We start from the raw sequence: 514,202 nt of genomic DNA, 5'->3' as shown, positions 1-514,202 counted from the left end.
GCCAAATCATGAGTGAACTCCCATTCACAATTGCTTCAAAGAGAATAAAATACTTAGGAATCCAACTTACAAGGGACATGAAGGACCTCTTCAAGGAGAACTACAAACCACTGCTCAATGAAATAAAAGAGGATACAAACAAATGGAAGAACATTCCTTATGATTTTTAAAGTCATAATTATAACAATTTTTAAAGTCAGTATTATAAAATAAGGCATTTTTGGTGAATTCTAGCCTCCATTCCTGCTCCTTCCACCTATTGCATTCCCTTTAAAGAAACCATTTTTATTCATTAAAACATGTTTCTTTCTATTTTTAATAGAAGATATTTTCACATATGTTTACACATATATATAATTTATAAATATCACTATGTGATACATAAATATGACTATAGAGTTATATTTCCACTCTTTCTGAATGAATAGTAGTCTACTATAGTCGACTACTATACAAGGTGTTGTGCACCTTGATGTTTAAAATGTAATCAGCAGTTTATAAAGATAAAATTTTTGTTTAAGGTGGGAAAAATTACAATGTATTTGTACATTGGTGGGAATGATTCAGTAGAGAGCAAAAATTGGTGATGGAGGAGAGAGGGGAGAATTGAAGTGACTGGCTTTATTTTTATTTTTTGAGACAGGGTCTCCTTCTATTGCCCAGGCTGGAGGGCAGTGGCACAATCATGGCTCACTGCAGCCTTGACCTCCTGGGCTCAAGCGATCCTCCCACCTCAGCCTCCTGTGTAGCTGGGACTACAGGCATACACCAACATGCCCAGCTAATTTTTTATTTTTAGGAATGGGGTTTTGCATGTTGCCCAGGATGTGACTGACTTTACATAAGGGCATGAGGAGTTCATCTGTGGTCACAGGTAGGAAAGCGCAGTGTGTGGGTGCAGAGGCTGGTAGGTGGGTGGTTGTGGGATGACAGTCTGTGGGAGTTATCACATGATTGCTGGAGTGGCGATGGGAAGAGGTATTGGTGGACTGAGGAGTGAAGAGAAGGTGTGAAAAAGTCATTGAGATGAGAAGATGAGAGAAAAGAACAGAGACATATAGGATGAGGGTCTGGCAGCATCAAAGTCCCACTTGAGTTAGGTTTGTTATCTGAGGAGGCTCCTCACACTAAACTCACATGAGGCACACTTACATCCAGAAAACACTGTCTTAAAATTGATCTCATTTTTATCTCAGAGTGCAGTGCTCATTCTGAGTCATAGTGTGTCTGACTAATGGTCCTAATTTTACTGATTCTCTCCAGTAGAGGTTTGGGTTTTTTTTAACCAAACATTGGGATGCTTACATAAACAAATGTGTTTTACATGTGGCAATGATCTGAATTTTTTAAACCTAATCATTTATCTGTCCTCAAAAGTGGCTGCCTAAACCTCTTGGCAAGAAAATTAAAACTGTCAGCTAAATGACATAGCTGTCATTCACATAGTAAGTACATATATCATGAACCTACTATGTGCTATATTTTATATATCGATGTAGCTGGCAGAGGGAGAAAGAATAAAGATAAAAAGATAAATTCTAAGATATCAAAAGCTAGTTTAAAATATTTCTAAAATCAAATAAAACATTGAGCTCAAAACCTGACTTCAATTATCACATGTAGTAAGAATACTTAATGTAGTCATTTTGCAGTCATGAGACAATGATTCCATTACAAGAATAATATTTATTGAAATGCCGTTTCTTCTGCATTAATTTAATATATATATATATTTGAGACGGAGTGTCACTCTTTCACCCAGGCTGGAGTGCAGTGACACGATCTTGGCTCACTACAACCTCCGCCTCCCAGGTTCAAGCAATTCTTCTGCCTCAGCCTCCCAAGCAGCTGGGACTACAGGCGCAGGCCTCCATGCCTGGCTAATTTTTGTATTTTTAGTAAAGATGGGGTTTCACCATATTGATCAGGCTGGTCTCAAACTCCTGGCCTCAGGCAATCTACCCGCCTTGGCCTCCCAAACTGCTGGGATTACAGGTGTGATCCACCACGCCTGGCCAATTTAATATATTCTTAATGGTAAATAAAATAAAATACTTACACTAAATTCTTATTTTGTGCTTTCTGTTTATATTTCAAATAGCATGATTCAATTTAATTCCTTTTATCCTCCTTTTATTTCCTGAATGATCTGCATAACTTTGTCTAATTTCAACTTTGAGGGCTTCATTTTTTTGTAAACTTGCTTAAATTTTTTTTTTTGGTTCTAAGCAATATTTGTTTTAAATAACCTGTCCACTTTTTCTGTGCTATCTTTAAAATAATAAAACCCCTATCACTGAATGCTACTTCCACATATATGTGGAAATTAAACAAGAGACTTCTAAATAGCTAATGGGTAAAAGAAGAAATAATAAGGGAAATTAGAAAATAATTTGAGATGAATGAAAATGAACACACAACATGCCCAAATTTATGGAATACAGCTAAAGCAGTACAGAGAGGGAAATTTATAGCTGTAAACACCTATATTAAAAAGAAAACAAATCTCAAGTCAATACCCTGTGTATCTTTAGAAATTAAAAAAGAAAAGCAAACTCAAACAAGAAGTGGGCATAAAATAACAAAGATTAGAACAGAAATAAATGAAATAGAGAATAGAAAAATAAAGAAAATCAACAAAACCAAAGTTGGTTCCTTGACTATATCAATAAAACTGTTAAAACTTTAGCCTACCAATATAAAAAGAGATAAGACTCCCATTACTAAAATCAGAAGTGAAAGAGGGGACATTACTATAGACCATATGGAAATAAATAAGAAATGCTAAAGGAACAGATCACCACTCAATACCAGAAACAAAAGGCTGAATGTATCACTAGCATAAGCACAGGATGCTATGGTTTATGATACAGTCTGTTTTTGAGAAACACAGGGAGCTGATCTTACACAGGGCTGTGGAAAATGTGGAGATCTGGGGTTGGTGGACTTTCAAAGGTGGGAGTGTTTAGGAATTGGTTTGCCTTTAGCTATGGAAGTGTGGTTACTGAGTTAAACCAGTGCTGAGTGGCTGACTTTTAGATTCGCTGAATTTCAGAAGTGTGGGTACTGGCTCAAAGCTGTAATTAAACAATTAATTATGTTTCTTTGTTTGTTTTTTCAGGTTTTTTTGGAAACAGAGTCTCACTCTGTTGCCCAGGCTGGAGTGCAGTGGTGTAATCTCAGCTCACTGCAACCTCCACCTCCTGAGTTCAAGCAATTTTCATGCCTCAGCCTCCTGAGTACCTGGGACCACGGGTGCACACCACCATGCCCAGCTAATTTTTTTTTTCTTTTTTGTATTTTAGTAGAGACGAGAGGTTTCAGCTATGTTGCCCAGGCTGTTCTCGATCTCCTGAGCTCAGGCAATCCACCCATGTTGGCCTCCCAAAGTGCTGGGATTACAGGTGTGAACCACCACGCCCAGCCAGTTAAGCATGTTTTAAACAAGTTCTGATCATTGTTACCATGGCTATAGAAAAGCCAGTCATTTCCTAGCAGGATGAGGACAGTTTTATTCTCAGAGGTAATAAAAGAAATCCTATTTTATCCCATAATGTTATAAAAGTAAGTCTTAGAATGTTGGCTTTTTATACAAAGAAATCTCAGCCAACAGTTTTACTCTCTCCTATTTTGGTTCATTCTCTTTAGTAAAACAAAATAGGAAATCCAAAAGGATTCTAAATTTTAGTTTTTGTTTGTTTTCTCCTACTTATTGCAATTCTCTTAACTGTTGCACTCCATATGGGTTATTTCAGCCCAAGTGCCCAAGTCTTTTAGTCACTTTTATACATAACATCTCAAAAGCCTTAAGTCATTCTTAGGCTGCCAAAAGACGGCTTTTAAAGGCTTATTAGGGATCTCATCACATCTAAGAAATGGAAAACAGAACAAAAGAATCCACCTAACCACCTGGTGATTTTGCAGGATTCTTTGCCTTTAACTTAAGAGAGCTTAGTCTTCTCCCCCAGAAACGTCTTTAGCACTTACCTTTATGGCACCAAAGCGAAGATCCACATAAACAAATTTATCCCAAACCAAAATTCTTCTCTTTAGCAAGTAGTGAGTAGATCCAGACAGGAGGAGACAGCACATACAGTTCTGCTTGTGATTCGAAGAAATTTCCCAAACCATCTTCTGCTCCATCATGAAGTTTATCTGGTCAGGAGAGGGCTGTAACCTCTGTTGTACCATGTTTTCATTTCCATCGTGTTCTGTACTCAGCTGCTAAGGACTTAGTAACCTCCCAGTCTGCAGTTGAAAGTCTACAGTCTGCAGAGGTCTATTAGGGAAGTCTCTTCTGCAGGCTGAAATGAACCCTTCATGCATGGGTTTCCCCTGGTCCTGGGCAGAAGCATCAGGCTGGGTGTAACAGGGTCATCTCAGTCATCACTGTGACTCAGTATCCTCAAAGCTTCTGGGTTTGAAGCTGGGATAGTCCCTGCACATGCACACCCCATTCCATTTGAAAATGTGCTGACTGCTTGGCCCAGAAGTTCTACTTCTAAGGATCTGTCTATCTTCGAGAAATATTTGAGCACATGTGACCCCAAATGCATGTTAAAAGGAAATTAATTATAATAGTTTTCATAATAGCAAGAATGAGATAGAACTTAAATGTTCATCAACAGATAAGTTATTAGACAAACTATGTTGTATCTGTACTACAAAATGCCTAGTATCAGATACAAAAAAATGAAATAGATCAGACACAGAAAAATTCCAAGGCTTATTAAATTAAAATATGCTATACAATAAATACAGAATGATTCAATTTACATTAAAAGAAAAGCAAAACCATACACACATACAAAAACACACACACACATGCTTACAAAAGTCTGGAAGAAACACACCAAATCAGTAATAACGTTTACTTCTGGAGCCTGGAGGAAAAATGTGGGTAAGAATTGGTGTGAAGAAAACTAACTTTTCTCTTTCTTTCTTTCTCTTTCTTTCTTCTTTCTTTCTTCCTTTCTTTCTGACAGGATCTCACTCCATTGCTAAGGCTGGAGGAAAAATGTGGGTAAGAATTGGTGTGAAGAAAACTTTCTTTCTCTCTCTCTCTCTTTCTCTCTTTCCCTCCCTCCCTCCCTCCCTTCTCTCCTTCCCTCCCTCCCTCCCTCCCTCCCCTCCTTCCCTCCCTCCCTCCCTCCCCCCTTCCTTCCTACCTTCTTTCCTTCCTTCTTCCTTCCTGGGTCTCACTCCATTGCTAAGGCTGGAGTGCAGAGGCACAGCTGTGGCTCACTGCAGCCTGAACTTCCCAGGCTCAGGTGTTTCTCCTGCCTCAGCTTCCCTGGTAGCTGAGACTACAGGTACATGCCACCATGCCCAGCTAATTTTTTGTATTTTTCAATAGAGATAGAGTTTTGCCAGTTGTCCAGGCTGCTCTCTTACTCCTGGACTCGAGATCCTTCCACCTTGGCCCCCCAAAGTGCTGGGATTACAGGCGTGAGCCACCACACCCAGCCTAGAACTTTCACTTTTGACTCAGTAAAGCTCTGTATTGTTTAAAATGTTCTACAATGAGGTTCTGTTTATTACTTGTGAAATTAAAGAAAAAATTAAAATTTTACATGTATTGGTAGGAGTGACCAAGTCAGTCAAGTCAGAAACAGAGAACACTGGAGCCAAAGGAGAGAATCAGAAAGATTGAGGCAGGAAGAGTCTGTGACTCCTGACTTTGTCCTGTCTGGGGTTGGGGCAGAGACTTCCACCCTCACATTCTTTCCACAAAACCTTTGCAAGTTCTCACTGCACAGCAGCAGAAGTGTCACATACTCATTCAACAAGGCTTTACTGCTTTGGTTCATTAAAATAATAGCTCCCACTTATTGAGTGCCTAATAAGTGGCAGGAACTGGGTGAAGCACCTCAACCTGCCCAGTCATCCTGTGAGAGAGTTAGTGTTGTTATACCCATTCTACAGATGACAAAATGAAGACCCAGTGAGGTTAAGGGATTTGTTCAAAGTGGTATTACTGGAAATAACTCGGGTCTTAGTCATTAAATAACATGTTGCTGAACCACTGAACCAGAATTGGAGCCTTGGGTACCAATCCCAGCTCTGTCACCAACCACTCATGTGACCTTGGGCAAGTCACCTCACTTCTCTAGATCTCAGTTTCCTCAAATGTAAAATAGTGGAAATAATCCTGACTCTGCCTGTCTTCCCTGTCTGTTGTGAGGACCAGATGGGAAAACAGGAATAATACTGGTGATAAAGTTCTGGGACCCATAAGGGTTGTTAACGATGTTGTTTTCATTATCAGCAAAGCCCAGAACAAAGTCCCCCACTCCACCCTTGGAAGTTGTTCTCAGCTGACTGGCAGGTCTCTTGTCCCACAGGTGAGCCTTCTTGTGGGAGAGAGCCCCAGCAGGCCTGGCTGCAGAGAGGGGCCCGAGGGTTTAAAGGGCCATGGTTGAGTTTCCACCTGGCTCTTCCCAAACAAGGCCAACTGTGACGACTCTACACAAGACATCAAGGCAGACCAGGATTGGTAGGTGAGCTGGGCTGGGGATGGAGTGCACAGAGCAGGCGGAGACTGGGATGGGGAGATAGGCTCAGGGAGGTTGGGGGCATGTACAACCATAGTAAAGATCCTGGGAATGTCAGGGTCCCAGGATCCAAGTCAACCATGCACAGTCAGGCTGGGTGAGTGTAGACCAGACACCCTTGCAGGCAGGGGCAGGGCTGTGCAGTCACAAGCAAGAGGCTAATGATCTTGGAAGAGAATTCCTTACAAGGAGGCAAAGCTGATGACGATAAGAGAAATGGGAATAATTTGTGAGGGAATTGCAGTCCATTGGAGGAAAGCACAAAGTGGTGGAGCCAGGAAGGAAACTCAGGTCTTTCTAACTCCAAAGTTAATAGACCTAAATTCTGTGCTTCACGTATATCCTGCTCCTTTTCTATGGAAACAGTGCAGGATGGTGAGAATATCATGAGAGAATTGCATGAGTTTGGGCATCGTAATGATGTGTAATGACTGTAAAGAATTAAGCAGGCAACAGAAGCTTAACAAATGAGAGCACCCTTGCTCTCCTTCCTAAGAGGCTGAGGCCATGACACATCTGTTTTCGATTCTCTCATTTACCTAAACACAGAGTGGATGCTCAAAAGTATTTATCAAGCTGGAGATCATTGCTTCCAAAGTCCTCATTTTATAGATGGGAAAACTGAGGCTCAGAGACCCAGCGTCATAGCAAGAGAGTGGCAGACTGGTCCAGGAGGGCTCAAGGTGAGTTGATAATCTAGCTCTGTTGAGAGTCTAGTTCTAGTTCTGTCGCCCACTTACTGTGTGACCTTGGGAAAGTCACAGCGCATTTCTGGGACTCCCTTTTCTGTCCCCATCTATATAATAAAGAGGTTAGGTGAAATGCCAGCACTTTGGGAGGCCAAGGCGGGCAGATCACTTGAGATCAGGACTTCAAGACCAGCCTGGCCAACATGGTGAAACACCATCTCTACTAAAAATACAAAAATTAACCGGGCATGGTGGCAAGCACCTGTAATCCCAGCTACTCGGGAGGTTAGGGCATGAGAATCGCTTGAACCCGGGAGGCAGAGGTTGCAGTGAGCCGAGATTGTGCCCCTGCACTCCAGCCTGGGTGATAGAGCAAGACTCAATCTCAAAAAAAAAAAAAAAAAAAAAAGAAAGAGGTTAGGTGAAAACTATTTAATCACTAATGGCCCCTTCATTCCTATTTGATGATTTATCAGCAAAACAAGGCAAGTTGGGAAAGCTGCGTTCTGGAGCACTAAGCTCCTGGGAAGGGTGGTGCAGTATTAAATAGGAATGATCAGACCCCATTACTGCTCTGAAAGTGCTCCTGGTGTGGTGGACACATAAATAGACAGAGACAACCTGGTGTAATCATAATGATGACAAACAGAAGCACACGAAGTTCAAGAGCCCAGGAAAGAGGCTCCTGAGCCAGCCGGGACCATAGAAGATCTCTTGGAGGAGGTAATATTTGAGCTGAATTTGGCAGAAGCACAAGGCAAGAGTAAGGAGTTGCCATTTGACTAGAATAAGGAGAAACAAGGCTGCAAGAAGACAGGCTTTGAATAGCAGGCTAAGGAATCCCTCTCTCATGAAACATCCTACAAAGACTGGGTGGGAGCCAGGACACCGGCTTTAAAACCTACTTCTGCTATCAATTTGTTGGTTGACCTTGAAAAGACACTATTTCTGGACTTCAGACTCAGCATCTGTCTCCCCTGCTGTTTAATAGAAGTGAGGGAGGAGGTGGGAAGAGAGGCTCAGTCAGGCTTGACGGCTCTGAATTTCTACCCCTCAAACCCCAACTCAGCCTAACTCAGTGGCATTCAATCCATAATTGACTTCTCTGAGCTGTAACAATGTTCAGAATAATGTAGTTTGCATCTCTTTGGGTATTAGAAAAACCTGGTGATTTGCTTAGGCAGGTTGGGTCTGTTAACTGAGGGTTATCTCTTAAGTGGAGGTGCAGCAGTTTTGCTTTCCTGCTTGTGCAATGGGGGCCGAGCTGTAGAATACTCTTTCAAGGGAGCATTCACAATGGAGTGTGGCCTGTCCCATGTGTCTTTTTGTTTGTTTTGTTTAAAAGACAGGGTCTTTTAAACAGCCTGTTGCCCAGGCTGGAGTGCAGTGGCATGATTATAGCTCACTGCAGTCTTGAACTCCTGGGCTCAAGTGATCCTCCTCCCTCAGCCTTCTGAGTAGCGAGACCACAGGCACAAGCCACTGTACTTGGCTAATTTTTTAATTTTTTTGTAGAGACAGGGTCTTGCTATGTTGCCCAGGCTGGCCTCAAACTCCTGGTCTCAAGCTATTCTCCCACCTTGGCCTCCCAAAGTTCTGGGATTACAGGTGTGAACCCCTGTGCCCTGCCTCGTATGTCTCTTAGAAAGACATTATACCTGCCTTCACTCTCTGACAGAGAACAAGCCCACCCCACATGCAGGAAACTAAAGAACAAACTCTGAAATTTATAGTTTGCTGCTGACAATATCAGCCAAATATATGGAGAAGGAAAGAGAAAACCTTTGCCCCAGTCTCTCCCCGCATGAAAATTTGAGCTTCCAGATTCTCCAGGGAACCGACGATAGAAGAATGCTGCTCTGGGGGGTTAGAGCCTGGGCTCCAGTCCTATCTCTCTAGCTCACTGGCCATGACAGTATGGGAAAGCCCTGGATCTTTTTGTCTTTTGCCCTTTCTATATTAAAAGAAAAAGCTGGCTGGGTGTGGTGGTTCACGCCTGTAATCCCAGCTCTTTGGGAGGCTGAGGCAGGTGGATCACTTGAGGTCAGGAGTTCAAGACAAACCCAGCCAACATGGTGAAACCCTGTCTCTGCTAAAAATACAAAAACTAGCTGGGCTTGATGGCACATGCCTGTAATCCCAGCTACTCAGGAGGCTGAGGCACGTGAATCACTTGAACCTGGGAGGGCGGAGGTTGCAGTGAGCCGAGCAAGACTCTGTCTCAAAAAAAAAAAAAAAAAAAAGAAAGAAAAGAGAAAAGGAAAAGCCGACTGGATATTTCCAGGTTTGGAATTTTTTATGATTCACTGGCATGAGAGATATTTTATTAGAGGTAAGAGAAATAGGGAAAATCAGAGAGAAGGTGATCTTGGAATCATCAGGGTCAAGAGGCGATGATGTAAACATAAATGTGAACTTCCTCCTGGATTGTTTATTCAGAGAGACATCCCCAGCATAGTAGAGCAGTCAGTATTCTCCCTCAGTTAAAGATCTCCGGTTCTGTGGGCAGACAAAAGCACACATCTCTTCTTCCTTGACAGGGGGAGAACAACCTCTAGAATGGAGTCTTCTGCCTTTGGGCACTTGTCACAAGACGACTTGTTCTCTAGCAACAATGGCTTCCAAGACTCCCAAGTTTCCAGATTCTTGTAGTACTGTCTTATCTGGGGCTAGGGAAGACTACAGGATAGTGATAATGAAATGGTTAATCAGAAACACCTGCTGAACAGCGTAGCTGATAGGAGAGATGAAAAGTCATGCTCTTACACAGGGACATCCTCCAATCTCTGTTTCTGCTATTGGGTAGAATACATCTTTAACTTAGATTCCAATCTGGAAGCAAGTCCTCTCACAAAAGGCATCTTTTGCCATTCCTTTTATTGTAATATAACAGAAACCATTTATTTATTTATTTATCTTTGAGACAGAGTCTTGCTCTGTCACCAGGCTGGAGTGCAGTGGTGTGATCTCAGCTCACTGCAAACTCCACCTCCCAGGTTCAAGCGGTTCTCCTGCTTCATCCTCCTGAGTAGCTGGAATTACAGGCGTGTGCCACCATGCCCAGCTAATTTTTGTATTTTTAGTACAGACGAGGTTTCACCATGTTGGTCAGGCTGGTCTCAAACTCCTGACCTCATGATCCGCCCGCCTTGGCCTCCCAAAGTGCTGGGATTGCAGGCATGAGCCACTGCACCTGGCCTTATCTTTTTTTTTTAATCTTCTTTTTCATTTTTAAATTTTTTTTGTAGAGACAGGGTTTTGCCATGTTGCCCAGGTTGGTCTCAAACTCCTGTGATCTGCCTGCCTCAGCCTCCCAAAGTATTAGGATTACAGGGGTGAGCCACCATGCCCAGCCTAACAAAAGCCATTTAGATGAACATCAAAAACAGAAAAATTTAATCCATGGTGACAGAAGTCACAACAATAGCTGCATTGGGGGTAGCGGAATTTATTGGATCAGGTGCAAGGGAGCTTTCTGGGTTGCTGGAAATGTGCTATATCTTTAGCTGTATCACTAGCTGATCTATATCTATATAGATTTATATTTATAGATATCTATATATTATCTATCCCAAATATTTTTGGGCTTTATTGCACCTGAGTACCTTAAACAAATGAAAAACAAAAATAGCTGAATACCTTGTCTTACCTCTTGGTTATATGTCCTGATGTGAAATTGCTGTCATAAGTTTAAGAAGATGTTGCCACACTGTTATCCAAAGTGGTTGTACTAGTTACCATCAATATATGAGGGTACCAGTTACTCCATATCTTACCAACACTTGCGGTCCTTTTAAGTTTAGCTGTTTTAGTGAGTATGTACTATTAACATCCTGTATTTTAATTTACATTTCTAGATGGCTAATTTTTTCATATGCTTATGGGCCATTTGGATGTTCTCTTTTGTAAAGTGCCTACCTATTCAAGTCTTTCACCCATTTTTCTATTAGGTCATCTATCTTTTTCTTACTGGTTGTCAGGGTTTTTATATATACTGGATACATGGCCTTCGATAAATGTATTGAAAATAGGAAAATATCTTCTCCTAGTCTGGTTCCTGCCTTTTCTTATTCTCTTTGTATTGTATTTATTATTGTCTTTTTTGAGCGAAGTAAAATTTACTCAGAAGATAATGAGCAGATCTTATGTATACAACTCAATAAACTTTTGTAAACATACATGTAACCAAAACTCAACTCAATACATAGAACATTTCTATCACCCCAGAAAGTATGCTCTTGCCTGCTTCTTGTCAGTCCTCACACCCATAGACAATCACTGTACTGATATATAATATCATAGATTAGTTTTGCCTGCCACTTAATGTCAATTAAGTCATACAGTATATACTCTTCTATCTCTGGGCTTAACTTTAGATATTTTCTACTGATCTATTTTCCAGGTCTCTAATCCTGTCTTCTGTTGTGTCCAGTTTGCTATTATACCTATCCAGTGAGTTCTTAATTTCAAATATTGAATATTTCTGTTCTAGAATATTTGCTTGGTTCTTTTTAAAATAGATTCCAATTTTCTATTGAAATTGCTCATTTTAAAATTCATTTTGTCAACATTTCCTCTATTTTCTTTAATATATAAACATAGTTATACTAGAGTCCTTGTTTGCTAACTCAGGTAATGGGATCCTCTGTATGTCAACTTTTATTGTATATTTTCCCTCTTGATTGTTGGTCACATTTTCCTGCCTTTTGCAATAAGTCATGTTGTGCACCGAATATTATTTATATTAGATTCATAGAGGCCCCAGATGATGTCTCTCATCAGACAGATTCCTCCCTTCTCTTTGTTAGGCAGGTATAGTAAGGTAGGCTGGCTACCTAAAGCCAATTAAGGCTTGAGTTAGGTTAGGGCTGAGTTTCAGTTCTAGTAAAATTTAGTCCAACTTTGGTTTGTTCTTGTTCTTAAGGTATGACCCTCCTGAGTTTTGGGCTGATAGCCTGGTTGATCTTTGTCTCCTCAGCCCTGAAGGAGTGTGGGAGATTTGCATCTACCCTTTGGTGGTTTGGAGTTTAATTCGTTAGCTGCATTCCCTATCCCTCCTTTCCCCCCACCCACTACATACACACATAGCTTCAAATCTGTGTAAAATGTTTTGAGAGGAAATACCAGTGTGTGTGTGAGGAAATCCCTCTTCCTCTATTCTCTTAAGCATCATGGGATCATGGGAGATTTTGTTTTGTCTTTAGAGGCCCTCAGTCCAGCTTTCTAGCCTCACTTTCATAGCCAGAATTCAGAAGATGTCCCACAGGGAAAACTTGTTATGCATTTAGAGTGCATCAAATTTCCAGTATGTTTTGTAAGAGTTTTTTGACTATCACAAGTCTTACTGGTTTCTCTTTCTCTCATCTATGACTCTCTTCCTGGTCCAAGTCTAAGCCATATCATGGTCCCCAAATCAAATATTCCCAGAGAACAAAAGAGCTGGTGATTATTAGTTAACTTTGGAGGGTCCCCACCCATTGGAATTTGACTTCGTCTCATCCTTATGGCACCCATATTCCTCAATTTGTTTAAAAATGTGATTTGTGTAATTTAGCCAGGTTTCCCTAGTCATTGCAGTGAAAGTGTTGGGCTATCATGGTCTATTATATCCAATACAGGAGCAGAAGTCCAGACACCTAGCTTAAATGGAGTCAGAAAGAGCCACTACTCAAGGCATACAAGAAAGAAACTTAGTGTGAGCAGCTGCATATTACACACAGCCTTGGAGAAAGAAGCCCCTCAATGGGACATGATGGAACTTTGAGTGAGTGCAAAAGTAGAGACATGAGCTTAAGGACTTGATTTATGAGATCTGACATCAACCTAAACCACACAGCATGGAACCTAAGATGAAGACCAGAAGAAGCCTTTCCAAAGCACTTTCACAATTATAATTCAACAATCAACTGTTTAGATCTGATTTTTCCAGTAAAATATAAACTCTGGGAAGACAGGAACTTTGCCTGCCTTCTTCACTTTGATCACTTCATCACCTAAACAAAGCATACAGACTTCTATTTGGTTGGTTATTAATTAATTAATAATCAATATTTGACAAATTTTGGGTTCACATGGTAAAAGTCAATACCATAGCCCCTCATCAGTCCTCTACAGTTGGTTGTAAATAATTCTGCTTATATTACCTACAGAGTAAACATTATAGCATTATTACTCCAGAATCCTTTGTTTCTATGGTTTCCACATGTTTCCAATGTCTAGATGTTCCAGCTGCCCATCTCTGAGAAATCCAGCTGTGTCTCACAATGGATGCCACAGCCTGTAATGAATCAGTGGATGGCTCACCCATCTTCTGTCTGGTGGGCATCCCCTCTCTGCCAGAGAACTTCTTCCTCCCTGTGTTTTTTATTTTCCTCCTCTTCTACCTTCTCATCCTCATGGGTAATGCCCTGATCCTGGTGGCTGTGGTGGCAGAGCCCAGCCTCCACAAGCCCATGTACTTCTTTTTGATCAATCTCTCCACCTTGGACATCCTTTTCACCACAACCACTGTCCCCAAGATGCTCTCCTTATTCTTGCTTGGGGACCGCTTCCTCAGCTTTTCTTCCTGCTTACTGCAGATGTACCTCTTCCAAAGTTTTACATGTTCAGAAGCCTTCATCCTGGTGGTCATGGCCTATGACCGCTATGTGGCTATCTGCCACCCACTGCGCTACCCTGTCCTCATGAACCCACAGACCAATGCTACCTTGGCAGCCAGTGCCTGGCTAACTGCCCTCCTCCTGCCCATCCCAGCAGTAGTAAGGACCTCCCATATGGCATATAACAGCATTGCCTACATCTACCACTGCTTCTGTGATCATCTGGCTGTGGTCCAGGCCTCCTGCTCTGACACCACCCCCCAGACCCTCATGGGCTTCTGTATCGCCATGGTGGTGTCCTTCCTCCCCCTTCTCCTGGTGCTTCTCTCCTATGCCCATATCCTGGCCTCGGTGCTTCGCATCAGTTCCCGAGAAGGACAGGCAAAAGCCTTCTCCACCTGCAGCTCCCACCTTCTGGTGGTGGGCACCTACTACTCATCTATTGCCATAGCCTACATGGCCTACAGGGCTGACCTGCCCCTCGACTTCCACGTCATGGGCAATGTGGTATATGCCATTCTCACACCAATTCTCAACCCCGTCATTTACACGCTGAGAAACAGGGATGTAAAGGCAGCCATCACCAAAATCATGTCTCAAGACCCAGGCTGTGACAGGAGCATTTGACCTTTAAATGCAGCTAACTCTGCTTCCAGGACACCAAATAACAGTGTTTAGCACAGAGTAAGGACTCAATACATGATAATGAAATAATGTTAATTTTTATTGGAATCTTAAGTTGTTGTATAAAATTTTACTACTTAGTAATTCAAGAAACCTTTACTAAAATAAAAAAAAATCTTCATGGCAAAAAAATTTTATAAGCAAAGTCAAAAAACAAATAAAGATATCACAGGGAAAGGCAAATATTCATATTATACAAAGAATGTAGAAGATTGAAATAAACATTTCAATAAAAACATGGGCAAAATATATGTGTAGACAAATCAAAAAAATGCAGTGGCCTTTAAATAATGAGTCTTTACTATATAAAAAGAATACGAATTTAAATTGCTGAAATGCTATTTTTCACTTAATCAGATTAGCAAAAATCCAATATTTTGACAATATGCATGTAGAAAAACAGAACTTTTATAACTTGCTTGTGAGGATGCAAATTGGTATAACACTACCGCAATACCTACCAAAAGTACATATGCATTTACCCTTTGACTCAGCAGTATCACTTCTAGGGATCTATCCCGAGGAGTCACCATCAATCATTCATTAGATTATGTATTCATCACTATACAGGGAACTGATTGAATACACTATAAAAATGCATGATGCAGTGATAAAAAGGAAATGAGGAAGCTCTCTACTGATATGATATCATCTCTAGGATATGTGTTAGGTGAAAAAAAGCAAGCTGCAGAAAAGTGTTTTTGTAAGAAAGGAGATAGTTTGCTTAAAATTTCAGGAAAAAACTAGTGGGAAAATGTGAACTCATAAAGATGGTTATCTATAAGGAGAGGCAAGGAACAGGTAGGACAGGACCAGAATGGAAGCAAGTCTAGACATATGTAATTATTTTTACATAGTTCAAAGAAATCAGAAAGAAAAAACCCACAATTCCCTCAATTTAAAATAAACAGAAGCACTTGACCCTGGCTGTCTCTCAAGTTAGTGGCATGATCACATAGAAAATTACTATAAGTGACTTTTAAACAATGTTTTGACTATACACCCTAAAAGGGATATACTAAAAGGACAAGAAAAATCACATCTTAAACTACATTGAGGAGTTTTTGTTGTTGTTGTTTGTTTGTTTGTTCTGAGAAGAGGCCTTGCTCTGTCACCCAGGCTGGAGTGCAGTGGCGCTATCTAAGCTCATTGCAGCCTTGACCACTAGGGCTCAAGTGATCCTCCCACCTCAGCTCCCTGAGTAGCTGGGACCACAGGCACATGCACCACTACCCCCAGCTAGAGTAGTTTTAAAAACATGAATATTATAGTTTTACTTTAATATATATTAGATAAATTACATGTTTGTATAACCAAAACCAGTTCTATCATTTTATTTTACCATGCGTGGTTTTATATTTACAGAGAGTTCCAAAGATAGTATGAGAGTTCCCATATATCCTTCACCCAGCTTCCTCTGTGTCAACATCTTACATAACTATGACACGCTTATCAAAAGAAGTTAACATTGGTAAAATACATACTATTAATTATACTAGAGACTTTATTCAAATTTCTCCAGTTTTTCCAGTAATGTCTTCTTTCCATTCTGGGATCCAATCCAGAATGCCACATTGCATTTTATTATATCTTCTTAGTTGCCTGACATTTTATTGGTCTTTCCTTGTCTTTCATGACCTTGACACTTTTGAAGAGTCAATAGTAAATTTAAATGCATATGGCTAAGTGAAAGAAGCCAATCTAAAAAGGTTACATACTGTATGATTTTAACTGTATGACATTCTGGAAAAGGCAAAACTATGAAGACAGTAAAGAGCTCAGGGGCTGCCAGGGAGACTAGGAGAAGGGAGGGATTAGTAGGCAGAACACAGAGGGCTTTTAAGACAGTGAAACTATTCTGTATGATACTATAATGGTGGATACATGTTATATATTTGTCAAGACTCATAGAATGTACTACACCAAGAGTAAACTATGGGCTTTGGGTCATAATGGTGTGTCAATGTAGGCTTGAATGTAACAAATGTAACCACTCTGGTGGGGGATGTCATTCTAACAGGTATGTAGTGGTATCTTATTGTGGTTGTAATTTCATTTAATTACATTTCCCTATGACTAATTGTGTTGACCATATTTCATGTGCTCATTTTCTATCCATATATCTTTTTTGGTGAAGTCTGTTCAGATCTTTTGCCTGCTTTTTAATCCAGGTTGTTTGTTTTCATACCATTGAATTTCAAGTGTTCTTTGTATATTCTAGGTATAAATTCATTATTAGATATTTGATATACAAGTAGTTTCCCCAGTCAATGACTAGCCTTTGAATTCTCTTACAGTGTCTTTTGCAGAGCAAAGGTTTTCAATTTTGATAAAGCTTAACTTACCGTTTTTCCCTTATGGATTATGCTGTTTGATAACATATCTAAATACTCATCACCAAACCAAAGGTCATGCAGATTTCGCCCTATAGAAAACGAAGTTTCTAGAAGATTTCTAGTTTTGATTTCATTCTATGAACAATTTTGAGTTAATTCTTGGATAAGGTGTGAGGTTTAGGTTGAGATTCTTTTTTTTTGTGCATATGAACATACAATCATTCCAGCACCGTTTGTTATAAACCATTCTTTATCAAATTGCCTTTACACTTTTGTCAAATATCAGTTGATTGTGTGTATCTATTTGTGAGCTCTCTATTCTGTTCCACTGATATATATGTCTAACCTTTACCAATACCACATGGTCCTGAATACTGTAGCTTTATAGTTAATGTTGAAATTCCATAATGTGACTCCTCTGACTTTATTAATTTTTTTATAGTTGTTTGGTTATTCTAGTTCCTTTGCTTTTAGATATAAATTTTAGAACCAAGTTACTGGGATTTGGGGAGGGGAGGGACTATGTTAAATCTGTAGATTAAATTTGGGACAAATGACATTTTAACAATATTGAGTCTTCCAGTCCATGAATATAATATATCTCTCCATTTACTTAGCTCTTTAATTTTATTCATTACAAACTGCACTCCTGGGATGAACCCCATTTGGTTGTGACATGTTTTGCCCTTTATATATTACTAGATTTGACTTGTGAATATTTCGTTCAGAATTTTTGCATCAATATTTATGAGAGATACCAGAGTGTAGTTTTCTTGTAATTTCTTTGTCTTGTTTGGTATTAGATAAATGCTGGCCTCATAAAATGAGTTAGGAAGCTTTCCTGTCTCTTCTACATTCTTAAAAACATTGTATCGAATTGGTGCTATTTCTTCCTTAAATATTTGGTAGAATTTGCCTGTAAAATTTCCAGGGCCTGGAATTTTCTTTCAGGAAGTTTTTAACTACAAAATTAACTATTTAATAGATACAGAAATTTTTACATTATCTATTTCTTTTTGAATGGAACTTTATAATTTCTGCCTTTTAAGAAATTTGTCCATTTTGTCCAAATTTTTTTTTTTATTATACTTTAAGTTTTAGGGTACATGTGCACAACGTGCAGGTTAGTTACATATGTATACATGTGCCATGCTGGTGTGCTGCACCCATTAACTCCTCATTTAGCATTACGTATATCTCCTAATGCTATCCCTCCCCCCCCCTCCCCCCACCCCACAACAGTCTCCAGAGTGTGATGTTCCCCTTCCTGTGTCCATGTGTTCTCATTGTTCAATTCCCATCTATGAGTGAGAACATGCGGTGTTTGGTTTTTTTGTCTTTGCGATAGTTTGCTGAGAATGATGGTTTCCAGCTTCATCCATGTCCCTACAAAGGACATGAACTCATCATTTTTTATGGCTGCATAGTATTCCATGGTGTATATGTGCAACATTTTCTTAATCCAGTCTATCGTTGTTGAACATTTGGGTTGGTTCCAAGTCTTTGCTATTGTGAATAGTGCCACAATAAACATACGTGTGCATGTGTCTTTATAGCAGCATGATTTATAGTCCTTTGGGTATATACCCAGTAATGGGATGGCTGGGTCAAATGGTATTTCTAGTTCTAGATCCCTGAGGAATCACCACACTGACTTCCACAATGGTTGAACTAGTTTACAGTCCCACTAACAGTGTAAAAGTGTTCCTATTTCTCCACATCCTCTCTAGCACCTGTTGTTTCCTGACTTTTTAATGATTGCCATTCTAACTGGTGTGAGATGGTATCTCATTATGGTTTTGATTTGCATTTCTCTGATGGCCAGTGATGGTGAGCATTTTTTCATGTGTTTTTTGGCTGCATAAATGTCTTCTTTTGACAAGTGTCTGTTCATGTCCTTCGTCCACTTTTTGATAGGGTTGTTTGTTTTTTTCTTGTAAATTTGTTGGAGTTCATTGTAGATTCTGGATATTAGCCCTTTGTCAGATGAGTAGGTTGCAAAAATTTTCTCCCATTTTTAGGTTGCCTGTTCACTCTGATGGTAGTTTCTTTTGCTGTGCAGAAGCTCTTTAGTTTAATTAGATCCCATTTGTCAATTTTGGCTTTTGTTGCCATTGCTTTTGTTGTTTTAGACATGAAGTCCTTGCCCATGCCTATGTCCTGAATGGTAATGCCTAGGTTTTCTTCTAGGGTTTTTATGGTTTTAGGTGTGACGTTTAAGTCTTTAATCCATCTTGAATTAATTTTTGTATAAGGTGTAAGGAAGGGATCCAGTTTCAGCTTTCTACATATGGCTAGCCAGTTTTCCCAGCACCATTTATTAAATAGGCAATCCTTTCCTCATTGCTTGTTTTTCTCAGGTTTGTCAAAGATCAGATAGTTGTAGATATGTGGCGTTATTTCTGAGGGCTCTGTTCTGTTCCATTGATCTGTATCTCTGTTTTGGTACCAGTACCATGCTGTTTTGGTTACTGTAGCCTTGTAGTATAGTTTGAAGTCCGGTAGCGTGATGCCTCCAGCTTTGTTCTTTTGGCTTAGGATTGACTTGGCGATGCGGGCTCTTTTTTGGTTCCATCTGAACTTTAAAGCAGTTTTTTCCAATTCTGTGAAGAAAGTCATTGGTAGCTTGATGGGGATGGCATTGAATCTATAAATTACCTTGGGCAGTATGGCCATTTTCACGATATTGATTCTTCCTACCCATGAGCATGGAATGTTCTTCCATTTGTTTGTATCCTCTTTTATTTTATTGAGCAGTGGTTTGTAGTTCTCCTTGAAGAGGTCCTTCACGTCCCTTGTAAGTTGGATTCCAAATTTTAGAATTTATAAACATAGAGTTGTTTGTACTGTTCCCTTATTATCCTTTTAATGTCTGTGATGTCTCCTCTTTCATTCCTAATATTGGCAATTTGTGTTTTCTGTGATTTTTTCTTGGTCAGTTTAGCTATAGGTTTACCAATTTATTGATTTTTCAAAGAATCAGCATTTAGTTTGTTTCTTCTCATTTTCCTGTTTTCGATTTTATTGATTCTTCCTCTAATCTTTATATATTTTTTCCTTCTACATACCTTGGGTTTAATTTGATCATTTTTCTAATTTCTTGACGTGGGAGATTAGGTCATTGATACGAGACTTTTATTTTTCAATGTAAGCATTGAAGTCTGTACATTTCCCAATAGCTCCTGCATTAGCAACTTCACACGAATTTTGATATGTTGCATTTTTATTTTCATTTCATTCCAGATGTACTTTAAATTTCCCCTAAAACATCCTAATTGTCCCATGGTTATTTCAAAGTGTTTTTATTTAATTTCAAAATATTTGGAAGATTTTCCCAATCACTTTCTGTTACTGTTCTCTAGTTTAATTCCCTTATGGTTCAAGAATATGCTTTGTATGATTACTATTCTTTAAAAAGCCTTTCTATTCTTTTAAATTTTTTGTTTAATGGCCTAAAATATGATCTATCTTGGTGAATGTTCTTTGCACCCTTGGAAGTGTATTCTGCTATTATGTGGAGTGTTCTATAAATGTCAATTAGGTCTAGTTGTTTGATAGTGCTGTTTAGGCCTTCTATATCTTAACCAATTTTCTATCTGCTTGATCAATTACTGAAAGGGAAATATTAAAGTTTCTAACAATAATTATGGATTTGTCCATTTCTCCCTTCAATTTCACCAGTTTGTAAGAAAATTTCCACTTTTTAGATTCAGGGGATACACATGCAGGTTTGTGGCATGGGTACATTTCATGATGCTGAGGTCTGGGATATGAATGATCCCGTCACACAGATAGTCAGCATAGTACCCAAGTTAGTTTTACAAAGCTTGCTACCCTCCCTCCACCCTCTATTAGTCCCCAGTGTCTATTGTTGCCATCTTTATGGTCATAAGTACCCAATGTTTAGCTCCCACTTATAAGTGAGAACATGCAGTACATGGTTTTCTGATCCTGTGTTAATTCACTTAGGATAATGGGCTCCAGCTGCATCCATGATTTCATTCTTTTTTATGGCTATGTAGCATTTCATGGTGTATATGGACCAATTTTTTTTTTCTTTTTTTTTTTTTTTTTGAGATGGAGTTTCGTCTTGTTGCCCAGGCTGGAGTGCAATAGCACGATCTCAGCTCACCACAACCTCCACCTCCCAGGTTCAAGCAATTCTCCTGCCTCAGCCTCCCAAGTAGGTGGGATTACAGGCATGTGCCACCATGCCCAGCTAATTTTGTAGTTTTAGTAAAGATGGGGTTTCTCCATGTTGGTCAGGCTGGTCTCGAACTCCCGACCTCAGGTGATCCACCCGCCTCAGCCTCCCAAAGTGCTGGGATTGCAGGCGTGAGACACAGCGCCTGACCATATTTGGACCAATTTTCTTTACCCAGTCCACTGCTGATGGGCACCTAGGTTGAATCCATGTCTTTGCTATTGTGAATACTAATGCAATGAACATACGAGTGCATGTGTCTTTTGATAGAATAATGTATTTTCTTTTGGATATATACCCAGTAATGAGATTGCTGGGTCAAATGATAGCTCTATTTTATGTTCTTTGAGAAATTGCCAAACTGCTTTCCACAGTGGCTGAACTAATTTACATTCTCAGCAACAATGTATAAGCATTCCATTTTCTCTACAGCCTGGTCAGCACCTATTCTTCTTTGACTTTAATAGTAGCCATTCTGACTGGAGTGAGATAATATCTCATGGTTTTGATTTGCACTTCTCTGATGATTAGTGATGTTGAGCATTTTTTCATATGTCTGTTGGCTGCTTATATGTCTTCTTTTTAGAAGTGTCTGTTTATGTGTTTTGCCCACTTTTTAATGGTATTATTTGGTTTTTGCTTATTGAATTAAGTTCCTTATAGATTCTGAATACTAGACCTTTGTCAGATACATAGTTTGCGAATATTTTCTTTCTTTCTTTTCCTTCTCTCTCCCCACCCCTCCCCCACCCTCCTTTTTTGAGACAGTCTTATTCTGTCGCCCAGGCTGGAAGGCAGTGGCGTGATCTCAGTTCACTGCAACCTTGACCTCCTGGGCCTAAGCAATCTTCCCACCCCAGCCTCCCGAGTAGCTGGAACTACAGGCATGTGCCACCACACCTGGCTAATTTTTTAATTTCTGTAGAGACAGGTTCTCTCTATGTTGCCCAAGTGTCTCAAACTCCTGAGCTCAAGAGATCCTTCCACCTCCGCCTCCCAGAGTTCTGGGATTACAGGCGTGAGTCACTGCACCCGGCAGTTTACAAATATTTTCTCCCATTCTGTAGGTTGTCTGTTTACTCTTTTGATAGTTTCTTTTGCTGTGCAGAAACCGTTTAGTTTAATTAGGTTCCACTTGTCAGTTTTTGTTTTTGTTGCAGTTGTTTTTCAGGACTTAGTCATAAATTCTTTCCCAAGGCCAATATTTAGAATGGTGTTTCCTAGGTTTTCTTCTAGGATTCTTATACTTTGAGATCTTTACATTTAAATCTTTAATCTATCTTGAGTTAATTTTTGTGTATGGTGAAAGATAGGGGTGCAGTTTCATTCTTCTGCATATGGCTAGCCAGCTATCCTAGCACTATTTATTTATTTATTTATTTTTTAATTATACTTTAAGTTTTAGGGTACATGTGCACAACGTGCAGGTTTGTTACGTATGTATACATGTGCCATGTTGGTGTGCTGCACCCATTAACTCATCATTTACATTAGGTATATCTCCTAATGCTATCCCTCCCCACTCCCCCACCCCAGCACTATTTATTGAAGAGGGAGTCCTTTTCCCATACTTATTTTTGCTGACTTTTTTGAAGATCATATGGCTGTAGGTATGCAGCTTTATTTCTGGGTTCTCTATTCTGTTCCATTGGTCTATGTGTCTGTTTTTATGCCAGTATCATCCTATTTTGATTACTGTAGCCTTAGAGTTTCAAGTCAGGTAATGTGATGCCTCCAGCTTTGTTCTTTTTGCTTAGGATTCCTTTGGCTATTTGGGCTCTTTTTTGGTTCCATATGAATTTAAGAATAGCTTTTTTTCTAATTCTGTGAAAAAAACGATGTTGGTAGTTTGAGAGGAATAGCATTCAATCTGTATATTGCTTTGGGCAGTATGGTCGTTTTAATGATGTTGATTCTTCCAATTCATGAGCATGGAATGTTTGTCCATTTCTTTGTTTCATCTATAGTTTTTTCAGCAATGTTTTGAGTTCTTCTTGTAGAGATTTTTCACCTCTTTGGTTAGGTGTATTCCTAGGTTTCTTGTGCTTGTATGTGGCTATCATAAATGGGATTGTGTTTTTTAAAGTTGATTTTCAATGTTTATACACATTATAACATTACAACATGATGTTGTAATGATGTACAAAATCTTTACGATAAATAAAATTATTGCACTTAATGTCATTTCTCTGAAAAATGACTTTAATTAATTTCATTTTTGTGAATTTAATTTCATTTTTTTGAAAACAAAAATCATCAAATTCCTTAATGCTGTATCAAACATAAACAATACCAGTTCAAATTAGAGAAAAGGTATGCCAACACCAGATTTTGACAACAAAAAGAAAGTTAAAGCCCTACTATTTGTCTAATCTAGGTCAGGTAACCATGGAAATGAAAGAATATTAAAATTATTTATTTTATTATAGCATACATTGAAGAAAATCATAACCCCATTAAAAAGTGGACGAAGCAGGAGTTCGAGGCCAGCCTGCCAACATGGTGAAACCCGTCTCTACTAAAAATACAAAAAATTAGCCAGGTGTGGTGGCGGGCACCTGTAGTCCCAGCTACTGAGGAGGCTGAGGCAGGAGAATCGCTTGAACCTGGGAGGCGGAGGCTGCAGTGAGCCAAGATCATGCCACTGCACTCCAGCCTGGGTGACAATGTGAGACTCTGTCTCAAAAAAAAAAAAGTGGGCAAAGGACATGAACAGATACTTCTCAAAAGAATACATACATGTGGCCAACAAACATATGAAAAAAAGCTCAACATCACTGATCCTTAAAGGAATGCAAATCAAAACCACAATGAGATATTATCTCACACCAATCAGAATGGCTATTATTAAAAAGTCAAAAAACAACAGATGCTGGCAAGGTGGTAGAGAAAAAGAAACACTTTTCCGCTGTTGATCAGAGTGTAGATTAGTTCAACCAGTGTGGAAGACAGGTGGTGACTCCTCAAAGACCTAGAGGCATAATAGCACCATTTGACCCAGCAATCCCATTACTGGGAATATACCCAAAGGAATATAAATCATTCTCTTATAAAGGTACATGCATGCGTATGTTCATTGCAGCATTATTCACAGTAGCAAACACAGTGAATCAACCTAAATGCCCATCAATGATAGACTGGATAAAGAAAGTATGATACATATACACCATGGAATACTATGCAGCCATAAAAAGGAATGTGATCATGTCATTTGCAGGGACGTGGATGGAGCTGGAAGCGCTTATCCTCAGCAAACTAATGCAGGAACAGAAAACCAAATACCACATGTTCTCACTTATAAGTGGGAGCTGAATGATGAGAACTCATGGACCCATGGTGGGGAACAACACACACTGACGCCTGTAAGAGGTGGGGGCAGTGGGAGGAGGGAGAGCATTGGGAAGAATAACTAATGGATGCTGGACTTAATACCTAGGTGATGGGATGATCTGTGCAGCAAACCACCATGGCACCTGTTTACCTATGTAACAAACCTCCACATCTGCACACGTACCCCTGAACTTAAAAGTTGGAAATTTAAAAAAACAAAACAGAAAACAAAAAACAAAAAAACAGAAATCACATGTGTTTTTCATCCCAACTATCAATAATAATTATCGCCCTGGTGTGATTCCATCCTGCTCAGCTGTTCTCTTGAGCGGTGGTTGTTTATCTCTGTCCACCTTCTCTCCCACCTAAGGGTGTGCCACCACCCATTCGAAGATTCGATGGACCTAGACATGGGCCCCCTGAGGCCCCAGAACTATCTTTTCAGTTGTGAACTAAAGGCCAACAAAGATACCACTTTAAGGTGGATAATGATGAAAATGAGCACCAGTTATCTTTAAGAACGGTTAGTTTAGGGGCTGGTGCAAAGAATTGCACATTGTTGAAGCAGAGGCAATGAATTGCAAAGGCAATCAATTAAGGTAACACTGGCAACTTTGAAAATGTCTGTACAGCCAACGGTTTCCCTGTGGGGCTTTGAAATACCACCTTGCAGTTGAAGTGGGTTCAGGGCCAGTGCATATTAGTGGGCAGCACTTAGTAGTTGTAGAGGAAGATGTAGAGTTAGAAGATGAAGAGGAGGATGTGAAACTCTTGAGTATATCTAGAAAGCAGTCTGCCCCTGAAGGTGGTAGCAAGCTTCCACAGAAAAAAGTAAAACTTGCTGCAGATGAAGATGATGATGAAGATGAAGAGGATGATGATGATGAAGAGGAGGATGATGATGATTTTGATGATGAGGAAACTGAAGAAAAAGCACCAGTGAAGAAATCTATGCGAGATACTCCAGCCAAAAATTCACAAAAGTCAAATCAGAATGGAAAAGACTCAAAACCATCAACACCAAGATCAAAAGGACAAGAATCCTTCAAAAAAACAAGAAAAACTCCTAAAACACCAAAAGGACCTAGTTCTGTAGACGACATTAAAGCAAAAATGCAAGCAAGTATAGGAAAAGATGGTTCTCTTCCCAAAGTAGAAGCCAAGTTCATTAGTTATGTGAAGAATTGCTTCCAGATGACTGACCAGGAGGCTATTCAAGATCTCTGGCAGTGGAGGAAGTCTCTTTAAGAAAATAGTTTAAGCAATTTGTTAAAAATTTTTTGTCTTATTTCATTTCTGTAACAGTTGATATCTGGCTGTCCTTTTTATGATGCAGAATGAGAATTTTCCCTGTTGTGTTTGGTAAATGTTGTCCAGGTTCCATTGCCAAGAATGTGTTGTCCAAAATGCCTGTTTAGTTTTTAAAGATGGAACTCCACCCTGTGCTTGGTTTTAAGTATGTATGGAATGTTATGATAGGACATAGTAGTAGCAGTGATCAGACATGGAAATGGTGGGAAGACAAAAATATACATGTGAAATAAAAGTCAGTATTTTAATTAAAAATAGTACTTATCAAGCAACCATGCTGATAGGAACAGCTGAATTATATTTCTCTTCTTTTCTTTTCTTTTTTTTTTCTTTCGAGACAGAGTCTCACATGGTTGCCCAGGCTGGAATGCAGTGGCGAGATCTCCGCTCGCTGCAACCTCTGCCTCCTGGATTTAAGCAGTTCTCATGTCTCAGCCTCCCAGGTAGCTGGGACTACAGGCCATGCCACCACACCCGGCTAATTTTTGTATTTTTAGTAGAGATGAGGTTTTGCCATGTTAGCTGGGCTGGTCTTGAACTCCCGACCTCTGATGATCCACCCACCTCGGCCTCCCAAAGTGCTGGGATTACAGGCATGAGTCATCGTGCCCAGCCATATTTCTGTTTTCTTTACTAAATAATGATTTTATAAAATTGCTGACACACAGGTTTTGGCGTTCCTTCTCTGCAGTGTCATCCTCTCCTAGAATTTGCCTCTTAAGTTCCAGTCACTTTGGTAACCTAAACTCCAAACAGTGGGGCTTGTGTTTCCTAATTGGGTTCTACTTTCTCATCCTGCAAGCTGGGAAATACCTTAGGATAAAAAGCTGGAGTCAGGTGGAACTAGCCTTATGTGACTCCTCTCTCAAGGACTGCAGTACTTCAAGACCTGCCATTGGTTGCTCTCTGAGGTCTTCAGACCATTGTTTTACATATGTCCAGCTTTTACAGTTGTTTTTGGCAGAAAGTTTAGTCCCAGAGAAGCCACACTGTCATAGACAAAACTTAAAAGTCCCCTTTAAATTTTTTTTTTTTCAGACAGAGTTTCACTCTTGTTGCCCAGGCTGGAGTATAATGGCACAATCTTGGCTCACTGCAACCTCCGCCTCCCGGGTTCAAGTGTTTCTCCTGCCTCAGCCTCCCAAGTAGCTGGGATTACAGGTGTGTGCCACCACGCCTGGCTAATTTTGTATTTTTTTAGTAGAGATGGGGTTTCACCATGTTGGTCAGGCTGGTCTCAAACTCCTGACCTCAAGTGATCCATCCGCCTCAGCCTCCCAAAGTGCTGGGATTACAGGCATGATCCACTGCACCTGGCCCTCTTTGAATTTTTGAGGTAACATACACTATTGAATCACAGCACAGCCCACTTGGATTTTAGAGCAAATTCGTGCTTTTTTCTGTAGTTAACTAGTCTCCTTCTGAAAAATAGTGCCTGGCCCTGGAGCAGACTGAATGGCTGATCAGGGAACACTGAATGAATATGAGTCCCACGCTATTCCTTATGAGTTGGATATTAATTTGAACAAACCAAATATAAAATTGAACATGTACAGAAACATCCCTTCTTCAAATGGAAGTAATAAATGTTATTCTATTACGCTCAAGCAGATCTCGAAGGAGCGATTAAATTGAGTGAGTAGGCAGCTCACGCTCCCATGACACCCAGTCTTGCTGTGTTGGCAACTTTCCATCAACTCTAACATATGGTCTCATGGGAAGTTCCCTATAACCAATTCCCTGATGAATAAAAACATTCAAGCCTGGTTTACAAATGTTTCTTCAAAATATGCTGGGCCACCTGAGTGGACTGCTACTGCATTGCAGCTCCATTTAGGAGAGCCTTGAAGGATCGCCAACAAGGTAAATCCTGCCAGTAGGCAGAACCTTTGGCAGTGCATCTGTTTTTTCACCCTGGTAAGTTCATCTCACCTGAAAAGTGAAATGGGAAGAGGTATGGATCCATACCAGAGTATGGGCAAATGCTAATGGTTTTGCTGGGATATTCAAGTACTTGGAAAGAAGAAGATTGGTGGAGAGGAGGTATGGGGAAGGTTTAAGGTGGTAGACCTCTAAGAATGGGTACAAATTGTGAAGATATTTGTGTGCCATGTGACTATTTACCAGAGGGTATCATGGCAGAAAAAGATCTCCAAAATCAACAAGAGTAGGCAAAATCAGGTAGACAAGATGATCCATCCATGAAAATCAGTTAGACTCTCTTTCCTAGATGCTTCAGTGTTTTCTCAATAGATTCATGAATAAAAGGCATAGTGACAAGGAAGGAAGTTGTGCATGGATTCATAAAGGCTGGTCTGGCTTAGCTTCTGCTAAGTATCCAATATGTCAGCAACAAAAGACCAACACTGAGCCTATGATATGAATCATTGGCCAAGGAAACTGGCCAGCTATGGGTGACAGGATGAACACACTGGATCCCTTCCATCATTGACAGGGCAGTGGTTTATCTTTATTGGAATAGAAACCTATTCTGGATATGAATTTGCCTTTCTTACAATGTTTCTTCTGTTATCACCTTCTGTAGATTTAATAAATGGCTTATCATGATACTATCCCATATGGCCATGCTTTTGACATAAAAAATCAATTTTATGGCAAAATAAGTGAAGCAGTAAGTCTCATGCCCATGGAATCACTGATCTTACAATGCATCCCATCACTCAGAAGCAGGTGGCCTGCTAGACTAGAGAAATAACTTATTGAGACTTAGTTTTGGGTGTTGGCTGAGTGATAATACCTCAAAGGGCTTGGGTGCTGTCTTATAAGCTGAAATACATACTTGTAACAAGTATCCAATATATAGAGCAGTTTCCTGTCTAGCCAGAATACACAGGTCTGAGAACCAAGGTAGGAAGTGGGAGTGCTTCCTCTTATTACCCCTAAGAACCCAGTTCTAAAATACATAGAACCTGAAAGGGAATTGGGGGGAAAAAAAAGGAGAATCAAAGTACGTGCTTCCTCCTCCCTAACTTTGGATTCTGCCAGTTTATGCATTTTAGTTCCCAGGCGTGGAATGAATCTACCAGGAGTGAAATAGTCATTTCATTGAACTGGAAGCGGAGATTGCCACCTGAACTTTTGGGGCTCCCCATGCCACTGAATTAACTGGCAAAGAAGGGTACAATGAATACATCTGATTAGAAAGAGAAAAGAGGGTTGTGACTACATAATGGGAGGAAGAGGAGGTATTTCTGGAATAAAGCGCTTCTCTGAAGTGCATATTAGTACTTCTGTGTACAATTAGAAAAGTAAGTGGAAACCCAGCAAACCAATAAAGGAAGATCTTTAATATGTAATAGCTCCAGGTCCCATCTTCTTGATCGTTATATACTTCTGTTGAAGCTGTCAAGGCACTAGGCAGGGAATAAAGCCCTAGGTCTAAATTCCAGCTCTTCCTCTAGCCACCAGTGTTAACATGGACAAGCTGTTTCACTTCCTAGACCTCATTTTCTTTCTCTTGGACTTCCTGTATACCCTATTGTTAAATCCTGTCTTCTCTGCTGTTGTGAGGACCAGAGAGGATAATGAGGATAAAGGCTACACCATTGGTGTAAAGTTTTGGACCCTTGAGGGCTGTTAATAATGATCTTGTTATTATTTGCAAAGCCTAGGGACAAATACCACTTCTATCACATACAAGCTGAAGAAGATGCCAGGAAGTTGATTCCTGAGGGATGGTAAGTGTGGCGCCCCGTGGAAGCACCATTGAGAGAAAGTACCCCAGGAGGCCTGCCAGAAAAGAGGGGCCTGAGGCTTTAATGGGCCATGGCTCAGCCCCAGCCTGCCACTTCCTCCAAGGCCTCTCATGGAGGAACACAGGAGACACCAGTGTGGACCAGGCTCAACAGGTGAACGTTGCTGGAGACGGGGTGCCCAGAGATAGGCAGAGAAATCTGGGATGGGAAGACAGGGACAGGGTGTCCAGGGACTACAAACCTGGGCCAGAGGTCAGGAAGACACATTTGGTATGCACAGAGCAGGCACCCAGGATCCAGGTTGGAAGGTGCCCGGGATCCAGGTGCATGTGTGGACTATAAGGCCTTTGGCCAGATATCCTGGCAGTCCTGGGCAATGGATGCACTCACAAATGAGATTCAAATCTTCTTGGCCAAGGCCTTCCCACAGGGAGAAAAGGCTGATGACAGCAGGAACCAATGGAAACACTAGCAAACTTTGCGCTCTTCCATGTTCCGGGCTCTTAGTAAGCATTCCTAAGCGTTCTCTACCTAAAGAAAATCCCATGAGGTCACAGATCAGGGCCAAAATGCTCAGAGAGGGGAAAGTGACTTGCTCAATGTCACACAGTTGGAGCTAGGAGCAAGGGTTGATTCCCGAGTCCACACACATAACCACTAAGGTGCACATGACATAATGAAGGTCAAGAACCTGGCTCTGCTGCAGTGCTCCCTCAGTGCGAGAGCCCTCACCCTTAGGGGTGTGGGTCATGTGACATCTGTCTCTGAACCCCCACTCTGCAAAATGCAGAGGGACACTCAGAAAATGGCTTATTGATTTGGAAACCTCTCGGAGAAGATTTCCTCAAATCCCTCACTGTACGGATGAGCAAAGACCCATAGTCACAGCAAGAGAGTGTCAGAGCTGGCCCAGGAGGCAGGACTGTGGGTTGCCAGGCTCCAGGAGCAGCCTCTGCTCTCACCCCTCACTAGCTGTGACCCTGAAGGAGGGCCTGGCCTTCTCTGACCCTCAGTTTCTTCATTAGCGGAAGGGGCATAAGCACTTCCTGGCAGAGCTGTCTGATGGGGAGAGATGATGTACAGAAAGTGCAGGATGACATTTGGGTGATCAGTTTTTCTGTCCTCCTCTTTCCCCAACCAGCACTGTAACTGGCTCATAGACAAACCTAACTGGAAAGATCTGCTGGGCAAGTTCTGTGCCCTGGGAAACAGTGTCCTTTTAGCCCAAAGCACAGGGCTGCATTACTTAGAGATAGCATGTAATTCAAAATAAATTGTACAGAAAGTCCAGCCAAATTCTGATATTTCCTATGATGGGCTAGTTGAATGGTGCTTTGAAATAATACATATTAAATTCTCTCAGGAAGTAGTTTTGGTGCCTCTGCTTTGCTGGTGACCCAAGCCTGGTCTGCCTGTTGGGTAGTCCAGCACCCCTGGCTGTGAAAAGCCTCAGGCTGTCTCTCCACCAGGGGGTCTCAGCATCCATGTCTCCTTCTGCAAAGCAGTGGATAGAGGAGAGAGGAAGAGGGGCAGCTGGACTGGATGGACTCTAAGGGCCCCTCTGGCTTTGACCTTCTGAGTTTCTGTCCCTCAGACCCCCAACTCAGCCTAACATGGGGACAGTCAGTCCATGACTCACTCTCTGAGTGCAGCAATGTCCAGGGAAGTGCAGTTTGCCCCCTTTGGGTATGAGGAAAACCTGGCTACTGAATCTGTTGGGATGGGGTTCTGGTTAACTGAGGGATAACCTTCTCAACTTGGGACAAAGCAAGTTCACTCTTGCCAGGTCTTGCGACATTATTTTAAAGGAGCATTTGCATTGCTTGACAGTGATTTAGTACCTACCATATAGAAACCTAGAGGAAAATTTGAAATTTAGTTTTGTTTGATGTTATCAACTAGAAAACAAAAAAGGGAAATAGAAAGCTTTGTCTTAAGTTATTTCCTCTTGGAAACTTGGACTTCTGTATTCTTTAGGAAACATGTATAAAAGAAAGAACCCTGTCCTGGCACAGTGTTTCTGGCTCTGCAGCCAGCTGGCCGTGGCACCCGAGAAAGCCCCTGGTCTTTCCGTGATCAGTCTCTGGACTATGGGGGATAAATTAGTTGGACTTGAAAATAAACATCTTTTCCATTTTTTACATTAGTGGTTTTATCCATGAGAGATGTTTCATTAGAAGAATGGGAAATTAGAAGTGACTCAGGAAAAATTAGTGGCAACTGCTCCTGGAATCATTGGGATTAACGAGGCAGTGATGCAAATGTCAACAAAGACCTGTGCCAGGGGTCCTTTAGCGCAAGAGACAAGCCTCAAGTAGAGAGTGAATCAGTACTTTCCTTCAGCTCAAAATCCCTGCGTGTGTGTTGAAGCACTCATTCCTGGTTCTGAAAGGGGTTCTTTTGACTCGGAGCAGCTACTACGAACAGATCTCCAGTTCTTTTCTATCAATCATGCCTCCCAAGTTTTCCCAGGTTACCATGACACTTTCTGACTAGCAAAGAAGCAGAGAAGCCTGCTGGGTAGTGGGAATGCAGTGGTCAAATAGGAGCACAGCTGAGCTACTGCAGCCAGCAGGGAGGGAAGCTCAAAGGAGTTACAGAGACTGTCTTGGATTCTCTGTTGTTGCCCAGCTGTGGAAGAAGCCATTATCAGGAACCCGGTCAGGAATGACTCTCACCACCAAGCGCATTTCAGTGTTACTCCCTTCCCTATAACATAACAAAGAGCCCCATAGTCAGAGACAGGATACAGAGAACTCAGCTTAGATGGAAATAGCAGAACCACTGCACCAAGCAAACAAGATAGAAAGGAGCCATTCCCTAGTTAATAATTATGATGGGAAGACAGCATGTTGCAGTAAACCTGGGAGAAATCAGCCCTCCCTATTCAATGTGGTAACAAAGATGCCATTTTTAAAAAACTTAAAGCAAATGCCAACAGAAAAAGGAACTCAGTGTTCTGGTTTAAGAGATCTGATGTCCCCAAAATAATCACATGGAACATGGAAAAGTGGACTAGAAGTTCTTCCAAAGCACTTAACACAATTGCAATTAAATAATTATGTGATTCATTGCTTAATGTCTTTCTTCAGCCCCACTAACTTGTCTACTATGTATCCAGCAAATAACACATGATTTATATATTGTAGGTACTTTTTCCATACTTGATTTAAAAAGGAAAGAGAATTCTGGGATAGGATGAAGAATTTTGAGATAAGATAGAGCCCATTATCTATTTATTATACAGTGATCATTAAGTAATTCTCCTTACAGAATCTCTGGTTGTTTTGGCTTCCAGATGGGCCTGGTTCCCAGGTGTTCCCAGTATTCAACTTCGGAGCCTCCAGCTTTAACCCACCAGGGAAACAATCACCTGTAATGGATCAGGGGACGACTCAACCACCTTCTACCTTATGGGCATCCCCTCTCTGCCAAAATCCCTTTTCCTTCCTATTTTCTTTGTCTTTCTCCTCTTCTACATGCTCATCCTGATGGGTAATACCCTGATCCTGGTGGCTGTGGTGGCACAGCCCAGCCTCCACAAGCCCATGTACTTCTTCCTGATAAACCTCTCCACTTTGGACATTCTTGTCACCACAACCACTGTCCCCAAGATGCTGTCCCTGTTCTTGCTTAGGGACAGCTTCCTCAGCTTCCCTGCCTGCTTCCTGCAGATGTACCTGTTCCACAGGTTCTCCTGCTCAGAAGCCTTCATCCTGGTGGTCATGGCCTATGACCACTATGTGGCTATCTGCCGCCCACTGCACTACCCTGTCCTCATGACCCTTCAGACCAACCCTGTCTTGGCAGCCAGTGCCTGGCTCACTGCCCTCCTCCTGCCCATTCCAGCAGTGGTACAGACCTCCCAGATGGCATTTGACAGCATTGTCCACATCTACAACTGCTTCTGTGACCACTTGGCTGTGGTCCAGGCCTCCTGCTCTGACACCAACCCCTAGACCTTCATGGGCTTCTGCATCACCATGGTGGTGTCCTTCCTCCCACTTCTCCTGGTGCTTCTCTCCTATGCCCACATCTTGACCTTGGTGCTTCGCATCAACTCCCAAGAAGGACGCTCCAAAGCCTTCTCCAGCTGCAGCTCCCACCTCCTGGTGGTGGGCACCTACTATTCATCCATTGCCATAGCCTATATGGCCTACAGGGCTGACCTGCCCCTAGACTTCCACGTCATGGGCAATGTGGTATATGCCATTCTCACACCTGTTCTCAACCCTCTCATCTACACACTGAGGAACAAGGATGTCAAAGCAGCCATCACCAAGACTGCATGTCCCCAGGAGCCAAAGAATGCTAGGAAACCCTGATTCAAAGAAATAACTTCATCTTCTCTCATAAACATCAATAACATAGAGGTAAAAGTGGAAAATTTAGAAAGCCCAGTAGTTAGAATACTCATTCTCAAAATATTGTCCTAGGTAGTCCTCCATTATAATAAAATAATAAATTTTTTCTTAATTCATAGAAAAAAGAGTAGGATTTTTAAATTCAATTTTAAGGTGTGAACCCCAAATTTCACAAGACTGTGAATATAATTGAGGTCACATTACCATTAATTCAAACAGTTTTGATTCTTGGAGATTCCAAGTATTTGATTAGGAGGAAACTCTGTCTTTTCCCTTGGATCTCTTCTTTCAATGTTTCAGAAAATCCCTAGCATTGCTAGCTATTAGATATGAATTATTCTTGCCCTTTTTGTTGAAATAGCAACTTAGAAATATTCCTCAATGGAAAAACTCTGAAACTGCTCCCATCTCAATCCTTGTTGCTTGAAAATTCACTGCCACCACTGATTTTCAATGCCAGACACACAGGAAATTTGCCTCTGCTATCTAGACCTGCATGATGCCCTAGAAGCAGAGCATGCCCCTCTCCCAGCTTATGCTCAGGCAAGCAGTGTCCCTTAGCACACCTGTTTGGGTAAAAAACATTACAGTTATTTTAATTCTCAGCACACCATAGTTTCCCCACGGTGGCTAAGTAGAGACACTGGGTGGCTGAGTGGAGAAGTTTCTCCTTATCAGAAGTATGCTGTTCCTGGGGCCACCACCCTTTCTCAAAATATGGTCCTAGATATTCCTCTTTCTGCCCCAGTGGCAAGCCCAGGCTCCTTTTTCCCTTCTCCTATGGCAAATTTCCTGTTGAAGACCTGTCAGGTTTGTCCATTGAGGGACACGTAAAACAGTGAAAAGTGTTAAGGGGGAACTCAGGTGACAAACATCCTCATCTTTGGCTCTTTACAGATAGAGTCTCAGTGTTTGTCAATCAAGGCAATACTGTTAACCATTTTCCCATTGCATAAGACCCAATGTAAATGGGAACTCAATGGGTGCAATTCAACAAAGGATGTGATTTGTTCCTGAACTCAGCTTTCAGTGATCTCAGAGATCCTTCTATGGTCAGAAAGGGCTTCCCAAAACAGGGTGATATGAAGGCTCTGAGTTTCCTTGTTTACTGACCCTGGGCAGCTGGGATTGGGATTCATGTACTTTTATCTAAACATTACTAATTCTGCAAGACATTTATTTCTCATTCCTTGAAACTTATGTCTAAATGTCAGTGGGACCACATCCTCAAGGTCTAAAGGAGATAGCCTAATAAGTTGCCTTGCCCCTGAGTTCCATGCACTATCAGAATTAACCTAAGGACGTAGAGGGGAAATTTTTTTACTGTCGACTCCACTACCACCCAATAAACAATTCCCAAAGTACTCCTGTGTTACTACCAAAGTTCTGTTTGGGGTTTATCTGTTCAGAACTTCTCTTCTGGTATCGATTTCAGTTTCAGGTCAGGGCTTTGGTTTGCTGTGTCCCCAGATCATGACATCTTTTCATCTTTAGCTCCCCTTCTAGATGAACAAAGAATTAATCACACATTAAGTGAATGATAGTGGTATGGAATCTCAGGCTAGTTCCACCCTCACTCAATATTTTCCTGTGGTTTCTCCTAAACATTTATCATGAGTAGACATGAAATCATAGCAACAACAACGTTTTTCACTTGTAGCTATACCTGCTAATTGGTAGTCTCTCAGTATTTCCTAACTAAGAAAAAATTGCCTCAACTTTTGTACATCAAAGGACACAATCAAGAGAGTGAAAAGACAACCCACAGAATGGGGGAAAATATTTGCCAATCACATATCTGATAATAGATTGATAATTATTATTAAAAATAATCAATAATTAATATATTACATTGATAAATTATATGATATTTTTATATTAGCATATATTATATGGTATATTATATAATATTAATATAACTAATAATTTATAATAAAATATTTAATAATAAAATTATTAATAAAATAAGCAAACCAGAAAATGATGTGTTGATAAGGACGTGGAGAAATTGGAACCCTTGTGCATTATTAGTAGGAATGTAAATGGTGCAGCTGCTATGGAAAACAATATGGCAGTTCCTCAAGAAATTAAACATATAAATACCCCATGACCCATTAATTCCACTTCTGGTTATATATCCAAAAGGATTGAAAGCAGGGTCCTGAAGCGATATTTTTATCCTTATGTTCATAGCAGCATTATTCACAATAATCAAGAGGTAGAAACAACCTGAATGTCCAATGACAGATGAATGGAAAAACAAAATGTGGTATATACATTAAATGGAATATTATTCAGCCTTGAAAAGGAATGAAATTCTGATACATGCTACAACATGGATGAACCTTAAAGACATTATGCTAAAAGAAATAAGCCAGACACAAAAGGGTAATTATTATATTATTTCACTTACATGAGGTGCTTAGAATAGTCAAATTCATAGGGACAGACAGTAGAGCAATGGTTACTAGGAGCTGAGGGGAGAGGACAATGGGAAGTTATTGTTTTATAAATACAGAGTTTCTGTTTGGGATGATTACAAGGTTCTGGAAATGGTTAGTAGTGATGGTTGGGCAACACTGTAAATGTACTTAATGCCATCAAACTCTACACTTAAGAATGGTTGCATGGTAAATATTGTGTTATGTATATTTACCATAGTTTTTTAAAGTTAAATAGTTTCAAGCCAGGCCATAGATCACAGGTCACGGATAGCCTGGGAGTTGGCTGCTTTTTGTCAGATGCCAGCTCTGGACCAAATTAGCTGTGGCCAGAGGGAAATGTATGAGCTCAATCATATGATTTAACAGGGGCACCTAATCAGTGGAAGCAGCTGGGGGAGAGAGGGTGGGTGGATTGGGAAGATATCAATCAAAGGATACAGAATTTCAGCTAAGCAGGAGGAATAAGTTCAAGAGATCTATTGTGCAACATGATGACTATAATTAATAACAATGTATTATATACTTGAAAATTGAAAAAGAATAGATTTTGTGTTCTCACTACAAAAAGATAAGTATTTAAGGTCATATACATGTTAATTAGTTTGATTTAGCCATTCTGCAATGTATTCATATTTCAAGACATCATGTTGTACACCATAAATATATAGAGTTTTAAAATTTTTTTCATGTTTTATTTTTTTAAATAAAAACAGATAGGGTTTTGCCATGTTGCCCAGGCTGGTCTCTAACTCCTGGGCTCAAGTGATCTGCCCGCCTCAGCCCCCCAAAGCACTAGGATTCCAGGCATGAACCACCACGCCTAGCCAATATATACAGTTTTTGTTTATTGATTAAAATAAATAAATAACCTACAAAAAGAATCAGTGGAGCAGTTTGTCTTAAAAAGAAGGGTCAGAGGGAGGGAATTTGAAGCCCTATATACTTGGTGGAGTCTTTTCACCCCTGTGAACGTGAGGTGCTGGTTGTGAAGGTGTCCCTAGACACCTTGGCTCCTCTCCATCCCCACATCCTTGACCCGGGTGCAGGTGTCACCATCTGATCTCTTCTGGATGAGCACAGCATTCTCTTCACGGATCTCTCTGCTTGTGTGCCTGTGTTCCCATACATAAAGTGGCCAGAGCAGGTTTTCTGACACACAGATCTGGTCACATTACCGCTGTCCATGTGACTTAAAGATTCTCTGATCCAGCCCTGAACGATCTGTTTGGCCTCAAGTCTCGCCATTGTCTCTTGCATGGCAATTCTGAATTTCTTTTCAGTTTCTCAAACACACCAAGTTCTCATTCTCTCTTCAAACTCTAGCAAACTCTTCTCTCTTCCTGAAGCACTTTTCCTCCTTGTCCATCTCACTTGCTTACATTTTACTCAGGCTCCTCCAGGAAATTAGAGAATTAGAAGCCTGCCCTGGCTCCTAATTCTGAAATGTGAGGTAGATGTCATTCTTTGGGGGGGGGGTGGGGTGTGTGTGTGTGTGTGTGTGTGTGTGTTGTGTGTGTGTGTGTGTGTATACATACATACATATATATATGCACAGAGTGGCCAAAAATCCCAGTCACCCTATGAGCGAGAGAGAGAGTCTCGCTGTGTTGCCTAGGCTGGTCTCCAGCTTCTGGCCTCAAGCAATCCTCCCACCTCAGCCCTGCAAAGTGATAGGATTGCAGGTGTGAGCCACCACACCCTGCTGGTGACCTGTAGCACTTTATAATTCCACCATTATAGCACTTTTTTTTTTTTTGGACCTTAGGAGAAAAGAGCTCAGAGCATGGTATACTCATTAGTTTCTGCAGGCCCCTTGCTTGTTTTACTTATTTTCCCCTTTCAATCTCTTTCCCACATAAGCACAAGGCGTAGTGCTGCTTTGTGCATGTATGTGTAATTTTAATTTACAATAAAAGCATTGTTTCATGGCTTAATTTATTTCTTACATTTTTTACTCATTCTACTTTTTAAAGATATATTTATGTTGTTATTTATACATCTGGTTTCATTGGTTTCAACTGATATATAATATTCCATAATATGATTGGATCACTTTTTACTTTTCTCCTAGTGGAGGGCACCTAAATTGCCTCTAACTCTTTGCTACCTTTATGTCTTCATGAACGTCCTTGTGTTATGTCCCTTTACAGACCCATGGAGGATTTTCCTGAAATATATATCAAGGAGTGAAATACATTAGTCATAGGGTATGCATAACCTTTAGCTAAATACAGTCCATCCTCATGGTTTGAAGATTGCAAATTTGCCTGCTTGCTAACCCCAGCACTCACAGAACTTGCAGGGTCATTCTCGAACATGCACACAGTGGCCAAAAATCTGAGTCACCCTATGAGCATGTTCCTAGCTGAAATCGAACAAGATGACGTTCTGCCTTCGTGGTTTAGCTCTGTATATAAGTGCCCTTTCGGCGGGCTATTTAGAGCCATGTTTTTCACATTTTTGTGCTCTTTTTGTTGGTGATTTCACTGTTTAAAATATTTCCAAGCATGGTGCTGAAGTGCTGTCTAGTGTTTCTACTGCAAGAAGGCTTGTGGAAAAAAAATATGTGTTAGATAAGCTGTGTTCAGGCATGAGTTCTAGTGCTGTTGGCCATGACTTCAATGTCAACAAATCACTAATACATGTTAAATACAATGTCTTTAAATAGAAGCATATGTAAAACCAGGTTATGCATTGTTTGATTGATAAAAATGTTGTAACCAGAGGCTTGCAGAAACTTAATCCTGTATTTTCCCTAGAGAAATGATTCAGTATTCACTAATTCAGTGTTTGCGGCAACTTTATAAAACATAGCTACTGTAAATAATGACAGTTGACTGTACTTTGAGATTGTTTCCTAGAATGGCTGTGCCATTTACACTCCCAGCAATAATGGACTAAACAGTTCCCATCTTTCCAAATCTTCACCAAGACTTGCTATTATCCAGCTTTCTAATTTTTGCCATTCTTATCAGGCTAAAGAGCTACTTCATTCTGCCTAATATGCACCTTTCTGATTACTAATAAATATAAACACTCTTTAAATACTTGTTAGCACTTAGCATGCCCCCTTTGCAAATCTTATTGAGAAATTTTGCTCATTTCTTTGGATCTTCTATCTTATTGTATTGCTTTGCAGGACTTCCACATGTTCATGCTGTGTCAACTTTAAATTGCAAATATGTTTTCCCAGTTTGTAATCTATCCTCCATTGAGTAGAAATATCTAATTTGATGTAGTCAAATCCATCACATTTAAACTTTATGGCCTGTGGGGTTTTAGTCTTTTCTTCTTTTTATATCATAAAGGTATTTCCCAGCAGTTTTCTCATTAGCTTCCTAGTTTTATTTTTCAAACTTATATCTTAAAATCATGTGGAGTTCCTCTCTGTTTAAGGTATAAGGAAGAAATTCCTTTCTTTTTCTTCATATCAGAAGCCATTTTTTTCTTAAATCTATCTTTTAAAAAAAATCTGTCCTTCCTCATCATTTTATAGTACCATCTTTATCAATATCAAATTCCTACACACCTCATCTACCTCTGAGCTATCTATTATATTCTATTATTATTTTGTCTATTGTTATGCCAGAACAATACTATTTTATTACTATAGCTTTGAAGTATGTCTTTTATCCTAGCTGATAATGGAAGCCCCTTCAATCCTTTCATGTTTTTTAAAATTGACTTAGCTATTTGTTTGTCTTTATTCTTTCATTTAAATTTTGGGCCAGGTGCGGTGGGTCATGCCTGTAATCCCAGCACTTTGGGAGGCCAAGGCGAATGGATCACCTGAGGTCAGGAGTTTGAGACCAGCCTGGCCAACATGGTGAAACTCTGTCTCTACTAAAAATACAAAAATTAGCTAGGCATGGTGGTGGGTGCCTGCAATCCCATCTACTTGGGAGGCTGAAGCAGGAGAATTGCTTGAACACAGGAGACAGAGTTTGCAATGAGCCAAGATCATGTCATTGCCCTCCAGCCTGGGTGACAAGAGCAAAACTCTGTCTCTAAATAAATAAATAAATTTTGCAGTAAGTTTGCAAGCTCTCTCAAAAATTCAGCAATAATTTTTAGGGGGTTGCATTATGCTACCCCTCCCACTTATCTGATATAGCTCCCCATTTATTTGAATCTTCTTTAAGTTTTTAATTTTTTTCAACAAACTTGGTAGGCATTTTTGGTAGGATAAACTTTATTATTTATGTTACTATTGTAAAAAAATTAAAACTTTTTTCTAATTGTTATGCTAGAGAAATAAAACCAGTTTCTAGCTAGTATATTGGTTACCAACAACTGCCCTTATCACACTGAATTATAATTACCTTGTTGTTACTTGTATGTGTTTTTTATGAGAAGAATGAAGCCATGTGAGGATGGAAACTGGGCCTCTTTTTCATCTCTGTATCCACAGCACCTCTCAGAGGGCCTGGGACACAGAGTGGCTTAATTAGTTCAGCCCTTGGCCCATGGTGTCACTCACAATTAGTTCCCTCCCTCTCTCTGAACAATCATTTCATCAGCTCCTACATTGCATGGATGGATAGACTTATGTCCAGAGAGAGAGGATCAGAGAAATTAAAGAAAAACTGGAGCTACGGCCCCGGTTTCCTGGCTGAGGTCCATTTCATTTCCATTAAGCTGTCTTTGCTCATTAAGTGCCCCTCTCCTTAGCCTTATAAGAAGAATGAGTAAAAACAAAGTCAAAGGTCCATTCTCCTCAAGAGGCTTGAGGATCTGGAGGGTGATTCATGGCGACACAGAATTCCAGGGTGCCCCTTCTCTCAGTGCCTGATCCTCTACACGAGGGGATCTCAAACTTTAGTGTGCATGGAAATCATAGTGACAGCTCATGAAGACACAGGTGTCTGGGCTCTAACCTGATTTTTTTAATCACATAGATCTTGGATGGTGCTGAAGGATTTGCATTTCTTTTTTTTTTTTTTGAGACAGAGTCTTGCTGTGTCACCCAGGCTGGAGTGCAGTGGTGCAATCTCGGCTCACTGCAACCTCCGCCTCCTGGGTTCAAGCGATTCTCCTGCCTCAGCCTCCCAAGTAGCTGGGATTACAGGCACACGCCACCACACCTGAATACTTTTTGTATTTTTAGTAGAGACAGGGTTTCACCATGTTGGCTAGGCTGGTCTTGAACTCCTGACCTCAGGTGATCTATACACCTTGGCCTCCCAAAGTGCTGGGATTACAGGCGTGAGCCACTGCACTCAGCTGGGTTTGCATTTCTAACACAAGAAAGCACATAGTAAGCACTCAGTAAGCATTAGCTTTTAATATTATTGTGCAGAATTGATTAATGTCATCCCCAGAATATTACTCAGTTTTGCCCAATAACTTTCTCCTTAAAGATAGTGGAAGAAAAATGTTTTACATAAAAGCAAACTATTTTCCTTTTTTTGCTGGGTAATGAAATGCTTTGTACCCAGCCAGATTCTTTTTTGCCTTAGCTGACAGGAACTCAGCTGCTTCCTCATCTTTTGCACCTCTCTTGTTCAAGTGCCTAAAAATATCAATTGTTATTCTCTCTCCTGCTAACTTATTTTTTATTATGTTTTTTCCTTTTTTAAAAACTTTGTCTATAGTTTCTAAAGCTATCTCAAAACCTTCTGATACATAGAATATAAATATATATATATTATATATAAATGCATAGATATAATTATGAAGACTTCTGCTTAAAACAAATTAATGACCACCAGAAAAAAACTTCAGGAGTGTATTAAGTCCATTCTCACAATGCTATAAAGAAATACTTGAGGTTGGGTAATTTATAAAGAAAAGGGGTTTAATTGGCTCATGGTTCTACAGGCTGTATAGGAAGCATGATGCTGGCATCTGCTTGGCTTCTCAGGAGGCTGCAGGAAAATTACAATCACTGCAGAAGGCCAAGAGGGAGCAGGCACTTTACATGGCCAGAGCAGGAGCAAGAGAGAGAGCGAGGCAGGAGGTGCCACACACTTTTAAACAACCAGATCTCACAAGAACTCACCCACTGTAATGAGAATAGCACCAAGGGGATGGTGCTAAACCATTCCTGAGAAATCCACCACCATGATCCAATCACCTCCCACCAAGCCCCACTTTCAACATTGGGGATTATAATTTGACACAAGATTTGGGCAGGGACACAGATCCAAACCACATCAAGGAGTAAATATTATTTTGTGTTACCTTTTATTCTCAGTAGATTGTCTTGAATAATCTCTAGTTTCAGGGAATTTTCCTGTCCCTCATCTGCTTAATTAAGGCTCCTCATGGAGAGGTGGCTATCAGACCCGAGTAGTATGAAGGAAACATTAGGGCGCTACTGAATATCAGACCCTAGACAAAGCCAACAGTTGCTCTATGGCACCTTGCAAGAGCCTTGTGAGATTCCACTGGCATTTCTGTATCTTACTGGATGACTCCTCTAGGTTCCAGAGACATAATATTCAGAGAAGGAGTCCTAGCCTCCAGAAGGCTCAGAGAGCCCTAGGAAAAGGTCTGGGGAAGGAACTTATTGCCCTCTCCAATGGGCTCATCTGCCCAGTTTGGGATTCTATTCCTGTGAGTGGTCACCAGGGAAGGCTTGGGCACCCTAGGCACAAGAAGAAAAACAGCCCCAAGAAGATGGGATGGCATGGGTTGGGGGTGTGGAAGATTCGGGTTCTAGGCTCTGAAGGAGACTGGGAGGTACCTGGGCAAGGATCAGGTCAGGTTCAAGATGGGACAGTCAGAACAGAAACTGACCCCGGGACTCTAAATTCACCATCCACCCCAGTGCCTCCTTATAAAGGTCTGAGTTGCCAAATATGGTTCTTTCCTGACTTTAAGTCCCTGACAGCTCAGAGATCCTAGGGTCAGGAGACCAGGGGTCTGAGCCCAAGCTTCTCTGATTTGGAAGACTCATGACCCCCAAGGCAAGATTCTGAGATTCAAGATTTTCCCTCAAATATCCTAATATTCTATTATGTTAAAACCATTCTTAGAGTATAAGATTCTAAAGTTCTCAGATTTGAGGTCTATGGTTTGAGATTGTAAAGTTTTAAAATTTAGAAACAAAGATTCTAAGGGGAAGAATGTAAAAATCTAAAATTCCATGATTTTAGATATTTTAGATTTTTGGAGACTAATATGCTAAAATTTTTAGAATCTAAGTTTCAATGATTCCAAATTCTTAAAATTTTAAGTCTAAGAGTCTAACAATCTGGGAACTTTAGCGCTATGATTTTATACCTATTCACTGGTGGTACCTGAACAAATAAATAAACTTTCCAGCCCACCTGCCAGGAAGTACTTGGCACCTCCCAAGATGATACTCAGGGGCAAACCTAAATGAAGGTCAAAGCTGCCAAATGGTTCAGTCACTTCCTGGTAAGGCCAGATCATTTATGATGTGAACCTCTTCTCCACCTGCAACATCTTCACTGTGGTGCTGGAGTGGATACCTATTACTTTCCTGTGTGCCCAGTAGCTCTTGTTTTTAGGAACTGCAACTCCCCCAACTCCATGTGATTCCAGTGGGGCTGGTGACCACACAGCACCACGCTCTCCACCTCAAGGATGGGCACATGACCCGGTCTGACTAGAAAATCCCCATGTCCTGAACACAGCAATTCTTCCACAAATGAGCCAATACTACATACAATGAGAGAGAGAGTATTGTGCACTTTCATCACTTGGGATCAGGAGCTACAAGGATGGAGTAAGCTCTGTGAGTCAGGATTTGCTACTGGCCAACTCCTCCATTCAGGAAAAAGAGCCAAGGCTGATTTATTCATTCGGAACAGTAGGAAAGTACCTAGGGCCCACTATACTTTCAGGAGCCCATGAAAATGTTTTAACTCTTTTAAAATCAGAAGAAAAGGAATACAGTCCAGCCTGGATTGTATTCAACTTTATACCCATGCAATTATAAAAATATAATTTTTAATATTGTTGTATGGAGGGAGGAACCCAAAAAGCAAAAGTACCAAGGGCCCATGAAAGTTATAATGTGACTCTGGAAAGGACTTATCTGAGAATGAAACCAATATGGGGAAAATATCTTTGAGAGATGGAGCAAGAACAGAATGATCAGTTGATATCTTGGGTCAGCCACATTAGAAGCCAAACTATCCACATGGACATCCCAGTTAAGTGAACAAATGAATTTTGTGTTTACTCAAGCTGGTGTGTTGGACATTGTCATTATCTTGGCTGCCCAGAAGCTTCCTATATTTGAGGAGTTTCCCACCTTCTCCTCCCACTGAAGAGGAAAAAGTCTTTACTTGCTTTCCAGCCTCCCGTGCAAGTAGAGTTCAGACATATGACCCAGATCTCTGGCCCCATAGAGATTTTGTAAGATACCTAATATCCTTTGGTAAAATTATCTGTTGATTAAACCAGCCAGAGTTGTTTTCTGCTATTTGCCAGACTGGTACAGCTAGTTTGAGCTGAACTTCTATCCTGTGCAACCAAAAATGTTTTGACTAATACACAGCAGAGCCAATCAATTATTGTATCTTCCCAACAGCCCAGCTGCTTTGTCCCTGGAGAAAGGATAGGTCAGGGTGAGTCCTACCCAGGATAGGATCACAGGGACCAGAATAGCTGTAGAGCACAGCTTGAAAAGTCAGTGTGATTTCAAGACTCCTTAATGCTTTTGTCCTTTTTCGCCCAGACTCCAGCCTCTTCTTTACTCAGGATTTTCCTTCTGACATCATCTTTAGAAGGTGGGGTGCAAAGAAAAATTATTTTGTTTGTTTCCTTCTCCCACCCACAAGCACCATAGACATTCTCCCACAGGAAAGTCTAAGAAAGGTGCCTCCAAGGTTGCCTAGATTGATGGACCTGGGGACAAAATCAGAACCAGCTGCAAGGACAAGGCTGCTAGGAAAAGCAGCTGATGGAGAAAAGCTCAGGAGGAGGAAATGCACCCAAGAGCGATGTGGAGGGAGGACAAGGGAAGGGCTCAGGAGACTCAGACCTACAATTTAGTCTAAGTACCTGTAAAGTGGCTTCTCTGCCCCATGGCCACACAGCCAGCACCATCACCTCATTCACCACCACCATCCTGAGGCCTTCGTCCCAACTCATCTTGTACTCCCAACATGATTCCAGTATTCAGAAGATACTGACTCCTCATTTTCTTTCCCACTGATGGTCTTGTATTCCCCTACAGATCTGATGCTTCAGATCTGTATCAACTGCCTTATTTGAGTATGGCCCCTACTTTGCTCTTGGGCCTCTTGCTCATCTCAATTCTGCTTCACCTTCTGATTGTACTTGTGTCCTCATTACCCCGCAAGGCTGGAGGTGGAGACCAGGTGATATGGTTTGGATATTTGTCCCTATCCAAATCTCATTTTGAAATGTAATCCCCAGTATTGGAGGTGGGGAGCCAAGGGGGGGTGTTTTGGTCATGGGGGTGGATCCCTTATGGTGGTGCTGTCCTTACCATAGTAAATGAGTTCTCATGACATCTGGTTGTTTAAAAGTGTGTGGCACCTCCTACCTCCCTTGCTCCTGCTCCTGCCATGTGCAATGCCTGCTCCCTCTTCACCTTCCACCATGATTGTAAGCTTCCTAAGGCCTCCCCAGAAGCAGCTGCCAGTGCCATGCTTCCTGTACAGACTGCAGAACCCTAAGCCAATTAAACCTATTCTCTTACAAATTACCCAGTCTCACGTATTTCTTTATAGCAATGCAAGAACAGCCTAATAAACCAGGTGTAAGTCATCTGAGTCCCTGGGACTCAGCACAGAGTCTGGCACAGAACAAGGGCTAAATCTTGTGACTGAATGAATTGTATGGTGAATAGCAGGTCATCAGTGGATGTTGGTTGATTGGTTTTACAAATGTACTCATTTAATAGAGACCTTTCTTGGATTAATTTACTGATGACTTCCAGGTTACAAAAAAGAGAGAGGCTCTCCCTCTTCCCAATACCTAAATGGAGGGAAGATAAAAAGTATAAAAGAAAATTGTTTACCAGAAGATTATTTGGTATCCTTGAAGTAAAAATCCCAGTGAATGCAATGGAAAGCGTATTCAAAGATAAACAGCAGGAAAGTTCCATGAAATAAAGAACTAATTCTGCAGCACTCCAGGGCACCTATTCTTATTTCAAGAATAATTGGTGCAGGAAGATCAATACCTACACATACCTTGATTAAGTTATCAAACTTCAAGGATAAAGATAAAATATTTCAAGCACTTAAGAAGGAAAAGTCTTCTCCTTAGCATTATTCAATGTCACAACATTGTGGAACAATGTCTCTGAAGTCATTCAAGCTCAAAGGCAACAGGCAAATATTCTCAGGAACTCAGAAAGTACAGCACCTATGAGCTTTTCATTAAAAAACCTGCTACATAAAAGAAATTCAGAAAACCAATGGTTAAGTCAAAATAAAGCATTATGGAATAGAGAAGCAGTGACAAACGAATGATTATGAGCACTACAAAATTTGTTTAAATGTAGAACTAAGACTAAAGAACTTTGGGAATTATAACTACACAGTAGAAATCAATGTTTTAAACCTTGACCAAATAAAATTAATGATATAACTAACATTTCTGAGGATCAAAGGAAAGTGAGAATAAGTGTACCAAGTTAACAGAGTCATGCATCACTTAAAGTCAGAGATATTTTCTGAGACATGCATTAGGCAACATCATTAGGCAATGTCATAATGTGCTTACATAAACCTGGATGGCATAGCCTACTACACAGCTAGGCTCTATGGCATAGCCTGTTGCTTCCAGGCTACAAACCTGTACAACATATTACTATATTGAATACTGTAGGCAATTATAACACAATGGTAACTATTTGTCTAAATGTATCTAAACAAAAAAGGTACAGTAAAAAATATGATATAAAAGATGAAAAGGCTATATCTGCATAGGCCACTTACCATGAATGGAGCTTGCCATACTGGAAGTTGCTCTGGGTGAGTCAGTGAGTGAGTGGTGAGTGAATGTGAAGGTCTAGGACATTACAGTACACTACTGTAGACTTTAAAAATACTGTATACTTAGGCTACATTAAATTTGTTAAAAATATTTTCCTTTTCAATAATAAATTAACCTTAGCTTACTATAACTTTTTAACTTTATAAACTTTTAAATGTTTAAAAGCTTTTTTACTCTTTCATAATAGCACTTGGCTTAAAACATAAACATACTGTACAGATGTACAAAAATATCTTTATATCCTTGTATAATTTTTTTCTATTAAAAATATTTTTTACTGGCTGGGTGTGGTGGTTCATGCCTGTAATCCCAGCACTTTGGGAGGCCGAGGCAGGCGGATCATGAGGTCAGGAGATCAAGACCATCCCGGCTAACACAGTGAAACCCTGTCTCTACTACAACAAAAAATTAGCCAGGCGTGGTTGCGGGCACCTGTAGTCCCAGCTACTCAGGAGGCTGAGGCAGGAGAATGGCGTGTCCCCAGGAGGCAGAGCTTGCAGTGAGGTGAGGTCGCGCCACTGCACTCCAGCCTGGGCAACAAAGTGAGACTCTGTCTCAAGAAATACATATATATATATGTATGTGTATTACCTTTAAATTTTTTTGCTCGAAACTAAGAAAAAAAAAAAAGAAACTAAGACAGAAACACACACATTAGCCTGGGCCTATGTGGGATCAGGATCATCAATATCACTGTTTTCCACCTCCACATCTTGTCCCACTGGAAGATCTTCAGGGGGCAATAACATGCATTGAGCTGTCCTTCTTCTGGAATACCTCCCAAAGGACCTGCCTGAGACTGTTTTATAGTTAACTTTCTTTTATAAGTAGAAGTACATTGTAAAATAATGATAAAAAGCATAGGATAGTAAATATATAAACCAGTAACATAGTCCTTTATTATTATCAAGTATTGTATAATATAGATAATTGTATGTGCTATACTCTTATATGACTGGCAGCACAGTAGCTTTGTTTATACCAGCATCACCACAAACACATGAGTAATGCGTTGTACCATGAGGGCTATGATGTCACTAGGTAATAAGAATTTTTTTTTTTTTTTTTTTTGAGATGGAGTCTTGCTCTGTCACCCAGGCTGGAGTGCCATGTCACAATCCCGGCTCACTGCAACCTCCGCCTCCTGGGCTCAAGTGATTCTCCTGCCTCATCCTCTCGAGTAGCTGGGATTATAGGCACATGCCACCACACCCAGCTAATTTTTGTATTTTTAGTAGAGACGAGTTTTCACCATGTTGCCCAGGCTGGTCTGGAACTCCTGATCTCAGGTGATCTGCCTGCCTCAGCCTCCCAAAGTGCTGGTATTAGGTAATAAGAATTTTACTGGCTGGGCGCAGTAGCTTATGCCTGTAATCCCAGCATTTTTGGAGGCTGAGGCAAAAGGATCGCTTGAAGCCAGCTTGAGCAACATAGTGACACGCAGTCTCTACAAAATTTTTAAAAATCAGCCAGGTATGGTGGCATGTGCCTGTGGTCCTAGCTACTTGGGAGTCTGAGGTGGGGGGATTGCTTGAGCCTGGGAGGTTGAGGCTGTAGTGAGCTGCGATCTCTCCACCACACTCTAGTCTGAGCAACATAGTGAGACCCTGTCTCCAAAAAAATTTCTTTTTCAGTTCCATTATACTCTTATGGGATCATCATTGTATATGTGGTCCATCATTGACAGAAACATTATACATGTATGAGTGTTTCTTCTAAAATCGAAATGAGAAATTAAAAAATAATGACTCCAACCTCAGTGTTTTTCATAATTCTTTTAATTTATTAATCCTTATGCTTCTTTAATGAGTTAACATCTCTTGAGCCAAAGATACATTTATCTGAAGTTCATTGGTTTCTTCAGTTTCACCTCAGTTGTTTTTTCTTCCGTTAAGTAAAATAAAAGTTATTTAATAGGTACAGAGTTTCAGTTTGGGAAAATGTAAAAGTTCTGGAGATGGATAGTGGTAATGATTATACAACAATGTGAATGTACTTAATGCCACTATATTGTACACTTGAAAATGATTAAAAATTTTAAAAATTCCTGTTCTCTTAGGAAAGCACTAATTGTGGTTGGCCATATAAACAAGTAAGCACCAGAACTGGATTTCAAACCTGTTCTAATCAATTCTGCTATAAGGTATGGTAGAGAGAGCTCCTAACAGACTTCCTCTCCTCTCCACCCTTCCCCACAGATAACAATTATTAACTCTGGGGGGATTTTTTTTTAACTACTTGAAGATTCTGGAGAGCAACAAAAATCAGACAGAGCCTAAAGAGATGTAAAAAACTTGAAAGACAAGATAAGCGCAGAATGATTTTCCTGATTTTACAGGCTACAGTTATAATGCCAAGCACAATGACTAACACTTTAATAGAAAATCTGCATCCCTCAAGCCAGAAGAACCAGAAGACAGATGAGAACAACCATCATGTCTGAAAAGTCAGGAGTAGGATGGGGTAGGGAAGTCAGGGTAGACCAAGATACATTATAATCGAATTGTCAAAAGACAAAGACAGAATCTTGAAAGCAGCAAGAGAGACCTGAATAGTCACATACAGGGGATCCTAAGGAAGACTTACAGCTGATTTCTCATCAGAAATCACAGAGACCAGAGGGCATCCAGAAAGGAAAGAACCAGAGAGAAGATTGAGTTCTATCTATAAACTCTTCCTATATTCCTGGGATGACCCTGAACCACAAGTGTCTGGGGGAAATCTCAAAGCAGCATGTAGCTAAGTCTTAAAAAACTTGAGGCCGAGGTGGGTGGATCACGAGGTCAGGAGATCAAGACCATCCTGGCTAACACGGTGAAACCCCGTCTCTACTAAAAATACCAAAAAAATTAGCCGGGTGTGGTGGCAGGTACCTGTGGTCCCAGCTACTCGGGAGGCTGAGGCAGGAGAATGGCGTGAACCCAGGAGGTGGAGCTTGCAGTGAGCCGAGGTTGCTCCACTGCACTCCAGCCTGGGTGACAGAGCAAGACTCTGTCTCAAAAAACAAAAACAAAAACAAAAACAAAAAAAACTTAATTGATATTTTAGTTACAACTGACTGCAAGCAACACCAAACTTATAGTTTGAGTCCAATCAAGTAATTTGCTTAAAAAAAAAATCAACCAAGTAACATCACTGAGAATGATGAAATAGAGAGTGCCAAGAATTTGTTTCTCTACTGAAGCAACCATAGAGTTGGCAAAAACTAACAGAATCAAACTTTTTTAGAACCCTGGATCCAATTAAGAAAAAAACCTAAAACAACCATGGAGTATTTTATGAAGAAAGAGGTGCTACATTTTAGCATTTAAGAAAATCTCTTTCAAGACACTGGCTGACCACTGAGCTAACAGATGTAGAATTCAGTGACCATATACAACAAAGAATACAGTCTTTGCCAAAAACAGTTTGAAAAAGTCACAAAAGAAAAAGACGACGGCAGCATATAACAAACAATAGCAGCAAACTCTGGGGAGGGTGAGGAGAATCTGATTTCCAGAGTTACCACATTAGAATATTCAAAATGTCTAGTTTTTAACCAAAAATTTATAAGGCATGCAAATAACAGGAAAATATGGCCCATTTACAGAAAACATTAATTAACAAAAACTATCCTTGAGGTAGCTCAGACATTGAGCTTCCTAGACAAAAAGTTTAAAACACTTGTCTTAAGTATGTTCAAAGAGTTAAAGGAAACTATGAACAAAGAAATAAAACCAAAAGATGTCTCAATAAATAAAGGATATCAATAAAGAAAGAAAAATTATAAAAAGGAACTAAGTAGAAATTATAGAGTTAAAAATTATAACTGAAATGAAAATGTTTACTAGGTGGGTTCAACAGCATATTTGAGCAGGCAGTACAAAGAATCAGTGAATTTGAAGATAGGTCAATTGAGATTACCAAATTGGAGGAGCAGAGAGAAAAAAGGGTGAAGAAAAATAAGCAGAGCCTAAAAGACCTCTGATACAACATCAAGCATACCAACATATGCATTATGAGAGTACCAGAAGGAGAGGAGAGAAAGGTATAAAATGAATATTTGAAGAAATAATGGCCAAACATTTCCCAAATTTGCTGAAAGACATCAATCTACACATCTGAGAAGCTAAACAAACCTCAAGTAGGAGAAACTCAAAGACATTCACACCAATATACATTATAATCAAATTGTCAAAAGACAAAGAGAGAGTCTTGAAAGCAGCAAGAGAGACCTGAATAGTCACATGCAAGGGATCCTAAGGAAGTCTTACAGATGATTTTTCATCAGAAACCACAGAGATCAGAGGGCAGTGAACTGATATATTTAAAGTGATAAAAGAAAAACAAGTCTGTCAACCAATAATTCTATATATGGCACAATGATTCTTCAAAATGAAATAGAAATTAAGACATTCTCAGATAACAAATGTTGAGGAAGCTCATCACCAGCAGACCTTCCCTATAAGAAATACTAAGGAAAGTTCTTTAGGTTAAAATTAAAGGACAGTAACAATAAATTGATACCATATAAAGAAAAAAGATAAGATCTCTGGTAAAGATAACTACACAGATAAATATAAAAATCTAGTATTATTGTATGTTTGGTATATAAATCACTTCTTTTTCCTATATGATTTAAAAGAATACAAGAAAAATTATTAATCTATGTTAACAGGAACACAATTTCTAAAGATGTAATTTGTGACAATAACATAAAGGAGGAGAAGACAGCTGTACAGGCACAGAGTTTCTGTATGCTATTGAAGCTAAGCAGGTATCAATTCAAACTAGATTATTATGAATTTAGAATGTTGTAATTCTTAGGGTAACCATTAAGAAAGTATCTTTAAGATATCCAGAAAAAAAAATGAGGAGGGAATCAAAATGGCACACTACAAGAAAATCAACACAAAAGAAGGCAGTAGTAAAGGAATTAAGGAACAAAAAAAGATACAACATAAAAAACAAATAGCAAAATGGCAGAAACAAGCCCTTCTTTCCCAGTAATTTCTTTAAAAGTAAATGGATTATATTCTCCAGTTAAAAAGCAGAGATTAGAAGAATGTATTTTTTAAAAAGTATTATCCAGCTATATACTATCAATAAAAGACTCATTTTAGATCCAAAGACAAATACCTTGAATGTGAAAGTATATCAAAATATATCTCATGTGGGGAAAGATGGCAGATAGGAGGCAGGACTAGCATGCAGCTCCCACTCGGATGGACAGAACAGCATGTGGAGACTTTTGCTCCAAGAACTACCACAGGAACATACCAGGAAAGCCAAGAGAATCTACAGAGCCTTTGAAGGAACTGGATCACCAATGCAGGCTCCCTGAGATGCCAAAAAACTGTGAGTCTGCTTGGTTTCTCAACAGGAAGGCTCGTGGTCTGGGGCAAGTTCTCAGCCCAGGTCACTGGCTGCCTGGAAATAGATGTGGTGCTGTTGTGGGGGCACAGTGGGAGTGATGCTGGCCTTTAGCACTGCGGGCTGCATGGGAGCAAGGTGAGGCCTTAGACGGCCAACTTTCCCCCACTTCCTTGGTGACTCAGCAGAGGCAGCCACAATCCCCTTGGGAATATAACTCCATTGGACTGGGAACCACACCCCCTGACACAGGAGCCACAGCAAGCCCCGCCAAATGAGAGGCTGAGCTCAGACACACCTATCCCTGCTCCCACCTGGTGGTCTTTCTCTACCTGTCCTGCTAGCTGAAGACAAAAGTTATAATATCTTGGGATCTCTATGGACCTGCCCACTGCCTGAGAAACCAGAATACTTAACCAGGTTTGCATCCTTCCTATAAAACCACAGCCAATGTGATCTTGCAAGTGCCACCTCCTGACTGGAGGCCAACCAACACAAAACCAGTGCACCAAACAAAAACACAACCAAGGATCCTCACAGAGTCCACTTCACTCTCCTGCTACCTCCACCAGAGCAGGTGCTGGTAGCCATGGCTCTAAGACCTCAAGATAGATCACATCACAGGACTCTTTGCAGACACTCCTAGTACCAGCCCAGAACCCGGTAGCTCCACAGGGTGGCTAGACTCAGAAGAGCAAAAACAGACACTACAGTTCAGCTCTCAGGAAGCCCCATTCCTAGGGGAAGGGGGAGAACACCACATCAAGGGAGCACCTGGTGGGACAAAAGAATTTGAACAGTAGCCCTTGAATCCCAAATCTTCCCTCTGACATAGTCTACCCAAATGAGAAGGAATCAGAAAAACAATTCTGATAATATGACAAAGCAAGGTTCTTTAACACCCCCAAAAGATCATACCAGCTTACCAGTGTGAACCCAGAAAATCTGAAATAGGTCTCAATTTAGAAAGTTTATTTTGCCAAGGTTGACGATGCACCCGTGACACAGCCTCAGCAAGTCCTGACGACATGTGCCCAAGGTGGTCGGGGCACAGCTTAGTTTTATACATTTTAGGGAGACATGAGACATTCATCAATATGCGTAAGAAGTACATTGGTTCAGTCTGGAAAGGCAGGACAACTTGAAGCAAAGGTAGGAAGACTCAAAGTGGGGAGGGGACATCCAGGTCACAGACAGGTGAGAGGAACAGTTGCATTCTTATGAGTTTCTAATCAGCCTCTTCAAAGGAAGCAATCAGATATGCATCTATGTCAGTGAGCAGAGGGGTGACTTTGAATAGAATCGAAGGCAGGTTTGCCCCAAGCATTTCCCAGCTTGACTTTTCTCATTAGCTTAGTGATTTAGGGGCCCCAAGATTTATTTTCCTTTCACACCAGCAATGGGTCCAAATCAAGATGAAATCTCTGAATTGCCAGAAAAAGAATTCAGAAGGTCGATTATTAAGTTAATCAAGGAGGTGAGAGGAGAGAAAGACCTTCTCACATTGTTTTATATTGTTTCATATTCAGTAAAAACAACAAAGAAGTAAAACCAAAGACAGGCAGCCTGGCGCCAGGCCCAAAACCAGGCCTGGGCCCACCTGGCCTAAACCCAGTAGTTAAAAATCAACTTATGATTTAGAAGCAGATGTTATTCATAGATTCCTTACACTGTATAGAAGAACATTGTGAAACTTCCTGCCCTGTTCTGTTCCTCCCTGACCACCAGTGCCTGTAGCCCCTGTCACGTGCCCCTTGCTTGCTCAAATCAATCACGACCCTTTCATGTGAAATCTTTAGTGTTGTGAGCCCTTAAAAGGGACAGAAATTGTGCTCTCGGGGAGCTCGGATTTTGAGATAGTAGCTGGCCGATGCTCCCAGCTGAATAAAGCCCTTCCTTCTACAACTTGGTATCTGAGAGGTTTTGTCTGTGGCTCATCCTGCTACAGAGGTACCAGAGTAAAGTGAAGTCCAACTTAAATAAATCAAAAACATGATACAGGATATGAAAGGAACATTCTTCAGTGAAATAGATAGCATAAATAAAAAACAATCACAACTTCTGGAAATCAAGGACACACTTAGAGAAATGCAAAATGCACTGGAAAGTCTCGGCAATAAAATTGAACAAGCAGAAGAAAGAAATTCAGAGCTCAAAGATGGCTTTTGAATTTGCCCAATCCATCAGAGACAAAGAAAAAATAATTTTTAAAAATGAACAAAGCCTCCAAGGAGTTTGGGACTATGTTAAATGTCCAAACCTAAGAATAATTGGTGTTCTCAAGGAAGAAGATTAAAAGTATGGAAAACATATTTGAGGAAATAATAAAGGAAAACTTCTCCAGCCTTGCTAGAGATCTAGACATTCAAATACAAGAAGCTCAAAAGACATCTGGGAAATTCACCACAAAAAGATCATCGCCTACACACCTAGTCATCAGGTTATCTAAAGTCAAGACAAAGGAAAGAATCTTAATAGCTGTGAGGCAAAAGCATCAAGTAACCCATAAAGGAAAAGCTATCAGATTAACAGCAGAAACCCTAAAAGCTAGAAGGGATTGAGGTCCTATTTTTGGCCTCCTTAAACAAAACAAGTATCAGCCAATAATTTTGTATCCAGTGAAACGAAGCTTCATAAATGAAGGAAAGATACATTCTTTTCCAGACAAACAAATGCTGAGAGAATTCGCCACTACCAAGCCAGCACTACAAGAACTGCTAAAAGGAGCTCTAAATCTTGAAACAAATCCATGAAATACACCAAAACAGAACCTCCTTAAAGCATAAATCTCACGGGACCTATATAACAAAAACAATGAGAAAAAAAAAAAAAAAAACCCCAAGGTATTCAGGCAAAAAAAAGCATGATGAATAGAATAGCTCTTCATATCTCAACACTAACATTGAATGTGTATGACCTAAATGCCCCACTTAAAAGATACGGAATGGCAGAATGAATAAGAATTCACTAACCAAGTTTCTACTGTCTTCAGGAGACTCACCTAATGCATACGGATTCACATAAACTTAAGGTAAAGGGGTGGAAAAAGACATTCCATGCAAATGGACACTAAAAGTGAGCAGGAGGAGCTATTCTTATATCAGACAAAACAAACTTTACAGCAACAACAGTTAAAAAAGACAAGGAGAGACATCATATAATGATAAAAGGACTAGTCGAGCAGGAAAATATCACAATTCTAAATATATATGCACCTAACACTGGAGCTCTCAAATTTATAAAACAATAACTACTTGATCTAAGAAAGGAGATAGACAGCAACACAATAATAGTGGCGGACTTTAATACTCCACTGACAGCACTAGACAGGTCATCAAGACAGAAAGTCTACAAAGAATCAATGGACTTAAACTATATTCTACAACAAAAGGACTTAACAGATATTTACAGAACATTCTACTCAACAACTGCAGAATATACATTCTATTCATCAGCACATGGCATATTCTCCAAGACAGACCATATGATAGGCCACAAAACAAGTCTCAGTAAATTTAAGAAAATCGAAATTGTATCAAGTACTCTCTCATACCACAGTAGATTAGAACTGGAAATCAACTCTAAAAGGAACCCTCAAAACCACGCAAATACATAGAAATTAAATAACCTGCTCTTGAATGATCACTGGGTCAACAATGAAATCAAGATGGAAATTTAAAAATTCTTTGAACTGAATGATAATAGTGATGTCACCAGTGGAGAGTGTCCAGGGTCTTGGCATCTTGAACAAAGAACTGGACAAAACACACAAACAACGCAAGGAAGGGATGAACAGGTTTATTGAAAAAATGAAAGTACACTCCACAGCATGGGAGTGGGCCCAAGCATAGGAGCTCAAATACCCCGTTTTTTGGGGAGTTTAAATACCCCCTAGAGGATTCCATTGGTTACTTTGGGTACACCCTATGTAAATGGAGAGAATGAAGTAAAGTTACAAAGTCATTTATGGCATACGCCCTATGGAGAGGATATTTCCTGTCATAGCTGAAGTGTGAATCAGCCTTATGTTCCCTGCCTCCAGACCCTATTTTCCTGCCTCGGTGACATAACCTATCAAAACTTCTGGAGTACAGCAAAAGCAGTGTTAAGAGGAAAGTTCATACCATTAAATGCCTACATCAAAAAGTCTGAAAGAGCACAAATAGATAATCTAAGGTCACATCTCATGGAACTGGAGATGTAGCAGGACGAGCCGCAGACAAAACTCCTTAGACACAGGGTTAAAGAACGAAGGAGCTTTATTCGGCTGGGAGCTTCAGCAGACTTGCATCTCAAAAGCTGAGCTCCCCAAGTGAGCAATTCCTGTCCCATTTAAGGGCTTACAACTCTAAGGGGGTCCATGTGAGAGGGTTGTGATCGATTGAGCCAGCAGGGGGTACATGACTGGGGGCTGCATGCCCCGGTAATTAGAATGGAACAGAACAGGACAGAGATTTTCAGAATGCTTTTCCATGCAATGTCTGGAATCTATAGATAACACAAGCAGTTAGGTCAAGGGTTGATTTTTAACTACCAGGCCCAGGGCTTGCATCGGGCTATCTGCCTGTGGATTTCATTTCTGCCTTTTAGTTTTTACTTCTTTCTTTGGAGGCAGAAATTGGGCATAAGACAATATGAGGGGTGGCCTCCTCCCTTATTCTCCCACTTTTGAGAACTTCACTCATTAGTGGGAGTTCTCACTTTCATCCTCACTACCCATGCCTTCTCGTAGGACAGATCAATAGTGATTTATATAGTATACGTGTGCTGAAGCATTTTGGTGAACTAAGGTGGCAATGAAACTTTTTATCATTTGAAGGAGTACAAGTAGCAAACAAGGGAATAGTAAGCAGGTTCCTATTACTATTATAATTTCTATTATAAGAGTTTTAAATCCTCCTAGTGCTGGGAACCATTTTCTAAACATGGCCCTAGGATTAAATGCATGCCACACTTGCACGGGCACATGTGCAAGTTTTGTCATATCTTTAACTATGTCTTCAAGTACTTACCCTTGATCATCTATGTGTAGACACCAATTGGTAAGGTTAAATTTCCCACAGACCTCTCCCTCAGCTGCTAGCAAGCAGTCCAGAGCCAACCTATTTTGATAGATAGCATTTCTCATCTGAGTTTCTTGCCGGGCCAGAATAGTCAAGACTTTGCCGGTTTTATTAGTGATTATTTCTAAGACAGCTTGTAACTATATGATTTGGTTGAGCATGTAAACGGGGGTCCAGTATCCCCATGAGCCATCTTATGCCTAAGTAGCAGGCCCATAGTATTGTATGACTTTCTTAGGGGGCCATTTATCATCTTTCCAATTACCTATAGCTATGTTTCTCTTTTTGGGGGAAGCATAAACAGGGAAGCCCAGGAGTTCACCTGTTTTTATGGGCAGTAGGAAGAAAGATGGTTTAATAGTGCCAATAACACAACAACTACCTGCCCACTGGTTGGGTAATTTGGCGTAAGCTCTATATCCGCATATCCAGTATATTCCAGTGGGGGCTGTCCAGTCATGGTGGGACTCCAGGTGGGCCCACACGGTTTGCAACTTTGGGAATGTACTAAATGGATTATTTTTAGTATGGTTTAGACCTCACCAGGTGACCGTTTTTAATTTTATTTGAAAAACTGTGACTGGCCAGGCACAGTGGCTCACGCCTGTAATCCCAGCACTTTAGGAGGCCAAGGCAGTGGATCACGAGGTCAGGAGATTGAAACCATCCTGGCTAACATGATGAAACCCCGTCTCTACTAAAAATACAAAAACAATTAGCCAGGCGTGTTGGCGGGTGCCTGTAGTTCCAGCTACTCGAGAGGCTGAGTCAGGAGAATGGCATGAACTGGGGAGGCGGAGCTTGCAGTGAGCCGAGATCGCGCCACTGCATTCCAGCCTGGGCGACAGAGTGAGAGCGAGGCTCTGTCTCAAACAACAACAACAACAACAACCAAAAAACAAAAAAACCACAAATGGCTCAGATGGGTTATAACACACATCAGGCTGGTCACTTCCTGGGCTACATACCTTGTACTGGGTGGCATTATACAAACAAGTCCTTTTTAGAGTTCCAGCACATTTATAATAACTATAGAATAAAAAGACAGTTTTAACTTTTTGCCCTACCTTAGTGACCTGATGTATACACTGGGAACATTCCTTAGTTTGAGGAAGGTCAGTTGAAGCCCCAAAATTTAAGGAAAATAAGTCCCATGGTGAGTTTCCTCATGCCTTGGACATGCGTGGACCAGTCAGCTTCTGGGTGTGACTGGAGCAGCGCTTGTCATCTTGTTCAGAGTCACTTTGTAGGGATTATCCGGGCTTGGTCTCTCCTCCCAGGTCTCAGGTGCTGCGGGTTTCACGCGGCTGTGGTGGATCCAGGCTGGGATTCCTTTTACTTTTACGGCTGTGGGAGTGGTCAAGATGACGGTCTGGGGTCCTTTTCACCATGGCCGCAAGGGAGCTACGTTCTAATCCTTGATCTGCACCTGATCACCTTTGCTGTCTTCTGTACCAAGTCAGCCACAAATGCCGGCCCATTGTCTGAGCCAGTTTGTAAGGGCAGTCCAAACCTAGGGATGAGATCTCCACATTTGGGCATCTCGGTGAAGTCTACTTGGAGATCTTCAAAGGGGGCTGCTCTATAAGCTTGTATGCCGGGTGGCACGGTTGGACCTTACCTAGCATTGTGCTGCCGGGAGGTGACACACTGCTGTGCCACTGTTTTGGCAAGGGCTGACAGATGCAAGATGTAGAAGTACTGGCCTAACAACTTTTCAAGTGACTCTTGGCCTGGATGGGTGGTCTCATGCACAGCCAGTACGACTGTGGGTCCTAGCAGTTGTGGCATGGCTATTCTTCTGTCTGATCGCTGGATCCATCCTTCTTCTACTACCTGCCCTCCCTCTGGTTGATGAAATGCCAGGGTGAAAGGGATAGCCAACTGGACTAAAGCACAAATGCCACTCTAATTATTAGGCAGAGTGTCCAGTAAAGGTCCACCACAATACCACCACACATCTGCTCAGGGATGAACAAGGGCTGACTTATTGATAAGCTCTTGAAAATTCTTAAGCTCATGGCATCCCTTCGGGTCTCCAGGGAGTGCTAAGTTTCCTCCCTGTCGTGAGAGACACGAAGTGAACTTAGTGTTGGGAGATGGAAGCTGGATGGTCCTCGGGGGCTGACCCGCAGGGTGTCGAACTTTGGGATATAGCAGAGAGAGCTTGGCACAACTTATTACTCCAGCCTGTAGAATCCTGAAAAAGAGCCACCATGCAGTCCATGCCTGGTCGACTGGAGGACCACCTTAGTGGAAAGGGGACAATCTGGGCTTCTGGCCTGCCATGTGCACAAGCATAACAATTGCTTTTGTTTAACGTGCAGATGGAACATTTGATTTATTCCAACCAGGCATTTACATCTTGGTATCCTGTCTTAATTGTCGAGGTTTGTTTTAAGTCTATAACTTCTATGATCCTCTAGTAAAATGAATGTATGGTTTTAGGAAATTACAAAAACTGGTTGGGGCAGTCCATCCTTGCTCTTTAGTGGTCCACAGAACGTTGGACCAACTACAGCATAAAAGCTCTACATTGGGGAAAAGACTCCTGGTTGACACTGGGGCCTTTATCAAAATCTCCTCAGATTAAATGGTCCTAATTTACTAATGCCTAGTCTGAGCAGAGTCAGGAGGGACAGAGGTACTTCTCTGAAGTGAGCAGTCTTTGACTTGGCAAGTCCCCACAGGGTATAACAAGGCAAGCATTAAATGCAATAGTTTGAGATGAAATTGACTTGGTTATGTTAATAACTAGGTGGTCAGCAATAGAGCAAGGAAAGAAGAAAGAGTAATAGAATAGATGAAAGAGTTAAATTTTTCTTAGCTTTAGTTTGGTAGGGTTTTCCCCTGTGACTATGGCCCACGACTCTGGAGGGTGTGGCACTTTCTTGACTCCGGTGTGATGAGTCCATCCCTTCTTTGCTGTACGAACAGCAGTCTTGGTGGTTAGCAGCACAAGGTAGGGTCCTTCCCAGGCTGGCTCAAGTTTTCCTTCTTTCCACCCTTTGATGAGAATGTGATCTTCAGGCTGGTGCTGGTTTACTGGAAATTCTAGGGGTGGTACATGTGCTAAAAGACTTTTAGTTTTGAGGGAAAGTGGAAGATAAACCAAGTATATAATTTTTAAGAAATTGACCTTTTGTTTTAAATGTAGGGACATCAGCAGTGGACTTTATAGTCCTTGGTGCTTTCTTACTGAGAAATTTCCTTTAGCACCTATTTTTATTAGTTTTTAGACCAAAGAAAGCCAAACACCATTTTATATTTGACAATGCATCCTGTATGATTTTTATGCCAGCTAAGCTAAACTTCACCTTTATATTAGTGTGCTATTAATGTTAAACTCAGTTTCAATAAAACTTTGTAGACATGTTTATTCAATTTTTAATGTCTGACCATAAGGTAAGATTTTTATAAACTCTTTTTAACCTTTTATAATTTTTGTTAAAGAGCAGGTTAGTGCTTTAGGAAAAACCTATTGTGTTTTTAGTTTAATGTCCAGTTCACAGAAAAACTGGATGATACCCCTTTAACTTTAGCTAATATGTTTACACACATAATTTCCTTTATAATTAATATTTTAAAACTTGCTTAAACCTTCAAAACAAATTTTTTTAACCTTTCAGTGTAGGTAAAAATCCACATTCTTATGCCTCCTTATAATCCTTTTACCAGAGGTATATTTTACTTTCCTTACACACCTTGCACATAAACTGTTTTTTCAATACTTTTACATTCAGGAGGCCTAATTACTTTTAAATTATCCAACATTTCTTTCATACTTTTTTTATAACTTTTTTTATGACTTTTGCAGACAATTCTTCAACATGTCTCAACTTTCTGATTTATTGCAAACATTTCTTTCTTTAAACAACCAGTTAATTTATTTCAGGACAAGAATTTACCAGATAACATTCTTTTTACATAAATTCTGCTCCCCCTTTTTTTCGAAGATGATAACCATTCTTTTCCAAAGCGAACTTCCTTTATGTCTGTGGACTAGACTGTCTAAGGCCACAAGATTACAAGTTACTATAACACATGTCACACTATTAACTTTTAGCAAACTTTACTTTTGTTGAAAACCTTGTAAGTTTGAGATTTCCATTATCCTTTGCTATTAATAAGAACTTGTTTAGTCCAAATTAACTAAGAATTGGTATAGATAGCTTCTTTTTTTTTTTTCCTTCAATTACCCAGGAGGAACCATCTATCATCGTGTCCTGAAGGGAGTTCCTCCTAGGTCTGGTCAGACCTTTGTATGGTAATTAAGATTTAGATCCCCTATTAGGAAACCTGCTGGGTTAAGGGAATTTTCAGTGGTTAATGTTAAATTATCTTCTTCTTCTTTTTTTTTTTTTAACAGAATGGCCCTATACTTTAAGATTTTTAAGTTAGTAAGCTACCTTTTTGCCTTTTTTTTCCCCTTAGGATACTTCTGAACTGGTAAGGTGTGCTCACAATGAGGTTTCCTCTAAAAGTTATTTTTCTATTTTCTTCGGTTAGCAAAGCAGTTGAGGCAACAGATTTAATGCATTTGGGCCATCCATCGGTTACTGGGTTAAGGATTATGGAGAATACCTTTAATTATCAATTATAGGTTTTAAATTTACCTTTGCTTTTAAAGGAATAGGGTAACTGTTTTTAACTAACTTAACTACTTGTATAGCTCTCTCTTTCTCTCTTTGACTTTCTGTCTCTCTCTCTCTGACTTTCCTTTCGCCTCTGTCTCTTCCTCTCTCTCTGCCTCTCTCTTTCTTTCTCTCTCTCTCTCTCCCCTTGACTCCCTCTTTATCTCTCTGTATCTTCCTCTCTCTCTTTGCCTCTTTTCCTCTCTGTCTCTTTCCTCTCTCTCTCTCTGCTGGTCTTTCCTTGCCTCTGCCAGCAGGTTATGCTGCTGTTCTCTCAACCACTATGGGAGGTTGAGGCGGGTCTAAAACCAGCTGTAACCAAGTATCTATGTATGGGAACCGGTCTGGGTGCCCTGGCTTACAGGTTACCTTGTGCCATACCTTTGAAACAAGGGACCTGTCCAGGCTTCCTTCTGATGGCCAACCCACCTCTAATGCTGGCCAGTCTATTTCACACAAAGTTCTAAGTTTTCCTGGTGTCATAGTAACACTGTAATTTCCCTTAAATCCTTTCTTGAAAATTTTCAACATAGTTCCTAGTGGGGTGGGCTTACTTTGTGCCTGACCCATGCTTCCTCAAGACAAAACACCATACTTACACCACATGCACACCACAAAACAAAGAATGGGTAAAAAGGGCACATACACACTTTTACAGTTTACACCAAACCAGAATCAAAACCAAAATCAAAGTATCAATAAATCCAAGCCAGGTCAAAACCAAAACGAAAGTATCAAGCAATCCAAGTCAAGTCAAAAACAAAAACCAAAGTGCCGGTTCAGGCACACCATGGGTGATCAGGCCACGCTTCCACTCAAATAGAGGAGGCAAGTTCCCAAGACCAATCCTGTCAAGCAATTCAAACCAAGTCAAAACCAAAACCAAAGTGCCAGTACAGGCACACCATGGGTGATCTGGCCACGCTTCCACTTAAATGGAGTGAGCAAGTTCCAAAGACCAGTCTTACCAAACTTCAGATGTCTGGATTCCAAATGTCAGTTGCTTCTCAGTGTTCAGCCACTGCATTGATCCTCAGCAGGGGCCTGCCACATGCTGCTCTGGCAAGGCATCCCACCAGGGCAATTGCCTACCTGGGAGTGCTCTTTGGATCTGCATTGCCCAGGCTGGTCTGAGTCCCCAACAGGGATGCTCTACAGGGCAGGCCTAAGTCACCTAAGGGGCTGCCTCGATCATCTGCCAATCACCTCGCTTCCTGGTCAGGGAACCAAGAAATGTAGCAGGATGAGCCACAGACAAAATTCCTCAGACACTGGGTTAAAGAATGAAGGAGCTTTATTCGGCTGGGAGTGTCGGCAGACTTGCGTCTCAAAAACCAAGCTCCCCGAGTGAGTAATTCCTGTCCCTTTTAAAGGCTTACAACTCTAAGGGGGTCTGCTTGAGAGGGTCGTGATCAATTGAGCAAGCAGGGAGTATGTGACTGGGGGCTGCATGCACCGGTAATTAGAACAGAACAGAACAGGGATTTTCACAATGCTTTTCCATACATTGTCTGGAATCTGTAGATAGTACAAGCAGTTAGGTCAGGGGTTGATTTTTAACTACCAGACCCAGGGTGCACACCGGGCTATCTGCCTATGGATTTCATTTCTGCCTTTTAGTTTTTACTTCTTCTTTCTTTGGAGGCAGAAATTGGGCATAAGACAATATGAGGGGTGGTCTCCTCCCTTAGAGAAACAAGAACAATCCAAACCCATGTGGTGGTGCATGCCTGTAGTCCCAGCTACTTGGGAGGCTGAGGCAGGAGGACTGCTTGAGCACAGGAGCTCGAGGCTGCAGTGAGCTATGATTTTGCCACTGCATTCCCACCTGGGTGACAGAACGAGATCCCATCTCAGAAAGAGAGAGAGAGAGAGATACAGAGAGGTACTGGCATAAATATAAATGTATAGGTCAATGGAATAGAATTAAGACTCCAAAAAATAAACCCATGCATCTATGGTCAATTGGTTTTTGACAAGAATGCCAAGACCATTAAATGAAGAAAGAATAGTCTCTTCAAAATATGGTGTTGGGACAACTGAATAATCACATGCAAAAGAATGAATCTGGCTCCTTACCTTACACTGTATATAAAAATTAACTCCAAATGGATCAAAGGCCTAGTGTAAGGGCTAAAACCATAAAATCCTTAGAAGAAAACATAGTGGTACATTTTCATAACCTTGGATTTGGCAATGGTTTCTTAGACATGACACAAAAAGCACAGGCAACAAAAGAAAAATAAATAAATTGGACGTCATCAAAATTTTAAAATGTTATACTCCAAAAGACACTATTAAGAAAGTAAAAAGACAACCCATAAAATGGGAGAAAATATTTGCAATTAGTATATCTAATAAGTTACTAGTATCCGGAATACATGAAGAATTTCTAAACTCAACAACAAAAAACAACTCAATTTTTATTTTTATTTATTTATTTTTATTTTATATATATTTTTTGAGATGGAGTTTCACTCTTGTTGCCCAGGCTGGAGTACAATGGTGCAATCTCAGCTCATTGCAACCTGCACCTCCCAGGTTCAAGCTATTTGCCTGTCTCAGCCTCCCAAGTAGCTGGGATTATAGGCGTGTGCCACCATGCCCAGCTAATTTTTGTATTTTTTAGTAGAGATGGGATTTCATTATGTTGGCCATGCTGATCTCAAACTCCTGACCTCAAGTGATCCACCCGCCTCAGCCTCCCAAAGTGCTGGGATTACAGGCATGAGCCACCATGCCCGGCTTTCAATTTTTAAATGGGCAAAGGACTTGAATAGACACTTATCCAAAGAAGATATACAAATGTACAATTAGCACATGAAAAGATGCTCTGCATCATTAGCCATTAGGAAAATGCAAGCCAAAACCACAATGAGATACCACCTCACACTCACTAGAATGTCTATAATCGAAAAGTGAAAATAACAAGTGTTAGCGAGGATGTGGAAAAATTGAAACCCTTATACATTGCTAAGGGGAATGTCAAAGATGTGGCCATTTTAGAAAAACAGTTTGGCATTTCCTCAAATAAGTTAAACATGGAATTACCATATAACTAAGCAAATCCACTGCTGGGTATATATCCAAAATACAAAATGTGTACATGAATGTTCATAGCAGCACTATTCACAATAGCCAAAAGGTGGAAACAACCCAAATGTATGTCCATTGATGAAAGGATAAACAAAATGTAGAGTATATATACAATGGAATACTATTCAGTCATAAAAAATGAAATTTTGATGTATGCTACAACATGGATGAACCTTGAAGGCATGATGCTTAGTGCAATAATCCAGACATAAAAGAACAAATATTGTGTGACACCACTTATATGAGGTATCTAGAAGAGGAAAATTCATAAGACAGCAACTAGATTAGAAATTACCAGGGGCTAAGGGGAGACAGGATAGAGAGTTACTGCTTGATGTTTATAGAGCTTTTGTTTAAAATAATGAAAAAGTTTTTGGAAATAGATAGTGGTGATGATTGCAAAACATTGTGAATGTAATTGATGCCACGGAATTGTACATTTTAAAACAGTTACAATGGCTAATATTATATTGATTTTACTATAGTTTTAAAAAGTTATAATTTAATATATCAAAACCCATTGAATTGTACACTTTAAATGGGTGAATTGTGTGTGTGAACTATAACTCAATAAAGCCATTTTTTAAAAAGGAATGACATATATTGATGAATTTACTACAACATGGATGAACCTTGAAAACATTATGCTAAGTAAAATAAGCAAATCACAAAAGAGCACATATTATTTCATTTATATGAAATATCCAGAATAGGCAAATCTATAGAGACAGAACATATATTAATGGTTTCCTGTGGGTGGCAAGCCACCCAGGTGCCAAGGCAAGAGACTGAGGACACGAGCTGTTCCAGTATAATAAAATATAAAATAAGAATAGTTATACCAGATATAGATCTTAGATATGATTATATATGAATATCATTAATCATTAGTTGGTAGCAATTACTCTTTATTCCAATATTATAATAATCCTCGCTCTATAATCATAACCTAGGATCTATATCTGGTACTAGGATCTATATCTGGTATAACTATTCTTATTTTGTATTTTATTATACTGGAACAGCTCGTGTCCTCAGTCTCTTGCGTCGTTGCGTCGGCACCTGGGTGGCTTGCCGCCCACAGTTTCCTGGGGCTGGGAGGAATTGGGGAGGGGGTAAGGAAAGTCACTGCTAACAGGTGATGAAAACATTCTAAAAGTGATTTTGGCAATAGTTGTGCAATTCTGTGAATATACTAAAAACCATAGAACTGTACACTTTAAATGAATGAATTGTATGATATGCGAATTATATTTCATTAAAGCTTTTTTTTTTTTTTTTTTTTTTTGAGATGGAGTAATGTTCTGTCGCCCAGGCTGGAGTGCAGTAGAGTGATCTCAGCTCACTGCAAGCTCTGCCTCCCGGGTTCACGCCATTCTCCTGCCTCAGCCTTGAGGAGCTGGGACTACAGGCACCCGCCACCACACCCGGCTAATTTTTTGTATTTTTAGTAGAGATGGGGTTTCACCGTGTTAGCCAGGATGGTCTCGATCTCCTGACCTCATGATCCGCCCGCCTCGGCCTCCCAAAATGCTGGGATTACAGGCGTGAGCCACCGCCAGTAAAGCTGTTTTTAAAAATGAAATCATGACTGTAAAGGCCCAGCCTAAGGCCTGGCCCCTAGTGAATGCTCAGTATAATACAGTTACTACAGAGGCGAGGGTAATTTCTGAGATAACACACTTCATAACAATGCACCACTAAAGTCCTGCACCACTAAAATCCTCCTCTTAGATGATAAAAACAATCTGTGATTATCTTTGCACTAGTACTTTTGCTGCAAATGGACAGGGTGCCCCCAAGGTCTGCCCATCCCCGAGGGGCCCAGCCCAGCAGAGGAAAATGGGCCTGTCTCAAGCACAACACACATATTTACCTCCCCCCTTCCCACCTCCCAAGCTTCCAGTTGTCTTAATTGGCCTCCAAAAGAGAAACATTTCATTGAAGGGCCCTAATTAATCCCTAGGAATCTGGGTCCACACATTCTCCTCTCATACCACCCCAACTTCCCAGTTATTTGTTCCAGACAAGAAAAAAACTTTGTAGACTCCCCAAGGAAAGAGAAGCCTTAGGAGAGGGCCACATGTATGGTCTGTGCTGGGTGTTGTAATGAGGCCCCAGGAGGCCCTGCCTCACCAGGGGCCCACCACTTGAAAGTGAATGCTGAGTGCCCTTCCCTCACACCTGCAGGAGAGTTCCAGCAGCACGCCCACAGCCACCTTTGCCCCACGTTACAGGCATTTCTGCTCTCACCTAGCTCCTCACAGGCATCTCTGTTCATGCAGCTCTTTATGTCCTGCAGTTCTGGGGGTGTGGTCTTGGTCACTGCCGTGACAGAGTGTCCCTGCTGGAGAGGGTTCTGCCCTCACAAGGGCCACCTCACCTACCCTGCTTATCTTTCAAGGCCCAGGGCAACTGCTCCTCTTTGAAGTCTTGGCCAAGTGCCAGACAAGCTGCCTCACCCTCCCTGAGGGCATCCATGGTTTGTGGCTCCTGGCAGAGTTCTTAGCACTACAGGCTCTGGAGCAGAACTGGCAGTGTATGTATTACACTTCCTGGCCAGATCGCAGACCCATAAGCGTGCGGAAGCCAGATCTGAGGCAGAGGCCTCAATGTCAGTTCTGCTGTAGTGCCGTCTTTACTCCAAAGTGGAGAGTTCTGTGCTGTGCTCATAGCTGTTATTTTAAAATGGGGTCTGTACTCAAATAAAATTATGAACCAAGACATGAAAGTTTCCTTACTACTTGTTAATATATATTGTGAATCTCTAAGAAGGTGATGGGGTATGCAACAGTTCCTAGACTTTTTTTGACTATAGAATCTTTTTTATTCCTGAGCATCTTATAGGATCAGTTTTCTATGGAATCATTCTGGGAAATTCTGACCTAGATTACAACTCATATGTACCCAGACCAATTGGGGGAAAATTTAGAGCTTCACCTCATACCATACACCAGAACAAACCCAACATGAGTTAAATAATTAAATGTGAAAATGAAACTATGAAAACTAAACGAGCAAAAAAATGAAAGGAAAATGTAAGCAGGGCCTTTGGATTCCCAAGCCTGGCACTGAGCCTTGCCACAGTGCTTGATAATTATTCATGGAATAAACACAGGGTTTATTATGTCACTGATGGATACGCTATGTAGGTAACATTCATTTTTGCTTTTTTTTTTTTTTTGAGATGGATTTTCACTCTTGTTGCCCAGGCTGGAGTGCAATGGCACAGTCTCGGCTCACTGCAAGCTCCGCCTCCTGGGTTCAAGTGATTCCCTTGCCTCAGCCTCCCAAGTAGCCGGGATTACAGGCGCGTGCCACCACACCCGGCTAAATTTTTTTGTATTTTTAGTAAAGATGGGGTTTCTCCATGTTGGTCAGGCTGGTCTCAAACTCCTGACCTCAGGTGATCTTCCCGTCTTGGCCTCCCAAAATGCTGGGATTACAAGCGTGAGCCACCGTGCCCGGCCAATTTTGCTTTTTAAATAGGCTGCTTTAGCTTAGATGAACAAGTTTCCATTTTGGCCAAATTCCTCCTATGAAATTGCATCTAAGAAACTAATAACCTGTACTTGGAAAAGCTCCCTAATGGTGTGACTTAATGTGGCCATCAATTGTGCCTGCTCTTTACTACTGAGGCATGAAATAGCCTTTCATTCAAAGCAGTGATTTCAGACCTGAGTCCATGGTTCTGATGGTTGGCTGGGAGGTGGAGAGGGACCTATGGAGACTCACACAGGCCCTTCCCCAGGCAGAAGCCAGTCTTTCTGACCAAGAAGTCATCCTCTTAAAAGGTCCTGTGGGCCTGGGCCTCAGAAACAACCCATGAGGTCAGATGTATCCTAAGGTCCTAACTGGCCACCCTCACCTGTGGGTACCCAGGAACCTGAATACGTCATGTCCTTTATCTGCAGTTGGCCATGAATTCCTGCCAGTTCTACCTCTACAGCATCCTTGCCTTCCTCTCTACCCACATCACTGCAGTGATTTAGCCTCGTCTGCTCCCTGCTTAAGGGTCTCTATCTCCCATCTCCTGGCCTGTGAGGTATGAGAGGTCAAAGATCAAGTGTTCCTGATACCCAGCAGAGGAGCTCATGTTTCTGAATGGGTGGGTGGCTGAACCTGGCAGGGGAAAGTCCTCATCAGAGATGGAAATCAGGTTGGGAACTTCAGCAAGGGCAGGCCCAAGATGGGGAAGGAAGTTGAGCCTCTTCCTAGTGAACTGGTACCTATACAATGCCATGAAGCTGTTAATGGCTAACACTTGCAACTCTAATACTGATCTCATCAGGATGGAGACTCTCTTCCCAGCCCCAAGCCTGCATGAGCAATAACTTTCTGGGAAGAAATGCCAGCCAGTTATATACATCACCTTCTCCACGGGCAGAGGCCAGCAACCAGACGTACTACTCGGGTGAATGAGAGCCAATCTGTCTCTCTGGGCCCACAGGAGCAGAGATTTGGACTGGTTATTTTCTGAGTCCTTGGCACATGGAAGCCTGGCAAAGGGGAAGGCTTTGGTGAGATATGGATGGATGTGGGTAGGTAGGTGGGTAGGTGGGAAGGTGGATGAGTGATGAATACGTAAAGAGGTGAATGGGGTGGCCTCAAGGTTGGGCCCAGAGCACTCCCCTATAGGAAAGCCTACTTTCTAGCACTCTCCTAGCTACCACCCTAATCCCTCAGGTCAAACGTAGGCCATACCTTAACTCCTCTTCTCTCACCCCATCTGCTATTCACCTTGGGCTGGACTCAACTGTCAGAAGATCTCTCAAGTCCATCCTCCTGACCTCTTCCCACACTGAACCTCATTATCCTTCTCTGGCATCATGGCCCCAGCATCCTTCCTGACCATCTGTCTTCTGTGGCTCCCTCCAACCCACCTTCCTTTTTACACACCAGAGATCTTCCTAGAACACATGTGACCATGACATTCTGTACTTGAAAACCTTCATTGCATCCTCATTTTTTGTGGGACAAAGTCTGAGCTCCTTGGTCTGGCATTCAACGTCCTGTCTCTCCTGGCTTCAAACTACTAATCTGCAGGTGTTCCCATGGCCCAAGCCACCACTATCCTATACCACAGCCAAAGAGAGGATTTAGGCCAGTTGCAGTGGCTCACGCCTGTAATCCCAGCACTTTGGGAGGCCGAGGTGGGCAGATCACGAGGTCAGAAGATAGAGACCATCCTGGCTAACATGGTGAAACCCCATCTCTACTAAAAATACAAAAATTAGCTGAGCGTGGTGGTGGGGCGCCTGTAGTCTCAGCTACTAGAGAGGCTGAGGCAGGAGAATGGCATGAACCCGGGAGGTGGAGCTTGTAGTGAGCCGAGATCGTGCCACTGCACTCCAGCCTGGGTGACAGAGTGAGACTCCGTCTCAAAAAAAAAAAAAAAAAAAAAAAGTGAAGATTTATGAAATCCCCTCATAGCAGATGGATAGCAAAAAAGCCCACTTTCCTGGTGAATGAATTAGAAATGGTGTCCATTGAGGGCAGAGGCAGTCCACAGACAGACACACACACATGCACACAGAGAGGGATTCCTGGGTGAGCAAGGGCTAAATGGTGGCCTTTGTGCACAACTGTTGCTGTCTCCCAGATGGAGCATGCACTATCCTGCAGGGAGGGACAAGGAAGCCTTCCCTTGCCTGTGGCCCTCTCCCTGGACTCTGAGCTCCTTCAGGGAAGGCTTCTATTCATCTATCACAAGCCCTTCTCAGCAGTTACTCGTCTATGTCTCTGTGCAAGTCCCCCACACCCCACACTCCATGCCATAGAGTGGGAACATAGTATGCTGGCAGGGCTCCCAGCTAGGAGCTGGGGCCTTGGATTCTGGTCTCAGGCCAGCCCTAATATGCTGGGGGAACTAGGCAAATCCTGCCCCTACCCTGGGCCTCAGTCTTCCCTTCTGCACTCTCTGAGGACTGGATTCAGTGGACTAAAAGCTCTGGAAGGGACCTTGTGCCCTGGGAAGGGGCCAGAAACCACAACATCTGATAATTGATTAGGCCTGGAAAAAAGCCGTCCTAGAGGTGGGCCATCTCTCTATCATTTTCTGCATCACCTGATGCTGGGCCCAGAAGCACACCCTGCAGATAACCCCAGCCTCTCCTGAGAAGTCTCTTTTGCCTGGGCCAAATGTCTCCCAAAGGGTGGTGCCGTTCTAGGAGAAAGTGAGTCTCTGTCACTGGCGTGCATGAAACATACTAGATAGGCACTTGGCAGGATGTTGTAGAGGTCCTCACAGCTCTGACTGTAAATGCTCGCAAATGCTTGCCCTGGCTACCTTGATTCCTCCCTTTCCCCATCCCACCTCAGGAAGGCTGGACATGTGGCCAGGAGGTAAAGTATAGAGACCTGGAAGCCCTAATAGGACAGAACCAGCAGGGGGCGCGGTGAGGATGGAAATGAGACCAGCAGAAGCCTCTTTCCCTGCCCTGAGTCTCCTGCTGAGTATCTCACCTCCACCACTGAAGGGAGGGCTGATGGCCCCTCCTGCCCCAGTGCGTGGAGTGTTCTCTTTATGGCTACCCTACTCCAGCCCTGTGTCCCCCACCCCATGGAGCAGGCACAAGGCAGAGCTCCAGCCCTGATGAACACTGACTTGCTGTGTGACTACTGCTCCTCCCTGGGCCTCAGTTTCTCCATCTATACAATGTGGGGTTTTAGGAGGTCAAGGTCACCTCTGGGGCCCTTTTGGCTCAGACATTCTCTGGTTGTCAGCAGCAGGAGGGAAAACAGGCAGCATCATTCACACCTGATGCTCTGGGGACTCCATGGAGCAGGACCCCTATGGGGCTTGGAACTCCAGAAGCTTCTGGAAAGGCAGAACAGGAGTCTAGGCATGACACTGACCCCACCTACTACTGTGTTCAGGGCCACAGGGCCTCCTCCTGGCTAGCTTGGGGAAGCCTCATCCTGGAATCTGAGCTGGAGAAAGGGCAGTGAAGAGGCCAGCCTGAATGGTACAGCTAGTCGGGGCATAGGAGGAGTGGGAGAAGAGACAAGATTGGGCCAGATCATGCAGGATCTTCCATGTGACACTCAGGAGCTCGGCTGAGAGCTGTGTGGAGAGCACAGGAAGGGCTTGATGCAGGCAAGGGGCATAGTCAGTCACATGCTTTCTGAGTCACTCTGACTGGAGTATGGAGCAGGTGGTTGGAGGCTGGGAGACAAGAGGCTACTGCACTGGTCAGGAAGAGAGAAAGGAGTACTGAGGTGAGACAGTGGTCATAATTAGAATGGAATGGGGGCAAGGGAGGAATGGATTTAGGGAATACTGAGAGGGAAAGAGGATAGAACTTGGCAACTGACTTGCTCTGGGCTTGGGGACCCTAATTACTTCATAGATCACCTATGTAAATTTTACAGATGGGGAAACTGAGACCTGGAGATGATCAAGAACTTGCCAAAGATCACAGAGCTAGATAGTGTTGAGACTGGTCCAGAACCCAGGCTTCCTGGCTGCCAGCCCCAGATACTTTCCCCATAATGACACAAATACTAGAGGTAGGACTATGCAGGTTTCACAGCCTTGAATGCCAAGCCTGGGAATTTGGACCATTTCTGTGAGCAATTAGGAGTCATTGCAGGTTCTTAATACTTGGCAGCATTTCTTGTTTCTTTGTCTTCCCCCAACCAGAAGCTTTCCAGTTGCTAAAATGCACAAACTGGCTGCTCCTAGGCTGACCCAACCCCCTCAATCTTTATATAGAAGAGGGAGGCATCCTTTCCTCTTTACAAACAGAAAGCACAAAACCCTTAGAGGTAAAGAAACTCACCTAAAGCCACAGAGCAAGTTAGCAGCCCAGATTTTCCCAACTCCCAGAATGATTTTCCTAAACCCTAGTAATGAAGTCAAGAAGGCTAAAATTACTGGCCTAGAGAGGGGAGGGTCTCGTTCAAGGTAATCACAAGTGGGTAGCAGAGCAGGACCTAGAACCCGAGTCAGATCCCGGGGGCCAGTGCAACAGCCAGTTAGCTGTCCCCACTCCTCACCATTGGCTCCCTTCTGTGGCTGCAGTCCTGTGAGGAAGCCTGTATCCTGACTCTCTGCCTCCACAGTCATTTTGCCCTCATCTGTCTTGTCGGGGGCCAATGCTGGGACATCTCCAGGCTGCCTTCAATTATGAGTCAATAAATATGAGATGTGCTGTGCAATGAGCGGCTGCTTGGGCCGCCAGCTCCACCCCCACCCCCGCCAGCTTCTGTACCAGGCAAGAATGGATTTTGTGTCATTCATTTTTTATCTCTAGTCCCTGTCGGATGGGGAGATACATGATGTGGGCAGTGGATAATTTTATCCTTCCCCCGTGTAGCAGATGCAGCACTGAGATGGAGTGTGGGATGTCCTCAGGTTGCCTGCTGCCCTCACATGGGGAGGTTCCCCACCCCCAACCCACTAACCCTGCACTCCTGTTCTCCACTGGGGCAAAATGGAATGTGTAGAGGAGAATCCTAAGCAGGAAGATGAGAGACCTGGGTTCAAGCCTCAACCCTGCTGCTGACCCCATGTGCAACCTTGAGCAAGTGTCTGAAAATATTTGATGAGGCCTTCTTTATGTCAAGCCCTGTGCAGGAAGGCAGGGGGCCACAAAGAAGAATCAAACCTGATCCCTGCCCTCAAGGAGCTAGCAGTTGACTCAAAGTAAACAGACATCCCAAGGAGAGGTGGCATTCATTGGCACTGGGTGTGATGGATGAGGATTCGTCAGGTAGGACGTGAGGGAGGGGAGGGAGAGAATACATTTAGGCTTAGGCAGAGAGAACTCCTTGAATAAAGCATGGCAGAAGGGAGTGCGTGACCAATGTGTGCTCAGAGACCTGCAAGTATGGTTGGGGCACAGGGTAGATGGAATGGGGGGAGAAAAGAGTTTTAAGCAGGTGAATGTCATGATCAGATTTGCACTTCAGAAAAATTTTTCTGACTACTATGTGAAAAGCAGATTTGGCAGTTAACAGAGAGTGAAGACAGAGAGTCCAGTGAGGAAGCTCATGTGATGGTTCAGGAGAGAGAAGACCATATCCTAGATAAAGCATTAACAGTGGAGCCAGAAATCACCATCATCATTATTATAATGAATTCTATCACTAAGTGTTACTAGGGACAGGCACAGTCCTAAGTATGTATATCATTGTTTCTAATTCTCACAATAACTCTTCAAAGTAGATTATTATCCCCATTTTATAGATAAGGAAATTAAGACTTGAATGTATTAAGAGAGTTGCCCTTAATACACAGTCATACAGCCGATAAGTGATAGAGGCAGGATTTCAACCCAGGTCTGTCCAACCCTAAAGCCTATACCTGTCCAACCCAGGTCTTTCTACTGTGTTCTACTTCCTAGAAAGGAAGGCACAGTTTCTAGAGAGCCTAAGGGGCACAGACTCTATCATAGTTTGGATATTTGTCATCTCCAAAACTTATGTTGAAATTTGATACCCAGTGTTGAAGGTGGAGCCTAATGGGGGGTGTTTGGGTCATAGGGGTGGACCCCTCATGAATAGATGAATGTCCTCCCTTAGGGGTGAGTTCTCAGTCTATTGGTTCTCATGAGAGCTGGTTAAGAAGAGCTTGGCACCTCCCCACTCCCTCTTGAGAGCTTCCCCTCTCTCCATATGATCTCTGTACACACCAGCTCCCCTTCACCTTCACCCATGCGTGTAGAAAGCCTGAGGCCCTCACCACATGCAGATGATGAATGCTGAGCTTTCCAGCCATCCAGAATGGTGAACCAAATAAACCTTTTTTCTTTATAAATTATCCAGCCTCATATGTTCCTTTATAACAACACAAATTGGACAAAGGCAGACTCCATCTGATTTTTGTGAATCTTTGGAAATGGAAAGCAAAAGAGTGTTTAAAAATGATGTGCAAGCTTCTGGGCAGGGAGACTGGGTGGACAGAGAGAGAGAGCACAAAAGGAGGAGCAGGCTTGGGAGAAACAGATGCGTTTGGTTTTGGCCAGTTGAACTGGAGGGCAATTGAATATTTGGGTGTGGAGCCAGGACCTGCCTGGAAATAGAGATTTGGAAATTGCTGACAAATGAGTACTCACAGTTGTGTGAGTGGTTTAGGTCATTAAAGAGAGTGTGTATGGTGAATGGAAGATCAAGGCTGGGATCTTGGAGAACTCCAGACCTTAGAGGATGAGCTTAACAAGGCAGATGAGAAAGTAGAGTGGTGCAATATGAAATTGCTTCAGGAAGATCAAGGAGTAAACGGTCCCTGATGCTGCCCAGTAGTCAGTAAGGTGAAAGCTAAAAACTTCACCTGGGTTTAGAGATCAGCAAGCAGCAGTGGGGCAGAAGAGCTCCATGCAGCAGTCATTGGAAACCTTGGCAAGGTAGTCTTCATGGACACAGTGTTAACAAACAGCTGGAGGGACCTATACACACTCTACCTGTGGCCCTGAATTATCTCTGGGCTCTGGGCATGGGGAGAGTTTTGAACAGTGTTACTGGGACACTAGTAACTCCTATCCAACCTCTCCCAGAAATCCTTAGCCAAGTAAGGGAAGTACCAGTATTAGGAACGGAAACAGAGGAGAGATGGGGGTATGACAACTGAGAAACCACCAAGAAGGTAAAAAGGAGACTTCTTTTAATACCGTTTACAAATAATTTTAGTTACCAAGAAAGAACTCATAGCCCACCATGGCTGAAATGTTAAATGAGTGAAGAAGAATAAAAACTGTGTGGACAAAGCAAAACAGAACAGCGCAGGTATTGGTCTGTTGCCTTTAAGGACACTTTAGCTGTTGTCTTTATACTTGAATGATACCTTGGCTGGATATAATATTAGAGGGCATTTGAGCAGAAAAGCAAAACTCCAGCTGCATAGAGAAGGCTCAACTGAGGTGTCATTACTAATTGAGTTATACCAAAGCATTCAGTATTTATCTTTGCTCGTTTTTTACTCTTGATAAAAAATTTGTTTCAGAACTACTAGAGCTGTGACATGTCTTACAATTTAGAAAGCTGATTTCAAGTTTGATTGACAGTATTTTTCGGCTATTGAAGGGAGTATTTTTTTCCTTTGGGAATGTGGCGGCACAATCTTCCTATGCTTAGGGCAGTTTAGGCAGAGGGGCAGGGGGTGGAGGCTGGTTTGAAGAGGGGTAAGGAAGAATAGCTAGCAAGTAGAGAAACTCAAGAAATTGGGCTAAGACAGGGAGGAAGGAAAGAGTAGTGACTTCAGAGTAACATGGGTTTGAGGACACTTTTGAGATGGGAAAGTTGTAAACACATTAAATGCTAAGGAGCCAGGGGAGAGAGGTAGCTTAAAGAGGTGAGGGAGGGATTGATGGAAGGAGTTCCTAGAGGAAGTAGGTAGAAAATGGGCTCCCGGGCGTTGAACTGGAGTGAGGCTTTAAATCCTGGCTCCACCAGGATCATGTGACTTTGGTCCTGCCTTAAGCTAAGGCAGAGATTTGCAAAACAGGGATCCTGATAGTGCCTATCCTATAGAGCTGTTATGAAGATTGAATGAGTTGATACAGGTAAAGTGCTCAGAACAGCACCTAGCACACGTTAAGTTCTTAACAAAAATTATCTGTTAGTGGTAATAAAAATCAGCTGTTAGCTAATTCATTTTGTAAAACCAGAAAGAAAGGGGAAAATATTGGTGTGGCCTGTGGCAACTCTATTTGGAAGGGAGAAATGATGATAGAGCTCACACCAACAGCTTTGCTCTTGAGCCATGGATTTGGAGTTAGAGCTGGGTTCACGTCACTTCACCATGCTCAATCTCAGTTTTCTCATCTGGAAAAAGCTCCAACTCAAGGGAAGAATACAAAGAGTTCTTAACATAAATGGGTAAAGCACTGAACATGGGGCCAGGTACTTAGAGGTGCTCAGTGAATGATAGCTACTTATAAAGCTCTCCTACTCCCTTCCCAGTGACATAGACCTTGGCAGGGAGTCTGCTGATGGGGATAGCAGAGCTGAGGTTGGGAGACTTAAGTGCAAAGTTTTTTGAAGTGCAGGGTGCTATAGAGGATCGGGGCAGGAAGATCACCCTACCCTAAGACGAGGCTGGCCAGGGAAGGAACGGAGGCCAAGAAAATCTGCAGGAATAAGAGAGATCCAAGGCTGGAGGCCTGTGCAAAGGTGAGGGAAAGGGGAGGGGCTAGGAGAAGGGTCTATGGTGGGAGAGGAAGATTTCTGAGTTTCATTCAATCAAAGTTTTCTGAGTCCTATAGTATGACAGGCACTATTGCAGCACTTTATATACATGAGGTAATCCAACTTCAACCCCTCCCCGCTGCCCATCCAGGGACTGTCACTCCCACAAATCTATGAGGGCCTTGCAGACCATAAACCAGTCTACAAATCTCTGGCAAGACTGGGCAGGAAGAATCAGAGGGCCAATCAGATTCCCTCTATTATGCATGTAAATTGACCAGGATGGGGAGAAACTGCTAGTTTCTACAAAGGAGCCCCGAGGAACGAACTATGGAGTTGAAATGGAGCCATGAGCAGTCACATGTAAGAAAAAGTTGTGCTAGAACAGAGATTCTGAGGAAGCAGAAGTTTGAGACAGAGAGGAGAGAGGGAAAGAATCCACCTATGAGTAGTGGAAGATGGGCAGATAGCAACAGAAACCCATCGACAAAGAGATGGAGGAGAAGCTAGCCCCAAGTGGCCTGTGTTCCTTCCAATGTGCAGGTTCCAGTTCCAGTTCCCATAGTTGGCTGTTCCCCAACCCACTTGGTTGGGCTCAAGTGGTTTGCTGTTCTTTGCAACAGAATAAATCCAAATAAAGCCTATTACCATTTTGCAGATGAGAAAACTAAGGCTGAGAGGGAAAATGACTTCTTCTTGGGATCCACCCCTGCCCCCCATCTCCCAGTCCCTTTTAGGTTCCTACTTGGGAGACTTGACATTCACACAGAAAGTCCCCACAGTGGCTAAGGATCAAATTTTAGGGCTTGATGAGAGAGCAGGGAAGGGGTTCACAGGACCCAGGCAGGAAGGATGAGGGCCAGACCTGAGCAGAGGGGGTGAGAATGAAAGTTGTCCCTGAGTGGGTCCTAGATCTAAATAGGACCCAATAATCTCCTTGGAGCCTCATGACTTCCTAGTAAAGTCAATGCCATCATCTCCATTGTACAGCTGGGAAAACTGAGGTTCAAAGAGGCTAAGTCACCTTCCTAAGGCCACATAGCCAGTAAGAGACAAAGCTGAGGCTTCCCCTCTGGTCTCAGACTCCAAGTGCAGGCCCTTCCTGCTGCTGTAGCTGCCCATCTTTTCTGGAAAATCAACTTCACTCAGAAAAGAGCTCTCATCCTGCCTTGCTGTAGAATGGCTGTGGCCTTGGCCCAGTCCAGTTGCCTCCCTCCCTGGGTCTTAGCTGAGTGGGGAGGGGGGTCTACTAGATGTCTGAGGTCTGCCTGCTTGCTCTTCTAGTGGGTTCCAGTCTCTCCACAGCTGGGTACCATCCAGGCTACTCCCCATCCTACCTCCTCTCTCTAATAATTAATTTCCAGCCAACAGTCCCAGCTGCAGTGCTTTCATCATCCAATTACCGGAGTTACTGGCACAATAAATCTTGGTCACACAAATGCAGGCAAATCTGCAGCTATTTTCATGGCCATTACTGTGCATAGGACATTAGGACTCAGGTCATTTGCCTTTCTGACATGGAGTCCTGCCCCCCACCCCCTATCTTCACCATCTTCTTTCATTTTTCAGTGGCAGCTGCCTCCCTCCCCCATCATCTCCCAAGCACCTGCTCCTCCCTTCCCCTCTCCCATCTTTAGGCTGTAGGCCAAAGATCAGAAGACTGTGTGACCTCGGCCAAGTCAATTCTCTGACCTTCAATTTCTTCACCTATAAGACAGAAAAAGCATGATTGACCTTATAGGGTTTTGTGAAACCTAAATAACCCAAGGTGCAGTATACATCTCACTGGTGGTAGGTATGACCTACTTCAGTGGTCTTTGCTATTTTTTAATAGCTATATATATAATTTAATGTATATTAGGAAAGATATATCAAACCCATGATTTCATGAATATTATTCCTTAGGAGACCATGAATTAGGTATTTTCATAAAATATGCTAAAGAAAATTATTAAGAATCCATGGATTTAGCAAAAATCATGGAGGAGGCATATGAATGAGAGAAACTTGAGAAACGTTGACATAATGACTGTGTGCTGCTTGCCTTCATCACTATTTGCTCTGTTCTCCACCTTCCCTCAGTTTCTGCAGAGGGGTGTGTGGTGCCCTACAGAAGAAGGGGACTCATTCTGTTCTGAGAGGCTAACTTGCTCTAGTTCAGGGCCCTTCATTCATGTGAGAACCACCTCCCTCCCCTTGGGGCCTGTCCCATGCAGGCCCTGTGCTGGGTGCTGGGAACACAGAGCTCAAACGACAGCCCTGCATTCAGGGAACTCCCAGGAACTCTCCTCTGAATCTGGCAAGGGAGCTGTCACTACCTTTACCTGAAAGGACATACAGCAGGACTTTCCTTGAGTTCTGGATTTGTGGAATTGCAGTGAAGGCCCAAAGCTGAGGACAAGAGGCTCAAAGACCACACTCTGTAAAGAGAGACATGAAGGAGCGTACACATGCACACACACACAAAGAAAGGACATAGGAGGGAAGGGGGGGGATGTTGGGGTGGCCTTGTGAACACTGTGGTGTTTGTGCTGAGAGTCACTGCCATGATGGGCAATGGAGAGTGTGCCCAAGCCCTGCATAGAAGCTGGGCGTGCCTGCCAGAAAGGGAGCCTCACCCTGGCATCTGGGCAGAAAGCTTGCTGTGCCGAGAACTCAGGCCCACCCTGGGACTGCCACTGAGCAGCACAGAGGTAAAGGGGTATCCAGTGGCAGGAAGCCTGCTGAGAGGTTCTGGTCCATCCAGCAGAGCCTGAAGGGAACATGGTGAGTACTGCAGGAAGAATGCACAGGACTCTCTCCCAGTGTTTCCTGGCTGTAGGCAGGCATGGAAGATCACAGGAGTTTCGATGGCTCCATACAAAGAAGCACACAGACTAAAATAAGGGAAGGATCCACAGGGCTGTTCAGATGGCCTCAGACCAGGTAAGCCTGACCCCACCTCAGCAAGAGGTTGGGCCCTGGGCCTCTGAAGGGAGTCCAAGGAAAACTCGGCTGCCCATCTCTGAGTGAGGCTTGGCAACAGCAGGCACAGAGGAGAAACTGAACATTGTGCCAGGAAAGTCATGCCCACCAACTCCCAGCTAACAACAGGTCAGCAGAGTCCACCAGCCTTGGAACCAGAAGCAGATCTCATGCTCACACGCACACACACATAGAACTTCCTCCTCTGTAAAGCCACCATCCCTCTTGGACATCAATTTCTCCTTGAGGACAAAAGAGTTATAAAACTGCCTCAGGGCAGTTTTGAAAATCCAGGCAGAGACTGCTGTTCTGCCACCAACCATAGGCATTACTGCTTAAAATTCCAGGGTGCTTGTGGCCTGCAGGGAGTTGGGGGAGATTGCCACCTGGTGGTCAATGTTGGCAATGCCATGGAGCTTGCAGCAGAGCCGGGGACTGGGAGTCCTCACGCTCAGAGCCAGGCCTGGCTATCTGTATGACCTTGAGCAAGTCACTTCCACTCTTGGAGACTGTTTTCTTAACTAAAATGGGGAATAACGTTGCCAGCCTTGCAGAACCATAGTGAAGATTAAACCTATTGCACTACTGTGCCTGTCTTGAGCAGGGCCTCAGTAAAGTTTTGATCCACCTGGGTCTTGTTCCCGCAGGATATGAGCAAGGGTCAGCTCCAGAAGACAGAGGGGAAGGAGAGCCATGCTCAAAGAGATCCCCAGCTCCCCAGGTTTCTTTCACTGCCTGCCACCCAGGACCGTCTTTCTGTGTGTGTGGAACTGTTCTTAACCTAAATCTGGACAGCTCTTTGGATTCCAGAAGTTCAGAACCGTGAGATGCTGACTCTAGAGTCTGGATCAGGAGAGCTCATTCCAGGCCTAGTTCTGTCACTAACTTGCTATGTAGCTTTAGTCAAGTCACCTGGTTAATATCTAAGCTTTGGTTTCCTCTTTTGTACAAAGCAGGTAATGATTCCTGCCCTGCCTTTCAGCTCTGCATTGTGCTATAACTCACTTCCTTACCCTCAACTCTGGATGGAAAGTCTGTTACACGCACATGCTTGCACCTGGTGCTTTGGGGAAAGAGGCAGCAAGGGCAGCATCAGAGCCTAGAGCAAAACAGCTCAGTCACAGTCACAAGAATGCAATAGCAGCAGGAATTAAGAGTTAGAGGTGATCAGAATATAAGCTCCCAGGAACTCTCAGGTTCTTGGGAAAGACTCTATGCTTCACACAGAATATAGGATGATGAGTTGCAAAATCTTTTTTTTTTTTCTTGAGATGGAGACTCACTGTGTTGCCCAGGCTGGAGTGCAGTGGCACGATCTCAGCTCACTGCAGCCTCCGCCCTCCGAGTTTAAGCGATTCTCCTGCCTCAGCCTCCCAAGTAGCTGGGATTATAGGCACCCGCCACCACGCCTGGCTAATTTTTTGTATTTTTAGTAGAGAGGGGGTTTCACCATCTTAGCCAGGCTGGTCTTGAACTCCTGACCTCGTGATCCACCTGCCTCAGCCTCCCAAAGTGCTAGGATTACAGGCGTGAGCCACCACACCTGGCCGATGACTTGCAACATCTTAAGAAACTGAGGGAAAGTGTGATCCTAGAAGGGTGGAGGAGCATACAATCTGAGGACTTCCATGTTACCCAGATCTCTGACTCACTAGAGGGACTGTTCTGGGACTTGTGGGACTGGTTCGCTGGGAGACACTCCCACATGGGAAGCACTGACTACAGTATTATTATCCATACCTATCCACCTGAAGTTGTTTCCAAGCCTTGGACAGAGCTGTGTAGGGACCATGGTCTCCTCTGACTACTCCTTACAGATACCTCAGATTTTAGACTTTTGTCTTGCTAGCCCCAGGCAGTCTTACAGATAACATGTCCTAATCAAATTCAGATCTAATCTCGTTTCGTAAAAGAGACCAAAATGATGAGTTCTCAACTCTATACCCAGTTCAGGTGACCCTCTCAGGCTTGGGGACAAAGCTACTTGCCACTCGCCACTTACCACAACTGCCTACCCTATCATTTTCACTTATATACACACTCATTCAACAAGCTCTGTGGGGCCCATACTCTGTGCCAGGCCCTAGGCTGGGCACTGGGAACACAGGATCAGATGTGGTACTTGTCCTTGAGGAGCTCACAGTCTAGAGAAGGAGCCATATATAGCAACAGAACATTGCACACAGAATGGGCAGTGCAATGTTAGAAGGTGCACAGTGGAAGGCCAGAAGTGGGGCCTACCTGATCTGGGGACAGGGCAGGCTCCCCAGTGAATGGCACATTTAAGCTAGATCCTGAGAGGAAAAGGAGGAATTCTATCAAAGAAGGAGAAAGAGCATTTCAGACAAAGCAAGGTGTACACAGAGGCATAAATACTGTGACCTGTTCAGAAACATTGGGCTGTGTATGGAGGACTGTTGTGGGAGATGGGGTAGAGAGATCAGGCCCTGAACACCCAGATAAAGGCTTCATCCTTCTGGCGAAGGAGCCATTATGTGGGAAAATGGATTGGAGGGCGGCAGGGAACTGGAGGAGCAGTGAGGACTTGCTTGAGCAGTCTTGACAAGATGTGGCAGGCCCACAGCCTTCACTGCCTCTAGGCCCCCTGAGTGGGTCACTGTGGTTCCTTCAGACACAAGAGAGACCCCTTATGGCCCCAATCCCACTGACAGACTCTGCCTCCTGGGCCCACTGGCCCTGCCCAGACATGAGAGTGGTGTATTAGTCCGTTTTCATGCTACTGATAAAGACATACCCGAGACTGGGCAATTTACAAAAGAAAGAGGTTTAATTGACCTACAGTTCCACATGGCTGGGGAAGCCTCACAATAATGGTAGAAGACAAGGAGGAGCAAGTCACGTCTTACATGGATAGCAGCAGGCAAAGAGAGGGCTTGTGAAGGGGAACTCTGCCTTATAAAGCCATCAGACCTCATGAGACTTATTCACTATCATGAGAACAGCATGGGAAAGACCTGCCCCTATGATTCAATTACCTCCCACTGGGTCCCTCCCACAACATGTAGGAATTTAAGATGAGATTTGGGTGTGGGAACAGCCAAACCATATCATTCTGCTCCTGGCCCCTCCCAAACCTCAGGTCCTCACATTTCAAAACCAATCATACCTTCCCAACAGTCCCTCAAAGTGTTAACTCATTCCAGCATTAACTCAAAAGTCCACAGTCCAAAGTTTCATTCGAGACAAGGCAAGTCCTTTCCACCAACGAGCCTGTAAAATTAAAAGCAGGTTAGTTACTTCCTAGATACAGTGGGAGTACAGCCATTCCAAATGGGAGAAACTGGCCAAAACAGAGGGGTTACAGGGCCCATGCAAGTCTGAAATCCAGCAGGGCAGTCAAATCTTAATGCTCCAAAATAATCTCCTTTGACTCGCTGTCTCACATCCAGGTCATGCTGATGCAAGAGGTGGGTTCCCATGTTCTTGGGCAGTTCTGCCCCTGTGGCTTTGCAGGGTACAGCCTCCCTCCTGGCTGCTTTCACAAGCTGACGTTGAGTGTCTGCAGCTTTTCCAGGTGCACGGTGCAAGCTGTCAGTGGATTTACAATTCTGGGGTCTGGAGGACAGTGGCCCTCTTCTCACAGCTCCACTAGGCAGTGCCCCAGTAGGGATTCTGTGTGGATGCTCCAACCCCACATTTCCCTTCTGCACTGCCCTAGCAGAGGTTCTCCATGAGAGCCCTGCCCCTGCAGCAAACTTCTGCCTGGACATCCAGGTGTTTTCATACATCCTCTGAAATCTGGGCAGAGGTTCCCAAATCCCAATTCTTGACTTCTGTGCACTGGAAGGCTCAACACCACGTGGGGCAGGAACCATCACATACACATTGTGCACACATTATGGGCTAATATGATTATTATAGGAAAAAATAATAATTAGGGCAGCTCCCATGTTTTGAACACTGTGGAAGCTGCCAAGGCTTGATGTTTGCACCCTCTGAAGCCATGGCCCGAGCTCTACATTGGCCCCTTTCAGCCACAGCTGGAGCAGCTGGAACGCAGGACACAGCACGCAGGACACGCAGGACACAGCTGGGACGCAGGACACAGTCCCTAGGCTGCACACAGCACAGGGAACCTGGGCCCAGCCCATGAAACCATTTTTCCCTTCTAGGCCTCTAGGCCTGTGATGGGAGGGGCTGCCATGCAAACCTCTGACATGCCCTGGAGACATTTTCCCCATTGTCTTGGGGATCAACATCCGGCTCCTCTTTACTTATACAAATTTCTAGAGCCAGCTTGAATTTCTCCTCAGAAAATGGGATTTTCTTTTTTATCAAATTGTCAGGCTGCACATTTTCTGAACTTTTATGCTCCACTTCCCTTATAAAATTGAATGCCTTTAACAGCACCCAAGTCACCTCTTGAATACTTCACCGCTTAGAAATTTCTTCTGCCAGATACCTTAAATCATCTCTCTCAAGTTCAAAGTTCTGAAAATCTCTAGGGCAGGGGCAAAATACCACCAGTCTCTTTGTTAAAACATAACAAGAGTCACCTTTGCTCTATTTACCAACAAGTTCCTCATCTCCATCTGAGACCACCTCAGCCTGGGTTTCATTGTCCATATCATTATTAGCATTTTTGTCAAAGCCATTCAACAAGTCTCTAGGGAGTTCCAAACTTTTCCACATTTTTCTCTCTTCTTCTGAGCCCTCCAAACTGTTCCAACCTCTGCCTGTTACCAAGTTCCAAAGTAGTTTCCACATTTTTGGGTATCTTTTCAGCAATGCCCCACTCTACTGGTATCAATTTACTGTATTAGGGTTCTCTAGAGGGACAGAAATAATAAAATAGATAGATATACAAAGGGGATTTTATTAACTCACATGATCACAAGGTCCACAGTAGGCCATCTGCAAGCTGGGGAGCAAGGAAAGCCAGTCTGAGTCCCAAAACTGAAGAACTTGGAGTCTGATGTTTGAGGGTAGGAAGCATTCAGCAAGGGAGAAAGATGTAGGCTGGGAGGCTAGGACAGTCAAGTCTTTTCCTGTTTTTCTGCCTGCTTTATAGTCTAGCTGCACTGGCAGCTGAGTTGATGGTGTCCACCCGGATTAAGGGTGGGTCTGCCTTTCCCAGCCCACTGACTCAAATGTTAATCTCCTTCAGCAACATCCTCACAGACACACCCAGGATCAATACTTTGCATCTTTCAATCCAATCAAGTTGAGTCAGTTTTAACCATCACAAGTGGGAAGAAGGCAGGGAGGGGGAGAACAAGCTCATCTTATCTCCATCTGAAGCCCATTACACAAATGCATTCTAGATCCTCTCAATAAGCTAAGAGGTGAGAGTTGTTGTGCCCACTTTACTGAGGAAGAAAAGTAGGCTCAGAATTTAGTGAATTGCCCAAGGTCTCACTCAGCTAGTTAAAAAAGGCAGTGGGTGGGTGGGGAGAGAAAGGAAGGTGAGAGGGAACGGAGGGCTTAAAAAAAGTGCTAAAACTTGAGTTAGAATGAACACTTGTCACTTCTGCTCAAAGCTCCTCTTCATTGCAAGCATAACCTTAATTTAATTTTTCTCTCTTCACTAAGAAATGACATTCTTCTAAATGTCATTTAAGTGTTTTCCTCCCTACCTCCCAGTCTTGTCGCAGAAAATAGATTTTACTAATTCCTACCCCAAAGACCAGAGGCCCCATTGTTAAGTACAGAGGTCTTTTTCGAGAGTGGTCTAGAGTGCTCTAGGCAGAGCAGGCATATCCTAGAGGCATCCCCCCATAGCCCTGAGAGAGGAGAACTCAGCCTGGCTCACAGGCCCAGGTCAACCTCTTTCAGACAGTGCAAGGAGAGCCAGCCTTTGGCCCCAGTATCCCCAAAGAAGCCAGGCATGGACTCCTCAGCCCAGCATACTCAGGCAGCCATGATTAGCCTACCTCGGACACCCCAAATCAGGATTTCCCAAGGTCTACCCTGTGCTAATTAGAAAAGGTGCCCCTTCTGACAGTTGCAGCCTTATAACTGCAAGGGCTGGGAGCTCCACTCTTGGCTGGATTTCAGGCCTCATTTGCCTCTTGGCCAGATACTTCTGTATGGGGCACCAACAGTAGCAGCCCTGCTCAAACACATCCACCTATCTGAGCCCCTGAATCTGGAACCCATCTGTCCCTAACTGGTGGGATCAGCCTCAGCACCTTAGCAAGTATAAGTGTGTCTGCCACCCCATCAAGCTCAGGGAAGTCTGACAAGGATCTGCCCCAACTCTGGGCCTAGTACAAGACCTATGCCCTCCCATCTGGAATGCCTGAAGCACTGGGATACTCACTGGCCTTGGAAGCAGACATGGAAGCCTACTCTCCCAAGAGCTGTAAGGACATTATAGCTTTCCTCCAAGTGAGCATCTTCATATGAGGGGTGGAGATTGACTCTGGCCTCAAGATTCATCTTTCCTGTTAGGTCTTCCCTCACTGATTTCTACTGCCACCACCATGCTGGCCTTTGGGAGCCTCACTCTCCACTTTCAGGGCTCTAGGTCGGATGTGTTCACCCAACTATTCCTTACAGCCATTGACACAGCAGATGCCAGGCTAGAGTGTTCAGACCAGGCTTTAGAAAAGGTTTCTGAGTAGCAACAAAGAACATATTATGAACCTGGATGATTGGACTGGCAAAGTAGATCTTCCTCAGCTCCAGTCTGGGATTCTGTCAATGGCACCTTCCTGAATCCATGGCTCACTTTAACTCGGGCTGCTGGGGATCATCCTTAGGGTCACTTCAATGCCATAAAGTCTCAAATGAAAGGAGTGTGTCAAGAAAGGCAAGAGTGTCCTATCCTACCCAGGACCTACCTTTGGGTTTCCAATTTTGAAGGATCTCTGCTTCTCCAAGTGATTAAAAATAGAATGGCCATTAATTCATTCAACAAATACTTAAGTCCCACTATGCTAGGGGATGAAATAATATGGTAAACAAACAAACTTGGCACCCTCCCCTCAGAACTCATACCTGCCCATAGGACTTGGTGTTAACCCAAAATGCATGGCCTATAACCATAATTCAACTTCAAAACAGAAACCTGAGCTTCCAAACCAGGCACATAGAGTAGCAGGAAGGGCACTGCAGCTTCTTGACAATTTTCCAATGCCTTGACCCCAAAGAAACCTGAATCTGGGGTCGCTTAGGGGAGGGAGCTAAGGAGAGAGGTATCAAGAAACACAGGAGGACCTCTGTCTTTGGCCACAGTGTGGTCACCAAAGGCAGAACATGAGAGTCCAGATCAGACATAGGGTCAGGTTATTGTCTGGATGATGGGTACAATGAAGCCCCACACTTTTCACCCTTGAATCTCGTATTTGACCCACAAACCCATGGAGTTTAGCAATCTCTAGCTTGGCAACTGTCCAGACATAGCTTATGCTCTGTGCTCTGACCCTTGTTCTCCCCTTTGCAAGGATAAAAAGCCCCTTCCACACAGCTGAGTCCTTGGCAGCCCAAGTAACTCGAGGTCTCTTTGTCCACAGACTATCCAGTCCTTGGCTGAGCCCAGAGTCTTACAAACCTGCTGTATGGGTGGTGAAACATCCTGTGCCCACTTGTCCAGATCTGTGCTCATGCTATGATGTTACCTTTATTGGAAAGAATATCAGTAGGAATTCCAGGTAATTACTACGTCATGAGAAAGCTAAATTCCTGACCCAGGAAGGATACAGCTGACTGACAGACTAGGGACACAAGTTGGACACCTGTTTGGGAAGTGAAGCTTGATTCCATAGGAACAGTAGTAGTAACAGTCTATATTCCTCCTACCTCATGAGGCTGGCAAAAGTGTGAGTAGGAGGCAGGTAAGGCAATATATGAAGAAGTAAGTACCATAACATAATTCTACTCCAAGAGTGGTCTGTGCACCTGCAGCATTGGCACTACTTGGGAACTTGTTACAAATGCAAATGTTCAGGTCCCATCCCAGATTTACTGAATTAAATTCTTGTGGAGGGGGAAGCTTGAGGGGCAGTGGGTCCAGGAAACTTTTTTTTCTTTTAAAAAACCTCTTCAGGTGATTCATATGCACACATAAATTTGAAGGTATTGCTAACACATCTTAGTTCAGGCTACTATAACAAAAACACCTTAGACTAGGCAATTTTTAAACAGACACTTATTGCTCAGAGTTCTGGAGGCTGAAAAGTATAAGATCAAGCTACCAGCAGATTTGGTGTCTGGTGACGGCTTGCTTTCTGCCTCACGGATGGCACCTTGTTGCTGCATCCTTACATGACTGAAGGGCAATGGGGCTACAAGCCTCCTCGGGTCTTTTATAAGGTCACCAATCCCATTGATGAGGACTCTGCCCTCATGACCTCATCACCTTCCAAAGACCCCACCTCTTAAGACCATCATCTTGGGTGTTAGGTTTCAACATATGAATTTGTGGAGGACACATATATCCAGACCATCACATACACATTGTGCACACATTATGGGCTAGTATGATTACTGTAGGAAAAAATAATATCAGGGCAGCTCCCATGTTTTGAACATCTTCTATGTGCCAAAGGTTTAAACTTTTATCTAAAAAAGTTTTATCTATCTCCAACCTGTGACTCAGAGATAAAAGGTATTTTTATTATTTTTTTTATTTTTTTGAGGCAGGGTCTCACTCTGTTGCCCAGGTTGCAGTGCAATGGCGCGATCACAGCTCACAGCAGCCTCAACCTCCTGGGCCTCAGGTGGTCCTCCCACCTCAGCCTCTCGAGTAGCTGGGACTACAGGTGCGTGCCCCTACCCCTGGCTAATTTTTGCATTTTTTTGTTGAGACAGGGTTTCACCATGTTGCCCAGGCTGGTCTTGAACTCCTCACCTACCTTTGCCTCCTAAAGTGCTGGGATTACAGGTATGAGCTACCACGCCCAGCCTATTCTAGTTTTTACAGATGAAAAATCTATATTTTCCCAAGTGACTCAACCTTTCCAAGGCTCAGTTTCCTGATTTGCAGGTTGGGGACAATGCCTTGCTTCTTTGGCTGTTGTGAGGATTAAGGATGATGTGTGAGAGACCATCCACATTGCAATGGTGGGCTGAGACCTAGTCACTGGGTACAGCTTCAGAGACTGCCCCATAGTGGGGAAAGGCAGAGACAGGGCTACTGGCTGTAGTCCCAAACAGAATCTATCTCCAACTTGTGACTCAGAGATCTGCCTCATGTCTGAGGCCTCTGGCACTAAGTCAGCTTCATCTGCTATCAAGTTCTGTTTACCACTTAAGAGAATCCAGGTTCTCATTTCTGATTCTATTCCTAGTTGGTGACAACAGAAACTATGTTTAGGATGACTCTGAGTCTTGGAAGCCATCTGATCTGAAGCTTGGGGGCACTGGAAAATAATCTCCAGCTAGGTCTGGGCTTCCAAGGAGAGAAATGAATGCATTTCTCTTGGATATAATGGAAGGGGAAAACCTTTGGTTTGAGAGGTGACTCTAGTGCACTGTAAGACACATTATTACAGTTGCCTCATCAGCTGCCTCTTACCAGCTGCTGAATGTCCACCATGTTCCAAGGACTTAAGAGGCACTATCTTTGCCTCATATCAACCTGCAAGGTAAGCATTGCCCCTCAGTTCTGCCTCTTCTTTGCTATACAACAAAAACAGAGGTTTTCGTCACACTTACTGGTTGTGCGACATTGGAACGTATTGTGTAACCTTGCTGAATCTCAGCTTTCCTAACTCTAAACAGGCTTGCTGAATTAAGTGAGAGAATGTATGTATAACCCAAAGTACATAGTAGGCACTTTACAAATGTTATTCCCCTTGTACTCTTCTTCCTATACTGTAATATACCTGGCCTTGTGGTGGGCACAGAGGACAGAGACCACTCAGACCAAGTCCCTTCCCAACCACTTGGGGCTGAGATTTCCCTCTTCCATACCCAGGCTGGGTTGTTCCTCATAGCAGGGGAGCAAAAAGTCTGGGGCACCGTCAGAAGGTTGGTGAAAATCATCAGGCCTGCAGTTGCTAAGGATGGACTAAGGCAAGGCATGATGGTCGTCCACCTTGGAGTTCCCTCCTCAGTGGGCCCTGCCTTCCTCCCCTCTTTCTGCATCACTCTCATTCTTAGCATCCAACGGTCAAACCTTGCCAGTGCTGAAGGATAATGGAGATCAAAGGGAGGATGGCAATTTATCTTCTTCCTATTGACACAACACTTCACTGTTTTCTAAACCCTTTTGAGGATTCACTAACTCATCAGATCTACACCACTCTCTGGTGAGGGGGCTGGGCAGGGGTTGTGCTCATGACAGAGCTGAATCAACTGGTTCCCAGGAGGGCCAGTGACTTGCACAAAGTCATCTATCAGGTTACCGACAAGCTCTAGGACAAGGACCTTGAACTCCTGGCTCCTCCTAGTCCAGTTCTCTCTCTGTTATAGCCCAATGTCTCTCCTGGTAATGTACTGTTAGGTAATACTGTTCGTCAAACTTTAGTATTTAAAGTAATTTCTCAGACAATCTTCATGCGACATCACCAACAGGTTAACAAAGCCATTAAAGCTCATAGTGATTGGAACCTGCAAACATGCCACTAGAACTTAGCGAAGTTGATCAACCTGTGATTGTGTTGCCTACCACTTAAGATGTGTACGCTGCCTGTTGCACAGCTCTTGCTTCAATTCCAAAAGCAAACTCTCTCACTTTGGGAGGTACTGTGTCAGTTACTATCACAATGCTCGTTGCTACTTTTGATCAACTTTATACCCTCGTTCCAGAGCTTAAAGAATTCATTACTCCAGACAGATCAATCTTGGGAAAAGAGGGTCAAAATGCTCCATGGTTCATGGCTGACTGGAACAAAATGAGCAACTTCAACACAAGTGCAAAGTTGCTAAAGCTGTCTCCTGATATTACATTGTGTGCAAGCTGAGTGGCAATCCAATGCAACAAATCGTCAAAAGGTTTAATGCTCTACTATCTGCCGTCAGGCCTGGAGGTGTCTCTGTCAGTCGATCTAGATCCTGTGCGTGACTTTAAAGAGGCTGCATCATGGTTAACATGCAAACGCCTTGACATCAAAATCACATACTTTCATTTTAAACTTGATACTGACCCAAGCCTAGGGATGACCCCGTGTGCCTTTATAAGCCAATCTAAACTCATTGCCACATTTTCTGAAATGACACCATATGTGACAATGCATAGGTTCATTGAGGAAGGTTTCAACCATGTAGCTTTGTTGCCTGGAGTAGGTCATGACATCATGAGGTTCCTGAGGGTAGGAAGATGCCTGATTGAGGAACATGGTGAGGAACTATTTCCTTTCTTCAAAGTATTAGGCTACGAGGATGTGAGGAATTACCACCCACTAAGTCCCCAAACCTCTGCATGGCTGTAAATGCATGCAGATGGAAACTGGACACGTCATTCAGGGACTATCAATCAACCAAGGAATCTCTGTCAAAACTGCCAGATCATGATGTTGATGAAGCAGTCTCAAAGCCACCCCTCAAAAAGGCACTTATAAGCAAAGAGGATGAAGATGGATTACAAACCGCATACAACGTAACCAGAGAGGAGATCAAGGTAGCTGTAACACCCAAGCCAGGCAACGAGCAAGTGGGGATTCTATCAAGGCTTCTTGAGGCAATAGAGGCAAGAGAGTGCATGCAAACTTAGGGAAAAAAAAGAAAAGTTAACTCCTCATGGCTTACATTTCAGTTCCAGGTAGTGACTAACAAGTTTAGGTAACAATTAATCAAGTTTCTGTGAGGATGGGTACTTAAATTCTTTTGGTTGCAAGTTATATATATAGATATGTCTAATTCAAGCTAGCTTAAGAAATAAAGGCTGGTGGGTCACTGGTTCCCACAACAGTGAAGGACCCTACTGGCTATCATCAGGATTCTTGCCGCCTCTCAACCCTTATCACCCTTATCAGTTTCTGCCTGGCTCCCTTCTTTCAGTTTTCTACTGACACAGGCATTCTCCACCAGCCAAGGATGTTTTTCTGTGATTCAGCTTTCCAAAAGTGCTAGGATTACAGGTGTGAACCACCATGCCCAGCCTGAAAGCTTTCCAATAGTGAAATTAAGAGAGCAGACTGACCTTCTGACAGAGCTTAGGAGTTATGCTGAAACATTTGGCCAAATTCAGTAGTGCCTTAAATGTCTCAATGGAACAAACAAAGTCAAGTAAAAATTAGCAGTTAAGTTAAAGCTATCATTCCACTTGATTTGGCTGTTAATAAATATTTGTGGCCCCTTCAGCTACAAGTTGAGAATAATCTCAAGGTGTTTTGAAAAAAGGGTAAGATATGCAGTGGCAAGCACCAGCATTGCTGTCAGTGGTGACTCTCTACCTCTGGCTCCTCCTCTTAAAAGCTAGTGTATGACATTGTGTTCTGTAAGTAGGCATTGTAATCCCTGCTCTGCTTCCCTCAATAGGTAATTATGTTCAAATAACAATGTGTAAAAGTGCAAAGGATTATCATTAGTAAAGTTTCTGAGAGTAAAAGTTCTTATGAAAAACTAAGAAATTGCCTCAAATTCATTTTTTAAAACAAGTTGGGTACAAACTAGATATTAGTATAACAGTCATCTTACAGTTTAAGAAAAAAAAAACAATAGTCACCAGAATTAAGTTCTTTATTCCTCTTTGTTGTTTCAAAGAACGATGGTAGTTTTTATAGTACAGAGTATTTCTGGCACTCAGCATCACAAAGCCAAGACACAGTCAGAACACATCGAGCCTCAGAATCTCCTTTGGGGGCCTGGAAAAGTAGTAACTATAGAAAATCCAATTAGGGACAGAGGGAAAATACCAGTGAAGTGAGAACCCCAAATCAAGGCTTGGCTTGATTAGGCTGCCCACTCTTCTCGAATAGGCCATAAATTTTCCCCACTGCGCCTTTTGGGCTGTGATCCTTGGGAAAGCCAGGGACAACCAAGCTTAAGCCAGAGAAAGGCCCATCCCAGGAAGTAGTGTAACTGACCTGGAAGCAGGCCAGAACAGAGAATATACATTGAGGGTGACTGTTCAGCAGGTTTTGAATGCTACACAATCTACAAAGGGATGCAACATCCTTCTCCCTACAGCAGAACTCCCCCTAGCCTTCTCAATTAGCTCCAGAGGCCAAGGATGGTTGACTCATTCATTCATTCAGTGTATCTTTACTGCTAGCTACTCTGTTTCAGGCCCTACGCTGGGTGCAGAGGACAAAGAGAGGAATCAGACATAGTCCTTACCTTCAGGGAATTCAGAATATGACAGAAAAAAGCTTATATTTTTAGATAAGCCACCGTGATTCAAGGTAAAAAGGACACAGTGAGGAGTCAGTCAAGGAGTTCACAGCCTAGCAGCGGCCTAGAGGGCACAGCCTATGGTAAGGACCAAAGGGAGGCCCAGACTATGAATTCTGGCACTGCAGAGACAAGATGCATGGCCTACTGAAGAGGTGGATTATGGCCTACTCGAGAAGAGTGAGAAGCCTAATCTGGTGAAAGTGAGATATCAATTCCTACTGCCCTGGGGAGGAGGCTGTGGAGACTCAGGTTGACCTTTGCGGGTCCTCTGGGCTACCCAACAGGCAGGGTGAAAAGCCTCTTACCCATGGCTGAAGCTGCTTGACGTCCTGTGAATATCTGAGGGGAGACTGGTGACCAGGGGAAACAAGTCCAAATTAAGCACCCAGACAATGGCCTGAGGTGAATAGTAAGAATATGAACACAGCCAGTAGGCTGTGTCGGCAGGAGGCTGGCCTGGGTACATACCAGCAGCAGGAGGCCCCTACCCATGCTTCCTGCACTCTCAGTGTTGGGCCATGTGTGCTGGAAGGATCCATTCTAAGAGTCCAAGGGACAGAAAGGGGGCTCCTGAGGGCAAAGGACCGAGGCCTATGTAGTCCTCTCTACATGCCTGTAGATTATAGGCCACCCATCTGCTTTCCTCTTTTCTTCACAGCTGCTACCACCTGCCCTGTCTTTTCCACCCTATCAATCTGAGTGGCTGAAATGGGTTCAGTTAGGGTACCAGTATCATGGAATAGGTCCCAGGGCCCTGAAGGCCTTGGGTAATTGGCACAGAGTTGGAGTGTCTATAGCTGTCTTTGTTGGTCATCTGGAACTTGGACAAGTTAAGCCAGCTTAAAGTTGCAGTGTTGGGTTAGGACCTTCTCCACAAGCTAAGTGCCGGCTTGTGCAGGTCTCTCTTCCTTCCCACAGGTTTCAGGGAACAGCTCCAGCCTGTTGTCATTTCTTCTTCACAGCAGCTACTACCTACAACATCTCTCTAGCCTAGGCCTCGTGTCTGTGACACTTTCTCTTCCTAAGGTGCCAGGACTCTTCTGATCTGTTTGTTTTCTTCACAGCTGCCATCACCCACTCTGTTCCTTTCTCAAGTCTTTATTCTGGATTTCCCCTGTTCCCAACCCCCTTTTCTTACTATTCCTGAGATAAGAACACAGGCCTGCCCCAATTAAAGAGTTTTGATGCTAGTCATTATAGAGAAAAAACATGAGGCAGGGGGAAGAAGTAAGAGGAGGGCAATTTGGAGATGGAACTCTTATGAGTACTGGTATTAGACATCTCTGGGTCACAATGGCACAGACCAAGGTCCCTGCCTTGACTCCCTTCTTGAGTAGTCCTAAAGAAGTTGATATTCTCAGCTGGGCGCGGTGGCTCACGCCTGTAATCCCAGCACTTTGGGAGGCCGAGGCGGGCGAATCACAAGGCTAGAAGTTCAAGACAAGCCTGGCCAACATGGTGAAACCCCGTCTCTACTAAAAATACAAAAAATTAGCCGGGCGTAGTGGCGGGCGCCTGTAATCCCAGCTACTCGGGAGGCTGAGGCAGGAGAATCGCTTGAACCCAGGCGGCGGAGACTGCAGTGAGCTGAGATTGTGCCACTGTACTCCAGCCTGGGCGACAGAGTGAGATTCTGTCTCAAAAAAAAAAAGAAGTTGATATTCTCATTCTTTTCATCCTTTAGCCCTGGTTGTACGACTTGCCCATCCTCCCTATTCCTATCCACTTGCAGTACAGTGTTCAGGAAAGCTTTGCTGAACAAGGAGTTTCTACTACTCAGGAGGGGGCGGCCCTTTTAATCCTCTCCCCTTCCCCAATTCCTCCCTGCACCAACCCTGCCCATCCCTAGACCTCCACCACCCTCCACCTGCCAACTTGACAGAGGTTTTCCCTGACAGTGGGCCTCATATAAGGAAGTAGAGGAAAGTGTGCATTATTTCACCCAACAGCTGGAAGGTCCTACATGTCAGGCTAAATGTAAACATCTTTACATTATAATAGACAATGGAGAACCACAAATGATTTAGAGCCAAGGAAGGGCAGTAGAAAGTACCTTGTATTAGGCACTCAAGAAATATTTAGATAAATGTATACATGAGTGAATAATTGTGTATTGGGAAGATTACCTTGGCAAATGTAGGAGAGGCTAAGGGGATTTTTAAAAGCCACTCTAAGCCATGGCTTAAGCAATCTGCTAAAGTAGGTAAAGTTAATCTCCACTTTTATCCTGTAGGACTCTCTCTACCCTACTAGTGCAACTGTAACCCCTAGCCTCCTAGGCTATATTTCATGACTAAGACTTGTTCTCTGTGGTCATTATACAACACCAAATATATTTAGTTGATACCAGTTTAAGCATTAGACTCCTAAAATAGGGACAAAAAAATAAATCTCTCATGATAGAATTTCTGTTGCAATAACAGGCTATGGGGGAAACAATCTAAGATAGGAACAACCAACGTGGTATCATCTGAGAGACTCAGCATGGACTAGGTTCAGCACGAAAACCATTAGACAAAAAGGCATCCCTACTTCACAAGTAGTGATTTCCATGGGCCTACACAAATAGGCCTGATTCTGAGATCTGGGGGTCTAGAGATCTTCCTAATGGTGAAGATCTTCTCACAGGTAAAGGAGTAGCTGGGCCAGGACAATATCCTAAGAAAAACAAACTTGAGGGAAACCCAGAAGCCTGGACAAGCCTTGGACAGACGACTCCAGGCATACTGAAGATGCAACTAAGAAAATTACATCAGGAGCTACCATCACCCCAACATATAGCCCAACATCTACAAACTCTCTCACCAGCTACATTTATTTTCTTGAATTTTCTCGCTCTTCTAGCCCCTTGAGCTCTTCTAGCTCAAGGAGTTCTGGTGAACTCCTTGAGGGCAGAGACTGTGGGAAATTCTGTCCAATGTTTTAAAGTCCTAATCCATGTCCTTTTCCCATCGGGAACCACCCTAATAAATGAACTTCAGGCCATCATCAGGGTAATGCCACCAGAAGCAATACGCACTATTATCCAGTACTACTGGCATTGAGATTCTCATTGTTCTCCCTAGAAAATGATGCTTTCTGGATGAGGAAGAGAAGGTAAGCAGAACTACAAAGCTGTAGAAGGTAGGAGCCTTCATGATTCTTCTGTTTTGCTCAGTTCCTCTAGGATAGAGAGCCTACAGAGCTCTAAGCATTATTAAAAGGGTGTGGATATTTTTGTTATTAAAAATGGAACAAATCATACAGATCTGGTCTTCCTTCCTGCCATGACACCTGCTTGTAACCTCACACTTGGATGAGGGGTAAGTCATGTGAAAAGATAAGTCCCCTGGTTTCCATTTTGACATCAGAGTCCTTTATGCAGCCAGGACTTACTGATCATGAAGCATGCAGGCACTATGCTTGTCCTAGGGATGAGAAGATGAGAAATCTTAGAACCAATACTCTCATTTTACAGATGGAAATGTGAGGTCCAGAGAGTTCACGTGACACATCCAAGGTCCAAAAGCAAGCCAGTGGCAGAGCCAGGACCACATCCTGGTCTTCCAACTCCTAGTTCAGTGCTCTTTCCACTGCAGTAGCTAAGGCAAAATTTTCATTTTGGTCTTTGGAGGGGGAGAAGTGAAAAAAGGTAGGGAACAGAATATTAAATTTTTTGATTCTCTGTAGACTTCAGTAGCTTCTGTTAACCTGGCTGTAACTGCCATTTGCATCTATGGAAATTGGGTCCTAAGCCAATTAATAGCTTTTGAATTGGCTCGGGTTCCTACCAGGGCTGGTGCAGTCCCCCTGCAGGTGACTCAGGATCTCCCTGTGTGTAAACAGGCGGAAGGCAATCTGCTCACACTCTTGCTTGGTCCCACATTCAAACAAACACCCAAACAAGCCCTCCTCCTCCAGAGCAGCCAGATCAGAGTAGCCACAGGGCCCACAGTGCAAGATCCAGGGGCGGGACCAGCAGGCAGCCTCCAAGGGGGTCTGGTTGAGATAGATACCTAGGTCAACCCTCTGTTTCCTACTGGTTGGGTGTGAGTACAAGAGCCATGATTCTGACGGTGTTCCAGCTTCCTCCTCCAGCCTCAGTGAACTGCCTGGAAAGCTCTGCTGAATGGTGGGTGCATCTTTGCTACTAGAGTCCTGGCACCTGTGCAGGATCTCCAGGGGCCGGAAACTTACCACACTCCCTTGGCAACCATGTGGGGGCTCACAGAGCTGTCGACTCAGGGCCAGTCTCTGAAAGCCTTCACCATGGTCAGTGCTGAGAGCCTCTGCCCGGCACCTGTTTGGTGTCCGGGCACTGCAATACAGCACAGGGTGGCCAGCCCTCCCAGTCACCTCTGCCACTTCACATTCTACTGTAACCATGGGCCTAATGAGTCTACCATGGTGCCATGTGACCCCTAGGTCATCACTGTAGATCATCAGAGAATGAGGCCTGGTTTTACATGGTAGTTGGAAGCAAAAGAACCAGGAAGGGATGTAGTAGGTATATGCAGGGATGACCAGTCTCCCTGACTGCAGCTGGATGCCATGACCTGGGCCCACAGCAAATGTGGCCCAGTGCTTCAGCTCTGAGCCAATGACCTCCTCAGTCAAGTCCCTCACCTCGCTCCATGAACATCCAGCATCCTGACTGTAGATGAAGCAAAGGCGGGCAGCATTCCTGCCTGACACAATCTGTTGACGCTCTGTGACATGGCCTCGCACACAGATGAAGAACAGGAACACACAACCACTCTTCCGCTCCCATACAGGACAAGGGTTCATGGTCCGATGCCCAGGTAGTGTGGCTTCCATCAGTGGCTTCAGGGGCCCCCACTAGACAAGAAGAAGGGAGAAAGTAGGAGTGAGATACTAAAAGGAAAACGTGAAGCTCATTAAAAGTATTAGTATTTTTCATAAGTAAGAAATAAATGATATTGAAATCTATAAAATCATGAAGGCCTAACTACTCACTAAATTCTCGGATATTACAGGATAACTTACAAAGCTGGAAAGAGACAATGCTAAATGTTGTACAAGCTGTCTCCTCTGTCTGGAATGCTCTTCCTCATTTCATCTAGATTTCCAAATTATCCTCCATACCCAACTCAAAAGTCACCTCCTTTATAAAGCCTTCCATGAAACTCACTCTCCTCCCCTAATAAATTTATTGTATAACATTGTAACTTTTTATGACTGTCTTCCTTTTCTAGACTATGAGCCTTTTGAGGGCTTATACTATTAGTTACTAATATTGATTCTCCAGCATCTGGTACATAATAGGAGCTAAATATTTTTACAAAGAAAGAAAGACAAAAAAAAGAAAAAAGAAAAAAGGAAAGGAAAGAAAGAAGAAAAGGAAGAAAAGAAAATCAAGGCAAACAAATACAGAAATTTTAAGCAAATAAAGGGAAATTTAAGACAAATTTTTTTCCTTCCTGTACTACAGTGGGAAGGCAATTCATAACTTTTGTTGAAAGCTCAAGCATAGATTCAGAGACACCTAGTTCAAACCATGCTTTCATCACTTATTTTGTGACTATGGGCAAGTTACTTAATCTTACTTTACCTCAATTTCTTCATCAGTTAAATGGAAAATTTAATAACATCCTCACAGAGGAGTTATTACAAGGATACAATGAGATAATGCCTAATCAGACATATTGCAAATAAAGAAAGGTCTAATCTCCCTAACATATTTTCAAAACAATAGTAGAAATTGGTAAGAAAATTTCCAGGAATCCAACAGAAATGGGCAAAGGGCAAGATCAGACAACTCACAGAAAGAGAAAAAAAAGTTCAGCTTCACTCATAAGAGAGAAATGCAAATTAAAACTAAACTGACAATGGCCAGGCACAGTGGCTCATGCTGTAATCCCAGCACTTTAGAATAGCTTGAGCCCAGGAGTTCGAGACCAGTCTGGGCAACATGACAAAACCCCATCTCCAAAAATAAAAATAAAACAAAATAACTAAATTGACATAACATTTTACATCTATCAAATTAGCAAAATCATAAAGCTTGACAATACTGTGTTGGCAAATGTGAAGAAACTGGCACTTTCGTATGTGGATTGAAGTGCAAATGGTTCAACCTGTATGTAGGACATATATCAAAATTACAAATACATTTATCCTTTCCCATCATGCCCAATTCTGGGAATTCATCCTAAGATATATCTGCTCATCAAATTAAGTATGTATAAGATTATTCAAATGCAGCATTGCTTGAAGTAGCAGAATACTACAAACAACTCAAATATTCGTCAATAGAGGATGGGTGAAATGAACATGCAATACATGGGGGAAGACCTTTTTTCCATATATAGTGATATGGAAAGATTTCCATAATTTTTTTTTTTTTTTGAGATGGAGTCTCTCTTTCTGTCAACCAGGCTGCAGTGCAGTGGTGCGATCTCAGCTCACTGCAATCTCTGCCTCCCGAGTTCAAGCGGTTCTCATGCCTCAACCTCCTGAGTAGCAGGGATTACAGGCTTGCACCACTACGTCCAGCTAATTTTTCTATTTTTAGTAGAGATGGGGTTTCACCATGTTGGCCAGGCTGGTCTGAAACTCCTGACCTCAGGTGATCCGCCTGCCTCAGCCTCCCAAAATGCTGGGATTACAGGCGTGAGCCACTGCGCCTGGCCTGATTTTCATAATATATTATTAAATAAAGAAAGCAAAATACAGAATAATGTATGTAGTATGCTACTTTTTGCATCAGAAATGTGGAGGAAAGGGACTTCTGGTTACAGCAAACTAAATAATTGGACCAATCCTTCCACTAAGAACTTGAAAAGATAGATAAAATATTTAAACAAAAACAAAATATCTGAAAGCACCAGAGAGCAAACAAAAGAATGAAGAATTACAGGCTAAGTTCTTTCAGAGAGGTTGTCTGGTCCCTTTTCCCCTTAGGGTATCCTAGTAATTCTCAAAGAAGTAACTGAAAGGCTGAGAAGCTGAGCAAGTCATTTGACAACCTTATGGAGCAGAAGGACAAAACTTGAAGGCCTGGTAAACTGTCATGTAATTTGAGATGGAACCTTAAAGGGCCAAATCCAAGGAATAAGGATGGAACTGAGGCAGAACAGCCCTTAAAATCATCACTCTAGAAAACTGGTTGACATTATCTATTGAGGTAGAACATACACATACCACATGAGCCAATAATTCCACTCCTAGCTACATACCCAACAAAATGTATGCCCGCAGTACCAAAAATATGTATAAGAATATTCATAGCAGTATACTCTATACTTATAATAACTAACCCAAGTATCCAACAACAGTAAAATGGATCACTTAATTGTGGTATGTTCATACGACAGAATACTGTGTAACAATGAAAAACAAATTAGGGTTACACACAACAATTTGGATAAATCTCAAGAATACTGAACAAAAAAAGCCAGACCAAAAGAATACATAGATTAAAAATAAGCAAAACTAAACTCTAGGGCAATAAATCAACTTAATATAATCAACTTCTCCTTTGGGAAGGGGGGGGCCATAAGAGAAGCTTCTCAGATGCTGACGACATTCTATTTCTTGGAATATTAGTTGTGAGTTCTATATATGAGTCCACAAGTGTTGGCTTTGTCATAACTCATTGAGCTGACATTTATGTTTTATGCATTTGACATTTATGTTTTATGTTTTCTGTATATGTTATAACTTCACATTTTTAAAAGTTTTTAAAAGGGCTATTAAGAGTACATACTTGTTTTGCTTTGCTTCTGTATGAAGCAGTACTGAAAAGATAACAAGAAACAGTGATTGCCTATAAGAGGTAGGGGAATGGAAATGAGATATATATCTTTTTATACTATTTTTATGTTTCAGCTATATGAAATGTATTAACTACCTAAAACAAAAAATAAATTTAAAAAATTAATTTCTGTATAAATGGACAAAACAGATTAAGCAGGCTCAGATCATAGACTCTCAGAGCCATTTGCCTGAGGCCAGGAGTTTGAGATCAACTTGGGCAACATAGTGGGTCCTTATCTCTACAAAACAATTTTTTTTACATGATCTGGGTCTAGATAATTTTTACATTATCTACTTGGAAGGCTGAGGCAGGAGAATCACTTAAGTCCAGGAGTTTGAGGCAGCAGTGAGCTATGATCAATCACTGCACTCCACCCTAGGTGACAGATCAAGACCCTGTTTCAAAAACAAAAAAGAAATCAAAGCCATAATGGACCATAAGGGTTATCTAGTGCTAACTCCCATCCCACGGAAGAGTCCCCTCGCAGTCTTCTTGATAAAAGACCATTCTATCCTTGAACTAAGCTAGTTCAACAGGGAATTCAAGATCTCTGGGACAGCCCATTCTATACCAGAGTGCCCTGAGCACACTAAACATGCCAGAGATATGTGATCAAGTCAGCTTACTTATTAAGCAGTCTAGTTTTGGAGAAGTCAGAAGTTTAGTCTTCTAAACTTCTTAGTGGCTGAGAGAAGAAAATTATTTGAGCCAGATATATCTAACATACAGTTGACATGAAGGTAGAAAAAAGAGTAAACATAGCATGAAAGCCTTGGAATCTAAGATGATCTCAACTAGCTGGAGCAATGGGACATATAAAACAAACTGAGGCTTGACAGAGATAAAACAGGTTGTGGCTTAAAAATTTGCATAGGCTAAACTGATTAAAGAACAAATGTAGGCTAGGTGCTGTGGCTTATGCCTGTAATCCCAGTACTTTGGGAGGTTAAGGTGGGTGGATCACTTGAGGTCAGGAGTTCGAGACCAGCCTGGCCAACATGGTGAAACCCTGTCTCTACTAAACATGCAAAAAAAATTAGCCAGGCATGGTGGCACACGCCTGTAGTCCCAGCTACTTGGGAGGCTGTGGCAGGAGAATTGCTTTAACCCAGGAGGCAGAGGTTGCAGTGAGCCGAGATTACGCCACTGCACTCCAGCCTGGGTGACGGAGTAAGACTCCATCTCAAAAAAAGAAAAAGAAAAACAAGAACAAATGTAATGGCCAACAAGCATATGAAAACATGTTCAGCATCACTAATTAATGGGAAAATACAACTAAAAAACACAATGAGGTATCACCCTGACACCTATTTGGACAGCTACCACACACACACACCAGAAAATCACAAATGTCGGTGAAGATGTGGAAAACTAGAACCATTGTGTACTGTTGGTAGGAATATAAAATGGTGTAGCCACTATGGAAAATGGCATGCCAGTTTCTCATTACATATAAAATTACCAAGTGATCCAGCAATTCCACTTCTGTGTTTATGTCCAAAAGAATTAAAAGCAAGGTCTCAAAGAGATATTTTCACACCCTTATTCATAGTAATGTTATTTACAATACCCAACAGGGAAAAGCAACCAAAGTATCCATCAAGAGATGAATGGAGCCTGGGCAACATATTGAAACCCCATTTCTACAATAAATAAATAAATAAATACATAAATACATAAATAAATTAGCTGGGTATGGTGGCACACACTTGTAGTCCCAGCTACTCAGGAGGCTGAGGATTGCTTGAGCCCAGGAGTTCGAGGTTGCAGAGCCATGATCATGCCCCTGCACTCCAGCCTGGGCAACAAAGTGAGACCCTGCCATAAAAAAAAAAAAAAATGAATAAACAAAATATGGTATATACATACAATGATATATTATTCAGCCTTAAATAGGAAGGAAATTCTGATACATGCTACAACATGGATGAAACTTGAGGACATTATATAAGTGAAATAAGCCATCACAAAAAGACAAACACTATACAATTCCACTTACATGAGATATCTAGAGTAGTCAAAATTATAGAAACAGAAAGTAGATTAGTGGTTGCCAGGGACTGAGGAGGGAGAAATTGGGAGCTGTTTAATGGGTGCAGACTTTCAGTTTTGAAAAATCAAAAGTTCTGAAGATTGGGTGCACAATTTGAATATACCTGGCACTACTGACCTATACACTTAAAAATGGTTAGGATGGTAAAATTTATGTTAGATGTATTTTACTACAATTAATTTTTTTTTTTTAAAAAAAAGAACAACAAATGTGAAAAAGACTTGGAGGTTTTGGCTGACCATCTACTCAACATTAGTCAATTGTGCTATGTAGCTACCAAGAAAGTGCTATTTTACCTTCAATTGCATTAAAGGGAATACAAGATAGGATAGCTCACCTCATTGCTGAGCTGGCCGGTCTACCCTTGGAGTCCCAAGTTCAATTCTGAGTATCCTACTTTAAAAAAGGACACTGCTATCTCAGACCAGATCCCAAGGACAGTAATCACAATTTTCAAGGGGCCAGAAACCAAATCAGGACTGTCCCCTAAGAAGTTACAGAAAGAACTGAAGCTGTTTAGCCCAGAAAACAGAATACTCAGAGGGCATGAATGCAGCTTTCGGGTACTTCAGAGAATAGTTCTCTGAAAAAGAGATTTTATCTACATTTTGTATAGATTGACTGCCCCAGAAGGCAGAACAAACCAATGGGTAATTATAGAGAAGTAGAGATCATCTCATTCACACATAAAAAACAGTGGCCACAGCAATCAGGTGCTCACCTGAAGAGCTGTGCAAGGAGACCCTTAATGGAAAATGACAAATGTTTAGTTCTTACTATATAGCATCTATTATTAATTATATGTTGCAGCTGATGAAACAGAGAAGAGTCAAGTATCCAAGGCCACAAAGCCAATAAATGACAGGTCTTGACTGACTCCAAAGCCATGCTCTTAATCACTAAGATTTTAGTAACTACCAATAGAATACAGATTTCTATATTGGGAAAGAAGTTGGGCTCATGATTCTTCTAACTTCAAGATTCTACAATTAAATAGGTCAGAGAATGAAATAAAGAGAGAATGAGTTAAAGTGGACAAGTTTGTGAATGTGTGTGACTACTGAGTAGTGAAGTTATGCAACAGGCGTGGTCTGATAAAAAATGCTTGCTGGGCTCAGTGGCACCTGCCTGTAGTCGCCGCTACTCAGGAGGCTTAGGTGAAAAGATTGCTTGAGGCCAGGAGTTTGAGGCTGTAGTATGCAATGATCAAGCCTGTGAATAGCCACTGCACTCCCGCCTGGGCAACGCAGAGAGGGCTCGTCTCTAGACAGACAGACAGATAGACAGATAGTTAAAATTTAAAAGGCTGGACACAGTGGTGTACACCTATAGTTCTAGCTACTCAGGAGGCTGAGACAGGAAAATTGCTTGAGCCAGGAGTTCAAGACCAGCCTAGGCAACATAGAAGTTGTATCTAAAAAATAGGATTTTTAAAAAATGCTTAACAGCCTACTGTCTGTGGTCAAAAACAGTGCAACATGACCGATGACCACAGGCAATGCTTGTCCTAGAAGAAAGGAAAGAGCTAGAATCCCAAGTTCTACTGGGCTGTAGGGCTGGGCCTCTGTGGAGGCTAGTTATACATGCAGAAGTCTGATCCTGGGAGGCCATGAGAAAGACTCATGAGAAGATAAGGTGAAAGAGCAGGAACTGAAAATCCCACAAAGTAAAAAACTTCACCAAGAGAAATGTAAGCCAATGTTATCAAAAGCAAAGATAGGGATTGATGGCAAGGCCCATGTTCAGCAGAATAGCATTTGCACTGTGCACTTTAACAGCAGAAGAAGGTTATCTGCTGTGGATATGAAGATTTAATGGACAGATTTGAGGCATCTGTTGGTAAAAAAGCAGGGTAGGTTAGGAGTATTAAAGTGCCTACTATATAGATATAGAGAGATGACACAGCTATATATTTTTTTACAAAAAACTCTCAAAACCATTGTCTCATTTGTCTCACTTAAGCTAGCCCTGGCAGAGAGGAAAGCAACAATAAGAAATACAGGCATAAGTGATTTTATTGCACTTTGCTCTACTGCATTTGTCAGATATTGCCACAAAACTGAAGGTTTGTGGCAACCCTGAACTGAGCATGTGCTCCCTTCACGTCTTTGTCATGTTTCGGTTAATTCTCACAATATCTCAAACATTGTCATTATTATTATATCTGTTATGGTGATCTTTCATCAGTGATCTTTGATGTTACTACTGTAATTGTTTTGGAGTATGACAACTGTGCCCATATTACATGGTGAACTTGATAAATGCTATGTGTCCTGACTGCTTCACCAACAAACTGTTCCCTCATCTCTCTTCCTCTCCTTCAGACTATTCCCTGAAACGCAACAATATTGAAATTAGGCCAGTTAGTAACCCTACAATGGACTCTAAGTGCTCAAGTGAAAGGAAGAGTCCCCCATCTTTCACTTTAAATCAAAGCTAGAAATGATTAAACTTATGAGGAAGGCATGTTGAAAGCCAAGACAGGCCGAAAGCTAGGCCTCTTGTGCCAAACAGCCAAGTTGTAAATGCAAAGAAAAAGTTTTTTTTTTTTTTTTTTTGAAACAGAGTCTCCCTTTGTCACCCAGGCTGGAGTGCAGTGGCTCGATCTCTGCTCACTGCAACCCCCGCCTCCTGGGTTCAAGCAATTCTCCTGCCTCAGCCTCCTGAGTAGCTGGGATTACAGGCATGCACCACCATGCTTGGCTAATTTTTTTTTTTTTTTGGTATTTTGAGTAGAGACAGGGTTTCAGCATGTTGGTCAGGCTGGTCTTGAACTCCTGACCTCATGATGCACCTACCTTGGCCTCCCAAAGTGCTGGGATTACAGGTGTGAGCCACCACGCCAGGCTGAAAAGTTCTTGAAGGAAATTAAAAGTGCTACTCCAGTGATACAGGAATGACAAGAAAGCAAAACAGCCTTATTGCTGATAGGGAGAAAGCTTTAGAGGTCTGGATAAAAGATCAGACCAACCATAGCATTCCCTTAAGACAAAGCCTAATCCAGGGCAAAGTTCTAACTCTCTTCAGTTCTACAAAGGCTGAGAGAGGTATGGAAGCTGCACAAGAAAAGTTGGAAAGTAGCAGAGGATGGTTCATGAGGTTTAAGGCAAGAAGCTGTCTCCATAACATAAAAGGGCAAGGTGAAGCAGCAAGTGCTGATGGGAGAAGCTATAGCAAGTTATCCAGAAGATCTAGCTAAGGTAACTTGACAAAGGTGGCTACACCAAACAACAGATTTTCCCTGTAGACAAAACAGCCTTCTACTGAAAGATGCCACCTAGGACTTTCATGGCTAGAGAGAAGTCAATGTCTGGCTTCAAACCTTCAAAGGACAGGCTGGTGACTTTAAGTGAGGTCAATGCTCATTTATCACTCAGAAAATCCTAGGGCTCTTAAGAATTATACAAAATCTACTCTGCCAGTGCTCTAAAAACAAAGCCTGGATGAAGCACTTCTGTTTACAGCCCCCTGTTGAGACCTACTGCTCAGGAAAAAAGATTCCTTTCAAAATATTACTGGTCATTGACAATGTACCTTGTCATCCAAGAGCCCTGATGGAGATGTATGAGGAGATTAATGTTGTTTTCACGGCCACCAATACAACATCCATTCTGTAGCCCACGGATCAAGGAGTCAATTCAACTTCCAAGTTTCATTATTTAAGAAATATATTTCATAAGACTATAGTTGCCATAGATAGTGATTACTCTGATGAATCTGGTCAAAGTAAACTGAAAACCTTCTGGAAAAATTTCACTAATCTAGATGCCATTCAGAACATTCATGATTCATGGGAGGTCATAATATTAACATTAAGAGACATTGAGAAGTTGATTCCCACACTCATGATGATTTTGAGGGGTTCAAAACTTCAGTAGAGGAAGTAACTGCAGATACGGTGGAAATAGCAAGAGAATTAGAAGTGGAGCCTGAAGATGTGACTAAATTGCTGCAATCTCATGATAAAACTTGAACAAATGAGTTGCTTCTTATAGATGAGCAAATAAAGTAGTTTTTTGAGATGGGATCTACTTCTGGTGAAGATGCTGCAAACATTGTCAAAATGGCAACAAAGGATTTAAAATATTACATCAACTTAGTTGATAAAGCAGCAGCAGGGTTTGAGAGGATTCATTTATAAGTTCTACTATGGGAAAAATGCTATCAAATTCTGTAGCATTGCATGCTACAGAGAAATCTTTTGTGAAAGGAAGAGTCAACTGTTTCAGCAAACTTCATTGTTGTCTTATTTCTTGTTGGGGGTAGACAGGGTATTGCTCTGTCCCCCAGGCGGGAGTGCAGTGGCACAATCGCAGCTCACTGGAGCCTTGAACCTCTGGGCTCAAGCAATCCTCCTCCTCAGCCTCCCGAGTAGCTGCCACTACAGGTGTGTGCCACTAAACCCACCCAATGTTTTTTATTTTTATTAGAGACAAGGTCTTGCTATGTTGCCCAGGCCAGTCTTGAACTCCTGAGCTCAAGCAATCCTCCCACTTTGGCCTTCCAAAGTTCTGGGATTACAGGCATGAGCCACTGTGCCCAGCCCATTGTCTTATTTTAAGAAATTATCTATGTAAGTAAGAAATGCTTCTACAAAATAATAATAATAATAATCGTAATACACTAAATCTTCAGCAACCACCACCCTGATAAGTCAGCAGCCACCAACATCAGGGCAAGACCCACTCCAGCAAAAAGATTGACTAGCCAAAGGTTCAAATAATCATTAGCACTTTTCAGCAATATTTTAAGGTATGTACTTTTTTATAGATATAATGCTACTACACACTTAACAGACTACAGTATAGTGTAAATGTAACTTTTATATGTACTGGGAAACCAAAAAATTTATGTGTCTTGTTTTATTGTGATAGTCACTTTAGTGTGGTGGTCTGGAACCAAATCCACAATATCTCCGACATATGCCTATTTGGGGTCTGAAATAACCCTGTAGCTTCCAGGCCAAAGAAGAGTAACCCTTCTTTCCTCATTAAAAATACAGTCAAAATGTTCTACTGAAGAGGAAGGGCTCTAACTCCAGTTCTCCCACTTACTAGACGCATGACCAAAGCAAATGACCTTAATTCTCAGGCCTGGTTACCTCCTGCAAAATGGGGATAATAAAACGTAACTCACATACAGCATTTAGTAGTAGAAGCGTGGTTATTACTGGTATCCCCGTCATCTGCTAAATGTGGTCCTGAGCAAGTTACTTACCTCTTGGAGCACTAGGATCTCCCATCAGCAAAACTGGACTACCAATGCTTACTTCCCTGGCTGATTTATGAGGATTAAATGGAATATAAATGAAAGGCACATCATACGTTAGCTGAATCTAAATAAGTGTGGAGGTCTCTGGAGTCAGCGACTGAGTTTGAAGCCAGCTTCTACTGCTTTATTATAGCTGTATAACCTTGAGCAAATAGCAACCTCTCTGAGTCTCAGTTTCCTTGTCTGTTAAAATATGACTGAAAACAGTACCTACGACACAGAGTGGCTGTGAGGACCCAATGTGCCCCTGGCACACAATAAGCACTCAGTGAGAGCCATTGTTTTTGCTGTTTTTTCTGCCTCTGCTCCCCACACAGGGCTTTCCTGTACTGATGAGAAAAGGCACAGATCCTGAAGAGCTCTGAGCTTTGTGAAGAGAAACTGAGGCCCAGACTCAGATCTGGGATGAAGAGTCACCTGTACCAAGTGCCCAATCCTCAACCCTCGCCTCAGCACCAGGTGGAGAGCATCCTCATCTCTCCTCGTGGAACGCTTCTCTGCAAAGGCCAGGAAGGTGTGAGTGGGGGGTATGTAGAGCAGGGCTGGGATCCGGTAGGTAATCCCTCTGTCATCTTCCTGCCGGAACAGAGGGCTGTTGAAGGAGCATGTTGTCACTTCTTCCATGACCTCTGCAAGGATAGAAGGCAGCTCAATGTGTGTCCATACCCAGATGCTGGCCTGAATATAAATTCTGCTTCATCATTTCACTTCTGGAGAGCAAAGGGGGAGGAGGGGCACAGATATATTCAAATGTTTATTTATACAAGAATAACATATGCTCTCAATAGCACAAAGAAGCAATATACATTCTTGTTTAACAAATGAGAATTTCATTAACTCCAGACCCTGTGGGAATTCTATGTGGCCTGTATCAAGTATGTATCTTGGAGCACAGCAGTTTTGCATTTGTTTTTGCCAAGCATCCGGGGGTATTACCAACCTGAGGTGGTTTTTATTGTCAACTTCTTGGCTTGGAGTTTCTAGGCCATTTGGGTATCTGTATGAGTGAATGCGTATGGTTAAGAATTTTCTGGGAAAACTTTTTTTCTGTACGAAAGCCTAGGATAAAAGGCAATCTCTTTGTCTTCTCTCTGTGTCAGTAGGGAGAATTTTTTTTTTTCCTAGTAGATCTGGTTTGATATTTGTCCCCTTCAAAACTCATGGTGAAACTTAATCCCCGATATGGCAGTGTTGAGAGGTGGGGCCTCTAAGAGGTGATAGGGTTATAAGGGCTCTGTCCTCATGAATGGATGAATGGATGAATGGATGAATGGGTTATCATGGGAGTTGCATTAGGGGCTTTATAAGAGGAAAACTAGAGATCTGAGCTAGCATAGTCAGCCCCCTTGCCATGTGATGCCCTATGCCGCCTCCAGACTCTGCAGAGTCCCCACCAGCAAGAAAGCCCTCACCAGATGTGGCCTCTGGACCTTGGATTTCTCGGACTCCATAACTGTGAGAAATTGATTTTCTTTATAAGTTACCCAGTTTCAGGTATTCTGTTAAAAGCAACAGAAAATGAATTAAGATACTAGTCCACCCTATCAGAAGGTATACACCCTACACAGGGTGCAGATTTTCAAGGGACCTAGCTTCATGTGAGTATTTCACATGCCATCCTGTGTCAAAAACTAGAGTCTAACCAGGCCGGGCGTGGTGGCTCACGCCTGTAATCCCAGCACTTTGGGAGGCCGAGGTGGGCAGATCACAAGGTCAGGAGATCGAGACCATCCTGACTAACATGGTGAAACCCCATCTCTACTAAAAATACAAAAAAATTAGCCGGGTGTGGTGGCAGGCACCTGTGGTCCCAGCTACTCAGGAGGCTGAGGCAGGAGAATGGTGTGAACCCAGGAGGCGGAGCTTGCAGTGAGCTGAGATCACCCCACTGCACTCCAGCCTGGAAGACAAAGCAAGACTCCGTCCCAAAAAAAAAAAAAAAAACCAACAACAACAACAAAAAAACCCACTAGAGTCTAACCCATGTGGACCTATAGCTTCATTTGTTATAACAACAGGCCTATTAAAGTCCAAGTTTCTAGGTGAGACATCCAGTGCAGCTGAGGGCAGATTAAGGAGCTAACCACTCTGGTTTTCAGTTCACTCTTGGTTTCTAGGTCCCTGGAGATTTCTCTTACTTTCTCACAAATTCAGCTATAAAGGGCTTTGTTATTTTTTTTCTTTTGAGACGGAGTTTTGCTCTTGTTGCCCAGGCTTGAGTGCAATGGTGTGAGCTCGGCTCACTGCAACCTCCACCTCCTGGGTTCAAGCAATTCCCCTGCTTCAGCCTCCCAAGTAGCTGGGATTGCAACTGCCCGCCACCACGCCCAGCTAATTTTTTGTATTTTTAGCAGAGACAAGTTTCACCATGTTGGCCAGGCTGGTCTCCAACTCCTGACCTCAGGTGATCCACCCACCTTGGCCTCCCAAAGTGCTGGTATTACAGGCATGACCCACCGTGCCCGGCCGGCTTTGTTATATTTTACCCACCATTTTACAGGTTGGCTACCCTGCCATAATGCTCACAATGGAGTCTCCAAGTATTCTTCTTAAAGAAAACCGGGTGTTCCACTTCTCAGAGGTCCAAAAGGGGAATCAAGCCAGACAGACAAAAAGCAGCCTTAGAATTACTTTTTCCTCAAACCAACTGTCATCCAAACCCAATTTTACAAATCATTTATAAATGTTATCAGGCTGTAAGAACAATTTATTCAATAAATATTTCTAGGTGCCTCCTCTGTGTCAGGCCCTAAAATAGGTGATGAGAAGACAGAGAAGGATCAGAGGTTCCTGCTCTCAAGAAACCCAATCCAAGTGACGGAAACAGACATATACGTGGACAATTATAACATGATGTAATAAGTGCTACTTTAGAGGTAAACACAACAGCAAGTAGAAAAACACAAAAGTGGCATCTATCCAGATCAAGGCACCAGAGAAGGATTTTTGGAGAGAATGATTGAGCCAAAAGAGCTCCTGCCTCATATAGTCACAGACTCTGCCTGGAACACTCGTTTCAGATAGCCACATAACGCTCCCTCACCTTCTTCAGCTCTGCTCAAACATCATCCAATCAGTAAGGTTTCTCTGTCAACTCCTTTGCCCCAGCCTATCTTCTTTCCTTGTTCTATTCTCCACACCACTTATCACACTTTGATGTCTCCTATGTTACATTTGTTTAACACATACCACAAAATGGAAGCTCCAGAAACGGCAAGAGTATGTCTGTTTTCTTATTGCTCCACCTTGACACCTACAACTATGCCTATTAAGTAATAGGCACTCGACAAATTTTTGTTGAATGATTGATTGAATCAGTGAGCCAGATCTTAAAGAATGAACAGTGGATTAGCCAACTGAGGGTGAAAAGGAGAAGGGCAGAGGACAAGGATGTGAAAAGCCTATAGGCAACAGAAAACACAGTGAGTTTTGGGGCCTCTCAGTAGTTTAGTGTGACTACAGTAAGGTGGAGTGCAAGGGATGGGGCAGAGGTGGGACTGAAGGGGTCAGCACAGTCCAGATCCTGGGAAGCTTAGATATCTTATTAAGGTGTTTATTCCACAGATGGGAGACCACTCAAGAATTTTTGACAGAGGAATGGCATGATGATTTTAGACCAATCTTCCAGGAAACTTTCAGGACAATGAACTATACGGCAAAGTTGCACTGCTTTTGGCTACAGCTTCCTAGTGTCAATCAAGACAAACTTTTATCAATAGCATATGAATATTTAATCACTTGTTCCTAACTTGAAGAAGGGAAAAGAATTATGGCTCAGTATCATGAGGGGAACTGGGGGAGTGGCCTTGCTGAGTCCAGAAGAAAAGCCTCCCTTCATTTCAATCCCAGGCTCTCAACAGCAGAATCAAAAGATAAGCAAGGGGAGGCCATCTTCTCACCCAATACTAGAGCACACTTCTCTCCTCTCAATTCAGGCTCTCCTCCCTGGGAGGGTCAGGCTTTGTTCTAAGCAAACAATCTGTCTCTGAGCCAGACTGGTATAATGGTTAAGAACATAGGATTTGGACCAGGCCAGGACTATGTGACCTTGGGCATGTTATTCAACTTCTCTATGCTTCAGGATCCTCCCCTATACAATTCAGTAGAGTAGGTGATAGAAATAAAATGCTTAACTACAGTGGCTATTACAAGGCCTATGACATAGTATGAGTGCAATATATGACAGTTATTATTTTTAAACTACCAATTACTGTATATTCTAGTTTTATTCCTTGAATCCTGTGGATGACAATAATAACAATTACAACTCCCTTTCTTAAAAACATTTAAATCCCTCTTTATTGCTGAAAGAGAACATACTTTAAACTCTTAACACCTTAATTACAAGTTAAACCAACACTACTATCATCAGTCAACATGTGACTATTAGTTAAATCTAAACAGGAATTCTCCAGGTGATAAGAAGAATGGAGCACAGGATAGGCATGGAGCGGGATAGGGCTCAGAACAGGAAAGGAAGAGGCTGGGTGCGGTGGCTCATGCCTGTATTCCCAGCACTCTGGGAGGCTGAGGTGGGCAGATCACTTGAGGTCAGGAGTTCAAGACCACCCTGGCCAACATGGTGACACCCCGTCTCTACTAAAAATCCAAAAAATTGGCCGGGCATGGTGGCATCCACCTGTAATCCCAGCTATTCGGGAGGCTGAGGCAGGAGAATCACTTGAAACCAGGAGACGGAGGTTGCAGTGAGCCGAGATTGCACCACTGCACTCCAGCCTGGGTGACACAGCAAGACTCTGTCTCAAAAAAAAAGGAAATGGAGAGGAAACAGGGAAATAATCACCATAGGAGAAGCACAACTTGTCACATGGGCTGGATTCATGTCTCAGCTCCATTTCTTGCTGCATGACGTTTTGATGGTTACTCAACCTCTAGGTCTTGGATTCCTTGCTTGTAAACTATGGATAATAATACCTACCTAAGCGGATCAATATGAAGAACCACTCAAAAGTGCTTTATAAATTTTAAACTGCTGTTTTAATAGGTGTCTTTAATTATAAATTTTGATGTCCTCACAATTTCATTTATGCTTTATTATCACTATAACAATTAGAGCCATTAATTTTTGTAATTATGCTGATCGTGTTGATGACAGAAGTAACATAGATGGTGATTCTGGCATTGCCACCCAAACCGTTTCACACAAATCAGGTGCTGGAAACTGGCGATAGAAAAGAATCAGATATGGGCCTGCTCTGGGGTTCATTTAAGCAGAGAATTCAAATGATTAATTGCTGCTCGATATAATCACTTTCCCATCAAGTCCTCCCCGCTTTCTTACTAGGCTAGTATAGCCCAGCATGGACTCTTAAGTCTGACTTATCTTTGACACTTACTAGCAAGTCACTTTACTTCTGAGCTTCAGTTTCCTCACTTATAAAATGGAGATAATACCGCCTACTTCTCAGACTATAATAATGTAATTCCACAGCCTCCAACTAACCCAATGAGCCTCCAGTGAATCCCAGGAGGCCTTCCTATCTCATTTATTCCCTCCTAACAAGTAATATTTAAGGAGCACCTACCACGTGCCGGACCTTTGAAGATCTGTAGTCTAAACCCTCTCATGGTATAGATGGGAAAACTCGGGCCCGGGATGGGGACAAAGCTTACTGAACGCCACTCCACAGTAAAATCTGGACCAAGACCTAGGTCTCCTAAGTTGAAACTGAAGTCAGGGCTCTTGCTGCCGCCCAGAGACCTCTGGTAAGCAGGGCTTTTCCAGTCTCAGTTCCCTTTCATCTCTGGAGTGATAATGCTGAGGTTTAAGTTCGGCTTCAGTGAGAACGAATAAAAATAGGACTAGTCAAGAATACTCTGCCCAGGTCAGATCCTAGCCGACTAGGTGGCTCTGTCTCAATAATCCAAGGCTGGATTTCCCAAGCGCTGATGGTCTTGCTCAACCTGTCCCCACAGTTGAGTCCTCCTCGGGGAGCTCTCCTGTCTCCCAACCCCGCTCACCTGCACTGGACCCCGGCTCCTCCGTCTCTGTCGGGGCAGAGCTGGACGCCGGGGGTTCTTCCATGGCGCGCGGGGGCAGGTCCGCAGGTCTCATTCGCGGAAGCCCGGGAGAGGCACCGGCCCCAAGGCTGGGGAGACGGAGACAGAGGAGGATACAGAGGGAGAAACAACAGAGACGGAGGACACGGAGACAAGCCCAGAGAAGCGAAGAGCGTGTCGACTGCCGGAAAGAGGTAAGGGCAACGAAAAGAGGCGGGCGCAGGCTGTAGTCAGTGGCGGTTGGGGCCAACCGTTGGCCTCCTCCGCGAGCCCTCCCCGTCCCGCCCCCTCGGCGCTGCCCCTCCCTCCAGCCCGCAGCTCCGTCCCCACCACAGCGTGGGACCGGCACTACCTCCACCCTCGCCAGCTCAGCTCAAGCCCTGGGCCCACCTCAGTTCCCAACGGCCGCCTCCTCTCTTCAGTGCCACAGCCACGAGCTCTTATATTGGTCTGTAGCTCGGTATCACCGCCTAAAGCTTCCCTGGACAGCCTGAGAGTTGAGCAAAGGTTCCGGGCCTCAGAGGGTACCCTATAAAAAGGACCAGAGGTCCAGAGCATTGGCTACTCTCCTTGCAAAATATGAAAATGAAAATATATTCATATATATAATTTATGTGTGTATATATACACACATTTACATACATAGATTTGTCACATAGCACTGAGTCCATTCTTCTGTTTCACAGTACCGGAATTTAAGCCCCCCTCTCCCCAGCCAAAGAGGAAAGGACTGATCTAAGGTCATTTTTTATCTGGGACTAAGTACAACGTAAAGGAAACAGGCTGGGCCTGGTGGCTTATGCCTGCAATCTCAGCGCTTTGGAAGGCCTACGTGGGAGGATGCCTTGAGCCCAGGAGCTGGAGGCTGTGGTGAGCTGTGATGGCGCCACTGCACTCCAGCCTGGGTGACAGAACGAGACCCTGTCTCTAAAATATAACAATTTTAAAAAGAAGAAATTTTACAAACGCCAATAAAAGGAAAGACAGACTGCTAACTTAGAGGACATAAAAATGTAAAGCTTCTGTAAATTTGAATTCGCGATATTTTTCTCATTAAAAAAAATCCTGTGCTGAGGCAGGGAACATACAAGATGAGCCTGGAATATCGTGGTGCCATAAGGAAAGAACTCAAAATGATGAGGGTTCTTTGAAAGAACATAGGTGCCAACCTCAATACAACCTGTTGTATTTTTCTAAAAAAAAAAAAAAAGGCCTAGAACCAGAGACCAACTCAGTCGTAATAAGCCCAAATAATGGGTCTTTTTTTTTTTTTTTTGAGACAGTCTCTCTCTGCCGCCCAGGCTGGAGTGCAGTGGCGCCATCTTGGCTCACTGCAAGCTCCGCCTCCCGGGTTCACGCCATTCTCCTGCCTCAGCCTCCCGAGTAGCTGGGACTACAGGCGCCCGGCACCACGCCCGGCTAATTTTTTGTATTTTTAGTAGAGGACGGGGTTTCACCGTGTTAGCCAGGATGGTCTCGATCTCCTGACCTCGTGATCTGCCCGCCTCGGCCTTCCAAAGTGCTGGGATTACAGGCGTGAGCCACGGCGCCCGGCAATAATGGGTCTTAAAATACTATTTTGTCCCCAAAGGAACCAGGGTTCCATGGAAAAAATGGCTGATTTTAGGTGCAGGGAAGAAAATTTATAAGATTAGCCTAGAACATCTTAACAGAAAGCAAGAAAGCCATAAAAGACTATTTCAGGTCATGTCAAAAGAAGATAAGAATCAATTTGAAGGTGATTCCACTGGCCAAATATGGAAAAATTAGAACATCAAAAAGAACAAGGACTGCAAAGAAAGTTCATATTGACATATGGAGAAAAATGTCACTTTGGTCACCTCAGAGTTTGCTAAGGAAAGCAGCTTTTTATTCTGCCTTTCCTGTACAAACCGTATTTCTGGGTAACTAAATAGTTGATGGGGAAAAGTTCTCCTTCATAAAATAATTAACTGACCAATGCCAAATGAATGATAGAATTTCATCATTTTGTCCTTTAATGACAAAATGAATTTAATGAATCTAGACAGCAATTATCAATAGCTACTAAAAGCTACACCCTTATTGCTCACCTTTTCTTCCCTTCCTACTTTCCCACCTCATTATGGCACTCCCTGCATCTCTCACATATACTACGCCCTCAGGTCCTGGTCTCAGAACTTGCCTCTGGGAGAACTCAAATAAAGACCCTATACCAGGAGATAAGAACAACAAAACAGTAAAGAGTTAAGGATCTAACTTAAGAATGTAGAAAAGGAAGAACAGAATAAATCCCAAAAAGGTAGAAAAGGAAATGATGAAAATAAGAACAGAATAAATGAAACAAGAAGCAAAGTAAAATAGAGGGGACTGACAAAAGCAAATATTAGTCTTGACATATCTAATAAAACGGACAAACCCTCTGGAAACTCATTTTTAAAAGTTATAAATGATATTAATGAAAAGGAGACTATAAGCAGGGATACAACAGAGATCAGAAATAATAATATTAAACAAACTTTATTCATTAAGTTTGAAAATCTAGATACAGTTAATACAGTTTTAGAAAAAGTTACCAAACTAAGATATGGAAAATGTGAAGTCTTACAACTATTTAAAAATCTAAATCAGTATTTTAAAATCTATTCACAAAGATAACACAACTATCCCAATTATTCCAATCTTGTATTTCCTTCATTAATAGAAGGAATGTAAATTGGTACAGTCACTTTAGAGGAAAATTTAGCAATACCTAGAAAAGTAAAAATTTATATCCTCTCCCACCAAGGAATCCCACTACCTGTATTAGATGTGTCCATACGAGAATGTTCATAGCAGCAAATGTTTAATAGTGAAAGACCTAAATGTCCATTAATAGGGTAAACTGTCATGTTTAACAGTATACAGCAGTGAAATAGAATAAATTGTAGCTACAGGTATCAATCTAAATTATCTTCACAAACAAAATATTGAACAAAAAAGCAAGTTGCACAATACAGAGAGAACGGTACTTGTGCAGATTTACCATAGCAGGCCTAACAGGTTATCCTTAGAAAGGTCTGCTTGCAAAGTTGGTGTTTTTTGACTGGTGTCTGGAAACTTGGCTCTCAAAGTGTTCCCAGTCACCAGTTAACTGAAAAGGGTAGTTGACTATGCAGACTGTTTGAATGCAGTATGATTTATGCTGGATACCTGCTTGCTTTCTAGGAGTCTTTATTATGTGCTAGGCAGATGGTGCCCACATGACCAAACCTCAATAAACTGTGGGTACTCTCTAATGGGCTCTCTGGACAGAAACACTACACACGTGTTGCTGCATTTTTGTTGCTGGGGCAAAGTAAGCTCTTTGCAATCCCTCATGGGAGGAAGAGCATAAGAAAGCCTGCAAATGGATTCCTCCAGACTCTGCCAGTGTCCTTTTCCCTTATGATCCAGATGTGTCCTTATTATATCGAAGAATAAATCTTAGTCATATATGCTGAGTCGCGTGGGTCCTTCTAGCAAATACCTGAACACAGGGGTTGTTTGGGAGACTCTCAATCAAAAACCACGTATAAAGTTTAAAAACAGGTAAAACAATAACCATATATATCGTATAAGAGCTCCCAAGGAGGTAAAAATAAAACTAAAAAATAACCATATATGTCTCCATATATCTGTATATATCTATATATATAATGGACACATATGTATGAAGAAAATGCTTAGGAATAATAAACACCACATTCCAGGTAGTAGTAACTTCTGAAAGTGCAGGAAGTAAGATGTGATTAAGGATACCCAGAGGACTTCAGTTGTATTGGTAATATATATATTTTTGATGGCAGTAGGTTCACAAGTATTCATCTTATTATTCTTTAAGCCTTATTTGTCTGAAATATTTCCTTTATAAAAACCAGGTCACGTCCTGGGGTTCTTTATCAGACTTCTCCAAGTTCACAATCACCAACTCTGTGGATCTCAAATTTTATAGACCCAAAGCTAATACCAAATCTTCCTCAATTCTTTGAGGTAAACTCAGATGGTCTCATCTTATGCCTGAGACAGTGAAGTTAAGCAGCGATTTCTATATTTAGAGGTAGAGAATCCTGGCTCCAATCCTCTCTTCCCACTTCCTAGCTGAGTGATCTTGGCAACTTATTTAACTTCTGTGCCTCAGGTTCCTCATCTGTAAAATGGCCCAACTCCTCATTCATGGCTCAAACAGTTTTCACTTCCCGTATGAGGACCTCCCAGACCTCCATACTAGAACAAATACTCCTTTTCAAGCCTCCATAGCACTTTGCACCTCCTTCTATTGTGTTCAGATTGTCTAAGTGTCTGACACTCTCAGCAGACTGTGAGCAACTAAAGCAAGGGGATCAGGCCTGGCACAGGTGTTAGCAGAGCAGAATTATGTAAGTTTGAAGGAAGAGGGATGCAGAAGGGTATTGAGAAGTAATGCGATCAAGTAAGATGGCACAGGAATATCGGGGAAACTTCCTGTTACAGAAGTTAGGGAGCTTCCAAGATATGGGACAGGCAGGAAGTAGGAGTGGGGCTGTCAAGAATCGTGAAGGGTCTGAGATTTTTATCTTACCTGCAAGCTAACAAGGTAGCCTGTTACTACCTGTAAAAAGGAGTTTGTTACTTACAGCAATAGCGGTAGCCAGAGTAGCAGCATTTGTTCCAGTTCTGAGCCCCAATTCCCATATGATGACACAGAGAGCCAGATGATACCTGCACATGTAATGGAGTGCCTTAAAGGAGAGGAACTTTGAGCTTAGGGAACCTGAATATTCAATAATGGGCAGTGAGCATGTGCGTCCTTTGCTCTGATACCTTCTAAGGTTGTTTACTATACAAACATTCCTGGACAAATAGTCTGGAACAAAGATAGTCAGTGCCTCTCTTCGCAAAATATGCAGAAATGCTAGAGACCCACGAAGAATTGTCTCCCAACGATATGCACCTTTCATTTCTATGCCATCTTGGCTTTTGATGAATTCTCCCATGAGTATGCCGCTCCACCTGTCACTCTAATTAAACTGACAGAAACTGGGACCAGGTCCATTCAAAGCATTTTATTACATTTAATTAAAGATACTATCAACAGAACTCTATGTAACAGGACAAGACCAATCAGTATTGACTTCAGCCATATCCAAGGGCTGTATCCAACAAGGCAGGAAAAAAAATCAGCAATCATAAGCCATCAGGATCTACCTTAGAAAGCCAAGTGACATTCTCAAGTTTCTGTATTGACCCTGTACTCGGTCTGAGACATTAATCCAGTCGCAGTGGGATGTATTAGTGATTGCACTGAATCCACTTTGGCCCACAAAGAGGAAGAGCAATTCTATCACCCATAATCACCCTGGCCAATGAGTTGAGGCTGACTTAAGTGCCATCCAGAGCTGAGGTGGTGTCACTGATGACTGCAGCTAAAGTCAAGAACAAATTCCTTATCAACATTTCCAATAGGATGACTCTCAAGATAGTGATAACTGCCTGCAGTATGCATAAATGAATCAGTTACGCTTCCAGGAAGCTCCTCTGGCAGCTGTTGTTTCCTCAAGAGCTCAGTAGCAGCCTAAGAGGTGCCTGTCTTTTTAAAGGTCACTCTTGGAGTACTCAGGATATTTCACCTTGGTGACTGCAAAGTCCACATAGCTGGTTATAATGGAAAATGGCCCAAGTACTACAGGAGTGACCAAGTTTTCAACTAAACCTGTGCTTTTTTTTCTTTTCCTCTTGCTGTTCTATGTTGTTTCTTTTAGACTACATCTCTCTACACTGCAGTAGTCCCTGAATGGGAGGGAGACTTATAAACTTTCCTAGTTCAATTAAATGTATATTGGTATTAACACACTTTGATGCTAAAGCCATAAAACAGCAGTACATTGAATGTTTAGAAGCTCCATCCACAGGTCATTTTAATTTTCCTTTCCCATGCAATTATCCCCTAATCCAGCCCATGAAAGGCCTTTGTCCTTTCTCTTCTAGAAAACCATGTTGGTCAGGATCCAATTTTCATTACTAAAACTTTCACATCTGTGAATTTTATCCTACTTGTAAGCTAACAGACCCTACCAGTTGAATTCAGGTACTTTTTCTCCTCTATGGGAACCCAAACCAAGCAGTTTAAGACAGGTATGTTGGAGATCACAGCCAAGAAATGATATTTCCACAGCCAGAAGTGTGAGAGGTGGTGGAAGGAGGAGGTGGAAGAGGCTAGCCTGCAGGGGACACCTGTTACTAGGAAGTAATCCCACTTTGACTCCTTGCCCCACAACAGTGTTGCCTCTTTCTTCAAATACCTGTTGGCTCTGACAAGCACCCCCAGGGCTCAGGGCTCCTTTTTTTTTCGCTGCTGTCCTGCATGCTATTGTAGATCTGCCCCATGGTATCTGGCATTTCTGACCACCTCTATGTGCAGATTTCCCTGTCCCCATGGGGCCAAGGAGGATAGTGATTTGGATGCCTATATTGAACAGAGCTGTAAAAGGGGCATTCCTCCCTTCCCCAAAGATGGGGAGCTTTTTTTCCCTTAAAGCTATAGAGAGAGAGGGATCAGAAGTTCTAGAGTAGGTTGATAATACTGTCGAAGGTGACCCACTGGAGAAACTGTTGGGAGAGGCAATCTGCCATGAATGCTGCGTGTTCCTGCATGTATGTTCTTCCTTCATATGAATTTAAGGCCATGACCATTCTTCTTGGGCTGTACCTCAGTGTTCTGTTGGCAGTAAGCTACCTTGAAATGAGCAGGTTTACCTATTGCTCACTGTTAAGTTTTGAGCACTCCACCCCCACCACCAAGCTTGGGGTCTGCATGTGTAGGCATTCATCCAGGCCTACCTTGTGGCACTTTTGGGGGTGTAGGCCATAAGGAGAACGGCTTTGTGTCAGTCAGCAAGGCCATGTATTTACTTTCAATTCAAGCGGCTACCTACTTGGACTCAACAAACAGCTAATGTTTTTAGTTCAAAGTTCTATATCCTTATTGCTGCCATTATTTATTTCATCTTTGGGAAATCATTCATCAGCCATGGCCATACTGCCTTTCAGCTGGAGCCATAAGCTTGCCGCCTCATTGTCAAAACATCCCTTCTGCCTCCTGCCCAGAGACTGAGCAACAACCTAAGTACAATCTGGGCAGCATGTTTCAATCCTACCTCTTGCTCCTTAGCCTCAAAATATTCTCAGGTAGGACTCTTTCTTCAGGTAGGACTTTTCTCAGGACTCTTTCCTCCTCCCTCACTTGGGAATATCTGATTTGCTATCAGATCCCAGGGAATTTCTTTTATCCCCTAATCCAGCCCATGAAAAGCCTTTGTCCTTTCTCTTCTAGAAAACCATGTTGGTCAGGACCCAATTTTCATTACTAAAATTTTCACATCTGTGAATTTTATCCTACTTGTAAGCTAACAAGTTAGCCTGCGATGCTTTCATGGATGTTGCCAGAAGACATAAGATTCCTGGGTCAGAGACAAATAACTTTATTACTTATGGTATAGCCAGCAACATGAGCATGATGTTTGCACCAGCTGCCCATGGCCTACACCCCCCAAAGTGCCACAGGGTAGGCCTAGATGATGACTACATATGCAGACCCCCAAGCTTGTGAGGGGAGGGGTGCTCAAAACTTTCATAGTCAGCAATAGGCAAATTTGCTCATTTCAAGGTAGCTTACTGCTAACAGAACACTGAGGTACAGCCCAAGAAGAATGGTCAGTCTTACATTCACATGAGGAAAGAATATACATGCAGGAACATTCAGGGCTCATGGCAGATTGCCTCTCCCAAGTTTCTCTTTCTCCGGTGGGTCACCTTTGACAGTATTAACCAACTCTGTGGCACTAAGAGCCTGACAACTACTCAATCCTCATCAATTGCTTCCCAGAACAGTTTGTCACAGAGAAATCCCTCTGAAAGGGCTAATGCTCTTTTATAGCAGCCAAGAAAAATGAGACCTTTCCTGTTGTGTCTGCATGGGTCTAAGCCTGGCATGACAGACTGTAGGAGGGGGTTGGCTGTAAGACAGCCCAACAGTTGCCATTCTTCCTTAACAAGCATTATGTACCCTGAATCCCTCTATGCCCAAGTCAATAAACCAAAGTTCTAACAATTCACCTGGTTTCTGCCCACAGGAATAAGGAATTTCCCTTCTTTCAAGCTCATGTAAGTACGTGTCTCTGTGACTGTTATCTGAAAGGAGGAAGAACCTGCTGCCTATAGAGGAAGAATGTTAGTAGCAGCAGTTAAAATGGGGCAGATCTGAGGCTGAATGCCAGATTAGTGAGGAAGTACTTCTTTCTAGAGGAGAGTAAGCAACAACCAGGACATAGTTTCAGCAACTGTCTTTGAATCTGTTCCAGTAACTCTGGAACCACCTCCCCGGTTCCTTATTAACAGACAATGATGTGTATATGTATTTAAAACATTATTCTGAGAAGGGGACCATAGGGTGGGTTGTTAAGAATACTCTATTTAATAACAAAAAAGGCTGTCAGTGGGGACAGGATATATTCTAAAAGTCTAAATTAACGTGCTATTAACAGTTTTCTCTGATGACTTCTACCATGGAGAAAAGGTTTGGGGTGTGGGTGGGGCTAGCCAGGAGTGGATAAGATAGAGTTAGTGAGAGATCGGGCTCTAAGCTGAGGAGGAACTTGGGTCCAGAGAAAAACACAACTTGTGTGTATGCAAAGGGACTTTGCATCTTCTTCCATTCCCCGAAATCGTTCTGAAGCAAAGATTGTTTCTACACATACATAAAAGCATGACAAACATTAAATACACATTAGCAGTTGAAATTTGCAAATAATGAAAAAACATTAGGATCTTTTTCCACTGTCCTCACTGGCCCTCTATTTTCTAGAAAAAAGTCTGTCTGAGGTAAGTGTGAGGAACTGAGAACTTCACTCATGATGATGTGATGGGTGTCAGGGTTTCCTAGTGGCAAGGGTGTTGCAGACCTACTAGAGGGTACAGAGCAGCCCAGCAGCATTCTAGACTGGGCTGAAATGGCCACTCAGTAGATGCATGTGTCAGAAGCTGGCCAGAGGCGCTCTGCAGCTCTACAAAGTGTGCCCATGCTGAGGTTGAGCCTGCAGAGGGTACTTTTTGTTTATGTGATGAGACACTCCTAAAATGCCGCAAGTGCAAAGACAGGGGACCAACTGCAACATGTAGCTGGGCTGATAACCCACTTCTTCAACAAATCTAAACTGCTTCAACTGGTTTCTGGAGTCAGGGAAAAACCTTAAAATAGATCCATGTAGTCCAAGAAGTCTCAAGTGGGGCTTATAGGCAGACATTGGGGATATGGCGCCCAACATTCTTTGTAATCATAAGGGATGTTTTTTATTTCCCAGGGAGTAAGGAGTCTTCATAATCTCAAAAGAATACATTCTCTAAAACTTTTTTTTTAAACAAGAGACTTCACCCTAGAAAAGGAATAGGATGTATTCAAGGTCACAAATTAGAAAAAAGTTGCCAACAACCCAGGTTTCTTGTCTCTCATTTGAGGACCTATTTTCTTCCCCTCTCCTCAATCCATACTCCTTCCTGGAATAGTGAAAAAAACTGGGGAAAAATTATCATCAATAGGGTATTAAAGTAAAAACACTTATACTATGGAATATTATGTAGCTATTAAAAATGAGACTGACCTGTGTGTGTGTATATATATATGGGTTATCACACCAGCTACTTGTTGCAATTGGTCCCCCACCTTTGCACTTGTGGTATTTTAGGACAGTTTCTTTTATATATATGTATGTCAGACTCTTTTTTTTTCTTTTTTGAAATGCAGTTTTGCTCTTGTTGCCCAGGCTGGAGTGCAGGGTGCGATCTCGGCTCACTGCAACCTCCGCCTCCCAGTTCAAGTCATTCTCCTGCCTCAGCCTCCCAAGTAGCTGGGATTATAGGCATCTGCCACCATGCCCAGCCAATTTTTTGTATTTTTAGTAGAGATGTGGTTTCACCATGTTGGCCAAGGTGGTCTCGAACTCCTGACCTCAGGTGATTTACCTGTCTTGGTCTCCCAAAGTGCTAGGATTAAAGGCGTGAGCCACCATGCCTGGCCTCAGACTCATTTTTAATAGCTGCATTATACACACACACAGGGAAAATGCCTAAGATATATTAAGTTTAAAACACAAATTACAGGACATATATCAACACAATTCAATTTCTGTTAAAAAAAAATGTATGTGGAGACACGTTTGCATGTACATGTAAAGAAAAAGGCATACTGGGAGAACTCTAAGGGATCATCATGGAGAGGGTTATTCAGTCTCTATCTGCAAGCCTTGAGACCCTTGTGTCTAACAGTACAGTTGGCCCTCTATATCTACAGATTTAACCAACCATGGATTAAAAATATATTTTAAAAAATAGCAAAAAATATAAATTAAAAAACCAATGCAGTGTAACTATTTACATAGCATTTACATTATATTAGGTATTATAAGTAATCCAGAGGTGATTAAAAGTATATGGGAGGATGTGTGTAGGTTATATGCAAATACTACACCATTTTATATAAGGGACTTCAGCATCCTTGGATTTTGGTATGCTTGAGGATCCTGGAACCAATCTCCCACAAATACCAAGATGACTGTAACTCCTCCATTGTAAAAATACACTTATCCGGTTACATGCTTTCAAAAACTTTAAGAAGCTCACAGAGAATTCCGCAACTTACCCAAGGTTTACAGGAATGAAGAGTAAAGAATCCAAGGCTTTAACTTTCTGTCCAGTGTTGTTCACAATTCCCTACTATGTGATGCTAGATAGGACAACCTTTCCAAGACAAACAGGAAATGTGATAATGGTAATTTCTTACAAACTGAATATAGTGTTAGGTACTAGGCTCAGCCAGAATTGATGTTTTGTAAGGCTGTAGGGAAATATTCCTAAAGGTCAAAGGATCTTGGCAAGCACCCAGGTCTTCTCTGACCATACTGGGAAAATACTGGAAAAGCTGCTGTTTTGTCTCTGCAGGACCACAAACTCTGAAGCCGGACTCCCCATGTTTGAATCCTAGTTCTATCACTAGCTGTGTGACAATTACTTAACTTTTGTATCTCAGTTTCCTCATGTGTAAAATGGGGATAATAACAGCACCTGCCTCTTAGGATTGCTGTGAGCATTATTAACACATGTAAAGTACTTGGAGCATTTCTGGCACAAAATAAGTACAGAATGTTGTTATTATTGTTGTTATCACTGGAAAGCTAAGAGTTCCTCAGCTACAGGTTCTCAGGGGCCTTTGACAGTAAAATAGCCTAAAAATGAAAAAAACCTATAGTAGAAAGATGTTAACACTTGTTTCTCTGTTCTCTCCATCAAAACTATGACTCCATTTTTTTCACATCTTCCTTCCTTTTATTGAAAAAAATTTTAGAAAATGGCAGTTAATAAAAGGCACAAACAAATCAACAGGGATATACTAGTGGAAAACACAATATAAAACTAAAATGCCATTGGCTTCTTTAATTGGTTAAAAGCACAAAATGTAACAGGCAGAAAGTCTGTTTCAAACAAATTAAAAAGCTATGTGTTTTTTAAATTCTCCCCAAATCAGATATATACACACCCACAAAAATAGTGTGTGAAGGAAAGCTGTCATACACAAGAAGTTGTATCCTGAATTCTTCAAGGAAACACATATTGAAATAGGAATTAACAGAGTCAGCAACAGATTAATAATTTTTTAAAATTGAGTCTTAAAATGCTACATGGCCCAAAGCTATACTATATAAAGTACTGCTAGGTACAAAAGAAAAAGTCTGTACAGCTTTTAGCAAAACTGCTTTCCCAGAAAAGCAAATTAAAATAATGCAATCAGCAGATCAAGGAGACTACAGCTAGACATCAGAGCTACAACTTCTCATATCTGTGTCAGAAAATCCTATTTATCCAGAATAGACTAAAATTTCAGGACAAAACAGGGACTTTTTAACATTTCTTACTTTACCCATTTTAAGTTCTTTTTATCTCCCCCACCCCCCAAGCCAGTAATTCAGCAAGATCCAGGAGAAAGAGGGTTACTTTTAGAATTGGCTACTTTATTTTTCTTTCTATGGCGAGACTGTCATGGAGCCTGGATATTTCAGGCTCATATGCATCCATGACCAGTGTCCCACTGTGGTCAAAAAACTTAGCAATGGACTTCGTGAACTCGGCTTCCCGCTGCTGCTTTGTTCTCCCACTGATGAAGGTCAGCTTCAAGGTGTATTTGTCATCAAACCTAAGCATGGGGGCAAAGATAACAAATTAAAAACCAAACACAGAGATTCAACCAGTAACAATACAGCACCAAGTGTTTCCGACGAAAAGGAGTAAGCTGGGCACGGTGATACAGGGAACAAACACATCCTTTAAAAGCAAAAGCAAAAACAAAACCCCAGGGCTCCTAACTTTTCAAGATACTGGTTCTGATTCTTAGGTGTTGACATATCTTTCCTGATTTAATTACTGTGTACCTCCTTTACCTTGTTGTAGACTTTTAAACCATGTGGACCATCTTCTCTCATCTCTGGACTTCGTATTTGCCATGCTAGACAGGTTTTCCTAGCAGACTCTTCTCCCCTATCTCACCTGAGAAGTTCTTATTTGTTAACACTACACTTGGGCATAAACTTTTCTGGGAAAGCCTCCCAATCTGGGTCAGATGTGTTTCCTCTGTCTTCCACGGTACCATCAATCAATATTCAACTCAAATACTGACCTCCTGTCATATGCCAGGCCTAATAATAGGCTCCTATGGTATCAACAAAATTACCTATCTGTTGACATAATGTGTACTATGTTCTTCACTAGACTGGGAGGTTTCTTTTCCCTGTTTCTGGTGCTTGAATCAGGATTGTCTAGGAGATTCTTGAGCAAAGATTTTTGTCTTAATTGTTTCATACTCTTAGCTGGGTTTCTAGTAGGCAATCAAATTTTTATAAATAAATGAAGAACCCTTGATTTCAAGGATGCTCTCCAATCCCAGGGTGCCTAGTCCTTGCACTCTGTAATCAGTCTAGCTCCAGGTTTTACTCTGATCCCAGGCCAGGGATGCCAACTGCTTTACTAAATGAACTCCAGAGATTCCTTAGCTATACTTCAAGGTACCCTGAAGGCCATTACTATGTCCATTCATTCAAGAGGGTTTAATGACACCAGTTACTGGTAGGCTGACATCCCCTACCCTGTTTCCATTTATTAGGACATATTCAGTGGATTGTCAAGCTAGTATTATCTATAAATGAAGCAGTTTCTTGAGGCTCTATTTCTGCATGTTTAAAATGGGAGAACTTCCATCTGCTTTTAGGATTACTGTCATGACTAAAACAGTGCCTATCATTAACTAGTGCTCAAAAGATCACAGCTCCTCAATAATTGTTGGTCTAGGCAGTAACTCCCAACTTGGAGAGCTAGTAGTGAAGTTCCTTTAACTATTGTCAACACCTCGAAAGATTTTCTCAAGTTCTGACCAACTGCTAATTGATATCACAGTAATTTTTAGACTTCTAAGCCCAGTTTTATTGGCAGTTACATGGCTTTGGTGGCAGTCCATGATCTGATGAGTTGTGACCTGATACATTTTAGAAATGTTCATTAATTCAGATATTTATTGAGCCTACCTATATGTGACAGGCAGTTTTAGATGGTAAGGATATACGGCAGTGAACATAATATAAATGTCTGCCTTTTGGGACTTTCATTTTAGTGTGTGTGAGGGAACAGACAGTATAAAAAAATAAGATGTTCTCTTAAATAGATGGGCAGAAAAGCTTTCACTAAGCAGATGTCTGAGCAGAGCCAAGAAAGGTAAGAGAATAAGCTATCTGGAAAAAGAATGTTCCAGGAAAAAGGAACAGCAAGTGCAAAGGCCCTAAGGCAAGAACATGCCTGAAATGTCTTAAGAACAGAAAGGGGCCTAATGTGAACAGAATGAAGTGGGAGAGGATGAGAGCCATAGGAGATGAGGGTATGTTTGCATCGGTGTGTGGAGTGCAGAGCATAGACATGTATGGACTTCCAAGCCATCCTTAGGATTTTGGCGATTTCTCTGAGAGAGTTTTGAGCAAAAGACTGAGTTGATCTGACTTATGTTTCAAAAGGATCACTTTGCTTGCTGTCCTGGGAATAGACTATGGGTGGGGAGAGGGCTGCAGAAGTCCATTAGAACATCATTACAGTAGGCCAGGCGCAGTGGCTCATGCCTATAATCTCAGCACTTTGGGAGGCCAAGGCGGGGAGATCACGAGGTCAGGAGATCCAGACCATCCTGGCTAACATGGTGAAACCCCGTCTCTACTAAAAATACAAAAAATTAACCAGACGTGGTGGCGGGTGCCTGTAGTCCCAGCTATTTGGGAGGCTGAGGCAGGAGAATGGTGTGAACCCAGGAGGCGGAGCTTGCAGCGAGCCGAGATTGCGCCACTGCACTCCAGCCTGGACGAAAGTGTGAGACTCTGTCTCAAAAAAACAAAACAAAAAAAGAACATTATTACAGTAACATATGTGAGAGAGGATGGTAGCAGTGGAGATGGTAAATGGTCAGACAATACATTTAGATGGTGGAGCTAACAGGATTTGCTGACAGACTAAAGAAGGTCTGAGAAAGAAGAGTCAAAATGACTCCAGAGCTCTGTAAGGACAGCACTGCCATTTATTGAAGTGGGAAGAACTGAGGGAAGGGCAGGTTTGGATGAGTGAGAGATGAGTTAGGTTTTGGACATGTTGACTTTGAGATGCCTATTAGGATCCAACATCAAACAGAATGCCCGAATATATTTAGAGTTCAGAGAAGAGGTCAAGGATGAAAATACAAATTTAGAGATCTTCATCATAGAGAAGAGGTTCCAGAACAAGCCCTGGTGGCATTTCAAATGTAAAAAAATGGGAGATGAAGAATCACAAAGGAGACTGAGGAACAAACATTAAGGTAAGAAGAAAATTAGAAGCATGTGGTATCTGAGAAGCCTAGTTAAAAAAAAAAAGTACTACAAAGTAAGGGTAACTAGCTATGTCAAATGCTGCTGACAGGTCAAGTAAAGAAGACAAGAGCAGATCCAGGTGATAGCACAAGAAGAAAAGGAGAGTAGAGAAATGAGGAGACTGTGTGAGGAGCAGAAAGGAAAGAAAACCTTTTTTTTTTTTTTTTCAGTTGGGAGAAATTACAGTATATTTGTATGTCAGAAGGAATGATCCAGCAGAGAGGGAAACATCAAGTAAGAGAGAAGGGATAGAATCCCACAGACCCAAGGGAGGGAAGGCCTTAGATAGATACTTGGAAGTAGGTGAGTAGTGACGGTAGACTCATGATGGCTTCTATCTTCCCAACAACAAAAAACCGAGAGTAAAGATGGAGGAGGAGGCCTAGGAGGTTTGAGGATAGGGAAGATATGAAAGATCCTCCAGGACAGGGAGAGAGTAACTGGACTACAGAAGTGTCATGGAATCTAAGCCAGGTAAGGAGGAAGTGAAGTGGGTTACAGATGCCACTGGGGCAGAAGAAATGCTGTGACAAGAGAACTAGAAGGAAATAAGAGTAACAGGAAGCAATGGTCAGGGTGGGATACTTAAAACTGAAATTATTGAAGGTAATTTGTTCTTATTAAGTGCAAGGTCTACTAGGGTATGTCTATGACAATAAATGTTTAAGGCATGATAGAAAACAGGATAATGGGAAGAAAGGAAGTAAAATTGAGAGGCCAAGTTACCAGAATAACCATCTATGTGAATATGGCAATCACCAAGACTTAAGAAAGGACAAATGTTAGAGTGCCAATGAGCCAGGAATTATCTTCAAAAGAGTAGGTGTGTGTTTAACTGCAAGAAAGAGGCATAGAAGTGGCACAATGTGATGACATGCATTCAAAGGGGGGGTTTTAGGGAAGAGGAGGCATTGGAAGCTGCAAAGGGGAGACCCATCTCTACCTGTAGTACCAGAGTAATGAAGGCTGTGAGAGAAACATCAGCTACCACTTGCAGTCTGCAGTGGAAATATGTCCTCAGGGGTTATGGTTAGGTTTCACTTAGGGTAAGAAAGAGAAGGGAATGTTCATAGAGATAGCTAGGTTATAGCGGACTTTGTGGATGGCTGACAATGACTTGGCTGCAGGCAAAGACTAATTAGGAGGCCAAAGCTGCAGCCCAGCCCAGATGAATGTCAATCATTCACATAACAAAACATGCCACACCAGGCCCTGGGCTGGGTCTGGTTACCAAGGGGTGAGTGAGAAAGTCCCGCCTGGGCTTAGGTTTCTAGTGTATAGTGAATGGTAAAGGAGCTCACACTTTGGAGGAGGGGGCGGGCCCAGGAGGAGACACAGACAGTAAATAATTATAGCTCCATGTGGTAACTAACAGAGGTAAGTATAAATGCTTTTAAGAATAACTAGGATGGGCTGGGCATGGTGGCTCACACCTGTAATCCCACCACTTTGGGAGGCCGAGGCTAGGCGATCACTTGAGGTCAGGAGTTCAAGTCCAGCCTGGCCAACATGGTGAAACCCCATCTCTACAAAAAATACAAAAATTAGCCAGGTGTGGTCGTGGGTCTATAATCCCAGCTACTCAGGAGGCTGAGGCAGGAGAATTGCTTGAACCTGGGTGAGGAAGTTGCAGTGAGCCAAGATCGCATCATTGCGCTCCAGCCTGGGTGACAAGAGTGAAACTCCGTCTCAAAAAAAAAAAAGAATAACTAGGACCACCTAATTTAGACTAAGGCATGTTAAGGAAGACTAAGGTATGTCAGGGAAGGCTTCTTGGAAGTAGGAGTAAGCCAGGTTATGGAAAGATAGCTAAGCCAGAGAGAAGAATATGTTTAAAGGTACGGATTCACTGGGAAACTTGGATAACTTAGCATATTGCAAATTCCATAATATTGCCAGAGTAAGAGAATGTATTTTGAGAGGGGCATAAAAGAAAGCTGGAGATGTCACTAGGGGATGAATGCTGTAATAGTTCATATGCTGAAGGAGTTTAGACTGTATAACGAATGTGCTGGGGAGTGACAAAATCACTTTTTGCGAGAGAGTCACATAGCTTGTGTTGTCTGCACATGGCAACTAGTAGTCTGTGAAACCTTTCATTGCCATTTTCACATCACATGACCTGGCAGTAGGAATAAGACATCAGAATCAGCCACTGTTAAGCTACTAAATCAGTCTGTGAGGTAGGGGAGGGAGAAGACATCAGCAGAAAGCCGGGAACAGAGCAAGAACATTCACACTTCCACTCCACCAACAATATGGCAGTTGGTAAAAATCAGCAGGAATGCGAAAAAAATCAGAACCCTTGTACACTGCTAGTGAGACTGTAAAATAGGGCAGCCACTTTGGACAACAGTCTGGCAGTTCCTCAAACAAAGAGAGTTAGCATACCATACAAGTCTTCTCCTAGGTGTATTACCCAAGAGAAATGAAAACATGTCTACCTAAAAACATGTACACAAATATGTATTGCAACATTATTCATAATAGCCAAAAAGGAGAAACAACCCAAATGTCTATCAACTAACAAATGGATAAACAAAATGGAATATTACTTGACCATAGAAAGGAATGAAGTACTGATACATGCTACAACATGAACGAACCTTGTGTGCAGTATATATAGGAAGTAACTGCACTAAGTGAAAGAACCCAGTTATAAAAGACCACATATTGTATGATTCCATTCATATGAAATGTCCATAAAAGAGAACAGAGAAAGTAGACTGGTGGCTGCCCAGGGCTCGGGGAAGTGGGAGGATAGGGAAGTGATTAGCTAGAGTACAGAGGTTTTTTTTTTTTTGAGGTGATGAAAATGCTCTAAAATTGACTGTGATAATGGTTGCAAATATCTGTAAATACTACTAGATACTTTTGAACTGTACACTTTAAATGGGTGAACTGTATGTATGGTAGGTGAATTATATAAAAATTCTTAAAAAATACAAGTCAGAATAAAAATAATGAAATTATAATGCTGCTAGGTTTTAGAATTCTGCAACTCTGCTTCAGTGGCGTGGTAGAGGATGCAGATTATGATGGCTGAGGCCAAAGGGCAGCTAGAAGCCCTGTCAGGAGATAAGCAAGAACTCAGCTGCAACAACAGAATGAAGGTCTGCTTCCCTTTCTCATAGGTGCCTCTACAAGTTGGCAATGAGACCGTCTGTATGGCACAGATGCTACACTTAACTTCATATATAAATAACTGTACTTATAATTTGTGGGGCTATTATGCACTAGTTAAGTATAATAGGTTTTTAAGATAGTGACTACGAGTATGAATTCTGGCTTCAAACTTGGGCTGGAATTCCTGCTCTACCACTTTTGGGCTATATGATACTGGAAGAGTTGATTTAACCTTTGGGCCTGTATTCTTATCTATAAAATGAGTGTTCTAAAACTTAATGAGATAATGCATTTAGCAGAATACCCAACATACAGTAAATGTTCAATAAACATTTGCTATTATTATAAATTGGTATTTCATCTTCCCAGAAACTCTAGGCATCATTTTTGGCCCCACTAAACCTCAGATAATTTATATGATTTACCCAAAGTTATACAGCTAGAAAGAAACTGAACTGGAAGATGAACCTAGTTCTTGGTACCTACAAAACACATGTGTGTCAGCTGCACAGTTATACCTAACACTGGTCAGAAACAGCCTCTAGATTGTGCTTTTTTTGAGTTGCCCAGTGCACTGCTCCAGATATTCTTGATTGAATTCGTGGAGAGAAGACAGGATCATAGAAGACACAGAAGCTAATGGAGTTCTTCAAAGATAATTGATCTCACATCTTTGGCCTTTATAGTTTTGTACGCTTAATTGTCTCTGTTAACTGGCCACAGGAAAAACTACCTTCTCCCACAGTTTATCCTCAGAGCATTTCTGTGATAATGCAATCTCAGAACTACAGGGCTAGGACAAACCTTCTAGATCATCCATACTCCTTTCTTCATTTTATATGACTAGCCCTATGATCCACATAGAGTAGGCACATAATAAGTCTTCTGTTGATAATGACAACACACCAGGGCAAATCCAACACCAGGATTTAAAAATCTGTGAGGATAGTCATACCTTTTAAGACTGGAGGACAGCTGCCAAATATCATCAGGATCCATTCCTGTAGGATCTTTCCTGTGGGCCACGAGAAAGATGCTCTTCTCCTTATATGAGGTATAAATGGTCAGAATCCCCATCATCACAAAATAGGTTCAAATAAAGTTAAGGGGAAAATACCCAAACATAAAAGAGAAGTAACACAAATTGACAAGCAACAGATATAAAAACTTTCAAAATGATAGTCCTAAAGAAGACAGCTTTGTCTTGCTGCCAAAACACTGAAAATTTAGCTATTTCATTTTCATCCTTATGTTTATGTACCAAGAGAAGCAAGGCTCTCTCTGGTTAATTCTGCAAACACCTCAGAAAGGAAGAAAAGAAAAAGATACAGAGCATAAACTAGCTCTCATCTTTATGTTCAAAGACAACATGTATAATAAGATACCTAGTTTGTCAAGACTTTGTTACAATAGTGCTTATTTCTTTATAAAAAAACAACGAATAGTCCCAGTGGACTTGACCATGTTCAACTGATTTTAAGGGTTATCAGAAGAGAAGAAAAGTGACCCAAATAGTTTACTATAAGAGAGTATGTCAAATAGTACTACAATTACTTCCTATATGCATATAGACTTATTATTATATTGTTTTTGACAGTATTAAGTACCATATATAATAAGCACTTATAGTTTGCCAAAAACTGGCATAAAAGAGCTTTGTGTATACTGTGCCATTTAAATTTCATAAACAAGGCTGGGCACGATGGCTCACACCTTTAATACCAGCACTTTGGGAGGCCGAGGCAGGTGGATTGCTTGAGACCTGGAGTTTGAAACCAGCCTGGCCAACAGGGAACAATGGGAAACCCCATTTCTACTAAAAATACAAAAATTAAGGCTAGGCGTGGTGGCTCACGCCTGTAATCCCAGCACTTTGGGAGGCTGAGGTGGGCAGATCACTTGAGGTCAGGAGTTCGAGACGAGCCCGGCCAACGTGGTGAAACCCCTTGTCTCTACTAAAAATACAAAAATTAGCTGGGCGTGGTGGTACATGCCTGTAGTCCTGCTACTCAGGAGGCTGAGGCACGAGAATGGCTTGAACCCAGGAAGCAGAGGTTGCAGGGTTGCAGTGAGCCAAGATCGTGCCACTGTGCTCCAGCCTGTGTGACAGAGCAAGACTCTGTCTCAAAAAAAAAAAAACAAACCAAAAACACACACAAAACCCCAAAAAAATTAGCTGGTTGTGGTGGTGCAGGCCTGTAATCCCAGCTACTTGTGTGGCTGAGGCAGGAGAATCACTTGAACCTGGGAGGCAGAGGCTGTAGTGAGGCAAGATCGCACCACTGCACTCCAGCCTGGGCAACAGAGTGAGACCCTGTATCAAAAAATAAAAATAAAATAAATAAAATAAAAATAAATTTCATGAACAGTGCTCGCTTCGGTAGCACATATACTAAAATTAGAACGATACAGAGGTTAGCATGGCCCTAGCACAAGGATGACAGGCAAATTCATGAAGCATTCCATTAAAAAAGAGTTAAAAAATAGATAAATTTCACGAACAGGAAAGGCAGGAAAATATAGTGCAAAGTATATGGACTTTAGAGTAGAGATAATCCTAGATTTAAATCTTGGCCTTTAATCAGTATAATCATAACAAATAACTTCCTTCCCCAAGTCTTAGTATCCTTACCTTTAAAATTGGGATAATAGTGATATTTTAGAATTATCATGAGATTTAGAGATGAAGGATATATGCAGTCTAGGATACAGAAGACTTTTTTTTTTTTGAGACAGGGTCTCACTCTGTCACCCAGGCTAGAGTACAGTGGTGTGATCTCAGCTCACTGCAGCCTCAACATCCCAGGCTCAAGCAGTCCTCCCATCTCAGCTTCCTCAGTAGCTGGGATTATAGGTGTGTGCCACCATACCCAGCTAATTTATTTTTTATTTTATCTAATTAATTTATTTATTTTAGAGACAGAGTCTTGCTCTATCGCCCAGGCTGGAGTGCAGTAGCGGATCTCGGCTCACTGCGACTTCCGCCTCCTGGATTCAAGTGATTCTTGTGCCTCAGCCTCCCAAGTATCTGGGACTACAGGCATGCGCCACCATGCCCAGCTAATTTTTGTATTTTTGGTAGTGACAGGGTTTCTCCAAGTTGCTCAGGCTGGCCTTGAACTCTTAGGCTCAAGCAATTCGCACGCCTTGACCTCTCAAAGTGTTGGGATTACAGGAGTGAGCCACGATGCCCAGCAACAGAAGACATTTATAATGGTAGTCCCTACTATTATAAATAAAACTGACATGACAAAAATAAGACCTTGTTTTATTAAACAAATATAACCAAACAAATGAATTACCATCAAGGTGGTTCTCTTGGGAGGCCAGATGTTTGTAATAATGTTGCTATCATTTTCAAATCTCTTTGGAATTCCCCTGGGAACTGTCTCTAGACCCTATGGAATATTATTCTTTTGAACTGCCTTAATAGTGAAAAATTCATACTGGGATGATTAATCTGATTACTGAAAGGAGTCAAGGATCACCTGGTGCCACTTCTGGGGGCTATGTGGGGCAATCTGCATAATACAATTTTTGACTAGGATCTGCTTTATTAGAGGTTTACTAACTGCCTCTGAAGATAAATCCCCAACATGAAGTTTTAAAACATATTTCAGGTTGGCTGGGCACAGTGGCTTATGCCTGTAATCCCAGCACTTTGGGAGGATTGCTTGGGCCCAGGAGTTTTGAGACCAGCCTAGGCAACGTAGTAGGACCTTGTCTCTGTAAAAAATTTAAAAATTAGGCAGACATGGTGGCGTGTGCCCATCTACTCAGGAGGCTGAGGTGGGAGAATTGCTCGAGCCAGGAGGCTGACGCTGCAGTGAGTCATGATCACACCACTGTACTTCAGCCTGGGTGACAGGGTAAGACCCTGTCTCAAAAAAAACAAAGACAAAAACAAAACAAAACAAAACAAAACAAAATTCAGGTAGTGGTAACATTGTTTAAAAAAGTAAACTGCCTACCAAAATTATCTGTTTTAATAGTGAAGTATAATTAAGTTCTTTATATTCAATTTCTTGAGAAAAAAAATCAACCTGGGTAGGCAACGACCATGATCTTACATTTATCATAAAAAAGAGGGGAAAGGAAACGATTATATATCAAATACAATATAAAATCTCTCATTTAATCTTTATGATAATTCTGAATGCTACCCATATTTATCAATGAGTGGTATTCAAATCATCTCAAAAATAAGTAAATTTTCATTAGCACAAGATCACAGATACCCTGGATTTCAAACCCATATTCTCTAACTCCAGAATAAGTTCTTAATTCCACTGTAATACAAGCCACACTTGTATCTCATGCTCAGTACTTTCCAGTTCTGCTCCTCAGCTTCAAGTAAACTTGATACAGATCTGAGTCTCCAAAATCAGATCCTTTCCTAATATCCTAGAATGAGTGGCTTGAAGCAGCCACGTCTAATGGGAAAAGTTCTGGGCTAGAAATGAGAAGAGCTGGGTTCACTATTACTATGTGTTTTGCTATTAAGTGCTCATATTAGGACAATAACCTCTACATTAATAACAAAAATGAATTACGATAAAATAACCACACAAAACATAAAATATCAATGACAGTTACTATATAAACTGATATTTACTATATAAACATCACAGCTCATAATGTTAAATTCTAACATTAGCAAGCCCTAATATGAAAGTCCGTTTTGTTTTTGTAGGGAGAAGTATCGGCAGATTTAAAAAAATAGTCACTAGAAAACAACTTGAGCATAAATAAAGGATATGATATGACACACAAAGCCAAAACGGGTTTGGACTCTGGAAAGGGGTGCATATAATCCCAAATCAAAGCCACTATGGCAAAGAAACAGGAGATTGTACAGATGGTGAGGCGACCATCAATTAGACCAAAATTCTCCACATATTTGTATTTTTCCAGAAGTACCTGGTGAGAAAAAGAAGGTATCAAGTTAATAGGAATACTTCCTTCCCAGTATGTGCTTTTATTCTTGATTTCCATGAAAAAGAATCATATGAATTACCAAGTAGTTCCCTCCAGTTGGGATTTTACCACACCAAACAAGTAAAACTCAAGCCTTCTATAAAGAACCAAGAGAAAAAGTTCATCAATCCCTCATATAAAAACTTTAAACTCCTCAACTTTTCCCACAGCTAAAATGTTTTACTTTTACAAATGGAGAGATGATTTATCACGAATGAATGTCCTATCTTCTCTCAACCTTCTGTGCTCTAGGCTAATTAATCTCAAAAACAAAAAATTACCAGCTTTCTTGAGATAGCCAACATTTATATTTCTTTTTTTTTTAAATTTTATTATTATTATACTTTAAGTTTTAGGGTACATGTGCACAACGTGCAGGTTTGTTACATATGTATACATGTGCCATGTTGGTGATAGTTCAACACACTTCCTCTGACTTTTCCTGTGAGAAATTTCAGAAACTGCTTTCTGACTCAATTTCTAACACTGAAAACTAAGGTCACTCCAAGTTACAAAAGGAAAAGATTTTCCAGGAGAGATGGCCATCAGCTGTATAGATACTAACCAACCCCTCCTCAAGAAAGTACCTTTTTGGCAGAATCATCCAAAGAGTTTTTCACAGCTGATCCATCCCACTTGTCAATTTTTACAGGCTTATCATCTATCTTCCACTGTAAAACAAACAAAAAAGTTGTGCATCAAGAAACTTGGCTTCTTACTGAAAGTAAAATGAACCACTTTTTAAGAGCATCCCTCATGCACATATAATATTTACTCTTTGTCTTCTGATGTTGCAGAACTAAAAGACAAAACAGGCTATTCTGGGCACACTCCTATGGGGTAGGCCTGCAAGAAGCAGTTAAAAACAAACAAAAAAGACCAAACAATTAAAAATCAGGTTGAAAGAGACTAGGTCACTAGAGTCAGGTGGTACTCATGTGATGTTGACGTTGCCAGTCTCCATGCAGAGAATATAAAAACAACCCCAGAACCAGAAAACGTATATGGGCTGCAGAGACTGTAAGTGTAAACTTGCATATCCCACCTTCATTTTACCGAAATGTGAGTATAGAAATTACTCTATTTGTTCATTCTTTCCTTCTGTGACCACAAAACTCAGAAAATACAGATACATGAATTTACAGACACTAACAAAATGGGGAGGATCTCCTTTAATATCACTTTGTCAGCTAACAACTTTTATTATTTTACCAGCATGTCTTAACTTTAAGATAGCAATTCCAGGATAGCTGTTGGAAACAACACTACATTTTAAATTACAAACCAAGTCCCAGACTCAGTCCCATCATGAGTTGAGTGGACAAACTCTGCTTCTATTTCCCTTATCTACAGAGGTTTAGAAAGTTTCCCAAACACTGCTCTTCAGAGGCAAAAAATTCTCTCACTCACTGCTCATGTAGAAGTTCAAAATGTTACAGCACCTACGAATGCCAATTTAGCACCCTGAATTCAACTTCCCACTTCTGGGAATGTTTCTATAACTGAATACATGTGAAATGATATACAAGGCTACTCACTGCAGCATTGTCTGTAGTAGTGAAAAGCTGGAAGTAACTCGAGTGCTCATTTACAAGGGGATTGGTTAAACAAACTACGGTACATCCAGATATCTTATCAGGGTAGAGAAATATGGAGAGGAGTAAGACTACTCTATGTGCACCTTTAAAATGTTTTAACCATGTGAATATATTACATAGTAAAAAATTTTCTCAAATGCAAGTATTTAAGTAAATATAGCTTAAGAGGAACAGGGTGCTACAAATAATCTGATAAACCTGTTTTTTGTAGACCATTAATGGCCAACTCTTAATTTTTTAGATCAAGTGAACAAATATTGTATTCCATAAAAATTACAAACCAGCAAGCAATCCAACATTCATCTGGATTTAGAATGGATTATTTTACTGAAAGACAGAGAATCTCATATTTATCTTTCGGATTGAGCACAAGTACAAAAATAATGCCTATAAGAAATAAAGAGATGGCAGTGGTGAGTACCCGCCATCCCAGATACTTGGGAGGCTGAGGTGGCAGAACAGCTTGAGCCCAGGAGTTCGAGTCCAGCCCGGGCAATATAGTGAGAGCTTGTCTCTGAAAATGAATAAATAAATAAATAAATAAATAAAAATAAAATAAGAGATGGGATAAAAATAATTGTAAAGATTTTAAACAACTACAGAAATACAATTCATCAACCTTGATTTTTTTTAACTGTGATTCTATATGTTATTATACAAAAGAGAAAACCTGTTCTGTGAAGTTTGTTGGGAGAAATAGTATGAGCTAAAAATAGCCATACTTAAAGTGATTAAGTCAATCAAGTTTTTTTTTCCCCCTTGGTGCCTTGTAAAAGCAAAAATTTTCCTTTGAGAAAATTACTCATGGCAGCATACTGCACTATTGACTGCCATAGACTGCCAGCCTACAAATCAAACATGACATCTAATTTTAAAGATACAAACTGAACCAAAAAGAAATTAGCAGGCTTTCAAGCTAGATAGCTCATTTACACTGTCAAGTAAATCCCTCTTTGAAGACATGCAAAAGAACCAACTTATAGAGCCAAATCCACCATAGCATTTGAATTATTCATGAAATAAAGTCAGAATAAAGTCATTTAAAAATTATGGGTCATTCAAAAACAGGAAAATCATATTCTCAGACACCTAGCCACACTTCACTGCCTGCATCGCATCACAGAAAAGAAACTTGCCTTTAAAAGTCAGAGGATAATGTCTTAACCAATTTGGGGGAATAAAACGCAGAAGCAGCCATTACAATGTATTGAAATAGCCTCAGCTCCAACTTCACTGCCTGGTACCTAGAAGCAATCTTCAGTAAGTGGAACAGAAACATTTCCAGTGAATTACATGAAATCACAAGAAAGGTTATAATTTGACTTTACGGCAACACAGGCCATTTCGAAGCAAGTAATGTCTCTACCACAGTACAGAGAACCATCTGGAAAAAGGGGAGTTGCTATTAGGTGCTTCTTTTTCTGATTATTATTTCTCATCATGCTCAAAAACTACTCATCAACTAAAATGTATGCTGCTCCTCATGTTCTCTCTACTACTAATTCGGGTATTTTAAAAGCTATCTTTTTTTTTTTTTTTTTTTTTTTTGCCTCACTTTTGTCTTCCTCAACACTAAGTGCAAATTGCTTTCCTTTTGTAATAATAAAAAGAGAAAGCAAAAATTAGTTTCTTTTATGTGGGACCTCACAGGATAAATTACAAAGAAGGGCAGTGTGCAGAAATAAGTGAACCTGGGCCCAAGACTGCCATCTTTAGCAAGGCTTGTTTGCAAGGCTGGCCCTTGGCTGGCATCTGACAAGCTGGCTGATAAAACAGTTCCTTACACTGATATAAATACATTCCCTCAGTGATAAGAATGGCTCACTGTGCCTCAACTGTTTGTATAAATGATGTGATTTATGTTGAACACCTTTCCTTCTGGAAATCTAGAAAAACTTAAAGTTCTTTATGTTGCCAGTATCTAAAATTTCAAGATGATATCCCTTACACAGGTCAATTTTCACCCACTGTAAAACTGCTATTGCCACTCATCTTTTTATTGCAGCACTAAGCAGACCCTCAATCCAGAAACCAATGTCCTTCAGATTAGAAAACTAGAGTTCAAAGATGTTAAGTGCCATACAACTAGTAAATGACAGGCCAACAAAATTCTTTAGGGCTAAATTACAAATACACGGCTCATTATAAAACTGTCTCTTCTTCAGTGATATAAGCTTACTTTTACTTGCCTTAATCCCTGAACTCAATCCCAAAGCAGATTGTGGCCTTATTCTTAAAGGTGTACTGTACTTCAAATCACAAGCTGACTGGTTTTGGCCAGGCGCAGTGGCTCACACCTATAATCCCAGCACTTTGGGAGGCTGAGGCAGATGGATCGTTTGAGGTCAGGAGTTCGAGACCAGCCTGGCCAACATTGTGAAACCTCGTCTCTACTAAAAGTACAAAAGTTAGCCAGGCTAAGTAATCCCAGCTACTTGGGAGGCTGAGGCAAGAGATCACTTAAATCCAGGAGGTGGAGGTTGCAGTGAGCTGAGATGGTGCCACTGCACTCTAGCCTGGGTGAACAGAGGAAGACTCCATCTCAAAAAACAAACAAACAAACAAACAACAACAACAACAAAAAAGCTGACTGGATTTAGACTAAATACAAATGTATGTAGGCAAATGCTTTTTTTCCTTACCCAATAAGGTGAATCCTTATTATCCAAGGGAGAATGGAGTCAGGCTACTTTATTTTAATCCTCACTTTTCCACTTTATACTGGAAGGCACTGGGCAAATAATTTAACCTCTCTAAAGCCTTATTAGTTTGCTCAATTTTAAAATTAAGATGGTGAAAGTATCTATTTCACAGGTTGGTATGAGAAGTAAATAGTGTAATTATAAAACATAGCACAGTGCACAGTGCCTGGTAGCTAGCAAGTACTTAATAAAAATTAGCTATTGCTGTTGCTATTAATGATATAAAACTATATAATACACTGCATCATGGTTACCTGACTGTATGTATTGTCTCCCTCACTGGGTAACAGGGACTATACACTTTTGTATTCTCAGAGCCTGGAACACAATATACTCTCGATAGCTTTTTTTTTTTTTTTTTTTTAATGTCTAAATCCTTACAAAGAAAAAAAGGGAAGAAAAAGATCTCTAAAATGTTACTCTCCAGTTTAAATTTAGCAAATGTAAACATGGTCAAAATGATCTCACTTGGTTCTTATTCACAGAATTTCTTTAAGGGATGGAGGGCAGACAGAAGGTATAATCATAGCTACCATTTCCTGAATGCCTAACATGCTACAGATGTGCTAAGTATTTTATATACACTATCTCACTTAATTTCCACAATAACTCTACAAGGTAAGAACAGTTAAAATCCTCCTTTTACAGATAACACTAAGGGTTTAAAAAACTTGCCAAAGGTGAAAGGTAGAAAGTGTAAAGCCAGGACTCAAAACCCATGCTCTCATTATTCTACACTGCTTTCCCATGAAGTGCAAGGAAAGGAATTATTAGCTATCAAAAACACAAAAGAACAGGAAACAAAGAGATCCCCGAAGTGACAGCTATACATTGTATCTTGATTCCTAACAAGCTCTAGTAATAACATTTTAAAAACCTAAAAAAAAAAAGATGTTAATCTTGAATAGGGCCACAAAACTCATAGGGTATCAAAAATGTTGAACCTCCCCCCCAATGTAAAACCAACTGCAATTTGGCTGAAAACAGAGCTCAAAAAGTACTATTTTAAAGAAATTACTCTCCTACACCACCCACCAAGAGATAAAGACAACTTTCTTTTTGAGACAGAGTCTTACTCTGTCGCCCAGGCTGAGTGCAGTGGCACGATCTCAGCTCACTGCAACCTCTGCCTCCTGGGTTCAAGCAATTCTCATGCCTCAGCCTCCCGAGTAGCTGGGATTACAGGCAAGTGTCATCACACCCGGCTAATTTTTGTATTTTTTAATAGAGATGGGGTTTCACCATGTTGGCCAGGCTAGTCTCAAACTCCTGGCCTCAAGTGATCCGCGTACCTCAGCCTCCCAAAGTGCCACCACACCCGGCCGAGATAAAGACAACTTTTATCAGACTAACATACCTGATGCCAGAGCTGGCTGGCTAACCAGTTCAAAGAAAACAGGCATTTGATAGCTTTAATAGAACACTATGAAGAATCTTTTCAGTTACGTTTCTCCACTGCACATTTGAATAATAAAAACTTCTACAAAGACACTTCACTGAAGGTATGGCATCAGGAACTCCATAAGTGCTTAGGAAGGATATTAAACACAACTCAGGTCTGAAGGATATGTAGTCAATGCAGGAAGGCATTTTCCAAATTAACTCATTTGAGGGAATACAGCCTTCTGTTCCCATGCGTCTCACCACACTTAAAGGGACACGGTGGGATCAAAAAAAGAGACAAAATAAGCCAGGCACAGTGGCACACGTTTATAACTTCAGCACTTTGGGAGGCCAAGGTGGAAGGATCGCTTGAGTTCAGGAGTCTGAGATCAGCCTGGGCAACATAGCAAGACCCCATATCTACAAAAAAAATTAATTTAAAAAATTAGCCAGGCGTGGTAGTGCCCACCTATAGTCCCAGCTACTTGGGAGACGGAGGCAGGAGGAGAGCTTGAGCCCAGGAGGTGTAGGCTGCAGTGAGCCGTGATTGTGTCACTGCACTCCAGCCTGGACAATGGAGTGAGACTCCATCTCGAAAAACAAAAGGACAAAATCCTTGGTCATTAGGATATGTCCAGCAAAACAAAATTGTTTTGAGTATGACAACATGAACACCTTCAATTTTCTTATTCTAATAACAGTGAAAACAGAAGTTATGCTGTGATATAAAAGACCTGAGTGGATTGCTTCATAAAGTTCCCTGGCTTGATAATAAGAATAAGACTCAAAGGATTCCTCAATTCACACTGGAGAGATGAAGAATTACCAGGGGTGAGAGTGGTGTCAATGGTGACCCTGTTCTGATTTAGACAGAACTGAGCATGGCTTTAAGAAAAATAAACTTTTTCTCTCCTTTATCCCAGTTTAGAAAGTAGACAGAAGCTGCAAAGGGGGAAAGTAGCAGGAGATGAGGCATCTGAGAGAAACCATTTCCTAGTTATTAGGCTAAAGAACTTGAACTTTATTCTGAAGCAGGCAATGGAGAGTATTTTAAGCATGGGAATAACAATCAAATTTACGTTTTTGTTTTTTTTTAAAGTCATTTTAGTGGCAACCTGGCAGATGATCTGGAGGGGAGTAACACTGGACATAAGAGATGCAGATCGGGCCTGATGTAAGTGCAGAGCCTCAATGCTCAATAGAGCAGCAGTAGGCGGACTGAAAGGGAGTATTCTGAGGTAGAATTGGCAGGACTTAGTAACAGACTAGTTATAAGGAACATGAAAGAGAAGAGACAGAGATGACCACCTACTAGAATTAGGGCTTGGATGACTTGTTGGAGCCATCATGCCATTTTCCAAGAAGAAGAATACAGAAGGAAAAAGGATAAATACCCATTTGTATATGTGGAGTTCTAAACTAAAATAAGGAGATAATAAAAACTGATGGCAAACTCAGAAGCTGAGATTACAATTTCAGTTGGAAATATATAGTGCCCATATCCCCCCCACACACATATTTAGCAAGAAAGGAAAATGTTCAGTTTGGGGAGAAAATGATGTCTATCTTAAGAATGTGCACTGTCATCTAATTTAGATCTCAATTCAGCAAAAACACGGTATCTCAAAGAGATTATGCTCTTAGCAACACACTGAATCTTCAATTTCAATCTGTTCTTTATAAAAATGGCCAAGATACACTGCAAAGAAAATTACTAGCTTAACAGTGCTTATTACTGACTGCATTCATCACTGGAGTTAGAAGTTAGGAAATTACCATGTGTTAATTAAATTATGAGCACGCACATTAGTGACAACCCCAGAGAAATTGATTCTTAGGTTTTACACTGCCTTCTCTACTCCACCACAAACTGCATTTAGCAGTGTCAGGGCTGCTTCTACATCAACCCAGCCCATGAATAGAGAAGCCTACATGACTGAAGCTCTTTGAGGGCCAGATCACTGGATCCATGACTTAAACATCCCACCACTGAACCCAGTAAGTGTGAGATCTAAGGCTGAAAAGAGCTTAAAGTTAAAACAACTTGATTCAGCATATTAATCAGTAATGCTCCAACAATGAAGTACTTTTTTCTACCAGCAAACTGAAATGTAGTCAACAATCCTTTCAATACTAGCAACTAACATCTTCTAAAGTCTGACTGAATTGTTGGCATAATCGTGCAGTATAAATTTCTTACCTTTGCAATGGGTAGACAAGAAATTAGATATACAAAAAAAATGGTCTTTACAATTTAGTTAAGGAAAATCCTATACTTACAATGAATTATAAACTATGCTAAGTGCTAAATGGTAAGAAGTAGACATAGAGGGGCAAGGGTACACTACAGGTTCAAGGATCTGCAAAAAAGGTTTTGGATAAAATGTTACCTATTACCTCAGGGATATCAATCTGCAGCAAAGCTGACTGGGGAGGGTTGGGAGAGAGGGATGCTGCCAAGGAAGACCTGAATTAAGGCACGAAGACTGGCTAGGAATGTACTACATTGATACAGATGTGCGATGAGTCCTTATTCTAGAAAGGTGGCAGATCACGTGCTCTATTTAATAATTACATGCAATCAGTTCTGAAAAATGCAGCTGAGTGCAAATTCAGGGATAGGACCATACAGCCGTTTCATCTGAAATCCATCTCCTACTGCCTGGAAAAATATTAACTGTTACATGACTTTTCTGGGTTTATTTTTCTTTTTAAGGAAACTGCCAAGCCTCTCAATAGCAATTCATTCCAGTGTTGGACATTCTTTTAAAAGAAAAAAATAATATTTTTAAACATACCTTTTTGGCAATTACACTCTTTATTTTCTTTAAATTAATACTGAATGGCTGCTTGCTATGTGCCAAGCACTGTTCTAGCCACTAGGGATATAGTCATAAACAAGACAAATTCCGCACTCAAAGAGCTTCTTCTTGTATGGAAGATAAAGAGTAAATAAACAAATATGCATATTATTCCAGGCTGTAAAAAAGATTATATAGAAAAATGCAATAGAGTTTTTAAAAAGACTAAAAAATAGTGAAGGAAAATAGTTAACATCTGAGCAGAGTTGAATAAAGGAGTAACCCATGAGAAAATCTGGAGTGTCCCAGTGAAAACAGTACACCCAAATCCCCCAAGCTTAACGTGTTTGAGGAACAGCAGAAAAGCCACGGTTTCCAGAGTATAATGACTCAAGTAGAAACTGACAGATGAGTATGACTGAAACAGGCAGGATCAAGAACATGTAAGGGCTATAAAATAGGCCACAATTAGGGGTTTGGAGTTTAGCTAACTGAGATGGGAAGTTACTGGAGAGATTTCAGCAAGAGAGTGAGTGATCTATGTTTTAAAACATCAGTCTGGCTGCTGTGTGGAGAACAAAATGTAACGGAGCCAAGCACAGAAGCTGGAAGACCAGTTGAAAGGGCTACTACAGCTGTCTAGGTAGGAGTGGTCAGATTCTGGATGTATAGCCAGGAAAATGCGACGATGAAATGGCTGTGGAGTACAAAGCAAAGAGAAGAATCAAGGGTAACTCTCAGGTTTTTGTTTGAATAAATTAGACGAATGGAGGTGTCTACTTGAAATGAAGAAGACTGGGAGAGAAGCACTTTGAGGGGTAAGCGGAAATCAAGAGATTGGCTCTGGCTATTGATGCCTGATACACGTTTTAGACATTTAAGTGGAGATGACAAGTAGGCAGTTGAACAGAAAAGTCTGGGGCTTATAGGAAAGGTCCAGGTTGAGAATATAAATGTAGAAGTCAGCAACTTCTACATGTTATTTAAGCCATGACATTGGGTATCACCTTGGGATGAGGGTAGACAGAGGAGAGGGCCAGGGGTAATAAGCTCATAAGCTCAGGGACTGGCAATATTTACACAGGTCAGGAAGAAGACCAAAGAACAATGAAGACAACAGAGACTAGCTGACGGAGGAGGAAAATTGGGGGCAAGTGGTGTCCTAGAAGCCAAGTAAAGAAACTATTTCAAGAAAAAAGAAGTGATCAATAAGTCGAATGCTACTGAAAGGCTAAGTAATATAAAAAACTACTATTGAAATTTGATAAGATGGAGATCAGAGCAGAGAAATGGTGCTGGCAACAGCTGAAAAAGGTACCTGAGCAGGCAGATCTATCTATCTATCTATATATACATATATATATATATATAATGAGTCTTTTAATTAGTAATTAAAGTAATAGTATTAAAGTAATCAGTGTCTGTGATACCACTGTGTTACACGACATATAGTTTAAAAAAATAATAATTTGAAACTTTAAGGGTTACTCCATGAAAGACAAAAGTAAGTTTCTAAAATTGCGATACAGTTCACACACTATAAAATTCACTATTTAAAAATAATGCCAATTCAGTGGTTCTTAGTATACTCACAAGGTTATGCAACCATCACCACTATCTAATTTTAGAATATATGCATACCCTCAAAAAGAAACTCCATACCCATTAGCGGTCACATCTTATTCCTGTCCCCTATCCCCTGGCAGCCAACAATCTACTTTCTGTCTCTATGGATATACAAATGCAGTCATACTATATATGGCCTTTTGTGATTGGCTTCTTTCACTTAGCGCATTTTCAAGATTCATCCATATTGTAGTATGTATCAGTATTTTATTCTAACAGTCAAATTATATTCTATTGTATAGATATATCATATTGCATTTATCCATTCATCAGCTGACAGACTGTTTCTACCTTTAGGCCATTATGATAACTGTGTTATGAACATCTGTGTGCCAAGTTTTCCTGTGGACACACATTTTCAGTTCTCTTGGGTATACACCTAGGAGTGGAATTGCTGGGTCATATGGTTAACTTTACGTTGAATTTTCTGAGGAACTGTCAAACTGTTTCCAAGAGTGCCACCACATTTTACATCCCTGTTAGCGATATATGAAGATTCTGATTTCTCTGTATGCTCACCAAAACAGGTTATTTTCCTTTTTTTTCCCTTTATTATAGCAATCTTAGTGGACGTGAAGTGGTTTCTCATTGTGGTTTTACTTTGCATTTCTCTAACGACTGATGATGTTGCACATCTTTCCATGTGCTATGGGCCATTCATATGTATTCTATGGAGAAATGTCTATTTACATCTTTTGCCCTTTTAAAAACTAAGTTGCTGTCTTTTTATTACTGAGTTGTAAAATTCTTTATATAGTCTAGATGCTAGACCCTTATCAGATATATGATTTGAAAATGTTTTCTCTCATTCTGTAGATTGTCTTTTTTCACTTTCTTGATAGTGGCCTTTGACACACACATACTTTTTATTTTGAGGAAATAAAAAATAATGAGTTTTGAGACGCTAATAAAGATCAGTTTGCAAAACGGTATTAAAAGGCCAGCACCTTGTTTCATTAAACACACACACACAATTATAGTAATGTTATAAAACCGTTCATCTTCTTTGTCAGAGCTAGGTAACAGGGCACAAGCATATCACCTGGAAGTCTGACAAGCCAAGATATCTTCCAGTAGAGTAAAAGAGGAGATACCTAAGGACATATGGTTGGTAGGTGACAAAGCCAAGGCCACAGCCTAGGTCTTCCACCCCACAACAGATGCTCATCCCACTACTACATTAGCTAGCACATTAGATAGCACAAGGCACACTCTGGTATGGGAAACAATGTGCTGAGTAAAGAAAGAGCACTGGATTAAGCACTGGGGGAGCCAGGTTCTGTAAGTGTTACTAATTCACTGTGTGGTCTTGGGCAAGTTGCTTTGCTTGTGTCCTTGTCTACAAAATGAGGCTGAAGTATCAGATGAGTTTCAGGATCTCTTCATTATAAACATTTTAAAGAAACCACTATTAAGCAGAATAGCTTTTAAAAACAAAACAAAAACCTTAAAATGTCAGAACCAGAAGAGACTTAAAAAAATCATTTAAGCCAGCAGTTCTCAACCTGGAGGTAACTGTTAAAATGCAGAGGTAATAGAGACATGTGAAGAAAAATGCAGATATTCAGGCCTAAGAAAAGGTCCAAAAATCTGTTAATTTTAACTAATTCTCAAAGGAGTCTGATGTAAACAGATTAAAACTGTGCTTTAAGATCAGGCTGACAGGCCAGCCAGGAGACAGAAATCCAGGTATAAGGCTAAAAGGGTCTAGATAACAGCTTCTGGAAAGCATGGTTTAACACCACATATCGACTTTAATAGCCAAAACAAATTAAGCAAGCAGCTTTTCTTTATAACTGCCAGGCAGAAGAAAATGCTTTGATGTATTTGGGGCAAAATAAAATACTGCAATGATCTAAGTCAAGTTATTCTGTGATGGAGGCGGAAATATTATATTTGCATACTTATTTTTAAGATCAGGAAACAAGAATTGCTGTGTTCTTAAAGTCAGTTTCATAAGAGTAGAAATTCACATCTGCTTAGGGAAAACTAGGAGCATATTTGCATCTCTTTATTACACTTCTTTATGGCAAGTGAAACTACAGCTGCAGAAATAAAATAAAAACCCTCCCCGCCCAAATCAAGACACATCAAATTAAATAAATTATATTAGGTTGGGTGCGGTGGCGCACGCTTGTAAACCCCGCACTTTGGGAGGCTGAGGCCGTTGGATCACCTCAGGTCAGGAGTTTGAGACCAGCCTGGCCAACATGGCGAAACCCTGTCTCTACTAAATATACAAAAATTAGCCGGGTATGGAGGCGCATGCCTGTAATCCCAGCTACTTGGGAGACTGAGGCAGGAGAATTGTTTGAACCTGGGAGGCGGGGGTTGCAGTGAGTGGAGATTGCGACAAATCGAGACTCTGTCTCAAAAAAAAAAAAAAAGAAATTATATTAAAGGTAATAGCTTCTCATTCCCACACAGCAAAAGCCTCTCTATTCATTCAGATCCTGCTCCACTGAGAATAACATTTTTTTCCCCAAGTTCTCTCCCACAGTATCCTCAGTCTTCAAACAATTAGAGGCTCCATCCTCTAAAGCTGTTTCTGAAGACTGAGGTGGCAGATCTCAAGTTTTTTCTCTGTGAAATTCAGTGCTAAAAGTACTTTTCTTGTGTTGATCACTATAGAGAAGCACTCACAGGAAAATGGGCAAATACAAATTGGTGAAATAATACAAGATAGTATGTCATATTAAGTGACAGCTTAATTCCCATGTGCAGTGTAAGTGCTAGAGGAATTCAGAGAGGGAACAGTTCAATGTAAGGCTGAAACCAAGTTTTCCAAGAAAAGGCACTCAGGCAGCTCTTGACTATTCTCTTCTGTCCCTCACTTATTGGTTAAATCTTCCAAGCACTCTTTTGTGAGACCTTTTATCCATTTCTGCTACTCATGTTGGGGTTCTCATCACCTTGTCATTCTATTTTTACCACAGACAGCCCTTTACAAAGAACATTTACTTCTACTAGATTCCAAAGGACAGGGCACAGAGCTGGGTGCAGTGGCTCATGCCTGTAATTCCAGTACTTTGGGAGGCTGAGGTGGGCAGATCACTTGAGGCCAGGAGTTCCAGATTAGTCCGGGCAACACAGTGAGACCTTGTCTCTACCAAAAAAAAAATAATAAAAATAAAAAGGGCAGAGGAAACCAAACAAAAAAACCCAAAGAACATTTACCAGCACTATACAATTTGATCCTTACAACAAGCCTATAATATGTATGAATGTCCACAACATTTACATAAGGAAATTTAAAGTCAGTAATATCACACAACTTATCCAAGGTCATGTGGCTTTTATTAGGTAGGTGCAAAAGTTATCGTGGTTTTTGCCATTACTTTCAATGGCAAAAACAGCAATTACTTTTGCACCAACCTAATAACATGCTGCACTAGAACTCAAATTTGTCTCTTTTTATTATATATTATACACTACTGTGTATATGGCCTTATTAAGAAGTCTTCTAATTTCTGTCTCTCCAAACCATCTGAATAGTTTTCCTAAAAACCACTTTACACAGTCTGAAAACCCTTCAACAGCTTTCTTCTCCTACTTCAAGCAATCCATGGCCTCCCTAATCAGATGCTATCTACTTGTCACTACAGTTCCTTTAGAGAGCCTTCTAGTCAACTCAATACCTGAGAAACATAAAACACCATCACATCTGTGTAACTTTACTCAAGGAGACTTTTTTACCTGGCATGTCTTTCGTTTCTGCCCCCAGATAAGGTGCCAGTTCCACTCTCAGGAATGAGGCCTTTCCTTGAGGCTCTTACTCTTTTTTTTTTTTTTTTTTTTGTGACAGAGTCTCCCTCTTGTTGCCCAGGCTGGAGTGCAATGGCGTGATCTCGGCTCACTGCAACCTCCACCTCCCGGGTTCAAGCGATTCTCCTGCCTCAGCCTCCCAAGTAGGTGGGTTACAGGCATGCGCCACCACGCTTTGCCAATTTTGTATTTTTAGTAGAGATGGGGTTTCTCCATGTTGGTCTGGCTGGTCTTGAACTTCCGACCTCAGGTGATCCGCCTGCCTTGGCCTCCCAAAGTGCTGGGATTACAGGTGTGAGCCACCGTGCCCGGCCAAGGCTCTTACTCTTATCAATAAGCTCACAGGGTTCACTCTGTCTCTCTAATTTGAACTTCTGTAACAAGTACACACTTGAGTGAATATACCATATACTTCCTTAAATAGATTCAATTACCCCATCTCCTATATTTGGCTATTCTGAGTGTTCTCTGACAGCAGGATTCTTGATTTACTCCTCCACCATCACACATCTGTACTGGACACTACAGGTAATGGAGATCATTAATGTGTACTGTCTTACTTGATTCTTCCCAAAACCCTGTGATACAGGTGCCAGAGATTCCAGAATTCCAAATGAAGAAAGGTTAATTGACTTGCCAGTCTTCATACTGTTAGCAAGTAGCAGAAATACTTCAAAGCTGAAGTCTTATGATCCCCACATCCGGGTTCTTTCAATAACACAATGGTGCCATATACATTATTCCATAATAATAGTATTCCATACTGCCTTGGCAGAATGCCCATACTAAATGTTTGCTGATGATAATCCAAGTGCAAGGAAGAGCAAGAGCAGTTAGTGGGGCAGGTAAGCACAGGCTATGAGGTGCTTACCTAGCAAGAGGGAAGGATTTGTGTAAATAAATGACCATCAATTCCTCATACTCTCACATGTCTTGAAGCAATTTACCATCCCAACCTCCAGAATATGTTTCTGTATCTTAAGGGATGAGTGTGAGGCCAGGTGCATGGTGACTCATGCCTGTAATCCCAGCACCTTTGGGTAGCCAAGGTGGGAGGATCACTTGAGGCCCAGGAATTTGAGACCAGCCAGGGCAACACAGTAAGACCCTGACTCTACAGAAAAGTTAAAAGCAAAAAAATTAGCCAGGCGTGGTGGTGCACATTTGCAGTCCCAGCTACTCAGGAGGCTGGGGTGGGAAGATCACCTGAGCTTCAGAGTTCAAGGCTGCAGTGAGCTAAGATCCATTCTGGGCAATGGAGTGTGACCCCTCTCACAAGAGAAGAGTGTGAAAACCACCAATGACACTCAAAAAGACAAGTAAAAAGACCTGGATCTTAACCCCTCAACACAATCATGTTTTCATTTCTTAAGCACCTACCATGTGTTATGCACAGGGAAGTCTGAAAACTGTTTTCAATTAAATTCAAAAATTCTGCTTACTATATTAAAGACACCATGCCTAACAATTCTCATCAAACCAGCCCAGGGCCCTACAATGAGAGAACTGGAAGGGAATTTAGAGTTAAGTCCCTCATTTTAAGGCTAAACCTCTCACTTTGCAGATGAGAAAACAGATATAGAGAGAGCAAGCATATTTCAAGGTCACAAAGCTAATTAGAGGCAAAATCAACACTAGGACGATGTTCTCCATGCAACTATTTCTTCCAAGATGCTGGGCAAAGAGCAAGAAAGGCCAACCCAGGGACAGTTTTCCTTTTTTTCTTTTCTTTTAAGCCCTTGTTGCTAGGACTGCAGTTAAAAAAATTTTTTTTGGATGAGCAGAGGGAGGAAAGGGGCAAGCGTGAGCGGGCAGCAGTGCACTTGGTAGCAAACAGGGAGGTGGAGGGAAGAGAGGAGAGGGCGGGGAAAAACAACAGGAAAGAAGAAAAATCTTAAAGGCTTCTTGTCAGCTCAGTAGAATAGTCAATACTCAAATATTTTCAGTATTCGCCTATCATGATAAAACGCCTAAAAACTTCAGTAAGCAAAAGGACAAGAAGCACTTTGGAATCTGTAGCAGCACGCAAGGGTGATGGTGGTAGGGAGTTTGGGGGATACTGATTCTTTAATCTTTGGGCTTCGGTTTTCCGTGTCTGTGAAATGGGCACTGGCAACAGTGCACCCAGCACCCCAGGGGAAAAGCGATGGACACAATTAAGTATAGGAATAATCAAATTACCGAAAAAGCTGTGGCGGCCAGGACCAGAACGCTTGCGAGAAGGGAAGAAGTCCTAAAGAGGACAGGATCCAGGTTTGAAGTGTGATGAGGGAAAAGGCAGGCTACAAGGGTGCGTAGGGTTGTGATAGCGGTCACACAAGGGCTCCCCTCAAAAGGCCGTAGAAAATAAGGGAGACGGGGATGGGAAGGTGGGCTCGCCGCCTCCCAGGCCTCCCCAGGATTCAACTGTTCCCAAGAACCGGCTCCTCACCTTATCCAACAAGCCGCTACGGCCACTGCCTGTCCCACAGTTGGAAGCACCGCCAGCCCCAATACAGCCTCCGATACCACCGCTTCTCCCGCCCTGTGCAGCTGCCGCCGCCATCTTCTCCGCCTCTGCGTCTCCCTCCCCTCCGACTTGTCTGAAGCCGATTGGCTGGAGGTGACAGCATGACGCTCCGCGCGGAGTCAATCGGGATCCGTAGTTTGGGGCTTGCTGGCGCGAGGTAGTCAGAGGACGTGGCCGCGGGGCTTGCTGGGACTTGAGGTTAGACGTCCCGGCCGTAGGTTGCCGCCTACACTGCCGTCGCGTCGCAGTTACTAAGGCGTGGGGAAGATAGCGGCAGGCACCACAGTGGAGCGGCTCCGAGATCCCCGGGAGGCTCGCAGGCGCGCATCCCTCCTGACTGGGACGTCGCCTCCGCAGACCCCTCGGAGGCTGAAGCGACGCCGGAGGCAGGTGCGACTGAAAACTTAGTTTTCCAGTTCGAGTTTTTCTCCGGCCCACGTGTGGAGTTTCCAAAGGAGTGGGCAGGAGCTTGTCCTTCATCCTTTTCTAGCCCGGTTGTGGCACTTACTGATTATTCTCTCAAGCAGCTGTCATTTTAGCTGTTAATAATGTTTTCGTGTTACGGAGAACTCACATTATCTGAGTGCCTACAGTCTGCCAGGCAGTATCCTGTGTGCACTTCCAGCCATCCTCTCTCTCACTGAGTCCCACAACAGCCCTGTTAGATGAGGAGGAAACTAAAGAACCTACCCAAAGCCAGATAGCATGTATCTGAACTCGGTTTTCAAGCCGGCGTTAAAAAAAAATCAAAACCAATATATATCCCTTCTGACACTCTGCTTTTACGGTTTTAGGATGTAATAGTATTCTAGATTTTAATTAATTTTTTTCACAAATATATTTTGAGCACCAATATTGTACTAACGGATACAGGGGATCAAGATAGACCTGGTCGCTACTCTGGTGGAACTACTACTCCATGACAGTTATCAAATAGCAGTATTGTATTATACTATGCTCTATTACATTGTATTGTTTTTTAATTCCTATATATCACCCATAAGCGTCTAAATAATTAAACAAATATTATTGAGTTTCTTACTATGTAACAGGCCCTATTCTAGTCACCAGGGATATATCCCTGAATAAAACAGACAAAAACTTGTCTTGGGTAAGCCAAAATTCATGTGAAAATAATTATCTCGGCCGGGCGTGGGGGCTCATGCTTCTAATCCCCGCCGAGGCGGGCGGATCACCTGAGGTCAGGAGTTAAAGACCAGCCTGGCCAACATGGTGAAACCCCGTCTCTACTAAAAATGCAAAAATTAGCCGGGCGTGGTAGCGGGCGCCTGTAATCCCAGCTACTTGGGAGGCTGAGGCAGGAGAATTGCTTGAACCCGGGAGGCGGAGGTTGCAGTGAGCCGAGATCAGAAAGAAAAGAAAATAATGATCACTAAATAACTAAATTATTACTAAAAAGAAAATAATTGTCACTAAATAACAATAACATCAGATGATATTTCATTACCTCTGTGAAGCAATCCGTGGACACTGTAATCAGATGCCCCTGTAGCTTGTTGTTGCAGTTTATCTTTTACAACTTCTCATTTTTCTTTTATTTAAAAGAAAGTGAGATGATACAACATTGCCCTAGTCACTTTTTGTTTTATTTTATTTTTTATTTTTTGAGACAGAGTCTCACTCTGTCGCCCAGGCTGGAGTGCAGTGGTGGGATCTTGGCTCACTGTAACCTCCGCCTCCTGGGTTCAAGCAGTTCTTGTGCCTTAGCCTCCCAAGCTGTAGTCTTTGTAGCTGGGACTACAGGCACATGCCACCACGCCTGGCTAATTTTTATATTTTTAATAGAGACAGGATTTCGCCATGTTGGACAGCCTAGTCTTGAACTCATGACCTCAAGTGATCCATCTGCTTCCGCCTCCCAAAGTCCTGGGATTACAGGCATGAACCACCACACCGGGCCAACTTCTCATCTTTCAAGATCCAGCTCTAATGTCACCTACCCTGTGAAACTATCTCTGATACTTGCTTCTTCTTTCTTCACCCACTGCATGAAGTGCTCCTGTGGCATTTTGTTCATGGGTTGGGTTAGTTCAATTAACAATCCTTGAGACTCTTCCTTCAGTAGGCCAGGTCCTGTGTGAGATGCAGGATAAAGAGATAAGTAGGGGCCGGGCACGGTGGTTCACGCCTGTAATCCCAGCACTTTGGGAGGCCGAGGCGGGCGGATCACGAGGTCAGGAGATCAAGACCATCCTGGCTAATATGGTGAAACCCTGTCTCTACTAAAAATACAAAAAATTAGCCGGGGGTGGTGGCGGGCGCCTGTAGTCCCAGCTACTCGGGAGGCTGAGGCAGGAGAATGGCGTGAACCCGGGAGGCGGAGCTTGCAGTGAGCTGAGATGGCGACACTGCACTCCAGCCTGGGTGACAGAGCGAGACTCCATCTCAAAAAAAAAAAAAAAAGTAGGACCCAGGCCTGACCTGACCTTGGAGATATTCACAGCCTGTAGTGAAGTGGGGAACAAACAAGGAAGCAGGCATTATAATACAGTGTGGTATAGTGCCTGTATTAGTCCGTTTTCACACTGCTATAAAGAACTGCTCAAGACTGGGTAATTTATAAAGGAAAGAGGTTTAATTGACTCACAGTTCTGCATGGCTGGGGAGGCCTCAGGAAATTTACAATCATGGCGGAAAGGGAAGAGGCAAGTCTTACATGGCAGCAGGCAAGAGAGGGCAAGAGTGTGAAGGAGGAACTGTCAGACAGTTATAAAACCATCAGATCTTGTGAGAGCTCACTCACTATCATGAGGACAGCATGGGGGACCACCTCCTTGATCCAATCACTTCCTACCAGGTCTCTCCTTCAACACATGGGGATTATGGGGATTACAATTCAAGATGAGATTTGGGTGGGGACACAAAGCCTAACCATGTTAGTGCCTCCATTAAGAAGTGGGCTTGATGGCTGGGCAAGGAGGTTCATGCCTGTAATCCCAACACTTTGAGAGGCTGAGTTGGGAGTTTGAGGCAGCCTGGGCAACATGGTGAAAACCCATCTCTATCAAAAATATAGAAATTTAGCTGGGCATGGTAGCACACGTCTGTGGTCCAGCTACTTGGGAGGCTAAGGTGGGAGGATTGCTTGAGTCTGGGAGGTGGAGGTTGCAGTGAGCTGAGATCATGCCACTGCACTCCAGCCTGGGTAACAGAGTGAGACCTTGTCTCAAGAAAAAAAGAAAAATTAAATAAAAAAAGAAGTGGGCTTGAGGAGGCTCAACCTAAGGAGAGGGAGATACAGGAAAGCTAATCTGTATGTAGCCGGGCAAGGAAGAGGGGCAGAAATGTGATAGGCCAAAGGAATGGAACAAGCAAAAATATGCGTTACTCTGTGAGAGAGAGAGAGAGAGAGAAAGAGAGAAAGAGAGAATGTTTGTTTTGGAGGAAGCACTACAGTCAGATTGGCATTAGCTGCATCAAGTTTGAGATAGAGACCACAGGTAGCTAAAGCTAACCAGGAAGTCAGCCTCCAAGTCTGGAACTTTGACTTTTTTTTCCTACCATATAAAGTTCTTACTTGTCTTAGATAATGTAACCTAGGGGTTATGTGCCCTTCTTGACCCATTAGTTGTAGATCCACACCTTCTCACCTAATATTCCTAATAGGGAACTGGAATTTCTGCGATAGCATCCAGGTCTGCATGCCTCCTACAGGCTTCAGTGTGAGTCATCTTTTGTTTTATATGCATGGCAAATATCTTTTCCCAGACTGTGTCTTATGTTTCAACTTTGACTTTCCTATTTTTATCTGGCAGAAATTTATTTTGTGTAAATAATCATGTAAACGATCCCTTCCTTTCAGGTTTGTGCTTTGTGTGTCTGATTTAAGCACTCCAGCCATACCCCACTATCATAATTATATTCTCCTATACCACCTTCCCATCTATGTCTTGTCTTTGTCTCCATCTCTGTATCAGTATCTATCTGTTTCTTGGATCTTTAGTCCTACGGGCAAGGACTAAAGGCAAGACAAATTTTGGAGTGGAAGGCTCACAGTAGAATATAATTAATGAGAAAGTTCAAGAGCTCTGAATAGCAGGCTAAGAAGGAATATAATATTTATCTTACAGGCAAAGAAACAAGTGAAGAAACAAAAAAAAAAGGAAGTTAAGGGGCCATTCCCAAAGTCAAAGATCAAGTAAGTACTCTGGAGACCTGAAGCCAGGTCACCATATTCTGTAAGTTACTGAAGGCTTCTCCAACAGCCATCATATTTAACATTTTCCAGCCAGCAAATTACATCACATCTAACATTTTCCAACCAGCAATTTACTCATTCATTCTTTCATTTACCTCTAGCAGATGTGTGTGATTGGTCATGAGAGAGAGTTCCTGAAAGACGTATTGACTGAATATAAATTTGTCCCCATTCATCCATCTATCCATTAATCTTACCAACATATTTTTAGTGAGTTGTTGGCTCTATGCTACATGCTGGGATTACACAGGTGAATAAGGTAATTATAGGCCCCACAACAGGTGAGAAGTTGATGAGGGGAGCAAACAATTATAATAAAGTCATAAGTACTATACTAGGCGAAGTATGGAGTGTTGTAGAAATACATAAGAAGAGCCTCCATCCCTTTGCAGGGAAGATCAGGGATCAGGAAACTCATAGTGCCCTGTGTTGGACCAAAGGAGGTACCAACATTCATTCATTCATTTATTCCACAAATATTTATGGAATCTATTATGTCATAACATCTGTTATGTTAGGTGCTTTGTTAGAAATAAATTGATGACTACCATTGATATTGCCCTTTCTTAGGAAGGTTTTAGAGTCTAATTGAGGATATGTGTGTGTGTGTGTGTGTGTGTGTGTGCCTGTGTAGCAGATAGATATATATCTTGGTCCTAGGAGTGCCATCATATCCTTCACTTGGCTCACACGTCTATTGCATGCTTCCTATGAGCTAAGTCCCAACGGTGGAAGAGAGACAGTGAATTAGATGTGTTTCCAGACTTGGAAATTCGTAGTCCATTGAAGGTACCCCTTCATGATCGTTAGTAATCTTATGAGGTCGGGCCATGAAAGAAATACTGATGAAAGACTTCACAGCTTAGCAAAAGCAGCAGTTATTTCCACTGGCCTTCCAGTGAGAGGCCAAGGTGGGTGGATGGCTTGAGCCCAGGAGTTTGAGACCAGTCTGGGCAATATGGCAAAACCCTGTCTCTACAAAAAATACGAAAATTAGCCAGGCATGGTGGCATGTGCCTATAGTCCCAGCTACTCAGGAGGCTGAGGTAGGAGGATTGTTTGAGCCCAGGAGGTTGAGGCTACAATGAGCCGTGATTGTGCCACTGTACTATAGCCTACGTGACAAAGTAAGACGCTGTCTCAAAAGAAAAAAAAAAAAGATGAATCAGAAAAAACAAATGTAGCCTGGAGTTGAATCTGGTTCTCAGGTGTTTGGTTTGGCCTGCACATTGTTCTAAAATGGCAAATTAGTTGCCGACCCTCAAATAGGAGATTTCATGTATAAGGCAGACTTTCCTTGAAAATAAAGTGAAGATCTGGCAACAGTGACGTAGGTTTCTGTATGACAGCAATTGGTAAGAGCTGACTAGTTGCTGCCTCTGTGAGCATGTGCAGTCTCTCTCTCTCTCTCACACACACACACACACACACACACACACACACACCCTCCTACTCTCTTCCCCTCGCCTCCAGCTTTCTTCACTCACTCACATAGCCTGCCCAACTTCTGTAACCATTTGTGTTTGCAAGTCCTTGGTAAAATGTAGGTTTTTCCAAGGTTTCACATCAGACTGTGGTGAACAATCTGATAAGTGCAGTTGTGACAGTGACAAATGATAAGTGCAGTTGTGATTAGGGCTATCCATTCCTTTGAAGAATCGTTTTTATGCCTGTCTCTCTGAAGAGAATAATACTTTGGTGAAGAAAAGACTGAGTTATACCCTAGAGTCAGAACTATATTCTTTTTCCAACTTTTTTGCATGTGTGTGCATGCACGGGCACACACACACAAACACACACACACACACCCCCCTAAAGAATTTCTGACTCACTGTAAATTGGTATTGAAGAGTCTCAGAGCCACCCCATAGCAGATAGAGGATGGAAGGTTATTTCTTTTGTGCTCTTTTTATTCTCTAGGTGTTAGGGAAATGGAACACTCGGGATATTTGAAGGCTCTCTCCCATCACAACTGTCCCTGAGGGAGCCTGCCCTCCCTCATCCTCAGTGAGGGAACCCCTCCCCTGGATGCTGGGTGCCCTTCTTCCTGCCTTCTCAGGGATGGCTCTGCGGGTCTGCCCATCTCTCTCCTGCATTGTCAGCTTTTCCTCCCTTACTGCCTCCTTCCTCTCAGTCTATAAATGTAGTGAAGCTTTTCTCATCCTGTTAATAGCATAGTAATGGAAAATGAGCAGCATGAGTTAGCTATGTGGCAGATACTAAGGCATTTTCTCCTGTAATCATCAAAACAGCTCTATGAAGTAGGTGCACTTACTGTCTACATTTCACAGAGGAAAAAGCCAAGGCATAGACAAGTAGTTTGTTCAAGGCCACACAGCTAGTAAATGGCATAGCTAGGATCTGAACCCATGCAGTGAGCTTCCAGAATTTATTCTTGGTAGTGACTCTGTCTGCCAGGGCTGGGACTAGGGTGGAGGCCAAGTGCTAACACTGCATTTGCACAACTCTGAGAGAGAGCACATGTCCCCCTATGTGTTCCTCAGGCACCTTGCTCACCTTCCCCCAGTGCTGGCCCTGATATTCACCCATCTCCCAATTTTACCTTCCATCTCACTGCTGTCTTGCTTTTCTCCCTTTCACAATCAAGCTTCTTGAAAAACTTGCTTATATTCACTTTTTGTATTCCCTCGCCTTCCATTCACTCTTTCATTCATAAAGTCTGACTTTAACTCCACCCTTCTTCTGAAACTGACCTCCTACTTGCTCATGGCCTATTTTCGGTCCCCACCTTGCCTGACTTCCCTGCATCTTTCATAGAGTTTTCTCTTCCCTTGGCTTACCTGGCAGCTCCCACTCTCCACCCCCCAGTTCTCCTACTTCTCTAAAATTATTTTCTTTTCTGAATCCTCCAGGGGCTTCTCCTCCTTTGTCCACACATTTTTTTTTTTTTAAATATGGGGTCTCACTGTCACCCAGGCATGATCACGGCTCACTGCAGCCTGGACATCCTGGGCTTAAGCGATCCTCCCACTTCAGCCTCCCGAGTAGCTAGGACCACAGGCATGTACCACCATGCTGGCTAATTTTTTAAATTTTTTGTAGAGACAGGGTCTCACTGTGTTGCCTAGGCTGTGTCCACACATGAAATGCTCATACTTCTAACTGGTCTTGCTCCTCTTTTTCTCTTCTGTCCCTCCCTTTCTCATTCCTTTTTTCTGTCCGTCCTTCTTTTTTTAATTCTTTAGTTTATTAACATGAACTCTCATCAGCTATCCCTGGGTTGCTGCAATACTCCCCTAACTGCAGTCCCAGTTGCCAGTGGGTGCCACTTTCACCTACTGCTATTTTTGTCAGATCTCTCTTTGTAAAGTACAGCTTGGATTATGGCTTTTTCCAGCCCAGAAATTATCCATGGCTCTCAGTCACCTACAAAATGAAGCCTGAGCTCCTAGCCTGGTACCTCAAGCCCTTCAGAAGCAGGCACCATCCTTCCTGTCCAGCTTTATTGTTCAAGACTACCAAACATACTTCCCTCTCCTTCTTGCACATTGTTTCTTTACTGTGCACAACTGCCCTCTTGTGGCCCTTGCTGTTTGGAATGTTTATCCTTCTCTCTGTTGGAAAACTCAATTAATCCCTCAAATACTATTTATCCAGTTCAAGTCTCATTATTTGTACACTATTTTCTCTAAAATGTGAGCCTCTTCTTCTCTGAACTCTGTTAAAACAAAGAAAACATCTAGCACAGACTTAATATGTATTAGGCACTGTCTTTCTCACTTTATCCTCTTATTTGTCTTTTAAGGTAGGTATTATAACCCCCATTTTGCAGGTGAGGAAACTGAAGTTCAGAGGAATAGAGTAACTTGCTTAGTCACAGAGCAAGGAAAGACAGAGCCAGGATTCAAACCAAGTCTGAGCTGGAGGATCATGTTCTTTCTAGGGTTCCATTGGGTTAGGATTGATTTGAACTGAAAAACTCAGGGTCTTGTTTCCCTCTTCATGTAAACAGCCAGCCCATTTCTGAAGCAAGGGCAGTGGGGCCTCCAGGGCGTCAGAGACAGGGTGTGTGCGGGTGTGGTGGTCCTGGTGGGCTCATGAGCTGCACTGGAGTAAGAGTGCTCTGCTGTGCCTTTTCACTCTTCTGCTTCCTTGCTTTCCTTGTCTGGCTCTCAGGGAGATGGCCTTCTCAGGAATCTACAAGCTGGATGATGGGAAGCCTTACCTGAACAACTGCTTTCCAGCCAGAAATCTGCTTCGCATGCCGGAGGAAGGTCAGGTGACTTCTCAAATTGATACCTTTTCCTCATACCTAGCTCCTGCTTTAGACCATCTCACATCTACTTGTTCTTCTCCAACCCCTTCACTACTGTTCCCTGCTCTACCCAATCCTTCCCCCTCCAGTCCTAGTAGCCTCCGTGGGACTTCTAAAGTGCACATTTAACCACAGTGCCCTTTCTGTTCAGTGACTTCTCATTGCTAACTCCTTTAACTGGCATTGTGTGTCATTCTGAATTTAACCTGCTCTTATCCTCTGTGATAACCCATTTCTTTATTTATGCTCTATTCCACGGTGCTCGCTTTTCACATAGCTTTTTTATTTGCCCTGAATGTTCCAGCCCTCATTCTTGTTAGCCAAACTCTTCCCATTCCACAAATCCCAGCTCTTCTTCTACTTCTTCCAATAAAGCATGTCTGACTACCCTAGTCCTCAGGGCCCATCCTCTCGTGAGCTGTCTTCCTGTCTGTATTTCTTATTTGATGAGTGATCATGGTCTGCCAAACTCCTAAATAAAATGGCTTAAATTCGACTCTACCAGGTGGATTTTCAAATATTTATCTAGTTAAAAACTTCCCTGGAGCAGGGAATTGTCATAATAAGAGCCCTATAGGTGGAACACTAAGTATGGGTTCTCTGGATTGGATTTGTTGCTTTGAAAGGGTAGGGCAAAGGAGAAGTAAACCTTGTTTACTCCAGATGTTGTAACTTGTTGGTCACTCTGTATATGGAATATTGGAAGAACCTTCTCTTCCTGCCTGTCCTCTCTGCTTCTCTAGAGTGATTTTGTTTTTCACACAGAGACTTTCCCCAGCCACCTACCTATCAGACACCTTCAAATGGAGCTATCAGTGTGAGCTCATAGTTTCTCTCTTTGTCTCTCTCTTGCTCTCGCTCTCTCTCTCTCTCTATGTCTCTCTCTCACACACAGACACACATAGATGGATAGCTACAGAAATATAGTTGTATATATCTATATGTTTTAGTGTACATATGTATATTTACCAGTCCACTGACAGCAATGACACCTCAGCAGCAAAAAGCATACCTAGTATCTACATCTTGGTTTCTAAATACCATTCTCCAGTGAAAAGAGCATGGGCTTCTTGGAGAAATAGTTGTTTGCAAGACTAGGGCAGAAAAAATACGAGTTGAGTTGGAGTATCTTGTGGTGCCAGAAGTAAAGAAGTGCTCAGGAAAATAATGGGGGCATGTTGAAAGGACGCAGCTGACTTGAAGGTGCTCCCAGTCACCAAAGCTGGGACAGTTTGAGCAATGAAATAAATAATGGTGGAATCGGGTTGTAAAACATGGAATAATAAATGAGTCTACTAATATAAATATTTGAATATGTAAATGTGTGGGGGAAACAAAATAGCTCCTTCTTTTCTTTTTTTGAGATGGAGTCTCTCTCTGTTGCCCAGACTGGAGTGCAGCGGTGCAATCTTGGCTCACTGCAACCTTCGCCTCCCAGGTTCAAGCGATTCTCCTGCCCCAGCCTCCTGAGTAGTTGGGATTACAGGCACTTGCCACCATGCCCAGCTAATTTTTGTATTTTTTATAGAGATGGGGTTTCACCATGATGGCCAGGCTGGTCTCGAACTCCTGACCTCAAGTGATCCACCCGCCTCAGCCTCCCAAAGTGCTAGGATTACAGGCATGAGCCACCACTCCCAGCCAGCTCTTTCTTATAGTAGGATTCCAACTAGAAAATGTAGACGGAATAAGGGAAATAGAAAGTCACTATTCAAACACTACAGTAATAATTTTTGTAGGTAAGAACCATTATAGGATGTTGCATTAGAGTTCTTCAGAGAAACAGAACTGGTAGTAGATAAACAGGACTAGTAGGAGATAGGTAGGTAGGTGGGTAGACAGATTTTTTTTTTTTTCAAGGAATTGACTTTGTGTGATTGTGGGGGATGGCAAGTCCAAAATTTGTAGGGCAGGCTGGCAAGCTGGAAACCCCTGGGGAGGAGCTGAAGCTGTAGTGTTAAAGCAAAATTTCCTCTTCCTCTAGGAAACCTGTTTAATGTCTTTCAGTTCATTGGGGGAGGGCACCCACATTATCAAGGATAATCTCTTTTACTTAACATCAACTCATTGTAAATACTAATTACATCTACAAAATACCATCACAGCAACATCTAGATTAGTGTTTGATTGAATAACTGCATATTATAGCTTTAGCAAAGTTGATGGATAAAATTAACCATCATAGATACTAGAATAAGTGGGTAAAAGTATGATGAGAAACAGGATATTTGCATAGTCTCTTTTCTCTCCTGTTGATCTCCTGACACACTCTGAACCCTCCTTTCTGGCCTTGTTGGGTGTTTTGGCACCAACTCAGACAGGTCCCCAGGAGTCAGGGATATGAAGATAGGATAAAATAGAAGCAAAGTTCATGCCCCAGATGCGGGCAGCCCTGGGAAATGGCGTAACTGGAGTATCAGGCCCATAATGGAAATGGGAAATGGCTCATATGAGACATGGGGCAGGAACTGCATCCAAGAAGCAAGATTGTCAGCAGTGGTCTGTGAGCCAGGGCAAGCACCCGAGGCAGGGATAGTGGGCTTTTCCAGAAGACAGCCAGTGGTTAGAGGCACAAAGCTGGTTCCCACAGCACCCCTTATATTATTATTATACTATTGTATATAATATAAGATGTTATATTATTATGACTCCTTTGAGTTAGGGCTTCCTTTTTATTCATTCTCATACTCCCAGTTCCCAGCATAAAGTAGATGCTCAGAAAAGATAGGAATGGATGACTGTGTGGGCAGGGGCTATAGGACAGAGTTCATTCAGTCATTTATTCAGCAACAGTCACAATGTGGTGAGCTTTGTGCAGGCCTTGGGAATACTGAGATGAATGAGTCAGATAAAGTCCCTGCTCTTATGGAGCTTCCACTCTAGAGAGGGAGACAGACAATGAATAAGTGAACAAATAAAATAATTACAGATTGCAATGAATACCACACAGCAAATAAACTGCTGGTGCGAGAAAGAACAGATTCCAAAATATGTTATGATTTTTGTTTGGTGGGCTTACTAGTAAACCTCATATTCTTTTTGCTTATACACATTTTAAAATTCTTTCTACAGTAGACATGTATTATTAGGTGTTTTTTTTTTTTTTTTTAATGCCAACTGTCCTACATTTTCTTATTCCAAGTTTCTAACACCATCTCTTCTATATACTGATAGAGGTCTGGGAAGATGGAACCTATTGAGTTGAGGTCACACATTGGGCTTTACTCAAGAGATGACAATAGGAGAGTAACTGGCATGCATGAGAAAGAGTGATCCCCTCTACTGAGGGGCAAAAGGGAAGAGTTCACAGAACAGGAAATACTTGATCTTAGTTTTTGAAGGAATAATAGAATTTGGAGATAAAAATGTGAAAGAAGGAATTCGGCAAGTCATTCCACCTCCTTTTGTCGCAGCCTTTTCATCTATAAAATAATGACAGTGACATGTTTTTCACTGGGTTTGGAGGCCAATTAAATGACATAGATAGGTAGACATCTCCCCTACCCCCAGCTGCAGTATTGTATCTGGTGCATGTTAGATAATCAGGAGCTATTTTTGGTTTTAGTATTATAAACAAAGTCTATAAGTGCACTCGTTATAGCTTTGGAGTTTTCCCCTTTTCACTGTTCTAATTTTCTCAACAGGTCAAGGACACTGGTTAGTGGTTCAGAAAGGTAACCTCAAGAAGAAGCCCAAGGGTTTGGTTGGAGCACAAGCTGAACGTCAGGAAAGCCTGAAGGCGACTTCTTTTGAGTTCAAGGGGAAGAAAGGGTCTCGGCGGGAAAATCAGGTGGACCTTCCTGGACGTATCCTGGACCAGGCTTTTCTGGTGAGAGTAAATGCATCCTGGAGTGGCCGGCACATCAGCTAGGGTGGGGAGGAAGTGGGGAAGGATTTGCCCTGCTCTGGCACAACTACCCCCAATCTACTCCAAACTATTAGAGTGATATTGGCAAATTGAGTATAGCCAGGATAATGAAGGGACCCAAAAGTTTCTTGACATGTAAAGCTTTCTTGACATCTACCTAGTGAGATAGGTATTGTCGTCCCTTTTGTGTTGTTGCCGTTGGGCAGATGGGAAAACTGAGGCTCCAAGAAGTAATTTGCCTTGGCTGAGGTTCCACAGCTAGTAAATGGCTGATCCAGGATTAGAACTCTGGTCTACTGACTCCAAAGCCTGTACTTTTACATTATATGAGGTAAAAACTCTTACTGAGTTGGAGAGGCAAAGGAGCAGGTCAGGGGAAACAGTCAATTGAAAATTGCATTCCAGCACCTAGTAGGGTTGAGAGATTCCTGCTCTGCTCTTTGGGGCGATCTCTACAGGATTGAGTGGGACTGGGTCCTGCTCTCCCACAGCCTTTGTCCTTTGACTTTAGTGTCTGGCTGAAAGCTAGGGGAGCTGACCAGATATTACTTAGTGCCGGGCGCAGGCTTTACAAAGAGGACTGGGGTGGCTGTGTTGGAGACCAGCCAGGTAGTTTGACGTCTGCTCTGTGCAATGCCTCAGTGGCTTTGCTAAGAAGGATGCATTTTTGTAAATCAATATTAATGTGCAGTCCAGTTCTCATAGCTCCCTAAGAACTCCCTGGCTGCCTACTTTGTTTCCAGATTCTGCTGTGGTTCCCAAGAGATGGGTGTCTGCATAGATCAGATGTTGAAAGAGAACTTTGTTGGTTTCATCTCACCTCAAGTGGGTAGTATAAGCTTTTTGCAGTCCTGTGGAATCAGTTTCATTATTAGGTCCACTTCTCATTGGGAATGAGGAGGACTGAAATAATTATACTGAGGAGGGGCAGAAACACTTCCCATAGTGACCTTTTTTTCTTCCCTTGTTTCCAAATGCGTATACGTTCCCACATTCAATAAATACGGCTTGTTACCCGTCTTGCCACTGTGGGAGGCAGGAGCAACAAGGATGTTTTTCAGAATCATGGGGTATGCACTCTGCCTGTTGGATAGTTCCACTTGAATGTTTCATTGACAGTTGAATTACAGCACCAATGCTCCTACTCCAAATCCCAAAACAGACCTCTTTTTCCAGTATCTACTTTACTCTCTCTGTTGGCACTACCATCTACCCAGTCGCCAAGCCAGTACCTGAGGTTATCCTTGACATTTGCCTCTCCCGCACTGTCCCCACCCCAACTTTTACCAAGTCCTGGCACTTTTACAAGATAGTTGTCAAATCTATCTTCTCATCTCGACTGCCATGACCCTCATCTGGGCCACCATCATCTCTTATTGGACTAATTCAGAAACTTTCTATATGTTGTGAACTAATTAGGTTGCTTTTATTTCACATAAAAATAAGCCAGAGGCATTGTTTAGGGTAGATTAATTTACAGACTTAATGACGTCTTGCAAGGCCTGTGTTCCTTCTGTCTTTGTGCTGTGCCACTTTACATGTTACCTTGTCCTCTTGGTCTGATTGTCTTCATGATCCTGAGATGTCTGCAGCAATTCTGGTCATCACATACAGAAGATAACATCCTGAGGTAGAGAAGGGATTGTTACTGTCTAATGTCTTTTCAGAAGTAAGAAAATGCTTTCCAAAACTGGTCCCCCTCCTCAACTCCAAGCAGCCAGTATCTCATTATCCAGACCTATATAACATGCCCTAACAGTCATGAATTAGGGGAATGAGACCACCATGATTGGTTTACACAGATCACAACTTATTGCTTGGAGCTGTGGCTTAAGAACATTCCATTTGGAGAAATGTGAATAACATTGGTGTTCTTTAACAAGGAGGAGTAGTGGTTATTAGGAAAGTAATTAACCAATCTGGTACATTCGTCTTTCCCCTTCCTTTCCTGTCTTCTCATCTATGGGATGTACTTTGTCTGATATGTCTATGTGTATCCGACATTACAATTTTTATAAAATTACTGTCAGCCCGCTGCTAAAAATCTGCTATTTGTCGTAGGATAAAATCCATGCTCCTTTATAGAACCAGCATGGACTCATATGATCTAATGGCCATCTCACTAACCTTATCTTGTTTTTCATCCTCTCAGAAGCACCTTGCTTTTTGCTCCCTTGGTAGACTTCATAATCCCGGCTACCCACTTTCATGAGACCTATTTAGCTCTTAGGTCTCTGAAATATTACTTCCTCAAGTAAGTATTTCCTCATTCAGACTGAGGTTAGGACCTCCTGTTGTATCTCTCATAGCATCTTAAATTTCTCCTTTAAAATATTTATCACATTTATAAATACGTACTTGCTACTTGGCTTCCCATGACACTGTAAGCTCTATGAGGTTATGGAATGTCTCTGCTTTTTCTTCATTGTCTTCCCAATGCCTTTCAGTGCCTAAACATGGTGGGTACCATAAATAAATGATTAACAAAAAAAGAATGAGGTTTGATTAAACATAAATGGAAGCTCCAAAGCTAAAATTTACCTCTAACTTTTAAATTATGTCGGGTGACATATGGTAGTCAAAAGTGCATAGAGTCTAGTGATTACAGATTTGGATTAGTAAGATCTGTCACTTACTAACTGTGGGACCTTTGGCAAGGCACATTACTTCTCTTAACCTTGTTTTTCTCATTAAAAAGGGGAGATAATATTACTTATGTCAAAGGGCTTAGTTAGGATTAGAAGAAAGTTTGTTAATGTATTCAGCAAAGCATATGGCCCAATTTAGTGTTTGGTAAATATTTGGTGAATGAATGGATGAATAATGAATGAATGAACAAGCAAACAAATTATGACAAGTATATAAGATTGCCCAACAAGAGAAGGCTGAACGATAATAGATTAATTAAACTTTGTAGAGGCCTTAAGAGCCAACTCTTTGTATTATGTTCCAGCTGAAGCACCACTGTGTGAGGAAGCCATCAGATCTGTGCACCATTAATGTGAGTGGCCTGAAGTTCTCCAAGGTGAGGTCAGCCAGCAAAGATGTGATTGGGGTGAGCCAGACTTGAGGTGGCGCACCTGGCTGTTGTGGTTTGTCTCTTGCACCTCCAGAGTCCCTAGGGACTGGAAATCTGGTCACGAAGAAGGAGGGAGAGGAGGGTCAGACAAGGATTTATTGGATCGAAACAATATTCAGACACAAACTTTTGCTACAAATTTTATATTGCCCTTGTTCCATTTGATATGAATTAAAGAAAATTGCCTTATGGGCCAGACGTGGTGGCTCAGGTCTGTAATCCTAGCACTTTGGGAGGCCGAGGCGGGTGGATCACAAGGTCAGGAGCTCAAGACCAGCCTGGCCAAGATGGTGAAACTCCATCTCTACTAAAAATACAAAAAATTAGCTGGGCATGGTGGCGGGCGCCTGTAATCCCAGCAACTCGGGAGGCAGAGGCAGAGAATTGCTTGAATCCCGGAGGTGGAGGTTGCAGTGAGCCAAGATCGTGCCAGTGCACTCCAGCCTGGGTGACAGCGAGACTCTGTCACAAAAAAAAAAAAGAAAAAAGAAAATTGCCTTATGAAACTGGTTTTGAATTTGCCATGTAATTTGGTGGGTACATAATTCATTGTGTGACACTGAGTTCCCATCACAAGAACCTACAAGAGATATTTCTTAAGTTTCAATGCCAGCAATTGTAATGGTTTTCCCAAGAAACTGGTTCGTTCCTAACTTACAGGTGCTGTGACTGATGCAATGAATCACGTTTCTTTCTTTGTATTGGCTTATAGGCAGCTTGGAGCCATATTTGTGACCCACCGTTAGCCAGTGTATATACAGGATATTATAACATACATCTGTGGTATGTCGGCTTTCATGGCATACCAAGAGAGATTACTTGTATAAACCATAGAGTAGAGGCTCTAACCCACAGGATGGCCAAGTTTGTGGTAAAGCAGACTGCTCCTTTAACAGGGTTCTGCTTCACTTCATTTAGCACTCATGTTTTCAGAATTGAGTTACTTAGGGACAGGTTAACCATAGAAATATATTCATCTTGTGGCTGAGAGGCCCTCCATTCTAGGCCAGCACATGGTCCCAGAGATTATAATATATAGTTCACATATAACGGTGAGACAAAGTTGTAGATTTCAGAGGTCTCTATCAATTCAGCTTTTGAGGGCTACAACATGGCTGGTCAAAGCTCAGTCCCCTCATTGGATACCGTATGTTCTTCTTTTACTTATTCACTCATGTGCTCACCAAACATTACCGAGGCCTGGTGTGTCTCTGTGCTGTTTGCTGGAGGGTACAGAGGTGGCTCAGACACTGCCTGCCCTGTGGAGCATATAGTCCAGTAGGGAGGGAGGAGGCTGGGTTTAGATGGATATGGAGTTAGACAGGACTAACTAATGCAGTCAGTGAGGAAAACACGAGAGTGCTGAATATGACCTCAGAGGACAGGCCCCTGACTCAGCCTTACACAGGAAACACACCCTGGAGAGGGTGGTAGCTTAGCTGAGACCCACGGGATGAGTAGATGCTTGCTAGCTTTGTGGTTAAACCATAAAGGAAAATGTCTATGAAATTTAATTAAAAATATCTGTCTAACAAAAGTTACCACAAACAAAGGTAAAAGATAAGCTGAGACTGGGAGAAGATATTAGCAAGTAATATAACCAAAAAGTATTAGGATCCAGAATATGTCAAGAGCTCCTACAAAACAATAGGAAGAAAGAGAAACCCAGTAGAAAAATGGACAACAGATAAATATGTTAGTATACAGAAGAGGAACTTGAAAGACCACTAAATATAGGAAAAGATATTCAGCCTCATAAGTAATCAGGAAACTGCAGTGCCATTTTACAATAATCAGACTGGCAAAAATTAGTTTTATAATGCCAATTGCAAGGATTTAAAGAAATAGGACTTCTCATACACTGCAGGTAGGACTGTAAATTGTTTTAACTACTTTGGAGAACAGTGTGCTACCATCTCATAAAAGCTGTGTATTCCCCACAGCTTGATAGGAGCATATCATTAAAGAAACTCTTATGATGAGGAGGTGTGTATAAGAATATTAATTACATCATTGTTTGTAACAAAATTTGGAAACAGACTAAATGAGAATGAATAAACTTGCAATATATTCAAACAATGGAATACTATACAGGAATTAAAATGGTTGAATTAGTGCTAGGCATGGTGGCTCATGCCTGTAATCCTAGCACTTTGGGAGGCTGAGGTAGGAGGATCACTTGAGGTCAGGAGTTTGAGACCAGCCTGGCCAACATGGTGAAACCTTGTCCCTACTAAAAATACAAAAATTGGTTAATTTTTTATACAAAAATTGGTTAATTGCCACCTGCCACCAGGCATGGTGGCAGACACCTGTAATCCCACCTACTCAGGAGGCTGAGGCAGGAGAATCGCTTGAACCCAGAAGGTAGAGGTTGCAGTGAGGTTGCAGTGAGCCAAGATTGTGCCATTGCACTCCAGCCTGAGTGACAGAGCGAGACTTTGTCTCAAAAAAAAAAAAAAAAAAAAAAAATTGAACTAGAACTACATCTGTCAACATATGTAAATTTCAAAAGCAGCATATATCGACACAGGTAATTCTCAAAAACAGTGTTGAGTGAAAAGGCATGTTGCAGAATGATACCTACAATATTACTGCATTTAATGTAAAGTTTTACTACTTGTATCTAGCATTATATATAGTTGATAGACACAAACACACACACACACACACACACACACGTGTATAATACAAGTATAAAAAAAGATATGGGAGCTGGGTGCAGTGGCTCACGCCTGTAATCCTAGCACTTTGGGAGGCTGAGGCGGGCGGATCACTTGAGCGCAGCAGTTCGAGACCAGCCTGGGCCTCATGGCAAAACCCCATCTCAGCTAAAAATACAAAAAAATTAGCCAGTCTTGGTGGCATGTGCTTGCAGTCCTAGCTACTCAAGAGGCTGAGGTGGAAGGATCACCCGAGCTGGGGAAGTTGAGGCTGCAGTGAGCCAAGATTGTGTCACTGCACTCTGATCTGGGTAATAGAAGTGAGACCCTGTCTTAAAAACAAACAAACACACAAAAACTACCAAGTATGGGAATGATAGTCTCCAATTCAGGATAGCTGTTATGGGATTAGTGAGGGGATACATGGACAGGGGTGGTAATGGTGGTGGTTCACTCTATATAATATTTTCTTTAAGGAAATTTATTTAAAGCAAAGACAGCAAAATATTCAGCTATATTAAATACATACCTCTGGATAGTGGTTATATGGGTCATTCAGTATACTTTTCTGTACATTTGAAATGTTTCATAGTGGAAAAAAAGCAGGAAAACCCTTACAGCACTCAAGTGGCTGTTCCTGTGCTAAGGATGTCCCTTATTCCTTTAGGTCTTTGTTTCTTCTGACAGTGGCCCTGAAGCTTCAGCAAGGCTTCTAGGCAGGGAACTAATCTTGTGGATTTTTTTTTTCTGAAATGCTTTCCTACAGGCCAAGGAAAATGACTTCAAGCATTTTCATTCTGTGATTTATATCAATGCCTCAGAAAACCTGCTGCCTCTAGGTAAGCTTTTTCTCTTGAAAGCTCTTTTCCTTCTCTTAGCCAGCACAGCCATTCACCTGTGTTAGGATTTGTCTATCCATCCATCCATGATTGGCCACACATCTCTTTTTTGGAGTACAATAGGCTGGGTGCTGGAGAGCACAAAGACCTCGATTCCAGTCCTGCTCTGGCGCTACCTACTTAGAACATTTTTCTGTGATCTGCTACTTCTCTATATGTCAATGGAGATAATTCCCTTCTTTTTTTCCTCCCCTTGCAGGATACCTTGCAGGCTCATATGAGATGGGTGTATAAAAATGTTTCTAAGCCTGTAAAGTACTCCTGTAGGAGCATAAAGTCTTCTGTTACTCAGCAAGTCCACAGCGACCCCTGCTAGGTATTAGGACTATGTGAATACTTGACTTTTAGAAATGAGTGCATCCAGTCCTGCTCTGGTGAGCTCGTGGTTTGGTGAGAGAGATGGACTCAGATACAGATAGAGCAGGATGAGGGGAGAGCAGTGAAAGAGAGAATCAGGAAATATTATGCAAGCATATATGTGGGACTTCAAGCCAGGCCAGAGTGTCAGGAGGAACTTCTGAGAAGAGGAGCACCTAAGCTGAGACCAGAAAAATGAATAGGAGTGATTCAGGAACTAGAAGGTAAGAAGGCATTTCCGGCTGCTGGAGCAGATGTGGAATGGCAGTGCCTGATCAGGAAGACTGAAAAGGTTTTGTATGTTTGCAAGGGAAGCATGTGGGGGACAATTGAAACTAGACAGATTGGCAGCGACTGGATTATCAAGGACCAGGAGGGAACTGGACTTAGTGCTGCAGGCAAAAGAGAGCCTTGGAAGGGTTTTTAAATAGAGAAGCTCAGTGGCAGCTGTGAGGACAGTGGATTATAAGAGAAGAAGAAGATGGAGGCCAGGAAACCTGGGAGATTATTTCAGGTTTTTAGGGGAGGGGAGATGAGGCCTGAGCCAGGATTGTGACAAGAAGGGTGCAGAGGATTGAGAGAGAGAGAGAGACAGAGAGGGATTTAGGAGGAGTAGAAACCACAGGACTTGGTAGCTGATAGACTGATAGGGATGTAGGCAGAGGGAGGAATCAAGGGGCATTTCATTGAGACAGGGCACATCAGAGAAAATGCAAGTCAGAGGGAAATAGGATAAGTTCAGTTTTGTTGCATTGAGTTTGAAGATTGTTTTCAAAGAAGCATATGATGAAGTCCCTGCCCTTTAGGAGACAGGGTGGTCTGTCAGGAGCTTGGGTTGGAAATACAAAGGCCAATAGATGTATGAAAAGGTGTTCAACCTCACTAATAATTACAGTGGATCAAGATACTGTTTTCTGCCTGTCAAATATTGGCAGAAGTGAAAAGGGCTGATGACAGCCAGCATTGGTAGGGAAATGGATACTCTTGCATTGAACTGTGGAAGTGTAGTCATTGGTGTAACATCTTGGAGGTAATTTGGTAATGTTTCTTAAAATTTAAAGTAGTCATTGCCTTTAATCTAGTAGCTTTACTTCCAGGAAATTATTCTATAGAAACACACTCGTACAAGGCTGTTCATTGGAAACATCCGGAAATATTCACAAAGCAGCCTTTATTAGGTTCTACTGAACATTCTGACTTACAAGACTACCATGGGCCATATTTAACATCAGGTTCACTTAGAAGGCTCTAAGTAATTCCACACAGAATGCCAGTACAACAGCATCAGGAGTTTCTCTTCAATGGAGTTCCCAAAGGCATCCATGAGGCATTCTTTGTGCCCCTCCATCCGGCCCCCAGTGTCAGCTCAGGTGCAAGACAGTGAGACTGTCATTGGGTGGATGCAAAAGCCACCCTGGCTTAGAAATCTCCTTCCTCACAGGAGCCAATATACGTTGTAACACTTATAGGCATAGCTCCTAGAGTTTCCGCAAAGGATATATCGAATTATAGGAATCACTACACACAGGGAAGCCCAAAATTATGGTGCCCCCTTCAGGTGTTTATCATTCATTTAGTTTCTCCTAGCCCAGATGTAATTTACCAATCTAGGGTGATTTTTACCACAAGTGATACTGCCTGGAAATGCAGTTACTATACCATTGGTTTCAGGTTACCAGAGGAACAAGGCTAGAAAAAGTTCAGTTCTCATTCAAAGAGAGAAACTTTTATTCATATAGTTTCTTACCTTTTATTCATATAGCCTAAAGGCTACCAATAGGGAAATGGATTAGTAAACTAGGATATATCTATACTGTAGAACATCAGAAGACATTAGGCATATCTTTATGTTTTGACATGGAATAATCTTTTAAGTTATATTGTTAAGGGAAAAAGCAAGTCAGTACAGTGTGTACAGTATGACTCTATTTTTGTTAAAAGAGGTATGTGTGTATTTTGATATATACATGAGAAAAAGTTGAGTGCTATATATGGAACTTTTAATACTTGTCTCTGGATGTTGGGATTAAACAGAACTTTTTATTTTTCTGTGATGTTTGACTGTTTTTCTTAGTTGTGTTTTAATTTTTGTAATCAGGATTAATAAAGATAATTTTTAAAATGGGCTTTGCTGTTGAGCAGACTTAGATTCAGTTCTTGGCTCTTTCACTTACCAGCAATTCCATTCTGGCAAATCACTTAGCTTGGCTGAGCCTTAGTCAGCCATAGGATGGAAGTAGCAATCCCTGTTTTTCTGGGTTGTTAGAGATTTAGAGGCCATGTATGTGAAGTACCTTACACAGTGCCTGACCTAACCCAGTAGGGACACAGTAAATGGTAATTATTAATATCTTTCTCTTAAGTCCTTTACAAGCTGCAGACTTTCTCTTTCTCTTCCCCATGTAGAGGCATTTCACACGTTTCCAGCCCTAAAGGAACTGGATCTCGCATTTAATGGCATCAAAACTATCTACGTGAAATATGGAGACTTTAAGTTATTAGAAGTAAGTTGGAGATAGGAAGTTTTTGGTGCCCACCAAGTTCCCCTGTAAGGAATGAGCATAGAGCTTCACTGATTATAACTGTTGGGAAGGGGCTTGCTGGGCCTGTACAGCCAGGCCCTTGCTTCATTGCTGGCCTCCAGGGAGGGTGGGGGTGAGGGTTGTAAGGGTAGTTATAGTGATGGAGGTGGTGGTAATGGTAGAAGTGTCAGCAAATAGTTGATACCAAAGACTTAACCATGGTGCATGGTCCTGGAAAATAAATGCCAAAGGTCATGTCCAAGGGAGTCTGTGCAGAAAAGTGAGTTTTAAAACAGAGTATTGAAGGAGGGAGAGTTTTGAGGGGGATCTGGATCTAGTGGGGATTGAGGAGCCATGGAGCTTAAGAGCTAGGTGAAGCAGATTGGATCACCTCAACTAGAAACATTATAGACTGATTCCAGAGACTCATCCTGGTCTAAGTGAGCTGAATCAGTCTCGGTGGCTGGGATAGAGCAGGCTGTAGGCCTAGTCCATAACCTCGGAGATGAGTATGAATAGGGATCCTATGGGATCAGCAGCAGAGTCTTGAACATTTGTACATTCACAGCTGTTCTTCAAACCCCAAATTAGAAAATACAGAAAATTTTGTTTGCATTCTTGGTTTTCTCCTAAATTTTCCCATAGTCATGCATTTTCTGCACTTGTCCTCATAGTTCAAGTTGATTACTTATTCAGCTTTCATGAAGATTTGTGGGCCACTTTTTACAAAGGAAAAAAGCTTTTGTCACTACCTGAGAGTCACGGCACATGTGGAGAGTAAAGGACAACAGAGGTGGAGCCATGTGTGGGGCTGGGCATCTGACCACGCTCACTCACTGAGTAATAGACTCTTCTCCACATCCTGGAGTAGAAGTGTTTCAGAGTCAAATCTCAGTAAAATGTCTGCGTGTCATGAACCTTGAGGTTGACCCCAAAAAGCTGTTAACTTAAGTGATTTCATCTGCAAACATCAAGGGTCAGCCATTCTTCACAAAAGCCTCACTTAACCTGGTCTTGTCAGTGAGGGGGACCTTCTACAAGAGTGAGTTTTTCAGAGTTGATGGCCTTCATATGCCAAAGCTTTAAAAGGTTTTAACCTCTTGGGATAGCCACCTTCCTAAATTGGATTATATATCTTTGCATTTTTAAAGCATATTCTGCTGACTGTAATGGAACCTTCTCTCCATGGTCTCAAGTCATATTGAAGATAACAGTAATTTTCTATGATTTGGGACAAAAGTAGTCCTCACACTTGTCTAGGAAGCAAAGCTCTTGAAAGTTGAATAAAATAGAGAGAAAGTAAGTTTACAACAACTGATGCATTTTTTTCTGTGTTTATAAATATTTAATAGTAGATTTTGGAATAGACAGCAGGAAACAGGTTTCAGATGGTCTAGAGATACAGGGAGCCATGTCCCTGACCTTTGAGCCTGGGAGCTTCTTAAGAACTTCCATTTATTTGTTCTTTTACTTTTTCAGAGAGTAGTCATTGAGCTCCTGTGTTGTGCATTGTACCATGCATCTTGTCTTCTTCCCCTACCATTTCAAACCCCTGTTTCAAGTGCCAATGGGCTGAAGGGAGGAGACATGACTATATGCTCTGACCCCACAACTGACTAGCTTTGATCTAGTGATTGATCATGAGTGACTTTTTTGGAGGCCTTACTTTATAGTGTGATCGCATCTGATAAAGATGATTTATCGAGCAGACCTACCCTTACGAAAGGGTATTTACGTAAGAGAGCAGACCAAAGTTAAGATGCAGAATATAAATGAAAACAGGAAATCTCTTGCCCAGTCATCTGTTTTCATCTGTCTGTAATTTGCAAGGGCTCCCTAGAAGAAGGATAAACCTGTCAAATATCCTGAATTTGCAGCTCACAGTAATGAATATTTTGATGTATAATAAAACTTGATGTGACTCAGCAGATGTGGTAGCCAGGTTAGGAATCTTCTGTTCTTGTTTGCCAAAAAGGCTGCCCCAGGAGGAAAAGCCCAGAGTAGAATAATTCTTCAGGAGTCAATTTAGAAAAACTTAACTTTGCCATGGTTTGATTCTCGGATTACAGATCTGAAGAAGGTTCAGCTGGAGCCCTGCCCTGGCAGTCAGAAGACCTTTTGTCTTTGTTTTGCCAGTACTTTGCCATGCCTACCTGGCCAAACAACGTACCCTCTCTGGGACAACATTTCCCCTCTGTAAATTCTGGGTCAGCTCTGAAATTCTGTGGCCTCTGATTCTAAGGCTATTCATTTCTTTAAATTGCCCTTAATTCTATAGAAAGCAAATTCAGATCCTACATTAAATAGCCAAAGCAGCTAGAATGAGGTCAGCAAACCTTTTCTGCACAGCAGGCCTAATATTTTAGGCTTTGTGGTTCATATGGTCATAACTAATCATAACTAGTCAGCTCTGCTGTTGTATAATGGAAAACAGCCATAGACAATATATAAACAAATGAGAAATTAGCATGGCTGTGTTCCAATAAAACTTTATTTATTTATTTTAATTAATTTATTTTTTGAGACAGTGTCATTCTGTCACCCAGGCAGGAGTAAGTGGCACAATCTCGGCTTACTGCAACATCCTCCTCTTGGGTTTAAGCGATTCTCACGCCTCAGCCTCCGAAGTAGGTGGGACTACAAGTATACACCACCACACCCAGCTAATTTTTGTATTTTTGGTAGAGACGAGTTTCACTTTGTTGGCCAGGCTAGTCTCGAACTCCTGGCCTCAAGTGATCTGCCCACCTCAACCTCCCAAAGAGCTGGGATTACAGGTGTGAGCCACCGCACCCAGCCTAAAACTTCGTGACACTGAAATCTGAACTTCACATAATTTGTACATGAAACACACTCTTATTCTTTTTTTTTATTTTTTTTCAACCATTTAAAACTGTAAAAATTGGCTGGGCAGGGTGGCTCACACCTGTAATCCCAGCACTTTGGGAGGCCAGGACGGGAGGATCACTTGAGCCCAGAAGTTCAAGACCAGCCTGGGAACAAAATGAGACCATGTCTCTACAAAAATAAAAAAAAAAAATAGCGTGGTGGTGCGTGCCTGTGGACCCCACAGGAGGCTGAGGCAGGAGGATCACTTGAGCCCAGCAGCTTGAGGCTTCAGTGAGCCATGTTCACACCAATGGGTGACAGAATGAGACCCTGTCTCAAAAAGAAAAAAGCAAAAATTATTCTTAGCTCATGGGTTATACAAAATAGCAGTAGGCCAGCTTCTGAGCTAGAACCCTAATGAAACAGCTCAGTATGGTTGGAATAGAGACTGAGACACAGTAGAGTGTAGCGATATGTGAACCTGGAGGGGTAGCAGAAAAGAGACTGAGGAGAACCTTGGAAACTTTGCTGAGGAGTTTATGCCTTAAGGAGAATAGGGCTCCATTGAAGGGTTTTAAGCTAAGTGATAGGGTCAGAAATGCATTTTAGAAAAACCATTCTGGCTTCTGTATAAAAAATAGATTAGAGAGAACAAGTATGAGAGATATTAAGGAGGTAGATAGAATAGATTGGAGGGAACAAGTATGAGAGATATTAAGGAGGTAGATAGAATCCATAGGCTGACTGTTCACACATGAGTATGAGGGGAGAATGTTCCCTACTTTTCCCTGTGCTTATCTCAGGCACCTTTCCAGGTCTTCCTCCTGTAGGCTTCTCTGTTTGCTCCAGCCAAGTGGGATCGCCTCATTGTCTGAACCCTCAAACCTTGGAATTTGCTGATGGTGGCATGAACTGGGCACTTCTGTAGTACTTGGCTAGTCTTATCAAGCCATTTCTTATACCAGGGACTTCAGTCATACCCAAACTATTCATGGTTCTCAGAACAAGCAAGGCTGCCTCCTGCCTCCTGGCTTCTATACATGCCACTTACTGCCCTGAATGTCTCTTTGCCCTTAACAATTTGGTGAATACCTACTGGTCTCTGAGGACAGCTCAGATGTTACCTACCCTGTGAAGCCTGTCCTGATCCCCTGGTAGACCTGACCATTTACTTCCTTTGTGCCCTGATTGGTCTGTCTTCAGACATCTATCCCAGCAGCATTGCTACATAATGAACATATACACGTGTTTAGCTGAGTAGGCTGGGAGCTCCTAAAGGGCAGGGACGGGTACAAAGTAAGCCTTATGCATAGGGTTGAGGAATGAAATAATGATGATGATGATGATGACAGCCAATATTAAGCATTTACTATAAACTAGACTCCAAGATAAAGGCTTTATTTACATAAGAACCACTTATTTCTACTTTACAGATAAGGAAACCCAGATTAAGTAATTTGCCTAATATCACATGGTTAGTCAGGACTTACACCCAGGTCTGCGGAGCTATCAATTATTACAGCAGAGTCAGACCAAACCCAGTCCTTCTCTGAGGGTAATCTGTAGCGTGTATATGTCTGACTATGTAATACTGATGTGGCTGACCAAAGACTTGCTCCTGTACCAATTGAATAAGTTGCTGAAACTGACCCCATTCAATAGACTTCAATGTATGTTGAGGAGGGGGGCACAGGGAAGCACATAAGAAATAGGGGTGATGGAATGGAGCCAAGTTGTATATATAGTGTCTACGGAGGCTTAGGAGAAGGAGAACAAATATTGGACAGATGTCATTTATCCTGATTGTCTTTGTCTCTGCAGAGAAACACAGTTTTCTGACTGACCCCTTGGCCCCTTGACCCCAGTCAACTATGTCATGAATCCAGAAGGCCAGTTAGAAGGTGGTTGACAATAGGGTGACAATTTGGGGTTATTGTCCTCATAAGCCAGTTTATTTCTTTTGTCTTTTTTTTTTTTTTTTTGAGACAGAGTCTTGCTGTGTCGCCCAGGCTGGAGTGCAGTGGTGTGATCTCAGCTCACTGCAACCTCTGCCTCCCAGGTTCACACGATTCTCCTGCCTCAGCCTCCTGAGTAGCTGGCACTACAGGCGCTTGCCACCACGCCTGACTAATTTTTTGTATTTTTAGTAGAGACGGGTTTTCACCGTGTTAGCCAGGATAGTCTTAATCTCCTGACCTCATGATCTGCCCACCTCTGCCTCCCAAAGTGCTGGGATTACAGGCGTGAGCCACTGAAGCCAGTTTATTCAGCTCATTTTTTATGTGCACCTACTTTGTGCCAGGTCTTATGCTAACACAAGGATACAGTGTTACAGTGGCATGGCACTTGACCCCACAGTCTTCCAAGTACCAGTTTATGATCTAGTCCACCACTGTGTGCCAAGCACTGTGCTAGGCATATCCATATGCCAGATACCTGGCCGACTTTGATAAGTACCCTGAGAGCAGTTTAGATAAAGCAGTCAAAGTTAGGGGAGGTAGAGATTCCATCTGTCTGGGGAATTGAGAAGGTTTTACAGGGAGGCAGCTTTTGAGCTGTCTTTTGGGGGCTTGGATTAGGATACATGGAAGAAGGGCATTCCCATTTAAGCAAAAAGCACAAGCAAAGATTTATAGGTGGATGAGGCAAAGAGCGGGGAGGAGTCTATTTGCCCAGCACTACAGGATAAACAAAGATTTGTAGTGGCAACTAAGGCTAGAAAACCGGTTGGGTACTGACTCTAGTAGACCTTGAATGTTAATCTGGAGATCCAGGAGGGTTTTGTCCTGTGGGCGATGGGGCACTCTAGAAAGTAGCTCCCACATCATATATGAGCATTGTTGTCACACAGAGTGCTTACCTTCCCCATCTTTCATCTTTGCATGGCAGTTCTTGGACCTTTCCTTCAACAGCCTGACTGTGGAGGCCATCTGTGATTTGGGGATTCTGCCACACCTCCGTGTCCTGCTCCTCACAGGCAATGGCCTCACCTCCCTGCCGCCCAATTTGGCCGTCGCAGAGCAGTAAGTTCTGCCTCCTGGAGTCCGTTCTGTGTTTTTGTGTACAAATATCCAAGGAAATAGCCCATAGCAGCTTGAAGTGCCATAAAGATAGGCTGTAAGTGCTCAAAGCAGGGATAATGCCACCTACTGAAGCTCCCAGAAAGGCCTCAGACACACGCCCCCAGTTTCCTGTGTGCTGTTAGGAGAGATCCAGGTGTTTGGCAAGCCACTTTCCCTGCCTCTGACTGGTCATCTGTAAACTGTCTTGCCAGACAGTTCTCCTTCATGAGCCCCCGTGTCAGCTTAGTAAGTCTGTTCCCTGGTCTCTAGATAACCTTTGTACATTCCCACTCTGCACCTTTGCTGAGGTCATTCCTCTGGCTGGTCCTTCCTCTTAATAGTAATAAAAACACATATGTAGTACTTACAATCTGCCAGACACTGTTCTCGGCATTATGTATGTTAACTCATTAAATCCTCATAACAGCTCTGTGAGGTAGGTCTCCTATTATTATCCACATTTTTTAGATGAGGAAATAAGTACAGACGTTTAAGTAACTTGCCCAAAGTTGCAAAGCTAGTTGGTAACAGACCCAGGATTTGAATCAAGTCTATCAGACTCCAGAGACCATACTCATGACCGTTAAATTATATTCTCATGTAGATTCTGCACATTTTCTAAGGCCCAGCTCAGACCTTCCTCCTTTCCCTACCAGGAGCCTTCTTTGACTGCCTTAGCCCATGCCTCTTAATCCCTTCTCTAAGGATCAGTTTAATTTAGTGTTTCCACAGTTAATTTAATACTTAGCACATTCTATTGTGGCTTATGCCTATATATATATGTGTATATATGTAATAAGTTACTTAGATTTTATATAGTGATGATTGTGGTTGGCTAGTTGCTCAAGGGGGTTGAGATAATAGTAGTGATCATTTATTAGGGGTTTCATTAGTTAGTGTTGTTTTGTTTGGAAGTAACAGAAGTCCAATTCAAAGTAGCTTAAACAAAATGGGAATTTATTGGTTCATGTATGTGAAAAATCATGAGGTCAATCTGCTGGATGCTTTGGCTGGATATAGGTGCACAGGATGTTGTCAGGTCTCTGCGTGCATCTCTATTTCTTGAGCATGTGTACAGCTTCTGTTAGTCTGTTACTTGTTCTGTCATACACATGAAGACATCTTTGTTTTCCTTGGTGTTGGCTTCATTCTTTTTTTTTTTTTTTTGCAGTTTTATAACTTTATTTGATATAGTTGACAATCAGTGATTAGTTCTCATCCACAATGACTGTCTATAGATTTTTGAAAGTGGTAACAGGTACATAGGTAACCAAAGTATAGAGCTTATTTGGTGAATCTTCATCTTCATTATGTTCTCTGGACAACAGCACATGGATTCGGCATGGAACATTCCTTATTCCTTTGGCCCAGACAGCCTCGTTGAGCCTGGTATCAGTTGCGCACATCTAGAGTTCCCATCTCCTTCATGGCAAATTTCCGAATCTCTTTGAGTGCCCAAGGGGCACGTTTCTTGAAGCCCACTCCATGGATGGACTTGTGAATGTTGATGGTGTGTTCTCGGGTCACCACCTCATTGATGGCAGAACGGCCCTTTTTCTTCTTGCCACCCTTCTTCACAGGAGCCATTCTGTCGGGTCCTGGCTTCATTCTTAGGTAGGCTTTCTCTATGAGCCAGTCGGGCTGTAGACAGAAATACAAAACCCACTCAAGGTATCACAAATAGATGGTATTCATTGGTTTATTGATTGGTTTATTCATTTATTAATTCTTGGCAGGGAGAGGTAATTGGTATTTTGTTATGGAAAGTTTTTAAACACATATAAAATTAGAGTCAATCATAAAATTGACTCCAGGTACCTATCACCAACAATTATCACCTGACAATTATCAAGTCATGGCCAATCTTTGTTTCATCTGTGCCCCCATCACGCCCCCTGCTGGAATATTCTGAAGAAAAATCTCAGATGTATACAGCCATAAATGTTTCATATTATTTCATCTATAAATATTCCAGTATGTAGCTCTAAAAGGTAAGCACTCTTAAAAATCATACCCAGAGAACCATTATTCCACCTAAAATATCACCAGTGATAAAGAGAGGGAATTGGTTACATGGCTGTTAGAAGGGATGGAAGAGCTAAGTGGAGAAGAGGGGTATGGGAAGAACAAAAAGTAAGAAGAGTTGATAACCAGAGATCTGAAGCTGCAACACTGCTAAACTGAAGTCAACAAGTCTATATCCACTGCTGGGCTTTCAGGGAGGGTGTCACTGTAATTGTAGACCTGCTGAAGATGTGATGCCTCAACCAAGGCTGGAATCTCTGCCAACGCAGTTACCATGGTTAGTACTGCCATTGCTGTTGCACTATCACTGCTGCTGCTGCCAGAAATGCTATCAGAAGCCAAACAAGAGAGTTGCTTCTCCCTGGCTCTGGCCTTCAGTCTCTTATGAATCCCTTCTACTGGCAGTATCCAACAGTTGGAAAGGCAGTCTGGGAAGTGTAGTTAAGGAGATCACTCCAGCCCCCTACAATACGTAGAAGAACACAGAAGGAAGGGGTGAAGGCTGAGAGCAAATAGGCAGATAACTGGCACCATTCAACCCTTGGAACCCCAATATCTACCCTCCTGCTTCCCTCCATATTTAATTTCCATACAGCAATAGCAACTGCAACATGCGTTTACCTAACATGAAGGAACTCTTCCTCTTATACCAAAGACACTTTGACCATCTCCTCTAGAAGGATGAGACACAGTTCCATCAGTTACTGTAGCCATCGCTGGATGATATTATTTTCTCTTCTAAAAAAATTTATGGATATTTTGTATCCTAAAAACTAAGTTGTAAAGTCAATCACCACTAGCAGTTTAAGTGTGCATGCGAGTGCGCACACACACACACTAAGGAAGGAAGAAAATGCACATGAAAATATGCATAGTTGCTACAGTGATCTTTTCTTAACTGGTCAGGAGGCCATAGTGGATATTTGTAAATCCTTTTTTCCATCACCTATTTAATGTTCCTTTGTCCTCTTCCAGCACCTTGGCTGGTTGGAGTTCTTTAACTGATGTGGTCTTCTGAACCTTCACTTCTGAAGGGTCTGAGTCCTTTAAGGTCCTGCTTTTACTGGGTTGCTGTAGTCTTCATTAAAAGACTAAAAGACATGGAACTTCTTAGAGGAGGATAATACTCTAGTCCCAAAGATACTTTTTTTTTTTTTTAATCTCAAGGTGTAACAGCAATTATATTTATTTTTATAAACAGTATCAGTCACCTAGCCAGTAGAATGAGCCCCTCTTTGTCTGAGTGTTGGTTCAGTGAAATGAGAAATGCAAGTGGCTGGTAGCAATCTCGACTTCCAGTTCAGTGGAACCATGATTGTGTCTCCTGGTAAAAGTACCTCCTTAGGAACTAAGACCTGTAAATCAGAAGTGCCAAAAATTGTAGAATGAGAAGCAAAAATTCTGCAAGTGGACTATTAGATATAATTGTAAGAGGAGCTACTTTCATTTCCATTAATTCCTAGGCCCTTAGGTTGTAGTTATGAGAAAAACAGTATCAGTTTTGGTTTATGTGATATCCTATGCTGTTAAGTTAGGGTCCCAACTTCCCTAACTGTATCTAATTGGTGTAGCAGATAAATCATCAAAGACTATTTCACTAGAGGATTCTGGGAAGATGATGGAGTAGGAAGCACCAAGAATCTGTCTCCTCATCTAGACAACAATTTCATTGGCAGAATCAGTCTGATGTAACAATTTTGAAACTGTGGACACAAATAATCTTCACACTCTATTAAAAGTTTACGTCTTCCAGGGGAAGATTTAGATGACAAATTGCAACTAATTTCAGTCAATTACAGCTTTAACTTGGTAGCAGCTACCCATCCCCTAACTCCCAATCTCATGGTTCAAATTTTAAACCTGAAAATTAGAATAAAAAATATATTCACTGGATAACTCACATGCAGCTTGCAGGAGCCAGGGTGGACAAAAAGATCCCTGTCCTCCAAATTTTAGAGATCTGTGCTGTGATCACTGATTGCTACTTCTGGTCATTGAGGTGCACACAGAGGCACACAACCATTGTTGCACACACACCCATCCACAACTGTCGTAAGCCCTTTCTGCTCCAGCTGAAGAGACTTCCAGGGAATTTAAAAGATTTCTTTTCTTAATCCCCATTCCTTTCCCCATCTTTTGGGAGCCAGACATTAAAGTCTAGGACATTCAAAAGCAGCTGCATATACAGAGGAAATTAGAATGTCACTACATATACCCAGAGAAATGCACAGGCTTAGAAAAGACCTGAGAAGAACTTACATTTACATTATCAGCCTGATCCTTGACAGAGAGACAGCCTGCAATAATCAAACATGAAACAAAAAAAACCCAGCAAACCCTGGTAAAGGGGAGAATCTGATTTCTAGAGTTACCATATTAACAAATTCAAATATTCAGCTTTCAACAAAAAAATCACAAGGCATACAAAGAAACAGAAAAATATGGCCCATCCAAAGGAAAAAATTAACAGAAACTATCCCTGAGAAAGGGAGTACTTACTAGATAAAGACTTTAAAACAGCTGTCTTAAAGGTTTTCAAAGAACTAATGAAAGATATGAATAAAGTCAAGAAAATGATATATTAACACAATGGAAATATCAACAAAGAGATAGACAACCTAAAAAGAAACCAAAAAGAAATTTTAAACCTGAAAATTAGAATAAGAAATGAAAAGTTCACTGGAGAGTTTCAAAGGCAGATTCAAGCAGTCAGAAGAGAGAATCAGCAAACTTGAAGATAGAACAATTAAATGTATCAAGTCAGAGAAACAAGAGGAAAAAAAAAGATTGACTTGAACAAAGCCTAAGGGACCTGTGGGATTGGGATACCATCAAGCAAACCAACCTATGTATTATGAAAGTCCCAGAAGGAGAAGAGAGAAAGCACGGAGAGATTATTTGAAGAAATAATAGCCTAAAACTTCTCAAGTTTGATGAATGACATGAATATAAACATACATGAGGCTTAGTGAACTCCAAGATAGGATGAACTCAAAGAGACCTCCACTGAGTCATATTACAATCAGACTGTTAAAAGACAGAGAGGATCTTGAAAGCAGTGAGAGAGAAGCAACTCATCACATACAAGGAATCTTCAATAAGATTATCAGCAGACTTCTTGTCAGAAACTTTTAAGGCCAGAAGGCAGTGGGCTGATATATTAAATATTTAAAGTGCTAAAAGAAAAAAAAAACCTGTCAATCAGGAATCCTACATCCAGCAGAAGTGTTCTTCCAAAGTATGGAAGAAATTAAGACATTCCCAGATAAACAAAAGGTAAAAAAAATTCATTACCACCAGTCCCGCCCTGCGTAAATACTAGAGGGAGTTTTGCAGGTTGAAATAAAAGGATGCTAGACAGTAACTCAAAGCTGTAAGAAGGAATAAAGCTCTCATTAAAGGTAAATACATGGGCAATTACAAAAGCTAGTATTATTGTATCAACAGTTTCTAATTCCCACTTGTAGAACATTGTGGGCAGGGAAGGCAAATCTGTATCCAAAAATACATTTATAATCTAGTAAAGAAAACTTGCTGCTGCTTTTTAAAGTCAACTTGATACTAGACAGCTGTATAATCCCTCTAGAAATGGTGCCGTATTAGGGGCTCAGCAGTGGCCTCTGCCATTGGCAGGTTGAGTACTCAGCAAGGGTCGTAACCAGATTTGCTCTGGTGAAAGGAAGTGTGTAGCCTTCATCCCTGCCACCAAGGGAAAGAGGGCAACTGACATTCATGGAATGGGTTACCTTATCTTCCTGACCACTGAGAGTCTCCGCCACAGGGGATAGTCTTGGGGAAACAGTCATATGAGACACAATCTTCACACTATCCATTCTGAGAGGTTAAGTCACATAATTTTTCTCTATACTTTCAGCAACTTTCCCATATTTTTTCCAAGCTTTGACTATTCAGCTAAACCATCAGCCACTGCCCATGAATCAGTATAGATCTGTATTTCTGGCTATCTCTCTGACCAAGCAAATGGCCAATCAGATACATTGCTGTAAGTTCTGCCTACTTAGAAGACTTCTCTTCCCCTGTGTTTTTGGTCACTCCTGTGTGGGGCTATAATATTGTAATAGTCGACTTTGAGAAGGTATCAGCATATCATGCTAAGTCATTTGTAAACCCAGCTAGAGGTTTTTCTTCCTGTATTAAATGGCCGCAGGACCTTAGTTAAGGGTTGATGGAGAGGTAGCGGTACAGCAGGAGTATGCACCATAGGAATCTGAGCCATATATTCCTGCAACTTTTCCAGACTTGCTGGAGCCTGATTTCAAATATTGCTTTCACTTGATGGGGGAGTTCTGTTGTATGTTCAGTTCATGATGAGTGGCTCAGGTTGCATGATCACATAGTATCCTGTGGTCAGGTATTTGGCCTCTACCAACGTGCACTAGTAAGCGAGAAATTGTTTTTCAAAAAAAAAAAGTTATCTGCAGAATAGGGCATAACTTTGCTCAAAAATGAATCTGCTATGGGTACCGAGAAAAGGCTGTATTCATAGAATGACCATGTACTTTATCATCCAAACCAGGACATATATGAGAGGGAAAAGGGACAGTATTAATAATTATTTGGCGATAACAGGTAAAAACTCAGGCTATCATTGAAATCCAGGATGTATGGTACCCTATCTGTACAGCACACCTATTTGCCATAGTCCTTTAGAAGCCATTTGGACCTGCTGAGTCATATGCCCAATGGAAGAGCAACTTGCATTACAGTTGGGACCTGTTGTAGAACCTTGCCTTGCTCTGGGCCTCACTCAAAACTAGCAGCCTTGTGGGATACTTAGTAAATGAGTTAGAACAGCACCAAATGTTTTATATGTCACTTCTAAAATCTAAAAAGGGGACGGGCACGGTGGCTCACACCTGTAATCCCAACACTTTGGGAGGCCGAGGCAGGTGGATCACTTGAGGTCAGGAGTTCGAGACCAGTTTGGCCAATGTGGCAAAACCCTGTCTCTACTAAAAATACAAAAATTAGTCAGATGCGGTGGCGGGTGCCTGTAATCCCAGCTACTCAGGAGACTGAAGCAGGAGAATCGCTTGAACCTGGGAGGCAGTGGTTTCAGTGTGCCAAGATCACACCACTGCACTCCAACCCCGGGCGACAGAGTGAGACTCCATCTCAAAAAATAAATAAATAAAATAAATAAAAATAAAATCCAAAAAGGCCAGTGAAACTTTGTGATTTTTTTCGTACAAGTAGTGTAAGATAAATAAGAAGCAAGGTACAGGATTATGTCTTTCACATTAGAAGTACATCACAACATGCTTCAGATACCTGGACAACAACAAAAAATTAATCCATATCATAGTACCCTGAATTTTGATGGGGGAGGGGGCTTAACTCCATCCTGCAACACACAGGTATCTTACTAAGGCATCTAGGGTGTTTGCAACTTTTCCTGCTCGCCAGGTCCAATCAGCATGATAATCTGTAGGATATCAAAATAACCAAGATCCCGGAGTTGATATGGCCCGAAGAGAAGAGGACAAAGGTGTACTGTTGTCCCTGTCAGGTGAAAGCAGACTGCTTTTGGTAGTTCTTATTAATTGATAAGGAGAAAGAAACATTTGATAGGTCCTTAGCTGTATCCACAGTGCCAGGGGCGTGGTTGATTTGCTCCAGTAAAAAGATTCCACACCTGGAATAGCAGCTGAAAGTTGGAGTCACCTCTTGATTAAGCTTACAGTAATCTACAATCATTCTTCAAAACCTGTTTTCTGTACAAGCTAAATAAAGGATATCTTCTTCACAATTTAAATAAACAAGAGATGTTAAACAGGGATGTCATAGGAATCATTATCCTTCCATCTTTTTAACCTTTAGTGATGGCAGTAATCTCTGCAATTACCTCAGGGATTCAGTATTGTTTTTGGTTTACTATTGGGAAGAAAAGTTCCTGGAGTTTCAATTGGACACTTCCTACTATAATGGGCTATACTTTGTTGCTCAGTAAATAAATGTGAGTGTTCTGCCAGTTGTTTAGTATGTCTGTTTCAGTTACACATTCAGGGTAGATTTATGACTCCACTGGGTCCATTGTGAAACAGACTTTGGCTAAATTTTCATTCTTCCATCTGACCTTTATGATCCCCCACTTTTGAGTGATGGTCCACCATGCCTTTCATATCCCCAGAGATTAGCACCAATTTGCAGACACTGTCTAGTAATCCTTACAAGGCCTAATTTAGCACTGTTCAGTAGAACTTACTACAATGTTGGAAATGTTCTATATCTGTGTTGTTCATAGTGTAGCTACTAGGCATATTGAGCTCTTGAGCACTTGAAATGTAGCTAATGTGATATAGGAACTGAATGTTCAATTTTATTTAAGCTTAATTAGTTTTAAGTTAAATGTAAATAGTCAGGAACTTAATGAGAGGCCATGGCTCGCTCTTTGCACAACTCAAATCACTTTTTGCCCACCAGATCAAGGGTTTTCTGGTGATCTACATCACTAATAATTTCAAATCATCTTAATTCAATTATAAAAATTGAAATTATTTGAAGCTAGTCTTCAGTCTCTGCAAGGTCCATACTATTTCTAGTGTATACGTCCTCCGAGGGTTTGGTTTTCTAATGACCTAACTTATAGCATGAATAGTCAGGCTTCTATTCTGTGGCATGCCTTGGATTCCGATTTTCAGCCCCTGGCCCAGCAGGGTTGTCAGAATCTCTGTTCAACTTCTCAGACTCTCAGCCACTTCTGGAGTCAGCAGACAGTCCTAGGGGAAAAGTGTTGCATGAACCCCTTTGGATTTCCTTCTTTTTTCAAATCTTAGCGCCATAATTCTTCACAGCTTGTTAGTTCCCAGGTATCTTAAGGCAGATTGTTTTTAAATGTATATTTTGTCTGGGTTTTCTAGTTTTTTACTCAGGGAAGAGTTGATCCCACATTATTTAGTTTGCAACACTATAAATGTTTCTATTTATTTTGGTACCTAGAGTCACTCAGTATGGAATCAGCTTAAGCTAAATTCCTGACTGGGTGTTTTCTGAACCACTCTGATGATACAGATTTGGGCTACAGTTTTGCAAGAGGACCAGTCTGCCCTTCCCCTTCTTCTCTGTTCACTCCAAGATGGTTTTCTCCTGGCTATGGGATAAGAAGAATGGGTTTAGTTTTGGTTAATTTCACCCTGAAGGTGTATCCCTTTAGGATCCGAAATTCATATAAAGGGTCTCTGATTAAACTCCCCACCTTCAGGGTACCCTGGGCTTTGATTCTCTAGCCCCATGATACTGTCAAACCATAGTTCAGTTTCAACAGGATTAGTATATGCCCTCAAGGCTTGAGTGGCTTCCTATGTTAAGTTTCTCCCTCTGGGTTTTTAGATTTGGCAAACTGCTTCCTTACTCTCTTCACATCTCTTATACATATTAAAATGATGGATCCACCACCACGGGGAATGGTGGTGTGTGCCTGTAGTGCCAGCTACTTGGGAGGCCAAGGTGGGAAGATTGTTTTAGGCCAGGAGTTCAAGTCCAGCCTAGGCAACCACAGCAAGACCCCATCTCTACAAAAGAAAATAAATAAAATGATGGATCTTTTTTCTTTTTATATTTTATTCATCATTCTAGTTGTTTTCAATGGAAAGCCTAGTTACATAAAATAAGGCAAGTCTCCCCCACCCTGCACTTTCATGTTCTTATATATGAGGGGGAGAATAAATGTATTCCTACCTGCATCAGAGTAGCAGTTGAAATCAGCACGCTTTGAAAGCTGTGGGTTGGCCAGGCATGGTCACCCACACTTGTAATCTCAGCACTTTGGGAGGCTGAGGCAGGAGGATTGTTTGAGTCCAGGAGTTTGAGGCCAGCCTGGGCAACGTAGTGAGACCTTATCTCTACAAAAATAAAAATAAAGCTGTGGGGCTCCAGACCAATACCATTGTCATTATTTTCTTCCCACTCATCTATCTAGATTCAGTATGCTCTGTGGGTTCCTTTTCTGCCAACCTCTTAAACGTTGGTGCTCCCCAGTCATCCACCCTTAACCTACTATTTTTCTTAATCTTTATACTCTTTATTGGTGGCCTCCTCTCTTCGCAAGTCTTCTGAACTATAAGCCTGTTTAGCCTACTTATCAAACTCCTCACACACATCCCCATGCCAATAAGCCCTCCTTCTCGCTCTCTCCTCCTTTCTTTCCTTTCCTGGCCTCATTGACTGGCACTTCTTCCCATCTACTGTGTAGTTGTCCAGGCTAGAACCTAAGCATTAGCCCAAATTTTGGCCTCCCTCATTCTACACATACGTCAATCACCAGGTGCTGTGAATTGTACTTTCTAAATTCTTCTCAAACCTGCTCATTGCTGTTATCCTCCTGTTTGGTCCCAGTCTGCAGTTTCTTGCCTCCCAACCTATCCTCCTATCTGTCAGCCAGAGTGATCTTTCTGAAATGCACATGTGATTCTATCACTGCCCTGCTTAAAGTCCTTTAGCAGGTTCCCACTGTCCTAAAGATAAACTCCATTAATATCGCTCAAAGCTTTTCATGGCCTGACTCTGCCTGCCTCTCCATCCTCCTTTCTCTTCACTTTTTCCATTCATCATATACCTCATCTATTCTGAACTATTTGTGTCTCCATTTCTTGCTATTTTCTTTTTCTGGGTGAGTTAGGGGAATCATATTGACCCATTCTATCCGTAGACTACTCTATTGCTTGTTTTGAGCTGGAATCTGCTACTTTGGCTCTTTCATTAGGCCTACTCTCTTTCTGCTTCAGACCATACAAGTCAGCGTTCTCAGGCACGACCAGCACAGAGCAGAGGATGAATTGTTACCTCCTTTCTTTTAGTCACTATATTCCAAATAACGCCACCTGAAAGGATACTAGCTTTTTAGTAGCCACATCATAATCCCCTTTTACACACACACAGTTTGTTGAGCCATGTCTGTCTTATTCTGTGTGTTTGCACAGTTGGTATTCTGTATCTTAACACAGAAGCTGATCTGACATTTGTCCTAATGTAAGTACTTGCTAAATTTCATCTTGTTTGTTGCAGCCCTTGGTTCAGTCTTTTGAGCAATATTTTTAGCCTAATCCAAAGTCTTACAGTGTAAAGTAAAAGAAATCCCCCTTTACCATATAGATAGAGGATCTAGGCCCAGAGATGCTGAACACTAGCCGGAAGTCACACAGCAAGCAAAGCAGCAGCAGCACTGGAGCCAGAGCTCAGGGATCCTGGCCACCCTTCCCATGCATCTTCTAATATGGTACACAAATTCCCATTGCTGAATCCAACCACTGCACATACCCTTAGCTTCTGAAAAACTTTCATTAAATCTCTCAGATTTTAAGTAGTATTAATTCTGTTTGGCAAGAGAAATGATAATAAAAATAGCACCACTCTGAACAGCTGGAAACCCCGGCTTCTCCACTACTGACAGACTTTGCCACTTTGAAGAGCTTTTCTTCCAAAACTGCCACAGGAGGGGCTCGGTGGGAAAGCCTGCTGCTTTCCTCTGAAGCTAGACATCTGTCTTCTCACCCATCTGATGGCTGCCCCTCTATTTTAAGATGTCTATTTTAAAGACAAAAAATGAAACTTTCCCATGCTATAATTAGGGTGGAACTTTAAAAAGACAAAGTAGTGTAACTTGTCATAAGAGACAAGACAGCGCCAGCTTCTGCATTATGGAGCTTAAGAGGAATTTTTTAAAGGCTTATTTCTTAGCTGTTTCATATTTCACTAGAGTAAAATAAAGATTGGCCAATCAACTATAAATCAACACAGCTGCTGTGCACTGTTCTGTAATAGCTCTCAGATAGAGATTAAAAATTCAATGTACGAAAGTTGGTCCTTCCAGAAAGAGGAAAGGGCACACCCGTGACCTTGAAATATTATGAACTATAAAAGCTTCCTGCCTTCTCTGTTAAGTGTCTCTGGTCTTTGGACTTCAAGCCTGTTCCCCACACTGCTGCCAGGTCTCTTTCTGAAAGTTTATCTGACCTGTCCCTTTTTCCAGTCAGAACTGTCATAATCTATAGAAGTCTGTCAGTGTTAGGATACAGAAAAAAAGGCAAGGGGGAATTGATTGTACGAACGTTGGGGAATCTCACAGCCATGCCTGAGGGTCATGCTGAACGTAGACCCTGAGCACTGTGGAGCAGCCTGGAAGTTCTGTCTCTCAGCTTTCACACCTCCTCCTCTCTCTGACTTGCCACGTTTTTCTTTACAGGTGGGCTGCCTGTGTCTTTCTAGACCCCATGATGGGAAACATGGCTGCCTATAGCTTCTAATTATGTTACAGAGCCAGCCATGAAGAGATTTTTTTTTTTTCCCTGTTCTCTCTTTTTCACATTGGTTAAAAGCATGACAATTCCCTCTCCATTCCTCATGGTTTTGCTTAAACATTGCCTTTCCCGAATAGGCGCCTTCCCCACATACTTCTTTTGTAGTGTTTGTCTCACCGCAGGCTGTGTGTCCACCTACTCCACCTAGAGGGGAGGGATGTGTTCTTTTATTTGTAGTCTCAGTACCTGGCCACGTAAATATATGTTAAAGAAATTCATGAGTGTGAATGAACAAATTAATTAGTAATACATTCATTTAGAATATACACTCTCTAAATTCACCTGTGAAATATCCCTGACTTCAGGTATACATTACTGTCCTAGCTTTTGAACTCACTGCCAACCTTTGTTAAGCCCTCTCTAGCTCAGGCATCAGCTCCCCCTTTCATTTCCCCACCATTTAATCCACATGGGGCTAGTAGAGGTGAATGCGAAAGGTGTGATTTGGCAGTGGAAAGGGCATGGGATTTGGAGTCAGGCAGACCCAGGTTCTAGTTTGAGTCGTCCCACTTTCTAGCTATGAGACTTCAGGTAAGTTGCTCTGAGCTTCATTTTCTTAATCTGTAAAGGAGATAAATAATACCTATCCTTGGATAACACATGTAAAACACATCGCACAATGCCAGAAATGCAGTAGGTGCTAAAGAAATGTTTGTTTCCCTTCCTCTTGTTGTGTGTGTGTTTGTGGCTTATATATGTGTATACTATATGCATTTGTGCCAATGTGTACTATTTTGGTGTGTGGGTGGCACACAGTATGGAGGGAAGAATGAAAATGTTATTTGCGTCATCTGCATGTGTGGAAGAGAGTTACCTAGGTCTCATCTACCTGGAGGACACAAATGAGGTCACATTAATGGCGGTACTTAAAATGCCACCACTTCCTGCCCACCCCTGTAATTCAGGGCATCACCCCCATAAATCTCACTCTTAGGTATTTCTGGGAATCTTCAGAGAGTTTGAGTTTAAGAAGAAACTTCTCCACTCCTTACTCATGTGTTCATTTTATGAAGCCACTTGAGAAGAGAGCCCCACTGCAGCCAGGGGTGGTGCCCTCAACCCACCCTACTTTACCCTACTAGGTGGCAAAGCTGTGGTCTATGACAAGGGCATTGTCTCCTAGTGCTCCCATAGTTACCAGTCTACTAGGTGACATAGCATAAGAAGGAGTCTTCCTGAGTCAAAATTGTGCAGTGATCTGCAGAATGCTCCCTCCAGCTTGGTCATGCCTCTTTCACCTGGCATTTTCTATAAGCACTACCTATACAGTCTCCCACCCTGCCCTAACCTGGTCTCAATGATGTGTGTAACCTTTCTCCATACAGAAGACGATATGGTATGTATAATAGTGTTTGGGAAAGGAGAAGGTGGGGAAGGAATTATACTTTCTGTGCATTCCTATGGGGACCTCTTTTGGGCACTAGAACATTCCTAAGCTGGTTAGTCCTCCTAATTGATTCCCTGTCCTCCATGGCTTCCTGGGAATGGTGGAGTTTGTCCCTTGACCTTGCTCATTACTCAAGATCTTTGCACTCACAGGGAGGCATCTGTAACATCGCTGACAAGCAAGAGGTACATCCTGAGGTTCCCAGCACTGGAGACACTGATGCTGGATGACAACAGACTTTCCAACCCCAGTTGCTTTGCCAGCCTGGCTGGGCTCAGGAGGTAAAGCCATAAGCCTTTCTCTGCTGGGCCTCCTCTAATCCCCAGGCTTGCTCACACTCTGAGTGCTGTTCTGGAAGCCAAAAGGTTTGGGTTTAAAGCCTAGCTCCACAATTTATCTCTACTGTGTGGCCATGGGTAAGTCATTTCTCCCCTCTGAGCTTTGGCTCCTCCATAAAAATGGCCATGAGTGAGGACATTTCTGATCACATGACTGAATTAGAAGCAGCAAAGAGAAAGGAAAACAGGAAGAGATTTTACCCAAGATAGGATTCGGACCCTGACAGTAGAGACAGAAAAATTTTTTAAAATAATGAGAATCAGAAAGAGAAATTTGATTCCTGAGTTCTAACTGAAGTAAAGAAAATAGTGGCATTTACATTGTTAAGCTTTACTTCTCTGGAAAATTTACTTTGGTTTCAACTACCATTTGCTGAATACTACTTTGTGCCAGGCCATTTACATATTGCCTCATTTAATCTTCACAAGAACCCTGAAAGGTTAATAAATATTATCCCCATTTTAGAGACAGGGATATTGAATCCCAGAGAGAGTAAGTCACTGGCTCAACATCACACAAGAGGAATAAGTATCCAAGCCTGATTCCATGTTTTTTCCCTAAAGTTGCTTGGTAAACAATCCTGAGGTATCATTATTGCTATGATTCTGTATTCACTTTCCTTAATTGAAGACTGAAGAAGTTAAGCCTGGATGAAAACAGGATTATCAGGATCCCATACCTACAGCAAGTTCAGCTCTATGACGAGTCAGTGGACTGGAATGGAGGCAGGGGAAGTCCCCAAAAAGAGCCCCAATTCATTCTGCAGTCCAAGCCAAGGATGCTTGAGGACTCAGATGAGCAACTGGATTATACTGTACTGCCCATGAAAAAGGATGTTGACCGGACAGGTGAGTGACACCCCTTGTTCCGGAAATTCTAGCCTCATGGTGGAAATACACTTCTGAGAGTTTATTCTGAAAGTCTCACTTGGTCATGGTGAATATCACGAATTGAATTTGCTGATTCTTTGTCAAGGATTTTTGCATCTATGTTTGGGAGATGTGTTGGTGTATTGATTTCTTTTGTTACAGTATTCTTGTTAGGATTTATAATCAAGGTTATGCTTGCCTGATAAAATGTATTTTGGAAGTTTTATTTCTGTTTCCTAGGAAAGTTTATATACTATTATTATTTTATCCTTAAATTTTGGAAGAATTCACCACGAGACCACCTGAGCCTGGAGTTTTCTTTGTAGAATGAGGTTGAAATTATGCAACTTTAGAAGTTTGGAAGAGGTGCTCCTGACACCTGAAATTTAGACCTCTGGGGAAGCGGTGCAGCTTGGCTGCTGGTGTCTCTGAGCTATGATGGGCTTCATGTAGCTGAGACCCAGATCTCTGAGAAGAGGATACTGGCCAGCTGGTGCTGGTGCCTGTGGAGAAGTCATAGTGAAGCTAGTTTATAAAAGTTGGAAAAACTGCAAACTAGATTCAGCTACTGCTGGGGAAAGACTTGCTAGACTACAGCAAAAACAAAACAAACCAAAAACCAGTGGCATTCACAGGAAGCACAAGCAGTCAGGAAACCCATGGGAAGCAGATAGGAAGAGATAAGCCCCTTTTTCCTCTTCCAGCTTTGCAGTCTCCCTTTAGCACCACCCATATTGTCAGAGTCTAACAGGAAACCAGCAGTCAAAGCAGAAATACGGTTTTGAGAGCCTCAGCTCCAGCATTCTAAAGCAGAATAAAGAAAGATAGATTTCGAAGTTAAAAATAATACTAATAACTGGCCGGGCACAGTGGCAGTTATTTTGGGAGGCCAAGGCTGGAGAATTGTTTTGAGGCCAGGAGTTTCAGGCGTGCAGTGAGCTATGATCACACCACTGCCCTCTGGCCTGGATGACAGAGCGAGACCCTATCTCTATAAAAAATTAGCTGGGTGTGATGGCATGCACCTGTAGTCCTGGCTACTGGGGGCTGAGGCAGGAGGATCCCTTGAGCCTGTAGTGAGCTATGATCACGCCACTGCTCTCCAGCCTGGGCAGCAGAGTGAGACCCTGTCTCTACAAATAATAATAGTAACAACTTAATAAAGGGCGCACTTATGTTATTCAGATTCTCCCTAAAATAATTTTCTGTCTACTTGGTGCGTTAACTTTGGAAATAGGTATATTAAAGTCTATCCCCACTGTTGTAGATTTGTCAGTATCTCCTTGCATTTCTGGCATTTTTTTTTTTTACTGTGAAGTTGGTTTGGTTCTCTGTTATTAGGTTTGTGACTTTTATCTTGGTAAGTTGTGTATTTTAATCGTCGTAAAATATCCCAGGTAGATAAATAATTTTGGTTTTGACTTGGGCCTCTATTTTGTTTGATATGAATATTTATTTTAGGATATCTTAAAAACAATATAGTACTGCATATTTTTCCTTATATGCGTCTTAATGAGTCTTTTTTCATAGAAGCATTTAACTCACATCGTGATTATTAATACATTTCAGCTTATTTCTACCATTAGTGTGTTTTCTATTTACCTATGCTTTTTCTTTTTTTTCTTCTTGTGAGCACTAAGTTTTCTTTCAATTCCAATCTTTTCACTAATTGTTTAAAGCAAGAAATCTCATGTCTATATCTCTAATGGTTACCCTAAAACTTTTTTTTATTTTTAGAGACAGGGTCTCACCCTATCACCCCAGGCTGAAGTGCAGTTACACGATCGTGCTCAAACTGTATTGTTGAACTCTGGGGCTCAAGTGATCCTCCTGCCTCAGCCTCCCAAGTAGCTGGGACCACTGCACCTGGCTATTACCCTAAAACTTTTAATTCATATTTTAAAACTCACTTTTGTCTATCAGCACCTAGAATCAACCAAATACATGTCTTCTTTTTTAATAAGAAAATTTTAATATGCATCTGTCTATGCCACCCTACTCCCATCACTTCCCATAATGTAATAAACTCTAACAATAATTTAGATTGGTTTTAATTTTTAAAATTATATACCAATGATTCTTTAGACTGAAAGATTGAACCTCATCCTTAGGTTCTTTATCATGTGTACATATGTATAACTTAGGAGCAGAGACTTCTGTTTACAATACAACTCAGGTCCTAATACAGTATAATTTTTAATCTCTTCAAAGTTCTTCTTACTCTCTTATTTTTTTTCCTTCATCCTTAATTCCTACTCCCATTTCCTATTTTCATATAAATGTCTACTCTTATCTTGGATATATTTTCCTGGATATATGTATTTATCTTTGTAAAATATATATTATTTTGTGTGTAATGTGTTTGTAATTTACATAATGGTAATATGGTCTTGAGCTCTTTCTGTTACTTGATTTTTTCAGTCAACATTGTTTTTAAGACCTTTCCTTCTTGCTGTATGTCCATCTAGTTATTGGCTTTTTATTTTATTTTATTTTTTTGAGACGGAGTCTCGCTCTGTTGCCCAGGCTGGAGTGCAATGGCGCGATCTCCGCTCACTGCAAGCTCTGCCTCCTGGGTTCTCGCCATTCTCCTGCCTCAGCCTCCTGAGTTCCTGGGACTACAAGTGCCCGCCACCATGCCCGGCTAATTTTTTGTATTTTTAGTAGAGACAGGGTTTCACCATATTAGCCAGGATGGTCTCGATCTCCTGACCTCATGATCTGCCTGCCTCAGCCTCCCAAAGTGTTGGGATTACAGGCATGAGCCACCGTGCCCGGCCTAGTTATTGACTTTTAACTAATGCATAGTATGCTACAATATATGCTCTAAACACATTTCACACATCTCTTCCCTTACTGATGAACACTTAGGTTGCTTATAACTCTCTTACTACAAATGGTGCTACAATGAACAACCTTGTGAACATCTTTTGCATATATCACTGTGCCAGGGTTTTCCTGGAGTATTTACCCAGAAGTGGGATTGATGGATGACAGAGTATATGTATATGTAGTTTTAAAAATTGCCACCTGATTGTTCTTCAAAATAGTTGCTTCAGTGTACACTCATACAAGTAGTACATAAGGGTTCTTGTCTTCCTATGTCCTTATCAATACTTGGTATTATCTTACTTTATCGTTTTTCTAAGTTTTATTATTCTGGCAGGTGTAAAGTGATATTTATCTTTAAAAACTTTTTAATTTATAATTTTTGTTGGTACATAGTAGATGTATATATTTATGGGGCACATGAGATATTTTGGTACAGGCATGTAATATACTCTTTTAGTTATTTTTAAATGTACAATTAAAGTATCATTGACTATAGTCCCCCTGTTGTGCTACCAAATACTAGGTCTTATTCATTCTTTCTATTTTTTTTGTACCAGTTAACCATCCCCACCTCTCCCCCAGACCCCCACTTTCCTTCCCAGCCTCTGGTAACCATCTTTCTACTCTCTGTGTCCATGAGTTCAATTGTTTTGACTTTCAGATCCCACAAATAAGTGAGAATATGCAATTTTTGTCCTTCTGTGCCTGGCTTATTTCACTTAACATAGGGACCTCCAGTTCCATCCATGTTCTTGCAAATGATAGAATCTCATTCTTTTTAATGGCCGAATAGTACTCCATTGTATATATGTACCACATTTTCTTTATCCATTCATCTGTTGATGGATATGTAGGTTGCTTCCAAATCTTGGCTATTGTGAACACTGCTGCAGCAAACATAAGAGTGCAGATATCTCTCTGATATACCGATTTCCTTTCTTTTGGGTATGTACTCAGCATTGGGATTGCTGGATCATATGGTAGCTCTATTTTTAGTTTTTTGAGGAACTTCCAAACTATTCTTCATAGTGGTTGTGCCAATTTACATTCCCAGCAACAGTGTATGAGGGTTCCCTTTTCTCCACATCCTCACCAGCATTTGTTATTGCCTGACTTTTGGATAACAGCCATTTTAACTAGGGTGAGATGATATCTCATTGTAGTTTTGATTTGCATTTCTCTGATGGTCAGTGATGTTAAGAACCTTTTGATATACCTGTTTTCCATTTGAATGACTTCTTTTGAAAAATGTTTATTCAGATCTTTTGCCCATTTTTTAGTCAGATTATTAGATTTTTCCCTGTGGAGTTGTTTGAGCTCCTTATATATTCTGATGATTAATCCCTTGTCAGATGGGTAGTTTGCACATTTCTCCCATTCTGTGGGTTGTCTCTTTGTTGATTGTTTCCTTTGTTGTACAGAAGCTTTTTAACTTGATGTGATCCCATTTGTCTATTTTTGCTTTGGTTGCCTGTGCTTGTGAGATATTACTACTCAAGAAAATTTTGCCCAGACCAGTGTCCTGGAAAGTTTCCTCAATGTTTTCTTGTAGGTGTTTCACAGTTTGAGGTCTTATGTTTAATTCAAATAAAAGGCAAGAGATGGAGTCAAGTTTAATTCTTCTGCATATGGATATCCTGTTATCCCAGAACCATTTATTGAAGAGACTGTCTTTTCCTCAATGTATGTTCTTGACACCTTTGTCGAAATGGGTTAACTGTAGGTGTGTGGATTTATTTCTAGGTTCTCTATTCTGTTCCATTGGTCTATGTGTCCATTTTTATGCCAGTACCATACTGTTTTGGTTACTATAGCTTTATAGTATAATTTGAAGTCAGGTAATGTGATTCTTCTAGTTTTGTTCTTTTTGCTCAGGATAGATTTGGCTATTCTGGGTCTTTTGTGGTTCCATATAAATTTTAAGATAGTTTTGTTCTATTTCTGTGAAGAATGTCATTGGTATTTTGTAGGGATTGTATTGAATCTCTAGAATGCTTTCAGTACTATGGACATTTTAACAATATTGATTCCTCCAATCCATGAACATGGGATATCTTTCCATTTTTATGTGTCCTCTTCAATTTCTTTCATTGGTGTTTTATAGTTTTTATTGTAGAGATCTTTTACTTCTTTGGTTAATTCCTAGGTATTGAATTTTATTGGTGGCTATTGTAAATGGGATTCCTTTTTTATTTCTTTTTCAGATTGTTCACTGTTGGCATATAGAAATGCTACCAATTTTGTATGTTGACTTCGAGTCCTGAAACTTTACTGAATTTGCTTATCAGTTCTAATCATTTTTTGGTGGAGTCTTTAGGTTTTTCCAATATAAGATCATATCACCTGCAAACAAGGATAATTCAACTTCCTCCCTTCCAGTTTGGATCCCCTTTATTTCTTTCTCTTGTTTGATTGCTCTAGCTAAGACTTCCAGTAATCAGTTGAATAATGGTGGTAAAAGTGGGCATCCTTGTCATGTTCCAGATATAAGAGGAAAGGCTTTCAGTTTTTCCCCATTTAGTACGATACTAACTATGTGTCTGTCATATATAGCTTTTAATATGTTGAGGTGTGGTCCTTCTATACCTGGTTTTTTGAGGGTTTTTATCATGAAGGGATGTTGAACTATGTCAAATGCTTTTTCAGCATCAATTGAAATGATCATATGGTTTTAGTCCTTCATTCTGTTGATGTGGTGTATCACATTGATTGATTTGTGTGTGTTGAAACATCCTTGCATCCCTGGGATAAATCCCACTTGGCCATAATTAATGATTTTTTTTTTCTTGAGATGGAGTTTCACTCTTGTTGCCAAGGCTGGAGTGCAATAGCACGATCTTGGCTCACCGCAGCCTCCACCTCCCGGGTTCAAGTGATTCTCCTGCCTCAGCCTCCCAAGTAGCTGGGATTACAGGCATGTGCCACCACACCTGGCTAATTTTGTATTTTCAGTAGACACGGGGTTTCTCCATGTTGATCAGGCTGGTCTGGAACTCCCGACCTCAGGTGATCCACCCACCTTGGCCTCCCAAAGTGCTGGGATTACAGGCATGAGCCACTGCGCCCGGCCGATGAATGATCTTCTTAATGTACTGTTGAATTTGTTTTGCTGGTATTTTGATGAGGATTTTTGCATCAATATTCATCAGATATATTGGCCTGTATTACTATTTTATTTATTTATTTTATTGATTTTTTCGAGACAGAGTTTCACTTTTATTGCCCAGGCTGGAGTGCAGTGGCGCTTTCTTGGCTCACTGCAACCTCCGCCTCCTGGGTTCAAGAGATTCTCCTGCCTCAGCCTGCCGAATAGCTGGGATTACAGGTGCCTGCCACCACGCCTGGCTAATTTTTTGTATTTTTAGTAGAGACGGGGTTTCACCATGATGGCCAGGCTGGTCAGTATTATTTTTTTTTAATGTGTCTTTGTCTGGTTTTGGTATCAGGGTAATGCCGGCCTCATAGAATGAGTTTGGAAGTATTCCCTCCTCCTTTATCTTTCTGAACAGTTTGAATAGGATTGGTATTAGTTCTTTAAATGTTTGGTAGAATTCAGCAGTGAAGCCATGATGTCTCAGCCTTTTCTTTACTGGGAGACTTTTTATTATGGCTTCAATCATGTTACTTGTTATTGGTCTGTTTAGGTTTTGAATTTCCTCATAGTTCAATCTTGGTAGATTGTATATGTCTAGAATTTATCCATTTCTTCTAGATTTTCCAATTTATTGGCATATAGCTGCTCATAGTAGCCACTTATGATCCTCTGAATTTCTTCAGTAACAGCTGTAATATCTCCTTTTTTATCTCTGATTTTATTTATTTGGGTCTTCTCTTTTTTTCTTAGTCTAACTAAAGGTTACTGAATTTTGTTTATCTTTTCAAAAAACCAACTTTTTGTTTCATTGGTCTTGTGTAATGTTTGCCTCATTTCAAATTCATTTATTTGTGCTCAGATATTTATTATCTCTTTTCTTCTACTACTTTTGGGTTTGGTTTGCTCTTGCTTCTCTAGTTCTTTAAGATGCATCATTAGGTTATTTATTTGAAGTTTTTCTAGTTTTTTATGTAGGCACTTGGAGCTATAAATTTTCCTATTAGTACTGTTTTTGCTGTATCCTATATGTTTTCGTATGTTGTGTCCATTATCATTTGTTTCAAGAAATTTTTAAAATTTCCATCTTAATTTCTTCATTGATCCACTGGTCATTTAGTAGCATATTGTTTAATTTCTATGTGTTTGTATAGTTTCCAAAATTTCTCTTATCATTGATTTCTAATTTTATTCCATTATGGTCAGAGAAGATGTTTGATATTATTTCAAGATTTTAAAAAAATGTTTTAAGACTTGTTTTGTGACCTAACATATGGTCTGTACTTGAAAATGATACATGTGCTAAGGATAAAAATGTGTATTCTGAAGCCATTGGATGAAATGTTCTGTAAATATCTATTAAGTCCATTTTTTCTATGATGCAGATTAAGTCCAATGTTTCTTTGTTGATTTTCTGTCTGGGAGATCTGTCCAATGCTGAAAGTGGGGTGTTGAAGTCTCCAGCTATTACTGTGTTGGATTCTATCTCCAATAATACATGCTTTATATATCTGGGTTCTCCAGTGTTGGGTGCATATATATTTGTAATCAGTGTATCTTCTTGCTGAATTGACCCCTTTATCATTATATAATTATCTTCTTTGTCTTTTTAATTATCTTCTTAAAGTTTTTGTCTTGAAATCTATTTTGTCTGATATAAGTATAGCTATTCTTTCCCCTTTTTGGTTTCCACTTGCATGGAATATCTTTTTCCATCCCTTTATTTTTAGTCTATTTGTGTCTTTTTAGATGAGGTGTGTTTCTTGTAGGCAGCAAATTACTGGGTCTTGTTTTTACATCCATTTAGCTACTTTGTCTTTATTGCAGTTTAGTTATTTACATTTAATGTTATTATTAAGCAGGGACTTACTCCTGCCATTTTGTTGTATTTTGTTGTTGTTTTGTGGTCTTCTCTTCCTTCTTTCCTTCTTGTCTTCCTTTTACTGAAGGTGATTTTCTCTGGTAATATGTTTTAATTTCTTGCATTTTATTTTTTGTGTATCCATCGTATATTTTTTGATTTGAGGTTGCCATAAGGCTTGCAAATACTATCTTATAACCCATTATTTTAAACCAATGACAACTTAACACTGATTGCACAAACACACCACAAGAAAACTAACAAAAACTCAACACTTTAACTTTGTCCCCCCACTTACTAACTTTTTGTTGTTTCTATTTATGTCTTGTTATACTGTCTACGTCTTGAAAAGTTGTAATTATTATTTTTTATTGGTTCATCATTTAGCCTTTCTACTTAAGTCAAGAGAAGTTTACACATGACCACTACAGAGTTATGCTATTTTGTGTTTTTCTGTGTGCTTAGTATTACCAGTGAGTTTTGGACCTTCAGATGATTTCTTCTTGCTCATTAACATCCTTTCTTGAGACTGAAGAACTTCCTTTTGCATTTCTTGTAGGACATATCTTGTGTTAATGAAATCCCTCAGCTTTTGTTTTTTTTTTTTTTTTCTTTTCATCATTATTATTATTATTATTATTATTATAGTTTAGGCTCTATGGTACATGTGCACAACGTGCAGGTAAGTTACATATGTATACATGTGCCATGCTGGTGCGCTGCACCCACCAACTCGTCATCTAGCATTAGGTATATCTCCCAATGCTATCCGTCCCCCCTCCCCCCACCCCACAACAGTCCCGGAAGTGTGATGTTCCCCTTCCTGTGTCCATGTGTTCTCATTGTTCAATTCCCACCTATGAGTGAGAATATGCGGGGTTTGGTTTTTTGTTCTTGCGATAGTTTACTGAGAATGATGATTTCCAATTTCATCCATGTCCCTACAAAGGACATGAACTCATCATTTTTTATGGCTGCATAGTATTCCATGGTGTATATGTGCCACATTTCCTTAATCCAGTCTATCATTGTTGGACATTTGGGTTGGTTCCAAGTTATTTGCTATTGTGAATAATGCCACAATAAACATACGTGTGCATGTGTCTTTATAGCAGCATGATTTATAGTCCTTTGGGTATATACCCAGTAATGGGATGGCTGGGGCAAATGGAATTTCTAGTTCTAGATCCCTGAGGAATCGCCACACTGACTTCCACAAGGGTTGAACTAGTTTACAGTCCCACCAACAGTGTAAAAGTGTTCCTATTTCTCCACATCCTCTCCAGCACCTGTTGTTTCCTGACTTTTTAATGATCGCCATTCTAACTGGTGTGAGATGGTATCTCATTGTGGTTTTGATTTGCATTTCTCTGATGGCCAGTGATGGTGAGCATTTTTTCATGTGTTTTTTGGCTGCATAAATGTCTTCTTTTGAGAAGTGTCTGTTCATGTCCTTCGCCCACTTTTTGATGGGGTTGTTTGTTTTTTTCTTGTAAATTTGTTGGAGTTGATTGTAGATTCTGGATATTAGCCCTTTGTCAGATGAGTAGGTTGCGAAAATTTTCTCCCATTTTGTAGGTTGCCTGTTCACTCTGATGGTAGTTTCCTTTGCTGTGCAGAAGCTCTTTAGTTTAATTAGATCCCATTTGTCAATTTTGGCTTCTGTTGCCATTGCTTTTGGTGTTTTAGACATGAAGTCCTTGCCCATGCCTATGTCCTGAATGGTAATGCCTAGGTTTTCTTCTAGGGTTTTTATGGTTTTAGGTCTAACATTTAAGTCTTTAATCCATCTTGAATTGATTTTTGTATAAGGTGTAAGGAAGGGATCCAGTTTCAGCTTTCTACATATGGCTAGCCAGTTTTCCCAGCACCATTTATTAAATAGGGAATCGTTTCCCCATTGCTTGTTTTTCTCAGGTTTGTCAAAGATCAGATAGTTGTAGATATGTGGCATTATTTCTGAGGGCTCTGTTCTGTTCCATTGATCTATATCTCTGTTTTGGTACCAGTACCATGCTGTTTTGGTTACTGTAGCCTTGTAGTATAGTTTGAAGTCAGGTAGCGTGATGCCTCCAGCTTTGTTCTTTTGGCTTAGGATTGACTTGGCGATGCGGGCTCTTTTTTGGTTCCATATGAACTTTAAAGTAGTTTTTTCCAATTCTGTGAAGAAAGTCGTTGGTAACTTGATGGGGATGGCATTGAATCTGTAAATTACCTTGGGCAGTATGGCCATTTTCACGATATTGATTATTCCTACCCATGAGCATGTAATGTTCTTCCATTTGTTTGTATCCTCTTTTATTTCATTGAGCAGTGGTTTGTAGTTCTCCTTGAAGAGGTCCTTCACATCCCTTGTAAGTTGGATTCCTAGGTATTTTATTCTCCTTGAAGCAATTGTGAATGGGAGTTCACTCATGATTTGGCTCTCTGTTTGTCTGTTATTGATGTATAAGAATGCTTGTGATTTTTGTACATTGATTTTGTATCCTGAGACTTTGCTGAAGTTGCTTATCAGCTTAAGGAGATTTTGGGCTGAGACAATGGGGTTTTCTAGATATACAATCATGTCATCTGCAAACAGGGACAATTTGACTTCCTCTTTTCCTAATTGAATACCCTTGATTTCCTTCTCTTGCCTAATTGCCCTGGCCAGAATTTCCAACACTATGTTGAATAGAAGTGGTGAGAGAGGGCATCCCTGTCTTGTGCCAGTTTTCAAAGGGAATGCTTCCAGTTTTTGCCCATTCAGTATGATATTGGCTGTGGGTTTGTCATAAATAGCTCTTATTATTTTGAGATACGTCGCATCAATACCTAATTTATTGAGAGTTTTTAGCATGAAGGGTTGTTGAATTTTGTCAAAGGCCTTTTCTGCATCTATTGAGATAATCATGTGGTTTTTGTCTTTGGTTCTGTTTATATGCTGGATTACATTTATTGATTTGCGTATATTGAACCAGCCTTGCATCCCAGGGATGAAGCCCACTTGATCATGGTGGATAAGCTTTTTGATGTGCTGCTGGATTCTGTTTGCCAGTATTTTATTGAGGATTTTTGCATCAATGTTCATCAAGGATATTGGTCTAAAATTCTCTTTTTTTGTTGTGTCTCTGCCAGGCTTTGGTATCAGGATGATGCTGGCCTCATAAAATGAGTTAGGGAGGATTCCCTCTTTTTCTATTGATTGGAATAGTTTCAGAAGGAATGGTACCAGCTCCTCCTTGTACCTCTGGTAGAATTCGGCTGTGAACACATCTGGTCCTGGACTTTTTTTGGTTGGTAAGCTATTGTTTATTGCCACAATTTGAGATCCTGTTATTGGTCTATTCAGAGATTCAACTTCTTCCTGGTTTAGTCTTGGGAGGGTGTATGTGTTGAGGAATTTATCCATTTCTTCTAGATTTTCTAGTATATTTGCGTAGAGGTGTTTGTAATATTCTCTGATGTTAGTTTGTATTTCTGTGGGATTGGTGGTGATATCCCCTTTATCATTTTTTATTGCATCTATTTGATTCTTCTCTCTTTTTTTCTTTATTAATCTTGCTAGCCGTCTATCAATTTTGTTGATTCTTTCAAAAAACCAGCTCCTGGATTCATTGATTTTTTGAAGGGTTTTTTGTGTCTCTATTTCCTTCAGTTCTGCTCTGATTTTAGTTATTTCTTGCCTTCTGCTAGCTTTTGAATGTGTTTGCTCTTGCTTTTCTAGTTCTTTTAATTGTGATGTTAGGGTGTCAATTTTGGATCTTTCCTGCTTTCTCTTGTGGGCATTTAGTGCTATAAATTTCCCTCTACACACTGCTTTGAATGCATCCCAGAGATTCTGGTATGTTGTGTCTTTGTTCTCGTTGGTTTCAAAGAACATCTTTATTTCTGCCTTCATTTCGTTATGTACCCAGTAGTCATTCAGGAGCAGGTTGTTCAGTTTCCACGTAGTTGAGCGGTTTTGAGTGAGATTCTTAATCCTGAGTTCTAGCTTGATTGCACTGTGATCTGAGAGATAGTTTGTTATAATTTCTGTTCTTTTACATTTATTGAGGAGAGCTTTACTTCCAAGTATATGGTCAATTTTGGAATAGGTGTGGTGTGGTGCTGAAAAAAATGTATATTCTGTTGATTTGGGGTGGAGAGTTCTGTAGATGTCTATTAGGTCTGCTTGGTGCAGAGCTGAGTTCAATTCCTGGGTATCCTTGTTGACTTTCTGTCTCGTTGATCTGTCTAATGTTGACAGTGGGGTGTTAAAGTCTCCCATTATTAATGTGTGGGAGTCTAAGTCTCTTTGTAGGTCACTCAGGACTTGCTTTATGAATCTGGGTGCTCCTGTATTGGGTGCATATATATTTAGGATAGTTAGCTCTTCTTGTTGAATTAATCCCTTTACCATTATGTAATGGCCTTCTTTGTCTCTTTTGATCTTTGTTGGTTTAAAGTCTGTTTTATCAGAGACTAGGATTGCAACCCCTGCCTTTTTTTGTTTTCCATTTGCTTGGTAGATCTTCCTCCATCCTTTTATTCTGAGCCTATGTGTGTCTGTGCACATGAGATGGGTTTCCTGAATACAGCACACTGATGGGTCTTGAGTCTTTATCCAGTTTGCCAGTCTGTGTCTTTTAATTGGAGCATTTAGTCCATTTACATTTAAAGTTAATATTGTTATGTGTGAATCTGATCCTGTCATTATGATGTTAGCTGGTTATTTTGCTCGTTAGTTGATGCAGTCTCTTCCTAGTCTCGATGGTCTTTACATTTCGGTATGATTTTGCAGTGGCTGGTACCGGTTGTGCCATTCCATGTTTAGCGCTTCCTTCAGGAGCTCTTTTAGGGCAGGCCTGGTGGTGACAAAATCTCTCAGCATTTGCTTGTCTGTAAAGTATTTTATTTCTCCTTCACTTATGAAGCTTAGTTTGGCAGGATATGAAATTCTGGGTTGAAAATTCTTTTCTTTAAGAATGTTGAATATTGGCCCCCACTGTCTTCTGGCTTGTAGGGTTTCTGCCGAGAGATCCGCTGTTAGTCTGATGGGCTTCCCTTTGATGGTAACCCGACCTTTCTCTCTGGCTGCCCTGAACATTTTTTCCTTCATTTCAACTTTGGTGAATCTGACAATTATGTGTCTTGGAGTTGCTCTTCTCGAGGAGTATCTTTGTGGTGTTCTCTGTATTTCCTGAATCTGAATGTTGGCCTGCCTTGCTAGATTGGGGAAGTTCTCCTGGATAATATCCTGCAGAGTGTTTTCCAACTTGTTTCCATTCTCCCCTTCACTTTCAGGTACACCAATCAGACGTAGATTTGGTCTTTTCACATAGTCCCACATTTCTTGGAGGCTTTGCTCGTTTCTTTTTATTCTTTTTTCTCTAAACTTCCCTTCTCGCTTCATTTCATTCATTTCATCTTCCAGGGCTGATACCCTTTCTTCCATTTGATCACATCGGCTCCCGAGGCTTCTGCATTCTTCACGTAGTTCTCGAGCCTTGGTTTTCAGCTCCATCAGCTCCTTTAAGCACTTCTCTGTATTGGTTATTCTAGTTATACATTCTTCTAAATTTTTTTCAAAGTTTTCAACTTCTTTGCCTTTGGTTTGAATATCCTCCCGTAGCTCGGAGTAATTTGATCGTCTGAAGCCTTCTTCTCTCAGCTCGTCAAAGTCATTCTCCGTCCAGCTTTGTTCCGTTGCTGGTGAGGAACTGCGTTCCTTTGGAGGAGGAGAGGTACTCTGCTTTTTAGAGTTTCCAGTTTTTCTGCTCTGTTTTTTCCCCATCTTTGTGGTTTTATCTACTTTTGGTCTTTGATGATGGTGATGTACAGATGGGTTTTTGGTGTGGATGTCCTGTTAGTTTTCCTTCTAACAGACAGGACCCTCAGCTGCAGGTCTGTTGGAGTACCTGGCTGGCCGTGTGAGGTGTCAGTCTGCCCCTGGTGGGGGGTGCCTCCCAGTTAGGCTGCTCGGGGGTCAGGAGTCAGGGACCCACTTGAGGAGGCAGTCAGCCCGTTCTCAGATCTCCAGCTGCATGCTGGGAGAACCACTGCTCTCCTCAAAGCTGTCAGACAGGGACATTTAAGTCTGCAGAGGTTACTGCTGTCTTTTTGTTTGTCTGTGCCCTGCCCCCAGAGGTGGAGCCTACAGAGGCAGGCAGGCCTCCTTGAGCTGTGGTGGGCTCCACCCAGTTCAAGCTTCCAGGCTGCTTTGTTTACCTAAGCGAGCCTGGGCAATGGCGGGCGCCCCTCCCCCAGCCTCGCTGCCGACTTGCTGTTTGATCTCAGACTGCTGTGCTAGCAATCAGCGAGGCTCCGTGGGCGTAGGACCCTCTGAGCCAGGTGCGGGCTATACTCTCCTGGGGCACCGTTTCCTAAGCCTGTCGGAAAAGTGCAGTATTCGGGTGGGAGTGGCCCGATTTTCCAGGTGCCGTCTGTCACCCCTGGAAAGGGAACTCCCTGACCCCTTGCGCTTCCCGAGTGAGGCAGTGCCTCGCCCCTGCTTTGGCTGGCGCACAGTGCACTCACCCACTGACCTGCGCCCACTGTCTGGCACTCCCTAGTGAGATGAACCCGGTACCTCAGATGGAAATGCAGAAATCACCCGTCTTCTGCGTCGCTCGCACTGGGAGCTGTAGACCTGAGCTGTTCCTATTCGGCCATCTTGGCTCCTCCCCCAATCCCTCAGCTTTTGTTTGTCTGGAAAGGTTTTTATTTCTCCTTCATGCTTAAAGAATATTTTCACTGGGTCTACTATTCTGGGGTTAAAGTTTTTTTTTTTTCTTTTTTTTTTTTTTTAGCAGTTTAAATGTGTCATGCCACTCTCCCCTGGCCTGTAAGGTTTCCACTGAAAAGCCTCCTGCCAGATATATTGGTGCTCCATTGTATGTTGTTTCTTATCTCTTACTGCTTTTAGGATCCTTGACCTTTGGGAATTTGATTATTAAATGCCTTGAAGTAGGCTTCTTAGGCTTAAATCTACTTGGTGTTCTATAACTTTCTTATGCTTGAATGTTGGTATCTTTCTCTAGGTTTGGGAAGTTCTCTGATATTATCCCTTTGAATAAACTTTCTATCCCTATCTCATGTTCTACCTCCTCTTTAAGGCCATTAGATTTGTGCTTTTTAAGGCTATTTTCTGGATCTGGTAGGCATACTTCACTGTTTTTTTATTCTTTTTTCTTTTGTCTTCTCTGAGTATTTTCAAATAGTCTGTCGAGCTCACTAATTCTTCTGCTTGATCCTTTCTGCTCTCAAGAGACTGATGCATTCTTTAATATATCAATTACATTTTTCAGCTCTAGAATTTCTGCTTGATTCTTTTTAATTATTTTGATCTCTTTATTAAATTTATCTGATAGAATTCTGAATTCCTTCTTTGTGTTATCTTGAATTTCTTTGAGTTTCCTCAAAATAGCTGTTTTGAATTCTCTGTCTGAAAGGTCATACATCTCTGTTTCTCCAGGATTGGTCCCTGGTGCCTTATTTAGTTCATTTGGTGAGGTCATGTTTTCCTGGATCATGTTGACACTCTTAAATGTCTTTGGTGATTTACTGTAGTCATCATAATCTGGGCTTATTTGTGCTTGTCCTTCTTGGGAAGGCTTTCCAGGTATTTGAAGGGACTTGGACCCCAAGCCCAATAATGCTGTGATTTTTGCAAACTTGTACATATACCACCTTGGTTGTCTTAGGTAAGATCTGGAAGAATTCTCTGGATTACCAGGCGGAGACTCTTGTTCTTGTCCCTTACTTTCTCCCAAACATGGAATCTCTCTCTGTTCCAAGCCATCTGAAACTGAGGATGCGGTGATTCAAGCACCCCTGTGGCCCCCACCACTGGTGCTGTGTCAGACCTGAAGCCAACACAGCACTGGGCTTTGTCCAGTGCCCTTCCCTTCAGGTTGGCAAGTTTCCGCAGCCCTGGGCACGTCCAGAGATGCTGTCTGGGAGCTAGGGAGTGGAGTCAAGCACCTTAGCAATTTACACGATATTCTATTCTACTGCAGCTAAGCTGGCACTCAAACCATAGTACAAAGTCCTTCCCACGCTTCCCTCCCCTTTCCACAGGCAGAGGAGCCTCTCTGTGGCTACCACCACCAGTTCATGGGGGTTTCTGTCAGGCCACTGACAATATTTGCTTAAAGCCCAAGGGATCTTCCCTCAGCTTGTGGTAAATGCTACCAGGCCTGGGTCTCACCCTTCAGAGCAGTGGACTCCCCTCTTGCCCAGAGTGGGCCCAGAAATGCTGTCCAGGAACCTAGGTCTGGACTCAGAGACCTTAAGAGCCTGCTTGTTGCTTTACCTTACTGTGGCCGAGCCAGTGCCAATGGTGCAAGACAAAGTCTCTTTTACTTTTCCCTCTGCTTTTCTCAAACTTCTGTTTGAGTCTTTCACCATAGCCACTACATCTGGAAATGTGCTCCATCACCTCTGAAGCCAGGACATCTCAGGCCTTAAGGCCCATAGTGTACTCCCTCAGTATTGCTGCTGGTTATTCAGGGCCAAAGGGCTCTTTAGTCAACAGGGGATGAATCTTGCCAGGACTAGGTCCTTCCCTTCAAAGCAGCAGGTTCCCTTTTGGCCCAGGGTGTGTTTAGAAATGTTGTCAGGGAGCTAGGGTTATCAAGGGCCAGGTGATGAATCCTGCCAGGACTGAGTTCTTCCCTTGAAAGTAGTTTTCCCTTTTGGCCAAGAGTGTGTTTATAAATGTCTAAGAACGAGGGCCTGGAATGAGGCCTCACAAGTCTTCCCAGTGCCCTATCCTGTGCCTAAGCTGGTATCCAAGATATAAGACGAAATCTTTACTTGCTCTCCTCTTAAGTAGAAGGAAGGAGACACTTTTATTGCTGTGAACTGCGCTGCCTGGGGTTAGGGGAGGGGTGGCACAAGCACTCCCTTAGCTGTGCCAGCTGGTGTCTCCCTAGGTCACGTGCCACCCTAGTTCACTGACTCTAAGCCTAGCCTAACACTAGGAGTTGCCTAAGAATTACAGCTCTTGTGTCCTAGATTGCCTTTCAAGTTTATCTAGAACTCCAGAGCACTTCAGCCAATGGTGGCAAGGCTGGCCAAGAAACTTCAGTTCCAACAGCTGAAATGGGTGATTCCCCTCTGGCTAGGGGCTAGTCCAAATTCTGCCTCTGTGTACCAGCACTAGCTGAGCCCAGCATGGCTTTATTCTTTGCTGCGACAGGGCAGCGTGGAGTTCAATGTAAGGTCCCTCAGTTGCTGTGCTCTCCATCCCCAAAATGCACAGATTCTGTCTCTGCACCACATGGCTTCTGCCAGGGATTGGAGGAGGAGTGGCATTGGTGATTTAAGACTGTCTCTCCTGCCCTCCTCAATACCTCTTTCAATGATGTGAAGTTAAAACCAGTTACTGTGATTGCTCACCTGAGTTTTTGTTCTTGTGATAGTGCTATTCAGTGTGTAGATAGTTGTTAAAATTTGGTTTAGGGGACGGGGGTACAAATGGTGTAGGCTTCTATTCTGCCATCTTGCTCTGCCCTCTTTGGTTACTGATATTTGTTTTAATGTGCACTTTTCTATCTGCTGTCAGTGTTAAGGATTCTCCATTTACTTAGCTATTTGGTTTTCTACTTCTATGAATTGGTATTTCATATCCCTGGACAGTTTTATATCTTCTTTTATTACTACCTATGTTAATTTTATCTATAATAGTATAGATGACATTTTTAAGAGAAAAATCTTAATTTTTTAATCTTTTATTTTATTTTGGGTTCAAGGGTTGATATGGTTTGGCTGTGTCCCCACTCAAATCTCATCTTGAATTGTAATCCCCATAATCCCCACCCAGTGGGAAGTCATTGGATCATGGTGGCAGTTCTCCCCATGTTGTTCTCATGATAGTGAGTTCTCATTAGATCTGATAGTTCTGTAAGTGTTTGGCAAGTTTCTTCTTCATTCATTCTCTCGCCTGCCACCTTGTGAAGAAGGTGCCTGCCTCCCCCTCACTTTCTGCCATGATTGTAAGTTTCCTGAGACCTCCTCAGCCATACAGAATTGTGAGTCAATTAAACCTCTTTTCTTTATAAATCACTCAGTCTCAGGCAGTTCTTATAGCAATGTGAGAACGGACTAACATGGGGTACATGTACAAGTTCATTATATAGGTAAATTGCATCTCATGGGGGTTTGATGTACAGAGTATCTCATCACCCAGACAATAAGAATAGTACTGGACAGGTAGTTCTTCAGTCCTCACCCTTTACCCACCCTCTACCCTCAAGTAGATCCTGGTGCCTGTTTTTCTTTTCTTTGTGTTAATATGTACTTGATGTTTAGCTCCCACTTATAAGTGAAAACATTCAGTACTTGGTTTTCTATTCCTGTGTTAATTTTCTTAGGATAATGGTCTCCAGCTCATCCACGTTTCTGCAAAGGACATGATTTCATTCTTTTTTTTTTATGGCTACATAGGATTCCATTGTGTATATGTATCACACCAAAATATGTACATTTTCTTCATCCAGTCTACCATTGATTGGTATTTAGGTTAATTCCATGTCTTTGTTATTGTGAATAGTGCTGCGGTGAACATACATGCGCATATATCTTTGTAATAGATTGATTTATATCCCTTTGGGTATATATCCAATAATAGTATTGCTGGATCGAATAGTAATTCTGTTTTTAAGTTCTTTCGGAAGTTGCAAAACTGCTTTCCACAATGGCTGAACTAATTTATATTTCCACCAGCAGTGTATAAGCCTTCCCTTTTCTCCAGAACTTTGCCAGCATCTGTTGTTTTTTTGACATTTTCATAATAGTCATTCTGACTGGCGTACATGATATTAATATCTCATTATGGTTTTGGTTTGCATTTCTCTAATGATTAGTGATGTTGAGCATTTTTTCATATGCTTGTTGGCAGGATGTATGTCTTCTTTTTTTTTTCTTTTGAAGTCTTCATTTATTTATTTATTTTTTATTTTTTCATTTTTTATCATACTTCAAGTTTAAGGGTACATGTGCACAACGTGCAGGTTAGTTACATATGTATACATGTGCCATGTTGGTGTGCTGCACCCATTAACTCATCATTTAACGTTAGGTATATCTCCAAATGCTATCCCTCCCCCTCCCCCACCCCACAACAGGCCCCGGTGTGTGATGTTCCCCTTCCTGTGTCCATGTGTTCTCATTGTTCAATTCCCACCTGTGAGTGAGAACATGCAGTGTTTGGTTTTCTGTCCTTGCGATAGTTTGCTGAGAATGATGATTTCCAGCTTCATACATGTCCCTACAAAGGACATGAACTCATCATTTTTTATGGCTGCATAGTATTCCATGGTGTATATGTGCCACATTTTCTTAATCCAGTCTATCATTGTTGGACATTTGGGTTGGTTCCAAGTCTTTGCTATTGTGAATAGTGCCACAATAAACATACGTGTGCATGTGTCTTTACAGCAGCATGACTAATAATCCTTTGGGTATATACCCAGTAATGGGATGGCTGGGTCAAATGGTATTTCTAGTTCTAGATCCCTGAGGAATCGCCACACTGACTTCCACAATGGTTGAACTAGTTTACAGTCCCACCAACAGTGTAAAAGTGTTCCTATTTCTCCACATCCTCTCCAGCACCTGTTGTTTCCTGACTTTTTAATGATCACCATTCTAACTGGTGTGAGATGGTATCTCATTGTGGTTTTGATTTGCATTTCTCTGATGGCCAGTGATGATGAGCATTTTTTCATGTGTCTTTTGGCTACATAAATGTCTTCTTTTGAGAAGTGTCTGTTCATATCCTTCGCCCACTTTTTGATGGGGTTGTTTGTTTTTTTTCTCGTAAATTTGTTTGAGTTCATTGTAGATTCTGGATATTAGCCCTTTGTCAGATGAGTAGATTGCAAAAATGTTCTCCCATTCTGTAGGTTGCCTGTTCACTCTGATGGTAGTTTCTTTTGCTGTGCAGAACCTCTTTAGTTTAATTAGATCCCATTTGTCAGTTTTGGCTTTTGTTGCCATTGCTTTTGGTGTTTTAAACATTAAGTCCTTACCCTTGCCTATGTCCTGAATGGTATTGCCTAGGTTTTCTTCCAGGGTTTTTATGGTTTTAGGTCTAACGTTTAAGTCTTTAATCCATCTTGAATTAATTTTTGTATAAGGTATAAGGAAGGGATCCAGTTTCAGCTTTCTACATATGGCTAGCCAGTTTTCTCAGCACCATTTATTAAATAGGGAATCGTTTCCCCATTTCTTGTTTTTGTTAGGTTTGTCAAAGATCACATGGTTGTAGATATGCGGCATTATTTCTGAGGGCTCCGTTCTGTTCCATTGGTCTATATCTCTGTTTTGGTACCGGTACCATGCTGTTTTGGTTACTGTAGCCTTGTAGTATAGTTTGAAGTCAGGTAGCGTGATGCCTCCAGCTTTGTTCTTTTGGCTTAGGATTGACTTGGCGATGCGGGCTCTTTTTTGGTTCCATCTAAACTTTAAAGTAGTTTTTTCCAATTCTGTGAAGAAAGTCATTGGTAGCTTGATGGGGATGGCATTGAATCTATAAATTACCTTGGGCAGTATGGCCATTTTCACAATACTGATTCTTCCTATCCATGAGCATGGAATGTTCTTCCATTTGTTTGTATCCTCTTTTATTTCATTGAGCAGTGGTTTGTAATTCTCCTTGAGGAGGTCTTTCACATCCCTTGTAAGTTGGATTCCTAGGTATTTTATTCTCTTTGAAGCAGTTGTGAATGGGAGTTCACTCATGATTTGGCTCTCTGTCTGTTATTGGTGTATAAGAATGCTTGTGATTTTTGCACATTGATTTTGTATCCTGAGACTTTGCTGAAGTTGCCTATCAGCTTAAGGAGATTTTGGACTGAGACGATGGGGTTTTCTAGATATACAATCATGTCATCTGCAGACAGGGACAATTTGACTTCCTCTTTTCCTAATTGAATACCCTTTATTTCCTTTTCCTGCCTGATTGTCCTGGCCAGAATGTCCAACACTATGTTGAATAGGAGTGGTGAGAGAGGGCATCCCTGTCTTGTGCCAGTTTTCAAAGGGAATGCTTCCAGTATTTGCCCATTCCATATGATATTGGCTGTGGGTTTGTCATAGATATCTCTTATTATTTTGAGATACGTCCGATCAATACTTAATTTATTGAGAGTTTTTAGCATGAAGGGTTGTTGAATTATGTCAAAGGCCTTTTCTGCATCTATTGAGATAATCATGTGGTTTTTGTTATTGGTTCCTTTTATATGTTGGATTATGTTTATTGATTTGCGTATGTTGAAGCAGCCTTGCATCCCAGGGATGAAGCCCACTTGATCGTGATGGATAAGCTTTTTGATGTGCTGCTGGATTCGGTTTGCCAGTATTTTATTGAGGATTTTTGCATCGATGTTCATCAGGGATATTGGTCTAAAATTCTCTTTTTTTATTGTGTCTCTGCCAGGCTTTGGTATCAGGATGATGCTGGCCTCATAAAATGAATTAGGGAGGATTCCCTCTTTTTCTATTGATTGGAATAATTTCAGAAGGAATGGTACCAGCTCCTCCTTGTACCTCTGGTAGAATTCAGCTGTGAATCCATCTGGTCCTGGACTTTTTTTAGTTGGTAAGCTATTAATTATTGCCTCAATTTCAGATCCTGTTATTGGTCTATTCAGAGATTCAACTTCTTCCTGGTTTAGTCTTGGGAGGGTGTATGTGTTGAGGAATTTATCCATTTCTTCTAGATTTTCTAGTTTATTTGCATAGAAGTGTTTATAGTATTCTCTGATGGTAGTTTGTCTTTCTGTGGGATCAGTGGTGATATCCCCTTTATCATTTTTTATTGCATCTATTTGATTCTTCTCTCTTTTCTTCTTTATTAGTCTTGCTAGCGGTCTGTCAATTTTGTTGATCTTTTCAAAACACCAACTCCTGGATTCATTGATTTTTTGAAGGGTTTTTTGTGTCTCTATTTCCTTCAGTTCTGCTCTGATCTTAGTTATTTCTTGCCTTCTGCTAGCTTTTGAATGTGTTTGCTCTTGCTTCTCTAGTTCTTTTAATTGTGAGGTTAGGGTGTCAATTTTAGATCTTTCCTGCTTTCTCTTGTGGGCATTTAGTGCTATAAATTTCCCTCTACACACTGCTTTGAATGTGTCCCAGAGATTCTGGTATGTTGTGTCTTTGTTCTCGTTGGTTTTAAAGAACATCTTTATTTCTGCCTTCATTTCGTTGTGTACCCAGTAGTCATTCTGGAGAAGGTTGTTCAGTTTCCATGTAGTTGAGCGGTTTTGAGTGAGATTCTTAATCCTCAGTTCTAGTTTGATTGCACTGTGGTCTGAGAGACAGTTTGTTATAATTTCTGTTCTTTTACATTTGCTCAGGAGTGCTTTACCTCCAACTGTGTGGTCAATTTTGAAATAAGTGCAGTGTGGTGCTGAGAAGAATGTATATTCTGTTGATTTGGGGTGGAGAGTTCTGTAGATGTCTATTAGGTCTGCTTGGTGCAGAGCTGAGTTCAATTCCTGGATATCCTTGTTAACTTTGTCTCATTGATCTGTTTAATGTTGACAGTGGGGTGTTAAAGTCTCGCATTATTATTGTGTGGGAGTCTAAGTCTCTTTGTAGATCTCTAAGGACTTGCTTTATGAATCTGGGTGCTCCTGTATTGGGTGCATATATATTTAGGATAGTTAGCTCTTCTTGTTGACTTGATCCCTTTACCATTATGTAATGTCCTTCTTTGTCTCCTTTGATCTTTGTTGGTTTAAAGTCTGTTTTATCCAAGACTAGGATTGCAACCCCTGCCTTTTTTTGTTTTCCGTTTGCTTGGTAGATCTTCCTCCATCCCTTTATTTTGAGCCTATGTGTGTCTCTGCACGTGAGATGGATTTCCTGAACACAGCACACTGATGGTTCTTGACTCTTTATCGAATTTGCCAGTCTGTGTCTTTTAATTGGAGCATTTAGCCCATTGACATTTAAGGTTAATATTGTTATGTGTGAATTTGATCCTGTCATTATGATGTTAGCTGGTTATTTTGCTCGTTAGTTGATGCAGTTTCTTCCTAGCCTCGATGGTCTTTACAATTTGGCATATTTTTGCAGTGGCTGGTACCGGTTGTTCCTTTCCATGTTTAGTGCTTCCTTCAGGAGCTCTTTTAGGGCAGGCCTGGTGGTGACAAAATCTCTCAGCATTTGCTTGTCTGTAAAGTATTTTATTTCTCTTTCACTTATGAAGCTTAGTTTGACTGGATTTGAAATTCTGGGTTGAAAATTCTTTTCTTTAAGAATGTTGAATATTGGCCCCCACTCTCTTCTGGCTTGTAGAGTTTCTGCTGAGAGATCCGCTGTTAGTCTGATGGGCTTCCCTTTTTGGGTAACCCGACCTTTCTCTCTGGCTGCCCTTAACATTTTTTCCTTTATTTCAACTTTGGTGAATCTGATAATTATGTGTCTTGCAGTTGCTCTTCTCGAGGAGTATCTTTGTGGAGTTCTGTGTATTTCCTGAATTTGAATGTTGGCCTGCCTTGCTAGGTTGGGGAAGTTCTCCTGGATAATATCTGCAGGATAATATCCTGCAGAGTGTTTTACAACGTCAACGGAAAGTGTTTTCCCCGTCACTTTCAGGTACACCAATCAGACATAGATTTGGTCTTTTCACATAGTCCCATATTTCTTGGAGGCTTTGTTTCTTTTTATTGTTTTTTCTCTAAGTTTCTCTTCTTGCTTCATTTCATTCATTTGATCTTCCATCACTGATACCCTTTCTTCCAGTTGATCAAATCGGCTACTGAGGCTTGTGCATTCGTCACATAGTTCTCGTGCCATGGTTTTCAGCTCCATCAGGTCCTTTAAGGACTTCTCTGCATTGGTTATTCTAGTTAGCCATTCATCTAATTCTTTTTCAAGGTTTTTAACTTCTTTGCCATGGGTTCGAACTTCCTCCTTTAGCTCGGAGTAGTTTGATCGTCTGAAGCCTTCTTCTCTCAACTCGTCAAAGTCATTCTCCATCCAGCTTTGTTCCATTGCTGGTGAGGAGCTGCGTTCCTTTGGAGGAGGAGAGGCACTCTGATTTTTAGAGTTTCCAGTTTTTCTGCTCTGTTTTTTTCCCATCTTTGTGGTTTTATCTACCTTTGGCCTTTGATGATGGTGACGTACAGATGGGGTTTTGGTGTGGATGTCCTTTCTGTTTGTTAGTTTTCCTTCTGACAGTCAGGACCCTCAGCTGCAGGTCTGTTGGAGTTTGCTGGAGGTCCACTCCAGACCCTGTTTGCCTGGGTATCAGCAGCGGAGGCTGCAGAACAGCAGATATTGGTGAACAGCAGATGTTGCTGCTTGATCGTTCTTCTGGAAGTTTTGTCTCAGAGGAGTACCTGGCCATGTGAGGTGTCAGTCTGCCCCTACTCAGGGGTGCCTCCCAGTTAGGCTACTCAGGGGTCAGGGACCCACTTGAGGAGGCAGTCTGTCCATTCTCAGATCTCCAGCTGCGTGCTGGGAGAACCACCACTCTCTTCAAAGCTGTCAGACAAGGACATTTAAGTCTGCAGAGGATTCTGCTGCCTTTTGTTTGGCAATGTCCTGCCCTCAGAGGTGGAGTCTACAGAGGCAGGCAGGCCTCCTTGAGTTGCGGTGGGCTCTACCCAGTTCGAGCTTCCCGGCTGCTTTTACCTACTCAAGCCTCAGCAATGGTGGGCGCCCCTCCCCCAGCCTCACTGCTGCCTTGCAGTTTGATCTCAGACTGCTGTGCTAGCAATGAGTGAGGCTCCTTGGGCGTAGGATCCTCCAAGCCAGGCGTGGGATCTAATCTCCTGGTGTGCTGTTTGCTAAGACCGTTGGAAAAGCGCAGTATTAGGGTGGGAGTGACCCAGTTTTCCAGGTGCTGTCTGTCACCCCTTTCTTCGACTAGGAAAGGGAATTCCCTGACCCCTTGCGCTACCTGGGTGAGGCAATGCCTCACCCTGCTTCGGCTCACACTCGGTGTGCTGCACCCACTGTCCCGCAGCCACTTTCCAACACTCCCCAGTGAGATGAATCTGGTACCTCAGTTGGAAATGCAGAAATCACCCGTGTTCTGCATCACTCACACTGGGAGCTGTAGATTGGAGCTGTTCCTATTTGGCCATCTTGGCTCCACCCCCCTATGTCTTCTTTTGAAAAGTATCTGTTCATGTCCTTTGCCTGCTTTTTAATGGGGTTGTTTTTTGCTTATAAATTTAAGTACCTTATAGATTCTGGATAGTAGACCTTTGTTGGATGCATAGTTTGAAAATATTTTCTCCGATTCTATACTTTATCTGTTTACTCTGTTGATAGTTTCCTTTGCTCTGCAGAAGCCCTTCAGTTTAATTGGGTCTCATTTGTCAATTACTGTTTCTGTCACATTTGCTTTTGGCATCTTTGTCATGGACTCTTTGCCCAGTCCTATGTCCAGAAGTGTATTTCCTAGGCTATCTTCCAGAGTTTTTATAATTTTAGGTTTTACATTTAAGTCTTTAATGCATCCTGAGTTTGTTTTTGTAGATGGTGTAAGGAAGGGGTTCAGTTTCAATCTTCTGCATACGGCTGGCCAGTTATCTCAGCATCATTGATTGAATAGGGAATCTTTTCCTGTTGTCTATTTTCATCAACTTTGTCAAAGATCAGATGGTTGTAGGTGTGTGGCATTATTTCTGGCCTCTCTAACCTGTTCTCTCAAACATCTGTTTGTCTGTTCTAGTGCCAGTACCGTGCTGTTTTGGTTAGCGTGGCCTTGTAGTATAGTTTTAAGTTGGGTAACATAATGCCTCCAACTCTGTTCTTTTTGCTTAGGACTTCCTTGGCTATTCAGGCTCTTTTTAAAGGTTCTATATAAATTTTAAAATACTTTTTTCTAATTTGGTGAAGAATGGCATTGGTAGTTTGATAGGAATAGCATTGAATCTATAAATTGCTTTGGGCAGTATGGCCAGTTTAACAGTATTGATTCCTCCTATCACGGGCATGGAACGTTTTTCCATTTGTTTGTGTCATTTCTGATTTTTTTTTTTTTAAGCCATGTTTTGTAACTCTTGTTGTAGAGATCTTTCACCTTCCTCGTAGCTGTATTCCTAGATATGTTATTCTTTTTGTGGCCGTCGTGGACAGGATTGTGTTCTTGATTTGGCTTTCAGTTTGGAGGTTGTTGGTGTATAAAAATGCTATTGAATTTTGTACATTGATTTTGTATCCTGAAACTTTGTGAAGTTGTTTATCAGATCTAGGAGCTTTTGGGCAGAGACTGTGGAGTTTCCTAGGTGTAGAATCACATTGTCTGCAAACAGAGATAGCCTGACTTCCTCTCTTCCTATGTGGAGGCCTCTCATTTCTTTCTCCTGCCTGATTGCTCTGGCTAGGACTTGCAGTACTATATCGAATAGGAGTGGTGAGAGTGGGCATCCTGTCTTGTTCCAGTTCTCAAGGGGAATGCTTCCAGCTTTTGCCCATTCAGTATGATGTCAGCAGTGGGTTTCTCATAGATGGCTCCTATTATTTTAAGGTTTATTCCTTAAATGCCCAGTTTATTGAGAGTTTTAAACATGAATGATGTTGAATTTTATCAAAAGCATTTTCTGCATTTATTAAGATGATCATGTGGTTTTTGTTTTTAGTTCTGTTTATGTGATAAATCACATTTATTGATTTGCATATGTTGAACCAACCTTGCATCCCAGGAATAAAGCCTACTTGATCATGGTGGATAAGCTTTTTGATGTGCTGCTGGATTTGATTTGCCAGTATTTTTTTGAGGATTTTTGCATCTATGTTCATCAAGGATATTGGCCTGAAATTTTGTTGTTGTTGTTGTGTCTCTGGCAGGTTTTGGTATCAGGATGATGCTGGCCTCAAAGAATGAGTTAGGGAGGATTCCTTCCTCAATTTTTGGAATAGTTTCAGTAGGAATGGTACCAGTTCTTTATACACCTGATAGAATTTGGCTATGACTCTGTCTCGTCCTGGGCTTTTTTTGGTTGGCAGGCTTTTTATTACTGATTCAGTTTCAGAACTTGTTATTGGTCTATTCAGGGATTCAGTTTCTTCCTGGTTCAGTCTTGGGTGGTTGTGTGTGTCCATGGATTTATCCATTTCTTCTAGGTTTTATACCTCATATGTTCGTAGTAATCTCTGATGTTTTTTGTAATTCTGTGGGGTCAGTGGTAACATCCCCTTTGTCATATCCAATTGTTTTTATTTGTATCTTCTGTCTTTTCTTTATTAATCTAGCTAGCAGTCTCTATCTTATTAACTTTTTCAAAAAACCAACTCCTGTATTTGTTGATCTTTTTTCTTTTCTTTGAGACAGGGTCTCACTCTGTCACCCAGGCTGGAGTGCAGTTGCATGATCTCAGTTCACAGCAGCCTCAGCCTCCCAGACTCAAGCAATCCTCCCACCTCAGCCTCCCAAGTAGCTGGAACTATAGGTGCACTTCATCATACCCAGCTAATTTTTTGATATTTTGTAGAGACAAGGTCTCACTGTGTTGCCCAGGCTGGTCTCAAACTCCTGAGCTCAAGAAACCAAACCATCCCACCTCAACCTCCCAAATTGCTGGGATTACAGGCATTAGCCACCATATCCAGGCTGTGGATCTTTTGAATAGTTTTTTGCATCTAAATTTTCTTCAGTTCAGCTGTGATTTTGGTTATTTCTTTTCCTTTGCTTGCTTTGGGGTTGGTTTCCTCTTGTTTCTTTAGCTTCTCTAGTTGTGATATTAGGTTGTTAATTTGAGATCTTTCTAACTTTTTGATGTGGGTATTTTAATGCTATGAATTTCCCTCTTAACACTACCTTAGCTGTGGCCCAGAGATTCTGGTATTGAAGCAGCCTTGTTGTCTAGGGTGATACCTGAGGTTCATTGTCTCATGGCCAAGGAAATAAAGGATATGGACACACAAAGAGTGAGTTTAAGAGTGTAAGTTTAATAGGTGAAAGAAAGAATAGCTCCCTGCTAGAAAGAGGGTCCTAGAGAAATAAGCTGCTGGATCTGCAGTGAAATGCAGGGGTTTTTATAGGTGCCTGGTGAGGAGGCAGTTTCTGATTTACATAGGGTGCAAAAGATTGATTAGACCAGGTGTGCATAGGACACTAAAAACTAGTTAAGAATAGCTGTGCCATTTGCATAGGGTATGAAAAGCTGGTCACCCCTACCCAAATTTTATTATGCAGGTGGGTCCTCTGCCTGGCCTGTGCCACATTGCCCATTCCTTTACTATACATGTGGTAACAAAAAAAAAGGGAAGATGGAGCCTCTATGTTGGACATGCCTGGCCCACAGGTAGCCCTTTTCTGTTGTCACAGCTGCTGACATTCCCCTGTGCAAGATTCCAGCTCGCTTATCTATGTTTGCAGCTTGATTTTTCAGGCTTCTCTTTGTTGGAAAAAAATAATTTTTTTTTTGAGACAGAATAATGCTTTGTCACCCAGGATGGAGTGTGCAGTGGGTTCAAGTGATTCTCCTGCCTCAGCCCCCTGAGTAGCTGGAATTACAGGTGTGCCCCAACACACCTAGGTAATTTTTGTATTTTTAGTAAAGATGGGGTTTCACCATGTTGGCCCAGGCTGGTCTCAAACTCCTGACCTCAAGTGATCTGCCTGCCTCAGCCTCCCAAAGTGCTGGGATTACAGGCATAAGCTACCGTGCCTGGCTGGAAAAAAATAATTTCTTGTACTGCGTTTTGTTAAAAGGGAAGCTCTACTGAGGACTCTTTTACCCTCACTATCTGCCTTAATAATTTCTTTCTACCCCCTGTATCATACTTCCCCCCTGAGGACTGGAAACACTACAGCTGTTAGGGGTATTGGAGGACAACTCTTTCTGGCTGCTTCCTGCTGAAGAGGGGCATCATGTGGGGAACAGCAGCTAAGGCTCCTTCTGGAGTTGATCTAAGGGTTCTTGGAAGAAAGGCATGTCCATGTGTGGTTCCATCTGCAGCACCATTTGGAGTTTAATAGCTTCTAGGCAAGAAGAGAGAAATTTTACAAGAAGGTTTAGAATATAGGATTTGAATATGATATTAAGAATCCCATTATTAGTGGGGGTACTATAGGCTATAACCATGACAGTAGAGTTTGATACCTGATAGCCATTTGATGGGTTGTAATACTAGTTGCCTCCACCAGATGTCGCTGTACTTTACCAGAAGTGTAATATAAAAGCAACATTTTTCTTTGAAAAAAAACATATATTCCCCCTTGACTTGCCATTAGTAGATAATTGTAGGCCTGGGCTATCTTTTATGACTTGTGATGTGATTGGGAGGAACACATTATTGGGTGGCTAGAGTAACTTTAGTGTTAACCTTGGCTAAATCTTTCCTGTAATTATTAATCCTGTTATAAAAATTAGGCAGAATATTACAGCAATTAGAATTTTCCATCTAGAATTCTACATTGCAGGTACCACAGTATATAGTCCTACTGCAAACAGCAGAGTAAGTATAACAATTTACACAAGGGTGGTGTAGTAGTTAATTTCCATCTTAAATTTTACTCACCAAGATATAGAATTTCCCTTTGGGAGTCTGTGAAGTTACAAGTATAATCTCACAGATAATCAAAATCTTCCCACAAGTATGCATCAAGAAGAAGTTCTAGTATCTGACAGCGAATCTCGAGAGGAAAAGTAGAAATAACTGAAAGTATCTGATAAGGTAGGAGTAGGACTGAGTAGGATGAATAGCCCTTACTCATTTACTTATCTTTTATGATTTTCAGCTTAAGATCTCCTATTTCTTCACATGGATATCCAGGACATTCCTCTGAGCTGTCTGGGGTTGCTGTCTCTCTCAAGTTTCCAGGCTTTGACTTGAGTGATGCATCCAGGAGTCCATTCCTGTAACTTTTATCGCTGAGGGGTTGAAAGAACAGTGTAGGGCCCTTCCTAACTTGGGCTTAGTTAGGGAGACAGAGGGCAGAATCTTTATTAATACCACATCTCCTGGGTTAAATAATGATGGTCCTATTTTGGGGGGTTGGGCTTCTGCTAGTTGTGTTAATTCCTGTTGGAAGTGAGCTAGGGAGGTTACATGCTTAACCAATTTAGAGGTCTCTTGGCCTAATAGAAAATCACTTGTAAGGAAAGGCTGTTAATACAGCATTTAAAATGGGGTCAGACCTAACTTTGAAGGGGTATTTCTTACCCACAGTAAAGCTATGGGAAGAAGAGTGACCCAAGGAAGGTGAGTTTCTTGGAACAGTTTTCTGAGATGTCTTTTGATAATATCGTTTGTCTTCTCTACCTTTCCTGAGGACTGGGGTCTCCAAGCACAATGGAGATGATACTGTATGCCTAGTGCCTTTGTGACCCCTTATGTGACAGCTGTCTTAAGAGGCCATTGTCACCTTGAAGGTACTTAGGTAGACTAAAGTGGGGAGTTACTTCATTAACTAACAAACACTTTTATTACCTCGGAGGCCTTTTCTGTACAGCATGGAAATGCTTCTATCCGGTTAGTGAAAGTATCTACCCATACCAGGATGTATTGGATGTCCTTCTTCTTTGGTATGTGGGTGAAGTCTATCTGCCAGTCCTTCCCTGGATGGCTTCCCATCCTTTAGGTTTGAGGAGGAAGGAGATGCCTGTTAAGGGGATTATTATTATTTTGAGACACAGTTTCACTCTGTCACTCAGGCTGGAGTGCAGTGGCATGATCTCAGCTCACTGCAACCTCCACCTCCTGAGTTCAAGCAATTCTCGTGCCTCAGCCTCCCAAGTAACTGGGATTACAGGCGTGCACCACCACATCTGGTTAATTTTTTTGTATTATTAGTAGAGATGGGGTTTTGCAGTGTTGGCCAGGCTGGTCTCAAACTCCTGATGTCAAGTGATTCACCTGCCAAAGTGCTGGGATTACAGGTGTGAGCCACCACACCCAGCCAAGGGTATTATTTTTAAGACAGAGTTCACAAGCACTAACAAGCTGCTTGACTGTTATTAAGTTCTCTCCTGAAAAATCTCTGGGCACACTGATAAGTTTTATCCTTTCCCAAGTGAAAAGCTTGGTTAAGGATCTTAAGGACTTTCCACTGGTGGGAGGCTGGCAAGTGGAGTTTGCCATCCTCTTACTGTAGCCATCCTGAGAGCTGAAAAGTATACCCTTGAGAAGTGGCCCATTCTGCCTCTGCAGGGGAGTACTGAGGCTTAATTTCTCTTTTGGAGCCTTCCCAGATTAGAGGGGCTTCAAGCGTATTGAGGCCTTGAGGCTGACTTGCTGCTGACTTGGCTGCCTGATCAGCTAACTTGTTTCCTTAGGCTACTTCATCTGCTCCCTTCTGATGTCCCTTACAATGCATCACTGCTACCTCTCGTGGAAGGAAAACTGAGGATAATAACTTGTTAATTTCCTGATGGTATTTTATAGATTATCTTTAGTAGTAGGAAAGTGTCTTTCCTCCCAAATGGCAGCATGAGCATAAAGAACTAAGAAAGCATATGTGGAGTCTGTGTAAATGTTAGCTACCTTTCCCTTGCTTAATTCAAGTTTTCTTGTAAGAGCTGTCAGTTCAGCTAGTTGAATGCTTGTGCCTGGGGAGAGGGGTGCACTTTCAATGTCATTCAGAGTGTACATTGCATATCCCACCTTACAGACTCCTTGTTCCCCAAAGGAACTTCCATTTGTGAAGAGGGTCCAGTCTGGATTTTCTAGGGAAGTTTCCCTGAGAGCTTCCCTGGCTACCTAGGTCTGTACCACAACTTGTTCACAGTCATGTTCAGGTTCCTCGGTTTCCTTGGGGAGGAAAGTGGCTGAGTTTAGGCAAGAGCAAGTTTTTAACTGGATTGTAGACCCTTCTAATATCAGAGCCTGATATTTAGGATGCCGTTAGCCAAGGGCATCCCTTAGAGGACAGCAATCGTGCTACATTATGTGGGGTATAAACAGTTAAGCTATTTCCCAGGGTTAATTTGGTGGCCTCTGGTACCAGTAGGGCCACTGTGGCAATGGCTCAGAGGCATGATGGCCATTCTTTAGCCACCAAATCAAGTTCCTTACTTAGGGATCCCACTGGCTGTTGAGCTGGTCCTCAGGCTTGAGTTAAAACTCCCGGGGCCATTCCCTTCCTTTCTGATACAAAAGATTGAAGACCCTCCCTATGGGAAGGCTGAGGACTGGTACCTTAAGTAAGGCTTGTATTAACTGATTAAAGGCCTTTTGAGCTTCAGGTTCTCAGGTTAGGAAATGAGTTTTAGCCACTTGAGTTTCTTTTTTTTTTTTTTTTTTTGAGATGGAGTCTTGCTGTCACCCAGGCTGGAGCGCAGTGGCATGATCTCAGCTCACTGCAACCTCCACCTCCCGGGTTCATGCGATTCTCCTGTCTCAGCCTCCTGGGTAGCTGGGAATACAGGCATGCACCACCATGCCCAGCTAATTGTTGTATTTTTAGTAGAGACGGGGTTTCACCATGTTGGCCAGGATGGTCTTGATCTCTTGACTTCATGATCCACCCATCTCGGCTTCCCAAAGTGCTGGGATTACAGGCATGAGCCACTGTGCCCGGCCTTGAGTTTCTTTTATGAGGTGATATAAAGGGTAAACTATCTTGCCATACCAAGATGAGTTTGCAGAATCCTGTAATGCTCCCAAATCCTCTTAGTTGCTTGAAGGTTTTAGGGAGGGGGAAGGAGGAAATTGGCTTAATCCTTTCTTCCCCTAATGCTCTGGTCCCTTCAGACAACACTACACCCAGGTACTTCACTGGGGTTTGGCAAAGCTTGACCTTAGATTTTGAAACCTTATATCCTCTGTTGGCTAAGAAATTAAGAAGAGCTTCACTGCCTTCCTGAGATGCTTCCTCAGTTGGGGCACAAAACAGTATGTCATCTACATATGGCAAGACCCTGACCTGAGAATGGGAAAACTCAGAGAGGTCCTTTGACAGTGCCTGTCCAAACAAGTGGGGACTGTCTCAAAATCCCTGAGGCAGCACTGTCCATGTTAACTGGGCATCTGGCCAGAGGGATCTTCGAAGGCAAACAGATATCGAGAGTCAGGATATAACGCTATATAGAAAAAGGCATCCTTTAAATCTAGGACTGAACCATTTAGTTCCCTCAGGTATTTGGGTTAGCAAAGTATAAGGATTAGGGACCACTGGATGAGTTGGAACTATGGCCTTATTAATGATGTGGAGGATCTGATCTAGTCTCCATTCTCCATTGGGTTTTTGCACTCCTAATATTGGGGTGTTGCAGGGGCTGCTACAAGGTTTGAGGAGGCCCTGCATTTTCAGGTTATTAATAATGGCTTCTAGCCCCTTCCTAGCTTTGGCTTTAGGGGATATTATCTCTGGTTAAGAAAAGAAGTGGGATCCTTAAGATGGATCTGAACTGGCCTATTTTTCCTTGAGTTGCTCACACTTCTGGATTAATAATAGCTTCCACCAGGGGGAGACAAAGAGTTTGTCTTGGGGCTATAAGGATGCTGGCCCCCATGCAAGCTAGAATGTCTGCCTAATAAAGGAGTGGGATTTTCAGGCATGAGTAAGAAGGCATATGTAAATAATAGGTCCTCCCAACTACAACTAAGGGGTTGAGAAAAATATCAAGTTAGAACTTTACCTGAGATGCCCATCATGGTCATGCTATGGGAAAAGGGGCGGCCTGGATTAGGGAGAAGAGGGATACTGGTTCCAATGTCTAGAAGAAGGTCCACCTTCCTTCCTTCCTTCCTTCAATTTTCAGAATCACCTGGGGCTCCTGTGCAATAATGACAGTTTGAGCTGCTGGAGCCAGGGGTCTGAACCCCAGGACCCATCAGTCCTGTTGGACCATCTATGAGACTGGTTCTGAACCCAGTGACCTCCATCTCCAGGGGCAGTCTGATCACCAGTGGTCCCAACCACTGGCTGGACATGGTTGAGGTGGCTTCTACTTGCTGCCTGGGCACACCTTCTTAAAGTGCCCTGACTTGCCACACTGGTAGCAACTAATGGATACACCTTGGGGATCCTGGACTTTGCAAGTTTGCAAAGCAGCTGCTAGAGCCTCTGCCTTCTCTTGTGTTTCCTTTCTTTCTCCAGGGTCTCCTTCTGGTCCCTATTATGAAAGACCACGGAAACCACCCTCAAGAGGTTTTTCAAGGTGCTATCTGGTCCTATAGCCTGCTTCTACAGTTTCCTTCTAATATTGGGAGCTGCCTGTGTAATAAACTTATCCTTGAGGGTTAGCTGTCCCTTGACTGAGTAGGGGATAAGGAGGCGTGTTTTATTAGTGCTTCTCTCAGCCTTTCCATAAAGGCTGCAGGATTCTCATCTGGCTTTTGGTTTATCTTGGACAGTTTAGAGTAATGAAGAGGTTTGGCTCTCCTAGTTCTTTGTAGGCCCTCCAATATGCACATTAATAAGTGTTTCTTTTTCCACTCATTTGTGGAGTCATCAGGGTTCCAAATCAGGGTTGTCAAGAGGTACTGCCTCTCTTCTCTACTGGGAATGATGGTTCCCCTATCTCTTCACCTTCCCTATTTTCTCTTTTCCTTTTTGGCCTACTATAAGAGACATATTGCTTGTCTCCAGATTTCTCTGATGCATGCAGAGCTGCCTATTTTTCAGCTGCGGTTAGGGTTTGGCTTAGGAGCAGCATAACATCCCTCCATGAGAGGTCAAACACCTGAGTTAAATTTTGGAAAGCTTCTTTATACCTATCAGAGTCATCAGAAAATCAGCCTAAGTATCCCTTTATTTGCCTAAGGTCATGCAATGAGACAGGAACTTGAACCCTAGTGGCATCACCTCCATTGGTCATTTCCTGTAGGGGTAAGAGTGAAGCTGGGGGAGTGGGGAATTTTGGAGATGGTGGAACTAGAGGAGCTGATGGCACAGTTGGAGGGGGCCCTAAATAAGGGGGACAGGAAGAGCTGGGACACTCAATAGCTGCCTGAAGTTGCTTTTTTAGTTTTGGGGAATCATTACCTTTTGGATTGCCTGATATGACTGCAAAAAGAGCTTGGTTGATTGTCCAGTGCTTGCAAAGGTCTAGTAAGAAGGCCATGCCCTTGTGCAAAAGCAGTTTTAGGATTAAAGGAGTCTCAGCGCTTCAGAATGCACTTGAGAGGGGTGCAGGCTAAAGATGGCTAGAAAGCTAGGGGAGACAAGGAGTCCCTTATTCCCCTCCTTCCTTTGGAATGGCCCAAGGTAGAGAGGAAGACAATGGGAGCATCCCCCAACTGTTTTCCCTTCTTGGTTCCCTGAGCCTTGGCATCTGTTAAAAGGTGCTACTCTTGGATGCAGGCATGTCCCTCAGGCATGGATCTAGAGGAGCTAAGTGATGGATTTAGTCACACTCACCCATGCAACTCTAATCCTCCACTGGTGATTTCCCAGACTTGTATGATCTATGTGGCTCCCTGATAGATGGCTCTTGGGAAAGACTATGTAACAGTTGTATTTGCAAGGCCCCTTAATGGAGAGAGTGTACTGGGTTGAGCTCTATACTGCTATTATGGCCTGGACTAAAATATTTATTGTTAGGCAGTGGTTCTGGTTAACTTTAAGACATTACATCCCCTTACTATTTAAGTACCATTTTAATGGGAGGCAGAATAGGTGCCTTAAAAGAATGTGGGAACTGAATGGTGGTTTTCCTGCTGATGGGACAGTATCAAAACTAAAATTTGGTTTTGGAGGACATTTTCCTCCTCATTGTTGAGTTTTCCCATTCACAGAAGGAGCATAAAGCCTGGCCTCTAGTAGAGGAGTACAAAAGGGGAGGAGAATTGGGAAACTAGAGTGTTTAGGCAAAGGGCTGACAAGGTACCTCATGGAGAGGATTTCTGTTCCACTCGGTGGTGCTATAGACCTTGAAATACCATGTGATCTCCAGACCAAGGGGAGAGAGAGAGATGCTCACTGCCGGGGAAAGGGAGATTCTCTCTATTCCTAGAAAATCACAAAAATGGCAATCCTTTGCATTACATTCCTGGTTACTATGGCATTTGCTGATCCTGTCTAACAGGATTATTTCCCTGAAGTATAAAAATTCCCACAGCATTTCATACAGAGAGGGGATAGGAGACATAGCAGTCGACAGGAAAGAAGGAAAAATGCAATAGGAAAAGCTTTGAGATCCTGTTACTGATGCTCAGTGGGCAGTCAGAGTCTGAGGTTAATCCATAAGCCTTCGGGCAACACCTGGGTGTAGCCCTGGCCAGGAACTATCAGTTGCCTCTGGACCTCTTTCAGCCCCATGCAATAGCAAGGCTCTCCATGAAAGGAAACTGGTTTGAAACAGAGTCAACATTCCCAGCACCCTGAGGCTACCGAGGGATTCACTAAGTTCTCCCCAGCAAGCCTGTCGTCTAAGTCTTGAGATGGGTGGCATTCCCTAAGGGCATCTAGGTGGCCGTCAGACACCGAGTGTTTTTGGTTTTATTTTAAAATGGAGGGCAGAAGGCCCCAAAATGAAAGTAAAGATTTGGGGTCTGCTCCTATACTCACCCTTCTGATGAATCTACCTTGGATCCCAGATGGGCCCCACAATGAAGTGGCCTCATTGTCGGGGTTGATACCTGAGGTTTGTTGTCTCATGGCCGAGGAAATCAAGAACCTGGGCACACAAAGAGTGAGGTTAAGAGTGGAAGTTTAATAGGTGAAAGAGAATAGCTTTCTGCTGGAGAGCGGGATCCCAGAGAAATGGCTTGTCAGATCTGTGGTTAAATGCAGGGGCTTTTATAGGTGCCTGATGAGGAGGCAGTATCTGATTTACATAGGGTGTGAAAGATTGGTTGGACCAGGTGTGCCATCTGCATAGGGTATGAAAAACTCATTAGAACTAGGTTTGTCATTTGCATGGGGCACAAAAAAATGGTCGCCCCCATACTAATCTTTTATTATGCAGGCAGGTCCTCTGCCTGGCCTGCACCATGTTGCCCATCCCTTTACTGTACACATATTAACAAAAAAAGAAAAGATAGAGCCTCCATGTTGGACATGCCTGGCTCTCAGGTAGCCCTTTTCTATTGGCACAACTGCTGGCATTCCCCCGTGCAAACTTCCAGCTTATCTATGTTTTCAGCTCAATTTTTCAGGCTGCTCTTTGTTAGAAAAAAATAATTTCTTGGGCTGCTTCTTGCTAAAAGGGAAGCTTTGCTGAGGACTCTTTTACCCTATCTGCCTAACTAATTTCTTTCTACCTCCTGTATCAGTATGTTGCCTCTTTGTTCTCATTAGTTTCAAAGAATATCTTGATTTCTCCCTTAATTTCACATTTACCCAAAAGTCATTCAGGAGCAGGTTTATTTCAATGTAATTATATGGTTTTGAGCAATTTTCTTAGTATTTCTATTTTATTGTGCTGTGCTCCAAGAGTGTGGTTAGTATGATTTCATTTTTTTAAAAAATTGTACTGAGGATGGTTCTATATCTGATTGTGTGGTTGATTTTAGAATATGTGCCACGTGCAGCTGAGAAGAATGTATATTCTGTTGTTTTGGGGTGGAGTGTTCTGTAGATGTCAATTGGGTCCATATGGTCAAGCATTGAGTTCAGGTCATTAATATCTTTGTCAGTTTTCTGCCTCAATGATCTGTCTAATATTATTATTGGGGTATTCATGTCCTGCACAATTGTATGTTTATCCAAGTCTCTTTGTATGTCTCTAAAAGCAACTTGCTTTTTGAATTTGGGTCTCCTCTGTTGGATGCATATATATTTAGGATAGTTACGTCTTCTTGTTGAATTGAGCCCTTTACCATTATATAATGTCCTTCTTTGTCTTTTTTTAAATCTTTGTTGGTTTAATGTCTGTTTTGTCTGAGTTTAGAATAAATTCAACAACCCCTGCTTTTTTCTGTTTTCCATTTGCATGGTAGATTTTTCTCCATCCGTTTGCTTTGAGCCTATGGGTGTCATCTCAAGTGAGATGGGTCTCTTGAAGACAGCATACCATCAGTTCTTGCTTCTTTATTCAACTGATCACTCTGTGCCATTTAACTCATTTACATTCAAAGTTAATATTGATATGTGAGGATTTGTTCATTATTATGCAGACTTGTTCATGTGGTTGCTTTATAGTGTTAATGGTCTATATACTTAAGTGTGTTTTTTTAGTGGCCGGTAACAGTCTTTTCTTTCCAAGTTTAGCACTCCCTTCAAGACCTCTTATAAGGCATGTCTGGTCTGATAGTAATGAAATCCCTTAGCATTTGCATGTCTGAAAAGGATCTTATTTCTCCTTCACTTAAAAGCTTAGCTTGGCTGGATATGAAATTCTTGGTTGGAAATTCTTTTCTTTAAGAATGTTGAGCCTGGTGCAGTGGCTCACACCTGTAATCCCAGTACTTTGGGAAGCTGAGGCAGGTGGATCACTTAAGGCCAGAAGTTCAAGAGCAGCCTGGCCAATATGGTGAAACCCTGTCTCTACTAAAAATACAAAAAATTAGGTGTGGTGGCACATGCTTGTAATCCCAGTTACTTGGGAGACTGAGGCATGAGAATCACTTGAACCTGGGAGGCAGAGGTTGCAGTGAGCCATGATTGCACCATTGTACTCCAGCCTGGATGATGGGAGCGAGACTCTGTCTCAGGAAAAAAAAAAAAAAAAGATTGACTGTAGGTCCCCATTCTCTTCTGGTTTCTGCTGAAAGGTCTGCTGTTAGTTGATGCAGGTTTTTTGTAGGTGACCTGCCCTTTTGCTCTAGCTGCCTTTAACATTTCTTCTATCATTTTGACCTTGGAGAATCCAATTACTATGTTTCTTGGGGATGGTCTTCTTCTTTAGTATTTCACAGGGGTTCTCCGCATTTCCTGAATTTGAATGTTGGCCTCTATAGCAAAGTTGGGGAAATTTTCATGCATGATAACCTGAAATGTGTTTTCCAAATTGCTTGCTTTCTCTCCTTGCATTTCAGTGATACCAATGAGTCATATTTTTGGTCTCTTTACATAATCCCACTTCCCTAACAAGCATCTTATCGCCACTTCCCTCAGAGGTTTTGCTCATTCTTCCTTACTATTTTTTTATTTTGGTCTGACTGAGTTATTTTGAAGAGCCAGTCTTTGAGCTCTGAGAGTCTTTCCTCAGCTTGGTTGATTGTGCTGTTAACACTTGCAGTTGTATTCTGAAATTCTTGAAGTGAGTTTTTCAACTGTATCAGCTCACTTTGCTTCTTTCTTAACATGGCCATTTCATCTTTCATCTCCTGTATTATTTTATTTATTCCTTAGATTCCTTGTATTGGGTTTCAACTTTCTCCTGAATGTCAGTGATCTCCATTCCCATCCATATTCTGAATTCCATTTCTGCCATTTCAACCTGTTTAAGAACCATTGCTGGAGAACTAGTGTGGTCATTTGGAGGTAAAAAGACACTCTGGCTTTTTGATTTGCCAGAGTTCTTGGCTGGTTCTTTCTCATCTGTGTGGGCTGGTTTCCTTCAATTTTTGAAGGTGCCATCCTTTGCATGGGCCAGGGTGCAGGGCCACTGGTGTCCATGCTTAATGTTCATGCTGGCAGTGGCAGTGTGGTGGCAGTGGAAGTGGGTGTGCTTATGATGGCAGTAATGGCATGGTGGGGTACATGCACACCCACCCAGTCTCCAGATTTGGAAAGTTTTCTGTTATTCTTTGAATAAGCTTTCTACCCCCTTTGTCTTTCTCATATCCCTCTTTAACTTTAGCAACCCTAATATTTTCTTTTTTGATGTTATTCCATAGATCCTGCAAGCTTTCTTTATTCCTTTTCATTCTTCTTCCTTTTTTCTCCTCTGACTGTATATTTTCATATAGTCTTTGAGCTCACTAATTCTTTCCTCTGTTTGATTAATTCTGCTGTTGATACTCTCTATTGCCTTTTTCATTTCATTCATTATATTTTTGAATTCCAGGATTTCTTTGATTTTTTTTTTTTTTTAATTATTTCAATCTCTTTGTTAAATTTTTCTGGTAAATTTCTGAATTGATTTTCTGTGTTTTCTTGAAGTTCACTGTGCTTCCTTAAAACATCTGTTTTGGCTGGGCATAGTAACTCATGCCTATAATCCCAGTGCTTTGGGAGGCTGAGGTAGGAAGATTGCTTGAGCCCAGGAGTTCAAGACCAGCCTGGGCAACAAAGTGAGACTCCCATGTCTACAAAAAAATAAAAACATTAGCCAGGCATGGTGGTGCATGCCTGTGGTCCCAGCTACATGGGAGGCTGAGGTGGGAGGATTGCTTGAGCCCAGGAGGTTGAGGCTGCAGTAAGCCATGTTCATGCCACTGTATTCCAACCTGGGTGACAGAATGAGAGCCTGTCTCCAAAAAAAGCACAAAACAAAACAAAAAAATAAAGAAAAAAACCCCAAAAAATGTTCTTTTGGATTCTTTGTCTGAGAGATCACCCATCTCTATTACTTTATGTCTGATCTCTGGCATCTTATTTTGTCTGTTTGGTGACATCATATTTCCCTGAATATTCCTGATGTTTGTAGAAATGTGATGATATCCGTGCCTTGAAATATTAGGTATTTATTTTTGCCTTTGTAGTCTGGCTTTGTGTGTGCCTGTCCTTCTTCAGAGGGACTTCCAGGGATTCTAGGCAGACTGACTGTTACATTTCCTGAGCCTGGGACCACTACTGGCATCTCAGCACTGAGGGATGGTCTAAACCCAGGCTTGCTGCAAGTCTTGCAAAGACTGAGATTGGTGTGGCTTTCCGGCCCAAATGGCTCTGGGAAGACCCAAAGACAGGACTGGGGCTATGTGGGAATGTTGGCCAAGGGGACCTGAGTCCAGAACACTGTCCCAGTGGCCCAGATATGTGTGCCTCCCAGCAGGTCTCTGCATGGGCAGGATGGGTCCCAGCTGTAGCCAGAGGGACTGAATTTAAGACTGGGGCATGTTGGGATCTGCTGTAGGAATGAAGCTGGTGGTCCATCTCATTGGCTTAGACAGGTGTATGTCACCTAGCAGGTCCCTGCACAAGTAGTTCCTTGACTGCAACAAGAGGGGCCAGAGCTGAGACTGGGCCCCCTTGGGATCTGCTGTGGGATGGAGGCTGGTGTGCCTGTCATGGTGGTTCAGACAGGCACACATCTGCCTGCATGTCTCCGCACAGATGGAATAATTCCCTGATTGTAAAGGGAGGGGCTGGAACTGACCATAGGCCCCCTTGGGATCTGCTGTGGAACAGAGGCTAGAGAGCCCTGTCTTGGTTTAGGGAGGTTCATGCTGCCCAGCAAGTTCCTGCACAGATAGGATAGTTCCCTGATGGCAGCAGGTGGGGCCAAATCGCAGACTGGGCCTCCTCAGGATCTGCTGTGAGGTAGAGGCTGGAGAGCCCAGTCTCATTGGCTCAGAGGGGCATGTGTCTCCTAGCAAGTCCCTGTGCAGATGAGATAGTTACCTGATTGCAGCAGGAGGGGCCAGGGCTGACACTGGGCCCCGTTGGGATTTGATATGTGAAGAAGTCCATCTTATTGGCCCAGACAGGCATGTGTCTCCCAGCAGGTCTCAGCACAGATAGGATAATTCTCCACTGTAGTGACAGGGGTCAGAGCTGAGACTGGGTCCTCTCAGGATTTGCTGTAGGGTAAAGGCTAGAAATCCCAGTCTTATTGGCTCAGAGGGGCATGTGTCTTCTAGCAAGTCCCTGCACAGTCTGGTTAGTTCTCTGATTGCAGCTGGAGGGACCAGGTCTCAAACTGGGTCCCCTCAGAATTTGCTCTGGGACAGAGGTTGATGAACTCATCTGGGAGCCTCAAGCTGCGAGATATAGGTGAGTCTCCCTCTGGGTCCTTGTACAAGAGGCTGTAAGCAGGGACCTCAGCTGAGAGGGGGTGGATCAGAAAAACAGGGCAACTTTCAGGCTTACTGCCAAGATCGATGTCAGCAGGCAGACAAGCCTTTCCACCAAGGCGCTAGTGTGCACTACTCCTTCTGGACCTCTCTGCAGATGGTTTTGGTTGCAGGCTCAAGGCCAAATATGGCTGTAGCCGAGGACCTTGGAAGCCTGGGGTGTTTCTAGGCTTGAAGTAGGGAGCAAGCTTGGTGGATCAGCCACTTGGGTGGTGGTCTTTACCCTCAAAACAATCCTTCAATGTCTTGGGATCCACCAGGGTTTCGCAAACTCCTACCTGAATCTTGATGCTCCTGCAGAGAGACTTTTGACTGTGGGCGGGTGTGGAATTTTTATGGTTGTGAGGGGACATGAGTGGGTTACCTTCTATTCCACCATCTTCTCTCTGCCATTTTGCATTCTGAGAGTCTCTCCACTTAGTCTTCCATTTTATGAATTAGTTCTTCAACTGGGTCCATTCTTCTATCCAGCACATGTATGAGTTATTTTCATTATAAATTTACAGCTTTGTTAGTAGCTTTGCTTCCACAACAATCTGCTTTTGTTTCAGGAGTGAAACTTTTGAATTTCTCAGAGGATACTAATTATTCTATTTTGAAGTTTTTATAACTTTTGTTAAATAAACTGTTTTTATTCAGGTGATAATTCTTCCCTTTTTTGTATGGTTAATTTTCCTCAAATAGTAGGAGATTCTTGATTGTTCAGTCTTTTTGTATAACAATCCTCAACCAGAAGCTTAAAATGCAGTAATTCCTGTGATTGTGGGGAGAGCAGGATGCACGTTCAGACAGCGTGCCCATCTTTCTAGAGGTGCTGTTGTTTTCTAGGGTTCATTGCTTAGCACTCACACTTGCAACCATGGCCCATCCCCCAGGGAATTCCTACTTTTTTCATTGCACAAAGCTTTCCCAAACTCCCTTGCAGATCCTCATCACAGGAGAAGTTATTTATGCCATGTTGTTCCATCCCCTATTACTGTTTTCTTCATTTTCATGTGACTTATCTCATTATAATATCATTAACATGTAGAAGGTGTCGGTTAACTAGGGTAAAGTTGAGCAATGTCTGCACAGTATCTGGTCCCAACAGATGCTATGCTGTGTTAGGTTGAACTCAGCTGTTAGACTCATCTCATTCTGACGGTCCCAAGAATGAAATCACTCTGCAGCCTCCTCCTTATGACTGTGTGCTGGTTGTTCTTGGTATCTCTCCTGAATTCACTGGCTCAACACATTCTATTTCTACTAATATAAGAAATATTTCCAAATCCTCTGACAGAATGTCTTCTATATACATTTTTCTCTTCTAAGACAGTTGGTTAGCTTTCTGCTCAGTATGGACTACCCAGTAATTCTGAGGCTCGAAAGTGCTTATGTGTTTTAAAGTCAGATTGAAGGTCAGTCAGTGTGGCTGAAATACAGTGAATGAGGGAGAGAGTATCATGAAATGAGATTGAAGAAGTAGGCAGGGGCCCGATCATGCAGGACATCAGATGACTAGATAAGCAGTTTGTATTTTATCCTAAGTGCAAAGGGACTTATTACCTGATGCATGTCACAGCCAGCTCCTCTTCCTAGTTAGCATTGGGGCTGAGGACCAATGAGAAGTCCCTCTAGGAGGTGCCCTGCTGCACACAGTGGATGGCAGACCTATATCCTGGGTGCTCTAGGCATCAATCAGTGCTCTCACCAACCTTCATTCTGTTTCTCTTCCGTTTCAGAGGTTGTGTTTTCATCTTACCCTGGATTTTCAACCTCAGAGGTAGGAACTGACTACTTTATATTTGTGTTCCTGAGTTAGAACATTAATTTTAATAGACAAAATCAAATCAAATAATGGAGCCATGAGAGTCATTTCTATAGATCACACTGAGGAAGCCCATTCATTGAATAGGTAGTTGCCAAGTACCTACCATGTACCAGGTCCTGTGCTGGCCACAGACAGGCGTGTCTTGACCTTACCTGCCTAGTCTAACTTTCATTGTTCTCACATGCTGTTTAGCATAATGTAATAATGGCAGCTGCCTCAAGTGATAAAATTGGCATTGAAGTGGGGCTGCTACCAGCAGCTCCTTAACAAGAGTCCCCCAAAGCTGGAAAAGTCCTTGCCAGATACACCACTATCCAGGACCTAATCCTTGATGTCACAGGCTTAGACTCTTGATTTTCATCTGCACAGAAAATTGTTTTTTCTCTCACGGCAGATGCTCATGGAGACTGGTGCATGTAAACTAAATATTGATTTATTCATTTACAATAAATAGTGTATCTCTTCATTTAGCCAACCTGCATCCGTGAGAGGCAGCTCAGTATACAACCTCCCCACAGATACAACTTGTATCTTGGGGACTGTTGTTTTATCCTCAAATGAAGACCCTCCAGTCGAGGATGTGGGCTAGCCCATCAGAGCAGGTGTTCAAGGCTCAAGACACCTCCCTCTCCCTCTCCCCACTAGAAAAATTCCCCTTAAGAACACAAGCACCTTCCCCTTTGCCTTCTGGAGAAATTTTAGCCCAACTGTGTAGAAGGGCCAATTCAGGGTAAGCTGCTGTAGGGCAGAGCGAGGGGGTGGGGACCAAGTACCTCTGATGTCTGCACCAGTGCTATATTATCCTGTGGCCTCAGAAAACTTGAAAATGGAACTTTGGGTGCTTGAGAATTAGCTCATCATGTAAGCTAATTCTCCTAAGAGAACTTGGAGCCAGAATTCTGGGCTGATGGTGACATCTACCCTTATGACCCTACATGTCTCTTTTGGCCAAGTCTCTCTAGGAAGGTCATTCATTCCACCCTGTTCCATTGAAAGGGTCTGTTGGCCCTTAGTGGCCTTATTTATTATCGGGCACTTGATTTTGACTTTTCCTTCTTTCTAAGACAACCAAGATATGTTCACTTCCTCCCATATTCGAGATCCTTCCTGTGAAGTCACTGAAGGCCAGGAACCAGACGCTGGCCCCACCCTTCCCAGAGCTGAGATACCTTAGCCTGGCCTACAACAAGGTGACTTTCTGCTCCTCTCCTGTTTCCTCAGGGGCACAGATGGGAAGGTGGGATGCAAGTTGCTCTGGCCTAAAAACCAACCCTCCATTGAATTCCCTGCATTACAGGTACATGGGCTCAGGAATTCTCAGGGTGGGGAAAGTGGAAGGAGTTCAGGCCAAGGCAGGAGTCCATCTCTTCAGTTACAGATATTTATTTAGCACTTACCATGTGCCAGGCTCTGTGGTAGGCACTAGATATACAGCTGTGGAAAGAGACTTGGCCTCTGCCCTTTTGCAACTTATCACCTATAAGGAAGACAGGAAGACTGATATGGATAAATCAGCACAATATGAGCATGCTTAGTGTTATGAAGAAATTCACAGTGTTATGAAGTAAATGATGGAGGGGAGGTGTCTAACCTAATACTTGGGATCAAGGAAGGTTCTCAAGAAGGTGGTGTTTAAGCTGAGATCTGAGTCAGTGAGTTTAATCAGGTAAAGAGGGGTGAGTCAGGTGAGGGTAGAAATGTTGTAGCCTAAGGGGAACAGCAGATATAAAGTCTAAGGGACACATTTAACTTGTTTTTCCAATGTTCATGTCCTGTTTGGTTTTCTGTAAAATCCCACTAATTGAGCCCTACTCAAGTCTGAAATGCAGGAAACTTGTAAGATACTCTGCTTACATTCCTCTACAGCAAGCAGCTGATACAGCTAAACTCCCCAAGTGTTTTCGTCTAAGAGTTTTATTGTTGTAGCTCTTACATTTAGGTCTTTATTTCAACTTAATCTTTATATATAGTGTTAGACAGGCATCAGCTTCATTCTTTTGCATGTGGATATCCAGCTTTCTCAATACCACTTATTGAAAAGACTATTCTTTCCCCCATTGTTATACCCTTGCCGAAAATCAGTGGACCATAGATGTATCACAGGTCCCTCTTCTTGAAATTGGTAATTTATGTCTTTTATTGATCCAAAATAGTTAGACATTACCTCTTTTATTGACTTTTTCTTACTAAACTAGCTGCTGGTTTCACTGGATTTCTCTGTTTTCCATTTCATTGATTTCTGCTCATAACTTTATTTCTGTTCTTTTACTTAAAATGATTTTAATTTGCTCCTCTTTTTCTCACATCTTAGGCAGTATAATTTTAGTTAATTGATTTAGACCTTTCTTCTAATATAAGCATGTAAAGCTTTACATTTCTTCTCCAAGCACTGCTTTAGCTGAGTCCTACAAATTGTAATATATTTACTTTTTATTTTCATTCAATTAAAATATTTTCACTTTTTCCTGTGATTTCTTCTTTGATCCACAGGTTATTTATAAGTTAGTTAATTTCCAAATATATGGGGGCTCTTCTAGGTGTCTTGTATTTATTTCTAATTTATTTTGTGTGCAGATAACATAATCTGTAAGATGTCATTCTTCTGAAATCTATTTAAACTTGTTTTATGATTCACCCTATGGTCGGTCTATCTTGGTGAACATTCCATGTGCATTTCAAAAACTGTGTATATTCTGCAGTTTTGGGGGAAAGTGTTCTATAAATATTAAGGTAAAGTGGTTGGTTGTGTCACTCAGATCTTCTCTGTACTGTTGTCTGGTTGTTCTATCAATCACTGAGAGCAATGTGTTAAAATCTCCAGATGTGGTTGTGAATTTGCTTATTTTTCCCTTTAGTTCTGTCAGCTTTTACTCCATGTATTTTGAAGTCTGCTATTGATGCAGATACATTTAGAATTGTTACATCTACCTAATGTATGGATACTTTTATAAATTATGAGTTGCTTTTTTTTGCCTCTAATAATATTCCTCGTCTTGATGTCTATTTTGTTTGATTTAAATACAGCTACATAGCTTCCTTATACTTACTGTTTGCATGGTATATCTCTTTCTGTCCATTTACTTGCAACCTATTTATATCTTTATAGTTAAGGTGTGTCTCTTTTAGACAGCATATAGTTGGTTTTTCCTAGGGTGCCAGAGTATTTTTCTCAGTTTTCCTGCTTTGTCCTCAGCTTTCATCCTTCCCTGAGTGCCTGCACCTCAGAGGAGTTTATCTCCACATGCTTGTTCCTCCCCCTAGCAGTAGACTGCTTTTGCTTGCTACTTAGTGCTTGCTAAGTAGCAAGTGGTGGTAGGGGTCAAAGGGAGGCTCTTGCCCCAGTCTTAGGCAGCCCTGGGACCAACCCTGTGTCTCAAGGATGGGCTTTTCTCAGTGGTCCTACCCCTCTCCCAGCAGTAGGAGACCTCTAATGTACTAGGCCCAGGTTGGTTTCCTGCTCCAACCACAGGAGTAGTGGGTTTTAATTTTTTCCCTACCCAAGATGCAGTGCCCCAAGCTGACAGGGTTTGCTGATCTTCCTCAGCAACTGAAGACTTTTGTTAACTATGGAGAAAGGTTGGTAAGGCCCCCTGCCTTTTTGTGGTGGGAGCTATCTCCTCTTCCAGGCTCACACCACTGAGGAAGGCTGTCATCAATCTCTCTCCTGCCTCCAGTCTTCCTCACACTAGTGAGTGTGAACTCCCTGGATGTCTGCAGCTTAAAGGGGTTTACTCTAGGCCATGCTTGGTCTTCAGAAATTCACTAAAATTTTTACCTGATTTCTTCTTAAGTGCTTGTGTGGCACTTGCATCTGCCACATTCTGCCACATGGCAGGCCAGTGTCTGTGTCCCATCTCTCCTTGGAGGTGCCGGTATTTCCTTAGATTTCAGGCCACATGATTGTCCTGAGATGTTAGCTCTCTATTGGACTCAAGAAAAGTTATGATTTTAAAGATTATTCAGTATTTTTCTTAAGGTTGGAGCAGCACTCTTTCCATTTTTCTATGTTTGCACCGGAGTTTTTAAATGGTATTTTACTGTATGATAGTTACCACCTAACGTATTATATCTTTTTGTCTATTGTCACATATCTATTACCAGAATGTGCTTTTGTTTTTTAGCACTAGGACTTTGTTTTGCTTACATCTTATATGCTCATTATCTAGAATATTACCTGATACATGATAGGTGCTCAATAAGTTTGTTAGATGAATGAATGATTTTTGTTGTTGTTGTTCAGACGGAGTTTCGCTCGCTCTGTCACCCAGGCTGGAGTGCAGTGGTGCGATCTTGGCTCACTGCAACTTCCGCCTCCCGGGTTCAAGCAATTCTCCTGCCTCAGCCTCCCAAGTAGCTGGAATTACAGGTACCCGCTACCACGCCTGGCTAATTTTTGTTTTTTATCAGAGACAGGGTTTCGCCATGTTGGCCAGGCTGATCTTGAACTCCTGACTTCGTGATCCACCTGCCTCAGCCTCCCAAAGTGCTAGGATTACAGGCGTGAGCCACCACGCCCGACCCCATGAATGATGTTTTAATCATGTCAAATAATACAGCTGTGTTGAAATTAATATTCAATTTATTAAAGTTACAAACTTCAAAATAAATTCTGCCTTTAAACAGAACTTATACATCTAGAATATTCGTCAGAAAGTCACTCCGAATAGTCACTAGAAATTGTTGTGTCAAAAGTAAAATAATCACTTTCAGTTGGTCTTTAATACTTACTTACTTCCTAAATGTGACAGATTGTTACACTCTCCTTAATCCAGTGAGATTGAGAAGAAATTTAAAGTTATCATTGAAACCTGAATGCATCTCCAGAACATTCAGCTCACCCAAGAGGGAACAGGCTAGCCCCATGGCCAGATTTCCGCTTGCTGTGTCAGCCAGAATCCTAAGCCCATACCTTTCAGCTGGGCTTAATTTCACAGAAAATATGACACACATGACCTGAGTATCATTCAATTTTTCTTCAACTTTTTAATCACCTCGTTTGGGTGAATGTTATTTTGCATCCTGACAAGATTAAATTCTGCATCTCCCATTCTTTAATGATTGTCTCTTGACCCTTTGATTTGCACACACGAGACTCTACACCCACTTTGACCACCATTATAGTCATTTATCAAAACATATTGGGCACCTTTTTAGGTTCGTCCTCTATCTCTGAAGTCTAGATAATGGCAGCAGAATTTTATATTTTACTCTGTTGCAACTACTTAACTCTGCCCTTGTAGGTCAAAAGGCAATATGGCAACAAATGAGAAAGGTAGTATTTTTTTTCTTTTTTTTTGAGACAGAGTCTCACTCTGTTGCCCAGGCTGGAGTGCAGTGGCATGATCTTGGCTCACTGCAATCTCCACCTCCGGGGTTCAAGTGATTCTTCTGCCTCATCCTCCCAAGGACCTGGGATTACAGGCACCTGCCAGCACACCCAGCTGATTTTTGTTGTTGTTGTTGTTGTTTTGTATTTTTTTTTTTTTTTTAGTAGAGACGGGGTTTCACCATATTGGCCAGGCTGGTCTCAAACTCCTGACCTTGTGATCCACTTGCTCGGCCTCCCAAAGTGTTGGGATTACAGGCGTGAGCCACTGCGCCCAACCAGAGAAAGGTAGTATTCTAATGAAACTTTAGTAAATGGATCATGGGCCAGATTTGGGCCATGGGCCCAATCCTGGTTTTGGTACAGCCTGTTTGCTAAGAGTGGTGTTCACATTTTTTAATGATTGAAAAAAATCAAAACAAGGATAAAGTTTCATGACACGTTAAAATTATATGAAATTCAGATTTCGGGGTCCATAAATAAAATTGTATTGGAAAAAAGCCACCATACCTATTTATGAATTGTCTATGGCTGATTTTGTACAACAATAGTAAAACTGAATAGCTGCAACAGAAACCATATGGTCTGCAAAGCCTAAAACACTTATTATATGGCCTTTGACAGAAAAGGTTTGCTGATCCCTGGTCTAGAAGATCAAATGTTAAAGTCCCTCAAGGCCTACTCCTAGTTTCTTTCCTCTCACTCCCTACTGTCTCCCTAGGGATGACTTCAGATACCCATTGGCCTGTGAACAGTGACTCACAAATTTCTAACTCTAATGCAGACCTCTCCTCTGTATTCCAGACCAGTGTATCCAACTGCCTAATTGACATTTCTACCTGGAGGCCTCAAAGGTACCACCAACATACACATACCCAAAGCAAATTGATTAATTTTTTCTTCAAATTGTATGTTCTTTCATTGTTCCCTTAGTGAATAGCTTCATCTTCCATCCAGTTACTCAAGGCAAAAACCAGTTGTCACCTTTGATACTTCTCTCTTTTGCACCTCCCCATCCTCCACCCCCCCCCCCAAGTATCTACATCATTACCAAGTTTTGTCAAATTTAGGTCCTCATATTTCTAAAATCCATCTAATGAGTTCCCCAAGGACCCAAATCTTAAACTACCTTTTGTTTGGCCTCTACTTGCATTTCCAGCCCCATTTTGCACCAGGTGCCCTCTTTCTCTCTTTTAGTCACACTAGCCTTCTTTAAACTTCCAGCAGGCTATAAGGCCTTTCACACATTTTTCTCTTTGTATAGGACACTTCCTCTCTGCATTAAAGTAAGACTAGCTACTGCAACAAACTTAAACATCTTAATCACTTAACACAATAAAAGTGTATTTCTTGCTTTTACAAAGTCCATCTTGGATATTCCTGGTTGGCAGGTGGCCTTCCACATGATCATTCAGAGACCCAGATCCCCTCTGGCTATGTTCTGTCATCTTATAGGGTCTTAACACTACTCAACTGGATCCTATGTATCCTGTTAGATGGTCAAGCAGGGGGACTGTGGTAAAGGGAGGAAAGTAGAGGAGGTACAGGAGGGTATAGACTGTGCACAGAAGTAGCACTTACCACTTTCGCCCAAGTTGCATTGGCTAGAACTGGGTCATGTGACCACATGTAGCTGCTTGGGAGGCTAGGAGATAAAATCCATGTGCTAGAGGTAGAGAAATGGTTTTGGTTAATACAGAGGTTTCTGTACCACACACTCCATGTCTCACTGCATTCACTAATTACCTCCTCCCCCTCCTTCAGACCTCAGAGACACCTCTTACCTCTCTGACTATGTCCGATGACCCTGGTACTTCATGCACCTCTCTTGTGACACTTATCACATTGTAAATCTATTCTCCTGTGTTACTGTTTCTCCAATGCTTGTTTCCCACTAGACAGTGCTCTCTGAGGGCAGAAATTGTGTCTGTTTTGCTCATTCCTAACAAAGTGCTTGGCACATGGTAGGTATTCAGTAAATATTTGTTGGTTGAATGAATAAAAATGAAAGAAGTTAGTTGCTCAGTGGAAATCTAGTGCTATCCAGTAAGGCTGCGGAGGAAGCTAAACTGAAGTGCCCTGCCTCTTCCAGCCCTTGGACTTCAGTACCTTCATTGGGTCCTACATCTGACCCAGTACCTTTCAGTGTGTCCAGGGGTCTGATTGGCCACTGCCCGACTCCTGACCCCTTCGATCCTGATGTCCCTGATACTTTTCCATTGCTAATAGATACTCTCGCCAAGATTGTCCAGCTTTTCCAGGCAGTCTGCTCAACAAAGCTTGTATATTTTTTGCCCTTCAGAGGCTGGCTTGGCCAATAAGCCACCACTTGCAGGCTGGCTTCACAGGGCATTCTCTATGTCCCAGACAGCCATGAGGTCTCTCTTAACACTGGCTCTACTTATCCCTTACATGTGTGGGTCCTCCTTTCCCCCATCCATCCCCAGATAAGTGCCCAGGACTGGCCTCAGTGAAAGAGCCATCAGAAGTGTGTAGAGGTTTGTGTTGAGGAAGATGAAGTGTCAAATTGTATCCTGAAGTTAAAGTCAATGCCCTGCCAACCTTCCAGGATCTTTATGAGATAAAGAGTTTGTTCTTACAAAAAATGTGTTTGTTCTTATTATTTTGCCACCAGCTTCCCTAATATTTGATGTAGGCTACATATCCAGCATGGAAAAAAGAGGAAAAACTCTTAGCTCTTAAACACGCAACAGTGATGGTGGAATTTCAGACAGGAGGGGCAAGGTACTCTGTGCACGAGTAGGTATTATTGCAGGGTCAAGGCATCACCCAGCAGCGAGTCCCATCCACAGCAGCATGTCTTACCCAATACCACCCCCAATCCTAGCAAGCATGTAGCCCTGCAGTGAGGGGCCTAGACATACCTGGGTAGATGTGAGGGGTGGTGTCAACCTGAGAGTCTCTCCTGCATTCATTACAGATCGCAAAAGAGGATGCTGTCCTGCCAGTAGCTCTCTTCCCATCTCTCTGCGAGTTCGTCTTTCATAACAACCCTCTGGTGGCCCATACACGAGGTATGGTGCCCGCAAACCTGCCCCCTCTCAACCCAGTGTCCAAGGAGCAGTGTGGCACCCTCATCCCCACCTCATCAATGCCAAGCCCTGGGATCTACTCTTTGTCGGGGTGGACAAGGTTCATGGTACATTGAGGAAAGGAGGAAATAGCTCTGTACCAGCTCTTCCTGACAGTAACCCTGTGAGGCAGGCATTATTGTCCCCACGGACAGTGGTAGAAACTGAGGCTCAGGGAGGTTCATGATCTGCCCAAGGTCACACAGCAAGAAAGAGTCTGAGTTGGGAATGGAATATGGAATTCTTTAAATCCGTGTGAGCTCTTTTGAACCACACCCTGCTTTGTGGAACAGTTCTGTCATGACCTCATTTCCCAATTCCCAGTTGCAGAGGGGTGCAGCCCCAACTGCAGGAGCCTCTCTTCCCAGAGCACACTGAATGGGGTGGTCAGCAGTGGAGCCACTGTGTAAGATACAGGAGCTGGAGGCATTTTAAGAGTCCTGGGCCCTGAAGTGACACCAGTGAAGTTCTGATCATCACTCCACCACTATCTTTATTATCTTGGACAAATTCCTTAGCCTCTGTGTGCCTCAGTTTCCTTGCCTACTGAATGAGAATAATGAGGTACCTACCTCCTAGGGTTGAGAATAAGTTTCATTAATACATGTAAAGCAATTTGATTAGTGCCTGGCACATAGTAAGCCCCAGTATAAATTTTAGCTAATAGTAATCTTATTTTCCCATCATGGCACCAGGGGTCCCTCCACTGCTGAAGAGCTTCCTCCAGGAGCGACTGGGAATCCACTTAATTCGAAGGAAGATAGTAAAGCCTAAGCATCATGTTTTGATGTCTCGGAAGGAATCACGGAAGGTAGGCCTTCCAAGGCAGGACTCTCACTCCCAGGAAGAGTGCAGCCTATTATAATGTATGCAAACCAACCTGGCTGTAGAGCTGCTCACTCCACAGTGCCTGGAATCTCTCCATTAGGTTCAGCATTGCCTTCTCCTTTCCTTGCTTTGGGAAGAGCATTGGATGAAACAACAGATATGAAAATATATTTTAAACTCCCAAAACTCTTACCATTGAAAGTTATAGTCACCTACAGTAATTGAGAATGGCTATGCACTGGGCGTGGTGGCTCACACCTCTAATCCCAGCACTTTGGAGGCCAAGGCAAGAAGATCGCTTGAGGGCAGGAGTTTGAGACCAGCCTGGGTGAGATCCTGTCTCTACAAAAAAAAAAAAAAAAAATAGCTAAGGCAGGACCAGAATACATCTCCTGCCTGAATCTTAAGGAAATGTTTCCTTATGTTGAGAGAAGTCTGCTTCCTTTGCCATAAAGTAAGTGAAATCCCTCTTTCATCTGAAAAATTTCAAAAATTTCTGTGAAATGCTCCTCCCTCCTGAACTTTAGTCTTTCTACAGCCAAAAGGTGGGCTGAGCATTGCTGATCCCAAAAGTTAAATACAGATATTTCCTTGCCACCCCCTCTGCAGCCCGCCTCTGTCCAGCCAGGCTCTTGTCTGACGTCCTCGGAGGACTGGACAAGCATTTGAAGTCAGAAATAGGAATTCCAAGGTTTCCATCATCTTCCTCCTTGTCTGTTACCTCCTCTTAAGGATCTGCCCCATCATTTCCCATCAGTCAGCTAGGGAGGGGCAGAATCCTCTCTCTCCTTTACAGAGCCCCACGCCCAGGACTCTGCAGAGCTCTTGCGTATATGCTATCCCATAATCCTCACAGTAGATGAAGCAACAGACTCAGAGAGGTGAACTGACTTGTTAAAAGTTAGTATGGGTCCTAGGGGACCCCTCACACCTCCTCCCATCAAAGGTTCTGACTAACCTTTGAGCTAAATGAGTTAAATAAACACAGATGCCAGTGGCCAAATGAGAAACAAATCAATGCTTTGTTAATGTAGGCAAACACCCTCTATCCTGGACTGAAGAATGTGGCTTAGTCCTGAGTCAGACTGGGGATGCCTGCATGTCCTCATTGTGCATACAGAGATGGGGCTAGAAATGCAGATTAGACCCCTGGGGTTACATGGACAAAGGCTGCAGCCCCTCCCCTCACACCTAGGCATGGACAGACAGGAGGAAAATGGAGAACATGCCAGAGCAGGCCTGTAACCAAGAAGCTGTGTGAGCCCTTTGATGTGAGGACACAAATGGAAGATAAAATAGCCTGGTCTCATTGATGAGCAGTAATCCAGCCCACGACTGAAGCAGGGCCCAGTGACTCAGCCTCTGGCCAGTTAGGTTACCCATTCCTCCCTTGGGAAGGGGCGGGGAAAGTAGCGGTGGGATGGAGAAAGAGCATTTCCTCTAGCACATCTCTGTCACAGAGCCATGAGGGGGAAGGGGAACTGTCCCTTCCCACCAGCTGCCAAGTGATGGCGCTTGGTGTCTTAGATGCTGAGGTGCGGTGCTGTGTCCGTGCCCTGTGCCTTGTGGCATGGATTCAAAGACTCTGGGTCCCTCAGAGTCTAAACACTGAGGTTCCACATATTTTCCAAAAGGAAACACATTTTTTTAAAGTAGCATATTTTATAAAAGTCATCCTTCGCCCTCCTTAGTCTGTTAGGTACATTTGCACACACCATTTCATTTGGTGGAACTCTGTGAGAGAGGCACAAGGAGGCAATGGGAGCTCAAAGGATAGACCTGTATTCCAGCCCATATTTTTCTAATTACAGTGCTTGGAATCTTTCCACTACACAACTTACATCTTTCAGTAAAAGTACAGTTATAAGTGAACCAAATACCTCTGACAAAGAGTGAAAACAATCCACTATGTAAAGGGGGAGAGAGAAAGAACTAAGCCCAGCTGAGGGCACATGGACACCTCCTGGCACCTGAGGCTGAGGAGGAGGGGGAGAATGGTCACAGGCTTTTACTAATTAACGGAATTATTTTCTTGGTCCTGAACCTTCAGAGAGATCTATCTTTAGGATCTTTATATAAGGTATAGGGACCAGCATCCTGAAAGGGGCCTGGTGCTGCCATTTTCCAGAAAATACAGAACCATTCCCCAACACCCTCTCCTCGGAGTCCCTGGGGGAAAGCCATAGGCACCATGTTAAACCCTCATCTGAAGACTGAGACTACTGAGGGCCAGAGTGACGTATGGTCAGGGATGCAGCATGAAGCCTGGAGCCCAGGACTGGAATTACATCGTCCAGGCACTACCGCCAAATCACTCTGGGACTTGGACAGGTCATTTTACCTCTCTAAGCCCCTGTTTCCTCATCTATAAAACTGGGGATAATTATTCATTGGGTTGTTTCAAGGTAGAAATAAAACAACTTACATCATGCTTGGGGCACATCATAGATGCCCAAAAAGTATGATTTCCCTTTCCACCTCCCCCTCACTCCGCACCCAGCACTCCGGCTGCTATACAAGTGGCCTTAGGCTAGTGAGGCCCAGGAGGAGAGAATCCTAATTAGGAAGCAAATTCATTCCGGCTCTTCTCCATGACAGGTGAAAACCGAAATCCCAAAGGTGCCGAAGCAGCCTCTGGTGCTCCATCACCCACGCGTGACGACAACCAAGTCTCCCTCAAAGGATATGCTAGAGCCAGAGGCAGAGCTGGCTGAAGATCTGCCCACTACCAAAAGCACTTCTGTGGAGTCAGAGATGCCCACTGAGAGCCTGGAAGGCCTTTCCCTGTCTCGCCGGACCTTCGTGCCACTGCCTCCCATCTGCTCCGACTCCACTGTGCATAGTGAAGAGACCCTGTCCCACCTGAGTGACACAGCTGTCCGCCTCAGCCCAGAGCGCCCATCAGATGAGGACTCCAAGAGCACAGAGTCCATCTTCCTGACCCAGGTACCCGTATCCAGCTGCCCCTGCCCACTTGTTGCTAGCTCACATAGGTTCCTGTGCAGCCCTTAGGCTCGACTGCTGTGGACAGCTGGGAGCAACAAGCACATGGCAGGTCTGGAAACGAGAAGTCAGCACCCTTGGCAGAGCTTGCAAGCCTCTTCTGGGAGATCTCTGCTCTGAGGCTACTGATAGGGACACCCATGGGGATAAGTCATGGTTCTGTGGCACAGTCAAGATCTGGGGTCTGACTGGGGTGTGATTCCAACTAGTTTTTCAGAGGGGTTTGCTGCTGCCTGTACCTCTCTGCTTCAGGTCTCCTCACTTTTGATGCTGCCTCTGGATCCTGGGAACATAGATAGATCAGATGCAGGTCGTGCCCTTGAGGTGCTCTCAGTATAATGGGGAACATAGGAACAGCTCATGCAATCAGTGCTGAGACTGAGGGAATCCCAGAGGCTGGGAGCCTGGAGGAAGGAGAGATGCCTCTGCCCCAGCCCAGGAGGGCTTCCTGGAAGAGGCTCAACTGAGCTGAGATTTACAGGCTGAGTAGGAATTAAAAAGATGAAGATATAGCAGCAAGGGCATTCTGGACAGAGGAAACAGCATGAAACAGGATAGAGGAAGGAAATTAAAATGGTACATGCAGAACTCACAAATGTTTAGTGTCAGTGTAGCAGAACGGTGGCATGTGGCAAAGGGTAATATAAGGCTAGAAGAGTTGTCAGGGCCCCCTTGAACTTTATTACTGCACCATCCCTCTCCCTGATCTCCCTGCCTCCAGTCTTGCCCCTCTAGTCTGCTCACTGCCAGATCTTTCCAGGATATACATCCATCCATTCATGGAGGTCTAACTCTCCATCTATTTCTTTTTCCACAGATGACTTATAGTGACATATAAATTTATACAGTATAAAAGTATCTTAAAGAAATATCTCAGAACCTTTGTGGAGCAATGCAGAATATAAATAAGCATTTTAAAAGAAACAATTTGAGAGAGTTAGATGAAAAGAAAATATGGACAGGAAAGGAAATAGTACAAGGGTAATTCTGTCATTCAAACATGCACATCATGCACTGCTGCTATTATAATAAAGATGTTTTGACAAAATGCAGTTCTGAGCTCCTAGTGGCCAAAGCAATACAATCAATTATGAGTCACTATGTTTTCAGGGGAAAAAAAAAAATCTTTTTTTTTCTGGCCTAATTGTCCTGGCTATAACCTTTAATACAATGATGAACAGAAGTGGTGAGAACAGACTTCCTTGTCTTGTGCCTGTTCTTAAGGGGAAAGCATTCAGTCTTTCACCATTAATTATGATATTAGGTGAGGGTTTTCCATAGATGCTCTTTATCTGGTTGAGGAAGTTACTTTCTATTCCTAGTTTGAGTGTTTTTTAATCATGACAGAGTGGGCTTTTCCTATGTCTACTGAGATGATCATATGGTTTTGATATATTACATTAATTGATTTCCAGATGTTAAACCAACCTTTCATTCCTAGGATAAATCTCACTTGGTCATAGTATATAATCCCTTTTACTTGTTGAATTCAGTTTACTAATATTTTTTGAGAATGTTTGCATTTATATTCATAAGTGATACTGCTTTGTATTTTTCCTTTCTTGTGATGTCTTTCTCTAGTTTGGATTTCAGGGTAATACTAACCTCAGAGAATAAGCCTCTTTTAATTTTTGGAAGAGTTTGTGAAGTATTGGTGTTAATTCTTTTTTAAATGTTTGGTAGAATTCACCAGTGAAACCATCTGGTCCTTGGCTTTTCTTTGTGGGAAGTTTAAAAATTGCTAATTCAGCTTTTTTGCTTGTTATAGGTCATATACATGTATACACATATGTGTGTATATATAATATATATTCAGAAATACACACACGTATATACATGATGGGGTCTCACTGTGTTGCCCAGGCTATAGTGCAATGGCTGTTCACAGGCACCATCCTACTACTGATCAGGATGCGAGTTTTGACCTGCTCCATTTTCTACCTAGGCAAGTTCATCTCTCCTTAGGCAACCTGGTGGTCTCCCACTCCTGGGAGGTCACCATATTGATGCTAAACATAGTGTGGACACTCGAGGAGCATAATGCACTACAGCCCAGAGCTCCCGAGCTCAAGCAGTCCTCCCATCTCAGCCTCCTGAGTAGCTAGGACTACAGGCATGTGCCACCCCACCTGGTGAGTAATTTTAATAAATACATCCCTACATGACATACAGATTTCTTATAAAGCCATTAGGATAGGCTAAAATCCTCCATGGTTTGCCATCAGAGTGAGGATAAAGAAAATACAAAATAAAACGCACCCTCAGCTTGGCATATAATGGTCCTTACCGATCTGGGTCCTGCTTACCACTGCAGTTGTCTGTCTCTTCACTTTGTGCTTAACTGTACCAATCTTTAGTTCCCCCAAAATGCACCTTGATGTTTCTTACCTCTGTGCCTTTGCTCATGCTGTTCCTTGTCTGAAACAATTATTCTTTCTCATCACTTGCAGTCCACACCTCTCCCCATTGCTCCATAGGGATGGCTTTCCTGGCTCTTCAAGACTTAGCTCAGGCTAAGGCATTCCTCCAAGGGAGCTTCTTGGCTAGGTTGGGGCTTCCTCTGGGATCACCCAAAACCACTGTATTCCCTCTGTTAAAGCATTTATCAATTGTCTATTTTTATGTCTGCCTTCTTCCATCCCAGTCTTGGTCTTACCTTTGCCCTTAAGAGAGTCTTGGTCTTACCCTTGCCCTTGGTCTTACCCTTGCCCAGCAGAGACCAGCACAGATATGATGCTCCGAATGTTCATTGAATGAATGAATGAATGAATGACAAATGAATGCATTTTCTTCCTGGGCACAGGTGAATGAACTGCCTTCCTCCATCATCCATAAGGATGATTTAGAGTTGAAGGAGAAAGACCAAAAGAAACCACCAACGGCACCCAGAGAGGTGAAAGGGACTCAGAGGAAGCTCCCAACTGCCTCCCTTCCCAGCAAGTACCACGGCTATGAAGAACTGCTGACAGCCAAGCCTGATCCAGCCTTCATTGAGCCAAAGGGTATGTGAGGGCATATCCTTGCTCTAGGGCAAGAGGTCATCTCCACAGCCCAGAGCAAGTCAGGGTCAAGCCAAGGCTGGCACCAAGCTGTCTTTTCCCAAGTAGGGTGCTGTCCTCTGTCTAAATACCTGTCAAAGGGCTCCTTTTAGGGTGTCCTTTGTTTGAAGCCCCACATATTGGGACCCCTGTCCTGGTTTGGGCCTTCACTGGCTTATGGGGAGCCACAGTTTATTGAGAGATTCTAGTCGGTCTCAGCCTAGCTGCTCTGGATGATAAAGTCTCTCCTCAGGAAAAGTTTGATGAATGAACACCCAGAATGGCCAGATTCTTGAGCTTTTCCCAGCCCAGAAGTTCCCAAACTGAACATCCAAAATCATTCCTATCTGGTTGGAGGCAAAGGAGCAGCTTCATCTCTGTGTTAATCAGTACTTCCAAAGCAACTGGCATTCAGCTGGGCTGTTCTGGGTGTCAGCCCCTGCGATATAACCCCCTGAGGTTAATAGGGTCACATTGGAGCCAGCCTTTTCCCCCACTCCAATACTATTTACCCATTACAATCTGTGCTATTTTTCCATTATAATATGGGACAAATACTCACTGAAGAATGATGGAACTTCAGGCACTGGAACAGATCCGGAAGAAACCTGGGAGCAGTGTTTTCTTTTGGGGACTCTCAAATCCTTTTACCTAGAGCTGCTGTGAGACTGAGGAATGAAGCAATCGGGAGGCATCTGGGAGGAGGAGGGGGAAGTGCCTTGACTCAGTCTTGCCGTCTTGCCCTAGGAATCCAGAAGAATGCACAAGCCCTGCAAAAAATGCTGAAGCACCCACTCCTGTGCCACTCCTCCAAGCCCAAGCTGGACACTCTTCAGAAACCCTATGTTCCCAAAGAGAAACGGGTAAACATCCAGCTCACTGAATGTGTAAATGGCCCCTGAGTACCGCCCACAGGTACAGATGTGGCTGTCACCTTGGGACCCTCTGAGGGCCATGCTTTCCCAGCACCCCCAGATGCTCCCCAGCCCGTTGCTGTGACTGTATGAAGTTAGGCCAGGAAAGTCTGTGCATAAACCTGGAATAACACCCTCCTCCATGACCTTCTGCCAGGCCCAGAGAATCCTGATTCCACCCCCAAGGAAGACTAGAGCCCAGCTGCTGGATGACATCTTCATTCGCTTGCGGGATCCCCGGAACATTACAGAGGCTCCACTAGGTACGGCTCTGCCACAGCTGCCAGGATCCCAGATTCAGTTCACTCCTGCTGGCTAAAGGCAAAGAAAGGGCTTGTGTCAGTGCAGGAAAGGCCCTTAGAGAGCAACTGCCTACATCAGTCTCTATATGTAGATGGAGAAAAGGAGAGCCAGAGTGAGGCAGGGAGTTGCCTAAAATCACACAGCATGTTAAGGTCCTGAACCAGGGCTTAAGATAGAGTCAATGCGTAGGGGCAGTAGGAAGTCACTGACTTCCTACTGCCCCAAGCTGGAAAGGCCATTTTTAGCCCCTTAGCATCCTCCTGCCACACCATCCCATTTTCCAAGGGTCTCTGGACCCAATCCTCTTGCTTTCGGCTGGGTGAGAACCAGGATGAGCTTGGTGCCTCTCCTGGCTTCGTTTCCTGCAGGTGCTGTCCTGCACCAGTGGACAGAACGGCGGCTGGTGAACCACAAGCAGTACCTGGAGGCCAAGAGGCTGTTGAAGGAGTTCCAGGCACGTTACCGGCAGCTGGTGAGCGGCTCTCTGCGCACAGTGTTCAGGACTACCTCGCTCCCCCCGGCCTGCCCAGCGCTGAGTGAGAGCCAGCCCAAGTTCGGCCACTTCCTCGAGTTCATGGATGAGTTCTGCCAGGAGCCCACAGCCAGTGACTCACAAGGCTAGGGCTGTGCATGGGGGCTGTGTGCACCACCCGGCCTGTGCCCCAGCTCTCCCCGAGGGCTCTGTGCCCTGGACCGCACCTCAAGGTTGACCAGCTGGCCACAGGCCTCAGAGCTCAGCTGGGCCCCACTCACTGGCCACAAGGTGGCATCCCCTTGTCAGGATCTCCCCTCCTTGGCCCAGGCATGACCTGGTGCCTGGCCCAGCAGCAATAAAGAGTGGGTGCACAGGGCAATAGACTGGGTGCCATATGCATTCTTTCATGGAACCCAGGCCACAGCAGCATTGTCACACTTCCCTCTAAAAATGGTTTTCCAGTTCAGATGCAACAGGGATACATTTGTTCTCTGTTGTATGAGAAACTGACACCAAGGGGATCTTAACAAATTCCTGAACAATGGCTCCAAAAAGAGTATTTTTAAAAACCAGATCTTGTGAGTACAGCCCTAATGTGCAGGGACAGTGTCATCCTGTATATTATTTGTTCTTTACTCAGACTCTTTCTTGGTTCCTTCATTAGGAGCATGAATGGTTGAATGTGAACATGACAGTAAATTGGAGCAAACTAAACTGGACATAACTTATGCCAAAAGACGTAGTTGTACACCATGGAAACCCCATCCCTGCTCCTAATCTCTACTGCCATTCTGAATGCCAAAGCAAGACATCCAACGTAGGGCATCTCCCAGAGCACATACAGCACCAAAAATCCACACACAGCCTAAGCTTAACCCATGTTTTTGTCTGAGATTGTTCTCCAGAGACAAGACTCTGACTAGAAACAGAACATCCACTTTCATGAGTTTCCTTTACTGTATTCTCAACTTGGGCCTCGCCTCAAGCAGGCAAACATACATTGAAGAATGCACTTTGGTACTGTTTAAATAACAACACATCAGCCCACTTGATTCCATGCCATGTCCTTGCTGACAGAAACATCCCCAACAGGGCATGCCCTGGTCCAAGTCCTCTGTCTTTGTCAAAATGCTCTTCTGATGAGCTGGAGAGGAGGCAGCCAGCAGTGGCAGTCCACAAGGATGCAGGTACCTTCTCCAATCCTAAAGCAGACAGCAGGTTGAATAAAACCAATACACAACCTATTTTCTAGGCAGGAGGAGAAAAGGCCCTTAGGACAATAATATTTGTACAAAGAGTTGAGAGTAAACAGTATATCAGGCTCAAAAAAAAAAAAAACTATTTGTTGGCATTTAAATTTTTTTCCCTTGCATAGTATCTATTCTCTCACTAGGACTTTTAAGTGCTCTGCTGGAGGCTCAGCGTTGGTAATACCATGTTTGATGCAAACTTGAACCCAATGCTCTCACTGGTGGCACAGCTTTGGAGGGTGGTGGCCCCAACAAGGGGCAATCTGCCTGCTGCTATATTAATCTGGAACCAGGGCCAACAGCTACTCTTGAACTATGGTATTTGAAGAGTGAGTTCACTGCCTGTTTTACCTTATATTAAATGACAGGAAAGGAAGATGAACAAACCTTGCTTTGCCTTGGCTTCAAACTAGTTCTTCATTTAAGACACCAGAAAGGGAGAGAGGGAGTCTGCTTAGAGTTTGAGGTTGCCTCTCACAAGATGACAGTTAAAAGTTGCCACCTTACTTAAAAGGCATTAAGGAGGCATTTACTCACAAAGGAGAGAGAGTACATTTTTTTCTTAAGAGGAAAAAAATACCGATAATACATAGAACAATCTGCACATCCAGTCTTGGCACTTTTTCCAATTTGACTAATCTCTAAACTGGTGACCCTTGCATATATCTTAAGTCTCTTTTCTACAATCTTCTTCAGAAAGTTACAGCAGATAACAATCATGTATAAAGATGCATTTCCTAGATCATCTTCAGAAGAAACTCTCTTCAGTACTTTCCCTAGAATCTGCCCCCTGACCACCCCGCCCCAGACCTGCTTTCTCTTTTGAGAATTCATAACCAGGTATGTTTAGATACCAGTTCAAAAGACCACTCTATGGGTTGATGAGGAAAAGGCTGGCTGAGAACAATTTAAGACCATAATGAGTTTCCAATTTTTAAAGAAAAATTGGCTAGCTGGCTTTTAATTCTTAATTAAAATTAATTAAAATTATTCCAATCAAAATATATCACTTTCCAAGATTCCACATTCATATTACTTACTTATACTTTGGAGACTTTCTCTACCTGAGCATGTATTCAGGGGCTATAGGTACATTCAACTCTAACTAACTGAAAAAAATCAGGAAGAAAAAGCTATTAAAATAACCTCCTAAATCATTTGGGGGTATCCCCATCATTGGTGCGTGTGTCAAACTTTAACGATTATTCAGACCCTGGAAAACTACACTATAAAATAGGGCACTGGATCACAAGTTCGTTTGGTTAAAAAAAAAAAAAAAGGTGGGGGCGGGGGGGCAGAGAAGAAGTTTGACTTGGATGATCTCCATGCCCATTCCAGCTGTAACATTCTATGACTGTGACCCAGCCTTTGATTTTTCTCTTTTCTCACTCTCCTACTAGACATTTCAGTGAAAAGTTAGGCAAGAAAAAGGAAAGGAATCCCAAGTTGCTGCCAGCTCTGATGAGAGATCAGGTTGGGGGAGAGATTAGGAGGTTACTAAATTGAGGTGTGGGCCTCCCCTGACCATGTCAGTGATCCACAACCCACCTCACTTCTTGGGGCTTAAGCTAAAAGCAGCTTCTGAAGAGATGTTAATGTCCTGTAATCACTAGAGGAGAAAATTCATTCTCCTTCCATAACATTACTTAGTAAAGGAAAAGCAATGGTGCAATCAAATTCACAAATACCAATGGGGTCTCAAATGTAGAATGCAGTTTGCTGGGTGCTAGTCAGTTTTCTAAATGGGACCAGAAATGGCTTTCCTAAGACCATAAACGAACTCTCCAGCCACACATACATTCAAATGCATTCCATTAGACAGTGAGCTCCTCAAGAGGAGGAACTGCTTTATCTCCACAGTCCAGCTCAGGGTTGGCACAAGTTTGAAGCTCAGTAAATGTTTGTCAAATAGAAAAGAAAGGATGAGCCTTCGGTCATCAGCTGCATGAGTCAGGCACGGTGGCAGCTTCCCATTTTAGTCAGTTTGCCAGTTTGTAACCAGACAGTAATCAATTAAGAGCTTTAATCTCTGAAGGAGATTTTTCCTTTAGGGAAAATGAACAAAAAATAAAACATTTATTACCAGTGCTTCTTCCAAGCAAAAATTTAAAAATTAAATTAAAATTTAAAAAATAAGTGAAGCCACTTAGGAGTTTCCCTGGCAAGCCTCACCCAAGAAGACTTAACCTTTTTAAAAAGAGGCAAATATATGAAAGGGGCCAGGGGCTGGATGCATAATCCCCTGATCTGATACCAACCCAATAGGCCCAGATGACTTCTTCCAGCAGATACAATCAATGGGTCAAGAACATTTTCTCAAAGTATCTATCTTTCCCTCTCTACAGAAAAGAGCTGACAGCCACCTTCTAAGGGCACCACATTTCCTGGATTTCCCCTCAGACTGACCTTCACCCTCCCCCCTCTCATAACTTCCCCTTTAATAAGAAAAAAACCCAGACTGCATATATACAAGGAACAGAGTAAGACGTATAGTGAACCAGACTTCAATGATTTGTGAGGAATTTGTTTTGTGAAATCCTGCACCTCTTATTCTTAGTTCACAAACCATTCCCATCGTTCTGTTTCCTTCCTTGTCCTTTTTTTCCCCCCCAAATAATCCATATCAACATATCGACTTTTAACCAACTTCACAATCATGGAAGGAGAGGGAGACTTTTCAGAAAAAGCATTCAGGTTTTAGTTATTAAGGATGGGAAGCATCTTAAAATACAGATAATACCTTAGTGGTTTTTCCTTCCTCCAAAACCAACCTGATTAAAGATCAACCCTCCTCCCTCCTTAACCTAGACCACTCTACCTATATTTGAAGGACTGTTGCTCAGCAGGAAGTTTAGAAAACAACTGTCAGTACCATCCTAGGCATCACTGTAGGTACAAGGAGGGAAGGCAGTAAGCTGGACCTAGAGTTTGGAATATTTGTTTAACAAGAATTTGTTCTTCATTCTGCACTTGTTGCAACTGCTATGCAATTCTTAAAATGAGAGTATTAATTTGGGGAAATATTTAAAATATATATCTTTTATCTATTAAAAATATTTCTTTTTACCAAAGACAAAAATCAATTCCAACTGAAAAGTGTTTTTCAAATTACTGGAGATATAGAAAAAGATGGCAAGTGGAAAAATAAGTGTCTTTGCTCCTACCAACAAGACTAGCCTTCCAATAATATTTACTAAGATCAAAAAGGAAATGCGTGAAATGGCAGTAACTGTTAAGTTTCCTCTAAGGGCATTTATAGTAAGGTCACCCTCCCTGTCTTCTGTAAACCAGAGCCAGCTCTTCTGTTTTGGGCACAAACATGCCCTCCAGCAGCCCTTGGAGGACATAAGTTGTTGGTAGGGCCTAGAACTGAAGTGGTGTGACTATAAAATCATGAGATTGGTATATGTTTTTAAAACATACATCTGCACATGTGCACACACACACAGAAAACAGAATACATACATTCAGGTGAATGATGTTCCCCACCAAAGTAGTCACCAAAGAGATTCTACCTATCTCAATGATGACCACAATGTTTAAGACATCTCTGGAACTTCTCTTTGGGAACTGTTTGGGAACTATGAGCTGCACAAGAAAATGGCTATGCTTTACAGCAGCATTCATTACTGCAAACCTACTTGATAAGCCACCTTCTTTCCCAGAGGCTTCAAATAGCTGCTGGCTAGTCTCAGACTTTAAATTCTCTATCCTAACCACAAATAACCACAAAACACTGAAGATTTGCCCTGAGAAAAGGCAAATCTGAGAACACTTAAAAGGAGTTATACTATCTTCCTTGATCAATGGGTCACTGTTCTGGACTTTGGCTTCTAGGTCTAGAAGCTGAGGAGGACCTTAGGAGGAGGCTGGAATAGATAACCATTAAGGTCCCTTCCAGTTCTAGCATTTTGGGAGTCAGTGTTTCTAGTCTTTGAAGACAGTTCCAGAAATGCTTTCACCAATGGCACTGGAAAAACTAAGCAGTATCCTGCTGGGGCTACTCAAAGGAGACAACATATATTGGGATATATAAGCTCTGGAAGGTCTATTAAAATGCCAGTCACATGACTTTATAGTAACAACTCATACATACATGGGGAATGCCAGCCCATCAGAAACTCCCTAAAATGATATCTTGATCCCTATTCTCAATGAGCCCAGATGGGCAGAAGCACCAAGCACCACCAGGGATGCAAAAGACACATGGTGTCAGCTGCTAAGGAAAATAAACTCCCAAAGGTCCATGGGACTGAATTTACCAGCTGCATCCAGCTAGATACCTTGTTTCCATAGTATGGAGTTTAAGTATTGTTCCTTGCCTGACTTCAGGGTGAATTTTTAGGATTTTAGATCAACATTGCAGATAACCCTTGGCCATGTGAAAAGTAATAATGAAGCCTGATTATAGTTTGTCTCATAGGCTGAAACCCCCAGAAAAGCAGGAGGCTCTAAACTGTGGGGGATGGGGATAATGCACAGTATATGTTTATCCACCCTGTCGATCTTGTTTGCATGTGGATTCTGCACTATCAGTGTTCAGTGCCCAGCCTAGCTTCCCCTAGGCTCCCCTGGCACACCCTTAGGTTGTGATCTATTTGGGAAACCTTTAGAAAATCCATGGGTTATGCCACTTAGTAGTCGAGAGAACCAGAACATCTGCGCTGCAGTTTCATCATCTAAAAATGGGGCTAATGCCAGTTACATGAGAGGTCTCTTGGAAAGACTAAATAATGTCTGTAAATGTGCTCTGTCAACTATATAGCATTCACCAAATATTATTTTTTAAACAGAGAATGTAAATTAACTTTTGTAAAGGCATAAGCTTAACTGATATAGATAGGTATTTATTTTTGGCAAGGGACGGCAGAAAGCATAACATAACCATCTATCATTTTGGATCTGCCAAGGAACTAAATTGTTCACTTCTTCGAAAAAAATGGAATTTTATCTGCAAGGCTGATTTAAAACAATACCATGCTGAAAGAAGTCAGGAAGTCTATCAGTTTAAGAAGGTATCCCCTCTTTACCATTACTAACTGTGGCCATTATGCTCCTGAATGAGGCCGTTCCAAATCTCATTCCCAGTGGGTGCTGCCAGGTTTGGCCCAGAAGCCCTTAGGGATGGGTCACTCAGGCTTCTGGCCTGGGTCACAGAGAAACGGAGATGCTATTCCCTTGGATATTGACTACAAAGGCCCTGGAACCTCTCAGAACCATATTAGACAGTGTTTTGCCATTAAAATAAAACCAAAGTGAGAACACTCAGCTCTTCAGGATAAATGATCAAGGCCTAAGACCTTTTAAAAATAGGTAACACTGTTCATTAGGTGCTACTTGGCCCCGGCCATGTTGCTGGACCGTAGGAGATACTGATCCACACTTCCTTTTCGCCGGCTCACAGTCCGCCTCTCGTTGTCAAACATGCGCTGCAACTGCAGAGCCAACTGTCGGTCTTCTTCCTCTTGCTGAAGTTTCTGCTCCATCTCTCGCAGGACTGGGTCTGTTGGGGCCAGACCCACCTCACCACTGGTTTGTCGCAGTTTTTTAAGGGAGCCATTTTGTTCTAAGTGCTTGGTCTTGCAGTGTCTTTTCCGGCCTCGACGCAAAGAAGGAAGTGGCTCTTCACTTAGGCTCTCGACTAGAACACCATTAGTCAGATCAAAATGATTTAATGTCTTCAATTGTTTCTTTGTTTTGAGGACTCCACCCAAAACACTGTTTTGGGGTAGCATTGAATTAACTGTGGTGATTTTCATGGCTCTGCTTGTACAGGTTTTGTCTAACTTGGCATCTGGAGTTGACCCTAACCCCTCAAACTGCTCCCTCTCCAAAGAAGTCCCACTGCCTCCCCCTTTGAGTTCTGAGGAACAGCAGGTTTCCAGTGGGATCTCAGTGCTACTTTTATTATCACTGTCCTGTTCTGCTTTTGTTTGGCTAACAGAGGGGAAATAATCAAGATCAGCAGAGGTGGGTCCAGTATACTCAGAGAGGACCTGCCCACCGGACAATCTTGTATTTACAGCCACAAGTGGCTTCTCCTTGCTAGAATGGATACCTTCAGAGCCTAGTAACTCTTCCCCCATTTCAGGAGCCAGAGAGGTAAGAGTGGCTTTTGAAAGGGTCTTTTTGATCTGCCGCTCCTGAAAGATCTGTTCCCACTTTTTCAGGATCCGTGGACTGGCCTCATAAGAAGTCTGCTTCTGCAGGCTTCTGTTTAGGTTGCGTGGGGTTGATTTGATGATGAGGGGACTTAGCACACGGCCATCAGGGAGTCTCTTGGGAGGGGTACATGGTGAGCAGACAATGGGCTTGAAATGGTTTAGTTCTTCGGAGATGCTGTCATTGCTCTCAGGGCTGATAGAACGCTCTGGCTTATGCAGGGAAGCCAAGGATGAAAGGGAGCTGAAGGGTAGACGCTTTTCGATGGTTAAGTCAGGGGCCGAGAGGCAGCGGTTGTTTTGAGTTGACAAGAGGACACCAATGATGGGGTTGGAGGCTGGAGTCATAGTTGCGACCTGAAAGAGATTAAAAAGATTATGCATTCATACACACATACATATACATTTTCTTTCATCATTCCTTTATGATGGTGGAGGGCCAGGGAAGGGGAGGACAAGAAAAGGGATGAAGGGTAATGTGAGCCTAAGAAAGGGAGAAAATCCCTAACTTAGAAAGCATACCATTTAGCAGAAAATCCTATATACTTCAAACAATTAATAAAACTGAAAATCTGTAGGGGAGAAAAAACACTTATCCAAAGCTTTAAAAAAGGTTTCTTGCCCAGGCATGGTGGCTTATACCTCCCAAAGTGCTGTAATCCCAGCATTTTGGGAAGCTGAGACAGGTGTATCACTTTGAGACCAGCCTGGAAAACATAGCAAGATCCCATCTCTACAAAAAAATTTAAAAATTCCCCAGGTGTGGTGGCATGTGCCTGCAGTCCCAGCTACTTGGGAGGCTGAGGTGAGAAAGGCTACTTGAGCCCAGGAGTCTGAGGCTTCAGTGAGCTATGGTTGCACCACTGCACACCAGCCTAGGTGAGAGTGAGACTGTCTCTTAAAGAAAAAGAAGGGGGGGATTCTCTAGTAGCCCTAATTCTACCCATCTGGCTACTAATTCAAACTTTCTTCCTTCACATCTGTTTGTGGACTTCTCCAATATAACTAGTATGCCTGAGCTCATTCTGCTTCTTCTCTTCTGGAATAGTTTATTTCATGACCATGTGCAGAGCGGGTGATGGGGCAAGCCTCGCAAGCCCTGGAGGTCTGTGGCTGAGGTGTACCTTGGCTTTGTTGCCTGGAGCTGCTCTGACTCTGCTCTTCGCTCTTTCCTGGGCTGTGTCACTGCAGCTCTGACTCCTTTCCACCTTGGAGTTTAGCTTCCTAAAAAAGAATAAATAAAAAACAAGTAGTCAAAATTAGTCCATATATAGGTAAGGAAAAAGGATGACAATATCTTTTTGCTTTCTAAGCCACTCACCAAGAAAGAATTCCCTTGGGCAGCTACAATAGAAAATGAGTTAATTTATTAACAAAATACATTCTGAATAGAAATTCTGCCAAAAGACAGTGCTCCAGAGAGGATATTTGGTTCAAGATTTTGTTTCCAAACTAGACCCTGCCAAAAGGAGGCAGAACCAGTGGCTATTTTGAACATGTTTAGAGAGATGTAGAGATACTTCACTATCCTTAATAGGGTGGATACAATGTTAAATCACCTTTACAAGCAACAGATTTTTCTTTTTATTAGACCCAAACCTCTCTTCAATTTAAATCAAGCACAAAACAAATATTGAAGTACTTACAAAAATGCACAGCAGTGCATTAGATCTCTATGTACAGAGTCAAAATTAAATGTAGTCTCTCCTTTAATCCATTACATTTGAGCTTTCAAAGGCCTAAATCCTAGTGATTTCAGAGGTTTAAAGAACACATGATTTTTGTCTTTATGACATTGAGTTTACAACCCAAACCAAACTCCACAGTACTCGGATTCTATACTGAAGTCCACTACACTATAGCATAGTAAGTGCCATAAGACAGCAGTTAGTATGCAACTAAACTTCCCAAGTGTTTTCTTCTAAGAGTTTTATCATTTTGACTCTTAAGTTTAGGTCTTTGGTCCATTTTGAGTTAAATTTTGTAACTCAAAATGGTGTGAAATTGGAATCCAACTTTATCCTTTTGTATGTGGGTATCTATTAACAGTTGTCCCAGGATCATATGTGAATCTATGTTAGAATTATGTGCAGATGACTGTCACCTGCCCCAGAAACAAGTAGGGACACTTAATTTCTCACTCGCCTTTGTTTCCCCATTCCTCAACTCTTGCCTAAATATATGTCTGTTCACCAAGCATGTATCATATACTTACTATATGTGTGCCAGACACTGATGGCCATTATCCAGGCACTGAGAATACAGAGAAGAATGAGACACAGTCTAGATCTTCAAGGAATCAGAGTCCAGTGGACAAATAAATAAATACAGTGAAAGGGCACAACAAAAAAAAGCATGCATAGGAAGCAGAAATGGCATAAAGGAGAGAGTTCTTCATAACCTGGGATGAAGTGAGATCTGGGTTGGAAAAGTCTTCCTGTAGCATGTTCATTTCAAAGGATAAACAGGAATTTGCCGTAAGTCAAGGTGGACACATAGTTATGCAGATGATCTCAAACAGAAATTATTTCTTCAAATGATTTGATTTAGCTTTGGAATGGAATGCATCATATCTACTCTTCTGTAGCAAAAGACTTGTTTTCAGAGTTTTACTATGCCAGCATTAGCTTGGAGAAAACTTGTAAAGAAGGTAAGGTACCTTCCCAAGGTGGCTCTCTTCTCCCTACATCTCTAGTAAGTAGAGTGGGTAGCATGTCCTACCCACTCATAAGGGCTTCTATTCCAGTATTTCTGTGTTATTCCTCCCATTCAAAACCCTCCCATCCTATATCTTATGGCCACATAGTGTTAATAGGAGAAAGAGGTGGCCAGCCTGTATCACGTGCTTGCACTTTACCAAGAGATTCAACATTTAACCCAAATGAAAGATGTGAAAGTTGTACTATCTAGTGGGAAATACATTTTGGAGCAGGTAGAAAATTTCAACATCCCCCTATAAAAGCAGCTGTGTAAAAGTCAGCTTGATTGGTAGTTTACTTTTAAAAATATTGATATTCATTTGCATCCCTAGAAGTCACAGAAACTGTCAGTGGTGTAAGCCACCCAGAAGTATACCGTATGGCAGATTAAAATGCTGTGGTAAATAATATATACCTTGCGTTAGAAAAAAGGGATGTAAAGTGGAGAGAGACAGCATTGTTACTTCAAATATATCAATTGTTTGGTGTGATTCCACTGGCAAAACAAGTAGACACCAAGAGGAAAAGATTTTCTGATTAACCTGAGAAAGATTTTTGTAACTTTCAATAGAGCAGTTCACTGATAGTTGCCTGGGAAGACACTGAGCTCCATGCCGTTAGAGGTATTCAAACTGAGGCGGGATCTAGCCCTTAAGTTCCAAATATTACATAATTAAGAAATAATTTTTAAAAACAGGCTATAAATCCATTTTGTCAGGTGTAAAACAGTCAAATTGAAAGTCTCTGTTTTCAAGCCTACGTTATCAGATACACAAATGACAACTACCTGTAGCTTGGGAGAACATCTTCACATGCCCCATAAACTCCATTTTGGCAAAAGAAAAGGCCCAGGGAGGAAACACACTTGCAGTGACCAAGCACGCAATGAAGAGAGAAAAAAAAAAAATTCTGACAATCTAAAATCTTTTTGGTAAACTTTAGTATAGCTGAAATTGTCATTACCTCTCCTATTCATATTTGATCAACAGACTTTTTACTGAGCACCAACTCTGTGCAAAGCATTAGAGACAGATTGATCAAAAGACAACCTTCACTGAAAGGAGCGTCTAGCCACTGAAGTCCACCACTCTATAGCATAAGTGCTGTAAGAGATCAGTTATTATACAACAGAACTCCTCAAGTGTTTTCTTCTAAGAGTTTTATAGTTTAAGCACTTACATTTAGGTCTCTGATCCATCTGGAGTTCATTTTTGTATGTGGTATGAGGTTGGGGCCCAACTTCATTCTTTTGCATGTAGATATCCAGTTATACCAGCACCATATGTAAAGTGGCTGTTCTTTCCCCACTGAATGGTCTTGGCACCCTTGTTGAAAATCAGCTGACCATGGATGTATGGGTTTATTTCTGGACTCTCAACTCTATTCCATGGATTTACATGTCTACCCTTATTCCAGTACCACATTGTTTTGATTGCTATACTTTGCAGTAAGTTTTGAAATCAGGAGTTGTGAGTCTTCCACCTTTGTTCTTTTCTTTTTTTTTTTTTTTTTTTCAAGATTGTTTTAACTATTTGGGATCCTCTGAAAATTCATATATATGTTTTGGTATGTTTGTCCATTTCTGCAAAAAAGACCACTGGAATTTAATAGGTGTTACACTAAATCTGTAAAACGACTTCAAGAGTATTGCCATCTTAACAATATTATGTCTTCTAATCCATGAGCACAGGAGGTCTTTTGCTTTACTTAGATCTTCTTTAATTTCTTTCAGCAACGTTTTATAGTTTTCAGCATACAAGTCTTGCACTACTGCAGTTAAATTTATTCATAAGTATTCTATTTTTTGATGCTATTGTAAACTGAATTGTTTTCATAGTTACCTTTTTGGGTTGTTCACTGCTAGTGTATAGGAATACAACTGATTTTTGTGTGCTGAGCTTATATCTTGCAACTTTGCTAAAATTTGTCTATTAGTTTTAACAATTATTTCATGGATTCTTTAGGATTTTTTGTGATTAACATGTCATGTGTAAACAGAGATAGTCTTACTTCTTCCTTTGCCATCTGGATGCCTTTTATTTTTCTTGCCCAATTTTTCTGGCTAGAATTTCCAGTACAATGTTGTACAGAAGTGGCAACAGTAGACATCATTTATCTTGTTCCTGCTACTGGGAGGAAAGTTTTCTCCTTCACCACTGAGTATGATGTTGCTGTGGGTTTTTCATAGATTCCTTTTATAAGGCTGAAGTTCTCTTATTTTCCTATGTGTTCAGCATTTTTCTCATGAAAGGGTATAAGATTTTGTCACTTTGTGTGTGTGTCTACTGAGCTTTTTTCCCCTTCATTCTACTAAAATGGTACATTACATTGATCTTCGTATGCTGAAACACCTTTGCATTCTTGGAATAAATCCTGCTTGGTCATGGTGTATAATTCTTTTAAAAAAATGCTGCTGGATTTTGTTGGCTAGTATTTTTCCTGAAGAATTTTTATCTATATTCCCAAGAGATCTTGGCCTATACTTTTCTTATGAAATATTTGTCCGACTTTGGTATCAGGGTAATGTTTACCTCATAGAATATTTATTCTTCTAATTTTTGGGAGAGTGTGAGGATTCACGTTAATTCTTCTTTAGTTGTTTGGTAGAATCACCAGTGAAGCCACTGGCCCTCGGCTTTTATTGTTGGATTTTTTTTTTTTTTTTTTTTGATTATGGGTTCAACCTCTTTACTTGATATAGATCAATTCAGATTTTCAACTTCCTCCAGTACTTTACCAGTTTCTAGGAATTGGTACATTTCATTACATTCACTCTAGGAACTGGTACATTTCATCTAAATTGTCTAATCTGCTGGCATTAAAATTGTTCATAGTATTTGTCTATAATCCTTCTTAATTCTATAATAACAGTAATGTCATCATTTTTCTTCCTAATTTTGGTAATTTGAGTCTTCTCTTTTTTCTTGACCAGTCGTTAAAAATTTGTCAATTTTGTTGATTTTACCAAAGGACCCCCTTTTGGGTTTCATTCATTCTGTTTTCCTATTCTCTGTTAATCTTAAATGTAATCTTTATTATTTCTTTCATTTTCTGTCTTTAGTCTACTCTGTGTGTTTAGTCTTAGATCTTTTATAATGTAGGCTTTTACAGCTATAAATTTCCCTCTGAGCGCTGCTTTCATTACATTCAGTAAGTTTTGATGTACGGGTTTTCTTTAATTTTTACCTTTTTCTAACTTTTAAGTTCAGGGGTACATGCGCAGGATGTGCAGGTTTGTTACATAGCTAAACCTGTGTCATGGTGGTTTGCTGCACAGATCATCCCATCACCTAGGTATTAAGCCCAGCATCCATTAACTATTTTTCCTGATGGTCTCCCTCCTCCCACCCCCATTCTCCTGCAGGCCCCAGTGTGTGTTGTTTCCCCAGTTTCCCCACATGTGTCCATGAGTTCTCATCATTCGGCTCCCACTTTATAAATGAGAATATGTGATGTTTGGTTTTCTGTTCCTGCATTAGTTTGCTGAGAATGATGGCTTCCAGCGCCATCCATGCCCCTGCAAAGGACATAATCTTGTTTCTTTTAATGGCTGCATAGTGTTCCATGGGGGTATATGTACCACATTTTCTTTATTCAGTCTATCACTGAATGGCATTTAGGTTGGTTCCATGTCTTTGCTATTGTGAACAGTGCTGCAATGAACACACATGTGCGTGTATTTTTATAAGGGAACATAAAAATATTGGGTGTATACCTAGTAATGAGATTGCTGGGTCGAATGGTATTTCTGCCTCTAGGTTTTTGAGGAATCGCCACACTGTCTTCCATAATAGTTGAACTAATTTGCACTCCCACCAACAATGTAAAAGTGTTCCTTTTTCTCCACAACCTTGCCAGCATGTGTTGTTTTTTGACTTTTTAATAATAGCCATTCTGACTGGTGTGAGATGGTATCTCATTATGGTTTTGATTTGCATTTCTCTAATGATCACTAATGTCAAGCTCTTTTTCATACGCTGGTTGGCCACATGTATGTCTTCTTTTGAGAAGTGTCTGTTCATCCTTTGTCCACTTTTTACTGGGGTGGCTTTTTTTTCTTGTAAATTTGTTTAAGTTCCTTGTAGATGCTGAATGTTAGACCTTTGTCAGATGGATAGATTGCACAAATTTTTCTCCCATTCCGTAGATTGTCTGTTCACTCTGACGACAGTTTCTTTTGCTGTGCAGAAGCTCTTTAGTTTAATTAGATCCAATTCATCAATTTTACTTTTGGTGCAATTCTTTTTGACATCTTCATCATGAAATCTTTGCCCATGCCTATGGTCCTGAATGGTATTGCCTAGATTTTCTTCTAGGGTTTTTATAGTTTTGGGTTTTACATTTAAGTCTTTAATTCATCTTGAGTTGATTTTTTTATTTTTTATATGGTGTAAGGAAGGGGTCCAGTTTCAGTTTTCTGCATATGGCTAACCAGTTCTCCCAGCACCACTTACTAAATAGGGAATCCTTTCCTCATTGTTTTTGTCAGGTTTATCTAAGATCATATGGTTGTAGGTATGTGGTCTTATTTCCGGATTCTCTATTCTGTTCCATTGGTCTGTTCTTGTACCAATATCAGGCTATTTTGGTTACAGTAGCCTTGTAGTATAGTTTGAAGTCAGGTAGTGTGATATCTCCAGCTTTTTTCTTTTTGCTTAGAATTGTCATGAATATTCAGGTTCCATATGAATTTTAAATTGTTTTGGTTCCATATGAATTTTAAAATAGTTTTTTCTAATTCTGTGAAGAATGTCAATGGTAGTTTAATGGGAATAGAATTGAATCTATAAATTGCTTTGGGCAGTACAGCCATTTTAATGATATTCATTCTTCCTATCCATGAGCATGCAATGTTTTTCTATTTGTTTGGGTCATCTCTGATTTCCTTAAGCAGTGGTTTGTAGTTCTCCTTGAAGAGGTCCTGCCTTCCCTTGTTAGCCCATATTCCTATTTTATTCTTTTTGTGTCAATTGTGAATGGGAGTTCATTCATGATTTGGCTCTCTGGTTACCTGCTACTGGTGTATAGGAATGCTAGTGATTTTTGCACAATGATTTTGTATCCTGAGATTTTGCTGAAGCTGCTTATCAGATTAATAAGCTTTTGGGCTGGGACAATGGTGTTTTCTAGATATAGAATCATGTCATCTGCAAACAAAGACAGTTTGACTTCCTCTCTTCCTATTTGAATATGCTTTCTTTCTTTCTCTTGCCTGACTGCCCTGGCTAGAACTTCCAATACTATGCTGAATAGGAGTGGTGAGAGAGGGCATCCTTGTCATGTGCCTATTTTCAAGGGGAATGCTTCCAGCTTTTGCCCATTCAGAATGATATTGGCTGTGGGTCTGTCATATATGGCTCTTATTATTTTGAGGTATGTTCCTTCAATATCTAGTTTATTGAGAGTTTTCAACATGAAGGGGTGCTGAATTTTATTGAAGGCCATTTCTGCGTCTATTGAGATAATCATATGGTTTTTGTCTTTAGTTCTGCTTATGTGAAGAATCACATTTATTGATTTGCCTACGCTGAACCACCCTTGCATCCCGGGTGACATCATTAGGCTTTGTGTCCCCACCCAAATCTCATCTTGAATTATAATCCCCATAATTCATAAAGAGATAGTCTGGAATTGGAACTTATGTTTAAAAGGAAAGCAGAGCATAAACGTTTGGAAAATTTCCAGTCTGACGGAGCAATAGAAAACAAAAACTCAGCTGCAGAAATTTGCACAAGTAATAAGGAGCCAAATACTAATTGCCAAGACAATGGGGAAAATGTCTTCATGGCATGTCACAAGTCTTCACAGCAAGCCCTCCCACTGCAGGCCCAGAAAGCTAGGAGGAGAAAATGGTTTCGTGGGCTGGGCCCAGGGCCTTGCTGCTTTGTGAAGTCTCTTGGTGCCCACACCCCAGCCATGGCTAAAAGGGGCCAATGTACAGATCAGGCCATTGTTCAGAGAGTACAAGCCCCAAGCCTTGGTGGCTTACATGTGGTATTGGGCCTGTAGGTGCACAGAAGTGAAGAAATGAGGGTTGGGAACCTTCACCTAGATTACACAGAATGTATGCAAATGCCGGGATGTCCAGGCAGAAGTCTGCTGCAGCAGTGGAGCCTGGAGCACCTCTGCTAGGGCAGTGTGGAAGGGAAATGCCCACAGAGTCCCCATTGGGGCACTGCCTAGAGGAGCTGTGATAAGAGGGCTACCTTCCTCCAGACCCCAGAATGGTAGATCCACTGACAGCTTACACCATGTACCTAAAAAAGCCGTAGACACTCAATGCCAGCCTGTGAAATCAGCCGGGAAGGGAGCTGTACCCTGCAAAGCCACAGGGGCAGAGCTGCTCAAGGCCCTGGGAGCCCACCTCTTGCACCAGTGTGACCTGAATGTGAGACATGGAGTCAAAGGAGATCATTTCGGAGCTTTAAGATTTGGCTGCCCTGCTGGATTTCAGACTTGCATGGGGCCTGTAGCCCCTTCATTTTGGCCAATTTCTCCCAATGGGAATGGGTGTATTTACCCAATGCCTATACCCTTATTGCATCTATGAAATAACTAACTTGCTTTTGATTTTACAGGCTCATAGGCAGCAGGGACTTGCCTTGTCTCAGATGAGACTTTGGGGGGCTGTTGGAAAGGCTTGATTGTGTTTTGAAAAGTGAGGACATGGTATTTGGGAGGGGCCAGGGGTGGAATGGTTAGGCTTTGTGTTCCCACCCAAATTTCATCTTGAATTACAAACCTCATAATCCCCATGTGTCAAGGTAGAGTCCAGGTGGTGATAACTGAATCATGGGGGTGGTTTCCCCCATGCTGTTCTCGTGATAGTGAGTTCTCATGAGATCTGATGGTTTTATTTATTTACTTATTTATGAGGTGGGGTCTTGCTCTGTCAACCAGGCAGTAGTGCAGTGGCTCAATCTTGGCTCGCTGTGACATCCACCTCCCAGGTTCAAGCGATTCTCATGTCTCAGCCTCTGGAGTAGCTGGGATTACAGGTGCATGTCACCACACCCAGCTAATTTTTGTATTTTTAGTACAGATGGGGTTTCTATGTTGGCCAGGCTGGTCTTGAACTCTTGACTTCAAGTGATCCGCCTGCCTCAGCCTCCCAGTGTGCTGGGATTACAGGTGTGAGTCACTGCTTCTGGCCAAGATCTTATGGTTTTGTAAGGGCCTCTTCCCCCTTCATTCATTCACTCCCTCCTGCCACCTTGTGAAGAAGGTGCCTGCTTTGACTTCCGCCATGATTGTAAGTTTCCTGAGGCCTCCCCCTGCCACATGGAACTGAGTCAATTAAACTTTTTTTCTTTATAAATTACCTAGTCTCAGGCAGTTCTTTATAGCAGTGTGAAAAAAGATTAACACAGAGGGGATGGAGCCTACTTGGTCATGACGGATAAGCTTTTTGATGTGCTGCTGGATTTGGTTTGCCAGTATTTTATTGAGGACTTTTGCATCGATGTTTATCAAGGATATTGGCCTGAAGTTTTCTTTTTTTATTGTATCTCTTCCAGGTTTTGGTATCTGGATGATGCAGGCCTTATAGAATGAGTTAGGGAGAAGTCCCTCCTTTTCAATTTTTTGGAATAGTTTCTGTAGAAATGGCACCAACTCATCATCATACCTGTGGTAGAATTCAGCTGTGAATGTCTTGTCCTGGGCTTTTTTGGTTGGTAGGCTACTCCTTACTGCCTCAATTTCAGAACTCATTATTGGTCTATTGAGGGATTCAATTTCTTCCTGGTTCAGTCTTAAGAGGGTGTATATATCCAGGAAGGTTTTTATTTTCATTCCTCTCAAAGTATTTTCTAATTTCTCTTGTGATTTCTTCTTTGGCTCACTGGTTTTAAAGAATGTGTTGTTTCATTTCCACATATTTGTTAATTTTCCAGTTTTCTTCCTATTAATTTCTACTTTCATTCCATTGTAGTCAAAAATATAGTTATTATTTCAACCTTTTAAAATATATTGAGACTTGTTTTATGGTCTAACATACAGTCTATATTGGAGAATGTTCCATGTGCACTTCAGAAGAATTCTTCTTGTTGAGTTGATCCTTTTATCATTATATAATGTATTTCTTTGTCTTTTGTAACAATTTTTAAGCTGAAGTCTATATTGTCTGATATTAGTATAGTTACTCCAGCTCTCTTGTTTACTGTTTGCATGAAATATCTTTCCATCCTTTCACTATCAACCTATTTCTGTCTTTGGATCTAAGGTGTGTCTCAGCATATATCTGAATCATTTCTTTTTTAAATCCATTCTCCCAATCTCTTCCTCTTAATTGCAGAGTTCAATCAATTTACATTTAATGTAATTGCTGATAAAGAAGGACTTCTGCTATTTTCTAGGTCTTATACAGGCATCCCTTTCTTTTTTGTCCTTTGCTTTACTGCACATTGCTGATATTGCATTTTTTACAAACTAAAGATTCATGGCAACCCTGTATCAAGCAAGTCTATCAGCATCATTTTTCCAACAGCATGTGCTCACTTCCTGTCTCTGTGTCACGTTTTGGTAATTCTCACAATATTTCAGACTTTTTCATCATTATTATATCTGGTATAGTGATTTGTGATCTTTGCTATTTCCAATATTCTGTTTGGCTTTCAACAGTTTGATTATAATATGTCTTGGTGTAGACGTCTTTATCCTACTTTGGAGTCACAGAACTTCTTGGATGTGTAGACTTATGTCTTTCATTAAATTTGATTAGTGTTTGGTCATTATTACTTCAAATATTCTTTCTGCCCCTTTCTCATTCTGGGACTACCATTTTGTATATATTGGTACACTTAGTGGTGTTTCACAGATTTCTTAGGCTCTGTTCATTTTTCTTTATTCTTTTTTCTTTCTGTTTCTCAGATTGGATAATCTCAATTGACCTATATTCAAATTAGTTAATTATTCTGCCTGTTCAACTCTGTTCTGTCACTGTACTTTTCAGCTCCAGAATTTCTATTTGATTCCTTTTTTATAATTTTATCTCTTTATTGATACTGTCTACTTAGGACATTGTTTTTCATGGTTTCCTTTAGTTCTTTGCCCATAGTTCCTTTAGCTCTTGAGCATATTATTTAAAGTCCACATTAAAAATGTCAAATGTCTTGGCTTCCTTTGGGGCAGTTTCTATCGGTTTCTTTTTTCCTGTGTATGGGTCATTGTTTCTTGTTTCTTATGCCTCATATTTTTTGCATTTTGAATATTATAAGGTGGCAACTATGAAAATCAGATTCTCTACCCACCCCTGGGTTTGTTGTTGCTGTCTGTTATAGCTGTTATTTGTTCAGTGACTTTTTTGAACTGATTTTATAAAGTCTGTTTTTTGTCATATGTGGCCAATGAATTCTCTGTTCTGTTAGCTTAGTGGTCAGTTAGTAATCTGACAGAGTTCCTTAGATGCCAAGATTCCAGTGTTCTTTTCTTCTTTTTTTTTTTTTTTTTTTTTTTTTTGAGACAGGGTCTCACTCTATTGCCTAGCCTAGAGTGCAATGAAGTGATCGTGGCTAACTGAAGCCTCTATCTCCTGGGCTCAAGAGATCCTCCCACCTCAGCCTCCTGAGTAGCTGGAACTACAGACATGTATCACTATGCTCGTCTGATTTTTAAAATTTTTAGTAGAGACAAGGTCTCGCTATGTTGCCCACGCTGGTCTCAAACTCCAGAGCTCAAGCAATCCTCCCACCTCAGCCTCCCAAAGTGCTAGGATTACAGGCATGAGGCACCAAACTCAGCCACGTGCGTTTTTTCTAAATTGAGATACTGCTTATTTGCTGTAAACTTTTGATTAGTTTCCAGAGTTCCAATAAAGTTGATGTTGGCTGTTTTTGCCAATTATTACTGCTTTTATGGAAGGCTTCTAGAGTTCCCTGCTCTGCCAATTTTGCTCATGTCACCAGGCAAAGTATCTTTTAAGAAACAGTGAGATATATTTAAATTATAAAGCAAGAAAGGTGTTTTATTACCATGGCACTACTGAAAAGATCAAGCAGTACTTCTAGCAACATGCAGTATAAATTTAGACACTAACAGTTACTAAAATCATGAATGTAAAAATATTATATAAAACATAAACATAATACCCAGATAATATTATTGTTGTTATTGTAGCATTTGGTCAGGGAAGGAGTCTTCAAAATGCTGGAGCAGAATAGTCAAGAGCAATAAACCTGATAATGTTCTTAGGATTTAAAGTGCCCAAACAGTAATCTCACTAAAAAAAATGGAGGCGGTAACTATTCCTTCCTCTTTTATATGGAGTCCATTTCTGTATTCCTAAACCCTAACACAGTGCCTGGCATATAGTGGATATATTAAAGAAATTTCTTATAAATACATAAAAATGTATGCAGAAATAACCTCTTTCTATCCCTTAAGGAAAAGAAAGAAACATCAACATTTATTAGAAACCCATTATCTGTCAGGCACTGTGCTAAGTGTTTGAAATATATTGTATCTCATTTAATCCACACAGAGACTCTATGACATAGGTATCATCATCCCCAATTCATAGACAGAGAAATGAGAGAAGTGATCTTTCCAAGTTCACACAGCTGAAGTGAATTATTTAAACCTACAGTATAATTCTAAGGCCTGTGCTCTTTGCACCACAGCATACTGATCTAATTTACTCTACTCTGCCATAGAACAGACTCAAAACATCTAGGAAAGCTCTGTCTATCTGAACACATAACGAAGGCATAAACAAGAGAAAGCAGCACTGTCTGAAAAGCAACTTGCTTAAAATTTCCACTGCCAAGAGACCAGATGGTTTCTGGGACGTCTAGTTAGGCTAAAAATACCCGCACCCACAATGAGTTTGATTTACAAACAAAGAAAAGCAGGGTTAGCTAGTATAAACATGCAGCTGGAAAGCTAGAAGATTTAATGCTTACAAAACACTGCTTAAAGGGTTTCAAATGGCCATACAAGATATAAAACGTTAGACAGCTTATGCTCTCAATTGCTTGCTCATTACTCTCTCCGTCTCTTACATACCTACACCATACTTGTTTCTTAAGGGTACCCTTCAGGTCTGACAGAGCTGAGTCCCACCAAGAAATTAAGGTTGGAGAGAACCCTCCTGCCAGTCTCTGGCCTGAAAGACCCTTCCCACCCTCTCCATCCTGTCACACACACACCTCTCTCTCTCTCTCTCACTCACTCACACACACCCTGGAGTGAAACCCAGAAGCTTCTTTAGACCTTGGTGCAGCTGCTATCCACCCAGAAGTTGGTAATATTTTGTTACACTCTGGGTTATCTGCCTTGTCTATACTAGTATTCTTTTCATTTTTTTAGGTGTACAATGTAATAATGGTTTTTAGTATATTCAGTTATTTAACCATCACCACAATTAATTTTAGAACATTTCTGTCACCTCAAAAAGGAACCCCATACCCTTTAGCTATCACCTCAAACCCCACTTCCTCCAGCCCTAAGCAACTACTCATTTATTTTATGTCTCTATGTATTTGCCTATTCTGGACACACACTTGTATTATTTTACTGATGGATACGAACACTTGTTTCCATAGCTCTATTCCAAAAGGCCTAACATAATGCAGAAGGATTTGAGTTCTCTTAAATGAGAAATAACTGGACAGATTCTCACTTTTCTCTGTAGCTACCATGTATCTTTTTGGAACAATGGAGGGTATAAATTATTTTTTTAAAAAATGGAAGGAGAGCAGCCTTCTGATGCAAAGATAGATAATTTCAAAACACATATTTAAGTGCAGGGCCTTTTGTCACAGAGCTCTGATAATGACAGAAAGAACATAGATTTGGAGTAAAAAGAGAACTGGGTTCCAATTCCATCTCTGTACTCTACTGAGTTGAGAGGTTCTTGGGTGAGTCACTTAACCTCTTTGAATTGCAGCTTCCTTTGCTGTAAAACAGTGATGTTACACATTTTGCAGGATGAATATGAGAATTAAACCACATGAGGTATGCTAAGAACTCAACATGGCAGAGAGCCCAAGGAAGCACTGGGAAAAGGCTAGCTCCTGACACTACCCCTCACCAAACTTCCAGGCCTTTCTGAAGACTATGAGAATATTTCTGTTCGAAAATGGCAGAGATATTACTGACGCTTCTACCACCATTCTCCTTAAGCTCCACATTGCTTCTCCTTAAGCTATCTTCCTTTTCCAGCCATATTCCATTACTTTTAATAAGATTTGTCCTCTTAATAAGCAGGCTGGTAAACACTTGACTTGTTCCAATTTCTTTATCCCTCCCCCAACACACACACACACACCCCAGGCCATCATCAAGCCTTGCTATTTCAACTCACTGCTTCATCTTCTTCTCATAATCTCTCCCTCAAGCCACTGTCTGACTATTCCCCACACACAATTTAAGTCTGATCTTTATTGTTACAACCTCCTAATGGCCCCCACCCCCTTTCTTTTCATGCCCTGGCCTCATTTCCTCCATCCTTCAAAACTCTGGTTTAAGCCACCTCTAGACATTTCCATTTTAGAGGAAGAATCTTAAGAAATCATAGAGTAAAGCCCCCTACCCTAGCTTGTAGGTAAGGCATAACACTGCAATTTTACCTAGATGAGACTGAAGGAGAGCCAATTGATTTTACTCAAGGTCACAATGCTACTTCTTCCCTAAAACTCCACCCCTTAGTACTCTGGATCTGCTTCTTTTCCTCAATCCTGAAGCTAGTATTCCAATATCACATCACTTATGCATCTGCTTGGTTTCTGTTACCTGAATGCTTCTGTATTTCATTTGTCAATTTTAAGGAAGGGTACCTATTTCCCAGAGGGTCTTCAGATTTCAATTCACTCTAACACTGGCTGGACATGTGTTTAGTATCTCTGAGTCTGTCAGTAAGTCTCTGTCTATATCTGTCCTTATACATACACTGTATAGAAAGCACAGCCACTTTAAGTCCCCTGATGTGCCACACTCTGAGCCACCAGAGACTCAGGCTTAAAAGTATCTGCACATTAGAAAACAAAACAATGTAGCTATAGTTAATTTCTAGTAAGTAGAACACAGATCTTTCTTTTATAGCATCTATAAAAAGTATCAATATAAACTATTGCTAAAGCATTCGAAGGCTAAAAATCAACTTCATAGCATAAAAATTTTATCAATGTGGTCACTACACTTCCCCCTAAATCCCATATTAATCCTATGGAATCTAATCTAAAAAACAGCCATCAGCCAATCTAAGCTCCTAGAGCCCTCCCTCCTAGAGACCCTCTGCTGCAAGTTTGACAATCAGTTCTGACAAAGCCCCAGTTTTAACTTACCAACAGGCACAAGGCGTGTCTTATTCAAACATTCCACAAATATTTACTGAGCCCTTACTAAGTGCCAGACACTGTACTAAGTATTATAATGATGAACAAGATGCTATCCCTGCCTTTGATGAGTTTAAAGTCTAGAGGAGAAGGTGAACAGAGACAGCATGAGGATCTATAAGAAGGTATGGAGTACAGTAGAAAGAGCAGTAAACTCAGAGCCAAGAAGCCTCAGTTCTAACTCAGTTTCCTCCTGTTTTAGCAGTCTAAGATTTGGCAAGCCATGTTCTCTCTCTGGGCTTTAGTCTTCCATTTATAAAAACAAATGGACTGAATAAGATGATATTTAAGGTCCTTTTCAGCTACAAGAGTCCATGTTCCAAGAGAAGATAAAAATCGCAGCAGCAACAGCAGCAGCAATATTCACTGAAGACTAAGCATGTGCCAGAAATCTTGCTAGGAACCATTTACTTAAGATTCCATTTTGTACGAAATGGCATTACCGGCATTACTACATCACTTAAAAAAAAAAAAAAAAACTGGAAAGAAGACTGGTTTGATTATGTTTCTTTGTATGGTTATACTCTATTTACAAGAAGAATCTGAAGTGATTTACAGTAAAAATACATAATGACAAATAAAGACCACATTAAGTAATACATGTAAGAAGGGTACAGCAGAAATTATTTTTTAAATAATTAGGCAACAGAGAGAGCTCCCGTCTCAAAACAAAACAAAAACAACAAACAAACATACAAAAAAGCCCCAAAATGAAAGGGTCTGGGTGTATATTCACAGGAGCAGCAAGAGATAGAGATCTACTAAATAATACTGGTGGAAAGGAAGAGTTGAACCCTAGAGATAAGGGTGAGCAATACCAGCTTTAAACAAAACAGAAAATGAACTGGGGTGAAGATTGTTTCTTTGGCCAGACACAGTGGCTCACACCTATAATCCCAGCACTTTGGGAGGCTGAAGCATAAGGACTGCTTGAGCCCAGGAGTTCAAGACCAGCCTGGGCAACACAAGGAGACCTCGTCTCTACAAAAAAAAGTTTTAAAAATTAGCCAGACATGGTGGCACACACCTATGGTCTCAGCTATTCAGGAGGCTGAGATGGGAGGATCGTTTGAGCTCAGGAGATTGAGGCTACAGTGAACCATGATTGCCCAATTATACTGCAGCCTGGACAACAGAGTGAGACACTGTCTAAAAAAAAAAAAAAGATTGTATCTTTACATCTGTATATTAAAACAGAGCACGGCATGTAGCAGCTGTTCACAAAATGTCTGTTGAATGAATGTATGCATGAGTCCTCCTTCTTTCCTCCATTTCTTCTTTACTTCCCTTCCTTCCTCCTATCTATTCATCTTTCCTTTCCTCCACCTAGCCCTTCATTATCCTTCTAGCACCCATCATCTATCCAATTCCCTCTTCCTTTCCTTCCCAGGGCCTACAAAGTCTAAAGGATCAAGAGATTCCTTGACAAAGGTCTTAAAAACTTTTCAGTTTGCTCTCTTGAAACCTATAAAGATATATTTTAGGTCTAGGCATTGAAAAGAAAATCAGTTCTGCCCTCACTTCCTACTAAGTCCAGAGGGAGAGTCTGTGCATATTGTCAGACTGAAGAAGACTTTGTTGTTTCCTCCCAAGATAAAAGGGTCATACTTTGCAGCACAGCAATTAGCACAATCCTATCCTGAAGATGTCAGAAAAGGGGTGTTACTTTTCCTGAAAAATTCAGGTCAGCCCTTTTTCCCTAGTCCATATTTGAAAACCAATTCCCACCTCTTTTCTCCCCCTTCCACCTCCCCACCAAAGTAGCCACAACAAATACCTTTGCTCCCCCAGTCCCTTTTATCTCATACCCCAAAACCAAAGAACCCTGACTGAATTCGGCATCAGTCTCTTACCCTGCCAGGAAAGCTAAGGAGTAGGAGTTGTTCTTGGAAACAAATGCCGAGCGATGTGTCTGCGTCATCTGGCCTCGAGAAGGTTCTTCATTCTCTGAATCTGAGAGACGTGCAGGACACTGGCAGGGAGACAAGGGAGACAACACTGTCCATTTGGAGTTCCCAAGGCATCTGCTCTAGCTATAGGTTCAAATCTCTTTCTCTATGTTGCTTCTCTGTGAGCTCCAACCTATGTTTCCAACTGCCTCCTGGAGATACCAGTCTCAAATGTGGTTCAAATTCAATATATCCAAAATCAAACTCACTATATTTCTCTTCTGTAAGCCCCATCACCAACCCATCTAGAAAACTAAATGCCATCTATTTCTGTCCCTTACTTCTAATTCATAGTAACATTTGGATAGTGGCTTTAGGTACTCCAACACTTCTAAATATTTTATTTCATTTACTGTTTATGTCACTCCCATTAAAAGCAGGGTGATTATCTGTCTTTTACAGATAGCAAACTGAGGCTCAGAGTAGTTAATTTTCCTGGAATTACAGGGTTAATACATGGATAAAACTAGTTCTTAAATTAAGAGCATTAGTCTCCAAATTGTCTCCATTCTATTTCCACTCTATTCTATTCTACTTCTAGAAAGTCTCTCAGATCTAACTCTTCCCGTTTATATTCATGGTCATTGCCTTACCTTAGATTCTTATCATCTTTTGCCTGGACTACTGCAACAATCTACTTACTGGTCTCATTCTCTTCAGGCTTTCTTCTCTCTAATACCCTCCACAGCACCAAGAATTATCTTTCCAGCAATCACTCCCCTGCTTAACTGCTGGTGACTTCAGGGTAAGGTCTAAATGCCTCAGCCTGATACTACAACCTTCACAAACTAGACCTAACCTTCTTTCACAGCTTTTCCCCCACCAGTTCCCACACATGGAACTCCCTGAGCTCTAGTACAACCAAACTACTTTTTACACTCCACACGTACCACAGTCTTTCAAAACCTCTATCTACCCATTTGGATATGCTACACCCTTTGCCTAAAATTCTGTCTGCGCTCTCTGCCTATACTAATTGGCCTTTCAGAGTCATCTAAAATATCACTTTTTCTGTAAAGGCTTCCAAATTATCCTAGAGTTAGTTTTTCCATCTTGTTTATATCCATTCATTTATTGTTGTTTTACTTTGGAGTCCCTTTTTAGAGTCTTTCCAATTACATTAGAAACATCTTAGAGGTATGTCTTTTACATATAATGTAATGAAGTTTTGCCTCATTATTAAACATGAGAGTCTTTTTCTTTTAATGGATAGCAACTAATAACACTGAACTGTAGCTTCTTATTTAGGGATCTGTTCTGCTTTATGCAATGAGCCCTGTGAGAGCAAGTGACCATCTTTTTAAAATATTTCCAATACTGTTATATAGTAGGTAAATAAGAACTGTCTGCTCAGCTGATGATTAACCAATTATCTAATGATCAAATGATTATCAAAGTAAGAGTTGTAGATGTAGGCACGCAAGGCATCATATGGCTCCGAGTACCCTGCATTCCTGAAATGCTTTGTTTTTCTCTAGGCTGACAGGCACAGCAACACAATAGACTATATTTCCTAACAGTTGGCCTTTGAGAGAGATTTGAAGAATTACAATTTATAGAGAGGGCTTTCAATTTTGTAGGGTATCATTCCTCAGAGAACTCTGTTGTACAAAATATTCAACGAAGAAACTTTAATAGCACCAACCCATTATCAAATTTTATATAATATTCTCTTCTCAACTCTAGAAAAAAGAAAAGCTTTGATACCAATGGACTCAACAGGGAATAATGGCAATTTCTGTCTATATAAACCTCTCTTCATAATTAAATCAGTACCAAGTAAAAAGTGTTCAAATCCTAGCTCTGTCAGCTATCACTGTCACTGTGGGTTAGTTGTTGCTTTATCTTCCTGAGCCTCAGTTTCCTCATCTGTAAAATAAAGGACGACTCTATACTATATAGATTGTGACAGGCCATTAAAAATACCTAGAGTACATTAGCTAACATGTAATAAGTGCTCAAAAAGATAGATTTTATTTGTATTAACTTCAAAACTATTAATCTTTTAAGAAAAATTTCCGTTTTATAACAGATATATGCCAAGTTCCTTTTTTTTTTTTTTTTATGGAGACCGAGTCTCACACTGTTGCCCAGGCTGGAGTACAGTGGCACGATCCCGGCACACTGCAACCTCCGCCTCCCGGGTTCAAGCGATTCTCCTGCCTCAGCCTCCTGAGTAGCTGGGATTACAGGTGCCCACCATCACACCCGGCTAATTTTTGTATTTTTGGTAGAGACGGGGTTTCACCATGTTGGCCAGGCTGGTCTTGAACTCCTGACCTCAAGTGATCTGCCCGCCTCGGCCTCCCAAACTGCTGGGATTACAGGTGTGAGCCACCGCGCCCAGCGCCAAGTTCCTTTCAATTATTGCAAAATAAATTACATTACAAATATATAACTAATGATTCAGACAAAAGCTCTCCCACCCCTCTAACATTTCTATTCCCAATATTTACCCCTCATCTTTCATCTTTGATAAAAATAAGCCCCAAGGTACTATGGATTCCTAAAATGGTACAAAGCGTGCATAAATTAAATCCTTGCAGTGACATCTAAAACAATGTTGTACCTTAAAAAAAAGTAAAAGAAAGATAATACTCAAAGTTGGCAAGATGTGAGGAAATTAGTTTAGTACTCCTCACGTACTACTGGTGGGAGCATAATAAACCTATAATAAATATAAACCTTCTGGAGGGCAACTGTAATAAACACCAAAAATGTTAAAAAGAACACTCTTTTTGACCTGGTCACTCTACTTCTAGTAATTTATTCTAAGGAACTAATAAGAAAAAAATGAGACAAGTGGATTCCATCACAATGGTGTTTAAGATAGCAAAATATCAATAAAAGATTACTTAAATAAATTCTACAGTCAAGAATATTATAAGACCACTGAATAATGATGTGGATTCTTTATTTACACACAAAAAAACAGGCCGGGCATGGTGGCTCACACCTATAATCCCAGCACTTTGTGAGGCTGAAATGGGTGGATCACTTGAGTCCCAGAGTTCAAGACCAGCTTGGGCAACACAAGTGAGACCCTGTCTCTACAAAAACAAAAACTTTAAAAAAAACTAGTCAGGCATGTAATAGGCGCCTGTGGTCCCAGCTACTTCAGAGGCTGAAGTAAAAGGATCGCTTGAGCCCAGGGGCTTGAGGCTACAGTGAACTATGATCATACCACTACACTCCAGCCTGGGTGACATAGTGAGACCCTGTCTCCAAAAAAAAAAAAAAAAAAAAAGGCAAGAAAGAAAGAACACCTACAATGTATTTTTTTGTTTGTTTGTTTTTGAGACAGAGTCTCGCTCTGTCACCCAGGTTGGAGTACAGTAGTAGCGTGATCTCAGCTCACTGCAACCTCCACCTCCCAGGTTCAAGCAATTCTCCTGCCTCAGCCTCCCAGTCTCCCAAGTAACTGGGACTACAGACACGTGCCACCATGGCCAGCTAACTTTTGTATTTTTTATTAGAGACAGGGTTTTGCCATGTTGGTCAGGCTGGTCTTGAACTACAGACCTCAGGTGATCTGCCCACCTCAGCCCCCAAAGTGCTGGGATTACAGGTGTGAGCCACCACATCTGGCCAATATCCACAATTTAAGATGAACTAAAACAGGTTATAAAACAGTATCTAGGCCAGGCGCAGTGGCTCATGCCTGTAATCCCAGCACTTTGGGAGGCTGAGGCGGGTAGATCACGAGGTCGAGAGATCGAGACCATCCTGGCTAACATGGTGAAACGCCATCTCTACTAAAAATACAAAAGATTAACTGGGCGTGGTGGCACATGCCTGTAGTCCCAGCTACACAGTAGGCTGAGGCAGGAGAATCGATTGAACCTGGGAGGCAGAGGTGGTAGTGAGCCGAGATCACGCCACTGCACTCCAGCCTGGCGACAGAGCGAGACTCCGTCTCAAAAAACAAAAAAAAAAAACAAAAGAAAAACAGTATGTATACTAGGTTACATTTTCTGAAAAGAAAAACAATATATGGTGTGTATTTATATGTTCTTAGAAATGAACATATCTATATGTTCTATATGTTCATATGGTACATATCTATAAGGATATGTACCAAAACGTTTATAGGGATCATTTCTAGGTTGTCGGATGACAAGTAATTTTTCCCTTTTTGCTTTCTAGTCTTTAGTATAACCATAACTGCTGTATCAAATTGTTTTCTAATAATTCGCATTATTATTGGATTAAATGTACCATAACAAATTGTAATAAATTAAACACTGTGCTCACTTTATTTCCATTCTAAAAAAAAAACAGATGATAATCTGCTTCTAGAGTAAGCTCCTTCCTCCTTCCATTCAAATTTAGTTTCATAAACATGTATCAAACACTTCCAGTGTGCAGGGTACTACACTACAGGAGATTTAAATGGATAAGACTTTTCCTATACTCAACAAACTTACAATCTAGTAGAGAAACACAAACACAAAAAACCATGATGTAAAGGAAAATGACAGAACTCTTGTAAAAGTTACAAAGTGGGGGTTTGGGGGAGTAGCTGATAGAAGTGGAGAAACAGAAGAGGAATTCCTATAGGCTTCATGAATGTGACAGCTTTTGAACTGGACATGGAGAGATAAATAGCCTTCCAAAGGTAAGCTGGATGGCATTTCAATTAGATGAAAATTGCAAGAGCAAAGACCTTGAAAAGGGAAAGCACAGTGTATGTATTTGGGGGAAAGCAAATAGATACTCCTTAGAGTTTTGGGGTATAAGCAAGGATGAAAACATAAGCTAGAATCACACTGAGGGCCTAAATGTTGGGGTGAAGAGTCTTCATTTAATTTCACAAGAAAAGAGGAGTCATTAAAATTTTGGGGACAGGAGAGTGAAATGATCAGTCTCGCTCTAATCACAATAGTTTCTATATAAAAAATAATCCTTTGGTCAGCTTTCTTAAGATTCTTTTGGGTCTCAATTTGAATGTAGTCTGGCCAAACTAAATGGAATTATTTGCTCAACACTGAAAACTCTTAAATTAGAGCCATTTAAAAGTCCTCCAAAATATAAAAGCAGCCCAGGCACACTGGCATGATCATGCCTGTAATCCCACACTTTGGAAAGCTAAGGTGGGAGGATCCCTTGAGCCCAGGAGTTTGAGACCAGCCTGGGCAACATAGGGACACCCTCATCTCTACAAAATAAAAAAAGTAAAATAAAAATTGGCCAGCCATGGTGGTACACAGCTGTGGTCTCACCTACTTGGGAGGCTGAGGAGAAAGAATTGCTTGACCCTGGGTGGTCGAAACTATAGTGAACCATGACTGTGCAACTGCACTCCAGCTTTGGCAACAGAGCAAGTCCCTATCTCTAAATAAATAAACAACAAAAAAAACTATATAAGAAAACAGAAAAAAAGGCAAAAATCACAAAAATCTAAAACTTGACACATTCATAGGTCAGGCTTTATTCAATGCATTTGTAAAACTGGCTGTTATCAAGAACAAATCAGAATTTGTACTTTCTGATTCCTTTTAAGATTAAAATTAGGTGGATGCACTTGATTTCTATTTCAAAAATGGTAGTGGCAAATGCAAAAATAATTAGAGCAATTTCCTAGTCTTGGTATGATCTAGGAACAACAGGTTATTTCTATCAAAGGACCATAGTTAAGGGTCAGCTCTCTCTATCAAGGCTAGTTTATCCTTCTGGGTTGTTCTGCCTGAGGACCCTAATGGGTAGAACTGTCAGGGTAAAGAGGTAGAGCCGCGGTCTTCAGGACTACAGACCACAGCTGGAGCTACTAGTCATACAACATACTACATACACAAGACCATCATAGAGCTTATTCTTGTCTAGCTAAACTGTAGCCTAATAGCAGTCTTTTTTGCCCTCTGTGGTTTCTAATGTTCAGAGCATGAAGAGTACACACACACTTCATGCCTGTAAACTGAATCTTTTGGAAGGTTGAAACCCTGTAAAATCTAAGTGGTTGTTTTTAATAATTAAATAATAATTATTATTATAACTAGAATCAGAAGCTGCACATGTATGTGGCACTCAGCAAACACTACTGTCCCAAGAAAGCTTAAAGAATTTCCTTTTTAAGTTCAGGAAAAACACCTTTGCAAAAATAAAACCAAGGCCGGGCAGTGGCTCACGCCTGTAATCCCAGCACTTTGGGAGGCCAAGGTGGACAGATCACTTGAACCCAGGAGTTCAAGACCAGTGTGAGCAAAATGGTAAAACCCTATCTCTACAAAAAATACAACTGGGTATAGTGGCACAAGCCTGTAGTCCCAGATACTTGGGAGGCTGAGGTAGGAGGATGGCTTGAGCCTGGGAAGTTGAGGCTGCAGTGAACCATGATCACACCCCTGCACTCCAGCCTGGGCAACAAAGCAAGACCCTGCTCCAGAAAAATAAAAATAAATAAACCCAGAAGCACAAAGAAATTAAGTAACTTGGCCAAAGTTGTACAAACAGTTACAATGCTGGGACCTGTATAAGAGGTAGACTGCGGATCCAGAGATTTTTTTTTTTGCCTCCACTGTGCTATCTTGCATGTCATTATAGATGGTAAGGCTTTATCGATTCCAGCTGACCAGAAAGACAACCTGAAATATTAACAAGCCTGAATCACAAAATATTTTAAAAGATAGGAGTCTAAAGATGTGCTAAGTACACAAGCAATATATGTCCAATCCAATATGACTTACTAAAGAGATAAAGCTCAATTGTGATTATCCATTTGGTTATAATTAGTGGATCCTCCAAAAGTGCTTCCTTATGTAAGTTAAATACACAACTTGCAACCTTTTCTAGTAATTTACTTGGTAAATAAGTAATGAAACAAACTCAGGCAGGATTTGGCCCAATTAGAAGTCTAATTAAATATAGACAAAGTATCTAAACCTACCTTATATCTAAACTGTGCTGCTTAGGGTATTACAACAAATAAAGGAAAGTAAAATACATGCTTTAAGAAAATCTAGTTGAGGACAGAAGACAATGTACAAATCTTAAATGTCAAATAACACATAAGTCCAAATAACAACATACATATAAATCTAATCACAAGTAGTAAACTATACTAGGTTTTTCCTCTCACTCACCTGCTTTTCCCACTGTTCCTTAATCTTCCCACAAGTCTTAATATCCCATTCAAAAATTATTTTCTCAAGCTCTGGCCTGGACATAAGTTCTTCACTACTCTTAAGCTGCACAGTCAATGACTGTTACTGGTCTCACAGTTTACCAACATAGGTCTTTCAGGTCCAGGTCACCTGGGCTAACCACTGATTTTTGAGGCAGGTATCCATTAAAAAGGTGATTTACTTACACGTTCCAGATTTGTTTTCAGTACTAATGGTTCATCTCTTTTTTTCTGTTCATCCATTTTCCTTTTCCCTGTTTCTGTATCCTCTGGTAACAGCTTGTGGATTTGATCTTCAGAGGGTTTTTCCTCTTGTAACTTTTCTTCTCTCAGCTAAAAATATAAATTATGCAAACACAGTAGTTTTAGACAACTCTAAACTTAAAAACATATTTTACTCTGTAGTTTATTAGAACAAACAGATCACATGGCGTTTCTTATCAGATATAGAGCCCTCTTGATTTCTAAGTAAATCTACTTTTACTTGGCTTTTGCCAAACATACTCTTCAGGGCTAAAGATTTAACTGCTCTGCATTCTTAAGCAATATGAAATCATAAAAGCTAAGAAAATACACGTTATCAAAAAATAAGGTATAGTCACATAGCCAAAAAGGGCTAAGCCTGAAAATCTTCCTTATTCCCATAAGCCAGATCTAACTGCACTGGACTAGAAGAAGAGCAGAGATGGCCACAGAAAGCCAGAGAAGCTGGACGAGGCCTCCTTGGCAACAAAAGAATGACTTAACGCAGTTCTAATGTCCTACGTTTTATGCTCTTATCCTGCAGTTACAGGATAAGTCAAGATACACGGTCTACAAAGAAATTTTGTTCTAATTTTATAATAGTAGAGATGGGGTCTCACTATGTTGCCCAGGCTGGTCTTGAATTCCAGGGCTCAAGCAATCCACCTGCCTAGGCCTCCCTAAGTGCTGGATTACAGGCATGAGCCACTGCACCTGGCTGTACAAAGAAATTTATGGCAGAGAGATATGCTCTTTATTTTGGGGAGGTGGCATGGCATTATCAAAATAGCATGGGCTTTGGAATGAAAACCTTGGTGACCGTGAGCAAAGGAAGCATCATTTGCTTGTCTTCAAAAGAGGGATAGTGCAACTTACCCTGCAGGAGTAAATGAGATAACAATATAATAGTATTTATTAACAGAGTCTTGCTGTGTACCTATAGTACATCAAGATCCCATTTCTACTTTTTTTCCTTTTTCACTGTCTAGAGTTTTAATAACATTTAAATAAGATGATGTATATCAAAGCAATTATAGGCTACTAATATTTTTAATTATTCTTAAGAAAAAAATTAAGCTAAAGAACAAATAAATATTTTTGATAGGCTGCTGCCTCAGGTTTAAAACAAAACAAAACAAACACACAAAAACAGGAAAAAAAAAACCCACAACAACAATAAACAACAACAAAGCCTTAGTCTTATGTTTCTGATTTCTATAGGTCTGATTTTTGTAAGCCTGAACTAATCTTTAAGATATTAGTCTAATTCATGAGGTTATGAATATGCAAAGAACACCAAACACAATGCTATGCCAGGAGGAGATTAAAATTTAAAAAAGTACCGGCAACTCTGCCCAATCCAAACAGGAACACAGAGGAAAGGAAAGCAAATCCATAGCTGGGGAGAAAACAAAACTATAGTCTACACTAACTGCCCACATAAAAGATTTAAGGTCTTCTGAAGATTTTAGATGAGAAGATCTTATTCAACAACTTGACTACAGGCTATACAAAGGGGTGGTTTACTTTTAGAGGACAGAGATGCATAATGGTTCAAAAGAGAACAGGTTTTAGCATCATTGGAATTATCATTTACTCAACTCTACATGTCAGGTGCTTAGCCAAGCACTATGTCTACATTATCTCACTTAAGAAAACTAAGGTTTAAGTGTTAGGTAACGTGTTTAAATTCACACTGCCATAGGCATGGGGATGGAATGCAAATCAAGGTCTATCTCAGCAGTTCTCAACCAAGAATTATTCTGCCTCCCTCCCCAACTTGCCAGAACATTTGGCAAGTCTGGAGACAATTTTGATTGTCACAACTGGGGAAGTGGAGTCTGTGTGCTACTAAACATCCTAAATGCACAGGATAGCCCCCTCCAATATATACATAAATGTTGCTATTTTTAAGAAAACTAAATATTACATTTCCTGTTTTATATATCTTAGTGTTACTTTGTTTGGTGCTTAATGGTGTTAACATACTATGTTCTCTGGCTTTTCTAGTGTTTTAGAATGTATCCTTCTGCCTCCAAATAGTTTACTTTTTTCTTTATTTTATTTTTCAATAGAGATAGAGTCTTACTATGTTGCCCAGGCTGGTCTCAAACTCCTGAGCTTAAATGATCCTCCTGCCTCCCAAAGTGCTGTTATTACAGGTGTCAACCACTATGCCCGGCTTCCTAATAATTTTTACTGCTGCTCTCAAAGTTTTTGACAATGCACTTGTGTTGCTGGCAAACAACATTTTCACTGCAGTGCTGAGCCACCGCTAACAGACCATTAGCTAAAAATTTACAAAAGTGAAAAAAATCATGTATCCATTTAAACATTCAAATGAATCATGTTGGTGTTTTCTCAATATGGAGTTCTGTACAAGTTTTTGTTTCTTTGTTTTCATTGCTTTTGGTTGTTATTTATAAGGATTTGAGAACTTGGTCTCTAGAAGAGAGTTTTTATACTGAAAAAGACTAAGGGAGGGTGAGAAAGTAGCATTTTAAACATGAATACAAAATATCAATTGCTGTTGTTTGTTGAACTCTTCTATGTTCTAGGCATTAAGTTTATCAAACTTACCTCATTTAATCCTTAAGGACTCTGTTTGTATTTATCATGACTATTTTATAGAGACAAAAATTAAGACTCAATGGTTATTTCTCAAATCATAGACATTAAATACTGAAGAGCCTGGATTTTAAAGCAAATCATTGGCTTCTGATACCGGTTTCTCAACCTCAGCACAACTGACATGCCAGGCTCTGTAATTCTTTGTTGTGAGGACCAGGGCAGTCTGAGAAGGTTTATGCATGAATACTTCTGCAAGGTGTAGAAGTTAAGGACACAGCAGCATAACCAAAAAAGACAGAGAGCCAATATGAAGTGCTGCAATAGTTGGCCCATTAGTTGGCTACAGGTATATGAAATGTATCTCAAGACTGTCAGTCTGAGGTGAAAAAAAAGGAAGCATGTATCTATTGGCTCCCATATCCCATTGACCAAAGTGTGCCCCATGGAGTGTTAAATACTCCACATTGATTGGCTTGTACAACCTGAGTAAGTGCAGGTACTGCAACAGAGACAACAGAAAAGCCATAGAGCTAAAAAGCAGCAGGACCCTAAACAAGGAGATGGAATGAAGCCATCCACTACTGTAAATGAGGTCATTTTTACTGCTTCCATTTTCAGATGCTAATTACTAGAGAAAAGTTATTGACATCTGCATATTAATCTCATACTCAGCCACACTACTAGGAATATTAAACAATTTATTTCCTGAAAAGAATCTTTACTTTTCCCTTATTAATTTCTAAAACTAAGATTTTTTAAATCAAAGCATAATATACACACAGAAAAGTATACAAATAGTGTAAGACATGATAAATTATCCATTCACCACCACCAAGATCAAGAAACAGTTTATTACCAATACAGCCCTTATGCTTACCCCTCACCCAAAAGTGAGTGAACTATGGTAGAAACCATGATCCTGGCTTCTAACACCAAAAAAAATCATTTTACCTATTTCTGAATTTTATATAAGTGAAGTCTTACATGCTTACTGAATCTTTCTGCCTTCACTCAACATTCTATTTGTGATATTCATCCATGCAGGTACAAATAGTTTATTATTTCTTGTTTTGTTTTATAGTATTCTGTTGACAATAAAACAATTTAACCATCCTATTGTTGATGGATATTTAAGTAGTTTCTATTTTTGGCTATTTATAAATTGAGTGCTAAAAATATTATGGAATATGTATGCAGGTATACACACTGTTCTCTGGAGTGTATCTTAGAACAGAAACTGCTGAGTCATAAGGTATGCAGCCACAGTTTTCCAAACTGGTTGTTCAGATTACACGCCTGCCTCCCCAAAGTAGAATGACAGTTGCTCCCAGACTTGCTGACACTCAGTACTATTTGTCAATTTTAGCCACTTCAATGTGTATATATTGGCACTGCATTATTTTAATTTGTATTTCTCTAATGACTAAAGATGTACAACAGCTACAACAGCTTCACATGTTTATTATGTGGAAATCCTCTTTTATGAAGTGTCTGTTGATATCTTTACCCTTTTTTCTTTTAGATGTTTGTTTTTTTCCTCTAGTAATTTGTAAGAGTTCTTCATATTTTTTGGGTATGAAGCAATTGTCAGGAAAAATATATGAATACACATGTACATATATCTTATATGTATGTACGTGTTTGTGTATATATACATGTACACTTCTTTTCCCTCTCACACAGAAGCTTGACTTTCTCAGTATCTTAGTACAGCTGTCACTTGGAATATGTGGGGGATTGGTTCCGGGACCCCCGCATATACCAAAATCCATGCATACTTAAGTCTCAGAGTAGGCCCTGCAAAACCTGCCTAAATAAAAAGTTGGCCCTCTGTATCTGCAGATTTTGCATCCCATGAATTCTAATTTTCAATCCGTAGGGTTGAAAAAAAAAATGTGCGTATAGATAAACTCACGTAGTTCAAATCTCTGTTATTCACTGGTCAACTGTACTCTTCTGAAAACAAGAAGTATCAGGTTCTGATGCAGTTCAATTTATCAATCTTTTACCTTACGGTTAGTGCTTTTTCTATCCCATTTATAAATGTTGCTTACCCCACGGTCATGAGAATATTCTCCCATGTTATCTTTAACAAGCTTATTATCTGACCTTTCAGTCTACTTAGAATTCATTTTTTATATTAAGACATAACCTACATATAATATGACACATATGGAATGTATAGTTCAATGAGTTTTGTCAAATGTATATATCCATGTAATCATTTCCCTAATCAAGATACGGAGCATTTCTACCATCCCCAGAAAGTCCTTTTGAACCTATTAGCAATCAATCTCTCAAACCACTTAGCCCCAGGCTACCACTAATCTGATTACTATATTAGTTTTGCCTATTATAAAAATATACAGGATGTATTTCTTTGTGTCAAGTTTCATTCACTCTGCATGATACTTTTGAGACTGATTCATCCATGCTACTGAGTTTATTAATAAGACACTCCTTTATACGGATAACATATAACCCATTGTATGAATAAACCACAATTTGGTTATCCACAAGTGTTGGACATTTGGGTTGTTATTTAGTTCTGGGCTATTATGAATAAATCTACTATGGACATTCATGTCACTTTGTGGACAGGTGTTTTTGTTTTGGTTGGCTAAATAGCTACAAGTGGAATTGCTACATCACACAGTTAAGTGTATGTTTAAATTTACAGAACAACAGCCAAAAGGTTTCCAATGGTGGTTATATTTTATACTCCTACTACTACTGCATGAAAGTGTATCTTATTTTGTGGAATGTCTGTTCAAACCTTTTGTCCTTTTTTTTTAAACCTTACTAGTTAGATTAGCAAGAGTTCTTTATATATTCTGGATACAAGTCCATTGTTAGATACACATTTCTTAACGTCATCGATAGGTTCTCAGAAACTGAAACTTTAAGCAAACAGCGTATAATAAAACAATTTTACCACAGGCTAACTGGTATAAAAGAGTTAAGTTCCTACAGCATATTTCTATTCACAAAAAAACACCAAACTTCTAAATAAAGACCCAACTACTTCTAATATTAAACACTGAGATAAATGAGAGCTACACATACATTTAAGAAAGATAAAAACAAGCAAGGTTTTTATTTTTGGTGAATCAGTGAGTGATAGTGGTTGCAGTGGCGGTGGGTTAAATCAAAGAATACATGTTTGCAAAGAAAAACTCTAAAGAGCACTTCCTACCACCATGCAGTGCAAAAACATGACAGATATGACAGACTCACTGAGCACTTTCGTACTGCATAGTTTATTGTTCTCCATTGGTATGATTATCATATACTTCACAAATTGTTTATTTGTACAAAACTTTGTACTCATTTATTCACTCGTTTCCTAACCTATTTATTCCAGTTCAGGGTTACAGGTGGCCAGAGCCTATCCTAGCAGCTCCGGGCATAAGATGGGAACCAACCCTTGACTGGACACCATTCCATCACAGGGCACACTCACACACATACCCACTCATTCATACTAGGACAATGTAGACATGCCAATTCACCTAACATGCACATCTTTGAGATGTGGGAGGAAACCAGAGTATCCAGAAAAAACCCACACAGATATGGGGAGAACATGCAAACTCCATGCAGACAGTTGCCCTGGCTGAGAAGTGATTTTTTTTCTCTCATCAATGTCATAATGAAATGATGTTGAACAAAATAACATCATTGTTGAACAATGACCTGCTGTATATAGTATATGATATGGGTCCAATTTCATTCTCTCACTGTATTCTTAAATTCTCTTCATGCAAGGGCAGAAATGCCTGTACAATATTTACTGCCAATCCACATATCTTGAATAATGCTCATTTCCTCATGAAAAATTATTAATATTTATCTTCATAATTGTTTATCAACATAATTACTGAATCTAGGTGATGGATACATGGAGGTTCATTTTTATTATTCTTCCCAGTTTTATGTCTGTTGAATATTATAAAAATAAAAAATTCTGAGATCATTTATAACATCTGTTATGTTTGTTAACAAACCTCAGGTGCTGGGTGATGATTAAAATAATTGATGGGCTTATAGGAGCCTATGAAGTGAAAATTCTGATTATAATCTTTTAAATACTAAGTAACTACTCCAGAGTGTATATTCCCTGTTAGTACTTAAGATGTTAACTAGCCATCCTTGGAATACAGACTAAAACATATATACACGCCACACTATTTCAAATAAGGCATTTTAAAATATATTTCATAACACCCAGAACATATCTCATATCTCTATCACAGACTTCTAATATAAATTACTTTTGTTTGGTCGGGCGAAGTGGCTCACACCTGTATCCCAACACTTTGGGAGGCCGAGGCAGGCGGATCACTAGGTCAGGAGATCGAGATCATCCTGGCTAACACGGTGAAACCCCGTCTCTACTAAAAATATAAAAAATTAGCCGGGCGTGGTGGCGGGCGCCTGTAGTCCCAGCTACTAGGGAGGCTGAGGCAGGAGAATAGCGTGAACCCGGGAGGCGGAGCTTGCAGTGAGCGGAGATTGCGCCACTGCACTCCAGCCTGGATGACAAAGCAAGACTCCATCTCAAAAAAAAAAAAAAAAAAAAAAAAATTAGCCTGGCGTGGTGGTGGGTGCCTGTAGTCCCAGCTACCCAGGAGGCTAAAGCAGGAGAATGGTGTGAACCAGGGAGGCAGAGCTTGCAGTGAGCCGAGATTGCCCCAATGAACTCCAGCCTGGGTGACAGAGCAAGACTCCGTCCCCACCTCCCCAAAAAAAAAATTACTTGTGTTCAATTACTTGTTTTCAAATCCCTTTTCCCCTAGATACTGTGAGCTTTTTTTAATCAGCAACCTATGCATCCTTGATTTCCACTTCCCTACTTGAGTTCCAGATACAGGGTCTGTGTTCAATAAGCTCAGTTCCGCAAATATTTACAATGCATCAGATTCTATGTGTTAGGCAATTTTTTAGTGCTGAGACTACAGTCTTGACCAAAAATGACAAAGTTGTTCACAAGCAGAATGCTGTTGAAGTAAGATTGGACTATTTTTTTTTTGAGACAGAATCTCACTCTGTTGCCCAGGCTGGAGCACAATGGCACAATCTTGGCTCACTGCAACCTCCACCTCTCGGGTTCAAGCCAGTCTTGTGCCTCAGCCTCCCAAGTAGCTGGGATTACAGCTGTGCACCATCGCGCCTGGCTAATTTTTGTATTTTTAAAGATGAGGTTTTGCCATGTTGGCCAGTCTGGTCTCAAACTCCTGACCTCAGGTGATCCGCTTGCCTCGGCCTCCCAAAGTGCTGGAATTACAAGCGTGAGACACCACGCCTAGCCTGGACTAACTGATTTTTATAAACGGTCCTTCCAACAAAGATATTTTTTGACACAAACCATACCTGTTGTGGTGTCTGTTCCATGCTTTGTGAGGAACTACTGTACTCTCAATTCCACTATAAAAGGTAACCAACCAGACGGTGCCATGGGTATTGGGCTTATAGGGGGCAGTGCTGCTCAATGGTACTTTAAAGACTAGAGCTTATATGTCCATAATTTTCTGATTTTCTTATCTCAACTGGTTAAATGGATCACCATCCAATAATAGTATACTAAAGAAATAATTTGGGAGCACTGTAGAACCACAGTCTCATGGTGTTTAATTAATCTTTCTCCTGACAAGAGGTAACAGGTTTTTCCTTATAAAATAAAATGATGCACATTAAACAGTAAATTATGAGTTATGAACATTTTACTCATGTTCTGGTTATCTCTGGGCCGATGGTTCTCAAACTGGGACCCTACATTCTAAGGGGGTTTCACAAGCTAATAATGGGAATCTTTAAGTTAATTTTTAACGTATTTTTAAAAATCTAACAAATCAGACACTTATAGTCCATAAGGTTGTCTCTATTAAATATCATCCTCTTTGCTTTTTAGAGACAGTCACTATGTTGCCAAGGCTCCAGTGATCCTCCCACATCAGCCTCCCGAGTAGCTGGGATCATAGGTGTGCACCACTGTGCCTAGCTTAAGTATCACCATATTAACAAGTAGGCTGAATACATTTTTTGTTGATATCTAGAGCTTTTTCTTTAATAGAGCTATTAAAATACTTTAAATTCATATAGGGGTCATGAAAGGAATATAATACAAGCTGGTAAAAAAAAGCTGGAGACCACTGCTTCAGAATCACTGATTCAGAACATAAACTAGTTAATCAAACTGGTGTCAGAACATTTCAATTTACTTTGGTATCTAGAGCAATTGATGCTTTATATCCTCTGTTTCCTGGACTCTCACTTGGCACTAACAGCTACGGCTTCTACAGGGTCTGACTGGTGACTATTGCTGATGCTGTCCACAAAAACAATGTATTTGGGGTGAAACGACTACTCTTAGCTCCTGTTTACAGCATCCTGAACTCACAGCAAATGATCTCTTGCATACAAGGCTAACGTGCATAAAAGCCATAACTTTTACTTGATAAATCACATAAATAGCACCAAAGCATCTGACTTGCTCTTATGATTCTTACCTAATTCTAAAGAAATCACATTTATGATACTATGTTCTCTTCACTTTAAATTCTAGACCACTTTCAAATTAAATGTTAGATTTAGAATTAAGCGTATCTAAATATTTATGCCAAAATAATATTTTATCAATTTTCCCTTATGTAATAAGATATTTAAAATTACTTCAATACAAGTTTTAAATTATTACAGGCATTTTGTAGATAGGCATATAAAATGAATTGCAGGCATCCAAGTTTACATATAAATTGAACCAGCAGATATATTATCAGTCATATGTTTAGCTGCCAAGCCTAAAGGCTAAATGAAGAGGGGGACACTCGCTTATGGGAAGCAGAAAGAGCTCTAAGTAATCAACTGTAAAAAGACAAAGACACACCTTCACTGTCCAAGTTCAAGAAAATTGAGAATTCATTTGTGTTTCATATCAGTAACTTGCCAGCCTCCAACTATGACTTTTTGAGTTTTCCGTTTCTTACCCAAAGGCAGCAAATAAATGGCAGCAACAGAAGGAATTACTTTGTGCTAGATTTTTTAGAATTCCAAATACTAAATATTAATAATACTTATATACAGTTTACTGTGGATCAGGCACTATTTTACAATAACCCTATAAGCTTGGTACTATGATGTCTATTTTACAGACCAGAAAACTAAGACATGGAGAACTCAAATAGCTTGCCCAAATTCACACACTATTAAGTGGCAGAGCCAGGATTTGAACTCAAGTAGTCAGCTCTTAATCACACTACTGTTTCTCAGCTTAGGGTAAAATATCTACATCATCTGTATTATGATTTGTTGAACATCTGCATTTTTTAAAAAGTTTGCAATAAACAAAAAAGTTTACTCTCAAATGTAAACAGCAAATAAGACCTTAAACCCTGATTTGAATCTGGAAAAATATAACCAAGTTTGCAATTTTAGAGGAACAATCATTACTGAAAGCAGATTACTTGTGAGTTTTTAAACAAATTTGGCTAGAGATGGGTATTTTAAAAATCAGTTTATCTTATGGAATCTTTTTTACATATTATATTTTTAAAAGTTATTTCTGACTCTTGAATGGTTTTGGATTTAGGGAAAATATTGGCATATATGTGATATATTACAATATTTTCTATAATTCTATATAGCCATTAAAAATGTTGACATAGATCTATATTAATATGGAAAACTTCATATGAGATGCTAAATTTTAAAAGGGCCGTAAAAGTGGCATGCATAATGTGATCTAAAATCTATTTTTTAAAAAGTCTTAAGCTTAAATTTTTGATAAACATTTAAACATGTTTATTAAGTGGCAGGATTACTGGCGATTTTCGCTTTCTGCTTTAAAACTTTTTCATAACCTGAAGGTTTTTTCCCAATTAACAGAAATGCACAATTCTGCTTATGTTCATAAGCAGAAAAAAATAAAGCTATTATAATTTATTAAAAGCTTCACTCATTACATATTTTAACAAAATATTTTATTTTATACTAGAGACAACAGTTGCAACAGCTTCTGGAAAATTCCTTAATTTGGCTTCCAAGTAGTAGTTAAATGATTTTATTAATACTTAAACCATAAAAATAATTACACTAATATAGTAACCTTATAACTACTGATCTTGACCCTAAACAATAAGACGAGGAAAAACAGCACACTGCAGAAATAACCTGAGTAACCTGCTATTCTAATTGAATTTGATCGTGTTTTGAATGCTCCAAGTGTGTTCTTTTCTTTGAAAAGCACATTATTTGATAAAACTGGTTCTCCACATCTGGGTAGTTATAAATAGCAAAAGGAGACAACAACCATATCTAATGTTCTTGGATTCTGAACATCCTATAAATTAACTGTTCTTCCCCCATGTAGTTAAAATTTAAACATTCTATTGAGAATTTTTCCTTCTCCTTAATACCACACCTGTTACCTGCACATCTTAAAAATATACTATGAGATTCTGTACTTATTTTCTGGTTCTAGAAAGAGATATGCTAGCACATGCTAAAAGTGGGCATTTCTTCAAACATTACGTAAGATTTCAAAAGAAAGAAGAAAAACTAGCAATAGTGTAGCAAAAAAAAAAAAAAAACACTGGAAATCTTTTTATTTTTTTTGAGACAGGGTCTTGCTCTGTTGCTAAGGCAGGAGGGCAGGGATGCAATCACGACTCACTGCAGCCTCAACCTTCCAGGCTCAAGCAATCTCCCCAGCTCAGCCTCCTGAGTAGCTGAAACCACAAGCATGCATGCCATGCCCGGCTAATTTTTTAAAAAATTTTTTGTAGTGACGAGGTCTCACTACTATCAGGGAATCTGTCCCGATATTCATGTAGGTTCTTTTCCGTTTTCCTTAAGCATTGGCCAGCTTGAGAAATAGAGGGACAGAGTACAAAAGAGAGAAATTTTAAAGCTGGGCATCCGGGGGAGACATCACATGTCACTAGGTTCCATGATGCCCCACAAGCCGCAAAAACCAGCAAGTTTTTATTAGAGATTTTCAGAAGGGGAGAGAGTGTGCGAATAGGTGTGGGTGACAGACATCAAATACTTAACAGGGTAACAGAATATCACAAGGCAAGTGGAGGCAGGGCGAGATCACAGGACCACAGGACCGAGGCGAAATTAAAATTGCTAATGAAGTTTCGGGCACCATTGTCATTGATAACATCTTATCAGGAGACAGGGTTTTGAGATCAACCGGTCTGACCAAAATTTATTAAGAGGGAATTTCCTCTTCCTAATAAGCCTGGGAGCGCTATGGGAGACTGGAGTCTATTTCATCTCTGCAGTCTCGACCATAAGAGACAACCACGCCCAGGCGGGCCAGTTCAGAGACCCACCCCCAGGTGGGTATTCTCTTTCTCAGGGATGTTCCATGCTGAGAAAAAGAATTCGGCGATATTTTTCCCATTTGCTTTTCAAAGAAGAGAAATATGACTCTGTTCTGCCCGGCTCACTGGTGGTCAGAGTTTAAGGTTATCTCTCTTGCTTCCTAAACATTGCTGTTATCTTGTTCTTTTTTTAGGGTGCCCAGATTTCATATTGTTTAAACACACATGCTCTACAACTTGTGCAGTTAATGCAATTATCACAGGGTCCTGAGGCGACATACATCCTCCTCGGCTGACAGGATTAAGAGATTAAAGTAAAGACAGGCAGGGAAATCACAAGGGTATTGACTGGGGAAGTGATAAGTGTCCATGAAATCTTTGCAACGTATGTTTAGAGATTGCAGTAAAGACAGGCATAAGAAATTATAAAAGTATTAATTTGGGGAACTAATAAATGTCCATAAAATCTTCACAATCCACGTTCTTCTGCCATGGCTTCAGTCGGTCCCTCCGTTTGGGGTCCCTGACTTCCCACAACACACTATATTGCCCAGGCTGGTCTCGAACTCCTGGGTTCAAATGATCCTTCTACCTCAGCCTCCCAAAGTGCTGGGATGTGAGCCACTGTGCCCAGCCAAATCCCTAGAAATCATAAAATATATCTAGCTGTATCATGAACCAGCCATATATACATCCTTCACAAGTCATTTCTAGTAAGAGAAGGAACTGTGAAACTAGATGATTAGAAATTCAATTAGATAAGTACTTGGTGAAGAGCTATGTGCAAGATATTAGATACAGTGGAGTTAAAGAGACTAAAACAAACAGATCTATCTTGAAAGATTTATAATCGAATAAGAAAAAGCTTTTAAAAATAATCTGCTTCTTCTGTGGTATAACAACGTATTTTAAACTTTCTAGATAAATAAAGCTACTTTTTAAATAAATAAATAAAAATAAGAAAAAGGCCATCTCAACATTCAGTTCACGATACGCTACATAGCGAAATGGATTTAAGTGCAATGTTCGTTTTAATAAAGTATTTTATATTAATATTTTACAGTTCAAGGCAGTAAGTTAATAAAAGGCAACTTTAAAATGTAATTTCGAAGATAATTAGGTCCTAAAAGTTTACTTACCTTTAAAATATCCCTTCACAAGTTAATGACTGCCTTATAGAGCTACTAATCACTTCAGTAACCCATTGACTATATCTGACTGGTCTGTTCTCTGGCTAAGGACTAGAAAACTGCATGCTTACTACTTGAATAATTCAGCCCACAATGGGGAGAAAATACTCCTTGAAAATGAACCAGAAGGCCAGGGAAGGTGGTACATGCCTGTAGTCCCATCTACTCAGCCAGCTGAGGCGGGAAGATTGATTGAGGCCAGGAGTTTGAGTCTGTAGTACACACCTGTGAATAGCCAACGCATTCCAGCCTGGACAACATAGCAAGACCTCATTTACTTTTTTAAAAAAAGAACCAGAACAGAGGAAGAAAAAAAGAAAATGGATAGGTCGGGAAACCAATCCAAAGAACGCCTAAGCCACTCATATGCTCCACAGAATAACTGAAAGCAGTTCACCTTTCCCAATGTAGAAACCTGGAAAATGAATAGTCTAGAAGCAAGGCTGCTTTTCCCCCACCTTCAATCTTTTCCCCCACCTTCAGTCTTTCAGAGTCCAATGATTCAAAGAAGACAAGACCATCCTGGATTATATGTTTCCCAAATCAAAACAAAGCAACTATTATTGAACCATGAAGTCAAAGTTAAGCATCTAACAACCAAAGCAGAAGAAATAATGGTGTAAATAATAAGCTTAATTCAACCAAAAATAACATTTTTAGAGATAAATCTGTTTCAAAAGACAAAGATGGCTAAGTCTTATATAGATTGAAAACATTAAAAAAAATCAATACTGAAGTAATTTCTTCCTAGAATTTTTTCATTTCAACATGCATTAACTGCACATCCTTACATAACAAGAACCAATACTACAAAATCCTTTCCATTAAGATATATATCAAGATGAAGGACTGAGCATGTGCTAACACTCTCCTTCCATTTAAAAACACCATAAAATGTCAGAAAACTTTTAATAGAATAAATATATAATAGAATGGAAAAACAACAACAAAAAAGCATGCCATTAGCAATCAAGATCACAAATACCCAAAAGATAGAACTGGTTTTCAGATTTAAATCTTATAAACAAGAAATCATGGAAAACATACAAATGGTCGATTAACATAAATGCTACTCCTCTGTAGTAATCAAGGAAATGTAAATTAAAACAATGAGATATTTTAATCTAGCAGATACTAAAATACCAAAACAATGAAAAAGGTTTGGCAAGGATTTGAGGAAAATGGACTCTATACTGCTGTCGAGAGAGTAAGTTGAAAAAGCCTTTTTAAAAGGCAATTTGTTAACATCCAACAAAACCATGTCTGCTTTTTTTATTTTAATTTTTTTTTTGAGACAAGATTCTTACTCTGTCACCCAGGATGGAGTGCAGTGATGCAATCACAGCTCACTTCAGCCTCAACTTCCTGGGCTCAAGCAATCCTCCTGCCTCAGCCTCCCGAGTAGCTAGGACTACAGGCACGTGCCACCATGTCCAACTAATTTATTTTTTGTAGAGATAGGGTCTCACTATATTGCTCAGGCTGGTCTCAAACTCCTGGGCTCAAGAGATCCTCCTGCCTCAGTCTCCCAAAGTGTTGGGATTACGACCATGAGCCAATGTGCCCAGCCTCTTACCATTTCCCACTTTCACTTCTAGGAATTTAAGTGAAGGGATTGTATTTGCCCACATATGTTTGTGGGTGCTCAGCACAGCATTCCTTTAAAACTGGGGGAAACGGGCTGGGCCTGTAATCCCAACACTTTAGGAGGCCCAGGAGGGACGACTGCTTGAGCCCAGAAGTTCATGTCCAGCCTGGGCAACACACTGGGCATGGTGGCATGTGCCTGTAATCTCAGCTACTTGGGAGGCTAAGGTGGGAGGATCACTTGAGCCCAGGAGACAAAAGCTGCAGTGAGCTGAGATCACACTACCACACTCTGGCCTGGGTGATAGAGTGAGACCCTGTCTCAAAAAAAAAAAAAAAAAAGTATCTATATTAAAAACATACATACCACCCCCCCACCCAAAAAATATGCTGTTCAGTGGAAAAAGGAAGTCACCAAATAGATTGTATTATTTCTCAAAAATCCTTCCTTCTGGCCAAGCATGGTGGCTCACACCTGTTATCCTGACACTTTGGGAGGCAGAGGCAGGAGGACTGTTTGAGCCCAGCAGTTCAAGACCAGCCTAGACAACACAGCAAGACCCTCATCTCTACAGAAATAAAAACTTTTCAAGTGTCCAGTCATGGTGGTGTGCTCCTATACTTCCAGCTACTCAGGAGGCTGAGGCTTGGATCACTTAGAGCCCAGGATCCAAGACTGCAATGAGCTACGATTGCAACACTGCGCTCCAGGCTGAGCAAGAGAGAGAGAATATCTCTCTTCAAACAACCAACCAACCTAGCCTCTCTGAAGTATTTAGCCTTAGACTATAACACTCATGACCCCTCTCTGTCACTCTCCTTCATTCACAGAAAAACTTGGCACTTAAATTTTAATTTCTCTCCAACTACTCCAGTGATCATTCCTGAAGGTCTCAATATTGGTATACTCTCTCAGTTCCTTCACCTCCTCCTTAAATACATCTTTTTCTCCATCCTATTTCAGCTATCTACTCCATGGTCATACCCTAAACTTTGTGATATCCATAACTAAACTATCTCCCAAGGCTCACATTTAAGTCTTTTATATTGAGACCACCACTTCCTAGCTTTCCAGCTTTATTTATATATGCTAGCGATCCTACTTTTACAATTTTCACCATCAAAGTTTCCAATCCATTGACCCTACAACTAACTCTTTCACTGTCTATCACATCCTTCATGTCCTCAATTTTCCCCTTAACCTAGATCCATCATCCAAAACTGTAACAACTTCCTTGTATACACCTCCAAGTCCAACTACTGCATCTCTCCATCACACTTCTGACAAAATTCCAAGCCAAATTAAACCCAACATATTGCTTACTCTCAAAGTGTCCTAACTAGTCTTATTTCCATTGTTGTCCCAGGAGACAGAGGCAGCTAGTTGCCAACCCAATATCCATTTTCTCCTTCCTTACTAAGAGAACCCTGATTTTACTTAGGAAGTTAATGTTCCTAGCTAAAACACTATGCTTTCCAGCCTCCCTAGTAGCTAGGGGAGTCTGTGATATCCCCAGTGCCTAGCACATACTAGGGGCACAATAAATATTTCATTAACCAATGAATATATATCATGATCTCATTTATACAGAAGACTAAAGTGTATGTATGTGTCTGCATGCATAGGTAAGCATATAAGCGGTCTAAGATAAACACTAAACTATTGATTCTAGGTACTTCTGGGAAGGACAGTGGGAAGAAAGGTAAAAAGGGACTTTCATATTTTGCTGATTATTTTTGCGTTATTTTTCTTATGGTGAAAAAAGACAACTACAACACATGCAGAAAGAAAAAAAATCTAAATATATTTAGAAATATAAGCTTATTCACAGAATGATAAAATTTAGAAACTCATAGTGACCTCAGTAAGCACACTAACTCAAAAGCCTCTGGCTAGAAAGGATGTTAAGAACACAACTCCCTGTCTTTAGTAGGCCCCTCAATCTTGGTTCAGTACTGCTCTACAGTAGTCCCTTACCCCAGCCTGGTGTGTTCCCAAATCTCCCACAGGTAATAGAATCTAGGATTTTTAAATAAAGTAATACCTTTTAAAAGAACTAGAATTAGGGGAATAAAAATTCTTGTTAACTTTTTACAGCCTTTATAAAGGTTTTTACTGTCACTTAAAGTAATGGAGTATACTAAGTGAAAAGTATATTAGTAGCATATCACACATCAAATTAGTAATAATGAGTTGTGTAGAATTAATTTCCACTTATCTTCCTTTGCTCAGTAGAAACTTTTGAAGAACTACTGAGATCTGTTTTAGAAATCATTATATCACTTCAATAAAATCCTTCATTCCCATTTACTGTTAATCCCTGTTCCCACACCCTATCCCAATCGACCACTAATCTACTATCTGTCGCTACTATTTGTCCATTCTGGCCATTTTCTATAAATGGAATCACAACATATAATCTCTTAGATCTGGCTTCTTTCACTTACCATCTTTTTGAGGTTCACCCATGTGGTAGCATGTATCAGTGCTTCACTCCTTTTTATTGCTGAATAGGATGCCATTGTATGCATATGCCACACTAGTGCCTTTTAATGTTATGGCTTAGACTTCCATTTTCCAGGTTGTACAATGGATGTAGGATAACTTGGGTACTTGGGGTGGATGAGAGGGACCGGTAGCTAACTTTTATTTAAGCCAAATGATATAGATGAGTGTTTCTCAAATCCAATCCAGTTTATACAGGATGATATTATCCTGGCTTCACTCAAAAACATTATGGCATCAGCCCCTTTTAAAACCACTGTCCCATACCTCTCCTCTAACAGGAACATAAATCACAGTTCCTCAAGGTTTCCTTCTCTCCCAAGGTTTATAAAAACCCCTACTCTTGCCAGGCACGGTGGCTCACACCTGTAATCCCAGCACTTTGGGAGGCAGAGGCAGGCGAATCATGAAGTCAGGAGTTCGAGATCAGCCTGGCCAACATAATGAAACCCCCTCTCTACTCACAAATACAAAATTTAACTGGGCATGGTGGCACACGCCTGTAGTCCCAGCTACTTGGGAGGCTGAGGCAGGAGAATCACTTGAACCTAGGAGGCAGAGGTTGTGGTGAGCCAAGACTGCACCACTGCACTCCAGCCTGGGCAACAGAGCAAGACTCCGTTTCAAAAAAAAAAAAAAAAAAAGCAACCCTACTCTTACTATGTCTTTTGCTTCACCTCCTTTTTCTACCTCCTACTCCTTGTTTTTTCTAAGATTACCTTCCAGCTGATAGCTTCAAAATTTCCACATTTTCAAAATGTCTAACAAGATCTATTAGAAGTAAATATTGTATGTGTACATTCTGAAATTTTGTTTAAGAACCTGTTCTTTTTATGTGGTCCCTGAAAATAATTTCTTTTTCAACAGAAAAAAAACTTTGTAAGTAGTTTTAAAAGAGACAAAAACCTCACAATGCCAATATAAATGAAGCATGAAGAACCAGGTCAACATCTGACACCCTCATTTACAAGCAAAGATCAAAGAACATATAGTAACTAGCCACAGTTTCCTATTATCTTTTCTCTTTAATGTGACCTTGTTAAACACTGATTTTTCATTCAGTGAAAAATACCACAATAGTGATGGCAGCAGCAGCCTGCCTGGAGTGGGCACTGTGAAGATGCCGGCTGCAGTGGGAAAGGCACAGCTGGGGCTGTACGCTCCACGGAGCCGGCAGGAGTCAGCTGGAGCCAGGAACAGGTAGGAGCCATGCCCCCTTCCAAGTTGAAGGGGCGGGATCCCTCCCATGCCGGGTGTAGCTGTAGCCACCCAGCCATGGCTACAGGCATCCCTGTGCTCTTGGGGGCCCAGGATTGCCCCCACTTCCATCCCCCACCCTCACAGGCTCGGAAGTGCCTGCTCCCACTGCCTGGCCTCTTCCCACTCCCAGCACCCATGCCAATCTCAAAGGAAAGTTGTGACCGAGGGAGGTGCTGTCACTACCAAGCTGGGTAGGAGCAGACTCAGGGTGGTGGTGACATGCCAGTGCCCTGCCACCTCGGCCCCCTCTGGACTTTGGGCACCCCAGAGGACAGGAGGAAGGCTGTGGGGGTGCTGAGAGCAGCTTGGCACAGGCCTGCAGGTGCCCCATGGCACAGCCTGGGCACTGTGGGTACTGTACAGGGCAGGTTGACAGTGGCAGGAAGTAGACAGGCTCCTGGGCAGAAAGGGGCAGATCCACCTTCAAGCTGGGGACGACCTGAAGCCGGGGGCTGGGCTGCCAGTTCTGCAGACTGGAGTGAGAACTTACAGTACTTTTTCCAGGCCTGCCCATGGACCAATCAGTATGCACTTCCTCCCCTCTGAAGCCCATAAAAGCCCTGGACTTAGCCAGACTCCGGCAGACATGGGGATGACCTGCCTGTGTAGGGGAGCTGCCTACTGTGGATCTCCTCTCAGCTGAGAGCTGAGTAGATGTCCGGACGACCTGCCTGTGGAAAGCAGCTACCCACTTCAGTCTCTTGAGAGCTGTACTGTCACTCAATAAAGCTTCTCTTCGCCATACTCACCCTCCAGTTGTCCACATACGTCTTTCTTTCTGGACTCAGGACAAGAACTTGGGACCCGCCGAATGGCAGGACAGAAAGAGCTGTAACACAAACGGCTGAAACACATCCCTCACTCACCATGTTGTGGGCAACAAGAAAAGAGAGAAGAGATGCGGCCCTTCAGGGAGCCCAGACTGAGGTGCTCCCAAGCCAAGGCTGTGACACCCTCTTTGGGGCTCTGCAGTTCCTGGCATCTCCAAGCTTCCAGGCACCACCACGTTCCCCAGTGCCAGCAGTGGAAGCCACTTGCAGTAGTCCTGGTCCAGCCACAGCCTCACAGGAGCCAGTGCCCATGCCAGCACCTGGAGCTCCCCGCCCAGCCACAGCCAGCATGCCTGGCTGTGCACAGCAGCTGGACCCCATGCTCCCTTGCTCACACACCCCTCCCCTCTGCACCTGGCTCACCTTTAGCAGGTGTGGGATCCAGGCTGGTAGTGCAAGCTGAGCACAGGCTGCCAGGATGAGTGGGCAGAATGAGCCCAGCAGGCCCAAGCAAAACTTGGGCAAAGGCACCACCAGCCACAGAGGTTTCCAGGTGGCAAAGCGACACCCCAAGGATCCTGTGACAATAGCATTATTGTCTTGCCTGTATCTTATGATGATGCTTGATCCAGATTAAGTGGATCACTTACATTTATAAAATATTAGATGCCCACATGTAGAATGATTGATCAATTATAAAGATGAGTGAGGAATGATGGTGCAGGGAGAGGGCTGGGAAAGAATGACACACATCTAGCAACATACTTCTTATTACCAGCCTTTTTTAAGTCTTAATTCTCTAGGTGATTCCCAGACAATTAGTTTGAAAACATCATAAATACGATGATATGGACACAGATAAAAGCTTTCCCAAGGGTAAATGTTTTCTAACTAGGAAATTATTTCACTATCCCCTTACTGACCTACATGACAGTTCTTTTGGAGTATTTAATGGAGTGAGCAATAACGGATAACACCAGCTACATGTAATTAGAAGAACCTTGTGAGATAAAGAAAAATAATACAATTATTAGCAAGGGCACCTCTTAAAAGTACCAAGAATAATTCTCTAGTGGCCAGTTATTGCAGCTGGCATGTGACAGGCTCTGTGAACTATATCTTCATCTTTGAAAAGACAACTAAAAAGGGAATCTTGGGTTAAAGTTTGCTCTACTGCCATTACAGCTCCAAATCTAACTAGGCTGGTATAAGGTAGTGTGAAGAAAGGCTCTGCATTATAAATTTTTTAAAACCTGGTAAATCAAGATTCCCACTAAGCATTCTTTAATGTCATTATTTCAATCTACTTTAAGAAAATGAATGACATGATAATACTATACCTTTCTCAAGCTTTCATATTCCTCACGAAGTTCCCCAGGCTTGCTTAATTTGATTGGTGCTCTGAATATAAAGTCTGAAAGAAAGGGAAAAGAAAATACTTTTTAAGAGGACTTTCTAGGAAGACCCATAGGAGGCACAATACATGTGGGTTATATAAATAGATGATAAAAATCAAAGCTAAGAACAGAATAAACGATAAGTCTTAAATACTATCAAAAAGGTAAAGGAAAGTATACACTTCTGTCTCCTTCTGACACTTCTTTATACCCTCAATGTATATTTGGTGGTCTAAATATATATTAATTTTTAAGACTTACTAATAAATCTACATCCCACTGAGGTTGATAAACATTCGTTATAGAAAACAGTCTCCCCAAAAAGTTGCCTTTTGTCCTTTTTCAGTTGTCTCAACTATCTTATTTTTTTCCCTGCATTTCCCTCACAGAGGAATCAACTATTTTAGAAAGACTCTTAATTAATATACTGAGTAATGTAGAAGATATTTAGATATAAACACTGGACCTAAGGCAAATATAGAAAACAGTAACATAAACCTTTTCCAACCACTACGGAATTGTTAGACCCTAGGTTTGGAAGGCAAACATTCCATCACCTTCACCCACTTGATAAGGTAGGTATTATGCCCATTTTACAATAAGAAAGCTGAGGGATTAAATGACTTAGCCCAAGGTTACAGAGCTAGTGCATGGCAAAGCAGGGAGAAAAGCTTTAACAGGAATCAAGAAGGAAATACATAATGATTAAAAAGGTAACCTATCTAGAGTTGAGCCCACTCTCTCCCCTTTTACAAACCCCATTATAGTGGCCCTCCTTGAATAAAAGTCTTCCTTACTATCTCTTTTTTAAAACAAGAGCAACCCATCAAGAAGATGTAACAATAAAACCTGTATGAACCTATAACACAGCAAAAATTAATAAGACTATATGGAGAAATTAATCAAACATTAATGTAAGAAATTTTTTAACACATTGCAATTAAAAACAGATAGATCAGGCCAGGCACACATCTGTAATCCAGGCACTTCGGGAGGCCGAGGTAGGCAGATCACTTGAGGCCAGGAGTTCAAAACCAGCCTGGTCAACATGGTGAAACCCCATCTCTACTAAAAATACAAAAAAATTAGCTGGATGTGGTGGTGGGCACCTGTAATCCCAGCTACTCAAGAGTCTGAGGCAGGACAATCACTTGAACCCAGGAGGCAGAAGCTGCAGTGAGCCGAGATCATGCCACTGTAGTCCAGCCTGGGTGACACAGTGAGACTCCGTTTCAAAAAAAAAAAAAACAAAACAAAATGGATCAGGCAGACCAAAAGGTGGCAAAAATACAGAAAAACTGAACAATAAAATTAATGTGGTAGTGCGTGTTTGTGTGTATGTTTATGTATATATAAACCCCCAATGAATAGAATATATATCTCTTAAGGCAAACAATTTAAAATATTGATGATACATTAGGTCATAAAGATGCTTCAAAAAATTTCAAAGAATTTGTATTACACAGACTTTGCTCTTTGATCCTGGATGCCATTTTCCAAGCCTAGTTTTCTACCTACCAAGGTGGTAATTTTGGGCTACCTAATATTCTTTTTCAATAAATTCCTTTTCTGATTAAATTTGCCAGAGTAGATTTCTGTCGATTGCAACTAACAACCCTAGCTGATTCAATTTTTTACATGGTACCTTGAAATAACCAATAAATCAGTCTCTAGTAAAACTGATTAAGAAAAAAAAGAGATAAGATAAAATTATATTAAGAATAAAAAGTTCTAAACACAGGCAACAAGGTGAGTTTAAATCTCCAGAGACTACTGAAAGAATGCTGTAATGAATATCTTGCATATATATCATTTTACATGTCTGCAGGTGTATCCATAGGATAAATTGCTAGAATCAGAATCCCTGGGTCAAAGGATACGTGCTTTTTGAGAGGAACACCAAATTGCCCCTCTGTCATGAAGCCTATATCAATTTATAGTCCCACCAGCAATGCATGGGAGTGCCATTTCCTCACACCTCCTTTTCACTTTTTTTAGAGATGAGGTCTCACAGTGTTGTCCAGGAGGGAGTGCAGTGGCTATTCACAGGCACAATCATAGTGACCTACGGCCTCAAACTCCCAGCCTCAAGAGGTCCTCCTGCCTTAAGCCTCCCAAGAAGCCGATCTACTCACATCTTTTCCAACACCATGAGTGCTGAAACCTTTTCGCTTTGCTAATCTAACAGACGAAATTTTGCATTTTATATGCTTATATTTTATGAGTGAAATTGAGTATTTTTATATGGTTAAGAGTAATTTTCATTTCCTTGCTCCTACTTGTATTAACTTTTTCTTATTGATTTGTTAAGAAAAATTAGCTTTATGTTACATGACTAGCAATACTCTTCCCAGTTTATCACTTGTGTTGACTTTGTTTATAGTGGTTATTTTTATGTAGTTATATTAATCAAACTTTTCTTTTATGGCTTCTGCATTTTTTATTATATTTGGAAAGACTTTCCTTTAGGCCAAGATACAATAACAAATTCCATCATATTTTCTTCTGGTAGAATGCATAAGATTCTTCTCAGATCTACTTTTTAAAAATTCTAAATCTTTATTTTTATTTGAGAAGCAACATAAGGAGCATAATCTTATTCAGGCCTATAAATAAGTATACTATCCAACACAAGAAACCAAAAATATTTTAGCAATAGCCTGGTAGAAATGGTAATTTTCACTTACTGTTGGAGAATTTGCTTTCTCCAAAATACTTCACTGATATTTAGTACAAAATGTCTCAAGAGCTTAACATCTTCATTTTTTACACGGTAAGCCTGATCCCCAACTTAGAAGGTTCAGAATCCTGGATAAGTCAGTCTCAACTTCCTCTTCTGTAAAATCAGAATACCTATCATCACAGGTTATTTTAAGGATCAGATGAGTGCAATACGAGTAAAAACACTTTGCAAACTATTTTAGCCAGTAGAGTGGCATGCAGCAGAATTTACTGAGTATAAAAATTGTCTCTGGTACTGGTGGGACAGCATTCTTTAAATTGTGGTTTGGCTCAATTTACTTGCAAGTACAATCTATAAGAAACAAAGATAATCTCCAGGAGTGGTGGCTCATGCCTATAATTCCATCAATTTGGGAGGCTAAGGTGAGAGGATCTCTTGAGGTCAGATGTTCGAGTCCAGCCTGAGCAACACAGACAGACCTCATCTCTGCAAAAAACAAACAAAAATTAAACAAAAAAACCCCCCAACAATTAGCAGGGCATGATGGTGCACACCTATAGTCCCAGCTACTCAGGAGGCTGTGGCAGAAGGACTGCTTGAGCCCAGGAGTTTGAGGCTGTACTGAGCCATGATTGTGCCTAGGCAACAGAGCAAGACTTCAACTCTTAAAAAAAAAAAAAGAAAAGAAAAGAAACAGGCCGGGCACGGTGGCTCACACCTGTAATCCCAGCACTTTGGGAGGCTGAGACGGACGGATCACAAGGTCAGGAGATAGAGACCATCCTGGCTAACATGGTGAAACCCCGTCTCTACTAAAAATACAAAAATTAGCCAGGTGTGGTGACAAGTGCCTGTAGTCCCAGCTACTCGGGAGGCTGAGACAGGAGAATGGTGTGAACCTGGGAGGCAGAGCTTGCAGTGAGCCGAGATCGTGCCACTGCACTCCAGCCTGGGGACAGAGCAAGACTCTGTCTCAAAAAAAACAAAAAAAAAAAAGAAAAGAAACAAAGATAATGAGATAATGTTCCAACTACTTTGATACATATATTACATGAAAAGTTAAATTCACTTTGGGATATTTATTAAGAAATCTCAAAGTTCATATAAGACCAAGGAGCAACTCAGCATAATGACTGAAATCTTACTATGCCTCTGGCTCGTCTGACTGCAAAAGGTGGTGTGCAGGGGTAGAGGTAGGGTACTAATTTACAGTCACCAGAATTAGTACTGATATTAATCAGTTTAGTTGGATTAAGATGAACAATGTTTAATGCTTTAAGGATCATTTTTTGCCCCAATAGGACTGTGCTACATTAAATGACACCGTGCCCAAAAGCTCAAAAATTACATAGAAAGTAAAGTACTTCTTGAATACTAAAACAGTTAAGCATAAAAGGTTGTGAATTGGTCCAAAGTGATATTAACTTAAACATTTAATCCTACGTTCTATCTTAGCAGTACCCTCTAAAAATGCTAAGAAGGAAAAAAAAAATCCTCACTTTTTTTTTGTGGGCTTGCAAAAAGAACATAACATTAGGTCCAGATACCTGCTCTGTCAATTAAGTGAGAGTATTTAGAAATGTCAAAACTTGAATGATGGAGCCTTGGGAAATTTTATATATATATATAACATATATATATATATAAAAATACATGTTGAAGCCTCTCTTTGCCTTAGTCTTCCTGTCTATCAAACGGGGATCAAAATACGGGCCAAGCTACCTCATAGGAATGTGGAAGACCACAATTAAAAGTAACAGTAGTAGTAACCAATGAAGAATCCCCATAATAAATAAGTAAAAACAGCTAACGTTTAATGAAAAGCACACTCTATGCTAAATGTTGCATGCATGCATATGCACAAGTGCACACATGTACACGTACACATACACAGCAGAAAAGAGTTGACACAGCAGGCCTGTCTTATCCTTTTCTTTCTTTCTAACACATCAGTGGGAGAAGATGTCTACCCTTAAAAAGGCCTGCTTCCAAGGCTTGCCCTTGGCTGGTGCCTAGAAACTCGGATGTTAGGAGGGTTCCCACCCTCCTTAACTGATGAGTTATTCACTGTACCTAAACTACAGAAACAATATAATTATGCCAAACATCTGCTTTCCTGCGGGGAATCTGAAATTCTGGCACATGCTAGGTAGAGGGTGCCTATGTGATCAGCTAATATACACCCCAATCACTAAGTCTCTAATGAGTTTCCCTGGTTGAGAACATTTCACACGTTGTCACAACTCCTCGCTAGGGTATTAAGCACACCTTGTGTGCCTCCACTGAGAGAGGACTTCAGAAGCTTGTGATTGGTTTTCCCCAGACTTTGTCCCACACATCTTCTCCCTCTACTGATTTTGCTCGGTGTCTTTTCACTGTAATAAATCACAGCACAGAATACAACTACGTATTGAGTCCTTTAAGTCCCCCTAGCAAATCAGTGAACCTGTGGGTGGTCTTGGAGACCTCCCAACACACACATACAACACATGTCATGAACTGAAAATCTCTTTAGATCATAGTTTCAATCTCAGAAATGAAGGCAACACATCAGATAACTTCTAAAGTTAGTGATTCAGTAACAATACTTTGATTTCACTTTTATTTCCTACTCAATATGTTTCTCTAAATTTTTTAAATCTCCATTAAAGTATAATATTATAGGTAAAATGCTATTAGGATTTCAAACTTATATTAAGAGTAGGTATACCATCAAAATAATTTATTTGAAGCCTTGTGAAATGCGGTGTTTCAATCCACCTGGACTATTATGAGAAAGGAACCAGGAAAAGGCCAGAAAAATGAAGATCTCCCCCTTTTAAATCAAAGTCTCATAACATCTCTTCAAGGTGAATGGAGAACATGTATGCAATTCAACAGTATCAATTATGCCAAGACAGTTATTATGAACTTTTCAGTTTCCCAGATTTTTAATAAAGAAAGAACAATCACATACAATAAAACAATTGTTACTGCTGATGTGAGACTTTACTTTTCTTAATTTTCTCTTTAGTTCCCTTTCCTTCCTGGGGTCACATGTCAGCTTCCTCCACCCCAAAAGAGGAAATTGTGGGTGAAATGACAGCAATACTACCCCACCACAAAGCAGAGCAACAAGATGTCAAGTCAGAACCAGGAAAGGCAACATCATCTTCCTCAGTCCAGAGGAGTTAGTCACAAAGCTACCAATCCTTCTACCAGCTTTTACAGGGATTTTTAAGTGTTTAGTAGCACAGAAACAACAACTCACCCTTCCTTCACCTCACAGAACAGAAATGCTGGAAACTACTTCAGGTGTCATTGAGATACTGAATATCTTAGCATTCATAAATGAATCTAATGGTTGAAGTACTTTCTTAATGCCTATCCTTTGACTATTACTATACTTAACAGGAAGAGAAACTCTCTAAGGATATGATGCCTTAAGAATGACATGCACCTGTGGCGAGTGACCTAAAATGAATCTTATGTGAATTATAGGAACAGCTATAGTTCCCTGAAGATCCTTCCTGAAAAAGGATTTTCTCTCAGCCGGAGTGATTGCTTATTAATAAAGGCAAAAAAACGAAACAAACTACAAGATAGGCATGTTGCTAATTGCATCAAACCATCAGGAATGAAGTGTCATTGCCAAAGCATCCACACTCAATGCAAAATTTAAAAAAGAACCTCACTCAACTGTGATGGGAAGATGCTATCCCAAAAACTCTCAAATCCGAAGGAAAGCATCCCTTGGTATCCCAGTATGCGTGAGTTTTTACCCCTGTACATTCATTTTCTATGAGTGCAGCAGAATGAAAAAGAATTTTGGACTTACTGAGTCCCAGGACCAAGATACTCATTTGAATAGTCCCACTTACTAGCTATTTGTCTTTGAACAAATTAAAAAAAAAAAAAAAAAAAACTCTTTGCACATGAATTTCCTCATGTGTAACTTGGTAATAATACAACCATATATCAGAACTATAGACAAGATTAAATTAATGATGAATTCAAAAGCTTGTAAACTGCTGTTTGCCAAATTATTTAGCACTACACAAATATATAGTTATATATAATATAGTTATACTAATATCTGTTATAAAATGGTTAACTGAGGACTAATGTGTTTTCTTTAAATACACAGAGACAATTTTCTGTAATCAGAAGAGTTGATGCTATACCACTTATATTTCAACATGACATGAGGAGCCATCCATATCAGTGGTCCCCAGCCTTTCTGGCACAAGGGACCAGTTTTCTGGAAGACAGTTTTTCCACTGACTGGTGTAGGGGTTGCGGGGGGAGCAGATGGTTTTGAGATGAAACTGTTCCACCTCAGATCATCAGGTATTAGCTTGTCATAGGACAGCACAGCCTACCTAGATCCCTCGCATGCACAGTTCACAATAGGGTTCGTGCTCCTATGAGAATCTAATGCTGCCACTCATTTGCTGTGTGGCCGTGTTCCTAATAGGCCATGGACTGGTACCAGTCCGCAGCCCAGGGGCTGGGGACCCCAATCTATATGACGTGGATCTGCCTACCTCTTCATCTTCATACCACTTCATTCCCTGCCTATTTTACATTCCATCAACAACTATGTCTTGCCCTAAACCATGCTATTTCTGCCTCTATGCCTCTGCCTGAAATGTCCTTACTTTCCACACTTAACTCTCCACAGCCGCTTCATAGGAAGCTAAAAACAACTCATCCTTAAAACTCAGTTTAAATTTGTACAAAGCATAAGATAATAAAACAAAGCCAAAAGATGAACTTGGAAAAAGTACTTGCCACACATATAATAAAAGGCTAATTTCCATCTCTATCACCACTAGTAGCATCATTACAGGGGTTGGCAGTTATGTAGCATGCCAGACCCATTTCTAAGCCCTGAATATTAACTAACTCAACTTCATAATGACTGTGGGAAGGTGCTATGGTTATCCGCATTTTACAGACGAGGAAACTAAGGTACACAGAGTTTCATTTGCTAAGGCTACCACTGCTGTAAGTGAAAGAGCTACGATTGAACATAAGCAATCTAGATCCAGGGTCTGTCTGTGCACTTACCCACTATGCCTTATATATACGTATGAACCTAACAACCCCATACAACAATGGATAAAGGACATGCACAGGCAGTTCATAGTATAGAAAAATAAAAACTAAGAACAAAACACTTTTGTATCAAGTTGGCAAAAAACAAAAAGTTTCATAAGACAAGAGTTAGCAAAGCTATGCTTTATCTTAAAGATATATATGTGTACAAATATATACATACAAGAATGTTCACTGCTGATTACTCGCCATACTAAAGACTGGGAACAACCTAAATGTCCTTCAAATAAAGACTGATTAACTAATTAGATGATGGGGACACACATGGATCTATTTCTGTACTGTCTGGTTTTATTCCTCTTCTGATCTCTGGGTTTATCTGTAATTTTTGTTAGAATGTCATTCATTGTGTATGAAAAACTATAAAGGCCCTGGGTGATGTTATATTCCTACAGAGGATCCACCATCTTCTCTGATAGGCAGTTAGAATGAGGGGGCAGATCACTTCACAATCCAAACATGACATGAGCTGACTCAAAGACAGCTGCAGTATAAAGCTTGTACAGCTAATTCTCCCCTAGTTTGTAGCCCTCCAAGGATCCAACTGAGATCAGTGTTTTCCGAGCCTATCTTCCTTGAAAGATCATGAACTTTTTCTCCTCAACACTGGAGAACTGTTAAGAGTCTGCCTTGCTTTTCAGTAGCTTTCTGTGACGCTTCTTAGCCTTTTACCCCCACAGTTAACAATCAGCAAACACCCTGGGAGCCAGGTAGGGGGGAAGCAGGTGGAGAGGGCAAGAGGCTATACATCTCTTCTCTTTGGGATCTTGGACCCTCAGGTTCTGGTTGCCTTGGCAGCTCTGAACTACAATTTTTGTATCCTCAGTCTCATGAAGAAAGCACCACTGACGTTTTTGTCTCTTAATAGCTGCACTCTCATTTTGCCAAGAATCCACAAATGTCTGAAATCCTGGCTGCCTTGGCAACTTACAACACCTTCATATAGATTTTTTTAAATCAAGCTTTTCTAGTTATTCTCAACAGGAGTTTTTGTCTGCTACAATCTGCTTCATCACAGCCAGAAGCAAAATCTACATACTTCATAAGCAGTGGAGAAGATAAGATTTTCATGATGAAACTACAAGCCAAAAATTAAAACCATTTTTTAAAGTATGAAATGATGCACATCATAAGGCAAGTGTGCATACATAAGTAAATCTGAGGAAAGGAAAAAGGATCAATGAGGCTGAATTCTTAAAGGCAAGGCTTCCTGGAGGAGGTGAATTATGTTAGGCATTAAGAACAAGTACTAGCGCGGAAAAAGCCATTTCTGGCAAAGGAAACCTCACGAGCAAAGGCAGAAATGACTGTGTTGTGTCAGATGGACTGGAATAGGGTGGGTGGACAGTAATGCTGGATAGATGAGATTTGAAGATGTAGTCACCACAGATTAAGAGAGTAAAGAGGGAATGAACAGCGAGGAAGAAAACAAAAGTAGAGAGCATTCTTTGAGAGTCAAGAAAGGGACATAATAAAAAGCAGAACACGGGTGATCCAAGTCCTAAATAAATTTACAATCTTACAAAGAAAGGAAAAACATACTTGGGTGAAACAACTATAGAATGTCAAAAGAGTTATAAAACTAAATACCTAAGTACTGCAAGAGGTGGAGGTGCACAACAGCGAAAGGCAGGCAATGAAACAAAGCACATCTTTTACAATGAAACATATGTTAAGTGCAAAGATACACAAGAAACAAGGCAATTATCCATATTAATCTCATATTTACCTGCTTAGCCGGGCACAGTAGCACATGTCTGTAGTCCCAGCTACTCAGAAGGCTAGAGTGGGAGGACTGCGAGTTTGAGGCCAACCCCAGGCAAAGTAGGGAAACCCCATCTCCAAAAAAAAGCAGCCAATCAAATTTACCTGCTGATACTATCCACTAAACCTTGAACAACCACTGTCAAATGAAATAAGTGAAAGGAGAAACTTTAATGTTTAAAATAAATGCACCATTTAAAAGTAGTAAGGTAGAAATACAGGAGTGAACCACAAATGTATTCTAAAACCAAACTATTGTAAATAATTTTTTTGAGAAGAAAATAAAATCAGCTAGAATTGAACCCCCCCAAAAAATAAAATAAAATAAAAATAAAACCAAACTAAAGTGTTTCCCCATTTTATCTACTATTTTTTGGTTTGCTCCTTCTGATTCTCCAAGAATACAGATGATAGCCAAGTACCGACTATCTTAAACAAATGCAATTTTCACCTACCCCTTTGCCTAAGACAAGTAACAATTTACAATAGGCAATATAAAGAGTGTTTACCTGGGAACAAGAGGAAATACACAGAGAGAAAGTTAAACTAAGCTAATAAAATTTAGTATCAAATTTTAAGGATGCTCACTTAGGTTCTATAATTTATACCAGCGATCACTACTATGGTAGTAGTAGTACTACTACTACTGTGTTTTTAAACTATTCTTTGGCAAAGTGCTAATCAAACAGAAATGCCACAGCCCACACAAGAACTTATGAAATGCTATGTAACATTTGATCTAGTAATTTAATTTCTAGGAATCGATTTCTGAGAGTTATCTGAAATATAGCAAAACTTTTACATAAAAATATTTTCATTGCAACATTGTTAACAATTGCAAAATAAAAATCAAGAATAATCTAACTGTCCAATACTGAGAAAATGGTTAGGCTAATTATGGACAGACCATACACTTGTACTATTATTCAGTCACTAAAATTGTATACTTTTAATAATATGCAGTATTGCTTTCATAAGATGGGAAACTGCTTAGGTTAGTGAAAGATGCGAGTCACCTGTATGGTAAATGCACCTGATAGCAATAACTTCAGCATACCCTGAGAATAGCCGAAATGGTGGACACATCTGAATGTGTGTTCCAAGCTAGGGAATCTGGGAATGGCCAACTCAGAAATTCATTCCTTGTCTATGAGGAACATCTGAGGCCCTGTCCAGTGGCACATGGGCCATATGGGACATAGAGGTCCTGACTTTTGAGTTGAATGAAGGGTACCAGGTGGAGGCTGTTAGATAAAGAGTGCTACGTAAAAATACTATACAAATTGCAGGCCTTTTGAAAGTGGCTGCAGTTCTCCCGCCCAGCCCGCCACCACTGGAGTCTCTCCCTGTATGTAAAGCCCCAGGAAAACTCCATGTCTCATTTACTGGCTAAGTCTCTTCTTTGGCCTCTTGAACCTGGTGCCATCCCCACTGGAGCTGATGGGGGTCTGGCACAACATCACCAGATTAAGTATACCTTATAATCTCAAACAGGAAAAACCATTAAACACAGAAACAGCAATAACATACTGGAAAAAGAAACAGTGACATAATCGTAGAACTCACAAATGGAAAAAAATTTGTGATAACATATCAAGTTATCATATGTAAATGTGTAAGAATGATAGAAACAGTCACCAGAGATTAGTAGGTTAAAGAGGGAATGAGCAATGAGGAAGAAGGGAGGTACTGCAGAACGAGAAAATATAAAAAGAAAAGGCACAAAACTCTTTCCCCAAAACATTTATAATGCAGTTTATTAGCTAAGACTAAATCATAAAAAGCTTTAAAAATAGTTTTAAATAACTAGGGAGACGATGACAGATGCAATATCACAGAACAAACAACTGCCAAATGAATCTTACAAACACACACTGCAGTTAAGAGTCCACAGGAGAAACACAACAGGGCAGGGAAGGAGAGGCAACGCTTTCACAAGATGAGATGAAGCTGCATCTGGCCTGCTGACCGTAGTTTGCTAATCTCTGGATTAGTGAGAAAGACAAATTAAGACAGTTGAGGCTGGGCGTGGTAGCTCCTGCCTGTAATCCCATCACTTTGGGAGGCCAAGGCAGGAGGATCTCTTGAGACTAGCAGTTTGAGACCAGCCCAGGCAACATAATGAGACCCCATCTGCACAAAAAATAAAAAATTGGCCAAGCATAGTGGTGCATATTTGTAGTCCCAGCTACTCAGGAGGTTAAGGTGGGAGGTCAAGGCTGCAGTGAGCCTTGACTGTACCACTGCCCTCCAACCTGGGCAACAGAGCAAGACCCTGTCTCAAAAAAAAAAAAATTTAAGACAACCGAGACCAACAGGATTTGCAAAAGCAGGTATAAGAGTAGAGTCAAAGTGAATAAGGTTTCTTGTTGAATCCAGAAATGGCCCCAACAACAAGGCTTTGTTGTTAGGTAATCCGCACTGGATCAGCACAGTCAAAGCAGCAACAGGCACACGATAAAGGAGGTCACAGAATCAAACACAGACATAGGAATGCTGCTAAGATGAAGGCTTTGGACCTTATGGCCTTTTATCCTAGGCAGACCAAGCCCATGTGGTTGTCCCCACTATCACATCTACCACCACCATGATACAAAATTCTTTGGAATTAAGTTCTGCCCTGTTTGAGGCAAAGAATTATTCCTGTTAGTCCACAAGGTAGAATGATACCAGAATTAAAAAGAATGCAGGATTTGGAACCAGAGAGACCTGCAGTCACCTAGTGACTATGCGCTACCAGTATTTATCTTTGCTAAGCCTGTTTCTTCATTCATAAAATGGGAGTAGCACTTACCTCAACACAGTTGTTTATCTCACCTAATCCTCCAATACCTACTTGGTATAGATTGTGGGTATTTAATGGTAAGTAACTGGCCTCCCTGTCTCTTAGACTCTGTCTTTCCATCTATCTTTAACATTGCTTCCCTTTCTTTATAAAGAGAACTGACCCTACCACCCTCCCACTTAATAACTTTTATTGGCTTCCCACTGCCTCCAAGATTTGTAAACAGGACCCAATCTGCCACTTCAGCCAATCTTCTACTATTCCTTCAATACTCCTTTTCTCCCCAGCCCTTACACATCTCCCTATTCCTAGATATGCCATACCCTGCCTCCACTAGGACTTTATATATGCCACTTCCTCCTCCCAGAATGATTTTCTTCCCTTTTCACTATGATTTGCTATTCATACTTCAAAACCCTGTTCACTGCTCTCTCCTTTGCAGTTTTCCCACTAACCCAGAGAGAATTACGTTAGCTTCCTGTAGGCCCTCATGGCATTCTGCACTTATCTCAATTGCAGTAACATTTACTACTTGTGTTATAATTACTTGACGTTGCCTCTGACTTCCTAACTTGAAGTTAGGGATGATCTCTAGGTATGTGTCTCAGTGTCAAACAATGGCTTAAATTTTTTTTTTTTTTTTTTTTTTTTTTTTGCTGAATGAACCAATGAGATTCATGACAGCATCATTTTGCACTATGGTCTTTTAAAGAATTCGTTTTCTGAAGGTAGCTGAATTTTGTAAAGTTTTTCTTTATAATTAAGGCAAAGGTGAATTTATTAAAGTCAAAGTCTCATTATCATCAACTTTAATAGAGTCCAATCTTTTCAGGTTGCATTATAATAGTTTTATAGAACTAAACACTAGAAAATTACAAGAGAAATGGCAAAACAGAAGGAAGGGAAAGTAAGTCCATAAACACCAAAACTGAACATCAGTTGTCTTCGGGCTTAAAAATTTAGTTGTACATACATGTGAGGAAAAAGACTGGCATGATGGAAGTTCATGCAAAAAATAAAAAAGAGCAATTTTTGTTTTGCCTGCCAATACAACCTCTGGCATCATTAATAAGAATTTAGTGCTCAGATGGGAAGACAGTAAGTCATATTATACTTGACTCTGGTAAGGCATTAAAGTATCAGGTTTTCTGAGTGGCATATTTAAAGATGACTAGAATGGTTAAGGAATCATGACATATAAAGAAAAACTTTCCAGCTTTTTAGGAATTTTTCCTTCATTAAATATTTACTGAGCATCTAATACATTCCAGATACCATATTAAGTGCTGAATACATACAGACATAATCCCTGACCTCAAAGAGCTCAGTATAGTGCCAGAGACAGATATATAAATAAATAACTTTAATACAGTGAAATGAGGGATTCACACGATCAAATGGCAAAAATGAAGGAATAATCAACTCACATTTGAGTGAGAAAACATTTTACCGAGCACTTATGTTTCACTTGGGTCTTGAAGGATGAGTATAAATTTGCCAGGTAGATAAGAGGGAAGACTATTCCAGGCAGAATAATCATTGGTGAGGAATATCAGAAAGGCTTCAAAAAGCTTACGATATTCCAAGAACTCTGAGTAGTATGGTATGAACAGAATCTTGGGGAAAGAAAAAAAAAACAGAACAAAGAGACGAATATGACAGGTTTAATCTAAAAACTTACAAGTAATCATGGTCTCTAAATACTTGAATACTGAAACTAGGGAAGCAGATTTTGATTCACTAAAAAGGAAAACTTTCAAACAATTAAAATTGTCCAAAAATATTCCTCTTTGACTAGAACAAAAAAAAAGAAAAAGAAAAATTGTCCAAAAATAGAGAGCAAGGAGTACAAAGTAATCAGAATGGGAGAAACATCCCTATTAATGTATAAGATCAATACCTCCACAGGTGTTCAGACCTCATCTTCCTTTACCTCTTCATTGACTTAGCTCATTCCGTTTCCTCCACTCTCTCCAGCACCATCAATTTCTTCCTATTATGATAATATACAAATCTAAAATACAAACATGACTTGATATCATCTATCTTAAAAAGAAAACATTCTTGGGCTCTTGTCCCAGCTGTAGGTACTGACCCATTTATCTGCCCCCATTACTGCAAATTCCTCCAAAGAATTGTCTAAATATTATATTCACTGTTTCTGCTTTCTCATTTATTTTTTGTTTGAGATGGAGTCTCACTCTGTTGTCCAGTCTCTGTCACCCAGTCTTGAGATGGAGTCTCCCTCTGTCGGCTCACTGCAACCTCTGCCTCCCAGGTTCAAGCAATCCTCCCACCTCAGTCTCTCAAGTAGTTAGGATTACAGGCACGTACCACCATGCCTGGCTAATTTTTTTTGTATTTTTTAGTAGAGATGGGGTTTCACCATGTTGACCAGGATGTTCTCAAACTCCCGACCTCAAGTGATCCGCCCACCTCGGCCTCCCAAAGTGCTAGGATTACAGGCATGAGCCACCACACCCGGCCTTGCTTTCTCATTTCTAATTCTCACCTTAACCCACTCTATTAGGACCTTTTCTTTGTCCTACCACATTACCAAAACTGCTCTTAATAAAGTCACCAAGAAAGACTTCCAAGGTACCCCAGGGTAGGTATACACTATAAGCACAAAAGAGTTCAATGGGTAAGTTGAATCTGATATACAAACAGAATCTTTACTTAGCCTAAAAACTAGGGATCTTTAAAATTAAAATATCTAATACTAGCCTTATTTAAGTTATCAATCTGGGATAAACTGGCTCAGCTTCATTTTTTGTTGTTGTTGTTTCTTGTTTATTTTTTTATTTATTTTTTTTTGAAACAGGGTCTCACTCTGTCATCCAGGCTGGAGTGCAGTAGTGTCATCTCGGCTCACTGCAGCCTCAACCTCCTGGGTTCAAGCGATCCTGCTGCCTCAGCCCCCTGAGTAGCCGGGATTATAGGCATGTGCCACCATGCCTGGCTAATTTGTGTGTGTGTGTTTTTAGCAGAGACAGGGTTTCACCATGTTGGCCAGGCTGGTCTTGAACTCCTGGACTCAAGTGATCTGCCTGCCTCGGCCTCCCAAAGTGCTGGGATTACAAGCATGAGCCACCGCACCTGGACAGCTTTAGCTTAACATTCTTTCACAAAGGTTTGTGTCTTACTCATCTTTGTATCCCTAGCACCTGGCAGAGTGCTTGGCACAAATATGTGGTATGTGCTCCATGAGGGTGTACAAAATGAATGACTGCATATAATAACAGCTAACATTTATTAGGTATTTACTTTCTATAAGCAGTTTACACATATCATTTCATTTAATCCTCACAACTCTGCAAAATAGCTCCTATTATCCTCATACTAAAAAAGAAGAAATTCAGGCATAGAGTTTAAGAAGCTTGCCCAAAGCCACACAGCTACTAAGTAGTAGAATACCAGTATGCAAACTCAGATCCACTAACTTCCAATCCTGTGTCCTTTCCAGAATACTATTTACGATGCAAAATGTTTTTATACTGAAGTATTTAGTGAAAAATTTTATCTATTCTGCAGGCATTTTACAACCCTTCTGACCTCATTAGAAAAGTAAACATGTAAGAATATTATTGTGCCTGGGATTCAGTAGGTGAAACATCCGGGCAAGCTCAAAAAGAAAACTGGCCTGGTGGTGCATTTGCACAGATGACCATCTTTCTCCCTCCTTTCATTCATATTTAGCTTATACTATACAATTATCATCTTATTTTATATTATCCTAAATGCTATAATCAAGTCATCTAAGCGGATAAACACATATAAGAGGCTTTGGAGAGGTATTAGAGAAAGAAATGCAACAGAAAAGTAAATCTCAGTCCATGAATTGGATCAGATTGGTGTTAAAGATTGACTAGTTGAGAAATTCTGAATTGAGGCTACAATAAAGTCATTTGTCGCACAAATACTTATGAACCTACTATATGCCAGATACTGCAGCACCATGAAAATCCAGGCCGCCGTCCCCAAATCCTACCCCAGGTCTCGGCATTTCAGGCCAAATCTCCTAGTCACCAAAAGCTCAGTTTAAGTTCTTAGAAAGTACAAAATACAAGTACTTTTTCACTAGCAAATGTGATAAAATATTTGTATGACTGGATTCCCAAACCAATATATATCTGTTTTGACAGTACATCTCCATTACAGATTAATTATTTCTATTGTCACTAACATTTATTGATGACATACTATGGACTATTAGTACCTAGCCTATAGCTTTGGAACTTTTAATACAATCCACAGTAAGAAATACATTTTACATTACTCCCCAGTTCATGATCAAACACATGTAAAACTGAAAATGGTTCATTATGCTAATATCTATTCTATTCCTTTAAAAAAATGCTAATCTTATCCCATTAATCTGATTTTACTGTTTAAATATCACCATGAAACACTTAATATTGATTATCCTATTTAAACCTTACAACAATCCTTTGAGGCTGTTACCATTATTATCTCCACTCACAAATATGGAAGCTGAGGCTCAGAAAAGCTAAACGCTCTACTCAAGGTCAAAAATAGCTAAGTAACTGGGAAGTGAACAATGAGAACACATGGACACAGGAAGGGGAACATCACATTCTGGGGACTGTTGTGGGTGGGGTGAGGGGGGAGGGACAGCATTGGGAGATATACCTGAAGTATAATAATAATAAATAAAAATAAAAATAAAAAAATAGCTAAGTAACTAAGGGAGCAGAATTTAAACCAGGCAGTTGGCTATGCAACTCATAGGGTAAAAAAGAGCTTTACAGTATAGGGCCCAGCACAGCTCAACACATAAAAGTAAAAAAAAAAAAAAAAAAAACAAAAAAAACCAGCATCCCTAGTAGTAAATTAACATGTACTAAAGGATTAAGTGCCAAGTACTGTGCTAGGGGTTTCCACACATATTCTTATTTAAGCCTTATAATAACCCTGTGTGGCTGTAGTATTTACTTTTTACAGACCAGAAAACTGAAACCTCTCAAGGACGTTAATTAAGCAGCTTTGTCATGGTCAATGAGACAAAGGTGGCAGAACTGAGATTCAAATCCAGATTTTCTGATTTCAAATTCACTCCCCTTCCCTGAAATACATGACCTGCATAAATAAAAGTGATTTTTTTAAAAAGACCCATTTTTTCCTTAGATCAGGCAAAGGAATCACTCATAGAACTAATTCAAATTACATCAAGAAAGTTAAAACTTTCTATATTTTCCAGACTAGTTTATACATTACAGAAGCATTTTCCACAATGCTGAATACAGAATGAGTATCCCTTATCTGAAATGTTGGGGACCATCAGTGTTCTGGACTTTCTTTGGATTTTTTAGTATTCGTATATACATAATGAATTATCTTAAGGATGGAAACCAAGTCTAAATACGAAATTGATTTACGTTTTTTTGTTTTATTTTTCAGAGAGAAGGTCTTCATGTTGCCCAAGCTGGTCTCGAACCCGTGGCCTCAAGCAATCCTCTTACCTCGGCCTCCCAAAGTATTGGGATCATAGGCATGAGCCACCATGCCCAGCCCATTTATGTTCCATATATACTTTATATACACAGCCTCGAGGTAATTTTGTATATTTTATTTTTTTTAGAGACAAAGTCTTGCCCTGTCACCCAGGTTAGAGTTTAGTGATGCAATCATAGCTCTCTGCAGCCCCAAACTCCTGGGCTCAAGCAATCCTCCCACCTCAGCCTCCTGAGTAGCTGGGACTATAGGTGTGCACCAACATACCTGGCTAATTTTTTTACTTTTGTAGAGACAAGGGTCTCCTTATATTGCCCAGGCTGGTCTTGAACTCCTGGCCTCAAGTGATCATCCCACCTCAGCCTCCGGAGTAGCTGGGATTACAGTACAGGCACAAGCCATAACAGTGACCAGTTAATAATTAAAATAGTTTTGTGCATAAAACAAAGTCTGTGTTAAGTACTTATATGTAGAATTTTCCACTTGTCATGTCATGTCAGCACTTATAGTTTCAGATTTTTGGCACATTTTGGATTTCAGATTTTCAATTAGGGATGTTCAATCTGTAGTAGACACAGCCAAAGACGCAAAAGCAAGCCAAGTCCAAGACTATATAAAACTAGCCCAAATCTACTTTAAGTGATGGCAAAAAAAATTACTACAACTAGTATTTCCCCAACCAGTAACCTTAATGTTAGTATGACTAAGTATCAAAAATGCACATGGAGGCCGGGCACAGTGGTTCACGCCTGTAATCCCAGCACTTTGAGAGGTCGAGGCAGGGGGATTACCTGAGGTCAAGAGTTTGGGACCAGCCTGGCCAACACGGTGAAATCCTGTCTCTACTAAAAATAAAAAAAATTAGCCAGACATGGGGGCACGGGCCTGTAATCCCAGCTACTCGGGAGGCTGAGGCAGGAGAATCACTTGAACCCCGGAGGCAGAAGTTGTAGTGAGCCGAGATTGTGCCACTGCACTCCAGCCTAAGCAACAGAGCAAGACTCCATCTCAAAAAAAAACAAAAACAAAACAAAACAAAAAATGCACGTGGTAACGTGCAAAAACAGGAAGAAATAACGGGTAAGAGAAACCTGCAATTGTAAGGTTAAAACATACTGATTTAATACATTTATTACAGAATTCTGTTCTTCCTAGTCATTTATCTAATGAAAACACACTAGCCAAGAGGCTAAACGTATGCCAAGTACTGTGTAACACAGGAAATAAACATACTCATGTATATTATTCATGGAGGAACTGCAAGCTGTTATTTTGAAAAAAATAAAGAGCTACTGGTAGATATGTTTAGATGTCAGTAACCATGTATCCCCACAATTTAACAGTTTGGGGGATATCTTTCATATCTACAGCTAAAATGAACAAATGGCCTCAGTAATACTAAGCCTGGCCTCTACCTTCTCCTATGAATTATAATTCTTATATCCATAACGTGCTTTCCACCAAGATGAGATAAATATTTCCAGCCCCTTGAAAAGCTAGTGGCAATTTATAAGCAAACTGTTAGCTTACTGTTCCTGCAGTATACATCAAAAAAGAAATATGATGGCTATCGCTTAGATTCTCAAGTTCTGCCCAAGGCCCAGGAATGGGCTCTCCAAGAGTGTCCTGAATTCAAATTCTGAGTAAAATCTGTTCTGCTCCTGGTTCTTACAATTGTACTTTCCCTTTTTCATGCACTCTATTTCCTTCCATTATCAAACTCTGAAACAGTAGTCTAAAGCCAGGCATGGGGGCTCACACTTGTAATCCCAGCACTTTGAGAGACTGAGGCAGGAGGATTGCTTGAACCCAGGAGTTCAAGACCAACCTGGGCAACATGGTGAGACCCTGTATAGTACTAAAAATACAAAAAATTAGTTGGGCATGGTGGCACATGCCTGTAGTCCCAGTTACTTTGGAGGTGGGAGGATCGCTTGAGCCTGAAAAGTAGAAGCTGTAGTGTGCCATGATTTCATCACTGAACTCCAGCCTGGATGTCAGAGGGAGACCTTGTTGTGGGGGGGGGGTACAAGGAGAGTAGAGTCTACATTGGCTGATTGTTTCTTCATTTCTCACTCAAGCTATTGAAATGACTCCTACCTTCCGTACTTTTACTTATATAAATGGCATCAAAGGATACATATTCTTTTGCAACTTTTCCTTTTGCAAATATTTTTTCCAGATTTATCCATGTTGATATATACCCAGTTCATTCATTCAAACAGCTGTAGAAACTAATTTATCCCTTCTCCTATCAAAGACAACTGTTACTACATTTTCTAGTACTACCGTGCTGTAATGTGAGCATCATTGTGTGTGCATATGTACACAAGAGTTTCACTATGGCACACACCTATTAATGGAATCTCTGCATAGCAAGGGATCTATCTCTTCAGCCTTACTAGATATGGCCAAACTGCTCTCCAACGTGGTTGTGTGGCAACTTATACTCCTCCAGCAGTATATAGGTGCTCATTAATTATAATTAATCAAATACAAATTACAGCAGTTTGATGGCATCTCATCACTGGTTTAATTTGCATTTCCCTGATTGCTAATGATGTTGCGTATCATTCCAGATGTTTACCAGCCTTTCAGTTTCCTTCTTCTAAGAAATGCCTATTCAAATCTTCTCACCATTTTTCTAATTAGGTATCTGTCATCATAGTGATTTGTAGTTCATATATGTTGGATATCAATCTTTTGTCAGTTATTTCACTGCAAATATCTTCTCCCAGCCTCTGGCTGGTCTTCTTACTTAATCTCTTTTTCTGTTTCTGGTGTGTTTGTTTTGTTTTCTGTTTCTTTTGAGGCAGGGTCTCGCTTCGGTCACCCAGGCTAGAGTGCTCACTACAGCCCGAAACTCCTGGACTCAAAGTATTCTTCCACCTCAGCCTCCTGAATAGCTGGGTCTACAGGCACACCCCACCATGCCTGCCTAAATTTTTATATTTTTTTGTAGAGACAAGGTCTCCCTATGTTGCCAAGGCTGGTGTTGAACTCCTGGCCTCAAGCAATCCTCTCACCTCAACCTCCCAACATCCTGGGATTATAGGCATGAGCCACCATGCCTGGCCCAATGTTTAACTTTAATGTGGTCAAATTATCAATCTTTATGTTTTTTGTTTGTTTGAAAGCCCTTCTCTCCTCCATTTTCATAGAGATAGTCCTAGCATTTTCTAAGTTTTACAGTTTGGCCTTTAATCCATTTACAACCTTTTTTTTTTTTTTTTGAGACAGAGTCTAGCTCTGTCACCCAGGCTGCAGTGCAGTGGCATGATCTCAGCTCACTACAGCCTCCGCTTCCCGGGTTAAAGAGAATCTCCTGTCTCAGCCTCCTGAGTAGCTGGGACTACAGGCATGCGCCATCACGCCTGGCTAATTTTTGTATTTTTAGTAGAGACGGGGTTTCCCCATGTTGGCCAGGCTGGTCGCAAACTCCTGACCTTGAGTGATCCGCCCACCTCAGCCTCCCGAAGTGCTGGGATTACAGGCGTGAGCCACCATGCCTGGCTCTACAAATAATTTTTTGTATATGGTGCTAAAGATCTATTTTTTTCTTGTTTTCTGTAAGGTTAGCTAACTACCCATGACAAGTAAAAATGACACTTTTACCCCAGTGATTTGTAATGGCCACCCATTATCCACCAAATTTAAATATATGAGGGCATGTTTCTATGCTCTTTAATTTTAACATTAATTATTCAACCACCATGATACCAATACCTCACTGTCTTAATTAACATGGCTTTAAACAGCTTGATATTTCAGAAAGCAAATCCACCCATCATGTTCTTCAAAATGGTCTTGACTATTCTTGGCCTCTAATCATCCTTATTGATAAATTCCATTTTAAATGCAAAGACAGTGGCTGGGCACAGTGGCTCACACTTGTAATCTCAACACCTTGGACAGGCCAAGGCAGGGGGATATCCTGAAGCCAGGAGTTCAAGACCTGCCCTGGCAACATAGTGAAACCCCATCTCTATTTTTAAAAAATAGAAGAGAATTGGGAGGCCGAAGTGGGCGGATCACGAGGTCAGGAGATTGAGACCATCCTGGCTAACACGGTGAAACCCTGTCTCTACTAAAAAAAAAAACAAAAAATTAGCCAAGTATGGTGGCGGGCACCTGTAGTCCAAGCTATTCGGGAGGCTGAGGCAGGAGAATGGCGTGAACCCAGGAGACGGAGGTTGCAGTGAGCCAAGATTGCGCCACTGCACTCCAGCCTGGGCGACAGAGCGAGACTCCGTCTCAAAAAATAAATAAAAATAAAAATAAAAAAGAATTATCCAGACGTCGTGGCCCGTGCCTGTAGTCCCAGCTACTCGGGAGGCTTGAACCTGGCAGGTGGAGTTTGCAGTGAGCCAAAATCATGCCACTGAACTCCAGTCTGGGTGACAGAGTGAGACTCTGCCTCAAAAAAATAAAAATTAAAAAAAAAAAACTTTCTCCTATTCCACATGTTCTAGCTTTTTTTAAATAATAAATGAAAAATTTTGTCAAATGCTTTTTTGAGCCATCTATTGCAATGACCATATAGTTTTACTCTCCTTTAGTTTGCTAATATGGGGAATTACATTAGATTTTTAATGTTAAGCCAAACTCTTATTCTTTGAATAACTGCTACTTGGTTGTGATTTTTAAAAAATATACTACTCGATTCAGTCTATGTTTCACCTGAGATTTTAAAAATCTGTGTTCATGCCAGGTATAGTGATTCACGCCTATAATCTCAGCACTATAATCTCAGCAGAAGCAGGAGGATCGCTTGAGGTCAGAAGTTAAGACCAGCCTGGGCAATATAGTGAGACCCCCATCTCCACAAAAAATAGAAAAAAAGAAATAAAAAGATAAAAAATAAAAATCTGTGTTCATGAGAGTGGCCTGTACTTTTCCTTTCTCATACAGTTCTTGTGTGATTTTGTTATCTTGTATGATTTTGTTGACTTGTGTGATTTTGTTATCAAGTTGTAAAAGCCCCCAAAACAAATCTGGAAACATTTTATATTCCCTAGAACCATTCATCCTTCAATATTTGGGTAACCTATAAAACCATCTGTGCCTGGTACGTCTTCAATGGACAGAATTTCTTCTTGCTTTTTTTATGGAAAAGTTTCAAATATATTATTAGAGAAACCAGTATAATGAACTACCACAAATCATCCAGCTTCAGCAATCAATCATTAGCAATCTTATTTTCTATCCTCCCCTAATCAATACCTGCTCCCTATCTCCTGGAACAAATTTGAAGTTATTTTGAAGCAAATCCCAGACATCATATCATCTTAGCTATAAATATTTTTAACATCTCCCTAAGAGAAGGATTATTTTAAAATATATAACCAGAAAACTATTGTCACACTAAAAATATAAGTCTTTAATACCAACAAATATCCAGCCGGCATTCAAATTCTCATCAAATGTTTTCATACAGTTTTTTCAAATCAGGATCCAAGTAAGTTCATACACTTAAACTGATTGTATCTTTTAATCCATGAGTCGCCCCTCTGTTGCTTTTTTCCTAATTTATTTGTGGAAGAAAGTGGGCCATTTGTCCCAGTTTTCCCGTGTTCTGCATTTTGCTCATTGTGTCCACACGATGGTATTGCTTAGTGGGGAGATTTTACTCTGTTAATTAGTTACATTTCTAGTCATACTTTCTATTTATTCTTGAGTCAGCTGCCATGTTACACTTTTCCACAAAACTATTTTATCCAATTTTTCAAATTCATGGGCAGAAAGTTTTCCATATTCTGTATTTACAGGTTTTTTAAAATCTTCATTATATCTGTAGTTGTATGCCCTTTTTCATTCCTAACATTTATGCCTTTTCTTTGATCAATCTTGCCAGAGGTTAGGGTTATAGATCTTAATCTTTTCAATGAATTAGATTTTGGCCTTGCTAATTCTTTTGTTTTCTATTCCATTAATTTCTGCTCTTTATTCTTTCCTATCTTCTACTTCCTTTGGGTTTAATCTGCTGTTACTTTTTTTAACTTCTTCAGTTGCCCACTTGGTTTTGGGTTCTTTTTTTGTTTTTTGTTTTGTTTTTGAGATGTTGCCCAGGCTGCGGTTGTTGCCCAGGCTGGAGTGCAATGGCGCAATCTCAGCTCACTGTAACCTCCACATCCCGGGTTCAAGTGATTCTCCTGCCTCAGCCTCCCAAGTAGCTGGGATTACAGGCACCTGCCACCACACTTGGCTAATTTTTTGTATTTTTAGTAGAGACAGGGTTTCACCATGTTGGCCAGGCTGGTCTCAAACTCCTGACCTCAGGTGATCCACCCGCCTTGGCCTCCCAAAGTGCTGGGATTGCAGGTGTGAGCCAATGCACCCGGCCGGTTTTGTTCTTTACCCACGTTATTTAAATTTTGTTTTTTTCAATTTCCAAACATGGATTGGAGGGGGAATTGGTTATATTTTCACTATTAATTTCTAATTTTATTATACTACAGTCACATAAGATGGCTTATATATCTTTCATATTTGTCGAAACTTCCTTTGTGCCTAAATGAATCTAGGAAAATTACGTAAATGTTGCGTATTTGTTTAAAAAGGATGCATGTTCTCTAATTTAAGTGTATGGTTCTACATATGTGTAGAGATCAAGTTATATATTGTATTTCTTTTCAGGATTAACCCCATTCGTTGAGACAGGATCTCGCTCTGTCACCTAGGTTGGAGTACAGTGACACGAACACAGCTTACTGCAGTCTCGACCTCCTGGGCTCAAGCAGTCCTCCTACCTCAGCCTCCTGTATTGCTGGGACCACAGGTGCACACCACCACATCTGGCTAACTTGATTTTTAGTAGAGACAGGGTCTCATTTTTTTGCCCAGACTGGTCTCAAACTCCTGGACTCAAATGATCCTCCCACCTCGGCCTCCCAAAGTGCTGAGATTAGGCATGAACCACCGCATCCAGTCTACCTGTAAATGTTTAATGTGCATCTGACTTAAAGCCTAAAGTTGATCAATATCTCTATCTTCCTATTGAACTATGTTACGTATAGACAGAACTTTAGAAATCTGTAATGAGAATCACTTTTCTCCCCACTTACATTTTATCCTTGCCTAGTATTTTACTTTTACCTTGGTTTTAGCCCCTACAAATCAGTCATAATTATTTTGTTTTATACAGTCAACACTGGCTTAGTCCACCTACTGACTTCTTTCTTCATCACAACTTCTTATATCCTACTTTCTCCCCTAAGTTACATTTCTTTCTTCCTGCACTATATGCTTTAGGTTTATAATAAGTTCTTTTAGAAACAGTGTGGTAAATTCTTTTTCCTGTCTGAAAATATTTTTATTTTTGCCCTTACTTTTTTCTTTTTTTGAGATGGAGTTTTGCTCATGGTTGCCCAGGCTGGAGTGCAATGGTACGATTTTGGCTCACCGCCTCCTGAGTTCAGTGATTCTCCTGCCTCAGCCTCCCAATGATTACAGGCATGCACCACCATACCCAGGTAATTTTTTGTATTTAGTAGAGACAGGGTTTCAACATGTTAGTCAGGCTGGTCTTTAACTCCTGACCTCGGGTGATCCGCCCACCTCAGCCTCCCAAAGTGCTGGGACTATAGGCGTGTGCTACTGCACCCAGCGCCCTTACTCTTGAATAACTCACCTGAGTATGAAATTCAGATCTCTCTCAAGGCTGAAGAAATTATTCAATTTTCTTCTGGTCTCTCTTGTAGGTTAAAAGATATATGCTCTCAGTCTGATTATTGCTCCTTTGTCTTTCCTTTTTGGTTATACTTAATAGTCTTTGGTGTTCTGAAGTTTCACTGCAATGTGTTTAGTTGTGGTGTTTTGTTGCTGCTTTTCTGTTGTTAATTCTTGCTAGGTACCGGGTGCAGTGGCTCACGCCTGTAATGCCAACAGTTTGGGAGGCCAATGTGGGAGGATCAGTTGAGCCTGGGACGTCAAGGCTGCAGCAAGCTATGATCACACCATTGTACTCAAGCCTGAGCTACAGAGCAAGACCTTGTCTCAAAACAAAAACAAAAAACCTCTTGCTAGGGCCTCATGAGCCTCGAACCTAAGGATTCAGGACTTTTTACTAATTCTAAAAAATTCTCAAGTCATCTTCTTTTCAAATTCCACATCTCCTCCATATTTTTTTTTCTCCTGGAAGTACTACTACATGTTGGATCTTCTTGATTTGTCCTTTTCCTTTTTCTTCGCCTTCTTTCATATTTTCCTTTATTTGTATTCTTGAGAATTTCCTCATGTCTATGTCCCACCTTACTAATCTCTCTTCATCTGTGTAAACTATTGTTTAACTTATTTACTGAGATTTTTAACCTCAATGACTACATTTTTCATTATGTTTCATTCTTTTTCAAATGTGCCTGTTTCATAATGCTTTATTCATTTCTTGGGATATCAATTCTTTAAAGTCTTTAGCCACTTAAAATATGCTAATTTAAATTATCTCTCAAATTGTCACTCCCTTATCCGAGTTCTTGGAGCTATAATCCTCCTGCTTGTTCTATCTGCTGACTCTCATTTGTGGTATAAAGCCATTTCCTCATGTGTCATTTTTAATCATAAGTTCATCTTCAGTTGGGCTTATTTCTTCTGTAAGAATCCCTTGAGGTCTAAGGTATGGACGTACCTCTCAGAGTCTTTTCCCGTCTCACTAGCTTCAAGCCTGTTTGTATATTAACTTCTGAGCCATATAATATAAACCCATTCCCAAATGTAAGCAAAGTATAGATCTTGTGCTTCAATTTCTCAGGCAAACTTTTTTCATTTTCTCTTTGCATAGAGCTCAAGCAAATCAAGACAAGATTTCTTGTCATCTCCTTGTGTAATAGGGAAGATTTTTTTTTCTAGCTCACCCTTTCACCTAGAGTGCAGCACATCAAAAATCTCAGCTTTATGCAGAAATCTTAGTTCTGATTCCTTTTTGCATATGGTAAAACTCAACCTGCTAGGAAGAGAACACCTGAAATAATCCATCTCCACACTTCTCACTCTGCTCCAGGGCAATACAGCATAGGTTCAAGGGCTTACAGTTTTGGGCTGTAGTTCCATTTTTGTTTTGTTTTTGGAAACTGGAGATTTTCCTATCTTTCCTGTATATTCAAGAATGCATTTAAAAGAATTGTCGTTCTTTATTATGCAGCTTTTGGGCTCACAGTTTTGGTCTGTAGTTCCACTTTTGTTTTTGGAAACTAGAGATTTTCCTATCTTTCCTGTATATTCAAGAATGCATTTAAAAGAATTGTCGTTCTTTATTATGCAGTTTTTCTGAGTATTTGTGTCAGTTTTAGCCATCTTGCTAAAAAGAGAATCTGGGCTCTCCAATCTATTTGCTACAACACTCCCATGGGAGTGATCTCTCTAAAGTTCAAAGATGAATTCCTCTTTGAAACTCCTCAGTGGATCCTCATTCCTTAGCATGGCACTCAAAGTCCACTATTATTCAGCAACTGCCAATTTCTGCAGTCCCACATGCTTCCACTCTCCCACATACACTCTAAACTCTAACCACTCTTGTTTACAATCCCTAGAACGCTCCTTGTTTCATGTTCCTATGCCTTTAAATGTACTATTTCCCTCTCTCATCTTTATTCTGACCTCATCCACCTAATGAATACTGATGGTCAAATGTCTGGCATTCACTGAAGCCATTCCTGACCCATCCAAACTAGATTATCTTCTTCGTGAAAATACCTTACATTTGTTGACCTAGCTCTTTATATACCAAGCATTGTAATGATTCATTTAGTCTTTAACAACAACCTTATGATTTTAATACTATTACTATTCCCATTTTCCAAATGAAGAAACTAAGACACAGAGTGTCCAATATCATACAGCTATAAATAGCAAAGCTAGAATTTGAACCCAGGTAGTCTGTCTCCAGATTTTCCTCTATTAGCCTGCTCTATTAATATATACTATATTGCCTTCTACAATTATATCTTGCATAACAGCTATTATAATACTTATAATACCACATTTCAGTTGCATATTTATATCCCAATCTTCCCAACTACACTTTGGGACAGAACCATGCTTTACCTCTATTTGCAGCTCTAGCGCCTAGACCTAGCACACAGAAGACCCTCAAATGGTTACTAAATTAATCAATGACTGAAGTTAACACTGCCACAGCCAATGCTTTGGTCCAGGCCCTCTTCATCGCTTGCCTGAACTACTAAAACAGTCCCCTAACAACTCCCCGCCTCCAGTTTCTACTCACATCTTTCCTCTTCCAACCAATATATATTGTCTTTCTAAAGCACATTATGTTATTCCACCACTTAAAAATCTTTAAGAGCTTTATAGGATAAAGTCCAAAATTCTTTTACCCTAATACACAATGGTCTTCATGATCTAACTTCTTCAGTCTCTTCTCTACTTCCCCACTCCAGTCCACACTCCACCTATATTTAGCTTTTTGTCAGTCCCTGAACATCCCAAGCACCTTCAAGCCTTTCTACATGCAGGCTCTTCTACCTGGAATGGACATCCCCTCCTTCCTCATCTGATGAATTCCTACTCTTTCTTCAACATACAATTCAAACGCCTTCCTCAGGCTTCCTCCAAATTGTCAGTCAGCCCATTCCTCTACTCTGTTAGCATTGTCTGTTTACCTCACTTAACACGTTGTATTGTTATTTGAGTATGTGTTTCCCCAACCACACTGTGGAGTCTTAAAGAAAAGGTACCATGTCTTATTCATCTTTTTTTATTGCATCATCTTGCACAATGTGTACCCCTCAAAATGCTCATTGAATTAGTGGAATGAAATTTAACAAACATATCCTACATCATATACTCAAGCCAACTCAGATACAAATTAATTCAAGGTAGGCAACTCTTTCAGGATTAACTAGAAGTAACATAGAGAGTGAAAATATGAATAAACAAATACCTCCTAAATTCCTGCTGTTCAACCCTGAATTCTATACATTGGAGCTATTCTTCAATAGTAATTAATGTTTAGTTGGTAGAGTGCATGTAATCTCATCAAGAGCTTTAAAAAACATCTTAGCACAAGGCAAATGTTTCCTGTATTGGTATAACACCTAAGGATGCTCTCAAATTCTCGGATATGTGTCATTAAGGATAAAGAAATGAGTCATTTTACATGTTTTAAACAAATCCTTACAGACTAGGGAATTCCTGTCCTCTTGCACTACAATCACATGGTTTCATTATTCATTAGTCCTAAATGTAATTTAGGCTGCACACATAGCAAACATTGTCTGTCAACTGAGTAATAAACCAGAACTACTTGCTTTTCACAGAAAGGGGAAATTTTTTAAATGCAGAAATGTTAACCCTAAGTGAACAGGGAAGTTGAGACGGGATGAGAAGGGATAAGTGAGGCACTATTCAACTGTTTTTTATCTATTCAATTTTCGTGTTTTGTTTGTTTGTTTTTCAGAGAGAGTCTCGCTCTGTCACCCAGACTGGAGTACAGTGGCGCAATCTCGGCTCACTGCAACCTCTGCCTCCCAGGTTGAAGCGAATCTCCTGCCTCAGCCTCCTGGGTAGCTGGGACTATAAGCGTGCACCACCACGCCCGGCTAATTTTTGTGTTTTTAGTAAAGACGGGGTTTCCCCACGTTGGCCAGGCTGGTCTCGAACTCCTGGCCACAAGTGATCCGCCCACCTCTGCCTCTCAAAGTGCTGGGATTACAGATGTGAGCCACCACGCCTGGCCTATCTATTCAATTTCTGAAAAGCACTTTTAACACCACGAAGAGAAAAAAATTTAAACTACCAATTTAAAAGATTCACCAGCCTTTGTCTAGCTTTTCTTCAGTCATTACCCATGGCCGAAGAAAAAGAATCCTAAAAAGTAAAAAGGTCTTGGTTTCAAATCTAAAAGCAGTATGATTTGGAATAACCATCCTTGATTTCAAACAGACTAAACGAATTCTTAAAATTCATTAATCATTTTTAAATGAAGCTTAAGTGTGGCTGCAATGTATAGTTCAAAATCTACCTATGTAAGCCTGAATGGTAAGTATGTTTTTTAAATCAACAGATAAGGAATGTCTCTAAATTTAGAATATAAGCTCCATGAGACAGAGATCTTTAATATTTCATTCACTAATGTTTCCCAAAGACCTGGCACAGAGTAGACACATATTACATAATTCCTGAATATTGCTCAAAATGGTCCAAATATTTAATATGTCAATATATACAACGAGTTGCAGATCCTCAAAGAATATGAAGTTGAAGTCTGAGTTCATTTTGAAATGATCACTGATGTAGCCTTTACACACAGTTTCACAAATCAACAAGAACTGATACTATATCCAAAAGCAAACTGTCAATGCATAGAAGAATTAAATAAAACATGTACACAGGGGTCATTAAGGTTCTGAACCTTAAAGCTTGCCAAAAAAGCTGGCAAAGAACAAAAATGTCACCAGTGCAACCAAAATTTTCAAGAAAACACAAACTCTTTACACTTTTTCCACAAAGCAATTCCTAAAGAGGCACTGGACTTCAACAAAATAAAAAAAAAATTAAGAACTTCACTTAAATACCAGTGCGTTTACTACAAAATTTCGTTTCCAGCAGGCCTGATGTTTCCTTTACCAATTGATCCAACTATGTGATGAGAATACAACTAAGCAATATATCTCTGAATATTACTAAAATTGCTATTAGGCTGGTACAAAAGTAATTGCTGTTTTTGCCATTGAAAGTCATGGCAAAAACCATAATTACCTTTGTGCCAACCTAGTAATCCTGTTGCTGTTTCCACTCATAAAAGCACAATGTAAATATTTATAAAACTGGTATTATTAATTTTCCTTATTAAAGCTATTATGAACATTTCACTGTGAATTAGGCTGTTTCTGTTGACCCTTTTTCATCTACTATTAACTCATGTAAACTGTTACTCTCTTATCTGTTCTGGGCCTCAGTTTTCTCTTCTGCAGAATGAGAGATGTAGATTAAAACAATGGTTCAAGGCTGGGCGCGGTGGCTCACTGCCTGTAATCCCACCACTTTGGGAGGCCGAGGCGGGTGGATCACCTGAGATCAGGAGTTTGAGACCAGCCTGATCAACATGGAGAAACCCCGTCTCTACTAAAAATACAAAATTAGGCGGGCGTGGTAGCGTACACCTGTAATCCCAGCTACTTGGGAGGCTGAGACAGGAGAATCGCTTGAACCGGGGAGGTGGAGGTTGCAGTGAGCTGAGATCATGCCATTGCACTCCAGCCTGGGCAACAGAGCAAGACTCCGTCTCAAAAAATAAATAAATAAATAAATAAAATAAAATAATGGTTCAGATTCTGGTGAAAGCTACTGGTGACTTCTCCATAAAAATGCACATATGCATTTACATAATGATTTTATAAACAATTATTTATAATAGCAAAAGACAGGAAACAATCAAAATGTCCACCAATAGGTGGTTAATTATGCTATATCCATTCAGTAAAATTCCATACAACATACTGCTGTGGACTTTGATGATGTATTCTTAAACCAAAAAAAAAGCAAGTTACAGAACAGTGTGTATAATGTACAACCTTTTGTATAAAAATGGCAAAAAATAAGTGTACTTGAATTTTCATGTAGATAGATCCATAAACTGTGGAAGAACAAACAAGAATCTTTTTTTTTTTTTGAGACAGAGTCTTGCTCTGCCACCAGGCTGGAGTGCAGTGGCATGATGTCAGCTCACTGTAGCCTATGCCTCCCAGGTTCAAGCGAGTCTCCTGCCTCAGCCTCCCCAGTAGCTGGAACTACAGGCATGTGCCACCGCACCTGGCTAATTTTTGTATTTTTAGTAGAGACAAGGTTTCACCATGTTAGCCAGGCTGGTCTTGAACTCCTGACCTCAAGTGATCCGCCCGCCTTAGCCTCCCAAAGTGCTAGATTTACAGGCATGAGCCACCATGCCCAGCCCAAAAATCTTTGACAGGAGTGAGAAATAAGGGGGTAAGAGAGAATCGTTTCTTTTCTTTCCTCTTTTTTTTTTTTTTTTTAAGACAGAGTCTCCCTCTGTCAACAGGCTAGAGTGCAGCGGTGCGATCTTGGCTCACTGCAACCTCCGCCTCCTGGGTTCAAGAGATTCTCCTGCCTCAGTCTCCCAAGTAGCTGGGACTACAGGCACGCACCACCATGCCCAGCTAATTTTTGTATTTTTAGTAGAGACAGGGTTTCACCATGTTGGCCAGACTGGTCTCCATCTCTTGACCTTGTGATCCGCCCACCTCGGCCTCCCAAAGTGCTGGGATTACAGGGGTGAGCCACTGCGCCTGGCCAAAGGGAATCTTTTCATTGTGTACTATGTTACATTTTTGTTTGAATCCTGTGAATGCACTGCCTATTAAAAATTTTAATTTAAAAATACTGTATATAACTTCAAGAGGATCAGACAACCCACTGAAGCTAAAAGATACTTCCTAAGCCTTTTGGCAATATTTTTGTATTCTAAAATTCTTCAACTGAATAAGCACATAACTATATATACGAAACAATCCAACAACAAGAACATTTAAGAAAACCATTTTTCATTTTGGTCCTCATATAAACACATAAAGTAATTAATGAATACTAAGTGACTCAATAGATTCTAATTTGAAATCTCATTTTAGATAATTTCCCTTAATCACTGATAAATTTTATGACAAAAACATCTTCAAGGGAAAAAGTTTGCACAAATCATCAAGCCAAACTTCCTCTCATGGTTCAAATTCAGAACTGGTATTTCACAACGGTCTCCAAGCTTACAAATCAAAATGAAAATTTCTATTCTATGTGGCCATATAATCAGTACTACTAATAGAGAGACCAGAGAAATACTGTCTTATATCGTGACCATAATCTCAGACTATAAAGCAAATTAAGTAGCATATGAAACCATCACACCACATCCACAAAAATAAAGACGTTTCATCCCTGATTCGAGCAGGAATAGGATAGAATTGGGTTTTCACCCTTAGGCAAGTTACTTAACCTCTCTGGACCTCAGTTTCATCTATAAAACGGAAATAAAAGTACTTATCTCATAGGGATGTTGTGAAGCTTAAAAGGAATAACGAGGGCTGAGCACAGTGGCTCACGCCTGTAATCCCAACACTTTGGGAGGCAGAAGTGGGCGGATCACTTGACACCAGGGGTTCGAGACCAGTCTGGCCAACATGGCGAAACCCTGTCTCTACTAAAATTACAAAAATTAGCAGGGCGTGGTGGCGCGTGCCTGTGGTCCCAGCTACTGAGCAGAGGCAGGAGAATCGCTTGAATCTGGGAGGCAGAGGTTGCAGTAAGCTGAGAGATTGGCCACTGCACTCCAGCCTGGGAGACAGAGTGAGACTCAGTCTCAAAAAAAAAAAAAACATTGGGAGGCCAAGGCGGGCGGATCACAAGGTCAGGAGTTCAAGACCAGCCTGGCCAACATAGTGAAACCTCATCTGTACTAAAAATACAAAAAAAACAGCCGGGCGTGGTGGTGGGCGCCTGTAATCCCAGCTACTCGGGAGGCTGAGGCAGGAGAATCGCTTGAACCGGAGGGGGTGGTGTGCAGAGGCTGCAGTGAGTCGAGATCACACCATTACACTCCAGCCCCGGCAACAGTGAGAGACTCTGTCTCAAAAAAAAAAAAAAAAAAGGTGGGGGGAGTGACAAGGAACATAGAAAGTAAGATGCAGGTCCCCCTCAACCCCAGGAATAAAATAGCCCAATATCCTAGGACAGTGACAGGTGTCTCTGGCGGCTTGAATCAAAACAGAGTGCATTCTAGAACCTGTGGTTTCTAGAAGCTGCACTTGTATACACAAGCAATGCCTCTCTTTCCTTACCGAAAATAACACATGGCAGAATTCCCAAAACAGAAGGTGCAAATATCTGGCCTTTCGTGATTTATGTTTCTTGAAAATCTCATTCTAGGTAAGCATTTTTTATCAAACAGAGCTGCAGATGTTATGTTGACTGGGTGTGTCCCCAAAAGAATCCTAAGTTATAACAGTCTTATTTTATACAGGGCACTTTCCATCTCAAAGCTCAGAATCGAGGAACAGCAGGCTGCTGGTGTTAGGGGAAAGAAGTTCAAGGCAAGAGTCCTACAAAAGACTTTTAATTGCCAGCAAGCCAGTAGGAAACCCACCCTGCCAAGGAGATAGAAGCAGCCCCTGCCACCCAATCTTTGTTTCCAAAACTTTTAAACCCAAGCCAGCTTTTTTGTCGGGCACTACTGACTTAGTAGTACCAGTATTACAAATATAAACGGCAGTCACTTATTGCTTCCTCACTATGTGCCAAGTTCTGTGCTAAGCATACATTTTCCAAAATGTATGAAAACTGCACAAGTGTGCTCCCAACCCCCTCTGCTCTCGAGTCTGAAAAGCTCCCTTCACATCCTCAAATTCAACCTGTTCCCTAAACTCCGGATTCTCCACACCCTTCACTGACCCTTTCAGGGCCAGGAGCCACATCTCTCCAAGCAATATGACCCCCAAACTCTTCATGCAACATTAAACCAAGCACTTCTCTGATCCAAGGCCCCTCCCACTCCCACACACCAATTCCAACCTGCCCCTAACTTGTTCCAACAATTGTTTCCCTCCAAACTTCGGACTTACGTAAGGCACGGGGTGCCCTCACCGCCCCTCCGCATGCAACGTGCCTGTCCTTCACTCTGAAGTTCAAAATTCACAAACACACTGCACCTGGGTAGAGCCCGGGTTCCAATCCCACGAGAACTCTCCACACCCGCCCGAATGGGGCCCGGGACTCTCCACCCCCTCACCAGGCCGGGCCGGGGCGCGCTCGGCCTCGCTCCAGACCCCAAGGGGAAGTGGGGAATCTCCACCTGTCTCCGCAGGCGCGGCACACGGCTCCTGCTCTGGCCTGGGCCCCGCGGCAGCCGCGCCCCCGTCCCGGCGCGGGCGGCAGCGCTGGGGTTGGCTGCGGCGGGCGCACTCGCCCAGCACCTCTGATTCGGCCTGGCCGTCGTCGCGGGCCCGACGGCGGGCCCAGCCTGGGCCGCGAGCGCGGCAGCGAGGGCAACCCGGGCCCGCCGCGTCGGCGGAGCGTTGGGCGCAGCCTCGGCAAAGCGAGTGGCCGCACGGCAGGGCCGCTGCTTCCCCGGGGGGCTCCAGGCACCCGGCGCAGCCCGATTCCTCCGGCCGCGGCGGCAGCGGCGGCTGCAGCAACGGCGGCGACAACACCAACAGCGAAGGTCCAGAAGCCGGGCCTGGAGCCCCGGTCTTAGCTGCCGCCATCTCGTCACAGCGGCCCCGCCGGCCCCGCCGACTCAGAGCGGCTGCTGCCGCCGCGGAAGAGGCCCGAGTACTCGGACCTGCAGCCGCCATCTTGTTTCCCGTTTGAAGGGAGAGTCGGTTGCGAGGGAGAAGAGTGGAGGGCGGGGCAGTTCGCGGTGGGCAGTGCTATCTACATATTCATGAGGGGCGAGGCTTCTGTGAGCCCAAAGAGTGTTCTCCTCAGACGTGATTGGCCAGAGGGGATACTTCATTAATATTTATTAGTTATTCTTTATATATGCGGTCATCAGCCGCACTCTCGAAAAGTCCTTGCAGTTTCCTCTTACTGAACTGAAAGAGGTGGGAACTGAGGGGCTTTATTGGCAATTCTGAACGATGTTAAACTTTGATACACTTACTTATCCTGTAATGCCTTGATAACTGAGGAGAAAGTGAGTGGGGAATATGTGAGTTACTCAGAAACCTGCTTTAGTGTTCATTTGATATGAGGGCCTGAGCTCTCTCCTAAGGATGGGGGTAGCTTTGTGACTGAAACCAGGCCCACCGTGGTAACTAACTGCCAAAAGGAGCAGCCTCTTTTCAATCCTACCTCCTCATCCTCTCTCCCCATGTCCCTTCCTGAAACTGTCCCCCTTGGCTGGTAAAACCACACTTTCCTGGTTTTTTCCCAGGCCCTTGGCTCCTTCTCAGTCTCCCGTGTTTGGGGCTTCCATGTGGGTGTTCCTCTAGGCTCAGGCCTCAGTCCCCTTCTCACTCTGCATGCTGCCCTGGTCCACATTTTCTTCCCTCGGGAGCTCCCAGATTGCTGTCTGCAGCCCAGGCCTCCTGAGTCCAGCCCTCCATATTCAACTGCCTGATGGAAACATCCTCTTAGATCCCTACATTCCTCATGTACAAAACTAATGTCACTGTCTCCCATCCTCCTTTCAAAACTGCTCTTCTTATTTCCTTCATTCTATTAAAGGTCCCATCCTCCCAGGTACTCAAGCTCCAAACCTAGTCATCTTGAACTTCTTCCTTATCTCCCACAAACCATCAGTTATTTAGTCCTGTCAATTCCACTATCAAAATGACTATTTCCCCACCTCTTCATCCCATTCCCACTGCCCAATTCAGGTCTAATCATCTCTCATCTAGATTACTGCAGTAGCTACTATAGATTGATTGTCTCCCCTCTCCCAACCTCTCTTCTAATCCATCCTCCACACTCTTCGAGTTGCTTCCTATAGGCCAGCTCTGACCGTGTCTCTCCTGCTTGAGCTAGGGAGAGGTGCTTGGACTTTGATGCTAGCGCCCTTTCTGGATGCAGAGGTTCCAGAAGAAAGAATGACCCCTCTCTAATGGAAAGGTGGTTCTGCTACAGTAGTTCTCCCATTCTTTGCTTTCTTTGCCCTAGGATAGATTTGGAGCAGGGAAAAGAATGGGAAGCATTAAATAAATGGCATTTCTTAGTGGAAACCTTTATAGGATAACATGAGTTTTGTAAAGAGAGAAAAATAAAAAAGCAACATAGGCTGGGGGCAGTGGCTCACGCCTGCACTTTGGCAGTATGAGGCAGGCAGATCGCTTGAGCTCAGGAGTTAAAGACCAGCCTGGGCAACATGGTGAAACCCCACCTCTACAAAAAATACAGAAATTAGCTGGGCATGGTGGCACTCACCTGTACTCAGGAGGCTGAGGCAGGAGGATCACTGGAGTCCATGAGGTTAAGGCTGCAGTGAGCCATGATGGCACCACTGCATTCCAACCTGGACGACAGAACGAGACATTGTCTCAAGAAAAAAAAAAAAATCAACATAATATAATAGAAGGCATCAGAAGCCCTGGGTTTTGATGAGATTGCCCAGAGCTAGTGGTAAACCAATCCAGTGCCAAGTAATTGGTTAACTCAGAGAGCAGGGGGAAAAAAAGGAGATGGATTCCCAAGATAAGAAGCAGATGGCTAAAAGACAGTCAAGAGTTGAAGAAAGGCCAATGAGTGATTAAAACAAAGACCTGTTTGCATAGAGACCCAGACAGAATCCTGCCAGACACAGAAGTATGGCCTTGGCTAGGCTATCCTTTATCCATGGGTCCTGCCCACTTCCATCCCAACTTAAGGTTCTCAAGGACATTTTTCCCGGATTCTGACAAAGGAGATCTGTGATCCAGAGATCAAGCCAATCATCATTAGAAATGGGACCATTTGTGCAGGCTGTTCACTCTCGATGGTTTGGATCTTTTAATCCGTTTACTGTTGGAGGAGCTGAGCCACAGAAACATAGCATGCTTTCTTGGATACACATAAATATAGAAAATTTCCTTTAGCAGAGGGAAAAAGCAAGAGGTCTGAATAGCACTGGACCAGAAGCCAGGAGACCTGGGGTTGGGCTTGGCCCCTTCTAACTCAGTGTGTGATTTCAAACAGCTAACTTCCCTCTGGGCCTCAATCTCCTCATCTTTAAAACAAGAGTATTGAAGGCCGGGTGCTGTGGCTCACGCCTGTAATCCCAGCACTCTGGGAGGCTGAGGCAGGCAAATCACGAGATCAGGAGACCAAGACCATCCTGGCTAACACGGTGAAACCCCATCTCTACTAAAAATACAAAAAATTAGCCAGGCGTGGCGGCGGGCACCTGTAGTCCTAGCTACTCGGGAGGCTGAGGCAGGAGAATGGCGTGAACCCAGAAGATGGAGGTTGCAGTAAGCTGAGATGGCACCACTGCTCTCCAGCCTGGGCGACAGAGCAAGACTCCATCTCAAAAAAAAAAAAAAAGAGTATTGAAAGTCATCAGTTCTCGCTCTTTCCCGGCCGCTGCGAGGTGGAGGCTTAGGTGCGTTCAAGATTCAGCTTCACCCGTAACCCACCGCCATGGCCGAGGAAGGCATTGCTGCTGGAGGTGTAATGGAGGTGTAACGTTAATACTGCTTTACAAGAGGTGCTGAAGACCGCCCTCATCCACGATGGCCTAGCATGTGGAATTCGCGAAGCTGCCAAAGTCTTAGACAAGCGCCAAGCCCATCTTTGTGTGCTTGCATCCAACTGTGATGAGCCTATGTATGTCAAGTTGGTGGAGGCCCTTTGTGCTGAACACCAAATCAACCTAATTAAGGTTGATGACAACAAGAAACTAGGAGAATGGGTAGGCCTCTGTAAAATTGACAGAGAGGGGAAACCCTGTAAAGTGGTTGGTTGCAGTTGTGTAGTAGTTAAGGACTATGGCAAGGAGTCTCAGGCCAAGGATGTCATCGAAGAGTATTTCAAATGCAAGAAATGAAGAAATAAATCTTTGGCTCACAAAAAAAAAAAAAAAAAGAAAGAAAGTCATCAGTTCTCAACCTGGGACATACCTCAGAAACACCTGTATATATCAAGGTCCCACCTCAGATCTAGTGAACCCAGAAGCCCAGGTGGGGGATACCAGGATGTGTATTTTTTTTTTAGTGCCATAAGAATTCTAATGAATACTCCTAGGTAAGACCACTACAATAGATAAATTCAAAGGACCATTCCAGCACTAACATTGTAGAAGTCCAACTTCCAATTTCCAGCCTCTTCTCTCCTCTATGCCGTTGCTGAGTAATCTTACTAAAAGCAATAGTGGTGATAGAGAGCAAGGCACACCTAAGAAATCTGGAGAGCCACTCACTATGTGGGAAGCTAATAACAATGAGGATGATTCTAAAGTTTCAAGCCTAGCAGCCTGGGATTGTGATGAAAATTGACAGCTGACAAAAATGCATCCAAACCTCTTTCCTTCCTTCCTTTCTTTCTCTTTCTTTTTTTTTTTTTTTTTTTTTTTTTTGAGACAGGGTCTCACTCTTTTGCCCAGGCTGGAGGGCAGTAAGCAATCACAGCTCACTGCAACCTCTGCCTCCCAGGCTCAAGCAGTCCTCTCACCTCAGCCTCCTGAGTAGCTGGGACTACAGGCACATGACACCACACCCAGGTAACTTTTATATTTTTTATAGAGATGGAGTTTCACCATGTTGCTCAGGCTGGTCTCGAACTTCTAAGCCCAAGCGATCTGCCTGCCTTGGCCTCTCAAAGTGCTGGGATTACAGGCGTGAGCCACTGTGCCTGGCCCAAACCTCCTTTCTATTTAGGGAATTCCCCATTCTGTATAGTATTGATGAGGCTAGGGAAGCTGAAGCTGAAGGGATATTCTTCTCCCTGCCCCCTAACAGCTAGGACATGACACATGACCCAGGCTCAGCCACCTGGCCACTCTTCTCTGAGCTTGGCATCTTCAGCAAGTGACATGAAAACATAGAGACAATTTTAGAATTATTCATAGCAACAGAGACAGTAGGTATGCAACAGCAGTGGGGCCCTGGTGGGGTTTGAGGGGGGTGGCCCTGCCATGATGAGGGTGGCCATGCCAGGCTGTACCTGAGACACAGACTTGACTGTGGTTCCCGTTGCCGAGCCTGCCTAGATTACAGCCCATTTTCCATATCCAATGCTGCAGTTTTCCTGTCAACTCTTTGTATCCTTTCAGTAAATTTCATTTTTTCTTAAATGACTCACAATCTCTGTTGTTTACATCAAAGTACTCTAACTGAGACATTAGCTTGTTGTTTTTGAAGTGTCACCTAAAAATGGTTGTCAAGGGTGCTTGATAGATTATAAAATGATACAAGAAGCTTAAGCCAACAGCCTAGAGTAGAACGAGCCCAAATAGCTTTTCTCTAAGGCCCCACCTGCACCACAGACCACCATGGGAAGAAGGATTCACAGACTCCCTTTAATGCACGATGCCAACTGGAACAAATGGCAGTGCAGCCGCAGGTACCAATGCTTCCCCTCCAGCTGCTTGCTGAGGATTGCATTGCTGTCAGAATTCCCTACCATCCTTCTCATAGCACCTCTACCCAGATAGCTCTGCATGGTTCCACCCCACCACGACCCCTTCCTCACTCCTCATCCACATCACTACAAACCTTCTCTCTAGCTGATGGCTCCAGCTTCTCCTTGCTGGACTGAAAGACTCAGATAAGAGCAAGGCCATTCAGCCTAGTTCCAGGTGGAGACAAGGCTGTTTCTTCCTGCAAGCCCAAGACCTCTTCTTCCAGCTTAAGGGCTGCTGAGTCCATCCTGAGACCTCACACATCTAAGAAGGAGAAGGCTAAGCCCCTCAGATCACACCAGTGCCACCTGTCCTCTTTGGATAGCATCTTCTTCCTGTGCTCTTCCTCCCTCAAGTCAGATCTCCCCCTGAGATTTGGCCCCTTCCATTTTGCTTTAAAGATTCTTGCTACCTTCTTACTTTTATTCATCTTCAGTTCATTCCCTTTTGTTTCAGAGGAAGAAGTAATTCTTTTTTTTTTTGAGACAGAGTTTCGCTGTGTCGCCCAGGCTGGAGTGCAGTGGTGCGATCTCGGCTCACTGCAAGCTCCGCCTCCCGGGTTCACGCCATTCTCCTGCCTCAGCCTCCTGAGTAGCTGGGATTACAGGTGCCCGCCACCACGCCTGGCTAATTTTTTGTATTTTTAGTAGAGATGGGGTTTCACCGTGTTAGCCAGGATGGTCTCCATCTCCTGACCTCCACCTGCCTCGGCCTCCCAAAGTGCTGGGATTACAGGCGTGAGCCACCCCGCCCAGCCTAGGTAATTCTTTTGCAAATCTAATCCCTCTATCTGTGTTTGTCATGTCATCTGCCCAGCCTCCTCCAGACTCTTTCCAAACACTCTACGAGTACAAATAAGACTTGGTCCTTGCCCCCTCAAAGTCAAAACCTAACAGAAAGGAGAAAAAAATATAGCAGAAAACAGAAGAGTTATAGAAGAATTGCAAGGGCTACAACAGACATAAACAGAGTGCCATGGAAGCAGGGAGCAAAGGTGAGAGGAAGTTTGGGAGATTTCACAGAAGAGGGGAAATTTGAGCTCGTTTTTAAAGACTGAGGGAATGAAGTTCACCACATGGATACAAGGGAAAGCAGAGAGAAAATAAGAGCCAAGGCACAAAGGCATAAAAATTTGGGACCTGTGTGGGACTGATAAAGAATTTGATGTGGCTAGAACATCAGGTTAGAGATGAGACTAGAAAATTGGAGAAGAAAAGAAACTAGAATTTATTGAGCAACTACCACGTGCCAAGTGTCATGCTAAGCAACCATATACCTCTCTCATTTAAACCTAAAGTAATTGAAAGATTTGGCCCAAGGGATTGGTACATATGGATTTGTGTTTTGGTTTTGTTTGTTTGTTTGAGATGGAGTCTTGCTCTGTTACGCAGGCTAGAGTGCAGTAGCACAATCTTGGTTCACTGCAACTTCCACCTCCTGGGTTCAAACAAGTCTCCTGCCTCAACCTCCTGAGTAGCTGGGACTACAGACATGCACCACCACGCCCAGCTAATTTTTTTTGTGTGTGTGTGTGTTTGTAGAGACAGGGTTTCACCATGTTAGCCAGCCTGGTCTCAAACTCCTGACCTCAAGTGATCCACTCTCCTTGGCCTCCTGAAGTGCTGGGATTACAGGCGTGAGCCACTATGTCTAGCCTGGATTTGTATTCTATAAGGATAAATCTCGATTCTATAATTATCAGTCAATAACAAAAAGAATCTAAGCAGGCTTCATCCCACCCCCAGAGTTGAGATATTACTGGAGAAAGTATGGTGCAGCTAACATTCATTCATTCATTCATTCATTCAACAAATATCTATTGAGCACCTACTATGTGGCAGGATTATGTAAGTGCTAAGAATTCAGCAGCAAACATGGAAGACAAAGTCTAGATGCTGACCAGTTTGAGCAGGAACAGCATTAGGTACAGTGTTTGACATATTCCAGCTGCTGTGGAATGAATGAATGTTATCACCTTAGTTACACTTTCATGTTTAGTGACTTTCAAAGTACTCATTGTCGGAAAAAAATTCTAATCAACAAACAAGCACATTGATGGGGCAAAATAGTTCTTTAATTTTTTTTGAGACGGAGTCTTGCTCTGTCACCCAGGCTGGAGTACAGTGGCGCGATCTCGGCTCACTGCAAGCTCCGCCTCCCAGGTTCACACTATTCTCCTGCCTCAGCCTCCCAAGTAGCTGTGACCACAGGTGCCTGCCACCATGCCCAGCTAATTTTTTTGTATTTTTAGTAGAGACGGGGTTTCACTGTGTTAGCCAGGATGGTCTTGATCTCCTGACCTCATGATCCTCCGGCTTCGGCCTCCCAAAGTGCTGGGATTACAGGCATGAGCCACCACGCCTGGCCTCTTTAATTTCTTTACATTTTCCCTCCAGATGCCTATAAATCCACTTAGAATTGGCAACTAGTCTTACTCCTCTCTGCACCTCCCTCTCCTCCCCTCAGTCTTTCTTCCTCTTTTCCCTGCACTCAGGGCACCTATTCTTGTTCCTCTAGGCTCTGGCCCCAACTTCCAAGCAATCAATTAGTTTCCTCTTTGATTTAGTTGTTTTTAATTTTTTTTTTTTTTTTTTTTTTTTTTTTTGAGACAAAGTCTAGCTCTATCACCCAGGCTGGAGTGCAGTGGCGTGATCTTGGCTCACTGCAACCTCCACCTCCTGGGTTCAAGCGATTCTTCTGCCTCAGCCTCCTGAATAGGTGGGACTACAGGCGTGCACCCCCACACCAGGCTAATTTTTTGTGTTTTTAGTAGAGACAGGGTTTCACCACATTGACCAGGCTGGTCTCAAACTCCTGACCTCGTGATCTGCCCACCTTGGCCTCCCAAAGTGCTGGGATTACAGGTGTGAGCCACTGCGTCCAGCTGTTTTTTTAAATTTTAATTGACAAATAGAAATTTTATATATTTATAGTGTAGAGTTGTTCTTTTTGTTTTTTAAGAGGATAGAGATGGCTTTAAGAAATCCTTTAGGTTCACAACCCAAATGTCCATCAATGATAGACTGGATTAAGAAAATGTGGCACATATACACCATGGAATACTATGCAGCCATAAAAAAGGATAAGTTCATGTCCTTTGTAGGGACATGGATGAAGCTGGAAACCATCATTCTGAGCAAACTATCGCAAGGACAGAAAACCAAACACCACATGTTCTCACTCACAGTTGGGAATTGAACAATGAGAACACCTGGACACAGGGTGAGGAACATCACACACCGGGGCCTGTCATGGGGTGGGGGGCTGGGAGAGGGATAGCATTAGAAGAAATACCTAATGTAAATGACAAGTTAACGGGTGCAGCACACCAACATGGCACATGTATACATATGTAACAAACCTGCGCGTTGTGCACATGTACCCTAGAGCTTAAAGTATAATAATAAAAAAAGAAGATGAGAATTAATTATCATTAAAAATTTTTAAAAAAAGAAATCCTTTAGGTTCAAGATATAGAGAATAAGAGGGGAAAGAAATGGGCAAATGGCCTTACCCAACTGCACTCAGAGTGAAATATCTAAAAGACAAAACTTTCTCTGCTAGTATTGCTCACCTTTTACAGTGTAAATCACATTTCTTATTCTCGCAGAGTCTCTGTATTTTCCCAGTCTCATCAAAGAAATCCTACTACCTTCACTTTGGTCCAAGTCTCCAAGAAGGAGTGGGTCATGGACCTGTCCCAGGAAAAGAATGAGAAGAGTGAAAACCTCTTCTTGTCATAAATAAATAGAGGAATAGTTACATTGAGCAGAATGGAGGATTTGCCTCAGAAGAGAGCACTGTGATTGCAGCAGAAGAAAAAGTCAGGGGAGCTACAAAATAGCCTCTCAGAGACTGACTTTGTCTACTTCAGAAAGAAATGGGAGAGATGGGTTCAGCCGGAGGCTGAGAACAGAAAGCATGATCTCCCAAGTTCCTTTGTCCTGAAGGAAGACAGGCTTCTATACCAATCTACTAGTGATCAACGAGAAACCTGATGGGTTCTGCTCTAGAATGGTCATCGTCCCACTGTTCTTTGTTTACTTGGCTCTGTGCTCTGCAATCCCATCCCTGGGAAATGCCTGCAGGCGTCTCCCGGGTCTGTGATGTTGCTCAGTTTGACCACCAGGGGGCAAACTGAGCCTATGCGGTCTCCTCCACCCAGTTTCCAAACTCCAGAATCAGAATGTCAGAGCTATAACTGGCTTTAGAAATCATCCAAGGCTTCCAGTCAAACCTTTTTGTTTCAAGAGAAGAAAACCAAGGTCTAAAGAGGGGAAATAATTTGCCAAAGCCACATAGTCAGTGACTAGTAAAGTAGAAACTAGAAAACAAGTCTTTTGACTCACTACTCCAGTTCTACACATGTTCCACACCAAGATTTCTCCAGTTATCATATTTAATTCTAGAATACATCCAGTTTTAATGCTATATCTCTATGAAAAGATTCTCTCCCAATTAGATTGTAAGAACTTGGGGCAAGGGACCATGTTCTGACCAACATTGTACATCTTCTCCTCTAGCACACTCTTCTGCAAGGCAACCTGTATGCCCAATACAAAAAGGAAGATTTCAACAAATATTGTTAAACTGCTATATGGCAAGTCCAATAATGGTTCCTGATAACGCAGAGGTGAAATATACCATCTCTGCCCTCATGATACTCCCTATCTAGGGAGGGAGACAGATACACCAACACCTATAATTTAAGAGATGAGCATTTAACAGTGAAGTAGAAAAGGCAATACGGAAGCACAGGAAAGGAAGTAACTATGTACCTGGATGGAATACAGAATTAGATCCTAAAGGAAGAATGAGAACTCATCAGAGAAGGGAAATGGGAATTACAAATAGAAAGAATAGCAGAATAAGCCAACACAAGGAGGCATGGAGGTATGTGTTCAGTGAAAATGACTCTGAGTAGCTACACACAGTATAGATAAGAAGTTGGACTGGGGCAGAGGAGGAGTAATTAAGACTAAAAAAGAAGTCCGAGGTCAGCTGTAAAGTTGCTATTCATTTATTCAGTCATTCAACAAACATTAAATACTCCCACGTGCTGTGCAGTGCTGTTATTGATAATGATGGTGCTGAGATGATAATAAAAATAAGGGTAATAATGATGATGAGAATACTAATGTGGGTGAATTCCAAGGATTTGGGGTCTTGAATCTAGGGTTCACTACTCACGTGAATCAGATAATACAGATAAATATTCCATCCTCCATTTCTTTTCTTTCTTTTTTAAATTCACTTTCTATGTCAATAGCATGCCTACAAACATGGTGAACATTCCTAAAACCTGCCAGACTTTCCATAAGAAGTGAGGCAAGCACCAACCCCACAAACTGACACAGTACAAGAAGGGTAAAGATCCACTGTATGTCCAGGGAAAGCAGCATTATAACAAGAAGCAGAGTGGCTAGGGTGGGCAGACTAAGCCAATTTTCCAGAAAAAGGTTAAAACCACTAAAAAGACTGTGCTGAGCCTTGAGTGCATTGAGCCCAATTGCAGAGCTAAGAGAAGGCTATTAAGAGATGCAAGCATTTTAAACTGGGGGGAGATAGGAAGAAAAGGGCCAAGTGACCTAGTTCAAAGCTTTGTCTTTTTTTTAATTGTGAAGACAATAAAATCTTGAAGTTAGGTTCACACACACATACAAAAAAATCTGTTATATATTAGGCATTGTTCCAGGAGCTAGGGATATAGCAGTGATCAAAAATTAAAGTCCACGGCCAGACGCAGTGTCTCACACCTGTGGTCCCAGCACTTTGGGATGTCAAGACAGAAGGATGGTTTGAGCCCAGGAGTTTGAGACCAGACTGAGCAACATAGCGAGATGCTGTCTTTGTCTTTAAAAAAAAAATAGAAAAGGAAACAAAAAAAAAAAATTAAAGTCTAGGCTGTTGCAGAGCTTTCATGCTCATGAGGGAGACAGATAATATACAAGTGAAAAAATATGTTTCGGAGAATGATAAGACAGGAAAGAAAACAAGGCAATAAGATAGAAAATTACTCAAAAGCAGGCATCATTACATAGGTTGGACCAGGGAAACATCACTAAAGAAGTGACATTTGAGCTGAATGAAGTATTATCTATAGAAAAGGTTGAGGGAAGAGCATTCCAAGCAGGAGAACTAGCAAGGGCAAAATCCCTGAGGAGGGACCAGGCAGTTTGATGTATCCCAGGGACAGAAAGAAGGCCCGTGTACTAGAGCATAGTGAGCACAGGGAGAGTGGTCTGAAGTCAGAGTGTAGACAGGTCCAGGGCATGGAAGGCTTTACATATTTGGCGAATGATTTGGATTTTATTCTTATTTATTTATTTAGAGACAGTGCCTTGCTCTGTTGTCCAGGCTGGAATACAGTGGTGCGATATTGTCTCACTGCAGCCTCCACCTCCCAGGCTCAATCAATCCTCCCACCTCAGCCTCCAGAGTAGCTAGGACTACAGGCTTGTGCCACTACACTTGGCTAATTTTTAAATTTTTTGTAGAAATGAGATCTCATGATGTTGGCCAGGCTGGTCACAGACTCCTGGACTCAAGTGATCCTCCCACCTTGGCCTCCCAAAGTGCTGGGATTACAGGTGTGAGCCACTGCACCCAGCCTGTGGATTTTATTCTAAGTTCAATGGAAAGGTTTTAAGCAAGGAAGGGACTTCACTAATTTACTTTTCTTTTTTTTTTTTTTCAGAGATGGGGTCTCAAGCTGTCATCCGGGCTTGGGTGCAGTGGTGCAATCATGGCTCACTGCAGCCTTGACCTCCCAGGCTCAAGCAATACTCCTGCCTCAGCCTCCCAAGTAGCTGGGACTACAGCTACACACCATCCTGCCCAGCTAATTTTTAATCCTGACCTCATGCCCAGCTAATTTTTAAGTTTTTTTGTAGAGACAGGGTCTCATTTTGTTGCCCAGGCTGGTCTCAAACTCCTGGGCTCAAGCAATCCTCCCCCCTCAGCCTCCCAAAGTGCTGGGACTACAGGCATGAGATATGGTGCCTGGCCTGATTTACATTTTTAAAAGATAATTCTGATGGCTATTCATTCCCACCTTTGGGTGGATACAGTGCCTGCCACCTTCCAACTGCATGACCCAAGTTGTATGGCACTGTTTTCTGGTGCTCTAACTGCATCCTCACAGACCTATTGAAAGAAGTCTCTGAGAACAAACTGCTTTTCTAAAGTCCCGCGAATATGGAGGAGGTGAGAGAGCAAGGTCCACTCTCTTTGATACTTGGTAAGTGAGGTTGCCCCAGTAGAGAAGGCCTCTGGCCAGTGGCAGAGCTTAAGACTCTAGAAGAATGATGATCCCACTCCATGTCTTCTGCTGAAGACACCATGTCCCCACCCAGTTTTCCTCATGAGGGCTCTCTGACATTAAGGGCTATGTGTTCCCCATTCTGGTTTTCTGATACTTCTTCCTCTTGCTGTGTACAGATTGTCCTGGGAACAGAGGGCTCAATGAGGGAGAAAAAAGACTTGGGAATATTCACATAGCCACATGGAAACCCATGTAAATACGGATGAGCCTCACTTTAAGAAGATCCATTCACTCACTCACATAGATACTGATCGAGCACCCACAATGCATCAGGCACTATTTCAGGTGCTGAGGATTCATTCATCCATTCAAACATTTTTATTTAGGCCAACTATATGCACAATATCTGGAGAGCCAAATAAATACAAAAATGATAGTAGGTTCTAAATAAATGTTTGTTATATAGGTGAGTAACTGACTCAGTTGAGGGGTGAGAGTAGGGTAGGAATTGTTCACAAATAAATTAACTTTGAAGGTCCTTTAAATAAGACTTTCCTCCTAATGTAAATAAATTGGACCCAGCTTTATTTATTTATTTATTTATTTATTTATTTATTTAAATGGTACAGGGTTTCACAATGTTGCCCAGGCTGGTCCCAAAGTGATCCTCCCACGTCAGCTTCCAGAGAACCTGGGACTACAGACATGCCACCACCACTGGCTGAACCCAGCTTTAAAGAGACTATTTGTTCATTGCTTTTCAGCACCTAATCATGTAAAAGTAGCGTACTAGAGCTGGTTTTTACCAGCTAAGGAGAGCCAGGGGTTACATTTTCAGAAATGTTGCAAGCTGGTTATTGAACACAATAATTCCTAAAAATTAAATAACATAACGTATAATTAAATAAGTTACACTTAAAACAGGTAATAAAAACTGAGTCATCACTTCCTAATTACTACTCTCAATGTTCTTGAGGTTATTTACATCTACTGTGTCGACAGGGAGGAAATACCGTATAACGGTATCTCACTGTGCCTCTTTTCTCCACTGCGCTTTCAGTGATGTCACATTGGTGGCGTGAATCGGCCACAGTGGGAGTATTTACACCACAGACATTGGCAACTGTAAAAAACAAAACTTTTTTTCCCCTGGAGAACCAGTTGTTGACATTTACCAGCACACCACTGGTGTAGAGTCTCTATTATGTAATCTTCTTGTGGTGAATCTTCTTTTAGAATCTTGTGGACAGAATTAAGCGGACTAGGCTAAGTCTCTCCTTGACACTGATCCCTGTGATCCTCATCGCTATGGTAATTTTACGTAATTAAGCAACCTGCGGCGGAGGAGGTGTCCTTTTAGTCACAAATAGCCTGTCACAGGAGGACTGTTTGAAGGAACTAGGATATTATTCAACAAACCTTTGTTTAGCAGCAAATATGTGCGAAGCTGTGTGTTGAAGGCTAGGGAAGATATTAAATAGTCTATGTTCTCAAAGAACTAACTATAGAGGAGGCGACACAAAACCTATTGAAAATACAATGTAATAAGTGCTATAACAAAGAAGTATGGAGGGGAACGGAGCTAACTCAGAGACCAGCAAAGAGGATTCAGAGCACCTAGAATATAAGTGTCAGTGTTTGTCTTGTTCTCCACTGTGTCCCTAGCACCTAGCACTATGTCTGGCCCAGAATTTGCACTCAATAATTGTTGCATGAGTGAAGGAGTTAGCAATTACCTTAACCCTTGAAAAATAAGTAAGCTTGCCAGACAAATCAAAGGGAGTACAGAGAGGGCATTCCAGGGCGAAGAAACAGTGTTTGCAGAGGCATGGAGGGCCAAGAGCTTGGCACATTTGAAGAAAATGTTTAATGTGGCATGAGGGGTCCCGGGACCCAGACTGGTAAAGGTGAAGGTATGGAAGAGGGGTTCTCTGCCCCAAATCTCTAGAGAGCTCTCAAAAGACAAAAGGACTTGGCTTGTTCTGTATAGCCCTGGGGACAGAGCGAGGGGCAACGCAGGCAGTCACAGAGAATCAGATTTCAGTTTAATATAAAGAACTTTCTAACAGAGCTGTCCAACAGTAGAATGGGCTGCCTTGGCAGGCAATGAGCAAGTTCGCTATGAAGGAAGCAAGCAGATGCCAGATAAACTCTTGGTGCAACAAATTGCTATGGGGAGATGCATTTTTTTTCCTGACTAGATTTTGGAAGAATCTATTCAGTCTCCTTTTTAAAAGGATATTAAATAATATATAGACAACTCTCTTCAATAGTAATTCTACAGAAGACACAGAGACTTTCTTTCTTTCTTTTTTTCTTTTCGAGACAGAGTTTTGCTCTGGAGTGCAGTGGTGCGAACATGGCTCACTGCAGCCTCAACCTCCTGGGCTCAAGCGATCCTCCTGCCTCAGCCTTCAGAGTAGCTAGGACTACAGGTGTGTGCCACTATGCCCAGCTATTTTTTTTTTTTTTACTTTTTGTAGAGACGAAGTTGGGGGGGGGGGCCTCACTTTGTTGCCCAGAATGGTCTTAAATTCCTAGGCTCAAGCAATCCTCCCACCTCAGCCTCCCAAAGTGCTGGGATTACAGGTGTGAGCCACTGTGCCCAGCCTGACACAGAAACTTTCAAGTGTTTGTTTCTTATGTCAATCATTGACTAAAGCTGAGGCCAATAGTGGGCTGAAGGCTTTTCCAATCACTGAGGTCTTCACTCACTCATGTAGCAATTATTTATTCAGTATCTGTGTGTCAAGGACTTTGCTAAATGCTCGAATTACAGATATAAATTTCAAAAGGCACCTGCACTCACAGTGCAGGGTAAAAATGCAAATAAATACTTACACTCCAACAGCTACAATTCAAAGTGCTATGGGAAACACAAAGACTAAACATTGACTTTGCCTGGGGGACTCATGGAAGACCTCGGAGTGGAGGTGACTCAACTGACCTTTGGAAAGTTAAATGGGATTCACTAGATGGAGGAAGAGAGAGTCCAGGCAGTAGGAAAACATGTGTGAGGATATGGAGGTGCAACGATGCATGGTCAGTTTGGGGAGGTGAGCGGTTGGCCAAAGTGTAGGGTAGGTGGCAATGGTAGATTGGAACTAAAATATGCGTGATGTTCAATTCAGTGCTGAAAATTTTAGATTTTAATCATAAATAATAGGAAGTGAATAATAGGTTTTATGTGGGAAAGTGATGTGATCAGATTTGTCAGTAGAAATGATCAGCATAGTTCTCAAGGCAGGTGTGAGGAAAATAGATAGGAGAGATCCAGATTAGGGGGAGGAGACCTGTTAAGAGGCTGTTGGGAAAGTTCAAGTAAGGAATGAAGATGGCCGGGTGCAGTGGCTCATGCTTGTAATCCCAGCACTTTGGGAGGCTGAGGTGAGTGGATCAGCTGAGGTCAGGAGTTCAAGACCAGCTTGGCCAACATGGCGAAATCCCATCTCTACTAAAAATACAAAAATTAGCTGGGCATGGTGGTGCATGCCTGTAATCTCAGCTACTCAGGAGGCTGAGGCAGAAGAATCACTTGAACCCGGAGGCAGAGGTTGCAGTGAGCCAAGATCATGCCATTGCACTCCAGCCTGGGCGACAAGAGCAAAACTCCATCTCAAAAAAAAAAAAAAAAAAAAAAAAACGGAATGAAGATGGCCTCAACTCTGGGGATAATAGGGATGGACAGGAGGGCTAAGATGGTGGAGGCCTTTTTTGAAGTATGATGGGCAGGATGTAGGGGAACTCCATCTTAATCCACTTCTTACATCTAAGACATGAATATATGTGCACAGCACATTTTAAACAAAGATGGAGAAAGGAAAAGATCACTGTCCTAGACCCTTGGGATGAGATTGTTTATGCAATTAAGCAGCACAGGATTTAACTCTGAGATCCCTGGAAGCAAAGGCAAAAAGGGAAGCATGGTGACATGCATAAGCTTGCATTATCTGTTAAAATAAAGAATACTCAGGGGAAAGGAAGAGACTGGCCAGATTAGAGTAGAAGTTAAGCATGAAGGGCACTGGACAGATCATGTTTGTCCCCGATCCTGAGAGCCCTAGGAAGGGCCAGTTTGGGGATCACTGGTTCCTCCTACTGCTCTCTTTTGGAGGGTGGAGATCTTGGGGGTAATACCCTGAAAGCACAGTGCAACGGGGAGCCCAGGCTTGGCCCAGAAAGATACCTTTACAGCCAGCCAGCCAAGTGTTTAAACCCGGAAATATGATTCTCTACCAGAGTGGGATATGGCTCAACATACCTTCCCACCTCATACTCCTCTGGCACTCTTTGGAGTCTCCATTAGCTCTTCAAGAGAAGCTGGGCAGAAAGTTGAGGTCCAAAGCAAGGATAGATGTGTTTACTCAAAGTGGTCCAACAAGTTACAGATGGAGCCAGGACAGTGACTCTGCCCTTTTGATTTCAGAGCTTGTGTGTTTCTGGTCTGGCCAGAGCTGGCTATTCTCTTCTTAGGGTCCTATTAGTGCATGTGTTCATTCAGCACAAGAGATGAGCACCATTTGAGGGCTGGAGGGTGTCAGGACCCTGTCCTCGGGAGCTCCCCTTCTGGTGGGAAAGAAAACTCTTTGACAATCAGCTCTCCCTAAAGATGACTGAAGGTGACCATCACTCCCAGAGAAGTGCAGGCCTCACCCGCAAAGGCAAAGGAGAGATCTTGCCTTGATTCGGGAGTGGGAGAGGGGAGCAGAGGAAGACCTCCAGGGGAAGGCACAGGATCCCTACGGGCCAGCTTTCCTGAGAATGGCGCATGGGCAGACGGAGTGGGGACAGGGGCAACTGGTATTGTAGGCACCTGGAATTAGGACCCCTTCTCTTTGTGGGGTGAGTGCTTCGACGTTCATTACCTTATTTCATCTTAGCAACAATCGTGGGAAGATAGTAGAGATATTTTAAAATCTTAAAATGCCCATTTTAAAGCTGGGGAAACGGACTCTCAGGTGGCGTCCTGTAGACCACAAACTGAATTAAGAACGCCAGTGTTCTGATTCCATCCATCTGCCGAGTTCTGGGCACGCACCGCCGAGCGCCTTACCCTGAGCCTTCCCGGTACCCGCAGCCCCGACAGCTCAGCCTTCCCCACCTGAAAGTTCCACCTGAGGTCTCCCTCAACTCTGCCCTCCGGCATTCTTGGCGTCGCGGGGAGTCAGGGGTTAAACCCCGTGGCCCGGGTGGCCCCTTCCCCCTCCGCAGCCCCCTCGCCTCCACTCGGCGCCGCGCCTGGAGCGTCCGTCCCGGAGACCCGCACAAGAGAGGAGGGGAAAAAGTGGGCCTGTTTCTCGGGTGGCCAATCCACCGAGCCCGCGGTGCCCCAGAGGAGGCGCCAGCGCTAGGCCAGCGCCAGGCCGGGCTGCCTGCTTCCCGCGGCAAAGTACAAATGCGCCCGAGCGCGGCGCCTGGAGCCCTTGGCTAGCACAGCCGGCCCGCACTCAGCCTCCCTCCGCGGCCGCCGCGCCGCCGCCGCCGCTGGGACCGCCGCCCCGCCGGGCCCCAGGCCCCCGCGGTCCGACCCCGAGCCCACCGAGCAGGGGGCGCCGGCCGCCTCTAGCCCGCGCGCCCGGAACACCCGCTGGTCCCGCGCGCCTTGCCCGGCGCTGCGCGCTCGGCAGACGCCGGTCCTCTCCCTGCTTTCTCCTCCTCTCCCTCTCACCTTTCCCCTTTCTTTGATCGCCTGTCCCTCCTGCTGGACCTTCCTCCGTCTCTCCATCTCTCCCTCCTTTCCCCGCGTTCTCTTTCCACCTTTCTCTTCTTCCCACCTTAGACCTCCCTTCCTGCCCTCCTTTCCTGCCCACCGCTGCTTCCTGACCCTTCTCCGACCCCGCTCTAGCAGCAGACCTCCTGGGGTCTGTGGGTTGATCTGTGGCCCCTGTGCCTCAGTGTCCTTTTCGTCTCCCTTCCTCCCGACTCCGCTCCCGGACCAGCGGCCTGAGCCTGGGGAAAGAAAGGATGGTTCCCGAGGTGAGGGTCCTCTCCTCCTTGCTAGGACTCGCGCTGCTCTGGTTCCCCCTGGACTCCCACGCTCGAGCCCGTAAGTAGACTGGGAGGCTGGGTGGGCAGAGGAGGGATGCGGCCCCTGGAATGTGCGGGACAGCGCCAGGACCTGGACCCCAAGCTGTTCTGACAGCCGTTCAGGCAGCACCTGTGCCGGAGGGGTGGAGACTCCGTGTGGACCAGTATGGGCCAGGGGACCGGAGGAACTGGGCACGACTCAGAACTGAGAGAGGGCTGCTGCCAGGGACCCGAGGAGGGGCACCAAGGGCAGCGGGGGAGAGGGCAGGGCACTGTGTTTTGGGTTGGGGGAGGACTTACTGTTCCTAGGAGGGAGTCGGGTATGTCTGGCTACAGGTAAGGAGTGTGATGGAGAAGAAAAGGCTTTTTGCCTTTGGAAAGAGCCATTGGACAGAAATGAGAGGTAATTAGGATAGCCTTCCCATTCCTTTCTCTCTTTTGATCCTCGCAACTCTCCAGTGAGGTGGGTATTATCATTCGCACTTTACAGATGAGAAAACTTAGGCTGAGCAAGGAGGAACTTGCTAAAACTTACAGAGCTAGTAAGCCATCCAAAGCCAGAACGCTAGTTCCAGATCCCATGCTTTATTCCCTGACTCACAGTGTCTAGAAGGAACCCTGATTTTGCAGCGTGAGACTCTGGGAGGCGGCAGGGCACAGTGAGATAGACCAGCGTCTTCACCGTCCCAGCTCCGCTGAATGCCAGCTGCTGGGAGGCCGTCACAGAGTGCACCTCTCTGACCCTAGGTTTCCTAATCTATAAAGCGGAAGTAAAAATCCTAGGAGAGTTGATAGGATTAAATTAGAGAAAAGAGGTAAAGCAGCTAGCACAAGACTGGTGCTTGATAGCTTACAAAAAAAATCAGTTCCCAATTAGGCTTTTCCAAATAGATACAGTGTAACATCAAACAGGTTACATCATCAATCTGAGCCTCAGTTTCCTCACTGCCCCCACAATAGGCTGGTGGTCCCCCCTCCCCATGCCCGGCCAATCTCTTAGAATGCTGTGAGGATGGGAAACCAAACCACATTCTCTTAATCAGAAGAAAAGAGCTGCATTCAAGCAGTGGGTTTCTCCAGGACATACATGGCACAGCCTGCGATTAAGACCCTGCGTTCCCAACTCCTAGTCTGGTGCTGTTTCCTCTCCCCAGCTCAGCTCCTCCATCTATGCCTTTCTTTTGCACGTGACATTCTGGAGCTGGTAGTGCTGGACTTTGTTACAGTCTTGTTTCTGCTCATGAGGGCAGGCTCAGTGTCCCTGGCCTGCCAGCAGCATGAGACTCATAGAAGCCTTTCCATTACATAGAACAAGTAATGGAATTAGCTCAGTGTTGTATTCAAGTCCTGGCTGTGCCCCTTAGAGCTGTGTGACTTTTTGTAAGTCATAACTTCTCTGAGCCTCAATTTCCTCATCTGTCTAAGAGAGATACTAATCCAGAACTTGCAGGGTTCTTGGGAGGATTAAAGGAGGTAACAGATTAAAGTGCCCAGCACAATGCTGTGTACTCAATAAATGTCTCTTCCGCTTTCTTGAACCCCCATCCACTTGACACCTTGTTCTTAGTCCCTGCAATTTTTTCTCCAGATATCATTGCCCTTGATGCATCTTGGAAAGATGTCCTAGAACCGGACTGTTATCCCACCCACACCCCACTTCTTTGCTTCCCATATCCTGTCAGCCTTTCATGGCCTTGCCTAGGTCACACCTCTTCAAGCAAACTCTCCCCGGTGACTTGATCCACTCTGATCTCCCTCCTCTGTGCCTCCCTGGCCTTCAGCTCTGTACCTCTCAGCAGGTCCTGCCAGTATTCCATCTTCCCTACAGCCTTGTAAATACAGATCTCCAGACATGTGAGAAAAAGACCTGGAGCCAACTCATTAGGGTGAGGTGGACTGGCACTCACTGGAGAATGTTAAGATTCCTGGATGTTAGAGCTGGTGAAACTATCAAAAACCATCTGCTTCTACCCATCAATGTATCTATACTTAGAGTTAAATTGAAGCCCAGAAAAGAAGAGTGACTTGCCCAAGTTCACACGGCAAATTTATTAAAGAAAAGAACAAAAGCCAGGCACAGTGGTACACACCTGTAGTTCCAGTCACCAGCTACTTGGGAGGCTGAGAGGGAGAGGAACCCTTGAGCTCAGGAGTTCAAGGCTAGCCTGGGGAACATAGTGAGACCTCATCTCTTAAAAAAACAACAACAACAACAAAAAAAAAACAACAAAAAAAACAGACCTGGGTCCTGGACCCTGATTTGTCACTTATTGGCTGTGTGAGTTGGGACAGATCACTTCTTTATCTGAGCCTCATTTTGTTTGGTGCTGACAGCCTATGAATCTAGAAAGGATCCTGTAGTCACTTGCCAAGATGCTATTTGAAGGTCTCTCACAAAGGTCCTCATCTTAGTTTAAGTGAGATCTCAAGCCTGTTGTGAGTCAGAAATCTAGTGATATCTTAGGTGCTTTCAGAAACAGTGCTAACAGATGGAAATTTTCAAGTCTGTGTGGTATCACGCTCCTGAGGTGTCGGAGCCCTGAAGAATGCCAAGGGCCTGTGAACACAGGTAACAGTTTGCTCCTCAGGCTATTCAAACAAAAAGTATTGTCTCTTTGGTTCTATTTCCAGCCATAGATTGAGCCCTAATCCCAATACAGACTAAGTTTCAATTCCAGCCACAAGCCAAGCCCTAATCCTCCAACCTTGGCCACAGGTTGAACACCAATTCCACCCCTATACAAGACCCCTTACCCAGGCTGGGTCCCTGACCTGGTTACTGACCGGTACTGGTCCCAGCCCCAGGCTGAGCCAGAGACGTGTGATGCTGGTCACTCTAGACACTCAGCTCTTTGTGGATGAGTGTCCACCAGAGGCCTACTATCTTCTTACTTCCCTCTGCAGTGCTTTCTGCCCTACTCCTCTCAGCTCCTCTCTTTGTTTCTCTTCCCTAATTGTCCCTTGTAGGTGTCTAGTATGCTCTGCTTTCTCTTCCCTCCCTCCATCCAATCCTGCTTTCAGGAGAGAGTCAGTTACCAAGTAAAAACATGGGGCTGGGTGCAGTGGCTCACGCCTATAATCTCAGCACTTTGAAAGGCCGAGGTGGATGGATTACTTGAGCCCAGGAGTTTGAGACCAGCCTGAGAAACATAGCAAGACCCTGTCTCTAGAAAAAATAAAGAAATTAGCCTGGCATGGTGGCACATATCTGTGGTCCCAGCTATTCGGCAGTCTGAGGTGGAAGGATTGTTTGAGCCCAGAAGATGGGGGCTGCAGTGAGCTGTGATTGCACCACTGCACTCCAATCTGGGTGTCACAGTGAGACCCTGCTGAGAAAAAAAAACCCATCTATTTTTTTCTTCAAGGGTTTTGTGTATTATGGGAATCGAAGCTTTCGTTCCCAGGTGATGGATTCCAGACCCTAGACGCAGGCATGGGACAGGAAGGGAGCTCCCCTGGTAGGATGTGATGTGGAGGGCAAACCTGGAATCAGAAAGTCAGGGATCCAGCCCTGGCTGTGCCATCAATTCCAACTGTGACCCTGGACAGGTTGCCTTTCTCTGCCTTTCAGTTTTCTCCCCTGTAAAGTGAGATGGTTGGACTTAAGTGGATGATTATTGAGGACCATTCTAGTTTTAACACCTCGTGATTCTAAGTCTCCAAAACCTAAAGATGTGGTTGCCTTGATTCCGAGTCCACTCTGGCCTTTGGAATAGGGATGTGGGAGGGTGGTACTCCTGCCCTGCCAGGGAGGAGTGGACAGGCAGACCCTCAGACACCAGAAAAAAGTGCCTGGATGGCCTGGGGCAGTGCAGGTAGTGGGAGACCGGCCAGAGGGGACCTGCTTGTCTGTTCAGCTTGGTCGCAACCCCATCTACCTGTGCAGGTGTGCATGAGGCAGTGGGGAGCACCTAAGTGAAGGCTGAAGTCCGGCTCCAGGCTGACTTCTCTCTGGATCTCTGACTGGGCCGTTCTGCACCTCTCCTCTCCTACCAGCAGAGGTCTCTGCCTCACTCACTGGCGCGCAGGCTGCTGAGCCAGAGCCCGGCAACAGCTGCGCAGTTGCTCCAGCTGTTGCACCTGTTCCAGGACTGGCCTCTCAAGTTCCCCCAGCCGCCAACCATGGCGCCGGACTCTGGGAGAGGGACCTTGAATCCTTCATATTCTCAAAGAAAAGGACTGGCGTGACAGCGGTGCCCCGGGAGGTGTAGTACAGAGATCATTTCAGGCGTCCCCCTGCCTCTGTCCAGGACCCCATCCTCTTTCTTGTACTCAGGAGTTCTTTTTTGTATCTCGCCAGAAGCCTTCTGTTTACAAGTTAAAGCCATTTCTTCTAGTCCTGCCTAGTAGGGGATGGGTGTCCCTGTAACCATTCTCTCCACATCTGACGAGTGGCATTGAAGATTGTGCTGGAGTGAATCAAGCTTAGTCAAGTCCTGATCTCTCTCTGGGACTCAATTTCCCACAAAGGAAACAGGGGACTGGATATCTCTGAGTCCCTAGCTTTCTACGATTCTATGAATCTAAGCATATATGTCCAAGGCAGAAAAAAATGTGAACAGTCCCCACCCTGTTTCCTGCCCTTCAACAGGTAACAGAGCTGCCTTTCCTGGTTTGATAGTTCTCTCCCTAGAGGCCCTTCTATGCTCCTGTATGTCTGTCATGTGCCAGAGGGAAAAGTCAGGTTCAGAGAAATGCAGTTCCTTTCCCCGGGTTGCACAGCTCAGCCACTGAGGAGCTGAGGCTTTTCTTCTGATTTCCTTAAGAGGCCTCTCCCATCGGGTCCAGAGCCCAGAGCAGAGCTTGTGTCTCAGAGGGGAGCAAGTTTGTTTGTGTGAAGAGGGGATTATAAATAAATAGAGAAAGTATGGCTGTGTGGGTGTGAGGGAAGAGATGTAAACGTTCTACATTCCTGGGCAGCCTGGCTCACTCAGGTTTCCTGAGTTCTTGCAGGCTGGGGACAGGCCAGCCACAATTCCAGACCTCTCTCCTCTCACCCCGGCCCCTCCTGATGCCCTTTCCATGGTCTTGACCAGCCTCCCCTCCAGCCCAGAAGCTTCTTTCTAGTTGTCTTTTCTGCTTCCTATTGGGGAAGAATTCTCAACCGCACTAACCCCTCCTAACTGACCCCATAAAAGACCTTTTATCACAGCATGAGAGTTTCAAGCCAGACTGTGGGATGAACTTGGAACTTGGATGGAGACAGTTTGGAAATTTTGACTTATGCATGAAGATCATGGAATCACTCATCTCCTTAGCTACTCTGGGCTCCTGACCTTTTTGTACATGTTGTCATTTGGTTTGGCCAGTGGTTTGAGCATTCAGATGGCAGGGAGCTGGAAAGCGGGGGTTGTTAGAAGCTAATTTCTGTTAGGTGGCAAGGTAAAAGTGCTGAAAGGGAATTGGCCCTCTTCCCATATAATGAACTACTCCTTTTGTTAAAGAAAGAGGCTTCCAGGGCCGGGCGTGGTGGCTCACGCCTGTAATCCCAGCCCTTTGGGAGGCCGTGGTGGGTGGATCACGAGGTCAAGAGATCGAGATCATCCTGGCCAACATGGTGAAACCCCATCTCTACTAAAAATACAAAAATTAGCTGGGCGTGATGGCACTCACCTGTAGTCCCAGCTACTCGGGAGGCTGAGGCAGGAGAATCGCTTGAACCTGGGAGGCAGAGGTTGCAGTGAGCAGAGATTGCGCCACTGCACCACAGCCTGGTGACAGAGCAAGATTCCATCTCAAAAAAAAGAATGAAAGAAGCTTCCAGGACTAAGGACCGTCAACTGGCTTCTCTTCCAGAATCTCTCCCTCTTTGTTAACTCTGTTCTTTCATCATTGATTTCGTTCATCAGGCACAAACTCTATCTATGTAGGCTCTGCATTGAGCACAAAATTTAATGAGATCTGGTCCTTGCTCTCAAGATTGTCCCTGTTTAGTTAGGAATAAAGCTTACTTAAGAAGTAGCTCTAATCCATTTGTGATGAGAATTGTAATGGGGGCTGAACTCAGTTCTGCAGGAAAGACCAGTGGCTGGAAATTTGGGGCAGCTTCACGGAAAGCGTAGCATCTAAGCTGGCTTTTGAAGAATGGGAAGCAGTTGGTCAAACATTGGAGATGGAGGATTCCATTCCAGGTGGAGGAAACAGCATGTTTGAAGGCACAGTAGGAGGAGGCCTGGGGGCTGGTGGAAGAGTGAGGAATTTAGCAAGATGAGGTGAGGCTGAAAACAGGGCCACCACAAAAAGTTTTGCTGGAAAAGCAGGCAGGAGCCAGCTCATGATAGGCTGGGGATGACACAGTGACATTTAGAATCTGTCTGGTAAACATTGCTGTCCTGAAATCAGATTAGATCAACTAAGTCCAGTCACTTTAAGTCTGTTCAGACAGGTAAGGAGCTTTGGCTGTGGCCTATCCAAGTGGACACTTCCTGTGGGAAAGGGAGCTAGTGTCTAGCACTTTGGATATGCCAAAGAGAAGCCTCTGTGTCCTTCATGAACCACATCCACTCCCACCTCTGTGCCTTTGCATCTAGCACCCACTGCCTGAGAAGTCCTTCCCCTTCTGCATCTTGTCAATTTCTCCAAGACCCAGCTCAAACACGTTCCTAGAGAAGCCTCGCCTGAAGACCCTATGCTCACACCATCATAGCGTTTGTCAGACTGAATGTATTGTATCTATCTGTGTTCTTCACTAGGCTGTGAGCTCCTTCAGGAGGTGATTTGTTTTATTTAAGTCATGTACCAGGCCCATGTATGTGTATAATATTTGGCATACAAAAAGTTCAATAAATAAATGAATAATTGGAAGTAATATTACTATAGCAGTCCCCCAGTATTCATGGTTTCAATTTCTGAGGTCTCAGTTTCCTGTGATTAACCTTGGTCCGAAATATTAAATTGGAAATTCCAGAAATAAAGAATTCACACGTTTTAAATTGCACATCATTCTGAGTGGCATGGTGAATTCTGTTGCCATCCTTCTCTGTCCCATCCAGAACGTAAATCACCCCTTTGTCCAGTGTGTCCATGCTGTAGATGCTCCCCACCCGTTAATCACTTGGTAGCTGTCTCAGTGATCAGATCAACTGTTGCAGTATTGCAAGGCTTGTGTTCAAGGAAGCCTTATTTTACTTCATAATGGCACCAAAGCATGAGTAGCAATGCCAGCAATTTGGATATGCCAAAGAGAAGCCATAAAGTGCTTTCTTTAAGTAAAAAGGTAAAAGTTCTCAATTAATAAGGAGAGGAAAAATATGGTATAGTGAATTTGCTAAGATCTACAATAAGGATGAATCTTCTATTTGTGAAATTGTAAAGAGGCAAAAGAAATCTATGCATGGTCTATCTAGGGTTCAGTACAAACTGTGGTTTCAGGCATCCACTGGAGGTCTTGGAATGTATCACCCAAGGATGAGGGGGGACTACTGTATTACCAATGACAATAATGTTTACTGCCTGTTATGCCAAGTGCCCCACACTCACATATGTGTTCAGTCCTGAAACCTCAATCCTGACCTTGATGGCTCCTTTGCCCTCTCCACCCATATCCTATCCAGTTTGTCCCAAAGCCTGCCCATTGTACCTCCTAAGTGTTTCTCAAATCTGTACTTTTGCCCATCAGCATAGCTTCCATCTTGGTCCAGGTCCAGCATGATCTCAAAACAGGATGACTGCAACAGCCCCTCCCTGCTCTCTCTGCCTCCAGTCTTGCCCTCCAATCAGTTCTCCATTCCTATGGGCACAGTGATGATTCTAAAATGCAAATCTGATCATGGGACTCCCCAGTTTAAAGCTTTTCTATGGCTTTCCTTTGCCTCTCGGGCTCTCAAAGCCCTCTGTGAGCCTCTGCTTCTCCTTCCAGACTGGTCTCTTGCCTCTCACTCCTGCCTTCCCATTCTCTCCTCCAACTTCTGAGCCACTTTCATCTCTGTATCCCTGCCCAAGGTCTGTGGGCCTGAGGTGAGTTGAGGCAGACTAATCTGGTTTGTGAGTGGGGCTAGAAGAATGCAGAAGGCCACCAGAATCACGGTTGGTGCAGTTGTAAATGAGACCTGGGAGATTTGGCCTTAGTGTGTGCTATGATGTTCGTCCCCTAATAGGTGCCTGGGGATGACCACAGAGAGCTCTGGGAGTCAAAGAAATACCACAGGAAACAAACTATTGAGGAAGTCTGGGGTTAGTGCCCAGATCTGTTTTTTTTTTAAACCTATTTAGTTGAGCATATAATATATGTCAGGCACTAGGCATATTACATATATTTTCTGACCTAATTCTATAGTAACTCTGAGAGGTAAAGATTGTTATTAGTTCCATTTAATAGATGTGGAAACAGAGGCCCAGAATGGTTAGGTAACTTGTCTAAATTCAGGCTGCAAATAAAAACCAAATCCACAATTTGAACCCCAGCTGATCTGACTCCAAAGGGTCCCTGAGAAAAGGCATGCTTGGTCTCTGAGATGGGGAGGGATGCATGGGCACAGGTGGGATGAGACTTGGTGGGTGGGGTGGGAGAGGAATCAGGGCAGGTCCAAGGCCAGGGCAGAGGTGGGAACACCACAGAGGACCAAAGGGAGTGTATGGGAAGGGAGTGAGGTATGAGACAAACTTTACCTCCTTCACACTCAGGTGACACACCTGTGTCACTCAGGACTGGTCCTACTGGCTTCCTGAACTTCATCCTAACCCACTTTGGAGCCTCTGAGAGCCTAGGATGTATGAGACCACAACACATCCAAGAATCATAGAATCTTGGAATGATCGAATCTTAGAACCACAACATTGGACAATTCTAGAAGCTTTGTGTTCTAAGGAAATACAGGTTCTTAGAAACATGGAATTCTCAAAATCCTGAACCTTAGAATCCTAGAATTTTGGAGGCTTCAAATGTTGAAATCATGGATTCATAAAGTATCTATGCAGAAAATCTTTGAAGATCATAGCTTACCCCCCCCCCCCACTTATTTTGCAGATGGGAAACTGAGGCTCAGAGAAAGGAGGATGAGTCTCTGAATGTCACACAGTGAACTTGTGGCTTAAAGAACTAAAACTGTTTTCACCAGCTATCTTCAAGGGTTGGGGCTAGTGCCAGCACTGCAGGAACTGAGGCGGCCTGTCACCATCTGGCAGTTCTTCCTCCTACTTGGTTTTGGCATGGCCTTGGGCACTCATCTCACTTGAGGAAGAGAGAGCTCCAGGCCATGCTACCCTTCCTTGTGCCTGTCACCTTCTAGGGTATGGTGGGGTAGGGATTGTGGCCACTGGAGGCCTCCTGCCAGGCCCCCCACATTCTCAGCCTCTGCCAGGTCTATTGGTGGGGGGAAGGGGCCTCCTGCCTGGGCATTGGCTGAGACACTCTTTCTGTCTTCATGCTCTGAGCAGGCGGTGAGGTGAAGGGGGTGCCAACTGGCACAGGGACCTGGGCTACAAGGCTGCCCCAAGGAAGGTAGGACAGGGCTTCTTCAGCAACAGGCTGAGACCTAAGGTGGTGGCAGTGTTGCAATCACCCCCTCCCTGTGGGAGGAGGGGACTGAGGAAGAAAGACATTATTCACTCCTTGGAGAGTTGGGCTGGCTCTGACCAGCACCCCAGCTGGGCCCGTGTCCCACCCTCTCTGCCAGTAGAGGCTGAGAGATAAACACAGCTCATTTGATACGGGCCAGCCGGGCCTTGCTGGCTTGCTGGGAATGTGAGAGGCGAACTTTAATCGCTCCTCCACTTTGGGGAGTTGGGAAGGGAATGGCGAGGGAACTAAGCCATGTGTTCCTACTCTCAGCGACCCTCGAAGCACAGACTGAAGGCATCGTGACAGCAGTCTCAAATCTTTGTTCTAGGAGGCCCAAGAGGGCCGAGCAGGAGCAATGTGAGGAACCCGAGAGAGGCCAACTCCAGCTCCTTACAAAGAAAACCTTCTAATGGTTAGGAATGGCCCATGAGCTCCTGTTTCCTGGAGGCGTGTGTCAGGCAGGGGCTGCACGCCAGCCCAGCCCCCAGTGCTGAGAGGGAATTCCTGCACTGAATGTGAGCTCCCCGCTCACCCCACCCAACTCATTACTGCTTTCAATGCTCTGCGATTCTGTTTCAAAGTCTAAGAGAATGTGATTTAGGAAGTGTAAGAACCCATGTTTCTAAGATGCTTGACTCTGGAAAATGAGAAGGAGGCATGAGAGGCAGCTTCTCCATTTTAGACCAACAGGGGACTAAGAGAATAAGCTAGGGAGTCGGGGATGGTGGCCGGTGGGGCAGAGAGAGAAGAAGGCAGTTGAGCCTTTAGGCCCTGGAATTGGGTAAAAAGCCACAGGAGATGAGAGATGAGGTGAAGAGAAAGGAGCTGTGCTTTGGAGGCAGGAGTCCTGGGCTGAAATCCTAGCGGAGGACTTTAGGCAAGTGGCATAGTCTCTGTGAGCCTTCTCATAATTGTGGTAACAGTCCAAAGCCACTGTAAGACGGATACTGTCATCTATTCCAGAAGATGACAATGTCCATTTTGCAGTGGCTTTGTGATTGTTACCACAATTATCATAATAATAGCATTCAACTAAGGGTCAGAAACTGGACTGGGTAAGCACTTTACAAGCATTATCTAATTTAATGGTCAAAACGATAATGTTAATGAGATAATTAACTTCTATAAGGGGTTTGGCAAAGAGAAGATAGTCAATAAATGTTGGTTCCCTTCTCCATATTTCAATCTCATTTAATTCAACAAACATTTACTGGCACTTAGCTTGTGCTGGGCCTCCCGGTTCCTCCTGAAAAGAGCTCAGGCAATGGAGTGTTTTTCCCTGCTGGCGTGAAGATCACTAGGTACCTGCGTAGAGGAGGGTTGGCGAGGATAGGGCGGGAGGCAGAGGGGCAGGGCACAAGGCTGCAGTGCTGGGCTGGGAGATCTGACCGAGGGCTGGAGGTGAGTGGGTAGGAGGTGGGAGCAGGAGTGGATCAGTGGGTTATGGGAGGTGAGAAAGGCAGAGGTTTCAGGAATGCAGGATTGTAGGAGAGATAGCCAACCCATGGAACAAACGATTTTAGTAATTCTTAGAAGCATTCATCCAGATATTGACGACTGATGTGCGATTGCAAAAAAGTCCATTGGTGTGCCAATCACAAATCACAGTAGTAGCAACAACCATTTTTAAGGATACTTGAAAGTCAGTTTCCTAACAACCTTTCCATCACGACTCACCAAAATATAAGGACATAGTACAATATGAAAGCAAGAAAGCTCCCAGCGCCATGGCCTCGGGCGCCATCCCTGCCAACCCTCCTCTACACAGGTGCCTGGTGATCTTCACACCAGGAGGACTTTGTTCAAAATGTGGGCTACAGGACCCAGAGAATGTGTACACGTGTGTGTGTGTGTGTGTGTGTGTGTGTGTGTGTGTGTGTGTGTACAGGGGAGGGGGATGGGAGAGGAGAGAGGGGTGGGAAGGGAGGGAAGGGTGTGGTGATGTACTAAATAAGCCAAATGGGACAAATAAAAAGGAAACAAGCATGATTGTGAGGGCAGAAGAGCGTGGGACTGAGTCAGGAGACTGGTGCTGTCATCGCTGCCTGGTGACTGACTTACTGTGTGGCCCTCAGGTGTAACTTACCCTCTCTGGGCCTCATTTGTCTAATCATAATGATTAATGTTGATACCATGATATAAATCTGTACAGCATTTCACTGCTTGATTCCCTAACTGCCCTGTGAGATAAGCATTAAGGCTCAGAGACAGTGGCATGCCCAGTGTCGCACAGTAAGTGTGTGGTAAAGCCGAGATTCAAACTCAGACCTTCTGGCCCCTTGCCTAGGAGAGCATGCCCAGTTGTCTAGCAGATTCTCTTTTGCCTGAGTGGCCCAGATGACATCTCTTTTAGAGCTAGAAAGAAGGAGAAATGAGACAGGGTCTTTGGGCTGGAGCCTCCTGGGACTAACATGGCACTGGTCGGTTTGCCAGGCCCAGACATGTTCTGCCTTTTCCATGGGAAGAGATACTCCCCCGGCGAGAGCTGGCACCCCTACTTGGAGCCACAAGGCCTGATGTACTGCCTGCGCTGTACCTGCTCAGAGGTAAGTTCCTCTGGCCACCTGACCACCTGTCTCAGGGATGTCTGAGAACCCTCCAGAGAGGTCAACCCAGAAGGAGGACCAGGCCTTCTAGAACTGTGCTGTCAGCAGCAGCTGAGAGACTTGGGACAAGCCACTTCACTACTGAGTACTCAATATATAGGATTAGATGGCTACTGTGTACCTCCCAAAGATAAGTCACACAAACATTAGTGGCTGGGTTGGGATGAGGGCCCTGGTCTCCCGTCTCACATCCCAGCCTTCTTTCTACCTCGTGCTGGTGCCAGCCTCCCTGCCTCCCACGCAGCCCAAGACAGAGCCTTTTTGACCTTATCTCCCATTCCCTCCTTTTCACTTACTATTTCCTCCAGCCACTTCGGCCCTGCCTTAGGATGTGTTCCCCCACCTCCACTAGCCCAACTACTTGTTCCTCAAGGATTTGCCCAAATGGGAAAATGACCTCCACCTGGAAGGATTTTCTTCTTCTGGGATCCCACATAAATTTCTCTCCCCCTTTCTCCTGATCATTGTTGACCAGGCAACATAGTTACTGCCCCTCCTAGACTGAACCTCTGAGGCTAGGACTTGCTGGGCCCTCACTCACACCTGGCATGATTCCCTGCCAAAGGCTGAACCACCTGGGGTAGAGACCATGTTTTTGTTTTCCATCTTCTCCCACCCCATCGCACCCCACAACAATTCAGCACCTCCACAGGGCCTTGTAAAATCAACTGGGTAGAATAAATGAGACCCCCATGTGGTCCAGAATTCACAAGCAAGGTATGAGATTGGAGGGGCGGAAGAGGAGGAAGTGGCTTAGGAGGCCTGAAAAATCCTTGGCTTTAGCTCAGCTGCCTGGAGCCCAGTGTGGATGTCCCCAGCTTTCTTTGTCTGGGTGTTGGTGCTTGGAGGGAGGGGTAGCTAGCTCCCAACCCCGAACCAGCCTCCCAGCCCCACTCTTTCCCTGCACAGAGCCAAGAGAGGAATGCAGAAGGCCTCTAAGAGTCTCCCTTGTTAAAACAGAACCCTCTGGGGTGGGAGCAGAAAGAGCTCTGGAGGAGATCCTGTGGGGTGGCGGAGGGGGTGGCTAGCCCCCCTCCTGACTTTGACACTGGGGTCTCACTCCTCCTGGGGTCTTTCCTCCTGACTCACCACTGCTTCTACCGTGTTGGCCCCAAGTAGAAATGGGGACACAACCCCCACCATGACTGCTTCCCCTCGGTTTGCCTTAGCACATCTGAGGCCAATCAGCCTTTTCAAGAAGGACTTTATGAAATATAGCCAGAGAATAGAAAGGAAATCATAACAGAAAATTCCAGACATATCATGTGGTCCAGTTGACAAAGTCCAAGTTTTTTAAGCCATTGGAGTTAATTCATTTCTCCTTTCCCAGAGTTCACATACAGTTTCCTCAACCCAGAGGACTTTTGCTGGTATCTGCAAAATATACCCTCAATCCCTCCACTTCTCTCCACCATCACCGCTCCCCCTAATCCAAGCCACCATCATCTGTCATCTCTTTCCTGGGCTGCCACACAAGCCTCCTAACAGGTCTTCCTGTTTCCCCCTCTAAATCCATCCTCCATGCGGCAGTGAGAATGGTTTTTTTTGTTTTGTTTTGTTTGAGACAGGGTCTCGCTGTGGCACCCAGGCTGGAGTGCAGTGGTGCGATCTCAGCTCACTGCAGCCTTGACTTCCCAGGCTCAGGCAATCCTCCCACCTCAGCCACCTGAGTAGCTGGGACCACAGGTGTGTGCCACCATGCCCAGCTAATTTTTGTATTTTTTGTAGAGACAGGATTTCACCAGGTTGCCCAGGCTCGTCTCAAACTCCTGAGCTCGAGAAACCCACTTTGGCTCACTCCCAAAGTGCTGGGATTACAGGAGTGAGCCACCGCGCCCTGTGAGAATGGTGTTTTCTCAGCATGAAACTGATCATGTCATTCTGCTCTTAAAACCCTCCAGTAACAGATGACGAACTCATTGACAGGCATACAGAGACTGTGTGCTGATTGTCATGTTCTGACTTAGGGAAAAAAAGAGAGAAAAGAAAAAAAAAAGACCTCTAATAGCTTTTCGTTGGACCTAAAGTAAAATTCAAATTCCCCGCTGAGGGCTCTGCTTCTGTCTTATTCTCCAATTTCTTTTCTTTTCTTTCTTTTTTTTTTTTTTTGGAGATGGAGTCACGCTCTGTCACCAGGCTACCAGGCTGGAGTGCAGTGGTGCAATCTCGGCTCACTGCAACCTCTGCCTCCCAGGTTCAAGTGATGCTCCTGCCTCAGCCTCCCAAGTAGCTGGGACTACAGGCACCCACGGCCATGCCCAGCTAATTTTTATGTTTTTAGTAGAGACGGGGTTTCACCATGTTGGCCAGGATGATCTCAATCTCTTGACCTCGTGATCTGCCCTCTTTGGCCTCCCAAAGTGCTGGGATTACAGGCATGAGCCACCACGCCTGGCCTTATTCTCCAATTTCATTTCATACCTGCTCACTCTGCTGCAGCCACACTGACCTCTGTCGGTTTTTCCAACACTTGAACCTCATTCCAACTTGTTTCCTCCACTTGGAATGTTCTTCCCTCAGATCTTCTCACGAACAGTTCTCATCTCCCAGTTCATAACACAAATGTTTCCTCCTTATAAAGCCTTCCCTGACAGCTGTTTCTAACATAGTCTACCCCATTAATGAAATAATATTCCTCTATTTATTTATTTATTGTTTATTTATTTATTTTGAGACAGAGTCTTGCTCTGTCACCCAGGCTGGAGTGCAGTGGCACAATCTCAGCTCACTGCAAACTCTGCCCCCCAAGTTCAAGTGATTCTCGTGCGTCAGCCTCCCGAGTAGCTGGGATTATAGGCATGCACCACCATGCCTGGCTAATTTTTGTATTTTTAGTAGAAACGGGGTTTTACCATGTTGTCCAGGCTGGTCTCAAACACCTGACCTCAAACAATCTGCCCGCCTTGGCATCCCAAAGTGCTGGGATTACAGGCGTGAGCCACCACGCCAGGCCCTCTATTTTATTACATATCATAAATTTAACATCTGAAATCTTCTTGTTCCTACTTGCTTACTTTTTTTTTTTCTTTTTCTTTTTTTTCTTTTTTGAGTTGGAGTCTCGCTCTGTCGCCCAGGCTGGAGTGCCATGGCGTAATCTCGGCTCACTGTAACCTCTGCCTCCCGGGTTCAAGCAATACTTCTGCCTCAGCCTCCCAAGTAGCTGGGATTACAGGCACACAACTACTGCCCGGCTAATTTTTGTATTTTTAGTAGAGACAGGGTTTTGCCATGTTGGCCAGGCTGGTCTCGAACTCCTGACCTCAAGTGATACTCCCACCTCGGCCTCCCAAAGTGCTGGGATTACAGGCATAAGCCACCGTGCCCGGCCCCTGCTTACTTCTTTAATAGTCTATCTTTCACTGTTAGGATGTGAGCTCCGGGAGGGCACAAACCTTGTTGGTCCCACTCATTGCTACGTTCCTAGTGCTCAGAAGAAGGCCTGGCACCCAGTAGACCTGCAGCGAATATTGAGCATGAATGAGTCCACGCCTACCCACCAGAGGCAGCTCAGCATCATGGAAAGTACACGGGCCCTGGTGACAGTTTTTACCTGCTGTGTGATCTTAGGCAACTTAACCTTTCAAGGCTCTTTTCTTATTTAGGAAGTGTGACTAATAATATGGTATCTACCTCTAGGGGTGTTGAGAAGATGAAGTGGGATGATTTTTATATAACATAAAGGCCCTACCTCAGTAGCCACTCAATAAATGGAAGCTATGACTTTCCTGAGAGGTTCCCTGTGACTGCAAAGGGCTTTCCATGTGCCTCACCTGCCCTTTCACCGCTAACCTGTCTCCATCCTGTTTCCTGCTTCGTGGTGCTAATAATCATCGCCATCCTTGGCTCCTCCAAGGCCAGAATCAAGAGACCAATTCCAACTCTTCAGGCCACACAGTCCCTTGCACTCCATCGTAGTTTCTCATCTGGGAGCCTCAGATGTCTAGTGTCTAGTTTATCCTCTAGACATTTATTAAGCACCCATGTGCGCTGGGCCTCTAGAAGGCCCCTATTAGAGCTCAGACCAATTCTGTGGATTCTGGGATGCCCCTTAGCACTGACTAGTCCTCGCGATTACCTCTGGCCATCTTGGGAAGCAGTGACCCCAGAAGGCGTAGGGCCAGTCAAGGGTCTTCCATGGGGCAAGAGGCTGCCTCTGGGAGAAGTGCTATCAGGGAACTCAGGTCCAGGGAGAGGGCAGGAGGAAGGAACCAGGGGGAGAAGTGGGGCTAGAAACAAACTTCGCCAACTTCAGAATTGTGAACAAAGCAGGCTCCCTTCATCTAGGAGAGGACCATCGACCCCTCCTTTCCTTACTCTCATTTATTCACTCACTCATGCATTCATTCAGACTCCAGAAGCCACTACTTGGAGCAAGACGCCATGCCTACTATTCTTTGGAATTCGTGGTTGAATCGGTGACACAGGTGTAAATGGTTCATCACAATACAGCAGAGTGACTCTTGTAACAGAGTGAAGAACAAGGTGCGGGAAGGCTGAGGGGCCAAAAAAAAAACTGCCTGGAGAGCTGGGAAGCCCCCCACGAGGGGTGGTGGCCACGCTCCCTCGGTTTCTGCTTGTCTCTCTCTGCGTATGTTCCCCTGCCCAGTTCTCTCACTTGCTATACTTAAAAAAGAGAAGGAACTTCAGGCACCTCCTTCTCTGGTGCCAACTCCAAAGGCTTTGTCCAGGATTACCCAAACCTCCCAGAGATTTAGGGGTGGATCATAAAGCCATCCGTCTTCTCTACATCAGGTTTTTAGTCTCACACCCCCTCCCAGTCACCTGTCCTCATGTTTCATTCCTTTGTTGACCACAAGGCTCAGGCCCAGAGTTAAAAGGACCAAGCCCTAGAGTTAAAATAGCGCAGTCAAAGCATCAAGATCAATGTCAAACAACTCTAGGCTTACATGTCTTTCTCTGTGAAGGGGACAGTGTTTAAGCAAGTCCATGACCAGATCTGACCTCCTTCAGGATAGGGGAGGCACATGGATGTGTGGGCCAAGTGAGATCCCCTTGGTAGGCAGGAATGGGGAGGAACTGGGCACACTTGAGTTAGTTGTTTTCAGTCCAATCACAGGCTTACGACAAGTTCAGACTTCTGCAGTTGGGGTGGGAGTTTTGGGAAAGGACAGGTACAGGTGGAAGACGATGGTTCTTTGAACCAGGGCTGACCCTTGTGTCCCCTTCAGAGCGCCCATGTGAGTTGTTACCGCCTCCACTGTCCACCTGTCCACTGCCCCCAGCCTGTGACGGAGCCACAGCAATGCTGTCCCAGGTGTGTGGGTAAGTAGCCATGCTCCTCCCCATCGTCCACGGACCTTTCTCCTACTCCCAGTGTAGCCCTCTTGCTGAGGGAGACCCCTGCAAGGAGAGGGGCAGTCTCTACCCATCAGAGGTGTAGACACACAAAGGTGCTCAAGGGAAGAAATATCCCAGATCCCCAGGCAGTGCTGGGGTAGCAGAGACTTTGGTGTCCTTAAGTAGGTGTGCCTGGCAGGGGAGGGAGGACATGCAGAAAGGAGCTGCAGGAAACAGGGCCTTGCTTGGGCTGCTGACTGGCACACTTGGGCTCCAGTCTCTCTCGGGCCTGCCAGAGCTGGAGGGTGTGGGTGCAGTCTGGGAAGTGAAGGTGAGTGATCTTGGGCTTGAAGGTCCTATGGGGAGACCCCAGAATTACCACTGGGGGGGCTGAGAAGGACTAAAGGAGTCAGGCCCTGTTCTCTGAGATTCCTCCCACTGCTGAGATTTAGGGACTCTATGTGTCCTGATGCTAAATGTCTATGATTCCATGATTTTAAGATTCTAAGAGCCTCTGAGAATGAGATTCTAGGAAGAAGAGGTCAGAGAAAGGACAGGTGGTCTGGGAAGAAACTGGCAAAACCAAGTGTCCAGTGAGGGGCAGCCAGAGGGGAGGCCAACTTGGAGGTGGGAGGGGAAGTTGAGAGGAAAATTGATGTTTAGAAGCATCAAGAAAGTGGTGAAGAAGAGGCTCCAGATTTTGGCCTCGGGTCCGGGCTCTGGAATCAGGACTTTCCTGGTGAGCTGTTATGGAGTGGGGCTCATTTTCCAGGGGGGAGCCCAGCAGGGATCTGACTCGTGGCCCTGACATGGGTCATAGAGATTCCTGGCTATGGGTCCCCAGAGAGACAGTGGCTCTCAGCTTCTTCCTGCACAGTGAGGGAGTGTCCTCATGTCTGATGCTGACTCTGGGGGTCCTCACCTCTCCTTGCTGACTTTGGGATTTCCCCCCTGTGCTTGGCCCAGGCCTCTTGTTGCTAAAATGCTCTTCACTCCCTCTCTCTTCCCATCCCCTGCCCTTCTGCCTGCTTGGCTCCACAGTTCTTCAAGACTCTGCTCGCCATTGCCATCAGCCCTTCAGGAGGGCTTCCCTGGCCACTCCTCCCTGGCTGAGTTAGAGGCTCCTCCTCTCTGCTGTCACAACTTCTGTGCTTCCATCCACCCTAGCCGTTACCTGCTACAGTATCATTGCTTGTGGCTTGTCTTTCTGCCTAATTAGATTTCAAACTTCTTTTTTTAAAATTAAAAAAAAAAAGTGTTGGCCGGGCGCGGTGGCTTGCACCTGTAATCTCAGCACTTTGGGAGGCCGAGGCGGGCGGATCACAAGTTCAAGAGATTGAGACCATCCTGGCCAACATGGTGAAACCCCATCTCTACTAAAAATACAAAAAAAAATTAGCTGGATGTGGTGGCATGTGCCTGCAGTCCCAGCTACTCAGGAGGCTGAGGCAGGAGAATTGCTTGAACCTGGGAGGTGGAGGTTGCAGTGAGCTGAGATCGTGCCACTGCACTCCAGCCTGGTGACAGAGCAAGACCCTATCTCAAAAAAAAAAAAAAAAAGAAAGAAAGAAAGAAAGAAAAAGAAAAAAAATTTTTTTAATGTTTTTGGTAGAGATAGGGTCTCACCATGTTGCCCAGGCCAGTCTCGAACTCCTAGAGTCAAGTGATCCTCCCACCTCAGCCTCCCAAAGTGCTGGGATTACAGACGTGAGCCACCTCACCCGTAATTTTTGAGTCTGAGTTTCTTGATGGCAAGGGCTAAATTTTACTCATTGCTCCATTCCCAATGCCTAGCATGGTGCCTGGAACAGAGGAGTGCTTAGTCAAGGGGTCCTGAATGAATGAATGGGCTCTCTCAGGACCAGAGGCTTAACCCTCCACCTGGCAGGATGAGGACGGACTGATGGGCAGGTGATGGGGAGGGGGGGTCTGGGGGCCAGTGAATGACAGGAGTTTACACAAGCACAGGGACAATCATGCCAGCTGGCACCACTAGAATGTAACCCTATGAGGGCAGGGACTCTTTTGCTCACTGCTGTATCCCCAGCACCTAGAACAGTGCCTGGCACTGAGAAGTGCTCCATGACCCCTCACTCAGTGCTGGATGAACTAACTCGGGCCCCACTGAGCGGAAGCTGAGGCTGCCAGCTTTACCTTCTTGCTCTGGCTGGGGCTGCCTCAGACACTGAGGGGGCTGGAGGGCTGTGGTAGGGGTCATGGGGTCATGGGAGGGAGGGACACAGTCAGATGTAGGTGTCAGAGGGACCTCTTAGTTAGCTGATATGGGGAATGGCTGGCAAGGCCCAGGCCAGAGCTTGGTTTAAATATCAAGCTGGGGTCAAATGCAAAATCTTCAGAAAAGTGGCCTTGTTAATTTCAGCAAAGATTCACATGAAACCTCATTTTCTTCTTCCTCCTGCCCCTCCCCCACTGCAGAACCTCACACTCCCTCTGGACTCCGGGCCCCACCAAAGTCCTGCCAGCACAATGGGACCATGTACCAACACGGAGAGATCTTCAGTGCCCATGAACTGTTCCCCTCCCGCCTGCCCAACCAGTGTGTCCTCTGCAGCTGCACCGTAAGAACTCCTGCCTTCCCTTCAGCACACGCCAGCGCTCTAGGCCTGCAAAGAACATAGTAGCCTGGACTGCGGCCTGGGGGGATTGTTCCTCCTGGCCAAAGCAAAATGAACGAGCTCAGGGGAAAGGGAATATCTAGGGTTTGGAATGTCCTGTCCCTAGCTTGGTCAGGTGACCATTCTCTGAGCTTTCACACCTTCCTGAGCCTTCTGTTTCTCCCAGTAGACGCTGCCTGCATTCCTTGAGGGGAGGAAACATATGTGTTTCATTTCTTTATCCTCTGCTGTCAGTCCAGGGCCTAAAGCACAGAAGACATCTGTAATGATTGTTGAATGTGAGAATGAATACGCAAATGATCAGTTATCAGTCTTGGGGGATAGAGACAGGGCCAGATTATCTGTAGCAAATGGAAATTAATCTGAAGCTACTTAAACTCCTCCTGCCTATTGTTAGAGCTGGACCTCGGGGCAGGCAGGGCTGACTCGGCAGTGTTATCACGGGACAGAGACTGAAGCTAAGCAGGGCCTCCTCTGGAAAGTCTTCAGCCTCCTCCTTGTAAGGGAACTGGGGTGTAGGCATGGCCTTCCTATAGGTTTGCAGGTGGCTTTCAGCATGTCATTTTTTTTTTTTTTTTTTGAGACGGAGTCTCGCTCTTTCACCCAGGCCGGAGTGTAGTGGTGCGATCTCGGCTCACCGCAAGCTCTGCCTCCCGGGTTCACGTCATTCTCCTGCCTCAGACTCCCGAGTAGCTGGGACTACAGGCGCCCACCACCACGCCTGGCTAATTTTTTGCATTTTTAGTAGAGTCGGGGTTTCACCGTGTTAGCCAGGATGGTCTCGATCTCCTGACCTCATGATCCACCCACCTCGGCCTCCCAAAGTGCTGAGATTACACGCGTGAACCACCGTGCCCAGCCCAACATGTCATTTTTAACCCTGGGCTTGGCAACTCATCTGTGAATTGGCAGGAGAAGCCCCTGCCCTCCCGATTTCCTTACTACCTGATCACCACACTTGGGCCTCGGTTCCTCTGAGTGCGTAAGGGAGTCTGACCAAGTGATCATTAATGTTCTCTCCAGACTAGGTATCAGAAACCTGTGTTTGAGCTCCGGCACTGTCCCAGTTCCCTTTGTGACCTCAAATAAGTCACTTCTTTTGGGCCTGCCTCCCTATCTTTTCAGTGACAGGGTCCCATCAGTCTGAGTCTTTGGATCTTAAAGTTTCTGTGCTGCAGAGCAAGCAGCCTGCAAATAATGAGGAGTGACTACTTATAAATCAAGCTAGTAAGCGATTGCGTTTTGTAGGGTATGAGCCTTCTGCAGTGGTCTCGTCTATTGTATCACCAGGTTCACAGAAATGCCTGGTTTATAGACAGTATCCAAATGACCCTAGGAGAAGGATATCACTATTTCTGTCTTCCAGATGAGGAAACGGGCTCAGAATAGTTAAGTGACTTGCCTGAGAGCACACAGCTAGTAAGTGACAGAGCCAGAATTCAGACCCAAGGCCACCTGGCTCCAAAGCCAATGTTCTTTTACCTGTGTCCCGCTGCCTCCCCTGAAGGGATGAGGCCTGGATGAGGAGGGGGCTGTGGCGAGAGACAGAAATGCTGGGTGGTGGGTGGTGAGAGCATTCCCAGGATTCCTCTGTTCATTCTCCCTGGGTACTTGGGCCTCCCCTTCTTTCTTCTCATCCCTGATTATATGAGGCTGACTTGACTTCTGGCCTCACCCGAGGGACCAGAACACTCACTTCTCAGACCCTCTGGAAAGGGAACAGGGAAAGGTCTCAGGGCAATAGTGCTTCCCCCAGGCACGTTGTGCCTTGTGCTTTTCACAGCCATTCCCTCACTGGATCTTCACACCCTAAATGGGTGTGACCCCACTTCACAGAGGTGGAATCTCAGGCCCAGAGGAAAGAAGTGACCACTAAAGGTCACCTGGCCCCTGACCCCCAGAAGGCCCCTTCCCCTGCAGTCTTGCCTCTCAAGGCTGGATCCCAAAGTTGGAAACCAAGGGCTTTCAGTAAAGAGCAAGATGAGCCCAGGTATCACCCACCTGTCCCCCTCCAATGACGTTAATTTCAGTGGGAAAAGCTTGAAGATTGGGCCCCGACTGTCTTTCTAACTTGAGACGGCTCAGGCCCTGCTCCGGCTCCTCATTTATAGGATAGGGAGATTCCCGCCTTACCAGGTCGCACCTAGGGACAGCCTGGCTGTGAGTGAGTCAGAAGCTGAAGGCTGGATGTTACCTGCAGGGCCTGGAAGTGGGGCTGGGAGGGCATGGGGGACCCCTTCTCTGAGCTGGCCGGGCCTTGCCATGGAGATGCTATTGCTTCCCCTCCCCACCATAGGAGAGACCTCAAGGCCATTTGCTCCCAGGGAAGGGGGTGTTCCTAGCCCCCAAGGCTAGCCCTTGTCAGAGCTCATTTCCCAGCTGGTTTGCTCTATCTGTCAGGAGGGCCAGATCTACTGCGGCCTCACAACCTGCCCCGAACCAGGCTGCCCCGCACCCCTCCCGCTGCCAGACTCCTGCTGCCAAGCCTGCAAAGGTGAGTCTGTCCCTCCATCTGGCAGCACTCACCCACCCCTCCACTCCATGGGCCTAGCCATGGACTGTGAGAGCCGTGAGGAACTGCAGGTGACACCCAGCATTTAGCAGACGGCTCTTTCCTCCAGGGTGTGGCTTAACCTGCACCCCCCAGAAAGCAGAGCCTGGCAGAAGCTGATGTGTTACTTATTTTTATTGCAGTCATTGGGGGAGGAAAGAGGGAAAGGCAGAGTGAAGCAGGTAAGGAGAGAGAAGTAATACAGGCGTATGTCCAGGGGCTGGCCTCTGCTTGCTAACCAAGGAAAAGTGACCTATTGCTCTAAGTAGTCTCTGCTTCTCAGAAAAGTCTGGGGGTGGTAGAGGAAGCAGTAAGAATGTGTCCACCAGCTACCAACTATCTCTCCATTGAGCCCAAAGCTCATCCATGCGTGGGACTTCCCTGCTGTGCATGCATGGGTGGGTGCTAAGTAGCCCTGGGAGCAGAGGCAGGAGTGGGCTGGGGTAAGGAGTGGGGGCAGGGAATGTGGACAGGAGCTGCGGGCTTGAGGGAGGGGCACTGTGAGGCTGAGCCTGAGGGAAGTGTTGGGGAGCCCGTGCAGGGGGGCTGCTGCTGCAGTGCCTGCCATGGGGGGACAAAGTCCCTGCAATCAGATGAGCTGAGAGGACCATAAGTGGCATGTGAGAGGGGTCTAGTACAGGTAAGGACTACGTCTCATCCTGCCTTCCACATGGCAGAGCTGGTCACAGTATTGGGCTCACCAGGGCTCAGAACATGTCTTTTATACGGAACCCAGGTAGAACCTCTTATAAAACAGGGAGGCAACACATCAGCTAGCAAAGGGCAGGCTAGGCTTGAGCAGAATGAATGAAATGGTTGGACTGTTCCCTGCAGGCTGGGGTAGTCAAGGAAAGCCTGCTGGAGGAGGTGGCACTCAGGTAGGGGAGTGCTCCACAGTGGATGCATCCCCAGATGTTTGCATTTTGGAAGGAGCACTGGACTAGGAATCAGGTGACTCCAGTTTAGTCCTGGTTCTTCCAGCTAACTCCATAAATTCCTTCCCTTCTCTGGGCCTCAGTTGTGCCCTGTGATTTCTAACACAGTCTAATTCCAATGTTCTGGGTCTTTGAAACGGGAATGATTGGTGGGAACCAGACTGTGGAGTGAGGCAAGGGATAGGGAGAGAGAGGCCCACTCGGGTTTAGGAAGCTACAGGGCTCCAAATGGCTTTGTGTGCTGGTTTCCCAGGGGAATAGGGACTGGCAGCGTGCTCAGGCTGGAGGGGCCAAGGGGCTGGAGTGTAGGGTCCTGAGAGTGTAAGCCAAGGCCTGGTGACTTCAAGTGTGGCTGCCCAGGAAACTGCATCTATGCAGGCTGCAGGGATGGGATTCTGGGCCTTTGGGCCATCCATGGTAAATACTGAAAGGTATGGCCCAGTGTCCCAGAGAGGTGAGTTTCAGTAAGGACCAAACAAGATGCTCTGTTTCAAGGAGTTCAGTCCTAATGGTGACCAGGAGGTCAATACAGGGAAACTGAGGCAGCAACCCAGTTGTAGGGGACTTCATCAACCCAACCAGGATGAAGAGAGGCTGTAATGGGAAGTGGAAGAAGTCCCCACTGGGGCAAAGGAGCTGGCTAGTGGGCTGGGGCTGCAGATGTGACAGCAGGCCTTGGGAATGGACAGAGCCTATAGGTGGAGGCCTCAGGGCTCTAGCTAGCAAGGCTGGGGAGCCTGAGGCTGACCCAGCTTCCCTTTGAGTTTTCAGATGAGGCAAGTGAGCAATCGGCTGAAGAGGACAGTGTGCAGTCGCTCCATGGGGTGGTGAGTGCACGGCCTTATTGACGGGGTGCGGGACAGGGGGCTGGGATCTAGGGCTAAATCTCGTGACTCTGGGGCAGGCAATACCAGTTATTGTCCTCGTTTCTTATTTGTCTCCTGGGTCAGCTACATGAACATCCACTATATTCCAGCCCCTCTCCCTAGCCTCCCATCATGGGTCCCATCATGGTTGATGGGTAAGGAGTGGCCTGGGGGAAACAGGTTACCACGCAGGGCAGCAGCAGGCCCCAAACTTCCGCATTTTCCTCTCGAGAAACACTTTGACACTGTTCCATCTGCAGCTTGTGTCTCCCCTTAGTTCAGGCACCTTCTTCCCAGGGAATGGCCTCTAACTTGGGCCAGCCTTCCCCACCCAGTTCCTGAGGTGCTGGCTCTTTAGAGCCTGCCTGTCTGTACCCCCCTGTATCTTGGCCCCTCTCAAGCTTGGTCTAGGTTAAGATGGGCTTAGCTGGACAGCTGTCTCTGGTTTGAGAGGAAGGAGATAGAGAATGGGTTCACACATTGATTCAAGTCCCTGATGGGTCCTCTCTGCTATGTCTGCCACATGAACAACTCCACCTGCTCTTTCAGCCTGGGTCTCCTGGTCTCTGGGAGACTAGAGGCTGCCTCCCCTTCCCAGAGATTCCCCAGGAGCCTGAGCCCATGTCCACACCCTTCTCCTCTGCTAGCTCATCCTGCTGCCCTCCCCACCCAGGCTAGGCTTTCTCAGGTGGGGGCCTGAGACCTGAGACCCGAGGGTACCACAGGTCCTACGCCATTCCCTCCACTTTCCTTCCTGTCCTCTTCCTAGGAGGCAGTGCGTAAGTGAAACCCACCCAGGCTGAGTTCCAGGCTCTGATCAGCTATTTACTGATGGGCTCGGTGACTGGAGCAAGCATTAGGAGACTGAGCTGTTTGATTCCTTCTTGCCTTTATTCCACTCAACACACATCTCCCAGGAGTGTCCTATGTGCCTGAGCCCGTGCTGGGGCCTGGGACAGTTTCCACTCTGGGAGCTTTTGTGAGCTCAGGCTCTGGGCCATTGGAGAACTGATGCAGGGACTGTACCAGGCAGGAATGGGCTCCAGAAGAAGGAATGTGTGTGGCTCCAGGTCAGCGAGGGAGGTAATAGGCTCTAGTCCCTGCCGCAAGCCCACTTGGTCCTCTCCTGTGGCTGGGAGCTGCCCAATCCCCAAACTCTGAGCTGTCCTCGCCACACCCCTATTGCTGTCACTGACAGCCCTCTCAAGACCTGGTCTGGAGGGACAGGGTCTGGGGGTTTTGGATCCCAGGGGTTCAGGAAAGAGGGCCTAAGCTTCAGAGGCCCTTTGTCTCTGGATGGGGCCTGCTCTTGGTCTTCACACCCCATGGGATTCTGGGGCCTGATGCCATCTTCAGAGGGCCATCCCCTTGTCCAGCCACCAACTAAATCTCCACAAAGGAGAACTGCCTGCCGTGCATCCTCACTGCATGCTCACCTTCTGTTTCCCAAATATGAAGTTCTCCCTGATCAGTTACATCTGTCAGATCAAGACCTCAGCACCCTCTGCCCACCCCAACTCCAAGGCCTTGGCTCTGACAAGGCCCAAGAAGGGCTTCGTGGAGGCCAGATTTCCAAATCACTATCCTCTGAGAGTTTTCAAAGATCGAACTGTCTGAAAACATCTTAGACCTCATCCAGATCTTTCTATCCCTGGTCTCTGCCTTCTCTTCTCTGGGAAGTCATGCTGGGGTCTCCCCAGAGCCTCTTGCTGCAGCCTGTCTTGCTGTTCTGGCTCCAGCTGGGGCCTGCTATGCTCACTCAGTGACTTTCATCCTTCCTGCCATTTGCAGAAACATCCTCAGGATCCGTGTTCCAGTGATGCTGGGAGAAAGAGAGGCCCGGGCACCCCAGCCCCCACTGGCCTCAGCGCCCCTCTGAGCTTCATCCCTCGCCACTTCCGACCCAAGGGAGCAGGCAGCACGACCGTCAAGATCGTCCTGAAGGAGAAACATAAGAAAGGTGGGGACTGGACCCTCCTCCAATCTGTGAGGCAGGGAAGGGGGGCCCTGACTGCTCCCACCCTCAACCCCCTGAACCCTCTCCTCAGTAGTTCCCTAATTCCAACTTGGCCATGAGCTTGTAGACTCGGAGAACACCAAAACTGAATGAGGGTGCTCTTAAAGATCATCAGGTTCAAACCCCCATTTGACAGATGAGGACACTGAGGTTCAGAGTATTGAGTAAGAGACTAGTTCTGGAACAGTACAAGATTTTTTTTAGCATCTACCGAGTCTTTGCTGGGAAGAGGGGCAGACAGAACAGATAGATGGGAAATGGAAAATGGTCTCTGCCCTTGAGGGGCTCATAGACTAGTTGGGAAGACAGACAAGAAAATAAATGACTTTAATATAAGGAAGTGTGCTGAGGGACAGTTTTTGACAAAGGAAGGAGGGAGCAGAGCGAGGCTGCAGGAGGACAGTGGGGATGAAGTAGAGAAGGTGGCCAGACGGGCAGCCATGGCCACAGAATGGGGAGAAAAGAGACCTCCCTGCAGGGCGCCCTGATGGCTGGAGAAGGAAGAGCTATGGGGCTACTGAGTCCTGGCCCTGCCTTGTTCAGATGGGACACTGAGGCAGACGGGGGAAAGGGACCTGCCAGGGCTCACATGACCAGGTGATGACAAAAGTTGATCTCAGTTCTCCTACCACAAGATCAGCACTCTCCTTGCTCCCGCATAAGTGCCCTGAAGGGCGAGGGAGGACTCTCCATCTTCAGTAAGTTCCTTCTGGGCCCATCTCAGCTCTGAGTGCTGCAGTGGGCGGTGTCAGGGAGAGGGGACAGGTTTTATACCTGGCCTATGCTTTGCAGGCAGTGTAGCTAGGCAGGACTGGTAAAGTGAGGGCTCCCCAAGGGCCCACCCCACCCGCTGCTGGACCAGAGGCCCTGGCCAGGTCTGAGGCCCTGATCCTCCTTCCTTCTCACCCTCCTTATTCAGCCTGTGTGCATGGCGGGAAGACATATTCCCACGGGGAGGTGTGGCACCCGGCCTTTCGTGCCTTCGGCCCCTTGCCCTGCATCCTATGCACCTGTGAGGATGGCCGCCAGGACTGCCAGCGTGTGACCTGTCCCACTGAGTACCCTTGCCGTCACCCCGAGAAAGTGGCTGGGAAGTGCTGCAAGATTTGCCCAGGTACACAGGGGCACTGGGAGCAAGGAGGGCGCTGGCCAGAGTGAGCCCTGGGTCTCTCTCCCCAGGGCCACAGACACTTGGAACATCTCAGACATGGAAGGGCATGCATCGGTGCCACAGGATGCGGGCATGTCAGACACACAGGCATGGAAAATGTCAGATGAAAATATTAAATGGATAGAACCATGCGGTGTCAGGATAATAGATTCAGAGGTTGTTAACATAGAATCAATAATGTTCCGGATTCCATGAAGTCACAACATTTTAGAATATTAGAGTTTTGAAGAGGTACAGCCAATGTTTATTGAACACTTCATGAGCTTCTTGTCTCTCCAGAGGACAAGGCAGACCCTGGCCACAGTGAGATCAGTTCTACCAGGTGTCCCAAGGCACCGGGCCGGGTCCTCGTCCACACTTCGGTATCCCCAAGCCCAGACAACCTGCGTCGGTTTGCCCTGGAACACGAGGCCTCAGACCTGGTGGAGATCTACCTCTGGAAGCTGGTAAAAGGTGAGTGTTGGCCCACTCCCAGTGGGGTGTACCTCTGACCAGTCCCCCTTCCCGTGCCCCAGACCCCACAGGGGCCTTAGGAACGTTTTGCTGATCAGGTGCCTCTGGCTGCCCCGCCAGGTTTAAGAGCCCCTGATTCCAAGATGCAGGGAGATAATGAGCCTGACTGGTTCTCTACAGTTCTGATAAGCTCCTCCCGCTGATGCCAAGGCTCGATAGTGCTCCCTCTCCTGGGGGGAAGGCGCTGTTGCACCTTGTGAGGAGCCAGGCAGGGAGAAATAGACAGATGTCTAATGGCAGGATTTTAGCACTGGGAGCGGGGGGGTCTTCTCAGGTAGGAGGGCCCTTACAGCATCCTCAGAGTAGGAGGGCCTGGAGGCTGGCTGTGTTCAGCCTTTTTAAGGTGGTGGATCTTATCACTCCCAGGTAAGTGGACATCAGAACCACAGTTCTCATTCTGTGAGAAACCCACCCTCTTCAACAATCTGCTGCTATCACCAACTGAAGGTCAAGAGGAGTTTTTTCTACTTTTTTTTTCTTTTTTTTTTTTTTTTTTTTGAGACAGGGTCTCAGTCACCCAGGCTGGAGTGCAGTGGCATGATCTTGGCTCACTGCAACCTCATCCTCCTGGGCTCAAACGATCCTCCCATCTCAGCCTCCTGAGTAGCTGGGACCGCAGTTATGAGCCACCATGCCCAGCTAATTTTTGTATTTTTTTTGTAGAGATGGGGTTTTGCCATGTTGCCCAGGCTTGTCTTGAACTCCTGGACTCAAGCAATCCTCCAGCATCAGCCTCCCAAAGTGCTGGGATTACAGGCGTGAGCCACCACACCCAGCGGGTTTTCATTGATAAGGAAATTGCTGAAAGTTCAGTTTCGTGGCCTTTCTTGTAAAACATAAGTCCTCTGAGTAGAGTGAACTGTTAAGCCATGATCCAAATTAAACTCTTTTAAGTGTGAATTAGCTCTAAAGTTCCTTTCCTCTACTGATGGTTTTGGCTGGCGGGGTGGGGGTGGAAGAGGGAATGATGATAAGAAAAATGACAATGATAATAATAACCAATGTGTGTAGCACTTTGGAGTTTACAAAGTGCTTTCACATTCACTATCTCATTTGATCCTCAACGATCCTGAGAGTTAGATATTATTATCCCCATTTTACAGATGAGGAAACTGAGGCTCAGAGAGGTGAAGTACCTGGCCCAAGGCCACACAGCCAGTAAGTGGAGGACGGGAGCTAGAGCCCATGTCTTGTGGCGTCAGATGCGGCTCTTTCCCTGCTCTACTCTGCCCCCTGTCGTAGGAGGAATGGACGAAGAAAGTGGAGCTGTTCAGCCTGGAGAAGAGAAGACTCAGGGGGACAGGACTGCTGGCTTCGTGGTTCTGAAGGGCTGTCCCAGGCAGAGGGAGCAGCTGTGTTCTGAGTGACCGCAAGAGTCAAACAACAAGCAGGGGCTTTGGGTTCGAATCCCAACTCTGCCAGTTTGAATCCAGACTCTGCTATATCTTAGCTGTGTGGCCTTGGGCAGTCACATGATCTCTCTGGGCCTCAGTTTTCTCTTCTGTAAAGTGGGGAAGAGGGTTTTTGGAGGATTAAATGACATGACATCAGTGCAGCCCCTGACATACACCAGGCACTAAAAATGTCAGTCTTCTCATTCCACCACATCAGGTTGGTAAGAAATGCAGAGAGGCAGCTTTCAGCTCCAAGAGAAGAAGAACTTTCTCACACTTAGAGGCTTCTGCCAGTGGAAGGGAGGGAGCAAGCTCCACTTACGAGAAGCGTGCAAGCAGAGGCTGATGGGGATTCCGTCTGCAGCTGGGGAGTTAGATTCAGTAACCCTTAAAATTTTTTGAGCCTTAAGATTCCATCAGTCCCGGCTGGGCCTGGTGGCTCACACCTGTAATCCCAGCACTTTGGGAGGCCAAGGTGGGCAGATCGCTTGAGCCCAGGAGTTTGAGACCAGCCTGGTCAACATGGTGAAACCCCATCTTTACTAAAAATACAAAAATTAGCCAGGCGTGGTGGTGGGCGCCTGTAATCCCAGCTACTCAGGAGGCTGAGGAAGGAGAATCACTTGAGCCCAGGAGATTGCAGTGAGCTAAGATCGTGCCATTGCACTCCAGCCTGGGTGACAGAGTGAGCCTCCGTCTCAAAAAAAAAAAAAAAATAATAATAATAATAATAATAATAATTAAAAGATTCCATCAGTCCCTGGGCAGGTTTTGGTCACATGTTTACTCTGGGCCTCTCTCCCTCTGCTGCCCCCAACTAAGTGCCGGGACATGGAGCATAATAGGCCCCAGCCTCTCTCCTTAGGAGGCTTAGTGACCTGGGTGCAGTGGAGCTTATTGGGAGCTGAGCTGGTCAGGGAAGGCTTCGTGAAGGATGGGCCTCAATGATGTAAACAGCCAATGAACAGATAGTGTCACTAAAAATTAAAATAAGTAAGTAAATAAATAAAGAGGCAAGAAGGGTACACTGCAGCCAGGATGACAGTGAGAGCCTCAAACACTGGCTCCAGAGCTCACGCTCATATGCCCTGTGCTCTGTGATTGGTGTGTAGCAGGCACTATGTATAATGTATCTCATTTAATCCTCTTAAGAAACCTAAGGGGCACGTATTAATGCCCCCATTTTGCAGGTAAGAAAACTGAGTCTGAGAGGTCAAATAACTTACTCAAAGTCACACAGTTTAAGCAGTAAAGCAAAGATTCAAATCCAGCTCTGACTGTCCCCAGTGCCACCTCCACAGAGGTGACCTTGTGCTTTTAGGGAGGATGGCCAAGTTGTGCCAGGATGGCACAGTGGGGGCATAGCTCATGGCCAATCTCATTGTCACCAGGCCCAGCAGAAAAGGAAAAACAACTTCATAATGCCAGGCCCTGCCATCCTGTCACTAGCAAACCGCACCCCATCTCCTCACCCTGTGGGTTGCCTAAATGCCCCATCAGCCTCCCTGTTCCCTCCCTTTCCCAGACCGTGGGAGTTAAAACAAACACTACCCAGGGTTGATTGTCAGTGGGAACCACTCACTGTTTCCCCAGTCCAAGGAACGGAAACAAAGTGAGCAGGCAGATGCTAGGTGAGGCCACACCACGAGGGGCCAGCCCCAGACACAGGAATCTAACCAGATAGTTGCCTTAGGGTTAAGGGCCTTTTAGATTCTAAAGTTTCACAGTAGAAAGGATGTCAGGGTCTCAATTCCAAGCCCTGCCTAGGAAGGAAGCCCCCCCTGCAGCCTCCTGATGGCTTGATGGTATCTGGCGCCTGACTGTACATATCCCCACTCCTACTCCAGATAGGTGACATACGTCCAACACTGTGAATTGCTCAGCCCAAAGGGCATCTGATTTCACACTGAGCTGAGCCTATCCTGTGTCCCTGGACTTGCCCATTGGTGCCAACTCTGCACTAAGGATCCACAGAGCCTACCTGCCCTCAGACCTGCCACAGCCCTTCAAAGGGCAAGAGGCACAACCATGACCCTCAGGCTAGCTCTTAATTCCAGGCCAGAGACCCAGTCCTTTCAATTATGCTTTAATGCTTTACAGACCACAGTGTGGGAACTCGCCCTCATCCCTGCCATCTTCTCTCCAATTTTTCTGTAACTTGGGAGCATGCAGTGGCAGGCCTGTGCCGAAGGACCCATCCCCATCTCATCTCATGCTTGTTGCCTGCCGCTATGATATAATCCCTAGGCCTTTGGAGTTTCTTCCATATTCTGGTCCTTGGCATCTGGGCTGGGGGGTCCATGGACAGTGCTGGACATTTCCTGATTCCTGGAACTCAGTCCCAGGATCAGGGTTTTCTGTTCCCCTTGGCGGTAATCCCACGCTGATTCCCATAAGCAGGGCCAGTTCTTGGTCTTCTTAAAGGCAGTGCTGGCCTAGCAGAGGCTTGCTGGTTGCATCTGTTCTTTCTGGCCAGACACCTTGGTGGGTAACAGCTGGTGCAGCCTCACAGCCCATGTGCTCAGGGCCTCAGAGCCATGTGTGGTGCCAGTGGCCAGCACCCCATGAGACGCAAACATCAGGGGATCCAGCTAATACCTCATTCCCCCTTGGGGCCTGGCCTAGACTGGGTATGTGGTGTGTGTGTGTGTGTGTGTACTTGTTCATCTATCCATCCATCCATCCATCCATCCATCCATCCATCCAGGGATTCATTCATTCTACATGCCAAATGTGGGCCAGGCTCAAGGGACCCAGAGAGGAGAGCCCTCTGGGAGTCCCCAGTCTGGTAGAGGAAGCAGGAGTAGACACAATAAGAGCACATTAGAAACAGGCACAATCACAGATGGAAGCCAGGTGCTGTGGGTGCCCCAAGGAGGAATTGCCTTGGGTGGATTAGGGAAGACTTCCCAGCTAAGGCTTGGAGCACAGGTAGGAGTTCATTTGGTGCCAGTAGTACAAGTAGTGGCCAGGTACAGTGGCTCACGCCTATAATTCCAGCTTGTGCTTTGAGAGGCCAAAGCGGGTGGATCATTTGAGGTCAGGAGTTCGAGACCAGCATGGCTAACATGCTAAAACCCAGTCTCTACTAAAAATACAAAAAAAAAAAAAAAAAAAAATAGCCAGGCATGGTGGCAGGCACCTGTAATCCAAGCTACTCAGGAGGCTGAGGCAGGAGAATCGCTTGAACCCAGGAGGCAGAAGTTGCAGTGAGCCGAGATCACACCATTGTACTTCAGCCTGGGCAACAAGAGTGAAACTCCGTCAAAAAAAAAAAAAGAAAAAAAAGTAGAAATAGAAGGCAATAGTAGAAGGTATTCCAGCAGAGGGAATGGCATTTGAAAAGGCTTGGCCTCCTCAGGGGATGTCAAGTATTTGGTTAGGGCTAGGGCACAGGCAAGCCACTGTAACTCTGCCACTTGCTAGTTCTTTGGTATCTGAATAAACACACCTATTGATTTTTATCATATGTTCTATGCCCTGAGAAAAGCGTGACCAGTCCACATGAGCCAGCCAACCTTCCTTCCTCCCTTCCTGCCCTCCTTTCTTTTTTCCTTCCTTCTCTTTCCTTTCTTCCTTCTCTCCCTCCTGCCTTCCACTTCCCTCCCTCCCTGCACTGGGGACAGGTGGGTGTTGTGAGAGCAGGATGGTGCAGGTGACAGGAGCGGGATCAGCAGAGAGAACAGATGGAAGAAAACAGGCTTCACTGTGGAGGTGACAGGACGTCAGGGAAGGGGAATGACAGGGTGATGTATACATGTTCTAATGACCACAGCTAGGATTGCAGATTAGAGGGGGAGTGAAAGGGGTTAGGACTCTAGTGTAGTGACCCAGACAAGACAACAGGGGCCTGAGTGAGAATAGTGTGGCAGAGAGATAGGAGAATGGATTCAAAATATTGAGGAAATGTCATCAGCAGGATTTTGTGTCTGATCAGAATGGGGTGGGGGAGGGAGTGACTGGGTCCGTTCTGTGCTAAGTCACCCTGTTTCACTATTCACCGACTGTAAGTTTTTGCCTTGCCTGCTCACATCCTTGTCTCTGCCCTCAGGAATCTTCCACTTGACTCAGATCAAGAAAGTCAGGAAGCAAGACTTCCAGAAAGAGGCACAGCACTTCCGGCTGCTCGCTGGCCCCCACGAAGGTAGGAGCTTGGGCTGAGGAATGGGGCCAGGGGGAAGAAGGCAAGGACACAGGCCAGAGCCTCTCGGGGAGTTCCCAGGCTGCTGGTGCCGGGAGGAGGGGCTGTCAGCCACAGACGTCAGTTCCCAGCACAGGAATCCAGTGGGTGTCTGCGCCAGAGATTTCCTAACTCCAGAGCGGGAAGGTGAAGCAGAGCTGGCTGGATTTGGTCCTGGGGGTGGAGGGAGAAAGGGCTGTGGAGAGGGGAGGTCTCAGCCCCCAAACCTGGGTACTGCCCACTCCCTCTCTACTGGAACATTTCCACTTTCCTTCTATACCTTACTTTTAGGAAGATGGACCCAGGTGGGGCTTCGGGTCTGGGAGGGGAGGTCACAGAGGGGAGTATTACCAACAGGTGTCAGGAAACCAGCTCTGTCCCCCAAGATTGTTTGAAAGCTGGGTCATGTGCCCCATCACACCCAGTGTGATGGCACACTCGCCTCCAGGCTCCCTGTGGGCTCCAAACCCTGGCCCTTGCAGTTCCTCCTGGCCCAAGGCTTTTCCAACCCCCAGCTGCTGCCTCTGTTGTGCATGTGCAGACACACGCGCCTCTTCTCTCTTCTGCCCTCCTCCATGCAGGTCACTGGAACGTCTTCCTAGCCCAGACCCCGGAGCTGAAGGTCACGGCCAGTCCAGACAAAGTGACCAAGACATTATAACAAAGACCTAAACAGTTGCAGATATGAGCTGTATAATTGTTGTTATTATATATTAATAAATAAGAAGTTGCATTACCCTCAGCCCTGCCTTCTGGGTTCATATCCAGTCTCCCACATGCTCTCCCAGCGACTCCACAAGGCAGGCCTGGTTATCCCCATTTTACAGGGGTAGAAACCAAGATCCAGAAGGGATAGAGAATGGTCCCGGTCCTCACAGTGAGTTGTCACCAGAGCCAGGGCTAGCTCCCCCAGCCTCCTCACCCAGGCCCCCCACTGCAGCACCTCCTGCTTTTCCGGGCAGCCCCCCTCCAACAGCTCTTTGACACTGAGCCTCAGAAAGAGGAATGACTCTAATTAGCCAGGGGAGAGCGTTAATGGAGGCTTAAAGCACTTTCCCAGCAAATATTCCTGGGATCCTCACCACTGTCTTCACACCCTACAATGGGGAAACCCAGTTAGGGAGGAGCAGCAGGCAAATCTGCAGAGCTGCTTAGTAGCAGATCTGGAGTTGGAGATCTCTCGCTCCAGGCTAGCACTCCTTCCCCAGTTCCACAGTGTGGCCAGTGTCACAAGCCCAGATAGCCTCACCTCAGAGGATTTCCAAGACTGGGTGGTCAGATTGCCAACCTGGCACCATGCTCTGAGAAGGCCCAACAGTTACAATTAAAGACACCATTAGGGCCGGGCACGGTGGCTCATGCCTACAATCCCAGCACTTTGGGAGGCCGAGGCGGGTGGATCATCTGAGGCCAGGAGTTCGAGACCAGCCTGGCCAACATAGTGAAACCCCATTTCTACTAAAAATACAAAAAATTAGCCAGGCATGGTGGTACACACCTGTAATTCCAGCTACTCGGGAAGTTGAGGCATGAGGATTGCTTGAACCCAGGAGGCAGAGGTTGCAGTGAGCCGGATTGTGCCACTGCACTCCAGCCTGGGTGACAGAGTAAGACTCCATCTCAAATAATAATAATAATAATAATAATAATAATAATAACAACAACAATAATAATAGAGACACCATCAATTATTTATCCTGCCCACATGTACAAATCCTTATAATTTCAAAGATGTTTTAATGCCAATGATTTCACTTAAGGTGAAAGGTGTAGGCACTACCCACATTTTAGAGGAGGAGATGGGCTCAGGACCACCACATTTCTTCCCTAAAGCCTCACAGTGGTGTGCTGAAGCCAGGGCTAGAACTCAGGCCTCCTGGCCCCAGGTGGGATTCTCTCCTCAAGACAGCTAGTCTCAACCCTCTCACAACCATGGCTCCTCCATCCCCTCCCCACCCAAGCCTGATCAAAGCTCCAGAGAAATGGTGGACAGTAGTCTGTTGACTGGACTTGTGTAGCCACTCAGAGGGCTCTGGTCATTGTCTCCATAGCCTTGGCTTTTTTTTTTTTTTTAAAGAGATGGGGTCTTGCTATGTTGCCCAGGCTGGTCTAGAACTAATGGGCTCAAGCAATCCTCCTGCCTCAGCCTCCCAAAGTGGTGAGATTACAGGCACGAGCCACTAAGCCCAGCCTCCATAGCCCTAATCTTGAACCTAGGGTTACTAAGGTTTGGGAAGTCTGCTAAGGTTTGGGAAGTCTGATGCCACCCTTATTGAGCAGGGATGAGTGTCTCCCTCCCCTAACTCCTCTGCCAGCTCCCAGGGGTCTGGATTTGAAAGTTTGGGGTTTGAGGGTGGAACCTCCCAACATCCCCTGAGTCAGAAGACATTCACCTTCTCCCCTCACAGCCTCTACCTGTCCCTCCTCAAGATGACTCACAAGGCTTGCTCACACAGAGGGTTCACTTGGAGCTCTGGGGATGGGTTCTGAGCTTGCCTCATTTAAAGTGCAGGAATCTGAAAGCTTAACCATTCACAGGATAAACTCTGGTCATCCTTCAGCCTATCTCAGATGTCTTCAGTTATACTTTCCCTGACACATCTGTGCCCTGTACCGTGGCTCCTTTCCTGGAAAATGGGGTTTGGAAACAGGGCTCTGTCATCAGAGGCAGTTCCAGGGTCTCCGGACAGGAGTGGACTTCGCTATACACATTTCCTGATGCTGCAGGCCAATTGCCTTCCTGGTTTCTCTGCTGGGCTTATGGGATGCCTATGAGGTTCGCTTTTCCACCAGGGGGACACATTCAGCACACTGCCCTCTCCTGACTTTGGTCCAGACCTTTCTGTGTGTGTAAACACGGGCTCGCCATGTGAGTCTTCAGGCAGCTGTGCCATGTTGTCTTCTCTTTCATGGATTCATTCACAAAACAGCTTCGGCGCTGCTCTCGGGTGGGCTTTATGGTCGAGCACCAACACAGTGCAGGGAGCTAATTGCCCTTCGTGTGCTTTTAGAGCCTCAAGTCTGGAGGAGGACATAGAGGAGGGAGCGGCATCCGAGCCCCTCAGTGTTGCCAGTGCTAAGGGCAGGGACCAAGGGGGCATAGCCCCAACCCAGACTGAGGACACTCAAGCAGGCTCAGAAGGTGAGCAGGAGGTAGAAAAAAAAGGGGAGAGAGAGAGGAGGGTGGGTGATGGCACAGGAAGAGAAAACTTGGTAGAAGGTGAAAAGTAGCAAGTTACGGCAGAACCACAAATAGCTCACTGTCACTGGATGATAATTTGAGGCAACGAGCAAAGGGAGGTGAGTCTGCACAGCTAGCTGAAGAGCTCTGACTGCATCCTGAAGGCTAGCAGGTAGCCCCAGGAGAGTTTCAATACTTTGGTCAGATTTGTGGTTGAGAACACTGGTTCTACCGGCCAGGTGAAGAATGGCCTGGCAGAGTGAGGCTGAGGCCAGGTAGGAGGTGGCTGCTATGGGATCCATGTGAGGATGACTCCGGCCTGGGTAGGAGAGAGGTCATAGGCAAGGCACAGCGGATGACTGGCTAGACTCAGGATTGAGGGAGAGCAAGGAGCAAGTGTGTACCTGGTGTCTCACTTGGTGATACCTTCTGGGAGAAGAAGCCAGAAGTTTCAGCTGAGCACACGCTGAGGCTCAGGAGGTATCCACAGCCCTCTGAGTTTAATAGGTCTGGAGAGAAAGCTGAGCTAGAGGTGGGGAGTTGGGAGCTGTTGACCTGTAGGTGGTAACTAAAGCTGGGAGAGGGGGCGACACTGGCCTGGGAGAGATGGTGGAGTAAACAGAGTGGGAGTAGGACGGATCCCAGAGCATCAGCAAAGGGTCAGCATGGCGGACAGGGAACAGGTGGGGGAGCAGGGTGCTGAGAGGGCCAGGAGTGAGGCCAGCAAAGAGACCTTCGTGGAGACAAGGAGGCTCCAATGGCCACAGCAGGGAGCACAGTCAGGAGAGCTGAGAAGTGGGAGCTGGGTTTTAGGTGCTGAGATGGTTTCTGGGAAGTGAGGAAACGGACAAGCATTTTAAGAAAGCTGGCAATAAAGAAGAAGAGAGGCAGGGCTGTGGCTGGCTGTGCACATGGGCTTGAAGAAGACAGTTTTTTGGCTGGGAGCAAGTCTCAGTGATGAGGAGATGCCCCAAGAGAGGGAAAATCGGGAGAAACAGGAGTGAGGATGGAGGAAGGCAAGATTTAGGGATGGGTTAAAATCCACTCCTCCTTGGCCTCTAAGCTGCTGCATAACCCTACTCATCTCCCCATGAGTGTGATGAGGGAGAGGGGAGTGGGGGGCTCCCAGGGCTGACCAGCCCTGCCCTGCATGGGGCTCCCCAAGGCTCCAGCAGGGAGTCCCATGGGATCCACTGTCCCACCGGTGGCCAGGCTGGGCACAGCCAGAGCTCCCACTGAGGTAGTGATATCCTTCCTGGCCATTGGTTAACAAAGCACATTCAAATCCATTGTCTCATCTGATCCCTAGCACAGCCCAGTGAGGTGGGGCTTGTTAACCATATCAGACAAGGGAACTAAGGCTCCAGGGAGAGAAGATCACTCACCAAGGTCACAATAACAAATGGACAGTTGGATTCCAACTGGGGTCTACGATTCTATATCCTGAAGTCTTAATTTTATTTTTTTAATTTTTTTGTGCAACTTTATGGGGTACATGAGAAACTTTGCTGCATGTGTATAACGTGCAGTGATCAAGTCAAGGTATTTAGGGTGTCCATCACCTGAATACATTTTTGTTAAGTACAGTCACCTTACCGTGCTATCAATCACTGAACGGAATCCTTCTGTCTTACTGCATGTCTGTACCTTCAGCCCAGTGCTCTTCATCCTCCTGCTCCCCACACCCTTCCCAGTCTCTGTCATCTACCTTTCCACTCTCTACCTTTATGTGATAGGATTCTGTATCCTTATGGGTCCCAGAGCACAGGAGGGGGCCAGGTCCCAGGCAGGGGCAAGCATCACAGACCTGGGCTCAGAGCCCCCATTCCACTCAACCTTCCCAGGTAGCTTTCTGGCCTTGAAATGTGATCATACTTCACAATGCCAGGCCTGGCCTCCAGGTTTCCTGGGGATGTTTCCTCCTCCTCTGGCAGCTGTCACGTCACCTCCCTTTGTCCCCCCACGAACGCTGGGCTCTGGGAAATGGCAGTATTTCTGAGAAACAGGACGTGGCCTGTGGTTTAGGGCTAGCCTAGGGGTGAGGGATGGCCTGGGGCCCCACTGGACACAATGGCATCTCTCTCTAGGGCTGGCTCAGCCACCCTGCTTCCCCTCACCCTGGTCCCTGGAAGACACCCCCTGCCTGCCACCTCCTCCATCAGAGTCAGTTCATGGAAACGAGCAGGAACCGCTGTAGGAAGCTGGCTGAGGTTGGAAAGGGGGTGGGTTGGCATGGGTTTCTATGTATAGGGTGTTTTCTCAGACTTTCTAGAATTAGAACCTGGATCTCTGGTACCCAGCTCAAGACTGATTTAATGACCACATGAAATTTGATTTCTCTCACCAATCCCACCTTTATCTTCCTCCAGCACAGATCAGAGCTCATATACTTGCCCAAAGTCAAACAGCAACTGGGAGGTGGGGCTGTGATTGGTACTCACAGGGTCTCACTCCAAAGTTCCGGCCTTTCCTGCCTGGTGACAACTGGGCCAAGGGTGAGATCAGCCTTCTCATCAGCTCCCCTGCCACCAGCCTCTCCTCTCCCACCCCTCCCCCTTCCCAGTAAGTCTTGCCTATCAGAATGATCTTTCAAAAACATAAATTTGACCATGCCTCTCCCTTATTAAGCCTCTCCCTAAATGACTTTCCTTTGTCCTCAGGATGACACCAAATCTCCCCCCGCTCACCCCTTCATGATCTGACTCCTGCTGCCTTTTTAGTCCAACCCTTGGGTTTATCTCCCAACAATACCCAAGGGTCCTGCTGCACCATCTGAGCAAGTTGGGATGGATCTGGGCTCCAGAAAGACCTGAATCACAGACTCTGGCACCATCAGAACATTCCCTCTCCATTCTCAACTCTGTTGACCCTGAATAGTCACACCTTCTTTCCAACCAACTCTTTCAAGAAGAAGACAACACATTACACACTGTTGAACATTGTAAGAGCTCCCAACCAGATCAGGTACAAAGGACCTTCCCTTCCCATTCCAATAGAAATACTTTGGGGAGGAACTCCGACTGGTGCATATTGGGTGACATACAGCCAGTCTTGGGTGGTCAGGGATGAGGTACTAGCATCACATGATTGGAGTAGGGGAAGAGCAGTGCCCCAAAATAAAGGACTGGGTGGCAAACACAGGGAGTGGTCACCAAAGAGATCCCTGTTCCCAGGCCACCACTGCTACAACTTTCTTGAAACTGTGTCCTCTCTTCCATGCCTTTTACAAGTTGTTTCCTCTTTCTGGAATGCCTTTCCCTATCTTATACCTGTACTATTCCATTTTATCTTTCAAGATCTCCTAGAAAAGCCCTCCCTAGTCCTTGGCTGCCCCAGCATTGTCTGCTCCTCAGTAGTGGAACTCATACTTTTGTACTGCAGTGATCTGTTTTTCCCACGGGACAGTTAGTGTCTGGAACCAGAGACCACATGTTATCATCTCTGCACTTCCAGCCCCTAGCATGGTTCCTAGCCTTCAAGAGGCATTCAATATATGCTAATTGAAGGAAGGAAGAATGACAATGATGGTAAAAGCAACAGTGGTAAGATGTGGTTGACTGCTGACATATAGTAAGTACTCAATAAATGGTTGTTCAACCCTTGAATGATCACCACTACCATTGTCACTGCCATTACCACCACCACCACCACCGTTACTGCCACCTCTACCACCGGGACCACCCCTTACACTTGCAGGGCCCAGGCAAGAATGCACGTGAAGACTACCTATCACATCCTAAATATTTAAAAGTTATAAATCAAACTAAAACTAAACTGTTACATGAATATGTTTTGTGTTCCTACCTTGACAAATATAACTTCTTAATGTCCTGGAAGGCCAAATTCAAATTTAAAATTTTCTGACTTCTCTGAATTCTTGGCCAGAATATGTGAACCCAGGGAGAGCCAACCCTTGACCCCTGGCTTCCAGCTGTTGGCCCACCTCTCTCCTCATTTCACCTCCATCCTCTACTGTGAGGGGTCCCGTACACACACATATGGACACCCCAATCTGCATGTCTATGGTGGTTTTAAAACATGTCCACAAATGCTTTTATCCTCCTCCCATTGAGAGGTAGCCCATGTGTGGCCCATGTCCCCACCCCTTAAATCTGAGTAGGCTGTGACTCATTTGTACCAACAGAATGAAACAGAAATTATAAGGGGTGATTTCCAAGGCTAGGTCAGAAAAGGCAATGCAGCTACTGCTTTGCTTACAGAGATAATTGCTTTTGGAGCCCTGAGCCACTTGTACAAAGTCCAACCACTATGAGGCCACCATGCTGTGAGGAAGCCAAGACGACATAGGTGACACACGTATATGCTCCACTCAACAGCCCCAGCTGAGCTCTGGGCCAACTATCGGAAACAATAAGCAGATATGAACATAAAGACCCCTCTAGGGGAATCCAGCCCCCAGCTTAGAGTCTCCCCAGCTGAGACCCCAGACATTGTGGAACAGAGACAAACCATTCCCACCATGCCATCCCCAAGTTGCTGACCCACAGAATTCATGAGGATTAGAAAACAGTTGTTGCTGGGCATGGTGGCTCACACCTGTAAACCCAGCACTTTGGGAAGCTGAGGTGGGAGGATCATTTGAGTCCAGGAGTTTAAGACTAGCCTGGGCAACATAGCAAGACCCTGTCTCTATAAAAAATAACAAATTACCTGGGCATGGTGGCACATGTCTGTAGTCCCAGCTATTCAGGAAGCTGAGGTAGGAGGATCGCTTGAGCCTTGGAGGTCAAGGCTGCAGTGAGCTATGATCATGCCACTGCACTGCAGCCTGGACAACAGGACAAGATCCTGTCTCAAAAAAGAAAAGAAAAGAAAAAAAAAAAGTTGTTTAAGCTGCCGAATTCTGGGGTAATTCATTATGCAGCAAAAGCAAATGGAACTTTTCCAAATTTCTTCCAGAGCCCCAGCAAACTATCCCTCAGGTGTAGAGAACAGACCTAGGGAAGAGGACTGTGCAGTCCAAGAAGCAGACTCAGGGCTGCTTGGGCAGAGAATTCCAGGATCCTAGGTCCCCAGTGTGGTCTAGAGGGGAGGTGGGGTGCACATACCCTCAATCCCATGGACCCCTTGGGCTGTGGGTAGGAGTGCAGCTGAAAGTGGGTCAGACTGGGGCCCTCCAGAGGGCATGGCCCGGGGTGGGGGTCCCTCTTTCCTGGGCTTAAAAGTGGTCCTGCCCTCCTTTCCACCATGCCTACCTGCTACTACCAGCACAGGGGATGTAATTGTCCTCTGTGTCCAACTGCGTCCTCAAAAGTCTCCAGTCTAGAGAGGGAAAGAGAGACATAAACAATGACAACAGAGTGACAAACACAGAAGAAGGCACAGTGGGGCTGTGAGAACCCATGGCCGGGGGGCGGGGAGAGGGGTGTCAGAGGAAGCTTCCTGGATGAGGAGACATCCAAATACAGACCTTAAGGAATTATTCAGGGAAAGTGGAGAAGTCGTGTTTCAGTCCTAGGAAACAGGGAGGTCAGAGGCCTGACAACAGGCAAAAGTGGTGACAGGCAAGGATACAAATGGAGACTCCATGTCATATCACATATGATCTATTACATATTATGATATGTAGTCTCCATTTGCATTCTTGCCCAGGTCCTGCAAATGGGAGGGGTGGTACTGGTGGTGGTGGAGGCAGTAATGGTGGTGGTGGCAGTGGTAATGGGAGTAACAATGGTAGCAGTGATCATTCCAGAGCTCAGCAACCACTGACTGAGCACCTACTGTATGTTAAACATCTGGGAAGCAGCAAAAAGTTCAGCCTGGCAAGAGAGTAGTATCGGGCAGTGGAGGTGGGTGGCGCAGGAAGTGGGGGTGAGGGGCACGGGCTTTAGAGAGAAGCCTGGAAAGGCAGCAGAGGTCAATTTCCCCAGGGCCACCAGAACAGGGCTGATATTCAGGAAGGATGGGCTGGCAGGGCTGTCAACACCGGGGCCTATCCTGATTGCCCAGGGCCTATTCCAAACCAGTAGTTATTTTGAATATCTCCCCTATTTTTGAGCCTGGAATGATTTCCAGCAGGGGAGTGACTCAAACAGATTTGTGTTTTACAAAGATCCCTGAGGCTTCTGTGGGAGAAAGACTTGGAAGGAGTCAAGAATGGAAGCAGGGCAATCAGTTAGTATTAATAAGTTATCGCAGCTACCAGTGACAGAGATGGTGGCAGTCTGGACAAGGGCGTGGCAACAGAGAGGGAGAGAAGTGGGTGGGATTACCAGCTATTTAGAGGGTAGAATCAACAGAAACCACAGTGAGTCACACACAGCCCCTCACAGTGCAAAGGGGAAGAAAAAGCACGGATTTCAATAGCAATTAAAATCAGCATTGTTGTGCTTCGCAGGTTATAAAGCCCTTTCACACGCACTGATGACATGACCCAGGGCTGGTGGAGTGAGCAGGGAAGATTTTCCTTCCGTAGGGGAGGGTCATGTGAGGCGAAAGTTTTTTGCTGCAGCCCTTCCTTTTCTTCCAGCCTCAGATGCCATCAGTTAAGGACATGAGCCCTGGTGCTGCAGCAGCCATCTTGTGGTCATGAGGCTGAGAATGCTAAAAGCCAGGATGCTGAGGAAGGCTGTCCTGAGCTGAGTCCTCAATGACCTTGATGACCTACACTGAACCAGTCTGGGGACCACATACCTCCATATTTCTTGTTAAGAAAACAACAGATGTCCTTGCAGTTTATGCCACTGTAGCGGTGCTGCCATTGACCCAATCACAATGCCTGTTATCCCTTTACCATTGTCATACATACCAACTCCAGTGAGCTTTCATTCCCAACAGCCAGCACCTGCTTCTCTTTGTCAGAACACTGACCTCAGGCTGCCTGAGCCCACTTTGCCAGTCAGTGTGGAAAACCAGAAGAGCCTGACAATGTCCACCCCCACTCCACCCCAGGTGGCCCTTAGCTCAGACAGATGAGTATGGAAGTCCCAATCTTCCAGCTGCCTTGTGCTGATGTGGATGACTCTGAGGAGTGACTGCACAATCTCTGGAGTTCCTCTGCAAGTCTGAGTCAAGTTCCCCTCTGTGGGACTTGGCCTGAATCACACCCTTGCCTTGCCTCCTTCCCTTCCCACTTCTCCACTCCCCTACTACTGGTTTGTCTTGGAAACACTTCCTAATACATCGCTTTCATCTCATCTTCTCATCTCAACTTCTGTTTCTAAGAATCCCAACCTAAGACACCCACTGTTAGTCAGGTTTTCTGTACTTGCAGCCTAATGCATTCTAACAGACACAGGCCCAGCAAGGTAAAGGTCTAATAGCAATTTTGCTATGTTTCAGATGTAGGTTTCCTGCCTGCAAAACCTATCATTTGTTTAAACGTGCTAATAAGCTGATGATTAAAAACAAACCTTTGTAAAGTGCTACATCCTAAAACGTAATAGCATTGGCAGCTAATTACCACCAATTGCTGAGCATCTCCCATGAGCCAGGCACTAGGCCAAGGCTTTGTTTACCTCCGTGACCTCATTTAATCTTCATTAGAACCCTATAAGGTGGACACTGTATTAATTTTCTATGCTGAGTAACAAATTACCACAAATTTAGCATATTTATTGTCTCATGGCTTCTGTAGGTCAGAAGCCTGGGAACAGACAGTTCTCTGCTTTAAGGTCTCACCAGCCTACAATCCAGGCATCAGTTAGGGCTGTGGTCTCATCAGAAGCTTGACTGGGGAAAGATCCACTTCCAAGTTCCCTTAAGTTGGAAAAATTCACCTCCTTGCAGTTGCAGGATTGAAGCCCTGGTATTCTTGCTGGCTGTCAGCCAGGGTCCACTTTCAGTTCCTAGACGTGACCCACAGTCTTGCCATGTGGCCTTCTCATAGGCCTTCTTCTAGCACAACAGCTTACTTCTTCAAAATCAGAACTCAGAGTCTCTGACTCCAGGGAGGGTACAGTTCCTCTTTTAAGGAATTTTACCTGACTAAATCAGGCCCACTCAGCACAATCTCCCTTTTGAGTAACTCAGAATCTAATAATTTGGAACCTTAATTACATCTGCAAAACCCCTTCACCTTTGCCACGTTCCAGTGGTCAGAAGCAAATCACAGGTCTTGCTCACACTCAAAAACTGGGGATAATACAGGGTGTGAACATTATGGGTGCCATACTAGGGTCTGTCTGCCACACTATTATTATCCAAATTGTACAATTGAGGAAACTGAAGCAAAGAAGAGTTTAGTAATTCTACCCAAGATCATACTGCCAGTTAGTGAGTGCGGAGTGTGGTTTCAAACTCATGCACTGTAGTTCAGAGCCTGCACTCCTTTTTTTTTTCACCCATTTCCCCTTTCAAGAAGGAGCCTGCACTCTTATCTGTTACTCTGCACTGCCCAGACACTGCTCCAAATACTTTCCCTTCCTTATGTCCCCAAATTTCCTTGAAAATACCATGAGGAAATGGAAGCTCAGAGAGGTTAAGGAACTTTTTCAAGGTCACACAGTACTGGAGTCAGGGCCACAAACTAGGTTTATAAATCTCCAAAACCCAAGATCTTTAGAGCTTGTTTGGAGGTTCTAGTAGGGGAGCATAGCTCCTCATATACCCTTGACAGAGGGATGGTCCTCCTCTATCAGGAAGGTCATCATCTTTGACCAGGCATGCAGCTTCAGGAGGGATGCACTGGAGTGGTAAGGGAGGAAGGGGACGCCCGCCTAGCCAGCCAGACCAGCCAAATCAACCCTGTGATCATTGAGGTGACAGATGTCACAGCCAGATTGCCTTCACATCAAAAACCCAAGATCTTAACCAGTGTAGAAGGCAGTCAGTGCTTTAGCAGAGGAATAGAGAGTACAGAAGGAGTTCACAGGAGACAAAGAGCACCCCTACTGGGGCAGGGTGGGGCACGGTCATAGAGAAATAACAACATATGGCTATTTGAAAATGGGGGAGAGGGAGGGGAGAAAGTATATTTCCAAGGAGGGGACAGGTTAGGCAAAGGCAAAGCAGCAGGAAAGCACAGGTGTTTGGGATTGAACAGGAGTGGAGGGTAGTTTTGGGGGCACTGAGAAAGAAGACTGGAGATGTAGCCAGGTCCCTGTTTGGAACACCAGGCTGAGGGGCCAGAGCTTTATTCTGAAGACAGTGGGGAGCCACACACCAGTGACCCCTCTCCTCTGCCCACAGGGAGCTCTCAAAGGGTGCTGAGCAGCAGTCATGCACAAAAATGCCTTTACGAGGGTGAATGCAGTGTGTGGAAGACAGGACCGTTTAGGGGTCTTCCTTCCTCTGATGGCATTTCCCACTCAAGGGCACCTGTGATTTTCCCATATTCCTAGGAGGGAGGGTTGATGTGAGGCCATGACCATTTTATGAGTGAGGAAACTGAGGCCCATTGGGAGACATGGGGGCCTGTGAGGGTAACAAGGCCCAGTGGTGGGAACAAATGTCTCACTTCAGTCCTGGTGCTGGGAGTATGGGGACCAGCGATTATACTTTTCCTACAGTTTATGGCTCATCCATCCTCATTCATGTAACAGAATCAGCATGAGGCTGTGGATTCCAAGGCCCCAAGCCGAAGGGTTCCGATTCAGCAGATGTGAGGTGGGGCCATCAACTGGCCTTTTTAAACAAGCACCCTGGTGACTCAGGGCCAGGGTATCCTTCAAGAAACCCTCAAGAGTGTAAGGATCCCAGCCTCAGTGGGAGAACGCTGCCCATGATGCAGCCTTACCTCTGAGGGCCTCCTCCTGCCCCTTCCTCTGGGGGTGCCTCAGCCCAACTCAGGCCTCATCAAGTCACTGCCTCCAGCCTCAGTCCTTCAACACCTCCTTTACACAGCAGCCCAAGTGAACTTTCCAAAAAGCAAAGCTGGCCTTCTCACCGCCCAGCTCAAACCCCTCCCGTGGCTCCCCGTCACACAGGTGGAAGTCGGCCTCCCCCGCCCGGGTTCCCGGGTCCAGCTCCAGAGAAGGCAACGCACCTGAGTTTTACTCCCCCGTTGCCTCTGCCTGGGCTGCCTTTTCCTGTGTACCGGGGGACCCCTCCTCAACCTCGCCTAAGACGCAGCCCCCTGCCCCCTAGAAAGGCTTTCTGTCCCTTGCCCCAGGGCTAGAATACCTGCTGACCTTCTGTTTCTTATGTAAACCTCCCAGCAACACTCTAAGGACTGGCTCCGGCGAGTGCTATTAATAATGGGGAAACGGAGGCTCAGAGCGTCAGTAACTTGCCCCAGGTTCCTCTGCTGTAAAAGGCGAGATTCGAACTCCAGACAGCCGCCCCTGGAAGGCTCCACTTCCCGCGGCTGCCAGCAGGGGTGCGCGGAGCCGCGGGGATCCGAGAGGCGGGGGCCGCGGTGGGGGCGCTGGAAGAACGGGGGCTTTGATTCCCATCTCCCGGCGCAGACCCAGACGCTAATTAAAATCGCCTAGGCCGCGGGGGCGGCGGGGCGGGCACAAAGCCGGCTTTGACCGGGCGGCGGCGGCGCTGGCGGGCGCGGGGCCGCGTCGCACAGGGGCTGCTTGTGGCCGTGTTTGTTTTCGCTTGTAAAGCGCGGCCGCGAGCAGTGCCCGGGCGGCGAGGGGGTGCCCAGCCCAGGGAGGGCCCCTGAGGCCACGGCGCCCGCCCCCGCCCGCCCGGCCGCGCTCGCTCCCCAGGGCCACCCTGGGCAAGGCCCTGCCCACTAGGGCCTCAGCTTCCCCTTCTCTCACAGGATGATAGCAGTGTCACTAGGAATGAACGCTTACTGGGCGCTTACTGTATTCCAGGGCCTGGACTGAGGCTTCTCCCACTTGGTTTTATGTCATCCTCCCGGCTCTACTAATATCCCCATTTTACAGATGAGGCCCAGGGAGGTTGAACACCTTGCCCAAGGTCTCACGGGTTTAAAGGAAAGAGCAAGGCCTAAAGTCCAGCAGAGGGAGAGCAGGGTTCGGGGCAGCTGGGTCACAGCAGGTGGGTGTAGCGGGCAGAATGTTCCTGCTCAGAGCCCGCTCACTGCCTATCAAGTTGCGCTTTGAGAGTGAGCTGCCATCGCCGGGGTATTGAAGCGGAGCCTTAGACTGAACCAGTGGGGGCCCTCTGAGCTTCCTTCCAGCCTGGGCCATTAGGGTCCCTCAGTGTGCAGGAGTGGCACTGCCCTGAAAGGAAAGCCTTTTCTGGGCTGCACTGGGCATTGCGGGTGGGGTCCGAGTATTGCCAGTGCTGGCAGAGGAGTAGGTCTGTGTGGATGGGTGGGAATCAAGAAAAGATGGGAGCTTCTTCCTTGGGAGCCCCCATGTTTGGAAGAATCTCCTGGCTTCTATAGTCATTGAATCACCAAATCTTAGTGGCCTTTGCACTTGCACCCACCCTGTGGTTCTTTCACTCACTTTTCACTGGATTCCCACTCATCCTTCGGTTCTCAGCTCGGAGCAAGTTATACCCTCCCAGCACCCATCACTTCTTCATACCCATCACAGTGGTAATGGTGCACTCAAGGCATTGGGCCCTTTCTGTCTGACTCAGAGCCCTGCAGATGGGACTGTATCAGCTTGCCCCCCTCTCAGCCACGAGGTCCCTCCCTTCATAAATGGGCCCAGGAAGATGCACTGGGGAGTATTTCCTCTGGTGCCTCCAGATCAGAGGTCAGTCAAGGCCTGGCTGGAGGTCTTGGGATGAGAGTGAGCATGGTCAGAGAAATACAGAAGCCTGATGGGGGCCCAGGCTCACTGCCTAAGGAGGTGACTGATAAGGCGGCTGACAGTGTCCATCCAGTAACATGGCACCAATAGAGTGTCGTGTGGCTGGGGGTCCTGCCTCCCTTCTGAGACTGGTCCTCTGGTAGCCTCAGCTCTGTGCCTCTCTTCCTCCCTCGAGCTAGCCCCCCAACCCCCATTTGCCCTGTGTCTGCAGATGGCTGGCTGGGAGGGCTTCCACCTGGATAGGAGTCCCCCACTGATCCCAGCCACCTGTGAGGAGGAGGAGAACAAGGCGGGAGGGAGGGTTTCTCTAAGGCTCTCCCCCTCCATAAGACCTGGGAGCCAGAGCTTGGACAGAGACACTATTAACACAAAATTTGCAAACATGGCTTCTAAAAATAGCTCTGGCTGGCAAGGCCCACCTGGCACAGACTGCACCTTTGCGGCTGCTGGCCTGCTCCCCTTGGAGTGAGGGCCATCAGTCTGTCAGCAGACATGTCACTCTGCCCTCTTCCCCCAGGGGATGGGGCAGCCACAGCCTTGGGTGGGATCCAGGGGAGAGACCCTCGTGAAGATGGGGCTTGTCCCAAACTGATGAGGGGGAGAGGGAGGATGTGCGACGTCAGGAGGAAGACATTCTTGGCGATAAGGTGGATTGAGGAGACAGCACTGCCCACAGGGAGCACTCAAAATGGGTGGGGGGCAGGACACAAATGTGCAAAAGAAGACCAAAGCAGCATGTAAACTCCTGCAAATGAAAGTGCCAAGACGAAGAAGGAAAGCCTGCGGGGAGGAGGGCAGGGCCAGGAGCGTGGTTCCATGATCATTATAGACCCAGATAGGGGTGGGCATACGGTCATCCCCCCCAGCAAATCCTCAGGACCTCAGAGCCAAGAAGGAACCCAAAAGCTCATCTTGTCCAACCCTTTTATTGGACATATGAGAAAACTAAGGCCCAGGTTGTTGAGCCTTGCCCCAGGTCCCTCCACACGGGTCTGCTGGCCTCATGCCATTTCCACCAGGCTCCTGGGCCTCCCTATCTGCAGGCTGATGGAATGACCATAATTAATGTTTCTCAGAATGCTCCTTTTTCATTGTCAGTTTATTGAGAAAAGCTTTACTGAGCACCTACTGTGTGCCACACACTGGGTTCACAAAGCTGAACTGGACAGGCAGGCCCCTGCTTTCCAGGCTAATGGCAACACCCACTTGTGTGCACAGAGCTCTCCTGTGCATTCACATAAATTCACAGAATGGAACACAGTTTCCCAGCTTACAGCTGAGGAATCCGAGGCTCACAGAACTTTGTCATCAGCAGAGTTGGGGCTGGAGCCTCCCCATGTTGCCTCAGGAGGCCCAGGGTTGCCTCCGAGTCAGTGCGGACAGGCCTGTAGGAGGCTAGTCACGTGCTCCTGGAATGCCTCCTGTCCCGGATGCCACCATGGAAGAGAGCTGAGAGGGCGCTGGAGGCCCTGGGACGGAAAACGCGCGATTCCGCTGCAGTGCCTTGCTTTTGGTTGGGCTCAGTGGCATACCCGGACACATTACATAGGTAGACCCTGCCCTCGCAAAGCTCATGGGGAAGTCCTGCTGCTCCCTACTGGGTAGCTTCTAGTAGCCCTCCCTAGCCCTCCTCATGAATTCATCAGACCACACACAAATGCCCACTCCTGGAGTGGAAAATAAAGCAAGAGCGGTCGTCTTCCTTCCCGCCCTCACACAGGCTCCATCGGGGTCTATGGAGGGGAGGGGCATAGTGGTCAGTAGATGTGAAGCCACCTGACCTCCCTCACAACAACCCCTGGGAAGTGCCCATCTGAGTTCTTTCTGTAGGCACCCCAGGCTCACCCTCGGTGAGGACCTGTGTTCCTTTCTCCTCTTTTTGTGGCATCATGGTGAATTCTTCTCTGCAGTGGGTTCATTCAAGGTGGAGCCTGCATATCCACTCCAACTATTCCCCCATACTCCCAGGGGCACATCCCCGCATCTACACCTCCCTGTTTGCTGCCCAGAACTTTCCAGAACACCATGATGCAATGCTTGCCTAAGTCTCCACATCCATCACACACCTTGTGGGCTGACAGGGCCCCGACCACGGGCCCAGGGAGTAGCCAGCTGTTCCACTCTGCTCACAGACTCTGGAGATCCATCTGCCACAGAGAGCTCTCCCTGCTTTAGAAGGCCCCCTCCGTGCACAGCCCCATCGGATGAAAATGGCCACTCTGAACATATGATTGTCATTTTGAGTTAGATGACCCTTCCACCCTAGCCACACCTGAGCAAAGGCCACATCTCTAGGCTGGACCTAAGAGAGGCGTGTGCTCTGTGAGGCAGCCCGGCTCTGGAACACTGAGGGTAAGTAGAGGCAAAACCTAACCTGAGGGCACAAAGCATGTTGGCAGTCATGCCTTCCCTAATATTTTGTTCTTATGAAACGGCTCCCCATTCCCTTTCACAGAAGCAGTGTGGGCAGGTCTTTGCCCAGCGCAGGCCACTGGCCAGCAAGAGGTGGGGAGAGTCCCAGCTCACAGGCCCCCAGAGCCCAAGGAGGCCCCTGGGAAGGGTCTGCCAGTGAGGTGATGAACTCACTGTGCTCCCTCCAGGGATCTGGCTTGGGGCCGGCTCAGAGCACTGGGCCAATGGGAGTGGAGGGGACAAAGCACACAGAGGGCTGCCTTGATGTCTGAGCCTTCCCCAGTTCCAGGCCACACATGTCCCCCAGAACTACTCCCAAGGTGCCCTGAGAGAGCCTGTGCTCCTTGCATCCAAGATGCTGGTCTAGCAAACAGATATTTTCTCTTTGGGGTTTAAGTGGGAGACCCAGCAAGTGTGAAGGAAAGAGCAGCAGACCTGGTGTGAGGCTGGGGAAGGAGCTAGGGCTGCTGCTGCTCTGGAGGGCACTGAGGAGCCACCAGGCCAGCAGGGCTGCAGTGTAGACACTGCCATCAAAAGGCCGTGCCACCAGAGAAGTCCTTCTGTGCTCTCTCACTGTCCCCACAGTACCTCAGGGGCTCTCTGTTCCTTGTAGCAGGAACAACCTAAACATGCCACTGGACTCCTGCAAAAACCCTTGGGCCGGAAGGGAGAAGCCCCAGCCATGGCAGTAACTGCAGGGTGACCTAAATAAGTCACTCCGTCTCTCCCAAGCTCAATTTTCCCATCTGGAAATTGGGGAGACCAATCCCAGTTTCTCCATATCCTCCCACAAGACATGGTGTTGGCAGGAGGCGGGGGCTGTGAGAATACAATGAGATCACAAATTGGAAAACACACGGAGACTCGGCCTCCAGTTACAAGTGATTCGTCATTTATGACCTTATCTGCACGAAAACACCAAATGGCAAATCCTTGCCTCTGTCCTCCCTCAGGTTAAAAAGATTCTTCTGTCATGCGGTCAATGGATACAGGAGAGTCTCCCTTGGGTGCCGGACTCCATTTGGGGGTGGAGAGGGGGTTCAAGAGAACAAGGCCCCAGCACAACCCTCCCAGGGCTCACAGTCTGTCTGATATGATGAGATTCACACACACATAATCACTGCCATATTTTGGTGCACTGACTTGATGCCAGCCCTGAGCAATGTGTTTTATACATAATGCCAGCATCAGTAGATCAACCCCATCAATCGGTGGTGCTATCCTCCGCCCTCACTCTATGATGAGGAAACAGAGCTCAGGGGGGTGGCTGAGAGGCTTGTCCAACGTCACAGTTGGGGAAGGTGGGCTAGAACCCAGGACGAGCTGAGTCTGAGGCCTTTGGTCTTCCCAGCACCCCTGGCTGCCTGTGAGGCTGTTGAAAGAGGGTTGTTGGGGGGTGCTGCCTCATAGTCAGTCCCTGACTGGCCCTGTGTTGGGCACGGGCATCCAGAACAGAATCTTGAGCTTTAACCCCTGAGGATCCTGTGGTGTGACCAGAGCTGGCTCACTTGCACATCTCAGAGCTCCCAGTGCCCCAAGCCCCATCCTGGCACAGCCGACCCCTCACCATCAAGAACTGTATCTCCAATGTGTATGCAGCTATCTCTTCAAAAAGACTATGAGCTTGGCCAGGTGCAGTGGCTCATGCCTCTAATACCAACATTTTGGGAGGCCGAGGCAGGAGGATGGCTTGAGGACAAAAGTTCAAGACCGGTCTGGGCAACATAGTGAGACCCTGTCTCTACAAACATTTTTTTAAAAATTGCCAGGCATGGTGGCACATTCCTGTAGTCCCAGCTGCTTGGGAGGCCAAGGTGGGAGGATCACTTGAGACCCGGAGATAAAGGCTGCAGTGAGCCAAGATCATGCCACAGCACTCAAGCCTGGGTGACAGAGTGAGACTCTGTCTCAAAAAAATAAATATATAAATAATAAAAACTAAGAAAAGACTATGTGTTCCATATTTGACAGGTTAGAGAGAATAAATCCCCTCACCTTTGACCCTTCATGAAGTCAAGATTGGAGGCTTAGCAAGGTCTAAGGACCTAGATGCAGCTCAAGGTGTTAGCAACAGAGCCCTGTGTGAGCCCAGGGCATCTGTGGGAGTCACACAGCTGCCATCTACCGTGGGTAAACGTGTGTATCAGCCTCTGGGCTGGGTACTCTCCCTGCACTGTCTCATTTCATCTGCACATGAAATGCTATTGTTATCCAGTGCTACAGATGAAGCTATGGTGGCTCAGGGAGGTTTAGTGACTTGCCTAGGGTCTCATGACTAGTTCTTGATGGAGCTGGGGCTCAATCTGCAGCCCTTTGAGTCAAGATCAAATTCTTCATCTGGCATTCAAGAACCTTTTGCAGGATGACCTCAAAAGCATCAACCAGACTGGTCTCCTTCCTCACCATACAAGCAGCTGTTTCCTCCTGTCTGGAAGGAGTGGGCTTCGGATGCAGTGACCAACACCACGCGCTCTTACACAACACCCCAGTCTTCTCAAAGCAGGCTTCCAGGGGTGGGGGTGGGGGGATCCAGCCCTGGTGGGTGCTTGCCCATGGGAGGGGTCTCAGGAGCACTGGAATAAGAGGCAGGAAACTTGGCTTCTGGTTTTGCTCTGTTGTCCCCTCTGGATGACAGATGACATGGGGCAGATGGGTTGTCCTCTCCCAGCCGATTTCTTCAGCTGGAAAATGGGGGTGGGGAAGGGCTGCATAGTCTCTAAGTGTGATTCCAGTCCTATAATCCATGACTTTATGAATAAAATGGAAATGAAGGAATTCTGGGCATTGGTGGGAAAGATAGGGAAGCTTTAGAACCCTCGGGAAGCAAGGCCTGTGGCAGAAAGTAGAGTTGCTCTCTCCACCTGGGCCGCTGCTTGCCCATAGAAAAGGAGCTGGAGCGGAGAGGAGATGGGGATTGACGCGACAAGGCAGAGAAGCTGAGCTACAAGGAAGGGAGAGGCTGAGAAAGAGGGGGAGCACAGGGAGCACAGAGGTCAGACAGGTGGGAAGAGGGAGGGCAAAGGGCCCCGCCAAACCAGGCCCACAGCTACACACCTGGGGCAGGAACTCCCAAGGGTAGAGTGACATCACTGGGCCACCCAGCACCAAATGTGGGAAGGAGGAGCAAGTCCAAAGCTGCTTTTTTATAAGGTAATATTTTGGAACTACTGACTGTGGCAGGGTTGGGGACCTGCTGATATCTCTCCTGAGCTCTTCTGGTATCAAACTGTAAAATCACAGCAATGTCAACTAAGCAAAAGCAATATGCAGAGAGAAAAGCCTAGAAAGACCTCCTGGCAGGGAGGAAGGAAATATACTGGGTAACAGGTATGCCAGACTTCCATAATATATGGAACATCTTATTTCTTAAGCTGGAGGGTGGGTACATGGGTGTTGATCATATTATTCTTACACTTTTTCATAAGTCAAAATACTTTATTTAAAAAAAAATCCCTGTAACATTGGGTGAATGGAAAGTTAAAAAAAAAAAGAAAGAGAGGATAAAAAGAAAAAAAGAAAAAAAAAATCCCTGAAAGGAAATTTGCTAAAATGTTATCAGTGGTTATTTGGGAGTATGGAATTATCATGATTGTTATTATTTTCTCTTTCCTTCTGTTATTTTCCAAATGTTCTACATTGAGCAGATGTGGAAAACAATAAACCTTTAAAAATAAATAGATAATCTACACCTGCTGTGACCATAATTTCAGTCTTCAGTGGAAATTAAACACAAGTTGTTGAGCCACTGCATCCTCATATCCATTCTCTCATAGACTCAGAGGCTCAATAAATCCTCAACTCCGCAGTCATTCTCCATCTCTACCCTAAAGCTGGGCTTCTCCAAAGTAAAGCTTCTAATCCTCTTAGGCCCCTAAGCCCAACAACCCTCTAAGTACAGAGGAAATAATTCACTTTGTAATAAGAAAGATTTGAGTTTGAAACTTAGCTTCAATGCCTACTGGTTGGTCATTTAACCACTATAAATCGGTTTCCCTATGTGAAGACCAAATGAAACAATACATCTAAAGCATTTGGCATTAATTTACAATGCCTGGCCCACAGTAAGTGGGTAATAAATTCATCATTATCATCTTCATTATTATCATCACTGATGACTATGCCTACCACTTCCTCTAGGAAGTCTTCTTGATGCAAGAAATATTTCAGTCTGAATTGGGCATCAACCTGTCCTCCTCCTGGCAAAAGATCTAGGTTCTAGTCTCAACTTTGCTACTAGCTGTGCGACACTGGGCACGTTCTTGCCCCTTTCTGCCTCAGTTTCCTCATCTGCAAAATGGAAGGCTTGACCTTCCTGCTCTAATAGTCTGTGACCAGGGTAATCATATAATTTATTCTTCAAGCCAGAATGTTTTTGAGAGCAAAAGGGTGTACTATCACTCTCAGGATGACAGCTTGAAGCCAAGACAATTCTAAGCACATTGGAAGTCTGGTCACCCCACCCTCAACAGATCCATTCCATTACCTGCTTGCCCACAGTGTGATAGACAGAATAAGGACCCTCAAATGGCCGGGCGCCGTGGCTCACACCTGTAATCTCAGCAGTTTGGGAGACCGAGGCAGGCGGATCACCTGAGGTCAGGAGTTCGAAACTAGCCTGGCCAACATGGCGAAACCCCATCTCTCCTAAAAATATAAAAATTAGCTGGGCGTGGTGGTGGGCACCTATAGTCTCAGCTACTCAGGAGACTGAGGCAGGAGAATCACTTGAACCTGGGAGGCGGAGGTTGCAGTGAGCTGAGATCACGCCACTGCACTCCAGCCTGGGTGACAGAGGGAGACTCCGTCTCAAAAAAAAAAAAAAAAAAAAAAAAGATGGCGACTTCCTAATCCCTGGAACCTGAGGATGTTAGGTCACATGGTAAAGGGAATTACAGTTGCAGATCAGCTGAACCTTGAGATGAGATTATCCCAAATTATCTCGGTGAGCCCAATATAATCACAAAGATCCTTATAAACTGAGGAGGGAGACAGAAGAGGAAGTGTCAGAGGGACGCATGTGAGAATTACCCAACCGGCCACTGGCTTTGAGAAGGGAAGGGGGCCATGAGCCAAGGAATGCGGGCCGCTTCTAGAAGCTAGAAAAGGCAAGGATATGGAGTCTCCCCCCCAGCCTCCAGAAAGGAAGGCAGACCCACTGATGCCTTGATTTTAGCCCAGTTAGGCCCACTCTGAACTTCTGACCTCAGGGCTGTAAGATAATAGATATGTGTTGTTTGGTCTTGTTGCCCAGGCTGGAGTGCAGTGGCGTGATCTCAGCTCACTGCAACCTCCGCCTCCTGGGTTCAAGTGATTCCCCTGCCTCAGCCTCCCAAGTAGCTGGGGTTACAGGTGTGCACCACCACGCCCAGCTAATTTTTGTATTTTTAGTAGAGACGGAGTTTCATCACGTTGGCCAGGCTGGTCTCGAACTCCTTGACCTCAGGTGATATGCCTGCCTTGGCCTCTTAAAGTGCTGGGATTACAGGCATGAGCACCCCGCCCGTGTGGTGATTTGTTACAACAGCAATTGACAAGAATATGCCCAGTTTGGCTCGGGCTAAGTGATCCCTTTGTTTCTTTTCTTCCCTGCCCTCCTCTTCTTTTCACAGGTGTTGAGTGGGTCCCTTTGGCTGGCTGCTCTATGAATGCTGTCCTTCGTGCATAAGAACTAGTCTAAGCTCCCAAAGAGCTGGATGCTAATCCCTGTCCTGATACTAATCCCTGGGACATTAAACAGATCAAAAAACTCCTCTTGGGCTTTTCTCTCTGTAAATGGAGGCAAACACTCCCTGCCTTATCTATCTTTGTGTGTGTTGGGTGGGGGGTGGGCTGACATTCAATCAACACTTACCGACTCATTCTATGTTCAGTTCTGAACTGGGGGCTGGGACACCAAGATGAACCAGATCTAGTCCCAACCCCATCCCACGCAAGAAGTTTAAGAAGCTCCCATTCTAGATGGGGAAATGGTTATGTGAGCAGATAATTCACATGCAATGCAAGGACATAAAGACAGATGATTATCCAAGTACAGAGAGAAATATACAGGCCTACCTGCTGAGGGCATGGTCAGGGAAGGTTTCCTGGGAAAGGTGACAGCACAGCTAGGCCCTAAAGGAAGAGCAGGAGTTAGCAAAGTAGATAAGGAGGGTGGGGGAAGAGGAGGGAAGAGTAGTCTACGCAGAGGTAACAGCAACAGCAGAAGCAAAACCCCAGAGATGTGAATCAGCACAGCGTGGGGACGGACGTGCAGGCAGTTTGGTGGTGTTGGCTTGGAAACTGTGTGTATAAAGGGGATTAAGTGGGATGATGGCCAAAGGCATGACGTGAGCATAATAAGGCTGCATTATCAGTCTCTGTCTCCCAGACCAGGGCTGGGACAGGAGATGGTATGTAACCAAAAATTCCTCTTGACCTGGCTTGAAGTGATCTCTTCTAACTGTCTCATCCTCACATTCCCCCCCAGACATGTGCCAAAGGCCTGGCAGCTTCCCCAGCCTACTGCGGGGGATGAGGCCATGCAAAATTACAGCCACTACGATGAGGCCGGCGTGACCTCAGGAGCTGGGTTTCATCATTCTGAAATCATGCTCCTGGCCTTAGTCAGAGCCAGAGAGGTGGAGGGGAGAGGGTGGGAAAGTGAAGCGGGTGGCAGCAGATTTGGGCGAGGTGCCAGGGCTGCAAAAGGAAGCAGCTGGGACAAGAGCAGGGGGTGAGAGGCCAGCTCAGATGCTGTCCTTCAGGCTGTGTGACCTCAGGCCGGCTCCTCGCCCATCCTGGGTTTCTCTGGGCAGCACAGGTCCTTGGTTCCCAAGGCCTATTCCCACTGGAGCTTCCTTGTGGAACGCAAGAACCTGAGGGCCCTTTGTCGTCATTTCTGTGGATGTGGCCCTTTGTGGGTGAGAAGGAGCCCCTGGCAGGCCTGCCAGGGTTTAAGGCAGTGCCCCACCAGGAGGCTGCTCTGAAACACTCACACTTCCAGGATAGTGGTGCCTTTGTGAATGGAACTGGCTTCTGTCAGGGACAAACCTATAGAGAGATCTGTAAGCTCTGGGTTACGCAGCCCACACCGCCCAGAGGTGCTTCAGAGGTGCTTCCTATTTGTGTTCTGTATCCTGTTGGGTTTTTTAAGCAGTAGTTCCTGGGTGAGGCTGGGTGTATTCATTTGCTAAGGCTGCCATAATAAAGACTGGTGACTTAAACAAGAGGCATGTGTCTCCTCACAGTTCCAGAGCCTGGAAGTCTGAGATCAAGGTATTGGTAGCACTGGTTTCTTCTGAGGCCTCCCTCCTTGGCTTGTAGTTGGCCATCTTCTCTCTGTGTCCTCAGATGGTCTCCACTCTGTGCCTGCCCGTGTCCTAATCTCTTCTTATGGGGACACCAGTCATAGTGGATTAGGGCCCACCCAATACCTCATTTTACCTTAATTACTTCTTTAAAGACCCCGTCTCCAAATACAGTCATACCCTCAGGTAACGGGTGTTAGGAATGAAATGTGTGAATTTGGGGGAACACAATTCAGTCCATAATCCTGGGCTTTGGGGTCACCACTGGAGCTTTTCTAAACAGATGTCGGGGCCTGCCCCAGAGATTCTGACTGTAAGCTCCATGAAGGCAGGGGCTTTGCCCATTGCTGTATCCCTACTACCTGGAACAGTGTCCACATGTGCTGTGTGCTCGAGAAACATTTCTGAAATGAATGCATGATTTAGTAAATGGGATGGAGCCCAAGTGTTTGTCATTTAGAAAATTCCATGGTGGATTCTGATTCATCCTTGGGTGAAAAACCCTGAGATAGGATTGAGTTTCATCCTTCCTGTTGCTGGATGGGAAGCTTCACCCCCCAGGAAGGAAAAGAAATACCAGGCCTGGCACTCCACAAAGAACATGCGCTCGTGGGACCTGCCCTGGCACCTCTCCAGGAGGCCCAGGACACAAGAGAAAAGGGAGGGTCCTCTGTCCCCTGGCGTTTATAAGCTAGGAGGGTGTTTCTAAAAGGCACATGGGATCCTATCTCCCCTGCTTAAAACGCTTCAATGGCTTCCCCGTCATGAACAGGATCAAGTGCAAACATTCACCTGCCTGCAGCACCCTTCGTGTACAGCCTCTGCCGACTCCGCTCCCTCGCCTTTGCCACTCCTGCACAGGCTGTGGTTTAAGTTATACCAAATTCAGCACTGTTCCCTGAGCCCATCATCCCTGTTACCGCTCATCTTAGCATGAGCTTCCTGGGATGTCTTTCACCTTGTCTGTCTAGGAAATGTCTTCTCATCTTTTAAAAAGCCATTTGATGGCCAGGCATGGTGGCTCATGCTCGTAATCCCAGCACTTTGGGAGGCCGAGGTAGGCAGATCACCTGAGGTCAGGAATTTGAGACCAGCCTGGCCAACATGGTGAAACTCTGTCTCTACTAAAAATACCAAATTAGCCGGGCGTGGTGGCGGGCACCTGTAATCTCAGCTACTCAGGAGGCTGAGGCAGGAGAATTGCTTGAGCCTGGGAGGCAGAGGTTGCAGTGAGCCGAGATCGCGCCATTGCACTCCAGCCTGGGAGACAGGAGTGAAATTCCATCTCCAAAAAAAAAAAAAAAAAAAAAAGCCATTTGAACTTGCTGAGGCCTTCCCTTAACCCGCCCCAGCTGCAGGGAGAGGGTGCATCCTCTGGGCCCCTGGAGTCCCCTTGTTTTTCCCTCTGTCATGTGCCCATTACGCTGGTGGCAGATGCCCATTCTGACATCTCCTCCACCAGCCTGGGAGCTCCTGAGGGCAAGGCTGTGTTGGTAAGGGGTGTCTGTACCTCGGCACCCTGACAGGGCATGGCTCGGAGTCTAAATCCTCAGCAAGGTTGTGCTGACTGAAGGATGAGCACTGAAGGGACAAACAAATGCTCCGGGAGGAAGTGTCAGGAGGGACAGGAGAAGCTCCAATACAGGGCCTGGGTATAAGAGTCGTTTTTCAAAAAGTAGTGTTCTCTCTGTTCCTCTCAGACCCACAGTGGCAGAGCTGGGCCTGGAGTTGTGGCTCCCAGCCGAGCCTCAGCTCTCGGCCTCTGTTCTCTGCTTGCTCCCTGGGAGTTTCTCTGCGGCAGCTTAGGGCAGGGGATGCTCTTGGAGCTGGCCAGTGGGCACCAAGCAGAGTCAGGAGCAGAATCGTAGCCTCAGGTGGGGACCTCAGAGCAGTAGGGCTGGCCAGGAAGCTCTGAGGGAGGGGAGAGGGCAGCAGCCCCAAGGGGAAGAGACTGGAAAATAACAGGCAGGAGGAAAGAGAGTGGGGAGCAGAGGGTTGGACAGCTGGGAGACCAGAGACCTGATTTCTGCTCCCAGCTCCATTGTGCTGCCTCAGAGAAGCTCCCCGACTCTAACCTTTAGCAAGTTCCTGCCCCCTCCGGGCCTCAGGTTCCTTAACCGAAAATGGAGGAGCTGGACTAGAAGGTCTCTAAGATCCTCTCTGGCCTTGGCCAGAAAGATTTGGGGAAAGTGTGGCCACCTTAAAGGTGCAATTGAGGGGACTGCCCCCGGGCTGGCACACAGATTGCAGGGGCTTATATCCAGCCAGGCATTTGGGGGACGTGTCTCTGGGCCTGGAAAGAACTGGAAGCAGTTTCCCCAAGCCTCCTGCACTGGACTTTGTCCTGCGGTTCTGGCAGGCCCAATGTGGTCCTCAACACTAATGAGGCCGGCCACCTGGGGAGCCGTAGAAACTTGGCCTGGCCAATTTTGCCATAAAGCCATGGTCTCTTCCCTGACTAACCCGGAGGTGATGCTCCTGAATGTGGCTTGGGGGCCAGGCAGCACCCTTGATGGGCCACCTGGGGCTCTGAGGAGAACATCTGGTTGGGCAGGGCCTGATGGAAGTTCCAAGCTGCAGGGGTGAAGGGCCCAGGTCTCTGGCCATGTGGACGGCCTCAGTTGGCCCTGCACTCCCTGGGTCCCATCCCGCCAGGACAGGGCCTGCTGTCCTGGGCCTGTGCCTGCAGCAATTCCCTGGGTGGTGATTTCAGATTCAATTGGTGAAGACAGGCCTCCTGGGATGAGCCAGTTGGCCCCTCTCTGTTATTTGCTTCTCAGAGTTGGAAAAACTACGCCGTGCACCTGGCAGTACTTGTGGCTGCTGGTTTTTCTTTTTTTTAAAGAAACAGAAAGTAACCCCTGTGCTTACTGCAACCAAATCCATTTTATTGGCCTCCTGCATCTCCCACTGCAATAATAATAATCCCTTACATTTGATGAGTCTTTTGAGTGGTTTACAAAGCACTTTCTTGTGCATTCTCCCTTTTGGTCCATGTAATAATTTTGGGAGGGAGAGAAGGCTGGCATTATTGTCCCTGGTTACGGGTGAGGAAACTGAGGCACTGACAGTAAGGTCAGCTGCCCAAGGTCACACAGCAAGATGGTGCTAAAGCAGAGATCCTGGGTCCTCTGACTCAAGTCTTGTCCCTGCGCCACACAGCCATCTTATCATTTGACTACCCAGGCTCTCAGAAACCCTCTTCTAAAAAATAGGGCAGAAGGCTCAGCTCTTTTTATTTCTAAACTTTTTCTCTTGGTGAACTTAACCATCACGTCACTTGAAACTACCACCTCTAAGTCAGTGACTCCTAAATCTGTGCTTCCGAGGCTTGAGATCTTCAGATCCTACCCTACCTCTCCAACCGCGGGCTGGGCATTTCCACGTAATGCTCCAAAATGTCTAGTGAGTGGGACTGCATGTCCAGCACCAGTGTAAAAAAAAAAAACACACAACAGAAAGGAAAACTCTATATATCTTCCATTTTCTCCCATTATACCCCCTAACCCCAATCTCCCTCCTAGCTACTCTGGGCCTCTTTAATGTTCCCACCCACCCCTTACTCATCCAGCTTAAGAAAGCTCAATAGTACCTTAGCCTTATTTTTCCTTCACCTTCTAAATTCAGTTGGCCCTGTACTGGGTATTTTACTTAATACATTTATTCATCCGGCGAATACTGATTGTATGCTATACCTTTCCAGTCTATTCTGGGTCCCCTTGCTACGTGATATGTAGGCTTTTGTGTCTGGCTTCTTTCACTTAGCATAATGTTTGTTTCAAGGTTCATCCATGTAATGGTATATATCAATATTCATTCCTTTTAGGGCTGGACAGTATTCCACCCTAATGATATATCATATTGCATTTATCCATTCATCACCTTATAGACATATGGCTTGTTTCCATTTTTTTTGGCTATCAGAATGATGCTGCTATGAACATTTATGTAGAAGAAGATTTTGTATGAATGTATGTTTTACTGCTTTTGGGTACATATATAGCAATGAAATTTCTGGGTCATAGGGTAACTCTATTTAACATTTTGAGGAACTGCCAAAGTGTCCCAAAGTGCCTGCACCATTTTATATTCCCACCAGCAGTGGATGAAGGTTCCAATTTATCCACATCCACATCAACACTTGTTATTGTCTCTTTTTGTTTACAGCAATTCTAGTGGGTGTAAAGTTATTACTCATTGAGATTTTGATTTACATTTCCCTAATGACTAATGCTTTCCCTAATGACTAACGATGTTGATGTTTTGATGTTTGTTGGTCATTTGTATATATTCTTTGAGGAAATGTCTTTTCAGACCCTTTGCCAATTTTTCAGTTGGGTTGTCCTTTCGCTGTTGAGTTTTAAATGTTCTTTATAGATTCTGGATATAATTCTCTTGTCAGAAAAATGATCTGCAAATATTTTCACCCTTTCTGTGGGTTGTCTTTTCGTTTTTTGACAGTGTCCTTTGAAGTCCAATTTATCTTTTGTTGCTTATGCTTTGGTGTTGTGTCTAAGAAAGGTTTTCCGAACACAAGGTCACAAAGATTTACCCCTGCTTTCTTTTTTTTTTATTATTATTATACTTTAAGTTTTAGGGTACATGTGCACAATGTGCAGGTTAGTTACATATGTATACATGTGCCATGCTGGTGTGCTGCACCCATTAACTCGTCATTTAGCATTAGGTATATCTCCTAATGCTATCCCTCCCCCTTCCCCCTACCCCACAACAGTCCCCAGAGTGTGATGTTCCTCTTCCTGTGTCCATGTGTTCTCATTGTTCAATTCTCATCTATGAGTGAGAACATGCGGTGTTTGGTTTTTTGTCCTTGCGATAGTTTACTGAGAATGATGATTTCCAATTTCATCCATGTCCCTACAAAGGACATGAACTCATCATTTTTTATGGCTGCATAGTATTCCATGGTGTATATGTGCCACATTTGCTTAATCCAGTCTATCATTGTTGGACATTTGGGTTGGTTCCAAGTTTTTGCTATTGTGAATAGTGCCGCAATAAACATACGTGTGCATGTGTCTTTATAGCAGCATGATTTATAGTCCTTTGGGTATATACCCAGTAATGGGATGGCTGGGTCAAATGGTATTTCTAGTTCTAGATCCCTGAGGAATCGCCACACTGACTTCCACAATGGTTGAACTAGTTTACAGTCCCACCAACAGTGCAAAAGTGTTCCTATTTCTCCACATCCTCTCCAGCACCTGTTGTTTCCTGACTTTTTAATGATTGCCATTCTAACTGGTGTGAGATGGTATCTCATTGTGGTTTTGATTTGCATTTCTCTGATGGCCAGTGATGATGAGCATTTTTTCATGTGTCTTTTTGCTGCATAAATGTCTTCTTTTAAGAAGTGTCTGTTCATATCCTTTGCCCACTTTTTGATGGGGTTGTTTGTTTTTTTCTTGTAAATTTGTTGGAGTTCATTGTAGATTCTGGATGTTAGCCCTTTGTCAGATGAGTAGGTTGCAAAAATTTTCTCCCATTTTGTAGGTTGCCTGTTCACTCTGATGGTAGTTTCTTTTGCTGTGCAGAAGCTCTTGAGTTTAATTAGATCCCATTTGTCAATTTTGGCTTTTGTTGCCATTGCTTTTCATGTTTTAGACATGAAGTCCTTGCCTATGCCTATGTCCTGAATGGTAATGCCTAGGTTTTCTTCTAGGGTTTTTATGGTTTTAGGTCTAACGTTTAAGTCTTTAATCCATCTTGAATTAATTTTTGTATAAGGTGTAAGGAAGGGATCCAGTTTCAGCTTTCTACATATGGCTAGCCAGTTTTCCCAGCACCATTTATTAAATAGGGAATCCTTTCCCCATTGCTTGTTTTTCTCAGGTTTGTCAAAGATCAGATAGTTGTAGATATGTGGCGTTATTTCTGAGGGCTCTGTTCTGTTCCATTGATCTATATCTCTGTTTTGGTATCAGTACCATGCTGTTTTGGTTACTGTAGCCTTGTAGTATAGTTTGAAGTCAGGTAGCGTGATGCCTCCAGCTTTGTTCTTTTGGCTTAGGATTGACTTGGCGATGCGGGCTCTTTTTTGGTTCCATATCAACTTTAAAGTAGTTTTTTTCCAGTTCTGTGAAGAAAGTCATTGGTAGCTTGATGGGGATGGCACTGAATCTATAAATTACCTCGGGCAGTATGGCCATTTTCACAATATTGATTCCTCCTACCCATGAGCATGGAATATTCTTCCATTTGTTTGTATCCTCTTTTATTTCATTGAGCAGTGGTTTGTAGTTCTCCTTGAAGAGGTCCTTCACGTCCCTTGTAAGTTGGATTCCTAAGTATTTTATTCTCTTTGAAGCAATTGTGAATGGGAGTTCACTCATGATTTGGCTCTCTGTTTGTCTGTTATTGGTGTATAAGAATGCTTGTGATTTTTGCACATTGATTTTGTATCCTGAGACTTTGCTGAAGTTGCCTATAAGCTTAAGGAGATTTTGGGCTGAGACAATGGGGTTTTCTAGATATACAATCATGTCATCTGCAAACAGGCACAATTTGACTTCCTCTTTTCCTAATTGAATACCCTTTATTTCCTTCTGCCTGATTGCCCTGGCCAGAACTTCCAACACTATGTTGAATAGGAGTGGTGAGAGAGGGCATCCCTGTCTTGTGCCAGTTTTCAAAGGGAATGCTTCCAGTTTTTGCCCATTCCGTATGATATTGGCTGTGGGTTTGTCATAGATAGCTCTTATTATTTTGAGATATGTCCCATCAATATCTAATTTATTGAGAGTTTTTAGCATGAAGTGTTGTTGAATTTTGTCAAAGGCCTTTTCTGCATCTATTGAGATAATCATGTGGTTTTTGTCTTTGGTTCTGTTTATATGCTGGATTACATTTATTGATTTGCGTATATTGAACCAGCCTTGCATCCCAGGGATGAGGCCCACTTGATCATGGTGGATAAGCTTTTTGATGTGCTGCTGGATTCGGTTTGCCAGTATTTTATTGAGGATTTTTGCATCAATGTTCATCAAGGATATTGGTCTAAAATTCTCTTTTTTGGTTGTGTCTCTGCCCGGCTTTGGTATCACAATGATGCTGGCCTCATAAAATGAGTTAGGGAGGATTCCCTCTTTTTCTATTGATTGGAATAGTTTCAGAAGGAATGGTACCAGTTCCTCCTTGTACCTCTGATAGAATTTGGCTGTGAACCCATCTGGTCCTGGACTCTTTTTCGTTAGTAAGCTATTGATTATTGCCACAATTTCAGATCCTGTTATTGGTCTATTCAGAGATTCAACTTCTTCCTGGTTTAGTCTTGGGAGAGTGTATGTGTCGAGGAATTTATCCATTTCTTCTAGATTTTCTAGCTTATTTGTGTAGAGGTGTTTGTAGTATTCTCTGATGGTAGTTTGTATTTCTGTGGGATCGGTGGTGATATCCCCTTTATCATTTTTTATTGCGTCTATTTGATTCTTCTCTCTTTTTTTCTTTATTAGTCTTGCTAGCGGTCTGTCAATTTTGTTGATCCTTTCAAAAACCCAGCTCCTGGATTCATTACGTTTTTGAAGGGTTTTTTTGTCTCTATTTCCTTCAGTTCTGCTCTGATTTTAGTTATTTCTTGCCTCCTGCTAGCTTTTGAATGTGTTTGCTCTTGCTTTTCTAGTTCTTTTAATTGTGATGTTAGGGTGTCAATTTTGGATCTTTCCTGCTTTCTCTTGTGGGCATTTAGTGCTATAAATTTCCCTCTACACGCTGTTTTGAATGTGTCCCAGAGATTCTGGTATGTTGTGTCTTTGTTCTCATTGGTTTCAAAGAACATCTTTATTTCTGCCTTCATTTCGTTATGTACCCAGTAGTCATTCAGGAGCAGGTTGTTCAGTTTCCATGTAGTTGAGTGGTTTTGAGTGAGTTTCTTAATCCTGAGTTCTAGTTTGATTGTACTGTGGTCTGAGAGACAGTTTGTTATAATTTCTGTTCTTTTACATTTGCTGAGGAGAGCTTTACTTCCAACTATGTGGTCAATTTTGAAATAGTTGTGGTGTGGTGCAGAAAAAAATGTATATTCTGTTGATTTGGGGTGGAGAGTTCTGTAGATGTCTATTAGGTCCGCTTGGTGCAGAGCTGAGTTCAATTCCTGGGTATCCTTGCTAACTTTCTGTCTCGTTGATCTGTCTAATGTTGACAGTGGGGTGTTAAAGTCTCCCATTATTAATGTGTGGGAGTCTAAGTCTCTTTGTAGGTCACTCAGGATTTGCTTTATGAATCTGGGTGCTCCTGTATTGGGTGCATATATATTTAGGATAGTTAGCTCTTCTTGTTGAATTGATCCCTTTACCATTATGTAATGGCCTTCTTTGTCTCTTTTGATCTTTGTTGGTTTAAAGTCTGTTTTATCAGAGACTAGGATTGCAACCCCTGCCATTTTTTGTTTTCCATTTACTTGGTAGATCTTCCTCCATCCTTTTATTTTGAGCCTATATGTGTCTCTGCATGTGAGATGGGTTTCCTGAATACAGCACACTGATGGGTCTTGACTCTTTATTGAATTTGCCAGTCTGTGTCTTAATTGGAGCATTTAGTCCATTTACATTTAAAGTTAATATTGTTATGTGTGACTTTGATCCTGTCATTATGATGTTAACTGGTTATTTTGCTCGTTAGTTGATGCAGTTTCTTCCCAGTCTTGATGGTCTTTACATTTTGGCATGATTTTGCAGCGGCTGGTACCCGTTGTGCCTTTCCATGTTTAGTGCTTCCTTCAGGAGCTCTTTCAGGGCAGGCCTGGTGGTGACAAAATCTCTCAGCATTTGCTTGTCTGTAAAGTATTTTATTTCTCCTTCACTTATGAAGCTTAGTTTGGTTGGATATGAGATTCTGGGTTGAAAATTCTTTTCTTTAAGAATGTTGAATATTGGCCCCCACTCTCTTCTGGCTTGTAGAGTTTCTGCCGAGAGATCCGCTGTTAGTCTGATGGGCTTCCCTTTGAGGGTAACTCGACCTTTCTCTCTGGCCGCCCTTAACATTTTTTCCTTCATTTCAACTTTGGTGAATCTGACAATTATGTGTCTTGGAGTTGCTCTTCTCGAGGAGTATCTTTGTGGCGTTCTCTGTATTTCCTGAATCTGAATGTTGGCCTGCCTTGCTAGATTGGGGAAGTTCTCCTGGATAATATCCTGCAGAGTGTTTTCCAACTTGGTTCCATTCTCCCCGTCACTTTCAGGTACACCAATCAGACACAGATTTGGTATTTTCACATAGTCCCATATTTCTTGGAGGCTTTGTTCGTTTCTTTTTATTCTTTTTTCTCTAAACTTCCCTTCTCGCTTCATTTCATTCATTTCATCTTCCATCACTGATACCCTTTCTTCCAGTTGATCGCATCGGCTCCTGAGGCTTCTGCATTCTTTATGTAGTTCTCGAGCCTTGGCTTTCAGCTCCATCAGCTCCTTTAAGCACTCCTCTGTGTTGGTTATTCTAGTTAGACATTCATCTAAATTTTTTTCAAAGTTTTCAACTTCTTTGCCTTTGGTTTGAATTTCCTCCTGTAGCTTGGAGTAGTTTGATCGTCTGAAGCCTTCTTCTCTCAACTCGTCAAAGTCATTCTCTGTCCAGCTTTGTTCCGTTGCTGGTGAGGAACTGCGTTCCTTTGGAGGAGGAGAGGCGCTCTGCTTTTTAGAGTTTCCAGTTTTTCTGCTCTGTTTTTTCCCCATCTTTGTGGTTTTATCTACTTTTGGTCTTAGATGATGGTGATGTACAGATGGGTTTTTGGTGTGGATGTCCTTTCTGTTTGTTAGTTTTCCTTCTAACAGACAGGACCCTCAGCTGCAGGTCTGTTGGAGTTTTCTAGAGGTCTACTCCAGACCCTGTTTGCCTGGGTATCAGTAGCGGTGTCTGCAGAACCGTGGATTTTCGTGATCCGCGAATGCTGCTGCCTGATCATTCCTCTGGAAGTTTTGTCTCAGAGGAGTACCTGGCCGTGTGAGGTGTCAGTCTGCCCCTACTGGGGGATGCCTCCCAGTTAGGCTGCTCAGGGATCAGGGGTCAGGGACCCACTTGAGGAGGCAATCTGCCCATTCTCAGATCTCCAGCTGCATGCTGGGAGAACCACTGCTCTCCTCAAAGCTGTCAGACAGGGACATTTAAGTCTGCAGAGGTTACTGCTGTCTTTTTGTTTGTCTGTGCCCTGCCCCCAGAGGTGGAGCCTACAGAGGCAGGCAGGCCTCCTTGAGCTGTGGTGGGCTCCACCCAGTTCGAGCTTCCTGGCTGCTTTGTTTACCTAAGTGAGCCTGGGCAATGGCGGGTGCCCCTCCCCCAGCCTCGCTGTCGCCTTGCAATTTGATCTCAGACTGCTGTGCTAGCAATCAGGGAGACTCTGTGGGCATAGGACCCTCCGAGCCAGGTGTGGGATATAATCTCCTGGTGCGCTGTTTCCTAAGCCAGTCAGAAAAGCGCAGTATTCGGGTGGGAGTGGCCCAATTTTCCAGGTGCCGTCTGTCACCCCTTTCCTTGACCAGGAAAGGGAACTCCCTGATCCCTTGCACTTCCCGAGTGAGGCAATGCCTCGCCCTGCTTCGGCTGGCGCACGGTGTGCTGCACCCACTATCCTGCGCCCACTCTCTGGCACTCCCTAGTGAGATGAACCCAGTACCTCAGATGGAAATGCAGAAATCACCCATCTTCTGCGTTGCTCACACTGGGAGCTGTAGACCGGAGCTGTTCCTATTCGGCCATCTTGGCTCCCACCCCTGCTTTCTTCTAAGAGTTTTATAGTCTTAGCTTTTACATTCAGGACTATGGTCCAGTTTTAGCTAAATTTTTAAATTTTATTTAAAATTTTTAAATTGCAGTAAAATATTCATGACATAAAATTTACCATTTTAATTTTTTTTTTTTTTTTTTTTTGAGACGGAGTTTCACTCTGTCGCCCTGGTTGGAGTGCAGTGGTGCGATCTCGGCTCACTGCAAGCTCCGCCTCCCGGGTTCACACCATTCTCCTGCCTCAGCCTCCAGCTGGGACTACAGGTGCCTGCTACCACGCCCGGCTAATTTTTTTTTGTATTTTTAGTAGAGACGGGGTTTCACTGTGTTAGCCAGGATGGTCTCGATCTCCTGACCTTGTGATCCGCCCGCCTCAGCCTCCCAAAGTGCTGGGATTACAGGCATGAACCACCGCACCCGGCCCTTAATTGTTAAGTATACAGTTCAGTAGTGTTAAGAACATTTGCATTGTTGTGTAACCAATCTCTAGAACTTTTAATCTTGCAAAACTGAAACTCTATGCCTACTGGACAACTGGACAACTCTCCATTCCTCCCTCACCTAGCCCATTAATTTCTATGCATGGTGTAAGAAAGGGGCCTAACTTTATTCCTTTGCATGTGGATATCCAGTTGTCCCAGTATCATTTGTTGAAAAGACTATTCTTTCCCCCATTGATGCTCTGGGTGTCCCATTGATTTTTTTTTTTTTAATAGCACATTTAAACATCAATTGCTCATACATGTAAGTTTTAATTCTGGACTATCAATTGTTTCACTGATCTAGATATCTATTGTTATGCTATAACCAGCCTGTCTTGATTACTGTGGTTTTGTAGTAAGTTTTGAAATCAAGAAGAATTTCTCCACTTTTGTTCTTCTTTTTCAAGATTGTCTTGACTGTTCTTGGTCCCTTGCATTTGCATATGAGTTTTAGGGTCAGCTTGTCAATTTCTGGGGAAAAAAAATCCAGCAGGGATTTTGATAGAGATTGCACTAAATCTGTAGATCAATTTGGGGAGTATTGCCATCTTAAGAATACTACTAAGTCTTTTGATTCATGAACATATGAAGTGTTTCCATTTATTTAGGTCTTCTTTCTCTCTTTCTCCACTTCCTGGGTTCAGGTGATTCTCCTGCCTCAGCCTCCCGAGTACCTGGGATTACAGGCGCCCGCCACCACACACAGCTAATTTTTGTATTTTTAGTAGAGACGGGGTTTCACCATGTTGGCCAGGCTGGTCTCAAACTCCTGACCTCAGGTGATCCACCTGCCTCGGCCTCCCAAAGTGCTGGGACTACAGGTGTGAGCCACTGCGTCTGGCCTTCAAATGGCTTTTTAAAAGATGAGAAGATATTTCCTGACAAACAAGATGAGAAAGGCATCCCAGGAAGCTGGAATTAGAGGTGTGAACCACTGCACCCTTTAAACAATGCTTTGTAGATTTCAGAATTTATATAAGCTTTGCACTTCGTTGTATGTATTCCTGAGTACTTTTAAACTTTTTGATACCATTGTAAATGCAATTGTTTTATAATTTCATTTTCAGATTATTTCTAGCTTGTAGAAATATAATTGATATTTGTACATTGGGCTTGTATCCTAAAGCCTTGTTGAACTTACATATTGGGTTTAATAGGTTTTTTAGTGGATTCCTTAGGATTTTCTATATAGATCATGTCATCTGAATATAGAAATAGTTGTACTTCTTCCTTTCTAAAACGAATCCGTTTTGTTCTTTTTCCTGCCTAATTGCCCTGGCTAGAGCCTCCAGTACAATGTTGAATATAAGCGGTGAGAGCAGACTTCCTTGTCTTGTTTTTGATCCTAAGGGAAAGTTTTCAGTCTTTCACCATTAAGTATGATGTTAGCTGTGGGTTTTTGTTGATACCCATTATGAGGTGGAGGAAGTTTCCTTCTATTTCTAGTTTTGTTTAGTGTTTTTAAAAAATTATGAAAGGGGCCAGGCATGGTGGCTCATGCCTGTAATCCCAGTACTTTGAGAGGCCAAGGTAGGCAGATCACCTGAGGTCAAGAATTTGAGACCAGCCTGACCAGCATGGCAAAACCTCCTCCACTAAAAATACAAAAATTAGCTGGGTGTGGTGGCACATACTTGTAATTGCAGCTACTCCGGAGGCTGAGGCAGGAGACTTGCTTGAACCTGGGAGGTGGAGGTTGCAGTGAGTCGACATCGTGCCACTGCACTCCATCCAGCCCGGGTGACAGAGCAAGACTCTGTCTCAAAAAAAAAAAAAAAAAAAAATTATAAAAGGGTGCTAGATTTTGTCAAATGCTCCTTCTGGCTCTATTAATCTCTTTTTTTTTTTTTTTTTTTTTTTTTTTTTTTTGAGACAGAGTCTTGCTCTGTTGCCCAGGCTGGGGTGCAGTGGCACAATCTTGGCTCACTGCAACCTCTGCTTCCTGGGTTCAAGTGATTTTCATGCCTCATCCTCCCAGGCAGCTGGGACTACAGGCGTGCAGCCCCATGCCCAGCTAATTTTTATTTTTATTTTTTTTAATTAATTTATTTTATTTTTATTTTTTGAGATGGAGTCTCACTCTGTTGCCCAGGCTGGAGTGCAGTGGTGCAATCTCAGCTCACTGCAACCTCTGTCTCCTGGGATCAAGCAATTCTCCTGCCTCAGCCTCCCAAATAGCTGGGACTACAGGCGCATGCTACCATGTCTGGCTAATTTTTGTATTTTTAGTAGAGAAAGAGTTTCAGCATGTTGGCCAGGCTGGTCTTGAGCTCCTGACCTCAAGGGATCTGCCCACCTAGGCCTCTCAAAGTTCTTTCCACATTGAATTGCTTTTCCTCCTTGGATGAAAATCAACCACTATTTACGGACTAACTATTCTGTCCCATTGATCTATTTTTTCTGTCTTTATGTCAACACCACGGTGTCTTGATTACTGTGGCACTACTGTAAGTCTAGAAATCAAATGTAAGTTCTTCACCTCTGTCTTATTACAAGACTGCTTTATACTACATCTTTTCCATTTCCATGCAAATTTTAGAACTTCAACTTACCAATTTCTACAAAAAAGCCTACTGGAAATTTGATTGGCATTGCTTTGAACCTATTGATCCATTTGGAGAGAAATGACAAGTTAACAATATTGCATTCTTCCAATCTACAAATGTGGTATATTACCCCATTAATTTAGTTTAATTTCCCTCATCAGAGACAGAGTAAGATAGCTGAATAGAAGCTTCCAGTGATCATCCTCCCCACAGGAACACCAAATTTTAACAACTATTTACATAAGAAAAGCACCTTTATAAGAACCAAAAATCAGGTAAGCAATCACAGTACCTGGTTTTAACTTCGAAATTATAGTCTTGAATCACCAATGCCACCCCTCCCTCATCCCCTTGCAGTGCCCTTGGCTCAGAGACAGAATCTGTGTGGTTGGGGAAGGGAGAGTGCAGCAACTGTGGGACTTTGAACTCAGCAAAACTGGGCTGAACTCAGCAGATGTGTGTCCATGGAAGGAGCACTTAGACCAGCCATAGCCAGAGAGGAATCGCCTATCCCAGCAGTCAGAACTTGAGTTTAGGCAAGCCTCAGCACCGTGGGCTAAAGTGTTCTGGGGTCCTAAGTAAACTTGAAAGGCAGTCTGTGCCACAAGGACTGCAACTCCTAGGCAAGTCTTAGTGTTGTGCTGGGCTTGGAGCTTGTGGACCTGGGGGGCGTGTGACCCAGTGAGACACCAGCTGGGGTGGCTAACAGAGTGCTTGTGCCACTCCTCCTCCAACTCCAAGCAGCACAGTTCTCAGCAATGAAAGTGACTGCTTCCTTCTGCTTGAGGAGAGGGAAGGGTAAAAAGAATTTTGATTTGCATTTTGGATACCAGCTCAGGTACGACAGGACAGGGCAGTGGGAAGAGTTTTGAGGGAAAAGTAAAGGGGACTTTGTCTTACACTTAAGTAACCAGCTTGCCCACAGTGGGGTGCAGTACCAAGCGGGCTCTTGGGATCCACAGTTCCAGGCCTTGGCTCTTGGACGGTATTTCTGGACCTGCCCTGGGCCAGAGAGGAGCCCACTGCTCTGAAGGGCGAGTCCCAGGCCTGGCAGCATTCACTATAAGCTGACAGAAGAGCCCTTGGGCTGTAAGTGAACATCAGTGAGACTGGCAGTACTCCCCATGGGCCTGTGGTGGTGGTGGCCATTGGGAGAGGCTCCTCTGCCTGTGGAAAGGGAAGGGAAGAGTGGAAAGGACTTTGTCTCATAGTATGAGTTCAGCTTAGCCACAGTAGAATAGAGCACAAGGTAGATTTATAAGGTTTTTTACTCCGGTCCCTGGCTCCCAGACAGCATCTCTGGACCCAGCTGGGGCCTAAGAGAACTTGCTGCCCTGAAGAAAAGGACACAAGCCTAGCTGGCTTCACTACCTGCTGACTGCGGAACTCTTAGGGCCTTGAGTGAACATAGGGGAAAGCCAGGTAGAGGTAACGGGGTCTTGGGTAAGACCCAGCACTGGGCTGGCTTCAGGCCTAACCCAGCCCAGTCCCCGTGGGTGGCCACAGGGGTGCTTGTGTCACCCCACCTCCAGCTCCAGGCAGCTCAGCACAGAGAGTGAAAGACTGTTTGGAAGAAAGTAAGGGAAGAGAACAAGAGTCTCCACCTGGTAATCCAGAGAGTTCTTCCAGGTCTTATCTAAGACCACTGAAGACTCTATGAGTCTAAATCATAGTGTTACTGGGCTTGGAGTTCCCCATAATGCAGTACAGCTCAGATTACAACATTCAAGATTCAACACTGAAGTCCCTTGGAATACCTGAAAAGCCTTCCCAAAGACAGGTACAAACAAGGCCAGACTGTGATGACTACAATAAATACTTAACTCTTCAATGCCTAGACACTGACAAACATCCACAAGCATCAAGACCATCCAGGAAAACATGACATTACCAAATGAACTAAATAAAGTGCCAGGGACCAATCCTGGAGAAACAGAGATATATAACCTTTCAGACAGAAAATTCAAAGCTGTTTTGAGGAAAGTCAAAGAAATTCAAGATAACACAGAGAAGGAATACATAATTCTATCAGATAAATTTAACAAAGGGATTGAAATATTGAAAAGAATCAAGCAGAAATTATGGAGTTGAAAAGTGCAATTGGCATACTGAAGAATGCATCAGAGTCCCTTAATAGGAGAATTGACCAAGCAGAAGAAAGAATTAGTAAGCTTGAAGACAGGCTACTTGAAAAAAACACAGTCAGAGGAGCTGTATTAGTCTGTTTTTGCATTGCTATAAATAACTACCTGAGACTACATAATTTATAAAGAAAAAGGTTTCATTGACTCAGTTCAACAGGCTGTACAGAAAGCATGGCTGGGGAGGCCTCAGGAAACTTACAATCATGGCAGAAGGTGAAGAGGAAGCCGGCACACCTTACCTGGCCAGAGAAGGAAGAAGAGTGCACATGGGGAGGTGCTACACACTTTTAAACAACCAGATCTCATGAGAACTCACTCACTATCATGACAACAGCAAGGGGGGAAATCCACCATCATGATACAATCATCTCCTACCAGGCCCCTCCTCCAACACTGGGGAGTATAATTCAACATGAGATTTGGGCAGGGACAAAAATCCAAACCATATCAGGAGACAAAAGAAAAAAGAATAATAAAGAACGACGCATGCCTACAAGATCTAGACAACAGCCTCAAAAGGGCAAATCTAAGAGTTATTGACCTTAAAGAGGAGGTAGAGAAAGAGACAGTATAATAGTAGAAAGTTTATTCAAAGGGATAATAACAGAGAACTTCCAAAACCTAGAGAAAGATATCAATACTGATATGGTTTGGCTATATCCCCACCCAAATCTCAACTTGAATTGTATCTCCCAGAATTCCCACCTGTTGTGGGAGGGACCCAGGAGGAGGTAATTTAATCACGGGGGCCAGTCTTTCCTGTGCTATTCTCATGATAGTGAGTAAGTCTCACGAGATCTGATGGGTTTATCAGGGGTTTCTGGTTTTGCTTCCTCCTCAGTTTTCTCTTGCTGCTGCCATGTAAGAAGTGCCTTTTGCCTCCTACCATGATTCTGAGGCCTCCCCAACCATGTGGAACTGTAAGTCCAGTTAAACCTCTTTTTCTTTCCAGTCTTGGGTATGTCTTTGTCAGCAGTGTGAAAATGTACTAATACAGTAAATTGGTACCAGTAGAGTGAGGCGTTGCTGAAAAGACACCCAAAACTGTGGAAGTGACTTTGGAACTCGGTAACGGCAGAGGTTAGAACAGTTTGGAGGGCTCAGAAGAAGACAGAAAAATGTGGAAAAGTTTGGAACTTCCCAAGACTTGTTGAATGGCTTTGATGAAAATGCTGATAGTGATATGAACAATAAGGTTCAGGCTGAGGTAGTCTCAGATGGAGATAAGGAACTTGTTGGGAACTGGAGCAAAGGTGACTCTTGTTATGTTTTGGCAAAGAGACTGGTGGCATTTTGCCTCTGCCCTAGAGATCTGTGGAGCTTTGAATTTGAGAGAGATTATTTAGGGTATCTGGCAGAAGAAATTTCTAAGCAGCAAAGCATTCAAGAGGTGACTTGGGTGCTGTTAAAAGCATTCAGTTTTAAAAGGGAAACAGCATAAACCTTTGGAAAATTTGCAGCCTGACAACATGATAGAAAAGGAAAACTCATTTATGGGGAGAAATTCAAGCTGGCTGCAGAAATTTACAAAAGTAGTAAGGAGTCTAGTGTTAATCCCCAAGACCATGGGGAAAATGTCTCTAGGCAATGTCAGAGACCTTCATGGCAGCCCCTCCCATCACAGGCCTGGAGGCCCAGGAGGAAAAAGTGGTTTCGTACGTCAGGCCCAGGGTCCCCATGCTGTCTGCAGCCTATTGACTTGGTGCCCTGTGTCCCAGCTGCTCTAGCTGTGGCTGAAAGGGGCCAACGTACAGCTCAGGCTGTGGCTTCAGAGGGTGGAAGCCCCAAGCCTTGGCAGCTTCCATGTGGTGTTGAGCCTGCGGGTGCACAGGAGTCAAGAATTGGGGTTTGGGAACCTCCGCCTAGATTTCAGAAGATGTATGGAAATGCCTGGATGCCCAGGCAAAAGTTTGCTGCAGGGGTGGGGCCCTCATGGAAAACCTCTAATAGGGCCATACAGAAGGGAAATGTGAGGTTGGAGCCCCCACATAGGGTCCCTACTGGGGCACTGCCTAGTGGAGCTGTGAGAAGAGGGCCACCGTCCTCTAGACCCCAGAATGGTAGATCCACTGGCAGTTTGCACCATGCACCTGGAAAAGCCACAGACACTCAATGCCAGCCTGTGAAAGCAGCCAGGAGAGAGGCTGTACCCTGCAAAGCCACAGGGGTGGAGGTGCCCAAGACCATGGGAACCCACCTTTTACATCAGGGTGAGCTGGATGTGAAACCTGGAGTCAAAGGAGATCATTTTGTAGCTTTAAAATTTGATGGCCCTGCTGGATTTCAGACTTGCATGGACCCTGTAACCCCTTTGTTTTTGCCAATTTCTCCCATTTGGAATGGCTGTATTTACCCAATACCTGTACCTCCACTGTATCTAGGAAGTAACTAGCTTGCTTTTGATTTCATAGGCTCATAGGTGGAAGGGACTTGGCTTGTCTCAGATGAGACTTTGGACTGTGAACTTTTGGGTGAATGCTGAGATGAGTTAAGACTTTGGGGGACTGTTGGGAAGGCATGATTGGTTCTGAAATGTGAGAACATGAGATTTGGAGGAGCCAGGAGCAGAATGATATTGTTTGGCTGTGTCCCCACCCAAATCTCAACTTGAATTTTATCTCCCAGAATTCCCACACGTTGTGGGAGGGACCCGGGGGGAGGTAATTGAATCATGGGGGCCAGTCTTTCCTGTGCTATTTTTGTGATAGTAAGTCTCACAAGATCTGATGTGTTTATCAGGGGTTTCCGCTTTTGCTTCCTCATTTTTCTCTTGCTGCTGCCATGTAAGAAGTGCCTTTCACCTCCTGCCATGATTCTGAGGCCTCCCCAGCCATGTGGAACTCTAAGTCCAATTAAACCTCTTTTTGTTCCCAATTTCAGGTATGTCTTTATCAGCAGCATGAAAATGAACTAATACAAATACCCAAGTACAAGATGATAGAACACCAAATAGATTTAACTTGACTACCTTGAGGCATCTAATAAACCTTACAAGCCAGGAGAGGGTGGCATGACATATTTAAAGTCCCAAGGGAAAAAAACTTTTACCCTAGAATAGTATATCTGGTGAAAACATCCTTCAAACATGAAGGAGACATAAGGACTTTCAAAGCTGAAGGATTTCATCAACACCAGATCTGTCTTACAAGAAATGCTAAAGGAAGTTCTTCAATCTGAAAGAAAAGGATGTTAATGAGCAATAAAAAAAATCTGAAGATACAAAACTCACTGGTAATAGTAAGTACACAGAAAAACAGACTATTATAACACTGTAACTGTGGTGTATAATCTACTCTTAGGCAGAAAGACTAAAAGATGAACCAATCAAAAATAATAACTACAATGACTTTTCACGACATACAGTACAATAAGGTATAAATAAAAACAAAAAGTTAACAAGTGGGGAGACAAAAAGTGTAGTTATTAGTTTTCTTTTTGTTTGTTTATGCAATCAATGTTGTCACCAGTTTAAAATAATGAGTCATAAGATAGTATTTGCAAGCCTCATAATAACCTCAAATCAAAAAACATACAACAGATATACAAAAAATAAAAAGCAAGAAATTAAGTCATAACACCAGAGAAAATTACCTTCACTAAAAGGAAGACAGGAAGGAAAGGAAAAGAAAACCAGAAAACAACAAAATGGCAGAAGTAAATCCTTACTTTTCAATAATAACATTGAATGTAAATAGACTAAGTTCTCCAATCAAAAGACACAGAGTGGCTGAATGGATTTAAAAAAAAGACACAATAATCTATTGCCTATAAGAAACATACTTCATCTGTAAAGACACACAAAGACTGAAAATAAAGGGATGGAAAAAAATATTCCATGCAAATGGAAATTTAAAAAAGAGGAGTAGCTATACTTATACCAGACAAAATAGACTGCAAGACAAAAATTGTAAGAAGAGACAAGGAAGGTCATTATATAATGGTAAAGGCATCAATCCATCAAGAGGATATAACAATTCTAAATATATATGTCCCCAACGCTGGAGCACCCAGATATATAAAGAAAATATTATTAGAGCTAAAGAGAGAGAGATAGACCCCAATGCAATAATAGCTGGAGCCTTCAACACCCTACTTTCAGCACTGGACAGATTTCCTACACAGAAAATCAACAAAGAAACATCAGACTTAACCTGAACTACAGAATAAATTGACCTAATAGTTATTTAGAGAACATTTTATCCAATGGCTCCAGAATACATATTCTTCTCCTCAGCACATGGATCATTTTCAAGGATAGACCATATGTTGGGTCACAAAACAAGTCTTATAACCAAAAAAAAAAAAAAAAACCTGAAATATTATCAAACTTCTTCTTTGACCACAGTGGAATAAAACTAGAAATCATTAACAAGAGGAATTTTGGAAACTATACAAACACATGGAAATTAAACTACATGCTCCTGAATGACCAGTGGGTCAATGAAGAAATGAAGAATTTTTTTTTTTTGAGACGGAGTCTCATTCTGTCACCCAGGCTGGAGTGCAATGGTGCGATCTTGGCTCACTGCAACCTCCGCCTCCCAGGTTCAAGCAATTCTCCTGACTCAGTCTCCTGAATAGCTGGGATTACAGGCGCGTGCCACCATGCCTGGCTAATTTTTGCATTTTTAGTAGAGACGGGCTTTCACCATTTTGGTCAGGCTGGTCTCGAACTTCTGATCTCGTGATCCACCTGCCTCAGCCTCCCAAAGTGCTGAGATTACAGGCATGAGCCACTAAGCCCGGCCAAAAAATTTCTTGAAACAAATGATAATGGAAACACAACATACAAAACCTATGGGATACAGCAAAAGCAGTACTAAGAGGGAATTTTATAGCTATAAGCACCTACATTAAAAAAGAAAACTTCAAATAACCTAGTTTTTATCATCACTGTTTTAGTTTTTAGTGTAGAGATGTTGAACATATTTCATTAAATTTACCCCTAAATATTTTATGTTCTTCACACTATTATAAATGGCATTTTAAATGTTATTTTAATTTTACAATTACTAATTGCTGATATACAAAAGATTGAATCTTGTATATTGGCCTCGTATCCTGTCACTTTACTAAATTCACACATTAGCCCTAGATTTTTGTTTTGTAGATTACTTGTTTGTTCTTTGAAAATACAGTTTTATGCCTTCCTTTCAATCTGTATGACTTTTACTTTTCTCATCTTATTGCATTTGCTGAAACCTCCAGTCACATAATATTGCATGAACTGATACCAGACATCCCTGCCTTGTTCCCAAACTTAGAACGTTTCAATATTTCATCACAAAGTATGATATATGGTATTTAGTGTTTTGTAGATTCCATTTAGCAGGTTGAGGATGTTTTCTTCTATTCCTACTTTTTGCAAAGTTTTTTTTTTGGTCAAATATAGGTGTTGAATTTTGTAAAAATCCCCATGGTTCGTCTTCTATGCATGCTTGAAAAGAAGAGGCATTCTAAAGTTACTGAGTGTTGTGTTCTGTAAATATCAATTAGGTCAAGTTGATTGATAAAGTTTTTCAAGTCTTGCATATCATTTTATTTTCCCCCATTATGTGTTACATGTTCACGTTTCTCTGCATATTTCATAGTATTGGTTGAAAACTGGATATTTTAGAAAATACATCCTTGCAATTATGAAATCTGACATTTCCCCTCTAGGGGTTGTTTTTGCTTTTGTTAGTAACTTGCCTAGACTAAATCTATGGAGTCTGTGGTGCAGGACCATTGATGTCTCTCGTTTGTTTCATTTTTGTTCTTAAATTCTTGTCTTTATTTTTAAGCCTTGCTGCGAGGGCTTACACCCATGTCAGTGTTGCTTAGTGGTCAGCCAATGATTGATCAGAGGTTGTGCTCAAATACCTTGAGCCAGTAAGACTTCTACTTTCCACAATGTCACACATCTACATGTGGGTTGGGAAATGCATAAAAATTCAGGCAGTTCACAAGTCTGCCTTGGCATTTCCTTTCTGTTGGGCACTCTCACATTTCCTCTACCTGTGTGCATGGCCTTAAGTTCTACCAGGTGTATGTGGATAGCTAAGGCACTCTTTGGTCTCTCCTGCACATGTGCTTTGCTAGGGATATGTGGCAGCTTATCGAGGCTCACTATGGCTCTCATTCCCATTATCTCCCTGGTCCCTTGCTTGCTCCAACCAGGACCTCAACTTCAGGCTAGCTGAATTGTTGGTCTTGCTTGTTTTTTGTTAGTTCATCACTCAGACTGCTATTTTTTCTTTCAATACCCCGGGCATGCAGTTTTTCAAATTCTGCTTCAAATCAAGTGAGCTCCTTCCCACAGCAAAGCTGCCGGTTTTCGTGATTTGTCTTTCCTTGTAGCACAATTACTATGGTGACCAAGCTGGTGGGGAGCAGAGGAGAGCAGGTGGGTTGGAAGCAGCCCCAGGTTAAAACACCACAGACTCCCACTATTTTTACCTGAGGGTCACTAGTTTTTCATGAATAAATGCTTCTCAATTTGTTGTAAGCCTTTAATCAATTTTGTTTTTGACAATTTCTTTTTAAAGAGGATTTTCTGAGCTTCTTACTCTGTCATTCCAGAAGTCCTGCTCATCATTCTATATTCCCCTAAATTACAGATTTATCTACTGTTTTTAGTTCTGTTTTATTTCATGTTATTGTGTGCACGTTTATGAGGATTATATCTTCTTGATTAATTCTCTTATTATGTCTCTTTACATCTGGTAATACTCCTTGTTCTGAAGTCTACTTCATGTGATATTAATATAGCCACTCCAGGTTTCTTATGATTTGTGTACACATGGTCTATCTTTTTCTGTCCTAGTACTTTTAACCTATCTGCATCTTTATGTTTAACATGCTTTCTTGTAAACAGCATGATATAGTTTAGATGTTGTCCCCTCAAAGCCTCATGTTGAAATGTGATCCCTCATCTTGGAGGTCAGGGCTGGGGGGAGGTGTTTGAGTCATCTCCGGGGATCATTCATGGTTTGGTGCTGTCCTCCCAATAGTAAGTCCTCATGAGATCTGGTTCAGCAAAAGTGTGTAGCATCTCATCTCCCCTCCCCTTCTTTCTCTTGCTCCTGCTCTGGCCATGTGACATGCCTGTTCCTGCTTTACCTTCTGCCATGAGTAAAAGCTCCCTGAGGCCTCCCCAGAAGCTAAGCTGCTGCTGGCACCATGCTTGTACAGCCTGCAGAACCATGAGACAATTAAACCTCTTTCCTTGTAAATTACCCAGTCTTAGGTATTTCTTTACAGCAACGCAAGAACAGACTAGCACACAGCATATTTGTATCTATTTATAAAAAAAAAAATCTAGCCTGACAATTTCTGCCTTTTAATTGAAGTGTTCATTCCATTTACATTTAATGTTGATATGGTTAAGTCTAATGTCTTTTTAGTGCTTTCTATTTGTCCTATCTATTCTTTGTCCTCTTTTCCTTCTTTTCTAACCTTCATTGGTAATTTTAGTATTCCATTTCATCTCCATTATTGGCTTATTAACTATACTTTTGAGTTACATTGTGGTTTTCAGTGGTTGCTCTCAGGTTTACAATATGCATATTTAACTTAAAACAGTTAAATTATTTAAAAAGTTATTAATTTAAAAATAATATACCCCCTCAAGTATAACATAAGAAGAAGAGTATACTATACTTCCATACTCCCTCCTCTCATCCTTTGTGCTAGTTTTGTCAAGTATTTTATTTCTACTTATGTTATGGACCACACTGTGTGTGTGTGTGTGTGTGTGTGTGTGTGTGTGTTTGTGTGTGTGTGTGTGTGTTTGTGTGTGTGTGTGTGTGTATCTCTTAGGTATTTGAAATACAACTTTATTCTGTTTCTAAATGAAAAGGAATGGGAATGGCAGTAAAATAAGATCCTCACTGAATATTATGATGTGAAATATTAGGTTGGTGCAAAAGTTATTGTGGTTTTTGCAATACTTTGGCAAAAACTGCAATTACTTTTGTACTAACCTAATATACATGAAACTCCAGAAGGAAACAACCAAAACAGCTAAATATGCAGGTCCAAAAACTGAAGGTATTTTTGAAGTCCATTCATCTCCTTCAGCATCCCAAAGATAAAGCACATGTTCTGCTTAGCTACACAATAAAATGGCAAACACGCTACACCACTGACAGCACAGCACAGATGCTTATAAAACTATACTTCTGATGCTGGGCTCCAGATTAATTTTCTTACAGATCATCATTCTCATCCGGGACAACATCTGAACAACCTGTAAATCATGATATATTGTGCTGCCAAAGCTGGGTCCATGACAATCTCTGGTGGGGCAAGGGCAAGCATGGCAACCAACTCCAAGTTAGGATCTCCAATTAGTTTTCTAGCAAGCCAGAGGAAGGGCTTTTCCAAGTTGGAGTTACTTTTAGCAGAAATGTCACAATGCTGAAAATTCTTCCTTTAGTAGAATACAATAGAGTTTGCCTTCACTTTCCTGCCTTTAATGTCTATGTTATGTGCCTCTTCACAGTGAACAATGCCTTGGGGAGTTTTCTGCCTCCTTTGGGCACTATCTCTATAGCTTCATCTTCTTCCTCAATTCAAATTGCCAAAGCCTCGTTGAGTTTCCCATCTCTAAGTGAACAAAATATGTATGATTAGAAAGTAAGCTCTATTCAGTTTTGCTTAAATTAGAGTTGGTCTCTATTACTTGAAGCACTGAGAAAGTCACTGTCATATACTGATGATGATACGCAACCTTTGGGAAGACAAGTTGGCAATATGTATGAAAAGTTTCTTAAAATGTATATCCTTTGACACAGTAATTCTATTCCTAACAATCTATCCTAACAATAATCTAAAATGGGCATCAAAGATATGGCTGTAGTTACCCAAAATGCAAGCATAATGCTCTGGAGGGATTTGTTGCTAACAGACTTGTTTAAAAGTTGCTTTCGACATTCAATTTGCAGATGACAGCTGTTATTACAAGGCATTTAGGTCTAAAATTTGGCCATCTAGAGTATGTGAAGGGAAAGAAAACCCTCTCAACTTTGTAATGTGATATAGTATTGAGAAAAGTAGACTAAAATTTTAGAGATCAAGTTCTACCACTGACTTGCCTAGTGGTCTTGGTAAGTTACCTATCATCCCTGGGGCCTATTTCCTCAGCTACAAAATGGAGGTACTATCTGCTCTACCTCTGACAGCCATGTAAGGCTGAGTCCAGCTTTCCCCTCTGTATGTACTAGTAAAGCCTTTGTAATGACAGGAATTGTTTTCAATGACTTCCCTTTATCTTTAGATATGACAGAATCCCTACCATAGCTGACAAGGTTCTGAACCATCTGGCCTAGCCTCCCTCTCTAGCCTGATCTTGGCATGACCTCCCTGTTGGTCACCAGGCTACAGCCACATGCCCACCCTGGACTTTCACAAACGCTCTTCCCTCTCTCTGAAATACTGTACCATCTTTGCCTGGTCAACTACTTATCTGTAAAGTCTGACTTAAATGTCACTTTCACCAAGAAATCTCTGACAACCCCCAACATGGCCCTCCTATGTGGTTTTTCTCCTAGTGCCCTGTACAGATCCTTTTATAAGGCTTATCACAATGGTCATTACATAATTGTCCATGCAATTATTTATTTGGTTGTCTCTCTGTTTCAAAACTCCTTGAGAGCACGTTCTGTTTCTGCCTTGTTCATGACTGTGTAGTTTTAGGGCTTGGCAGTACCCTCTATGGAGACACAAGGTAATTTGTTAAATGAATGAATTCTTAAACTCTTATAGCCTCAGGGATAGAGACCTAATGCTTTCAACCGAGTTGATAAAACTGAAGCCCAGAGAAGAGAATGAGTTTCCCAGGATCACATGGCCAGTGAGTAGAAGAGGCAGTTTTATAATTCATTAATTCATTCAATAAATATTTTCTAAGAGCCTACTATGTTCTGGGCACTGTCCTAGGTACTGGAGATAGAATGATAGACAGTCCCTGACTTCCTAGAACTTATATTGTGGTGGAGGAGATAGCCAATAAGCAGATAAACAGATACACAATTAGGAGAGATAGTGATAAGTGCTATGAAGAGGTGCTCTGTAGACAGAAAGCACATAACCACCAAGCACTCAAACCCGTGCTTTCTGCGTCCAAGTGCAGGGCTCTTTCCACTACACCACGCTGTCTGCCCGAAGTAAACAAACAAAACCATAATTTATGAGGCTCCCTCAGCTGCCTGTGTGTGCACTTGGTGGGGTGAAACCCTCATGCTGTCCATGAAGAAGAGCCAACATCATCAGAAGCAGCAGCTGACTGGCTTGCCTGCTAAAGCAGGTGTCATGGCACTAGCCAGCCCGGCCTCTGCTGCCTTGAAACTTCACATCTGGCACCCAAAGAGAGAGAGAGTGTGTGTTTAAATAAGACAGCTATTGAATGAGTGGACTGAGGAGGGTTGGAGTTGGCTGGTCTTAAGGAATGATGCAAACCACAAGGGGACAGTGCTCAGGAGGTGAACAGAGAAAACAGATGGGCTCAAACTGCAGGCGTGACTATAGCCCAAGCACCCCATACATCATTGGGAGAGGCTTCTTTGCTGCTAAAGATCTGTTTATTTTTTCATTAACAAACAGCATTCTCTGATGTCTGTACTTGAGGAAATAGAATGCATACTCAGACCTTTGGCTTTCCTCTAAACGACTTCAAGTAGAAATATGGTTGAAACAAGGGTGTGTTGTGTAGCACACAGACTGACACGCAGCCCACCTGAAAGGTAGGGGTGCTGGTGGGACAAAGGGGAGTCAGGAATTTGACAGGTGAGCAGAACCGCAAGGAAACATTGGGTCCGTTAGCCCTCCCTCCTCACTTTGTTAGAACCTTAGTTTTGACAGTCTGATGTGTTGTCTACAGCACAAAGTAGGCACTCCAATAAAAGTTAGCTGGCAAAAAAATTAACAAAGTATGACAACTCATTTTTCTCACACAGGTAAGATTAAAGCCCAAAGCATTACTCTGAAACAATAAAAACCCAACCACTATAAACTGGGCACTTTATATTTGTTATCTCTAATCCTCACAATAACCTTGAGGTAGATACAAGCTTCATCTTACAGATGAGTAGACTGAGGCTCAGAGAAATTCGGTGACTTTCTGGGAGTCACACTGATAGTAAAAGGGCATGAACTCCAGTTTGCCTGACTCTAAAGTCCAAGGACTTTCTACAACACCAAAAAGTGAGCCAGTCTGCTCTCCAACTGCAGCCAGAGTACTTTCCAAAATGTAAGTATCTCTCTCTCTCAAATAAATAAAGATGGGGTTTCACCATGTTGGCTAGGCTGGTCTCAAACTCCTGGCCTCAAGTGATCTACCTGCCTTGGTCTCCCAAAGTGCTGGGATTACAGGCATGAGCCACCGCACGTGGCCAAAAAGCAACTGTCTCTCGCTGCTTTGCTGCTTCTAAAGTGTACAGGCTGGGAAGACACATATCACATATTATGAACTATGCACAATTCTAAGAGTGGGGGGTTTCATGCAAGAGCTTCAGGATAGCTGTTCCTGTATTTTAGGGGTGAGCTCTGGAGTTCACAGCAAAACTTACTGCTAGAGAAGAATTAAATCACTGGTACATTCCTAAGCATAATGGTCATTCAATGTCTAATACGAATGTCACTTATATGCAAGAATGTTTACAACACTTCACGCCACTGGAAAAAACTTACACTAAGAATGGATGACAATAGGATACTCTGTCTGCCTCTCAAATCCCAGCTCTACCATGTACTAGCTGGATAGCCTTTCTACCATTGAATTTCCTAATTCATCGAATTAGGCTGATACCTACACCTCACAAAGTTGTTAAGGATCAAATGATATAAAGTATATGAAAGCATCTGGCATAGAATAGGTGTATAGTAAGATTTGGGATGAATTTAGTTGATCAGTGTAGGACTATGGGTCATTTCTGACCCAAAGAATTCCAGGGAGATGCAGTCAGTTCCAGGTCTGAATTAGCGTGTGTATGTGCGTCAGAGAATGGCCTACATGAATCCTTGGTGAAACCGTGGAACCAATCCCATCTCCATGGTTTAACTAGGACCATGGCTCAGGCAAGAGCCAGAGAATTTCCAAGCATGAGACGACCTAGCAAAAGGCTAATCATTCCACATTTGAAGTCACTCCTAATACTCTCTTCCCCTGAGTTTCCAAGGGGATCAAAGGAGTCATCTGCCTAAAACAAAACTAGATCTAACTTCAAATTATTTTCCTCTGCTTGTTCTAACTCAAGATACAGGTTCAATTTGGCTCTTACTTATGATCTACTTTATACCTTTAGGCTACTAAAGCTGATCTTTCTAATGTACGAATCTGACATGTTAAAATTCAGTGGCTTCCTACTGCCTATAGTGCAAGGTCTAAACTACTTAGCAAAGACCTCTGTGAGCTGGCCCCTGCCTACTTATATGGCCTCATAGCCAACCATTCTGCCTCTCACTAAACCACTTACAACTCTCTAAACAGTCTGTGCTTTCTCGTGTGTCCATGCCTTTGTATGTCCTGTTCCTTCTGCCTGGAATGCCCTTCTCACTTTCCATCTGGCAAACTCCTATTTTTCTCAAGACCTGTTTAAGCACTTCCTCCTCTGTGAATCTTCCCTTAATCCCTCAGGCAGTCACAGGCAACCCTTTCTTGGGTCCACACTGACCTATGGACACACACCTCCTTTACACAGGAGGAGGAAGGACATGGTACGGTAGTCAGAACATAGACTTCAAGTCAGAAAGACTAGAGTTCAAATGTGGCCCTCTCCCCAGGCCAGCTAGAACATCAACCAGAGGGGAGAAAGCCTTCATCTCTAGCCTAACATACAGTCCACTGGTGTGGTTTCCTTATGTGGAGATACAAGCTGCAGATCGTAGCCAAAAAGACTGACTTACTGGCAAGATCACACCTACCTGAGAATGACAATTGTAAAGGTATAATTCATTTTGCTCCTTTTGATCCACCCAAAGGGAAGTTGACTTCCATGCAGGTTTGCTAATAACAAGCGTTCAAATATACTAGTTTCTCTAACTTTTCATTATCAATTATTAAACAGAGACATGTCTCACCTTTGCCACTTATTGGGCAAATCATTTAAACTCTCCGAGCCTCCCTGTCTTCATGTGTAGATAAAGTGTTGTGAGGATTAGAGAAAGTCTATTAAATATCTAGCAAAAATTTGGGCCCGTGGTAAGCACTCTTATAAATATTATTATAATATAATTATAGCATATTTGTCTGTCTCTCTCCTCACTAGATAGTAAATGTATCAAGGGCAAGAAATTCATCTTTGTATCCTCAGTATTTAATGCACCAGTGTTGGGTACACAGTAAACTTTTAGTCAAAAATCTGTGAAATGTACAAATATGTACATATTTTTTTGCCTTCCCAACAGATGGTCAGTCCCAGGAAGGCAGAGAACTTGTCATGTACTTTTCTTGAATCCACAGTAGCCACCATAGTTGTTGGGCAAATAAGCAAGCATTTAATGACTCAAGCCACATTTGTAAGTGGACCAATATATTCTTCTTAGGGGTTGCTATACTGCGGGAAAGTCACATGATACAGAGTCTGAAGACACAAAGTCTCAAGACCTAGGTTCTAGCCCTGGTTCACTTTCTCACTGTGAGATGCTGGCCATACTAGCTCAACTCTCTGGGCTTCTGCTTCTTTGCTGCAAAATGTGGGAGAGAAAGACCTTGCAGGTTATCATAAGGATGAAGTAAGATAAAGTAAAGCACCATCTAAATACATATAGAACACAACTAAGAGGTACAAGGGAAAACACTCCTATCAGGGTTTATGGTTTGCAGGAAAATGGTTCTGCCTTCTGTATATCCCATTCCAGGATAGAACTTTAAAAAGTACTATAACAGGGGTCCCCAACCCCCGGGCTGCGGACTGGTTCTGGTCTGTGGCCTGCTAGAAACCTAGCTGCACAGCAGGAGGTGAGCAGCAGGCGGGCAAAGAGCATTACTGCCTGAGCTCCGCCTCCCGTCAGATCAACTGCAGCATTAGATGCTCACAGGAGCACAAACCCTATTGTCAACTGCACATGCAAGGATCTAGGTTGTGCACTCCTTATGCTAATCTAACTAATGCCTGATGATCTGAGGTGGAACAGTTTCACCCCGAAACCATCTCCCCTATCTGGACATGGAAAAATTGTCTTCCATGAAACCGGTCCCTGGTCCCAAAAAGGTTAGGGACTACTGCACTGTACCGTCATTATGCTATGTTTATGTAATCTTCACATACCTTATAAGCTTGAAACCAAGTATCCTAGGAAAACAAGGTTTTGACATTCAAAGTGGAGAACACCACCCTGGCCTAACCCACTTGCAAGCACCCCAGGACCACTTTTCAACCTATGAACCTGTAGCATGGCTTAAACAGGGCACAAATGCCAAATATCCTCTTGATTTTCTTATAAATGTTAAGTCAGAGGCAAGGCCAAGAATCGGACAAACTTTTTCAAGGAAAACAATGTTCTCAACTTAAACTGAAAGCAATTAAATGGACTGCTTACGGCACTATGCTCTATTTGGAAGTTTCCTGGTGATCTAAAATTAATCAGAAAACTTAATTTTAGTCCAGCCTCTCTTTAAATTCTTAACATTTATTAGCCTACTTATCTAACTTTGTAATTTAGTTAAGTATGGTATACTGAACATAACTGAATCTTTGTTTATAGATTCCAGACCACTTGGCAGGGATGCTGTAGAGAAGATGCAGACATCAGATAAGAGGTTGATTTAGATAAGCATCAAGATTGCCTTCAAATCTGACAATCTGGGATCTCAACAACCAGCTGCACTTTCACTTATAAAAATGAAAATCAGGCCGGGCGTGGTGGCTCACACCTGTAATCCCAGCTCTTTGGGAGGCTGAGGCAGGCAGATCACCTGAGGTCAGGAGTTCGAGACCAGCCTGGCCAACATGGTGAAACTCCATCTCTACTAAAAATACAAAAATTAGCCAGGTGTGGTGGCATGCACCTGTAGTCCCAGCTACTCGGGAGGCTGAGGCAGGAGAATCGCTTGAACCTGGGAAGCGGAGGTTGCAGAGAATCGCTTGAACCTGGGAAGCAGAGGTTGCAGTGAGCCGAGATTGTGCCTCTGTACTCCAGCCTGGGTGACAGAGCGAAACTCTGTCTTAAAAAAAAAAACATCAATCATCACTGGGCGGTATGGAAGTATGAACTAATATATAGCCAAGAGGCGATATAGCACAGTGGTTAAGACTGAGGGCAATGAAGCCAAATTGTCATGATTTATATCACGGCTCTGACTTTGGGCAGGTTACTTAACCTCTTTGCCACAGTTTTCTCATGTGCAAAATGGGAATAAAAGTACCTATCTCACAGGGCTGCTATGAGGATTAAAAGAGGTAAATGTGAGTTACTCTGCTTTGTATTAGTTTAATACGTGTCAAAATACTGGGGACTGCCCATGCATTATTTCATTAACGCCCTAAAGCAACCCTTTAAGGTAGGTGGGTAGCTCATTTTTAAAGATGAGGAAACAAGTTCAGAGAGGATGCATACCTTGCTTAAGGTCAGTGCCTCAGACAGGGTTTGCATCCAGTGCCCTCTGTCTCCAAAGCCTGTGTTGTTTCCATCCCGGCATCCTGCCTCCCTAGTAGGTCAAAATTGTTGAGTGTGTACAAAACTGAGTGGAGCTTATACAGACTTTATATTGTATAAACTGCCTTTTGAAGTAATTCCTGATAAATGCTTGCTTTCTCGTCAATACTCTCATGCTTAAAGCACAACAGAAATAACTCCATTAATTAAAGATTCACTAAATCATGGTTTATTTACACCATGAATGTACAAGTGGCAAGTGAAGTTCAAATAGCTGAATAACACCCAGTAAAATGGTTAGCTTACCTCAGCATGTTTCTTTCTTTAAATTTTTTATTGTTCTTTGCATAGGAATATAACATTTTGCCCATAATGATTATCCTAATTCATTCCTAAATTATTAAGTCCCATGTCTATCACTCATCTAAGCGTGGTCTCAAATGCTAAATGCTATTTAGTATGTTTGTCTTGTCACTCCAAAATGGCAACTTACGGGCTCTTACAATCCCCGAAGTATTTCATCCAGGACTAAACATAACTAGCTTCCAATAACTGCTTTATGTTTTGGATCTGACTGATCCCAAACAGACACTAAACAAAGTAGTTTTTCTATTCTTCAAGAGCAGTCCGGTAAAAGACATGCCATGAAGAGCCTTGAGAAAGCCTAAAACACCAAAAGAATGAAGCTGAAGAACCAGCCATGAAGAACTCTGAATATTAAAAAAGAAGGTACAGGGAGCCAAGGTGAAACCTCAAGAAACATGGAGTCTGGAAAGAGAAAATGAGAACAGTTAAGGGGAGTGGGTGTTCAGAAAACATTAAGGGTTTGAAGTAGAAGGGGAATTGTAGAGTTAAGGTGGATTCTGATCCAATGGAAAAATATTGGATCAGAAGCCTTACCAAGTTTCTCTGGCTAAAGAGCCTGGGTGGCAATCTGTGGGTGGTCCGCACGTAAGAACACGAAAAACTGGACACAGATACAAGTGGAGAGAAGTGTCATGCAGCAGGGAGTGGTAAGAGTCAATCCTAAATGCAGTCATTTGGGTACAATGTGCCCTTCAGAGAGGGCATGGTGACAGCATGGGCTAATTTACAGAGCTGCCAGGGCAATAACTCAGAAAGCAATACTGCCTTCTCACAACAAAACGAGGCAGCCCCAAAATGTTTCATGGTGGTAAAAGCTGCATTACAGCATACTGAGATCCTGGAACCAATGAAAGGAGACAAGTTTACCAAAACGAGTCTTGACACAGAGTACGTTTCTGGCAAATACATTATTAGGCACTCATTCTACTCATGTCCTGGAGAAACTATTTAGTTTCCTTATATGGCCCTTCTCTTCAGCCCTCTCCTGTATAATAACTAATGTCTTCTTAAAGAAACAAAGATAGAAAAGGAATAGAGAACTGTTTCACTCGTTTACCAGCCCCCTCTGCCCCTAAATTCCCAGTTTTTTCCAGGGAGGTGAGTGGAGGCTCATCACTGAGAGTGTCAAAGAAGAAATACTAGCTTTTGAAATCACTTTAAAAAATTGATTCTGCTACAGAAATCTATGTTGACAGGGGAAGACAAAGGAAACACTGCAATTGTCTATGCTGACTGCCAGAATTAAGCAGCCTTGTTTTAACCAAGATGGTTTTCTTTAACCCCGCTACAATTTTAAGATACAATGTGCATATGCAAGGGTAGAAATACTATCATGAATACAAAATCAAAGTAAATACTGGCTGTCACTCTTAACTGAGAACCAATTCTGTTACTCTTCTTAAATTTCTTCAGTTGGCCCCCATTATCTACAAATCAAATCCAAACTGCTTAGCAAGGCCCCAACTTCATTTCTGAATACATTTTCCTCCCTATTCTCAAGTTCTACAGCCCACCTCTCCCAAAAGCCATGCTCCTCTGCCTGGAAAGTCATTTCCATTCCTCTTCGCTTGGTGAAATCCTGCTTATCATTCAAAGAACTGCTTGCTCCAGGAAGACTGCCTTGATACCCATCCTCCTGGGAACTCTTGGAGGACCCTGTACATTGCACTCACATATGGCACTGTCATTTCATTTTACTGGCTTTCCCTTCCACTAAATTGTGAGGATCAAGTGCCAAATTCTATGGTTTCTATTATATCCTCTAGGCCCCAGGTCATGGGCTTGACACATAGTACATACACAATAAATGAACAGTAAATATGGCCATCTATAATTCCTTCAGTTAGGAAAATATCTACTCTCTTCAAACCTTTCATGAAATAGGACAACTATCTTCCCCTTTTTACTACATGTACAGCCAGAATGACTGAAGAATATACCACCTGGGTCATATAACTGATAACATTTCAGAAAGTTGCTAGCTGATTACATCACTTATGACATCAGAAAGCAAGCCACCATTTGTAGAGTGCATATGTGACTGCCATCATGGACCGAATTCATGCTACATACACTTGACTTTAGTCTTGACAACCCTTGGTAACTCATTTTAGTTTTATTTTGATAAAGAACTTGAGGCTGTGAAACTTGCCCAAGGTCATACAGCTAGCAAGTGATGAAGCCAAACTAATACAATGTGCTAGATTTTCTTCTAGATGAACTAAAAAATGAGGTTGGCTGAAACTAACATTTCCCCAGTGCTGAAAAAAACGATGAAGGCAGCAAATAACTTGTTCATCTAAGACTATGGGTATGCAGTTTTAACAATATCAACTGAAAACCAGCCTTCTTCCCATTCAGAGTTTAAATAACTGCAACACTGTTACCATCCGTCAAATAAGAGACTCATCAGATACTCAGTTTGAAGCACTGTTTTAAAACAACTTCTCAAATTTATTTAACTCATGTGGTTAACATGGTATTGTATAAAAAGAAAAAAAACCACCACTCAATACTTACTAAGCCCTGCAGACAGCTCAGAGTTGAGGCAGCACATTGGGCACAGAGATCATAGGATTTGTATTCTCCCTTGCAAGATGGAACTCCAACCAGCACCAGAATTTTCCAATTCAAATTCAGTTTTAGTCAAGACCCCAGCATCATTTTTAGAAAAAAGATTGGATTGTTGCTTTTCTTTTAATTTTCCATTCCTATTTAGACAAATGACCAGAGGCAATGACAAAAATAACTGTTTAAAAGGGATTTCTCTCCAGAAGTTTTTTCTAAAGGTTTAAGTCCAGGCTTTCCATCCTTCTCTCCATCCTTTTTCATTTTAAAAAGAAAGGGTTTTGGAATATGTCAACCTTTACTCAGCTTGCTATACAAAGCCACTGCTTTAGTCCTAGACATAATGCCAGGACTCATCTCCCAAACTTCTGGTCTTAATCAAGTTCATGCTTGGTTGCTAAAGAAGCTCATGTTAATCCCAAAGTCAGCACAATCCCAACCTTAAAAAGGAGACAGCTGATTGCATCATTTACGACATACACCATCTTGAGGCAAAAGAAGCCAGTCAGACACCCCTTGTCTGCTACGTGTGAGACACATCAGCAGTTGAGCCTGACCCCTTCCACAGAGCTCACTGTGCAAAATCACCAGCACACCACTGCAATCCAGTGAGCTCACCGCCTGTCCAGCCATAATGGAAGTCACTTGAAGGTTATCATTGTAATAGATGATTTTCCATAAGTAACTAATAAAAATGTTTTCTTTGATGTTTAGACCCACTAACAATTCAGTCTCTCCCTCTCCATCCTCTCTTGGGGAGCCTGTACTTCTAAGCAAATAGGGAAGCTAAAAATACAAAGGAGCAACATCCATTTATAAATAAATGTGTGCCTTATCTTCCTCACTAACTTCCTGGAAAAGTGCTGTTTTTGAATATTCCGTTTTCTTAAGGAGAAATTTTATGTAAATGTAGCACACTGTATATAGGAAGGGATTTCTCTTTTTAGTCTTTATCTCATTGTACCGGTTTCACTCTCTAGGTACTGAGAGTGGGGGAGGGGGGGTCAACAAACCGCAAAGAGCAGCATAAAGCACACCCCGTGTCAGCAGCACGGCAGCTCCTCCAATATCGTCAATGCTGACTCGAGGTAATTTCTGGTGGAGTTGAACACATCATTAAATTTCTATTTGTGTTCTGCCTGAGGCTTTTCCCTAACCACTAATTGCGAGTGAAGGTCCCAGAGAGCTTTTGTGAAAGGAACAGAACACAAGCCATGTCCTGGTCTGTAGCCAGGTGTCCGTGTACTGCATAATGGAGGAAGACGATTACAGGGAGATTTTCACTTCAGCCTTTAGTCCAACCAAAACTTAAAAGACTTACAGAGAACAGCCTCAGGAGGTTAGGGGACAGAAGTGTGGTACTGGAGGAAGGCAAGAGGGGTAAACATATCCAACAGAATGTAAGGATAAGAAACACACACATGAATTCTTAGAACACAGAGGAACAAGAAGGAATAGTTCCTGTGCCATATGTGGACCAGGGCATAGGGTGAGTGAGGCACAGTGGATTAGCCACTAAATGGCTTCAGTGAGAATTCTGAAAACTGTTCCAGTATAATTTTGGAGTAAATCCTTCTCCTGGACAGGTCAAAAATTGTGCTTTTTCAATGTCATTAGAAGGTAACAGCTTTTTGCCTCCTGCTTCCAGATGATTTCCTTTTGGTTAAAAACCAGAAATAGTATAAACCTCACAGGATGAAAGAACAGTCTTTTGATACAGGTGAGGTGGAGATCTAGATGAACTTACATAGTAAGTGAGGAGTACATTTCTTGGTCTTCTCCCTTGACCACTCCAAGTCTCTGATCTACCAGAGATGGCAGTTTATTTCCTCTGGAAGAAGCCAGTAATGGACACCTGTCTGTTGGCTTTGCCCAGAGCAGCAGTCCCTTTCTTGGGGCCCTTTCGTTCCTCTTTGGGTTCTTTTTTCACAGTCATGGCAGGGGGTCTGTGTACTGAGGATGTCTTCATCTTAAGCTCCTCTTCACTATCTGTGCAGGATTCACTCTCGTAGACTTTTTCAGTCACTGGTAGGATGAGAAAAAAATGGAACATGGGTGGGTTGAATCATTTACTCTATCAAGAAAATGGGACGTCTTGCTAACCCCAATCATTTCAGACTCTCTGATCAAGGCAAATATGCTTACTTAGGACTGAATCTTTCTCCCACTGGGAGATCAGATCTAGCCTAAGGTAGGAAGTATGTGGGATCCTGAGCTCACACAGTCTCTATTTGATGCTTAGAATTAACATTCACTTTTCTCCCTCACAGCTATATCCCATGCCTTTAAATGGCCCTTTATCAGTGAATTGCCTAAATCCTTTATTTGGGTCCTGGCCTATGCTAGCTAACTTCCTCAACTCTATATCCGAATTGTCTATATCTCAAACACTTACTTCTAACTCCATGCTTTGATTGGCTTCTTAAGTATCACCTCTCTGACCTACAATGCCTGCCTATTCCCATTACTGGTCTTAAACCGCTGGTCTATCTGCCTGCCTCCATTCTGTTTAGCCAAGCTCACCATGGACCCTCCTGTCTAGCTCTATCCTGATGCCACCCACTCTCCGCACATCCTAGGTACAGAGAATTAAAGATTAGTTACTCAACTGTTTGGTTCTTAGTTCTTGATGGCTGCAAATTAACCTAAAATTTAGTAGTAGTCTATATCATGAAGGTTAACTATCTCAAGCAAACGCTATCAGATGACACACGTGTTAGTTTTAAGGAATGACAGTGATAAAATGAGAAACAAAGTTACCAGTTTTCTTACTCCCTATCAGCCGAAGGCATAAATTGCCTTTCCCCTGCTATTAAAACTCGCTGAACCCTTCCCAAGGGAAACTTGGAAAAGAACTATAACAATAAGCAGTCATTATGAGCAAGCCCCAAAGGACACAGGCACAGATAGTGGCTTCCAGCCATGACGTCACATAACCGAGGAGGATCTACACTACTGCAACACATACACCAACCACAAGAAACAGCACGCCACCTTTCTGTAATTTTAGAGAGCTGTGGCAGCTGTATAACCAATGCTATCTAAATTCTTTCTCAGCCTTCCTGGTTGCAGCAAGTGATAGAGAAACATTGAAGGAAAAGAGCTCGTTCTTAGCTGAAAAGGGTAACCTAATATGCATAATAAATGCTCAAATGATTAAAGTAAAAGGTTTTTTTTTCCATTAAAGAACAATGACAGTCTTGAGCTTTTATTGATAATTCTTTCTAATAAAATATATCAAATTGTTCTAGAGGCATAAACTTTGGAATCAAATGTATCTGTGTCCCAATACCTACTCTGCTACTTAAGATATCATCTCAAACTTTACTGTGCATCAGAACCACCTGGAGGGCTTGTTAAACCATAGATTGCCAGATTCTGTTTCCCAAGTTTCAGACTCAGCAGATCTGGGGTGGGACCTGAGAATTTGCTTCTCTAACATGCTCCCAGATAATGCTGATGCTGCCAGTCTGGGGACCACACTCTGGGAATTAATGTTCTCTCCTTCCCTGTTTTAAATGTTGAAGTGCAATTGCCACTGGAGCATTCCTTCCCTCTTATCCAGCTAATTCCATTAAGGCTGCATAATCAACAATCCCTTTCCAGAGAGTTCCCAGAGTTTGTCTTTAATTTTGTTAGAGCCCAGAATTCACTTTGATGTTCACTTAGAGGCTAAAAAATACTGATAAACTTTAGATATATATTAAGTATTCTGAAAGGCCTTACTACTCAAATTGTGCTCTACACACTAGAGGCAACGGCATCTCCCATGAGCTTATTAGGAATGCACTCCCAGTTCCCACTCCTGGCCTACTGATGCAGAATTTCAATTTTAGCAAGATCTTCAAGTAATGCACATAGTCGGCAAAGTTTGAGAAATGTTGCTCTAAGATAATTAGAGAATTCCCATGGCATACCTATTCGTCCAGCAATTAGACCCCAGAACACCACCTCCATCTCACATGCATCTTCAAAAGCATTATGTAACTGTATTAATGGGACAAAATTACGAGCTCTTATTTATTCAATATCTTAAACTAGAAAAGTCTGAAGAGCCATCTACAGATACACAAAGGAAATTACTTTCTACTAGTTGGTGGTGTAAGACTTTGCTCCTTCATAAGCTATATTCTGTACTCACATGGCAACATGTCTACATTATACTTCAGCATCAATTAGCTCATTATTTCATTACTTATTAATGAAATCAATGGCTGTCTCATTGCCAATTTTGTGTGAGACATTGCTCGGGGGAGTAAAAAAACAGTCAGGGCAGCACCAACAAAATTTCTCTAGCAGCATATTCAGTATACTGTAAGAGCTAAAAGGAATATTTCTATATTCAAAGCTGTAGCTACCTCAAACCCCAGGAAAAAGGAGGTCTCCATTAAAAATATAGGGCCTTTATTTTAGCTGAACAACATGCCAATTTTCTGGGTTGCCATTAAAACAAGGCAAACAAACCTGGTTTTCGTGGGTAACATCAGATTTCTTTTCCACTTAACTGCTTTGCTCTTAGAAACCCATTCCCTTGTCCAGGAGTCTACTCCAAACTTATCTCATGGGCCCAACTCCCCAGTTTCTGCTGCAAACTCACAAAGAGAGAAAGATGAACTTTCTAAACGCACACAACAAATCTGATCCAGCACAGGACAGGGCAACCCCCTATGCTGGTACATTTGGAACAGTCTGAGCAGAGAGAGGAAAGCAGAACTCCTTCGTTGGTAACCAAAGCCAAGATTCATTAGGTTGAGCTTGGACCAAAAACCTTTAAAAAAAAAAAAAGTGCAATGTGAGCACAGTTTTCATTGTTGCATCCAAGGCTCTTAACAGTCCTGTCTGGAGACAGGAGTGCAAAAAAGTCCACATCACACACCTGGCCAAAACTCGAGTACTATATTTTAAACAAAGCAATAAATAATTACCCACAAATTCCCAATGAACTCTCACTCTCACAAAGACATTTGACTTTTTTCTTTTGGGGTAGAAAGAGGAGGAAAAAACTGGCACCAATGCTTTTGTCCTCTTAAATTTAAAAAATACACTGTTGAATTAAGAAATTCAACAGTAAATACATATATTATCACCCATGGCCAAACCAAGAGGCTTGAAAATGGCAACTATTAAAAGACTGAAAGCCAAAAAAAGAAAGAAAGAAAAAGAAAAAAAAACCCATTCAAAGTCCAGAATTCACAGGTTCACAAGAAATTTGGCACTGAAAAGACAGAATTTCCACATGTAAAGAATTTTACTCCCCAATCACATGCTACAATTAAAATGGCAGAGGCCTTTTCCGAGGACTGGGAGGTGAGAAATAGTGAGAACACAGATGACAAAATGTCTTCACTCGTTTTAAGAACCCGGAAAGGTTGATTCTTCAGAGCCAATCTTTTAAAAACAAGTCTGAACTAGAAAAAAAAAAAATCAGTAACAGGGAAAATAACCTTCTCTGAAGATCCAAGCTGTGGCATGTGCCACAAAAGGCAAAATGACAACCATGGGCTATCCAACTAACAAAGGTAAGAGCCTAAACCCACAACTCTTTTCAAACACAAAAGTACAGTACCACGATCTGAGCATCCCATCAAACCTCAAGTGCTAAATCTTAAAAGCTCCACAGAAGTCTGGTTTGATTACGGAAAGGACAGAAGAAGCTAAAACATGGCTGAAGAACTAGCCAATGACTCAAAGCCTGAACTCTAATTCCTCCCTAGGCCTTCATAACAAGCACATGCTTTTACCTAACATGGCTTACAAATAGGAAACATAAAGGAAGCAATCTTGATGAGTCATACCCTTCTGAAGAACAAATGGAACCAAATACCAAAGATGACTCTTGATTAGTCTAATCATCTGTAGCTTCTTTTCCACTGTTCAAATTTATAAAAACAAATATTCTAGAAAAAAAAAAAAAGCTTCTCAATGTCTATGATAACATCTTAAGCCCGTACTGTGGTTTCCATCTTGTTTTTGGATATATTTATGCTACCTGAATCTTCATAACAACCGCACATTTAGGCAAAATGGATATTCCATAGATAAGAAACTCTTCACCAGAGACGACACAACTTTTAGCCAAGATCTCAGTGCTTATTTTTATAGTGTATGACCTAAACAAGAACCTAGGTGTTCTGACTTACACTCTGCTACACAAAGTGTATGCCATAGACAAACAGCATCAGTACCACTTGGGGATGATTCACATGTAAATTAAAATTTGAGATGTACCTGTTCTAAAAGGGATTATGGTGCCTCTGTGGTAATAAGAGATTCTATCTCTGGATTTGGAGCCAAATATTTGTCTTACCTATGCAGCCTTCCCCATCCACATAAGTTTTAGATTTTAGCACGCGTTTTCGTTTTCTTTTGTTTTCTCCACTTGAGCTCTAAAAGATCAGAGGATACAATGTTAAGCTGATCAATTATGTTATACAGAAAAATAACAAAAGCTTTTAAATCTAATCACTCTCCAATACTCCATTATGATAAAAAGTTGAAAGAGAAACTCTACATTAGTTTTAGAGAACCAACCCCATCACACAGACAAGTTACGCCCACTATATACACAGGCTTGATACTTCATTGTTCATAAGAAGGAAAGTAGCATGCTGAAGAAAGAACTGTGTTCTGTTCATTCAGTCAATAAACTATTGTCGGGTAGTGTAGGCAACATGGTTAAAAAGACTTATAGGATAAGGACCTTAGTGGAGGAGAGATAAGGAAAGCAGACCACTGCAATACAGTGTGGTGAGGGCTGACGCAGATATTATGGGAGTACACAGGGATGGCCCCTAAACCACACCAGGGATTTCTGTGACATATGCCCTTGCTGTAGATACTTGCTATGTCAGCCTTCACATTTCTTGTCTTCTTTTTTTGTTTGTTTTTTAGAGACAAGGTCTCGCTCTGTTGCCCAGGCTGGAGTGCAGAAGTGCAATCATAACTCATTGCAATAGCCCAACTCCTAGGCTCAAATGATCATCCTGCCTCAGCCTCCCAAGTAGCTGAAACTAAAAGGCATGTGCCACCATGCCCAGATATTTTTAAAGTAGAGACAAGGTCTCCCTGTGTTGCCCAGGTCTCAAACTCCTGGACTCAGGCATTCTGCCCACCTCAGCCTTCCAAAGTGCTGGGATTACAGGTGTGAGCCAACACGTCTGGCCAGCCTTGACACTTCAACATTATAGCTATCTAATTTAGACTCAAAATAGGTATTACTAATATCAACTTCCTTTTATCTCCACTGGTCTCTTTCATCCCATTTTCTCTTCAGCTAATGAGGAAATCAGCGTAAGATTTAAATGATGGTCTTAACACAACGAATTAAGAAAAACTAACGGCCACAGAGGAAAAAAAAATTGTCAGCAACTACTTTTTCAACTCTTCATTATCTACACTAATAGATGTAGATAAGATGCAGCTGAAGAGCATTCAAAGCTGTATTTGCTCTTTGGCTGACAGTTTTCCCAACCAGCCCTTTTCCAGAATTGCTTCTGAAGAGCAACAAACGAGTGTTAAGTTGTTTGTTCCCCTCTGTCTTTCACATGTTGCTCTGATGCAGGGGGTATCTCTTTTTACACCATTCTAACAGGAGCTGTACAGCACAGCAGAGATGCTGAAGGTCATGAAAACAGAACAGCTCCCAGGTTCCACCTCTGCAACGTTCCTGAGACTATACCCACTAGCAAAATCTCCCTTCAGGTAAGAATGGAGGGAACGCCCATTCTGTACAACCTGTAGGAGAGCAGAATGAGACAAGAGCCATCTACTGGCATTTGTGAAGTATACAGCAAGGGAACTGACTTAGCATAGTGGTTGTAGGTCCTTAAGACATAAAGGATACATGGACAGGCAAGAATCCCGGTATAATTTTACCTTGGCAGAAGGAGGTTCAGGCTCAGTCTTTGGCACTGGTTCAAGAGGTGGAGACGGAGGAGGAGGTGGGGATGGTGACTCAGCTTCATAAGCCCCAGGAGAGTCTGGGAAGAATGAAATAATGAAACAGACTTAGATCAGAGAACTACAAGCACTATCTGGTATAATGCCTTCTCCATTGGTTCTCTAAATTGACATGTCCAGCAAAGGGGATTTAGCAAGCAGTAATTCATGATAACCAAGAACTTTGCAGTTATATAGTTTTCTTTAAAATACATATTTTATTAATTTTATACAAATAAAATCAGACAATCAAGAATTATTACAGCTGGAAGTATCTTAGCTAAATGTTTTCTTTTATAGCTAAGTCGGGTTATGAAGCTGGTTTACAAATATCCACTCATTGCCTTCCATATGCCATGTATTTCACTTTATTCTTACAACAACTCTAAGAGACGATTTTGTTATTTGCACATTACAGTAAATAGAGGTTCAGAGGGGTTCCTAAACTTGCCAAGGTCACACAGCTTATAACTGAGACAGGAGGTTTTAAGCCTAAGTCAATCCAATTCTATAGCCTTGCTATTCCAACTATCCCATGCCGCCTTACCATTGAGGACAAGACATTATCTCTCAAGATCTATGTGGAGATAATCCCCAGGTTATAACAAATGTTTCATGCCAGAGTCTTTCACTGTGACCTAAGGGTTACTTTTAATCACCTGAGATGTTTGTTAGACTGAAAATTTCCAGCTGATGTTAAGAGTATAAACTTGCAGGTGGGTGAAGTCATCTTTTAAATGATTATCATTATTTAAGCTCTAATAACTAGGACCTGCTTAATATTTCGCATATTTCTAGTGACTGCTTCACTGATAAGGCTTGTTCTGCTACAGTGAGGTTAACAGGAAAGAACACTTTTAGGAAAAAAATACTGCTGTGGAAGTGGCATCACCCAAGAAATGAGCACCACCAGAGGCATCCCATCATTTCTCAACAATTGCAGAATTGGTGGTCTTAGTAAACAGCCCATGAGAGGGGAAGTAAAAATCCTCAACTGACTTATTACTCAATCACCACAAAGAAAGTGCTGGTCAGGGGACCGGGTAGCAACTTAGCCTCACCTGCTCCCTGAATCTCCTGGCTGTATTCAAATTCTTAACACAAGTCTTGGATCTGAAATTCTCCCAACTGATTAGCTCAGTGTTAAAAATTATGACAGTGAAGAGTTCAAGGCCAAATGGCCTAAAGAGGTGAAGCAGAACAAGAGCCAGAAAGAACAATAAATTACACACTTTAAGTACAAAATGGGCCCCAAAAACTTTATAAGCTCTGGAAAACAAGAGAGAGAAACATAAAAGGAAAGCGGTCCAGCTATTAGCCAGCTCTGGGAGGCTAGAACATGATGGGAGCTCAGGCAAGAGAAAAGTCAAACCCCAGAAGCAAGCCTCCATTGTTCTGAAGGAACAGCTATGAAGAAAGCTGGGCCACAATGGTAGATGTGTTATAATGGGAGGAGGAAAATTTAGGCAGTGGGGAAGCCAAAGGAATTTTGAGACTCACAGTAATAAATTTAGGCGTTCTTATTCTATTTCCAGTTCTGAAACCAGTTGACTTAACCAAAGAAAACAATCCTAGTGACACCCTCTAAGACCTCTCTCACAGCACTGTAGGCAAATGTTTATCTAGATCCCCACTCTAGACTCTAAGCTCCAAAAAGGGCATAAACATAGAGTAACTGCGTGTGTGTGTGTGTATGTGTGTATTTACTTAAATAAAGGAAAACCATAAACATAGAGTAACTCTGTGTGTGTGTGTGTGTGTGTGTGTGTGTGTGTGTGTATTTACTTAAATAAAGGAAAACCACCACTTTCTGAACTAAATTTGGGATGAGGAACATCCAGGTCAAGGAAGACAACATATATCTCTCTCTTCTTTCCACACACTCCCTGAGAGAAACACTGTGATAATAAATGAGTCAAACATTATAACTCCCCCAACAGGGAAGAGAATAGTAGAGGAGTCAAGAGCCCTTAATGATTAAGAAATTTCAACAAATCCCTGGAAGATGGAAGGCAGATGGGAGAAAGCTGACAAAAGAAGCATCAGTCAAATTAGCTGAGCCAGAGAGTAGAGATTATTATCTATTATAAAACTTCTATTTTTATCTGACTTTTAAAATTGTAAATATCTACTGCTTTGTTTAAACTTGCCGCCATTCATGTACTAGAATATATGTCTGTCTGCCTTAGTCTTTACCAAGCCAAACATCCCCACTCAATACATTTTTACTGACACAGACATAAAGAATGTTCAATGCACTGGTGTATTTTAAACAGATTTGTAGCCAATCTGCAGCTCTTCAAGCAAAAGGTAAGTAATGAAATATCACTTATTCTAGGAAAGCAACCTTTGTTGGGACAGAATAAAAACCGCAATGAAACTAATTTCAGAGATCCAGTGTGTCAAAGAGTTCTCTGGCAGAGACAGGTAATTAGAATTCCTGGAAACCATTCACAGCTTCCTAGGACTATTTTTTAAAAATACCTATCTTTACCTAAAAATGGGGATCATTTGCTTAACATTCTCCACAAGCAACTTGCAAGGACTGAAAATATTAGCAAAGACTTAGATATATCAGTTAAAACTACATTTCTTCCTAGCAATGTAGATGTTATTCTTAATGTTATTTCTTTCTGGGTCTGGCCTTTTTTTTTGCTTTAAAAAGAGAGTATATAGAACTACTAAAGGTGCTTATGACCCCGCAGGGGTAAAAGAGAAAGGAACAGTCCCTTGGGTAGAGTTACAAACAGAAGTGGAAGGGAATTTTCTGAAAAAACTGAAGGTACTTGCAAGTATGGGCACCTCAGCAGGAAGAGTAAAGTGAGTAATAAGAAAACTATCTGAACTTCTTTCCAGACACAGGTAAAAGAAAAAATAGGATGGGCGCAGTGGCTCATGCCTGTAATTCCAGCACTTTGAGAGGCCAAGGTGGGTGGATCACGGGGTCAGGAGTTCAAGACCAGCGTGGCCAACATGGTGAAACCCCGTCTCTACTAAAAATACAAAAATTAGCTGGGTGTGGTAGTAGGCGCCTGTAATCCCAGCTACTCAGGAGGCTGAGGCAGAGAATCGCTTGAACACGGGAGACGGAGGTTGCAGTGAGCCGAGATCTCATCGCATCACTGCACTCCAGCCTGGGCGACAGAGCAAGACTCCGTCTCAAAAAAAAAAAAAAAACAAGACAAAACAAAAGAAAACCATGTACCAAGCACTGTCTTGGCACTTCTGACACATCATCTTATTTCATGTTCATAAAAAGCCTATACCATCTGTGATAAAAATCCGCATTTTAGAGATGCAAAAACAAGGAATTAAACAAGTTAACTAATCTGCTTAAAGTCACACAATAAGTGGTCAAGGTAAAATTTAAACCCAGGTCTGACTGACACCAAAGTTCTTGTATTTTCTCTACTCCTGCTGTTCCTTTTCTAACTTCTGGCTGAAGACAGCATATTGAACTAATATGACATATTCAGTGTAACAGAAATAAAGCAATAATAAGTTAGAGACTGTGTAAAGGTTTAAAATAAAATCCCACTGGCTTTGATACAAAGACGAAACTTAAGAATAAAATGGCAGAGGTTTATAAATTTAGTCAGATGCCAAAAATTATCTTTGCCAGAGGAAAAAAATCTAAGAGCTTCTGCTCTATATCATCTGTTATTATAGGCTGTGCACCTCTATCGCATTTCTTCACATTCCTTTCAAAACTAAATAACCCCACTTATATTTCTAATCACCCAACAGTATTATTTTTGTAGGCTACAGATCAGAACTATAGGGAATATTTCAGAAGGATATAATGAGTGCTCAACCAACCATAGTCATTCCTTAACTTAGAACTGACTCCTTTACTAATACTAGAGTATCTAGTTTAGCTTTTTAATGTACATTAGGTTGATAGCTTCAAAGACATTTCCAAAATCTTCCCAAGGTCTTTTACTGATTGGAAATAGGGAAGACTGTTCCAATTAGCACCTATTCCTACATTTACTTCCTAATTATTTTCCCATGTGTCTACATGGAGTTGTTCCTTTCAGCAGCCTTGGCCAAAGCATTTTGATAAATGACAATGGAATGAAAATATAGCATTTGCCTCTCTGGGATGCTCACGTGTCTTACTCCTACCCATTCTAAAGAGCCACTAAAAACCACAGAAGGACATTGTACCTCTCACAGGATATCACAGGCTGTAATTCTAAACACATAGCATGAATGGTAGAATCTAAATCCACAGAAGTGTCAAAGATGCTACACCTCTGTCACAGATTCAACTTCCTGCTACTATTTCTTGAGTCTGTTCATTTCTTTTGCATTACTGTCATCTGTATATATAATTTGTTTTTTTTCACTCACTTGTATAGTTGAGCTAATATCCTTTTTTCAGAAGCCTCTCTTACCATTTTCAATTCCTCTTAGAGTAGTTTCTGGAAAAAGTAGAATCTTACAAGTTTCATTTTGTCCTTTGATAGCTCAGTAGGTTCCTTTTTTGCATTCATTATTCTTCTTTACTCTCCCTTTTAGTATGTTTGTGTTTGTCTCTGTATCTTTATGTGATGCTGAAATCCTTTGGACTAGATTTCCCCTCATTACCTAAAATGTTTTATACCCATTATGCCATGAATTCATGGACAATTGATTAGAGCAGTTCAGACTTTTCACCACTGTGTCTCAAAGTGGGCTTTTCAAGGTAGAGTCATCCAGCATATCAGTTCAACCCATTTAACTTTCTTTTTAGCCTCCTTCTTTTTCTGTATACTTTATACAATTTGGGGCAAGATCTTGGCTCTTCACACTACTCGATATTTTTTAAAAAGCATATTAATGTTCCCGGTAAGACTCTTGCCCTTATGAAGTCTGCTTATCTTACAACATTGCTCACAGCCTAAAACTAGAAGGGTCCACAGTGTCATTCCCTTCTAACAATGACACTGTAGGTTGTTGCAGTTAACCCTAGTTTTACCTGTGTGGACCACCACCAGTAATACCCTGGCTGCCTAGAATGTCACGATTCTTAAAAGATTCACATGAAGGTAGCTAAAGGAATATCCTCCCCTTAAAAGTAAAAGAAAAGAAAAGAAAAAGTCTTAGATAGTATGTATAATAATAATTCTTATCCTCTTTCCCTCTGTGTTATTTTGACAGATTTCCGAAAGATCATGGTTCTAGTCAAAAGGCTAACGCAGATTTCAAACAGAAAGAGGTGCTATGGTGTCTCTTAATGCTAGAATTACTACTCTCACTGTGATCCTTAATCCATTACTTTTTTAGCTCCTTGAACACTGAAAGTAAAATTGATCCCCCTAACCCAAAATGAATGGTAATGCCCACCTTCATCTTCACTGCTATCAGATTCAGGAAGTTTGATTCTTCTCCTCTTTTTCTTCATGTTTTCAGTTTCCTTTGTCTCATCATCAGATAACGCTACTCGCTTCCCCCTGTTGCCATCCAGAAATAAATTAAGCGTGTTACACAGAACAAAAATGTAAGTATTCACATGCTCTTATGGGTTTTGCTTTATAACTTGTGGTCTTAATTCCAGAGGGTAGAAAAGGATGGCCAAATAGTCCAAGAAGGACTCTTGTTAAGGATACTCTGCTAACTGACCACAACTAGGTCACTTCATGAGGTGACTTGAATAAAAAAGTTCTAGAGTTCTCTAGAGACTGCTGGAAGCTACAACCAGGTTATCAAGAATCTTTCCAAATTCCTTCTTACTTCCCTGATTGGCCTTTCAATTATTCAACAAGCATTAAATAAGCATCTACTACATACATACAAGGCTCTTTGCTAGCCATTGAGAATGCAACGATACAGAAGAAAATACTGTTTTCAAGAAGCTCTGGCAAGCACCACTGGCTATAAAGCAATGTGGTAGATTTAACTAGACAAAATGTTATGGAATATAATTCATATTTGGAAAACTTAAAAGCTAAGTAGAAGTTCGTCATGTAGAAAGGGGAAACATATTTTAAAGAGAAAGAACAATATGAGCAAAGGCAGAGATATCCTTTTAAGGTGATTCTAATGACATAATAAAAAAAAAAAAAAACAACCTAGACTCCATCGTGACATTATTTAGCTCCTCTGGATGAATGGATACTCCATCACACTCCTCATGCAACCAACAAGTAATTTATCAAAGGCCTACTGAATGTTAGAGAAACAAATATATACAAGACATAATCTTGGCCATCAAGTACCTTATGTCCTATATAACTTTAAATACCAACTTTCCTTTCTACCTTGAACTAGAAAAAGAACAATTAAACCCAAAGTAAAAGGAAACAATAAAGAGCAGAAATCAATGAGATAAAAAATAAGACAAAATTAACAAAGCCAAAGTTGTTATTTTTGGGAGATTAATAAAATTAATAAGCCTTTTATAAAACCTATTTTGAAAACAGAAAAATATAAATTATCAATCAGGAATGAAACAGTAAAGAAATCTGTATTGAGTACAGGTTCTACAAACTCGAAGAATAAGGTTATGTAACGAACAGGTTTATGCCAATAAACTCAACAATTTAGATCAAATTTTGACTGAGTTTTAAAAACACAACTCAGTCAAAACTGATCCAAGAAGAACTAGAGAATTTGAACAGCTCTAGTTAAATCAAATTCACAATAAAAAACTTTCCCACAAATAAAATCCAGCCCTAGATTCACTGGTAAATTTTATTAAACATTTGAAAAATATACACGTATATATAAACTCCTTCAGAAAACAGAGGAAACTTCTCCCAGCTGCGGTCATGGATCACTTAATGACAGGGACATATTTTGAGAAATGCATTGTTAGGTGATTTCACTGTGTGAACATCATAGAGTATACTCACACAAACCTAGATGGTATAGTCTACTGCTCCTAGACTACAAACCTGTACATCATTGTTACTGTACTCAATATTGTAGGAAACTAACACAACGGTATTTGTGTATTTAAACATCTAAAAAGAGAAAAGATACAGTAAAAATACTGTATAAAAAAGACTAAAAATGGTACACACGTATAGGGCACTTACCATGAATGGGGCTTTCAGCACTGAAAGTTGCTCTGGCTGAGTCAGTGAGTGAGTGGTGAGTGAATGTGAAGGCCATAGGATGTTACTGTACACTACTGTAGACTTTATCAACACTGGATACTCAGGCAACACTAAATTTATTTTAAAATGTTTTTCTTTCTTCAATAATAAACAGCTTACTTTATTTTCAATTTTATAACTTTTTGGCTCTTTTGTAATAACACAGCTTAAAACACAAAAAATTGTACAGCTGTACAAAAATATTTTCTTCTTTATATTCCTATTCTATAGGCTTTTCTCTTTGTAAAATTTTTTTATTTACTTTTTAAACTTTTTTTGTTGAAAGCTAAGACCCACACACACATTAGCTTCGGCCTACACAGGGTCAGGATCATCAATGATCATTGTCTTCCACCTCCACATTTTGTCCCACTGGAAGGTCTTCTTCAGGGGCAGTAACGCACATGAAGCTGTCATCTCTTACGATAACAATGCCTTCTTTTGAAATATCTCCTAAGGCCTGCCTAAGGCTATTTTACAGTCAACTTTTTTTATAAGTAGAAAGACTACCCTCTAAAATGATAAAAAGTATAGTGCAGTAATTATAGTAGCATACTCATTTTTATTATCAAGTATTATATATATAACTATTAATATATATGATATACTTTCATATGACTGGCAGCACAGTAGGTATGTTTATACCAGCATCATCACAAACACGTGAGGAATGTGTTGCACTACCATGTCATGACAGCTATGATGTCACTAGGCAATAGGAATTTTTCAGCTCCATTATAATCTTATGAGACCACTGTCATATATGCGGCCCACTGTTGACCCAAACATTGTTATGCAGCGCATGACTGATCTTATGAAGTTAGCACAATTTTGACACAGCAACTTGATAAAGACATTACCAGAAAAGAATGTAACTGACCTGTAGACCTCATAAACACAGGCAACAAATGCTTAGTGTAATATTAACAAATCTAATCCAGCAATATATAAAAAAGGACAATACATCATAACCAAGTGGAGTTTATCCCAAGAACACAAGGTTGGCCTAACATTTTCAAATCAGTGTAATTCACCACATTAATAAAAACACCATCTGAGCATCCAATAAATTCAAAAAAGCATCTGTCCAAATTCAATACCCACTCATGATAAAACCTCTTAGCAGACTTGGAACAGAAAACAACTTCCTCAATCTGGTTAAGGGCATCTATTAAAAATCTACATTTAACATCACATTTAGTAGTGAAATACTGAATGCAAAGCATCAACAGTGAGTGATGTACCCATGGTTGTGGACATTTTAATCCATACAAGTCATATGTTCCTAGGCGGTGAGGCCCACTGGACAGAGCTTTAACTCTCTAAAATTTCACCATTTTGTTGATGTTTTCAACGAGAGTAGTCCCAACCTTGCCACAAAAGTCGTCTTTCTAGGCCTATCAGTGTTGACAGTGTCCTTTAGAATTTCTTTCAACAGACTAATTCTACCAACTATGAGGTAGTGTCTCCAATTCCTGGATCTAGTTTTAATAGCTTATGTGCTTTTTATTTTCTTTTCTAATTACATTTTACCACTTGAAAAATAAACTCATTGATATAAAAAGAAAACAAAGAAGTTTTTCTCTTAAATTTGACTGGAAACAGTAACTGTTCATTTGGCAATTTGAAGCGAGACACACACACACACACACACACACACACAACTAGGCACACTCATGCCATGTCCACAAATTTAAAACAAAAATTAACAATTAATTTAGATCAATAAGGCCAAAAACACGAGTTTGGTCCTTAAATCATCCAAACTGGCTGATCCCACAGTCCTACTCCACTAGATAAGCTACTGGGCTTCTCTTTCCCTTTTGGTTGTATAGTTGTATCCCTAAGGCATTAAGTGGGATTTAGTACTTAACTGAAAACTGCCTGCTGTCAGTAAGCCCAAAGAGACCTTCTCACCCCCAGTAGAGACTCTTCCCCAACAAGCAACAAAATTTTCCTACCTTTTTTTTTCCTTCTGCAGCACCTTAACAGGCTCTGCTTTTTTGCTGGATTTTTTCAGGCCTGCAGGAGTTGCCAGCTTTGGTTCAGTGACAGACACTGTAGGCTGCTCCACTATTTTTTCTTCTTTCACTGCTTGTTCTGAGTCCAAATTGACTTTAAGTTTATCTATAAATAAAGTATAGCAGACGACATATGACCCCATCATGCAATATTAATACATCATTCTTTTGACAGTCTACCATGTGCCAGGTAATATGTTAGGAGCAGGGGCAAAAAGGAGCTCACGGACTATTCAGGACTATTCAGAAAACATTCCTCCTTTCCAACTACCACTCTAACTGTAACTTTTCATTTCTGCCTCCTGCTAATCCCTCATTGTATCACAGCCCCCAGGCTAAATGATGGTAAAAGCAAGGCTTAGAAAAAACAAATACAACTTTATGAGGTATCATCCTTCTCATTTTCAGATGAGGAAAATCAAGAATCAGAAGGATTACAAGATGTTTCCCAACGATACACAGTTTACAAATGGTGACAACGATTGGCAGTAAGACCTTTACTTTCTATATATTCTATCTTTTAATGCCTGGATACCCTTAATATCTCACTACTACCTTAATAATAAAATTTAAAGACTATTTTGGAGTCAAAGAAGTTTGGTTCAAACCCCGCTTCACTCTGGGCAACCTATTTTATCTAAGTCAGTCTTTTCTAAACCTGGGATAATATTTACAAGATTATCATAAGGATTAAAAGAGATCAGTATTGGTTAAATGATTTATCCAAGGTAACACTGACAGAAAAGAGTAGGGATTTGAACCAAAGTCAGTTTAACTCCTCAAAGTCCTTAACCCTTTCCCTACACCAAGCTGAAGAATGACTACCGTGCAGCAGGGAGAACTAAGAAATGCAAACAGGCCTAGCCATCTGAGGAACTATTGAAGCATGTCATCTAGCCTTCACGCTGTACTTAGTGATAGCTTTTCACAAGTAAAGTCACAAAATACTATTAGAAAGCTGTCAATAGCTGGAGGTGCTTCAATAAGTAGTTTTGGTTATATGTTGTATAATAGCTTAAACCATCTACAGTGTAGAAAAAATTGGTATCATAGTCTGGGCTATTATGCATAGCTTAGTATAATAATTTATAAATCATGTGTATTATTTGAAGGTATAGTGGATGGACCAAAGTGTAAAATGCAATCTATTTATACTTTTTTTCCTGAAGACTTGAATGGAAAATGCGAATGGTGGAATCCACCTTCCCAACGATGGCATACTCTTGCATTTTCAACTGTTGTTCTCAAGTATCAGTGCCTCTCAAATATCTCAAATTGTACAGGAGAGTAAACATGCATCTCCAGGGGTCTAAGGGCCAACAGCCAATCCAAAAAATACAATTCACGGGAGTCACATGTGTAGCTTTAAAATTTATGCAAATTTTGCAATCTATCACATAAATTATATTGTTTTAATACCAATTGTTTTAAAAATTGCATCATTAGGAGAAAAAAACCTCCAAATACTTCCTACCTACCTATGGATTAAGGAAAGAGAGGCTATTGCATTGAGTTTACCAATTACAGAAAACTGATCTGAATTAAAATGTCACGGATCAAACATTAGATTCAGCATCCAGAGTTTCTTCTCTTTGTCTTGGTTTCACAGAATTTTGAGAACTCCAACTTAAACATATATGCAGCTACCAATAGCCAATTAACTGGTAAAGAGGTAGTTCAATGCAACATTTTAAGGCGATTATTAAGGAAAATTTAATGACTTTTTTTGTTGCCTGAATGATCAAGTCACCTATCTTCTAGCTGATTAAAAGCATTTCTCTTCTTATACTCAAGAAAACATGAAACCTTTTCAAACAAATAAAGATAACCAATTATGACCTTTAAATTTTGTCATCAATGCTGAATTATATTACATATAAAGCATTACTTTTAAAAATTGAGATATAATTCACATACCATAAAATTCATCACTTTACATTGAGTGCGTTTTAGTTGTATATCCACCATCACTGTCCAATTTTAGAGCATTTTCATCACCCCAAAAAGAAACCCTGAACCTCCTCAACCCTAGTCCAGCATTCCTCCTCAACCCCAGTCCAGCCCCTGACAACATTTATTTATTTATTTATTTATTTATTTTATTTTTATTTATTTATTTTTTTTGAGACAGAGTCTTTCTCTGTCGCCCAGGCTGGAGCGCAGTGGCGCGATCTCAGCTCACTGCAAGCTCCGCCTCCTGGGTTCACACCATTCTCCTGCCTCAGCCTCCTGAGTAGCTAGGACTACAGGTGCCCGCCACCAGGCCCAGCTAATTTTCTGTATTTTTTTAGTAGAGACGGGGTTTCACCGTGTTAGCCAGGATGGTCTCGATCTCCTGACCTCATGATCCGCCCGCCTCGGCCTCCCAAAGTGCTGGGATTACAGGCGTGAACCACTGCACCCGGCCCCTACTTTCTGTCTCTATAGACTTGCCTATTCTGGACATTTCATATAAATGAAATCATATATGATCTTTTCTATCTGGCTTCTTTCACTTAATATTTCAAGGTTCATCCATGTCATATCACATATCCATCTGTACTTCATTACTTTTTATAGCTGAATAACATTTCATTGTCTGGATAAACCACCTCTGTTTATCCATTCATCAGATGACAGACTTTTGGACTGTTTCAATTTTTGGCTATTATGAAGAATGCTGCTATGAACATCTATGTACAAGTTTTTGTGTGGACACAGAGTTTTAATTCCCTTGGGTAGATATCTAGGAGAGGAACTGCTGGGTAAACTCTATGTTTAACTTTTAGAAGTACTGCCACATCATTTTCCAAAGTAAGTACACATGATTTTACATTCCCTACAGCAGAGCACAAGGGTTCAATTTCTCCACATCCTTGCCAACACTTGTTACTGTCCAGTATTAAGTTTTAAATGGTTCAAGTCCCCACAATGAACTCTCTTCATCCAATTCTCAAGCTTCATTTTCATTGTAATGATCTTGTCATGTGTTGAATACAATAAAAAAGTCATAATTTTACTCTGAACATTCAGCCTTGAAGAAATGTCAAATAAATGAACTTTGTAAGCAATTCTTTTTTAGATTAATATTTAATAGTATTTTATTTTATCCAGGTTTTCCCTCTCACTGTGTTACGTGCCATCATAACACCCTATTACTCCTACCTAGCAATTACAATCATCCACTATTCAAATGTTTTCTTTCTTTCCTTTCCCTTTTTTTTTTTTAGAAATGGGGTCTTGCTATATTTTTGGCTGGATTTGAATTCATGGGCTCAAGCAAATCTCCTGCCTCAGTCTCCCAAGTAGCTGGGATTACAGGCATGTACCACCACGCCTGGCTTTTTTACCATATTTATTTGTCCATCTCTCTCAGTAGAATATAAGGACTTGAGGGCAGGGAGCTTGTTTGTCTTTTTCTCTATTGTATCACCACTGCATAACAATGCCAAGCACATAGCAGGTGCTCAATCTATTTGCTAACTAAACACATGACTTAAATAAGCATACTTCTGTATAGTTTGATTTTTTTAAACAATTCACAATCACATATTTTATGTATTTTAAAAATAAGAATTTTAAAATTCACTGGGTTTTTAAGGTTACAAATGCATTAAAAAATCAACCAACAAAAGGGTGGGTCTCATCAAAGTTGCCAAGAAACCATATTCTGACTGGGTACAGTGGCCCATACCAGCCAGGCAGGTCAGTGACAGCATGATGCTTTAACACAGCAGTCCCCAACCTTTTTGGCACCAGGGACCAGTTTCATGGAAGACAATTTTTCCATAGACAGGGGTGGTGGTGGGCGGCGGTGGGGGGTGGGGGTAGTGGTTTCCCCTCGCTGGTGAGAGACGAAACCCCTCGGCGGTGGTTTCATCTGAGTATGAAACCATTCCACCTCAGATCAGGCATTAGATTCTCATAAGGAGCCCGCAACCTAGATCCCTCACACATGCTGTTCACAATAGGGTTCACAATCCTATAAGAATCGAATGCCACCACTGATCTGACAGGAGGTGGAGTTCAGGCATAATAACGCTTGCTCATTCGCTGCTCACCTCCTGTGCCACCCGGTTCCCAAGAGGCCACGGACTGCTACCCATCAGTGGCCTGTGGGTTGGGGACCTGTTTTAACAGAAGTAGGAAGCATTCCCTGTGCACTGACTGTGCCTGCAGTAATACAATAATGCTTCCCAGTAACCTTTAAGTATCACATTTTCCATTCACTTTTCTAGTTACCCATTCTGAGCTGCAAGAACACAAAAATGTTCTCTGATAGCTTTTATAGCAAACACAAAAACTGTCACCCTTACATGAGCAGAATATGAAAAAAAAAAAGTCACTCCAATCCCTCCCGTGACCACCAATTTAGCCATCATGGAAAGGCCGAATTCTAACTAATTTTGCTTGCATAGGCATGTAACAAAACGCCTCCTTGAAAAATCTTTGTAAAACTGATGCTCCAAGAAAGTGTGCCATAAAATGATCCTGTGGCTCCTGCATTCTTCCTGGTATTCTACCACATACTCTCAGGGGACGCACACTTGATATGAGAAGTATGAAAATATGTGACTACTGGTTCTTTCCATACGAAAGAATTCTTACTTAAGTATCTTTTCAAAAATAAAGAAAATTTTTGCTTTCTCAAAAAAGATTTTTAAATGTCTATTACTACTTGGGCCCTTCTAATTCACACTGGAAGTCTAATTCATTACTGTGAGTAATCTGCAAAAAATAACTGAAGAAAGGCAAAATATTTGCTTTTGTGGACCCTTGAGAGATAGAAGAAATAAAGGTCACACCAGGCAAACTGACTCTAGCATCCACATTATTAACCTCAACACTATACTGCATAGCCAGGCAGCCTCCCTTTTATTTTAATCACCCATTTTCAAGGGCCCTATGAAGCAAATAGTTCATTATCTTTTCAAGGCAGGAAGTTAAACCAGGAATAATAAACTGCTCTCGAAGAGATCTCAGCTGAGCCTAACTCACCCATAAAGTTCTAGCTGAGTTACTTTCATCAATATATTGGGCAGTACACTGTAAATTTATGTTAGAATGCAGGTAGTCTCCTGGATAGGCAAAAACTAGACAAAGTGGCTTTCACTTCAGGTATATGTCATTACATTAACATTCATTCATTAGTCAAAGTAAGGTAAGAATATGCTTACTCATAGCAGCTTTTCCAAAAAAGTTGCTCATCATATTCCCTTTCCCTGGTGCCTTGTTGCCTGCTGAAGATGCCTACAAGCACAGAAAACACATATGATTTTTTGCTGGCATTTAGGCTGTTCATGAAGTAGCAGTCTCAAACAATCTCTTCTATAGCACACTGTTGCGATGTTATAGTCTCTATATAATCATGCCAAAACGCGTAGGTGTTAGATATAAGAACAAATCTAGAACAACAATCCACACCAGATAGTAACTGGTGTTAATCTCTAAAGCTTAGTTTCTTATAGATCTTATAAAATTAATTATCCATGGATATATCTAAACTTTTCTTGAGCACATTTAAAAACTATTTAATTTGACAGAATTAATAAAGATCAGAGGCAGTATGTACACAAAGCAGGAAAACCTAAAACATTACATTTTTAATCATCAGAAGTAGATCTGAATTCCTGGTTCCCACCATTTAGTAGCAATATGGGCTCCAGGCAAATTACTTAAGTCTAGGTTTCAGTTTTACCATATGCGAAAGGGAAATAGTTAATATCTCCCTCACAGAACTGATAAGAGCATTTAAACAAAGACTGGCACACAGTTGAAATTCAATAAACGTTAGTGTTTTCCTCAATCCTTCTTCTTTCCCAAGATAGATGCTTGAAAATGGCAGTGATAATAATAATAGTAGCAACAATAATTATACTTTTCTGGATTTTTAAAATAGTATCTTAATGATACTTTTGTTAAGTCAATGCCCTTAAGTTAGTTCAGACGACTGAACAATAAAAATCTAAGGGAAGCAAATAAAGCAAAAACAAAACAAAAAAACCCGCATAAAGTATAAGACTGGGAAATACACTAGGAAGGAAAGTGTATGTTGCAAAGCCCAGAATATAAGATGTTCCTCAGAATGACATATTGCAAATAAACATTTTTTTGAACGTTAACAATTCTCGAGGTGTTTTCACATGTTTTCATCTGGGTCTCACAACCATCTTGTAATATGCACAAGATAGGCATTACCATTTTGCAAAGGAAATCCAAGGTTTGGTGAGAATCATTATCAAAAGCAAAAGAACTCTTTCAGATAACAATATCAAGTATTAAAGCGTTCAAGCTAAAGTAGAAAAATCAGAACTGAGTATCAGAAACTTATATAAATAAACTACTACCACTGGAACCATTAATGCTTTTCTAGTTACCCTCTCTGAGCTGCAATGAAGGGGTATCTTCAAAGAAGACTTACATTTATTACTTCTTTAGCCTCTGTTTTCGCTTCCTTGTTGGTTTCTTGGGTTTTAGCAGCAGCTTTGGAGGCAAACATTCCCATAATTCCTTTGGGCTGCTGGGAAACCTGCTTAGATGCAGGTGGGCCATGACCATTGGTAGTCAGCTCATTGTTGGCTTGTGTCTCACTTGACATGTGAAGATGTGACTGCTCAAACTTTTTGGAAGATGAAGAGGATTCAGCAGGAGATCTAGGGACTGCAGCTGCACATTGTATAGCACTAAATCTGCAGACAGAAATGTTACATTAAGTTAATGTCAGCATATGCATTCTTGGGTGGTTCAACAAAAAAAGAAAAAAAAAACTAATGTCAGTATAAAACTTTATTTTCAAACTCTTGCTTCTTCCACACAATACGTAACTCTAATATTGTTTAGAATCAACTTTAGAAAAATGTTGTATGAAACTTTCCATTACATAAAGAAACAAATATTAGAGAGAAGTGAGTCACTTGTACTAGGTTATACATCTAGTTAGTAATAGATAGGATTGGAATTAGGTGCCTTCTACCACCACTAATTGAATATTCTTGCTTTTTTGAAAAAAGTATCCTAATTCAAAAGAGTAGGAACGCAACCAACAATAATAAAAGATGCAGTAATTTCATTATCCTTGGGAAATGAAATAGCCCTTGTTTTTAAAGACCTTCCTCTGATAGGGCTAGATTTGCAATAAATATTGACTGAATCAAAACTAAGCTTTAAATATTAACAAATTTCCTGGCAACTCTCTTGGCCAGAGTAAATCATGCTGCAGGGTTGGGCGCATTGGCTCACGCTTGTAATCCCAGCGGTTTGGGAACCTGAGGTGGGCGGATCGCTTAAGCCTAGGAATTTAAGACGGGCCTGAGCAACATGGTGAAACCTTGTCTCTACAAAAAATACAAAAATTAGTTGGGTGTAGTGGCGCATGCCTATAGCCCTGATTACTCAGGAGGCTGAGGCAGGAGGATCACCTGAATCCAGGAGGTCAAGGCTGCAGTGAGCCATGAGCTCATCACTCAACTCCAGCCTAGGAACAGAGTGAGATGCTGTCTCAAAATAAATAAATAAATCATGCTTTAAAATAAAGAAGAGGCCGGGTGCAGTGGCTCACGCCTGTAATCCCAGCACTTTGGGAGGCCAAGGCAGTTGGATCATGAGGTCAGGAGTTCAAGACCAGCCTGGCCAACATGGTGAAACCCCGTCTCTACTGAAAATACAAAAATTAGCCAGGTGTGGTGGCACATGCCTGTAGTCCCAGCTACTCAGGAGGCTGAGGCAAGAGAATTGCTTGAACCCAGGAGGCAGAGGTTGCAGTGAGCCAAGATCACACTACTGCACTCCAGCCTGGGCGACAGAGCAATACTCTGTCTCAAAACGAAAAACAAAAAAAAAATAGGAGAAGCTGGAAGCAGAGCCACTGGCTCCTATAACCTATAGTCCTTTACAGCCATTTGTTAATAATTTATAATAATACTAACAGCACCGGACAAGTAAGTATGCCCAAGGCCAAGAGAAGAAAATTGGTAGAACAGCTTGTGTGGCATATTAAAGGGAACATACATCTCTCTCTAATCATTATAGAAGTGCCGTTTCACACAAATCCATAATGTAACATTCCACATTGTGAATGGGTAATTGATTTAGCCTTCTCAAAGGATTGTACTTAAAGCAAAGTTCCCCAGCTTTTTCTAACAAAGAAAAATATTTTATTTTTCCCAGTCTTGCTTATTGAGCATACATAAGACCTCCTTGAAGTCTTATTTATCTTTTTTATTTCAGGCACCCAGCTCAAGACCTGGCACATAGAAAAGTGTTAGAAACGACATGTTGAAAGAATGACTAAGTGAATGAAAGTGAGGCTTCTGGCTTCTCTCCCTCCTTTAGTGTATCACCTTCAACTTGGGGTGGGAGATTTCTAAACTATGTGGTGATAGCAATTATCTTAAAAGATCAACCAGGCACAACTTCAAGATTAACTGCTAGAATATCTGGCCTAATGAAAAAAAAAAAAAATCCCTGATACATCATTTCATCTCAGAAGTAACTTTAGACTGGGCAGCCCCAAAGCTAGAGTCAAAAGCTCCAAAAATCTTCCACTGATTATGGTCTTCATCAGAAAACTCTGTATTTACACACATCTTTTATGCATCAGAGTTAAGAACAGACGGAAATCATTTGCTTTCACCCACTGCTCTTCCTCTCTGACCTTGCAGTGCTTCCACATACAAGGAAAAGGGTAATGTTTTATTTCACTGTCAATGTCTGAAGTTGGCCTTGAAACAACTCTTTCTCCTTCTGGTCTGAATTCTACACCTTAGGGTCAGGACCAGGAATTGGCAATGAGGAAGAGACCGAGCTAGGCTAGGAGTATGTCTGATGACAAGAGATCTCTGCTCAATCCTAAAATTTCAACTCTCTTCATGTCACGGCACTTCTTAAAACACATGAGATCATAAGTCAGATCTCAGTTGGCCCATAATTCTCAGGACCAAATACAAACTCATTTGTTGGAGATAAATTCACTTTTCTACTGAGGATACTTTAAGTATTTAGGTAAAGTTTCACTGAAGTGCTTCCTATTACTACATTTTTACTTGCCATGTTTATTTTAGTGGGCCCTGGCAGATTTCATTTTGAACTTTCGCATCACTTTTATTCTTGTTTGCTTACTTGCTAGATACAACAAGGGAACTGATTTTTAGAGCCTGGAATACCCAACTAGATTTAAAAATTTTTTGAAATCTAGTAATATATTTCAAATAAACTTATCAGGGTGTTAATATTTTCTTGAAATCCTTCCCTAAAAGACAAGAGACTTGTAAATTATTACTCTTTGGCCATATATTTGTTTATTTAATAAATATTTGTATGCTTATTATACTCAAGGTTTTGAGCTAAAGAAAAAAAAAGAACTAATGTCTATCATTAATTCACTCAATAACTACTTATTAGTGTGCCAGGCACTATTTGGGGTATATAGTTAACAATTTAGACACGATCCCTATTCTCATGGAACTTACAGAAACTACGGCAATTCTATATCTCTCTCTCCTTGAGGACCCATCTTTATTAGTCATTCCACCTCCCCAGGATTTTCAAACTTTTCTTCCTATAGCACCTTTCTAACAACCCAAGTTCAAGTCATTCTCAACTTGAGAAATGTATATATCCTTCCCGTCTCAATCCCTCCTTAGCTACCACCCTCTTTTCTGCTTTGCAGTCAAATCTCCTGGAAAGAGCTGTCCATATTTGCTGTCTCACTTCCTCTGTCCCCATTTACTTAGCTCACCAGAATCTGGTCACTCCACTGAAAATGCTCTTACCAAGGCTATCACTAAATGCCATGGACAATTTTAACTTCCTAACTTACTTGGCTTCTCAGCAATGTTTGACATTGTTGACTGGTTCCTCCTACTTGAATCTCTTTCCTTAGGGGCTGAAACCCCATATACTCTTATCTCTGGTGGCTCCCTCTTGGGCCCCTCTTTTTCTATTCTTCCCTTGAAGAGCAGCTATCATTAAATAGTGCTTACTATGTGCCAAGTACTATTCTAAGTGCTTAACATATAATAGTCCATTTAATCCTCTACAACCCTATTTGGCTGGTACTACTGTCAGCTTTACTGACAAGAACAGGAAGGCACTGAGAGGTTAAATAATTTGCCCAAGGTCACACAACTAGTAATTTGGCCTAGAGTTTTACTTTCTGCCCTTCTTTCATTCTATACATTCTCTCTGATAACTGTATCTACTGCTATGGCCCAGTTACTTTTCTGATTCCAAAATCTCTATCTTTACCCCAGATTTCTCTCCTTAGCTCTAGATTCACCTATCTTTTGCCATGGACATCCTCACTTGGATTTCTCACAGGCTTCTCAAACTCAACATCTCTAAAACCCAATTTGTCATTTTTCTATCTCTCCTAAAGCCTGCTCCTCCTGTTATATTCCCCTTCTTAGTACCCAGCTGCCCAAGCCAGAAGCATGGGTATCAACCTTTCAATACCAAGAAAGGCTGTCTTCCACCATCCCCTACCCCCACACACCTTGTCCCCAACCACTACCATACATCGAGGTTTGTTTTTTTTTTTTTGAGACAAGAGTCTTGCTCTGTTGCCCAGGCTGGAGTGCAGTGGAGCGATCTCTGCTCACTGCAAGCTCCGCCTTCCGGGTTCACGCCATTTTCCTGCCTCAGCCTCCCAAGTAGCTGGGACTACAGGTGCCCACCACCATGCCCAGCTAATTTTTTGTATTTTTAGTACAGACGGGGTTTCACCGTGTTCGCCAGGATGGTCTCAATCTCCTGACCTCGTGATCCGCCTGCCTCGGCCTCCCAAAGTGCTGGGATTACAGGTGTGAGCCACTGTGCCCGGACACATTGAGGTTTTTTGATGGTCATGACTCATTAACCATACTTCTCCATCCCCAACAGCACAACTTTACATCAGAAAATTGTCGCATCCACCTGGATTACTGCCACATTTCTCTTCCCTGATGGCCTTGCCTCCAGATTATTCTCTTCTGATCTATCTTCAATACTGCAACCAGAGCAATCTTTCTAAAATGCAATTTTGATAATTTCACTCCATCTGCTTAAATATTTTCAGTGGCTCCCCAGTGCTCTCAGAATAGAGTCTAAATTTTTATCCTAGTAGTCAAAGCATAATGTAATTCCTGCTTGGCCTCTTTAATCTTCTATCTAATTATTTCCTACCTTTCACTCTAAGTTGCAGCCATAGAAAACGATCGTGGTTCCACACAAGCATGTTTTCTCTCTTAGCTCTGTCCTTAATCTCTCATTTTTCCTTTGCCTAGCTATTTCTACTGGGCCTTCAGGCCTCAACTGAGATATCATAACCTTCAGTGTCATAAGTCATAACAGTCTTGTCCCCTCACTCTATCCATCCAAAAGTGGGAGATAAGTGCCCCCGCCAACATCTCCCCCAATATTCCTCCTATTACAGCACTCTTACACTGTACCATAACTGCCTGTCTCCCATCAGTTACATGAAAAGGTACGCCGGCACATTCACTCTATACTGTATGGTATGTCATAGGTACTCATGAGATATCTGCTGAATGAATTCAAATGATTTTGCTCAGTACCTGTCAAAGTAGTAGGTGCTCAATGTATGTCTGGGGAACTGATCTGAATTCTCAATACAACCCCACAAAGGAGACATTATTACATCGAATTTAAAGGTAAAGAAACCAAAGCTCAAAGAGTTTAAGTAATTTGTCCAATGCCACTGGGCTACTAAGCAGCAAAGCCACAACTCAAACCTGTGACCACCAATTTCCAAAATGTACATGTATTATAGTCCATTACCTCCTTGTGCTGTTAAGGATACAAAAGATTTAAAAAAAACCTGATCCTGGCTATGGAAGCTCAAGAAAAAGTTGCTTTTGGATGAAAAGTAGAGGGATATCAAATTAGGAACTGTTTTTTTAAGGACAACATTTGAACTGGTTCTTGAAGGATGGGTAGGATTTAGACAAGCAGAGACTGGGTAAGGGAGTTAGAGAAGGCACGACAAACATTTCTGGTGGCAGTGACAGGATAAATACATGAAAAATAGATTTATGGAGAGTCCACTGGGGTTTTCAATATGGGTTGTGGCTGATATTTTTCACCTTATGATGTACTAATAAAACCAGGCATGTTTCTTACTGCAAGATAAATGGGGTTTTACTAGACTTGGCATTCACTCTTAAGAGGCAGCCACTGTGTAAACATCTTACAAAATCAATTCGTAAAGAAGCCCACAAGGAACATTAAGAAGCTTACTTGCTGCAGTTCTGCAAGTTGCTTTTAAGGATGTCATAGTCAGTATTGAACAGAGGCCCACTGTCCTTTAGCATGGCTTTCTGGATGCTGTACACATGGATGCTGGCAGTCACAGCTAGCTTGGACTTCACTGCTACAAGTCAACAGGAAAAGCAGTCTGTTAATACACAAACTTCATAGCATGTGGGGACTTTAACAAGAAACCCTTCTGCATTAAAGCATTTGTAATCTGTGGTGGTCCAAAAAATTCTAAAAGGCCACACAGCCACATATACAGTAAAACATCAACTCTTCTGTCTGCAATGGGGACATTATGACAAGGTAGGTGGTGGTGAGTCATTTCTAAGGACAGCACCTGTGAGGGTATCACTCATCCAGTGGACACTTAGTAAATATTAATGATTGATGATGACTACAATGACCTTTTTCTTTCAGTCAGAAAAGAGCCTTACACTATAGCATATAATTAAAGAGGACTAAGTAATTTCTATGTGAGAATACTCATCTATATATTTCAATTTTAGTTTAGAGAAAGCAACTCTATAATAAAAACACTACTAACTAGATAAGTCTATGGAGGAGAAACACAAAAGAACACCACAAGAACAAATGTTAGGTTCCGCGAAGGAAGGGATTGCAGCTAACTTGTTCCATGTCCCCAGTGCCTAGTATAGAGCTTGGTACATAGTAGATAATCATTACATATCTACAGAATAAAGAAATTTTGCTTTGCTTAACACTGTGGGAATTCAGAAAGTAAAAAGCGGACAAACCCACCACTCTGAATACTTCAGAGTTAAATTTGGTAAAATACTCCCACCCTACCCCCATGGGCAGGAACTCTTTCTTTTTAAAATACACATATTTTTTGTGTCCCTGGCGTGGCTGCCCTCCACCCTCCTCAGTCCCAATCTGTGAAATGGGGCCTGCAGGCCAAGGAGCCTCTATATACAAAGTACAACAGTACAGGTTTTGTCTTGAGATATAGGTCCAAGATCATGAGGACCCTGACTGTTATTAAATTCCTTTGAATTGGGTTTTTAAACAATCGAACGGTAGCACTGATAGTCTTGAAACAGTTAGACAAATTTAATTTAGAAGTTATTTAGAAGTCTTTCTGACTTCCAGAAAAGCATTCTTTAACTTGTTTCCTAAAAAAACTGCCACTGTCTTTTTACAGTTGATGAGGTAGCTCATATGGTATTCATAACAGTTTCTGCATGTGTCACGAGTTTTGAAATTCTGTGATAAAAGTGCTTTATAAATGTCAGCAGCTATTGGCCCTAAAAATGGGAAGTCAGGCAGATGTAGTATCATATTTTAACATGCTTTAAAAACTACTAATAAAATGAATATTGGGCTATTCAGTTAAATAGCTAAATATATTACACGCAGATGTTAGAGGCAGATTTTTTATTGCACCTACACTGATGCCATAAGAGGAAAAACTTGCTAAGTCACTAAAACACTTACCTTCCAATTTATCTTCTCTCACTACTGCAACCTTGTGGCACTGTAAGAAAATAACACTTTATTAGTGCTTAATGTAAGAATCTGCAATTTTAGTTTCCTTGCCCCAATAATTCAATTGTGCTTGGATGTGAAATTAGGAAAACACCAGGCACTCCTTAAAATATATGTTATAATTTAATAAAGTCAGACTCACTTTTAATTTGCTTACTTTCAGGAAAAAAATAATAATTTGCTTATCTTAAAACTTCTCAATAAGGTTAATAAGGAAACTGATCTAGCACAGATTTCAGTACTACAATTAAAAAAATACAGCATCTCAAATCAGTGTGAGCAAAGGCTTTTTAGTGAGTGATTTAATAAGAATTACTGTATAATCACATGGAACCAGATAAAAATTGGATCTGTTCCTAACATCATATACCAAAATAAATTCTAAATGGATCAGAGATTTAAATGTAAAAAATAAGGCCTGGTGTGCTGGCTCACGCCTGTAATCCCAACACCTTGGGAGGCCGAAGTGGGTGGATCACCTGAGGTCAGGAGTTTGAGACCACCCTGGCCAACATGGTGAGACCCTGTCTCTACTAAAAATACAAAAATTAGCTGGGCGTGGTGGCAGGCACCTGTAATCCCAGCTACTCAGGGGGGTGAGGCAGGACAGTCACTTGAACCTGTGAGGCAGAGGTTGCAGTGAGCTGAGATCGCACCACTGCACTCCAGCCTGGGTGACAGAGTGAGACTTGGTCTCAAAAAAAAGAGAAGAACACATATATGCACATGAAAACATGTGAATTCTATAACCTGCTATAACCTAAGAAAGAGGGAAAATTTCCTAAGTATAATTCAAAATCCAAAAATAACTGAAATAATCTATTTAAAAAAACAACTTTTAAATGAAAAAAAATTTTAAGTACAAAAACAAATGATAAAGTGGAAAAAAATCTGCAACTTACATCACAAAGGGTTAATACACAACTTCTAAAAATAAAGAAAACAAAGACTAACAACTCTTTAGAAAATGGGCAAGAAAGGCCAGATGTGGCTACTCATGCCTGTAATCCCAGTACTTAGGGAGGCCGAGGCAGGCAGATCACGAGGTCAAGAGATGGAGACCTCCCTGGTCAACATGCTGAAACCCTGACACTACTAAAAATACGAAAACTAGCTGGGCATGGTGGCGCGTGCCTGTAGTCCCAGCTACTCGGGAGGCTGAGGCAGGAGAGTCGGTTGAACCCGGGAGGCAGAGGTTGCAGTGAGCTCAGATCGCGCCACTGCACTCCAGCCTGGTGACAGAGTAAGACTCCGTCTCAAAAAAGGAAAAAAAAAAAAAAAAAAAAAAAAAAGGCAAGTGGTAGGAACAGACAGTTCACAGAAAAAGAAATATAAATAGCCCTAAAACATATTATACCATAATGCTATATGGAAACAGGCACTCTCATACATTGTTGGTGGGAACAAGAAACAAGAGTGATATTTGGCAATATCCAACAAAAGTACACATGCACTCACCCTTTGACCGAGCAATCCTACTCTAGGAATGTAAACCTAAAACACACTAGCAAAAATATACAAAACACACAGAAACTAAGCTATTCACTACAGCACTATTAATATTTGTAATAGCCAAGATTGTAAATAACAACTACCAATAAGGGATTGCTGAATAAGCTAAGGTATATCTATCAATGTGGCACTATGTGGCTGTAATAATTAATGAGGAATATTTCTATAACTGCTGTGGAGTGACGCTCTGAATCTATTGTTACGTAAAAAAAAGCAGAGTGCAAACAGATTGCACATATGAAAACATTTATCTAACAAAGAGAGGCAAAATGAATATATATTTTCTTATATTAAAAATACATACAACAGGCCAGGCACAGGGGCTCACGCCTGTAATCTCAGCACTTTGGGAGGCCGAGGCGGGTGGATCACGAGGTCAGGAGTTCAAGATCAGCCTGACCAAGATGGCGAAGCCCCGTCTCTACTAAAATACAAAAAAAATTAGCGTGGTGGTGGGCGCCTGTAATCCCAGCTACTCGGGAGGCTGAGATGGAGAATTGCTTAAACCTGGGAGGCAGAGGATGCAGTGAGCTGAGATCGCGCCACTGCACTCCAATGCCTGGCCAACAGAGCAAAACTCCATCTCAAAAAAAAAAATATATATATATATTTATATCAATATCTATATCTATATCTATATCTATATATAGATATAGATATATCAAAAACAATGGAAGGAGAAGGCAAACCCAATATAACAGTTACCTGTAAGGGAAAGGAGGGAACTTATCAATTGAAAGCAAAATGGAAAAAAAAAATTGAATTAAACTAGATATTGAATTGGTGGCTTCAGTACAGTGAGGAATTATTTCAAGTGATTCTAAAATACAGGATTACTGTGCATCCTTAGCAGGACATATCCTACAGACAAAGAACTGCAAAGAAATCTTATTTTCAGTAATCAAACTGTTGGTAATAATACTGGTTTTGCTTTTCTAAACCTCATATATTTGTCTAAAGCAAATAGATATTTTTGTTAATGTTTGGAACCACCAAAATTCACAACATAAAAAAAACAGCAATCTAAACATCAAATAAGTTTTTTAAAAAGTGTAACCATAAGTTTGAGCTGGGATTATTAATGTTCTCATAATGTGTTTTCTCTTAAAACTGGCACTCCTAAAAATGTCATTTTCATTGGTTTATTCAAAGGAAGAAAAAAGTCACGTTCCGTAAAACTGCACACTAAAAATTACAGAGCTTATTATAAAAATTACAGACCATTAGGAATGAACCACTCAAAACCTACGCAGCTTTGCAGTAAGAGCCCTAAAAACAGTAATTCACACCTCATGAGAAGATCTGAATAGATCAGACAGGTCAGTGTGGCTATATTCTGCTTTGGGGGATACTCAAAGTACATAAAAACAACAGAATGGAAATGCCAGCTGGTGCTAAAACAATGCAGACCAGAGTGGAGCTCTGATTCAATGGGTTATTAAATAATAATAATAATAATAAATTCCATACAAAGCTGCGTAATGTCTTTTTTCTTTCTAGAAGCACTAAAAACTTAAAAAGGAAATTATTAATAGAAGAATTAAAAGAATAAAACCTGATCATAATGCTTAATAATTTGCCTTTCCTTAGGAGGATTTCCTTTAAGGGAAAAAAGGCATAGGTAAGCATCCACATTTGGTCAGTTCATTCTACAGGGTTCCACAGAGCTTCCCAGTGAGGCTATCGGGAGGGCAAGTCCAGGGCTCCGAAATCCTCACAACCACTTCAACCACAGCAACCCCACTCTTAATAAATTTTATATATAGAACTCTGATTAAGATTTTGTTTGAAAAAGCATTCTCCTGCTAAAAAAAGATAGGCAGAATTTAAATGCCATCTTATACTTAGAAACAGAAGACCTTTTTATAAGCAAGCCATGGCTTAGAAGTTTTTAACTGATTATAGGTTATATATCATTTTGAAAAATGGTCTCGGAAATATGCACCGAGGAACACAATTTGAACACTTTCAGTGTCATCCAAGAAAACCCTGGACTTTGAAGACCAACCGTGAAGACCATCTAAGAATCCTAAATTAAGAGCCCCTGTTATAATGGGTCAGTTTGAGTAAAAACCTACATTATCTTAAAATGTAAATTCTTAACTTTGGATCCTATTCCAGAAGATCCATGAACTCAAAATTTTATGAATGTCAACATATGCATTTTTCTTTCAGATTCTCAAGGGGATCAATGACCAAAAAAAGAATAAAAATCACTGCTTTAAAGAAACATAATGATTCCCAAGTAAAGGCTTGAATATGACTAGATTGAGGGTACTGACATAACTAGAGAAAGAGACAGAAGGTCAGTTGACCCTGGAAACAGAAGAAAATATGACAATCAGCCATAAACTTTGACAGTATCCATTCAAGAGCTCTACAGTGGCAGAACTCTGGAGGCAGGTTTATCTCTGCAAGTAAATGAGTCACGTCTGTTTAACTTTGCTTCAGAGATATAAATGACATCTTATTTTATACTTGCAAATATCTTGGTTATCATTTGGCTTGCCAAATAGCTTGCAAACAAGAAAAGAATATGTTGGCTAGAGAGTATAAGGATTGGACCCCTCTAGCAGTTTTGTTGCTCCTTGTAAATTACTAAATTGACATTCCAGTTTTATTTTATATCACCCAAGCTGGAGTGCAGTGGCGCAATCACAGCTCGCTGCAGCCTTGACCTTATGGGCTGAAGTGATCCTTCCCACTTCAGCCTCCTGAGTAGTGGGGACTACAGGCACATGCCACCATGCCCGGCTAATTTTTGTATTTTTTTGTAGAGATGGGGTTTCACTAGGTTGCCCAGGCCAGTCTCGAACTCCTGGGCTCAAGTGATTCTCCCAACGCAGCTTCCCAAAGGGCTGGTATTACAGGAGCAAGGCACAGTACCCAGCCTGACATTTCAGTTTTAAATCTCACATGCTGGGGACTCAATCACTAAAAAACAAATCCAGTCAATATTTTGACAAATCAGGGCTCTGAACTTATGATTCTGAGGGAAAATCAAAGGAAAGAGGAAAACATAGTGGATCTCTGAGAAGCGGCCACCTGACCTTTGGGCCAAGTCCCATGGGGCTTTTTATGCCCGAAAGAACCTTCAGATAGGAAGTTTGAGGAAGTGAGAACAGAGGAGGTATGCCTTACTTTTGGGAGGACGCCAGAGAGGGGGAATTATGAAAGTTCCCGAGGCCCAGTTTGGTGCAGGAGAGGGAACAAGGTATCTTAGCAGAGCTTCTGGCAGCCACCAAGGCATGGGAGTAAGAGAACGATCCCTGTGCCCCTGAGAGGGACATGAAAATAGCTAAGAGAAAAGTCAAGCAGACCTGAGAAAGCTTTACAGTCAGGATGATGAAATCCAGCAGTCACCTGTGTTGCCAGATGACCAGATACCAGGTGGGACTACAAAAAGAAGAGGAAGGAGAATAAAATGTTCCCAACCTATGCACTGCATTAGCTATGCTCCTGCCAAAAACTCTTACCCTTCAGGCACTTAGACATAAGCCTACCCAAATGAATGTTCAAAATTAAAAGAAGTTCAGTTAAAAAAATTATAATTTTTGAACACTTGTATTCATGGTTTGAAATTTGAACAGGTGGAAAATTAAACACCATTGTTCTCCATATACCTTCAAGAGGAAAAAAAGAGATATAGGGAATAACAGAAGCAGTCTCCTAACACCTTATTGCATAATAATGATACAGTCTCTGCATCACAGCCAAGATATTACCCAAACTTCTCAGTTTTAGATTTAATCTAAAAATCCAAAATAATCATCACCATCAAATAGCTCTTTAAAACTACTATAACACAGAATCTTGATTTTTTCTCTCCCCTGAACTATGTTATAACACTCTTCATAACACAAACGCATTTAAGCTCATTACAAGGCTCTGAGAACTTACGAAATGTCCATTCTGAATGAGAGTGCCAGACACCAAATAGGTAACATGCAGTTGGGCTCCTGAATTTTCTTTTCGTTTCCTTTCAACATAATCATACAGCATCCTGTTCCAAAGAAAAGAAGGCACAAGTAAGTCATCAGTAAGAGTTTTTATATGATCAGCTCTTAATTAATGACTTAAAAGACATACGAAATCTGGTAGTCCATCAAATTTTCTGAACAGTAGCATTTTTGCTTGGCCTATGGAAAGTTGAAAAACAAAAAAAGGATGGACTTTAGACAGGACATGGGGAGTAGAGTCCACGTGTTTGGAGCTGGCACAGTGATCAGTACATTAACTGAAATAAGATTAACAATAGACCAAGAGGGACTGAACCTGCATTAAAACAGTGGCAATGATACATAATAAATAGAACACTGAATCAAGAAGTAGTTTGGTAACTGTCTAAGCTCTGGATAAGTTAATTAATTTGTCTAGGCCTCTTAATATCCAAAGGCGTAAACAGGAGGGTTATATTAGATTAGTGATTCTTTTAACCTGGGCTTCAGGTGGCCATCTATAATCCTCCAATCCTAAAGTTTCAGCAAATGTTTATGTGCTTTTTTGGGAGATGTGTGAGGGTTTTCAATGGATTCTGAAGAGTGAATTACTCCAAAACATTGAGTACTAAGTATATGATCACAAATGTCCAGCTCTGAAATTCCAATTTTATGATTACTCAGATTTAATGCCAGTTCAGAATTGCAGAATGTAACAGCTTACTCACATTTCCCAGTATTCAGAATAATTCATTAACCTGAGATAGCCAAATACTAAATGCAGAAATAATGTTGCTTTTAGTAAAATCTCTAAATTCATTTTTACTCTATGATCCAGCAAGTATCAGAAGTTGGCTCCCTTCAATAATCTAGTTTAAAAACAACAAAAAGAGACATAACATGTCTTTTATTTCGAGAAACATTTACAGTCTCTCTATAATATACTTCTGCCAAGCACAGCTAGAAATTAAAAAATCCCCAGAGAAACTCAACCTACATTGCTGTTCACTCTCTTCTTGAAGAGCCTGCTCTCTCAGCTTCCATAAAACCATGCCCCACTGAGTCTCCTGCTACCCCTCTCACTGCTTCTGCTTTACTTTCTGAAGAGACTTCTCTATCTCCTCCCTTTCCTTAACTGTTGGTGTTCTGTCTTTAGCTATTTTTTCACTCTATGTATTAGAGTGACTGACCATTCCTGTCTGCCTGGGTCTGAGGGGTTTCTTGGGATGTGGAACTTGCAGTGACAAACCCGACCATCCTGGGCAAACCCAGGGTGGCTGGTCACCCTACTACATATTTTCCTCGGTATATTTCATCCATCCCTGACAACAACATCATCTGCTAAAACCACGCAAGCCAGAAATCTGGGAGTCATTATACTTCACTTCTTCCTATCCAATGTGTTGCCAAGTCTCATCAGCTCTCCTTCCCAAGTAATTCTTGACTCCATGCCCTCCAAATCTCTTGACTAGACTCTTTCAATTCCAAGTATCAATTCCTCTTCTCCTCCCCACCTCACCTTCATTATCCATGATGCTGCCAGAGTGAAGTTTAAAAAATGCAAATCAAGTCATTCAGTCAACAAAACTTTACCAAGTGGTTACTTTATGTTCTATGCCTTAGGGACAGAACAGTGAATAAAGCAAAGTCCGCTCTTAGAGCTTACATTCTAGAAATGAGACACACAATAAACATATTATAATCTCAGATGACAGTAAGTCTATGGAAACAAAATTAAGTAAGTTAAGGAGGACAGAGGGTGCCTGAGAATTTTTGCTATTTTATATAAGGTGATTAGGGAAGGCCTCATTAGCAGAGCCCTGCAGGGAGGGAGTGAGCCAGCAAGGTGGATATCTTGGGAAACAATGTTCTAGGCAGAGAGTCCAGCAAATGCCAAGGTTCTGAGGCAGGAAGGTCAGCAAGATCTAAGGAACAGAAAGGAGTCCAGTGTGCTGTAGAGGAATAGGGACGGTAGTAGGGGAGAGAGGGCAGAGTGCCAGGCACATAGGGCTTTGTGGCTACCACAGGACTTTAAGCCATTAGAAAGTTGAGAGCAGAGGTAACGTGATCTCACCTTTCAGAAGGATCTGAGAAGGTTATGTGGACAATATACTGTAGAGGGGCAAGGGAGGAAGCAAGGAGACCAGTTAGGAGGCTATTGCAATAACCCAGCCTAGAGATGATTGGTGGCTCAGTTTGGGGCGGTAGCAGTGCAGGTAGTAATTAGTGGATGAATTCTGGGTATATTTTAAAGTGAGAAACAACAGGATTTGCTGATATACTGTGTTGAAGTGTAAGAGAAAGAAGAGTCAGAAATGACTGGACTAGGCAACCCAAAGAAGGAAGCTATAATTCACTGAGATGGGGGAAAAGCAGGAAAAGCAGGTGTTGAGGGGAGAAGTCAGGAGTTAGGTTTGGGGGCATATTAAATTTGCAATGCCTATTAGTCACTGTTGATGTTGAAAAGGTTGCTAGAGAGTCTTGTCTGAAATATAATTCCTTGTTATAAAGCTTTCAGTAGCGCCAGGCATGGTGGCTCACGCCTGTAATCCCAGCTCTCAGGGAGGCAGAGGTGGGAGGATAGCTTGAGCCCAGGAGTTCAAGATCTGACTGGGCAATATAGCGAGACCCCGTGTTCCACAAAAAGAGAGGAGAAAAAAAAAGTGTAACAAAGCTTTCAGTAGCTTCTCATCCCCTAAAGATCCACTTCAAATCTCTAGCAATGACAGGTAAGACCCTTCTTGTTCTGGGCCCTGTATCTCTGACCATTCCCCCTCATACCTACACTATCTTCATCCTTATGAAACATTCTACAGTTCTCTTTATTCCTTTGTATATGCCCTTCCTTCTGCCTAGAAGGCTCTTCTCAGGCCTCAACTACCTAATTTCTCATCAAGACAGCAGCTCAGTTGTCACCTCCTCTATGAAGTATGAACCCTTCCCCAACACCATCAGGTCACCAGGGCACATCTTTTTTTTTAAGAGATAGAGTCTCACTCTGTCGCCGAGGCTGAAGTGCAGTGGCGCAGCTCTCTGTAACCTTGAATTCCTGGGCTCAAGCCATTCTCCTTCCTCAGCCTCCTAAGTAAATAGGACCACAGGTACATGCTACCATGCCTGGTTATTATTATTATTTTTTCTTCCTGGTAGAAACAGGCTTTTGTTATATCTCCCAGCCTGGCCTCGAACCCCTGGGCTCAAGCGATCCTCCTGCCTTGGCCTCTCAAAATGCTAGGATTACAGGAGTGAGCCATCATGCCTAGACAATGAGCCTCTGCCGTCCAAGCTCTAACAAATCTTATCCCATATCTATTATTACAGCACGTATCACCCTGCCTTCTATTTATTTTACATATGAGGCATCCCCTCTAGACTGTTAACACCCTGAGTACAAAAAGGTGCCCTAGTCAGGATTTTTGCTGATTCCTCCTCTTTGCCCTCTAATGTTTCTTTCCATTTGCAACAATTGTGTTAGAAGGATAAATGAGCTAACAGATCCATGAACATTTTGGTTTACTGATGCTAGTTTGGACCGTGCTAAAGGAAGACATGATAGGCAGGTACCATGCCCAAGATGCTTGCAAGCTTGCTGGCCAAATACACTATCTTTTATCCACAACTAATAGTCCTGCCCATATCATCAGTCATTGTCCTCTATGCACTTGTCTCCCCAAATTGACCCCAGTTCTTCTCTCTTGTATTATTAACAGAAAATGCAAAGCAAACTCTTATTTTAAAAAATAATTCCTGCGGCCGGGTGCGGTGGCTCACACCTGTAATCCCAGCACTTTGGGAGGCCAAGGCAGGCGGATCACCTGAGGTCGAGAGTTTGAGACCAGCCTAACCAACATAAGAGAAACCTCATCTCTATTAAAAATACAAAATTAGCCGGGCACATGGTGGTGCATGCCCGTAATCCCAGTTACTCGGGAGACTGAAGCAGGAGAATCGCTTGAACCTGGGAGACAGAGGTTGCAGTGAGCCGGGATCGTGCCATTGCATTCCAGCCTGGGCAACAAGAGCAAAACCCTATCTCCAAAAAAAAAGGAAAGAATTTCTGTCTACTTTTTGAGTCTTTAAAACATGTTTTATCTAATTTAAGCCAAACTTTTTTTTTTTTTTTGGAGATAGAGTCTCGCTCTGTCGCCAAGCTGGAGTGCAGTGGCGCGATCTCAGCTCACTGCAATGTCTGCCTCCTAGGTTCAAGTGATTTTCCTGCCTCAGCCTCCCAAGTAGCTGGGACTACAGGCACACGCTGGCTAATTTTTTGTATTTTAGTAGAGACAGGGTTTCATCGTGTTGCCCAGGCTGGTCTCAAACTCCTGAGCTCAGGCAATCTGCCCTCCTCAGCCTCCCAAAGTGCTAGGATTACAGGCATTAGCCACCGAGTCCGGCCTAAGCCAAATATTTTTTAATAAACAAAATATAAAATATTTTTAAATAAGAATGACAACAGGCTGGGCACAGTGGCTCACGCCTGTAATCCCAGCATGTTAGGAGGCCGAAGCAGGCGGATCACGAGGTCAAGAGTTCAAGACCAGCCTGGCCAGCATGGTGAAACCCCATCTCTGCTAAAAATACAAGAAGTTAGCCAGGCATGGTGGCATGTGCCTGTAGTCCCAGCTACTCGGGAGGCTGAGGCAGGAGAATTGCTTGAATTCCGCAGGCGGAGGTTGCAGTGAGCCGAGATTGTGCCATCATACTCCAGCCTGGGCAACAGAGCAAGACTCTGTCTCAAAAAAAAAATAATAATAATAATAATAACAACATAGATGACTTCTTACAAGATACACTTCCTACACATATGATTAATTATAGCTTCCCATTTTAATTCATTAATCTTCCCTCCTGATCAGTTCCACCCATAATGTTCCCCAGGATGAGTACAGTGTATTGCCCATACCGCTTTCTCTAACCCAACTTAATTCTTTCACAGCATTTTCACAGTCTGAAATTATCTTGTTTAAATCAACCAGGGGAGGGACCCTGTCTGTCAGGTTTACTGTTGTATGACATAGCCTGAAATAATGCTAAAAAAAAAACAGTATGAGGCTGGGCACAGTGGCTCAAGCCTGTAATCCCAGCACTTTGAGAGGCCGAGGTGGGCAGATCACGAGGTCAGGAGTTCAAGACCAGCCTGGCCAAGATCGTGAAACCCCATCTCCACTAAAAATACAAAAATTAGCCAGGCGTGGTGGCAGGCGCTGTAATCCCCACTATTCAGGAGGCTGAAGCAGGAGAATCGCTTGAACCTGAAAGGCGGAGGTTGCAGTGAGCCGAGTTCCGCCACTGCACTCCGGCCTAGGCAACAGAGCGAGATTCCGTCAAAAAAAAAAAAAAAAAAAAAATTACGTGAGAGAAATGTTTATGAAAATACTATAGTGAGGCCGAGCATGGTGGCTCATGCCTATAATCTCAGCACTTTGGGAGGCTGAGGCAGGAGGACTGCTTGAGTCCAGATGTTCAAGACCAGCCTGGTCAACACAACAAGATCCCGTCTCTACGAAAGAAAAAAATCAGCTAGCATGGTGGCGTGTACCTGTGGTCCCAGCTACTCTCAGGAGGCTGAGGTGGGAGTATCCCTTAAGCCCAGGAGGTCACGGCTACAGGAAGCCATATTTGAACCACTGCACTCCAGCCTGGGTGATAGAGTGAGACTGTATCTCAAAACAAACATAAACCATAGTGCTTGGTATTCATTCAGTATGTATTGGCATTGATTGTGTGCCTGACACTGAAGACAGAATAATTGTGGCATATTATATTTTCCAAAGATGGCTGAGACAGCATCTTCCATTCCATATGCTCTTCTATATTCTCTCATTGAGAAGTAGAGCCCACTCCTTGAATCTGGTATGGCCAGTTATTCACTGCTTGACTTCTAAGGCTAGTCAGAAAAGGCAATTGGCTCTACATTGTGCTGGAACACAAGCTTTTGGAGCCCTGAGCTTCTATGTAAGAAGTCCGACTACCTGGAGACACCAGGCTGTGAGGAAGCCCAGGCCATACAGATAGACCACATGCAAGCACTCTAATCCACTGCCCCAGCTAAAGGCCCAACAGATGGCCAGAATCAACAGCCAGACATGTGCATAACGATGCCTAGAGATGACCAGGTTCCAGTTATTGAGACTTTCCAGCAGGGATGCCAGACATCATGGAACAGACATAAGCCATTCCCACTGTGCCCTATCCAAATTCCAAAGCAAAAGAATCTATGCGCATAATAAAATGATGTTTCCAGGCACTACATTTTGGGGTGATTTCTGACACAGCAATAGTAATCAGAACAGTGATGAACCTGACAAGTTTCCTGCCTTCATAAAGTTTATATTCTAGTGGGGAAAGACATATAATTAGCAAGAAAATGTCAAGACAATAAAATGAATTATAAAATGCTGGGATAACCGTATACCCATGTGCAAAAAAATGACGATGGACGCTTTCCTTACACCATACACAAAAAATCAACTCCAAGTGATTCCTAGAAGACATAGTCAATATTTACACATTTCAGTGATTCATTTAAAAATTAGCTTGAACTAACACCTAATCTGAAAGCTTTAGTATAGTCTTACTGTAGGAACTAAAGCATTTTTTTCTTTTTCTTTCTTTCCTTCCTTTTTTCTCTCTCCTCTCTTTCTCTTTTAGAGACAGGGTCTTGCTCTGTCACACATGAGGTGTGATCATAGCTCACTGCAGCCTTGAACTCCCGGGCTCAGACAATTCTCCTGCCTCAGCCTTCTGAGTAGCTAAGACTACAGGTGCATGCCACCACACCAGGCTCATGTTTTAAAAAAACTTTTTATAAAGATGAGGGTCTCACTATGTTGCCCAGGCTCGTCTTGAACTCCTGGGCTCAAGCAATCCTCCTACCTCAGCCTCCTCAAGTGTTGGGACTAATACAACTGAGCCACCACAGCCACCCGACTGAAGCATTTCCAATGCTAACAAGTACATGGCCAGGTGCAGTGGCTCATGCCTGCAATCCCAGCACTTTGGAGGACAAGGCAGGAGGATAGCTTCAGCCTGGGAGTTCGAGACCAGCCTGCACAACACAGCGAAACCCCATCTCTACAAAAAATACAAAAAGTAGCCAAGTGTGGTGGCATGCGCCTGTAGTTCCAGCTAGTCGGGAGGCTGAGGAGGGAGAATCACTTGAGCCTGGGAGGCCGAAGTTGCAGTGAGCCAAAATTGCGCCACTGCATTTCCATCTGGGCAACAGGGTGAAACCCTGTCTCAAAACAATGATAATAATAATGATGTTAACAAGCACATGATCTGTAGAAAACTTAAATATAGTGATAACAATGATTTTTTAAACTCTAAGTGGATTACAGAATTAAATATAAGTGCAAAAACTAAAAAGGCTTAGAAAAAAGCACAGGAGCAAATCTTCACAACCCTGGGTTAGGCAAAGCCTTCTTAGATATTAGGTCAGAAGCACAAGCAACACATCAAAAAGAAAACACAACAAGGGTATGGACAAAAGAGAATGCTTATACACTGTTGGTGGGAATGTAAATTAATACAGCCATTATGTAAAATGGTATGGAGGTTCCTCAAAATATCAAAAACAGATCTACCATATGATCCAGCAGTCCCACTACGGATATACATCCAAAGGAAATGAAATCAGTATGTCAAAGATATTTGCACTCACATGTTTATTGCAGCACTATTTACAACAGCCAAGATATGGAATCAACAAATGTCCATTAATGGATAAATGGATAAAGGAAATACAGTGTATATGCACAATGGAATACTATTCAGCCATAAAAATGAATAAAATCCTATCATTTGCAACAAAATGGATGAACCTGGAAGAGACTATGTTAACTGAAATAAGCCAGACACAGACAAATACCACATGATCTCACTCATTTGTGGAATCTGTAAAAGTTGATCTCACGGAAGTGGAAAGCAGAATTTTCTTTCCATAGGCTGAGGTGGTTAGGGGAGGGGGAATGGGGAGCCGGCGGTCTAAAGGATACATAATTACAGTTAGACAGGAATAAGTTCAAGAGCTCTACTGTATAGCATGGTGACTATAGTTAGTGATGATATATTATATTCTTGAAAGATGCAAAGATGGTAGACATTAAATGTTTTCACCACCAAAATAACTGTGTGATGTAATACATTTATTAGCTAGATTTAACTATTCCACAGTGTATATACACTTCAAAACATAATGTTGTACACAATAAATACATACAACTTTATTTGTCAATTTAAAAAATCTTGGCTGGGCACGATGGCTCACGTCTGTAATCCCAGCACTTTAGGAGGCTGACGCAGGCAGATCACTTGAGGTCAGGAGTTCGAGACCAGCCTGGCCAGCATGGTGAAACCCCATCTCTACTAAAAATACAATAAAATTGACCGGGTGTGGTGGCACATGCCTGTAGTCCCAGCTACCTGGGAGGCTGAGGCAGTAGAATAGCTTGAACCAGGGAGGCGGAGGTTGCAGTGAGCCGAGATCACGCCATTGGACTCCAGCCTGGGCAACAAAGCAAGGCTTCTGCCTCAAAAAAAAAAAAAAAATCTTCTTAGGCCGGGCACAGTGGCTCGTATCTGTAATCCCAGCATTTTGGGAGGCCAAGGCAGGAGGATCACTTGAGGTCAGGAGTTTGAGACCAGCCTGGGCAACATAGCAAGATCTCATCTCTACTAAAAAAAAAAATAAGATTAAAAAAAATTTAATCATTTTAAAATTTAAACTTAAAAAAGCATAAGCAACAAAAGGAAAAATAAATAAATTGGACTTCATCAGCAATAAAAACTTCCATGGGCCAGGCATGGTGGCTCATGTCTGTAATCCCAGCACTTTGGGAGGCCAAGGCAGGGGCTTGAGCCTAGGAATTCAAGACCAGCTTGGGACCAGCGTGGGAAACATGGCGAGACTCCATCTCTACAAAAAATAAAAAAATTAGCTGAGTGTGGTGGCACGCACCCTGTAGTCCCGGCTACTCGGGAGGCTGAGGTGGGAAAATCACCTGAGCCCAGGGAAGTCAAGGCTGCAGTGGGCTGAGATCACACCACTGCACTCCAGCTTGGGCAACAGAGTGACATCCTATCTCGAACAACAACAACAACAAAAAATGTCTGCTTCAAAGCACACCATCAAGAAAGTTACAAAGACAATCCACAGAATGGGAGAAAATTTTTGCAAATCATTTTTCAATCAGGGTCTTGTATTCAGAATATATAAAGAACTCTTAAACCTCAACAACAACCAAAAATACCCAATGACAAAAATGAGCAAAATTTTGAATATCTATTTCTCCAAAGATATGGCCAAGCAGCATACGAAAAGCTATTCAGTAACATTAGTCATTAGGAAAATGCAAATCAACATAATTTATGAGATACCACTTCACATTCACTAGGATGGTTAAAATAAGACATAATAAAAAGTTTTTGCCAGATGTGGTGATGTACACCTGTAGAGCTAGTTGGTAGGCTGAGGCGGGAGGATCCTTGAGTTCAAATCTAGCCTGGGCAACATAATGAAACCCCATCTCAAAAAAAAAAAAAAAAAAAATAGTTCATCCATGAGAAGTCTGAGGGAAAAAAAAGTGTTAGTGTTGACCAGAATGTGGAGAAACTGAAATACTCATATACTGTTAGGACTGTAAGACAGTGCAGCCATTTTGAAAAATAGTTTGTCAGTTCCTCAAAATGTTAAATACAGAATTATCTCATGACCCAGCAATTCCAATCCTAGTTTGGCTGTGTCCCCACCCAAATCTCAACTTGAATTGTAATAATCCCCACGTGTCAAAGACAGACCAGCTGCAGATAACTGAATTATGGGGGCAGTTCCCCCATGCTCTTCTCACGATAGTGAGTTCTCACGAGATCTGATGGTTTTACAAGGGGCTTCCCCCTTCGCTCGACACTCATTCTCTCTCCTGCCACCCTGTGAAGAGATGCCTTCCACCAAGTCTCCTGAGGCCTCCCCAGCCATGTGGAACTGTGAGTCAATTAAACCTCATCTTTATAAATTTAATCTCAGGTGTGTCTTCATAGCAGCATGAGAATGGACTAACACATATACCCAAGATAACTGAAAATATATGTTCATATAAACACTTATACATGAATGTTTTATACATGAATGTTCATAACAGCATCATTCATAGCAGTCAAAATATGGAAATAACCCAAATGTCCATTAATGATGAATAAACAAAACTTGTTGTATCCATATTACAGACTGAATCATGTCTCCAAAAATGTATGTTAAAGCCCTAACCCCCAATACCTTAAAATGTGACCTTATTTAGAAATAGAATTATAGCACATGTAATTAGTTAAGACAAGGTCATATTGGAGTAGGGTGGATTTGTAATTCAGTATGACTTGTGTTCATATAAGATGGACATGCAAAGATACAGATATACAGGGAGAATGCCATGACAATGAAGGCAGAGATTGGAATTACGCAGCTACAAGCCAAGAAATGCCAATGATTGCCAGCAAACCAAATTAGCTCTAATCTGTAGGCTATCTGTAGAGTTAAAAGCAAAGCATAACAACAACAAAAAAAACAAAACTCCAATGTGATTAAAATTAGTAGTAAATTGGACTTACTGTTTGGCCTGGTTAACATGAACCCCTAGTGTATAGCTCAGCCATTTGTATGTCACCTGTAAGAAGAAAAAATTTTTCAAATGTTTTATTAGATGACTCCAGAGTGCACATCAGTCCCGAGGGTCTGTTGCTAAAGATTCCTATTCTTAGATGATTATGTCTTATAAATTACAATAAATGCCACTGCAGTTTTGCCAAGAACTATCTATCTGGGTAGGCAGGACCTATTTATCTTAAAAATGCTAAGAAGTTTGTTTCATGAACTAATGAAAAGTAATCTAAAAAGACAGGCTGAACATACCTAACAGAAAAAACTCTCATTTTCCTCACATTCCTTGTTTTACTCAGGGCCTTTCCTCATGATGTTTTTTTTGGGGGCCACCAGCCAAAGCCATCCTAAAACACATTCAGAAGCTAGATGACTTTGAAGTGTGATGTCTCAGAAACTTCTAAAGAAAGTTGCACCCATGCAAACATTAAAGGGCACAAGTGGTGCAGGGGTCAGGAAATGAACAAAGCGAGTAAATATTTTTATAAGAGATTAGATTGGGAACTACCAGCATCAAGCCTTCATCCCTCCTAGACCCACGATGCCTGCACTCTCTCCTCTCAAAGTCTCTTCCAATTCCAAATGTCAAGCTTCCAATAGTTAGAAGACTTGCACAGGTTAGGCAAAGGCAGTGTGATGTAGAAGAAAGCATTAGTAAGAGGACAGATCTAGGTTGAAAAACTGCCTATCCCTTACCAACCGCAAATAAACAAGTTATTTGGCCCCTCGGCTTCAATTTCCTCATCTCGGGATGCCACCACCGACCTGGGATGGGGTGCGGGGAGGTCACTGTAAAGATTAAAGTGCCTTGACACACAGCAGGCACTCAAACATCACGCTTTGCAAAGTGCACTCACATCCATCATCTCGCTTGATCTTTTCCTCACCCCTGTGAAGCGGATCAAACCTCTATCAATGCTTAAATTTCCAGGAAGAGGAAACAGTATCTGGAGGTTACGCAACTTGTAACAACACTGTTAAGACACGATTTCCTCAACTGTAAACTTAAAACTTTAAACGCCAACCACCTTAAAAGAAAGGTGTAGGGACGCCTTAGAAATACTCTCAGCCAACAGCCCTCCCTCCGCGCCCGGTCTCAGCCCCAGGCTGTTCCCAGCACGCCCACCCAAGGGACGCGGACTTCCGTGCGTGCCGGAGGACCTTCCCGACGAGTCCTCGCTCGCTCTGGGGTACAGAGCTCGCCCAGGTCCCCTCGTGGGGACCTGTCTCCCCTGGTCCCCACGAAGCCACAAGCAGAGAAGGGGTCAAGGCTCCCGCCGCCCTAGCCGGGCCCAGGACCCCGGTCGCACGCCCGCGTTCCCCAGTAGTAGCTGCTCACGATCTTGTTTTGGTCCGTGACGAACTCGTCTATATTTTCCAGATAAAGCTGGTCCGCCATGGTGCGGCAGCGCTGGGACCCGCCTCTAGCCCCTCTCTCAATCACAGCCACAGCTCCCGCCGGCGGGAAACGTCTTTGCTCCCTCCCAGGTCCCGGGTCGTTTCCCCGGCAACGGAAGCGACGCACTACGGCGGCCCTCGGAGGGTCAAACTAGTCAGGGAGACGGCGCAGACTGAAGTAGGCAGAGCTAGTAGGAAACACCGAAGTGCGAGGCCTCCTGACTGGTTTTTTCCTATACCTACGTACCTATGATAAAGTTTAATTTATAAATTAGGCACAGTAAGAGATTAACAAAAATAACTAACGATAAAATAGAACAATTATTATTATACTGTAATAAACATTAGTGAATATGGTCTCTCAACAGATGTCATTGGATATAATATTTCCCTACCGAGGTTGGCTGCGGGTGATGAAACCCGGGAAAGCCGGGATAAAGGGGAGACAATTGAAAACAAGTAATTTTAGTAGTGCTGCCAACTGGGAAAAAGTACTGCCTGTTATAATCCCTCAGAGTTGAGAAATTAGGGAAGGTTTTTCCAGAGGGGATGAGGAGAGGCTGAATGTTTCGGATAGAAGCAGGACAATTGCTGGAAAAGAGTTCATTATCTCTGGATTGTTAGAAGAGGCGGATGAGAGAGACTTGGGAGAAGCCAAATCGTTGTGCCTAGGAGACTGTGAAGAGGCGCATGAGCTGTGTTCTCAGGAAAACTTAGAGAAAAGTTATCAGGTTGGGGAATTTCAACTCAAATTTCTCCCAGTATCACCCCGCCAAAAATCTTTAATAACTGACTTCAGCATAAGCCGGTGCAGTTCAGTACCGCAGCTGTAGTGCGTGAGTGGGCTCTAGAGTCACTGGGTTTGAATCCTGGTTTTGCTGTTTGTTGTGTAAACTTAGGTAATTCTTTAGCCACTGGGAGCCTATTTCCTTATCTATAAAATGGGAATAACAACAGTACCTACTTCAAAGGCTTGTTGCGACATGCATTCATTCAAAGCATAGCAAAATCCTGAGAAAGGCCAGATACTATTCTGAGTGTTGAGGTGCTGGGGCTGCAGCTGTGAGCAATAATAAACTGAGCCTGTTCACATGTAACTTACATTATGAGATTTTTAAGTGAAAGATAGTGGTGGTTTAAAATAGGGTAGCCGACCAGGCGCGGTGGCTAACGCCTGTAATCCCAGCACTTTGGGAGGCCGAGGGGGATGAATCACCTGAGGTCAGGAGTTCGAGACCTGCCTGGCCAACATAGTGAAACCCTGTCTCTACTAAAAATATAAAAATTAGCCGGGCATGGTGGCACGTGCCTATAGTCCCAGTTACTCCCGGGGCTGAGGCATGAGAACGTCTTGAATCCAAGAGGTGGAGGTTGCAGTGAGCCAAGATGATGCCACTGCACTTCAGCTTGGGAAACAGAGGGAGACTCCATCTAAAAATAAAATAAAATGGCTCGGCGCAGTGGCTCACACCTGTAATCCCAGCACTTTGGGAAGCCGAGGCAGGCAGATCACCTGAGGTCAGGAGTTCGAGACCAGCCTGGCCAACATGGCGAAACCCCGTCTCTACTAAAAATACAAAAATTAACCAGGTGTGGCGGTACACGCCTGTAATCCCGGCTACTCAGGAGGCTGAGGCAGCAGAATCGCTTGAACCTGGGAGACCGAGGTTGCGGTGAGCTGAGATCGTGCCACTGCACTCCAGCCTGGGAAACAGAGTGAGACCCCCTCTCAAAATAAATAAATAAAATAAAATAGGGTAGCAGTGCCGGGCACAGTAGCTCACACCTATAATCTCAGCACTTTGGGAGGCCAAGGCAAGTGGATCACTTGAGCCCCAGGAGTTCGAGACCAGACTGAGCAACATACTGAAACTCTGTCTCTACTAAAAAAAAAAAAAAAAAAAATCCATGGTGGCGCGAGCCTGTGGTGTGTGGTCTGTGGTCCCAGCTCTGAGGTGGGAGGATGGATTGAGCCCAGGAGGTAGAGGCTGCAGTGAGCACTTGATCATGCCACTGCTACAGCCTGGGTGACAGGGTGAGACCCTGTCTAAAAAAATAATAATTTTTTTTTTTTTGAGACAGAATTTTGCTCTTGTTCCCCAGGTTGGAGTGCAATGGCGCGATCTCGGCTCACTGTAACCTCTGCCTCCCAGGTTCAAGTGATTCTCCTGCCTCTGCCTCCCAAGTTGCTGGGATTACTGGCATGAGCCACCATACCTGGCTAATTTTGTTGTATTTTTAGTAGAGACGGGGTTTCGCCATTTTGGCCAGGCTGGTCTCAAACTCCTAACCTCAGGTGATCCACCCGCCTCAGCCTCCCAGAGTGCTGGGATTACAGGCATAAGCCACCACGCCCGACCAATACATTTTTTAAAATAGAGTAGTGGTAGTGGAAATTGAGAGAACTGAGTGACTTGAGTTTTCTTTTAGAGTCGGCAAAACCTGCTGATGAATTACACGAGTGGAATGTGGAAAAAACAGGAATCAAGGAAAATACCTAGATATGGAACATAAATCTTTAGGTAAATGGTGATGCCCTTGACTGAGACGTGAAAGACTGGAAGCAGATGAGAAAATCAAATAATTCTATTTGGCCAGTTATAAATGAGGTAATATACATAAAACCCTCATGCAGTACCTGCACACAATAAAATCTATGATCGTTGACTATTACATTATTATATACCAGACATACTATACCAGGTACTTTGAGAGCAATATTTCATTTAGTCCTCATAGCAATGCTGCAAATGTATTATATTGTCCATATTTTATTTTATTATTTATTTATTTATTTTGAGACGGAGTTTTGCTCCTGTTGTCCAGGCTGGAGAGCAATGGCGCAATCTCGGCTCACCGCAACCTCTGCCTCCCGGGTTCAAGTGATTCTCCTGCCTCAGCTTCTCGAGTAGCTAGGATTACAGGCATGCACCACCACGCCCAGCTAATTTTGTATTTTTAGTACAGACAGGGTTTCTCCATGTTGGTCAGGCTGGTCTCGAACTCCTGACCTCAGGCAGTCCACCCACCTCAGCCTCCCAAAGTGCTGGGATTATAGGTGTGAGCCACCGTGCCCAGCCTATTTATTTATTTTGTTTTATTTTTTGAGATGGAGTCTCAATCTGTCGCCCAGGCTGGAGTGCAGTAGCACGATCTCCACTCACTGCAACCTCTGCCTCCCAGGTTCATGCGATTCTCATGCCTCCACCTCCTGAGTAGCTGGGATTACAGGTATGCACCACCACACCCAACTGTATTTTTAGTAGAGAGGGAGTTTCGCCTTGTTGGTCAGGCTGGTCTTAAATTTCTGACCTCAAATGATCCGCCCGCCTCGGCCTCCCAAAGTGCTGGGATTACAGGTGTGACCCACTGTGCCTGGCCATTGTCCATATTTTAGAGACTGGATTGTTGCGGCTCAGAGAGAAATAGATTTTTCCAGGATTATTAGGTGGTTGCTGTGGGATCAGAACTCAGGTCTCTTGTCAATGCTCCACAGGAGTGGGAAGTAAGTCAAGATAATTGGCCAGGGAAGAGTCTTGATACTATCCCTATGCCAAATGGAGCAGATGACAATGAGGTGGCTACATTGTCTGGGCTATATACCCTGGGGTTGGTAGTCTGGTGCCAGGAAAATTTAGGACACTAACACACACGAAGAGTTTAGGAGCGGAGGTTTAATAGGCAGAAGAGAAAGAGAAACAGTTCTCTTTATAGAGAGAGAGAGGGGTCTCCTAGTGATCATGGTGGCAGATGCACTGGACTTTATAGTCCAGCTTGAGGAGGCAGTGTCTGATTTATGTAGGGCTCACAGATTGTTTCAATCAGGTGTGACATTTACATAGCCCAGGGGGAAGGCTGGTATCCCCACCCTAATCTTATGATGCAAATAAACTCTCCTTGGTTGGCACCATCTTGTCTGCTCCTTACTGTACACGTGGCTGGCAGAGAAGGGATGATGCAGCTGCCATCTTGAACATGTCTAGGCCCTAGTTCCTGCCCACATTCACCCGTGCAAGCTCCCAACTTGCTTGTCTATGTCTGCAGCTCAACTTTACAGGCTGGTCTTTGTTAGAAAATGATTTGGGGCTGCTTTTCATTAAAAAGAAAAGCCTTACCATGGACTTCTATACCCCTACTATCTGCCTAAGTGATTTCTTCTTAACTCCTGTATCAACCACACTGTTTAGAGTACCCAGCCCAACCCAATGGACCTGCCAATATTAGGGTTGAATGACTTAGCTGGATTAGTGGTTACCCTTGGGAGGGTAGAAACTGGAAGGCAATATGTGGAGGCTTTTGAGATGAAGGTAATATTCTTGATCTTGGTGCTGGTTGCATGGTGTGTTGAATTTGTGAAAATGATTTGAGGTATATACTTTTGATATGTATATATAGTTTTCTATATGGATGTTTGCATTAATCAAAAGTTTAAGGAAATTGATTATTTGAGGAATCTTAAATACAGTGTCAAGCCTTTTCAAACTACGAAAATAGAAAATAGGTAGAGGTATTAGAAAGAATGGGTTTAATCTTAACCTTGGACAATAGAAAGGAGATTCTGGGAAGAAGGGATAATGGGCAAAAGTGGTGCAAAGCAAGGCAGTAATTGGATTATCAAATCACGATAAATAATGAAAGATATCTCCAAGTCTGGGTTGGGATAATGGGACTAGAAAGGAATGACTACAGCTCTGCACAGGATTGGGTGGGCTGGGGGTTGGGTGTGTACATTAAGGGCAGGAGAGCTGGAGAGGGAAGAGAAGAGATAGCTTTTCTGTTTCTGTGTCTAAGGCCTACCCAGTTTGATTTTTCCTTTTCCAATTTGGAGGGTAATTGAATGAAAAGCATATGGGCTTTGGAAACAATTTTTCTTGTAAAAAGCAAGAAAACAAACAAACAAAAATCTGGGCCTGAATTCCAGCTTTACCACTTACTAGCTGTGTGGCTTTAGGCAAATCATTTAACTTCTTTTATCATCTTAAGAGAGATAATAATATCCAGCGATGCACAGATAAATGTGTAATAACCAACTTGCTAAATAAAAAAAGCCCTGATTTGAAGTGGTTGCACTTCTGTGGTATAAATACTCCACATAGCAGAATTCAAGCTACAGATATTGATGCCATAGAATGCAGAGTTAGGAAGAGATGCACAGTATCACACCATTATTTCCACCACACAGACACAATAAACATAAATAACCTCAAGAGCATAGATAGGCCAGGTACAGTGACTCACGTCTGTAATCTCAGTACTTTGGGAGGCAAAGACAGGAGCATCCCTTGATCCCAGGAGTTCGAGTCCAGCTTGGGAAACAGTGAGACCTGTCTCTCTAAAAAAAAAAAAAAAACACAAACAAAAAAGAGCATAGATAGTAGTAAAACACTTAGGAAGTGATGAAATTTGAATATTGTCTTGTGTTTAATATAATTTGATTGTACATTTATATAATTAAATTTTTAGTAATGGCTCTGTTCAACTGACTTGCAAACTTATGAAAATTTAACATTCAGCTCTCATAAGCAAGTACCAGCCAGCTCTTGTGCATCACTGTAAATAATTTATCTACCTTGCATGATTCAGAGGGTTGAAAGTAACATGTTCTGTGCCTTGGAGATAATTAAGTGCTCCATAAATGGCAACTATTATTATATAACAAACACTTATATACCACTGACTATATGACAGGCTCCATTCCAAGTGCTTTACAAATATTAACCCATCTAATCTCCATAACAACCCTAGAAAGTAAAGCATGTTATTATTCCCTTTATTCAGAAAAGTAAACTCTGTCACAGAGAGGTTAAATAACTTGCCCAAGGTCACAAAGCAACACAGCTAGAATTATAACCCAGGCAATCTGGCTACAGCATCCATGATCTTAAACACTGTGTTTTGCCATCTCATTATTAGTTTACAACAGTACATATAAAACCAATAATAAGTACAGTGAACTCTAACACGTTTTATTGCAGAATTTTTGGATTCCTGTGCACATCAGTCAAGTGAGAATTGCTTTCAGTAGAAACCAAGCAACAAATTGGATATATTGAGTATCACATGATATGACAACATAGAGTCCAGGCAAATATAAGTTAATCTTGAACGTTTTTGAGTCAGGTGTTGGAGGTAAGGGAAGTTTGGGGGGAGTATAGACCTTTGATTAGATTTAGAAGGGAACTACAGCTAGCAAATGCCAGTGAAGAAGCCTAGGACTGTGTCCAGGAGATTAGTATTTTATCTAGATAATGCCTGAAGGCTTCATTTTAGGGTCAAAAGTAAACCAGAAAAGAGAACTCCTCTGTACTTTTACTCCCATGAATCCATAACTATCATTTATTGAGCACATACCATGTTTTGAGTACCTTGCCTAGAGTGGCTCATTTAATCCTCAGCCAATCCTGTTAGATTCAATTATCCCTTCACCAAAAAAGGACCCAAATTTGAGATCAATTTTATGTTGTTAATGGGAAGAGTGAGTAAAAAACAATTCCATGTAAGTTCTAAGACAAGGTTTGCTTAAACAAATAACTAAGTAGGACTTTACAACTAGCCTCATCCTAATATAATAATAATAATGACAACAACAACACCAACATCTAATAGCTTCTTAATAAATGTTTACTGATTTAGTTTTTTTGTTTGTTTGGTTGGTTGGTTGGTGTTTTGACACAGAGTCTCACTCTCTTGCTCAGGCTGGAGTGCAGTGGCATGATCTTGGCTTGCTGCAACCTCCACCTCCTGGGCTCAAGTAGTCCTCCTGCCTCAGCCTCCTGAGTAGCTGGGATTACAGGCACCTGCCACCATGCCTGGCTAATTTTTATATTTTTAGTAGAGATGGGGTTTCACCATGTTGTCCAGGCTGGTCTTGAACTCCTGACCTCAGGTGATCCATCTGCCTCAGCCTCCAAAGTGCTGGGATTACAGGCATGAGCCACCGCGCCTGTCCTGACTTAGGTGTAATTACACGAAAAGCAGTGAGATTTAAGGGGAAAAATATAGGATGGAGAAACAAGGAGACCTCAAAGAGTGTTCACTATGAATTACCATTCACTACATGTGTAGGCACTATGCTAGGCCTTTTACTTGAATATTTTCATTTAATCTTTGGAACGACCAATAAAGTAAGTGTTATTACTTACCTACTATTATCTCTATTTTATAGACGTCACTTAGCTTAAATTATTACCCCTATTGTACAGATGAAGAAACTGGAGCTCAGAGAAATTAAGTAACTTATCCCAAACCATATAGGTAGTAAGTGATAAAGATGTGTTTCCAGCCCAGGTGTGCCCAAAGCCCATGTTCTCAACACTGTGGTTATCTTTACACGATGGCATTTGGCTGATTTTTGTTCTCTTCTTTATATCTATTTTTTCTTATATGTGTTTGGGAATTTTAACAAGAGTCCATATCATTTCAATTAATTTATTTTTTTGAGATGGAGTTTCACTCTTGTTGCCCAGGCTGGAGTGCAATGGCACAATCTCAGCTTACTGCAACCTCCTGCCTCAGCCTCCCGAGTAGCTGGGATTACAGGCATGCGCCACCACACCCAGCTAATTTTGTATTTTTGGTAGAGATGGGGTTTCTCCATGTTGGTTAGGCTGGTCTCGAACTCCCAACCTCAGGTGATCTGCCCACCTCAGCCTCCCAAAGTGCTAGGATTATAGGCATGAGCCACCACGCCCAGCCAAGAGTCCGTAGCATTTTTATAATCAGAAAAGAATGAACGTATTTTCATTTTGAAAAAAATGGAGCATTTAGCAATGTCAAATTAACTCTTTTTATTCCAGTCCTCTGTAAGTTTTCCCTATTTAAAATGTAAAAGGCAGCTGAGCGAGGTGGCTTATGCCTATAATCCCAGCACTTTGGGAGGCCTAGGCGGGCGGATAGCCTGAGGTCGGGAGTTTGAGACCAGCCTGACCAACATAGAGAAACCCTGTCTCTACTAAAAATACAAAAATAAGCTGGGTGTGGTGGCAGGCGCCTATAATCCCAGCTACTCGGGAAGCTGAGGCAGGAGAATCGCTTGAACCCAGGAGGCGGAGTTTGCAGCGAGCCTAGATCCTGCTATTGCACTCCCCTCTAGGCGACAGAGTGAGACTCCATTTCAAAAAAAATAAAATGTAAAAGGCAATCTTCAGAAAGAACTAGAACCACCATTCCTACCCACAACATCTTAAATGTCACTTAAAAAAAAAACAAAAAAAAAACCCCTCACTCCTTATTCCTTAAGGATGAGGCTTACCATAGGTGCCTCATGTTGAGAACAAAAGCAATTCTCCAGAAGCCAGAATAATCAATCAGCCAAAGCATTTTCTAGCCAAAGGAGAGGTCAGACAAAACTGTTGGGGATGTTGGTGTCAGGTGCCACCAGCAGTGGGAACCATAGGACTGAACCACCTCAGCCTCCATACCTCAAAAAAGAACCTAAGATAGGTGTCAGAAGTAGAAGGCTGACCCTCCTCTGTCTTCTTCTTCATCCCCGCTTCATCCCAGAAATAATCGCATCAGAGAGTCTAATGATTCTGACAGGGCATGGAGTGGGAAATCTAGACAGGGCTCAATATTGGGGCAGGGTGATGAGCAATCAACCTATATGCAGGCAGGATCCTCAAACTCAGAGGAGGGAAGGAGGCCAGGCCTCTGGACAGGAAAGGAAGCCCTTGGGGGCAACTTAGGAACCCTACCAGTTGGCTAGCCTTCAGGGATACTACAGGTTTATTGGGGGTAACGTTTTCCAAGCAGGGTAACAGGTCAACTAAGGAGTATAAGATTAAAGTAATCTTAAGACCGGGCTTGGTGGTTTATGCCTATAATCCCAGCATTTGGGGAAGCCAAGGCAGGAGGATCGCTCGAGGCCAGGAGTTTAAGACCAGCCTGGCCAACATGGCAAAACTCTGTCTCTACTAAAAAATACAAACATTAGCCAGGTGTGGTGCCCCGCTCTTGTAATCCCAGCTACTTGGGAGGCTGAGGTGGGAGGATCGCTTGAACCCGGCAGGTGGAGTTTGCAGTGAGCCGAGATCCTGCCACTGCACTCCAGCCTGGGCAACACAGTGGGACCCTGTATCAAACACAAAACAAAAAAAGAAGTAATCTTAACACCAACATATTTCTTGTTGACACAGATGTATTTAGTAATTAGATCACTCATTCATTCATTCATTCAACAAACATTGCTACAGGCCTTTTGTACACCAGGCTGTATGTGATTCATGGGGACACAGCATGGTCTTCATCTCTGGGAGTTTACAGTCTGTATAGAGTAAACAGCAATACAGTGTGAGGGAATCACAGCGTGCCACAAGAACCCGGAGGAGGCAGCTCACCTAGCCCAAAGATCAGAGGAAATCAGGGAAAGACTTTGGACCTGGATACCAGGGATATATACCATGTAATCCTTCCTTTCATTTGGCACAATATATAAGAAATGAAATCAGAGCGCTGTCTTTTTTTTTTTGCCAGGCTGGAGTACAGTGGTGCAATCTCGGGTCACTGCAACCTCTACCTGCTGGGTTCAAGCGATTCTCATAACTCAACCTCCTGAGTAGCTGGAACTACAAGTGTGCACCACCACGCCTGG

The 514,202-nt window shown here is 42.6% G+C and overlaps 8 protein-coding genes, 1 long non-coding RNA gene, 2 other non-coding genes and 4 pseudogenes across 31 annotated transcripts; 9 read left to right on the top strand and 6 right to left on the bottom strand.

Moving 5' to 3' along the window:
* Positions 1–6,433: 6,433 nt before the first annotated feature.
* Positions 6,434–14,527, top strand: LOC129009072 (olfactory receptor 2AT4). The gene is made up of 2 exons (XM_054441772.2): positions 6,434–6,500; positions 12,862–14,527. Exon 2 carries the CDS (start codon positions 13,507–13,509, stop codon positions 14,467–14,469), a length of 963 nt encoding a protein of 320 aa, XP_054297747.2. The 5' UTR covers positions 6,434–6,500; positions 12,862–13,506; the 3' UTR covers positions 14,470–14,527.
* A 9,598-nt stretch (positions 14,528–24,125) lies between these two features.
* On the top strand, positions 24,126–25,652 carry LOC129008691 (nucleophosmin-like; annotated as a pseudogene).
* A 3,491-nt stretch (positions 25,653–29,143) lies between these two features.
* LOC129008690 (olfactory receptor 2AT4-like) lies at positions 29,144–33,748 on the top strand (annotated as a pseudogene).
* A 49,437-nt stretch (positions 33,749–83,185) lies between these two features.
* Positions 83,186–115,780, bottom strand: NEU3 (neuraminidase 3). Of its 2 annotated transcripts, XM_054441770.2 has the most exons (5): positions 115,408–115,780; positions 115,156–115,294; positions 114,727–114,946; positions 109,162–109,373; positions 92,987–98,479 (listed from the first exon to the last, which is right to left on the bottom strand). In XM_054441770.2, exons 1-5 carry the CDS (start codon positions 115,434–115,436, stop codon positions 97,400–97,402), a joined length of 1,680 nt encoding a protein of 559 aa, XP_054297745.1. In that variant the 5' UTR covers positions 115,437–115,780; the 3' UTR covers positions 92,987–97,399. The 2 variants fall into 2 exon arrangements, with proteins under 2 accessions (XP_063528163.1, XP_054297745.1); XM_063672093.1 differs by lacking the exons at positions 115,156–115,294; positions 115,408–115,780 and adding an exon at positions 83,186–83,647 and having other exon boundaries at positions 98,267–98,479; positions 114,727–115,034.
* Positions 115,781–126,094: 10,314 nt separating this feature from the next.
* On the bottom strand, positions 126,095–154,290 carry SPCS2 (signal peptidase complex subunit 2). The gene is made up of 5 exons (XM_054441769.2): positions 154,132–154,290; positions 138,413–138,496; positions 137,609–137,768; positions 133,804–133,939; positions 126,095–126,982 (listed from the first exon to the last, which is right to left on the bottom strand). The coding sequence occupies exons 1-5, from the start codon at positions 154,243–154,245 to the stop codon at positions 126,796–126,798; spliced, it is 681 nt and encodes a 226-aa protein (XP_054297744.1). The 5' UTR covers positions 154,246–154,290; the 3' UTR covers positions 126,095–126,795.
* Positions 135,217–135,320, top strand: LOC129009095 (U6 spliceosomal RNA). Its single transcript, XR_008492639.1, has one exon. It is a non-coding gene; the product is annotated as a U6 spliceosomal RNA (small nuclear RNA).
* A 143-nt stretch (positions 154,291–154,433) lies between the features above and the next one.
* XRRA1 (X-ray radiation resistance associated 1) lies at positions 154,434–257,591 on the top strand. Of its 12 annotated transcripts, none has more exons than XM_054441760.2 (19): positions 154,469–154,599; positions 158,301–158,368; positions 162,566–162,663; positions 166,349–166,533; positions 169,526–169,573; positions 173,081–173,153; positions 175,977–176,074; positions 181,811–181,944; positions 195,864–195,992; positions 196,681–196,898; positions 240,145–240,185; positions 241,298–241,423; positions 248,501–248,594; positions 249,347–249,462; positions 252,078–252,425; positions 255,286–255,484; positions 256,268–256,383; positions 256,592–256,697; positions 257,106–257,591. In XM_054441760.2, the coding sequence occupies exons 3-19, from the start codon at positions 162,570–162,572 to the stop codon at positions 257,357–257,359; spliced, it is 2,379 nt and encodes a 792-aa protein (XP_054297735.2). In that variant the 5' UTR covers positions 154,469–154,599; positions 158,301–158,368; positions 162,566–162,569; the 3' UTR covers positions 257,360–257,591. The 12 variants fall into 12 exon arrangements, with proteins under 12 accessions (XP_054297739.2, XP_054297740.2, XP_063528161.1 ...); XM_054441758.2 differs by having other exon boundaries at positions 154,475–154,599; positions 169,526–169,597; XM_054441759.2 differs by lacking the exon at positions 158,301–158,368 and having other exon boundaries at positions 154,472–154,599; positions 169,526–169,597.
* On the bottom strand, positions 183,051–211,404 carry LOC129009068 (large ribosomal subunit protein eL31-like; annotated as a pseudogene).
* Positions 222,770–256,128, bottom strand: LOC134740318 (uncharacterized). 2 transcript variants are annotated; one of them, XR_010127707.1, is made up of 4 exons: positions 256,083–256,128; positions 244,009–247,225; positions 241,631–241,710; positions 222,770–233,199 (listed from the first exon to the last, which is right to left on the bottom strand). It is a non-coding gene; the product is annotated as an uncharacterized LOC134740318 (long non-coding RNA). The 2 variants fall into 2 exon arrangements; XR_010127706.1 differs by lacking the exon at positions 256,083–256,128 and having other exon boundaries at positions 244,009–248,527.
* A 554-nt stretch (positions 257,592–258,145) lies between the features above and the next one.
* Positions 258,146–345,729, bottom strand: RNF169 (ring finger protein 169). 2 transcript variants are annotated; one of them, XM_054441768.2, is made up of 6 exons: positions 345,196–345,729; positions 310,522–310,595; positions 289,912–290,058; positions 282,510–282,628; positions 265,748–265,847; positions 258,146–264,980 (listed from the first exon to the last, which is right to left on the bottom strand). In XM_054441768.2, the coding sequence occupies exons 1-6, from the start codon at positions 345,695–345,697 to the stop codon at positions 263,796–263,798; spliced, it is 2,127 nt and encodes a 708-aa protein (XP_054297743.1). In that variant the 5' UTR covers positions 345,698–345,729; the 3' UTR covers positions 258,146–263,795. The 2 variants fall into 2 exon arrangements, with proteins under 2 accessions (XP_054297743.1, XP_063528162.1); XM_063672092.1 differs by having other exon boundaries at positions 345,133–345,714.
* A 2,704-nt stretch (positions 345,730–348,433) lies between these two features.
* On the top strand, positions 348,434–348,891 carry LOC129009065 (small ribosomal subunit protein eS12-like; annotated as a pseudogene).
* Positions 348,892–363,109: 14,218 nt separating this feature from the next.
* Positions 363,110–398,135, top strand: CHRDL2 (chordin like 2). 3 transcript variants are annotated; one of them, XM_054438843.2, is made up of 12 exons: positions 363,110–363,746; positions 375,660–375,772; positions 381,022–381,115; positions 383,567–383,709; positions 386,167–386,260; positions 388,024–388,079; positions 389,910–390,078; positions 391,055–391,249; positions 391,586–391,759; positions 392,923–392,977; positions 397,265–397,357; positions 397,975–398,135. In XM_054438843.2, exons 1-12 carry the CDS (start codon positions 363,665–363,667, stop codon positions 398,063–398,065), a joined length of 1,359 nt encoding a protein of 452 aa, XP_054294818.1. In that variant the 5' UTR covers positions 363,110–363,664; the 3' UTR covers positions 398,066–398,135. The 3 variants fall into 3 exon arrangements, with proteins under 3 accessions (XP_054294818.1, XP_054294819.2, XP_054294820.2); XM_054438844.2 differs by lacking the exon at positions 392,923–392,977; XM_054438845.2 differs by lacking the exons at positions 363,110–363,746; positions 381,022–381,115; positions 392,923–392,977.
* On the top strand, positions 377,736–377,798 carry LOC129009136 (small nucleolar RNA SNORD43). The gene has a single exon (XR_008492673.1). It is a non-coding gene; the product is annotated as a small nucleolar RNA SNORD43 (small nucleolar RNA).
* On the top strand, positions 395,751–396,220 carry LOC129007686 (uncharacterized). The gene is given in 2 exon segments (XM_054438846.2): positions 395,751–395,875; positions 395,877–396,220. Coding segments are annotated over 2 exon segments (456 nt in total). The 3' UTR covers positions 396,208–396,220.
* A 58,051-nt stretch (positions 398,136–456,186) lies between the features above and the next one.
* Positions 456,187–504,721, bottom strand: POLD3 (DNA polymerase delta 3, accessory subunit). 5 transcript variants are annotated; one of them, XM_063671221.1, is made up of 13 exons: positions 504,555–504,611; positions 503,167–503,222; positions 492,716–492,765; positions 492,527–492,629; positions 487,064–487,103; positions 485,591–485,723; positions 479,778–480,045; positions 478,534–478,606; positions 473,318–473,483; positions 469,603–469,709; positions 464,209–464,321; positions 462,641–462,719; positions 456,187–458,358 (listed from the first exon to the last, which is right to left on the bottom strand). In XM_063671221.1, exons 3-13 carry the CDS (start codon positions 492,730–492,732, stop codon positions 458,156–458,158), a joined length of 1,302 nt encoding a protein of 433 aa, XP_063527291.1. In that variant the 5' UTR covers positions 492,733–492,765; positions 503,167–503,222; positions 504,555–504,611; the 3' UTR covers positions 456,187–458,155. The 5 variants fall into 5 exon arrangements, with proteins under 5 accessions (XP_063527291.1, XP_063527290.1, XP_063527289.1 ...); XM_063671220.1 differs by lacking the exon at positions 504,555–504,611 and adding an exon at positions 503,981–504,200; XM_063671219.1 differs by lacking the exon at positions 492,716–492,765 and having other exon boundaries at positions 464,209–464,312; positions 504,555–504,721.
* Positions 504,722–514,202: the final 9,481 nt, after the last annotated feature.

This window comes from Pongo pygmaeus, chromosome 9 (assembly GCF_028885625.2).
Source record: "Pongo pygmaeus isolate AG05252 chromosome 9, NHGRI_mPonPyg2-v2.0_pri, whole genome shotgun sequence".
NCBI classification, from domain to species: domain Eukaryota; kingdom Metazoa; phylum Chordata; class Mammalia; order Primates; family Hominidae; genus Pongo; species Pongo pygmaeus.
The sequence above is the reverse complement of the archived record's forward strand: the minus strand, read 5'-3'. Positions and strand labels throughout refer to the sequence as shown.

What these genes read in the sequence shown, in the direction of transcription:
- LOC129009072 (XM_054441772.2), top strand. Translation starts at nt 13,507, where the DNA reads ATGGATGCCACAGCCTGTAATGAATCAGTGGATGGCTCACCCATCTTC.
- NEU3 (XM_054441770.2), bottom strand. Translation starts at nt 115,436, where the DNA reads ATGGACTCAGTGCTATGTGACAAATCTAT. An exon ending in GTGCTATGTGACAAATCTAT is followed by an intron (nt 115,295 to 115,407) that starts GTATGTAAATGT and finishes TCCTTTTTATAG; the next exon opens with GGTACCCTCTGAGGCCCGGA. An exon ending in GGATTGGGCACTTGGTACAG is followed by an intron (nt 98,480 to 109,161) that starts GTGACTCTTCAT and finishes CTTCTTGTCTAG; the next exon opens with TGGGGGCCCCTGAAGCCACT.
- SPCS2 (XM_054441769.2), bottom strand. Translation starts at nt 154,245, where the DNA reads ATGGCGGCGGCAGCTGCACAGGGCGGGAGAAGCGGTGGTATCGGAGGC. An exon ending in TTTGGCTTTGTGTGTCATAT is followed by an intron (nt 133,940 to 137,608) that starts CATATCCTTTAT and finishes ACTTTATTTGAA; the next exon opens with CCTATTTTGTGATGATGGGG. An exon ending in CTGTCCTCCAGTCTTAAAAG is followed by an intron (nt 126,983 to 133,803) that starts GTATGACTATCC and finishes CCCCATGCTTAG; the next exon opens with GTTTGATGACAAATACACCT.
- XRRA1 (XM_054441759.2), top strand. Translation starts at nt 162,570, where the DNA reads ATGGCCTTCTCAGGAATCTACAAGCTGGATGATGGGAAGCCTTACCTG. An exon ending in TCCTGGACCAGGCTTTTCTG is followed by an intron (nt 166,534 to 169,525) that starts GTGAGAGTAAAT and finishes ATTATGTTCCAG; the next exon opens with CTGAAGCACCACTGTGTGAG. An exon ending in AAAGGATGTTGACCGGACAG is followed by an intron (nt 196,899 to 240,144) that starts GTGAGTGACACC and finishes CTTCCGTTTCAG; the next exon opens with AGGTTGTGTTTTCATCTTAC.
- RNF169 (XM_063672092.1), bottom strand. Translation starts at nt 345,697, where the DNA reads ATGGCGGCTGCAGGTCCGAGTACTCGGGCCTCTTCCGCGGCGGCAGCA. An exon ending in TGAAAACAAATCTGGAACGT is followed by an intron (nt 282,629 to 289,911) that starts GTAAGTAAATCA and finishes TCTCCCTGCCAG; the next exon opens with TGTCCTGCACGTCTCTCAGA. An exon ending in CTCCAGGCAACAAAGCCAAG is followed by an intron (nt 264,981 to 265,747) that starts GTACACCTCAGC and finishes AATCTCTTTCAG; the next exon opens with GTCGCAACTATGACTCCAGC.
- CHRDL2 (XM_054438843.2), top strand. Translation starts at nt 363,665, where the DNA reads ATGGTTCCCGAGGTGAGGGTCCTCTCCTCCTTGCTAGGACTCGCGCTG. An exon ending in TGCAGTCGCTCCATGGGGTG is followed by an intron (nt 388,080 to 389,909) that starts GTGAGTGCACGG and finishes TGCCATTTGCAG; the next exon opens with AAACATCCTCAGGATCCGTG. An exon ending in GCTCGCTGGCCCCCACGAAG is followed by an intron (nt 397,358 to 397,974) that starts GTAGGAGCTTGG and finishes TCCTCCATGCAG; the next exon opens with GTCACTGGAACGTCTTCCTA.
- POLD3 (XM_054440951.2), bottom strand. Translation starts at nt 504,614, where the DNA reads ATGGCGGACCAGCTTTATCTGGAAAATATAGACGAGTTCGTCACGGAC. An exon ending in TCACGGACCAAAACAAGATC is followed by an intron (nt 503,223 to 504,554) that starts GTGAGCAGCTAC and finishes TTCTTCTTACAG; the next exon opens with GTGACATACAAATGGCTGAG. An exon ending in TCATTCAGAATGGACATTTC is followed by an intron (nt 487,104 to 492,526) that starts GTAAGTTCTCAG and finishes ATTTTCTTACAG; the next exon opens with TGCCACAAGGTTGCAGTAGT.